We start from the raw sequence: 557,625 nt of genomic DNA on the forward strand, positions 1-557,625 counted from the left end.
CAATTTAGTATTTTTGGGTAGCCAGCAAGATTTGAGTATTCATAGTATGAAGAAAATATTGGTGTCTAATTTCAGTCTCCAAAGTTTGAATTTTTGACCCTAAACATTAATAATAATAGTCCTTACTAAGTAATTAAAATGTGCTGGGCATTGTACTACTCACTTTAATGATGTAGGTATTTGTATCTCTACAATTTAACTAACTGAAGTTTAGAAAGTCTAAGAAACTTACTGTGGTCACAAGTCTAGTGAAAACCAGTTATTTTTTTTTCCTTAAGTAATCTCTGAGACCAACATGGGGCTTGAACTCATGACCGAGAGATCAAGAGCCGCTTGCTCTACCAACTGAGCCAACCAGGCACCCCACAACTCCAGCGAAATACAGGAATTGGACACAGTTCTCTCTGTTGCCAAATCTGTGTTCTTTCTAACGCAGTGCGGTCCCATAGAACTTTCTGTGATAATGTTCTATATGTCTGTGGTCCAATATGGAAGCCACAATGTGGAAGCTACTGAGCATTTGAAATGAGGCTAGTGTAACTGAGGAAATCAATTTTTAATTTTATTTAATTTTAATTAAAATTAAAATTTAATAGCCACATGTCGTGGTTGCACAGGACATCACATTATCTGGCCTGTAAACATTCAAGCTACTGTGATCTCATGTAGTACATTTAGATATCGAAGACAACAAATGTAAACAAGTAGTTGGAGGGAAAAAAATAACTTTTTATCAAAATCGAAGTCATTTATTATTATTATTTAAAAATTTTTTATCTGAGTATAGTGGACCAAAACAAAGTCATTTAAATTGCAGTATTTAAAGGGAGGTAGACCTCAAAGTTAAATGACTCATAAAATTTAGTTAGGAATAACTTCTTTTGGAAAATTTCTGTTGTACATTTTACTGGGTGATTATTAACATATTGGCAATGTTGATTATAAAGGGGCATAGCAATTTGAAAAAAAGGGGAAAAAATGTTCCTGGAATTGTACTCTTACTGCAAGATTCAGATCTCTAAGCATTTTCCAATCTAAGGAATCACAAATTCCCCAAGTAGCAAGGACAGAGGAGTATGTTTACAATCAAACTAACCAAACATTTTTTTTTATTAAAGATTTTATTTATTTATTGGAGAGAGAGAAAGCACAAGAGAGGGGAGGGTCAGAGGGAGAAGCAGATTCTCCACTGAGCCCGATGTAGGACTCAATCCAGGGACTCCAGGATCATGACCTGAGCCAAAGGCAGATGCTTAACTGACTGAGCCACCCAGGCGCCCATAACCAAACTTTTGATTTCTACTTTCAGTTGTCTCCTGCCTCCAGTTATATTGTTTTTCATAAATGGTTTTAGAGCTGAATATTTACAAACCAGCATCTTTAATGCTCAATGTTCATAAACAGACTACATCTCCAACAATCAGTGACATGTAAACAAAACATAGATGTCTACTTAATAGAACTCTAGATGATAACCCCTTTCCTGTCTGACCTCTGGATTTACGGTTCATTGGGCTAGGTTGTCTCCCAGCTCTGCCAATTTGACAGTCAAGTCTCTTTTCTATAAAGACTAGTTTTCTCGCACGAGTTTAATTCATTATTTCTTAGTAACTAATCTACCTAGACTTTTTTTTCTTTTTCTTTCAATTGACTATAGCTTTACTGTCCTGTGGAAACCCTTTTGTTTGCACCAAATCCGGGGAGTTTCTCCATGTGTTGCAGGCCAGAAGGGGGAACATGGCTCTCAGGGGCAAGGGTCCTGCAGGAGATGCCCTGGCTCCAGGTTGCGGAACTATTTCTGGCCCCATCCCTCTGTGTGCCCACCCTCAGAAAAATAAATCACAGATCTGACTGGAGTTAGATTTCCTGGACCCTATCTCCTCCTGACCATGCAGGCGTTAATTAATATTTTTTGGCCTCACACTCCTCATCTATAAGACAGGACAAAAATAGTTTCTATCTGATAATATTGTTGTGAGGATTAAAGGAAAGTAATCCAAGTAAGGGTTTAGCATAGTTCCTGGAATAATTATTGATTGTTATTATTACTGGTTATTATTATTATTATTATTATTATTATTATTTAAAGACCATAATCCCCCTCCTTACTGTAGTGTGACTTTTTTTTTATGCCAAGTAGAAATAGGCTCTTCAGTTTTATGACACCCAACATTTTTATGGCTTGTCCTCCAGTTGGTCAGTTTCATGTTTTTTCTCTACTCCAGTTTATGTATTTATTCATCCATCCAACATTTATTGAAGCCCCATTAAAGGCCAGGTACCATCTTAGAGATGGGGACAGAATGTTGAGTAAGACAGATCTCCTCCAGGTGCTCATGTTTACTGGAGGAGATAACACAGAAACAGATTCCAAATCTGGTATTCATTCCAAGAAGTCACTTTCTAGCAAGTCTCGTTTCATCAGAATAACTTCCGGCAGGGATCGGCTGCCGTTGGATGCCAAGGGGCTGCTCTTTGTTTTCTGGTGTGGGGAGGGGCTGATGGATGTTAATAATAGGCTAAATATACCAGACATTCCATCCACTGTGATTCATATGGTTTAATAAAGTCATTTACACCTTAAATGTGAATGAACTATTTCTTATCTGAGTTGAATAACTGAGAGTGAAAACTGTGACTTGGGGGGTGACTGGGTGGCCCAAAGCATTTGAGAGAGAGCCAGCTGTGGCATGCTGAGCACAGTGGGAGCCTTTGGAAAATCAGAAGGCCTATGAAGGACTGGAGACCAGTGGAAAAAAGTCAGAATGCTCAGCTCCAAATATGATTATTTACCATATTTGGATTTTTCATTTGTAAAATAATGAGAAATTGAAGAAATGCTGCTAGGCTGGATAGATGATCTCACGGACTTAGAGAATTACACCTGTAGGAGGAGCCTAGAAATCATTCAGTCCAGCCTGCTTCTATTACAGGTAAGGAACTTGTGACTTAAGAGAGGCGAAATAACCTGTTCAAGGATACACAGCTTGTTATTTAAAGAATCGGCAAGTCACTAAACTTTTGAGACAGTGCTCATCTCTAGGATATCATTTGGTTCTGTAGCTAGGATACTGTAAACTTATAATTAAGGTCCAGGATCATGACCTTGAGATATGGAAATGTACGTAAGTATATTTGGAATTATTGAATCGTGCTTTTTATAACTACAGTATACTCACTACAATTTTAACATTGTTTATTTTACTACATTCTGATTATTTGAGAATTATACTAGAAGTGTAATGTATGTATCTTAGGTCCATGGGCCCATTACTACAAAATGAAGCCACTTTATTTGTATTATCCACATTATTATGTATGAATGCTCACTGGCCAGATGCTAGCCCCTCTCTGTGTGTCCCCAATTATTTCTGAGAGTTCTCAAGTTCTTCCACTCTGACTTCTCACCTTACTACCACAGTGCTCCGTCTGCTGCTACTAACTTTTGAACCAGAGCCTCAGGCTCCACCTGCCCCAGAAAGAGATGGAGATGATCATTCCGACCATGCAGTGTTCTCAGGGGATTAGAGATGATTTATGTAAATGCCTGGCATGCAGAAGTATTCAGTAAATGTAAACTCTTATTATTATTTTAGATTTCCTTACCACCAGAGTTTCTAGAAGCAGAGCTAGGTGGTTGAGTTGATGAATTTCAATGTCATTTTCTTCAATTTTCTGTATTGGCTCTTTGCTTTAAGTGCTCTTAGAGAGTAGTGAAATAGTCAAACATGATTATGAGAGAAGGAAGGAGTTCATTCATTCACTCACTCACTCATTCACTCATTCATTCATTTAGTCATTCAGAAAACATGCATGAGATTCCATTATTCTAGGCTGGGGAGCACAAATATGTACAAGCTATTTCAAGGGTTTACAGGTGATTGTGAGAGAGAAGACTACAGAAATTGCAGCAATACAAAACAGTATGTAAATTCTTCTGAGTTTCAGGGAGGAAGAGATCAAGCCTGGTTGGAAAGACAGTAACAACTAATATTAATGTAGCAATTTCAGAGCACTTCCACGTGCATTTTAGAACTTGATTCTCACAAAAACCCTGTGATCAGAACTCTCATTTGTAGATGAGAAGACAGTTCAGGGGAAATAGAGTGACTTACCTGGGCTTGCTCTGGGAGGAAGTCAGCCCTAGGGTCTGCCTGTTCAGGTTCGGAAGGTCTCTCCACTGCATCATGTCAGGAAAGCTTCATGGAGAAGGTGACTTCATAGTATTTAAAGAGGGACCACTTTTGACAGGTAGAGACAGGGCCAGGGCTTTTTAGGTAAATCAAACAGCAAAGGTATTAAGGCTCGAAAGGTTAAGACATATTTTGGAAAGGGTGAGTAGAACATGTTAGCTGAAGCATTAGCTATTTGTAGGGGAGTCAGAGATAAGGAAAGTGCACTGCACTGTGGCTGGATGACACATAATCTGAACCACCAGACTAAGGAGTTTAGAAACGATTTGACAGACAACAGTAGAGGGAAAGGAGTGTGCTGAATACAGGGAGCATTAGGTAGATCTGGGGAGGTGAGTCAGAGTATTGTGGAGAAGATGGAGGAACCAGGGGAACCAGTTAGGAGGCAATGTCAAGGTAGACTTGTGGGTGGCATGGGAAGAAGAGCCAGACCCAAGGAGCATCGAATGGTGTATTAACATTGTGACCAGGTGTGGGAGTTGAGAAAGAGGCAGGGAATAAAGATGGCTCTTAGCTTTGAGTGGAATCCCTTTCAGAAGAATGGTAATGCCAGGGCGCCTGGGTGGCTCAGTTGGTTAAGCGACTGCCTTCAGCTCAGGTCATGATCCTGGAGTCCCGGGATCGAGTCCCACGTCAGGCTCTGTGCTCAGCAGGGAGTCTGCTTCTCTCTCTGACCCTGTTCCCTCTCATGCTCTCTATCTCTCATTCTCTCTCTCTCTCTCTCAAATAAATAAATAAAATCTTTAAAAAAAAAAAAAAGAATGGTAATGCCATTCACAGAGTTGGTGTATTTGCAGAAGCAACTGACTTTGAAGGAAAATCATTAGCTCCCTTTTGGTTCTGCTGTGTTTGTGTTGCATTCTGTGTATTGCCACCCGACGGTCCCCTGAGAAGGTGGGTGGTGAGTCAGAGGGAGAAGGAGAGTTTGCCTGATCTCCCAGAGGCAAAGGGCTCTTCCTTCCTGTCTCTGCTCTGCTCCCCACTGCCCTTATTGTGTATGATGACAATAATGCCCGCTATGTGGTAAACACTCAAAATAAGTTTGGAAAAAAAACCCACTTAAGAGAAGACTTGTCAGGAAAAGTTTTAGGGCAAGGGAGAAGATAAAGGTGAGGGAAAAGAGACGGTTGCTAACAATTGGGAAACACCAAATTTGAGTCACTGGATATAGCTCCTTGTGGGAGCTATAAGTGGTAGAAACCTGGTGGAGTTAAGAATATGGAGAGACTCTGGGGACAGAGTGTGGATGTTTAAGTTGCTGGGGATAATGGCAAAGAGTAAAAATGACTGGGTTAGACCCAGGCAAGAGAAGCCCCTGCTCTGGACCCTGCCTTTTAGAGGACCTCACTCTGGCTTTCTTCTGTACCCCTCCTTCCACTACCCAGTTCATGGGGCCAAGGGGTGATGCTCACTGGAATCTGTGCTTCTACATCCAGCTCTGGGTAACAGAGCCCTGGGATGCCCTGCTCAAATGGACAAGCCTGCATCCAGGGGCAACCCCGGCCTCTATTCTGGCTCTGACCTGGTAGGGGTACACAATGCCACTACTTAGCACACTCCTGGCCTGAGTAATGGCCAAGGAGCATCCCTTGAGGTGGGTAGCGGGATGTAAATAAAACTTTGGGGGTAAGTGGCAGAACTTGAACCTTGCGGGTAGGGGTATAAACATATGTTCTATTCCAGTGTGGGATGGAGCCAGGAGATGCAAAAGAAGGGGAACAAAAATTGGTGGGGGGTTGGCTTCCAGCCCTATTTGCATGACCACATTCTGAAGCAGAAGTCCAAGGAGTCAGGGAATTTAAATTCAAACCCAGACTTCCAGGTTGTAAAGAAAGTGCATTTGTCAATGTCAAATGTTAGACTATATTTTATTTGTTTGTAAGCTTAATTTATACCATACACACACACACACACACACACACACACACTTATTTATTTTTATTTTTTAAGTAGGCTCCACACCCAGCGTGGAGCCCAACACAGGGCCTGAACTCACGACCCTGAGGTCCAGAGTCAAGAGTTGGACACTCAGCTGACTTAGCCACCCAGGTGCCCCTATACTTTCTCAATATTTAGGTATGCAATATGTAGACCTCCATTTGTGATCCTATCCTCATATGTTAGGGGTCTTCAGAATCAGCAGGTTATAAAGATCTCCCCGCTGTGAGTCTTGAGCTTCCTTCCCCTTTCTTGACAACCACCACACTTTTTGGGTGATAACTTGTTTTATTGTCTGTCTCCTCTGACAGACACGAAGCTGTGTGGAGGCAGGAACCAGGCTGTCTTGTGATGGAAGGGGGTAAAGTAACCTTTAAAGAGAATGCCTTGCTAAATTATAATAGAAATAGAGCAGCAGTCTAGAAGTTTCTCTTGCAGTCAGTCAGGGAGACTGGCAAACATACACTTCTGTTGCCTTAAGAACTAGAGTTGAAGTAATCTATTCATTCTAAATTTTAGGCATGTGCTATTGTTGTTTCCCTCGGAATGAGTGGTTGGATTAGGATCAGATATTATAACATGAGGGCCTGAAATTCTCAAGTGACTGACGCACTAAAGTGCATTTAAAAATGCAAATTGACATTCAAAAATGAAGAGGGGGCGCCTGGGTGGCTCAGTTGGTTAAGCGACTGCCTTCAGCTCAGGTCATGATCCTGGAGTCCTGGGATCGAGTCCCGCATCGGGCTCCCTGCTCAGCAGGGAGTCTCCTTCTCCCTCTGACCCTCCCCCCCTCTCATGTGCTCTCTCTCTCATTCTCTCTCTCAAATAAAGAAATAAAATCTGCATCCTTTAAAAAAAAACAAAAATGAAGAGAAAACACAACCTTTTGGTTTTCTTTGAAAAACTGCACCTTTGGCAACAGTGGTCTGAAGCCTTTAAATGGACCTGTGTTTATCAACAGGCCACATCCTACCACTCACAAAACAAATGCCATGGCCATTGTAAGGCCTCTGAATTCATGACCCCTGGACGGCGGGATATTTAAGGCCCCTTTGCTTTGGAAAAATGTCTTCTTTAATCTCTTTAGGGTTATATTTCTACCAACCTTTGAATTACCTCAGTATCATTTGAATTGTACTATAATACTGCATACCTGCTTATATCTGCCATAGATTATGAAACTGATTATTTCACATATACTCAAAGAAACACAACTGCTCCAGGAAGCTACTTTCTGTTAGTGTCATTGATCCAGATTTCCTGTAATCAGTCCTCCGATGACCTTACGGGGAGATACTAGATTGGAGAGTCTGCAGATGAGAATTTGACTGCTTCCTGAAGGCTGAGAAGATTATGTGGTGATGGAATGAGCGATGTTGGGGACACGGAAATGCAGGAATTGCCCGTGTGAAGGTTGCAGAACCGGGTTTGGGAGGATGATGAAGAAACTGAGAAACAACGCTACAGCGCTGATTTGTTCAAGTATTTACTGAGTATTCACAACGTGCCAAGAACTGTTTGTTTGTTTGTTTTTTTAAAGATTTTATTTATTTGACAGACGAGAGAAGGAACACAAGCAGGGGGAGTGGGGGGGGCGAAGCAGGCTTCCCGCAGAGCAGGGAGCCAGATTCGGAGCTTGGTCCTAGGACCCCGGGATCATGACCTGAGGCGAGGGCAGACGCTTAACGACTGAGCTACCCAGGCGCCCCCCAAGAACTGTTTAGACGCGAGGAATTCACGAGTAAATTAACAAAAGTCTCTGCTCTCATTGAGCTTAATTCCAGTGCAGTAAGCCAGGTAGCACATACATAAACACATACATCGCAAATCCACATATCAGATGGAAATAATTACTATTTATAAAACCAAAGCAGAGCAAGGGAACAACGAATGAGGGTGGCTGCTATTCCAGGAGACCGCAAAGAAGCAAAGAAGCGTAGCACAAACCGTCGATTGGTTTCTAATTTTCTAGGCTACTGGGAGCGAGATGCACCCCCAGGAAGCCCCGCCCCTCCCTCCCAATAGGGCGCAAAGTGCCATCTCCTGGAGAGCCCCTCCCACTTCCCCGCCCAGAGGCAGCCTTGGGGGCGGGGCTTCGCGCCCGGGCGCACCGAGCGCGCCGCACTGAAAGCCGCGCGCACAGGGTTCCCGGCATTCTTCCCGTTCTGTCAAGGCCGGGAGAATTACCCCCGCCGGTACCTGGCATGCTGGGAACTGTAGTTTCTGCCCGCAGCTCCGGGTCTCGGGGGGCAGTAAAAGCCGCTCCGATCCGGCTCCATTGCTAGCACATGATTTGCATCCTCCAGGGGTTGTGGGGAGGCCCTGGCGGGGGGTGGGGGTCATCCTGAGAACAGTCGGGCAGGCGTCCTGGCGGTGGCCGCCCTGGTCACGTGACCCCAGCTCGCCGGGGGGGCACGACTTCTCAGAGCCATTCCCGCCCCACCCCGCCCCGCCCAGCAGTCGGCCAGCGCCTCCCCTGGCGCTGCTGCCACCTCGCGCTCGGAGGCGTCACGGAACGTGCTCTCCTCTCCCCCTCCCCCTCCCATCCCCTCCCGCCCTCCCCCTCCCGCGCCGAGACTCGCCGCCGCCGCCGCAGCCGCAGGAGTAGCCGCCGCCGGAGCCGCGCGCAGCCATGGCCGAGAACCCGGGCTTGGAGAACCACCGCATCAAGAGCTTTAAGAACAAGGGCCGCGATGTGGAAGTGAGTGTGCTTCCGTGGTCTGGGCCCGCCTGGCCGCGCCGGCCCCACCGCGGCGAGGAGGGGCGGGGGGCCGGCGCCGGGCTGGTTCTCGCCGGCTCGCGGTGGGTCGGAGTTGGCCGCCGCCTCCCGTCACCGCGGCCCCGGGCTGGGCGGAGCGGGCGACGGGACCGCGGGCCGGGCTGCAGCCACCGTCCGGAACCGCCGGAGCGGGGACCGGGAAATGCCGGGGTTTTCGGCCCCGTCACGCGGGCGCGGCCTGCTGTCGGCGAGGAAGGGATGTGGAGCTGAGGCGGGGTCCGCGGGCCGGGGCCTCGCGGGCCCGGGATGCTGCCGCCCTGGTCCGTCGACCGCACCGCGGAGGGGGCGGCCGCGACTCGCGCCCGCTGCCCGTGCAGCCTCCCGCCCGGCGCGGCCCCCTCGGTGCCTCCCGCGCTGCCGCACATGGAGCCGGGGCTGTGCGGGTCCCCGCGCATATCTCCTGCGAGCCGGGCCCAGGCGGGCGGTGGCGGCCCGCAGAGGGGGGTGGGGACCAGCCGGGTAACTGACTTGTTTGAGGGTGGTGAATGGGGGAGGGTAGGATGCGCCAGGACCATTTTCTCATATTCCAGTCCAGTTCTTTGGACCAGTGCTGCTGAGCTATTCCAGCTCATACTCCTGTTACTGCTGGCATTTGGAGCAAGCTGAAGGTGGACAATAGTTTACCATCTATTGTGTTGAGGCTTTGGAAGAGACGTTGTTCCGACCTCCGCTCACGGGACCTGTTTTCTTAGCCGTTCTTGTAGTGGGATTGTGCATAGGATAATAATTTCTTTGACATGTTTTACCGGAATAAATTGGATACATAGCTTCGTACGGCCTTGTATATATTTCTTGCTTCAAGCTGGTACAATTTCCAAGTGGTTGCAAAACTGTAAACGTCTTGGTCACTTAGTTCGTTGCTACTCTGCATGTTGCCATTGTTTCATTAAGGTGACATTAGCAGGTAGTATTTGCAAACTCGGCTTATTGAGGCAGCGCTAGAGGTCTCTCTGCAGCTACTGAAAGCAGTGTAGTATACAGCACAAACTTCCCTGGGACTCTGACCTCTGGATTTGTTAGGCAGAACGTGGTTTTAAGTCCACAGCGTCCTTTTCTAATACTAGGTGACATGATTTGCAGTTTTGTAATTCTTGATAAAGGGCCAATGTGACTAAGAAGTGTGCATTTTTCCTGTCTTAAAGAGAGAAGGTGGTGGGAAAACAGTCGGCGTTCAGTTTTGTAGAGAGACAAAGCTGAGGACCAGAGCTTTTGTCAGAGCTACAAAATTAAATGCTAATTGGAAAAAACCTAAGGAAATACTGTGGAGTTCCCATTTGAATAACACAAATAAAGGTCATCTATCTATTTGGTCATGGTTAAATTTGTGAGAAATATTTCTAAGCAAAAGTGAAACTTAAGAATAGCACCAAGAAATTTTGGAAGTGCCTCCTGTTATTGGTCCACTTGATAGTTAATTTTGAACTTTTCCCATCAGTAATTGTTTTTGAAGCTTACTACTATTATAAAGCAAAACTTACGTAGTTTGAAAAATACCCGTATTGTTTGTACAGAAGAACTAATAACATTTGTTTCCTCTCTTGGATATTGGTACAGGTTTTTGTTTCATTACTTGCTTATATTATTGTGTTCTGGGAGCTCAGTGCTACCTCGTAAGGACTCCTGCACATAATGGGTATGCAGTAAATATTTGCTGATGATCAGAATGTAATTAATGACTTCTGGATGCATGAAAAAGAGGCATACCTGCCAAGCCTTTTAGCCTGAAAATAATGGTCATAACATTACATTTCCCAGGATACATTAGGATAACTAAGGCATTAAATAGCAGACGTTCAAATGGTGGTTCTATGGGGCAGACACTATACTAGACCTTCATGGGACTTCATTTAATCTTTATAAGAACTTTATGAACTAGGTATAGCATTATCCCTACTTTACAGGAGGAAAGTACTTTAGGGGAGGAAACATGAGAGTGCTTATGTAGCATGTACAAGGTCATGAAGTGGGTATGAACATTCATTCACTAATTATCAATTGGATGTCTAACAATGTTAGGTCTTGGGGATAGAAAAGAGAATAAAAATCAGCCTGTACCTCGAGTTTACAGTTCAGTGGGAATAATAGAAAAGTAAACTGATAATCACAATGAAGTACATCAATAAGTATATTCTGAGAAAATTCTGACTTGGGGCTGAGCAGTCAAGAGAGATGTTCTGGTTGATTCCTAGCGGATGAATTGGAGTAAGCTGATCCTGAAAGATGAAAGAAAATTGGTCCGATAAAATGCAGGAAAAGGGAGGGCACAAGGAAGGGGCATTGCAGGCTTGTGGGAGGAGTAATTGAGCAGTCCTGAGAGAATGCAGTAGGACTGCTGAGAGAGAAGGGAGTGTGACTAAAGGGTAAACTGGGGTCACATCTGATAAGTAATTGCCTCTGTTGTGGATTTAGGTATAACCAAGACTAGACACTGTATCTAACTTAGTTTCATCCATTAGAAACGGTGTTAAATCAGAAACTTACACAACAATTTAGCTCTGTAGAAGTTGTGATTATCAGGCTATTTTAAAACAGTGAGATGCACTTTTATGAGATGTGATTCCTACCTTTTCACGTATAGAGTAGATAAAAAATAAAACATAAAATATACAACCAGCTGATACACAAATAAGGCGCTAGGTGCAAGTATAAAATACATATTTTCTAAAGAAAATAAAAGTATAGAGTTATACCTGTTCCATTCACAGGAAATTGTGTATGGGTAGAGGTTGGAGGAAGAGCGTAGTAATTTCATAGTCAAGAATGGCTTCATAGAAAAGAGGTTGGTGAATTTTATAGGAAGTATGTGCTAAACTTGAACAGGGCACATAAGAAATTAGTGAATGAAGACTCAGGTGAAAAAGAAGAAAGAATAGATTAGGGAGTGAAGAGATGAGACTTCCATATGGCCTCAGACCTGGTGGTCTGAGAAATATGTCTGTGGCAGAGTTGCTTGGACACTTCTTGATAGGGAGATCCTTGAAAGGGAGATCTGAAGGAATTTATTCCAGAGTGAATTAGAAGGTACAACATGATTAGAGCAATTGAAAAAGGTGACTGGCAGGGGACGTTCTGGAGGTTCTGGAGGAATAATGCTCTTATCCCATATGTAAGGAGGAATTTAAAAAAAAATTGAGATTAGGGATGGTCATTACATGGAAATAAGATTTGAACTTCTCCTCCTCTTCTTCCTTTCTCTTCCTCTTCTTTGTAAAACTCAAGTAGAGAAAAGGGATAAAATTTTTCCTGAGGTCTATAGGTACAGATAGGGGAGGGAGTAATCATCACCGATAGCAGTTTGGAGCATGAGTAGGGGGAATGGATTCTGTAGCTAAAACCAGGGAATACATTGTGAAAAGGAAACTCTTAATTATCTTCATTAGCTCTGGAATGTGTGTTTTAGTACCAGTCCTTTTTATGTAAGGCATTGTTCTTAGATTTTTTTCTCTTTTACAAAAGTATTTAAAACTTTTTCTATATACTTACAGAAAAGTGCACGAAATGGAAATGTTCCATTTAATGAATACTTATAAAGCAAACACTCTGGTAATTGCCACCCAGGTTTGCCACCCAGGTCAACTTTGCTTTTTCTTGCTCCTGTATACCTCAAGAATGTAACATTTTTATCAGTAACAATAACTAATAACAATTATTTTAAAAATCTTAACATTTATTGTTTGCAGTGTACCTGTACCAAGTATTTTATATGGATTATTTAGTCTTCACAACAATCCTGTGAAGTATGAACTATTATTATCCACATTCACTGCTGAGGAAACTTGAGGCCTACCATTCTTTTCTTTAAATTTTTTATTGTTATGTTAATCACCATACATTACATCATTAGTTTGTGATGTAGTGTTCCATGATTCATTGTTTGTGCATAACACCCAGTGCTCCACGCAGGATGTGCCCTGTTTAATACCCATCACCAGGCTAACCCATCCCCCCACCCCCCTCCCCTCTAGAACCCTCAGTTTGTTTCTCAGAGTCCATCATCTCTCGTGGTTCATCTCCCCCTCCGATTTCCCTCCGTTCATTCTTCCCCTCCTGCTATCTTCTTCTTCTTCTTTTTTTTTTTTTTCTTGAGGCCTACGATTCTTAAGTAACTAGCCCTATGTCATGGGTTGGAGGGTGCAAGCGGCAGGACCTAGGCTTATTATAGTGAAGCAGTATGACACTAACGCCAGAACTCTTGCTCATGTTCTTTACCATCTCTCTGCTGCATGGAGCCTCAGACCTGACTTGTATGAAATACATCTGAAAATTAATGGGGAAAATATTTAAGAAATCTTGGTGTTTCACAGAAATTCCTATCTTGGTGTTTTAGGACCTTGCTAATAAAAATTTCTGATATCTTAGTTATCATCTGATTTATTTGCCTTTTTTTTTCCTTTTTACTGTTACAAAGTTTCCTTATTAGTAAGGAGCTAATTAGTTGGTTTCACCAAAAAATAACGACCGATATCCTTGGGCTTAACACTTAAACTTTATGCTTAAGTTTCTAATGCTGGGGATAATATACATTTTCTCATCTGCAGATTTGACCAGCATTACCAAACTTGCTTCTCTCTCCAGAGCCTCTATTGCTAAGTAGTACTACCTAATTGCTCAAGCTTGAAGCTTTATCCCTGACTCCCTTCTCTTCCCTTCATTCACTGTTCTGTATTGGTCAATTATCTGAAGAGCCCTCATATTTTTACCTTTGATACCAGCCTTACTTACTATAGCTACGCTAGTTTGGGCCACTGTCAGTCTCACCTGTGTTAAGTATGATAGTGCACCTGGTTTCCCTGTCGCCAGTATCTTCCCTTCCCATTGTATCTTGTGGGTTGATCTTTCAGAAATTTTTTTGTGTGTTGCTTATAATTCTGCCACACCATGTCATCCTAGTTCAAAACAAAACAAAACAAAAACTTCAGAAGTTCTTCATAGGGCGTTTCCTGACTGACCAATAACATACTTAGTACTGTCAGTCCCTAGTCTTTTTCTTCTCTCTAAAGCTTTCCTAAGTAAATTTTCCTTTACCTCTTTGGGATAAATTGCTATGATCTACAACAACTTCTGTGTGTGTGTAGCTGTTAAAGTATTTGGGCTCTGGGGAGGTAGGTGTGGGTATGGGATAACTGGATGATGGGCATTAAGTGGGGCATTGATAAAATGAGCACTGGGTGTTATATGCAACTGATGAATCACTAAATTCTACCCCTGAAACTAATAATACACTATATGTTGACTAAATTGAATTTAAATACAATTTTTTTTTTTTAAGTATGTGGGCTCTGTAAAGAAGCTCACTGAGGGTAGAGACCTTGGGCTGTGAAACAGATTTATATACTCGTCATTTAGTGACGAGTATATAAAATTTAATAAATATTCTGAGAAGAGAGACTAGATAATATACTTGAGACACTGTACATTTGGGAGTGAATGGTACTCTATGATTCTAGGACATCAATGATTTCTTTCGGTGTTGACTCCATGGCATTGATACTGCTGCCTAGCCCTCCTTTGACAGTCTGTTCTGCTATAATGTATTTTTGTAACATGAACTAATTCATACTTGAATGCTGAAGAGGAATAATGTTAGTTAATACAGAATTCATGTTGGTTAATATTTGATTTTTGAGTTGATTTTTACCAGCACGTTAACTGTTTAGCACTCCCAAGTAACAGCACTTGAACACAAACACGTGAAGTACAGAAACACAGTGGAATATAGCAAGTCCAAGAGTATGCACATTGCCCCTTCACCCGTATTCTGCCTCTAGGCTCCATTTAACCCTGTGTTCTGTCTTAAAGGTGCTTATTGCCCTAACCATCTTGATGTATTTCCCCTTTTTTCTTAATTTTGCAGCCCATGAAGTTTTTCAGGAATCTATGTATCACACAGCAGACAGGTTATAATTATCTTTACTTGAATTCACTAATGGCATAAAATCTCTCCTTGTCCTTCTGCCTCATTGATTACTCCTTTTTGGTTGGTTTTGCCAACTCTTCTTCCTACCTCTTGAGTGTAGGCATGTCTTGGGATTCTGTCTGTGACTCTCTTCTCTATAGACTGCTTTTCTTGCCCACATCAAGCCGCTCCCTTAGTTTTAACTATCATTTCAGTGTGGGGGACTTAAATCTGTTTTAAGCATCGGCTGGAAATTAATCACATGAACATCACATCAGCTCCTTAAGCTCAAATTGTTTAAAGCTATGTTCTGCCTTTTTTTTTCTTTTTTCTGTTTATGGCATCATCACCCTCACTGTGACCTGAACTTGAAACTTGAGAGGCTTCTTGGACTCCTTCCTCATCTTCCATGTTCAGTCAGATGCCAGTCATGTAGCTTGAATCTCTGTGCTGTCTCTGGATTTTGGCCCTGCCTCCAGCCCACTTTCAGGCTTAGTACTTATCATCTGGCAATTTAAAAGTTGCCCCCAAAGTGGTATTCTTTCTCCAGTCCATGAGATCTTTCAGTGAGTCTGATACCTGATTATTTTTCCAGGTGCAGCTTTCCTTCCTTTCTCCTTCTCTGCCCCTTTAAGCTCTGGCAACACTGAACTTCTTATATGCTTATACATAATCTGGAATCCTGCCCTCCCCTGCTTGCCAGTGCTATTTCTATTCTCAGGGCTATCCTGCTGACTGGAATATCCTTCCCTGCCTCCTGTTGCCTGGCTAATTCCTACCCCTCTTTAAATACTCAACTCTGGGTTTAGCTCTTATGAGAAATCTTTCTGAATCTCCTTATCTTCCCAAGTTGAGTTAGGTACCATTCTTCCCTCCTGAATATATCTTTCTCATTGCACTTATGATAATGTATTTCAATTATGTTTTATCTCTTTCTCCTACTAGATTGGAACTTTTTGAGCACATAGACTGTATATCTCCTTTGCCTACCTCTTAGTACAGTGGCTGGAACAAAGTAAGCACTAAAACATTTCTTGAATAAATATATCTATCCTCGGTACCACCAGCATGATAATTTTCTTAAAATACATTTTTGAACCGAAGCTTTTAATCTTTTAGTGCCTTTTCCTATTGCTTTCCAAATCAAGTTCAAACTTTTTATTATAATAGGTAAAGTGTTGGGAGATTAAGACGCATGCATAGTGAAATAATTTTAAATTTTTTCTTAATTTTTTTTAACATTTATTTATTTTAGAGAGAGAGAGAGCAAGAGTGAGTGGGGGAGGGGCAGAGGCAGAGGGAGAGAGAGTCCCAAGCCAACTCCACACAGAGGGCAGAGCCCGACTTGGGGCTCAATCTCCAGACCCCATGATCACAACCAGAGCCAAAACCAAGGGTCAGACACTTAACTGACTGCACCACTCAGGTGCTCCTCTTATTTTTTAACCATAGAAATATTCTGATATGTAGTAAAGTAGAGAAAATAGTATAATTCCATATGCACATCACTTGGATTTAATAAGTAACGGTTTGCTCTTTGTTTCATCTTTTGTTCCATCTATATATATATATAACAGACATCATGACATTTTACTATTGAAGACTTAAGGCTACCTCTCTAAAAAATAATCCATTCTTACATAAATACCATATCACCCTGACACAATAATTTCCTAATAACATCTAATCTAGTCCACATTTTAAATTTCCCTGGTTGTCCCTTACTTTTTTTCCCCCTTAACATGTGGTTATTAGAACCAGGATTAAACAAGATCAGATCACATTTGGTTGTTTCCAAAGTCTCCTTTACATTTTTTTTTATTGTAGTAAAATATACATAACAGAATTTACCATTTTAACTGTGTTAAGTGTACAGTTCTGGAGCATTACATACATTCACATTGTTGTGTAATGATCCTTACTGTTCCATCTCCAGAACTTTTTCATCTTTCCCAACTGAAATTCTGTCTCCACTCTGCATTCCCTCTCTCCCCAGTTCCTGGCAACCTTCCTTCTACTTTCTGTCTTTATGAATTTGACTACTCTAAGAACTTCATATAAGTAGAATCGTACAATATCTGTCCTTTTGTGACTGGTTTATTTCTCTCAGCATAATGTCTTCAAGGTTCATCCATGTCGGGGCATGTGTCAGAATTTTGTTTCTTTGTATGGCTGAATAATATTCAATTGTATGTAGGTACCACGTTTTGTCCATTCATCTACTGATGGACTTGGGTTGCTTCCACCTTTTGGCTCTTGTCCCCCACCATTTATAAATGCTGTTAATTTGTTGAAGAAATCAGGTCAGTTTTCTTGTATTAAGTTGAACCGCATGAAATTTCCATTTTGGGGTGAAGTATCAGTCAAGTATCAGCAATTCCATATGGTTAAACCTAATAAACTGTCCTAATTACTGGATTTGTCTGTTTCTTTGTGATATTGCTTAATTTGTTCCTCCTATTTCTTAACACCCTCTGGATTTTCTGTAAACTGGAGGTTAGCTTTAGAGACATGATTATCTTCAGTTTAAACATTTTTGATTAAAAATAAAATACTTCCATTGGTGATGCTGTGTACTTCAGACTATATCCCAGTGGTGATACTAAGGTCAGTCAGAGGGTTCAGATGATAAAGAATAGACAAAGATAGTTTAGATAAAAACAGTTCAGATAAAGACTAGGGATGCTGGGGTGGCTCAGTTGGTTAAGTGTCCAACTGTTGATTTCAGCTCCCGTCATGATCTCAGGGTTGTGAGATCGAGCCTAGCTGGGCATGGGCCCTGCTTAAGATTCTCTTTTCCCCCCACCTCTCTCTCTCTCTCCCCTCCACATCCCAAAAAAAGAATAGTTTAGTGTAATGTCATAGTCACTACATTTGGTGAAATGAATTTTAGTTATTTGGGTGAAATTGATATAGACTGGATAACATTTGAAGTGAAAGAGTAACCTGACTTCTTGGTATCCAGCAAAGGAGTTAGAAAATGTGTCTGGAAAATCTAACTTCAAAGTCAGTGACATTCTCTTTCCGTCACTGACGCTGTTCCTAAGTTGACTTTGGTTTCTTAGCATAGAATTTGGCTATATTCTTGATTCCTAGTCTCTGTTCCTTTACTTTGAAGGTAAAGCAATAGTAAAAACATAAGGGGGATATGGCTGTACTTTGTGCAGTTTTGCTGTTAAGAAAAATTTTTTCACAGCCTGGGATACCAACATTAATAGTTAAAATATGGTAAAACTAAATCATGACTATATTTACTTGGAATCAATCTTTCTGAATGGTTGTGTTTTCTGGGCTATGAGTTTGTTTACATACCAAACTATTTTATTTTGAAATGTCAGTCTTCCTGTGTCCTATATAGTTCTCTGCCTTCCTAGATAGAATATAATTTAGTTATTTTCTTTTTTCTTGAGAATCACCATTATACATATGGATATCAGTTTTTACTTTTATATAAGTAATGCCTTTAGGTTCTTAGATTTGTCAGAATTTTATCCTTAATTTCTATGTTTGTGGAGCTTTTGCTCTTCATAATTTTTTTGCCTATCATTCTATTGCACAGTCAGCTTTCTCTTTGATATGTCACCGTGTTTACCTGTAGTAGTTCCTCTCTTCCCTTTTAATTTGATGCTTCATATAGCCTAGTGACTTGGATAATGTAGTTATTAAACACTTATTTGTCATTTGCTATGGGCTGGGCAGACATTGTTAATGCCGAAGATAATAAATATAAATAACATTGTCCTTGCTCAGTTTAGTGGGAGACACTGTTAGGAGTGCCCACCCCCATGCTGTAAAAATTCACGTATAACTTTTGATTCCCCAGACACTTAACTACAGATACCCTGCTGTTAACTGCAAGCCTTATAGATAACATAAACAGTCAGCTAACAAATATTTTGTATATGTATGTCTTATATGCTGTGTTCTTACAATAAAGTAAGCAAGAGAAAAAATGTTATTTATAAAAACCATTAGGAATAGAAAACACATTTACAGTACAGTACTGTAAAAAAAAATGTGTATAAGTAGACCAGCATAGTTCAAACCCATGTTGTTCAAGGGTGAGCTGAACTCTGTGTACAGCATGGTAAGTTCTATGATACAAGTACGTAATTTGCAAAGTACTATGAAAGCATGGAGAAAAGGAGTGACTATACCTAGAAAATTGAATGAAGTTACACAGAAGATCACACTTGAACTAGGTCTTGAAGAATGAATAGGAGTTTGCCAAAATGAAAGAAGAATAACATGAATAACAGTGACTGTGTCATGGAGGCTTAAAGGCGTGATGTGTTCAAGCAATAGTTGATGTGGTTCAGTTCCTTTCTTTAGGAAACCACATTCTGATTTGACCTTCCTTTGCAAGGCACTCTTCTGCCATTGGATATCTTTTGGGGAGATTTTTAATCTAAGTGTTCCTGCCTCCTTTGGTTAATTAAAGTGCCTTGCTCTTCCTGGTTCACACAAAGCCAATCAAATGCTGTCCCTGGCATTTAAATCTTAAATGAGCTGATACTGAGACCTAAGTTGTTCACCTTGGCAGAAGTACTATGAAGAAATCTTTCATTAATTCCCGCCACTTAGATCTGCAGAGTTGTTTTCATACTGAGTTTTTCATAGATTGGATTCTGCAGCTTTTCCTTTGGTTCTGTGAATTGCACTATATTCTTTCAGTAAATTCTCCTGCACCCCTTTCCCCCCCCTTTGTTTCTTAAACTAACTCAAGTCTGTTTTTACGGTTTGCAACATAACTCTGATAAGGTGACCAGCTGTCCTGGTTTGCCCAGGACTGAGGTAGTTCTCAGGACATGGGACTTTCATTGTTCAAACCAGTAAATTCCTGAGCAGACCTTAACAAGTTGGTCACTTACTGTAATTGAAACAGTTTGGGAGTAAAGATGATGAGTTTGCGGAACCAAATGTTCAGATGGAAATATCGAGTATGCAGCTGAAAATAATGTGTGCAGAACTAGCTTGCTTTGGTTATTTCACTCAGCAGTTACTTGAATTCTGAACTAAGTATGAGAGATAAAACACTGAATATAATGATAACCAGTAACTGTTGAGCACTCACTATGTACAAGGCACTATGCTTATTAGAATAATACTAAATAATTCTCACATAATTGCCATTATACAGGTGAAGAAAGTGAGTTAAGAAATTTGCTTAAGAACATATAACTAGGAGGAGGCAAAACTGGAATTCATTCCTAGATTTCCTACTTTAAAGCCCTCTTCCCTTAATAACCATTCTTCTACTTTGCCTCAGGGTCCCTGCTCTAGGAATGTGTGGATTAATATGGAAATGATGTAAAACCAAATAAATACTTACAATGGAAGTATGTTGAGAGAACAGTGGGCACATAGGGAAAGATTCAGCATGGGTGAGTTAGAGAAGGCTTCATGGAGATGATTGTCCTTAAGATGAAACTGAAAAAATGTATAGGTCTTTCTTTGATAGTAAATCTTGGGTGGGCCTGGAGGTAAGAGACAGTATGATATATTCTGGGGAATAAAGTAAATCAGTATTTCTTACAGGTGGAGTGATTGGAAAGTTGGATAGGATAGACAGGGTAGGCAGGGGCCAAGTTGTGAAAGACCTCTCCTGGGTTTTGTGCATTTAAAACTGTTGCTTCAGTTGCACCATAGGAGATAGATTAGTGAGGGTGAGAAGGGAGCTAGAGAGGAACAATGAGAAAACTCTCAGGGGTCTCAGAGATGGATGGTCTGACTAATAGGACTGTCATTGGGGTCCAAAGGCTGTTTATTTGGCATATGTTACCTTCTATTTTTTTTTAAAGATTTTATTTGCTTATTTGAGAGAGAGAGAGAGCGAGTGTGCGAGCGCACAAGCAGGGGGAGGGGCAGAGGGAGAGGGAGAAGCAGACACCCTGCTGAACAGGGTGCCGATGTTGGGCTTGATCCCAGGAGCCAAAGACAGATGCTTAACCAGCTGAGCCACCCAGTCCTTCCTATGTGTTACCTTCTAGAACAGAGGTTAGCAAATTTTTTTTGTAAAAGGCCATAATATTTTTCAAAGCCTAAATCTTTTAGGCTTTGAGGGCCATACTATTTATGTCACAACTCTGTCTCTGCTGGAGATAAAAGCAGCCATAGACAATAGGCAAACAGATGAGTGCGACCGTTCTAGTAAAGCTTTATTTATAAAGTGAGGTGGCAGGCTAGATTTGGCTTGTGGGCTGGATTTGGCTCAAAGGCTGTAGTTTACCTAACCTTGTTTTAGGATAATATGGCCAGTAGTGAAGATTTGGAAGATAGTTCAAGCAATGATTTTAGTGATTATGATGATAATGTAAATGAGGGTTCTTGAGTATAAGAAGAAAAGAGGCTAGGGGAGGAAAGAACCCAAGGAAGTACATCATCTTAGGGCACTAGTGAAAATGCCACTGAAGAATGAGTCTGTAGGAAGCTTACAGCAAAGTGGTGTAGGAGAGTTTCTTGAAGGAGGGGCAATAGTTGCAATATCAATGCTGCAGAAAGGAGAGCTATGATGAAGGACCTGAAGTAAGCCATTCATTGTATTTGGCAGTTGGGGCCAGGGAAAAGTGGAAAACCCAGGCAGTGGAGGAGGCCGGGCGCTAGATTATGATGGAGTGTGAGGTGAATTGGAGTTGAAGTGGTAGAACCAGTCAGTAGAAACTCAATTTAAAAATTTGGTAGCCATGGAAGGAGGAACCACAGGTAGTGTGAGGAGGAAGTAGGGTTAAAAGAAGGCTCTTTGTTGTTTTTTATTTGTTTACAAGTATGGAATTGACTGTTGTTTGTAGACTGAATTGAAGAAGCCAGAGGAAAAGAGTTAAGGGGCTGGCTAGCAAAGGAATAAATGATTGAGCCAAGAGTAAGTGGGGAGCTGTTAGGGAGGTAACATAAGAGATGTAAATTGTGGTTAGATTTTGAAGGGCCTCAGGTGGAAAGGACTTGAAGAAGAACGGACAGGAGTGAGGATGGGCTGATTGGAACAGATTATGCCTGCTGGCCTCTATTTTCTTTGATGTCGATACCTCTAGAGAATAAAGGGTCTAAGGCAGTACGTGAAGAAAGGGTGATTTGGGAAAGGCAGGATATTTGGGGAGCAAAATACCTAGGAACAAGAGGGGAACAGGGGGAGGGGCAGAGAGAGAGGGAGAGAGAAGCTTAAGTGGGCTCCGTGTCCAGCTCAGAGACTGAAGCAGGGCTCAGTCTCACAACCTGAGATCACAACCTGAGCAGAAATCAAGAGTTAGATGCTTAACCGGCAGAACCACCCAGTTTCCCCCAGACATCATCTTTTATATGTCAATACTTTAACATGTATTTTAAAAGTTAGGTCGATTTTTGACACCAATTATAATTTTTGAGTTTTTCCTCACCCAAGTAATTTCTCCCACACCAGCAGGGTGTCCTACAATCCAATTCAATTCTGACACTATGTACCTGGAGACATCAGATTCCCACAGGTTAAGGGCTTAGTTCTATAAGACTTCACCCCTTGCCCCCCACCCCCTTCTGATCTACCAGCTATAGATTGGTGGTTCCCACAACCTCCTCCTCCTCCTGTTTAATTTGCTGGAGTGACTCACAAAACCCAGAGAAACATTTTACTTACTAGATTACCACTTTGTTATAAAAAGATGTAACTCAGGAACAGCCAGTTGGAAGAGATGCTTTCTCTTGGAGAGTGCCACTCTACCTTCACCTCCATGTCTTCACACCAGGAACCTCTCTGCATCTGGTCATTTTGGATATTCATGAGGCATATTTTATTAAATGATTAGCTGTTGGTTACTGAGGTCAATCTCCAGCTTCTCTCCCCTCCCTGAAAGTTGGGGTGAGTGGAGGGACCAAAAGTTCCAGTCCTCTAATCACATGGTTGTTTCACCTGGCAACCAGGTCCCAGCCTTAGGTGACCTAGGGGGGCTTTCCAAAAGTAACTTCATTAACATAATGAAAGACACCTTTATAGTTGTCAACACTTAGGAATAGCTGAAGGTTTTAGTGCCAGGAACACTGATGAAGACCAAATATATATTTCTTATTATAAATCATAGTATCACAGTAAGACATATAGTATTATCCTACTTAAAAACCCCAAAACAATACTTGTCATGTCATTAGCCAATTAAAAATGTACTTTTGATATGAAATGTCAAAGTAAAAATACTTGCTATTATACCACACATTTACAGACCAAAAAGAACCTTCTTGGTCAGTGGTTTGGGGTTGGGTGTGACATAGGAAATTAATAAATAATATTTTAGATAATTTTTCCTTCTCTACTCCAACTAAAAAGAGAAATAAAGGAATAATCTTATCTCTGCCGAAATAGGTTGATGATAATGCATAGTTGATTTTTACGAAGATGGTATAGAAGTTGTTACAGAGGAGAGTTCATGGAAATTAAAGTGTCTCCATATTTGCAATATTTTGATAGTGATTTTTCTTTCACTTTTTAAAATGAAAATGACTAATGAATGCTCTACATTATCAGAAAGATATTAAAGTACTCTATGTGTCTTTGAAACAGCTTGATGTATTCCAGTTTATTATACCTTGACTGTAAAGAAAACAACAAAAAGTTTTATCAAATGTAGAAGCATTGGAATTATAGAGAGATCAAGTGGGACAGAAATGAATTTGTGCTATGGTCCTTCCGAAACTGAAACACTATGTTCTTTCTTTGCATTTACTATCTCAGAATTGCAAAACTGGTAAAGATCCAGCTTTTCTGGATGTCTTTGTGATGTATACAGAAGGTGTTAAGGTAAACACTGTTGTCATTTTTCTGTACGTAAGATAACAGTAGAGAGACTGTGGTAGAAAGCTGAACAGAGTATGGAGGAAGGTAGCTGGACAGGCATTGAAATAATTAGAGATTGGATAGTGTCTGCATCTTCCTCTTAAAATTCACATGTGCAAGAAAAAAGGAGTTAGGTAACCTGAGAAAGATGATCATGATCATGTTAGCTGGGTATTGGGCTATAGATGGTAGAGATGCAAACAAAGATGATAGAGGAACAGCCTACAAACTAAGTGTTACATAGTGTTAATCAGCTAGCAGAGAGCCATGGACTATATAGTTAGGTCTCTCTGTAAATTTGAAGCTAATTTTGCTAACTTGAATCTAGTTCCATGAATATCATATATATGTATCTTGGTTTTAGAATAAGGTATAATTAGGAACATTTATTGAGGTTTTTTTTAATACTTTGTAAAACAAATTTTTATACATTCAGCATCTCGTGTTTTAAACGAAAACATAGGAAGTAGAATATTTTGGGAATGGTGCTGCATAACACTGTGTGCTAATTCATATTAGTAGTTACTTATTTGTTATACTATGCTTTTATCTAAAAGTTAAATATATTTTAAGGCAGAAGGGAGGATGAAAATATAAATCATGATTTTAATAAGAAAATTTAAGCATGTAGATATATTCACAAATTTTAGAGAGAAAGTTTATAAACTGGTAATTCCCAATTAGGACTATCACACTATTTAATGATAAAATGCAAATTTACTCCTGTATGAAAATAAATTCTCATGGCTGAAATCCTGTAGTAAGAGTGACAATAATTTGGTGCGCCTGGGTGGTGCAGTCGGTTAAGTGTCCGACTCTTGGTTTTGGCTCAGGTCGTGATTTCACAGTTATGAGATTGAGCCCCAGGGATCTGCTTAAGACTCTCTCTCCCTCCCCTTCTACCCCAACCCCCCAAATTAATAAATAAATAATTTTTTTAAGTGACAATAATTTAAAATGCTTCCTCATCCCCCTTGGACTGTTTACAGTTACTGTCGTGGACTATGGCTGCTGGCAGCAGTGTGGTTTTCAGTTATGCATTGAGTTTTGGGAACATTAAATTTGCTAGAATAAAGGAATTTGTACTTGGATGTTAAAGTTCTATCAGGGCTAGATGTTTGCTTTTTGTTTTCTAAATTTTATGAATGTGGGGCTAATACAAACAAATACTTTTCTTCATCCTTTTGAGCTTTTGAAACTTCGGGAAAGTGGAATATTTGAGAGACTTGGAGCTAAATTAATCTATAATCTTTGGACTATAGAGGGAGAAAAAACATAGACTATATACCGTGATTATGGTATAGTGCAAACAGCATTGTCACTGGGTATGAGTGACTCTCCCAAGTTCAGATTTAACATTGGTTGTGTAGACTACCCTTTTTTGATATTGTGGGGCAGAGGGAAATAAAAACGAATGAAACAAGATCCCTGCCTTCAGGGGGCATTTAATCTAGTAGGGTAAATAATACAGCTAAAGGTAATTCTGAGGCGGAATGCAGTGGTTTAATCAAAGTAAAGATAGTTTGAGAACACAGAGGAAGGACAGGTGAATTCCAGCTTTGAAGATTTGGCAGAGCTTTATAGCAGAGCTAACATGAACTGGGCCAAACATTTCATGGTTTGAACAAGATGTTGAGTTAGAATAGCAGAGAAAAACACATTTTTTTTCTTAAGCTAATTTATTTGTGACCATGTATGAATGAATTTCCCTCTGGTTTGTTGCAGTGACCCAGAGCATTAGCATGAAAGTCTGTGTTTCCCATTTGGTGAACTGCCCTAGGGGCGACCAACTGAGGACTTAGGTGATGGAGCACTTGCAGTCTTGTTCCTTAATCTCTGAGTGCTATATAAACATTTTCTGTGTGTGCCGTGATGTGAAGGAGATTGGGAAACACAATTTTAGATTACTTAATACTTCCCTCCTGGTAATAAGTTCTTTAATATATTGTTTAGCTTTTGTCAAAAATGGCTAGATAATATTCATAATAACACGTTCTGAGTAGGTTGTATTAGTTACCAGCGCAGTCTTCTGATATCTTAGACATTAGCTCCATGCAGTGATTAGGGGGCCCAGCCAGGTTTTTCACTTTCATTCTATGATTTTGTATTTTGAACATGATGGCATTAAGTGAGGCTGTGATACATTTAGGGTCATGACTAAACTTCAAAAATAATGTGACCAAAATATCCCTCCTTAGGCTTTTCCCTTGGTAAACATAGTACTGGACCTGTTTCTGAGAGAAATATGTATATTCTTCACAGCAGAACAGGTATTGGGGAGGAAGGGAGGATAGGCAAATCTGTGTAGGGTAGGGACAGCCTTGAGAGGAAATCTAGAGCTCCCTTCCTCTCCCTTCTTCTCTGAAAAGGGAGAAGGAAGCAGAAGACAAACTTAGTTTTAAAGTTTTGAATTTACAACCCTGAAGAAACCAGGCAGCTGGATACCCAGGCCTAGGTGTTATAGGAGCACCCTAGTTGTGACTGTTGGCAAGTGTTGAATTCAGCTAGGGCTGTAGATTCTGGGGCTAGTGTGGCATGAAATACCACCCCCCTCCCCCCCAGTTGTATTGGAGAGGAGAAACTGGAGCTCCAACTTTCTTATATCACGGAAGGAAGCACTAAGATAATTCTAGGAGAGTGATAGTTTTGGTGCCACAGATTTTCAGAACACAGTTACTTTTTGTGTGTATGTGAGGTAGAAGATATCTGGTGCCTAGGGGTGTTTTAGGGGTCTTCAGAAAAGATTCAGCATGCTTTTGCTCTTTTTGTTTAGTTCCTCTGCCTGATAGACTTTAGTAATGTTAGTTTGGCTACATAACAGCACTGTAAATAAAATGTTCACTTTTGCATAAAATAAATAAGTATGACATTAAATAAATGTGTAAACATCATTGTAAGTTTTATTATAACACTGTTAAAGGTTAGTTATTGACCATTTACAAATTTTTTTAATTATAGGGAATATTTATCAACTGCCAAAGTGGTGATAAGCAATACGACCAGTGCATAATACAGTTTTAATAGGAGGAAAACAATGTTATTGGTAATTATATATTATAGAGAAATTAATCTTTGAAGCAAATTAATTTAGGAAGGGTTTTAAATAATTTGAGCATTTATCAGTAGGATAATGAACTTGTTTTAAATTACAGAGGTAATACACATAATCAGTAATATAAATTCAAAGGAGAAAATGAAACATGTCACCATCACTTGCCACCTCTCTATGCAAGTAACAGCTGCTTTTTTTTTTTTTTTTAAGATTTTATTTATTTATTTGACAGAAAGACAGAGCCAGAGAGCACAAGCAGAGGGAATGGTGGAGGGAGAGGGAGAAGCAGGCTCTGCACTGAGCAGGGAGCCTGATGCGGGACTTGATCCCAAGACCCTGGGATCATGACCTGAGCCGAAGGCAGGCGCTTAACCATTTGAGCCACCCAGGCGCCCACAACTGCTTTTAATAAACTTTATTGGGGTATATTTATCCATCTTAAGTATTTAGCTTGATGAGTTTTGCAAATGATTACTTCCTTATAAGCACCATCACAGTAAAGATATAGAATATTTGTCTCCCTCAGAAGTTCCCTCATGTCCCTTTGCAGTCCTTTCCTCCAGCCCCAGACAAATATTAATCTGCTTTCTGTCACTATAGTGTGCTTTTTCCACATTTTCATATAAAGTAATCATAATACATACTTCTTTGTGTCTGTTTTTGTGATATAACATTAATTTTTTTTTGTTTACTTGGAGTTCAGTATTTTTAGTTGCCGACATATATTTCATTGTATGAATATATTACAATTTGCTTATCCATTCACCTGTTACTGGACGTTTGGGTTCTTTTCAGTTTTGGGCAGTTAGGAGTAAAACTGCTATGATATTTGTTTACAAGCCTCTGTATGTGTTTTTTTCTCTTGGATAAATGGTTGGATTATATATAGTAAGTGTGAATTTGGCCTTATAAAAAACTGAAACTCGGGGCGCCTGGGTGGCTCAGTCGTTAAGCGTCTGCCTTCGGCTCAGGTCATGGTCCCAGGGTCCTGGGATCGAGCCCCGCATCAGGCTCCCTGCTCCGCGGGAAGCCTGCTTCTCCTTCTCCCACTGTCCCTGCTTGTGTTCCCTCTCTCACTGTGTCTCTCTCTGTCAAATAAATAAATAAAATCTTTAAAAAAAATAAAATTAAAAAAAAAAAACTGAAACTCTTTGGGATGCCTGGGGGCTTAACTTATGCAGTTAAGCATCTGCCTTGGGTTCAGGTCATGATCCCAGCATCCTGGGATGGAGTCCCGCATTGGGCTCCTTGCGCAGAGGGGAGCCTGCTTCTCCCTCTCCCTGCCGTTCCCCTGCTTGTGTGCTCTCTCTCTGACAGATAAATAAATAAAATCTTAAAAATAACAACTTTGAGACTCTTTTCCAAAATGCTTGTAGTATTTTACATTTCCACTATAAGTAATGTGAGTTCGGTTATTCCACATCTTCACCAATACTTTGTATTGGCAGTCTTTTTAATTTTCAGCATGTAGTGACTATATGTTGGTATCTCATTATGGTTTTAATTTGCATTTTTCTGATGACTAATGATGTCTAGTAATTTTTTGTTTATACATTTACAGGCTAGTTATATATCTTCTTTGTGTAGTGTCTGACTCTTGCTCATTTTAAAAGTTAGGTTGATTTTTCTAATTACTAAATTGAGTTTTTTTATAATCTAGATACAAAACTTCTTTGTCAGATACATGTATTGTGAGTATTTTCTCTCAGTCTTTTGTTTGCCTTTTCATTTTCTTAACAGTATCTTTTGAAGAGTAAAGGTTTTAAAGGTTTCAAGCCCAATTTATCAATTTTTCTTTTATGGTTCATGCTTTGTGAAACATTTACCTACCCCAAAGTTTTTCTTATGCAAAGCTTTTTTTCCTGTGTTTCCTTCTGGAATTTGTTACTCTCATTTTTTACATTTAGGTTTATGATTCATTTTGAATTAATATTTGTGTATACCATGAGATAAGTTCTTACAGCACTTCAATTACTATGGCACTTTTGTTAAAAATCAATTAACATATATATATATATATATATATATATATATATATATATATAGTCTCTTTTTTTAAAAAATATATTTTATTTATTTATTTATTTGACAGAGAGGGAACACAAGCAGGGGAAGTGGGAGAGGGAGAAGCAGGTCTCCCGCGGAGCAGGGAACCCGATGCGGGGCCCAATCCCAGGACCCTGGGATCATGACCCGAGCAGAAGACAGACCCCCAATGACTTTCTGATCTCTGTTCAGTTTTATTGATCTATATGAGTATCCTTATGCCATTACCTCACTCTCTACTGCTCTAGCTTTGTAGTAAGTCTTTTTTTTTTTTTTAAGGGGCAGTGACTTTGTTATAAGCCCATTGTTCTGAGAAAACATTTTACAGAAAATATGGGTATCAGTAAATCTTGAAGTCAGAGTAATCTTCCACCCTTGTTCTTCCTTTTTAGGATTGTTTGGCTACATAACAGACATCTGTAGAACACTTTACCCAACAAGGTTAGAATATACATATACATTTTTTCAGGTTTACATGGGACATTCTCTAGGATAGATCATATGTTAGGCCATAAAGGAAGTCTCAATAAATTAAAAGATACTAAAATCACACTGAGTATGTTCCTTGACCCCAGTGGAATAAAGTTCACAAATTATGTGGAACTCAGACAGCACATTTCTAAATAACCAATGGGTCAAAGAAATCACAAAGGAATTAGAAGTTGAAGAAGTTAGAGAAGAAGATTAGAAGAAATTTAAGATGAATAAAAATGAAAACATAGTATGTCAAAACTTAACTGTTTGAAGCTACAGCCATGCTCAGGAAAATGTATAGCTATAAATAGCTACATTAAGGGGTGCCAGGGTGGCCCAGCTAGTTAAACATTGACTCTTGGTTTCAGCTCAGGTCATGATCTCAGGGTCATGGGATCAAGCCCTGTATAGGGCTCTGCACTCAGGGCAGGGTCTGCTTGAGAGTCTTTCCCCTCCCTCTCTCTCCCCCTCTGCTCTACCTTCCCCCTCTTCACGTGCTCTCTCTCTCTAGGATAAATAAATAAATAAAATCTTTAATACCTACGTTAAAAATGAAGTATAAACTAGACTTATAACAAACAGAAGGTAAGAAATAATAAAGATTAGAGAAGACAAATATGAAATCAAGAATAGAAAAACAAAGGAGAAAACCAGCGAAATCAAAAGTTGGTTCTTTGAAAATGTCAACAAAATTGACAAACCTTTAGCTTTCCTCTTGGGAAGAAAGAGAAGACTCAAATTATCTTACAGAAATCACATAATCAGGGAATACTGTGAACAATTATATGCCAGCAAATTATATAACCTAGATGAAATGGAAAATTCCTAAGAAGATATAAACTACCAAAATTGACTCAAGGGGAAATAGAAAATCTGAATAGATTTGTAACAGGTAAAGAGATTGAATCCATAATCACAAAACTTCCCACAAAGAAAAGCCCTAGACCAGAAGGAAGAGGGGACATTTTCCAGCTCATTCTATGAGATCAGTATTACCCCGTTACCAAACTAGACAAATGTATCACAAGAAAAGAATATTACAAACCCATGTCTCTTATGAATATAGACACATATCCTCAAGAAACTGGGAGCAAATTGAATTCAGCAATATATTAAAAAGATTATACATTATGACCAAGTAGATTTATCCCTGGAATGCAAAGCTGGTTCAATATATGAAAACAGTCAACGTAATATACCATATTAATAGAATAAAGGACAAAAAAAACCACATGATCATCATAATAGGTACAGATACAGCATTTGACAAAGTTCAGCACCCTTTCATAATAAAAATATTCAAACTAGGAATTGAAGGGAGCCTCCTCAAGCTGATAAAGAGCATCTACAAAATATCTACAGTTGGCCTCATAATAATGGTGAAAGATGGAAAGAAAGCTTTCCCCCTAAGATCAGGAACAAGACAAAGATGTTCATTGTTCTTCCTATTCAACATTGTACTGGAGGTTCTAGGCAGGACAGTTAGAAAAAAAAATTAAAAAAATAGAAATAAAAGACATCCATATTGAAAGTAAGTAAAACTATTCTCTTTTTGAAGATGACATAATCTTGTATATGGACAATCCTAAGGAATCCACTAAAAATCTACTGGAGCTCTAATATATGAGTTCAGCCAAGGTCAGGACATGAGATCACTATATACATAGCAATTGTATTTCAACACACTGTCAATGAACAATCTGAAAATGAAATTAAGAAAATAGTTCCATTCACAAAGAATAAATGCTGAGGAATAAATTTAACAAAAGTTTAAGACTTCTAATTGAAAACTATAACTTCAAAGAAGATCTAAATAAATGGAAAGACATTGTGTGTGCATGGATCAGAAGAGTTAACACTGGTAAACTAAAATACTCCTTACGTGATCTACAGCTTCTGTGTAATTCCTATCAGAGTCCAAGCTGGCTTGCTTTTTTTCTTTCTTCTTTTTGACAAGTTGATTCTAAAATTTTTGTGGATGTAAGTGACTCCAAGTAGTCAAAACAATCTTGAAAAAGAATAAAGTTGGAAGACTTTTGCTTAGCAGTATCAAAACTTAATACACACCTACAGTAATCAAGACTGTGCAGTACTAGCATACGAATTAGACTCTACCTCACAGCATATACAAAAGTGAATTCAAAGTTGATCAAAGATCTAAATGTAAGAACTAAAACTATGAAAGTCTCAGGAGAAAACGTAGGTGTAGATCTTCAGATTAAGCAGTGTTTTCTTAGTATGACACTAAAAACATAAATGACAAAAGGAAATATCTAATTGAACATAAAAATTAAAATATTTTGTGCCTCAAAAAACACCAAGAAAGTGAAAAGGCCGCCCACAGGAGAAAATCATGTATCTGATAAGGAATTTTTATCTAGGATATATAAAGAACTCAGCAGTAAAAAGATAATCCAAGGGGTTACCTGGCTGGCTTAGTTGGTGGAGCATGCAATTCTTGGTCTTGGGGTTGTAAGTTCAAGCCCCACTTTGGGTGTGGAGATTACTTCAAAAAATAAATAAAAATTAAAAAAAAAAGACAAGCCAATTTTTAAATGGGCAAAGGACTGGAGTAGAAAATGCTCTAAAAAAAATTATACAAATGGTTAATAAGCACGTGAAAAGATTCTTAACATTATTAGTCATTAGGGAAATGCAGAGGAAAACCACAATGAGATATCCCTTTATACACATTAGAATGGCTAAAACAAACAGATTATCTATCAAGTGTTGGGGGAGGATATGTAGCAGTTGAAAAACTCATACACTTCTGGTAGGATTGTAGAGTAGCATAGCCACTTTGGAAAACATTTTTGCAGTACTTCAAAATATAGAATTGCCATACCACCCAGCAGTTTTACTCCTAGGTATATGCCCAGGAGATATGAAAGCACATGTACACAGATGTTCACAGTCACATTATTTGTAAAGGCAAAATATGGAAACAGTTCACGGCCATCACTTGATGAATGGATAAGTGTGTTATATTCATACAATGGAATATTATTCAGTAATAAAGAGAAGTGAAGTACTGATACATGCTACAACCTGGATGAATCTCAAAAACATTGTGCTAAGAAACCAGACAGAAAAGGTCACTATATATTCCATTTATATGAAATATCCAGGCAGTCAAATTCATAGATACAGAAAGTAGATTAGTGATTGCCAACGACTGTGGAGAAGTACAGAGAATGAATGATGAAGGGTGTGTGGTTTCTTTTTATGATGATGAAAATGTTCTAAAATTAGATAATAGTGATGGTTGCACAACTCCGAATGTACTAAAAACCCACTGAATTTACCCTTTACAGAAGTGAATTTTATGGCATGTAAAATATCTGAATAAAACTGTTGTTAAAAGAAAAAAGGTAAAGTACACCTAATATTAGCACAAATTATGTAATGAAAGCATTTTCAGGATGGAAAATTATATGTAATAAGGATAATGTGGAGTTCTGGTATTTAGATTCTAAGTTGTTGGGTTGGGTTTTTTTGTGAAAGGGCAATGTTGTTAAGTTCCAAATTCATAAGCTGTGAGTCTTTGAGAAAAAAAAAATCACTTAAGAAATGTCATCTTTTCTGGGAAATTCCTCTGGTAGTCCAAGGCAGAACCATTTGTTGTTTCTAATGATCACACACAATGTAACCCATACTTAAAGGCTAAGAAAAGGTTAAAAAACAAATTGTAGCCAGCACTGTTCTAAAGTGGAGTATCTTTTAGTGGGATAAAATATGTATCTAGAATTCTTTGTTCCTGTGCAGCTAAGTCGCCCTTTTCATTCTGCATTCATCCCAGGAGGTGTTCTCTTCTCAAGATGTAGGCAAGGGCCTATTAATGGCTTTCTATCATAAAAATTCAGTGTTCAGGAGAAGTAATAGGATTTAAAATGGAAAAGACAGATCACAACCTGTAGAAAAAGGAAAATAAACGTTCATGACTACTTACTTTGTGATACAGACTGCTTTTGTTAATGTTTATCTCATTTAGTTCTCAGAACCATTTTTTGAGATAATTTAATATCCTACTTTTGAAAGGTGCTATTATCTATGGATAGGGTAAAAACAATAGGTGAAACAAGATCAATGAGAAAAATGATGAGCTCAGTTTTGAATATGTTAAGAGACTTGGGCTTTTCTGGGGAGTGATCCAGGAGACACTTCAGCTCAGGGAGAGAGTTGAGCTTAACTTTTAAGCTGCTTAAATTCCCAAGGGTGTTGGTCTTGCAGAATATATCAAAACCTGCTTATTTACAAATACAGCAGTTTATTTAAAGTATGCTGGCTAAAGGGAGCTGCAGTTGAGGGGATGATTCAAGTCTGGCATCTGAAATTTATATCGGCTGCCTTTCCTTCTCAGAAACTAAGCTTCCTTACACATTCTCTCCTTGCCCCCATCACACATTTTATTTGTTTTTTATGGGTAGCATCTTAATTTTTTTTTTTTTTAGTTGTACACAGACTGTAATCAGCTGGTGTGGATAGTCTCCTATAATTTTTAACTAATTTTGTATTTTCTTGGGGGCTTATTCTTTGAATGAAGTCTTCAGATATTAGTAGAACTGTTTTAACAGTTCATCAGTCAAAAGTAATGGTTCGTTAATCAGATTGTGTGGTACTGGCATAAGGATAGGCCATTGGATCAACGATAGATATACCATTGATGTAGATCAATGGAATAGAACTGAGAGTCCAGAAGTAAACTTTTACATTTATAGTAAATTGATTTTCAAGGGTGCCAAAGCAGTTCAACAGGTAAAAAAGTCTTTTCAACAAATGGTGTTGGGACAACTGAACTGGATATTCTCATGCAAAGGAATGAAGTTGGGCCCCTACCTTATACTGTAAAATTAACTCAAAATGGGTCCAAGACCTAAATGTAAGAACTAATCCATAAAAAACTGTAGGAGAAAAAAAAAATGTGGATCTTTGTGATCTTGGATTAGTGGTTTCTTAGCAACAACATCCAAAGTAAAAGCAGTCACATAAAAATGGATAAATTGAACTTTATTAAAATTAAAAATCTTTGTGTTTCAAAAGACATCATCAAGAGGGGCACCTCGGGGCGCCTGAGTGGCTCAGTTGGTTGAGCGACTGCCTTCGGCTCAGGTCATGATCCTGGAGTCCCTGGATCGAGTCCCGCATCGGGCTCCCTCCTCAGCAGGGAGTCTGCTTCTCCCTCGGACCCTCCCCCATCTCATGCTCTCTCTCTATCTCGTTCTCTCTCTCAAATAAATAAAATCTTAAAAAAAATTTTAAAAAAGGAGGGGCACCTGGGTGGTTCAGTCGTTAAGCGTCTGCCTTCAGCTCAGGTCATGATCCCAGAGTCCTGGGATCGAGCCCCACGTTGGGCTCCCTGCTCCGCAGGAAGCCTGCTTCTCTCTCCCACTTCCCCTGCTTGGGTTCCTTCTCTAGCTGTCTCTCTCTAGCTGTCTCTCTCTCTGTCAAATAAATAAAATCTTTAAAAAAAAAAAGACATCATCAAGAAGGCAAAAAGAAACCCACAGAATGGAGGAAAATATTTGCAAATCCTATTTGATAAGGGACTTATATCTAGAATATATGAAGGACTCTTAAAACTCAATAATAGGGGCACCTGGGTGGCTCAGTCAGTTAAGTGTCCGACTCTTTATTTTGGCTCAGGTCATGATCTCAGGGTCCTGGGTTCAAGTGTCGCATCAGGCTCCCTGCGCAGCAGGGTGCCTGCCTCTCCCTCTGCCTGCCACTCACCCTGCTTGTTCTCTCTCTCTCTCTGACATATAAATAAAATCTTAAAAAAAAAAAAAACTACCAGGGATAAACCTTGAAAACGATAAGCTAAGCAGGAGAAACCAATCACAGAAAAAGAATAGTAGTTCCACTGTGATACATTGACTAATTGCAACCTAGACTATATACAGGTAGACAAAACAATATACTGTACTATTTTAAACACTAGATATAAATATTTCCTTATATTTAAAGATTTAAATGTTTCCCATTGCATGTATTCTGTTTATGACCCCACTGAAAAGTTACACTTCTTTTTTTTAAGATTTTATTTGTTTATTTGCCAGAGAGAGAGAGAGAGAGCACAAGCAGGGGGAGCGGCAGGCAGAGGGAGAAGCAGACCCCCCACTGAGCAGGGAACCTGATGCAGGACTCGATCCCAGGACCCTGAGATCATGACCTGAGCTGAAGGCAGATGCTTAATCAACTGAGCCACCCAGGTGTCCCTGAAAAGTTATACTTTATTCTGTTTTAGAATTCATCAGGAAACAAATCCAGATGATTCAGTTATAATATGTAGTTGGTAATTGAAGCCACAGAAATATATGTGACATGCTAGGTGGAGTGAATAAATGAATAGGCCTACAGGGCTGTAGACAGATCATAGGGAAGGACGATGTAGATGAATGGAGGAAGAAGACCATAGAGGATGGTATGGAAGTTAAGGAGGTGAAAATGAATGGTTAACTGTTTTCCTGCAGAGATGCCACATAAGGAATGTGTTCCATGAATAGAAGGTTGCTGATGATATTGGTGGTAGCAATGTCAATGGAACTTTGATTGGGAGTGGGCTAAGTGAATGGCAGTGAAGACAGTATAGACCACTCTTTCAAGAATTTGGCTAAGGAGGAGAAGAAAATGTAGGGTGAGGAAAGGCTTTAAAAAAAAAATAAGATGAAGGAGACATGAGGTTACTTATGATGATGGGAAATAGAGGTTGAAACACGGGAGAGAGGCGATAATTGATGAAGTAAGGCCCCTAGCTAGATGAGAGCAAAGACAGACATCTCTTGCTCTGTCATATTTGGTAGGGTGAAAGGAGACAAGGTGTAAGAGGATTCAGGTTATTGGGGATGGGATTAGGGAGGAGGTTTGGATGTGCATGATAGGAAGTTGAGGGAATTGCTACTATCTGATGGTTTCTGTTTTCTTAAATAGGAGGCCTGGTTCTTCTGTTAAAAAGGAGGAGGACAGAGAAGGAGGGGTTGAAAGTAGTAGCTTTTTGTAAAAAATCTAAGAGCAACCTGGAAAGATTTCCAAGCAGCAAGCATTGAGATCTTAATTGAGATTAGAGACCTAGAATTGGTAATACCCGTAATGGAGGGAGGTTGAGTCTTTTTTTTTTCTTTCTCTCTCTCTCTCACAACACTTAGCAGCCCAGCTTTTAGAGGGAGAATTGAAGTGCCCCAAGGTTAGCTTTTTGCCAGGGCAATAAGCTAGAATCACAGGGGACAAAACTGTGTATGTAACGTATATGAAGTATGTAAGAAGGAAGCGAAGACAAGAGGGGGTTGATAAATTGGGAGAAATTGAAGGAGTTAGGGATTAAGGTAATCTTTGTGGATCTAGGTCAGTCTGTTGAATGGCAATTAATGGGAGATTGTTTAATGCCTTAATTGGATCTAGGGAGAGTTTTGCTGCTAGGGTCAGAGATTCTTCAAATTAGAGAATACTGTACAGAGTGTTTAAAATTCTTATCTTTATTTCATATTAAAATGTTGAGCATTTCATAGTATTTGAATGAAATGTAAAACATCCAGAATTTATCCTAATTGGACTGGCAGATCTGTGGCTGGTTCTTGATTGCTATAGAATCTTGAGTCATGGTGAAACTGAAATTTAGGAAAAAAGAAGAGCCTCAGTCTGTCCCTGACCAGCCAATTGAACTGGATTATTTGAAGGGTTGTGAAGGTACCAGGGATGTTGTCAAAACTTGGTTTGGGGAGGAAAATTGAGCCAGCTGCCAGAGTCTTCAGTGAATATAAGGGAGATGGTGACGGAAATGAGAATGGACACGGGGATGTGTGGTTAAATGATATAAACCTTTTCCACAACTGGGTAGAAGCTGTGGTCTTGCAAAGCCGTGGTCTTGCAGTGTTATAGAGACAGATACTGATCTTGACACATGTGGAATATGGGAGCATCATTAACAATGATGATGAAGATAACATCTATTGATGGCTTTCTATGCCAGACACTGCTCCTGTCGCATGCAGTTAGCATGAATTTGATTTATTTGTTTCAGTAACCCTATGAGGCATTGTTATCTTTATTTTATGGATAAAGAAGCTGAGATAGGCCAGTAACATTCCTAAAATATAAAGTTTGCATCTGAGACAGCCAGGATTTAAACCTGCTGACTCCTAAGCAGATGTTTCTAACCACCATTTTGTGCCATCAGCAGTGCACTAAGGTAATTTGTCGAATATATATGTATTCCATGTGCATTGAATAATTTACATTGTTTATAAGTACCTTAGAGGAAAATTGTTCAGTAGAATTTTTTGATGCTTTCTAATTGATGATGATTGTGTTGTCATATGTTTTATGGACATACTACCCTAGAATTGTGGATCTTAATAGTGTGGGTCCTGGACCAGTAGCATCGACCTGGGATCTTGTTTGAAACAAATCCTTAACCCTTACTCCAGCCCTGCTGCTCAAGAAATTCTGGGAATGGACCCCAGCAGTCTTTTAACAAGCCAGATTAATTCCGATGCAGGCTAAAGTTTGAGAACTACTAACCCGGAGCCAAAGGGTAGTATAAGAAGGTGAATGAGAGTTTGAATTAGACCCTTGGAGTAGTATTGAGATTGTCATTGTTTTTCAGATCATGTTCTGTGAATTGAAATCTGTTGGAGAATTATTAGCATTAGTTTATACTTTTCATGGCTGCAGTTTGGTATGTTGATGCTACTAGACACAAGTGAGATGGGGGGAGAATGTCAGTAGATCACAACTATTGACAACTCAAAATGCATAGTAGTACACACATATTTTCTTTCCATTAAACATTTAAAAATTGTGTAATATTTGATATACGGAAATAGGTAATGTCCATACAAGTTTTGAAGCAATAATAAAACAGATATTTGTGAATCTAATCAATTTAAGAACTAGAACAAAAACTACCTGTGTTTTCTTCTCTGATCACATTCTTAGCTTCCTACCGGAAATAACCCACTGTCACAAATGTGTATAAATCATTACTTTGCTTTTCTAGACTTACCATACATGTCTATATCCTGAAATAATAGATAGTATTTAGTTTTGCTTGCTTATTTTATAAAAATACTATGAAACACTCATTTATAAAAAAATAAGGTGGTTTTTTTTTTTTTTTTTACTTTGTTCATGTAATGTTACATCTCTGGATTTGTTCATGTAGCTGTAGTTCATTCCTCCTTGTTGCTGAGTTGTATATCACAATTTATTCTCCTTTTAGTAAACATTTGGGTTGCTTTCAATATTTTTGGGTTTTTTACTATCACAAACTAAGGATGTCAGAAACCACTTGTATATGTCTCGTGGTGCATATATACAAGAGTTCCTGTAGGATTATACCCTGGAGTAGCATTGCTGTGCCCTTGGTGTTTTTCAGCTTTACCAGATTTTTGCCAAATTGTTTCCCAAAAATGATTGTACCAATGGACCTTTTACCAGTTGCTCTACATCTTTATGAACACTTGGTGATATTATACCTATTAATGTTTGGCAGCCTTAAGTGCAAGATGGTATCTCAACTGTGGTCTTAATTTGCACTTCAGTTAATGAGGTTGACTACCTTTTCATGTTGGCTATTATTTTTTATGAAATACCTTTTTTTGTCTTTCTCTTATTTTTTTTCTGTTGTCTTATTGATGTATTATATATTCTGGGTATTTATTATTCACTATTCATGCTTCAAGTATCCTTCCAGTTTGGCTTGTCTTTTCACATTTTTTGTAGCATCTTTCAAAGAACAGAAATTCTAAGTTTTAACAGAGTTCTTTTTGTTTTAGCATTTTTTATGTCTTCCTTAAATTTTTCTCCACTCAGGGATCATAAAGATAGTTTTCTTTAAAAATTTAAAGTGTTGCTTTTATAAGTGTTCAGACCATCTGGAATAGATTTTTCTGGTGATATAGTAGGAATCCAGTTTATCCCCCCGCCCCCATGGATGATTATTTGGCCCAGCACCATTTACTGAATAGTCTTTTTTTCCCAGTGTTCTGCATTGCCATCTCTATCATATCAAATTGCTATATATGTTTCGATTTATTGGGAGTTCTTTTCTATTGGTGAATTTAGTTTTCCTCTTTAATGTGTATATACTTTTTATATACCTTTAAAAGCTGTCAGTTTTTAAAATTACAGCTAAACCTGATTAGTAATAGTAACTTACCATTAAATATCCAGTCAGTGTTAAAATTTCCCCAGTTGTCTTTTATATGTAATATATGCATGTTTGGATTAGTATCCAAATAAAGTCCATTTACTGTGATTGGTTGATATGTTTCTTAAGTTTCTTAAATCTGTAGGCTCCTACTTTATTTCCCAAACCACCCCTTTTTGCTTTGTTGCCTGTTGTTAGAGAAATGGGGTTATTCTGTATTTGGCTGTTTGCAACCCCTTGGTGTTTAGTATGTCTTTCTGTTTTCTGTATTTCCTGTAAATTGGTTGTTAGATATAGAGGCTCAGTATGGTTTGTATATTTGCCAAGACTGATTTATAGATGGCATTATATACTCTTTTTTAAAAAGAGGTTTTATTTGTTTGTCAGAGAGAGCACAAGCAGGGGGAGCAGGTAGCAGGCAGAGCAGGCAGAGGGGGAAGCAGGCTCCCTGCTGAGCAAGGAGCCCAATGCTCGTGACCTGAGCCAAAGGCAGGTGCTTAACCAACTGAGCCACCCAGGTGTCCCGACTTTTTAAAAAACATTTTATTGAGATACAATTCACATACTTTTTCACATACCATACAATTCACTCATTTAATGTATATTCAGTGGGGTTTTTAGTATATTCATAGAGTTTCACAACCATCACCACAAAAAGAAATGTTGGGCGCCTGGGTAGCTCAGTCAGTTAAACGTCTGCCTTCAGCTTGGGTCATGATCTCACAGTTCTGGGATCGAGCCCTGTGTCTGGCTCCTTGCCCAGCATGGGGTCTGCTTCTCCCTACCGCCACCCCCCCCCCCCCCGCCGCATGCATGCGTGCATGTGCTCCCTCTCTCTCTCTCAAATGAATAAAATCTTAAATGCCCTTTAGCAGTCACTCCCCATTTCCTTATCCTCTCCAAACAACCACATCCCCCAGACCTAAGCAACAACCAATCTTTCTATCTCCATAGATTTGCCTGTTCAAGACATTCATATAAATTGAACCATATATAATACGTGGTCTTTTGTGACTGGCTTCTTGGACTTAGCATAATGTTTTCAAGGTTCTTGCATGTTATTAGTATGTGTTGGTATTTCCTTCCTTTTTATTGCTGAATGGTATGCCATCATATGGGTATATCACATTGTATTTCTCCATTCATCAGTTGATGAAGGTTTAGGTTGTTTACACTTTTTGGCTATCGTGGATAACATTGCAATGAACATTCATTTATAAGTTTTTGTGCAGACATATGTTTTCCTATCTCTTGGGTATTTACCTAGGAGTAGAATTGCTATCAAATGGTGATTTGATATTTAGCCTTTTGAGGAACTGCCAAACTGTTCCAAAGTGGCTACGCCATTTTACAGTCTCACCAGTGTGTGTGAGAGTTCCAATTTCTTCACATCCTTACCAGTAGTTACCTGTCTTTTTCTTATTTTATCCATCCTAGTGAGTGTTTGATTGTAGTTTTGATTTGCATTTCTCTGATGGCTACTTTTGTTAAGCATCTTTTCATGTGCTTAGTCACCATTTGTTTATCATCTTTGGAGAACTGTCTATTCAGATCCTTTGCCCATTTTTAAAAAATTGTGTTGTCTTCTTATTGAATCAAAAGGGATCCATTATATATCCTAGGTAAAAGTCCCGTATCAGGTATGTGATTTGCAAATCTTTTCTCCCATGAGTTGGCTTTTTAGTTTCTTGGGTATTATATATTTCTATTAGGTGGTACGTAATAATGTCATATTATCTCTTTTTGTGATACTACCAAGCCTTGATGATCACTGTCTGGATCCATTAATTTATTAACTATTGTAAAGTGGTGGTATTTGAATTCTGTCATTCCTTCTTTATTAGAATTTTGAGTTTGAAATTAATGTTCTTTCAGCACATTGAAGATATGATTTCACCATTTTTGGTTTCCATTGCTTTTCAGAAGTCACTTTTGTCATATATTCCTTGAAACATGGATGCCCAGTTGGTGGCAGTCTTAAAAGAGTATCAGCACAATACCCTTTAGGTTTTGTTTTGGTTTTTGCCTTTTTGGCTTTTGTTTGTTTGTTTGTTTTGTCCCAGAACTATAGTTTTCAGTTTTCTAGCACTATCACCTCTTGAGAAGGCAGTTTTGTATCCTTATATATTCTCCTACCTCCTTCTCCCCAAATAAAATGTATACATTTGCTTCAGTTGGTATACTTAGAAAAACAGAATCCTAGCCCAGGGAACAGTATATAAATATCCATTTTACAGAGGATTTTTAAAAGAACAGGTTTATTGAAATATTGTTTGTATATCATATAATTCGTTCATTGTTAGTGTAAAGTTTGATTTTTAGTAAGTTTTACAATTGTGTAACCATCCCCTCAATCCAGTTTTAGAACACTTCCATCACCCTAAATCCTGCCCTTTTCTGAAATTATTTATATATTATTATAAAGATTCTCAACCGGCAGTTGACATAGGCTTCTTTTTTTCCTTTTATTTAAGATTTTATTTTTAAGTAATCTCCACACCCAACATGAGGCTCACACTCACAACCCCGAGATCAAGAGCCGCATGCTCCACAGACTGAGCCAGGCTTTTCATAGCCCTAGAACCACCTGAAATTGCATGTCAGCAATATGTTCTATAGGTCCTGTGTTTAGAAAAAGTAAAATTTTAGTAAAATGACAGTTATGAATTACAGTCAAAACCAAAACCATTGAGTGCATCTTGTTAAAGTGGTTCTGAAATTATTCCTATGACTGAAAAGCTTTAGGAAAGAAAAATGTGGGGATATGCTGTTTAAAAAATAAAAAGTAAAAATAAATTAAAAAGTAAATAAAAATTACAAAATTAAAAATTATAATTTCATAATAAAGTTACAGACCTGTAAAATATAACCATTTATAAGGCCCATCATAGTGAATAAAATCAATAGAGAATTAAAAAAAAATTTTTTATTAACATATAATGGATTATTTGTTTTTGGGGTACAGGTCTGTGATTCATCAGTCTTAGACAATTCACAGCGCTCACCATAATAGTACCTCCCCTCCCGTGTCCATCATGAGAATTTTTTTAAAGTCTGTTTCAGACTGTTGTGTTTTAAAGATAATCTGTTTTTCTCTGGCTGTTTTCAGGATTTCTTTTTTCTTTTTGTTTTTTCCTTTTGTGTCCTGCAGTTTTACTGTGATTTCTTTTTATTTTCCTGCTTAGTGTTTGGCTTCTTAAACCTGTGGTTCAGTGTTTTTCATCAATTCTGTAAAGTTCTCAGCCAGTATCTCTCAAACATTGCTTCTGTGCAATGTCTCTAAATGTCTTTGTGGAGCCCAAATAAGCACTGTTTTGTAACTTCTTACTATATCCTCTATGTTTTTTGACCCTTTCTTCTGTAATTATAAAATTTGTGCTGCTTATATTTCATAATTGTTTCTTCTGACTTGCCTTACAGTTCACTGAATCTCTGTTAAACTCCATCAAATCTACTTATAAAACCCATCTGTTGAGATCTTAATTTTGGCTATAGTACTGTATTTCAACAATTATTTTTCATTTCTCAAAGTTCTGTTTGTTTGTTTTTTTCAGATCTGGCTCTTTCTTCCTTTTGTTTCTTTTCTTTCTTTCTTTTTACAGTAATCTCTACACCCAGTGTGGGGCTCAGACTCACAATCCTAAAATCAAGAGTCACAGGCTCCATTGACTGAGCCAGCCAGCCCCCAAATCTGGTCATTTCTGATAATTTCTTCTGACTTGCTGATAATTTTAATTTCATTTTTCTATTCCTTGAATGTTTATTATAGTTATTTTATGTTTTATAATTTAATTTTAGTGTTCTAATTCTAAGGAGGGTGGTCCTGTATTCCTAGTTGTCATTGACTCTGTGGTTATGACTCTCTTTATAGTGGTTTATTTTCTTGTATATTTGGTGACTTTTCCTTAATCCTGAGAACCTGATGGAACTGCTTTTCAGCAGAAAAGGTTTGCCTCTGTTGAGGAACAGTCCATTTTGGCCATCTTGAGCATTCGGGCTAAATGAGAAGTTTAGTTTTTTAACCCTGCGTCAGAGTCTGGATTTAATTTCTGTTCCCAATGTGAATAGATTATTAACCTCATACTTTTCCTTTCACATATTTACTTTTGACAGCTTCCCCCATGGTTAATTTTACTGGCTCCTCTACCCCCTTAGTACTTACGTGAGTTTAACAATGCGTTTAAAAAGTATTTTTTCTGTTATGGCTAGGATCCAGTTTAATGAAACAGAAGATTTCTCAAAAGTATGAGGTCTTCCAGAAGTGACATATTTTGTTACTAAGAAAGATGTATGCATAGTATTTAAAATAAATACCATCATCACATTCTCATTCTCTTTCTCTTTCTCTCTCTCACTCACACACCTGACCCTAACAATAGCAGTAACTCTTTTAAAACTAACAAAGTATCCAATCGTTCAAATTTCCAATTATCTCAAATATTACATATTTTTGAACAGTTTGTTTGGATCAGTATCCAGATAAAGGTCTGTAGCCTTACTCTGATTGAGTGAATTTGAAGTCTCTTTTTAAATCTGTAATCTTTTTTTAATTCAATTAGCCAACATACAGTACATCATTAGTTTCAGAGGTAGAGTTCAGTGATTCATCAGTTGCATATAACGCCCAATACTCATTACATCATGTGCCCTCCTTAATGTCCGTCACCCAGTTACCCCATCCCCCCACCCATCTCCCCTCCAGCAACCCTCAGTTTGTTTCCTATACTTTAGTCTCTTAATCTGTAATCTTTTAATCTCACTTTTTTTGCCTTTTAGAGTGTCATTTAACATGTGTATTTGTCTGTATTTTTTTTATACATTGATAGTTGAATCTGGAGGCTTTATTTTGGGCAGAGGGGACAAGAGTACATCATAGGTGATGGTTTTCTTTTCCATCAGGACGGCAGATAGTGTCTGATTGTTTCTCTCTGTAATGCTGACAGTCATTGAGGAACATTGCCTAAATTTATTATTTACTAGGAGTTGTAAATGGTGATATTCTGTCCTTCTTTCTTTATTAGCTGGAATACTATTTTAAACAGAAACTTTCCCTTATTTATTAACTGGTTAGGTTACCCTCATGATAAAATTTGTTTAGGTAAAGGCAAAATGAGTGCTTGATTCTCTCCATTTATCAGTTTTGAGGAACAATGAGGTGGTTCATTAGCACCTTCCAGTGATGACCAATACGTTTTTTTTCATATTCTGAATTCATGAATTGAATCATATGTATGTTTCAGTTCATTGTGTTGTTGTTTTTTTTAAGATTTTATTTATTTATTTATTTGAGAGGGGGTAAGGTGGGAGGAGCAGAGGAGTAGGGACAAGCCGACTCCATGTAGAGCTCGGAGCTTGATATAGGGCTCCGTCTCACCACCCTGAGATCATGACTCGAGCCAAAATCAAGAGTTAGACATTCAACTGACTGAGCCACCCAGGCACCCCCATTGTAGTTATTATTTTTATTGATACTCTAATTGACCATCCTTGACCAACTGGAGCCCCTTCAAGGTGGCTTCTGAGTGTTTTGGACAGATCTAGGAATTTTAAGTGGACAGATCTAGGAATGTTTTTAAAACAATGTATTCTGCATATATTGGTATTTCCTATTCAAATTCAGGACAATAAGTAGGGTTTTACTAAACAACTTCTGTCATATATCTCTATCTCCTTTGTCCCAGGTTGAAATTCCTTGTTTTCTTTGATACCAGGGTTGGTAGAATTAGAATATCACATTACTACTCATTTCCTTTCTTCCAAATACATACACAACAGTGTCAGAATAATAATCTTAATGCTATAACCAGTAGTAGGATTACTGAAAATGGTATATATAGTTTTCTTTGTATTTACCTTGTCTTTAGAGTTGACTGGGAACGTACAGTCAAATTACTATGTTGAAAAGTTATATGGGATAGTGTAACTGTGTCACCAAGTGAATATACACTTAGGTTAATTTTTAAAATTCTTTTAGGAATTGCTTTTCTTTGCAAGTTTAATTTCATTGTACATGTATGTAATTCATTTTCATATAGTTCTGAAGTCAAAGGGTACCTAGTTTCCTTTAGCTCTTCACCCTGTTTCCTTCCTATTCCTGTATATTTTTCTATGTGATCTGTTTTATTTACTATTTTTTAGTTTATTTTTGGTATTTTGGAAGGTTTGTATATTTGTTACTTTATCTAGTTAGTTAATTTTATTTAGTCCCCCCTTTTAGTCATTATTATCTATTGATTCCCTATTTGCATTATTGAAATTGGTTGTGACCTCTTTTTTCCCTTTTCCTCAGCATCTGATGTGAAGTATATCCTTTTTAAAAAATATTTTGCGATAGTTCTAGATTGACATGCAGTTGTAAAACATAATACAGAGAGATCCTTTGTACCCTGTACCCAGTTTCCCCTAATGGGAACATCTTGCAACACTATAGAAAAATACTGATATTTATACAGTCGAAATACAAAACGTTTCTATCACCACAAGGATCTCTCATGCTGCCAATTCACTCCCTCCCTTTCACTCTGCCTCTCCTCAACCCCTGACAACCACTAATCTCTTGTTCATTTCTGTGATTTTGTTGCTTTAAGAATGTTATATAAATGGCATCATATGGTATGTAACCTTTTGGGATTAGCTTTTTTTCTCTTAGCATAATTCCCTGGAGATTCATCCAAGTTGTTGCCTGTCTGAATAGTTTGTTCCTTTTTACTGTTGGGTAGTATTCTATGGCATATGTATAGTTTGGTTAAACGGTGAAGGATACCTGGGGTGTTTGCAGGTTTGGGTTTTTATGAGTAAGATGGCTACAAACATTTGTGTACAGATTTCCTGTGAACATAAGTTTTCATTTCTCTGGAATAAAGGTCTAGACGTGCAGTTGCTGAATACTGTGGTATTTGCATGTTTTGTTTTTTAAGAAACTGTTTTCCTAATGGCTGTACCATTTTATAATCCCACTAGCAATGCATGAGTTTCTACACATCCTCATAAACATTTGGTCACAATTATTTATTTTAGCTGTTCTGATAGATGTGTAGTAATATCTCGTTGTGGTTTTAATTTGCATTTCCCTAATGGCTAATAATATTGAACATCTTTTCTTGTGCTTATTTGCCATCTGTATATCCTCTTTGATGAAGGATATACACTTCATTTCTTTTGCCTATTTTCTAATTTAATTGATTTTCTATTTTGATTAATTTAATTGGCTTTCTGTTGAGCTTTGAGAGTTCTATATATATTCTAGATACCAGTCCTTTAGTGGATATGTAGTTTGCAAATTTTTTTTTCAGTCTGTAGCTTGTCTTTTCATCCCCTTCCCATGAGGGGCTTCCTCAGAGCAATGTTTTTTAATTTTGATGAGGTCCAATTTACCAGTTATTTCTTTTATGCATCATACTTTTAAGGTCAAATTTAAGAACTCTTTGCCTAGCTCCAGAACCCAGAGATTTTTTTTTTCTAAATGCTTTATAGTTTTACACTTAAACACAATCCATTTTGTATAAATATTTGTGTAATATGAGACTTAAATTAAGATTCATACATTTTGTCTAGCAGTGTCTACCTGTTCCAGCACCATTTATTGAAAAGTCTATCTTTCCTTTATTGAATTGCATTTTACCCTTTGTCAGAAATCAGTTTGAGCATATTTGTATAGGTCTATTTTGTTTTTGTTTTTTTATTCTGTTCCATTGATCCACCAGTATCACACAGTGTTTATTGCTGTAGCTATGTAATCTTGAAATTGGATAGACTGGTCCCTCCCACTTTATTCTTCTTTTTCAAAAATTGTTTTAGCTCTTCTAATTACTTTGCCTTTCTTTTTTTTTAAAGATAGATTTATTTATTTATTTGTTTGTCAGTGAGAGAGACAGCAAGAGAGGGAACACAAGCAGGGGGAGTGGGAGAGGGAGAAGCAGGCTTCCTGCTGAGCAGGGAGCCTGATGTGGGGCTCCATCCCAGGACTCTGGGATCATGACCTGAGCCGAAGGCAGACGCTTAACGACTGAGCCACCCAGGCACCCCATACTTTGCCTTTCTGTATAAATTTTAGAATAATATTTTCTGTATCTACAAAGAATATCACTGGGATTTTTGAGAGGAATTGTGTTAAACCTGTGTATTATTGTGGGGAGAATTCACATCTTTACCATGTTGAGTCTATCAATCCAGAAACACAGTACAGTATCTCTCTTCATTTTTTTAGATCTTTGAATTCTTTCATCAGTGTTGTATAGTTTTCAACATGTATGTCCTATACATGTATTGTTAGGTTCATACGTAAGTTTTTTTTTTTTGAGAGATTATAAATGATACTGGGTGTATTTTTAATTTTGGTGCCCATGTATTCATTGCTAGGATATAGACATACAATTGATTTTTGTATTTTTATGTTGTATCTTGTGACCTTGTTGAACTGACTTATTATATCTACCTAATAAATCACTGGATTTTTTTTTTTGACTGATGTCCAAAGGCATTTTTCTTCTTTTTTTTTTTTCCTTTGTGGAAATCCATTCGTTTTTCTAATATATCTTGGTATTGGTTTCTCTCAGTTAATTGTCCCAGGCATTGGTGTACTCTTTCAATATTTCATTTAAAGGCTTTTAGTTGTAGGACTTTTTTTTCTTTAATTGTAGTTTTTAGTATTTGCTTTATTTCATTGCTTTGGTTTTCTTCTTTGAGGTCTCCTTATTATAGGTATGTAGGATCTTTCCTTAGCTTTATTGTCACTTTCATTCTAATATTTTCACCTCCATTTCTTTCTTTCTTTTCTTTTTCAGATTTTAAGTAATCTCTACACCCAATGTGGGGCTCGAACTTACAACCCTGAGATCAAGAGTCGCATACCCTACTGACTAAGCCAGTCAGGTGTTTCCCACCTTCATTTCTTTCGATTAAAAATTTATTTGCACAGGGCGCCTTGGTGGCTCAGTTGGTTTGGCGACTGCCTTCGGCTCAGGTCATGATCCTGGAGTCCCGGAATCGAGTCCCACGTCAGGCTTCCTGCTCAGCGGGGAGTCTCCTTCTCCCTCTGACTCTTTTCCCTCTCGTGCTTTCTATCTGTCGTTCTCTCTCTCTCTCAAATAAATAAATAAAATCTTAAAAAAAATTTATTTGCACATTTATCTCTTAAGCATTATCTGTTGTGTATTGAATCTCATGACTGTTCTTGGTTAGGTTTCCTTTCTGAAATAATTTTTTTCTTTTACTTCAAATTCTTTCCTATTTTTAGCACCTGATTTCTGAGTTTTTCTAATTCTGATTTAGAATGTTATTTCACATTTTCTTAGATATAATTTTCATCTGTCTTGTAGGTATGGCTTTTTGGTGGCAAGCTTTTAGTGTCAACATTCTCCTCCTTATGGAAAATAAGGAGGAATAACGAAATGCATTTCGTTTTGCATGTAATTTGATCTCAACCCTTTTCTGTTGTTCATTTATATTTCCTGAACTTTTTGGAGCAAGGGATTGGTCAGGATAGTTTTTCTAGCTTTACCAGCCTATACCCCTCTTCTTCTGTTGATTTTTACAAAATGATAAGAAGTATTTAGCTTTCTATGTTCTGAGTTCAGTCTCTGTTTCATTAACCCACTTTTGTCTGGACCCTCCTTTTCTTTGCTTCATTGTGCCTGTCTTGCTCAATTGGGATTCTTCTCCCCCAAGTTCTTTTCAGTGCAGGGCAGTGCCCAGAAAGAGAGACTTCAGTCCTTAGTTTTCGAGTCTAGAGCCTTATCATACCTTACAGTGTTGGTGTATACAAAAAGATCTTTTCCATTTGTAGCTATTTGCAAATTGCCTTTTTAAACTCAAGTGATTTATGATTTGGGGTTTTTCTAGCCGCAAGTCCTTCAGTTACCTACCGTATTATTTCTGCTTTTCTGTTTCCTTCTGTATACATGCTGATACCATGTGAGTCTTATAGTTGACGATTTGACCCAGATTCTGCTTGTATTTGAGAATTCTTAGGGATACCTTGTCACTCAATCTTGTAGATTTTGTCCATGGGGTTTTGGTTTGGCTGTCCTGGTGACTGTGTGTGTGTGTGTGTGTGTGTGTGTGTGTGTGTGTGTGTGTCGGGGGAGATTATAGGAGATTGAAAACTTAATTGAGAACTTTTATTCAAGAGAAAGACAACCCAAGTAGACTAGTTAGGAGGCTATTGTGGTGATCCAGGTGAGAGGATGGTGACGTAGTCTAGGATAACGGCAGTGGAGCCAGAAGGTGTGAATCCTATTTTTGGTAACTTGTTGGATGTCAAAGAGTGAGAGACTGAGCAGACATGGCAGATCTCCTAAGATTGGGGTTCTTACAACTGTTTGGATGGTGGTGCTTTTTCCTAATATTGGGAATATTCACAGAAGAGTAGTTTTTTGGGGAGGGGAGGAGTAGAGGGAGGAGAGGGATCAGCTATTATATTTGTAAGCATGCTAAATGTGAGGCCTTGCAACAACAGTCTATCCTCTACCCCCAAACAAACATAATAGACATATTTCATTTCTTCAGGGAGCTGTTTCCTGATTCCCTAATCATGTCTCCTTCTGATACTGAACTTTATTTATTTTCTTATCTTAACATTTAACACATTTATATTACGCTTACTACTAATGTATTTTTCACTAGACCAACTGTTGGCAAACTTTTTCTTAAAGGGACAGAAGGTAAATATTTTAGGTTTTGGGAGCCAAGAGACAAAAATAAGGATATTACATGGATACTTAATATCATTTATAATATAACCAGCTAAAAGTGTAAAAACCATTCCTGTTCATTCCTACAGAAAACAGCCCATAAGATTTGGGCCACAGGCTGCGGTTTGCTGACACTGTACTAGACTGTAAATTCTATACTTGTCTCTCAGTTGCAGGCATAGTGCCTGGTGCATTTTAGATGTATTCAGTAAATTTTTCTTGAGTGAGTGAATATAATACTTACAGATTTGGAGCTCAGGCAAGAGGACTGAACTAAACATGGATATTTGAGAGTGGTCGTCAGATAGTAATTGAAGACATGAGAGTAGATGAGATCACTTGGGAAGAATGTTAGGGAGGAGAGGGCCCAAGATGGAGCCTTTTTCTGTAATTCAGAGAACAGAATAAGTCATGACTAACTCATTGGTACTTTTATCAGATACATAGTAGTCAGTACCTGTGGCTGATTGACCTAAGTCATTTGGCTATTTTACATGCATATGGTTCTTTTGGGTGAGTAGGAGGCCCTTAACTATTAGAGATAGGTATTTTTTCCTTAGCAATTTTACTAGCAGTGAGTTATGTTATAATAAAAGAAGCTTTAGAATTCTGCCACTTATACAAGCATGTGTTAGCAAGCAGTTACCACCTTGTAATAAAACTTGAACTATAAGCATATACCACAAAGAACTGATTAGGATTAGGTGACAAAATCCCCCAAGAAAGGGTGAAATATAGGATCAAAGGGAGGCCTAGACTCAGAAATTTCTCTGAAGACAGACTGCTGGACTTGCCAGATTCTTAAACTGCAAACAGATAAGAATCAAGGCACATGTACAATATTCCTAGTCAATCTGTACAGTTCCATTTCAGCAAAAAAAAAAAAAGTTATTTTCAGCATTTCTTATACTAATTAACAAACCATTGTCTAAATTCAGATGTTGGAATTTGAAGCACTTAACTGGGAGCTAACTTCTGATATGGATGCTTCAGATGCTAGCTAACTTACTTTGAAGTGTGGATTCCTAATTTAGGGAACTTTAGAAGTTGACTCACCACTCCTATTGATGCTGAAGTATTTTAATGTGAATTACAAGATAGCATTAACTTGATCGTATTTTGTAAGGGATATGTTGCCTGATCTTTTTTGTTGTGTGCCTATCATCTTATTAACAGTTCATAAATAATTAAATGTAGTATTTATTGCAATGAAAATATTTTTCCTTCTCAGTTCTAGTAACAACTGGATTAGATAGTCATATAGGCAAATTTTAATTGCAGTGCAGTTCTAATCTTCAAGTGAATCAAGACAGTTTAGAGTTATCAAAATAATATTGTATTTGAAAATTGCTCAACATTTATTACCATTCTATATGATGAATTTTACATGAAGCAGTCTGTGTATTCATCATATTAAAGTCAAAACAAAGAAACATAGAATTAGATTCAAGGTTCTATCTTTCTACTCTTGAACCCTACTAGAGAAAATATTTTTATCAGTGAATCATTTCTTCACATTAAATGAATGCTACTAATTTGAATTTTGTTTGGCAGTTTTGTTTACATTTAATATATATATTTAAGCATAAGTTATATCTAGATTAATATTTCAGTGTATTTAACCAACTTTATAATTTGATTTTCATGGGATTTTTTTTTCCTAAGAAGAGAATTAATTTATCACTGCAATTTAAGAAAATTTGACAGAGATACCATAACAAAAGAATTATTAAATAAAATAGCATACCGAATCTGGCAATATATTAAAATAATAATATACCATGACCGTGTAACCTTAATGTAGCCTTAAATCCAAAAACATAAGTACCATACTTATATGTGTTATAAGATAATCCATCATATCAGTACATCAAGGGGAGAGGGGCTATCTAATCCTTTCCGTCATTCCTGATACGACCATGCCTGATAGAGCCTTTCAGGAAACTTAGAAGGATACTTTGCCTTTTGATACAAAATAGCTATCCCAAATTTATTTTCCTTTTCATGTGGTTTTAAGGCCATGACAATAAGTTATTTCCTTTTTTAAATTGTGAATCATTTGAGATAGATAATCGTTGGTTGCAAACTTCAAAAACCAACTCTGGCCAACTTAAGCAAAACCATAATTTATTGGAAGAATATAGGTAGTTCATAGAATGAATAGGGACACCTGAGAACTGGGAATAGAGCAGCTCCAGCATATAAGTATTATTCACTATCTTGTCCAGATATTTCCTTTGGAAATTAATGTGCTACCCTTCTTTTATTTTCCTTTCCGCTTTGCTCAATGTTCAGGGGGAGAAAGTTCTGCTGGCATGGTTTCGGTCTCATGCCCTATTCAAAACTAGGAGAGAATGAGATACTTTAATAGGAGTTCGATCAGGGCAGTCCACAGTGGAGGGCATATAATTCCCCAAAGAAACCTGGGTGCAGTTAGGAAAGGGGAATGGATTCTAGGCAGCCAAGTCCCACCTCCCACTCCCCACAAAATTAACCAACAGATATCCAGTAAAATAGACAGGAGTTTCAGCTTTTTAAACTCCATGGTTCATTTAAAATCTAAAACTGACCAGTCCTTAATCCTTAACAATGAATTACTTCTAAAAAGTTTTTAAATATTAAACACCTTAGACCTTAATTTATCTACTAGCAGTATTAATCTTCAGTACTTATGTATTCTTTATTTTTCCTTTTAGACAATGCGAAGACACCGGAATGAAGTGACAGTTGAACTGCGAAAGGTAAGAGTGATTGCATTTAAGAGAAAGTAATTAGGAGGTTTTTCTGATTTTAAAATTCTGTATAACTTGAATTATGAAAACCCTATAGCAAATTAGTGGTCATCCCTAAGCCACACAGCATAAAAATATATCATTAAATAGTTAATAATGGTATATACTTACAATAGCTTTCATTTATTGAGGTACTACATACTGTGTGAAGTATTTTAGTGCCAGGATTGAAATTCTCACATCTGATGAAACTAGTTACTCTTCTGTTTTGTTTTGTTTCTTAATATCCTCTTTCTTTGGGCTAGAAAGGATTCTTCCACTTTCTTCACGTAAAAGTTACAGGTACTTGTTAAAGATACTTTAGAAAAATAAAAGTAAAATAACCTGATATCTTACCAATTAAATGAAACTGCTGTTAAAATTTATTGTATTTTCTTTTGGAGTTTTTTTTTTGAGGACTTTAGAGTTAACCTTCGTGAGATTCTGTATTCATGCAAGTTCATTTTATTTGAAGCAAATATTTTAATTGCCAGTCAAGAAAATACACATAACTAATTCTCTATATTACATGAACATTAAAAAAATAGATTTTGAAATTTATTTCCAAATCTTTGTGTTCATCTTAGATTAGATCCTTTTCTTGATCTTAATTCACTCCTGAAATTCCTATATTAAATTACCATCTTGAAACTTTTCAGTTTTGGAGAGAAGGAAGGTCTTGATTCTGAGAGTAACAGTCTTCCTGTTACTATAACTATAAATAGACCTGTGCATTTATTTATTTAGTAACTATTTATTAAATACCTACTTTGGGTCATGAATTTTTACCCAGCATCAATATTATGCTCATTGGTATAGTATATAGTTCCTGAAATTGATTTTCCTGTACTCCCTATGTACCTCCCCTAGTCTTTAGTACAGTTGAAAAATGCTTGCTAATTCCAGTGTTCTTTCAACTCCTTAACCTCTTCGAAGATACTTACAGATCAACAACAGTGATTTGGCAATCATATTTTCAAGTTTTTTCAGATCCTTGGTTCATTTGGACCAGAGAAGTAAACTAAGCCTTAGCTTAATAAAGAGAGTGAGGTGAGCTCCTTGCCAATCTTAACACTCGGATCTAGCTTCTTTTTTTCCTTTTTAACTTTTATTAGCATATAACATACATAGAAAAATGTCAACACATGTTAAGTGTACAGCTTGATGAATATTCACAAAGTGAACACATCTGTATAATAAGCTCCTAGATCAAGAAAGAGAATGTTACCTGTATTCCAAGGCTCCTTCCCAGTTACTCCTTTCCCCCAAGGGTAACCATTATCTTGGTTTTTAATATTATAGATTATTTTGCATAGTTTGAACTTTATGTAAATAGGACAGTAAGTGTCCTTCTGTGTCTAGTTTTTTACATTCATCATGTAAAGATCATTCTCCTCAATAGAGACAGTAGGAGTAAAACATCTGTAACATTATACCAGCTATCCCCAGATGTGGGCCTTTATTTTTCCCTACATTTCATGCTTGGAAAACAACTCTAAAACTTTTGTGTTAGTCCTGGTGTTATTCAGAATCCTCCTCTTATTTTAAGCTTTCTAGCTCTTCTAATATGCTTATAAATTCAAGCTATTCATTTGTTTTTATATTTGGCTATTTGTTCTTCCTTCCATAGTTGTGCTGTCTTCTGTACTTAATTTATAGAAATAAAATTTCTTGCTTGTCAGAGTACATCTTTTTAAATACCCATTTTGGTTACCTTAGAGTCCTCTTAGCTATTCTTTTTCTTCCTAGATAACATTATTTCCTTTTCAGTCACTAGAATCAGTTCCTAGAAATCCTTATAGAAGGATCAAAAATGAAATTAACTAAAGAAATCTCAAGAAATTCCTTACTTCACACTTCAGAATTCCCTGGTTAAGCCGCAGAATGTGCACCATTCCTGAAACAAAGCCTAAACTTCAGACCAAGCTTAATTGATTTTGATATGATTGTACAGAGGTGTGGAGAGCCCTTCAAGAGAAGATTCCTTTACTCTTTATAGTCAGTGTCTGTCTCTACTTCTAGTCTTGCTCTCTCTGTAGCTCCATTGAGGGAAAAATCACAGCATTGTTGTTAATGATATTGAGATTCTTGAAAAATACAAGAAAGCTAGTTTCCACAGTTTCATAGATTAGCTCTACCCATTTGCATTATATTGTAATCTTTTAAAGTGAGGGTGATAACCACACTCCCCCACCCCAAGTACTCTCAAGTCACTCTCCCAGCCTATCCCTAAATGCCTAGTCAAGTTCTGGACCAATAGTTGGTACTTATTAAATGCTAATATTCAAGAATTAAATTGATTATGATATCTTAAAATTTTCTGTATATTTAAATCATTTATTGAACTTTTAAAAAATCATTTATTGAATTTTTAAGACATACGATAGAGACAAAGCAGTACTATTCAAAAGTCCTAATCTGTGCCAAATTAGGGAGCTTATGACAAAATATTAAACAAGGGACTGCTTCTTTTACCAAAAAAAATCCTTCTGCCTAAATAAATAAATAAATAATAGAACTAAACAGTGTGTTTAGTTTCATGGTTGATTTCTGGCACAAGCTTCATATCTTGTAGCAGACCTGTAACAAATTGAGAAATTTTAGCCAGTTCAGGGATCATACTTTGAATAACACAGTATCTGCTCTGTCGAATTAAGAATGAAATCTAATTATTATGCGTACTGTTTTTACTGGCCTCACATTCTTTTTTTTTTGAACTTTTTGTCTTCTTTTACCTCCCTGATATCTTACTTTCCTATTTAAGTAAGTACTTTTGCATCAACACTTACACAGAAGTCTGTACTTCTGTTTTATATCGTGTTGTAAACAGAGTTACATAGGAGTTAAATAACTTGCCTAAAATCACACAGCTGATACGCCTCTCAAGGTAAATGTTTGTTGAGTGAATAATTCATGAGTTGAAACTCATTCATGAGTTGAAAATCAGTCCAAAACCTGCCGCTGACATTTTTAACTTTAGCACATTATATTAAACTTTATATAATCTTCTCTTGGTGATTGATCAGTCAGATATTCCATTAGGATTTTATTGTCATTACATCTGGGGGTAGGGTTGCTTAAGTTCTTACATAATGAAAAACACCACCAAAATGCCCTACTTGACTAATCAGATACAGTATAATTGTTTTAATTGTTTGGCCTTTTAGTAAGATATCTTTTTAAAAATAGCCTGAATTCCCCTATATCAACAAGATAATAAAGAAAATTCATATGATCATATTCATTAATACAGAAACAAAATCCAACACTCATCCTGATAAAACTCTAAATAAATTACAGATAGAACGTGCTCAACTTGATAAAGAACATCTGCAAAAACCTACAGCTAACATCATACTTAACGGTGAACATTAAGTGAAAGCCGAATGCTTTCCCCCTAAGATCTGAGAACAAGGCAAGGGTGTCTACTCTTATTGCTCTTATTTAATACAGTTCTGGCAATTCAGGCCAGTGCCATAAGTCAAGAAGAATAAATAAAAGGCGTTTAGTTTAGAAAGGAAAAAATAAAACTGTCCCTATTTGCAGATGGCATGATTGTCTATGTAGAAAATCCTAAAGAATCTACAGAAAAGCTCCTCAAATTACTAAATTCAGCAAGGTCACAGAATACAAGATTAACACATAAAAGTCAATGGCTTATATATGCTAACAGTGAACATGCAGAAATCAAAATTATAAGTACAATACCATTTTTAAGATTTTATTTTTTTAATTTCTTTAATTTAAATTCAATTAATTAACATATAATGTATTATTGGTTTCAGAGGTACAGGTCTGTGATTCATCAGTCTTACATAATACCCAGTGCTCATTACATCACATGCCCTCCTTAATGTCTGTCTTCCAGTTAGCCCATTCCCCCACCTCCCTCCCCTCCAGCAACCCTGTTTGTTTCTTATGATTAAGAGTCTTTTATGGTTTCTCTCCCTCTCTGGTTTTGTCTTGTTTCATTTTTTCCTCTCTTCCCCTATGATCCTCTGTTTTCTTTCTTAAATTCCACATATGAGTGAAATCATATGATACTTGTCTTTCTTTGATTGTCTTATTTTGCTTAGCATACTACCCTCTAGTTCCATCCATGTCATTTCAGATGGCAAGATTTCTTTTTTTGATGGCTGAGTAATATTCTATTGTGTGTGTGTGTGTGTGTATATATATATATATATATATATATATATATATATATATATATATATACACCACATCTTCTTTATCCATTCATCTGTTGATGGACATCTGGTTCTTTCCATAGTTTGGCTATTATGGACATTGCTGCTATAAACATTGGGGTGCATGTGCCCCTTCAGATCACTACAAATACCCAGTAGTGCAATTGCTGGGTCATAGGGTAGTTCTATTTTCAACTTTTTGAGGAACCTCTACACTGTTTTCCATAGTGGCTGCACCAGCTTCCATTCCCACCAACAGTGTAAGAGGGTTCCCCTTTCTCTGCATCCTTGCCAACATCTGTCGTTTCCTGACTTGTTAATTTTAGCCATTCTGACTGGTGTGAAGTGGTATCTCATTGAGGTTTTGATTTGTATTTCCCTGATACCAAGTGATGCTGAGCATTTTTTCATGTGTCTGTTGGTCATTTGTATGTCTTCTTTGGAGAAATGCCTGTTCATGTCTTCTGCCCATTTCTTAACTGGATTATTTGTACTTTGGGTGTTCAGTTTGATAAGTTCTTTATAGATTTTGGATTCTAGCCCTTTATGTGATATGTCATTTGCAAATCTCTTCTCCCATTCTGTCAGTTGCCTTTTGGTTTTGTTCACTGTTTCCTTTGCTGTGCAAAAGCTTTTTATCTTGATGAAGTCCCAATAGTTCATTTTTGCCTTTCTTTCCTTGCCTTTGGAGACATGTCTAGCAAGAAGTTGCTATGGCTGAGGTTGAAGAGGTTGCTGCCTATGTTCTTCTCTAGGATTTTGATGGATTCCTGTCTTACATTTAGGTCTTCCATACATTTTGAGTCTATTTTTGTGTATGGTGTAAGGAAATGGTCCAGTTTCGTTATTCTACTTGGGGCTGTCCAATTTTTCCAGCACCATTTATTGAAGAGACTGTCCTTTTTCCATTGGATATTCTTTCCTGCTTTGTCAAAGATTAGTTGACCGTAGAGATGCGGGTCCATTTTTGGGTTCTCTATTCTGTTCCATTGGCCTATGTGTCTGTTTTTGTGCCAGTACCATACTGTCTTGATGATTACAGCTTTGTAATAGAGCTTGAAGTTAGGCATTGTGATGCCACCAGTTTTGGTTTTCTTTTCCAACATTCCTTTGGCTATTTGGGATCTTTTCTGGTTCCATACAAATTTTAGGATTATTTGTTCCAGCTCTGTGAAAAGAAGTTGATGGTATTTTGATAGGGATTGCATTGAATGTGTAGATTGCTTTAGGTAGCATAAACATCTTAACAATATTCTTCCAATCCATGAGCAGGGACTGTTTTTCCATTTCCTTGTGCCTTCCTCAATTTCTTTTATGAGTGTTCTGTAGTTTTCTGAGTGCAGATCCTTTTTCTCTGGGGTCATTTTTGCCATTTTAGTATTTTGTTTCTCACTCATTTATTCTTCTTTGGACAGAATGATAAGATGGAAAAATTCACATCAAAAAAGAGAACAAGAGGCTGCACTGACTGCCAGGGACCTAATCAGTATGGGACATAAATAAGATGTCAGAACTAGAGTTCAGAATAACAATTATAAAGATACTAGCTGGGCTTGAAAAAAAAATAGAAAACACTAGAGAATCCCTTTCTGGAGAAATAAAAACAAATCTATCCAAGTTGAAATCAAAAAGGCTATTAATGAGATGCAATCAGAAATGGAGGGCCTAACTGCTAGGATAAATAAGGCAGAAGAGAGAATTAGTGATATAGAAGACCAAATGATGGAGAATAAAGAAGGTGAGGAAAACAGAGATAAACAACTACTGGATCACAAAGGGAGAATTCAAGAGATAAGTGATACTATCAAGGGGAACAATATTAGAATAATTGGGATCCCAGAGGAAGAGGAAAGAGAGAGAGAGGGGAAGGTATATTGGAGCAAATTATAGCGGAAAACTTCCCTAATCTGGGGAAGGAAACAGGCATCAAAATCCAGGAGGCACAGAGAATCCCCCTCAAAATGAATAAAAATAGGTTAACACCCTGACATATAATAGTGAAACTTGAAAATCTCAGAGACAGAGAAAATCCTGAAAGCAGCTCAGGACAAGAGGTCTGTAACCTACAAGGGTAGAAACATTGGATTGGCAACAGACCTATCCACAGAGACCTGGCCACCCAGAAAGGACTGGCATCATACATTCAGCATGCAAAATGAGAAAAATGTGCAGCCAACGATACTTTATCCAGCTAGGATGTCATTCAAAATAGAAGGAGTGCTAAAAAGCTTCCAGGACAAACAAACCAAAAGAATTTGTGATCACCAAACCAGCCCTACAGGAAATATTAAAGGGGATCCTTTAAGCAAAGAGAGAGCCCAAAAGCAACATAAAGCAAAAAGGAACAGAGACAATCTACAGAAACAGTCACTTTACAGGTAATACAAGGCACTAAATTCATATCTTTCAATAGTTACTCTGTAAATGGGCTAAATGCCCCAATCAAAACACACAGAATATCAGTTTGGATAAAAAAGCAAGACCCATTGATATGCTGTCTGCAAAAGACTCATTTTAGACCCAAAGACACCTCCAGATTTAAAGTGAGGGGATGGAAAACCATTTATCATGCTAATGGACATCAAAAGAAAGCTGGGATAGCAGTCTTCATATCAGACAAATTAGATTTTAAACCAAAGACTGTAATAAGAGATGAAGAAGGATACTATATCATAAAGGGTCTACCCAACAAGAAGATCTAACAGTTTTAAATATCTATGCCCCTACTGTGGGAACAGCCAATTGTATAAGCCAATTAATAACAAAATCAAAGAAACAAATTGACAGTTATACAATAATAGTAGGGGAATTTAACACCCCCCTCACTGAAATGGACAGATCATCTAAGCAAAAGATCAACAAGGAAATAAAGGCTTTGAATGACACACTGGGCCAGATGGACTTCACAGATATATTCAAAGCATTTCATCCCAGCATAACAGAATACACATTCTTCTCAAGTGCACATGGAACATTCTCCAAAATAGATCACATACTGGGTCACAAATCAGGTCTCAACCAGTATCAAAAGATTGGGATCATTCCCTACATATTTTAGAACCACAGTGCTTTGAAACTGGAATTCAGTCACAAGAGGAAATTTGGAAAGAACTCAAATACATGGAGGCTAAAGAGCATCCTACTAAAGAATGAATGTGGGGGGATGGGTTAGCCAGGTGATGGGTATTAAAGAGGGCACGTATTGAATAGAGCACTGAGTATTTATATGCAAACAGTGAATCATGGAATGCTACATCAAAAACTAATGATGTAATGTATGGTGATGAACATAATAAATTAAATTAAAAAAATGAATCTGTCAACCAGGAAATTAAAGAAGAATTAAAAAAATTCATGGAAACAGATGAAAATGAAAACACAACTGTTCAAAATCTTTGGGATGCAGCAAAGGCAGTCCTAAGAGGGAAGTATATAGCAATACAAGCCTTTCTCAAGAAACAAGAAAGGTCTCAAATACACAACCTTACCTTACACCCAAAGGAGCTGGAGAAAGAACCCCAAATAAAGCCTAAACCCAGAAGGAGAAGAGAACTAATGAAATTAGAGCAGAAATCAATGAAATAGAAACCAAAAGAACAGTAGAACAGATCAATGAAAGTAGGAGCTGATTCTTAGAAAGAATTAATAAGATCGTTAAACCCCTGGCCATATTTATCAAAAAGAAAAGAGAAAGGACCCAAATAAATGATGGATGAAAAAGGAGAGATCACAACCAACACTGAAGAAATACAGTTGTAGGAAAATATTATGAGCAAAACCAACAAATTAGGCAATCTGGAAGAAATGGATGCATTCCTAGAGACATATAAATTTACCAAAACTGAAACAGGAAGAAATGGAAAACCTGAACAGAACCATATCCAGTAAGGAAATTGAAGCAGTGATCAAAAATCTCCCAGGGGCGCTGGGTGGCTCAGTTGTTGGGCATCTGCCTTTGGCTCAGTTCGTGATCCCAGGGTCCTGGGATCGAGCCCCGCATCAGGCTCCCTGCTTGGTGGGAAGCTTGCTTCTCCCTTTCCCACTCCCCCTGCCTGCATTCCCTCTCTCACTGTGTCTCTTTCTGTCAAGTAAATAAATAAAATCTTAAAAAAAAAAAAAATATCCCAGCAAACAAGAGCCCAGGGCCAGATGGCTTCCCAGAGGAATTCTACCAAACCTTTAAAGAAGAACCAATACCTATTCTTCTGAAGCTCTTTTAAAAAATAGAAAGGGAAGGAAAACTTCCAAACTCTTTTTACGAGCCCAGCATTACCTTGATCCCAAAACCAGACAAAGACCCCACCAAGAAGGAGAATTATAGACGACTATCCCTGATGAATATGGATGCCAAAATTCTCACCAAGATACTAACAGGGCTCAGTCTCATGAGCTGAGCCCAAATCAAGAGTCAGACTCTTAACCATCTGGTCTACCCATGTGCCCCCAGACAAGCTTATTTTAAAATGTTTATGGAAAGGCACAGGCTCTAGAAGACCTAAAACAATCCTGACAGAGAATAAAAACAGGAGCAATTGCTCTACTCAGTATTAAGGCGTATGGAATAGCTACAGCAATGAATACTGCATGGTATCGGCCGAAGGATGGACACATTGCTCAATGGAACAGAAGATAGAACCCAGAAATAAACCCACATAGATACACCGAAGTTCCTTTTGGCAGGTGCAAAACTAAATCAATGGAGAAAGAATAGCTTCTTTAGCAAATGGTACTAGAGCAATTGGAAATCCATAGGCAAAAATAAATAACTTCAACCTCATTCTCACACCTATACAAATACATAAAATGGATCCTAGACTTAAATGTAAAAGACAAAAGTATAAAACTTGTAGGGAAAAAATGGAGGAAAATTTTCAGGATCCAGAGCCAGGCAGATGGTTCTTACAGTTGACCACAAAAGCATAATCCATAAAAAGAAAGTTGGACCTTAATAAATTAAAAAATTTTATTCTGTGAAAGCTCGTATGAAGAGGTTGAAAATACAAGCTAGAGCTAAGATGAAAACCACATATCCAATACAGGACTAGTATCTAGTATATATAATAAACTCTTAAAGGTTAACAGTAAAAAACAAAACAAAAAAAACCCTAATTAAAAAAATGGGCAAGAATGAGAAGAGACATTTCATTGAAGGAGATATACACATGGCACTTATTGTAATTATGATTATTAATACATTATTAGTCATCAAAGAAATATGGATTAAAACCAACTAAGCATCTATTAGAATGGCTAAAATAAAAAATAGTGACGACATGAAATGCTAGAGAGGATGTAGAGAAATTGGATCACTCATATGTTGCTGATGGGAATGTGGAATGGTACACTCACTCTGGAAAACACATTGCTACTATACAGCCTACCAGTTATACTCCTACTCATTTATCCCAGAGATACAAGAACTGGTGTTCGTACAAAATCTGTACATGAATGTTTGTAACAACTTTATTTTGTAATAGCCAAAACCTGGGAACAATCCAGATGTCTTTAAAGGGTAATTGGTTAGGGGCGCCGGGGTGGCTCAGTCGGTTAAGCGTCTGCCTTCGGCTCAGGTCATGATCCCAGAATCCTGGGATCGAGTCCTGCATCGGGCTCCCTGCTCCGTGGGAAGCCTGCTTCTCCTTCTCCCCCTGCTTGTGTTCCCTCTCGCTGTGTCTCTCTCTGTCAAATAAATAAATAAAATCTTTAAAATAAATAAATAAAGGGTAATTGGTTAATCTTTGGTATGTCTTTGCCATGAAATACCACTCAGCAATTAAAAGGAACAGACTATTGATAGAAGCAACAACTTACGTGAATTTCTGGGGAATTATGCTGGGCAAAGGAAAGCCCATCACAAAAAGATTATATACTGGGTGATTCTATTTATATAACATTTTTGAAATGATAAAATTTTAGAAATGAAGGACAGATTAGTGGTTGCAGGGGTTAGATATAGGGACAGGGAGGAGAGGCAGAGATTGCTTATAAAAGGGCAACAGAAGGGTGTCTTCTGTTTTTGGAACTGTTCTGTATTTTGACTATAATGATGGATACATGAACCTCTGCTGGTGATAAAATTTTATAGAATTAATACATATAAACTTTTATACAGTGAATGCAAGTAAGGCAGGAATTCTGAATAAGATCAGTGGGTTGTATCAGTGTCAATGTCTTGGTTGTTGTGATGTTATACTATAGTTTGGCAAAATGTTAATTAAGGGAATCTGGGCTAGGAAGACCAGGGTGGCTCAGTTGGTTAAGCATCTGCCTTCCACTCAGGTCATGATCCCAGGGTCCTGGGATTGAGCCCTGCATCGGGCTCCCTGCTCAGCAGGGAGTCTGATTCTGTCCCTTCCCCCTGCTCATGCTCACATGCACTTGTGCTCTCTCTCTTTCTCTCTCTGTCTTAAATAAATAAATAAAATCTTTAAAAAAAAAAAAAGATGTGGCTTATATATATAATAGAATATTATTCAGCCATAAAAAAGAATGAAATCTTCCCATTTGCAATGACATGAATGGAGGTAGAGTATTAGGCTAAGCAAAGTAAGTCAGAGAAAGACAAATACAGTTATGATTTCACTCATATATGCAATTTAAGGAATAAAACAAGCGAGCAAAGGGACAAAAGAGAAATAAGAAACAAACCTTAAGTATAGAGAACAAACTGATGGTTACCAAGGGGAGGGGTTGGAGGATTGGTTTAAATAGGTGATGGGGATTAAGGAGTTCACCTATTGTGATGAGCACCGGGTGTTGTATGGAAGTGTTGAATCACTGTATTGCACACCTGAAAGTAATATAACACTATGTTAAGTAACTGGAATTAAAATAAAAACTTAAGAAGAAATTAATTCAGGGTTTCATTAATGGAAGTTTTGATTGATCAGGGTTTTATTAATTGAAGTTATGATTGAGACAATTATCAATGTGAATGCAGTTATAAGAAATAATGCAAAACTCCCTAGCCCAGGTTCTCTTTTTAAAAGATTCTGTTTATTTATTTTGAGTGAGTGAGCAAGAGAGTGTGTGAGTGGGGAAAGGGGCAGAGAGAAGGAAAGAATCCCAGACAAACTCCACGCTGAGTGTGGAGCCCGACATCGGGCTCAATCTCATGACCCTGAGATCATGACCTGAGTTGAAATCAAGAGTCAGACACTCAATTCGACTGAGCCACATCTTCTTTATCCGTTTATCATTCAGTGGACACGGGCTGCTTCCATATCCTGGCTATTGTAAATAATACTGCAATAAACATAGGGGTGTAGGTATTCCTTTGAATTAGTGTTTTTGTATTCTTTGAGTAAATACCCAGTAGTGTGATTGCTAGATCGTAGGGTAGATCTACTTTTAACTTTTTGAGGAACCTCCATATTGTTTTCCAGAGTGGCTGCACCAGTTTGCCTTCCCACCAACAGTGTAAGAGGGTTCCTTTTTTTCCACATCCTCGCCAACACTTGTTGTTTTCTTGTGTTTTTGATTTAAGCCATTCTGACAGATGTGAGGTGATATCTCATTGCAGTTTTTGATTTGCATTTCCCTGGTCAATGATGGTACGCATCTTTTCATGTGTCTGTTGGCCATTTGTATGTCTTCTGTCTGTTCATGTCTTCTGTCATTTTTTAGTTAGATTATTTATTTTGGGGGTGTTGAGTGTTATAAGTTCTTTGGATACTAATCCTTTATCAGATAGGCCATATGCAAATATAGCCTCCCATTCCATAGATTGCCTTTTAGTCTTGATGATCATCTTCTTATCTTCACTGTGCAGAAGCTTTTTATTTTGATGTATTACCAATAGTTTATTTTTGCTTTTGTGTCCCTTGCCTCAAGAAACATATCCAGAAAAAGGTTGCTATAGGCAATGTCAGAGCTTACTGCCTGTGCTCTCTTCTAGGATTTTTATGGTTTCAGGTCTCACATTTAGGTCTTTAACCCATTTTTAATTTATTTTTGCATATGGTGTAAGAAAGTGATCTAGTTTCTTTCATTTGCATGTCGCTGTCCAGTTTTCCCAGTGCCATTTGTTGAAGAGACTGTCCTTTTCCCATTGGATATTCTTTTCTGCTTTGTCAAAGATTAATTGACCATGTAGTTGTGAGTTTATTCCTGGGTTTTCTATTCTGTTCCATTGATCCATGTGTCTATTTTTGTGCCAGTACCATGGTGTTTTAATTACTACAACTTTGTAATATAGCTTGAAGTCTAGAATATTGATGCCTCCAGCTTTGCTTTGCTTTTTTGAGATTGCTTTCACTACTCGGGGTCTTCTGTGGTTCCATACAAATTTTAGAATTGTTCTAGTTGTGTGAAAAATGCTATTGATATTTTAAAAGGGATTGCATTAAATGTGTAGATTGCTTTGGTTAGTATGGACATTTTCACAACATTTGTTCTTCTAATCCTTGAGCGTGGAATGTGTTTCCATTTCTTTGTCTCATCTTCAATTTCTCTCATCAGTGTTTTATAGTTTTCAGAGTCCAGTTCTTTCACCTCTTTGATTAGGTTTATTCCTAGGTATCTTTTTATTTTGGGTGCAGTTGTAAATAATACTGTTTTCTTAATTTCTCTTTCTGCTGCTTCATTATTGGTAATAGAAATGTAACAGATTTCTGTATATTGATTTTGTATTCTGCAACTTTACTGAGTTTATCAGTTCTAGCAGTTTTTGGTAGAGTCAGGTTTTCTATACAGAGTATCATGTCATCTGTAAAGAGTGAAGGTTTTACTTCCTTACCAATTTGTATGCCCTTTCTTAAAGAGAGGGAGTGGGGGGAGAGGGAGAGAACCTTAGGCAGACTCCATCAGAACCCTGAGATTATGACCTGAGTCAAAATCAAGAGTTGGATGCTTAACTGACTGAGCCACCCAAGCGCACCACCTTTTATTTCTTTTTAAGTTGTCTGATTGCTGAGGCTAGGACTTGCAGTACTATGTTGAATAAAAGTGGTAAGAGTGGACATCCCTGTCTTGTTCCTTACCTTAGGGAAAAAGCTCTCAGTTTTTTCATTAAGGATGTAGCTGTGTGTTTTTCATATATGGACTTTATTATGTTGAGGTATATGTTCCCTGTAAACCTACTTTGTTCAGGGTTCTTATCACAAATGGATGTTGTATTTTGTCAAATGCTTTTTCTGTATCTATTGAAATGATCATATGTAAAACCTTAAATTAGTAAAGAAGACTCCAAAATAAAGCAGCCATTTGATAAGGTTAGTTAAGTGATCCTTCAGGAAGAATAATTTCTGTTGTCAGATTTTTACATGATTGATGAACCAATAGTGTTTTGGTTTTTTAAAAAAAATTTTTTTTAAGATTTTATTTAATTAATGTATTTATTTGAGAGAGAGAGAGCACAAGAGGGGGTAGGGTCAGAGGGAGAAGCAGACTCCCTGCCAAGCAGGGAGCCTAATTCAGAACTTGATCCCAGGACTCTGGGATCATGACCTGAGCCGAAGGCAGTCGCTTAATCAACTGAGCCACCCAGGTGCCCCAGTTTTTTCAAATTTTTTATTCAGCGTATAATACATTAAGGAGAATGGCTAAAATGTAAATATAACATATAAAACTTGTGGGTGAATATTCATGTATCTACACAGCGGTAGTATCATTTCATAAATGTTAATATTGAGAGGAAGGTCTTATCTTTTGAGTATTTTTTTCTACGTTTTTTTAAGATTTTATTTATTTGAGAGAGAGTATGAATGAGCAAAGGGGAGGGACAGAGAGAGAGGGAGAGGGAGAAGCAGACTCCCTGCTGAGCAGGGAGCCCGACTTGAAGCCGGGCTTGATTCCAGGGCCCTGAGATCATAGCCTGAGCTGAAGGCAGATGCTTAAGCAGCTGAGCCACCCAGGTGCCCCTTTTTTCTACTTCTTTAAAAGCATTTAGATGCAACCAGAGTTGGGCTACTTAGGGGGGAAAAAAAAAGCAAGTTGTAGAATATATTTAAGAAATAGTTCTGTAGCTACAACTGGGGTTCAAATCGTAACTGACGTCTCCTAGATATATAATTTAATTTAGCCTGGTTCTCTGTATCCCCATACTCACCTGTGAAAGCAGAGATTTTAATTTTACAGGAACTAAAACTAGATAAGATTTAACACAATGAATATATTGCTCGATAAAAACAAATTTAATTATGTCACGTTCAAAATGGGGCTGATAAATACCTATTTTTTTCATAACATGTTTAAGAAGTGATTGCTGACTTATTCCACAAATTTAGGTATAGAATGTTCAGCCACTTTTTCAAGATGAAGAGAGAAATTTGGGAATAAAAAAGAACTTTATATAGAGATAGATATACAGAATTTTTTAACTCAAAAAATATTAGACTGAGTCTTAGAAATTGTCCATAATTAACCTTCTTAACCTACAAAGTGTTAATTCCATGTGGTTCAATCCTAATAGTCAGGAAACAAAGTTAAAAAGGATTAAATACATAGTTGGGTAATAGGTTAATAATAGATTTTTTTTAATTTTTATTTTTTAAAGATTTTATTTATTTATTTGACAGAGAGACATAGCGAGAGAGGAAACACAAGCAGGGGGAGTGGGAGAGGGAGAAGCAGGCTTCCCGTGGAGCAGGGAGCCCGATGGGGGGGCTCGATCCCAGGACCCTGGGATCATGACCTGAGCTGAAGGCCGACGCTTAACGACTGAGCCACCCAGGCGCCCCAAGATTAATAATAGATTTTTAAAGGAACTTTAGAAATGGATCTAATTTCTGTGTGTGTGTGTAGATAAAGTAGGTGTTGAAACTAGGTTAGTTTCCCTATCTTCTGCACTCTCCTCCCACTTGACAAAAGAAAGAGATACCTTTTATAGATGCTGAATTTATTGAAGTACAATGTCTAGGAGGGTAAAAATCTCTAGGTTGTTAAGTAAAGGGACAGTTTAAGTTACTGGTTTGGATGATTAATTTCATAGTGTTGTACAGACTATATTCTCTGATCACTCTACAGTTAGATTAGAAGTCTGGGAATAAGATAGTTATGAAAATCTCATAATTGTGGAAAAAGAAATAAATATTACATAATTAATTAGATCACCAGAAACCTGCCCAGGGATTACCTTTCCTTGGCTTATACATAGTTCTTGTTTTGTTAAGAATGAAGTATGATTTTCATGCCCTAGGATATTTTTGGCTTATTTTAGGATGCTGTCAATTCAAATTTGTGAGTTATCACTTAATTTTTAATAGAAGAAACAATGTACTATGCAGCTACAATAACTTTAAACTTGTATATGCTTAATAACATATGTCCAAATATATATAAAGCAGAAATGAACAAAATTACAAGGGAGAATTTGTCAAAGACATAATCATTGTGGGAGATTTTCTTGTCGTTAATAAACACACCAATTGACAGGGGAAAGAAAAGTTAAGTAACCTAATTTGCAAGTGTTGTTTTAAAAACACATATAAAACCCCATGAAAAATGGTTTTGTGATAGTATAAAGCTATAATTTCCAAACTGTGCACTGAGGTACCATGGGGCTCCGTGATGAACCCAAAGGGATATTTGGGATATTCTAAATTTTTAAGAGAAACATAGTGACATTTAACATCTTTCAGATACCACAGAACTATTAGATATTAAGGTAGTTCACAATTTAAAAAATAGATCTCACTGCATTCATTTTAATCACATATTTTGTTTAAGAGTGAAGTGAGATGCTTTTTCTTTCAGTTTATATGACCCTAAAACCCCCCACCCCTCACAGCTCCACAACCCCCTGCCAATGACTATTAAGTCATTTGGACCTGACTACTTGAATAGGAAAGCTTAGGTATTTCCTTTGGCCTACAGTGTGGACTGAGAAGGTTCAGGAAATTCTGGTATAAAGCAAATATTAATTTCACAGTGTTGTACAGACTATATTCTCTGATCACTATACAATTAGATTAGAAGTCTGGGAATAAGATAGTTACAAAAATCTCATAATTGTGAAAAAAAGAAAGCACTTCTGAATACCTTGAGCATCACAGAAATCTTAATGGCTATTAGGATTACCTAGAAATGAACAATAGGAAAAATATTACATGTCAGAACCTGTGGAATACAGTTAAAAATGTACTTCACAAGAGAAATTTATAGCAAGTAGAGATACAGAACAAAGAATAATAGGAATTTAAAAGGCATATTAATGTATCTGTAGCCTAAGTTTTAAAATATTAGTACATCACTTAATTTTTGCTGCATAATAAACCACTCCAAAACCAAGTAGCTTAAAACAATTGCCATTTTATTCAGCTAATAATTCTGTGGGTTGGCAGAGGGGTTCTTCTGGTCTGGGCCAGTTCAGCTGATCTCTGCTGGGCTCCCTCATTCATCTCTGGTCAGCTGGTGATCTATGGATGATCTGTGGATGGTCTCACACAAGTTCCTGGCTTTTGGATGAGACCTTGGTTGTCTTCTACATAGCCTCGTCCTCCACCAGGTTAGCACAGTGTTGTTCACATGGTGGTTTTAGAATTTTAATAGCAGCAAGAGAGGACATTCTCAGATGTGTAAGCACTTTTCAAGTCCATTTGATTAATGTCCCATTACCAAAGCAAGTCAAACAGCCACATCTAGAATTAGGGCAGGACCAAACTATGCAGAGGCACAGATAAGGGAAGGGGAATTTTAGCCATTTTTGCAAACAATCTACCACAATTTGAATATAAACAGTTTTATGCCGGTAGATTTGAAAACTTAGCTGAAATGAACAATTTCCTAGTGGAAAAAAAATAATTTACCCAGCTAACTCAAGAAGAAATGAAAAACCTGAATAGATCTAAAAATAAATTATAAATTATAAATAACGAAACATTTAACCTCTTCCAACCCAGTGAGAAAGAAAAGGTAATCTTGCTGATAGAACTCCAGCAAACATACAGAGTACAGATAATTTCAGCCTTATTAAATGATTTTAGAGAAGGTAAGGAGGTAATACTACTCAACCCATTTTATGAGGCTAGCAAAACCATAACATCGAGAATGAGACTAAGACAGCATGAGAAAAGGTGCTTATAAGCCAGTTTCACTTATGAACATAGGTAAAAAACAAAAAACAAAAAACAAATATTAGCAAATTAAGTACAGTAATGAATATCTTTTTAAAATTTGCAGTAAAGGTTTATCCCAGGTCTTGTAAACGTGTAACTTTTACATTGCAAGATTCTAAGTTTAACACTAAAAAATCAGTTAATTTACCACATTTACAGATGAAAGGGGAAAATTATATGTCCATATCAATAGATGCAAAAGAAGCACAATTTAATAAAATTAAGCACCAATTTGTGGCTAAAAAGGAAAAGAAAAAGATCTTAGCAAATTAGAAATAGAAATGAGCTGCTGGAGTGGTGGGGGGTGGGAGGCATGGGGTGGCTGGGTGATGGACATTGGGGAGGGTATGTGCTGTGGTGAGCGCTGTGAATTGTGTAAGACTTGAATCACAGACCTGTACCTCTGAAACAAATAATACATTATATGTTAATAAAAAAAAAGATGATAGCAGGCGGGGAAGAATGAAGGGGGGGAAATCGGAGGGGGAGATGAACCATGAGAGACTATGGACTCAGAAACAAACTGAGGGTTCTAGAGGGGAGGGGGGTAGGGGGAAAATAAAAGAAATAGAAATGAGTTTCCTTGCCCCAAAAAAAGACCACAAGCGGGGCACCTGGGTGGCTCAGTTGGTTAAGCGACTGCCTTCGGCTCAGGTCATGATCCCAAGGTCCTGGGATCGATCCCTGCATCGGGCTCCCTGCTCGCGGGAAGCCTGCTTCTCCCTCTCCCACTCCCCCTGCTTGTGTTCCCTCTCTGTCTCTCTCTCTCTCTCTGTCAATTAAATAAATAAAATCTTTAAAAAAAAAACAAAGACCACAAGCATCATATATTAGGATAAAATGCTATCCCTGTATTGGGCATCTGTGTATATAGGAGGTTTTAGTTATATTTATGCTGTGTATTGTTTTTATGCCTGAAATATCTGGGGGAGTTGGAGGAATGGAGAGAGTACAATTCCTAAAAGGCCTTTGGGGGACGCCTGGGTGGCTCAGTCATTAAGCGTCTGCCTTCGGCTCAGGTCATGATCCCAGGGTCCTGGGATCAAGCCCCGCATCGGGCTCCCTGCTCAGCAGGAAGCCTGCTTCTCCCTCTCCCACTCCCTCTGCTTGTGTTCCCTCTCTCGCTGTGTCTCTGTCAAATAAATAAATAAAATCTTTAAAAAAAAAAAAAAAGCCTCTGGAAGCTTGATTATTCAGACTCAAAAATTGAATGGGATAAACCTTAGTGAAACATTTAAATTCCAAGAAATGTTAAAATATAATAAATTTTAAGATTAACCATTTTACAAATCACAAAGTACAATGCATAGATTTTTTTTTCAGTTTTGAAACAATTTCAGGCTTGCAGTTTGAAATTCAAATTTACGTTAGTACAAAAACCACTCTTCACTCTTTACTCAGCACCCAGCTTCTTTGTTAGCTTTCTTCTGTATTTGCCTTATTCTCTCTCTCTCTCTGATTTACATACCCACACATACACACACTTTTTCCTGAAACAGTTAAGTTGCAGGCATAATGCCCCATTACCCTTAATTTGTCAGTTCATTTTTCATAAAAACATACTTTCCTACGTAAACCACAGTGCATTTGTCAGATTATCAGACTAAATATCTACCATCTAATTCATAGACATGACTCATTTTGCTAGTTGTTCCTAATGTCCTTTATAAATCCAACATCCTCGGGGCGTCTGGGTGGCTCAGTCGGTTAAGCGGCTGCCTTTGGCTCAGGTCATGATCCCAGGGTCCTGGGATCGAGCCCCACGTCTGGCTCCCTGCTCGGCGGAGAGCCTGCTTCTCCGTCTCCCTCTGCCTGCCACTCTGCCTGCTTGTGCTGTCTCTCTCTCTGTCGAATAAATAAAATCTTTAAAAAAAAAAATCCAACATCCAATCCAGGATTAGACATTGCACTTGTCATGTTTCCTTAATCTCATTCAATCAGACAGTTCTTCAGTCTTTATCTCTCATGACTACATTTTTGAAGAGGACAGACTAGTTTTTATAGAATGGCAGATTTAGGTTTGTCTGACTTTCCTCAGGTTGTTGTTACCGCAGAAGTGATACTGTTTTCTCAGTGCATGAGACCAGAAGGCACACAATATGGATTTGTTCTTTACTCATGATGATAACCTTTGTCAGTTGGTCAAGTTGCTGTCTGCCAAGTTTTTCCACTATAAATTAATAAGGATTTTTGTGGAGAGCCACTTGAGACTATAATATATCAGTGCATGGATTTTAATATTTGTGAGATGCATTAATTTAAAAATAATGTAGAATTGATTGAGTAGTTGCTAAAGAAGTATGCTGTGATAGAAGTGCAGGTTGGTAGGTACTCTGATGATTAGCATATATATATATAGGCCTCAGTTTGTTTAAACATGTATGCTTCTACATAGGACAAAAAATAGGTGTTAATGCAGATAAGCCAGTAAACTGCAGATACACATATATTTCCAGTTTTAACTTTCTACTTGATCTGAATTTTAACATCAATATTAATACCTCTTCAGTTAATTTCTGTTATCAAAAACTTCTGTAAATATTGTATTGAAGACTAGATAGTATACCCTCTGAAATTGTAAGTTGAGAAGGATTTTAGAAATCAGTCTTTTTTTTTTTAAGATTTTTATTTATTTGAGACAGAGAGCGAGCACAGGTGTGCGTGAGCATGGGGAGGGGCAAAGGGAGAGGGAGAAGCAGGCTTCTGGCCGAGCAGAGAGCCCAACATGGGGCTTGATCCCAGGACCCTGAGATCATGACCTGAGTTGAAGGCAGACGCTTAACCACCTGAGCCACCCAGGCGCCCTAGAAATCATTCAGTCTTTTATCTAATTTATTTTGACTTAATTCCATAGATAAACTATAAACTTTTTTTATTATGTTACGTTAGTCACCATACAGTACATCATTAGTTTTTTGATGTAGTGTTCCATTAGACAAACTGTAAACTTAAAAGAAGATTGATTTACCCAGTGATAAATTATGTGAAATGGCATATGTTGCTGCTATTACAAACAATTGAAATCCCATAAAATGTAGAACCATATTTGCTTGTAGAGAATTTTTGTTTGTAAAAGCCAGATAGCAAGAGTTTATATCTGAGATGATGGCAAGTATATGGTATTTATGCTAATGAATTCCCATTCCCCACATTCCCAACAAGCATACAAACCTTAACATTTGAGCATTGAACTCTTTCCCATCTAGCTGACTTCTTGCTTTAGTAAATAGATGAAAGCTAGCGTACCATTTAAAATGTAAATTTGCTAGACTTTTATAGTAATAATGCATCCCCAAATTTGAATCTTTATTAAAGGTTGGGAGGCATGATATTGGTCAGAACTATTGCTGTTTAATATAGTGTGTGTGTGTGTGTGTGTGTGTGTGTGTGTGTGTGTGTGTGTGTGTGAAAGCTGTACTGTCACCACTTAATTTTGTTACCAAATCTAGAAGGTAGCCTGTTATTGGTTTGTAGTATGTACATTTAATTCACGTTCTCCTTATCCAGAACAAAAGAGATGAACACTTACTGAAAAAAAGAAATGTTCCCCAAGAAGAAAGTTTAGAAGATTCAGATGTTGATGCTGATTTTAAAGCAGTAAGTTACTTTGGTGTTATAAAGTGTTTTTACAGTAATTTTTATTATAAGCAGAGAACTTCATTTGTAATCTAAGACCAGTTTTACAATGATAATTAATGTATATTAACTCATAACTTTAGTAAATAGACTTAATAAATGTAATTTTATTTAAAAAACTCTTCCCTGAACTGTCTTTTTTTCCTTTTAAGCAAAATGTAACACTAGAAGCTATATTGCAGGTATGTTATTAATTTAATATAACTCTCATTTTGAAGTGTTTTGAAATTGATATTTTTAAAATTTCTTAAATTTACATTTGGTGTTACAGAATGCCACAAGTGATAACCCAGTGGTCCAGTTAAGTGCTGTTCAGGCTGCAAGGTAAATACTAATTTGTCCAGAGAGTTATTGTAGGTGTCTTAGCTGGTAGTCTAGAAGTAATACATTGTTTTTTCTGTTCATAGTTTGAAAATTATAGCAATTAATTTCTTATATTTCTTTTTCTAGAAAGCTATTATCCAGTGACAGAAACCCGCCAATTGATGACCTAATAAAATCTGGGATTTTACCAATTCTAGTCAAATGTCTAGAAAGGGATGATAAGTAAGTATGGATTTGAGTCTCTGTTCACTTTTTTCAGTTAACTGAAAATTTGGGATTATAATTTAACTAATGGGTTCAGTTAGGTTTTGCATTTATTATGTTTTTCATTTGCTATATATTTTTATGTAATTTTCTAATTCTGTGATCATATTCAGAAGACCTAAAGTACTTTTTTTAAAATTTTTGAAGTATGTGTATATTTTCTAGGAAAATTTTAGCTTCTGTTTATTGCCTATTCCAACTTACTTCAAATATTTATAGTCTTTATTTTATTTTTGTTCTGAGTAATATTTTAAAATAGCCCAAATAGTGTTTGAGTCACTCTTTGCTTATGAGTCTATATATAGATTAACCTCATGACTGAGTCAACATGAATGATTTCCAGAACTGAGTGGCTCTTACCCTGGGAATATTCCAGCTGATCCACTGATCTTCTGCAAAGTCTTTAATAGAACTCCAACCATGATTAATTGTCTAATAATATGCTTTTTATTTGTGGTAAATTAAAAAGCAGGTTATTCTTTTCCAGAATAGAAAGGAAAAAACACTACTTTGTATCTTTTGAGATGTGGCCCCATTTCTGTTAATGTTTAGAGATATCCCAGAGTACTGTATCTTAAACTTCATCAATTTGAATTAACTGGGAAGAATGTAAGTTTGAACTCCAAAATATTTTATTTTATTTTTAAAAATATTTTCTTTATTTATTTATTTGACAGAGAGAGAGAGTATAAGCAGGGTAGTGGCAGGCAGAGGGAGGGGAGGGAGCCCAACACAGGGCTCGATCCCAGGACCCTGGGATCGTGACCTGAGCCAAAGACAGATGCTTCACTTGACTGAGCCACCCAGGCGCCCCATGAACTCCAGAATATTTTAAAACAAATGCTGATTGTGCTTTTGAGAGCCTTTAGACTAAAATTTGGTATATTTTGCTAAATGTTGGCCAAGGAGTTTTCAGTTGACTAGATAAAATAGTGAAATATAAATGTTGCCACAAAGGATTTTTATTATTTAAAAATACTTCCTTCTGCTTTGTGTGCTACGACCATCTCTCCAAAAATGCTTAACACTTACCTTATTCAATCATGTATATTTTCTGTAACAAGTAATTAAGTAAAAATAAATTTTATTTCAGCTGTTTAAAAAACAGTCTGTTCTACCTCTGCTTTAGGGACCCCTTTTTCCCTTGATCTCCTTCTCTTTTTTTTTACTTTTCATTCCAGCCTTTGGGCTCATTTGTGTGCGTGTGTGTGTGTGTGTGTCTGTCTGTCTGTGAAATGTAGCATATATACAAAAATTATGCTAAAATATATACAGGCCTGTACAACTACCGCCCAAAGTAAAAATAAAATTGTCGGGATGCCTGGGTGGCTCAGTTGGTTAAGTGTCTGCCTTTCACTCAGGTCATGATCCCAGGGTCCTGTGTTGGAGTCCTGCATCGGGCTCCTTGCTCAGCGGGAAGCCTGCTCCTCCCTCTGCCTGCCGCTACCCCTGCCTGTGTTCTCTCGCTCTCTCTCTGACAAATAAATAAATAAATCTTAAAAAAAAAAAATTTGTCAGTGGTTTGGATTTGACTTTATGGATTTTTCATGGGGAATTGTGTTATCATATAGAAGCCCATAGACTTTGGAGCCAAATAGATGTTGGTTTAAATCTAGAGCTTGCTATCGATCAAAACCCAAGTGGCTTTTGATCCTCAGATACCTGATCAATAAAATCAGGTGGTTGTGAGGAATGGAAATAATATACACAAAACACTACAGTATCAAACTTAAAATAAATGCTCATTTATTGTTTACTTATTACACATTATTTTTCTACATCTTCTCTTTTTCTTTTTTTTTCCCGAATGTTATCTTAGAACACTCCCTGCTTTGTAATTTTATTTTTTTATATCTCCCTGTTTTCTCATTTAAGGCCCTCATTTCCAGGATTTTGCTAGGCTGCCTATACTAGCTTAATATAATAACCCAATAACCCTTTCTTCTTCCAGCCGAGAACAACATAAACTCATCATCTTTGATTTTCTTGTCCCCTTGCTTCTTCTCTGCCTCCAATATTTCCTGCTTTTGCCGAAATTCATCCTGCAGTTCTTATCTGCTACTCCATTTTCTTATCTGGCCCATCTTTTTGACTTCACTGCTTTTTCTATCTCTGACATTTATTCTCCTTAAAATCTTTTTCCTTCTTGGGTTTCTCTAACCTCGTTACTAACAACCTTACTTTCTTTGATATTTATAGAGCTTTGTTCTAAGCCCCCTGACCTTTGGCTCTCCTCAGTTTTTGCTCACTACCACCCCCTCCCACCTTGGTATTCTGTTTAAAGGAACTTATATTCTTTCAACCATCTATCCTAACTTGATGTACATAATTTCCTTTTAACAGGTCTCTCCATCAGCCTTAAACCTTTTTTGTCCATTCTACATACGATGGACTCCAACATTATTTTCTTTACTCTCCTTTTCAGTAGCCCTCTATACTTAGTATGTCTATAGAATAAATTCCCAGTTCTGAAGCTTGGGATTTGAGTTCTCCTCCCCTTCACCACCACCCGCTCCACCATACACCCAGACTTGATAACCACCCTTTCCAGTTTCATCCCCTGTTACATTTCTGCATACTTTCTTAGCTTCCCCTCTCTTGATCTATTCCTTGTCATCTTTACACATCATGGTTATCCCACCCGTGATACTTTCATTTGTATTTCCAGCTGTTAGTGCCTTTCTTTCTTTATGTCTTTGAAAATTTAATTCAGTTTTCACTTTCTTTGTGAGGTCTTATCACAGTTCTAAATTGTAATGATCTCATCTTTTCAGTAAAATTGTACAAACTTGTAATATCTCCGGTATGTAAAGCAGATGATGTAGTGGATCAGATGGGGTCTCAGCTTTAAGACCAGTCTAGAGGCTGTAGCAGTAGTCAAGTGAAATGGTGAGGACCTCAACTAGTACAGTGATTTTAAGAGTGATACTATAAATATAAGAAATATTTAGGGGGTAAAATTAACATGACTTTTTGATTAGATGCTTATGGGAGAGGAAGGAGTCAAGGAAAATAATGACTGGCTAAATATTGCAGCTACCAGTGGACAGAAACAAGTAGGTTTATATTGACTGACTTTGGAAGCCAGTGACACAGTCAGGTGGAGATATCCGTCAGGCAATTGGATATAACAAGGTGAAATTCAAGGACAGGGTAAAGGATAACCATATAGGTCTGTGGATCATAAATTTAACTGGAAGTTATGTGTCTCAAGACTTTGTATTGTGTTTTACAGTCCTTCATTACAGTTTGAAGCTGCTTGGGCGTTAACTAATATAGCATCAGGAACTTCTGCACAGACTCAAGCTGTTGTACAGTCTAGTAAGTAAATTAACATCCTTACTTACTGGGAATTTTTAAAAAATAAAGGCAAAGAAGTGGAGTTTTATTGTAAAGACTGAATTTTATCTTAAAACATTTTAAACCAGTGAATTTTATGAGTTACTTTTGATGGTTGATATCTTTCCCATAGCTATCATTAATCTATCACTAAATAATCTTAATTGTGGTTACTAAAAAGTGAACAGAGTTTTATCTTTTGGGGTAGAGACTGTCTCCTAACAACAGGTTTTAAATTTTCAGTTTGTAGTACCTCTGATGTGCTGAGTAACTTATGCCTTTTAACTTGTAACATACATTTTTAAAATTTTGCCCACCTCAGGATGGGCTAACTATGATTAGTGTGTTGATCCAAACTGACAAAAAAAGCTCTTTGAAAAAATTAGATGTCACCAAGTACTCTTAATGTGTGAGATGCATAATTGGCTTTAGGTGGCACTGGAGATGATTTTAAGTAGTATATGATATAGCAGTAAATTACACTGAATCAGTTAGTGAGAATACCACTCTCAGATATTTCAAAGGAGAAAGTTCCCAGTTAGATATTAGTTGTAACAAAAAGGTAGCAGGTTTTAGACTAGGGCTTTTAATAGAGACTAGTAGGTACAATTTAATAACAATGTTTTATTTGAATTTTTAATTTTTTGGTTACTTTCTATTTGTGATACTGGTAAGTGATACTGGTCCTCTGTTTTATAGAAGTGATAAAATTAGTTAAATTACAAATGTGAGGTCATTTGAAACCCTCATACATTGCTGGTGGGAATGTAAAACGATGTGGCCTCTTTGGAAAAACAGCTTATCAAAAGACTAATCAAAGGGTTACCATATGACTCAGCAATGCCACTATTAGGTGGACCCAACAGATAGGAAAACATGTCCACACAAAGACTTGTATGAATACTCATAATAGCCCAAACATGGAAGTAATCCCAGTATCCATTAACTGATATACGTAGATGAACAAAATATATAATGGAATACTATTCAGCAATAAAAAGAATGAAACATTGATATGTGCCATGTATGGATGAACCTCAAAAACACTATATGCTAATTGAAAGAAGCCAAACCAGAAAAAAATCCCACATATCATATAATTTCATCTATATAAAATGTCCAAAATATGAAAATCTGTAGAAACAGAAAGCAAATTAAATGGTTGCCTAAAGCTGGAGGAGTGGGCAGTAGGACTGCTTTGGATATGGCATTCTTTTGGGGGTGATGGACATGTAAAATTAAGTTGTAGCGATAACTATTACAACTCTGTATAAATACTAAAAACCACTGAATTGTATACTTAAACAGATATATTGTATGTAAATTATATCTCAATAAAGCTGTAAAAAGTGTGAGTTGATTTTAATTTAAGTGTTAAGTAAATAATACAGGTAGTGCAGAGATACAACAAAAAAATCCTGGAAGTTGTACACAATTGACTGAAATTTAAGAAAAAGTGATCTAACTTATGTTTAGTTTCCTACCTGGAGTGACTATATACCAGTGTTTTAGAACTTACATTAATGTGTAAATTATGTAAGAGTAAAGATTATAATGATAAATTATTTTAATATATAAGGTAAGCCAGAGACGGGAATGATCAGTTCTTTAGGTAAAATCCCATATCAGCGATTGGGATCATATTGACTAAAGTATTCTAAGTTTATGTGTTTGGGGGGATCTCTCTCTTTTTTTAAAATGCATTATAGGAAAAATTTCATGCTGCTGCTTTATTTTTATTTTTTTTAAGATATTTGAGAGAGAGAGAATGAGAGAGAGAAAGCACGGGGGGGGGGGGTCAGAGGGAGAAGCAGACTCCCTGCTGAGCAGGGAGCCCGATGCAGGACTCGATCCAGGGACTCCAGGATCATGACCTGAGCTGAAGGCAGTTGCTTAACCAACTGAGCCACCCAGGCGCCCGCTGCTGTTTTCTTTTAGTTAATGATATATAATAGCAACTTTTAAATCTTGTCAGTAGGTGTGTTACTTGACTATTACTAGGGGAAAGTGCTAAAATTAACTTTTTTAGGGTAAAGGTATTTGCCACATTTATTCATTCAGTGAACTGTAATTGGGTAACCATAATGTGCCAGGTTCTGTATATTTTATCAGCTTATTTAGTCTGAAATCTATAAACTCTTCAACATTTTGCAGTATCAATGTTTGTTAATTATTATAGATGCCGTACCTCTTTTTTTGAGACTTCTCCATTCACCACATCAGAACGTTTGTGAACAAGCAGTATGGGCCTTGGGAAACATTATAGGTAAGTTGGATTTAGGTTTAAAAAGACTCCAATTAAGAATCTTAATTAACTTTTCTCCTGCATTGGCATAGCCATTACATCCTATGTTTCCTCTAATTTTAACGTGGGTTGACTGTCTTCTTGCCTCATAAATACTAACTTAAGATGGTACCTCTTGAAACAGATACGCCATTTGTTATCAGGATTGGTAGGTTAAATTTGTGTTCTCCAAATCAAAATATGGAGAAACAGCAACACTTGATGCCCTTGACTAATGGTGAGGAAACATAGAACATCAGTGTCCCAACATGAGCCATTGCATACATTTCAGACTTTCTCATCCTGAATGTAATTTTTTTTTAAATACAATTTTCATTTCTGTAGGTGATGGTCCTCAATGTAGAGATTATGTCATATCACTGGGAGTTGTCAAACCTCTTCTGTCCTTCATCAATCCCTCCATTCCCATCACCTTCCTTCGGAACGTCACATGGGTCATTGTCAATCTCTGCAGGAATAAGGACCCCCCACCGCCTATGGAGACAGTTCAGGAGGTAAATGAAGAATTGCAAAGCCCAGATGGTATATTTTCCCTATGTTTATGCTTTCGATTTTCATTCAGGGAATGAAATAATGCATATACTTATTTCATTGCAAGTATGAGATTTTTTTAATAACATATCATATTTAATTTTTGACTCCTGTGAAATGAAAGTTGAGTATCTTATGGCACCTGACGAAATGCTAGTCCACCCTAATTCTTATTTTTTAATGACTATTTTCATAACAAAAACAACTTTCAAAAAGAAAAATGCAAAAGGAGAAAACCAAATCTCAGAGGTTTTATTACTACATTGCATTGTTGGTTTATTACTAAAAAAATAAGGGATTGCTACAGATAAAACTAGTGTACTTATATGCAAATGTTCTTGAATGAATTTACATTAAGTCCAATTGAAATTTCTTTAGATTTCTAACAAAATCAGTGTTTAAATGTGTGACATACTGTGTTAAATCTGCTAATTAAAACAAAATAAAAACTTCTCTGTTTACATTTAAGTTGTAAATGGATCTGAGTATTTTAAGTTTTTAAAACTTACGCAACCTTTAATCACTTGACAATGTCAAAAAATGTTAACTATGAAACTTTATAATTGACATCTTTCACCAGCTTCTGGGTTTTGCTGTTATGGAAAGGGTACTTAGTGTGATCCCCCCAACCCCAATTCCTCCATCCCAGATTTAAAAAAAAAAGATAGTAAGGCCTGAATTCAGCAAACTGTATATTTTGTACTGGTTGTAATTTTCTTGAGTAAATCTGAAGTCAGAAAATTTAATTTGACTGAAGTAACTAAATAAAATCTTATCTTACTCTTTAAGCAGGTAAGTGAGATGACATTTTTAAGAATAGCTTTTTTTAGGGGCACCTCGCTGTCTCTGTCGATAGAGCATGTGGCTCTTGATCTTTGGGTTTCAGGTTTGAGCCCCATATTGAGTATATAGATTACTTAAAAATAAAATCTTTACCAAAAAAGAAAAAAAAAACAGCTTTTTTTAAGCTAGCTGTACTGTATAGTTGCATCCTCATTCTTTCCACTTGACATTCTATGTAATAAAGTTACTGAAAACAGCTGTTTTTCCTTTAAGGTGCATTAATCTCTGCCAGATTTATTTGGATATTGGACATCTGAACTATTCAGATTGAATTAAAATCAGATTTTCATTTTCCTAATAGAGATTCATACAAATTTAACGTCTTTTCTTGCTCTGCAAGTAGTACTTACTGCTTTTTGTATCACAGTTATTCATTTTTACAAAAACATATTCATCAACTCTGGTGTTACTTATTGTTTATCTTTTTTCCTCAGATTTTGCCAGCATTATGTGTCCTTATATATCATACGGACATAAATGTAAGTAAAGTAGAATCTTAGATTTGGGATTTTGCTCTTGATGGGACTGAAAGGGTTATTTTTTAGACTTTTGTAAGTGTCAGCATATATTTTATTAACTTGTGAAGCTTCCACAATGTATATCTTTTTCAGAAATAGGATTAAGGTTTTATTAACTTTATATCTTAAATCATCTAGATAGCAAAAATACTGACTTCCAAAAAAAAATACTGACTTCAGAGAAATTTCACATATGTAGTTATTTATCTGTGTCATTCATATTATTTTAAGTATCATATTTATAAAGTGGTAAAAACTTTATAAAGTACCTTCATATTTCTTTAAACTTCATTAGTCGGTTAAGCGTCCAACTCTTCGGCTAAGGTAATGATCTCAGGGTCATGGGCTTGAGCCCTCAATTGGGCTCTGCATTGGGCTCCATGCTTGGCACTGAGTCTGCTTGTCCCTCTCCCTCCCCCCTCTTGCTCTGTCTCTCTCTCTCAAGTAAATAAATAAAATCTTTAAAAAAATAAATCTTATTTAATTCTTATAATAGGATAGATATTATGCCACCATTCTATAGAATAAGAAATTGGGCCTCAGGGAAAGATTAAGTGATTTATCCAAGGTTGCAGAGCTTATAAGAATCAAAGTTGATGTTGGGGCGCCTGGGTGGCTCAGTCGTTAAGGCGTCTGCCTTCGGCTCAGTCATGATCCCAGGGTCCTGGGATCGAGCCCCACATCGGACTTCCTGCTTGGCAGGAAGCCTGCTTCTCCCTCTCCCACTCCCCCTGCTTGTGTTTCCCTCTCTTGCTATGTCTCTCTCTGTCAAATAAATAAATAAAATCTTAAAAAAAAAAAAAAAGAATCAGAGTTGATGTTCAAAACAGAGATCTTCTAAAAAAACAAAAACAAAGAAAAACTGAGATCTTCCGATGGCAGATCTTGTGTGCTTTCAATGAAACCACACTGCCTCCCAGGACAACCTTTGGAGGTATAGTATTGAAGAATATCAAGTATAGTTTTAAATGCAAAGGCATTTTCAGATGATTTGGTCATTATGTGAGATTTAGTTAAGAATTTACTATATATAATTACTATATATATACTATATATAAATATATATATATTTACTATAAGAATTTACTATATATATTCAGATTTTTTTATTAGGTAATCTGAAAACTCCTCTTAATGTAGCAAAGCAAAATGTTACTCTTCCATGGAGTAAAATAATGAATAAATTTCAGTGAATCTAAAATTGATTCTAGTGTTCATCTAGCATTGATTTGGCTTCTCTTGTTCTAGCTAAGATCTTTCTGATTTGCTGTATGTTTGTGTTTTTTATAATCCTGTCTTTGTTTACATACATATATAATACAAATGTATGTATGTTTGCCAGAATTAGGTGTGTGATTTATCATTGGGATGAAGAAAATACATCTTTGCTAATATTGAACCACATTTCTCTAGTTCATTTTAGAACTTTAAACTCTGGGAAGGAATCTTTTTGCATCCAAAGTAACTTGTCATTTGTGACATATTAGCCTGAAATGTCATGAAAATTAAGTGAAACTTGTTTAGCCATATACTATCTTATCTTCAAAATGAATATAAAAGTGACAAAGTGACTTATTAGTAAAAGTAAAAAAAAAATAACTATCTTAACAGCAAGAAAGAGTAAAATTATATCAAAAAAAAATGTATTTGTTGCTAAATTTAATTCTAAGCATTCCAACAGCTAAGATTAAAGGGAAGATAAACAGAATATCTGATATTGCCATCAAGACAAAACCCAGGACATTATGGAATTGATTACAACCAAATGAAATCTTCCACCATCTGTTGATGATGTTTATTTGAATTTCAACTTTGTATTTGTATTAAAATGGCAAAGTACTGAGTTACAGGTATATTTGTCAAGTTTAACAAATACTCATGGATTATTAACCACTTAAGCCAGAATTGTGCTGTGAATTGTAGGCTCAAAGATAAAGAAGACAGAGAGACCCTGCCTTCTAAGACCTTTACATTAGTAGCAGGTAAAAAGGGTTGAAAGGAATGAACTTTTATTGATGACTTGCTATGCTGAACCTATTTCTGTAATATTCTTTTACCTTACTACGCCCTTATGTGGTAAGTTTTATTCTCCTATTTTATAGATAAGGAGTTTAAAATTCAATAAAGTAAAATAACCTAAGGGCCTATGTGATAAATAAGAGCTGTAGCTGAGACTTGAAGCTATGTCCCAATGCCTATGCTTTTTTTTTATACCATGATCACATAAGTACAGAACATGGTGTCAAAACAAAACAAAAGTGAAATAGAGGAATGACCAAGTTGCTAATTATGAGAGCACATGTTCTCTCTGGCAGCCAGAAAGCTTCACTGAGAAAGTAACATTTAAAACAAGTATCATGTGGAGAAAGATGGTGGTAGAAGTGGCAACAGAGGTAACAAAGATGATTATTTTAATAGCTAACATTTATTAAGGGTTGAAAATGTGCCAGGCATTATTTCAAGCACTTTTCATATGTTAACTCATTTATTCCTTATGAAAATGGGATTGGTACCACCATTATCTCCCTCTTACAAATGTGGTAAAAGAGGCAGATAATTAAGTAATCTGTCTAATGTCATACAACTGGGACAAGTAGTACTTTGTCAAGTTGAAAAGTCATTTCAGGTATATGAGGAAAGATATTAAAGACTCAGGAGCATACTTAGAGGGTTTGGAGAATACAGGTAGTTAATAACCCAACACATTTGCTGGGGAGTTAAGTTGCAGGGTTTTGAATCCTGTGTTAAGCAGTTTTGGCTTTATCTTGTGATCAGTGCAGAGTCATTGAAGATTTTTAAATAGAGGAGTGATGTGCTCATATCTGTTATGGTCCAATAACTTAGAAGAGGTATGCAGGGTTTGGAATGGGGAAGGTATGAATGTAAGTAGGCTTATTTTGCTTATCATAATTGACTTAAAGAAGTTGATAAAGGTCTGAATTAGAAACAGTAATGGTTAAGAGAGGAAAAGTTTGGATATTAAGAGAAAAAAAATAGTAGAACTTCAAGAGGAAAGGATCAAATTGAAGGAAAAATAAAAATTACTTTGGCTTCTAATTGAGCAGTCCACATGGATAATAATTCCATAACCATCAGAAGGAGTAAAGCAAAAAGATGAGACTGGTAGAGAAAGATTATGAGTCTCTTGTAGGGCAGACATATTGATTCTGACTTACTTGTTGTTCCTCCATAGCAAAATTCTAAGAAGGAAAACACAATACAGACTTATTTATCAGTATTTAAGGGATTCATAAAAATATGGGAAAGGGGCTAAAAGTTGAATTCTAAGAAATGCTCTGCAATTGAGCAGTGACATCAAGGGAGGAAGGGCCAGCAAAGCAGTTGTTAAAACTAGAGAGGTGGAAGAATAAGTTATAAAAACAAAGAGTAGGGCGGGTGCCTGGGTGGCTCATTTGGTTAAGCTGCTGCCTTCGGCTCAGGTCATGATCCCAGGGTCCTGGGATCAAGTCCCACGTCAGGCTCCCTGCTCAGTGGAGAGCCTGCTTCTCCCTCTCCCTCTGCCTGCCTCTGCCTACTTGTGCTCTCTCTCTCTCTGTCAAATAAATAAATAAAATCTTTAAAAAAAAAAAAAAACAAAGAGTAGGGAAAAATACGGCAGAAATTCAGTTTCTGAATCATACAGCATCTTATATACCATCTTAAGAGCTATATATCCTTTTTATGTAGCTGATAGTGAACCAAAGAATAATGGTCTAATTGATGATTCATACCATTAAGTGGAGTGTAGTTTTTAGGGGAAAGTGGAGTTGGAACGACAAATTGGTGGTGATTTTGTAGTATGGATGAGAAAATTAGCACCAGTACTAGAGCTTAGATATCAGGAAGACAAGAGAAGACTCTAAAAATGTTTCAGTGATAAATTTGCTGGGTTCAATATCGGTGGTAAGAAAAGAGGAAGTCATACCCATCTTTCTAATTTGGGTTTTAAGGTGTAGGACACAACGGAAAACAAGAATAGCAGCAGGCAGAGGAATGAAACAGCCAGAGTGACTTAATTTATGAGACAGTGACTAGTGAGAATGTTGGAGAAGCTGGGTTGGGTTGTGGAGATAATTAGTTGGTTTATGGATTGCAATATGCCTATGTGACATTAGAAGAAAAACTAAATTATTAACCCTTAGGATTAGAGAAAAAATCTGGACTGATTGAGGTCAATCTGTGTTTATTGCTTTCTAGTTAATTGTGCTTCTTAAAGTTAATTTGCAGTTGCAGTAGTTCTGTAGCATTTCGTTTTCCTGCTCTTTTCAAAGTTGTACATCCATGGCTTAACATGCCCAGACAATTTTGAGTGTTACCTAACATTTGATATCTAGCTTATTGTATTGCTGGTGCAAATGAAATTAATCAGTTGTAGTAGATTGGTTATGTGTGGAGACTTGATTGTTAGTGACACTTGATGATAAGCGTGTCAGTGATCCCTGAGACCACCCTCAGGTTCATTGAACTGCTAGAAAGAGAGAAAAGCTGTTACACTCATGCTTATAGTTTATTACAGCAAAAGGATACAGATTCATTTAGGAAAAACTTAGTTTTTTCCTTTCTGTGTAAGGAAAATCCCAGTCCTTCCCAGCTATGTGTTTATCTTCTGTATGTCTTCTTTACTACTCACACAGACTACTTCACTTCTGACACTTCTGGTTGCCAGATGTATAGGGTTTTCCCCACAACAAAAGGCAAGTCTCTGTGATACCAACTGGGTGACACAGTCTACCTGGAGAGAGTGTCTGATCCCACAGGTTAAGCATTCATTTCTCTCAGGTCGCACACTTCAGACACCAGTTGCAAGCCCAGGTTGTCACCTGGCTGTAGATCGGAAGTTCCAACAACTCGGAAGTTCCAACAACCCTGTCCTTGAGTTCAGTTAGGTTAATTTGTTAAAGTGGCTCACAGAACTCAGGGTAACACTTATATTTACCAGCTCATTAAAGGAGATGATAAAGGATATAGATGAAGAGATACAAAGAGCAAAATCCAGGAGGGCCCTAAGGGCAGGAGCTCTATCTAGGAAGCTCACAGAACCAATTTGTACTATTGGGATTTTTATGCACGTTTCCTCCTGTAGGCATGATCAGTTGTTAACTCCATTTCCAGCCCCTCTCCCCTCTCTGGATAGGGTTGAAAACTCCAAACTTCTAATCTGGGCTTGGTCTTTCTGGCAACCAGCATCCATCCAGGAGCCCACCCAGAGTCACCTCAATAGAACAAAAGATGCTCCTAGGTCTCTTATCACTTAGGAATTTATAAGAGTTTAGGAGTCCTGTGTCAGGGCAGGGTCAAAGGCAGATACTAGAACAAGAGATGTTCTTAGTGTTCTTATTGCTTGAGAAATTACAGGAGTTTTAGGAGCTCTGTGCCAGGACAGAGTGCCAGGGACAGACACCTATATATATAGATATTTATACTATTTACATGTATAAACATGTATATATTTTTTCACAATATTAAAATGAACAAAGGCAAAAGGCACAGAGGGTAGAGTTTAAGAGAAACCAGGTGCAAGCTTCCAGTTCTCCTCTCCCAGTAGAGTTGTAAGGACAGTGCTTTATTTTCCCAGCAGCCATGAGTGACACATATGAACGTATCAGCCCAGAACCTCCTGAACTTTGATGTGCAGGGTATTTATTGGGGGTTAGTCATATAGGCTTGGACAGCCCCCATGACTGCCCTTACCTTCTCAGTCTCCATCCCCTTCTGGAGGTTAAACTGATACAGTGTGGCCCACAACTTCAAGCAAACTAAAAGAGATATTCACATAAAATCACATTGTTGCATAAGCTATTTGCCCAAGATCTCAGGTATACAGTGTAATCAGGCAGGATAATCCAAGAGCTCAGAGGTTATTTCAAAGGAGCTAATCAAGAGCCGGTCCTTTTCTTTGGAATGTGTAGGATGCAAGTACCCCTAGTCTTCTAAGTTACCCATTACTGCATATAGGGATTAAATATAAGTACACAGTTGTAACCTGAATCAGCCCTAGTTGTCTCTGAAGCATGTGTGAAGTTGACATTCCATAGATATTCCATTGATATCTAATCTTCTAGGAAATGCTGTACATGTTAATAGCAGTTTTCTGTAACAGTGCCTAACAGGACATTATTTGTTAGCACATTTATTGGAGGTGACATAAATCAGTGAAGGTCTTTAAGCTGAGAATATTCTTATTGGCAGACTTTGAGTTGCTGGAGATTTTCCTTTGGTTCATATACCAGTTTTCAGAATTATTATCTCAAAATATTAACCATGTACAGTTGTCAGTCTTTTGAGTCTGTGCATATATGCCTTCTATTTCGTGTCTAGAGATCAGCTTTCTAGCGGTCTTCAAGTATCTGAAATATTAGCTGAAGTAAAAACTTTTAAAGCTTTCTAGTAGAGAAAAAACAGACATGAATAGTGAAAAAGTAGCCCAGGATTACTGAAGACTTTGTTGGCACATTATTAATCAGATGATTAACTGGAAGAAGAGTATACTCATTGACTATTAGTGGCTGTAAAAGCGAGATAGTTCAGTAGTTTAGCATGGAAATCATGAAAAAGGGAAAACCAAGAAAAAAGAATAGTAGAGGGGGAGGGTGTAAAATAACAGAAGCAGCTTACATGGGAAAAGGCAACAAAAGGTAAAATTATAAGCATCAGAGATAGAGCGGCTGTTAGCCTGATAATGGAGATGAGAAAAGCAAACTTTGATGAAAACAGAAGAAGCTAGAGTGGCCTGATAATCACATGCTATGAACTTCAAAGTTTGTAGAACTTTTTTAATATGAAATTTTCAGGGGCACCTTGGTGGCTCAGTCGGTTAAGCATCCAACTCTTGATTTTGGCTCAGGTAATGATCTCAGGGTCCTGAGATCCGAGTTTTGCATCAGGCTTTGCACTGGGTGTGGAGCCTGCTTAAGATTCTCACCCCCTCTCCCTCTGCCCTTCCTCTTGATCCTGCACATTGATGCGCGCTCGTGTGCTAGCTCGCTCTCTCTCAAAAAATGAAATAAAAAACATTTTTAAGTAAAATGAAATTTTCAGTGAAGACCCAATTATATTACTAAACAAAATTTAAGAGAGACTAGAGATGTCTGCAGTTTCAGGAGGCCTAGGACTTCGCTGTAGCTTACCTTCCCCTACCGGTTTTTCAGATATTGTTGTGGAGATCCCACTGAAAATTATTAACTGACCTCTGCTAAGAAACCTTAACTATTTCATTTTTTCTAGGCCTCTGAATATTAGAAAAACGTGGTCTTCTGCTAGTAGTAGGTGCCACATGATGGAGAAAAGGTTACATTTTATTTAGCAGCCTCCTAAAATACAGGCCAAGGCAACCAGTATTGTTTTGTGAACATGGTTTATTCAAACACACTATTACGGATAGGTATTTAGGCTATTTCCTGAATTTTGCAAATATAAATAACATAGTAAATAATCCTGTGTATTTTCATATTATTGGAGATACACCTAAGGGTGAATCCCTAGAAACAGGATTGCTAGGTCAAAGAGTGAATGCATTATAATTTTGTTATATACTGCCCAAATTCCTTGTCTTAGAGGCTATGCCATTTTGTATTCCCCAGCAGCACCATAAAGTGACTTTCTCCATAGCCTTACAAATAGAATGTGGTGTCACATTTTTAATTTTTGCCAGTCTGATAAGTAAGAAACTGTGTATCAAGTTTTAATTTGCATTTCTTTTTTTTTTTAATGAGTGACATTGGACATGATTTCATATATTTAAGGGCCATTTTCAAATCTTTGCAAATAGCCTGTTTTTCTATCGGATTTTTGTCCTTTTTCCTTAGCTTTTAAGAGTTCTTTATATATTAAGGATATTAGGTCTTTATTTGTGATACATATTTCAGGTATTTTTCTAATTTGTCTTTTGTCATCGATATATTTTGCCATGCAGACTTTTTGCTTTTTATGTAAACAAATTTATCAGTCTCTTCTTTTGTTGAATCTAAATTTGTTTCCTAAGTTAATAGGTTTTTTATTATGTTAAGCAAATATCCATAAAATCCTATTTTGAGTGTTGACATCAAGAATGGGTGTTGAGGGGCACCTGGGTGGCTCAGTCAGTTAAGTGTCCAACTCTTGATTTCTACTTGGGTCATGATCTCAGGGTTGTGAGACTGAGGTCTGTGTCAGGCTCCCCACTGGGTATGGAGCCTGCTTAAGATTCTCTCTCTCCCTCTCCCCCCTGACTCCCCCCTTTAAAAAAAAAAGAATGGGTGTTGAATTTTTCAGTGTCTGTGGAGATAACCATGATTTTTCTCCTTAAATCTGCTAATGTAACATATTAATGATATTTCTAAAATTGAACCATCTTTCATTTCTTTTTTTTTAAGATTTATGTATTTATTTATGAGAGAGAGGGAGGGAGAACGTGAGCAGGGGAAGGGACAGAGGGAGAGAGAAAATCCCAAGCAGACTCCCTGTTGAGCACGGAGCCCCATACAGAGCTTGATCTCATAACTGCAAGATCATGACCTGAGCCAAAACCAGGAGTCAGACACTCAACCAACTGAGCCACCCAGGCACCCCCCAATCTTTGCATTTCTTAAATAATTCCACTTGATCATCATACATTGTTTTCTTAGTGTGGTATGGGATCCTGTTCACTAATGTTTTAGTTAGAATTTTTACACCAGTATTCACATAAGTGATACTGGTTTGCAGTTTTACTTTCATGCTATCTTTATGAGGCATTAATGTTATGTTTGTATTGCTTTTTTTAATGTTTAGGTATTAACATTATGCTTCCTTTATTTTTTTATGCTCTAAAACAATTTATATAACATTGGGTCTGTCTGATCTTTGAAGAATGGTAGTGTTTCCCTTGGAACTTTGGGTGTTAGTACTACATGGGGTTAGTTCCTTGATGATTTTTTTATCTTTGCTATGGACATTATCTTGCTTAAGGTGTCTCTCTCTTCTGAGGTCAGTTTTTGTAAACTGTTGTCCTGGGAAATTATTCATTTCATCTAGATTTTCAACTTTACTTCCACTTACTATTTACTATTCTTTTATTTTTAGCCTTTTTGAATTACTTAATTTTAGATGTGTCTCTTGTACACAGCATAGAACTGGCTTCTGTCTTGGGAGCCAATTTAAGAATCTTTTTCTTGTTTATAGGTGAGTTAATACTGTTCATATTGTTTGATATGTTTAGCTTCAACTCTGTCACGTTATTTTGTATAGTATTTTGAGTGTTTAATTTTCTATTTAGTGTGCTCTTTTTTTCTTAAAAGGTTCGTTTTTGTTCTAATGTTACCTTTATGCTTACACCTTTTATAATGCCCTTTTCTTCTATCTGATTTTAATAATATTTTTTGACTCCTAATACCTATACAATAATTGAGGAGCTTATTTGTTTTCTCCTTCCTCTTGCCTCATTCTCCCATTTTTGTATCTGCTTATCTTTTGCCAAATACAGGAAATTTTCTGCCATTATTTCTTTAAATATTTTTCAGCTCCACTTCTCTTGGGACTCTTGATGGCACAGTGTTAGATCTTTTGTTATTGTTCTACAACTCTCATGAAGTTTGTTTTTCCTGTTAATCAGATTGGGTGATTTGTATTGATCTATCTTTGAATTTGTGGATTTTTTTTCCCTTTTTCAATTTTACTAGTGAGTCCTTCCAGTGAGTCTTAAATTTGGGTTACTTACTTTTTCCATTTAAAATTTTCTGTTTGGTTCTTCTTTATATCTTTTGTTTCTTTGCTGAGATTTCCTATATTTATTTGTTTTAAATATATTCCTAATTGTTCACTGAAGTATTTTTATGATAGTTCCTTGAAAATCTTTGTCAGATAATTCTGATATCTGTGTCATCTCGGTATTGACATCTGTTGACTGTCTTTTCCCTTTTGAGTTGAGAGGTTCCTGGTTCTTGGTATGACAAGTTATTTTTCATTTGTAAGCCTGCACATTTTGGGTGTTATGCGACTCTGGTTTCTATATAAATCTTATTACCTGTTACTGCCAGACTTGGTAGTAGACAGGCTTTGCCCACACATGCAACATCTGCAGACACCCTTCAGTAGGGAGGCCTGAGTGCTGGGTGGGATGGTAGGTGGGCTCAGCTCTCAGGCGTAGCTCCCTTCTGTCCTCCCATTTTTGAAGTTGCAATATTTCTATTTCTTCAGAACATATACCATTTATAAATTATTCTTCCACTCTTATCCCACATTTATTTTAGTCTGTGATCTACAATGAAATATTTCCTCAGGCATCTCTTAGTTGAATGAAGCTCATTCTCTAGTGCAGAAGGTGTCAGCATATTTTCCTGAAAAGGACAAGTAGTAAATATCATGGGCTTTTGGAACCACATGGTCTCTGTCCCAGTAATGTGAGATAGTTTTACTAGGATATGTTACTTTTAAACACTTTACTCTCTTCCCCTCTCCTCTTCTCTGAAGTCTCACGTAGGCTTGGGGCAGGAGGCCCAGACAAAAACTAGAATTTAATTTTTTCTTTTCTTACACGTAATTTGAAATTTGTAGTCTTCTCTGACTCCTACTAATGCTGAGGGTGTGGGCTATATGTGTTTGTTTTTAAGATTTTATTATTTATTTATTTGAGAGAGAGAGGGCGCGCAAGCAGGGGGAAGAGGCAGAGGGAGAAGCAGACACCCCACTAAGCGGGAAGCCCAGTGCAGGACTCGATCCCAGGGCTCTGAGATCATGACCTGAGCTGAGGGCAGATGCTTAACCAACTGAGCCACCCAAGCACTCCTATATGTGGTTTTATTTGCTCTTTTTATTCATCTCTTTACTTTTTGAAGGATATATAGATGGGTTTTAATTCAGGTGGCATTATTTTAAAGCAACAGAATGTCTTTAATTTGGATACCTTAGTAAGAAACATCTCCAGATTTCACATGAGATAAGATCTGTGCTTACATATAAACTCTTTGACTTTGAGTGAGTCAACAAACTTGAGTCTTTCTTTTATTATTTGCAAAATCAGATGGGTATAGGGCATGGTTTATACTCTCTGCTCTTCACTTGGAGACCTTTTTCAAGGGCTTTGCAAATAATTAGTTTTTCCCCCAAAGTTAAAATGCCAACTTATTTCTTTTAACTGTTTACTTTAATAGCCTGAAAAATTAATTATATTGCTAAACATGTTTGAAAACCACTAGTATCTTTTTGGTCTTTTCTAGCCATGAAGCAGCTGGTATATGGTCTTGTTCTGTATATAAAGTGTTTCCTTATGATTATTAGGTACTCAGTTTGTGGGGCAGAGAGAAAAACTTCTCTGCCTGTTGTTGTTTTTTTTTTTTAAGATTTATTTATTTATTTTAGAGAGAGAGAGCGCACGGGCATGCACAAAAGCAGGGAGAGAGGCAGAAGGAAAGGGAGAGAATCTCAAGCAGGCTCAACTCCCTACTCAGCGCAGAGCCTGATGCGGGGCTCGATCTCACCACCCTGAGATCATGACCTGAGCCAAAATCAAGAGTCGGATGCTTAACCGAAGGAGCCACCCAGGCGCCCCTTGGCCTGTTTTTAAATTCATCTCTCTGATATATAAAGGCAGAAGTTAGGGTAGAAATTGTCTCAGACTTCTGTCTCATATTTGTGAAGAATGATCTGAGGTGGGTAGGCATTGAGAAAGTTCTGTGCTGCTTAGTAGATTTATCAGGTAAGCAGATATTTTTGCCACCAAACTAAAACATAAAGTTTAATTACTTTTTATGTCACTACCCCTGAGGTATGTTAATGTATTTTAAGCATTCAAACAAATACCTAAACTGGTAATTCTTTTTTTACTTTCTGTAGATTCTTGTAGATACTGTTTGGGCTCTGTCATACCTGACAGATGGAGGTAATGAGCAGATACAGATGGTTATTGATTCAGGGGTTGTGCCATTTCTTGTGCCCCTTCTGAGCCACCAGGAAGTGAAAGTTCAAGTAAGTATCTTACTTTTCTTACTTGTATAGAATTGTGTTTACTATATAACCTGTTAACTTGAACACCAGGCTTCAGTTCTGTCTCTATGTACATATCTTCCATATTTCTCCTCTATTTTACTGAAGCTGATTTTGTTGGTTTCCAAATCTTTATCTCACCCAGATTCTTTGCAGAGTTTCAAACTGACAATAGCCAGTTGTTGTTGAGGTCTCAGACATCTCCTCTAAGAAGGAGATGGCTTTTCTAAATGACAATTCCATTGCCATTTTAACCAGACAAAATTAAAATGTATCGTCTTCTCCCACAAACCTGCTCCTCTTTATATATCCCCTTTCAGTAGACCACATAGGCCAAGCTTGAAACCTTGATTCCTCCTTTCATTTACCCTCCATTACAGAGTCCTGTTAATTCTTACTTTTTATAGCTTTCAAATCTGTCTGCCCGTTATGTATCTAGAGCTACTGATTTAGTTCAAGACTCTTTTTTTTCCCCTCCAAATAATTGCAGCAGCATCCTAGCTGCATTTCCTCCTCTCTCCTTTCTCCTCACTCTAATTAGGGGTAGGTGGCTGATAGATATTCATTCCACTTCTGCCAAAGTGATTGTCTAGATGGAAATATGTGCCCATTCCAGGCCTTTATTAAAATATTTCTGTGGGGGCGCCTGGGTGGCTCAGTTGGTTAAGCGACTGCGTTCGGCTCAGGTCATGATCCTGGAGTCCCGGGATCGAGTCCCGCATCGGGCTCCCTGCTCAGCAGGGAGTCTCCTTCTCCCTCTGACCCTCCCCCCTCTCATGTACTCTCTCTCTCTCATTCTCATTCTCTCAAAATAATAAATAAATCTTTAAAAAAAATATTTCTGTGGTACTAAATTAGTAATAGATTAAAAATAGCTGCTATTAAAATGAACCTTTACTTTTTATTTTTTTTGAAACTTTACTTTTTAAATTTTCATTTCTTTTTAGTTTTTGAATCTTTTCAGAAGTTTTTCACACAATTTTTCTATATTATAGTTCCATTTTTTACAAGACTTATTTAAAATTCACAGTTGCCTCTCAGTTCTATGTAGTACTTTTCTAAGAATACAGTAAGTATCAATCATTTACCCCTTGCATTTTTACATTTTCTCAGGATTATGAAAAAAATAGAATCTGCTTCATCATAAACAAATAAATTTATAGAAAGTGTTTTATCCCCACCCCAGACGGCAGCCCTCCGAGCAGTTGGCAACATAGTGACTGGCACCGATGAGCAGACCCAGGTCGTTCTCAACTGTGATGTCCTGTCGCACTTCCCAAATCTCTTATCACACCCAAAAGAGAAGATAAATAAGGTAAGGCATATAATTGTCTCACTGGTGCATTTCTTTCTCTCTGTATATTTCATTTTTAACTGTCCCCTTGTTTTCTGTTGCTATTTGTTCGATCATGATTGTCTTCAAAACCACTGTAGTTAAGATGAGAATTATTTCAAATCACCTCTGCAGTTATTTTGTTATAAGTGCTGCCCTGATAAAATAACCAGTGTTTTTATTTAAATAGATTGGGCAGTAGCAAGAATCAGTAAATTAGTAGCCACTAAGTGAGAATACATACAGAATCTCTCATTGGATGGCTGGTATCTTTTATATACAGAGAGATCATAATTTAATCTCCCTATGAAATTAGATTGGACCAAAAGAGGCAATGCCTAAATTAAAGGATCAAAAAAGTCTTTTTTAAAATTTCAAAGTTGAGATATAAACTTATTATTAATTGTTTAAATATATACTTCAGTACTTAATTCCTTTTGTGTCTGCCTTATTTTACATTGCATAATTTTTTTAAGGTTCATCCGTGTTGGAGCATATATCAGAACTTCATTTCTTTTTATAGCTGAATAAATATTCCATTGTACATATATACCACATTCTGTTTATCCATTCATCTGTTGATGGACACTTGGAGTTTTTCTGCCTTTTGGCTGTTGTAAATAATGTTGCAGTGAACACTGGCATGCAAGTGGCTATTTGGGTCCCTGCTTTCAGTTCTTTTGGGTATATATATCTAGGAGTAGAACTGCCCAGTCATATGGTAATTCTATGTTTGGCTTTTTGAGGAACTGCCAAATTGTTTTCCGTAGCGGCTACACCATTTTATGTTTCCACAAGCACTGTATGAGGGTTCCAATTCCTTTTTTTAAATTATTATCATAGCCATCCTAGTAGTTGTGAAATGATGTCTCGTGGTTTTGATTTGCATTTAGTTTAATGTAGTTTTATCTGCCTGAAATGCCACCATCCCCAAAACCAACAGAATTGATCATTTCTTCTGTGTCATAGCTATATTTCTATAGTTACTCAACTATAATTTGACAGTTGGATTCTTAAGAAAAGCATATTGTCAAAAAGTGCATTTTATGAATACATTTGTTCCAATGAAAAGAAAGAAGCCAGAGTCTTTTAGACTCTGGGCCAGTTATTTTTACTGTAGAAATTTCAATAATATAGGTGATTTTTACAGCTAAATGTATTCCATAATTGGAAACAGAGCTGAGAAGTGAGGAAGCCGGACAGAAGTGGGTACAGAGAAGTTCTGGCCTGTGATTGATATGCTCTGAGTGAAGGTATCATGGGGGAAAGAAAAAGGGTTCGTATAGATACCCACTCAGCCTCAGCAGCCAGTTAGTCTCCTCAGAGGTTTTTCACCTTGAGCATTTGTGTTATTTGCACTTGGGATCATCATGGGACCCTCAAGGTGGAATTTCGCTCAGCATAATACCCTCCAGTTCCATTCACGTCGTTGCAAATGGCAAGATCTCATTCCTTTTGATGGCTGCATAATATTCCATTGTATTCCCTCAGCATTTTTCTAAACATTTATTTATTTTAGAGAAAGAGCGTGAGCACACATGAATGAGTGAGTGAGTGCAGTGCGGGGGAGGGGGGGGCCTAGGGAGAGAGAAAATCCCAAGCAGACTCCCCACTGAGTGCAGAGCCCAACGTGGGGCTCGATCCCAGGACCCTGAAATCATGACCTGAGCCCAAATCAAGAGCCAGACATTTAACCAACTAAGCCACCCAGGCACCCCATATTCCCTCAGCATTTTAGTTTGAAATTTTTCAAACCTACAGGAAATTTGCAAGAATAATATAGTGAGCACCCATATACTCTAAACACTGATTTACCAATTGTTAACATTTTAACCACAATTGGATGGCAAAATAACTTTACAGTTAACTTTTTTAATTGTAGAAGAAGAGACAACATTTGACACTAAAATTAAAATAGAACCTGGTTTGTGACTTATAAATCCTTTAAGGTTATAATAGTTTTCTTATAACTTGTTTAAAATGAGAGATTCTGTGTCACCTAATTGCTTTTTGGATGCATTCCCCCTAATGCAACTCAAGTGATGTTGTTACAGTATATGTAAACTACGTTAAAATAAAAATACAAATGCATTAAAAATAATTTTTCAAACAAAGGTACCCTGTATTTTGATCAATTATAGGAAGCAGTGTGGTTCCTTTCCAACATAACGGCAGGCAACCAGCAACAAGTTCAAGCTGTAATAGATGCTGGATTAATTCCTATGATTATTCATCAGCTTGCTAAGGTCAGTGGTATTATGAGTTTATCATGTACATTAATATAACCAAGATTTTTTGAATAAAGAATTCATATAATTATTTCTTTTTTAACCTTCAGGGGGATTTTGGAACACAAAAAGAAGCTGCTTGGGCAATTAGCAACTTAACGATAAGTGGCAGAAAAGATCAAGTGAGTTTGGAGAAACTATTAGGATTGTTAATACTGAAAAGTATACTACTCTTTTGTTTAGGAGCTGCTGATTGTTTATAAGCCCTGTGCTATGTTCTTTTTGGGGGAAAGATAATTATATAAATAAAAATGTTTCTTTTGTTGCCTAGGTTGAGTACCTTGTACAGCAGAATGTAATACCACCATTCTGTAATTTACTGTCAGTGAAAGATTCTCAAGTTGTTCAGGTGGTCCTTGATGGTCTGAAAAACATTCTGATAATGGCTGGTGATGAAGCAAGCACAATAGCTGAAATCATAGAAGAATGTGGAGGTAAGAGTGGATTGAAGAAAAATAGTTGAGCACTGGAATGCTGAAATAGTAGTTCCCTTAAAGACAACTAATTAGGAAGAAAACTGTCAGGAGACATTGCTGTTCCATCATCAAAGTATGTTGCTGTCCTTTGTTTGCTATGTTAGCATTCCAGGAGGATTTTCCAGCAAGCATTAGTCCATACTTTGGAAAAACTGGTTGTGAAGGTCACTCCGTGCCTTCCTAGAGGTTTATGTTGCTTTTTAGGTAACATAAACACTCCTCTTGAAGTCACAGTGCGTGAGAGCAAATTAAAAGCTCAAGAACCACTACAGGAGAGAAACATAAGCTTTGTTTAATCCAGCATTTCTTAGAATCCGTGATAGTAAAACACTTTTTTCATGTTACACCTAATATCATGTGATTCTGTGGACCTTACTTTGTGAAATACTATTCCATATTGTTGGAAAAGGTTAATGATTTCAGAATCATCTAGGTATTTTACTTCAGTCTTAAAATTGCTAGAGCTGCATGCTGAACTTAATGCCACAGAAGTTACTTTGAAATTTTAATGAGAAAACTGTGATTTGAAATATTACATTAATTATTTCTCTGATAATGACATATGAAATGTATTTTTAAAAGTTTTATTTTTAAAGGTACCTGTTCAAATATGTATTCAATTGCCCAAACCTTAAATTAATTCATTCTATTGTCATGTTTTATTTTGTATATTTTATTGACTATTATGTGTAGTTATACTACCCAATTTATTTTTTAAGAGAAAGCAAACACAATAGCATCATAAAATATTCAGACTGGAAGTACTTTCTCAATAACAAGAAGAAATTACCCTGGAGATGTTAAGGAGTTTTATCTATGGTCATAGAAGTAGATCTTCATACTATTAATTCACTGCTCATTCTGGTTTTAAGATATTTTGAGATAATTTAAAATTAGCATTGTAGTCTAATACAGAACAGTTAACCCCAGAGAGTTTAAGATGCAGAATTGTAACTCTTTGGCTTTTTATCAGTGTAGTTGTTTTGGTCTATGGGAGATATAATTAGGATACATATTTACTTAGTGTTTTATAATTTTATAAAGAACTTTACATCCATTATCTTTGACACTTATATTCCCATTTTTGTGGTTCTTTTAATTACTATATAAAGAAAAATGCAACTATTTCAAAATTAGCTAAAAAGACATTTCATGGAAGAATACTGTTAAGGATGTAAATTTATAGACTTGTGCATGTGATGCATGGAGTAAATATATTGGGAATAGAAATGAAGGCATTCTATAGTTTTGAAAAATTGTTCCCGAATTTCATTGTGGCTATAAGATATAAGTACCCTATTTGATTGTTTTGTTAAAAGAAATTACTTCAAAATGTAAAGCTTTGCCTTCTATTTATATCAGTTAATCATGAAGTTTCTGAAAACTTGTATAAAAGTAATAACATTTGGAAAACAAAGGGAAAGTTAAAAAATTACATAGTGTGCTTCCACTAAAACATTCTGGGGAGGCCTTGGTTCGAATTCTGTCACTGACTTGCCATGTAACCTGAAGTAAATCGCTTTACACCTCTGCACCATAGCTTCCTCATCTGTCAGATGGAGTGCTTAGGTGTTTTTTTTTTACTGTCTGCCTCAGATACAAATGTACCTCAGGGTTTCTAGAGGAAGAAATTAGTGGGATGCTGGTCCTCCAACCAGAGCAGCTCAGAGTTTTATCTGTTTTTTTTTTTTTTTTTTAAGAAAACTGTCATCTTTGGGGAGTGGTGGGAAGAAGGTGTTCTGAGTTCTTTTGGATTTTCCATGGTGAGAATGAACACAGTTTTTATTTGTGTCTGCTTGATTATTTGATTTTTTTGTTTTTATCAGGTTTGGAGAAAATTGAAGTTTTACAGCAACATGAAAATGAAGACATATATAAATTAGCATTTGAAATCATAGATCAGTATTTCTCTGGTGATGATGTAAGTATACATTAAAGTATGGTATGCCTGCATGTACATTAAAACCTGGACATACTCTAAGTTTACTAAGAATTTTCCTTTTATCATTAATACGACAAGTTTATACTATATTTCCATCAGATACTCTTGAGGTGGCATTTTCTAGTTATTTTTAATAATCTAAATTTTAAAAAATTAATAATTGTTTTCCATCAGTTTTTTTATTTTTATTTTTTTAAGATTTTATTTATTTATTTGACAGAGAGAGCACAAGAGGGGGGAGAAGCAGAGGGAGAGGGAGAAGCAGGCTCCCCACTGAGCAGGGAGCCCGATACGGGGCTCCAATCCCAGGACCCTGGGATCATGCATGACCTGAGCCGAAGGCAGATGCTTAAACGACTGACTGAACCACCCAGGTGCCCCCATCAATCAGTTTTTTTTAAATACTGTGTCTGAAACATCATTATAAGGTAAAAATACAAAAATGGGTCTTCGAGGGGTACCTGGCTGGCTCAGTCAGTAAAGCATGAGACTTGATCTCAGGGTTGCAAGTTTGAGCCCCACGTTGGGCATAGAGATTACTTAAAAAAAAAAACAAAACAGTTCTTGTTGCATTTGTAATCTGTTAAATGGGAAGAAATAGTACAGTTGACTTTGAACAAGTGTTTGAACTGCACAGGTCCACTTATAGGTAGTTTTTTTATATATATATAAATACAGTACAGTACTGTAAATGTATTTTCTGGGGCACCTGCATAACTCAGTCAGTTAAGCATCTGACTAGGTCAGGTCATGATCTCAGGGTCCTGGGATGGAGCCCCATTGGGGCTCCCCACTCAGCGGGGAGTCTGCTTATCCCTCTGTCCCCCTGCTCATGCTCTCTGTCTCTCTCTCAAATAAAATCTTTCAAAAAACTATTTTCTCTTTCTTATGATTTTCTTAGTAACATTTTCTTTTCTCTAGCTTACTTCATTATAAAAATACAGTATATAATATGTATAACATACAAAATATGTGTTAAATCAACTGTTTGTTATCGGTAAGGCTTCCAGCCAACAGTAGGCTATTTGTAGTTAAGTTTTGAGGAGTCAGAAGTTATACTTGGATTTTTGACTCTGCACTGGGGAGGGGTTGGTGCCCCTAGCCCCCGGTGTTTTTTCAAAGGTCAACTGTAATCATAGAAATGATGTGTGTTCAGATAGGTAAAATAAATCTACAGATACAGAAACTTAAGAATGGGCCAGGGAAGGGGGAGGGGGTAAAAAAAGTTGGAGCAATTTTTAAATGTGTGTTCAGTTTAATTAAATTATTAAATTACTTGGGGCACCTGGGTGGCTCAGTCAGTTGAGCGTCCAACTCTTAGACTCTTGATTTTGGCTCAGGTTATGATTCAGGGTCATTAGATTGAGCCCCACTTTGGGCTCCGGGGTCAGCAGGGAGTCTTCTGGAGATTTTCTCTCCCTCTGCCCTTACCCCTGGCTCTCATGCCCGCACTCTCTCTAAAATAAATAAATCTTAAAAAAAAAAAAAGTAAATTGCGGGGGCGCCTGGGTGGCTCAGTCGTTAAGCATCTGCCTTCGGCTCAGGTCATGATCCCAGGGTCCTGGGATCGAGCCCTGCATCAGGCTCCCTGCTCAGCGGGAAGCCTGCTTCTCCCTCTCCCACTCCCCCTGCTTGTGTTCCCTCTCTCGCTGTGTCTCTCTGTCAAATAAAGAAATAAAAATCTTCAAAAAAAAATAAATTGTTAAATTTCTTAATATTATTATTGATTTATTTAAATATTTTTATTGATTGAAACATACAGAATGATTATACAACATTTGTATAGAACTCTTGTAAGGAGTTCTGCTTATACCACATGTAGTATCTTAACATAATAAGGACTTTTTTTTTTGCTTTTTATAGATTGATGAAGATCCTAGCCTCATTCCTGAAGCAACACAAGGAGGTACTTACAATTTTGACCCAACAGCCAACCTTCAAACAAAAGAATTTAATTTTTAAGTTCAGTTGAGTGCAGCATCTTTCCCAATTCAATACGAAGCACCACCAGATGGCTACCAAATGACAAGAAGAAGAACAACAAAAGGCTCCAAAACACACATGCCTCTTCGTTTTGATGCTTCTAAAGCAAGCCATGTCTCAGTCACTTTGCAGTTGCCAAAAGTTACTATCACATGGACTGTAAATGCATATGCATGATTTCCTAAACTGTTTTAGAATTCTCCTTAACAATCTCAACTACCCTATTTTTCCCTGTTCCCTGGTGCCACACGCTGACAACTGCAGTCTCCAGTTTAGAATATTCCATAGTGGTGGCATGTCAGCTGCCCACTTGATATTCCTTTGGAAAATGGTGCGCTGTGGATCAAGACACTTTGGTATGATGCATATACACGTTGGAAGACTTTAAAGAGGTGCAGTCTGATCTGAGCCTCCATCATTGTCCTCCACAAACATATTTTCATATTCTTTATGTGGAAGAATAGATTTTAAAGTACAAGCCAAATGATTTTCATTGGTGGAACTGACACACAAAAAAAGTAACTTAAAAAAAGAAACTTGGTTATTGATTAAACAGATAAGTTTTAAAAAAAACTGCGTTTCATCTACCAGTAATTGATGTGTTTATTATCTGCCTCAGAAGCCAGGGTTGGAGGAAGAACTTTAGCTATGGATGGTAATGCTTTCGCCATTATACCTAATTTTTGAGAACAGCAAGCCCTATTTGACCACTCACTTCAGCCTGTGTGTTCCTGCTGTTTTGAAGTAATCAAATGCTGTGCATGGTATTTTACCTGAGCTGCAACCTGTTACGGACTTGAACTTCTGTTTAAGTTGAAAGCAAGAGTCCCTGACTATAAAGAGAAAAACAAATAAAAAACAACAAAAAACAAAGGTCTAAAGTACCGATTGGTGATGTTTAAAAAAAAAAAATCTTGCTTTCAGCTTTCAGGAGTTAATATTTTTTGTTTTAAATTGATAATTGGATATGGTTGATTTATATTGGGTTAAAACTGTGGAGCTTTCATGTTTACTGTAATTTAGTCTTAAAATATTTTTTACTTAGTAACCAGTGCTTTTGATAATGTGGTTGGCAACAAACCAGCAACTATTTAGAAGTGTTATAAAACTTCATTCTTTGACTATTGGGAAAGTTAATTCAGATCCTACTCTAAAAGCATATTCATATATTAAAAGATTCAGACAAGGATCTGTGTAGAGGAATAATCTGCAGTTATTTGACATAAACCTGATTTGCAGTGATCTTTAAGTAATTCTGCAAAATCTGGTATTACTGTGTAAAGTCCTTGCTTTTGGTAAATTGTCTGACCCAGTTATTAATGAAAGAATATAGATTTGAAAAATTTTAAACTGAATAATTTGTGCTGTCACAGAAATGGTTTTGTTGCTATTGTTTACTGGGTATAATTTCCCAATGCATTGATGTGAAGGGATAGAAAATCTAAACTAATTTAGTATCCGATGGGGGGTGTATTTACTGTGATGAAGATGAGACAGATGCCATCAGAGCTTTGTGAATCAGCTGGGGTGTTTTCACTGATAAACAACACATAGCAGGTGTGCATTCATTACAAATATATGTATCTGCCAAGGTGGAGCCACTTTAAAGAGTGAGTTTTGTCTTGTATCTAAAATGGATACAAGCGTATGTTTAAACTGCAAGATTTTTACTTGCTAGAGAATCTGTTTTAATATAGTGGTTTGGCCTCTGATTATTTATAGGTTTTATAAATTTTAGAATCAATTTCTCTTTAAGGTGGCTCAGATTTTTCAACTCTTGTGCACATAAAATTGAGTTGAAGTTCATTGTGCCTTTTTTTCTTTATCCAAATTTTGAGTTAAAGCTTCATATGGTAACTGCATCCTGTTCAGACAATAGTTGAAATTTTTGAAACTGTGTGGTGTTCCCTAAAAGTAGGAATAACAAAGTCAAAGCTAATTAAGGTCACAAACTTCGGTGAAACCCTTCAAGTCCAAATCTTCTCAATATTGTGAATTGTACCCCTTCCAGTTTAGTTTTTTCCGGACTCTCCATACTACTTACTGACAGTTACCTTTTAAATTTTGCACACATTGAGATTAAATTGGGCCTCTACTGTGCCGATTCCTATTTCCTCTTGTGTTTTAAGTGCGAACTAACATAAGTGAACATTAGCATCAAGTAGTGCAGACATATGTATGCATTTGCTTGATTCAGTTTGTTGTGACCTTATCAGTTTGGAATTGGAATTGCGCCATTTTGTAGACAAAGGAAACTAAGTATATTGCTGCACTTTTAAGTTTTCAGAACAGTGTTGAAAAATTGCATTGTTTTTATTTTTTTTTAACTCAGTTAAAAAAGACTAAACGTTCTTTCAAAAGAGGCATCTAAATGTGTTCCTAATTTTGTATATGGGCTTAGGTTTTGTAACCAATAAAAAAAAAAGCTGCTATCAAATATGATAAAATATTGAAGAACTTATTTCTAAAAGTTTCTTAATTTCCTAGTTTTGTTTTCTGCGTGGTTAAATTTAAATTTGGACTATTTTTCAGACATCAGCCGCAAGGAGGCAAATCCTGAATTAATCTTTCATTGTATTTTAATTTCTCTCTTCCACTCTAACAAACCAGGACAATAACAGTGCTAGATTTCAGAGTATTTTGTCACAAATAAGAAATACCCAGATCTTTATTAATTTCCTGAGCCATAACGGTACTGCAAACCAGGTGGCTTAAAACAGTAGGAACTTACTGTTGTACAGTTCTGGAGGCCAGAAGTCAGAAATCGAGGTGCGGGCTGGGACCCTCTCTGGAGGCTCCGGGGAGGACCCTTCTCTGTCTCTTCCCAGCTTCTGGGGTGCCTGGCAGTGCTGGGCGTTCCTCAGCTTGTAGCTGTGTCCTTCCAGCCCCCACTGCCGTCCTCGTCACGTGGCCTTCTCCCTGTGTACCTCAGGTTTAAATACCGTGACTTAGAAAGGCCATTTGAGAAAATGGTGTGATTGTGACTTTCATGAAACAAAATCAAACTTTACAGCCTGTCTAATCCTTGAGAACGAGTAACTGTGGAAGATAGTAATTGAAGTAAACTGGGAAGCTGTAATCTGTGAGATAGAGGTTGTGGCTCTCAGTGAAATCTTGGATTAATTAAAAGGACAAAAGAGGAACTGAACTTTTGAATATACAAATATTTTTACTTTAGTATAATGCCACTTCAAATTATTTTTGAAAGAAGTCAGTGTGTATAAGTAAATAAATGTGATAGTACTTTTATGTCATCTTGCCATGATTTCCTTCAGAAGAGTTTTTAGAGGATTAGTTATTTAATTATTGCAAGTGAAAATTCATGAATGTCATTTGTCTTACAGTGATGGTTATGAATTTTCATAACCCTAGTTGAACTGGGGGATTTCAATTAAATCTATTTGGAGAAAGGGAGTATAATTTCTGTACATTAAGCTCTTAAGTCTTAAGGCATATAACCCAAGGAGTGCTCTATATAACCCACCACTCATTTGTCTAAAGTTTTAAAGGAACTCTTTATGTTGTACATAAAGCTAAAAAGTAGTGGTAGAATGATTCTCAAAAAGTACTATATAGAGATAGGAGTGTATCTGTCTATGTGTATAGATGGGGCTCAGTACTATATTAAGAGAAAGTGTTTGGGGAAAGGAATGTGAGAATATAGCCTCTTCACCTCCTTTAGCCTCCTTATTTGTCCATGAAACCCCTCAACTAACTTTGACCTAAATCAGGGTTTCTCAAACCCTGCAGTATTGACATTTTAGGCTGGCTGATACTTTGGGGGGCGGGGGTGTCCTTTGCATTGTAGGATGTTTAGCAGCATCTTTAGGCTCTACCCACTAAGTACCTCTGCATTCCCCAGTCGTCATGACAACAAAAATTGTCTCCAGGCATTGCCAAATGTCTGTCCCCTGGGAGCCAAATTTGCCTGGGTGCAAACCACTGGCCTAAGTCATGCCTCTTTGTTGTGTAAAGACTCCCAGACTTTGCTCAGATGCATCAGATAAAAAGAGGAGACAAAAATACGCTTTTTCTTCATTCTCCATTTTAGGAGAAATCAGAGCCAATCCCATCACCCACCTGCAGGAACTCTTGGTAGTACTAAGCCCCATCTATTGCAAGGGACTTAGGATAGAAATGGGAATACGGAGGAACTACTAACCTTCTTGAATTCATCCTGTGGCTACAAAAAGAAGGTGTGTGAAATAAGTAAATGTGTTACTTGCCCACAATTTTCACAACACTGCCCTGTAGCAGTGTTTTTCAGACATTTTAGTTGAAATATTTAAGTTCTCTGGGAAAGCTGGGGTGTGACCAGAAAATCACAGCCTAGTCTGAAAAGCACTTCTTTGAAGCACTATGAGAGATTGGCCCCATCAGGAAACTTATAAGTTTATTAAAAATGATCAAAAGCAGTAGAACTGTGGTTGAGTCATGCTATAAAGGATGTCTTCCCTTCAGGGAACTTCTGCAACATTCCTCTTCCCTACCCTAACAAAATTGCCATCCACCTTCTTGAGTCAGTCTCTTGTCAAACTGGTACCCAAAGAGAAACGGGGCCTTGTGCCAAGTAACCTGTAAATCTACAAGATAAACACATCTTCATGCAGCAGTTTTACTTGATGATAAGTAGAGCAGTTTTATGGTAATACAAGCCTAAGTGTTACAGAGTAAAGGAAACATTTTAAAGATAAAATCAGATTTTTGAGGCAGGCTATTTTATGGAAACATTCCTGCAGGAGTTGGAGAGTTTGAGAAGCAATGATGAAATACTCTTAAGTGAGCCTGTTCTACTTTGCGGAATAGCTTTGGTTGTTACCAAGTCTTTTCTTAATACTGAACAAAAGGCACTGCTCTTAAATGACCATCTTTATAAATAAACTTTTTTGTTATTCCTAGTTAGCAGAAGAGGCAGATCTGCATTTATCATTTGCCTTCCTCAACCTGGACACCCTATGTATTTCAGCCATCTGCGTATGAAGTCGTTCCTGGAACTGGTTTATGTCACATCATGCATTCCAAAGACCCCAAGAATAGAGGGTGATGTGACTAGTTTCTGGGTAAAATGGAACAGGAACATTCCATTACCTGGACACTTAATTCTATTAATGTGGAGGAGAGTTTAATTATTCTACCAGCTCATCATAATTAGACTTGTGATGGAGTAACAGCCTAAGCTCCCCTTGTCATCAGCTCTCTTGACTCAGTAGTTAGGCATTTACACTTTCAAACCTAAATATAAGAATTTATAAATGCCATATTACTGATTTCAGCCCAGTTTTCCTATAATAAGATCAGATTCTGTTTATATCTATCCTTTCCTTGTCTTCAATCATGTAGGAAGCACCATGGTGAGTTAAAGGGAGTGAAAGAAAGCAAGTACAGGGGGAGCACCTGGGTGGCTCAGTCAGTTAAGTGTCTGCCTTCAACTCGGGTCATGGTTCCGGGGTCCTGGGATCGAGGTCCGAGTCGGGCTCCCCGCTCAGCAGGGAGTCTGCTTCTCCCTCTCCCTCTGCTGCCCCCCCCCCTGCTTGTGCTCACTCTCTCTGTCTCTGTTAAATAAATAAATCTTTTTAAAGAAAGTATAACTAGAGCAAGAATAATGATGGGGAGCAGGATTACAAGGGACGTGGGAGGGGCTAAAGAGATTGGTAGGGGCCAGGCCCCACAGCTGGTAAGTCAGTCTAAGAGCAATGGGAAATCATTATTACTCATCATTATCATTCTACAAGAGTGATGATAGAAGAATCATGTGTAATAACAATCATTGGCTGATAAGGTAAGGACAGGGAATGTACTTGGGGTTAATGATGTCTAGAGGTCACATTAGTGAGTGAAGCACTGAGGCAAGAGATGAACAGCTTGGTCCATGAAGTGGATGGGATCAAGAGATACTTGGCAGCTAAAATAGAAGTTGGTGATGCCTTAGATCTGGAGTTTGAGGAGAGGGAAATACCAAGGACGACTTACAGGTTTCTGGGTTGCAGTAACTGATGAGTGGAAGTAGCACAAGATAGGGAACACTGGGAAAGACTCAGATGTAGGGAAGAGAAGGTGATGAGTTCAGTTTGGGGTGTGTTGAGACATCTAATGACTGTCAAGTAGGGCAGTTGGAAATACTGGTCCGGAGGTCAGAGGAGAGAGCGGAGCTAGAGATTTGAATTCTCTGCCCGTTTTGGTAGTTATTAATGCAGGGGGTGAGCATGAAACTACCTGAGTCCAGCATTTGGAGTGAGAACAGGGCTTAGGACAGCGTTGTGGAGTTCCAACATTGAATGGGTATGTAGTGGAGGATGAACTTGCAAAGGGAGCAGAAGGTATAGATAGGTCAAAAGTAAATGCTGTGTGTTTCCTCCGCAAATGGAGGGAAAAGAGATTCCAGTGCCCAGTAATGCTGTTGAGAAGTCAAGTAAAGTGAGGGCAAGAAATGTCCTTTGGGGACATCACCAGTCATCATAGTGAGAGCTGTATCACTGAGACGAGGGTGGAAACTAGAATAGGAAGGACTGAGGAGCAGGGACACAATATGGACACATTGAATCTAATTAGGTTTTTATTTTGCTCCAAAAGGGAGGGCAGGGTCACTAAAGGGTGATATAGGGAAATTGGTGGGGGAAATCCCATTGAGAAGGATGTTGACCATACATGAGAAGAGTGGTGATCAGTTTTCTAAGTGACAGGAGAGAATCCAAAGCATAGGTGGCAAGATTTGGATATACTCACTTCTTCAGTCAGCACTTACTTATCTGAGCAACTAGTATATGCCAAACTCCATAACAGGTGCCACGGATAGAGCAGTCAACAAGCCAAACACAATCCCTGACCATGTGGAACTTTTACTCTAGTGGCAAGAGACTAGCAATAAATGTGTAAATAACAATTTATCTGGTGTTAAATGCTGTGTAAAATATTACATAGGGAGTAACAAGGATAGAAAGCTTTTGAAATTGGGCTCAGTGCCAGAAATCATATTTTTAAGTTGTGGTAAAATACACACAAAATTTGCCATCTTAACCATTTTTAAGCGAACAGTTCAGTAGGGTTAAGTAATATTCACATTGTTGTGCGACCATACTCCATGACTTTTTCATCTCACAAAATTGAAACTCTATAGCCATTAAATAACTCCTCTTTTCACCCTCTCCAGAGCCCCTGGCCACTTCCGTTCTATTTTCTGTCCTAGGAATATGCTTACTTTAGATACCACATATAAATGAAATCATACCACTATTTCTTTTTGTGACTGGCTCATCTCAGCATAATGTCCTCAAGGTTTATCCATGTTGTAGCATGTGACAGGATATCTTTCCTGTTTATGGCTAAATAATATTCATTGTATGTATATACCACCTTTTAAAACAACGAATAATTTTTTAGCGCAAGTACCCTAGTGATACTTAAATATAAGTATTTAAAAATTCCTTTTTTTTTTTTAATTTGAAGCTCAAGTTTATCTGGGCATCCTGTATTATTTTATCTGGCTATCCAAAAGTGAAAACACAGGCTTGGCCAATGAGGGTTACAATCTTTTTAAACTCTGACTCCTTTCTCCAGTGCTAAGTCTCTAAGTAACGGAGGCCTAAGGAAGGGAATGAGGAGAAGGTTAAAAGCAAACAAGATGCTAGCAAAAGCAGAGAGAAAACGTTAACACATGATCGGGACAAATTGGCTCTTCATCAGGGGAGAGCTATATTTGCCTACTAACACGTCAGCGTGCACTGTCAGAAAGCAAGGGTCTCGTGGGTTCTGGCTTCCGTTGTCACTGAGAGTCCGCAGGCAAGTTACGTTGAGGCTGTTTTCATATTTGTAAACTAGGAAAACATTGACTTCCTAGGGTTGTTGTGACTTGGATAGGATAACGTTCAAAGAATCCAGCGTCAAGCCAGTACGACCTATTGCTCCTCTCCCCGTACTTTTGCTGCTTCTGTGGATTTTTAAAGAAATAGGGTCAGAGTAAGCCACCAGGGCTTTAAAAAGCCTGCTGGTGGCTGACAATTCCCCTGGCCCTCACCTCTCCTGCAAAACTTGGAAGGGCTTAACTGGAACATTTTGTTCCTAAAATTCTTCCCGGTCTATTGGCAAAATTTCTACCATATGGGCTTGGCTTAGTCGCTTAAGGTTTTGAACCTTGCTGAAAATCAAAGCGCATCAGAAGGTGTGGCTACTACCAGTCTTTTGGGCTTGGTCTGGGAACAGGCCCGGGCCAGGCACTAGGCGGGTGCGTGAGCAAGATCCCGACTTCTCCTGAAAGCTTCCAGGCTCGGCTGGCTGGCCCTGAGGCGAGGCGGGAAGCGAAGCGTCTCACCCGCCCGCGGGCGCCGAGCAGCCCCGCCCCGGCCCGGCGGCCCCGCCCCGCCGCTTCTCCACCGGCTCCCCTGTCCAGGGCCCCCGGCCGCCGGCTGCATGGGCGCGGGCTGGGAGCTGGGGGCGGTGGCCGGCCGCTCGCTGCTGCTGTGCGCCGCGCTGCTGTTCGCGGGCTGCGCGCTGGGCCTGCGCCTGGGCCGCGGCCGGGAGTCGGCGGACCGCGGGGTGCTCGCCTGGCTCTGCTACGACGCCCTGGTGCATTTCGCCCTGGTAAGTGCGGGCGCCGCCGCTCTCGGGACCCTCCCCTCCCTGGTCGCGGGGTGTTCCCGGAAAAGGACCGGGACCAGCCGACCGCCCCACGCCCTGCAGCGGGCGGTTGGTCTGCGGAGACCGGGAGGGGCCTGGAGGCCGCGGTGCTGCCCCTCTCGGTCCCCTTGTGTAGAAAGAGCGCTAACCTTCCTGGGGGTGCCAGTTCCTCTGCCACGTTAAAAACGAACAAACAAAAAAAACCTCTGAAATGGTTATTTCTGTACTGTGTTATGTTAGTTTGATTGTAAGCCATCCAGAGGCCTTGGCTTACGTGACCTGCACATAAATGTTGAACGGAAACTATTTGAGAGCGAGAGAGGTCTGGAGTGCCCCAGGGGGAGCAGGGAGAGGTGAGAAGGCGCACTGCGCAAAGTCCGAGCGCGGGTACTGAAACAAAACATCCCGCGTGCCCCGAGTAATCACCATATTTTGGGTAATGACTGTATGCCAGGCACAGCACCGTGTTTACTATTTCCGATCTTTACAACACCCTGTAATCTACTTACGGTCCCTGTTTTACAGAGGAGAAAACACGCCATGCAAAGTTAGGTGACTTTACAGGGCCACGCAGCTGGCATGGTTGAGTCAACAGAGTCTGGCTCCAAAGCTTGCACTCTTTGAATCATGCCCGGCTTTGGGAACCGTGTCCCTAAAAATTCAACCCACTTTATAAATAACCAGGAGGTTAGTATTTAAGGGAATTCTGTTGAAATGCCCCCCTCCTCCATGCACACACGTTTTTTAAAGTTTGTGAGTTTTTTAAAGATTTTGTTTATTTATTTGACAGAGAGAGCACAAGGAGGGGAAGCAGCAGAGGGAGAGGGAGAAGCAGACCCCCCCCCCAGCAAGGACCCCATATTGGACTCGATCCCAGGACCCTGAGATCATGACATGAGCCAAAGGCAGTCACTTAACAGACTGAGCCCCTAAAGGCTTTTGTTGTTGTTGTTAATAACTATGCCAAAATAGCTTTTTTGCAAATTTGATCTTGCTTTGATCTAGGCCAGCCTGTGGTTGATGTGAAGCCAAAGTCTATAGTATTGAGAAAGGAGAAAACAAAGTTATAGTAATCATTTAGGTCGCTAAATGTTGAGCAGTTGGATATGTGCACATACCAGGTGTTGCTGGGATGTGAAATTCTTTCTTTCCTAAAAACTTACATGTGGAAATAAGAGATAGTGACTAGGTCCTTCAACCTGATTTTTTAAGCTGTCATTGGACACAGGTCTCCCAAAGAACAGGGGCAGTAAAAGAAGTGGCTAGCCCTCTTAAAGAAAATGTAGTATAACATATTTCAGACGTACAAAAATGTATAATGAGACTAAAACATATACCCATATGCCCACCTCCTAGTTTAAAAAAATTAAGTGTGCTTTTCAAGCACAACTGTTACAGGTAACATCACACACATTTCCATTTGTGGCACCTTCAGGTTTGAGCCGATGCATGCAGTCATTGCTCCTGTCTCCGCCCACCCCCTGTTCTGAAGGAAATGTCCCTCCCACAGCCCTATTTTACCTGTCCCAGATGCAGAAGAGTCCACTGTATGAGCGCACCATACCTTAGTTTTTTTAATTCTAAAAAGCACATTTTTTTCACATATTGGAACAATCAGTGACATAAAACCACTGTGGGCTATTTTATTGATATTTATATCTGCGAATTTGGGATGTATCTTATAACTGATGATGAAATATGATAACTTAGCCAGCTTATATTAGTAGGTATGTTTTTATTTTGCTGTTTACACACCATACTTCAGCCAGCATCTTTGTACACATATCTTAGAGACTGGTGAGGTGGGCGCTCGAATGAAGCTTAAAGCCTGCAAGAAAAACACGTGCCCTCGGGATCTTTGGCTGGGATTTTACCCAGCCAAATACCCAGAAATGTGGCATAGGCAAAGACTGGGAAAGAAAGCCCCTCCCGGAGAACTGGAACTGTGACTCACTTGTTCACACTGGAACCTGAGCTGCCTCTTCTTACTCCTTTAAACTTCTCAAAAGGGAGGAGACATTGGGATGCATTGGCCACCATCAAATGCAGAGCTCCCAGCTGGACAGCGTATCCAGCCAAGCATTCCCAGAGGCACTTCGGCTCCCCGATGTCCAACCAGCATGTGATTCCCCGGGGCTGCGGCCCGGTTGGTTGTGGCCAGGGTGAAGGACATGCTGATTTCCCACCAGTGCACCTGGAAGGAGTTCTGGCAACATACATAGAGAAATCAGTGGTTTGGTTCACCGTTCCTCAAAGATGGCCATGGCATTTTGTGCACGGGTGCTTCATGGTTTTTCCCCCTCATCTGCAATCTAAGTAGAGCATTCCAGGCATGGCCAGTGCAGGGAGGCAGGATATGGATGTCTGTGTTTTGGGACGCATCTCCTGATTGACTAGAGCACAGGGTCTACCTAGGGAAGAAGTGAGGACAGGCCAGAAAGGCACTTGAACGACAAGTAAGACCTTGAATTTCCTTCTGTAATAGGAAGCTGTTGAAGAAAGATCTCAGGCAAGGAAATAGCATGGTCAAAGCAGATCTTTCCAAAATAATTCGGTGGTATTGTGCTAAGTCAGGAATTGTAAAGGGCCTGAGATTGTACCCTTCTTACAAATTAACAAGTTAGCCTGGTTGATTCCCCCAAGTGCCACAGGGCAGCACAGTGAGGGCCCGCTGGTACCTGCATATGCAATGGGGGCATTTACCGGCAAGGAACTGCAAAATTAGGCTCCTGTCTTATCTGGAGTTGCTGGTGACCTGCTCATCCTTCTTGAGAGAGTCCTTATCTTTACTCAAGAATGTAAACAAATCTTCTCTGGGAAGGAAAGACAGGTCTTTATCTTTACTACTCTGGAACATCTCAGGAGGGAGAGATCTCTTTAAGCTTTACTACCTTGGAGTGTCTTCATATATAAAGATTCTTCATTTGGTGTAAATGCCTGTGCTCAGACACCGCAGACGGTGCAGGAATGCGAGGGGTACATGGAGAATTCTCTCCCAGCACAGTGGATGGTGGATTGGAAAGCATAGTGAAGGGGCAAAAAGATCAGCCAAAAAGCAAGTGCAGCATTTGGGCAGTGAGATGAAAGAGAGCTGAGCTAAGGTGAAATTGGAAGTTAAAATGGGGAAGAAAGCTAAATCCAACAGCCCTTCCAGGGGAGAATGTTGTTAAGTCAAAGTGACGGCTGGTACGTTGTGGGTGGAGATGATGTGGATACTGTTGACAATGTTAGTGAAGACAGGAAGGTCAGATTTTAGAACTATGCGTCTGGAGTTCTGGTGTGTAGTTGAGGGGAAATGGCCAGAAGGCAGTCGAAACTGTAAGACAAGCTGGAGAGACAGATTCAGGGCAGAGTGGAGGGAGTTGGACGTTTTTACTGCGTTGGAGGAGACAGCAGGAAGCTCTGGGAGTGAGCAGTTTCTGAGCAAGAGAGAACAGAAAGGTGAAAATGCTGAGGAAAAAATGTCTAAAAATGTGTATATATTGAACAGGCAGGAAGAGGAAGAGCCAGGAAGGGGAGACAGTGGGCCGGACCAAGAACCAGGATAGTGCTGGGTCCAGGGACCCAAGGGAAGCAATGACAAGATCACTGTTAATTGCTGCAGCACCATTTAAAAGTAAAAAAAGGTGAGGGCTGAGCCGGAGCCTCTGGGTCCAGTGATTAAGCGTCTGCCTTCTGCTCAGGTCGTGATCTCAGGGTCCTGGGGTCGAGTCCTGCTTCGGGCTCCCTGCTCAGAGGGGAGACTGATTCTCCCTCTGCCCCTCACCCTGCTCTGTGCTTGCCCCCGTGCTTGCTTGCTCTCTGTCTCTCAAATAGATAAATAAAATCTTAAAAATAAATAAATAAATCATTGGTAAGGGTGCCTAGCTGGCTCAGTTGGTGGAGCATGCAACTTTTGATCTCAGGGCCCCATGTTGGGTATAAAGTTTACCCCCAAAAATAAAAAAGTCATTGGTAAAAGTATTGTTTGAGAAACTAATGACTTAGCAAGTAGGGTAGAAAAAGAATGGAGGCAGCATATGAAAGACTTTTAGAGATTTGGTGGTGGGAGGAAGAGGAGTGTAGGAAGGTAGCTCAAAGACGTAGAAGAAGCAGGCAAGGACTTTGGGTTCTGTTTGAGATGGGAAGGTCTGGGAGCATCTGTGAGCAAGAGCATCATCAAGGGAAAAGTGAAGGGGCAGACAAGTCAGCTCTGCAGCACTTACTGTCTGGTGCTGTACCTGGCTGCGTGAATTAACCTACCACAGAGCTGAATCTGCCTGAATCTACTCCTTGTCCTCAGATCAAACCCCTCTGATTGACTTGTTCCTCCCACACTTCCTTCATTGAGAGCATGACTTAGGCTTGTCCTTCAGGATGAAGGACAGTTGTCATGGAAAACTCGGGCTTCACCTGTCCCCATTCATCCTACCTTAACACCCATGGGTCTTCCTTGAAGAAGTCCCAAGTCCCAGTGGCTGCTCAAGTCCCTATTAATTTGTGTATTCTGGACATTACCCTTTTCCATTTAGCATCACCATCTGTTCTCACCTTCCACGACAATAACTACAGCCTCCGACTCTCGGGATTCTAAAAATTTCTTCCTCCTCCTACTTGCTTTATCATTAGGTCTCAAGTTGCCTTTTAGTGCACAGTCTGTTACTGTCTCCTGTTTTCCCTTTCCTTTTTTGGCATTGTCTTTTTTGTCGGTTTTGCTGTAAAATAGATCTCCTCTCCAGTAAATGCATTTATAGCCTTCATGCTACTTGGCAGACCTGGTGAATCACAGTTGGTTTCGCTATCTGTTAATGGTAAAGCTTTGTGATGGTTAATTGTCTGTGTCAACTTGACTGAGCCATGGAATGTCTAGTTATTTGCCCACATGTTATTCTGAGTGTTCTGTGAGGGTGTTTTGGATAAGATTGACATTTAAGGGGTGCCTTGCTGGCTCAGGTGGTAGAGCATGTGACTCTTGATTTCAGGGTATTAAGTTCAAGCCCCATGTTGGGCGTGGAGCGTCCTTTAAAATAAATAAATAAATAGCATAACATAACAGAACAGAACAGAACAGAATATAACATTTAAACTAGTAGACTGAGTAAGGGAGATGGCCCTCCCTAATGTGGGTGGGCCTCATCCAATCATTTGAAGGTCTGAGCAGAACAAAAAGCTGACCATCGGGCAGAGTAAGCTAGATTACTTCCTGCCTGACTACCTTCAGACTGGTAGGTACATTGGTCTTTTCTTCCTTCAGACTCAGACTGAAACAGTGGCTTTTCCTGGGTTTCAAGCCTGCAGCCTTTGTACTAAAACTACATCAGTTCTCCTGGTTCTCAGGCCTCCAGACTCAGACTAAAACTACATCATCAGCTTTCCTGGGGCTCCAGCGTGCCCACTCACCCTGCAGATCATGGGACTTGTCAGCCTTCATAATCACATAAACCAATTCCTTATGATGGATCCTCTGTGTGTGTGTGTGTGTGTGTGTGTGTGTGTGTGTGTGTCTGTGTGTCTGTGTGTCTGTGTGTCTGTGTGTCTGTGTGTATCCCCGCCCCGTCCCATTGGTTCTGTTTCTCTGGAGAACCTAATACAAGCTTGGAAATGATGCCAAATTGAAAGTCCAGGGAATAGCACCCATAATGACCACTGGCCTTTTTCAGGGTACAGGGGTATACAGCCCTTCTGCTTCTGCAGACCAAAATCCAGTTTGTTTTCTAACATCATGAATAAGACATGCATTAGGGATAGATGTCTAGGTAGCCACACCGCAGAGTGAAATCCTGTTCTGCTCTTCCTCATTTCCCATCCTCCTTGGGGCCGGGTACTGGGCTCGACACAGACACAACGCATGGCCCTTGTCGTCTCTGGGCTTATAGAGTAGCAGAGAGTTTTTCTCTAGTTGTTTCATATGGAGGATAATAGTTACTAATGTCACTCTCGGTGTAACCCATATGAGAAATGGCTTTTGCAGGGAAGTGCTGGGAGAAGCTTAGTTTCTCCTAAAAAAATTGCTTCGTCTACTGCTTTCTGACAGCAAGAACAATGTAAATGTTTCTCCCTTTTCACTTGGCTGCTTGGAAGCTCAGAACCACATTGAACTCTATAATAACAACACAAGAAAGTCTGCATGTATGTGTTCTTATTGGCCTTCTGATCTGGATTCTTATTCATTTTTATATTCTTATGACTAATATGTAAAAATTCTTAAGTACATTTTACCATTTAATTGAATGTTTTTGTTGTAGACCTAAAATATAAGACGAAGTATATAAGTACTTCAACAAATTTTAATGCTGCTAAAATATATTTCCTTTGAAATGGAAGAGATATCCTAGGGAAATACCATGTTTGTTTGTTTGTTTGTTTTGTCCTTCGTAACACAACACACAATTTGTAATTGTTTTGTCTTCCTCTATCCCCAGTACCTGGCGTGATGCCTGGTTTGTAGGAGCTATTCTGGATAATTTGTTGATATCCCATGAATGGAAGAATGATCCTATCATTTCAATTTATGGTAGTTATTAGTCATTTACATGTTAAACCTCAAGTAGCTCAAATATCTAAAATGTCAGAATGCTTTTCCTGTGTCAGTCAGTGTTTTAAAACAAAATTGGTTTGAATTGTATATTCCCATGATCGTTGCCAAACATATAACATTTACAGATCTAAAAGGAAGAAAAAAATAGAACTAACTAGGATAATTATTGTTCGTAACCTTAAGAATAGTCTTCCAGAATTTGTATGAAAATATATATCCAGATAAATGTTTTTTCGGAGTTGTTTTTATGAAAATGAGATCCTACTATTCATTCTTTGTTGCTTTTTTCACTTAACTATGTTCAGCAACCATCCATATCAGTATCTCTTGAACTGCTTCATAATTTTAAATAACGGCAGAGGATTTCGGTATACTTTATTATAAGCTATTTTTTCAAGATTTATTTATTTGAGAGAGAGAGGGAGGGGGGTGCATGAGTGGGGGGAGGGGCAGAGGGAGAGGGAGGGGGGGAAGCTGACTCCCTGCTGGGCTCCATCCCAGGACCCTGAGATCACAACCTGAGCCAAAACCAAGAGTCAGACACCCAACCAACAGAGCCACCCAGGCACCCCTTATTATAATTATAACCAGTCCCTAATTGTTGGGCTTGAGGCTCTTTCCAAGCTGCTGGCAGTCCTATAGAACGCACTCTGGGCATTTTCGTCAATGTGTGTAATTATTTACCCAGGACAAATCCTGAAAGTAGGATTGCTGGATCTAAAGGAAGCCAGTTTTTAAAGACTCCACAAAGAGGGGCGCCTGGGTGGCTCAGTCCATTAAGCGTCTGCCTTCAGCACAGGTCATGGTCCCAGGGTCCTGGGATCGAGCCCCGCATTGGGCTCCCTGCTCTGCGGGAAGCCTGCTTCTCCCCCTCCCTCTGCGCCTCCCCTCCCCCATTCATGCTCTCTGTCTCTCAAATAAATAAATAAAAATAAAATCTTAAAAAAAAAATACAGACTGCACAGAGATAGTCACCATTTATATTCTAGTCAGCTACTTTCTCACACCCGTGCCAGCGCTGGGTGTCATTATTAGATCCCATAGCTCTTAGGCACTGGCTCAGGTCTTCTGGGTCTCCTCTGACCCTTGACAAGATGTTCTGTCCGGCTGCCACCACAGCAGCCAACTCCGACTTGACTGCCTTGGGCCCGGAGCAGACAGCCCTTGCTCCCCGCTCCCGCCCCAGGCCTCTGGGATGCAGCTCAGGTGTGAGGTCCTTGGGACCCAGTCAGCTTCCAGACACCTGCCGTGGGACGGACCTTTGGCAGTGATATCTGGGAGCCCCAGAATAAGTTCTTCTTCCTCCATCCCCTGAGATGGACTCCCCAGAGAAGCAGTAATGCATATACAGTCTCTGGAGAAAGTCAAGCCTGGGCCAGCCAGCCGGTTGCTGAGTGATGTTACTAAGTTACTCATAAGCTCAAGTGATGCAGCCTCAGATGGGAGGAGCCTACCATCCTCCTTCTCTGTCTCATTTCCCATCCCCCACCTGCTTCCAGCCTCCCTGGGAGAGCCATCCCCATAAAGTGGTGGAACACAGTATAATTCTTTCTGGGGGACCCAAGCCGAGATATCATTTCTCTCTCTCTCTCTCTTTTTTTAAACTAATCTCTATTCCCACTGTGGGGCTTGACTCATGACCCTGAGATCAAGAGTCCTGTGCCCTACTGACTGAGCCAGCCAGGCAGGCTGATACCCTTTCTCTTAATAGTTGCATATTACTCCATAGCGTGGATAATTGAACCAACCATGCAACCTCAGGTTATTTCTAATTTCTTTTGCCACTAAAAATGGCCAAAATTTTATAATAAACATCCTTGAGCAGGTATCTCTTCTTCTATTGGACAAGTTTAATTAAGCTGAAAAAAATCAAAATAAATGGAATTGGCAAGCTTCCACCCTATCTAGGAGTGGGCAATTCAACCCTTGATTGGGAGTCTACCTTCTTTTGTAGGGTCTCATGAGAACCCGGGAAGAGACTTACATGATTCCCAGAAAAAAAGGAGTGTCTAATCTTTGCTCAATCCTGACCCCATGATACCCTCATAACAGAGCTTCATGCTTTCTAGAAGGCAGGCAGGCTTGCTGTCCTGTACCAGGCTTGGGACAGGAATATGGGGCTTGGACCCTGGGGTCCACCCCCTAATAGCCTGTTTTTCTTTTTTTTAGGACTTGTTTATTTATTTTTAGAGAGAGAGAGAGCACCAGCGGGAGGGGCAGAGAGAGAAGGAGAAGCTCAAGCAGACTCTGTGCCCCAACTTGGGGCTCATCCATCTCACCACCCCGAGATCACAACCCGAGCTGGATGCCTAACCGACTGCACCACCCAGATGCCCCGATACCGTTTTTCTATACAGCTCTTCATCTTTTCCTTATTGAGCTGAAAGGGGTGTTCATATGACAGTACAAATGATTTCACTCATATCTTATTATGCTCCTCTTCTTTTTGACCAAGAAAGTGTCTCAATTGCATTTGTTGACTAATCCATCCTTTCTCCACTTACTTGAAATTCTATTTTTATCGTATACTGAAATCTTTTATATGCATGGATAATTGGGAGATTTAAAAAATTTGGTTCTGTTTTATGAATCTTTCAATTTCAGTTCTGTCCATACAGTTTTGTATTATTTTAGCCTTATAGTGTATTTTAACATCTGACAAACCAAACTTCTTACCACTCACTTCCAAACCCTTAAAAATGAATCCTTCTACATGAACTTTAGATTCCCTTTGCCAGATTCTAAAACTTGGTGTTTTAATTTGGAATTTTCTTAAACTCCTACATTAACTTGAGAGTAAGTGATATCTTTACAATACTGAGTCTCTTCTAAGAATTGAGTGGATCTCAATTTATTTAAATCTTCAGTTACGGTCTCTTAAAATTGACTCCTAAATATTTTTATTGCTACCGTGAGATATTTTTCCTTTGTACTTTAACTGGTTGTTGCTATAAATGGAAACTATTGGGATATATCTATATATAGTAACCAGCCACTTTCTATATTCTCTTTTTCCCCATTCCAGCGTTACGGAGTTGTAATTTCCGTACAGTAAAATCCACCCCTGAGGAGTACAGCTTGGTGAGATTGGTGAGTGTAGAGTTGTGTGACCACCATCACAAACACAGTATAAAACATTTCCATCACTTTTTTTACAAAGGTTTATGCCGTCCCTTTGCAGATGTCCCCCACCCTGACCTCTGGCACCAGGAAACGCTGATCTGCTTTCTTGTCATAACAGTTTACTGTTTCTGGGATTTCATATAAATGAAATAATAGGATATGTAGTCTTTTATTTGGCATAAATTACTGAATGGTATCCCACTACATGGATATATCCCAATTTATTTATCCATTAACCAGTTAATGAACATCGGGGTTGTTTCTAGTTTTTGACTGTTATAAATGATGCTGCTATGAGTATCTGCTTGCAAGTCTTTGTGTGGTCATGTGTTTTCATTTCTCCGGAGTAAATGCCTAGGAGTGGGATTTTTTAACTAAGGTAGCAACTACCAAACATTTTCCAAAGTGGTTCTACCATTTCCATTCCCACCAGTGATATGTCACTGCTCCAGCTACGCCATATTCTCACCAGCACTTCATGTCTTCATCCGCTCTGGCTGTCATTACAAAAATATCGTAGACTGGTGGCTTAAAGAACATTTATTTCTCATGTTGCGGAGGCTTGGAAGTTCGAGATCAGGGTGCCAGCATGGTTGGGTTCTGGTGAGACACCTTTTCTTGGCTTGCAGATGGCTGCCTGCTTGTTGTGTCCTCACATGGCTGAGAGAAAGCCTTGGTCTCCCTTCGTCTTATAAGGACAACAGTCCTATCATGGGGCTCTACCCTCGTGGCCTCATCTAAACTTAATTATCTCTAAAGACCCCACCTCTAAATACCATCACGTTGGGGGTTAGGGCTTCAGCAGATATATTTCAGGGGGTTCATTCAGTACATTACACTTAGACTGGTATTTTTGTTGTTTTGTTTTAGTCATTCTCATAGATGCATATGAACTAACCCTATCATAGTTTCAATTGGCATTTCCATGATGTCTGGTGATATTGAACACCTTTTCCTATGTTTCTTTGCTCTCCATACATCTTCTGGGATTTGCCCATTTTTTAAATGAAACTTGTAATTTTGAGATAATGGTAACTTCCTCCCAGAGGGATAATACAGAGAGATCCCATGTACACTTTATCCAGTTTCCCTGGTGATAACATCTTACAAAATTATAGTCTAATATCACAACGAGGACATTGAAATTGACACAATCAAAAGGCAGAACAAGGAGCACGTGCTCAGTTTCAAACATTTATGAAATTGCAGAGATGTCAAGAACCTCCCAGCTGAACCCCCCAGGTTCCGCTATGATTGGACCGGGACCAGTGGCCCCCCTTCCCCCGCGCCCTGTGTTCCTGGTGATGTTGTGCTGCTCCCCCCTCCCCCATAGCCGCCCTGATCCAGCAGGATTGAGGAAACTCCATGCCCCAAAGCCAACCTGCTGGCAATGGCCAAGACCCTGGAAAATGGCCTTGTACCTCACAGTCCATCTTGCGGGAGCTTACTGATGCCAGCCAGAGCTCCAACAAAGCAGTGCCATCGAAGGTTTGATGGCCCCGGGCTGGAAGAACTTTGGCAGTTTCAATGCTTTGGACAACCTCGGTGAGTGAGTGGGCACCTTCTCAAAAGAGGGATCCAGAGGCAGGATCAACACGACTCTCCCAACGCAGAGAGCTTCTCTAGGGCTGTGGGCACCTCTCCACATTCTCACTGGGCCACCCCCTCACCCTGCCACCTTTTGGTCCCCATGCGATGGTGACCCAACAGTCCCCGTTTCCCAGGGACTGCAGGCATTCCTGAAATGAGATGGGTCACCCTGCCTTCTGCTCCTTTCATTTTCCGCCTCCAGACCTTTCCTGTGTATCCTTGTCTACCCGTCTCCACCTGCTTTTTCCTGGCCTTTCTCTTGTCTCCTGCCTTCTCCGTCCCAGAAGATCTAACACTGGAAAGTTTTTTTCTCATCTACCTGGAACTGCCAAGGGTAAAGAAATAGCAATTTGAAGACTGATCAAATAGCGTTGTGTTTATATTTAAACTAAGGCAGGACAACCAGTTTTTTTTTAATTATTTGAAAAGAAGGGATTAGGCAAAGAAGAACGCTTGTTTCTCCCAAGGCTTAGAATGATTAGTTCCTTGTAGGAAAAGGGCTTTTTACATTCTCTGGGTATGCACATGTGCGCAGGCGCACACAGGCACGCACCGCCCCCCCCCCCCCCCCCGGGAGAAACCCTGTCCCGTGGCCTGAGGCAGATTGCATCCCTGCGTCCTGGTTATCATTATAGTCTGCATTCCGCCCCCCCCCGCTCTGTGTGAACTCTCTATCATGATGTAGCACAGGCCTTTTTTGAGGCATGTCAGGGAGTTACTGCCTCTCTTGCCGAGGCTGTGAGTCCCTTGGGGACGAGGACTATTACTTTCCTATTCTTGCATCTTCAAAGATGCACTGCCTGGCTGCATAATTGATTTGCAAAACTGATTTCATCCCAAAGACCTCAAGGTGTTTTATGACCGTTGGCTCCGTTAGCCAAATGAAAAGCGAGTTGGCTTGAGTGGTGCTTTCCACTGGAGAATCTGTTTCTGCCCATTCAAAATGGTGGCCCCAAATCGCTACCACTTTGTGGAAGAGATTCAGAGGAGCTTTTATGTTACTTGAGATTTTCCTTGCACGGTATACTTTTTTGAAAAGTTGCCATCCTCCGTGAAATTTTGGGATGAAAGGCGAAGGGGCAGCGCAGGTGGCAGGGTTCATCTTTAGGATACAAGTTCCTGAGGACGGTGGTAGCTCAGTGTCAGACCTGTTAGTGAAGCTCTTTGGGGCCAGAACCCCTGCATTTATTTCCTCAAACTAGGTCAAGTAATGGGTGGGCACGCATGGCAACAAGGAACACGGTAACTTGTGGAAGTGCAGCAGAAGCTGAGATGTAGCTGCGCCATTGGAGGTTGGTTCTGATTCACAGGCAGCTCTGGGTTAAGAAAATTATTACCCTCCTAGCTCCTCTCTAGGTTTGCTTCTCTTTCTGTCACTCGCTGGCTTCCTCGCCCTTTATTCTTTTTTTTTTTTTTTTAAAGATTTTATTTACTTATTCATGAGAGACAGAGAGAGAGAGAAAGACAGAGAGGAGCAGGCTCCCACGGAGCAGGGAGCCCGATGCGGCACTCGATCCCAGGACCCTGGGATCGTGACCTGAGCCGAAGGCAGACGCCCAACCATCTGAGCCACCCAGGCACCCGCCCTTTATTCTTTTTGTGTATCCTGTAGCATCTACTCCTCATACCCATGTATTTTCAGTCGAATTGTGTCCTCTCCCCAACAAAACATGTTGGAGTCCTAACCCTCAGTGGGTAGACTGGGCGTGGCCATGCATCATGATGGACACATCTAATGGAATGCGCAGTACTATGTGTGGAAAGCCACCTCGGCCTAGGAAGATGCTCTAGGGGCCAAGCAGTCCAGTCCCCCCCTTGAATTTGGAATTGTACTAATAACCCAAAGAGACATAGGGTCGTCCACCCTTTGCTTGAAAACTTTCAGCCAATAGCATCTTTCCAGAATGGTATAGCTCTAGCGTTAAGAAAATTATTTCTTATGGTGAGCTGAAATTAGCCTCCTTATGATTTCTACTCGTTGGTCCTAGTTCGGCCCTTATGTAGCGCGAAGGGAAGTAGTGTCTCCTGTCTACCCTACAGCGCCCCCTAGTGTCAGTGCCTCCCACCATTTCTCAGGACATGGTTTCCTGGTGCTTTACTGTCCTTGTCACTCATCTTCACCCAGGCCACCAGTTGCCTTTTTTTAAAATTTTTTATTGTTATGTTAATCACCCTACATTACATCATTAGTTTTTGATTGCCTTTTAAGTGCAGTGCCGATTACTCAGCACTGTTCCAGAGGGGTCTGACCGTTATTCAAGAAGCCTGGGCTGGGGAGGGAAGTTAGAGCATGGGCTTTGGGGTCGAATGGATGCATTCTCGGATGCTGGTTCTGCCATTCACCAGCTGCGAGATTCTGAACAGTACCTTTTCCCTACCACAACCCTTTCTGTAAGGAGGAAGAGAAAGAAGGAAGGGAACTTTTGTCTCTGCTCCCTTATTGTCTTAATATGTTGGGGCTGCTATGACAAAATACCACAGACTGGGTGGCTTATAAACAGTAGACCTTTATTTCTCAGAATTCAGGAAGCTGGCAGTCCAAGATCAGGTGGCCCTCATGGCAGGGGAGGGCCCTCCCCTGGCTCTGGAGGTGGTGTCTTCTTGCTGTGTCATCTTGGTGGAAGAGGCTAGGAATCTCTCTGGAGCCTCTTAAGAGAGTCACTGATCCCATTCAGGTGGGCTCCACCCTCAGGACCTGAGCACCTCCCAGACGCCCCACCTCCTAGTATCATCATCTTTGGGAGATAGAATTTCAACACATGCATTTGGGTGGCACCCATTCAGACCAAAGCTCTTATCCTTAAAGTATGGAAATAATATTTTCTTCAAAGCATTGTTGTGAGGATTAAGTGGAGCTTTGTCATTTAAGACAGTGCTTCTCAAACTTGAAAATCCCCAGGGAACTTTTCACGAGGCAGATTTGAGTCCATAAGTCTGGGTCTGAAATTCTGCATTTCTGACAAGCTCCCAGGTGATGCCCAAGTTGTGGTTCGTGGACCACATTTGAATAGCAGGGATGTGGGACGCTTGGCACAGTGCCTGGCACCCAGCAGAGTTCCGTAAATGTTGATTCTGTCTTCCTCTGTCCCTCCCGTGACCCTACTCGCTGTACTCCATGCTAGGATTAACTTTTCACTTTCTTCCTGTCCCTATGTAATATAGTGACAAAGCACTTGTCCAACTAAGATGAGCCTTTGAAAGTTTCCTTTCAAATCCTTAACCAGAGAAATAACGGTCTCGGCAGAGAAGGGTATAGTCTTAAAAGGGGAGAGATGTTTTCAAGTTCTAAACCAAACGCTAAGCTGCCATCACATAGGAACAATAGAACTGGCGTTGTTGTTCCATCCGCGAAGTTCTGGAGAGGCCAGCACTGTCCTCTGTGAATACTGGGCAACGGCCCATCTGCACGGCAGGTTCCATCAAACGGAAGGCGTCATGTCATTAAGGGGACGGCAGCTGGGCAGCCTAGATTTATGAAGTCACTAAAGCCTTGTCATCGAGGTGCCATAGGAGGCTGAAGCAGCTGATCCTTCCAGAAACAATGATGGGTGCTGTTGCCATGACATGGAAAAATCAAGTCTGATTAGGCTGAGATTTTGAGAGTCTGAATAGAAAATGCTAATAAATTTTGACAGGACTTAGGTGGTGATTCCATTCTAATCCACTTTATTCTCCCACTCTTAGTAATGAGTGTTGTGCTGTTTTTCTCTGGTTCTTCATGCAAACAAGCTAAAAAAAACCAAAAGGCTTGCAAGATACATTTGAATGCAGATTTAGCCTTCACAAATACCGACATAAATTACCAAAAAAAAAAAAATGGGATTCTTTTTCTTTTTTATTTCTATAAAGCCTTCCCCCCCACAACTAAATTTTCCTGTAAGGGTTGAAATGAGTAAGTTGCACATTTTCTCTAAAGTGGTCATTGAATTACAGAGAGCAGTAGCTTGCTGAGCCCAACCTTTTTTGTTTTTGTTTTTAATCTGAGTTTTGGCTGGTAATTGTCTAAAAGCTTCCAAAATACAGTTGCTAGAATTACAGTCTGGAACGCCTTAAATGAAAAATGACCTTGCTGTTGTTAATTTGCCCTGACACAATTTAGCTTTTAAGTTGATTTTCTTAGCAGCTCAATTAATTACAGTTCAATCATTCAATCATTAGAGCATCTAATAGAAACTTCTGTATGTTTTTTTTATTTTTTTCCCAAAAATACACTTTATTTTTTAGAACAGTTTTAGTTTTACGGAAAAATTGAGAAGATAGTATAGAACATTTCCATGTATGCTACACCAGGTGCTTCCTATTACTAGCACGTTTTTTTTATTTTATTATGTTATGTTAATCACCATACATTACATCGTTACTTTTTGATATAGTGTTCCATGATTCATTGTTTGCACATAACACCCAGTGCTCCATTCAATATGTGCCCGCTTTGATACCCATCACCGGGCTAACCCATCCCCGCACCCCCCTCCCCATTCTGTATGTTCTTAAACCAAAATTCCTGATCCACAGAACTTGAAAATTTTTTAAATAAACAAACATGGTGGGGCCCCTGGGTGGCTCAGTTGGTTAAGCGACTGCCTTCGGCTCAGGTCATGATCCTGGAGTCCCGGGATCGAGCCCCACATCAGGCTCCCTGCTCAGTGGGGAGTCTGCTTCTCCCTCTGACCCAACCCCCTCTCATGTGCTCTCTCTCTCTCTCTCATTCTCTCTGTCTCAAATAAATAAATAAAATCTTTAAAAAAATAAAAAAATAAACATGGTAAAATTTTCCTCATCACCCTCTGGGTTTATATTTGAAATTTAATAGCAGAAAGAAAATATTTTAAATATTTATGGCTCCATAATAACATATACATAAAAAGTATTTTTTTAAGATTTATTTATTTTGGAGAGAGAGCAGGGGGCGGGGCCAGGGCGCAGAGGGAGAGAGAGAGAGAATCTCAAGAGGACTCTGCACTGAGCGCGGAGCCCATCGTGGGGCTCGATCTCAGGACCCTGAGATCATGACCTGAGCTGAAATCAAGAGTCGGAGGCTTAACTGACTGAGCCACCCAGGCGCCCCCATGAAAAGTTTCTCAAGGGCTGCCATGAAACACCAGGAGTGTCTCAGGAGAGTGAGATCGGGGATCAGGAGGAAAAGAATTTTACCTTTCACTTTATACCTTTTCATTTTTTTAAAAAAAACTTTCAGTGGGGCGCCTGGGTGGCTCAGTCATTAAGCGTCTGCCTTCAGCTCAGGTCATGATCCCAGGGTCCTGGGATCGAGCCCCACTTCAGGCTCCCTGCTCCGCGGGAAGCCTGCTTCTCCCTCTCCCACTCCCCCTGCTTGTGTTCCCTCTCTCGCTGTGTCTCTCTCTGTCAAATAAATAAAATCTTAAAAAAAAAAACTTTCAGTAATGTATCCCTTTAATAATATTTTTTAGTAATTAAAATAGTTAAGGTATACCACCAGAAGAAATGTCATAGAATTACCATATGATCCAGCAAGCCCACTTTTATATAAATATCCAAAGAAATTGGAACCAGGGACTTTGATACTTGCACACAGCAGTTTTATTCATCGTAGCCAATCGACAGATGAGTAGAGAAACAAAATGTGATGGATACATACAATAGAATATTAGTCAGCCTTAAAAAACATGAAATTCTGGCACATACTACCACACAGAGAAGCTTGTGGACATGATGCTGAGTAAAATAAGCCAGTCATTAAGACACAGATCATATGACTCCACTTATATGAGGTACTTCGAGTAGTCCAGTGTGTCGAGACAGAGTGGTGCTTGTCAGGGCCCGAGGCTAGGAGGAGAATGAGTTATTATTTAATGGGTTCAGAGTTTCAGTTTGGGAAGACTCAGTAATGGAGATGGATGGTGGTGATGGTCACACAATAACGTGAGTGTACGTACCACCACTGAATTGTAGACTTAAAATGGTTAAAATATTAAATTTTATATATTTTACTATAATACTTTTTTTTTTAATTTACATTCTTTTCTGGGGGGAAGAAAGCCAGGCCTGGGTACTGTAGGCAGAGGAGCAGCTCATGCACAGGCCTGGAGGAGTGAAAACCAGCCCGAGGTCTCCTGCAAACACAAGTGTAGGTGCCCTCTGCCCTGGTGAGGGAGCCCAAGGGGAGGGGCAGGGGCCATCGCTGTCGGCTACAGCGCCGGGCAGGGCAGAGTCTGGACCCACCAGGCCTCCTAATGTCCTGCCCTCTGCACCCCTGGGCTACCATCCCTGTCCTTCCACCTTTCAGCCTGCCTGCTAAGGCCCAGCTCTAGGCCTGCCTCCTCCTAGAAGTCTTCCTGACTGTCCCAACCACAGGCCCCTCATCTTTTTCCAATCTTTATTAAATTGGAAGTTGGTATTACCCAACTAGATAAGCTCTCTGAGGCCAGAACCCAGCCTATGCTAAATTTAAAAAAAGCTGGGGGCGCCTAGGTGGCTCAGTCAGTTAAGCGTCTGCCTCGGCTCAGGTCATGATCTCAAGGTCCTGGGATCAAGTCCCATATCGGGCTCCCTGCTCAGCGGGGAGTCTGCTTCTCCTCGTTCCTCTGCTCTTCCCCCCTGCTCATGCTCTCTCCCTCTCTCTCTCGCTCTCTCTCAAATAAAATAATTTTTTTAAAAAGTCCTGGCAATTGATTAAAAAATGTTATTCAATTAGTAATGTTGTTATTTCTTCCACAGCTCTTGTTCTACCTGTCTGGTTTTTTAATTAATTTTTTTGAAGGGGAAGATAATTGTTGATTCACATGTAGTTGTAAGAAATAATACAGAGAGAGCCCATGTATGCTTTGCTTAGCTTTCCCCAATGGTAACACTTTTTAAACCTACAGTATAATATAGTGTAATATCACAAGCAGGACATTGATGCAATCCACTCATCTTACTCAGATTTCCCTAGATCCACTTGCATGTATGTGTGTGTGTGTGTGTGTGTGTGTGTGTGTGTGTCTGTCTGTCTGTCTGTCTGTCTATTAATTTCTGTACCATTTTACCAACTGGGTAGGTTCAAATATCCACCACAACAGGATACCAGATAGTTCCAACACCGTAAGGATCCCTAGTGTTTTCCTTTTGTATTCACTGGCACTTGCCCTGCCCCCCCCCCCCCGCCCATCTCCTCCAGCCACTAACCCCTGGCAACCACTAACTAATCTGTCCTCCATTTCTTAAAATTTCTCATTTCAAAAAGTGTTATATAAATGGAATCAGAGAGTATATGTAATCTTTTGGATTGGCTTTCTTCACTCAGCAAATTCCCTGGAGATCCATCCAAGTTGTCGAGTGTATCAATAGTTGGTTCCTTATTGCTCGGGAGTGCTCCAGGATGGATGGACTGTGGTTTGTTTAGGCATTCACCTGGTGAAGGACGTCCAGCTTTAAGCTATTACAGATAAAGCTGCTATGGACATTTGTGTGCTTGTTTTTGTGTGAACATAAGCTTTTATTTTTCTGGGACAGGTGCCCAAGAGTGCAACTGTTGGATCCCATAGTAATTGCATATTTAGTTTTAGAATAAACTGCCAGCCTCATTTTCCAGAATGGTACCGTTTTCATCCCACCAGAAACACGTGAGTGATCCACATCCTTATCGGCATTTGTTGTGGTCACTATTTTTTTTTATTTTATGCGTTCTGATAGGTGTGGAGTACTAACTCATTGTGGTTTTTATTGGCATTTCCCTGCCTGCTAATGATGTGGAACATCTTCTCATGTGTTTGCTTGCCGTCTGTAGACCCTCTTTCCTGAAATGTTTCTTCATTTCCTTTGCCCATTTTCTAAATGGGTTAATTGGGTGTTTGCTGTTGTTGTTGTTTAACTCTCTTATCCTTCACTACCCTCTCCCTTCTTTTATTTCTTATTCCTTTAGTAAACATTTATTAGCATGTACCATCTATCAGGCATTTGGAATACAGAGATAAAAGACAAAGACTTTGCCTTAAAGGAACTGATGGTTTGGAGGAGGGGACAAGTAAGCAGAGTTCTTCTATGTAGGAAACGCACCTACTTCCCATCAAGAGAATCAGTGAAGCCTTGCTTCCTGGAGGAGGCAGCATCTGATCAGCATGTGGAGGCATGAATATATTTATTATACTTTACGTATATTACAGTTGACCCTTGAACATCATGGGTTGCACTGCACTGGTCTGCTTATACATGGATTGTTTTGATAAATATAGTACAGTACTGTAGGTGTATTTTCCTTATGATTTTCTTAATAATTTTCTCTAGCTCACTTTATTGTAAGAATACAGTATATAATACATATAGCACACAAACTATGTTAATTGATTGTATGTTTTCAGTAAGGCTTCTGGTCAGTAGTAGGCTATTGGTAGTTAAGTTTTTGGGGAGTCAAAACTTATATGTGGATTTTTGACTGCACAGGGGTTGGTGCCCCTAACCCCTGTGTTGTTCGAGAGTCATCTGTATACTGCCATTACATTTGAGACATTAATATAGTAAGAAGTGCCTTCTGGGCGCCTGGGTGGCTCAGTCGTTAAGCGTCTGCCTTCGGCTCGGGTCATGATCCTAGGGTCCTGGGATCGAGTCCCACATCAGGCTCCCTGCTCGGCGGGAGACCTGCTTCTCCCTCTCCCACTCCCCCTGCTTGTGTTCCTGCTCTCGCTGTGTCTCTCTCTGTCAAATAAATAAATAAAATCTTTAAAAAAAAAAAAAAAAAGAAGTGCCTTCTAAAAGCCCCTCGGTATCTTTCTAAGTAATTCATAATGGGAACTTGTCATTAATTCAAGGTTAGTAAACACTGAACACAAAATATCATCCTGGGTTCTTGAAGATTCTGAGATAAGACAGCATTCCAGACTCCAAAGGTGTATGATCTAATGGGAACTAGAGATTGATAACCAGCAGACAGTTGATTATAGAAGCACAAAATTTAGTAACACAGTAGAATGAGGAATTATCACGAGGAGGTTGGGAAGATTTCTTAGAGGAAGGAGGGTTTGAACTGGCATTTGAAAAAGGAGTAGAACTTGAAGAGGTAGATATAAAAGGGACAAAATTTGTCATATACTCCTAGGTCCCTGCATGTTATAGATTGCCAGACCCCCATCTTGCTCTTACCCACAGAGTTGCTTCTGAGGAAAGGTCCCGGACCTAATGTCAGAGTCCAGGTTTTGCTAATGGCTTCAGTTGAAGAGATTGCTAGTGGAAGTCATGTCTAGTTTTAGGATGAGATCCGCAATCTAATTTTAGGCGGTCCTTCATCTTAACAGATAGATGGAATGAGACCTACAGAGGATCAAATTCAGCCCAGCCTTATTGCTCCTACTGGCCAGGCCAGTGGATGTGTTTTGTCTAGAAAGTCCTCAGGCCAAGCCAGGGAAGTGGTGTGGATTTCCTGCTATGTCTCTGCTAAAAATAAAAAATTGATTGGTGAAAATAAAGTGTTACACAGTGGATGGGGAATACTTCTTATTTTAAAACATTGCTGTTTATCTCCTTGTAATTTTTTAAAATCTCCCTTAAAGAATATTATTTTTTTTTAAGATTTTATTTATTTATTTGGCAGAGAGATACAGAGAGAGAGCAAGTAGGCAGAGAGGCAGGCAGAGGGAGAGGGAGAAGCAGGCTCCCCACCGAGCAGGGAGCCCGATGCGGGGCTCAATCCCAGGACCCTGGGATCATGACCTGAGCTGAAGGCAGCCGCTCAACTGACTGAGCCACCCAGGCGCCCCAAGAATATAATTTTTACATATACTCTTAGGTAAACCACATTTACCAAGTAAGTAACTTACAAAGTGTCAAGAAAAGACAGAACAAACCAACTTTAAAGCTTCTGTTTAGCAGAGATGAGCGTGTATAAGAAGCTGGACGACATTAATGAGATGGGGAGAAAGTCAGGTTTCTTCTCTCAATAAGAGAAAAAGAAAGGCAGTTATAAACTAACATAAACAAAAATATTTTATAAGAAAGTCATGGCCCAAATATGTAGCAAACTAAAATACAGCATGATTTTGAGAAATTTATGAGTCTAATAAAGGATATTCCAGCTGCCACATTCTTCTTAAATGACACAGGAGTCAAAGTACTAGATCTGTAGAGAAAGAAGTTGTGGCCCTTTGCAGTGAATGACATTTACCTAATCACCATATTGTAAATGCTGCTGATTTTCAGCTTTCAGAATTCACATAAAATAGGAAGACAAATATGTTTACAGAACAAGAATGGAAATGTAATCAATCTCAGCAATGTACAAGCAAAGCAGACAGAAGTTGAGTGTTGGAAATGGGGAGGAGAGGAAGAAAGCATGGCCGGGGCTAGTGTCCTCATCTTGTACACTGGGAAGTCCAGATGCTGGGCAACACTGATGAATGAGGAAGCTGAGGTTTTTAAGTTTACTACCTAAGTTACAAATTTGGTAACAAATGGAAGAATTAAAGAGTATAATATAGCTGTTTGAAAGGGTTCAGGGGTAGCTGGGTGGCTCAGTCGATTAAGCAACCGGTTTTAGGTCAGGTCATGTTCTCAGTGTTGTGAGATCAAGCCCTGCATCGTCAGGCTCCATGCTTAGCAGGGAGTCTGCGTGTGATCCTCTCCCTACCCCCCTACCCTCCCACACATACGTGTTCTCTCTGTCTGTCTCTCTCTCTCTCTCTCTCAAATAAATAAAATAAATCTTTAAAAAAGGGGGAGTGGTTCAGGACATGCCACTCTAAACTATGACATTTTGGCATATTGATGGTTATGAGCTGAAGGCATTTGGAAAAAAGCAGATGTAGGAAGGCCTCTCTGACCTGCTCCTTTCTACCTAAAATCAGGTCATTAAATTTCCCATGAGAACGGTGCCCTCCCTGCACCAGGAAGAGAAGAACGTTATCACCGGAGCCTGGGAGTCAATGCTGAAATGGACCTATATGAACAAACCTACTAAAATAACCCTTCCACTGCTTTCCCTCGTATATTTCTTAGTCACTTTCCCACAATTTACTGTCCCCTAGTCCATGCCCCTTTGTGTTGTCACATCTCCGTAATTTATCATTCTTTGTGTAAAACAAAGTATACAAGCTTTTGGGCCTAACAGCTTCTTTGGGTCTTTGTTTTCCTTTTAAGGACTCCCATGTACATGTAAAAATAGTGAATAAAATGCGTGTGCTTTCCTCCTGTTAGTCTGTCATGTCAGTTAATTCTTAGGCCAGCTACAGAGTCAGAGGGCAGCAGGAAGTTTTTCCTCCCCTACACTATCAAAAAACTGTAAAAAGTGGAGATGCAGAGGGGAGACATAAGTTAAATCGTAATTTTTCAGGATTGGCAGTCAGTTGAGAATATCTAAAGAAATAGCAGTGTAAGTATATTGTGAGTTAGGATGATAATCCCCAGAACTAAACGCAGCTCTAAGTGATAACCTCTGGGAAGTAGTACTGTAAGTGAGCAGGGATTAGGCAGAGACATCATTTTAATGTCATATAAGCAACTGCATTGGTAAAAAGAAGTGGGAAAAGAAGTTTTAGTGACCAGCAATAAAATGTGTTCAAAGGAGCAACATGACAATTAGATACCCCAGTGAATTCTAATTAATTAGTTTTGAATTTAAGCAAAGAAGCACTTCAGTGATAGGAAAGTACTCAGTGTAACTGCAGATCTTTCATTACCTAAAATTTAAAATGTAGTCTGTAAGGATTTTAATTTTCCTAAATTTGCCCTTATGCAGGAAAAAGAACTAGTTTAACTCCGACATAGATATGTAAATGCCACTTTTGTTAAGAGAGATCCTGGCTGTTTTTTGAGGCGAGACAAAATGAACTGCTGTGAGGCACTTCTCAAAGGTGTAAAATCACTGGAATAATCCAGAATTTAGCCTATTTAATATAACATTTAAGCTCTTTCCTTGTGCATAATTTTCAATGTATTTTTCCCCATAAGAACACACTTCTGATTTTTATCATGCCAATCATTGAAAAACAGCATTTATTAGATAAACATTCCCTTTGGACATATCTTTTTGCAAGGTCGGGGGGCGGGGTCTGGCTCCAGGCTCACACCCCACGGGGTCGTGGAGGTGCAGAGGGTGCGAACCAGGATGTGGGCTCCTGGGGACGCTGCCACGCATCTGCGGTGCCATCCTGTGGCTGTGATGCTAAATTAGAGCCTGATTTCATTTTCTTCTCTCCAGGAAGGCCCTTTTGTCTACTTGTCTTTTGTAGGAAACGTTGCGGATTCCGAAGGCTTGATTGCTTCATTGTGTAAGTAATTTTAAAATGTTTGCATTTGGAATGTTTGAGGAGATTAATTGCAAGTATGGCTGTCAATTAAATGAGTCCCTGTCGCACAAATGGTGTGATTTCATTTATATGAAATGTCCAGAATAGGTGAATCTCTAGAGACAGATGATAGATTTGTGGTTGCCTAGGACTAGAGAGGGAGGACAGAGGAGGGGGATGGAGAGTGAGGGGTTTGGGTTTCTTTTGGGGAGTTAATGAAATGTTCTAAAATTTCATTGTGATGATTCGAATCTGTGAATATACTAAAACCCACTGAACTGTACACTTTAAATGGGTGAATTGTATGATGCGTGATTTATATCTCAATAAAGCTGTGTATTAAAAAATATGTTTATACTGCAGATTGAAGAGTTTGCAGTATTTAAACTGGGTGCTTTTCCATACTTTTAACATCAACCTTCACTTTATCATATATACATACGAGGTCTGTATATGTGTGTGTATATGCGTGTGTGTGTGTGTGTGTGTGTGTGTGTGTGTGTGTGTGTGTAGTCCTGAAGATAATTTCCAAAGCTCCTCTGGTTCTGCAGAGGTGTTAACTAGTTTTGCCTACCTTCTTCATGCTGCTGTAAATCAGTCAACTTTCCATCAGTTAGTTATCGACTTCCTCCCCCGTACTGTGTCAAATTTGACAAACAAATGAGCCAGGCAACAACAGGATCCTTCACCACCATTATAGAATTGCCTGATGCAAGGTAACTTCTTTGAGACTTTGCATCAGAAATTCTGCATTGTTTATCTCATTTCTTCCATAATTCTGAAATCAGGTCCTTCGGCCAGGACCTATGTCCAGACTGCTGTTCATCACTAGAGTTAGGGAACTTCGAGAGAATCCAGGCAGCTATCGTTAGTGCTTCTCAAAGCAAAATGTGTGTTGTCTTTGATGCCTGTCAGGTCCCAGCCAGGGGTAGCTCAGGGAGCCTGAGCCCCCACCTCAGGAGGGAGGTGTTGCTATGCACATTCGTGTGTGTGATGTGATGAGTGGGCCGGATTAAACTGTGCCTGAGAGTTGTGGGGAAGCCCAGGGGCTGGAGGACGCAGCCTAAGTCATTGCCCTCCACCCTGGCTGCCTGGCCTGGCATCAGAGAAAGTGAACGACCCAGCTTTGGCCCAGTCCCATGAAATGCAAATGTCTAACATGATCTTTATCAGTCATCTTCAGTTTACATTTTTTGGCCTTAAAAAAAGTAAAAACTCATTTAATGGTGGTGCCCTTTATTCTTGAGAAAATGAAAATCCAGTAGATAATGTAAAGTAGTTCTTCTCGGACTTTAAAGTGCACCAGCTTGCCTTGGACACTTGTTAAAATACAGATTCTGATTCAGAGCGTCTATGGTAAAGCCTTCCAGATGTTGATCTGCGGACTGTCCTTTGATTCACCAGGATGTAGAGCTGCGCTATAAACATCACATGGACCCTGTTAAAGAGGAATTATTCATGACACTTGTTCAAGATGATAAAGAAGAATTTATTCAGGAGGTACCCCTACGGTGGAGTCTTGCAGTAGGGAAGCGAGATCGGGCTCAAGTCCAGATGCAACAAGGACAGGTGGAGCTTTATGGCCAAGAAGCTAGTGGGGTCAGTGGCTGGAAAATTACTAAGAAGAAACATCAAGAGTGGAGACTTTCAATAGACCGACTCAGCAGGAATCTTGCTGCAGGCAGGCCAGGATGATAGGATATGATATAGAGGGTGGGGGATGAGGAATTTGATCAGGTATCAAGAGTAATCAGGTATCTGCACCCCCATGTTCATGGTAGCATTATTCATGATAGCCAACGCATGGAAGCAACCTAAGTGTCCATCGGTGGGTGAATGGATAAAGAAGTTTGGGGTGTTTGTGCATGTGTATGTACACACGCATGGGCACAATGGAATACTATTTAACCATAAAAAAAGCAAGAAATTCTGCCATTGTGACAACATGGTTGGACCTTGAGGGCATTAGGCTAAGTGAAACAAGCCAGACAAAGACAGATACTGTATGATTTCACTTCTATGTGGAATCTTAATTAAAAAAAAAAAACTCATAGAAAAAGAGATCAGATTTGTGGTTCCCAGAGGTGGGGGGGTGGAGACTGAGGGAATCGGATAAAGGACTAAGTACAAACTTGCAGTTCCAAGATAGGTAAGTGGAGGGTATAATGCACAATATAATGACTCTAGTTACCACTGCTGTAAGTTATCCAGAGAATGGATCCGGAGAGTTCTCATCAAAAGGAAGAACACACTGTCTTTTCTTATTTTTTGTCTCTATATGAAGAATGTATGTTCAATGAACGCATTTTAATCATTTCCTGATGTACGTAAGCCGAGTCATCGTGACGCACATGTTAAAGTCATACAATGCTAGATGTCAATTACATCTCAGTAAAACTGTCGGGGGGGGGTGAGTGAGCAAATACCAAGAATGGAGGACTTTTGCTACACTGACTCAGCAGGATTCTTGCTGGAACCGGACTAAGTGGGCCAAGGACAGAGCACTAGGTGGAGGCCTTGTCAAGGAGAGGGCTCGGAGGAGCCTGACTCAAGCTGGGTCAAGAAGACGGTCTTTGTCACCCCTCACCCTCTCCTAATCTCCGCTCTAGGGGTGAAGGGCCCAGCCATGACTCAGGGACTGGGATCCTACTCCAGCCCTCAGTGCATCTTTCCGTCTAAACCTCTGCCTGAGCCTGGCATCAGTCGCAAAATAAATGGCATCTATCCTATCATTAGGCTTTTGAATGCTCTGTTTGCCCTTTGCTATGTAGGTGTTTACCCAGCAGAGAAATGGCCAGACTTGAGCAGGAGAGGAGACGATACCAGAGGCTTGATGCACTGGGACCGCCTTCCTCTGGGGCATTCACCTCGACCCCCCCCCCCCCACACACACAGGCTCCTTCAGCTGTGCTGAGGCAGGCAGACACACACACACACACACACACACACACACTCTCTCTCTCTCTCTCTCTCTCTCTCTCTCTCTCCCTCTCTCTCTCTCTCTCTCTCTCTCTCCCCTTCAGCTCTGCTGAGTTAAACAGGATTTCAGCCATACTTTGCTCTCTTCACTCCAGGCCTGTGCCTTGGGCATGCTCCTCCCTGAAACACCCTCTCCTTCGCCCTGTGCAGGGGTCACCTTTTGTGGTATAAGGCCTGAAATTAAGATCCAATATTATGTATTGACAGCTGATAAAATCCAGAGGGCCTCACATGGCCCCTCCGCACTTTTGCTTCCTCCTATGAGCCCAAACGACCCTCCTTGTCCCAAGGACCAGGCACGGTGCCCGCAGATCCCTCAGGAGCAGGCTTCAGTTCCTTGACAGCCCCCCGGATTACTGGAAGAAGCCCGTTCCTGCCGCAGGAACCAGGGGCCGCCCCTGCCTCATTGCTGCGGAGCCTGCCTCCTGCGGGGCCCTTCCCGGTTCGCTCCGGTTCTGAGTGCAGCCCGGTGGCGCGCAGTGCCCTTTCTCCAGGCTGTGAGTGTATGTGACTTGTAAATTGCCATCAGCCTCGTCTGTCCAGTGCCACCTGTTGTGTGTGGCCACCCCCATAACCCGAGGCTGGGGGTCCCTCCCCACCAACAGCGGGAAGGAGGAAGTGAACACACCTCACCTCCCTCACCTGGCCCAAGTGTCTCTTTCTCCACGTCCCACGTTCAGTTACCGTCACTTACTGTGCAGTTTGACCTCAGAAAGGGAGCCCCTAGGGGGTTGCCTGTGTCCCCCGTCCTAGTTAAGACTGCATTCCCCAGGCCCAGCACAGAGCCTTCCTGTGCTCCGGAGGCTTTGCTGAATTAAAGAATGAATGAATGGGGTTATTTTTGCATGTCTAAACACCCACTGATCTCTTAGTTCCTAAAGCACTGAAATTTTACATTACTGATAATTCCTTAGATTTTGGGTGCACTAGAGGGAACATTTCAGATGTTGCATATAAGTTTATTTTTTTTTAAGGTTTTATTTATTTATTTGAGAGAGAGAGAGTACAAGCGGTGTGAGGGGCCGAGGGAGAGGGAGATTCCCCGCTGAGCAGGGAGCCCCATGTGGGGGCTCGATCCCAGGACCCCGGGATCACGACCTGAGCCGAAGGCAGACGCTTAACGGACTGAGCCACCCAGGCGCCCCCGTTTATATGTTTAGATTTAGAGGAAAAACTTACTTTCACTATTATGTTGTTTTCCAGTTAGCTCCTGGCTGGCCGTCGGCCCGGGACAGACAGGGCAGCTCTGCCTGGCCCGTCTGTGGTGTCTGGCCTTTCAGAGTCTCTGCTCAGCATGTGTCTGTGTATTATCTCATTAAATGGCTAATCCTGTTTATTGGCCTTTCTTTCTGCCAGGACAGCCTTCATTAGAACCCTTTGTCCCTGGCCCCGAGGGATCATCACTTGGGCCATTAATAGAGACAAGAGCTTTGTCCTGCTGCTCCGACCCATCAGATAATGTAGCTGATATTTGATCATTCATGCCTTTTCTAAGTAATGTGAGAACAGTATCAAAGCGAGAAGAGGTGGGACTTTCATTTTTTCACTCTGATCATTTGAGATCTTATGAGCAGCATGTATTACTTTCATAAATTAACAGAGAGAGAGAGGACAGAGGGAGGGAGGGAGGAAAAAAGAGAACGAAGGAAGGAAGGGGGGGAGGGAGGGAGGATTCCCCCAGTGCATGACTCAGTCCAGCTCTAAAATGACTTTCTCACTCCATTCTTTCTAGAAGAAACCATCCTGATAATAGGGTCTGGAAAGAGTTCTTAGGGCACAGCCACTCCCTGCTGACCAGAGCGGAGGCTTCTGTGGTGGCTGTTCTTAGTGACTCCTGTCTGCACTGAAATGCCCCCCCCACCCCTGTCCATCCGGGACCCCTTCCGTAGTCCAGGCTGTGTCGTTACCATGCCCCCCACCATCCCCTCGGCACTCAGTTTCTCTTCAATTATTAATAGACACTTTTTTAAATAAACGTTTCCTTGATAAAAATTTTCCCACGTCTAGATTATACCTACAGACTTTACATAGCAATTTTGAAGTAAGGAATTGTAACGCGCTTACCAAGATAATTATTAAGGATCGTCTTTGTAAAATCTGACCGAGCTGAATTAATTTAGAATTCTGCTTATAGTGAAAAGGGCGGGGGCGAAGAGGATGCATGTGTGAAAGTGCTTTGGGAACCAAAATCCTTTTTACAAATGTCACGTGACGTCATTATTACTACTCGTGTCACACAGCAAATGGGTTTTAGCGTCAGTCCTTCTGTGTTCTGTGAAGGCATTATGAAGAATGGGGGGGCGACAGTTCTTTTTTTCTCCTCCTTAGGGGAAAAAAAAGGTCATTTCCACTGACTGTCATAAAAATGGTTGCCAGATGAGTAACAAAATGTATTTCACTTGTAGGGAAAGAATATGGCAAAGCTGACGCAAGATGGCTTTATTTTGACCCAACCATTGTGTCTTTGGAAATTCTGACTGTGGTCCTGGATGGGTCTCTGGCATTAGTCCTCATTTATGCCATAGTCAAAGAGAAATATTACCGGTAAGTGCCCTCCTCCTGGCCTGCGGAAGAGAGGACACACATGAGCTGTGCCAATGCCCGTGTGGCGTTTGGAGTAGATGACGACCACATTTATTTGTGAGATGAAAAGTAGGGTAGAAATGAAAATTGTTCTGTTAGGTGAGAATCGTGGTGCCACCAGATAATTTCAGATTGTTCAAAATAAAAATTATGAGAAATATGGTTGTAGGAACCACCTAGTCCCTGTATAGGGCAAGAAAGTGTGAACGGCATTGGATGATTGTTCAGCAATATTTTGGAGAATAAAAGGGTCATACTTCCATCCTTCCTCCTCATCCCCCATGCAAATCACTCTAGAAAACTTGTGTTCCACTTTACAGCAAGTAAATTTTCTTATGTAATTTGGAGTTAGACATGCAAGATAAATCCTTCCCGAAGCAGGTTATGGAGGATGTGAAGAAGGCAGAAGAGAGGGGAGGGGAAGGGGACGGGGCGATGGAAGATTAACTGCCTGGCGTCAGTCAGACTCGGAGACGTGGAACTCTCTACCCTCCCTCCTACCCTTTCCCTTCCTCTCCTTCGCTGGGACACAGTGACCTGGGGCAAATAGAATGCTCTCCGGGGGATGATTCCCAAAAACAATGTCAAGTAGGCACAATCGCATTCCATTTTCTAGCATCTTGAATTGAAGAAGTCATTTTTAAAGTTTAATCACAAGATTTCAGCTTTGAATGGAACCTCCAAGGTCATTTAATCCACCTTTCCCCACCCAATTTTACTTAGATAGTTAGCAGGAAAAATTAAATTTCTTCTTGGCATCTTGATATAACTTTGGCTCCATGACCTTCGTTGTAGACTCACTGCCCACTGTATTCTTTGAGGAAGGTACAGTTCTTACTATCCCCTTTTCCGGAGGGGGTAGTTTTACCCCCAGGTAAATTTACCTGGGGGGAAATCCTAAATCCTCAATTTACCCAGCAGGTAAAATTGTGGCTTGTAGCAAGATTCGCATCTCAGTCTCTTTTGGTGGGTGAGGTGTGACCTCAGTAAATCTTCCTAGGACTAGAACAGGATACCTGGGAGACCTTACTTAACTCTGAGAATAATCTTCTAGAAAGGGCAGTATTGCTTCTCCAGAGGATGTATGGATCTTCCACTAATCAGATTGACTTGCCCCATCAACGGAGCGCTGTGCAAAACCTGAGGTCTGACTTCAGAGAGGTCTTCTGCTGTGGAAGACTGTGTTAATGCTGACATCTAAGACAAGATTTCAGGATTCAGGGTGCCCAGCTGCGCTGAGCTCTTGTTTCTCTCTCTCTAACAGGCATTTCATACAGATTACCCTGTGCGTGTGTGAATTGTATGGCGGGTGGATGACCTTCTTCCCAGACTGGCTTATGGGAAGCCCCAACCTCAACACCGACAACTGGCTCTACTTTGGGGTCTATCTGGTATTTTTCAATAGCGTGTGGGTTCTGATGCCAGGGCTGTTACTGTGGCAGTCATGGGTGGAACTCAAGAAAATGTATTACAAAGGAACCAGTGCAGGGAAAAAGTTTCAGTGAATTTTCAAAATCACAGACACTGGTATCTTGCTTTATAAGCCAGAATGGGTCAAACCTTTTTGTTGGTCAAAATGTAATGCATTCCTGTGTACACTTTCTTTTTCTACTGTTGTTCCTAAACAGCCTATTTCAAATTGATTGTATGGTGGCAAGTTTTTTTTTTCTTCTTCAATTAAATTACAATATGGGGAACAGAGAATAAATTTTAACTTGTAATAATAACCCGTTTGATTATATGTTTTTATGGCTAGCATTAATTGTTCTGCATTAATAAAGCCAATTATCATAAAATACTGTAGAGCCTATTAATTTTTTATTCCAAGAAAGTATTGTTGCCTCAACTTTTAAGCCTCTCACTTGTCTTTTGGTTACCAAAGTGAAGCCAGAAATGAAATGAATGCTTCTGTTTTACATTTGTATTTTGTCCAAGTTGTGAAGCCAACAAAAATGCTAGTAGGAGAACCCTGTGAGTGGGCTAACTCCTCACAGGTGAGCTCGGGGGATTCACACACAGACAGGTGATTGATTTATGTCTGTCCTGTTTCAAGGAGGAAGATTGAGGTGCCTTACAGAAATACACTGCACAATATGACAAAAAAGTAAATCGGGAAATAGGAACCCAGGGAAAATAAGAGTGGGAAATAATAAGATGACCCTAAAGTTAACGCATGCCATAATGTCGTATGTAATGGGTAGAAGTGAAGCACACAGATTTGGCACTTACCTCCAATACCAGGAGGGAAGCATGACCACATTGTGTCTCATAAAACACCAGTTTTGGGGAAGCAATTGTATCAGGTCTGTCAGAGGTGGGGGGCAGGCACTTACATGAACTTGTTCAGCACATGCCTTTCTTACTCAAATCTGAGCTCACAGATGTATCCTCTGCCTAGAAAAGTGTCTGGCACACAGGCCAGGCACGTGGTGAGTTACGGTGGATCCTGTAGCTCTGCGAGCTCGGTCTGCATCGTCCCCTCCTTCTAGTTGTCTTATCCCGCAGAGGATATGGAGGCTGTGGTCCTGGATGCAAAATTGGTTTCACCTTTCAGAAATACTTCTGAGAGATCCGGAGGGTAAAAGCGTGGATATCATTTCAACTCTTCCTCCTTTTTTTTTTTCCTTTTTCTTTTATTTATTTATTATCATTATTATCATTATTGCTGTTTTGTGGTGACCCGTGAGGGGTTTTGGCATTTGTGTTCCATTTCCCAGGTACTGAGAGGCAGTTGGAGTTGGGGCACAAGAATAAAGTGTTTGTGGGCTGAGTAGCTCCAGTGGTGACCTCTTTGGTACTGCCTCCCTCGGGGGAGGGTTCATTCTGTGGGCATCTGGGAGTCATTCCTAGAAGCTTAGCCAAGGATCTGCTCTTGCAGCCTCCCAGTGAATTTTGTAAGCACCCAATTCCCTGGGCTAAATCCTCAAATCTCCTAGAGTGATTTCTGTTCTCTGCACTGTATCTTGACAATGATATTTGTTGAATATTGAATAAGTATAGTCAGACAAGTGTGAGGAATCTTATATTATCACATTAAGGCTTTAGAAGTCCTGCAATAAAGAAACTTGATTAACTTGTGTTTTTTTTTTTCAGATTTTTTTTTTTTTATTCATCTGAGAGAGAGAGAGAGAGAGAGCACAAGCAGGGGTAGGGGCTCAGTGGGGAGTCTGCTTGGGATTCTCTCCCTCCCTCTCCTTTTGCCCCTCCCCCTGTTCATGCTCACGCTCTCTCTCAATCTCTCTCTCTCTCTTTTAGGTGTATACCTTACAGAAATGCTTGTTTTGTGCACCAGAATGGCAGCATTATTCACTTAATAATCCCAAACTGGAAACAACCTAAATGAATATATTGTGATACAGATATACAATGGACTACTTACTATACAATGAAAATTAACAACCAGGTTACTCATAACAACATGGATGAATTTTCCAGACATAATGATAAACGGAAGAAACCAGACTAAAAGAATATATATTGTAGGATTTTATTTATAGAAGGTCCAAAAACAGGTCAAACTGTGGAGTTAGAAAACAGGGTAAAAGGGGCGCCTGGGTGGCTCAGTCGTTAAGCGTCTGCCTTCGGCTCAGGTCATGGTCCCAGGGTCCTGGGATCAAGCCCCGCATCGGGCTCCCTGCTCAGTGGGAAGCCAGCTTCTCCCTCTCCCTCTCTGCCAGCTGTTGCCTCTCTCGCTGTGTCTCTCTCTGTCAAATAAATAAATAAAATCTTAAAAAAAAAAAACAGGGTAGGGCGCCTGGGTGGCTCAGTTGGTTAAGCGACTGCCTTCGGCTCAGGTCATGATCCTGGAGTCCCTGGATGGAGTCCCGCATCGGGCTCCCTGCTCAGCAGGGAGTCTGCTTCTCCCTCTGACCCTCCCCCCATCTCATGTGCTTTCTCTCTCATTCTCTCTGTCTCTCAAATAAATAAATAAAATCTTTAAAAAAAAAAAACAGGGTAAAGGTTGCCTTTGGGGGAGACGATTGGATGTAGTGATGGGGGAAAAAGTCATGAGGGGACTTCTGAGATGCTGGTAATCTATTTTTCTCATTTGCGTGGTAGTCTTAATTTGTGATAATTCAGCTATACGCTTATGAATGGTATGCTTCTCTCTATATGTGTTCTACCTCTATTTTAAAAGTTTATTTTTAAAAATCCCTGGTATGAAGACCTGGAAACTGTCTTCAGTGGGCCCCCATGAAGAGAACACTGTGTCCTTGACTGCAGGTCCAGGATAACTGGCTGTTTCTAACGGTGTCCCCAATGCGGGCTGAAGGCAGGATGCCAGGCGGAGAGTCTAAAAGCCTTTCCATGAGGGATTACCTAGTTGTTTCCGGTACTCTGCTCTCTGCTGAACTAGCTCAATCCAAGGGTAAACAGAGTAGAGAAAAATAGATGGGCTGCCGATCCTGCAGGCAGTCCTGAAAACATGATGTCTCTCAACAGAATTTTTGCTGAGTGTTGAATGGGAGAGAAATGGGGATTATAGACTTTGACAGGAACTTGGAGTACAGATATGCGCTGCTGCCAAAGAAGGACAGATCGAAATGTTTTCACAATTAAGGGAGTTGGGGAGACATTGGTGTCCCGGTGTGTAAGTCTAACAGATCAGGGTAGATAGAAGCCCTCCTCCCCGTCAGAGAGAGTTGGGGACAAGGTGTACAATACTCTATTTAATTGATCCTAAGATAGATTTTTTTCTCCATATTTTAATATTTTAAAATTTATTTTTTTTTATTATGTTAGTCACCAATATTTTAATATTTTTAAAAAATTAGCGTTTTACAGTTGCTGAGCCATAGTTAGTTGGCAGTGCTTTTTCTTTTTCTTTCAAAGTATGATGCATCTTATAACTGATGGTATCTGAGATTCAATTAAATAAGTCACTACCTTCAATGTTGCCCCATCAAGCCTCAGTATCTCTAGCTACTTGGAGTCTGATAGTTCAAAATTTATTTTAAAAGTCTAAATTTTGCTTGGGACCTTAGGGATCACTTACTTTAATACCCCCCCGTCCCCTCCCCCCATCCCTTCACATTTGCTGCCTGGGAGCCAACCATAGAAGGCCTGCTTTGATGAACATATGAAATGATTTGCAGTAGATTACTAATGGCTTATATTATAGGTAACTAGATTCCTGCAAACAGTCCGTCCCTCCCCAGTATTGTTTACACTGTAAATTTCCTTTGCAAATTCTTCCTTTCCAGATAACGTTGAGGCAAAGAATCAGCATAACCAATCCCACCTGGTCTAAATGATAGTTTCCTTGTATTTAATTACGTCAATTCTACAGCTCCTGGAGTACTAGCACCCGGGCTCCAGGAAAAGTCTACAGATTGCAGTATGAAAGTGTAAAATAACACTTTGTCAGAGACTGGCTTGATGGAAGACAAAATGCCAAAAGTTTGGGGAAGAATCCTTTGTTTTTCTTTAGTTTAAAATCATTATTAAGGCCACAAACGTTTTCTTGTTTGTTATGAAAGCTAGAGTTTGAATGGAAGGATAAATAATTTATACAGAGAATCATTGGGCAAAGCCTTGCATGAAGAAGGTTAACTGCTGCTCTCCTTAATTGTAATTAAATGCCCTCGAGGTACTAGGTAGGGCCTGGGAGGCCTAAGCATAATGTGAACTAACCTCCAGGCTTGTCTACCCATTGCCCTTTTAGAGTCTCTACACATTCCGCCCCCTCCCCACACTTAGCACTGCTGGACACTCGCAGACCCCAGACCTAACAAAATCCATTTCCTGTCACCACTTCATTGTAGGAAACAAATCACATCCATTAGTTAGTATTAAGGTGTTAATAACTGTAATGGCTTGACGCATTGCCCTTCCTGAATGTATTTGCATAAAAAGTATTACACAACTGATACGTTTGCATTGCCAAAAAATGGAAAATTCAGATAAGCAGAAAGAAAAAAAATAATTATCCCCAGAATCGTCAGGAAGAACCACTATTACAAATTTAGTTTCTAGTTCTCAAGCTCCTGTCTGTGCATGTATTAACATTTTGGGGAGACTTTAACATTTGAAGTAGGACTTTAACACCCCTTCCTTCCTCTTTCTCCCTTGCCCTAAACTTATCATCCAAGAAGGAGAAGTTCTACACGTACATGTAAAACCAGCTGTGGACAGTATTCCAGAACATGCCCCCATTCTCGAGAAATGCATGCCCTTACAGAGGTGGAGAGGTAGCAGTTATCATTTATTTTTGGAAACTAGTTTCCGTAGATGCTTATGTTAACACAGATCAAGTTGACATCTTAAAATATTTGATTGGCCACCTCCCAGCTCTTCAAGGGAGGGATCAAGTGTGCTGAGCGTGCTGTGGTATTATGTCCTACATGTTTAATCCCTTCCCTTCTCGAAGCCTTCCCTCCGTCCCCTGAGAGTCAGAGGGAAGGACTCTGAATTCTTACAGCGCTTGTCTGTGTCACTTAAGTAGCCCTGGGTGGCCTTGTATTGTTATTTTTGGTGTCCATCATCACAACTCCCAGGTGCCTCAGGGCCACACTGAGTCCTACAATCTTACACTGTCAAGGGGCCTTGGAGAGGTACAGTTTATACACAAGGAGGCTCAGAGGGCTTAGCTAACTGCCCAAGGCCACACAGCATTTTAGTGAGGTAGGACCCAGTGTTCTTCCTTTTCCAGCAGTGTTAGACATATTCCCAGGAGCTTACAAGTTATGGAAGTTATTCAATTTTGTTCATTTTTTTATGATCTAAAAAATTTAGCCTAAGCACCTTTCTGATCCTCTGAGTCTATTCATTACACTTGAGTAGTCTCTCAATTTCATCATTTGACTTTGTGTCTTGTATTGTCCTGTTAGTATTTTTCACTGGTTGGACCAAGTGATCAGGTGACAGCAGTTAACTTGTATAATGCAGTGGTTTTCCAGGGGGAGGGGTGACAAAATAGAGGACACGCTCTCAGGGGTCCCCGCTTTTTCAGATTTGAGCAACACTACAGAATAGCATGGTACTTATTCCCCACAAATGTGTTTGTTGATGATGGCTTCTCATTTCTGATTCATGCTACTGTATTGACAGTAAAAAATTGGGGGCATTTTTTTCTTATTACATGTTGGGAATTGGACTGATTTTGGTACCTGGGGGTAGGATCTCATTAGTAAAGAACTGGAGGCAAGAAACGGATCTCACTGGTATTCCCCGGAGCGCCCACAATTTAAACTGTCTCCATAAATTCAATGCCTGTCCTAAGATCAGACTACAGACCTTCATGCTCCCTGTAACAGTGCCATCTGGTGGCCCCAGGGTAATAGGACAGCAGTTGAGTGATCCGGGATTTTGAGACCTTATTCTAGATCATAAAGCCCATTGCCAACACCCTTTCCCTGGGAGCCCCACTCCTCCCATGACAACCTCCTCTCTCATCACTGCATACCCAGTTGGCACCTCTGGCCCAAGAACACTTCAGCGTCATCCCCACTTCCCCGGGGCACTCTCGGCAGCTCCTGAACAGTAGACAAGCTATTGATAACTGCCTGTCTGGGAAGAAGTGAACTTACCTGTCGGGCCTTAGCTGCTATTGGCCACGTTAGGCCAGGCCTGGCCTGAATTCTGGTGCTTGAGGCCCCATGATTTACTGCCTTCCTGGGCAGCAGGTGGCCAGAGTATTTTTAGTTGCCTGGAGCCTTTAGGAGGTTTGGGTGGGGCTAGAAGGCAAAGGTGAGGTCTTGGCTCTTCCAAGGCTTAAGTTCAAAGCCTCGCACTTGTGGAGTCTTTTCCCTAACTTCCCGTGGGCTTGCAGGCTCCTGGTACAGGGGTCAACAGGCAAAAGAAATGTTCATCTTGGGGCACTTTAGAAACCATGTACGTCTTCTTGCACCTCTTGGCCTTTTTCCTTTTCCTAGTCCGTAGTGAAGCATGAGCTGGAGACAGTGATACCTTTGGGGTGCCCGGGTTGTTTGGTATCTAGGAAAAGGACTGGGTGTTATTAACGCCCTGCATGCACACTCATTCCATTTCAAAGCACTTTTCCGTTCACTGTATGATCGGATCCTCACAATGATCCCCTGAACTCTGCGGACGGCGATTATCATCTTCCTTCTACAGCAGAAGCTGACAGAGAAAGACAAGCGATCACCCAAGGCCACAGGGAGTGCACGTGCTGGCACCTGAAGCTGGGCTGTCCTGGCTTGGCCACCGGCAGTGCTGAGTTAGAACCCACTTCTGCTCACCAGTGTTGGGATTCGGGGAAAGATGCTGAACTCCTCTCCTTATCCAGAAACTAAGAATCATGGCACTTGGCACATACAGTTGTGAGGATGGTTAATAAATCCTGGGATCAAGCCCCACATCGGGCTCCCCGCTCAGTGGGGAGTCTGCTTCATCCTCTCCCTCTGCTGCTCTCCCTGCTTGTGCTCTTTCTCTCCAATAATCTTTAAAGAAACAAAACACAATAATTCTGTTCTTATCCAAATAAAACCTCACGTGTTTATTTGGCTTTGCGTGTGTCCAGGGTCCAGGCTCTAAATACACCACATTGCCACTGCCCTCACAGGAGAGACCATCTCAGAACCAACTAATCAACACACCAGGGTGTTCAGGCCTAAAGCAAGACTGGCCAAAACCTGGGGCTTCTGAGCAGGCACATCAGAGAGAATAAAAGGTAAAGATTAAAAAGCTGTATGCTCAGATGCTTTGTCAGTTGGACCTTCTGAGACCTGATTGGAGTTACCTGGTACAATTACTTTGTGGTATAAATGCTTTTGTGATTCCTTATTCTTACCATCCTTCTGTTTCTTTCTTTTTTTTTTAAGATTTTTTTTTTTTTTAATTCGTTTGAGAGAGAGAGAGCAAGCAACAGCATGAGCAGGGGGCACGGGCAGAGGGAGAAGCAGGCTCCCTGCCCAGCAGGGAGCCTGACGCGGTACTCGATCCCAGGACCCCGGGATCATGACTCGAGCTGAAGGCAGATGCCCAACCGACTGAGCCACCCAGGTGCCCCACCATTCTGTTTCAAGAAAACATTGTACTTGTGCTTCAGGAAAGAGGGGTTTTGCACCAGCACCCGGATTGAATGGTATCAGCACCATGAGAGACCTGGAGAACCAAGACCAATGAAGTCACTGAGCCTCCAGCAGGGAGGGAGTTGAAGAGAGCTTCAGTTTTTAGTTGTCCACACCTGCATTTCACCCAGATCACCTGAGCTGGACCCCCTGGGCTTGTCCTCCCTGTGGCTGCCCCACCATCTCCAGAGCCAAGGCATGCCACTAGGAGCCTCAAGGTCTCCAGCTGGTGGAGAAGGGCTCCTGGAGGTTTGATCTTGGTCTTTCGAGGAACTGTCAATACACCATAGATCTGTGGGTCCACTGGGTTCCAGCCTCCCTGCTGGGTGCCTGGATACCTTTTAATTGGACCGCTCCCTGCTCTTTTTTGTTTAGTTAGCACTCCGGGATCCCTGGAGGGTGGGCAGAATCTGGCTCAAACCTCAGTTGATTTGCCTGTTGACCCTGAAACCTAGGTAGACCTAGCCAGTGCAGAGGGCCTTGACAGTGGTGGAGATGGTGCCCCCACGCAAGGAGCCAGGTCCTTTCCCTGTGAGTACCGGCCCCCAGTTGATGCCCAACCCCCATGCTGGAAAGTGATGGTTGTCCATAGCTCACCAGTTCAATGTCACGTTTTGTATGGAGAGGGTTCCATGGTTGTGATCAGTCTTTTGGACTGGCTATTCCCATCATCATATTAAGGGCTCTGAGATATCCTCTAGTGGAAAAACCTGTTCAATGTCATTGAACCTAGCATTTCCCAAGCCTGTTGGACCATGGAGCCAATGTTCAAGTCAACAGCACTTCTCATCCTTCAGACTAGAGTTTCACAGAAACTACCTTGGGAAGCACCGGCCCAAACCATGCCACAGCCACCTCCTGAGAGCCGTCAGCTGCCTTGACTCATGGCCACATCCTACCCCAGATGGCATAGGACACCAATCCCTCCCAAAAGTGAACCTGAGCTCATCACATCATGAGCCAGCCCCGCTTGGCCCATCTCGCCGGTCCTAATCCACTCAGCCCTGGCTTTCTACCACATTCCGTTTTGTCTAGTAGCTGAGCCATCCTAGGGCAACAGGAGAGGAGAGAGGATTCTCCTGAGAATTCACATCTTCACTGTCCACCAGATTGACACCCAGAGGGCACTGTTCACCTTGATCCCACCTGGGATCCCATTGGACCGGGATCTCCTTGTCTTTCCTGCTTCCCTCCCTTCTGGTTCTTCATACTGTGCTCCCTGACATCTACTTAAAATGCCTTGGGCCTGGGAGGAGACTTTTGTTAGGTGAGCAAATCCAGCACAACCTCATTCCCGATTCAGAAAACTAGCCCTGGCTATTCCTGCTGGCATTCTGAAAATGTATTATTCCATTTCTTTTCTTAAATCCAAACTAGTTCTGAACTACAGCCCCCAAGTGTACCTGTCCTTCCTCTGGTTTTCCTCCCGTCCACAGCCCCAGACCCCCACGCTTTGGGGGAGTCTCCCAAAGTCTCCACCCCCCACCCCCACCCCAGGCAGCCCTGTTCCAAGAAAAGCTGACACTGCAGGACAGTTGGGAATGCTTTGTTACAGATGTGAGTGCGGTTAGGTGCCCGTGGGTCTTGCCTAACCAAGGTGCATTTCCCCCTCTGCTTCATGATGGTTTCTTCCTCTCCACCTTGTGATCATCATACAGGAGTCTCTGCTTTGGATGCATTCTGGGATCTCTGGCTTCTAGAACCCATTGCCCAATCCTCACCCCTCACTAAAACCTGCTCGCAGCACACCATCAATCAGTGTGGTTTGCGTTAGCTCAACTAAACATCGCCAAGATGGGAAAGAGTCTGGTGGCCAAGGACACCCTTAGAGCCCATGAAGTGGAAAACCAAGGAATGTAAGAATTCCAACATGCACTTTCACACAACTTCACACAGGAAAATAGCTTGAGTCTTTAATCATTTATAAGCTAAGGAAAAGAAGTTATAACCTCAGAAAGGTGTAGCAGATGGCAAAAGAGATTCTACCTTACTTAAGCATATGCTTTATCACTTTATACTCAAGAGAGTCCAACACATATGCAGTCACATCAAGGGAATATGCACCCCTGAGTGCTGAGGGGGACAGTGCAGTGAAAATGGCTACTTCTCAGACTCGTAGTTGGAATACCATCCCTGAGCATTATTTTACATACAGGAATTTTTTTTTTTTTAAGATTTTGTTTATTTGAGAGAGAGAGAGAGCATGAGCAAGGGGCACCCGGGGCTCTTCTCAGGACCCTGGGATCATGACCTGAGCAGAAGGCAGACGCTCAACCGACTGAGCTACCCAGGCACCCCGATATATGAAATCTTTTTTTTTTTAAAGATTTTATTTATTTGACAGACAGCAAGAGCGAAAGCCCAAGCAGGGGGAGTGGGAGAGGGAGAAGCAGACTCCCCGTGGATCAGGGAGCCCGATGTGGGGCTCGATCCCAGCACCCTGGGATCATGACAAGAGCCAAAGGCAGTCGCTTAACGGACTGAGCCACCCAGGCGCCCCATGAAACCTTGATATAAAACAGTAGACAGGTAGTTTCCAACGTTCGGTGCCCTGTGTTAGCTAATGTCAAGGGGGGGGGGAACCACAAACATCAGTTCAGTGCAACGGGAAGCATTTGCCCTCAGAGCTTTGCGTCGTCTGGGATGAGGCTGATCTGCACTGGGCTCGGCTGGTCCACTCTACTCAGTCTGCAGTGGCTGAGTCTCTCACTTCAGGTCTCTGGACCGCGTTGGTGGCTTGGCTCTACGTGTCTCTCTTCGTCCTTAGCGCACTGGCCCAAGCTTGTTCTTCTGATGGCGCTGGCACAAGCGGGAGAGAGGAAGCCCCAGCGCGCGAGCACATTGCCAACCCTGGCTTGGGTCGCATCTGCTCCCATCCCATTGGCCAAAGAAAGTCACGTGGCCACGCCACGCTCGACGTCCCCTGGCAAGGGCCGTCCATCCCTGATGAAGCCCCGACAGGGGAGTGGGTGGAGAAAGGAGCGAAGAGCCGGGGCGATGGCACCACCATGCTCACCTGTGGTACGCAGGACAGAGCTAAAGACAGGGTTTCTTCTGTCAGTTGCTACAGCAGCAGCATTTTGTTGCAAAGATGCTCTAGGGAACCCGGCAGTCCTGGGAAACCCTTGAAGGTAAGTCAGAAAGAAAAAAAAAAAAAAGGAAGGGGAAAAAAGACTTGTTCTTTAGTGGTTGTTTTTCACAGCAGCTCTCTGCCTGGAAGCTCCTCAAGATGCTCACGGGCTCCGTGAGCCCGAGAACAGGACGCCGCCCAGAGTGATCCCGAGGAGTGTGGAGGGAGGGGGCACGCGGAAGGGCAGCGTGGCCACCAAAGAACTCTTCCATGGCTGAGGGTGGTGAACCTTTCTGACAAATGGGTGCCAAGGAAGCACCAAGGAAGGGAGAGCCCCCCGGGGGCCGACGATCAGCCTTCCCCAAGAATCAGGGAGAGCAGGAAGGAATGCCAAATGGACAAGGCGGGAGCCTACAAGTAGTTGGCTTTCCACGCCTAAATTAACCGTGGAGTGATCATGGTTATCCACGCTGTTTTGGTTGCTCTCAACTTACTTATTATTTGAAATGTAGTTTTCATTTTTATAAAAAGAATACAGATATCTGGCTTAAGAAGTGAAATAAAAGTAGAGGCTTATAATGAAAAACAGTGGTCCCCTGCCTCACCCCCTAACCCCTAATTCCTTCTCCCCAAAAACAACTGTTTTTGCTGTGTCTTCTGATATTTTCCCTACTTCTTTCCCCCATGTTTCTGTTGCTGTTTCTTGATTTTTTTCAACTTCAGACACAACCTATTCTCTTCTTACCCAGGAAGGCGAGACTTGCACTCTGTTGCACTCTCCCCCCGTTTCCACCCCCACACCTAATATCCCTTCCCCCATAGTCCCAATATAGACTTTTGGTTAAATGAGTATTTAGTGTGTACACTGTAATGAATATGAAGAAAAATTGTTCACAACTGGGCCATTATAGAACACTATGGTTACATTTCTTTTCAATGCAACCTTTTGTTTCCCCGGGAGCTGATAATTGCCCTTCTTTGTGTTATTTCTTGCTTGGTTTTCTACATACTTATCAATAAGACAACCTAAACTGTCAAAACTGAAAACCTCACTGATAGAATCAAGCAGATAAGGCAAACTATTAGTTTCTTTTATGACAAAAGACGTAAGTGAGACATCCTTCTGGGAACCGTTGGTTCTCTTGCTCCCAGCTGTACAGGTAGCTCTTGTTCCGGAAACTCCTTTGCTCCCCTCTAGCGTTGAATTCCATGCTGCCTGCATCCCGTGTCTTCATTTTGGTCTGTCCTCTTGAGGGAGCACGACAACCAGTAGCCTCCTGATAAAAGGTGCACGAGTCCTTGCTTGTCTGAAAATGTCATTATTCTATCCACACGATTGATTGATTAGGTTACAATAATTTTCCCTCAGAATGTTTTCTTATTTTTAGACTTTCAGAAATGTTGCAAAAACATCAGCGTTCTATCTAATGCCTTTACCGAGCTTCCCCTGATGCTAACATGTAACATAGCCATTGCACAGTGATCAAAACGAAGGCATTAATTTTGGTACACCAGTATTGACTGCATTATGGACTTTGGATTTCATCAGTTTTCCCAGTCATCATTTTATGTTTCCAGGGTCCATTCCAGGATCCCATATTACATCTCACTGTGGAGTCTTCTTTGTCTCTTTTTTTTTTTTTTTTTTAAGATTTTATTTGTTTATTTGACAGAGAGAGACACAGTGAGAGCAGGAACACAAGCAGCGGGAGTGGGAGAGGGAGAAGCAGGCTTCCTGCAGAGCAGGGAACCCGATGTGGGGCTCGATCCCAGGACCCCGGGATCATGAGCTGAGCCGAAGGCAGACGCTTAACTGAGCCACCCAGGTGCCCCTTCTTAGTATCTTCTAATCTGGAACAGTTCCTTAGTCTTCCTTTGTCTTTCATGATCTTAACAGTTTTGAGGAATAGTGGTCAGCTATTTGGTAGAATGTCCCACAATTTAGATGTTCCTGATTTCTCATGATTAGACCAAGGTTCTGGATTTTTGGCAAGAATACCACAGAAGTGGTGTGCCCTTCTTAGTGCATCTGATCAGGGGTGTGTGAAGGTGGTGTGACTTATTACTGATGGTGTTAATCTTGACCACTTGGCTATATGGTTTGTGCCAGTTTTCTCCACTGTGAGTTACTATTTTTTTCTCATAATTAATAAATATACTTTTTTAAAATTTTATTTTAATTCCAGTATAGTTAACATACAGTGTAATGTTAGTTTCAGGTGCAAAATATAGTGATTCAACACTTCCATACAACACCCAGGGCTCATCACAAGTGCGCTCCTTAATCCCCATCACCAATCCCCCGCTTCCCCCACCCCGCTCCTCTCTGGTAACCATCAAATTTGTTCTCTACAGTTAAGAGTCTGTTTCTTGGTTTGCCTCTCTTTTTTCCCTTTGCTTGTTTGTTTTGTTTCTTAAATTCCACATGAGTGAAGTCGTATTGCATTTGTCTTTCTCTGACTGATTTATTTCACTTAGCATTCTACTCTCTAGATTCGTCCATGTTGCTGCAAATGGTGAGATTTCATTCATATTTATGACTGAATAATATTCCATTGTATATATATGCCACATCTTTTTTTAGCCCTTTTCTTAATCTTTATTTTGCTGTATTAAAAATAGTTGAAAAGAATCTGTTTCTTGTAAAATCATAGCATTTTTGTTCTAAATACTGAGATAAAATATTGGCTAAAATAATATCTGAGGCATACATAAATATTTTTTAAATGCTCAAGGAAAAATAAATAAATTGGAAACTGAGGCTGGGTGGCTCCGGTCTGGCCCTCCACTCCCAGATGTGCCCAGGAAGGGTAGCCCAAGGTTTAACCACTGCCATTTCGATGAGTGTTAAAAATTCCTTTTTTTAAAACATTATATTTATTACATTTTTTAAAAAATGTATGTCCATCACCCAGTTACCCCATCCCTCCACCCCTCTCCCCTCCAGCAACCGTCAGTTTGTTTCCTATGATTAAGAGTCTCTTATGGTTTGTCTCCCTCTCTGATTTCATCGTTTTTTTTCCTCTCTTCCCCTATGATCCTGTTTTGTTTCTTAAATATCATATGAGTGAGATCATAAGATAATTGTCTTTCTCTGACTGACTTATTTCACTTAGCATAGTACCCTCTAGTTCCATCCATGTCATTGTAAATGGCAAGATTTCATTATTTTGATGGCTGAGTGGTATTCCAATGTATATATACACCACCTCTTCTTTATCCATTCATCTGTCAATGGACATCTGGGCTCTTTCCAGAGTTTGGCTGTTGTGGACATTGCTTATGCCACATCTTCGTTATCCATTCATTTATGGATGGACACGGGCTGCTTCCATATCTTGGCTATTATAAATAATGCTGCAGTAAGCATAGAGGTGCACGTATCCTTTTGAATTAATGCTTTTGTATTTTTTGAGTAAACCCAGTAGTGTGATTACTGGATCATATGGTAGTTCTATTTTTAATTTTTTAAGAAGCTTCTGGTGGACATACTTGAAGACAATGCAAATATCCTGTTTATCCTCAAACTTTCACCCACTAATTTTAGCCTCATTTGGTAAATCTTGCCTACAATTATTACTGTAATATTCTTAATGGTAATTTCTATTTTCCTCCTTTCTTCTACATTTGTTAATGTAATTCTTTTGTAAGGTAGAGCTGTCCCCTCTCCATTTATTTAGTCATTCATTCATTTATTTACATCAGCATGGATTCAAAGGTATTTTTTTCTAGGGCCTATAGTCCAACTTCAGTGTTAAAATTGCTCTCAGAATTTTGAAGGCTTTGCTCCATTATCCTTTAGATTTCAGTATTGTCATTAAGATGTTTTAATGCTATTCTGATTCTTGTTCTGTTGTATGTGACCTATTTTTCTCTTTTAGGATGTTCTGAAATTGCCTAATATTGTGTTTTTCTGTTTATCTTTATAAAATGTATTTGTATTGGGCCCTCCAAAGACTCTTTCAAGCTAAAATTCATGTGTTCTGGGAAATGTTCATGTTTTATTTATAATTCATCCCCCTTCACTTTTTTTAAATTTTTTTTTTTACGATTTTATTTATTTATTTGACAGAGAGAGACATCGAAAGAGGGAACACAAGCAGGGGGAGTGGTAGAGGGAGAGGCAGGCTCTCTGCTGAGCAGGGAGCCCGATGTGGGGCTCGATCCCAGGACCCTGGGACCATGACCTGAGCCGAAGGCAGCCGCTTAACGACTGAGCCACCCAGGTGCCCCTAACCCCCTTCACTTTTTTATTTATTTTATTTTTTATTTTTTAGAGAGAGTGAAAGCATGTGCAAGGGAGTGGGAAGAGGCAGAGGGAGAAGGAGAGAATTTTTTTTAAGATTTTATTTGTTTGTCACAGAGAGAGAGCACGAGCGGGGAAGCAGCAGGCAGAGGGAGAGGGAGAAGCAAGCTCCCCACTGAGCAAGGAGCGCAATGCGGGACTCAGTCCTAGGACCCTGGGATCATGACCTGAGCCAAAGGCAGACACTTAACTGACTGAGCCACCCAGGTGTCCGGAGAGAATCTTAAGCAGGCTCCACACTCAGCACAGAGCCTGATGCAGGGCTTGATTTCACGACCCTGATGTCACGACCTGAGCCAAAACCAAGAGTCAGACACTTAACCCACTGAACCACCCAGGTGCCCCAGGAGATTTTTGTTTCTACTTCATCTTCCAACTTTGTGTTCGATTTTCAGTGTAGATTTCCAAGAGCTCTTTCTTATTTTCTAAGTATTTTTTATAGCACTCTTGCCTTGTGGGTGTGACATCTTCTCTTATTTCTAAGGATATTGATTGTTTGGGGGAAGTTTTCTTTTGTTTCCTGCACTGATCTCTTCTGAGTTAACTGTTTGTTTTTGTCTCTCTTTCATGTTGGAGGCTCTTTCTCAGATGTCCCGTTATCCTTTATTGTCTGTTTACATCGGAGTAATGCGTTGCACAGGATATGGACACTGTGCCAGACATCATCCATGGTCCCTGCAAAGGGGAAAGCAGATCTTTACAGTGGAGAGATCTAGCGGTCACTGCCTTTACCAAACTTCACTTCACCACTAGTGAGACAGCAGATGTTATCTCCTGATATGATGCAATATGAAGTAGAAAACCCATATGATTTGCCAAAAACATCTGATCTGAATCAATCCGTGCCTTTAGGTCTAACTACCAGTTGACAGGATTTACAAAAGATACAAGGACAAGTTAAATGATACCACAAGGAAACAATCAGGCAAATCAGTTGTGAGACCTTCCTTCAGTTAAGTGACCTGGTCTCTTCCAAAAGGGGAGGGGGACAAACAAAAGAGGACTGTTCTAGGGAGGAGAATAAAGATCCATAATAACCAAATGCAATGGCATTCTAGGGACCATGAGGGAAATTTCAATATGGATTGAATATTAGACTGTATTAGAGAATTATTTAAAATTTTCTTGGGTGCAGTCATGGATTATGTATAGATTTCGGTTATGTATGATAATGACCTTCTACTGAAATATGTCGGGGTGAAATATCACAATGTCCGCAGCTCATTTTCAAATGGTTCAGAGAAACAATATATGGACATATATTTATCTATATTTATCTAAAGATAAAGCAAATACGTTAAGATGCTAATTGTACAACTTAAAAGGTAGATGGGCGTTCATTATACTATATTTCCAATGTTTCTATATGTTTACTTTTTCCATAATAAAAATGTAGGTGGAAAAAAGAGGAAGATACCAAAAAGCTGCTAAAAGCTTGTATGAGCCCTGGGTCTGTGGGCAGGGCTCATCAATCAGTGAGCCAACTGTTTCATGAGAGGACCTGCAGATGTCAGCGTTGACATCTTCTCTCCAACTGGTCAGAACTCCTACAGAGGAGCCCCCAGTCCCTGCCTGGGGAGTGTAAACCTCACTGCCAGCACACGGGGTGAATGGGGAGGGGGTCTGCAGAGCCTCACCAGTCAGTTCACAAACTTTCACTGAATTCTCCTGTTTTCATATATGTCGCATCCTCAACTGGGTAATGCCTCCAGAGAATAAACCAGTGATATCCTACCAGGAAGCACTGGGGCAGTTGCCTGGCCTGAGTACAATAATGAAGAAGTCTGAGGGTCTGTCTCTTCATACAGGCTTCCCACCAATTCTATTTTCATCTCCATTTTGAAGCTTCCAAAGTCTGGAGATCTCCCAGGGTTTGGTGCAGAAGGACTTGCTTATCACTGTGAGGCTACAGAGCATGGCCTCTGGGCCACACTTCTACAGATTCTGCTGTGTGACCTGGGACAAGTTATTTAACTTCTCTGTACTTCATCCCCAAAATCAGAGTACAAATTCTAGCATTGTTGGGGTATTATATGAGTCAATGTACCTTCAACACTTAGACGAGTACCTGGTACAGAGGATGTCCTCTAAGCTACACACACACACCCAACCCCCAGCCAACTTAGGTTGCCACTTTATTTGGCCTATGAGATTACCTTCCATCTTCCGTAATTTTATTGCTATCTCAAGCCTGCTACTCTCTCTTCTGCTTTCTTTGTTCATGTGGGGTTTGGCCTTTTTTTTTTTTTTTTTTAATTTCTTTGCTGTCCCGCTAGTAAGGTTTGGGCAGATAGTTGAGTTACATGTATGTTGCATTTCCCAACCTTAAACCACAAGTCTCCACAACTTTCTTTCTCTGTGCCTCCTAATGACCCCCTTCAGGTAGTATATTCATCATATTCTAGCCCGAACTCACTGAAATGCTGTAGGTAGAGCCTGGGGAGTGAATGTCCAGGCTTCTCAGGTCTGAAACCAGCTCTTAATGTTGATCTAGAAAATGGCTGAGAAGTGCCCCAAGATGAACATGCTGGTTGAGCTCCTTTCTGAAATTGGAGTCATCATCACTAGCTGAGGGGAAGGAAGCGCTCGTGGCCTGGCGGGCCACCCCCAAGCTTGTGTAAGAACCTTGTGACCCACAGCCGTGTCAGAACAAAACAACCAGCAGGCTTCTCACCCCCGCAGCCCAGAGCTCTTGATTCCTAGGGATCATTTGATCCCGAGAACTTAATCTTACCCTCAAAGTGGTAGAAGGGGGTACCTTTGCAAATGACTTACTTGAAGAGTTTGGAATGCTAATTTAAAGGAATGAATTCCCTCCCCAGGTAGGATTAGGCCCGTGGAATTCTGTGATCTTCACTTTTTCTTCTGCCTGGGTCATGATGTTATCCTTCTGCATGTGGAGAAGCCCCACTCCAAGTACAGGATACAACTGAGGAAAAAGTGGCTTTTCCAGTTAAAGACTGATGCTACCTTCTGGCTACTTGCCCCTTGTACGTTAGCATTCTCTACTGAGCAGAAATAAAAGAGCCTGGGCTGCTTGTTTTCCATTTGCCATTCCCCACCCTTGTCTACCCTGCTGTGCCCTGGGAGGCCAACCTCTGATGGAGATAATGGGGGATGGGAGGAAGGAGAGACCAGATTATTCATTCCTTACTCACTCCCCATTCCAGAGAGGTGCTCCCTGGCTGGCCAGTTAGCTCTCTACTCCACTGTTTTCCAAGTGCCTGAGAAGGTGGCAGTCCCACATACCCAGACGTTCCCTCTTGGGCCTTATTTCTGTACATAGTAGGTCCCTGCTGTGTGGACAATGAGAGATAGGGGGCCCACATTCATACGGCCTTGAGCAAAGTTGTGAATTTCCAGCTCTTACGTTTCTGGTGGTACTCCTTCCCTTTTTCAGCTGTTCTCAACTTTTAGCTTTGCGTTCTTAACAAAACCTCTCCTGAAAAGATATTGAGAATTCATTCACATTAAAGTGCAAATAACTAAACCATCCTTGCTGCCCTTCTTCTAGGGATATTTTCTTTTAAAAACTGAAGTCCAAGGAATGAACCTGTAAATGTAGAATTTCAAAGAGGAGTGGAATTTAGTGTCGGCTTCAATTTCCAGTCTTCTGAAATCACCCCTAGCCATTCAACCTACTTTGTAAGAGGGGGGTGCATTTAAATGTGGTGAAGAAAGCATAGTGTATAAACTTGTCCAATCACTATGTTGTACACCTGAAACGAATGTAAAATTTTGGGGACACTATACTCAAATAATAATAAAAAAATAAAGTGCATGGAGGAGATATTAATTCTAGGCTTACAGTACTTTTATTGAAATGCTTTGGGCTAGGAAAGCGCAGAGGAGAAGCACTAAAATAGAGCTGTCAGTAGAAATGGTAGGAAGGCGGATGGAGGCTAAGTGTCCAGAGTTTCAGAATTCATAAGAGCTGTCTTGTGACTTCACTCCCACCCCCTCTACCCTTTCACCAGCTATAACACCCTCTTCACTGCAGAACAAGTCTGGGTCTGGAAAATTCTAAAGCTGCAAAGAAAGCCTGGGCCCCTAGAACTCTGTTTCATATGCATTTTTAACATACGATAGCATGATCTCATAGTTGTCCCATATCAAAAGCTAGACTGTGTGCTGGAGGGCAGGGACCATGTGTCTCCTTCATCCTGTCGTTCTGGTACATAGCTCAGTGTTTGGCACATAGTCAGTGCTCAAGAAATACAAGTTGACTAGATGGACACATTACCTCACTGAATTCTAATTTTCTAGATCAACATTAAGAGCTGGTTTCAGACCTGAGAAGCCTGGACATTCACTCCCCCGGCCCTACCTGCAGCATTCCAGTGAGTTTGGGCTAGAGTATGATGAATATACTACCTGAAGGGGGTCATTAGGAGGGACACATTACCTCACGAATTCTCACAAGAACTTTGTGAGGTACTCCCTATTATCATTCCCATTCTGTAGATGAGGCAGCTGGAGCTTAGGTAGGTTAAATAATGTGCCCAGGTTCCCCAGCTGGTGAGGCACAGAGCTGGTGTTCTGGTCAGTTCTGACCGACTTTAAGGCCAGGCTCCAAACCAGAGCACTTAACTGCATTTAGACAGCACCAATTTGAGCAAAGGGTGGGGCTGCATCTCCGTCTTGATAGTGATTCTCTCATGGAAGAATTTTCATAACCCCCAAAATCTTTGTATACATTTATTTATATCTGTTATATTTTCCTTCCAGGGTAAGCCAACATTTCATGCCATATGAAATTGAAGTTTGTGGAATTCAAAAAGGTAAATAAAAATGGCAAAATGATAATGGTATCATGTTCATAATCTGGAGATAGTTTATAATCATGATGCTTCCTTTCATTTGAAGAAATGGAAATGCTTTTGTGAGAACTAATTTGTTTGGGTTTGTGATTTCATGCTTGAAAGTAGGCTGCAAAAATATCCGCATGGATATTTCCAGGTTCCAAGTTGCTGGTGGGGAGGAGGGGGTCAGGGGAGGGAGAAGGATTCATTATTAGGTCTTACCTTGAAATCTGAGGCAGAACAAGGCCATTTTCTCATGGAAATTTTTTAAGTATTTATGCTCTGTAGCTGTAGAGCCAGATCTCCTTGGGGGTGAATGTTGTCAGAGGAGTGGAAATCAAGACAATGAGGTAAAAACAAAAGACTCCTTTTTCTTCCCTTTCTAAAATTGTTTTGTTTTTCCTGAGCTGCTGCTTTTACGAGCCCTATGGGAAAGGGATACAGGGGTCATGCTTCACCACACCAAGAAACACGTCTCTTGGTAAGTTGGAGGCAGTCACAGGTTTCCATAATCTTGTGAGAGGAGAATGCCTTGGGTCATACTGAACTCATGTTCATCATTCCTAATTAGGAGTCCTTCAGAAACCTTCTAGGATGCATTCCAGTTATTAGCCGTCACCAATATTATTTTGCTAATCATGGGTTCGACTAGAAGCTCACAGAGCCAAACCAATGGGAGCTGTTGGGGAACTAGAATTAAAACCAATCTGCCAACCTCTCCACAAAGGTAGTAGAGAAGGAAGACAGTTTTCTTACTGAATAAGCTTTCAGCCAGAATTGTGATGTGTGTTACAGGCAATCAGCTAGAGATTGCAAAGACAGAAAGGAATCTCACCCTCTAATACAGCCAGGCAGACACAACCCATTACCTACATAATAACCAGTCCTCAAGTCAGAGGGCGTGACAGCACCATTTGTCACACAAGGTTCATCCTAGATTTACCTGGTAATTGGGGTTACCATCTGTTAGCTAATTGGCTTCGCCTGTCCTTTATGACAGGAAGTAGTTTTGTGACGTGGAGTGAGGTGCTTTGCCAAGTTAGGCTCCTGCCCTTCCACAGAGACTGGGAGGCAGGCCCTATCTCCCCGGATATTGACATTTCAAAGGGATTGGTCCCAGGTCCTTGAGAAAGACATTCCTGAGTCCTAAAGCTGGCAACAGCTTTATTTAGCTTTTTAAAGGATTTACATACATTTCAAAGAGACAGAGGAAAGAACTTACAAGTTGTCTAAAGTTAATGCTCTAAGAAAAGGGATGCAGGGAGAAGTCTCTTCTTTTCAACAGGGACAATTAACTCTCCTATTTTGAATTTGTATTTGTCCTTCCAGGCCAAGAGGTGGCAGCAAAGGTTGGCCTCTCCACCTCCTGTTCACCCAGGGACTCTCCCATCTCATCCCAGGCTCTGCAGAAAGAGGCACAGACTAAACAACTCCTCATTCCTATTTGACTTCCATCTGTCTGAAGGCCGGGCCTGGGGCTTCTGGAAGGGAGGGCTCCGCCCCACCTTCCCTCCTCCCCCTGCCCATTCTCCACTCACCCCACTGAGTTGCATCATCTTGGTTCTGAGGAAAGTGCAAGTCTTCTGTGAGGGGACCTCACCACCCCACCCGAGGCTGGGTTGGGAATACTTGAGGTGTTGATGTGTGCTCTAAATCCTTGAGGACAAGAAGGAAAGGCAAGGTCCTGGCTCACCCACGTGTGGGGCATGGGCGCCTGGTCCACTTGGAGGGACACAACTATCCCAGCCCCGCAGGAGGATGTGCGTGTGTAGACCGGGGAGGACAGACAACTGAAAACCACAGCAGAACCAAATCAAAACCAACCCCTGTGGTTCACTTTCACCAGAGGATTGATTCTGACCAAGAGAGGAAGGAGAAAAATCTTTAAAATCCGTGAGTCAGAAAGGGAGAAACTCAGCCTCATATTCAGATGGGTAATCAGCTCTCCAAACTGGAACAGTTCTCACTGTACACAGTGTTCGCAGTAAAAAAGAACAGAGGCATTTTAATTTAAGAAGAAAACAGACACCTGCTGTCCTGCATTTATAGCCACGTCCACTGGTGCACATTGCTGCTCCTTCACTCACTCTCGGGGATTAATGGGAGCTTGATGGATCTGAAAGGTGTGGGGAATTGGAATAGGCAAAGTACCTCTCAGGTAAGGAGAGCACCATTTAAAAAACAAACCAGAAAGCATGATTTGTTTTTTCCTAAGATTTCCTGTTTGTAGCTCTGTAATGTGTATATGTGTGTGAATATGAATATGTATCTCTCTGAACAGAAGAGCAGGAGGGAAACCCTTCCATCTGCCCCCCTACCTCCCGCTTCCATGGCCTTGGAGGGCCCTGGCCTGCCTCAGGTGGCGAAGCAAGGGCTGAGGTTACCCTACTGACTACTGACTGCCCTACCCTTCAGTTGCCAGCAGCAAAGGGAGTGTGATTCCCACTTGCAAGGGCTAGCCTGGACCTATTGTCATTTTGCTTCCAGGCAGGCAAGGCTAGCTTCCCCGTGGTCTTCAGGGAAGGCTCTGAGAAAGGATGGAGTCTTAGCCTCCCTCCAGCACCACCAGTGTTAGGGTGGAAGCAGAAGGAAGGATGGGAGCCCTGGAGTGGGCAAGGCAGGGCCCCTGCCTGGGCAGGAGAGCAACCTGGCCTCCTCCCGGGCACTGGCTCTGGGCCCTGCGCGTGCTCTCACTGGCCACCTACCTCCAGGGCCTTGGCCTCCCCGGCAGCCCCCTGCCATACCTCACTAGGTCCCCACTTAGCATTCACTCTCCTACTCAGACTACAAGTCAGGTGGTTCTGAGCATGACATGTTCCGGAAAGAGCATGTATGACTTTTTGCTGTTATCTTTACTACAGAGGATGCCTGAAGTACAGGTTCGTGCTGCCATTTTGGCTCTCGAGCTAATGAGCCTCTTAGAGTTCTCATTTGGGGATTTCACTCTGGACAGTTCAGAGGACCTGCGGACTCCCCGCCATGACACCCAGTTCAATAGCTTTAAGCAGTTATTCATTATTCACCCAGCTATTTAATGAGCAGCTCTCAGTACCTAATATCGTTATAGGCTTTGAAGAGGATCAAAGGGTGTAAGGCATCCCCTGAACTCCTAGGAACTTAGACCATCCTTGGAGAGACTATGTGCCCAGGTGTAGAACAGCCCCAATTCAGGCACTAAGAAGTGGGCCAGCACCAGGAGAGTTCAGGAAAGGGATGAGCATGGGCTGAGGCATACGGGCAGAGCTTCCTGCAAGGTGGGATCTGAAAGCCTTAAAATCGTGGGCAAGATTCAAACAGGAAAACATCCTAAGCCTAAAAGACACTTGGGGTTCAGGAGGCTTCCCTAAGATTGTGTGACCCCAGAGGCCTGCTGCCACAGCTAGCATCACTCATGTAACTACAGGACTGCCTGCTGACACGGAAGCTTGAAGAGCCAGAGCACATGCACAGAGGGGCATGGGAAATCCCAGGAAGGTGCTGGGGGGGCGTTGCATGCCATGGCGTTCCCATACTCACACGAGGTAAATGTCTCAGAAGCTGGGGAGGTAGAAGGCTGGCAGGCTGCCCTTGGACTCTGAGGCTCTCAAACCCCACCTTCTGTCCAGAGAGTTGTATAGTTCCCATTCCAGAACTCACCTGCTGGGTGATTCTGTGACTGATTTGGCATTCAATCCCTTCAAGCAGGGACCAGCAGGGAGTTCTGGTCAACACCAACTGAGCACTAATGGGCATGGTTCTTAGGATATTTTGTTTTGTTATCCTTCTTCCCAAATCTTATCCAAGGGAGTGCTGATGAGAGGAGAGCTCCTGGGGCTTGTTAAGAGCACATCTGCCTTCAAGGATTTGGGGCTGTCGTCACACACTACCTACTGGTCCCCCTGTCCACTCTGTTTGGTCCAAGCAAGGAGAACGCTCTCAGAGCTGGACAAGATCTTGGTGCATCCTGATGTTAGAAAAGAGACAGACAATTGTCAAGAGAAAGGAAACAGATGCCCACAGCGTGATGGCTTCTGCAGTGACAGGATGTCTGTTTGCCCCAGGGGTGGCAAGAGCGTGCATGTCAGTCAAAAGACATCCCGGTCACCTTCTACCCTGCCTCCCTGCTTTAGGACCCCCTCTCCACCCCAAGTAAGCTACCCAAGCCATCTTCCTAAGTACAGATCTCCCTGCCACATATCAAAACAGTTCAGGACATTCAGAAAGACAGTCCATAGCAGATGGACCCTTGCCTATTACAGAGGGATGGAAATGTTGGGTAAACTATCACCAAAAAATTGCATTTTAATACATGCTGTCCTTGAACAAAAGAAAGGATATCAAGTGACAGAAATGAAGAGCAAAACCACAGTCAAAGGAGGTAACTGTAAGCTGGGAGCCTGGAGCCCACGGAGATACTAGAGAAGCCAAGGTTAGGCTCTAGGGACCGGGCTAAGGTTATAACACCTGTATGGGAACAGGAGGTATGGCCTTAGGCTTGCTTGGAAGAGAGAAAATTTTGATTTGAGCTCAAGAGAAAAGCAAGAGCATCAAAGAGATGCCCCTTCCCTAAAAAGGGGATTGGGAAATGGTATTCACTAGCTCAGGAAAGTATGAAGAAGTAAATGGTCTTTTTGGGTCATGGGTGCAAAAGAAAAGTCACGTGTCAGAAACTGAATGCCTAGGGCCTGTGCCATGAATGGGCACAGAACCCACATCGATGCCACCTGTGAGGCCGTGAGCCCCAAGCAGAGAAATTAACATAATGTTTGATCTAAAACAGTTGAAACCTCCAGGAGCCTAGTCAACACTAATGTGAAACCACTCTGTATAGAAACATTGTCACAACACAGGGCACATGGGGGTCACACAGGAAAAACAAATCATACCAAAGATGAGCTCATGATAAAAATTGACACATCAGGAGGGAAAGGAGCCTCTGTGTGTGGGAACCAGCTGATGCATCCAGCAGGGTACTCGGTATTTCAGGGACTGCAGGTAATAGAACAATCTGAAAGAAGCTATCAACACGTCCATACCCAGCACTTTAAGACCAGAGCCCACCAGTTCCGGCCCCGTCCCAACTCGTTCCTCCTGTGTCCACCTTCTCAGGTCATTCCAATCCTTCCTGTCACATACGCTCAAAATCTTAACACCATCTTCAACTTGTTCTTCTCTCAGCTTTTTCCCTCAAAAATGGCTTTCAATTTCTCCTCTTTCTTCCTCCCCTCTCCTCTGTTACTGCGAAGGGCAGCTAGCTGGTCTCCCTGCCTGCCTGACTCGTGTCCCCCTTCTTTTTAGTCCACCCTACACAGCCACTAAATTATCCTCCTAAATGGTAAGTCCACTGGTTTCACTTCCCTGAGCCAAATCCGGATTACGAAAGTCCAAATCTTCCCCAGCTTGGACTTAAAAGTTCTTTCCAGTTTTGTTTCCTATTATAATACATCCCCCGCATCCACCCCTCACCCCACAACACCTTACTTGTCCTTCCTTCACTCCCCCTCATACTTCCAAGCAGTCTTCTTCATCTGACTCGACTGCTTCCCTCATCACATCAGCTGACTGAAGCTCAACCTTGGCTTCAACCTGCTAGAAACATGATGTTGTGGAAGAATACAGGCATCATTTGGGCTAGACCTACCAGGTTTCAAATTCCAGATATGTCACTTAATCGTTCTGTGCCTCAAGCAAGTCAGAACCTCCCCCAGCCTCAGCTTCTAATTATGCAACATGAGAATGATACCTACTTTGCAGAATTGAGAGAATTAGAGATAACTATGGAAAGCACCGAGCACAGAACTTGACCCCAGGAAGTGCTCAATAAACAGTTGCTGAATTGAGCCTCCATCTGCTTTTTTTATGGGAGATTTGTTCTACTGCTTCCCCAAGCAGAGCTCCATGAGGCCTGAGGCCTTGCCCAATCTGTCTTTGCATCTTTGTACTTTCCTGTGCCTGACACAGGAAAACCTATCTACTGACAAGTAGTGGAAAGAACTTAGCGTGCCTAACCTGATGTGAGAAGGAAGAATTTGGGTAGAGGGACCTAGTGGATCTCAGATGTCGGAAGAGTGTTGAGGGCCCATTTATACTGTGTCACTCCAGAGAGGGGAGAACCACCATCCATAAGGAGGAAGGTTTTAACCCAGAGTAGGAATAGCCAACATGTAGAGCTGTTTAACATGAGAGCAGGTGTCAAATATGAGCTGCTTGCCATTAAAAAGCTCAGACTATAAAAAGTATTCCTCCGTTGGATGATAGATAAGACCAGATCAGTGATTCTTAACTTCTGGGAGTCATAAAAGCCTTTGAAATTCTGATGGATCAGTTATGGATCTTCTTCCCCCGCCCCCCCCCAAAAGGCTCAAAGCATAATATTTTGCAAATAATTTCAGGAGCTTAATGGTTCCTAGGTAAAGATCACCTGAAAACCCTTGTAGGATGCTATGTTCAACTTTCTTTTTTACTGTTAATAATGAGAAAGAAGCATTTTTGTTACATGTATCTTCAAAATCCACACCTCCCATCTCAAGGGCCTGGCTCATAACTAAAAACTCAGTGCTGTTTGCCCAAATTCAATGCTCTACATATTTGCTGATTATATGAATGAATAAATGAATGAAATCTTTCATTAATCTGATCTTTAAGGAAAGACATGTGCTGTATGGAGAAAAGAGAAAGAAAAAAAAGATAAAAATGAAGCGTTTTAGAGAAAGACCAATACAAGATGATAAAAGGTGGAGAAGAGTTCATCAGGGTCAGAGACAAGGATAAATTTTGGAAGGCTTTAACTCCCAGCCTCTTGCCCAGGGCCAAATGCCCCAGCGAACTTCTAAACCCAAGGTTCCGTGGGGGCAGAGTCACCTACTCCAATCTGCTAGCCCTGGCAGCTTGCACTCACAGTGATTGTGGCACATACCCAGGGGCACCAGGGAAAAAATCACTCCTAAGATCGTGACCATGTCCAGATGATATTCTAATCTGATTTTTAAACCTCTTTCCCTCTGTAAATTTAGGTCTTAATTGTAATGCAACCATTCATTGTTCTATTATTACAATTGCTCTGTTCACCCTTGGTAATGTTATTAAAGGAAGTGTGTTGAGGCATTTTTTTCCCCTTAGAGTATTATTCAAAGAATAGTTGGTTTTCAGCATAAACCCTAGTGACAATAAGCCCCAAGAAGAAAATATCCTGTCCAAGCACAGAAGGACGTCTTGTTTGACAAAATGAGTTTAAGATTCTCAAGGACTAGCGGCTTCTTTCAGTTCGTATGGGCAAAGGCACGTTGCTCTGCCCGGGTCCAGTCTTCTTGCTCTCCCCACTCCCCTGCCGCACCTGCGCTCACGTGGAGATACAGTGGCAGCCGGATTTCAGGAGCCTTCTCAAGCTCTGCAGGGCCTCGGGCAGCCCAGCACCGGTGAGGGCACTGCAGGCCCGGAGCTCCCAGCTGCGGTCCTGGAATCTCTCCAGGCCCAGCCGGTCTCTGATCCCAAGCAGCGGCAGAGCATCGGGCGCCTCCTGCTTGTTGGCCAGCACCAAGAAAGGGACGCTGGCCATGTGTGGATCATTCAGGACTTCCACGAGCTCAGCCACCGCCTCAGGCAAGCGAACTTCGTCTGTGCTATCCAGCACATACACGAGGACATCCGTGCCTTCCAGGTAGTCCTTCCAGTTGGCCCTCAGCTGGGTCTGCCCCCCCACATCCCAGATGGTCAGAGACACATGCCCAGGGACTCTGAGAGGCTCCACGTTGAAACCAACAGTGGGCAGGGTCTCCACCAGCTGGTAGCCCTTCAGTTTGTACAGGAGTGTGGTCTTCCCAGCTGAGTCGAGGCCTATCATCACCACCTGGGCTTCTGCCTTGTGACCTCGGGAATTCACAGAACCCATGGTGGCCACTGCTAACCCCTAGGGGAGAAAGGCCAGGTGCACACATCAGCCATTCTTTTCGGGAGGAACACAAATCCACGCAGGCACATGGAAGAAGAGCCTCTCCTCCCAAAGCAGGAAGTGTCTTTTACAATGTCAGGTTTCAAACACAGGCCTGGGCTCTGAAAGGGCCAGGAAGTAAGGGCAAATGAGTCACCCCAAGCTGATCTATCTCGGGAAGGGGGGGAAGGGGGCTGCATCAGAGAAGAGGGTAGGGCTTCCTGGAAGACAGCCAACGCGGGCTCACCTTCCTTGGTAGTTAAAAGAGGCAAAAGGAAGTTCCAGTTAGATATAACCCAGTTCGGTAGGAATGACCGAAAGATGTCTTCAGGTCTGGCAAGTCTGTGGCTTCCCGCCTCTATTTTCTTCCTATAAGCCTAAATCCCAAAGTGGAAGCTAGCTCCAGTTCAGTGCACCAAGTGAAGAGGGCAGTCGGCTGCCTTTGGAGCTCCCCTCAGGACCAGCACTGCGTCCTGCAAACAGTGGCTATTCCAGATACGGTGGCCTGGGGACACATTTACAAGTCACAGCCAAGTGGTTTCCTCCATTGCCTTATCAAGGTAAACTGCCTACAGAGCACGACTCACCTTTATTTATTTATTTTTTTCCATTTAGAAATGCCCAATTTCTAAAACCAAACCCTGTTCCCGACCTAGGGTACACGTGGCTGGGACATCTCTCCCCCGGGGTGCGGGGGCGGGGATATTGCGGCTGCCCCTGGAAGAAAATAAGACAGGCGGCGTTCATTCCTCACGCGGGCGGGGGAAGAGGGCAAGTAAAGTTACCTCGGTGTTACTAGGCTGCGGCCGAAAGCTCCTCCTCTGTGGCAGTCCGCTCGCCCGCAACTGCTTTCCGCGTAGCGGTAGCGTCCCAAGGGCTAGAAGAGAAGGAACTGCAGGGGGCTGCTGCCGGTTCCCCTTTTCCGCTTCCTTCCCCAGGTGGGCGGGGCCGGAGCTGTGCTCCCGGGGCGGACGGGACGCGCAAATGTCCCCAGCCCGGCGAAGCCTCGCACCAGCTCCGTTTCTTAGCAGATCAGAACACATGACTTCATGGTTTTTTGGGTTTGGGTTGTTTTTTTGTTTTGTTTTTTTTTTTCTGGAGCCTGGAGATTCTGTTTGCTTGGACCCTACAGGCTTTTAAAAACTGCCTAAGTATGATTAAAACCCTCTAAAAAATAGTAACTATGTTGAAGGTAAACGGTAAAAATTTAATAGTTGTGTCACTGTGGTGGAACTGCGCAGTTAAACTTACTGCTTAATTTTTTTTTTCGGCCATGTCGTGTTTTTCCCAGCAAACAATGATACCTCCAGAAAACGTAATTTTTAAAAAAATTATGGCCAATCAGAAGCCGTTGACTCTGCAGCTCACTAATTGGCATCTGCAGCTCCAGTGATTTGGCTCTTGGAACCAGTCACATTTGTGGGGTGCTTTTTGCTTTCCCATGCATCATTTTATTAAAACGCCAAGAACTGGGCGACTGGGTGGCTCAGTCGGTTAAGCATCTGCTTTCCACTCAGATAATGATCCCGGGGTCCTGGGATCGAGCCCCGCTTCAGGCTCGCCGCTCGCCGGGAAGCCTGCTTCTCCCTCTCCCACTCCCCCTGCTTGTGTTCCCTCTCTCGCTGTGGCTCTCTCTGTCAAATAAATAAATAAAGTCTTTAAAAAAAATAAAACAAACAAAAAAGAATGCCAAGAACTGAGTTGGGGGTTTATGACTCTCCTGTTTTACAAATAAAAAAAGCGGTTCAGAGTAAATAATTTGCTCAAGATCTTGCTGGAATTTATTCATCTCTTCCTCTTTTAGCGTGTCTGCTACTCACCTAGAAAGTGCTTTATAGAGAGCAAACAGCCTGTTGTAAATGTCGTTGCTTTTCTTAGGCCAGGGTATTTTAACAGGAGGGAGTGGTTAGGAAAACACAGAGTGTGTTATGTACACACCCCACTGTGTTGTGTTGTTACTGTTGCTTAGTTCTACGGGGTCATTTTGCAGCCAGCCTGGGCAAGTGGGACTTAGACCCAAGGATCGGCAAGGGTGGGGGTTAGCCGATGGAAAAGTATGAGAGGGAACATCAGGGGTCAGGGGAGATTCTGGCTAAACTGACCTCTAACAGGATTCTTGCTGAAGGCAAGCCAGGTGACCAGATGTCACCTGGGGGAAGGTAGGGCTGAGGAATGCGATCAGATATTGAGGTAATCAGATATTAAGGGCAGGGCATTCTGGTTAACACATAGCAGGGTTCTTGCTAAAACGAGATTTTACGAGGAAGTGCACAGATGAGCCTAGAAGAAGGTTCGGGAGCCTGACTAAAGTTTAGCCAAGCAAAGAATCTTTGTCATTACCCCAGAGCAGTCTCCAAGCACTAAAGAACTGTCTGGAGGAGGGCTTGTCCGTCTAATCTATGGGGCAGGGCAATCAGATCAAGCTGAGACTCAGTCCTGTCCAGCTGATGAATCCATGGGGATCCTGCCAGGATTTGATTTGCAGGAGGATTGGGATGCACCGAGGATAAGGACACAGACGCCAAGGATAATGTGGATCTGGGGCCTGGGAGCCAAGCGGGCAGTGTTGCTATCACTCTGCTCCTGGTTCCTTCTGCGTGAGCCCTGAGGACGGCGAGAGGTGGACAGGAGCTGAAGAAGCCACTGACTTGAGAAGAAAGGTTGGACTAGGTACTGTAAAGTTTAGTTCAGCTCGAATATCTTATAGGACAATATCTTATAGGACAATTTTTATTGAGCAGCTATAAGCATAACTTTGTACAGTCTATCACATGACTTTTAATTTTTTTTAAAGATTTTATTCATTTGCTTGAGAAGAAAGAGAGCAAGCACAAGCAGGAGGAGCAGCAGAGGGAGAGGGAGAAGCCGGCTCCCCGCTGAGCAAGGAGCCTGCCGCAGGGGCTCCATCCCAGGACCCTGAGTTCATGACCTGAGCCACAGGCAGACGCTTAACTGACTGAGCCACCCAGGCGCCCCGATCACATGATTTTTCAAAAAAACTCTTCGAAATGCATCTGTATGCCATATGAATGGGAGTGGTCAGCATCATTCCTGTACGTGAAGACTAGGACATCATGTATCAGAATTACATACAGAATATATTGCAGACTCTTTAAACTGTCTTTATTTTGCATTATAAATTGTATTTAGAATCATTACCACTTTGAGTGCCTTGTGAGTGTTTTACAGCTACAGCACAGCTCATTTTCCAGAACTTTTCTATTTCTAGTTTCCATTTTATTGGTAACACCATCTCTTTTTTTGTTTTGTTTTGGTTTTTTGTTTTGTTTTGTTTTATCGCCACCTCCTTATAACCAAATGAGGAACCTGGAAAAGTCGGGGGGGGGGGTGCAGATTTCCTTGCCTGCCTCTCTTTGCCCTGTCTCCCTCCAAACAGAAATAGTATCTCTTTCTTTCTCTCTCAAAAACAAAACAGAACAAACCAAAAAACACAAGAGGAAAAGGAACTAGCAGTGGGTGATGTGCTTTCTGAAACAATGAGCCGAGAAAGAGCTGAAGGATGTTAGCCCTGCACCGAAGCTTCCACTACCGACTAACGCTCTTACAGCATTTGCAGGAGGTTTCCGGACGCTAAGGGGGAAAAACCAACAGTGGCCAGAGACCGTCTCCTGAAAATGTGCCGGGACGGTGATGCGGAGGCCAAGACAGAAGTGTGAGGAGCTCCCACCGTGCCTCCGCGGCGGACATGAGCTGCTGCTGTTTATCCTCCAAGGTTCTTTCAATATGCAAAGTAGGGCCTTGGCAGCCGCTGCTATTCAGTCAGCAGAGGCTCCTGAACTGGGAAGTGTATTTTTAGTTGGCAGGGGAAAAAAAAAAAAAAACCAAACAAACTTGATTAGAAAGGAAGTTGGAAGGTCACTTCGTAGCTAGAAACTCAAATCTGCACTTGAAACTTCATGTTTCCCACATGAGTTCCTGTCACTCTGGGCAGCAAGGAGCAAAGTGCTTCAATTCTCTTCTTTTTATAAACAGAATTACATAAGTAATGATGAATATATTGTCTCTCATTTGAGTGTCAAACGATGTAAATGCCTACAGGACAAAATTCTTAGGTTCACTCTTTTTTTTTTTTTTTTTTGAGAGGGAGGGAGGGAGAGAGAAAGAGAGAAGGAGCAGAGAGAGAATTCCAAGCAGGCTCCGTGCCCAAAGTGGAGCCACCGCGGGGCTTGATCTCACAACCCTGAGATCATGACCTAAGCCTGAATCAAGAGTCCGATGCTTCACTGACTGAGCCACCCAGGTGCCCCTTAAGTTCACTCTTTTCTAAAAAAAAAGATTTTATTTATTTATTTTATTTATTTTTTTAAAGATTTTATTTATTTATTTGAGAGAGAGAGAATGAGAGATAGCACGAGAGGGAAGAGGGTCAGAGGGAGAAGCAGACTTCCTGCTGAGCAGGGAGCCCGATGTGGGACTCGATCCCGGGACTCCAGGATCATGACCTGGGCCGAAGGCAGTCACTTAACCAACTGAGCCACCCAGGTGCCCTTTATTTATTTATTTTAGAGAGAAAGAGTGAGAGTGAGAGGGGGAAGGGCAGAGGGAGAGGGAGAGAGAAAATCTCAAGCAGACTCTGCGCTGAGCATAGAACCCAAGACAGGGCTCAATCTCACCACCCTGGGCTTATGACCTGAGCCAAAATCAAGAGTCAGATGCTTAATCGACTGAGCCACCCAGGTGCCCTGAGTTCACCCTTTAAATCACTACTCCCCACCTATGAGGTTATCAGGATTAGCAGTTTGACACACATTTGTGCAGTGATCTTTCTATATATACTTACATGTTTTGAAGCACACACATCTATTTTACTGTTTGTTTTTTGTTTGCGTCTTTTAAACGTAATTGTGATGTCTGTAGCTTTTCACATTGAACGTTTATGAGATCTTTCCACATTAGTATATATACTAAATCAGATACACTTATCGTTTTGGTTTTTTTTTTAAGATTTTATTAAATAATGAGAAGACCACAAGAAAATACAAGAAGCATAATGCTAAAATATTCATAGATGAAATTACATGATTCTGAGATTTGCTTATAAATAATCTAGCAATGGAGAACTAGTAGCTTGGGATATAATGTAACAAGATTGGCCCTGAATTGATAATTGTCAAAGCCAGGTAGACAGGGGTGTATTATATTAGTCTCTCCATTTTGCATACCTTTGAAATTTTCTGTAGTAAGATATGAAAAGCATATATAAGAGGCATATTCCAGTTTACCAAATATGTGATTCTGCCGCAGCTCACAGGCCTCTGGGCCTCCTACGACTTGTCACACTCCATATTTTCTCTGTAAGAACTCAAAAGTTGCCTTCTCTGGAATCTGCCATGACCCTAGCTGGTGTGGTTTGTCCCTGCTTTACCCTTACCACACTTCGTATATATACAAACACACGCCACAACAATCACACTCCTACACATACTCCCACACTAAGGGAATTATCTTATTGAGATTTTAAAGACCTAGCAGTCATCGATTGAGCCCCTAATCTGTATCATACACGATGTCTGCGTTTGTTTCATTGCTCCTCTCAACAGCTTTGGGAGGTAAGACTTTTTTGGTCCCCTTTTATAATATAGAAACTGAGGCTACAAAAGATTAAGTAATTTGCCCCAGCCTAGTTTTTTTTTTCTTTTTTATTCTCAATTTTCTATCACTTTGTCAACTATTTTTTAGATAAATACATGTAAAAAATGATCAGTACAAACACTGAGAAGCAAGCACAAATGAGGAGGAACATTGCCATTATTAGATGAAGATAAACTGAAGAGTGTCTCTGGGTCATCATCTGAATTTGCCTTCCTTGGGAGTTTTACAAGAGTCCATCCTGGGGTAGTCAGTGTGCAAGGCCATGACAGAGTCTTAGGAAGCATAGGGCTTCCCATAGTTGGGGCAGGGGCCAGGCCTTTCCGGCGGGCCCAGTACTGTTCCCAGTGGGAACATGGTCAGTAGGAATGGACCGCTCTGTATATTCTACATCAGAGCCCATTTTCAGGGGCACCTGGGTGGCTCAGTCTGTTAAGCGTCTGCTTTCAGCTCAGGTCATGACCCCAGGGGTCTGGGATCAAGTCCCGCATCGGGCTCCCTGCTCAGTGGAGAGCCTGCTTCTCCATCTGCCTGCCGCTTCCCCTGCTTGTGCTCTCTCTGCCAAACAAATAAATAACATCTTTAAAAAAAAAAAAAAAAGCCCACTTTCAGCTCTCAGGAATGAGCAAATCCAAATACTTCTTGGGGTGAAGGGAGTATGGTCAGGTGGTCCTGTCTGTAGGGCATGGAGAGGAGAGGAGAAACCTCGTTACCACATGATCAAGGCCTGCCAAATACATATAAGAATTCGAGCCAGGCTTGCCTGGGAATTTTTTCTTCCAGGTAAAGAGAATATAATGACTGCAGATAGTTTGGTGATAACAGTCTTTATTGTGTCTATGTCTTAAGTCCTACTACTTCAACTTGAACTAGTTGTTCTCTATATCATATGCACATCTTCTTTGAAATTCCCTTGACCTCTGTCCCATGTTGGATCTTCTGCTTTTATGTCCCAGATTTTCCCCTTTCTTGGTTCGCTTGGTTGTTTTGGTGGAGCACACCTTCAGTAGCCTCTCAGATGCATGGGAGGTAAGGTTTTAGACCTTGGATCTCTGAAAATGTCTTTTTTTTTTTTTTAACTCTAACGATTTATTAATAGTTGTCTGGATATGAGATTCTAGGATGGAAATCACTTCCCTTCGGGACTTAGAAGGCATTGCCTCGTTGTGTTGTGGCTTCCACTGCGGCTGTTGAGACTCTAAAACCAGACTGGCTCTTGATCCATCGTTTGTGACTTTTTTTCTCTCTGGAAGCTTATAAACTCTTCACTCTTCACTGTGTTCCAAGAATTCTGAAATTTCAACTAAATTGTCATGTTGTGAAAGTTTGTGTGCTTTTAATTTTTCCCCTTTTTCTTACTTTTTTATTCTTTCCTTTTATTTTATTATAATTTTTAATTTTGTTTTGTTTTGTTTTGATGAAAGAGATGTTAAAAAGGTTTGTAAACCAAAAGGTTTTAAAACCTTTTTACTTGGTATGAATCTATTTTCATCCATTATGCTAGAAACTAAGCGGGCCCTTTCCTCTGCCTCTTACTGCTAGAAGTAAGTTACTTTCAATTTTGGGACATCTTGAATTTTCCCCTCCAGTTTTTATGTTCCTTCTTTTTGGAATTCCTATTATTTGGTTGCTGAACTTTGACTTATTCTTTAATTTAAAAAAATTAGTTTCTGGGGTGCCTGGGTGGCTCAGTCAGTTAAGCGTCCAACTCTTCATTTTGGCTCAGGCCATGATCTCAGAGTTGTGAGCTTGAGCCCTGCGTTGGGCTCCATGCTCAGTAGGGAGTCTGCTTGAGATTCTCTCTCTCTCCCTCTGCCTCTGCCCCTCCCCACCAATCTCTCTCCCTCTCTCTTTTTTTTTTTTAAGATTTTATATTATTATTCATTTGAGAGAGAAAGAGAGAGAGCTGGAGAGCACAAGCAGGGGAAGAGGCAGAGGGAGAGGGAGAAACAGGTTCTCCATTGAGCAGGAAGCCCACTGTGGAGCTCGATCCCAGAACCTTGGGATCATGACCTGAGCCGAAGACAGATGCCCAGCTGACTGAGCCACCCAGGTGCCCCTCTCTCCCTCTAAATAAATAAATAAATAAAATCTTCAAAAAATATATATATTTTCTTTCCCTTCTCACACCTTTACCTTTTCACTCTTTCTGGGAGATTTCTTCAACATTATCTTTCAGTCCTTCCATTTTGTTCATTTCATCTATTATATCTCCGCCCCCCACCCCCCACCAAAGGCTCTTTTTTTGTTCTCTGAATCTCTCTGAGTTTCCATGGAACCAGGGAGAATGGCTATAGGAGACCCCGAAGTAGAGGACATGTGGTAACAACCAGAGGGTTCATGTTCTATTTTCTGAGTTACCGAAGTCTGTCTCCTTCAAGGTAACATACAGTCTGTTTCCCAGCATGGAGCCTGCCAGCCTGCTTCTACCTAGATCCTGTTTGCCATCTTGGGACAGAATGCTATTAGATCATTGTGTGCCATGAGTGCGCTGGGAAGAGATGAAGGAGCACAGAACATTCACCAACATAGATCCATAGGGTGGGCTACAAGTCTCAATAATTACAAAAGAATTGAAATCACACAATATATTCTTTTGTGTGACCAAAGTGGAATTAAGGTAGGAATAAATACTGGAAAGATATCTGGAAAACCCCCAAATTTTTGGAAATTGAATAACCTACTTCTAAATAGCCCAAAAGTCAAAGAAGAAATTGCAGTGGAAATTAGAAATTATTTTGAGCTGAATAAAAGTGAAAATACAACATATCAAAATTTGTGAGTTACAGCAAAACCACTGGGAAATTTATACACTTAAATGCTTATATTATAAAAGAAGAAAGACGTAAAATCAATTATCTGAGAGAAAATAAGAAAAGCAAACTAAATGCAAAATAAGAAATAAAATAAAATAAGAATGAAAATCAATAGAAAAAATGGAGAAAATGGATACAGACAAAAGATTCTTTGAAAAGATTAATAAAATCAATTAACTGCTGATAAGGCTGATTAAAAAGAAAAGAAAATCATGAAGAATAAAAAAGGGACATTACTGGGGCGCCTGGGTGGCTCAGTCGGTTGAGCATCTGCCTTCAGCTCAGGTCATGATCCTGGGGTCCTGGGATCGAGTCCTGCACCGGGCTCCCTGCTCAGTGGGGAGTCTGCTTCTCCCTCTGCCTGCAGCTCTCCCTGCTTGTGTTCCTCTCTCTCTCTCTCTCTCTCTCTCTCTGATAAATAAATAAATAAATAAATAAATATTTTTTTTAAAAAAGGGACATTACTATCAATTTTAGACCAAAAAAAAAAAAAAAACTGACAAGGAAGATATTACGGGCAGTCTTTTGCCAAGAAAACCAATAGCTTAGAGGAATACTATTTGTTGAATAAGCTATCTTTTTTCTTGGCTAACTTGAAATATCACCTTTATTGGGGTGCCTGGGTGGGTCAGTCAGTTAAGCATCTGACTCTTGATTTTGGCTCCGGTCATGATCTCGGGGTTGTGAGCTTGAGCCCCGTGTCAGGCTCCACACTGAGGATTCTCTCCCTCTATCTCTGCTCATCCCCCCTCCCTCCCTCTAAAAAAAAAAAAAAAGAAAGAAAGAAATATCACCTTTAATGTACACGAATTCACATACTGACACATAGGTATGAGTTTGGATGCTTTTATATATCACATTCCATTACTCTATTTGCTCTAAGAGCAAGTATTGCAGTAAACCAGTGGAAGTTGCATCAACTTTTCTATTTATTTATTTAGTTAGTTAGTTAGTTATTTACTTATTTATTTAATGGACAGAGAGAGAGAGAGAGAGAGAGAGACAGCAAAAAAGGGAACACAAGCAGGGGCAGTGGGAGAGGGAGAAGCAGGCTTCCCGCTGAGCAGGGAGCCCCATGTGGGGCTCAAACCCAGGACCCTGAGATCATGACCTGAGCCTAAGGCAGTCGCTTAACCAACTGAGCCACCCAGGCGCCCCTGCATCAACTTTTCTGACCCAGCCTCAAAGGGCCACTCCTGCTGCATTTTATTGGTTACAAGCAAATTTTAAGCCCACTTAGATTCCAAGGGAAGACACATGACTCCATCTCTCAATGGGAGGGTTACCAAAGAATATGCAGCCATTAAAAAAAAAAATCCATGCTGTCTTTAGTGGTAATACTTCTAAAGTTGTCAATAAGTATAATATTTCTGTAGGTTTTGGATAAATATTCTTTATAAATTTGAGGACCTCTCTGATTAGATTATGGAGAAATAGAAACAGTAATTGTCATTTGTTTTTCTCACAGACAAGTAGTATAATTCATGGAAAATAGGTTCTCTTTTCTTTTTTTTTAAGTATAATTGACATACAATGTTATATTAGTTTAAGGTGTATAACATAGTGATTTGACAATTCTGTACACTACTCGTTGCTCACCATGAATAGTGTAGTCACCATACAACATTATTACAATATTATTGGTTATATTCTCCATGCTGTACTTTTCATCTCCATGACATACTTTACAATGGAAAGTTTGTACCTTTTAATTCTTTTTATCTATTTTACCCATCCCTCCACCGATCTCCCCTCTGGCAACGACCTATAAGTTTGTTCTCTCAATTTAAGAGTCTGTTTTTTCTTTGTTCATTTGTTTTGTCTCTTAAATTCTACATATAAGTAAAATCATATGGTATTTATCTTTCTCTGTCATGTATTTCACTTAGGGAAATATTCTCTAGATCCATCCATGTTGTCTTAAATGGTAAGATCTCATTTTCTCTTATGGCTAATATTCGTGAAAAATAGTTTTTAAGGGTAAACTTATATTGCCAGATTTGTGAAATCTGGCCACACAGGTGAAATTTACTACACAATACCAAATACCATTTAGATTCTAAACTTTGGCTATTAAAGCTTTGGAATATTTTACAACATAAGTGAGACAGTATTCTTTATGAACTGTAATTTGATAGTATTTGGCAATACCCAGCACATACTGCAGAGAGATTCATAGAGAAAAGAGTGGTTTGTTTTTTAAAACGTGAACATTTTCTTATAGAAACTGTACATTTATTTTTCACACAAAGGAGTATGAATAGGGAATGTCGACAATGGTGAGCTAAACAACACATTTAATTTCAAGAAAGCTTCAAATCCCACTATAGAATCCTGCTGAGCTGGATTAAATTAGACTACACGGTGAACTCTTTAAGCAAAACTAAGTGGGGGCACCTGGGTGGCTCAGTCAGTTAAGCGTCTGCCTTTGGCTCAGGTCATGATCCCAGTGTCCTGGGATCGAGCCCCGCATCGGGCTCCCTGTTTAGCAGGGAGTCTGCTTCTCCCTCTCCCTCTGCCCCTTCAACTGCGTGTGCTGTTTCTCTGTCTCTAAACAAACAAACCAACCTGAGTGGCCTTGTTCCTAAGCCCACATTTATCACTTCATTGATAAGGGCCGATCTGGAACATTTAGGCCAAAGAGAAAAATGGACAAGAACTAGAATATATGCCTCAGTCTCTAAGCTGATTTAGGTCATCTGCGGGAGAAATTTCCAGCGTCCCCTGCACCAATTTTACCTGGCTGTAGTGATAAGAAGGAGATCGATGGCTGCTCTAGAGGGAAGGCAGAGAACTCCCCCAAAGAATAGATATTTACACAATATAGAATGATTATGTGTATATTTTTGGCCTCTAAAAAATACAGCCCAAGTGGTGTTCTTCACCTTGGTATATACCCATGCTTGGGAAAGATGAGGAGGCTGGGGGAGATGAAGAGGTGAGGAGATATCTGAAGTGTAAAGGAGCTTGGATTTCCATTGGCACCTCCTTTTTCCCCTAGAGAGATATTGACCCAGTCACAGGAGTAAATGAATGTTCCCCTCTCAGTGAACTCATTAGATGGGAATGATACATTTACACACCAATGTATGAGCTTATCCTCATGAACCTTCCATCCAGAAAAGGGAAGCAGAAAAAAAGAAAGAAAAAAAGGATTCTAAGGGCTTTTAATTTATTCTCAAACATTAAAAAAAAAACTTTTCTTCCTTTTATTTGCTTTCCCTAGTTATATGTGAAATGGGTATTTCAGAGTTTGCAGTGGTAGGAAAATAAAAATAATAGGACTGAAGAAAAGGAGAGACATTTAAAAACCGCATCATTTGTAACCAAGTGTTAGAATAAGCAGAAATACCAGATTTCCATTTAGCTACCTGCTAGATCTCTTGCCTTTTAAACAATTTTAGATGTTATTCCTGTTTTGCTAAATCCAGGGAAGGACCAGGAAATATCTGCCTGGCATGTTATAACATAGTAAGCTTATGTAATGTTAAAGCTCTAGGAAATGTCGAACCCTATATAAATTCTGACTCTCCGTCTTCATATGGCTGTTTTTTTTCATATTTGAATAGCCCTTATGTTCCTATTGCATGACTGGGAAATCTGCCTTCTCATCTGGCTCACTGATTAACTTTTGAGTGGACTGAGATAAATTCTACTAATTGCTGAATTCCTTTGTTTGTGAAGCACTGAAGTAATCCTCCAGTGAATGTACCTGGGCCACATTTTAAAAGTTGGTCACCCCCAGGCGCCTGGGTGGCTCAGTCGTTAAGCGTCTGCCCTCAGCTTGGGTCATGATCCCAGGGTCCTGGAATCAAGCCCCGCATTGGGCCCCCTGCTCGGCGGGAAGCCTGCTTCTCCCTCTCCCACTCCCCTTGCTTGTGTTTCCTCTCTTGCTGTGTCTCTCTCTGTCAAATAAATAAAATCTTTTTAAAAAAATAAAAAAATAAAAGTTGGTCACCCCTGTAACAGGTTTGGAAATATTGCAATAATTTTAGAATTGGATGAAGGAATGTATCTTGAAAATTTTTTTAAAACCTATATAATTTAAATTTAGTGTGAATTTCTTATCAGGCAGCATCACATCTAGGTTGGTTAGTAAATAAACCAGAAGCAAAGGAAAAGGGAAGAAGACATTTAACAGACTCTAGGTTTGGGCCCACACCACACGGTGGCAGGCTTACTCTATTGTGCTCCCTCTTCAGGACCAAAAGAACCAAAAATAGAATCGGGGGTTGGGGGGGGGAACAAACTTTTAAGAAACACATCTTAACGCTTGTGTTTAACTACCTTAAGCCACATATTTTAGGAAGGTAATGTTTAGAAAAGATGACATAAAGGGGCGCCTGGGTGGCTCAGTTGGTTAAGCGACTGCCTTCGGCTCAGGTCATGATCCTGGAGTCCCGGGATCGAGTCCGGCATCGGGCTCCCTGCTCGGCGGGGAGTCTGCTTCTCCCTCTGACCCTCTTCCCTCTCATGCTCTCTATCTCTCATTCTCTCTCTCTCAAATAAATAGATAAAATCTTTAAAAAAAAAGAAAAAGAAAAGATGACATAAGTTATTCGTTTGTCAATATCTTATGTTCAGGGTGCCTGGGTGGCTCAGTCGGTTAAGTATCCGCCTTCAGCTCAGGTCATGATCCCAGGGTCCTGGGATGGAGCCCCATATCTCCGACTGTGATCCTCCTTGCTCTTTCCACTTCTGCAGGTTTCTCATGCAAGCCACTTGTTAAAGATGGTGGAACCACAACGCAGGAGGAAACTTGGTCCTCGAATCACGTCTTGGAGGAGAGCTTTGTGCCTGTGAGGAACCATCACTTTGGAGGTTCCATGAGTGAGAAATAAACTCCTATTTTGTTAAGACACTGGGATTCTGGGGCTTATCTATTATGACAGATAGCATTAACTAAAATCGCATGTAGAGCCCTTAGCATGATACCCGACACAATACCCGCTTAATAAATGTTAGATGTTAAAATCGTGACTCTAAATATAAACCAGGAGGCGCCTGGGTGGCTCAGTCGGTTGAATGTTCCACTCTTGGTTTTGGCTCAGGTCATGATCTCAGGGTCGTAGAATCAAGACCCGTGGAGTCTGCTTGTCCCTCTCCCTCTGCTCCTCTCTCTCTCTATCTCATAAATAAATAAATAAAATCTTTTTAAAATAAATAAATATGGGGTACCTGGGTGGCTCAGTCAGTTAAGCGTCTGCCTTTGGCTCAGGTCATGATCTCAGGGTCCTGGAATCGAGCCCCGCATCAGGCTCCCTGCTCAGCAGGGATCTTGCTTCTCCCTCTCCCTCTGCTCCTCCCTGCCTGCTCATGCTCTCTCTCTCAAATAAATAAATACATAAATAATCTTAAATAAATACAAACCAAGAGCCTAAAACTCTGAACTTCAAACAGCAATATGTGGAGATTCTTCTGCTGTATACAAGATCTGTTTTGTTTTTTTTTTTTTAAGCTGGAGAAAGTCTAGGAAATAAAGTTGTGTGTGGAAGCAGTAAAAAGCTGAGCTATTCGTGTATGGAATTTGGAGAAATCATGATCAATATTTTGTGTTTATATTTGCTACTTTTTTGGGAAAAATTAGCAGAATATAAAAGAAAGAAAATCAAATAAAAAATTCATGTTGGTTCCATCTTTAAAATAATATTTAAAATTTTTCTTCCTTGTGATGACATTAGTGTTATGATTCAATTATTTCAGTATTTCATACAATTTTTTTCTTGAAAATGTCTTCTTTCTTGGCTCCAACACTTTTTGATTTTTTAGTGCTTGTGTTTATTTTTTTATTTTTAAAGATTTTATTTTTAGGTAATCGCCACACCCAACGTGGGGCTCAAACTCAGAACCACAAGATCAAGAGTCACACGCTCTACCAGCTAGCCTGCCAGGTGCACCTTTGGTGCTTTTATTAATGCCTATTCTCAGTTTTCTCACTTAAAACCCAGATCAAATTTCACGTATTCAGTCAAAGCCTTCCAGGATATCCTGGTTGGAAGGGATCCCACTTGCACTGAACTGTCAATTTTTTAAAAAGATTTATTTATTTATTTGAGAGAGCAAGTATAAGCACAGGGGAGGGGAGGGGCAGAGGGAGAGAGAGAGAGAATCTTAAGCAGACTCCTCGCTGAGCACGGAGTTGGGCTCAGTCTCAGGACCCTGAGATCATGATCTGAGCCAAAATCAAGAGTTGGATGCTTTAAGGACTGAGCCACTCAGGCACCCCTGAACTGTAACATTTATACAATCCAAGGCTCTTAACATTTGCTGTCTTCTGTGCTAGAGTTTATTTTCAGGTGGGTTTATATAGCTTGCTTCTTCCTAATCAGACTGCAAGCTATTTGGTGACAGGGACTGTGCTTTTTTGATTTTACATTGCCCACAGAAAATAGAGTCTGTGCAAACAATTATTGATAATCAACCCATTGGTTTGAAAGCTCCAGGTTTATGAGATTTCCCGTAACATTTTAATATCTATCTTTCAAAGAGTTTTATAAGAATAAAGAACAATAGCTCTCATAAAGTTTTTCTTCAGAGATAAATAATAATTTATAGTTGGGGGACAATAGTGGGAAAGGTGGTATTTTAATGGTCAGTGGTTCGGGTTAGAGGAAATTTACAAAGAATAAATTAGTGCCTGATGTTCCATACTGAAATGAGGACAATTTTATATGTATTATTAGCTAAACTTATTTTCATTTTTTTTTTTTTTTTGGTCCTGCATCCTGTTTTTAAGAAAAACATTTTTTTTTGTCGGGGGGTTGCTTGGGTGGCTCAGTCAGTTAAGCGTCTGCCTTTGGCTCCGGTCATGATCCCAGGGTCCTGGGATCGAGTCCCACATCGGAAGCCTGCTTCTCCCTCTGCCTGCTGCTTCCCTTGCTTGTGCTCTCTCTCTCTCTCTTTCTCTCTCTGACAAATAAATAAATAAAATATTAAAAAAAATTTTTTTAAAGTAGGCTCCATGCCCAGCATGGAGCCCAACATGGGGCTTGAACTCATGACCCTGAGATCAAGACCTGAGCTGAGATCACCAGGCACCCTCCTATTTACTTTTTTTTCTTGTTAAAAAACATTTTATTTATTTATTTGACAGAGAGAGACACAGCGAGAGAGGGAACACAAGCAGGGAGAGTGGGAGAGGGAGAAGCAGGCTTCCTGCTGAGCAGGGAGCCCGATGTGGGGCTCGATCCCAGGACCCCGGGACCATGACCTGAGCTGAAGGCAGATGTTAATGACTGAGCCACCCAGGCATCCCCTGTTTACTTTTTAAATTTCTTTCTGTCTGCATATTTGCTTAAGATGTTTACCTTAAAAATATCAAAAGTTATAGCTGAAAACATTTCATATTTTATATTCAACATCAGAAGGACTATAGAATGTTTTAACTCTGACTTTTTTTTAAGATTTTTTTACTTATGGGCGCCTGGGTGGCTCAGTTGGTTAAGCGACTGCCTTCGGCTCAGGTCATGATCCTGGAGTCCCGGGATCGAGTCCCACATCGGGCTCCCTGCTCAGCGGGGAGTCTGCTTCTCCCTCTGACCCTCCCCGCTCTCATGCTCTCTCTCTCTCATTCTCTCTCTTAAATAAATAAATAAATCTTTAAAAAAAAAAAAGATTTTTTTACTTATTTGACAGAGAGAGAGAAAGAGAGAGAGCACAAGCAGGCAGAGCGAGAGGGAGAAGCAGGCTCTCCACTGAGCAGGGAGCCTGATGCGGGGCTCGATCCCAGGACCCTGGGATCATGACCTGAGCCGAAGGCAGACGCCCAACGACTGAGCCACCCAGGCTCCCCTTTAACTCTGACTCTTGCCTTTTACCTTCAAATTGATCGCTAGTTTCATCCTGTGTTTATCGTCTAAATTTGGTAATTTTCTATAATCAGTGTTTACTTAGATATACCAATGTTCTATTAATTTCTTTGCTCATCATTGATTCTTGCATTCTGATCTTTTCTTCCAGGTTTATTTTTCTACCTTCTGGGTCTGTGAGTGGGAAATTCTCTTAGTCATGGTTTGAAAATGTCTTTATCCTCACCTTTGAATGCTAGTGTCACTGGATAGAGAATTCTATATTAACAGATATTTTCCTCCACCCTTTTGAGGATATTGTTCCATTATCCTCTGGCATCTATGCTTGTGACAAGAGGCCAGCTTTGTCTACATACCGGTCTTTGTAGGTAGTATGACTTTCAGGCTCATCCCAAACATTCACAGAACACAGGGCAAAATTACAAATAGAGGCCTCGCATACAATATGTCTAAAAAATTTTAAGTTCCAAAACAAGCTAACAACTTGTTAAATAAAATATGTTCTATCCTCCTATCTTGACAAATACAGCTTTTTGAGGACCTGGATAACCAAACCTTGAATTTAGAATTCTTGGAATCCTTGGGGGGATGGGGAAAGATCACCACCCTGGCCCCTGCCTCCCAGCTCACCCTCCTTGTTTTCCCAATCCTGGCTCCATCCCACACTGAAAGGAGCTTCAAACACATGCTTGTGGACACTCCATTTCCAAGCTTACAAACAGCTTCTCCCTGGACACCCTGTGGCCCTAAGGGTGTGCAGTCTGTTCTCAGGGGTTGGACATAGGAAGAGGCCCACAAAGGTCCTGAAAGTGGATTGCAGCTGTCTGGGCTGGGAATTCTAGGGTCTTGGGCACCTGGAACATGGTTTGGAGGAAAAGAGCAAACTTTGGGTCATGTTTTTTGATGTTGTAATAACCTCCTTAACTCCCATCCAACCTCTTCTCTGCTGTATATCAGAGAGAATTTAAAAAAATGTAAACCATAGGGGCGCCTGGGTGGCTCAGTCGTTAAGCGTCTGCCTTCGGCTCAGGTCATGATCCCAGGGTTCTGGGATCGAGCCCCGCATCGGGCTCCCTGCTCTGTGGGAAGCCTGCTTCTCCCTCTCCCACTCCCCCTGCTTGTGTTCCTGCTCTCGCTGTGTCTCTCTCTGTCAAATAAATAAATAAATAAACAAATAAAATCACAAGCGTCGGCGAGACTAACATTTAAAAAAAAAATGTAACCATAGCATTTTACTTTCTCCTAAAAAATCCTTTAAAGGCCTCCTATTGCATTTGAAGTAAAATCCTTTAAAAAAGGCTGCAAAGCTCTAAGTGGTACTTCAACATGCCAAGCTCTTTGGGAAGAGCCTTCATCCAAGAATCTCTCTTTCTGAAACATACTCTCCTACCTGCTCCTCACATGGCCGAATTCAGTCTATTGTATGGTTCCTGGCTTAAATGCCACCTCCTCTCCAAATACAACTTCCATGTTATTTGCTATCACTGCATCTTGTTTATTTCCTTCAGAGTACAAATAACAAAATGCATTCACTATTTGTTTTCTCCTCCACACTGTCACTGTACAAGGGAGACTGTCACATATAAGTCGACTCTGAGATGGAGATTAGCACGTAGGAAGTTATTAGGGAGTACTCTATCAACCCCTGTTGAAGCAGGGGTTTGGATCAGGCAGTGGACCCCAGAAAGGGGCCGGACTTTGGGCAAAACAATTCTCTTCAGCAGAAGCACTTCCTCAGAGGGCTGACAGTTCTGGTCTGGACAGGGCAGTAGAGTACCCAAATGGTCCATGCCTTGTGCAGATGTGCTTTCCTCACATGAGTTCTGGATGTAGCTTCTTGCAGAACTCCGGGCGGGCCTGTTCCCTGAGGGAAACTTATAAAAGGAAGGTTAGTAACGTGAACTACATCCCTCTGCTGTTGGAGCTGGCATTAGGCTGTAACCAATACTCATCCTCTCTCTCTTCTGTGGTCCATTCTAGATTCTCTTCACTGTTGATTAGCACCTCTGAAGGTTTAGGTGACTTACCTAGTGGAATGACAGATTCTTAAAACTGGTGAGTTCCAGTTCCTGTTTATCATGTCCTTCTCGGACTGCCCCTGCTGCTCTTGTCCATTTGCCATCAAAATTGCACAAGTACTAAAAGATGTCCTAGTTGAATACCGGGATGCCAAACATATGCCTCCCTGTCTCCACTGTGTAATCGTAACTCTACTGTCTCTTGATAATAAGAGTCAACTACCCCCATGAGGATCTTTGTCTTGCCTGCTGGTCTTTGGCATGAAGGGCCCAAAATGCGGGGTGGTGGTATAGCTTAAAGTTAATTGAAGACTCTTGCTGTGTTTCCTGGTAGAAATGTTTCCCCTTTGGAAACTAAGACCTTTAAACCTGTGGTTACGCTTGTGAGGATGAGAAACACAAATTCCCCAAGTGGGTCATGGGGATTGATGGCACATAGGGATGCTCCTGCTTCCACACCTTTGATCACACTTCCAAGTATTCTCCTGTGGGGGATACAGCATCATACAATAGTGATTGATTCAGAGCATGACTGTGTCCTAGAGAGTAGCACTTTATCCTCATGGGTATCATCTCCACGCTGGTACTTCCGCCAAGCTTTCTGGGTGGTATGCCGTGTGATGGGTACAAAGTGGATTCCATGGTCATATGCCCACAGCTACATCTCCTCTGCTATGTAATGGGTTCCTTGATTGGATGCGATGATATATGGGATGCCATAATGGCGGATCAAATACAATATAAGCCCTTGGACAGTCATGTTGGCTGAGGCTCAGCAGGCAAGAGAGGCAAACCCATAGAATATGAGCCTATTCATGTTGAAATGAGTGACTGCCTCATCTAGGGTGGGAGGAGTCCAATACGTTTGCCTTTTCACCAAAGACCTCTTTGGTATCTTCAAGGGATAGTGCAGTACTGAGTCTCAGCAATGATTCCTGTTGCCAGCAGGTTGATCATTTGGCCATGGGAATAGTTAAATGTTGGTGAGTGGGAGATCATGCTTGTGGGCCCATGTATGGCTTTCCTCCTTGTTACCATGTCTTCTCTGTTCATAAATCCACTGTGCCAGTACTGGGGTGGCTGATGGAAAAGCTGCCTGGCACTAACTGGCTGAGTCATTCTACTTGGGTGTTTAATGCCTCTTCAACGGTAGATGCTCTCAGAATCTGTGGAGGAAAGGGATGGAAGCAAGATTGGGCAGAAAGAGAAAATGGGCTTCAGTATGGTCACAACCAGGGCTCAACCAACCCTGTGGGAAGTTCTGAAGCCGGGATGATTCTTTAGAATTGTCCCTTACTGAAGTAAGGGAGTCTGGTCTTAACAATCCCACATTGATCAGTCATTTCTTGCAAGCTGCTCCTGGAAGGGGCATGACCTTGGGTAAGGTAGCATTCTTTAGTTAAGAAGATGACTGAAGAGGTCAGTGCATCACCTTCTCAGAAGCTGGGAGAGTAAGTCCTTCCGTCTTAAAGGAGAGATAGGCTGGTATAGCATAGCTTCCGTGAAAGAGACCATTACTATTGGGCGCCTGGGTGGCTCAGATGGTTAAGTGTCTGCTTTTGGCTGAGGTCATGATCCCAGGGTCCTGGGATCGAGTCCTGCATCGGGCTCCCTGCTCCTTGGGAGCCTGCTTCTCGCTCTGCTTCTCCCTCTCTCTCTCCCTCTGTCTCTCATGAATAAATAAATAAAATCTTAAAAAAAAAGAGAGAGAGACCATTACTATTTTTTCACCGGTATATATCCAAGCTTAATACAGTGCTTAGCACACAGTAGGCATTCAAAAGATTTTTTTGAATAAATAAGTTACTGAAATGTCCTGCTTTCTTAGTTTGGAGTATAAAGGTCAACATCTCACTCCATCTTCCAACATTTTACAATGAGAACTTCAAAATTTAAAGGGAAGTACAAAAAACATTTCCAGATTTAACATTTTGTCATATTTGCTCTCTCTTTTCATGGATAAGTATGTGTATAGTATTAGTTTGGTTTTTTTGTTTGTTTGTTTGCTGAACCATTTGCAGACCTCATGACACTCTGTCCTTAAATACTCAGGTATGCATCTCCTAACAATAGGACATTCTCAATATTACTATGATCATATCTGAATAAATAACGGAACAATTTAAAAGTCACCTAATATCTAATATCGGCACATATTAAATCTCTATGATTCTCCACAAAATATCTTTTACAGCTTCAAAAAATTGTTCAACCATGATTCCACCCAAGGTTCGTGTATTACACTTGAATATCATTTTTCTTTAGTATCTTTTAAACTGGGACAGTCCCCCTCCCCCTTTTCCCCAATAGACTTAACTTTTTGAAGAGACCAAGGCTAGGAGGGTTCTTGTACCCCATTCTGGATTTGTCTGTTTACTCATAGTGTCATTTTGTTTGTCCCAGGTGATGTCACCTGCAATATTCCAAACCAATGAAGCAAGCCCCATCTGAGAATATTCTTACTACCCCCTATCAGCACCCTAGCATCATTCCAAGAAGTCATCAAGATACATACTAATACTCAGAGGATCAGTCCTGCTTCACAGTCAATTGCAGTCAAAACTCTAGCTCCCTGGAAGACAAAAGACCTCATAACTCCTACCAGAGGCTGGTGGCTTCCTAATGAACCATGTTGCTCCTCGTGGTACTGCCATTGCTAAATGAAGGTGGCCCTAGCACCACTGCTGATGAATAAAGTAAATATGGCACTGTCAGTTCATGTGGTCAGTGCAGGGCTTCCACATTTAACAAGCTCTTTCATCTGACCAAGGACAAGGAAGCCACTCTAAACAGAGTGTATTGGGTCACTTTTATGCAGAAGGTGGTCTTATGTAGGAGCACCATAGACAAGATAAGTGCTGTGCTTCAGAAGGTCTCATGCCTCATCTAGGGAACAGAGTAGGTTTATCTCTTTATGTCACCTGTTCAGCATAGCATCTGCCCTCAGTGCAGGGGAAGAAATCAACCAGCAGAGTACTTTACTACTTTAGCCAGGGCTAAGACACTTGTTTGCTTATTTATGTGTTCTTGGGGTGACGGAAGAAAGGAACTAGAATAAAAATTCTTTTCCAATTCTCCATTACCACTTCTCTCAATCTTCCCCCTCTCTATTTTATGTTTATTTATTCCAACTATAAGAGCAGAAATTATCCCCAAAGTAGTTTGAGGTTGTAAAACTAATCGTGACTGATCATGTTTACCCATTTGGTTAAGCTAATTGAAAATCAAGGGGCACTTTGTTGAGTGTCTGACTCTTGATTTCGGCTCAGGTCATGATCTTGGGGTTGTGAGATGGAGCCCTTCGTCGGGCTCCATGCTCAGTGGAAAGTCTGCTTGGGATTCTCTGTCTCTCTCCCTCTGTCTGCCCTTCCTTCCCCACCCCCACCCCCTGGCTCTCTCTCAAATAAATAAATAAATAAATCTTAAAAAGAAAAGAAAAGAAAGTCAAGGTGGAATCTCTTTCTAGGTAGATTCTATATTTTATTACATTTGTAAAATCCCAAGACTTATGCCATCCTCAATTCTCAAAAAATAATTATATTGTTTTTGCAGCTGTCAGAACAGATGTCTGTGTGTTAAAACTGTGTATTACATAAACAGGTAAACAATCTTATATAGTGAAATAAATGTTTCCTATTTAGCCATTACAAGAGTTGCTGGTTTTATGGCTTTTTTTTTTTTTTAAGATTTTATTTATTTACTGAGAGAGAGAGAGAGCGCACATGAGCAGGGAGAAGGACAGAGACTCTCAAGCAGACTCCCCACTGAGCATGGAGCCTGACACAGGGCTCAATTCCATGATCCTAAGATCATGACCTGAGCCAAGAGTCGGATGCTCAACTGACTGGGCCACCCAGGCGCCCCTCATTAGGTTCTTGATGATACTTTTTGCCAGCATAGTCACGTCTTAGCATGAACATTAAGAGGGATCCTCCCACCCGGATGGAAGTAGAACCAAGTGTCTTCCTTAAAGTACTACCTATAAATTGAGTTGTTTTGCCCGGTAGTTTAGAGTGCTCTAAAATAATCTTGTTTGGAACAAGTAATTTTGCTACTTTTAGGTAACAATTACAGAGAGCTTTTGAAGCTGGAAAAAAAAAGTTAAAAAAATCACCTAGCACTATTCTACAGTCCAATTTTAGGTTAAGAGCCTATGATTTGTCTGAGAGAAAGTTACTCAATCCAATAAATAACACTAATACTAATAAATATGTGTCTTTCAAGCACAGCAATGTTAACCAATTAGGTTTCCTTTGTCCCAGAGGTAACTGAGGTCACCAAGTCCAGCTATATAGCATTACTCACTTTTCCTAAATAAATAATACTGTTTCATGCCTTCCTACCTTTGAACATACTGTTCTCTCTTCTGGAAGGTCTTTCTCTCCCTTCCAACTAACTACTATGTGTTCTCCAAATTCATTTTCCCAGGAAGTTTTTTTCCTGGCCTTCTAATAGTGGTTCTTCCTTTGTGTTCACCTGGCACCCTGTATCATACCTTTCACACTGCACCGGAACAATGAAACAAACTACATATTTCTTGAGATCAGCAACCATGTCTTATCCAATCTTTTATCCTCAAAGATGTGCCAAGTATAGCATCTGGCACATGATAAGCAGTGAGTGCTCAGGAAATATTTGATGACTCAAACCCCAGACCTCAATATTTTTCTCAAACAAGTATGTTTTACAGAAGCTCTTTTGATCAGATTGTAGCATAAAGAAACTGACATCAGTTTTTGTGTGTGGGGGTTTTTGTTTTGTTTTGTTTTGTTTTGAACAAAGTAGGCTCAAGAATTTTTAGTAAATTCACTAACTGCTACAACCTTGGTGGTGCCACTTCATTCAGTGGATATGGAGGTTCTACCACATTGACCTTCAATCAGTGGATATGGGGGTGACATTGACCTTCATTCAGTGGATATGGACCTTCATTCAGTGGATATTGAAGGCACTGTATTAAGCCCAGAAGTCCTGTTTCAAAGACTTCATAATCTAAGGAAGAAGATAGCAATAGACAATTTACCTCTTACGGGAAATGTACATTTCTAGGCAGTGTGAGACTTATGTATCAAAATATGTAGTTGCCAGGAAATTAGGAAGAAGTTACTGCAGACACTGTCTGAATGGAATTTCAAATGCTGAAGCTGTTGAATCAGGGAGGAGGATGCAGAGAAGGAAGGCAGGAGTAGGTGGTATTTGATCTGGATTTTGAAAGATGAGTAGGAGACTGAGGAGTACCTTGGGGTGTTGTTAAAGATAAGCAGAACTCCACAATAGTTAAAGCAGTAAGCAGATTTTATTCAGCAACTATTGGCAATAGGAAAAAGGAGACCTCAGTATACAACTGGGCTTGATTGCACTATGGCAATAGTTTTTGAATAAAATCTGTTTTAATGCCTTAAGTACTGTCTGACTCTGGTTTTCTTTAAGAGGGAGAGGGTAGTGATTCCAGGGCATTTCAGAGAGTCATGAAAGAATGAATGAATGCAAAGACAGGTAAAGCAACTTAGGGGAAAAGTTAGTAATCCAAAGAAAGTTAAGTAGTGAAGGAAAACAGGAATTCTCTGTAGCCAGAGCCTAGAGTACTGCTGAGGAAAAGCTGGAAGATGTGGAAAAGCAGCCTTCTTCCAGTAGATTGACTGAGTTGTTTGGTGATACTTAGAAAATGTTTTTCTGTTTATTCATGGGAGTTCAAGCGGGAAAGGTAAGTCTGAAAAAGATTGCTTAGAAAGTTATGCCAAGAAGTTTGGACTTTATCCTGTAGCCTGTGGAGCGAACTGGAGTTTTCAAAGGCTGTACAATACTTTATAAAGATGATTGTGGTCTCAACAGATGACAAGCTAGAGCAGCACAAAGCAACCCCGGCCTCAGTTTACTCATTCATAAGAAGAAAAGGGTTGGGTCATTTGCTGTCTTAGGTCCCCTACAATCCTGGGGGCCTGCTTCCGAGGTACGTCTGCCTTCCTTTCATCACCTGGGCCCTAAGCCTCACTCCCTCCTTCCTTCGGATCACGCTCCAGTTGCCACCTTCCCTACCCTCCGGCCTAGCGCCCCTGCTCTCGGACCGGTAGGAAATGGGGGGCGGGGGCCGGGGAGAGACATCTCTGGAGTTAAACGAGTCTCTCCTCCGAAACCCTTTGTCCCCGGCAGCACCACCTGGGTAGGCTAGAGGGAGAAGGGCGCGCCACGGTGGAGGGAGAGGAGTGTGCAGTCGCTTTTCCGTCCTAGGTGCCCACGGGAGGCTAGCCGGCCGTCCCCACGGCTAAACAAGCCATCGGGGAGGGCAGCAGGAGCCAGTCCCTCGAGCGTCCCTGTCTCCCTGAGACAAAAGCCTGCGAGTCTCGGCGGTCACCGAACTCCGAGACTCTCCTCGGAGACCCCCGCCCTAGAGCCCAAAGACGCCCACTCCAGGACACCGCCAGGTGGAACGCTAAGCCCGGAGGCCGCCCGGCGCGCGCGGCGTCGGCGTCACGTGAGGCGGCCCGGCCACGTGACCCGGCGGCCCGGCCCCTAGCGCCCGCCCCCCACTCCTCCCCTTCGCCGGGCGTCGGGGCCGCTGCTCCCAGGGGGTTCTCCGGCCCGCCGCGCTTCCGAGATCCCCGCGGCTGGACCCGGCCGGACGGCGTGAGACAGCGGCTTGGCGTCCCAGGTAGCCCGTGGGGCGCGGGCCCGAGCTCGCGGGGGCCGCTTCCACCCCTGCCCTTCTCCTTGCTCCCCTTCCCCGCGGGCCGGGCTGGCGCGCCCCATTCTCCTGCCCGCTCCCTCCCTCCGGCTGCGGGCCTCGGCCCCCCGGCCCCCGGCCGCGGGTCCGCGGGGCGCTTCGTCCCGGCGAATGTCTGCGCCGCCAGCACGGCACCATTAGCACCTCTGCTGGCGTTTCTTCCGAGGGGGAGAGAAAGGGGGAGGGGAGGCTAGCGAAAGTTTGCCCGGCTGCCTCTCTTTTTTGAGCTGTTTGGACGCAGCTTTGCTCCCAGCTGAAGCCTGTTACCGCTCTCGGCGCTGTTCTGCGAAGAAGAGACCTCCCCTCCGACTCTCCTCCCCATCCTCACTCGGCCCTTCCCAAGATCTTAGCATCTCCTCCTTCACCTCCGGAGGGTAGTGGTGTCACAAACCATATTCTCCACTGTTTCCCTTTCCTCCACAACACGGCTTCCGCAAAGGGGCATTCACTTAGGGACCTTTATCCAGGAGTGCGGCGAACTGAGTGAAATATTTCTCTTGTCCTCCCTCGGGTATACTACCTACTCTATTTTATAGGAGATGACCATCGAGGCATGCTCTGTTCTCTCGTAAGTGGCTTTCTGTGTATTTGTTTGCATGCGAGACATTCCGATGTCATCTTTGCAGCTGGGGATTACAATTTAATAAAGTAGTATTATAATATTGCTTAAAGAAACAGAGTCAAAGTCTTATTTGACTTTGGCCTGTTTTGGGGGGGATTATAGTTCTTGGGGGCAAAAACTGAGTTTCTGAGACTGTTGTGCATTGTGGAATAGTAACATCAAAACATCACGGCATATCATGCTGAAAGGAATGGATAAATGAGCTAACCCTGAGGGCAGTTTATAGTGTGCTTTAAACTTTAGAAAATATCCATTTGAATTTCACCTCTCTGAAGTGCTTTCAGGGTTGAGTAAGTAACCCATATTTCCATTCTATTGATATAGCAGTCAGTCTGTGAGATGGGTATCTTTTAATCCATTGTGTGAATACCAGTCTATTAAGTGCTTCTGGACAGATCCTATTTTTTCTTCCCTCTAGAAGAAGAGGAAGGATATTAATCATTAAAGAGATTTCTTCTACAGTGATTTTTATGGGTGTGATCCAAATGACCAAATTTTGGGAACTTCAGAAAGCAAATAGCCTTAAAACCTATCTAGTTTGTAGCTTTAAAAAATTCTTTAAAGTTTTTAAAAACGAAGAGTGTGTCCATGTCCTAGCAAGAGCTTTGGCTTCATCTTAATAATCAGTAGCTCAAGCTGGGAAGTCTGAGACAGTGTCCTCCTTTATTTGAAAGTCACTGTGGGGAAGATGAAACTGAAAGGAAATCAAAGACTTTTATTCTATTTTTTCTGTGTGTACTACATTAAACAGTAATTCATGCATCGTAAACAAGGTGGGGAGGACGCTCAAGGATTCTAGAGTCCAGCCAGGGCATTAGGACACATTTTTAAGATATTCTGTGGTTTAAAAAAAATCTAAAAATGTTACATATTGTGTACATGTTGAGGAATGCACAGGAGGCATATGATGAATGTTTGAGTTTAACCAGAATAGACTTCATAGAGGAGGTCAGTTAATCAAGTGATTAATCAAGTGATTATCTAAATCAATTATGTACTTGAGCCACAACATGGACTTAATTTTTTAAAATTTCCAAGTACATTAAGTCCACAATATAGACTTTTTTTTTTTAAATTTTGCAAGGCAATAAATTTAGAAACTACAGAAGCGTAAAAAAGAATGTATATCACCTGTAATTATACCATCTGAAGATAACAGCAGTTAATATTTTGGGGCATACATCCTTTTTACTATACAAATTTACTGGGTTGCTGTGTTCAGAGAGTGAGATTTCAGGTAATAAGAGATGCTGTGATATACAAATCTAGTTCATACCTGGATCTAGGAGAGTCAATAGCAAAGGTTTGAGTATTGAGGAACTTAGCCAGATCTATATAATTTTGAGTTTAGATGGAGTTTGAATAGCAAGAGTTGAAATAGCTGGGGATACCTCTATTTTTTTTAGTATTAGATTTTAATAAATGAGATCATACTCATGCATACCTAAGAAATTGTAAAGTGTGAAAGGACTTGAGGTAATGAATTTCAGTTGGGAAAGACTCTACTTAGGCTATTCCCTAAAGATAATATCTATACTTCCCACAACCCCAGAAAAGAAGATTCCATGGCTTTCCTGAGACTAGCATTCCACAGGGGCAAAAGAGTATGTTTGCTGAGATGTTCTTTTCAATGCTTAAGAAAGAGTTTTAGTTTTGGAGATGGACCAAGTCTGTCGGGTTCTAGTGCTTCAGTCATGAGCTCAACTAGTATAGTGGAAACATCTAGTAATATAGTTGACGGCTGTGGTGAAGTGTTTCCGAGATTACTGCCAGCAATTCTTCCCATCCCTATGTTGACTGCACTACCTCCCATTAAGAGATGGAGTCTCTCTCTATTTGCTCCGTTTGAATCTAGGAGAAGGAGAGACCACCTGCAGTGACTGCGCAATGTGAGGCCTGTGTCAGCCTTACTTAAGCTCCCAGTGCCCATGACCTCATGAGTACTTCACAGAATTGAAAGAAATAACAAACAGCTCTTGTTAAGCCACTGAGTTTTGGGATGGTATGTTACTTAGCAAAAGATGATTGAAATAACAACATAGCACCTTCTAACATATAATCCTTGGTGTAAATCTGGTTCACATATATGTCAGTCCCAAGATGTGATCCCTGAGCACAAAACTGAGATCAGGATATGTGGTAGTGTGCCTTAGTGATAAATCTCTAAATTATTAAATCTTCATATTACATAAGGATGTACTTACTGAATTAATTTAACTGAATGCTGTGACAGTATCTTGTACTCTTACGAGGTAACTGGTTACTTCAAAAATCATTGAACATGTTTTAAAGGAATTACCCATTATTGAGGTGAATGGATATGTGGTGTTTTCTTGCAGTTTGCCATTTGATGAATTTAGTACCATGATTGTAGTTGTAAATAAAGTACAGATGTAAGATCTGCTGCAGTGAACACGTTTGAGAGGTGCTTTGTTCTCAAGGGTCAAGAAGAGTGAATCTTGGGCGCCTGGGTGGCTCAGTCGTTAAGCGTCTGCCTTCAGCTCAGGTCATGATCCCGCGGTCCTGGGATCGAGCCCCACATCGGGCTCCCTGCTGAGCGGGAGGCCTGCTTCTCCCTCTCCCACTCCCCCTGCTTGTGTTCCTGCTCGCACTGTCTCTCTCTGTCAATAATAAATAAAATCTTTTTTAAAAAAAAGAGTGAATCTTATGCAAACTGTCATTTCAAATGTGTCTATTACAGGACTTTCAGCAAGCAGATGATCTATTGTTCAGGAGCACTTGTCTCATTATGTTTAAACGAGCAACTTCCCATTCCAAGTCGGGTCAGATCAGTTTGAGGGAAACATACCACTTCACTGGAGAAGAAAAACTCACAGATCAGTTGGGTACTTCTACAGACTTAAGGTTTCCAAATTCCCCTGGGCTCTGTCTTAGCACCTGTATAGGTTCCTCTGGTCAGTCCTTTTTCCTCACAGGGACAAAAAGGTGACCTCAAAAGAGAATGGCCCCCAAATGCAAATCAAACCCACAGTGAGATACTACTTCATACCCACTAGGATGGCAATGATGAAAAAGACAGTAATAAGTGTTGGTGAGGATATGGGGAGGTTGGAACCCTCATAAATTGCTGGTGGAAGTGGAAAATGTAGAGGGAGCGGTAGGGAAAGAGAAGAGAAAGAAATAGCTTCCAACTTCTGGTGCCCCAACCTTGAAACTCGCTTCTATCCATATCTGTCCTTTCCTTCTCTTGTGTTTTCACAGAGGACTCTCCCCCTTTCTACAGCTTACCTTGTACCTCTGCTTCAGATTCCACTTCTGTTACTTTCTCAGAAACCTTATTTAGTGGTTATGTCCAGTCCTTCTCTTTCTTGCTACGGGCTCCTTCCCGTTAACATTTAAACATTTTTCAGTCTCTGGGGGGCACCTGGCTGGCTCAGTCGGAAGAGCGTGTGACTCTTGGTCACATTGGGTTGTGAGTTCGAGCCCCACGTTGGGTGTAGAAATTACTTGAAAATAAAATCATTAAAAGTATTTTTTTTAAGTCTCTAACATGATTAAAACAAAGAGATCACCCAAAATATGTCCTTCAACCTAGCTGTTTCTCTTTTCCTTCACAGACGTCGCGTCGTGAACGTGTGTTGTTTATACTCATTGTTTCCTCCTCTTCACCTTTCACATGCTCCTCAACCTGATGCAGTTTGGCCTGTCCACCCACAACTTCAACGGAAGTCTTGTGGAAGTCACCAGTGATTCTTGTTAAATCCAGTGGCTCTTTCTTTGTCCTTACCTAGTTTGGTCTCAGCAGCATTAGACCCTGACACTACTTTCTTTGTGTGATACTCATGTCCCTAGGCTTCTATGACACTGTTTTCTCCTGGTTTTCTTCCTACTCTGCCTGTTCCTTCACAAACCAGACTCTTCTGCATTGGTATTCCTTGTCTCTCTGAGGTTGGACTTTCTTCGAGTTCTTTCCAAGATCCTGTTCTCTCCTTGCTCCATACACTTTTCCCTGGGTGATCTCATGCCAAATTTCCAAATATCCAATCCAGATCTTTCTTGATCTTCAGATTTATAAATTACCCATTGGACATACCCACTTTGATATCCCATAGGTAGCTAAACGTAAAATGTCCAGGGTAGAATTCCTCATCCTCCCCTGAAATAGGCTGTGTTCTCTGACCTAGTGAGTGGCACTCCGTTCACTCAGTTACTTCAGCTGAATAGCTGGATATAACCCTTGGCTCCCTCTTTCCCTTATTCAGCTCCTTTCCTCCCAGTCATTTACAGAATCCTCTTGAGTCTGTCTCCTGTCCGGGGTTCTCCATTTCCATTTCCTTGGTACAGGCTCTTTTCTTTCCTGCCTTACCGCAGCCACCTTAGGCTCCCTCTGAGTTCTTTTTCTTCATCACCATCTGCTCTCTACATTCAGCCAAAGTAATCTTTACAGACCTACATCTGATCACACCACTTCCCCGCTTAAGGTCTTTCAGTGATTAAATGTTTCTCTTAGGATAAAGGCTAAGGTTTCTGCTGCAGCCCGGCTAAATTTCTTTCAGTTCTTGCACCTGGCGTGTGCATAGTCACTGTTCCCTGCCTGTCTTCTCAGGGAGTTGACCCTCCCCGATTCTGGTCTTCCCATGGCATTCACACCTCCCCGTCAGAGCCGTGGCCACTCTGGGGAACATCTGTTTATGTGCCTAGGCCCCTCTGACACCATATAAGTACTGCTAGGGGCAGGAGAGGGGGTTGCGGTGTTGGCTTTGTGTCCTTTTTACCTAAAGGACATCCAGTAAACGTTTATCTAGTGAATACAGTATGGTTATGCCTGGAATTTTCATTTGACTTTAGGCTATCGCAGGGTATGGTTGATACTTTTATTTATTTATATTTTTTAAAGATTTTATTTATTTGAGAGAGTGAGAGAGAGAGCATGAGTGGGGTGAGGGGCAGAGGGAGAGGGAGAAGCAGGCTCCCCACTTGCAGGGAGCCCAGTGTGGGGCTCCATCCCAGGGCCCTGGGATCATGACCTGAGCCGAAGGCAGACACTTAACCTACTGAGCCACCCAGGTGCCCCGGTTGATACTTTTAATACTTTTAGAGACTAGTAGGTGAAATCACATTAGAGCTTGTCACATAGGAAAGGTTCATGATAGCATAAATGGATTTGAGCTTGAAGCCCTCTATTCCAGCCTTGAACACATTAGAAAAAGAAAATCAAGGATTATTGTGCTCTATCCATTTCTTTAGCCTTATGACCTGTCTATTTTTATATGATCTGTTTTACAAAGCTTTGTCTGTTTGGTGCAATGAAGAACAAAACTATAGAAATTATTTCAAGTCATGAAAGTTTCTTTTCTGGTTTCCTTTTAAAAATAGAAGGATCTCATAAAGGCAATACTTCAGTGAGATTACAGTCAGCTTCACAACTCTGGATATCCTTTTTTTTTTTCCTGCTAATACTATTGCCACTTGGGTTGTTTGCTTTTCTAACCAGAGCACATGGCTTCAGTTGAATTATTTCTTCACTTACAATGAGCTGTCAGTTTCCCTATGTCCTAGAATTGCCTAAAGCTTCTGTGCAATGAAATGAGAGTGGCCCTTTGGATGATGGGGATAAAGAATTGCTTCCAGAGGCCATAACTGCAAATTGTGTTTCAAGTAAAGTAACTTACTGGCAATTGGGAAGTGACAGATGTCCTCTCCAGTGAGTAACAAATTTGAACAAAACTGAGGAGGCCGAGGGTAGTCAATATGTTAGGAAATTCTACAACTCAGTTTGTTTTTAAACGAAGGTAGGAGGATTACCTTGTCACCTGTTCATCTGCATCTTTATGAAGGATGGTATAAACTCTTTTGGAGAATGCCACGCTTTCTTGGAGCTCCTTTGTCTTGTGGAATTTGTCAAGTATTCAGGACATTCCCCTTCGTTCTTCTAGTAAGGTAAGCTTGCAGAAAAGAAGTGGATGACAAATTCTAGCAGCTGGGGCAGTAAAATATCAGTATCTCGGTAAATCTCTGAAACTTTGCTTCTTTGCAGTACTTATATCATGGAACCAGTGCAGTAGTTTTAAAGTGTATTTTTATATTTAGGGGTCCCAGGGTAGCTCAGGGTCCTGGGATCCTGCCCAGCGGGGAGATGGCTCCTCTTTCTCCCACTGCCCCTCCGCCCTGGCTTGTGTGCGCTTGCACGCACGCACGCGCTCTTTTTCTCTCAAATAAATGAATTAAATCGTTTTTACAAAATAAAGTATATTTTGATTTATAAACTTTTGAGACTGAGTCTATCTTAGAGGCCTGTCTGGACCTGGGAGATACATTTGGTGTTTAAGTCAGAGGTGTAGCATCTGTTTAGTCTCAAACAGCTCATTAGAGTAAGTATGGAAGAAATCGATGAGCGTAACATTTGGCTCTTCTGTAACCTGAGCGGCTTTTTGAATTTATTTTGCTGTAGCACAGATGTAGGACATGACAGGCTGTGAAGTTGCACCCCCAAAGCTTACCTAAAACCCTAGAACTCGTCTGTTTGAGAGTTGTACTAGAATTGAAATACAGTCCCCCAAAATAGAGAAAGATGGCTACACACAAATCTTTTGTGCTCAAACAGGAACTTCCATTGGTGAAAAAGGAAGAAAGCTATGAAAAACACTCATTCCTGCAGGAAACTGGGTGATCTTCATGGAGGACATGCTTTCATGTTATCATCTGCTAGAATACTAAGAATTTGATTTCTGGGATTTCATGTAGCAGTTTTCTAGAATATATCATTTTCACATAGTTTTAACTATTGTGCAAGTAATTTTTTTCTGTTTATACATTGATACATATCACGTGGACCATGTATTTGTATGTGGTATCCCATTGTGTGTGTAGTTATTCTACTTATACTTGTGTTGTAGGTTTCTAGTTCCTAAGATCTTTCTATTAGACCATAATCTTCTCAGAACCAGGGACCATGAATGTATTGCTCTTTATGATTTCCCCCTGCATTCTTGGTATGTGGGGTCATTGTCAGAAGAAGAATTAATATATGCTATTATTTTGTTCACATTATCATACAGTAGTGCTTTTTTGGTAAGGCATCTTAGACTTTATCAATAGCTCATTAACTATAAATAAATTCCTATTGTAAGGCAGCTTAGCAACTTCAGCTGATAACAAATAATTATCCATCCAGTTTATGAAAATGGAAAAACCTCTTAGAAATTTCCAGTGTACTTACATGTAAGTGCTTTAATTTAAATAAATTTCTTTGCAATTAAAAGAAATGTGTTTTCATATTTGACATAGCTGTTTCAAATAGCCTATATACCAGGCTATATCGTGTATGCTAAAGCGCATACAGGTCACTTTTAAATGGATTGATTCAGCATTCAGAGTCCTTAGGTTTACTGTAAGAATATCAGCCTCCATGATAAGAAACAATACAAGCTCACATCATGCCCTAAGATTGACAGTGTAAGAAGAGCCAGAATCTTGGTACTAACCAGTTCTGCGGGGCTCTTCACACTATTCTGACCTCTTTCCCTCAGCAAGCTTTTAGGCAGCAGAAGACAGGTTCTGAGGTGTACTTTCCCACTGGTTGCGTCCATCTCCTTTTTTGCCAAATACATGCTGGTTGGAACGAAGGTTGAGATCTGTGTGGAAGACCCATGCTTGTAAGTCATAATTCTAATTTCTGTTATTGAGAGCATTATTTTATCAAAAACAGAGTTTTCCTGGACTAGTTTCTCCGTTTCCTGTTGTTTTTTTAAGATTTTGTAAGTGTATTCAAATATATTTTTTGCTAGATCAGTAAAGCAAACCTTCCTTTAAGAGTTACTTGGTTCCTAGGGGAAGGGAAAATAAATGTACTCTTAGAGGGATCAAAAGATTGGTTGCTACATTACTCCTTTAGTCTTCTAATTCTAAATGTAGATTTCTAAAATCGGAAGGTCTGTGTTTGTCCTCTTGACTAAATTTGCTTTCAGAGTGTAAAATAAAATAACCTTTTCTTCTCCATGCCATGAGCTTTCTGAGGGACCATGCTTGTCACTAGGAAAAGCCATCCAGGGAATGGGATTTTGATCTGTAGTACCAGTGGACACAGAAAAAGTCTGTGGGAATATGGGATATATTTTCAAGTGCCAGGGAAAATATGGAGATCCAAGTGAGTTGGCGTATTATCCTCTGAAGCTGTTAAAACTCTTTTTCGTCCTCTGCTTTCATTTCTCATTTCTGTTCTCTGCTTTCTTTCCATATGGCAAACAAACAAACAAACAAACAAGAAGTCATTGATTCACCTCTTAATGCACAGTGAGTGACAACTGAGGCTGAACATATCGAGGCTTTTTATGAGAAAGTACTTCCTAAATAATAGGCAGAAAAAAATGTTGCAGAAAGAAAAAAGATTATCTTACTGAAGTACTTCAGAGGTGATTATTTAATATAATGGACATGCTAATTACAACTCATTTTTATCATTATCAATCAAGCCCTAGAAGGACTGGTCATCATAACAAATAGTTGGTTTAGTTTGAATTGCTGTATATGCTGGAAAGTTCTAAGAAGGCTATATGTCTTTTAGAAATGTTCCATTCGGGATTTCTTTAATCTGAACTTGCCTTCCCAAGACAGAATTAATGAATTATGATTGTACTTTTTCAAAAATATTTTTTAGGGCTGAAACACTTTTATATTTAAAAATATATATCTTTGAATTTATTAATGCAGGTTTGATGTAAACCCATGGGATCATATTTTTTTTTTCCAACAAGAAGCCATAAATTTATTAATGATAGAAACAGTACAAATTTCAAACCAAGCTGCAGTTATTCTTTTGAAACACCAAAAAAAGTCCTCGTTTTCAGATGGTTACATTGTTAATTCCATAATAGCATTTACAGTATCATTACTGTTGTTCTTCAGGGCTCGGACTGCCTTTGCTCTTGACACATTTGCTTGTGACATGACCAATTCTATGTCCTTAACCTCTACATGGGTTTCATCAACCTCTTCTTCTTCACTCTCCTCTTGTACAGTTGGAGTCTGTGTGTTTTCTTGAATTTTGAGACAGCTTCACCTTGAACTTTGAATTTCTCAGCAGCTGCTAGTTGTGCTTGCTGAGATAAATCCTCGATCTTGGCTTCCCCAAAAACTATGTAGGTATCTGAAGCTGGGCTCTTGTAGACATCTGGTTTTGTGATGACAAAGAGGATATTCTTAGATTTCCGGATAGTGACTCTTGTAACCCCTGTAACCTGTCGAAGACCCAGTTTGGACATAGCCTTCTGTGCCTTCTTTTTACTCCGGCTCTGTTGTGCTTTACTGACTGGTTCTTCATCGATTTCAGCAGCTGCTGCCAGCTGGGCCTGTTGTGTGGTTGCCTGTGTGGAATCCTGTTCCTCAAGCTCTGGTACTGATTCATCACTGTCAGATTCTGTTCCAGACCCTGTCTCAGCCTGGGGCTGTGGCAACTCCTGCTCTGTAGCAGGGACGGTTTCTGTGGCTTCCACCAGGCATTTTGTGAGGGGAACGCGGAACCAAGATGGAGGCAGAAAGAGAGCAAGCGAGGGCGTGACCCACGCCTGTTGCAGAAGGAAGCCTGGCGGAGTCAATTTTTTTTTTTTTTTTTTAAAGATTGGTTTATTTGAGAGAGAGAGTGGAGACACGTGTGTGAGGGAGGGGCAGAGGGAGAGGAAGAGAATCTCAAGTGGACTCCCCACTGAGCGCAGAGCCACCCTGAGTTCATGACCTGAGCCAAAACCGAGAGTTGGTCGCTTAACCCGCTGAGTGACCCAGGCGCCCCCATAATTTGATTTTTAAAAATTGTGATAAAGGGCGCCTGGGTGGCTCAGTTGGTTAAGCAACTGCCTTGGGCTCAGGTCATGATCCTGGCGTCCCGAGATCGAGTCCCACATCGCGCTCCCTGCTCAGCAGGGAGTCGGCTTCTCCCTCTGACTCTCTTCCCTCTCGTGCTCTCTCTCTCTCTCATTCTCTCTCTCTCAAATAAATAAATAACATCTTTAAAAAAATAAAAATTGTGACAAAATATACATAACATAAAAATTATTTTAACCATTTGTAAGTATATAGTTTACTGACTTTAAGAACATTCACATTATTAGGCGGTTGTTAGAACTCCCTGTCTCCATAGAACTTTCTCATCATCCCAAACCGACACTCTGTACCCATTAAACAACTCCCCATTCTCATCTCCCCCCAGTCCCTGGCAACTGTCATTCTCCTTTTTGCCTCTATAAGGTACTAGGCTCGGTACCTCATGTAAGTGGAGTCATGCAATTGTGTTCTTTTGTGTCTGGCTTGTTTCACTTAGCCTAATGTTCTCAAGGTTCAACCCCATTGTATCATGTATCAGTCATTTCTTTTTTAAGGTCGAATAATATTCCATTGAATGTAGATACCACATTTGTTTATCCATGCATCTGTTGGTAGATATTTGGGTTTTCTACCCTTTGGCTATTGTGAATAATGTTGTTCTGATCATTGGTGTATGACTGTCCAAGTCCCTGCTTTCAATTCTTTGGTGTATATACTAGAAGTAGAATTGCTAGATCTTATGGTAATTCTGTCTTTAATTTTTTGAGGAGCTGACATAATGTTTTCTACATTGGCTGTAACATTTTACATTCCCACTTCCTACCTTTAATTTTATATTAATAACTCATTTTACAGATTTGCTTGAAACACTGCCATCCTAGGTTGTACATTTAAGGCAAGACTACCTCTTTAAACTTTAGCAGTTAGGGGTATACATAATTCAAATAACTAAGCTTTTATTTTCATTTAAAATATTTGTTTATCTTTTGGTCACAAAGTGTTTGTTACAGAAATGTGGAATATATTTGAACAGTACAAAGAAAGAAAGTACCACTTCTGAATCTCTCCAGAGAAGTACATTTGGTGTATGTGTACCCTTTTATCTGTATGTATTCTATTTTAAAACATTGTAATCACGTAGCACATACTGTTTTCTAACATAGCTAAGCCTTACAGGTGCACTTGGTTTTTTGCAGGTTGTTTTGTTTTGTTTGTGGGAATAAGCTCATAGTTTAACTTTCTGTTAGCATCTCCCTTGGGATACTTCATTTGAGGGATGCGTAGTACTATGGAAGGAAAAGCATTGGGTTACCTTCCTTAAAATCACTGCTGAATACTTACAAAGTATGTGCCTATCCAGGATGGCCTAGGTTGAGCAGGCCATTTGAAGATTCTTTCCTATTAGTAGTGCCTCCTGATAGAATATTACTATTTGAAGCATGATAATTTAAATGAAATGATGTTGAACTATGTTTATATACCTGTAAGTGTAATCCATACAATTAGAACAAATCTGTGAATACTTCTACTTCACGTTTAGGCAAATTTAGTAGATGAGTAGATGTCATTGCATAAGACATCTACTGTCTTCTTGTGATAGATCCTTATTTTTCTGACTCATTGTTAGCCACAGTGGTTAAGTCTGGTATAGATTTCATAACAGATTAAAGCTAGTGATTCCACCTGCTTTAGCCTTTTAGATTAGTAGTATACTCTATAATTATGTGGTAGAGGGTCAAACATATGAAGCTGATAGAATGATACTTAGTATGATTTTCTCAACATTAGCTAGCAAAGGTGTCGCTGCCCCCAGGAAACTGGAGAAATTAAACATCTCACCGCAGTAATCTGATTGTAATGATGATGGTGGTAATTTTGAGTTAATTAGAAAATGTTGGTGGTATTTGCATTTACATTATACTGCCTTAGGAAAAGATACGCCACATGCCCATGTTCAGGACTTCTATTCCTTACAGCACATAGCACATCCTGAGTTTTAATACCTCCACAAAACCTCTTGGGGAACCTTGTCTGAATTCTGAGGATACCTTGTTCATGTCGTCAGCTACTCATCTTGAACATAGTCTATTGAAGACATACTTTGTGCTTTAGCAGTCTGTAGCCCAAGGAGGCACCCTGTGCTCATACACTCTAGTGAGCTCCTTGAGGACAAAGGTGCATTTGGTCTCCAGCACCCGCCACCTGGTGGATTTCGGAGGAAGGAAGGAATGAGTGACATTCACAAGGTTTAACCAGGCAAATCTAGATAGAGGCATATTAGGGAACACATTTTTAGGGGGGAGGTTCTTTTTGTATTTGAAGCATTTTAAAAACAAATGCTGGTGTACATTATTAGACAAAGTCAGAAGGAAATAATGTTGGAGCAGTTTAACCACTGAAGGGACAGGGCTGATGTTCTCTGATGTGAGAAGAATCAGAGGGCTGGGGGTTGAGTCCTGACTATGCCACTCATTGCTCTGTGACCTTGGGAAGTCATTTTGCCTCTGAGCCCCACTCCTCATCTGCTAAGAATGGATTTTGACCTTTCTTCCTTACAAGTGTATCGTGAAAATTAGATGAAATAACGTATGTGAAGCTGCTTAACATAGTGTCTGCAACAGTTTTTTGTTTTTTTGTTTTTTTTTAAGATTTGATTTATTAGAGAGAGAGAGAGAGAGGAGGAAAGAGAGCACAGAGGGAGAGGGAGAAGCAGACTCCGTGCTGAGCAGGGAGCCTGATGTGGGGCTTGATCCCAGGAGCCTGAGATCATGACCTGAGCTGAAGGCAGACGCTTAACCGACCGAGCCACCCAGGCCCCCTGCAACAGTTCTTGATCACTGTTCACATCTTCCTTCCTGGTCTTTATTTACTTAACAGAATCGTGTTGCTAGGAGTAATTACTTAGCTTGGGCAGCATTACTGCCCTTGTTCTCATGTGTTCCAAAATCCCCTGCAGCTTGTTCATTATATCTTGAACATAACATTATAGAATCTTACAGGACAGATTTTTGAGACCCAGGCTCAGGAAGGTAGGTGGCATGTCACACTGATTAATTAAAAGCCAACCTGGGAATAAAACATGTGCTTCAGGACGCTGTCTTTTCCACCATGCCAAGGCTGTTGATAACGCTTTCTGCTTTTATGATGGTTGTGGACCTGTAAGGTCCATGACCTGGTTTTATATTAACTTTTAATTTGACAAGCTTTGGAGATATATCTTGTAAAATAAAGATTCAAGTAATTTAGGAATGGGTTCATATAATAAGTTCATAAAATAAGCCACCATTATGAAATATGTAATATGTTCATATAATAAGCCACCATTATAAAATATGTAATATGTTCATATAATAAGCCATCATTATGAGATATATAATATGTTCATATAATAAGCCATCATTATGAAATATAATATATAATTTCATATAATGAGCCATCATTATGAAAGCCTGATTTTTCAGTAGCTTACCAAAACCCTTGGAGGCAGAGTGGCCTGTGACTGAATGACTTCAGAATAATTGTACTGTTGTCAGAAAATTGTGTAAGTTTGATGGTAGTATCCCTTTGTGTTGTAATTGTAAACGTGGTTAATCATTTTTTTGGCTAATTTAAATTTTTCTCTGTTTATTTAAAATTCTGTATTATATACAATATTAAATGTTGAGAACTAACTTTGATGTGGTTCATATTCTAGGAAAATAAAGTGCTAGATTTTTTTTGGAATTGTGTATCTGCTTATAGACATTTACACTGTTTCCTTTCTTGTGACTCCTTCCCTGTCTGTTTTGTGAGAGACACAAGGCAGGCCATTTGGGTGGGTCAGGGTGGGAGGCATCTTTTTTGTTACCTCAGAGAGCATTTAAGATAATCATCTTACCATAGAAAGAACACAAAAATCAAGAACAAAGAAAAGAACAATAGCCCAGGAGGAAAAATAGGGACTTTATGTAAAAGGATGATGCATGAGGCCAAGAAATGAAGAGTGCACGTGCAGATTCCAGATTCCAGATTGTGTGGCTTCAAGGCCCAGACTCAGGCACTTAATGGTTTGAGCAAATTCTTAAAAATCTCTTTGCCTCCATTTCCTTGTCCGTAAAGTGAGGATTTACACGAATTAATAGATGTAAAATATTAAAGACACACTTGGCACATGGTGTTCAAGAAATATCAGTTGTTATTGTTGCTGTTATTGTGATTATTTTTTAAATGATGCCCCGCCTCACTCATCATAGGAGGAATTCAAGTTGAAACAAAACCAAGACACCATAATAATACACTGTGTGGTAAGGATGTGGGTCACCAGGTGCTGCCAAACAATGGTGGTTATTTTATATACGCATATTACTTCAGTAGGGGACAATTTGAGATAACTGTTAAAAAGGTAAAATAGCAATTTGGGGTGCCTGGGTGGTGCTTTAAGACTCTCTCCCTCTCCCTCTGGCCCTACCCCTGCTGTGTGCTTGCTCACAAATAAATAAATAAATCTTTAACAAAATAGCAATTATACTTTGACCCAGCAGTTCCGTTTTTAGGAATTTATCTTATAAATGTACGTATAAAAAACAAGTATATGCAATAATACATGTAGACAATAATTGCAGTCTTGTTTATGCTAGGAAAAGACTAGCAGTGACTTAGTCTCTCAGTGGAAGCAGGTAAGTTAACTTGATATAATGGAATGCTATATAGTCCCATTGAAAAGAAATGAAGTAAGTCTACATGTGCTAATATAGAATGATTTCCAAGATGTACTGTTAAGGGAAAAAAGGCTTCCACACACACATACACATAATGTTTTTGTAAGCATACACTATTTCTGGAAGGAATTAGAAACAACTGTTCACAGTGGTTGCCTTTGAGGAGAGGGTTGGGGAGGGATGGTAGGGAGACTTACTTTCCTTTACCCCTTTATACCAGTTGAAACAAAAATTTTCAACATGTTTATGTATTAGTTTTTTACCCTTCCCCAAATCCTTTACCTGTTCCCACCGGCACGCACACATGCACACTTCTCAGAACATTCAGATGCTGTGCCAGGAGTCTGGCTGTGGAGTGATGGGGAATAGCCTGTCCTTGATCGTGTTTAATGCTTATTGAATATGTGATGTGATTCTTGGGGCATAGTAGTCATCTGCTCCTTGTCATCCAAGTTGGTGCTGATGGGAAAAATCTCCCTGGATGGTGAAAACTGAGGCCTTGGCTAGGTATACCTAAGCCCCAAGGCTCTCTCTAGGTGTTATCAGAAGTGCTGGAGGCCAGAAGGCCTTGGTCTTGAGCCTGGCTCTCCTGGCTATTTTTAGAGGTCTGAGAAGAGAGTGAGGAGGAAGGAACTTCAGGAGTTCTGTACCTCATTAGGAAACCCTGGTTGTATTTATAAACTGGTTCTATTTCAGTTTCTAGAGGTGAGAGCCAGAATGGAAACTCAACTTGGCATGGTAGGGTTTTGTGCTTGTGCAGCTCCCTGGAATTTCTAGAAATACTTTTTTAACCCTAGAAGAATTGGAGGCATGACAAGGATAGATCTTTGTGTAAAACTCCTTAAACAGGTCAAATTTAGAGTTTTATGAAAATTTATACCTATGTCTACTTTTTATAGGATACTTTTTAAGCTAATTGCTACTTGCATGAAGGCTATGGTCGACCTTGAACACCAAGATTAGGGTGAATTTTCTTCCCTTGTTCATATGATAACTTTTCAGTGTGAAATGAAATTTGATCGGTATATATGTAGAAAACATGGTCATAGAAATTAGGACCAGAATATAATACTTTATTTTGTGGTTTCATTCTGTATATCTTTTGCCTAGTACTTCTTAATATTTTTGCCACTTTAGACTTACGTGAGAGGGATGTCCCATTCCCATCATTAAACAGTGGCTTGGTAGGGCAGTGATTTTCTACAAGGGATGGGGATCTTTGAGTGCATCCTGGGGGTTGGAGGAGGACAGTGGGGAAGTAGAGGTAATGATTCTGATTTTTTATAACATTCATGTGCATGCACACACCCTCCTGCCCTGCCTCTCCTAAGCAAGAATTCAGTGTCTTAGGCAAACTAGTACTGTAACCTTTAATTTTATCTCAATAACCTAAAGAAAAAATTCCTGATGAGACACCCTGGTTTCATCCAGTTAGCGGCCTTTCCATTATCTGCTGTCTGGTTGCAAATAAGCAAGTATGTTAACAGATAAGCCCTGACTTGTGAGTAGGTAAGACAAACAACTGGTTCTAGCAAGTTGTTCCTCTCATTGCAGAAAAAGGCCCAGGTTTGACCGCGAGGGAAGGATTGGACAGGTTGCTGGGGAAAGTGAGTGGTCCATTTAACCAAAGGTAGGTACTTTCTTTTGGAATTAGGTTTTGTTTCCTTTTATGCACAGTGTCTTTTTTTTTTTTTTTAAAGTTAGTTTAGTGGTTATTTCATTTTTTTCTTGGGATCTTTTTTGTTGCAGCAGAGATGTTGGCCTATTTATAGGAATTACTTGAAGCCAGAGTCATGGTGGATGTAGGAAAGTGGCCAATCTTCACTCTGCTCTCACCTCAAGAAATTGCATCTATTCGGAAAGCATGTGTCTTTGGCACCTCAGCCAATGAAGCACTGTACGTTACTGACAATGATGAGGTAAGAATCTCTCAAAACCCAGAGTGTGATTTTAGGGGGCGAGCTTTAAAGTGTGAAGTTTGAAGACCAAGAAAAGGTTGTGGCCAGCCGATCTTTCCAGAATGCAGATTTACTCATATCAGTCTCTGTTTTGAAATATTTCCTTGGAAGATCCATGGATCCCCTTGGCCCTTACTTTCCTTCCAGTCTTTTCTTCTCCCACTATCCCAGATGTACCCAGCAAGGCCTACCTCCTTATCTTCTGAAAGGGTTGGGGATAAAAAGAGCCTGAAGTTCGAGAAGACCATGTCTTTGATATAATTTCTCTCTCCTTTCAGTTTCTTGATTTAATACCATTCAACCCCATGCTACTCTTTGAATTTCATAGTATAGCCAAATATTCTAAAATGTAAGTAATGTCCTCAGAGGTTGAATTTTTCTTAATCCGGTCAGTCTCTTCTACCTACTGAGCTGTCACACTGAACTTGAGTGTGTCTTATTTTCAGAGTGGAGAAGGGAGCCTTTGTGTAACTTTAGGCCAAGTGACTCAGACAAAACTATTTGTTTTCTAGGTCTTTGTATTTGGATTGAACTATAGTAACTGTCTTGGAACTGGAGATAACCAGAGTACGCTTGTACCCAAAAAGCTAGAAGCCTTATGTGGAAAGAAGATTAAAAGCCTTAGTTATGGGAGTGGACCACATGTCCTTCTCAGCACCGAAGGTAAAGAGGGAACAAAGTCAGATTTTCAGTTTGTGGGAAATCGAACCTGAATTCTGAGCAAAGGTGAGGTGGGGCCATATGAAATAATTTCGAGTGGTTTATTTCTTAATTTCTGAGAACTATACCAAACTGATAAAAGTTAAGCACTTCAGGCTAACTCTGGAACAGCCATAATATTGCTTGCAAATTAAGCAAACGTTAGAATACTAAAGTTGTTAAAGATTAGATGTAGCAAATGAAGTAGTCCTTCTGCCTAATTTTTCAGTGGATTTATGGGAGCAAGGCAACTTTTGTGTTTTACTTGGCACATTTTTATAAACACACATGATTCTGGTTTTCCTTTCATTGTGTAGTTCCTGAATCTCTAATTTAAGAAATCTTAGTGTATTCCCTGGCATTCATGTGTGTGCCATCTGGAAAGACTGTGAGATAGATTCTTCTCCTTTTAATCTCTGCCTCCCTAAGATCACTGAAAAAGGACACTATAACATTCTTCTTTGGTAATTTATCTCCACTGTGGGCAACCAGAACTCTCTGAAAATAGGTTCTATATAACCTAAATTCTTCCCTTTATATTTTAAACATGTTAACTCTTGCTCTCTCTCCAGCAGAGACCCTCTGCTTTCTGTGGGGAAGCTTTCTGTTTGCTTCTCTTTCTCTCTCCAGACTGAGGAATCACAGCTTCCTTGGATATTGCCAGAGGTCTTAGTATTGAGCTTTTTAATTGCCTTTAACTCATATCTGAATCTACTCCAAGTTGTCTGCATCTTTCTCAAGCTGTGAAATCCAGATCTGAGCATGATTGTTTAGTGAGAATATAACTGGTATTGAGCATAATGAGGTGATGATCTCACTTCTATGTTGTGTAACCATGCTTTCTGGCATCACACTGGCTCTTTCAAGCCGTTACTACTTTGCTGACTGGTTCTGCTTGTCATCTCTTGTGACCTAATGATTTGATTTTTTCCTAACAAATATCAGTTTTAACTGGTCACTGATTGCTGACTGTAAAACACTGGGGCAGTTTTTTAGAGCAGACACACTAAAATGTATGCATTTATTTTATTTATTTTTAAAATAAAGATTATTTCAGAGAGAGAGCGTGTGCGCCTACGCATGCGTGAGTGGGGGGAGGGGCAGAGGGAGAGGGAGAGACAGAATCTCAAGCTGACTCTCCGCTCAGTGTGGAGCCCAATACAGGGCTTGATCTCATGATCCTGAGATCATGACCTGAGCCGAAATCAAGAGTTGGATTCTTAACTGACTGAGCCACCCAGGCACCCCTAAAAACATATACATTTAAATTCTTGGTTTTCTTCAAAGTGGTGACCTTAGGAAATTACAACTCTTGGAATTATTTCCAGAGTCTAGATCATGTAGTCTTAACTATCTTGAGTGTTACAATTAAGATATAAAATAAATAAACATAAAACATAAAAATATAAATAAAATAACTGATTTTCTTGTGGGAATGTTTTTTAATTCAGTTTTGATTGTTACAATACATTTTATACGATATAATTTAAACATGCCCTACATTATGTATCAGGTGCATGTATAGCACATATGTTTGTGCATGTTATATATGTATTACAAACAAATAGTTTTAAAACAAATCAAACCATTTAAAACACTTGAAACCATCAAGTAGTATATGGCTTTTATTAAAAAAACAGAAGGACCTCTGCCTCACCCCTTCTCAGTCTTAGAAACTACCCTCCAGAAGGAATCACTTTTAACCCCTTCAAATGTTTCTTCTCATGTTAATCTCATATTTTTAAGTTAATACAGTTATACTCTCTGAATTTTCAATTTTAGATCTTATTTTTCCACTTTTTATCATGGCAGATAGAAGTTAGCTTTCTTTCCTCTTTTTTTCCTCCTCTAATCATTTCAATATAGCAATACCACCATTCTGGTTAAATCGATATTCAGTGTTTACATTATTAGGACTCTGTGATTTATAGCTGAACTATCACCTTTCTGTACAACTGTTTGTTTTCCTGGGGTTCATTCACTTATTTTTCTATAGGGCTGTCATTATGTCCAGACTCTTCCATAGAACAGTATTGTGTCTCAGCACTTCTGAGATTGTCTAGTTGTCTCTGGAGCCCTCGTCCCCATGTTCCAGCCGGGACTGGTCACTGTAGGCCTGCCCCCCAGCTCTCAGCCTGGAATTTCATTCACCGTCATCCATGGAAGTCCCCTTAACTTTGTCCTTTCTGGATCCCTTATTTCTTGTGCCCCCGTGTTGTCTTCCTTGGATTACACCCTTATTTGGGTGAAACACATTCTCTGGGAGCTTCTCAAAGAAAGTGTTATGACAGAAATCTTTGAGACGTTCTCTTAAAATGTCTTCATTTTACACATGCAGTTGCTCAGTGGTTTGGCTGGTCTTAAAATTCCTGAGTGAAAATCCTATTTCAGAATTTTAAAGTCATCACACCTCTCAAGTCAGGCTTGCTATTGAGATTCTGATGCCATTCTGACTTTCGCTGTTTTTGCATATGACTGTTTTTTCTTCTTCGGAAGGTTTAAGGATCTTTTCTTTATTCCCAGTTTTCTGAAAAAATCATGGTTATGTACTCTGGTGTGGATAATTTTTAATTAAGTAATTAAGAAAATTTATGAGAGAGTGCGTGCACACATGAGTGAGAGAGAGCATGAGCGGGGGGAGGGAGGGAGAAGCAGACTCCACGCTGAGCAGGGAGCCCGATTGGGGCTCGATCCCAGGACCCCAGAACTATGACCTGAACCGAAGACAGACGCCTAACTGACTGAGCCACCCAGGTGCCCCAATTTTTAATTTATTGTATTGATCATTCTGTTGACTCCAGTTTGGAAATTCCTTCATGTCTAGATTATTTTCTTGTCATACTTCATGGATAATGTCCCTTCTTTGTTTTCTCTGTTCTCTTCTTTTTTGGAACTTTTCTTAGAAGGAAGTTAGAGGAATCTGAACTGATCCTCTTTTTTATATTTTGTTTCCTATCTACTTTGGGGAAAATTTCTTCAACTTTATCTTACAACTCTGATGTCAGATTTTCACATTTCTGCTGTTACGTTTTCCCGTTCTCTTTCTTGTTTTCTCAGTGTGCCTTTCTGGAGCCTTCTGTCCTTGTGTCATGGATTCACTAACTTCTCTCTGAGGCTGTCATAGGTTACATTCAAGTTGTCTTCTGTTCTCTGTAGTGTTTCTTTTTCTTCCCCTCCCAGATTTCTTCTTTCTCTTTAATTTGTTTTGGTCTCTGACTTTTCTTGTGAGAGGCTTTCTTGAAAAGTTTGGTGATCCTTGGCCATCTGTCCACAGGTGAGACCCAGGCGCTGATACACGTGTTGGGAACACTGGATTCATGGGTGGGGCTTGTCAAGTGCTTAGCTTGACTTTAGGGAGATAATTGTTGCATTAGGGATTCTCCCAATGTTAGTATGTGAGCCTCTGTAGGGTAGAACCTTCCGGATTCTTGACCTGGATTGGTTTTTTTTGCCAGATTTCCATGAGTAGGGGAAGGACAGGGGTCTCACTCTTCAGTACGTGGACTTCTACTTCCCCTTTCCTCACTACGGTGCCTCACAGCTGTCGTCAGGGCCTCTCTGGAGTATTTTTCTAGCTCATTTTCTTTGTCATGTTATGTAGGAGAAGGGAGGGAAGGAGGTTTGGGCAAAGGGAGAAGTTGGGCTGCGGGGAGTTACGATAAGAAATTCACAGCAAGTAAATGCTCTAGGTCTCTTGTCTTATACCAGCGTTGGGGAGGGGTAATTGCCTGACCCCACAGCAAGAGGATGAGGATTTGGGGTCTAAGTGCTTCTGTTTTTAGTTCCACCTGCCCTTACATCTCCTGTTATGTCCAGTTCCTCCAGTCCCTGGGCCTTCCTGAGATTCCAGGGTTGTAATTGGCTTCTCCTTTTGCAGTTGTAGGTGTCACCTTCTCTGGTCGGCTCTGTTACTCACCACATCCGTCTACCTTCCATCTTCCAAAATTTTGTTGTCATCTCTCCTATTGTATTTTCTTCTTTATTGTTCTTTTTTGTCCTTGAGTGTTTATGCCTTTTTTTTTTTAAATTGTTCCCTTCACTATATTTCAGCAGGTTTGGGGGAAGGAATAAAGATAAAAACATGTTCAATTCTCCATGCTTTTTATTTATTTATTTATTTATTTATTTATTTATTTGAGAGAGAGAGAATGAGAGATAGAGAGCACGAGAGGGAAGAGGGTCAGAGGCAGAAGCAGACTCCCTGCCGAGCAGGGAGCCCGATGCGGGACTCGATCCTGGGACTCCAGGATCATGACCTGAGCCGAAGGCAGCCGTTTAACCGACTGAGCCACCCAGGCGCCCCAATTCTCCATGCTTTACTCACTTGTGTGCTATTTCTAAAAGGTATTTTAGGAATGTTTTGATCAATGCTACATTATTAAATTGAAAATCTAGGATGTGAGTGCGATCTGGCTGCCACATCTGTCACCCTATTGATCGTCAGAGTTGATACAGCTGATCTGGCTGGGTAGGTGGGTGCCCCCTTCCTCCCTCACTGCTCCGTGTGCATCCCTCCTGAAGCTGTGTGCTCAGTTGGAGAGGACAGGACGACCTTTCCCACAGAGGAGTCAGGGGTAGACAAGTAGCTGCGTTCCCCTGCTAGAACCTCCGAACAAGCTCTTGAAGTCCATTTGTAGGAGAACGTAGGGTAGTCAAGCTTCCAAGACTCCAGACACATCCAAATAAGGTGCTACATGTGGCAGTCTGGCTTTCCTCAAAAAAAAAAAAAAGAAGAAGAAGAAAATCTAGTCCTGTCTGGTGACTACTCTGAAGATCAATATTCATTTAGTATTATCACTTAATAGACCTAGGGCTTGTGGATTTCTTTTTTTGTCTTCTGAAGCAACATTAAATTAGGTTACTTATAAAATTAGCTGTTTCTGACCACTTCCCCAACTCGGCATCCAGTCTCAAAGCTGAGTTTCCTTGAAGGTCAGAACTTCATGGAATGCTTCTTTGCCTCCCTCCGTACTCTCTCTTTCCCAGGTCCTTCCCTCTTCCCGCTCTCCCTTCTATCCTGGTTGGTTTCACTCGCTCATCTCTTGACCCTCACATGATTCTGAAGCTTGATCCTTGGTCAGAAACTGTGCAGCAAGAGCAGGGCTGGGGGAATCAGTGCTGGTGCCCCATTGGATGGGGTTGCTTTGAAAACTTCCTGGGGAGTTGGGACTAAGAGTGATCTCAGGAAGCTCAGTTTTCCTATGTTTCATCAAATAAAAAGGGAAGAAATAGATATATATACTATCTTAAGATAGTAAAATAATGTGATAATAGTAAGGTTAAATAATAATGTAATAATGTCAAAACAATCACAAGAAGGTGATTGCCAAGGGCAACTCTGGAGAGGACTGATGGCGGAGAACAGGCAGCTGGAAAGAGCCCAGCATCTGGAGAATAAGGTCCTTCATCCTGAGGGCATTTGGGTGACACAGCACAGCAGTCATTCATTCTCTCCCAGGCACTGCTCAGATCCGTGTCTTCTGATATGTTTTGGGAACACAGAGTGCCCTTGGCAGCCGTAACTTAAAGTTCAGTGGGATTCTTGCTGTGTCCATTAGTGCAAGTGTTTCCGCTTAGGGAACCAGAACCTATAATTTCAGGGACAGGAAGCACAGATTCCCCAAGTCGGTCACTGGGAGTCATGGTCAGTAGGGTCCCTCATATAAGCCACTCTGGTTCACCCCCCCCCCACCGTATCCTACCTATTAGGGACACAGCACCATCTGGTGGTCACTGATTCCGAATCTGTACCTTGGAGCTTAGCATCCCATCCTCGCCTGGTCTTATCTCCAGGCTGATGCCTCAGTTACCTTCAGCCGGCTTGTCATCTCTGTGTCCAGTGACATCTTATGCGTGTTGCAGTACATGAGACAGGACCAGGAGCCCCATGGTCATGTGAGCACTGCCACGCCTCTTGCTATAAAGTAGCTGCCTTGGTCTGATGAGATGTTTTGTGGGATCAGATACTCTGGATTAAATACTCCGTAAGCCCTCATATAGCTGTGCTAGCTGAGGCCCTGTGGGCAGGAAACCCATACCCTGATTATATGTTGATTTCTGTTAGTATGAATGGCTGCTCCTTCCAGGATAGAAAGGGTCCATTGGAGTCAGCTTGGTAATAGTCAGCTATTACCAAATAGCTAGTTGGTCTCTTTAAAGGGTGATGCTGTAGCAGGGACTCTGCATTAGTCTTTGTTACTAACATAGCAGGCTTCCGGCAATGGTAGTAACTAGGTGGTAGCCTTGGTGGGTAGGAGTCCCCTCTTCTCAATTTGCATTTTTCTTAAGAGTGAGGGTATCTTTTTATATGGTTAAGAGTCATTTACATTTCTTTCATTGTGAACCATCAGTTCATATTTCTAGAGGGTTCTCGGACTTTTTCTTTGTATTTTTAGGAGCTCTTTTTTATATTAGAGATTATTGTCTCCTAGTAATATAAATTATAAGTATTTTTTTCCTAATATTTAATTTTTTTCCCTTTTTTCGGTGTTACACTTTTTCAATCTGTAGCCTCATCCTTTTTAGGATGAAATTTCCCATTTATGGGTTCTGTCATCTCTGTAATATGGAAAACCTCTTGTGAGAAGCTCAAGTTTAGATTTAGATTAGATAATCAAGAAACCTACTTAATTTTGAGTACCTTTCCTCTGGTTGCTTGGGGACCATTGCAGCAAGTCAGCAGCCTGACAGTAACACTTGGATTTCTGGTGTTGCTCTTGGATATCATTGTGTCCAGGTCTAGATTGTCCTTAATAGGGCAGGATGTTTTATTACGGGGGGAAAGACATGAGAAGAGTGCATAGCTTCAAGGTCTCTGCTCTTGACACATAGGTGCGCTGTAGGAGGAAATGCACGAAACAGTGGTACTTCTAGAGAGGAAAACAGAAGTTACCTCTATCAGAGTCCCAAAAAGATAAAGTCATTAGAGAAAAATTGAGCCAGATTTTATGCCAATAACAGTCTGCTTGAGGGAAGCTCTTGCATTTTTGTATGTAGTATATACAAAAAGTCCTATCTCTTTCCTCTTGCAAGTAGTATGCCTCTTTCCTCTGTACTTTGTGAGGACACGGACACACACACACACACACCCTACCTCAGTGGTTCCCTGAGACTTGGTATCTGGTAAAATGATAGTAAAGACTAGTGCTGAGCTTTCTTTTGTCTTTTGCCTTTTGCTTGGTACCTGACACAGAAACTACTGAGATGAATCAGTGTGTTCAGACGGCCTGATTTTGTGTATACAAACTGACTTCTGACCCCGTAAAGCTGGTCTTCTTTCTAGGTTAGTGTCAAGTCCTTTCTTGAATGATTTTACATTTTTCTATCTCGTTTCCTCACCTGTCCCTCTTTCCCTTTGCCTTCATCAGTAACCACTTTATTGGGAAGAGGAGGCAGTGTGAAAGAAATTAAGGTTGGAGAGTAAGTTGTGCAAAGTCCGGGGAAGAAAGTACAGGGGTTACCATTCCTTCTTGTAGTTGATTCTTTGTGTGTGGCCATCTTGTATAGATGGAGTTGTTTATGCCTGGGGCCACAATGGATATAGCCAGCTTGGGAATGGGACGACCAACCAAGGCATTGCTCCCATCCAAGTGTGTACCAATCTCTTGATCAAGCAAGTGGTTGAAGTAGCTTGTGGCTCACATCATTCAATGGCTCTGGCAGCTGATGGAGAGGTAAGTACCCTGCTTTTATTCTTTATTTTTAAACTGTGGTAAAACACACATAATATAAAATTGCCATCCTAGGCATTTTGGAAGCCAGACCTCAGGATGTGTGAGAACCACTTTCTGCAACCATTTTATCATATGCCTGGACTGTTGCCATGGTCTCTTTAACCACTTAAAATGGGTTAGGATGGCAAATTTTATATGTATAAAATATGCATATATATTTTTATGTCCATGGGATCTGCTGAATGTCAGTTCAGTGACATTAAGTATATTCACATTGTTATGCAACCATCATCATCATTCATCTGCAGAACTCTCTTTATCTTGCAGAGCTGAAACTGTACCTACCAAACAATAACCCTGTTTCCCTCCCAGTCCCCGGTGACCACCATTCTGTCTCCATGAGTTTGACTACTCTCACATGCTCCTATATGCTCATATGAGTGGAATCATGGAGTGTTCATCCTGTTATGACTGCCTTATTTCACTGAGCATAATGTTGTCAGGGTTCGTCCCTGTTGGGGCATGTGTCAGAATTTCTGTCCTTTTTAAGACTGAATAATATTCTGTGTATGTATATGCCATATTTTGTTCATCCATTTATCTGTTGATGGATATTTGGATTGTTAGCACCTTTTGGCTATTGTGAAAGTGCCTTTTAAAAAAAATAGTGACCATATTTATATCTGGGATAGTGTAAACATTGTAGTCCTGTGTGCACAGCTAAAAACTTGGGGAAAAAAAAACAAAAACATGTGGGAACACACTCTTTTTCTAACATAACCTATGTGATCAGGACCACTCTTTTGATGATAGTAGACTTCAGCCTGGAGGCAGTTGAGTCTCCTCTTTGCTAAGACTATAAATCAGATGTGTATGACCGTGTTCTGTACTTTAGTTGTTTTTTTAACTACCCCATCCATTAAGGTCTGTTTTGTTTTTCAGTAAATGTAATCATGTCATAGAAAACAACTTCACCAACATACCGGTGGCTGCGGTACCACTTGTTCACCCTCAAGTTCCGTGCTTATCTGAAAGTTTCCTCATCTTATTGATTTTATCTTCCAATCTGTTATCTCATTTTGTTTCTCTTCATCTCTATAACCTTAGATCAGACCTTGCTGTCTGCCTGGGCTATTGCCCTGGTCTTTTTTATTCTATAGCTTTTGAATTGGTCTCCCTGTTAAGTGTTACCTCTCTGCCCCCCTGTGATTTTTTTTTTTTAAGATTTATTTATTTATTTTAGAGCACGAGTGAGAGGGGCAGAGGGAGGAAAGAGAATCTCAAGCACACTCAACACCGAGCAAGGAGCCCGATGTGGGGTTCAGTCTCATGACCCTGAGATCACGACCCAAGCTGAAGCCAAGGTTCAGACGCCCATCTGACTGCACCACCCAGCCGCGCCCCTACTCCCTGTGATTTCTAAAACACAGATCATTCTGTTCTGTTTAAAATCCCTCATTGGTGTTAACAGTGATTTTATTATGTGGGGCAGGTTATGGGTGAAGAAACCAGAGAAGCTGAGGGAGATCAAGGTTTCATGGCTGGGATGTGCTGGGGCTAGGCCTAGCACCCAGGTCTTATGCCCTGTATCCACAGTTTGCTAGTCTGTTTTTGATTATTGGAACCCCAGTCCTCATTTTTAAATAAAAGGCAGCTGCATTGCAAGGGAGCTTGGGATACTTGAGAAGTGCCAGAAGAATGATTGTTAAAATTAGAATTCCCTAATTTGTAGCCTGGATTCCTGGTTTACTTTAACTGTAAGCATATGCTACTTTGGATAATTGTGCTAAATATTTGCTTTATTATACTAGACATTTCCTGTGAACCCACTCTCAGGAAGTGTTGCAGGTTATTTCTTTTGTACCTGTGAAATGAACCTCCAGTGCATATTCTTTTGAGGAGCCAGCCATGGGTTTTGCTATTGTTGCCTTGGGCAGCATCAGACATGTGAGCTGAGATAGGAAGTGCTGACAGAGGAGAGAATTATGGAGGCCAGACCTCAGGATGTGGGAGGACCACCACCTGTGGGCAAGTGAAAGGGGTGGGGGTCCTTAGAAATTCTCCCAGTGTGGAAGGAAGTTCTTTCCCTGGCTGTTGGCCCTCCCCTAATTCTTCTCTCTGGTCACACTCTTGTTTGATAGGCTTAGTTGGTAATTAACTTGAAGTGATTGTTTTGTTTTGTTTTTCATCTTTGTTACCAGATTTTAACTAGCGTAGAGATTTATTTGTGTCTCTTTAGACATCTGCTTTTCACATTATGGCAAATCATAGGCCAAAAGTGCACAGGATGCATTTGAGGAGGGGAGCTGCTTGGAGCTGACAGCCAGCAAATGAGAATGCAGAGAAAACAGTACCAAGAATAGCCTAACAACTTGGTATCATTTCTGTAGGGACAGACACCTCTTTGGTACTTGTGAGCCTTACTGTGTTATGACCTGTAACCGTGATCGATAATTATAATCGTGATGGTCGTGGGTCATCAGGAAAGGTTATGTAATATTCAGTATTGGCGATTAGTGAGACAGGAGGAGCATTGTATGGCTTTGAAAGCTTTCCATGAAGGGGAAAAAAAGGAATATCTGTGCCCAAAGAATTAAGCAGATTTTTCCTGTCACTGCTACTTATGTGGTCTATGCCTTATTTTCTATTGATGCCAGATTGAAAAACCACATATGGCTGTCATAATGACGGAGGCAATGTAGTGCAGTGGTTAGCAGCACCGCTGTGCTTGTTGGGTTCACAGGCCACATTTACTGCTTACTGGTGTGGGACCTCAAGCCGCCTAACCTCTCTGTCTCCATTCCTGTATATAAAATGGGGGTGACAATAGTATCTATCCAGGGTCACCGTACAGGATTACTATGAAAATTAAAGAAGTTAGTGCCTGGGAAGCTCTAATGATACATTAGAGCCATGTAGCACATTATAAATATACATTAAGTGGTTATATTTTTATTTTATGATTAATGTGTGTTAGAGCTAGAATTTTTACCCTGTTACTAGGAATTCATTCTTTTTCCCTTGTCTTGTGTAGGTATTTGCTTGGGGCTATAACAACTGTGGCCAGGTGGGATCAGGATCTACAACAAATCAACCAACTCCTCGAAAAGTTACAAACTGTTTACATATTAAGAGGGTGGTTGGCATTGCTTGTGGTCAGACCTCATCCATGGCTGTTCTGGACAATGGTGAGGTGAGCTATCTCTGCACCCCCCTACGCCATCCTCACATCCTCTCTCAGTGAAATATCATTTTCTTCATGAGGAGCATGTATGGGATCATGGAAGGAAAAGTGCTTTGTTTTGATAGTTTTGTTGATAAGTTAACTGGTTACTAATTGAGAGAGTATCTGGAGGGTGTTTGCTCCTCAGTATGAATTTTTAAATTCCAGGATTTATCTGCAAGTAAGGACACTTTATTTTTTTGTGAGATCCAAATAGTGTAATGTCCGTAGGTGTATGTGATTTAGTGTAACGAAGAGTTTGATACTACCGCTTTCATCCAATGAAAAAATCAAATGTGCACTCTTTAAAGTTAGCTGATGATGTTTGTAAGCAGCGACTGATGCCAGTGCACCTGCATCTGGAGTTTGTTCACAGGAGGAAGCAACTTACAGAAGCAGAATTTCTTGTCCTACTTGTTGTTGGCTACTTTTACACAAACTCAACTTTTAGTGACCCTTTACCATGGTTACCTTTGAGCTGATGGTTATTTCTATACAATGATTCTGGTTGTAACTTCTACTTAAATAGACCTGTTACCAACCTATGAATGTCTTAGTGAAGAAAAATTATACAAAGATAATGTCTTTGAAGTGATTTTTTAAAAGATTTTATTCATTTGAGAGAGAGAGAGAGCTTGTGAGAGCATGAGCAGGGGAGGGGCGGAGGGAGAGGGTGAAGCAGACTCCCTGCTGAGCAGGGAGCCTGACATGGGGCTCCATCCCAAGGCCTCAAGATCATGACCTGAACCAAAGGCAGATGCTTAACCAACTGAGCCACCCAGGCGCCCCACAAAGATATGTCTTTGGATACAGACGTGTGAGTTATGCATTGCAGTGCTAGAGTACTTTACAGTTTTCTGAATACTCACCTATGTTAACTTATTTTTTTAAAATTATATTTATTGAGGCATAATTGGCGTAGATTATGTTAGTTTCAGGTGTACAATGTAATGATTCAATATTTATATGTAGTTAAAGATCACCAAAGTAAGTCTAGGTAATACCTGTCACCATATAGTTTTTTTCTTATGAGAACTTTTAAGATTATTCTCTCAGCAACTTTCAGATATGCAGTACAGTGTTGTGAACTACAGTCACCATGCTGTCCATGACATCTCCAGGACATTTTATAACTGGAGTTTGTACCTTTTTTTTTAAGATTTTATTTATTTATTTGAAAGAGAGAGAATGAGAGAGAGAGCACATGAGAGGGGGGAGGGTCAGAGGGAGAAGCAGACTTCCTGCCGAGCAGGGAGCCTGATGTGGGACTCGATCCCAGGACTCCAGGATCATGACCTGAGCCGAAGGCAGTCGCTTAACCAACTGAGCCACCCAGGCGCTCCTGGAGTTTGTACCTTTTGGCCCCCCCTTACCCATTTTGCCCACGCTCTCCAGTCCCCCGCCTCTGGAAACCACCAATCTGTTCTCTGTATATATGAGCTTGTTTTTTGTTTTTTGTTTTGTTTTGTTTTTAATTGAAGTACAGTTGACGCACAGTTTTACATTAGTTTCAGGTGTATAACACAGTTGATTTGATGAGTCTCTTCCTCATGCCATGTTCACCAGAAGTGTTATTTTTTGAACCAATCCTGATGTCATCTTGGATGATTTCAGAATTTCTTGGGGTAGTCATTGGACATCCTCCATCTCAGTATTCTTTACTTTTCCTTTATTTTTAAAATAAATTTAATTTAAAAATTATGTGGTTATTTTCACAAATGAAAGGAAATGAAACAGTAAAAAGTAAAGTAAAAAGTGAGTACCTTTTCTCCAGTCTTGTTAATAGTTTGAGGTATATCTTTTTGGACTTTTTCCTATAAAAAATTCTGTATGGGGTGAATGTAATTATCTTTCATAAAAAATGGGATTATTATAGGTACTGCTTTTATCTGCTATTCTGCAACTTTCCTGCTAACAACAGTTTACCTGAATCTATTATCAGACCATTTATAGCTGCTTTCCATTATAATGGCTGCTTAGATTTCCGAATTGGATGACCCACACCCAGAACTCTACTAATGGAAATTTCAAATGTTTCTAAATTTTTTTCTAAACATTGTAGCACTGACTTTCTGTGTTACTGTGTATCCCTGTACACTTCTGTAAGTATTCTGTAGAATAAGTTCATGGGAATAAGATATCTGGGTCAGAGGGTGTGCCATTAAAATTTTTGATAGCGATAGCCAAATTTCTCTGCAGAAAGTTGAAACCTGTTGCCTTATGATATGCAAAGTGCTTTTAACCGTCTCTTGCTAGTACCCTAAATTCTCTGCCCCCTTTCCCCCTCTGTCACATTGCCCTGAAAAGCCCCATTCATCTGTTTGCCTTGCATTGTCATGGTGCCACCAGACATTTCAGGTTTCTCATTTGACCAGACCTTTAGTCTGTTCCTAGTCAGTGCTTTCTCCTGTGTCCCACACTTGCCATTCTAAACCTTTACCACTGCTGGCAAACCTCTCTCCAGCTCTGCTGCTTTCAGCTGATGACTCTGCTCTCTGGGGAGTGAAGGGGTCACCACATTCTGTTGTGTCTTCTTAGCCTCTTTCCTGTCCATTCCTTCTCTCTGGGTCCCATAGTTTAGACCCTCAGCAGAGCGCATCTGTGTGCTGATGAGAGACTCATGTATCTCCCGAACGGCTGTCCCGCCTCTAGTCTTACATAGTCCAGCCCCCTTTATGTGCAGCCAGCATGATCTTTCCAAGATGTGTGAAATATTTCAGTGGAAGGCCCATAGATGCTTTTTACATTCCCTAGTATGTATTTTGGCACGTCATCCCCTTGGCCTTTGCTTTTCCTTCTAGTCTTTCGCCCTGTCACTGTGCTGGATGTGTCTTGCCAGGCCCACCTGCTCGTATTTAGAACCTGCTTCCAGAACATTCTGTGCCCTCTCCCCGGAATACCTTCACTTCCATTTATCTCTGCTCAAATCTGCTTTCTGAAAGTGTTTCCTAAACTAGCTTCCTATAGCTAAGTCCTTTCTCTTCTCTGCTCTTGTAGTGCCTTGATTGTATCTCTAGAATGGCACTGGCCACCTAACTGCAAAAATTTTGCAAGTGTCCATCTCTCCTGTTAAACTGCGACCAAAAACTTCTAGTTTCTAGTTTCCTATACCTTTTATCATGTCCTGACATTTAAGAGGTGCTTCATAATTGTTAATGAGCATTATTAGCTTTCTCATGTATAAAACAAGAATAAATGCCTTGCCCCAGGGCTATCCAAACAGTAAGTTATAGAGTAGGGGAACTCGTGCCAAATTCTGTCATCCCCACCCCCAAAATCTCTGTGGGATCACAGTAGAACGTGGGTGTTGGAAGTGGAAAAGTACTTGATTTGTTTAGGTCGACTGCATTTTTCTATCTTCCCTCTTACTAACAGTTTTAAAAGCCGGTTCTCTCCCTTTCTCTCTCTAAGGTGTACGGCTGGGGTTACAATGGCAATGGTCAGCTAGGCTTGGGAAACAATGGCAATCAGCTGACCCCTGTGCGAGTGGCGGCTTTGCACAGCGTGTGTGTGAACCAGGTACGTGTGCTGGGCTCTGCTGCGGCTCCCCTCCGGCTTGGAGAAACATTGGGGATTTACTCTTCAGGAAATCTTTTCAAACAATATTGTGTGCCTTCATCTTCCACATTTACAATTTCATCTTCCCTAAATTCCCGTGATGAGAAGGAACACCATGGTGGTGACACATCAGTCTTGACAAGTTAAAAAAAAAGCGATTGGAAAAATCTAGTAGTCTCAGTGTTGGGCTTTTCTAATGCTTTTTCAGTGTTCCGAGAATGTCAGTCCATACCTGATGATGAATTGGCATTCTGCAGAAGCTTGCTGTGATCTTTAAGTAGATGTTTTCTGCTGCCCTTCCTGTTTTCCTGTTGATGGTAACCATTTACATTTACTTGCAGATTGTCTGCGGCTATGCACACACTCTAGCACTAACAGATGAGGGCCTGCTCTATGCCTGGGGGGCTAACACTTATGGGCAGCTGGGAACTGGCAATAAAAATAACCTGCTAAGCCCCGCCCACATCATGGTGGAGAAAGAAAGGTAACTGGGCTGTACCGTGTCTCGGGGTTGTGTGTGTGGTTTTGGATTTGGGGCTGTGTGTGCTGAGCTATGGGTTTGGCTTTTGTAACTCTTCTGTTTCTAAACATTGTCATTTTGAACAAGAGTTTGAGTAGCAGCCAGAGGGAACATGAAGTTGATGTGATTCTTAATGCAGCTCTCTAAAGTAGCCTCCTGTGATTGCTAGGCATTAACGCATCTTGGTGTAATTCTTACTGCCTTCTTGTGGCCCATCTAGTAGGGAAGTAAAATAGGGTCTGTCACCAGGTAGAAAATCAGAGTATAGTACTGACTTTGAGCCAACTAAAACAACTTCTAAATAAATAAAATCTCTTAAAAGGACATTATCTATTTAGATATTGATTTGATTTAATATGTGTTACTGGAATAGATGCTTTGTTTGTTCAGCCAAATTGTGAGTCCTTGCTCACTAAGTTTTAGAGGGTTAACTTCTGATTGTAGGACCTGGCCTAAGAAGCATACTGAGAAATGTAAGTTTGGCTTGATGTCCATTTGGATTAGGATGTTCAGAGTCCATTACCCCGAGACTCGTGCTTATTTAGGGGGTGGGAGAAAAAGTTGTATCAAGGAAATGGCATATTGAAGACACTATTTTTTTTTCCTACTGTCTAAGCCCCCCCCCCCCCCGAAACGTCAGGACATTTTGCCTCTGTCCAGTTTCCTCATCTACTTTGGTTTCTAGTGCCTTTTTCCAAATTGTCCTCAACAGTTTGTGTTATTTATCCTAATTCAGAATGACTTTAGGATGAGAAGTGGGGCAGCAAGCAAGGGAAAAACACACTACTCTTGTTGTGATCTTTTGGTTTTGTTCTTATGACCTGATAACTAATATCCCTCAGTCTTGGGCTGTTTTTTGTGGTGTTGTAAGCATGACCCCTTTATCTGCCTTGTGTGGTGTGCTGTCGGCTTCTGTGATAAAGAAACGACATACGTTTTTCTTAAAACTTTTCAGGGTCGTAGAGATCGCGGCCTGCCACTCCGCGCACACGTCGGCGGCCAAGACCCAGGGCGGGCACGTGTACATGTGGGGCCAGTGCCGGGGCCAGTCGGTGATCCTGCCCCACCTCACCCACTTCTCCTGCACCGACGACGTGTTCGCCTGCTTTGCCACGCCTGCCGTCTCGTGGCGCCTCCTGTCCGTAGGTGAGAAAGCTCGGGGCTCCTGCCCAGGAAGAGCGGTACTAGCAACTGACCATTCTATTTCTCTTTCTATGGTTGCTCTGTCAGGTTCTAGAATGTTTTATTCTCCAGTAGCTGTAATTCCTTTCCTCAAAATAGATTTGCGTAATAAAATTCATTCATAGGTTTTAAAATATTACTTATTGTTTTCTCCCCTTCAGTGCTTCATTTTAATTGAGGTGAGATTTCCGTCCATGAAGTTAACCATTCGAAAGTGTATGATTCAGAGGCATTCAGTACGTCCTCAGTGTTGTGCAACTGCCATTTATATCCAAGTTCTGAAACATTTCCATCTCTCTGAAGGAAACCCCTGTACCTGTGCAGTCACTCCCCATTCTCTCTAACCCCCATCCCTGGCTATCACGTCTTTGCTTTTAGTTTCTAGGGATTTCCCTATTTTGGACATTTCCTATGAATGGAATCATAGAATGTGTGACCTTTTGGGTTTAGCTTCTTTTACTTAATGTTTTTGAGGCTTGCCCATGTTGTAGCACACAGTGCTTCATTTGTATGGCTGAATGAAATTCCGTTGTATGTATAGACCACGATTTGTTTTTCCGTGCATCTGTTGATGGATATTTGGATGGATTCCACCTTTGACTGTTATGCATAGTGCTGTTATAAACATTTGTATACAAATCTTTGAGTAACCTGTTTTTAAGTGCTTTTGTCATACTAGACCTATTACATAATTCAATATGAACTAAAAGTGAGCTTAAAAAATGAAAAACTTGTAATTTTTAGGGTGATGTGTTAATTCCACTTTCTTTCTCCCTTTTTCTTTCAACCCATCTCAAATATTTTTATTTCAGAAGGGCATAAAAACCAAGGTATTTTAGAGGGTACTGTAATTTAGAGTGATCTTTGGTTATGTAGTCTGTCCCTTTTCTGAATATTGTCTTAAGAGTCCATCGATGGAAAATGGTAAGGTGTCATAAAGCTGAGTAGCCATCAACAAGATGAGTTTAATCTCTTTTTCTTTCATTTCTTGTTCATTTCTGCCCGCTTTGCTGATGTATTTCTTCTAAGTTCTTTATATGCAGAGGAACAAGTGGGTCAGGCTGGCCCCGTGCTTGAAAATTAATGTAGCTCTTGTCAGCTATGGGGTTTGGGTTGCTTTAGCATGTGGTATCGAGGCCAGTCTTGTCGTGCATGTCATGCTCAAGGTGAGCCAGACAGCTAGCCGTGGCTGTCTCATTATCAGATGATCAGTCTTTATGGTCATGGGGGCAAGAGTATGTTTAGGAAGAGTTAAGCTGCTGCTCAGTTTGAAGTGAAATAAGTTGAACATTTCCAGGTTCTTTAACGATAATACAATATACACTTTTTTTTTTTTTTTTTAAGAGAGAGTGTGTGGAGGGTGGGGAAGGCAGAGGGAGAGAGAGAATCTCAAGCAGGCTCCACGCCCAGCATGGAGCCAATGTGGGGCTCGATCTCACAACCCTGAGATCCTGACCTGAGCCGACATCAAGAGCTGGACACTTAACTAAGCCACCCAGGTGCACCTACCATATTTTTTTGCAGTGAATGTTGTGATTTGAAAAAAGTTGGTTTACACAATGGGACTGTTTGGCCATAATCATGCATATGTGTAGCATGCACAGCCAAGCACTGTGTACATCTTCAGAATCCCATGTGCTGCTTAACCAGGGCCTGTTTACAAAAAGCTGCTCCAGGTATTTGCCTCTCAAAATCCTAATCCTGAAAAGACATCCTTTTCAGAACAAAAGTTGTAACATTTTTGAATGCTAAGTTTGGAAGAGAGGATCATTCAGTATATCTCCTAAATGACTTCTTTCCCATCTACCCACTAAAAGTCAGAAAAGTTTTTTTCTCTCAGTTTACCATCTCAGGTAAGCATTAGAAAGAAAGTCTCAGATGGTTAAGAAACACCTCTGAAGAATATTTCTTCTCTGGAAGAAGGTATTGTACTTGTTGCCAGAAACCAAGAGGGGGAAGAGGGTTATTCAGGTCTTAGGACTGATGCAGAAGTAGAGGGGGCTGGTATGAAGCTATTTTGTGAATGGGGCAGTGGGGAGCTATCTCCATCCTTGGACTCCGTGCCCATCTTAGTCATTTCCGTTCTTTTATTTGCCAGGGATCCAGGTGATAGGGTCAGGGAAAGCCTGATTTTTGAGAGATTGTCCACTTCCCTCCATAGCCAAGAAAAGCTCCGCATTGCGGGAGCCCGGGGGAGGGCTTGGGCAAATGCCATTTCCTTGGGAGAGGCTGATAGTAAAGCTCCTGGGTAAGCTTCTTTATTAAGTTTCAGCCTCAGTTTAGCAGATGTCCCTGCTCCAAGAGCAGCAGGCTGCCGAGAGACACGCTCTCTTCTCATCCTAGGGGCCTGTGTCCCCAGCACCTGCGCGCATTGCCAGTGATCTCTGGGATTGTTTTTGTTTTCCTGTTCGCCTTCTACCTGTGCGTTTACAGCACAGGAAAGTGTTACCTAATTTTACAAGTGCCTTTACTTTTTTCGTGAGGACACAGTTCGACTTACAAATAATCATTCCAGCAGTTCTTACCAGGCAGCGTGACCAGCTTTTTGTAAAACTGTTCCCTTGTAATGGTTACTAAGTTGGTTTGCTCTGTTTTTAGATAGCAGGCAAGGATTATTGTTTGTCCATTGATCTTTGGGATTAAAAGGGATGTTGAGATTCCACATACCTAGGAAGTAGGGTTTCTTTGTGTAAGAACATGACTGCATGGCATTACTTCACTCGTAAATTTGTTTCTTGACACAACTTCAGTTGAATTTACCAGCCCCTTGAAACTACCCCCGAAGTAGGAAAATTGATAAATTCTTAGTCCCCGAAGAGAACCACTAAAGTTTTAAAATAAGTAGTTATATAATCGTGGACTGCCTGTAACTTTTTCTTCTTTTAAAAAATGTATATTTTAAAATGTCTAACCTAGTATGTAAGACTGGTAAGTGGCCTTTCCAACTAATTTTTGGTAGTTTATAGACTCAAGATACTTAATCTTGATACAGTGAAGTTGATTTGTCAAATAAGGCATGAACTCTTGAAAAAAATCTGATGGAATTGCCTGTCATGCTGATGGTTATCTTTTTGAAGTCTTTCATATCTCTACCACATTTCCTGAGCTTTTTGTATTAATAATGTGTTTGTTGCCTTCAGAGCATGAAGACTTTTTAACAGTTGCCGAATCACTGAAGAAAGAATTTGATAGTCCAGAAACTGCTGATCTGAAGTTTCGAATCGATGGGAAATACATCCATGTCCATAAAGCTGTTTTGAAAATCAGGTATTTTTGCATGAGCTTAGAGACATCAGTGACCTTTCTTTTTTGCAATCTCCATGTTTTTGTTAGTCCAAAAATGGGGACTGATAAGGAACAGTCTTGTCAGTAGAGAGAAATGGTACTACTTAATGTTTTTTATGAATGGGATCCATGCATTATTGAAGAGTTTTGCATGTGTGTATGAGTGTGCACTCATGAGCCTTTTTGAAAAGGCATAATGTGGTAGTGTAAATATTTGTCTATATTGTGTTGGGTTTTTTTTTTTTTCCTATTTTTTAGAGAGAGAGAGAACACGTGCTCTCTGAGCCAGGGTTGGGAGGAGGGGCAGAGGAAGAGGGAGAGAGAATCCCAAACTGGCTCCACCCTGGGTGATGCGGGGCTTGATCCCACCACCCTGAGCCAAAATCAAGAGTCTGACGCTTAACCGACTGAGCCACCCAGGTGCCCAGTTTATATTGTTTTAAATGAGGATCCTTTGAATATTTATTTCCATCGACAAATTTATTTACATGCTTAAAAAAATACAAAAGATTGTTAGTGAAAAATGTGTATGTCCTCTTTTACACATAAAGATTCCTTTTTCCCCAAGCAGAAAACTCTCATGGTCAGGGATGATGGACCTCTGGCCCTGAGGGACATCTAATTTCCAATTAAAGGAATGTTCTTTAGATAGAGTAGATGGCAGGTAGATGGCAGTAGATGGTTTGGACTCTTGCTCCCTGAGGCTGCCATTACTGAGAGAGAGGCTCATGAAGGGAGACCATTGAGAGTTAAACTGGCCGTTTACAAGTCCCTTTTGAAATTTAGTTGAAAACCTTTTCACAAAATAATACTTTTTAAGGGAACCAAAAAGCCATATGTTAGTCACTACTGAGAGAGTAAATATCTGAACCAAAGTTAATAAAAGGTGAACTGGAAATGTTCCTTTCTGTGAACCTGTGGTCAGTCAGTCTATTCCTTTCATTTTCCTGTTTAATTTGTCATTCCTTGCCTAAACAACTATTTCTTTTTGCTTCTCAGATGAAGTAATGTGTTACATAGGTGGAACCATTTTTAGTTGTGAATGGATTTTGAAAATATTCTATGTTTATTTACACCGTATCTCATTTTAAAAGGATTTGAAAAGATGACGTTTTAAAACTGAAGTATATTACATACTTAAGAAAAACCAGTATTTAGAAATCAGTTCCTCATATAGGTGGCTTTTTACATGCAAATACAACCTAAAAAGACCGACTTAGGTTTTTTTTTTTTTTTTGAAATCTGTGACTCTCCTGGTGAATGTGTTTTGTAAGTAAGTTGGTAACAGGCTTGGGAAGATTGGAAACGGAGCAGGTCAAAGCAGAGGAACAAAATAGGACTGATGGCTGTTTTGAAGATGTGTCAGAAAAAAAGGAAAATTATCATGTAAGGTAATGGGATAATAATTAGCCTAAATGTAATCCAGTTAGCATTTAAAGCCATTTTAAGAATATGCTGATTACATGAAAATTAAAAGCCAAATAAATTATTTGAATGATGCTGATACATAGTCAAAGATTTGAACTCTCATTTCTGAATTTCTTTTAATTTCATTGTTTAAAATGCATTTCTGTACAACACTGTTTAAGAAAAACAAGTAAGCAGAATACTTGATCTGAATGAGGACTGTCAAATGGAGACGGTGGAACACTGGAGGTGCTAGTATAATTCTTAATATAATTTTTATATTATATTTATAATTTATAATTCTTAATATTTGATAGATCCTAATCAAAAAATGAAAGTGAAAATATGCAAAAGGTGAATGTGAAAGCCTATGCTAGCTGAAGATCCATGATCCTGGTGCGTGTGGGCCCAAGGATAGGAGTAGTTAAGGAGACTTGTAATATTTACCTGACTGCGGCAACTTCCTTAGGTAACTTTCTGTGTTCTGTTTAGGTGTGAGCACTTTCGGTCCATGTTCCAGTCTTACTGGAATGAGGATATGAAGGAGGTGATAGAAATAGACCAGTTTTCTTATCCAGTGTACCGTGCCTTTCTCCAGTACCTCTACACAGACACAGTGGACCTGCCCCCTGAAGATGCTATAGGTACCTCAGCCCACCGGACGGGCCAAGCCACGCGGTCACGGATCTCTCTCGTCATGTTCTTACAGCACTGAAGTGTAAAAAGTGTCAAGTTGATTGGTTTTTAGACAGTATTTGAAGTAAATGTCTTGACAAATGTTATATAGTTATTATGGTTAATAATTGTGGACACAAGTTTATGCCTGTGGATTTATTTTCATTCTGTTAATACTGAAGTATACATTGCTAGTGCATTTAATACATCATCTTGGAAATAAAATGAGGGGGGAATTCCATTTACTCCCCTTCCTTTGTACTGTAGAAGAAGATGTATAAAGTAAGTGTAGGAGAGGTCTGTTTTGGGATGGGGGAGGTAGGGAGTGAAAAAGAGGATTTATTTAATAAAATTTAGAGTATTACTCACTAAGAAACTTTTGTTGATTTATCTACATAACTCTTTGCACCAAAATAAAATATTTATGTTTATAAATTATGGGAAATTATCATAAACTTGATTAAACCTTCCATACTTCTTGCTTTTAGGTCTTTTGGACTTGGCCACGTCTTACTGTGAAAACCGACTGAGAAAGCTTTGTCAGCACATTATCAAGCGCGGAATTACCGTGGAGAATGCCTTTTCACTGTTCTCTGCTGCAGTCAGATACGATGCAGAGGTAACATAAAATAACGAACAGAAACCCCCCCCTCCAACTCCTCATGGCCTGCCCCCCACTTTTCTTGCATGAGACAAGGAACAGGAGTAATTTCATTTCTATTTAGGGAATCTATGAACTGACTGATCCCTAAAAAAATGAAAACTGGCCTTGCTTGTTTATTTTGTGTTCATAGTTTCAAAAATGGTTGTTGTTCTACTTTCATTTTTGACTAAGAAAAGAACCTGAGGTCCAAGCAGCTGTACTGCGGGTTGGAATAGAAAGTGTCCTACCCAGTTGGATTGATGCCATTTGTAGTTTCGGGTGTTACTCAAGGTCAGCTTATCTATTTTTTTCAAGACCCACTTTGCCATCTCCCTAACTCTATCCTGTTGTAAGCCAAGGATGCTGTATGATTCATATCTGTGTGTGCTCTGAAATTCTATTTGTCTAATTATAACTCATTCACGTGTGAAGAACTTGGTCTGGGCTCCTTTTTGTTTGTGCGTTTGGTTGTGAATGGTTGGTTTTGCACTGGACTGAATTCTTAATCTAGGATTTATGGATCTCTAGAGGATCTATGAATGAATGGGCTTTGGGGAGTCTGAAATTTTGTGTTTAGTGTATTTTCTTGAAGTTAAGAACCACAGTGTCATCAGATTGTAAGCTGCTCATAAGCAGAAACTGTTTTTTATTCATCTCTGTACCCTGTAGTCCCTGGCACATAGTAGGCACTGGATAATAAATGTTTGTTGAACTGAATGACTATGGTACCACCTGAAGGATGCATTAAGGATAATTAGTGAACTTAAGGATGGTCTGGTTGGTTTTATAAATTTATAGAGAATAAAAGGTAGAGAGCAATAGTCTTGGAGTTCAGGATGTCCAGCTAAGGCATGCACTTTAGTGACACAATTAGCCCATTCTAGAGGTGCTTTGTCATCATTTGACAAGGCAGAGTACCTGGTATCGGGATTTACCAAACACCCTCAGAGATCTGTAATTGTGGCCTTGGTGTGGTGGAAGACAGACTTCATCTTTATCACACTTAGGGATCAAAATGGAACATTATGTCTTTTATTTTCAAAATGTATCCTATTTTTATTTGAGATTATGATTATAAATATTTAATAAGGTCAAATAGCTGACTTTCTCTGTGGCCTGGCAACAGATGGAGTGATGATCAAAGTAAATTATGTCTAATAGGAAATGGAAGTATAGATTTTTTTTTTTTTTTACCTTTTCTGTGACACCATGAACTTCTTTATTAGAAGTGCTATTTCTTTAGGTTGCATTCTACCCAGTGATACGATTTTAAATCGGTCGATGCCTGTTCCGTCCGTTTGTTAATTGACTTTAACATCTGCTCTGTGTGTCTCCCTACTCCTCTTCACTGCTAATGAGTTCCCTATTCCTGGGGTTAGGGTACTGCTGACTAAAATGAGTTAGAACCCTTGGGGCAGAGGCAAACATCTCAGCTCTCGGTGCTGGAAACTTCTTTCTCTCTAAGCTAAAACTTACCCCAAAAAGTCACAGAAAAAAACCTCGTGCCACTTCTACCCATGCCAAGTGGTCATTTTTTTTTTTATTACTGGTTTTCATTTTCCTCGTATAAAATAGAGACACATGAAATTCTGTCCCTTCCTTAAGACTGAAAATATATGTGATTCCCTTGAGTCTGTCACAGGATGGTCATTTGACTTGGCATGCAAGAGTTAAATGAATTTGAAATACCTCACCACAAAGGTTTGCTTTCTAAAAAATGAAAAAAACAAAACAAAACCCCATCCCCACAAATGTTATACATTCAATGTAGAAAAATTAGAAAATAGAAGACAAAAGGAGGAAGAATCACCTTCTTTCTAAGCTATTTTTTTTAGATTCTTATAGTTCTGTAATTGACTAATGTACTTTTACACTGTATTTCCTTAATGCTATAGACTGTAGTAAGTAAATAAATGAAGTGTTTAGAATATAAAAATAAAACCCACTCTATCTGTTAGTTGATGGGAAGCTTCTATTAAGTCAGATTGGAAATTAACTGCCAAAAAATTGACTGACTTTCAGAAGCTCCGCTTAGGGAGACCCCATGACTTTTCCTTCATTCTGTGGTTCACATGCTAGGAAGATGGAGACTGCATGCTTCTCACATTCTTTCTCTTTTCTGTGAGTTCTTGAGGTTCCTTTCTACCCCCTTTGACAAGATAATTTCGAAGCAAACATATGCACATAAAAGCAACAAAAATGTATTGACTGCAGTAGTTAAGATTTTTTTTTTTTTTTAAGGAAGCTGCTTGTGGAGCCCTTGTGTCACGAGTGCGTTGTCCAACTTTCTGCAAGTTTTAGCTGAGGAACGACTTGGCAGGGGAGTGCCTAAGTATTCGTTTAGTACAGACCCAAGTGAGCATTGCCATCAAGGGACAAAACGTGAATGAAACACTGTGTCAGAATAGTTCTATAGCTCACCACACAAGTTTGCAATGTTTTTATTTATACTGTTTTCAGAAAATTTTTGTTTTCTGTGTATATTTGAACATTAGGAGAAGTAGTTGGGAACCAGAGTAGAGCGCTTTCCAGAAAATCCTACTTGCTGAGTAACTTACGTCCTAATATTTTGCTGTTGGTGGGAAGCCATAAATAGAAGGTCAGGAATCTAATTCCAAAATTGGTTTGGGATATTGGTAGTGAAAAGTTTTGTGCTAAAGCCTGATGGTCAGCATTTTTTTCTTCTTTCCGAAATTAAAAGTTTTCCATGATCAGTAGACTATAAAATATTGTTTAGTTAGTGAGACAAAGCACCTTTCTTTATTTTGTCCTAGGTAGCAAGACATTTTAAGTAAATTCTAAAAAACCAAACCAAAGACCACTTTGATCTGGCATATTTGTACCTGATATATATTATAAATTCTAAACTTATGGTTTTGGGGTTTTGTTACTACTTTAACAAGTTTGGATAGAGGTAGGTGTGGTTCACCATCTTGCCATATGGAATGCAGCTCAAGTGGGGCTGGTTGACACATAGGAGCCTGTCTCACCCTGGCCAAGTGGTCTTCGATAGAATTCTTAGCATTCAATTATGTTAGCTTTCAGGGATTTAGGACTGGTTAAGAAGTTCATTTAGACTGCAGTGGCATTTTAAAAAAATGTGGATATTAAGACCATCAATTGTCTCTGTTTTACTTTGTTACTAAAGAAAATCTGTGGAAAGGAAAAACAAGTTATTTTTGGAATATATAAGTTATTGGAATAATTTTAAAAATTTGGAATGAATTTATAAATTATTTCAGAATAGCAATTCATTTTGAGCTTCCTTGCTAATTACAACAAATCTGATATTTCACCTGATTTGCCTCAGAACCGCTTTAGAATAATTTCACCACAAAATGTCATAAATAAGGGATTTAGTTTCTAAAATACCAAGAATATCGTTTTAAAGCCCCTGATTTTGCACCCTCTCCCACTTCTGTATTCCATGGGCTTTAAGAAGATGCTTTCAACCTATTATGAACTTTTTTCATCTACTGGTCTGGTGATCCTTCTTGTTTTCTTGGAAATGTTTTGTATAAAGCCCAGCAGTCCTGTTAGAGTTAACTTATTAGCTGGGTAAGAGTTGCACTTTCTTTTCTGGGTATTGAAGATGTGATCATTTGCAGAATAAGGTGAACAGATCATGTAGCTTCTTCAAAAATTTAGGAATTATCAGAAAAATAGTTATCTCATTTACATATCAAAGCAAAGGCAACCTGACTCAGGGCATTGGCTACTAAATGAATTGCTTGGCTCGGCCACTCTGGTTCGTGCAACTGAACTTGCAAACAGTTTCTCTCTTTCCAAGTGCATTCCGTGCTTCCTTTTCCATAGATCTGCCTTAAGCAAGATTCAGTTATTAAACGATTAGTTGTTTAACCCAGATTCAGATTATTTTCAGGATTCTCTAGTTTAACTTTTAATGTTTGAAACTGCAGGACATTTTTTGAATGCTGAGATATCTCACCAATTCAAACTAGTTGGAGGGGAAGGGAAGGCAGTTTGATAGAGCCATTTTCATAAATGTATGCAGTGATTTGTAACCAGAGGCACCCTTTGTATACCTGTACTACATAAAAAGTTCTTACAGTTTATACCCAAGATAATCTCTGTATAATTAGTAAACTGGATAAACTCACTTTTTCACGTGGACTCTAAAGAGCTTGAATTCCAGATTTGTAGACATGGAAGTGATAAGGTTTTACAATGCCAGAATTTAGTGAGTCTTTGAATTTGAAATTATGTAATTCAAAGTTAATATTTAAAGATCCTCATCTGCTACATTGCATGGTTTGAAGAAACTTTATGTGCTTATGACTGGTTATTTCTTCCTCAAATATGTGTAGAAAAACTAGTTTTCTATTTTTGATAAGTAAGATTGAAATGACTTTGATCTCTTTGTAGAATATAATTTAGTTCCTGGGGCGCCTGGGTGGCTCAGTTGGTTAAGCGACTGCCTTCAGCTCAGGTCATGCTCCTGGAGTCCTGGGATCGAGCCCCGCATCGGGCTCCCTGCTCAGCAGGGAGTCTCCTTCTCCCTCTGACCCTCTTCCCTCTTGTGCTCTCTATCTCTCATTCTCTCTCTCTCAAATAAATAAAATCTTTAAAAATATATATATATAATTTAGTTCCTAAAGCTGTTTCTTAATCATTGGGTTGTAATACCAGGAGAGGGCTTTTTCTTTAATAGTAACATGAGAGGGAATGTTTTATATAGTTTAACGTTTTAGTTTATTATAATACACAGAACGTTCAGTTGTACTTCAGCCCACGGAGACTCTCTTATTAAAAAACTTTGATGCAAAAATTGTGCCTATATTTTAAATGCATTGTGAATTATCTAGAAAAAACTCTGGCAGCAGCTGACTGATAAACATTAGATGTGGTTTATCTCTTACCAGTGATATGACTGGAAGGGAACCTCATTCAGCTAAGGACAGAGGGACCCGTAGAAGAAGGAAGTATTTGCTTGCAGGGATCTGCACAGAGAGGAGAAAGGGATGTGTCTCTGTGTTTGTGTGGGCCCTCCCCCACCCTGCCTAAAATTTCTCATTTCACAGTGGCTTGGAAACATGAGACCAAGTCTTGCTGCAGTTTAAATGTTGTTGAGTTCCTGGTTTGATAGAACCCTGAGTACTGACCTTCGGTATAGCTGGCAAAATTAAAAAATCAAGGTATTTGTGGTAAGAGCTTTCAGTGTGATTTGCTGTTACATATTTAGACTTTGTATACATTCCAGTACCTAATTGATTTAATAAATGTATGTTCCAGTGTTTAAAGGAAGAAACAGTAGCGGTTTTGCTGGGGATGAAAGGCTGTATTAGCATTGGCGGAAACAGATTTTTAAGTTGTTCTGGTTTACCACTTGTGTATATCACTTTCCTTCTGAGTGTTGGTAGCTGATGACTTCATTCGTCTAAAAACTCCAATCTCTGAATATTCTCTGGATTGACTGAGAATGAGAAATTAGTTTGGTGGGAGTAGTAGTGTATTATTCCTTGTGGCTTTAAGAATGAAGGCATTTTATCTAGGAGAGCACAGCAGTGGATTTAAGGTGCTTGGAATTTTTTTTTCTTTTTTAATGTGTCTCTTGAGGACATCTCTTTATCACTTTTCTGTTTCTTAAAATCTTCCTTAAGCTAAATCTTAATTCTTTTCTCGGACTTCTTGACTGTGTTTACACGTATGATGGACTGAAGTTGCTTTCAGCTTTGTTTTTAATTATTATTGCAGATGATTGATAGACAATATTGTATCAGCTTCAGGTGTATGCTCTCAGCTTCTCAAGACAAAGTCTGCATGTGACTAGACTGTGTGGTAGCCTTGTAGAAGCTGCCCCCCCATAGGCTGTGTGAATGGGTGTATGTTTTGAAGAGTCAGACTTGAGGTAGTGGAATTGTTGCTTTCACTATGTTTTCACTAAATAGTGTGTGCTTTTCTGATACCTACCTATGGTCACTTGTTTGCTTAGTTTGAGGTTTCTGGCCTCAAATGTCTTTTCTAGGGGAGGGTGAAAGATTTGGGATGAGGGGTTTGGATAGAAGTAATTTGATCAAAGTTAATAAAAAAAGGCCTCTTCTTGTTTTTATTTTTGTTGTGTGTGTCCAGGATTTAGAAGAATTCTGCTTTAAGTTTTGCATCAATCATTTGACAGAAGTTACACAGACTGCAGCATTTTGGCAAATGGATGGCCCTCTGCTAAAGGAATTCATTGCTAAAGCCAGTAAATGTGGAGCCTTTAAGAACTGAAGCCCAAGGCTGCTGGGTTTTGTGAGTGCTCCGGGCACGGGCGATGATGCGTCCTTTGTGCTCTGCGGGTGATGTAATTTTGCAGGTAAAAAACCCATCAGGTTCCCCCCCCCGCCCCGCCACATCTGAGACACCATTCTCTGTGTAGGAATATATGAAGGATGATTTTGAACAACTCTTGTTTCCAGATATGTATATTTTAAATGTAACCTTAATTTGGCTGGAACATTGTAAAGGGGTGAAAGTGTTGTTTCTTTGTTCTTTTGTTTTGTTTTTGATTAGAGGAACTTTTGAACTTGGAAAGGGGAAGTCTGTGGTAATTCTCCTGGTTCACATATTGACAACCCTTTGACACCAGGAATTTGGGACAGTTTGTGAATTGTGGGATAGTCAGAGAGGCCCCACCATGAATTAAAGATGCTGACTTTGGGGCTTGTTGAAATGCTGCATTAGTTGCTAGTTCACTAGCCATACTGTGAAGACGTAAAGATAGTTTGAGACTTTTGTGTTTGCACTACTGAGGACCTTTTTTAACTTCATAGTGTATCAAAGTAATAATCAATTTAATAGGAGTTAAACCTATTGAGGTGATGATTATGTAAAGATAAACTTCTAGGTTAGCCAAGATTTCTCTTCAGACTTAAGCACATAAAGAGTAGTAATTTAGGACTACCTGTGAAAAGTTGATCGTGAAAGAAACTTTGTTTGCACAAAGGTCAATATTTTATAAATTAGAATCTCCACTACTATCCAACAGTGTTTTATTTCATTAAGACAGAGTCTGAGAACTGAAGTTTAAATTGCTTCCCCACCGCTTCCCCCTTTAAATGCTCATCATAAGAGGAGAGTAATGACATATTCAGTATACTCTTGCCTTCCTAAATTACGGCTGCTAGATCATCAGATTTGCTACATCTGACTCAGAGAAGCGGTTCTTAAAACCATCTTTCTGGCAGGACTTCTTGGAGTTTGTTTTAGCTCTTTTATCTAGGTCAAGCATCACAAATTTGCTTATTTGTAACGTCAGCAGCTTTCATCTTTTAATTGTGTTAGGTATAATATTTAGCACAATTTAACTTCAAAAAAGGATCAAAATTATGGTTTTCCTGAAAAGATCCGACTTAAAAGGGTCTTTTCAGTTTGTTTTTGTTTTTTTGTTTTGTTTTTGGTCTGCTTATGAAATGTGACTTTGGGAGGAAGAGTGTTCAACTCTCGGTTTGATCACGTGTGTCCGTTGAGCTTGCTGTAAGAACAAAGCTTTGTTCTGCTCTGGCCCATGGGCTCATTTCCATTTGTGGGCGCTCCCTAGTGAACTCTTCCCTGCTTGGAAGTTCCCTCATCTGAACTTGGAGCCTGAATACATTTTCAGAGCCAAATTAACAAGAGGGTGAAGATATGCTGCAGCTGCTATTTTTAGCAGTGTTTCGAAGTGTGGGGGAGGGGGTGGGGTGGGAGTGAGGGCTCGAAGATAGGAGTTCGTTGATAGATAATTACAAACCTAGCAGTCCCAGTTCCCTTTTCTTGACCATATCGCAGGTGATTGAAGCCCAGTCAAGTATTACATTAGAATTAGTTCTGCAACATGACAGACTTTTTCTTACTAGGTTAATAAATGCACATTAATTTGATTATTAGCTATGATGGGTAGTGTTTGTAACAATCACTGTTCCATAGGCTTATGATCTGGACAAAGAAGAACTTCAGTAGGTTTACTATTGCTCTTACTTGGAAAAAAAAAACCCCACAAATTAAAGTAGTAGATTCATTTCCATAGATTGTTCATTCATTCAACAAATATTTACTGAGGTTCCTTAGATAGGTGAAGAACCACTTCTCATAGTAGATTACTGAGTAATTTGTATGAGTATGTATGTAGTGAAGAAAAGGGGAATGAGTTCTTTGAAAAGTACTTGAGTATCTTTTTTTTAATACACTCTTACTTTTCTGTTTGGTTTTATTGTTAATCATAGCAGGAAATGAAAACTGTTCTTTGAATTGTTTTTTTCATCTGATGTAATAATGAAAGCCAAAGTATTCATATTTCTTAAGATAGCCCTCAATGTCCTCTTGAACTTCTTACTGGAACAATGTTTGATACTCTAGTGTATAGGCTGTATTTATGTAATGTTTAGAATGACATATTAATAAATAATCTGTTAAGACATATGTGCAGGGTTGTTTTTCCCCCTCAAAAATCAGTACCGTGCAGCCTTAAAAAGGAAGGAAGCTCTGGCCCGTGCTGCAGGCTGGATGAACCTTGAAGACATTGTGCTGAGTGAAGTACACCAGTCACAGAAGGACAGGTACTGAACGACCCAGCTACGCAAGGTATTCTCGGAGACAGAGAGCAGAATGCTAGTTGCCAGAGGTCGGAGGTAGGAGAGAGGACTGGAAGAGTTAGTGTTTAATGGATACAGAGATTTCGTTTTGCAAGACAGGAAGAGTTCTGGAGCTGGATGGTGGTGATGACTGCACAACAGTGTGAATGTTCTTCGTGCCGCTGAGCTGTGCACTTAAACGTGGTTAGCATGGTAAATTCCGTGTTATGTGCATTTTGCCCCAAATCAGTACTATGATTCTTAGCAGGTATCAGGCTAAAAACAGGTACCACAATGAACATGTCAGCTGTTTCTCAATTGTGTCCCCTCCCCCCAGGGAAATCCTATGGTTTTATTCCTACTGAAAGATAATACAGTTGAACTGTCATAGCAGAAAAGTGTTTCTGGATCCTTACACTTATAAATGAAGGGAAGGTTGTAGTCCCTGTCCTCAAAGAACATATAAGTTATTAGGAGAGAGGAGAGAGAAGTTTAGGAATTAACACAAAAACATATTTATAAACAACTTTTCATAATAGGCAGTTGAGAGAAAACTTAATAGGTTAATATGAAAAGCAGATGCTCCGAAGGTAATGTTTGTGCAGGGTAGGGAAAGATAATGTGTCCTTCTAGCTCATTCCAGAATAGCAGGTAAGTGGCACAAGCAGAAGCTTAGAGGTGGGGGCTGATGAGCCTTCCAGAACTTACCCTAAGCTAGTTTGGTTAGAATGGAGAACATAAGCCAGGGCCCATTAGAAGGAAATGTGGGCAAGGAGGGGTGTGTGTATGTGTGTATGTACGTGTGTGTACATTTATTTCCCATGGTGCCAGACATTGTGCCCTGTGCTTCGCATCATTTCTTTCTCATTGCCCACAAGGTAGGCAGGTGGATTAAATAATGTGATGGAAGTGTTTCAGTAGGAGGCGACATAGCAAGTACAGACCCGGGTCTATTTCGATAGTTTGCCTGATATTGACCTACTTTAAGACCAGCAGACAACATGCTGCTCCATGGTGCCAAGTTACCTACCAGGGTAGGAATGACAGATTAAATTTGAAGGTAAAGTGAGGGACACAGGGTTTCTTTTAAGTGACGTTAAAACTCATAAGCTTTGCTCTACGGGGTACTATCAGGGGAGGAAGTCGAAATTCCAGTAATCAGCTAGACCAGGAGAACATTCAGTACATCTGGGATGGACACTTGGCTTCTGTAGTTTTGGGTTTTTTTTTTTTTTTTTACTTCCAGAATTATTTAAACATATATAAATTTACCATTTTAACCATTTTTAAGTGTACGGTTCGGTGTTTTTTAAAAATTGAAGTATAGTTGCCATAAATCAGGTTTGCAACAGGTAATTCGACAACTGTGTGCATTATGAAATGCTCACCATGGGAAGTGTGGTTACCATCTATTATCACACAGTTATTACAATACTATTACTATATTCCCTCTGCTGTACTCATTATCCCCATAATTTACTTTATAACTGGAAGTTTATACCTCTTAATCCTTATCACCTGTTTTGCCTGTCTCCCACTCCCCTCCCCTCTGGCAACTAATTTGTTCTCCACGAGTCTGTTTCTCTTTTTCTGTTTCTCTTTTCTGTTATTGTTGTTTGTTCATTTTTTTTTTTTTTTTTTTTAGTTTCCACATAGAAGTGAAATCATGTGGTATTTCTCTTTCTCTGACTTATTCCACCTAGCATAATACCCTCTAGGTCCATCCATGTTGTTCCAAATTACAAGATTTCATTCTTTTTTATGGCTGAGTAATATTCCTGTGCGTGTGCGTGCACGCGCATATGTATTTATCTCCTTTATCCATTCATCTATTGATGGATACTTAGATTACCTTCATAGCTCAGCTGTTGTAAATAATGCTGCAATAAGCATAGGGGTGCATACATCTTTTGAAATTAGTGTTTTAGTTCTCCTTGGGTAAATACCCAGTAGTGGAATTACTGGATCATATGGTACTTTTATTTTTAGTTGTTGGAGGGACCGCCATACTGTTCTCCATAGTGGCTGCACCAGTTTACATTCCCACCGACAGTTCGTGAGGATTCCTTTTTTTCCACATCCTCGCCAGCACTTGATATTTCTTGTCTTTTGGATTCTAGCCATTCTAACTGGTGTAAGGTGGTATCTCATTGTGGTTTTGATTTGAATTTCCCTGATGGCTAATGATTTTGAACAGTTTTTCATGTGTCTGTTAACCATTTGTATGTCTCCTTTGGAAAAGTGTCTATGCAGGTCCTCTGCCCATTTTTTCATCAGATTATTTGTCTTTTAGATGGTGTTATTTTGGATATTAACCCCTTATCAGAGATATAATTGGCAAATACCTTCTTCCAGTCAGTAGGTTGCCTTTTCATTTTGCTTTTGTTTCCCTTGCCTGAGGAGACACAGCCAGAAAAATAATGTCCCAGAGATTACTGCCTATGTTCTCTTCTAGTTTTATGGTTCCTGGTTTCACATTTAGGTCTTTAATCCATTTTGAGTTTACTTTTATGTAGTGAGAAAGTGGTCCAGTTTTATTCTCTATATTTAGGGTTTTCCCAACACCATTTATTGAAGAGCCTGTCTTTTCCCCATTGTATATTTTTGTCTCCTTTGTTGTAGATTGGCAGACCGTATAAGCATGGGTTTATTTCGGGGCTGTGAATTCCATTCCATCGACCTATATGTCTGTTTTTGTGCCAGTACTGTTTTGGTTATTGTAACTCTGGTGCTCGCTTTGGCAGCACATATACTAAAATTGATTATTGTAACTCTGTAGTATAGTTTGAAATCTGGGATTGTGCTACCTCCAGCTTTGTTCTTCCTCAAGATTGCTTTGGCTATTTGAGGTCTTTTGTGGTTCCATACACATTTTAGGATTGTTTGTTCTAGTTCTGTGAAAAATACTATTAGTATTTTGATTGGGATTGCATTAAATCTGTGGATTGCTTTGGGTAGTATGGATATTTTAACAATATTAATTTTTCCAGTGCATGAGCATGGTATATCTTGCCATTTATTTGTGTTGTCTTTGATTTCTTTATCAGTGTCTTAATAGTTTTTAGAGTATAGGTCTTCAACCTCTTGGTTAAATTTAGTCCTAAGTATTTTATTCTTTGTTATGCAATTACAAATGTTACTGTTTTTTTAATTTCCCTTTCTGCTCTTTTATTACTGAGTATATAGAAATGCAACAGATTTCTGTATACTGATTTTGCATCCCACAACTTGACTGAATTCATTTATTCTAATATTTTTTTGGTGGGGTCTTTAGGGTTTTCTCTACATAGTGCCGTGTCATCTGCAAATGGTGACAGTTTTACTTCCTCCTCACCAATTTAGACTTTTAAAAAATTTTTTAAATATCGGATTGCTATGGCAAGGACTTCTAGTACTATGTTGAATAATGGTCGTGAGAGTGGACATCCTTGTCTCGTTCCTGATCTTAGGGGAAAAGCTTTTAGTTTTTCACCGGAGTAGGATGTTAGCTGTGGGTTTGTCATATATGACCTTTATAATGTGGAGGTATATTACTTCTGTACCCACTTTGTTAAAAATCTTTATCATGAATGGATGTTGAATTTTCTCAGATGCTTTTTCTGCAGCTGTTGAAATGCTCGTGTGACTTTTATCCTTCATTTTGTTAATGTGTACCATGCTGATTAATTTGCACATATTGAACCATCCTTGCGTCCCTGGAATAAATCCCACTGGTTGTGGTGAATGATCCTTTTAATGTATTTTTTAATTTGATGTGCTAATATTTTGTTTGCATCTACATTTATCAGAGATACTGGCTTGTACTTTTCTTGTGGCATTTTTGTCTGATTTTGGTATTAGGGTAATGCTGGCCTCATAAAATGAGTTTGGAAGCTTTCCTTCCTCTATTTTTTTTTTTTTTTGAATAGTTTAAAGATTGTCATTATCTCTTTTTTAAATGTTTGGTAGAATTTACCTGGGAGTCAGCTTGGTTCTGAACTTTTGTTTGTTGGTAATTTGTTGATTGCTGATTCAATTTCATTGCTATTAATTGGCCTGTTCAGATTTTCTATTTCTTCTTCATTCAGCCTGGGAAGATTTTATAGTTCTAGGAATTTATCCATTTCTTCTGGTTTGTCTAAGTTGTTGGCATATAACTTTTTGTAGAAATCTTTTTTTTTTTGTATTTGTCATTTGTAACTTGTCCTTTCATTTATGATTTTGAGTTTTCTTTCTTGATGAGTCAGCTAAAGGTTTATCAGTTTTGTTTGCTTTTCAAAGAACCAGCTCTTAGTCTCATCGATCTTTATTTTAAAGATTTTATTTATTTATTTGACAGAGACAGACACAGCGAGAGAGGGAACACAAGCAGGGGGAGTGGGAGAGGGAGAGGCAGGCTTCCCGCCGAGCAGGGAGCCCGATGCGGGACTCAATCCCAGGACCCTGGGATCATGACCTGAGCCGAAGGCAGACGTTTAACGACTGAGCACCCAGGCACCCCTCATCGATTTTTTTCTATTGTGTTTTTTTTTCTCTATTTATTCCTGCTCTGATCTTTATTATTTTCTTTCTTTTGCTAAGTTTGGACTTTGTTCTTCTTTTTCTGGCTCCATTAGATGTAGAGTTAAATTGTTTGAGATTTTTCTTGTTTCTTGAGGTAGGCCTGTATGGCTATAAACATCCTTCTTAGAAGTGCTTTTTCTGTGTCCCAAAGATTTTGAGTTGTCATGTTTCCATTTTCATTTGTCTCCAGGTATTTTTTTCTCTTTGATTTTTTTTGATGACACATTGGTTGTTTAGTAACATGTTATTTAGCCATGTTTGTGTTTCTTCCACTTTTCTTGTAATTGATTTCTAGTTTCATTTGGTTGGATAAGACAATTGATATAATTTCAGTCTTAAATTTATGAAGACTTGCTTTGTGGCCTGTTATGTGATCTTGAATGTGTATTCTGTTGTTTTACATGGAATGTACTATATATATATATCTCTGTTAAGTCCTTCTGGTTTCATGTATCAAAGCCACGGTTTCCTTGCTGATTTTCTGTCTCAATGATCCATTGATATAAGTGGGGTGTTAAAGCCCCCTACTATTACTGTATTACTGTCAACTTTTCCCTTTATGTCTGTTAATATTTGCTTTATATGTTTAGGTGCTCCTGTGTTAGGTACATAAACTATATCCTCTTATAGGAGTGATCCCTTTATGTTTATGTAATGACCTTTTTTGGTCTCTTATTACAGTCTTTGTTTTAAAGTCCATTTTATCTGATACAAGTATACCTACCCTCGCCTTTTTTTTTTTTTCCCACTTTCATTTGCAACATGTATATTTTCCTGTCCCTTCACCCTCTGTGTCTTTAGGTCTGAAGTGGGTCTTCTGTAGGCAGCACATAGATGGGCCCTTTTTCTAATCCAGTCAGTCACTCTGTGTCTTTTGATTGGAGCATTTAGTACATTTACATTTAAAGTAATTATTGATATGTATGTACTCACTGCCATTGTTAATGTTTTCTAGTTTTTGTAGTTCTGTTTTCTTCTCTTGCTCTTTTCCCTTGTAGTTTGATGGCTTTCTGTAGTGTCATGCTCAGATTCCAGTCTCTTTACTTTTTCTGTATTTATTACAGGTTTTTGGTTTGTGTGTGGTTACCCTGGGGTTCATATGTGACATCGTATGTGTATAGCAGTCTATATTGAGTTGATGGTTAGTTAAGTTCAAACACATTGTAAAAGCACATTAAATTTTTATTCCCTCCTCTGTGTTTTATATGTCATATTTTACATGTTTTTGTTTTGTGTATCCCTTGGCTAATTTTTGTATATATAATTTAACCTCCCTACTAAGTTTGTAAGTGAACCACCCCACTGGGTGTGGCAGTGCAGGTGCCTGTGGGCCCATGGGTTGAATGGGCTGGTTCTGCAGGGGCAGGGCACATGATGCTGGCAAGGGAGATGGAGAGTGTCAGAACTGGCTCCTGACAGCATCTGGCTCTCTAGGGTGGGAGGCAAGAAGAATAGCACCGGCCAACACTTTCGTTCCCAGAGAACAAAAGTCTGCAGATCCCTGCTCCTCTGGTATACATCCTAAAGTTAGTCAATAAATCTTTACCTATATGCCAGGTGCTTTTCAAACTCCTGGAACTGTGCAGCGTCTTGGGCCGTTATTTAGCATGCTGGCTATTTAAGGATGACGACTCCATTTCCTATAGCTTTCCAGCTCTCCCTGAGTTCAGCCCCACTGGTTTTTAAAGCTCCCAGATTGAAGCCCTGCTGATTTTCAAAGCCAGATGTTTTAGGAACCTGCCTTCACAGTGTGGATCTCCAGGGCCGGGGTACCCAGTGTAGGGCCTGATACCCTCACTACTTTGTGCCTGCAATGTCCCTGCCATTTGTGGGGAGTCACCCCTGGGGTTTAGTTCCCAACTGTGTCTGTACCCCTTCTCGTGCGGCCGCCTCTCCAGGTCTAGCTGTGTAAGGCCTATTGTGCCAGTCTTCGGGTGGCTTTCAGAGTGAGTTGCAGGACGTGTATTTGTTGCCTCACCACGGGGGAGGAGGTGAGTTTGGGATCTTTTCTACCCCACCATCTTCCTGGACTCCATCCTGTAGTTGCTTTTCAATTTAAAAAAAAATTTTTTTTTAAGGTTTTTATTTATTTGACAGAGTGCACATGTAGGCCGAACAGCAGGCAGAGGGAGAGGGAGAAGCAAGCTCTCCGCTGAGCAGGGAGCCTGACGCGGGCCTCGATCCCAGGACCCTGAGATCATGACCTGAGCCGAAGGCAGCTACCCAGCTGACTGAGCCACTCAGACGCCCCCATCCTGTAGTTTCTTAAATGCCCAGGTAATTCTGATACGCAGCTGAATTTGAAAACCACCAGATAGAGATTTTTGTCCCGCAGGTCATCATGATTTCAGCTAGGGTTGCCATTAAAACAGGAATGGGCATGTTCCTTTTCACCTCTACCACATTCCTTCCACGGGTATTTTTTGAGTACTATTACATGCTAGACACCATGCTGGGGACTTGGATGAAACTCATTTTGAAATATAGCATTATTGCAGATCTCAGTAGTATGGTAAAAAATCAGAAATGTGAATGTGAGGTTTTCAGGGATCACACGTGGTGGTGCATAAAAATCCAAATTGTATATTGTTAGGTTGAGAAAAATCTTTTTTTTCCCCTTAAGATTTTATTTATTTATTTTAGAGAGCAGGGAGAGGGACAAGCAGATTCTGTGCTCAGAGCAGAGCCTGACGTGGGACTCGGTCTCACAACCCTGAGATCATGACCTGACCTGAGCCGAAATCGGGAGTCAGTCATTTAACCAAGTGAGCCACCCCAGCGCCCCTGGTTTTTCATTCTGATGTTCTTATTCAAAGAGTTGTTATAATTTAAATATTTTGAAGATGATGTATGCCCATGTAATGACAGCGGCTGAAATTTAAAAAGCAGACTTCGTGATGACCAGTGAATTTGGTACAAGTGGAGTAAAAATACTCAAATTTATTATATCTCATTATAAGCTGGAACTAGTCTCAAAGGATAAGAACAGTTTATGCATTTATTTAACATTTATTGAGCGTGCTAGGTGCTGGGAATGCGTTGCTAGCAAAACACAGGAATAGTGAGTTTTTGCCCTCAGACAGCTTGTACCCTAACAGAATGATGTAAGATACAGTGGGTTACACTGGGAAGTGATGGGAAGGAAAAGTACTCCGATGAAATGAGTGGTAGAACTGGTATAGTGAGATCTGCAGGAGGAACAGGCAGAGAAAGGTAAAAGAGCAGTTAAGGCTTCACAGCAAGATGTGCAAAGGCCCTGGGGAGCCTTTACTTCCAGGAGCACCCTGTGTTACTGGAATCAATGTAGATCACTGGAGTGGGGGAAGGGGGGGCGGAATGTACCAGCATGAAGCTACCAGAAGATTTTCAGTGCAGCGGGTGGGAGAGATGGGAGGTGTGATCCAGTTTACTCAAGTAGAATCTGAGAAACATTTTATTGGAGAGAAGTGAGATGATAGTAAGAGGGAGGGAGGATCAAATGAAATGTCAATCAGCAAGAACAGGTAAGAGTTGATAAGGATTGAAGCTTGAAGTCCAGAGAGACAGGAGAGGCCTAGTTCTAAACATGTGTGGCTTCCACAGGTCAGGTCTTCAGTTTGTAGCCTGCTTGCAACTGAGCCTCATTCCTGATTTAGGAAATGGTATCCTTAGAAGACACAGAAGATACTGAAGTAGAACTTGACATGTCTCTATCTCCTTGAAGAGAGCACACGGTTTGGTTTAAGTCCTTAAGTACCCCAATCTCGTCATTCAGTTGCTTCTGCCATTCTTCACATTGATGGATTTTCTTCTGTATTCCTATGATAAAAAGAAATTTCAGGTTAGTAGTTTTATAAACAATGTACTATTTCTGGCCTCTTTCACTTGCAAGTGCATAATAGACACTGCTGTGCCTCACATGAAAAGAAAATAGGGCCTTGTGAGCAGGAACTGGTTCCTCTTCTAATTCAGGATAGAATTCTAGTTTTTATCACATAAAGCCGGTCAGTACATCTTTAGAGCTTGAGTCCCTTTTGTATATCTTTGAGAACTCAGAAGCAGAGATTGTATAACCTTCATGCTGCACTATACACATTTGTTGAGAGATAAGTGGAGAGAGCATGTGGTTCGAATATCAAGGATAACGGCAAATCTTTCATAAAAATGCATCCAGTTTTTAATGTTACATAAAAGTTTTTGGTTTTATTTAGAAAAAGGAAGGCCTTTAATGTGGAAACATAGGAAGAAGATACTTTAATTAGGCTTTATAAATAACTATTACTCAGTGACAATGTTTTTTGAAAACTTCCAAGTTGAGTATTAAAACACAAACATATGATCTTTCTCTAGAATACCTGTAGTTAACTTTCTGGAACATTAGAACTGAGCAACTTTAATTAAACTACGCAAGAGAGTCTGTATCAGTAAGGATGTCAAGTTAGGCCTTTAAAGTTGGTTCTAATGCAATTTCAAATAGTGTCTCCTCTTGCTGCCCCACTCCCCCCAAGTACTACACTATAACGTCTATCTTCCCAACTAACCCTAACCCATGCACGGAGAGGAAACATGACTTTCATATGGAAGAAAAGTAACACAGATGAAAGTCCCCCACAAAATAAGGCTTTTTAGAAAAAGATTTTAAAGGCTGCTTTTAAAAAATAGGTGGATACTCGCATTAGCAGCGAGCATTCTCAAGAGACCATTAAAGGATAGGCTGATTATCTGAATGGAGCGTAGGACACTGTGGTTGTGCAACTGTAGGGGGAGCCGTTCACACCCAGTTCTGTGTCCCACTCTGGCTGGGATGTGCAGTACACAGCCTGTCCCGCTGAGTGGCAGGTTGATACAGATGAGTCTGGTCTGACTTCTGTAAGTGGAAATGTAGCCGGTTTTGAAAGCATCTTAAGGGTGGGAGGACCTACTCACTGAGTGGTTGAGGTACTATTAACATACAGTGTCCTATTAGTTTCGGGTGTACAGTATAATGATTCAGCAAAACCTTTTTATAAAATAGCAACCATTAAGTCTCTGCCCCCACCAGGCTTGCTTCTTTTTCAAAAACGACTGTTTTTTCTTGCTCATCTTTAGAGTCAGTGAATTGCAACCCTCCTTCCCCCAGTTAGATTGAAGATTAATATTGGGAGAATGAAAATTTGTACACATCAAATGTCACAGCCTTGCCACCTCCCCAGCTCCTGCTGAGTCCTGAACATGGGGCCTAACGACCTCCCATTTTGCAATCATTTAAAAAAGTAGAAACAAAAAACCGAGTTTTTTTCTGATTACTGCGGTATTGGGTATATGTAGAAAATGTGGAAAATCTAATGCAGCACTGTCCGGCCCCCTACAGGTAACGACTGTTCCCATTTGGGTACGTTTTTTCTGTGTGTGTGAGGGCTCGTACTGCTTTGTGGTGGGTTTTTTCATTTAGTAAGATGATGAACATTCTTCTAAAATGATGTTTATCACCTGAATAGTATTATATTACTTCAGTGTATATATATAAATTATGCTGCTCGGTTATAACTCATACCTGCTTGAAAATTTACAAATGTGTCTTCAAACAATTTACAGTCAAAAAGTGAAGTCTCGATTTCTTCATGGTCTGTAGGGAGAAACACATTTTCAGTTCTAATTTAAATAACTGATACAGGCAGAAACCCCTTACAAACTAACCCCAAATAAGGAATGGAAAATCACACGGAACAGTCTAGCACTGTGCAACTTCCGTCTCACATCGGAGGAGCGGCAGTGTCCCCGGGGACGTGGTGGAAATGCGAATGCGGGGCTCTGCTACCACATCAGAAGTTCCAGAGGTGAGGCCCGCTTACTAGTTCTGACAAGCCCTCTAGGAGCTCTGAGAGGCATGTTCAAGTTTGAGAAGTACTTAGTCTCAAGTAAAGAGGAAATGAATGAATGTAGTGAATGAATTTTTGGAAGTTTGCTCTTAATTTCACTTTTTGGTTTTGTCCTATAGAAAATAATCCCTTTCAAATAATCATAGACTTTACATTGGTGCCTACAATATAGACTGTCAGTCTTTTCCTTGCAAAATAACTGCATTTATCATAAAGTTTTTAAGCTCACAGTGTAGGGTCTAAGAAGGCTAAGTGGCTATATACTTGCATATACAAATGGAACTTTGGCTTCCCAAAGAGCTCTTTCTGAAAGGTCACATTAACTAGGTGCAACATCAAACAAAACATTCCTTTTTTCTTCTATAAGCTTTGAGTTGATATTACCAAAAAAAGACATAAGGAACAGAATTTGAGTCAAATCAAAACTGTAACATGATGCTATTCTCAGATGTTAGCAACAAGCAGTGAGGGGGCAGATGTGTAACTGCCTGTGGTTCTGAGCGTCCATGTGCTGTCGGCTGTCACTCTCAGCTACGTGCGTCTGCAAAACCCATCACAACTTGCAGGGCCCCAGCCTGCTTTTCACTGAATCAGTTTGTGAATTACCCACATCCTGTTGATACATAGAAGACTAGAGACCTGGAACAGTGAATTGTATTAAAGAATGAGATAAGGAAAAGAAATTGCATAGAAAATGTGTACTTTTGGTTTGGTCTGTTTTAGAAGTAGGTTTGCGAGAAGTCTCTGCACATAGAAATGTTGCTATTTCAGTACCTGAATCAGAAGCAGTGTCACCCATGAGTCTTTCTTGAATCAAATGAAGTTTGTCTAATATTTCTTCAAATAAATCATTAAGAAGCCCTGCTTCCTTACATTTCTTAAGAAAACCAGTCTTCACAGCTGCATGTAAGAATAAGAAAAACATTTTAGGAAATGATCTAGAGCAGCTCTCATAAATCCCTTTATGGTCATTTCTTCAGACCATGCCTAGTGGTGGATGAGCACAGTCAATAGGATAATAAATACAGCACCTTTATCTTTTATTGTAATTTCATCATACCTCATGTTTTCCTCACTGAAACAATGTTACAAAAAGTGAAAAGAAAAACTTCCCTGCTTAGACTAATTATCTGAATCAAGAAGACTTTCTAAAATTTAGCTGCAGATCTTTGAGATAATAGCTCCCATCATTTTTTCTGTCACAGTTACTGTGTGTCATTATGGAATGTCTGTTTCCCTGACAGAAAGCTACAGTGACTGGCTTCAGCTTCCTGGACCCCTTCCTGGGGTCACAGTACAAGAGGTAGCACAGGACTGGATTCTGAGCTTAGGTAACCCTGGCTTCTAGACCAGGAAGTGTATCCTTTCTTTCTTAATACCAAAGAACAATGGACCATCCCCATCTAAATTACTTTGACCTGGGGCTATGAGAGAGTAGATAATTATGATAAAAGCTTTCTTTTCTTACAATTACTATAAGTCTAGAAGAATAAAGTGGGATCCAACTTTGAAGTAAATGGGTTATTTTTATAAGTACTGTAAGTCATATTTGATACAAAATTTATAGCAAACCTGTGTGTCTGCCTTCCTCTTCCTTCATGAATCTATCGAGTGTCAACGTTTCAGGTCTATCGGGTGTCAACGTTTCAGGTGGCTAGAGGGAGAGAAAAATTAAGATTACATTGATTTACTGTTGCCATTTAATATTGTGTAAAATGAAAACTAGTCTTTTGCATACAATTCAATGATATGCCTGTGGTGAAAAATCATGCCCCATATTCATTGGTAGTTTACATGTAAACATCAAATCATTTTTGTATAACAAAACATCAAGAAGTGTGGCAAGCTCCTCTTGTATAAACAGCAAGAGGGGAAGGTTGCTGGCTCATATTAATTTAGCTCATACGAATATTAATTTAGCTCATATGAGTGGATGTGTAAAAAACGGTTTCAAATCCCCAAAACATTTCATACACTTTGCACATAATAGTAATGCAGAAAATTATGATAATCACAAATCAGGTCAAGTGTGGATCATGCAGCTGAGAAATACTTGGTTAGGTAAGGATGTTTTACTGCACCTCTGCCCATTTTAAGACCATAAGCACACTGTGGGCTCTGATACTTTCACTGATGTGGTACCAGGATGTGTGTTATCAGAGCCATAGGACTGTCACCTCCTGAAGGGCACGTGCTGGGATACCCAACACATCCAACTTTTACATTCAGCTCATTATGGTTCTGTTACCATTTCACCGGATATGTGAATGGTTAAAATAAGGAAGAAACTGTGTGAAGAAACTGAAAGCTATAATAAAATGAAGTCATTTTATTATACAACATACATGAATGTCTTTTGAGAGACATTTCTTCCTTCCTCTTTTTCTTTTCAGTCCTGAAAAATCAATTGAAAATATAAATCATGTAGAAACCAGAATCCATAAAGGAAAAGACTGATGCTTGACTACATAAAATAGAAAACTCTTATATACTAAAAGTTATTACAAAGTCAAAAGATATGGCAAACTTAACACTAAATGTTTGCAACACATATGATAAAGCACCAATTTTCAAAATATAAAAATCTTATAAATATAAAACAAATGAATAGAAAAATAGGCCAATGGGGAACCCTCTAGGAAGAGTTCATTAAATAGAAAAACAGACTGTGTCATAGGAAAACAGATGTATAGATCAAAAGGGGAATACACTCAATTTTACTCATAAGTAAAGACATGCAAAATAATTTTCCACCTATCAGACTGACAAAGATGAAAGTGTTTGTTTAATATATTTGCAAGGATTGGGGTAATTGTGTACTGCTGGTGCCTCTTTGGAAGAGAATTAGCCAGTTGTTATCACAGTCTCACTGTTTATACTTTTTGACCCAGCAATCTACACAAAGTTTTCCAAATGGTACAGTTGCATAAAGGCACAAAGATGAATGGAGAAAAATGTTAACTACACTATTTGATGTGATAGAAAAAAAAAGGAAATAACCTCAGTGTCCATCATGCGGAGACTAGTTCAGTTGTAATTCAGCTATACAACTGAATAATAATACACACAGTTGAATATTATGCAGCCTTTCAAAAATGAGGTAGATCCATTTGTATAGATATAGAAGGATGTCTGAGTGAAAACAAAATATAGTATGTACAGGAAATTTTTAGAAGAATTCAAATGAAACTGATAGTTTCTTCTGGGGAGAGGATTCATAACTGTGTTATAATCTGCTTTTAAAAACTAATACATTAAAAAAACATTTTAAATATTGGGGCGCCTGGGTGGCTCCGTTGGTTGAGCATCTGACTCTTGGCTTGGGTCATGAGATTGAGCCCCGTGTCTGGCTTCATGCTGCGTGTGGGGCCTGCTTGAGATTCTCTCTCTCCCTCTGCCCCTCCCCACCCCCTACTGCTCGTGCATGCTCTTAAAAAAGAAATTAAAAAATTAAGACTACATTGTTACCTTTCCCTATTAGTAAACACTGATCGAAACTATATTTTTTATAATCCTGATAAAAGGGTATTGACTGAAAAATGAGGGTAACAATACTGTTTAGAGAGTGTTGTTTACCACCAAAAAATGCAGTTGGCATGATGTGGAACTAAGTTTTTTCCAAAGAGGTCCTGACTGGTCCACAGTGAGCATTCCAGATTTCGTGCTGGTGAGACACTGCTGTTCAGGCAGCATACAGAGGCCATTCATGAGTGAATGTACAGCCCGTGACTCCAGTTAGCCAGGGCCCAGTTTTCCTTAATTATAACTGAAATGCTAATCATGCATTCTTAGGAAATTTTAGGGAATGTGCAGCAATTTATCAATTTTATAACTACTGATATTTTAGAAGAGAAGCAGTTGCAAAAGTCAAAGGTTTTTACCACGTCCTTGTTTGGCCCTCTGACTGTAGTGAGGATGGGAGGTACCAGACGTTCCTGGGAGTGGGTCTAGTTTGCAAAGAAGAAAGTTAGTCCATTATACTGCACACTGCACAAAGAAACTGGCAATTTTTTAAGTATTAAAAACTTAACTCAAAAATTTGTATTTAATTCAGTGAGGCTAGTAAATCAGGATATTCCACGTCTTAGCCTAATGTATACCTTTCTTTAAACCCACAGTACTAAATTTTAGAGACTTACCATTATGAGCGTCGGTCAATGGAGCATGTTGTTTGCAAAACACTCTGAAACATGCAATTTCAAAGAATTGTTAAATATTTTTACTTACACTTCTGAAATATTCCTATTTTCTTATGATTTAAAAAGGAACTAGTCTAATTTTCATGATGGCCTTACCCTAAATATTTGTAAAAGAAAAATGCTGTCCAAACCTGTGTAAGTTACTGACCCTCATCACGTGCGGACGGAGCCTCTGTCAGATGTCTTTTGTGCTCTCATCCCTCAAGTTGGTACGCTCTCCGAAGGAGTGCGTGTGAAACATTTTGAACAATGGTAAGTAACTCATACATCGTGGTCAGTGGGATTTTACTGTATAAAGAAAGATATCTAAAGATACAACATCTAAGACAAATTTTCATCTGACTACACAAAGTTCTACTGATTTTCAACAATAAATAGCACAAAATTGCATGCATGAATTTTGGGGAAAGTCGTTTTCTAACTCAGCAGTTATCTCCCCCCAGACTTTAGAGTTGAACTGCATGAATCTAGAACGGATCGATGCCCTAGAAGAGAAGCAAGCAGCACAGCAGGCTATGAAGAAGAAATGGAGTAAATGAATTTTGAGGAGCTGCTCAGGTCCCCTATCTTCCCCAGGCTCTATCCTCAGCCCCCAGCTACAGCTCCCTTCCTTTCCTTAAGGTGCTGACCCTCAGGAGGCAGGCTCCTTCTTGCCTGTGGGAACATATGAATTCTTCCTGTTTTACACCAATTTCTGCCTTTTACATGCAATCTTCCTAGCAACCCATCTCCTGCCCCAAGCAAAATTAATCTCACCCATTGGATTCCAGTATCTGCACACTTCTTTTCCAGGCACTTACATTTTTTTATTATGGAAAATTCGAACAGATCTAAAAGTGAAGAGATGATAAGCCCCATAGCCCCCCACCCATCACTCAATTTCAACAATTATCAACTCAAGGCCAAGCCAGTTTCATACAAATCCCTTCCTGCTCCCATCATGCCACGTGCTTCTATTTGTTCTGGCCTCTGGTCCTTCCAGCGAGGTGCTAGGTTCTCTTAGATTTAGCCCATGTCCTATTCCTCTTTATATTCTTACTGCACCTAGCAAGAGACCTTGTGTATGACAGGCACTCTAACAACTGAATATTTAAATTAAAAAGTACATAGAAGTTCACCTGATACATGATAATGACAAAAATGATTATTTTCATTGAGTCTCTATTCCTTGGTTCTACTAACACAAGACCAGTATTTTTGCAGTTTAAGATATAACAGGAATTGACTCCTTTTTGTTCAGTCTTGTAGCTCTGCTAGTAACAGTGTGTCTAGTGGGTGCGTGAGGTCATTATGGAAGTCATAATGAACTCTTTGGGAAGGTAAAAAAAAAAAAATACAATCTGAGTTTCTGAGCAAATCAAATATAAAAAGTATGGTACAAAATTAGTATGATTTACACATTCCTTTTTAGACTCAAGCAATAAAATACCTATGGAACTTGCTCAAAATCAGATGTAAAATTATTTAACAAATTCCTTTTAATAATATGCTTGCCCATACTGTTTTAGAATATAGGCCCCTAAGCTTGAAGAGGATGTGGTGAAGAGCAAGAACTCCAAAGCCCTAAAGCCCAGCTCTGCCACTCACCAGCTGTGTGACCTAGGGACAAATGACTAAGTCTCACAGGGCCTCAGTGTCTGCATCTGTAAAGTGGGGATAAATATCTACCTCACTGGGTTGTTATGAGGATTATATGTGTTAACATTTGTAAAGTAGTTGGAAGTATTTCTGGCACAAAGTAAGTGATTATTTAGATAAAATAAAACAACATAGTGCCTGAAACACTTTGATGAAACTGGGGGTGTGTGCCCAAAGGGGGGAAAAATCTAGCCTCCAAATGCAATTTTAAAATATTTAGGATCTCACAAAAATCGTATTAAAAAGATAATGCTCTCATTCAAAATATTGTGAATAAAAATATTTCAACTGAAATTTAAAATATTCCATCAGAATGTATGCACATACCCCAAAGAAGTGAAAAGTATCTGCCTAGCTCTTCAACTTCAGACCATCATTTTCTTTTATATTCCATTTCATAACTTTAAGAAAGGTCAAAACTTCTTCTAGATATCTTTTTAACTTTATAATTTATTTTATTAAAGATTTATTTATTTATTTGACAGATAGCACAAGCAGGGGGAGAGGCACAGGGAGAGGGAGAAGCAGAGTCCCCACTGAGCAGGGAGCCCGATGCGGGGCTCATTCCCAGGACCCTAGGATCATGACCTGAGCTGAAGGCAAATGCTCAACCAACTGCACCACCCAGGTGCCCCTATATGACATGTTTTAGACTGCATCCACATACCAAAAAACTGAACATGACTTGAATCAATTCAGTTAACAACTGGCTTACTGATTTCGTTTGACTAAATTGTCTATTTAACTGAACTGCAACCTTTCGTCAGAAGGAAGATCAGGTTTCTTCCTGGATAAAACAAATACAATTCTGTTGGACTTGAAATATGCCTTACTGGGTCAAAATTAACATTAAAGAATTACTGAAAGAGGGAAGCAAGATTTTAAAAGCCAAAGGCAATTCAAACAGGATTAATTTCTTTCTTCAAGAACTTAATGACTGATTACTATATTTGCTGCATAGTTTATCATTTTTAAAAGCTCTTTATAGGTAAGATCGTGGTGAGAGTGGTGGGAAAAGACATTCATTCAGCAGACAAGATGAATAAACCATGGACTTGTGGCTCACAAGGCTCCTGTTTGCAGGGGAGAGCAATAGTGAACTGGTTCTAGGTCCTGTGACCACCCATTAGGTCACACATGCCAGTATGGCAACCAGTGCTTTCTACTGGGAAAGAAGGCATTTAGGAAGATTAAAACCAAAACCAACTCTGCTCATTTTCTTTCTATAATACCGAGGGAAGATATTGTGAAGTCAGGTTCCCAACTGCCCATCCCCCAAACCACGTTCTTACTTGGAAACCATTTGCATAAAATTATCTTTAAAAACCTCTTTCTTGGGGTGCCAGTGTGGCTCAGTTGGTTAAGCATCTGCTCAGGTCACGATCCCAGAGTCATGGGATCAAGCCCCTGCATTGGGCTCCCTGCTCGGCGGGGAGCCTGCTTCTCCCCCACCCTCTGCCTGCCGCTCCCCCTGCTTGTGCTCTGTCAAATAAGTAAAATCTTAAAAAAAAACAAAAACAAAAAACTCTTTGTCTTAATCTAACCATTCCTTACTCCATTCCCCCAAATGTAGCTTTAAAACTGTTTAATTATACATACTTATAAATTCCTCGAGATCCATCAATTTGTAGAACTGCGTGGTCATTCTTGGCACAGAAAAAGTGGTAAGTCTTGCTACAGGCTTTTAAATCACATCCCACGGTGGCTCCTTTTTTACTACAAAATGAACATTTCTACAGAAGAATAAATTTTACTGAGTAAGCACCTGTTTTTCATAATCTTTGTTAAAGTTTAAAGTTAAAGACATCATTAAATGTTATTTTTAAGTCTGCAGCCCTAACGTCCTCAGCCACAAATGTTAGGTATTTACATCTGGCTGCTCATTTTGAGATTTCAGCAAAACTTCTGCTAATTAAAGTACTTGGTTGGCACTGACCTGTAATGATCTGACTAAAAGTAGAAAACCCTTTTTGTTTTAAAACAAACAAAACCTTTCTCTTTTTACAAGAGATTTCTAAAAAGAGATTTGTCCTGCACCAGGCAAGGGGTCCTGTTAGGGACACTGGGGCCCATGGTGAGGGTGGTTTCTGATGGTACCACTGAGAGCTGTGTGATCCAGCAGTCTCTCCCCTCTCTTAGACCCAGATCCCTCCCTGCGGATAACACTGTCTCATGGTTTCTACTGAGGACAACATGAGATAAAGTAAGTGAAACCTCTCTGGAATCTATGTAGTAGGGCCAAAAATTTAAAATTAAAAAAAAAAAAACCCTGAGTAGCAAATTTTTTTCCAAGTTCTATTTATTTGATCTCTTGCTTTTATATATTAGTCAGTTGATCTGGTATTTTATATATTGAAGGTGGTGTAGAGATTGTTAGGACAGTATGTGGCCACAGCAGTCTAACTGGTTTAGGGGAGTCCAAGCCATGCCCAATGCTGATGTGATTTATAGTAGGCTCTGTCTGAATGAAGGGGAAGCACAATGAAACCACCTTGCAAAACAGGAAATACCTCGAACAGTATCCTAAGGTCAGCACAAGCAACCATACAAATAAAGAAAATTCAAATATGGGTAAGAAATTAGATTATGCTAAAGGTAGAATTTCAAATCAGAGCACAAAGAAAGATCATTTAATTTGGCGGGGGGGGGCATCTGGCTTTATGTGTAGAAAAAAAGTTACATGCCTACCTCACAATATATTACCAAATAAGTTCCACATGGATTAAGGCTCTGAGAAAAAGTTTTAAAGTTAATGAAAATGTATGGGGTTAAGGTCAGGAAGGCTAAGCAAGGAAGGAAACTCAGAAGTCACAGAGAAAAAGACTGACGGATCTGACTACATAAAAAATGAAACTTCCATTTTTATAGTGACAGCTACCAAAAAAACAATGAAAATGTTTGCAAACAAACAGACTCATTAATACAATGAACAAACTGTGGGCAAAGTAGGTGAAGGGGATTAAGAGGTACAGGCTTTCATGGGGTGCCTGGGTGGCTCAGTCGTTAAGCATCTGCCTTCGGCTCAGGTCATGATCCCAGGGTCCTGGGATTGAGTCCTGCATCGTGCTCCCTGCTCAGTGGGAAGCCTGCTCCTCCCTCTCCCACTCCCCCTGCTTGTGTTTCCTCTTGCTGTGTCTCTCTCTGTCAAATAAATAAAATCTTAAAAAAAATATATAAATCACAGGGATATAATGCAGAGCATAGAGAATATGGTCAACGATATTGGAATATGGTGACAGATGGTAATTGGGCTTATTGTGGTGATCATTTCATAACGTATATACATACATGTGAAATCACTGTGTTGTATGCCCGAAACTAATATTGTATGTCAACTGTACCAATAAAAAAAGAAAAATGTTTGCTGCATATTTGATAAAGGTTTAAGACTGATAAACTCAGAAAAATGAGAACAGGCAAATCACAGAAGAAATACAAATGGCTAATAAAATTTCATTCACTTAAAGACTACTGAGTAACTGTGATGTGTCAGGCACTGTTCTAGGGTAGAGGGAAACAGCTGGGGACAAGGTACCTGCCCTTGTGAAGTTAACATTCTAGTGGAGAGAGACAGACCATGATCACATAAAGCAAAGTTAAAAACACACTGATACATGTGTTGTAAATATCTTTTCCCAGTCTGTTTTGTTTCTTCACTGTCTTTAATGATGTCTTTTAATGAACATAAATTTCAATTTTAACAAAAATAAATAACATCTCTAGTAATTATAGCAATAAGACTATCGATATCAATATTTACCAAGTGCTTAATTAGTGCAAAGAATGAGCTAATAAAAATATATGAATTATCTTAAAAAAACATAGTGATACATGCTTTGTTAGAAGGTGAAGTGACATTTTCACTGGGTCCCTATTTCAGATTGGGACACATTCCCTCCTCTCTGAGGAGGTGATACAGAAGTTTAGATTTGAATACTAAGAGCTCCCAGCAGGCAAAAAAGCAGGGGGAAGGATATTCTAGGCAGAAGCCTTTATATTCCTATGGCAAAAATGAGCCTCCTGCCAAGCTTACTGGAAGGACAAGAGGGGTGGGCTGATGTTGTTGGGGCAGAGATGAGGGTAAGGGAAGTCAGAGGTAAGATCCAAGGGGTAAGGAAAGGCTGGGTCATGTAGGGGTTACAAAGCAGAGTAAGGAGTTGGGGTTTTGTCTTTGTACGATGGGAACATAAAGTGATCAGTATTTTATTTTTTAGAAAAGATTTTATTTATTTATTTATTTATTTATTTATTTATTTATTTATTTATTTGAGAGAGAACATGAGCTGAGGGAGGGACAGAGGGGGAGGGTGAAGGAAAGAATCCCAAGCAGATTCAGTGCTGACTGCAGAGCACAGAGCTGGACCTGGAGCTTAATCTCACAACCCTGAGATAATGACCTGAGCTGAAATCAAGAGTCCAATGCTGAACAGACTGAACCACCCAGGGGCCCTAAGTGATTAGTATTTTAAAGACACTATTGTGGCTGTGTGGAGAATGGGCTGGGGTAGGGATGGGCAGGAGAGAGTGCAAAACAAAGATCAGTGATGTTTATTAGCAAGTGTCTGAGGGAGATCCATGACTTTACTGCAGGGGGTTAGTGACAGAGAGAAGGGGAGCATAGAGGGGCGCCTGGGTGGCTCGGTCGTTAAGCGTCGGCCTTCGGCTCAGGTCATGATCCCGGGGTCCTGGGATTGAGCCCCGCATCGGGCTCCCTTTTCAGCAGGGAGCCTGCTTCTCCCTCTCCCATTCCCCCTGCTTCTGTTCCCTCTCTCGCTGTGTCTCTGTCAAGTAAATAAATAAAATCTTTAAAAAAAAAATGGGGAGGATAGAGGGTCTGCAGGGTGACACTGACAGGCTGGATGCTGGGCTGGGAGGTTGATGAGAAGATGATGATGGATGAATGGTTGGCAGTTCATTGAGGTGAGGAGTGAACAGGTTTAGATGGAGTGTGTGTATATGTGTGCAGGGGCTGGAACTGTGTTCATTGGCCAGTTTAATATGAGATGCTATTAGATACTCATGTAGATATGTCAGGTTGGTTTTAATGGCTGGAGGTACAGAGTCCCTGGCATAAGTAGGAATTGAAGCCATGGGAACTGGAAGAGGTCACACAGGAAAGATGTTCAGATGGAGGAAGGAGCCCAGGAGAACCTTGGGGACTGTACACTTTAGAGATTTAGCAGAGAAGGAAAAACAGCCCAGGTGCTTGGGAGGAAGCAGCCAGAAAGGTAAGAGACATAGCAGCAGAGTGTACGTGTAGGAAGTCAAAGGAAGAAAGTGCTTCAGGATGCAGGGCATGGACAACTGTGATGAATACTGCTGAAAGGTCAGCTAAGGACAGAAGTGACATTGTAATTGACCAGGTTTTAATAATTTTACAAAGGAGGATTTAATTTAAGATGACATGATCAGTTGATCTTGGATATATGCTGAAGGAAATAATCTAGTACAAGGGGGGATACTGACGTTAAAGGGAAATGCAAGAGCCTAATCCTTAAAGAGGGGCAGGTGATGACTCCAAAGTCTAAGTGGAGGGTTGACTTTGACAAGAGGGAGGTCCCAGAGTCTGGGGACAGAGCTGGATGGGCAGTGGTTTGAATAGTAGGAGTTCTTGGCTAATGGCTTCCATTTCTCGATATAAATCAGACAGATAGGTGTACCACCAAGATGAACCCTGACGTAAACTACGGACTTCGGGTGTTTTCATGAAATGTCAGTGTAGGTTCATCAGTTGTAACAATGACCACTCTGGTGGGGGATGTTGATAAAAAGAAGGTTGTGTATGTGTGGGGGTGGGAAGTATATGAGAAATCTTTGTACTTTCCCCTTAAGTGTTCTATGAACCTAAAACTGCTCTAAAAGAATAAAGTCTATAAAAAAAAATAAGGCATAGTCATCAACTTGGAGATGAACAGTTGGGGTGGGAGAGGTTTTAAAAAGAGATGAGAGGATATGAAACAGTAAAGGTAGAGGGTGGAGGGTGACGTGTTGAGGTTCCTTTTGAGGTTTGTGGCCATGAATCTAAGATCAGTCAACACATTTGTGGGTTTTTGTCCAGTTGGTCAACTGTTCAAGTGCCAGTACTGCTCAGCATATGCAGACAACAGACAGGTGCATTTCACTGGCAGGGGCAGAGGTGGTGGTGGTTTGCTAGGTGAGTAAGGAAATGTACACGTGGGTGGTGGGGAGAGGGAGTCCAGGCTGTTTGCAGGACAATGCCTATGAGATGGGGCCACTGACTGTAGAGGGATCATGGAAGAACTGCTGGGGCTGGGTAGGCTGGGAGGGAGACAGATGCCTAAGAAGAACTAACGTTCAACCTCTCTCCAGTGATGAGGGAAATGCATGGTAACACTTCCTGTCAGACGCAAAAAATAACAAAATTCATGATACTCATTTTTGTCAAGGGCTGGGAAAAATGTTCTTTCATCCACTGAAGTATAAAATGGTACAACCTTTCTGGGGGACAGTTTAGTGGCATGTTTCAAAATTATTATTTTTAAAGATCTTATTTATTTGACAGTGAGAGAGGGTGCACAAGCAGGGGGAGCAGGGAAGGGAGAAGCAGGCTCCCTGCTGAGCAGGAAGCCTGATGTGGGGCTCAATCCCAGGACCCTGGGATCATGACCTGAGGGGAAGGCAGATGCATAACTGACTAAGCCACCCAGGCGCCCCGCATGTTTCAAAATTATTAAAGGGAATTCTCTTTCACTCAGCCATTTCACTTCTAGGAATGTGCTTTACAGCATTGCTCAAACAAGTACACAGGGTATGTGTACAAAGATGTTTATGGTGACATTAGTTGTTATAGTGAAAAACCAGAGTTGACTCATTATCTAACAACAAGGGAATAGTTTCATGCATTCTGGTCGATCCCATGGAATTCCATGAAGTCAGTAAAGAGGATGCCACAGTCATACGCTTATAGTTTTAGGAACATGCCATGTCTTTCTTGCCTTCTCAACTTTTGCACATCCTGTTCCCTTTCCCTGGAATTCCTCCTTCCCCATCTTCGTTACCCTCACTCCTCCCCAACTAGGAAGTCTTCTGGGCCCCACCTGCACTAAGGTGCTTGATTGCTTGAGTGACCTGTGCTGACCCTTCTCAAAGCACATCAGGCTGTGCAGAAACTGCCCTCATCTATGTGTATGCCTTGTAAAGACTAAATAAATGTTTGTTCCAGATCATCAACCTTACTGTGGTGGTGGGCATTAGGTGCTCACACCTGCTGTACTGCTTGCTAAGCCATGAAGGGCCTTTCCTAGAGGAAGTCTACTGTAACTGAACTAATAGGGTAGCTACTCCACACTCTTGTCTTCCCAAGTGGAGCTGACCCAGGTCCAAGGGGGTCGATCCTGATTAGTTATGGCCACCTTTAGCAACTAGAGCAGGAAGATGGGCGTGGCCTAATTTAATTTTCAGAAGGGCTCTTATTCAATGCTTGGGGATGAATTCTTTTCTTTTTTAAAAGATTTTATTTATTTAACGGAGTGAGAAAGCACAAGAGTGGGGTGAGGGGCAGAGGGAGAAGCAGACTCCCCACTGAGCAAGGAGCCCAATGTGGGGCTTGATCCCAGGACCCTGGGATCATGACCTGAGCCAAAGGCAGACACTTAACCAACTGAGCCACCCAGGTGCCCGGGATGACCTTTTTCTTTTACCTGATAGAGATAAGAAAGACTGACACTTCAGTTGTTGTCTGTGACCACCCTATGACCACAAGAGGACCAAATGATGTTGTGGACAGGATGACAGAAAGGATGATGGGCTCTTGATGGCCACTAAATCAACCAACTCTGAAGCCAGTTTTCCCTCTGGCTAAGTGAGAAAATGAGCATCCTTTTTGTTAAAGCCTTTTCTTAAAGTTTGAGTTGAGGGTTCCTTCTACTTACAGCCAAAAGCAATCGAACTCATATCTACTTTGCTGATGAAGCGTGTTGTAGTTTGTTTTAAAATATTAAATGTTCAGTTGAATTTAAGTTTCCAATACAGGTCCTATGTCTTTCAGCTCTCCAAGATGTGTCTCTATCCCTGGTTTACCAATCAAGTAGACTTTCTCTTGGAAACATCCCCTTCAAGATCTGTTCATCTTTTATGAGTAATAAAATCATTTATACTTACCAACATCCGTCCTCTGTGGATTTCTTTCTTTACTGATTCCACATCAAAATTTCTGTCTTGATTATGTGGATCATGATCCTCAGATTCCACAAGAGCTGAAGAATACAGCTACAAATTGGGAAAAGAAAAAAATGTACAATATGCACAAAGTACCATTGAAAGCTGCAAATCAGAAAATGATATCACAAAGTACTCTCCGAGTGGAAGATGAATTGGGGGTATAACAGTGACCACCTTTTGGGGTATGTAAACAGATTACAAGCCACCCTGCTTTTCTTTGGAAGTGGCTCTGATTCCCAGGTGTGTTTTATACTGCATAACCCTGACCCCAATGGTTAACTGGACCTCGTTGGGGCCCTGACCCGAAACTGAGCCAACTGGATTCCCTATCCTGAGAGAGTGGAATAGACTCTGAGCCACATGGTAGACAGCAAGCCAGTCTGCAAAGACAGGAATATAGAAACGAGGGCTAGAGAGAACAAGATGGGTTCCTGATGGTTTCCTAGCTACGGTTCTTAGACCTGCCTACATGCCAGCCTTCAGAAACCATGAAATCCCCTGCAGTCTGATTAAAAACCCACTTTTATGTTTAGGTTGGCTCAAGTTTCCGTGTGTTACCTGAATCCAATCTATCTCTGAATTGAAGATCAACATTACACAATGCAATTACAAAGCAACCTACAGATTCAATGCAATCTCTACCAAAATACCAATAGCATTCTTCACAGAACTAGAACAAATAAAGCTGAAATTTGTATGGAACCATAAAAGACCCCAAATAGCCAAAGCAATCTTTGAGAAAGAACAAAAAAACTGGAAGTAGCACAATCTCAGATTTAAAGATACACTACAAAACTGTAATAATCAAAACAATCTGGTACAGCATAAAAATAGATCAACGGAACAGAACAGAACCCCCCGAAATAAACCCATGATTTTATGGCCAACTAATCTTCAACAAAGGAGACAAGAATATACAATGGGGAAAAGACAGTCTCTTCAATGAATGGTGCTGGGAAAACTGGACACACACATGCAAAAGGATGAAGCTGGACCACTTTCTTATACCATATACAAAAATGAACTCAAAATGGATTAAAGACCTAAATGTAAGACCTGAAGCCATAAATTTCCAGAAGAAAACATAGGCAGTAATCTCTTAGCTATCAGCCATAACAACATTTTTCTAGATCTGTCCCCTCAAGGAAGGGAAATAAAAGCAAAAATAAACTATTGGGACCACACCAAAACAAAAAGCTTTTGCACAGCAAAGGAAACCATCAACAAAATGAAAAGGCAGCCTACTAAATGGGAGAAGATATTTGCAAATGACGTCTCTGATAAGGAGTTAATATCCCAAATAGATAAAGAACTACAACTCAATAATAAAAAAACACATGATCTGATTAAAAGTGGGCAGAAGACCTGAAAAAACATTTTTCCAAAGAAGTTGTACAGATGGCCAAGAGACACATGAAAAGATTCTCAACATCACTCAACATTAGGGAAAAGCAAATCAAAACCACAATGAGGGGGCGCCTGGGTGGCTCAGTCATTAAGCGTCTGCCTTCGGCTCAGGTCATGATCCCAGTGTCCTGGGATGGAGGCCCGCATCAGGCTCCCTGCTCAGTGGGAAGCCTGCTTCTCCCTCTCCCAACCCCCTCTCTCGCTGTGTCTCTGTCAAATAAATAAAATCTTAAAAAAAAATAATAATAACCACAATGAGACATCACCTCACACTTGTGAGAATGGCTAGTGTCCAAAAGACAAGAAATAAGTGTTGGTGAGGATGTGGAGAAAAAGGAACTCTCGTGTACTGTTGGTGGGAATGTAAATTACGGAGCCACTATGGAAAACAGTATGAAGTTTCCTTAAACAACTAAAAAGAGAAATACCATAGGATCTAGTAATTCCACTACTGGGTATTTACCCCCCAAAAATGAAAACACTGATTCAAAAAATATGCTCACCCCTATGTTTATTGCAGCATTATTTATAAGAGCCAAGATATGGAAGCAACCTAAGCATCCATGGGTAGATGAATGGATAAAGAAGATGTGGTGTGGGCGCCTGGGTGGCTCAGTTGGTTAAGCGACTGCCTTCGGCTCAGGTCATGATCCTGGAGTCCCGGGATCGAGTCCCGCATCGGGCTCCCTGCTCAGCAGGGAGTCTGCTTTGCCCTCTGACCCTCTTCCCTCTCATGCTCTTTGTCTCTCATTCTCTCTCTCTCTCAAATAAATAAATAAAATCTTAAAAAAATAAAGAATAAATTCTTAAAAAAAAAGATGTGTACACACACACACACACACACACACACACACACACACACACAGGAATATTACTCAGTCATAAAAAAGAATGATATCTTGCCATTTGCTACAACATGGAGGGACCTAGAGAGTATCACTCTATGTGAAATGTCAGAGAAAGACAAATACCATATGATTTCACTTATATATGGAAACTAAAAATAAATGAACAAACAAAAAAAAGCAGAAACAGACCCAGAAACAGAAAATAAACTGGTGGTTGTCAGAGAGGAGGGTGGGAGGGCATGGGCAAAAAGAGTGAAGGGAAATGGGGGGGTATAGGCTTCCAGTCATGGAATGAGTAAGTCACAGGGATGAAAGGGACATCATAGGGAATATAGCCAATGGTACTGAAACAGCACTACATGGAGACAGACAGTGAGCACAGCATGATGTATAGAGTAGAATTACTATGTTTACACCTGAAACATGTAACATTGTGTGTCAACTATACTTCAATTTTTTTTTTATACTTCAGTTATTTTTTTAAGGTATTAGGAAAAGGTAATGAAAAAAAAAAAAAAGACCCAGGAAATAGCTTAACCCAAAGTTTTACCCCTCTACAGGAAAAAAATTATTGAACATTTCTGAAATTCATAAAAGAAGACATGAATCACTGAAGACAGACTCTGTTAATGGGCAGAAATACTCATATCATTTTTTCCCAAATTCATCTATAAATTAATGGAATTCCAGTTAAAATTCCAATAGGAATTTGTATAAAACCTTGTAAGCTGATCCCAAAATTCAAAGCACTGAAAAATAGCCATGGCTTATCATAAAATCATAGTAATTAAGACAATGTTGTACCAGCTCAGTGAGAGACAAAGTGACCAATGGAACAGAATAGAGCCAGAAACAGTCTGTGCACAAATATTATATTGTTAGCACACTGGATTAAGAGTGAGGGTTCTAGAAGTAGGCAGCTTGGGTAAGAATCCTGGCTCAGGCACTTACAGCTGTGTGACCTTGGGCAAGTGACTTAACTTCTCTGTACCTGTTGTTTCATCTTTAGTTTGGGCATAAGAATGATACCTACCTTTTAGGGTTGTTGTAAGGATTAATAGTTTAATACAGCTTAAGTTCCCAGAATAATACCTTACACCTGGTGAATACTGAATAATAATTATAGTCATCATTATCACTACAAATCAATGAGAAAAGAACAGATTAGTCAATAAATAATGCTGGGAAAAGTGGTTAATCATATAAAAAAAAGATGCCTACTTTACAGAGTAGTCCAAATAAATTCCGGTTGGATTAAGAAACTAAATGAGAAAAGCCAAGTTTTAAAATTTGGGGGGAAAAAGAACCTTAGTAAAGGAAAGAACTTCTTAGGGGAAAAATCCTACAAATTATAAAGGAAAATAACGATGAATTTAACTACATTATAAACCTCTGACAGGAAACACCACAAGTTAAAAGCCAACATATATAATAAAGCATAGAATCTATTTATATACATATATAAATACATGTAAGGAAAATCAATATCTTAAAGACAAAATGCAGTCGATGAACACAAGTCACAGAAGCGAGAAACAGAACTGTGCATAAACACAGCCAAATGAGGCACAAACGCACTGATAATCTAGGAATGCAAACAAGACACCATTTTACATCCATCGGAGAGGAAAAAATTAAAATTTCATAATAGCACTTGTGGCAAGGAAAAAGAGGAACGAATTCTGAAACAATGTGAAAGTCAAACTTGGTGCAATCCTTTTGGAGAGCAATGTGGCACATACAGTGAGGTGCAAAACGCTCCCTCTGTGCCCTACATCAGAGAAATCCTCCCATGAATTAGGAGACCTATACAAAGTTGTTCATGACAGCTGGTTAGTTACATGAAAAGAAGTGGAAAAACCTAAGAGTTCATTCACACGAGAATAGTTTAGTAGTGATGGTCACAAAATGGAATGGAATTCTATAACAAAATGGAATTCTATAACATTTAAAATTAAGGAGTTAAGAGTTAAATTTATCACATGGATAAATCTCAATAGCCACAGAATTTGACTGAAATGCTACAAAGTCCAAGAACATGTAAAACAATATATCTTGTTATAAGCACTTAAATATACACAGTAGGAACATAAAATCAAAAACACAAGATAATAAAAAACACCAAATCCGTGAGGGCAATTATATCTCAAGGGATGGTGGGAGGGGAACAGAGAGAATTAGCCCTTAACTATCTGTGTTTTATTTCCTTTAAAAAAGAAAATCAAAGTAAACGAAATATAGTATGATTCTACAAATCTGTGTGCAATGTCTATGGGTATTGGTTATATTTGAAATATCTCAATAAAATATCTTCAAAGAAGCTTCATCATAATTGTATTTGATCAGTTATAAATAAAGCTAAAATGTAATCATAAGATCTGAAACAGTTTAAAAAGTTAGAAAAATATGCTCCCCATATCCCCACTTAGAAGCCCAAATCATGGCCAACTCGTCATTCTGTCTCCAAAGTACATTTACCTATTTTGGTATGTCCTTCCCTAAAAGGACTCAGGTGTTTTCAAGTAACTTACCAAACAATTTTCATGAGCAGCTATATTCTCTGATTTTGCAAAGTATAGGACACTATACTCGATGTCTTTGGGGCAGAGTGCACATGTCCTTTTTTCCATCTTTTCTGCAACCTGAAAGACACCTATAAGTAACATCCCTTATGAGAAATGGTAAAGTGGAACTTCTTGGTCTCCGTAACTCCTCCACCAGTCTTAAAGTAGAAGGCAGGGCACTTGTTCTTATGAGAGATTCTCAACTCCCAGAGAGGAAAAAAAATTGGTACCCAAGTGGAAAGGCAACTTACTGTGTATTTCTTAAATGGTTCAATACAAGGAAGGACAAGAATTAATGAATTTATTTAAAATGTTTAAACATAAGGAGAACTTTATTCAAGAAACACAACCAGGGGGCACCTGGCTGGTTCAGTCAGAAGAGCATGAGATCTTGATCTGGGGGTCCTGAGTTTGAACCCCATGTTGGGTGTAGAGATTACTTAAATAAATAAACTGAAAAAAAAGGGAAGGAAACACAACCAGGAATTTAAATACAAAGCTCCCAAAACACTGCCTTGGCAATACTAAGCTCTCAATAATTATTGTCAATACAAATCAACAAGAAAACAATGATGTGCTCAAGAAATAGTGCTCTGGTTAACTGTAAAAAAAAGTTTTAGATCCCTATGTCATACTATATTCAATAATAAATTTTGAGTGAATTAAAGAAGTAAATGAGCAAGGTGCTTTAATTTAAATGCACTTTAGCATTGTAAGTTAGGAGAGAAAGATACATAAAGGCAGGAAATCAATTTTCTTTTTTTTTTTTTTAAGAAATGAATAGAAGAAAGGAGAGGAACCTAAGAGAAGGAGAGCTAGGAAGAAAAGGAAAGAGACGGAAAAAGAAGCCATCTGTTCCCACAACCCCACTGGGCATGTCAGTGAGGGGTAACCTTCTCTAACTTACTAGTTTGCTATTAATTTAGCCATAAGCATCCATTTAACAACTTGTTTGCCCTTTCCAATGCTTATCCTCTTATTGATTGGGTTTTCTGTAGAACACAATTCTGCTTTTAATCTTCAACTTTTAGTTTTGAAGCAAAGATTTATTTTACCATTTAATGGTGAGAGTTTTACATTTAGATGAGCTCAACCACTTAAAGGGTTCCTAAAAGTTCTTTTTGTTATCTAAAAGTATAAGATCTCTTGGTGTCTCTGAAATTAGATCCTGTATTGCACAAAATCAGAAGACTGCACTTTGGAGCAGCATTTATCTCACATTTAGAAATTAATTTCTGATTCCTGGATTTGTGTCCTACCTAGTAAGGATACAAATTTGTAGTCTCTCTGCTCCCCACCAACCACGAAAAAGGGGAGACTGAGAGAAAAACCCTCAGATAAATGAGACAGGCCAGCTGCTTCTTTTCATTCATTTCAAAGCAGCACCAATTTGGGAGCACCTCTTGTAGGAGAGTAATTTTGCTGGGCACTCTAGACCAGTGCTGTCCAATGGAAACTGTAATGCGAGCCACAAATGTGAGCCACAGCTGAAAAATTTCTAGGGGCCTCATGAAAAAAAGCAAAAAGAAACAGGTGAAATTAATTTTAATAACATGCTTTATTCAACCAAATATATCCACAATATGATGCTTTCACCATTTAATCAACATAAAAATTAATTCATTCTTCAGTACGGAGTCTTTGAAACCCACTGCACTTTGCACCTATAGTGTGTCTTAACTGAATAAACCACATTTTATTTTGTTAGTCAACATACAGTACATCATTAGTTTTTGATGTAGTGTTCCATGATTCATTGTTTGCATATAACACCCAGTGCTCCATGCAATACGTGCCCTCCTTAATACCCATCACCGGCTAGCCCATCCCCCCCCTCCCCAGAACCCTCAGTTTGTTTCTCAGAGTCCGTAGTCTCTCATGGTTCGTCTGCCCCTCTGATTTCCCCCCCTTCATTTTTCCCTTCCTTCTCCTAATGTCCTCCATGCAATTCCTTATGAAATAAACCACATTTTTAAGTGCTCCACAGCCATGTGTAGGGAGTGGCTACCGTAGGGAACAGCACAGCAGAGGATCTAAAGAAACAGGAGACAGAACTGTTGCCTACAAGAAGCTAACAAAATAAAATAACAGAATAAATGCCATAAAGTAACAACTGCTGGGTGGAAAATACCATACATGCTATGGATCCACGGGAGGAAGTGCTCCCTGTGGGATGGAGTGTTGTCAAGGACGTGGGCCTTGAGCTGCTACAACCTGGAGACAGAGAGAAAGGGGAGGGGGGTTGGGAGGGACTGCAGACATAAGCAGTAATGTGGGAAAAGGCCAAGAGGTTTGACTAGGAGGCAGAAAACCAGCCAGGCTGAAGGGGAGAGTCTGTGCAGAGGAGGCAGGAAAAGAATTTGAGAAACAGATGGTGAAAGACTGTCAGGAAGGATTTTGGAGCAGGGGAATAACATGATGAAAGAGTTGTTTTAATCAACTAAACTTCAATAAAAAATGAAAAACAAAAACACAGCATGGAGTAAAAAAGGATATTACAAAGCTGTCAAACAAAGAGACAATCAATGCGTATGCTTTTCTTGGTCTAAATAAATAATTCAAATTGTGGGGGAAAGAAAAGAATTGTTTCAAGCTCAATTTCAATACATGGAGAGAAATACTATACTCCTGAGTAGGAAGACTGAACATTATAATACTGTCAGTTCTTCCCCAAACAAGTTTTAGGTTTAATATCATTTCAATTTAAATCCCAAGAAGGTTAAAGAACTTGGGGGGAAAAAAAAGAGATTATTTGGAGGAATAAATGGGTATGGACTGTGAAGAAAACTTTGAAAAAAATATACCTGGGTATCTGCCTACGTGATTTAAAACCATATTATAAAGATAAAACTAGGACAGTAGATGACTACATCAAAAGAAAGGACAACAAAGTGCAGAGAGAAGTAGAACATAATCTATAATTATGAATTTAACATACCATAAGGTGGCATTTGCATTTCTTCTCTGGCACTAATGTCCTCAGCCCATTTTCTATTAGGTTATTCACTATTTTCTTATCGATTTATGAGCTTGTTATGTATTCAGGATGACCCTTCGTTAGTTATATAGAGAGGTCTTTCAACTTTATTTATAATGTTCTATGATATACAGAATGTTTAAATGTTTCATGAAATATCAATCTTTTATGGTTTCTACTCTTGGGTGAAGGAGACATAACTTAGAAAACACCTCTATTTTCTTCTAAAATGTTATTTTTTTATATTAAATATTAATGTGAAATTTATTATAAAGTATGTGATGAGGATCTAACTTATTCTCATAGTGGTTAGCCACAGATTTAAATCTCCTTTTCATATACTTAATTATTACATATGTTTGGTTTGTTTTTGTACATCTATTTTGTTCCATTGATCACTTCCTCCTCCAATACCACACTTTATAATTTTCAATGCTTTAATATATTAATATCTGACAACATAATATCCCATCCTAGATGAAAATTGGGAAAAAAAATCCCAATATTTTATTCACCTCAGGCCCAAAATCTATTTTGATAAAATACTGTATTCTTAATTATTTTTTAATAAAGATTATTTATTTATTGAGAGAGAGAGAGAGAGAATGGCAGAGAGAGAGCATGAGAGGGAAGAAGGTCAGAGGGAGAAGGAGACTCCCTGCTGAGCAGGGAGCGCGATGCGGGACTCGATCCCGGGACTCCAGGATCATGACCTGAGCTGAAGGCAGTCGCTTAACCAACTGAGCCACCCAGGCGCCCTGTATTCTTATTTTAAAGAACACACAAACTGGACATGAAATTTTGTAAAGCATAGGCAAAAAAAAAAAAAAAGCACAAGAGGATGGAATAAAAATCCCTAATAAAATGATTACATTTGATAGGCATGCAATGCTTCCTGTTGTATAAGAGCTAGACATTTTGGCACAGTGTTACCCTTTCCTTGTGCAAAGCAGGGTGTTCAGACAGGCATACTCTATCTGGCTGAGCTGTCAGGCTGCAGATACCTGAGTATGGCCCCCTGTGTTTGTTCTGGGGACTCTGCCCTTCTGAGTTGCACTCCCAAGTCCACAGGCTTCTAGGGTTTTGGCACCTGGGAATAAGGTGGTGGTAGAAACACTGCTGCCTTCTGACCTAGAGTATTTTTTCCCCTGCTGATGGACAGAAACCCAAAGTGAGACACACAGGCTCCCCCTAATGGCTTTTCCTTGGTAAAACATCTCCTCATCATAGTTTCCTAAAAGATCTTGGCTCTTCTAACTTATTCATTCTTCCAGACAGGAGGATGCACAGAACTCTCTGCAGTTGGGGTAATCACATTAGAGGCTTTTACGTAGACAGACATCCCCCACTTATCTGAACTCTTGCTACTCATTATCTGAAACTCCTGGACCATATACATTTGGATAACTGATATTCCTCACCTTCAGAATTCAGGAACTGTATAGATTCAGACAGTGAAGGACAGGTGTATTATGGGGGCTGGAACATTTTAGGGAAGAGTCCATTGGTCTCTATCAGCAGCTGACACCAAGAATAATGAAGAACAGCAGGGCTCCCCATGGTCCTTCTACTGTGTCCAGCAGACCTAAGGACTCACAGAGACTGATCTAACAAGAATTCTCAAAAAATGAAACTGGTAGCCAAGAAAAGTTCTACAGAATGAAGCTGCAGAAAAATGACAGCCCAGGAACACATGAACTATGACTAACTCAACCAACACAGTGAATCTCGGGTCTCTCCAGGTCCACCTCCACCAGGTAAGGGATTGCTAAGGCCACAGCCCCTGCAGAGGTTATCAGGCGTATCTTCCAAATGTTCCTCTTCCCAGATATGGTCCTAAAGCCCACGAGACAAGGGCAATCCAGTCAGAGGACAGAATCTGGAGTAGCCAGATAGGATAGCCAAAAACACATTTCACCATTAAATGAGTGGATGATGGAATGAGAGTCACTAATCCTATAATTCCATTTACGATCCCCTTCTGATAGGGTATGATTTATGTTCTAGACTGGCAATCAATTTATGATGCTGGCTTGGAAATTTCTTCCTCTTTTCTTTCTTGCTCAACTTAATTTTTATTGCAGCTTACTATTTTAGTTCTTCCATTAGATATCAGGTCAGTGGGAGAAGTCAATTCTTTCACTGAGTCCAGTGACTACACACCTGAAATGGATAAAGACCAAAACAGAAGAGTAGTAGATATAACCTAGAGGTTTGGTAATGTACTCAGAAAATAAATGGCTTCATCAGATTGTCCCTGGATGTTGTGACTGGATATAACTTTGGGAGAAGTACGTGAGTATGTATTTGGGAGAGCCAGAGAACATTACTGGGGACAGCTTTAGAATGTACAAACAGGAATAAGGATGTGTGTGCTGCAGGAGCGGAGTGGTGGATACAGCCACAGAGTAGGACGTTCAGTGGGCTTCTTTAGAATTACCTAACTTACAGTCACACACAGGGGCAGTCCTCAGCAGACGTGTTTGTACTGTGGGACTTCATTCCCCTAGGCAAAGCTGGCAGTCCCATAGGATGTACCTGCCCAACTCTCAGATATACAGAATTCAGAATAAAAGATTTTAGTTCAGATTGGGCTGGTTTCCCTCCTGTGAAAGACCTTCTCCATCACCAAGAGAATAGAAGCCAAGCTCCTTAGTGGTACATACCAGCCCATTCATTCCTTCAACAAATTCTTAGTAAGAACCTATTATGCATTGTTTTAGGCACTACAAATAAAACAGAGAATGAGATGAGAGTTTCACCTCTCAAGGAACTTACGTTCTAGTAGTAAAAACAGACAAGTATTTCTCCTGCTAGCAATAAGTGCTATGAAAAAAATTAGAGCAGGGAAAGGAGGAAGAGGATGGTGCGGTACTCTCTTAAATAGGATGGGCATGCAAAGCTGTGGAGGATACATTTGAGAGAGACTTGAATTATGGTGGGGAAGTGAGAAATGGGAGGCAGAAAGACCCCGAGGCAGGGACAGGTTTGGGGGCTTGGCTGACCCACAAGGCAGTGAGGGGTGGCACAGTCATCAAGATGGGCAGGGAAAGGATCAGATCAGGACACAGGGTGCACTGTAGGCCACAGTAAGAGATTATTCTGAAGGTAATGTGAGACTATTGAAGGGCTGAGGAGAATCACATTTGCTTTTTGTTTTTTTTAAAGATCATTTTGGCTGCTGTGCAGCCTTGTCTATATGAGACGTTAGAGTAGGAGCCAGACTAATACTCTAAGCAGGAGATGATGGTGCATTGGGGCTTGCATGGTAGTGCAGGTGAGAAGTGGTCAGGCTCAAGATATAGTCTAAAAACAGAACTGACTGGTCTGACTGCATTAGATGGGACGTGAAGAAGAAAGAGAGGCCCTGAGGGCGGTGCTAAAGGTATTGGCCTGAGCAACTGGATGAATGGAAGGGGGAAGGCTGGTGGTTGAACAGGTTTGGAACATGTGGGTATATGCAGGGAAATGAGAATTCTCTTTGGGACATATTCAGTTTGAGATCATTCTAGGCATTTATGGAGTTGGTTATACCAGTCTGGAGTTTGGGGAAAAGGTCAGGATAGAACTTCATCTCCAATAACATTCTATAGATAACACTAGCTGAATAAAAACATGCAACTGCTTGACTTGTGGTTGCCAAGTGACATTTCGTGGCTGGTGCTTTTTTTTTTTTTTAAAGATTTTATTTATTTATTTGACAGAGATAGAGACAGCGAGAGCAGGAACACAAGCAGGGGGAGTGGGAGAGGGAGAAGCAGGCCTCCTGCGGAGCAGGGAGCCCGATGTGGGACTCGATCCCAGGACCCTGGGATCATGACCTGAGCCGAAGGCAGACGCCTAACGACTGAGCCACCCAGGCACCCGTGGCTGGTGCCTTTTTGTGTCATCACCTCTGTATGCCAACACCCTTTCACCCTTCCTACCTCTGGTTGACTCTTGTCCTTTAAAACTTAGGGCATCTATGCCTCCATAAAGCTTTCCCTAAACACCAGGCTGAGTTAGGAATCCCTCATTTGAGCCTTTGTGGTTCTTACCAGGTCACATGCAAGCTGCCTTTTCAATTCTCTAAGGCGGGGTCTTCCTAACTCAAATCTGTATCCCCAGTATCTAGTCCTGAGCCTGCCACACAGTAGGGAGCTCTACACCTATTTGAGTGAAGGGAAGGTGCAGACTCACAAGACTGTTGCCTTATTCATAGAGAGGGCCATTGAGGATTTGAACTACTAAATGGAAAGGAGTGGATGGTTCCCTAAGAGTCACATTCCCTGCAAGAATTTCACCAACTGCTTCCTGAGACCCCCTTCTTTTCAGGAAGGGGTCCACCTCCCTTCCTACTTCTCCCATGCCATGTCTCTGGCAACAGTTTTAGGAGTGGGTGGACTGCACGCAGGGAGTAAACCCACCCGAGTTGATGTCGACTTCCCTTGATGCCTCTATTCCCAGTGGTGTAGGACAGTAGCAATAGGCGGTCCATCAGCAGCGGGAGAGGTAAGCGGAAGACACACCATCGCACGTGAAGCTCTGGGTAGCGGTCTGGGCGCAGAGCCCCCGCGGAATTGCCCCCAGGGCCGCTGGAGGTGAATGCAGACTAACCCCGCTCGCCAGCGCTGCCTCAGGGGCTCATGAGGAGGGTGGGGGTGGAGGACAGCAGCCAGCGAGCAGGCCAGGGGACCCGCCCTGCGGTTGCCAGGACACTGCACCCCTGCCACAGCGCGCGCGCGCGCAATGCGCTCGGGCGGTACTCACCGGTGGGGTGGAGGAGCTGGTCCTGGGCGTCCTGGGTCTCGGACTGGTTGGCTCCCTGGACTGACTTGGCTATGGAAGACGACACTTGGTCCATGGCTGCAACCTCAGCGGGTGCTCAATGGCTGCGCGCAGCGCCCGCACTTCCGGGAGTTCACGGGCAGCTGCAGAGTTTCGTTTTCGTAAAAGCTACGATGACCGATTTCCCCTGCCTAGGGGAAGTTCTGAGCAAGAGACACGTAGGGTTTGCAGGCGGAGTTTTCATTCAAATAGGAGCTCTCATCTTCTACAGATCTGAGTGTGATTTTTTTCTTTTTTAATTTGCAGGCGATCCCCACTTTTCCTCTCCAGATGGGGAGGAAAGGTGGCCCAGACCCCTGGGATCAGCTGGAGAAGTGATTGCTCTTCTGAGGGATTACCCGTTTCTTCTAAAAATTGTATAACACCAAATTTGGCCTAAATAGGTATGTTATAAACGTAGGCAGAATTAACCAACTGTAATTCCAGTTGCGAGTCGCAAATCTTTATTTGGCACCCATGGGGTACACAGCACCATACAAGACGAGGTTTTCAGTGCATGTAACAAAATATACATGTAGAGAACACAAATGTATATAATTACAGATAAAAAAAAGTTTTGGAAAAGAAGCATATAATGGTGGTTTGCTGAGGAATTAAAGGAAAAGTTGCATTTTGAGGTTTCATTATTTTTTGCATTTTGAGGTTTTAAAGGGAAGAGAGGCAAAGTGGGGATAGCAGAAAAGAGAAACAATATGTAAAAAGATAGCTTGGATAGTCTTGACAAATATAGAAATGGATTACAGAAGAATAGAGCTCAAAGGGGAAATAAAAACACACTTTGGCAGCCACGTTTTTGCCCTTCAATCAGCCAAACAAAGCACTAAAAGAGAGGAGACTGGTAGCTCAGCTCAGTTATGATGTGGCACTTGAAGAGACCCATCTCCCACTCTCAGCTTTCAATCTCAGCCTTTTATAGGGTTCTACTCATGTGTAGACTGCCAAGATCACAAACTGAGGAAAGCCTATAACTTGAAAAACAAGGACCAAAGGATACATACGGGGAAAACAAATAAGAAATAAACCTTCAAAGTCACAAAATATGCAGGGAGAATACAGATATGAATGTGTGTGTACACATCATGGTATTTTCAAAGAGATAAGATACTACAAACATGAACCCAAAACAGGATGCTGTTAAAAGAAATCCAGAGAAGAGAGCTCTAGAAATTAAGAATATGAGACCAGAAAAAGTAAAGCACAACTGACATATTGGAAGATTTAAATTGAGAAAATCTCCCAAAAAGTACAGCAAAAAGATAGCTGAAAATAAAGAGAAAATTTGGGGCATGTGGCTGGCTCAGTTGGAAGAGCATGCAACTTTTGATCTCAGGGTTGTAAGTTTGAGCCCCACATCAGGTGTAGAGATTACTTAAATAAGTAAACTAGAAAAAAAAAAATCAAAACTCTAAAAAAAAAAGAGAGAGAAAAGAAATTTAGAGAGCCAATCCTGGAAGTCTAACGTCTGAATAACAAGAATTCTATAAAGAAAGAAAGAATGAACACATGAAAAATCACTAAAGAAATGGTTCAAGATAATTTCCCTGAACTGAAGGACAAAGATTTCAGATTGAAAGAGCCCACCAAGCACTCAGGATGAAGGATGAAAATGGACCTTACCAGAAATAGAACAATGGACAAAGATAATTCTGTCAGCTTCACGAGAGATAAAAACTGGTCATATATACAAAAGATAAGGAACAGAATGACATCTGACTTTAGTAGTCACCATGGAAGCCAGAAAGGAGACCATTTTCAGATTTCATAGCCGCAGCACTGGAAGCCAGCAGAAGCCTTCAAAATTGTGTATAGAGGTTACTCAAGAATTGCTATACCCTGAAAAAATAGCAATCAAGTAAGTGTAAGGGTAAAATAACATGTTCAAACATGCAAGGTCTCAAAATAATTACCTCTCAATTTTCCTTTTCAAAAACAACTGGAAGATGTCCTTCACCGATATGTTGAAGTAAACCAAGGAAAAGGGAAATAATGGAATTTAACTGGAAACAGATTTGACATAAGAGAGACAAAGGGAATCTCTAGGACATTGATGGAGGGTGACAGCTGTGAAACAGATCAAGATGTCAGGATTTATGTACAAAAATATTTCCCATACTTATCAAGTATCTTCACTTTCAGTGTACTGCCTAAAATTCCTACATCTTCACTGCGAATAAATGGACTTAACTTTCCTCATCTTAACAGGCTATTAGGTTATAACTTTTTGCTCCTTTTCCTAGTTCTTCCGTTTCCCATTCTCTATAACAATTTCAAGTTAAATTTTCATCTAGTTCAATATTTTTAAGCAATTAAATTGGGTCCAAACTTAGAATACAGTTTTATTTGAACAGTAACCAAACTAAACCCAGAATCGAGTATAGAAAAAAAGAAAGAAAAAAGACATAAAACTTCTCAAAAGCCAGAACTACTTTTTAATTACTTCTTTTTGAGCTAGTATTCTTCTTCTGGTTCCAAGGGAGAAGTTCCTGGCAGCCAAATGTACAACTTTGTTATGGATAAAATTAGTTTTGACACCTGGAGATTCCTAGTCCCTTTTCCACTCCATGATCAGGGCTGGGTAACCTATAGCAGAGTATTACTCCCTTTTTCTCCAAACACAATCTGCACATCATACCCAGGAGAATCCAAGAAGCTGTTCCAGACTTTACAAACTCAGTGGAATTGCTTTTTTTACTAAGTGAAATTCTTGCCCAGCACAATCCCTCCCAGAAGGCCTAAATAAGCCAAGTCTGACTAGTTTCTAAGTTTTCTTATGGCTCTCCTCTACCTAGAACAAAAATATTCCAATTCCTCTGGGTTTCTCTTCCCTCTTTTCTTGTCTATGTTTGTACTGGAGTAGTAAGGAGAATCTGTGGAAAAGAAGTTCCATCTCAAAGAGTTTGCCAAAACCCTCCCAATAGGAGAGCTTCTTCCTCTTAGCACTCAAATGGTTTGATGAGACAGAGTTGCAGGCAGCCAGAGCTTCTCCAACTAGTGTTAAAACACTTGGAAGTAATATGCGTAAAGTTAGTTCTTACATATTCTTCAGGCTGTGTTGCCCACCTTATGGCTCATGATGGTAAATTATTTGCCAAGAATTAAGCATAAATTTTGTAGGTAAAGATGTGAAATTTGGCCCTTTGGGGGCATGAACTCAAAGATAATAATCACAAAAGTAAATAAGAACAATTGAATTCTATTGTAACATTTGTTTCTCTTAATATATAATTTACAAATAAGTTACAAACTGTATAATGGTATTTCATATAAAATATACACTTCATCCCACTTATGTAAAGTTGAACAGCAGAAAGAATAAAGAGATAGCCAATGCATATGAAAATGTCCTTATTTTGTTCCTAGCATTTCTAATTCATACAAATGAATTCCCTGACAAGGGTAAACAGAAGAATTCTCCTGATGGATCACAGCCCAAGTTAATTCCACTGATGACTGAAGGTTCTCCTGCATGGCTCTAATTGCAGCGTGATAAGCTAATCTCATCAACAGGCATTAGCTAAAGATTTATAATATTTTCTTTCTACACTTATTAACCCCACATTGGCAGAGGATTTCTTTCTCAGGCATAGTCCCAGCTTCATACCCATAATCCCATGTTAGTTCTGTTCTTGCTTTCACATACCTAGAAAGTAGAAATTAAAAAGCAAACATAAATTACTCTGAGTAACTACCAAATGAACTAAACTTGATATCAATTTATTAACATCACCACAAATCTTCAAAAATCTGGTTTATTCTAACACCCCCCAGTTAGGAATGCTCTTTTATTAAGAATAATCATTTGAGTTTTATTTCAAATCTACCAAAATCCTAAGAAACTTGTCAATATCCAGGAGAAAGGAAGTGTTTTGCAAACAGTGGAACCCAGTGATGTGATGACATCTGTGGTATGAGGCGTGTGGTGTGATAGTTGGAGGCAATTGTGACTTACAGGAGATGTAGCATTCTACATCATTTATTCCCTGAACTGAACTGGGTCAGAACTACCATCCTTAGTCCTTTCAGGAATTCTCACAGGAAATAAAGACTGAAATTTTAGCTGTTTAAAATTTTATTGACTAGGAACAGTTTGGGATAAATGAATGAATATTCTAGGGTAGCAGATACTAGGGACTATCACACATTTTTTTATCACACATATTTTTAAAAATATTTTTCTATTGTTATTTTTCACAATCTCAAAATTAAATCACATAAAAGAAATTTCAAACCTGTTGGTGAAGAACGCCACCAATGGAAAATTCCTGTCACGTGTTTCTACAAAAACATTCTGTACCAAAAGATTTGGGCAACAACTATGCTGTTAAAATAAATACATAAACACAGAGGTTAGATATAGTAAAGAGTTTGATACCTTATTTTTGAAACATTAAAATACCATTCTGTTTCTAACACGTCTCACTTATTTTTGTTTCTTTCCCTTTTTTGCTGACCTATATTGTAAAGTATCATAGAATGTAATTTTTTAATAGTAGGAACTCAATCAGAAAAGCCCTCTTCTGATATTCTTATCTTGCTGGTAGAAATGCAAAATGGTACAACTTCTACAGAAGATAATTTGTCAATTTTATCATTATTATAAATGCATTTATCCTTTGATTCAGCAATCTTATATCTGGGAATGTATTCCACAGATATATATGTACATGTATCTATGTGTTTGATTATTCATTAAGCACTGTTTTTTTATTTTAATTTTTTTAAAAGACTTTATTTATTTATTTGACAGAGAGAGATAGTGAGAGCAGGAACACAAGCAGGGGGAGTGGGAGAAGGAGAAGCAGGCCTCTCACTGAGCAGGGAGCCCGATGTGGGGCTCGATCCCAGGACCTGGGGATCATGACCTGAGCTGAAGGCAGATGCTTAACGACTGAACCACCCAGGTGCCGCAAGCACTGTTTTTAATAGTAAAACATTCTATTCTAAACATTGTTTAGAATAGAAACAACCTAAATGTCTATCCAAAGAAGATTGGTTAAATAAACTCTGGTATATATCTATGCAGCTATAAACAAAAACAAACACAAAATGAGGTGCTCTGTGTACTGATAGGGAAAGATCTCCAGAGTATATTGTTAATTTAAAAAGCAAGGCACAGAACAGTGAATATGCTTTTATGTAAGAAAGGGGGGAAATAAGAATATATATATTCACTTATATTTCCATAAAGAAACACTGTAAGAATACACAAAAAGTAATAAAAATGATTTTACCATATAGAGAGTGGAGTGGGGACAAGGTGAATAGAGGCATAGTTACTTTTTAGGGTATTTTTTTTTTTAACAGAAGAAAAAAGATTAATACGAAGAATGTATGTGACTGAGTTTTACACCATCATCAAACAGACCCTCCAGAAAGGGGACATATGTAAGCAACTGATGTCTCTGCTGAACATAACCATTAGTTATCCTTGTTCAAGGCTTTTAACATGATACTATTTTATCCAATTACCACCATTCCAATATTGTTGTCTATTGGCCACTAGCACCCATCTCCACACATTCACCTATGCCAGATTCATAAAAGGACCAAATCCCAGCAATACTCCTTGAACATGCCTGCCACCATTCAGTTTCAATGATAACTTCCTGTCCATGCATTTTTTTCAGTTGGGCTGGTAACCTTTACTCATCTACCATGAGTAGAGGCAGGCTTGGAGCTATCTTGAAACAGAATTTTGTTCAGCTGTATGTATGTATTCTGTATGGCTTTTTATTTCATGTATTCATCTTATTTCTATTTTTAAATCATTAATGTATTTTCTATGTAAAAAAAATAAGGAAGGAAGGAAAGAAGGAAAAAAAGAAAGGAGAGAAAGAAAGAAAGAAAATTTCTGTTTTTTCCTCCTCTAAACAAGAGAAGAGTCCAGGTGGTGTGCTGATTGGGAGAGTAAAATCAACCATACTGTTCTGGTGCAGCCACTTTCAACGTAACTGACAGGAAATAAAGCCATGACAGTCCTTTGCTGGGGATCCTTCTTTAATGGCTCTCCAGACATGTTTAATGGCTCTTGACATGTTTGGCAATAGTGCAGAAGTAGTCAAAGTGGAATAAAGAATAGCAGCTGGGGGACAGAAGAAGAAAGGAAAGGATTCTATTTCTTGTTAACCAAGTATCCTCCTAACTAGGAGAGAAAGAAACAAACCAAATAAACAGATCACCTAGCAAGGAAAAAGTTCTTTGTTTTTAAAAGATTTTCTGACTTCAGGTGGGGGGGCGGGTGATGGATATTAAGGAGGGCACTTGTGATGAGCACTAGGTTTTGTATGTTAAGTGATGAATCCTAAATTCTACATCTGAGACTAATATTGCACTGTATGTTAACTGGAATTTAAATAAAAATTTGAAAAAGAGAAAAAAGATTTTCTGACTTCAGAATCTGTTTCTCTTCTGATAGCAGGTGAATTACATGACTGCACATAAATTTCAAACCATTCAAAGCAGCACAGAAAAAAAGTTTAGAAATGTGAATCTCAGCCCATATACTCACATTAAGGAAGCGGCCCACATTCCCTTCTTTTGTGGCATCCAATAAAAACACATTCCCTTTATTAAACTTCTTTAGAGAATCAGGTGAAATATTCTTGGTTTCACTTGGGAACTCTTTTTCACAAAAGACTTGATGGTTTTGATATGCTGGAGATCTTTCCTCTTGGGGCTTTTGCATTTGAGCCTTGAACTCCTTTGTAATATTCTGTTTATCCAATGTGGCTGCTTGGTTACATCTGCCCCCTGATGGAGTTTCTTCTCTGCATTTAGTTATATCTATCACATCTGATTCAATCTGCAGATTGTCTTCAGAGTCTTTAACTTGGTAGGAGCTTGAATCCTCTAATAAATATTTTGGAAGGAAGTGTCAGCAAATATACTTGGCTGATCAACAGTCCTGTGATTAACATATTAATTAAATGCTAGTTGCTTTAATTATTGCTAATCCTTACAATGTATGAAGGTAGATAGTACTCCAATTTTACAAATAAAAACTTTGAGCCTGAGAGAGTAAGAGATTCACTGACCTGTAATATAATGAGAAGTGGGGTAAGAAACCCAGAAGAAAGAGTCTCAGATGTTTGAGAAATGTCTGGCTCTAGGTCTGTCTTCTTTCTACTACCTTTTTACGAATGTACCTATTGCCTCCTGCCACTACTATATTTAATCTCTACTCCTCATAAACTGACTTACTCTCTTCAACTCTGGAATCTGCATTTAAGTATATTCTAAACACTTGTAACAGAATAGGTATTTAGGGAGTACTCTAGGCCTTTAGGACACCAATGAAAGGCCTGAGAAGACCCTCCTGGTGTCACCCTCAGCAAGTCCCACGAGTAATAACTGTATTGCTATGGGTTTTGCACACATTAGTGTTTGAAGGTTTTGCTAGATGACCATTCAATATTTATACTTTTACAAACAATAATACTTTAGAATAAGATGAACTGCCTTAATCATTTTTCTTATCCAATAATAGAAATAATTTTTTAGAATATTCAGAAGTGTAAATGCTTGTCAAATGGAATAAGTAAAATCATTTTTTTTTAAGTCACTTGTGCCACCTAACTTAGTGGCACAAAGAAATTGTATTTCTCTTAATGTTCTTGATCTAATCATTACTGTTACTGCCTGCTGTTCCTACATGTTCTCATATTTTAATTATGGGTTACTTGTGAACCATAATAGTACACAACTGATTTTATATATTTTATATATATATATGTATACACACACACACACACACACACACACACACACACACACACACACACATATACACTGTAGCAGTTAATGAAAATAACAAAAGAACCAAAAGCAAGAGTACTCATTATGGCTCATATGAATCAAATGGTGAAGGAAATCAGAGTATGTCATGCCAAAATATGCTTCCTTGACATAAGAATTATTTTAAGCTAAGAGTGATTAAGTAGCCTATGCAGGAAAAGTTCTTTACTTTCCCCCATCTGTTTAAAAGCAGTACATAAATTTACAAAGGTGTCCTCCCTCCTCCTACCAGGAAGGACAAAAGTTATAACCAGTGACAGGTTTAGACCTTGATCAGCCCGGAAATCAAACCAGAGGAATCTACATAACAAACTTTACTAACTAGCCTTTATCCACTATTAGTTTCCAATATTTTACCTTCCCACAATATGCTGCCCCTGGAGACTCAAGGTCCTTTTCCTTTGTCTTGTCACTCCTCTAAAAATTTATTGTTCTTTGGCAAAGATGCTAGATAAGTCGGAGTTCTAAGCTGCCTTTTTTTTTTTTTTTTAAGATTTTACTTTTGAGTAATCTCTAAACCCAATTGGCCTCAAACTCACAACCCCAAAGATCCAGAGTCACATGCCCCACTGACTGAGCCAGCCAGGCACCCCTTTAAGCTACTTCTTTATATTATTCATCTCTGAGTACTCCCATGTGTTACATATGTGATACACATGGTAATGGTGATACATGGTAATAAATTTCTGCTTGTTTTTCTCTTGTCAATCTGCCAGTCTAATTTACAAGGTCCCAGCTGGATAACCTAAGATGGGTAGAAGAAGAGATTTTCCTTCCCTTTGATGATGAAATAATTATAATACATAAATGCCCTTTCTGATAGACCTTTTCTGTCAAGCAGCTGCCTTGCTCCCCAGCCCCAATCTCCAACCTTTAAGATCAGGTGAGGAGTTGGGGATACAGATGCAAAGAATCTCTAAAGAAGAGGCAATGGCTCAGTTATTCAAAAAGGGTCATCTCTCAGCAGTATCTCCCCAGTGAGGGATATGAAATGCAAAAGTACCAAAATCCAGGTTTGTCAAGTTGTAACAAGACTGGTAACACTGAAAGACAAGCACTCAGAATAGCAATACTTTTGCTTTTTGCTGAGCATCCCTACAGCACTGTTGGCTGGAGTACTGCAGAATGATGTATCTTAATTTTAAAGGAGCCCCTAACAAAGAGTTAGGAAATGGCTGCTTTGGACAATGCTTCCAAAGCCACAGGTAACACTGTGGACCATGTAGACTCAGAGTTGTCTACCCCACTCCTTCCTGCAATGCCTCAGGGTCATTGTTGGCATATAGATCAAGGGTTGGCAAACTACTTCTGCAAGGGGCCAAATAGTATTTTAGGCTTTGTGGGCCATATAGTCTCTGTTGTGACTATTCAGCTCTGCTGACATAATGTGAAAGTCATCAGAGATAATATGTAAATTAATGAGTGTGGCTATGCTCCAATAAAATTTTGTTTATGGACACCAAAATATAATTTCATATAATTTTTAAGTGTCACAAAATATTCATCTTCTCATTTTTTTAAGTTATTTAAAAATGTAAAAATTATCTTAGCTCATGGGCCATACATAAACAGATGGTGGGCCAGATTTGGTCCACAAATTGTAGTTTGTCAACCTCTGATCTACACAAGTAGTAACTTTTATAATGAATGCAGATTGTTTGTTCTAAGTCTGAGAAAATAAGCCACAGGTATTGAATGAGACAGACAAAAAGGCAGAAGAGGGAGGCTATCACAGAGTGAAACAAAGCCTACTTTTCATTTCCTTGGCTTTGGAGTTCAGATGTACTTGGGCTGGTTTAAATCCATCATTATCTTCTGAGGTGACAGACTCTGAGGAAGCAAATCCCTTAAAAGAGAACAGGTAAGCTGTCTTTATTTTCTAGGTCAGGAAAAGAATTTAATGTAGCAGTTAGACCTCTTTTGTCAACTGTCAATCTGGCTGTAGCTACCACATTAGTTTTGGAAGCCTCAAAGCTGATACCGTAAGGAATCTCTGGAGCAATGGAGCCCCTTTGGCTGTGTTCTACTTCTAGGCACTTTAGTAAGCCACATGTTATAAAGACTTTATTTACCAAGACTGTCAAGACATTCTTTAGGCATTAAAATTTAAAATAAAATTCAAAGACATCTGTCTGTATCCCTCAATTTTGATACCATATTATGAATTTGGCTTCAACTATAAGATGTGCAAGGATAAAAGCACACTTTAGCTATTTTACTTCAAAAAGAAGGTTAAAGGAGTTGCCTATCTTTATGAGTTGTATACACGGCAATCACTTTATATGTTAATGATAACTTTTAAAAAGGTGATAAGCTTAATGCCACACTTGGCACTCAACTAACTGTTCAACTAGTGTTGACCATTATTATTATTATTCAAGTTACTTAAATGGTCAACATTTATTGAGCACTTGGGTGTCAAGCATTGTGCTACACAAAGTTTCTGAAGCTTAGCTCATTTAATCCTCTTAACTCTGAGATAGATACTATTATCCTCATTTTACAGATAAAGGAATGTGGACGTGGAGATGTCACCCAGGTGGAAAGCAGCAGAGCTGGAGGTCAAACCCAGTTCTATGTGGTCTGATGGCCTAACCTTTTCATACTTATGTGATCCTGAGGAGGTACTTACTGTATGTACATTACTAGGCAGAGGGCAAATATTTGCACATCACCTAGGGCAGAGTTTTTATTTCTCATCTACAAGCCCTACTGTGAACTATCTTTATGTCTTCCTCTGTTCTTTTTCCTGCATCTTTCTTTGCTTCCAAGTTATAGTCTCCGACTGGTTATTTTTCTCAGTACAGACTGAGAAGTATACCTTTCAGAGGCTATCATGTAAAATGGTGTTTTCTAGATGATTCTTTCTTTGGGCTGTGTCTCTTCTTTCTCTTACATCTCTCAACCTTATCTCCTTAACCTAAATTACTCCATCTTTTTTCTTATTCTGTATCACTATCAACTCTGGAACACTTCAGCTTTTCTATAAATTCTCAGAACTGGATAGCTCTCAGTTTCAGTGGAACACATTGTCAGATCATGACCAACACTCTCCTTACGTATCTAAGTTGGGAACGCCAATGACCATGGAGGACACTAAGTAAATAAAACATGGTCCTAACACTTCAAGAGTACACCCATTCCAAAATAATAAAAGAAATCCTACACATTATTAAGTTACACAAACAATTGGAACTAAGTAAAAGACAGAATGTTGAGATCACAGTTAATGTTCTCAGAAGGGCCCCATCTACATTTTGCAGTTTTTACCATCCTTTTCCCATTGTGTTGAATAATGGCTGTCTTCACTTTAGGACTTCTAATGACTGAATGATATTGAATTCTTGAAATACTGTTACATTTCATTTCTCTGAAAAGGAAAAAAACAGTTATTCTATATATCACTAAAAATTCTCTTTATTGGACCTTGAAATATAGATATCACTGTTATGTAAGTATCCATTAGAAATTAATCTAATACACCTACGCTTATCCCCCACTAAAGAAGGAAATAATTTTAAAGTCAATCATTTTTGAAGTATGTTTAGAAAATAATCTGTGAAAAGGTTTGTAAATACGATGCTAGAAAATAAAAAGGACAGCAAAAGTTATGATATCCATAAAGACTCTGATTAAAGGCATAAGTCTTTTAAAGGTAAAACTCCAGAAATGGAAAAGAGGAAATAAAGTATGTTGGCTAGCTTTTAAAATATAAGCATTCTAGATTTCTCAGAGTTAAACTTACAACTGTGAAGCAAGCCGATATATGAGATACACAGGAGTTCGGGGGAGGGGGAGTAAGAAACAAAGAGAACCATTCTTAATCAATAATACAGATCAATCTTGATTGGGTTCCTAATATCTTACTTACATAACAGGCTCTTTTAAATTATCATTGAACGTAGGTAGACATTCCTCAGTCTCAGCACTTCTATGTGTTTCCAGTCCTAATGGGATAACTTCAACCTCACCATCTGCAACTTCTATTTTCCTCTTTTTTGAAAACATATTTTTCATAATATTCTCTTCTTTTCCATTTTCATCAATAGCATCAGGTTTCTCAGTGTTAGATCTGCTTAGTAATCTTCCTAAAAGAAAAAAAGTAAGAGTTTAGTAAGACAAAAATTGCTAAGCAACAGAAGAACATCTCTATTCTGCTCCATTACTAAAGAACTCTGTGAAATGTACCATATTTCTATAATGAAAATAAACACATTAACTCATCCTAGGAAACTCTTGTAAGAAACAATAAACAAAAGACCAGTAAGAGATTTCATATCTTCCAGTATATGAGAAAAAACACCAACCATCTAAAAAAAGCATTTGTCTGTTCTGGTATAAAATGAAAGAGAACAGATTTAGCTACAATAGTAAAAATAAAATCAGAATGGATTCTAGAAAATTAGAGAGGTGAACTCCAGTCTTTTTATTTTTTAAAGATTTTATTTATTGGGGCGCTTGGATGGCTCGGTTCGTTAACTGTCTGCCTTCAGCTCAGGTTACGATCCCAGGGTCCTGGGATTGGGCCCTGTGTTGGGCTCTCTACTAGGTGGGGAGCCTGCTTCTCCCTCCCCCTCTGCCTGATGCTCCCCCTGCTTGTGCTCTGTCAAATTAAAAAAAAAAAATTATTTATTTGAGAGACAGAGAAAGCACAAGCAAGGGGAGGGAGAGAGGGAGAAGAAGACACCCTGCTGAGAAGGGAGCCTGATGTGGGGCTTGATCCCAGTACCCTGGGATCATGACCTGAGCGGGAGGCAGACGCTTAACAGACTGAGCCACCCAGGCACCCTGTGGTGAACTCCACTCTTAAGAATGCAGCTTTTGTGTCTAGTTAAAATGCTTTATCAGTTAAAACTTACATATTTTTTAGGGGTGCCTGGGTGGCTCAGTCAGTTCAGCATCTGCCTTCGGCTCAAGTCCTGATCCCAGGGTCCTGGGATTGAGCCCCATGTTGGGCTCCCTGCTCAGTGGGGAGTCTGCTTCTCCCTCTCCCTCTGCTGCTTCCCCTCCCCCACCCCACACTCCCGCTCTCAAATAAAATCTTTAAAAAAAAAAACCACATTTTTAAATAAAGTGACCTATTTAAATCTGAGGTAATACGTGCCTATTCTCATATTAAGTTCTAGTGTAATATTAAATCTTAAAGTTTATGCATTTTCTTTTAAGGGACCCAAAACTATAGTGACCAAGTCAAAATTAGCGGCTGAATCAGAGAGATACCTTAGGTACATTTCCTAGTAATGCAGACAAAGCCAATGAGACTTCCAGGACACCATGTGGCTCCTTATATAAGGCAGCTGACTTTCATCAGAGTGATTTTGAGAAATAGGAGAGATGAATGTATAGGCAAATTGTGTAGTATGTGACAGGGATCCAAGTGTGGCTGTCAGGAATTATAGGAATTCTTGCTCTCACTGAAGTGAACCTGGACTTTCAGATAAGGATGGTTGCTCTGGTCCTGCCGCCTTGCTGCCAAGACTTGGTCCAGCACAATTCCTTTAGACTGGCTCCAGAGCCATGTTTCCTCAAACAGTCTCATTTCATGATACACACAGGAAGTGAGGATTTTTACCTGATACTCCAGGGTAAATAGCTGAGACTACTAAGACTGATGTGTCTGGCCTATGGGTTGTGACCAGAAAAAATCAGTAATGGCACAACTATAAAACACTGGTTGGGAAGTTTTGCTTAGAGCATGGGCAACTGTCTCGAGTCCCTGAAATGGAGGGAGCTGCTTGAAGATCACTGCCTGAATCATCCTGTACAGGTATTTATTACAGACTTAACCTGTTAAATTCTAAGAGTTCAAATTATTGAACAAGATAGTCTTTGATAATCTTTACCCTAGCAAGTCAGTCATTTAGTTTTCTTATTCAAAAAGTCTTCTTAACTTATCCTAAAGCATCTGTAGCCATGGAGATAAGAAAAAAATATGCCTCACACAATAACCCAAGTTTTATCATTGAGACTTTCTTTTCTGGAATATCCGATGTCTCCTCATCCCATCAGTGCTCAATTTCCCAGTCACTTGCCCCCCTCTGATGGTCCTCCTCTATATTGTTGCTCCTGTTCTTACTATAAATCTAGTAAAATGGAGATTCAGGAATGCAGATCTTACTATAGTAATTTGAATAATGAACCTCTGCTTTACCTGAATAAATGCAAACAAATGTCCCTCTGTCAATGTCATCTAGGCAGCGTACTCCCCATCCCTTCTTCTCAGTTTTGAAGACCTGTAGCCTCACTTGAGGTCCATGCTGGACAACTCGGTTTTGACACATTCGTCGATTACACTTGCACAACAGGCTGCATTCATAAATGCTGTCAATAAAATATGCAAGAAAAAAAACCAATCAGATATCCTAAACTAAAAGCAAAAGCAGTTTATACTGCTACCTCACTAATAATTACCATAGGAGGCCGACTAAGTGTGAAGGCTCCTAGACTGCCTGGATTCTCATCATAGCTCCAGCCATTTACTAACTGTGTGATGTTGGATGAGTTATCAATTTTCCATTTTTTAATGTGGGGATATATAAGTGTACCTATCTTATAGGGTTGTTTCATGATTAAATGAGTCAGTATTTACAAGGTGCTTAAGGCTATGCCTGGCACATAATATATGTTAGCTTTTAAAAAATGTCTAGTTGATTAACATAACAATAAAAAATTAAATGTAAAAAAAATGTCTAGTAATGTCTAGGAAAGGAATGTTTAGGAAGAAAGCTTTTCTATGTATCTTTTAATGACAATTTTGAAAGTTTGAAAATTCCCAATTCTTAGATGAGCTTTGCAAATTATAAATCCTAATGGGGAAATTATATTTCCTAGCTGCCCAAAGTCTAACCCTAGTGGGTAAGAGCCAGACTCAAAGCAGATAGGTGTTTAAGTACACTCTGCATGCTACGTGTGTGCTTACATTTCTTTTTTTTCTGACTTCCATTTCCAAGAACAATATATAAGTTTGGTTTTTTATTCCTTAATATAGATTTCTGGTATAAAATTAATATTTAATGATATCTATAAGACTACAGACCACAACAATAAAGTACCCACCTTCAAAAATACAAACACCCTGCAACAAATCCTCAAGGTATCTTACCCAGTAGGTATTTGTCTCTGTAGTCTTTTATATTTATATCCAGTGGTTATTTTATTACTTGACAAGGGGCCAGTCTTGGCATTCCTTGCTGTCAGCTGAAGACATGCACATTTTGTTCTAAAAGGAAAGCAATGGATGGAGAAGTTAGAATAAAAAAGCACCAACTTAAGAGAGTCTTGATAAAAATGTAAATGATAAAGGATGCAATTGTATTTAGAACAGTCACTTAGCTCATGGACAGTTGGACTTCTCCCCTAACAGAACAGGTCTCTTTAAAAGACAAAATTTCCCAAAATTTATAATTATAAACTGCCCTATACCTCTATTTACTCATGAAATACTTAAATATATGAGTTTTAATTTTTTAAAATGAATTCCTTTCATTTCCTATTCAGCAGAAGCTAATTTGTGAAAATTCTCCTAGGTCCTCTCTCCTATAATGGATAAACTTATGCATGTCACACCTGAAAGGGCATAGGTAGTTTTGCAGACATCTTAAAGTACCTCTCCCTCCAATGACATGAAAACAGACTGGGGAGATTGATGCTGGCCATCTGGCTACTACAATCTGTTTTTCATAATGTTGCTAAGCAGAAGACACGCAACCATAGATTTTTCTCATTCAAGATGGCAATGTAGGAAGACCCTGAACTCACCTCCTCCATGGACAAACTGTATCTACCTAATTATAGAGCAATGCCCCCTAAAGAAGAACTGAGGGCTGACTGAACAGCTTCTGCACAAAAAAAGAGAGACCACACAGAGAGACAGAGACACAGTAACAAAGGGAATCCCCACCACCTCTGACACTTTGAACTGCAATGAGGAGGGACTGGTGAGCAGATTTGTCTGCCCTAGGGCACAGAAAAAAAAAAAGCTGTGGCTTAAAATGACAACTAGAATATAAAGGAACTAGCCCTAGACCCCCGCCATTTGGCAGGAGAGCTGCTGGAACTCCCTCTGGGTTAGAAGGGCTGGCAAACGCTACGGTTTACGTTTCCTCTCTACCTTGCCAGCACAGATGAGAGTACGGTCTGGATGTCCTAGACACCCTGCGGCACAGAAAAAAATCCTCCGTTTAAAAGAGCTACTAGGGGGCACCTGGGTGGCTCAGTTGGTTAAGCCGCTGCCTTCGGCTCAGGTCATGATCCCAGGGTCCTGGGATCGAGCCCCACATCAGGCTCCCTGCTCATGCAGGAAGCCTGCTTCTCCCTCTGCCTGCCGCTCCCCCTGCTTGTGCTCTCTCCCTCTATCTCTGTGTGTCAAATAAATAAATAAAATCTTAAAAAAAAAATAAAAATAAAAGAGCTACTAGGATATAAAGGACTCAGTCCTAGAACTATGCAAAATGGCAGGGGAGCTGCTGAAACTCTCTCCAAGTCAGGGGAGCTGGTGAACACCATGGTTAATAATCCCCCTCCCCCTTGATACTGCAGATAGGGAAAGGGCCCAAGTACCCTAGTGGGTCTACCACTGCAGTGAACTCTGGGGCCCTAACCCACACCAGCCCTAGCCATCCCATCAAAGCAGCCCCAGTGCAGCACACATTGCACACCTCTGGTCAGCATTCACTACAGCTCCAGCCATCTCGTCAAGGTGACACAGGTGCAAAGTATCCTAGAGCAGTCCAGGCCCATACCACTTTGGCTCCAGATGATGACGGCACACCCCTGGTGCATAGCATCATAGAACATCCTGACCCATGCCCTGCCTCAGCCCTGGCGATGCTACTAGAGCCCCCCTGAATAAAGAACCATGGGAACCCCTGGCCTCATACCCATTTAACCTTCTGCTGTACTCCCAGGGTGCCCTCTCTGTAAAGAGCCCTGGGACCACCCCAGCCCATACCCACTTCAGCTTTAGCTGTCTGGCCAATGTGCCATCTGCACTGAGAGCCCTAGGATTGCCCATCCTGCACCAACTTCAGCTCCAGGCATCCCACTGAGACAGTCCCAGCAGAGTCCCCTGGGGCCTCCAGCCCACAATAGCCAGCCACAGCTCTAGTCGGCCAGCCAAAGTCACCAAGCCCACAGTCTCCATAGACACAACCATGCACCAGATCACTCCTTCTAGTTTAGGAGAAGCAGCCATTCTGTCTAATTCATAGAAACAAAGACAGAAAGTCAAGTAAAATGAAGAGACAGGAATATGCTCCAAAGAACTACACAAAACCTCAGAAAAGAAACTAAATGAAATGGAGATAAGCAATATGCCTGATAGAGTGTTCAAAGTAATGATCATGAAGATGTTCACCAGACTGCAGAGAAGACTGGATGAACTCAGTGAAAACTTCAACAAAGTGATAGAAAATATGAAAAATAATCAGAGTTGAAGAATATAACTGAAATGAAAAACACACTAGAGGGAATCAACAGATTAGAGGATGCAGAAGAACATATTAGCAATCTGGAGGATAGGGTAATGCAAACTACCCTAGCTGAATAATGAGAAGATAACAGAATTTTTAAAAAGGAGGATAGGTTAAGGGATCTCTTGGACAGTATCAAGTGAACAAACATTTGGATTATAGAGGTCCTGGAAGTAGAAGACAGAGAGAAAGGGTAGAAAACTTATTTGAAGGGCGCCTGAGTGGCTCAGTTGGTTAAGCGACTGCCTTCGGCTCAGGTCATGATCCTGGAGTCCCGGGATCGAGTCTGATGGAGTCTGCTTCTCCCTCGGACCCTCCCCCCTCTCATGCTCTCTCTCTCTCATTCTCTCTCTCAAATAAATAAATAAAATCTTTAAAAAAATTAAAAAAAAAAAAAAAAGAAAACTTATTTGAAGAAGTAACAGCTGAATACTTCCCTAACCTAGAGAAGGAAACAGACATCCAGTTTCAGAAAGCACAGAAAGTTCCAAACAAGATGAACCCATAGAGATACACACCATGACATATAATAATTAAAATGTCAAAGATTAAAGATAAAGATAGAATTTTAAAAGCAACGAGAGAGAAGCAATTAGTAACATACAAGGGAAACCGAATAAAGCCATCAGCTGGTTTCAGCAAAAACTTTGCAGGCCAGAAGGGAGTGGCATGAAATATTCAAAGTGCTGAAAGAATAAAATCTACAACCAAGAATACTCTATCTAGCAAGATTATTATTCAGAACTGAAGGAGAGATAAAGACTTTCCCAGACAAAGAAGTTAAAGGGTTCATCACTATCGAACTGGCCTTAAAAGAAATGTTAAAGTGACTTCTTTAAGTCGAAAAGAAAGGACACAATTAGAAGAAAATTATGAAAGGGGACTCACCAAAATTAAAAGATATAAAATACGATAAGACAGATATAAAATGAGGGAGGGGGAAATAAAAATGAAGATCGTTTAGAATGTATTCAAACTTCAGTGACCATCAGCTTAATGATCACTTCACTGCTAATACTTAGGATGTTATATATAAAGATTTTACTTATTTGAGAGAGAATGAGAGAGCGAGCACACAAGCATATGAGTCAGGGGGAGGGGCAGAGGGACTGGAGGGGCAGACTCCCCGCTGAGCAGGGAGACTGACACAGGCTCGTTCCCAGGACTCCAAGATCATGACCTGAGCTGAAGGCAGATGCTTAACCGATTGAGCCACCCAGGTGCCCCTAAGGATGTTATATATAAACTTCGTGGTAACCACAAACTAAAATCCTGTAATACAGACACAAAAGATAAAGAGAAAGAAAGCCAAGCCTAACACTAAAGAAAGTAATCAACCTTAAGGAAAGAGAACAAGAGAAGAAAGGAATGGAGAAGAACTACAAAAACATCCAGAAAACAATTAACAAAATGGCAATAAGTACAAACCTATTAATAATTATGTTAAATGTAAATGGACTAAATGCTTCAATCAAAAGACACAGGGTGACAGGGGTGCCTGGGTGGCTCAGTCAGTTAAGCATCTGACTCTTGATTTTTGGCTCAGGTCATGATCTCAGGGTTGTGAGACTGAGCCCCAAGTCAGGCTCTGTGCTGGGCGTGGAGCCTGCTTAAGATTCTCTCCCTCTCCCTCTACCCCTCCCCCCTCTAAAAAAACAAAAACAAAACAAAACAAAAACAAGACTCATCTATATGCTGCCTATAAGAGACTTACTACAGACCTAAAAACATATAGACTGAAAGTGAAGAGATGGATAAAGATTTCCATGCAAATGGAAGTGAAAAAAAAAGCCTGCAGTAGCAATACTTATATCAGACAAAATAGAATTCAAAACAAAGGCTGTATTAAGGGACAAAGAAGTGCACTACATAATGATAAAGGGATGAATCTGACAACAGGATATAGCACTGTAAATATCTAAGCACCCAATACTGGAGCACCTAAATGTATAAAGCAGATTTTAACAGACACAAGGGGAGAAACTAACAGTAATAGAAGTAGGGATTTTAACATCCTACTTACAGGAATGGAGAGATTATCCAGGCAGAAAATCAATAATGAAACAGTGTCTTTGAACAATACATTAGACTGGATGGACTTGAGATAAATATATATAAACATTCCAGACGAAACAACAGAATACACATTCTTTTGAAGTGCACATGGAACATTCTACATGATAGATCATATATCTCAATAAACAAGTCTCAATAAACTTAAGAAGACTGAAATCATATCAAGCATCTTTTCTAACCAAAATGGAATGATATTAGAAATCAATTACAAGAAAAAAAGTGGAAAAACCATGAACATGTGGAGGCTACACAACATGTTATAAACAACCAATGGGTCAATGAAGAAATCAAAGAGAAAATTAAAAAATACCTCTAAACAAATGAAACCTAATGGTCTAAAATCTTTGGGATACAGCAAAAGCAGATCTAAGAAGGAAATGTATAGTGACCTCAAAAAACAAGAAAAACCTCAAACAATCTAAACTTATTCCTAAAGGAAGTAGAAAGGGACAACAAGACCCAAAATTAGTAGAGGAAAGGAAATAATAATGATCAGAGCAGAAATAAATGTAACAGAGACAAGAAAAAAAAATAGAAAAGATCAATGAAACCAAGAGCCAGATCTCTGAAAAGGAAAAAAAAAAAAAAAGGAAAGAAAAACAAAATTGATAAAACTTTAGTCAGATTCATCAAGAAAAAAAGAGAGAGGATCCAAATAAATAAAATCAGAAATGGAAGGGGTTAAGTAACAACTGACACCATAGAAATACAAAGGATATGAAAAATTACATGCCAACAAATTAGACAATGTAGAAGAAATGGATAAATTCAAAGAAACATAATTTTCCAAAAGTATATCAAGAAATAGAAAAGGTGATTACTAGCAACAAAACTGAATGAGCAATCAAAAAACTCCATTTAAATAAGGGTTAATATCTATTCTCAAACTATTCCTAAAAACAGAAGAGGAAGGAAAACATCCAAATACATTCTATGAGGCCAGCATTACTCAGATATCAAAACCAGGTAAGGACATTAGAAAAAAAGAAAACTACAGAGCAACATCCCTAATAGATACAAAAATCCTCAACAAAAGATTAGCAAACCAAATTCAACAATACATTAAAGATCATTCACCATGGTCAGGTGGGATTTATTCCTGGATGCAAAGATGGCTCAATATATGCAAATAAATCAACATGATACTCCATATTAACAAAAGGAAGGATAAGAATCATTGGATCATTTCAATAGATTCACAAAAGGCATTTGACAAAATTCAACATCATTCATGATAAAACAAACAAACAAACCTCTCAACACAGTGGGGTTAGAGGGGTCATACTTCAACATAATAAAGGCCATAAATGACAAACCCACAGCTAACATCATACTCAGTGGTGAAAAACTGAGAGCTTTTCCTCTGAGATCAGGGATAAGACAAGGATGTCCATTCTCACCACTTTTATTCATCATAATACTGGAAGTCCTACCCACAGCAATCAGATAAGAAAAAGAAATAAGAGGCAACCAAATTGGTAAGAAAGAAGTAAAACTGTCACTATTTGCAGATAAAGAAATAAGAGGCATCCAAATTGGTAAGAAAGAAGTAAAACTGTCACTATTTGCAGATGACATGATACTATATACAGAAAACCCTAAAGACTCCACCAAAAAACTACTAGAACTGATAAATGAATTTAGTAAGGTTACAGGATACAAAATTAATGTAGAGTAATCCATTGCATTTTTCTACATGAAGCAAGAGAAACCGAGAAAGCAATCTCATTTACAATTGCACCAAGATAGTAAAATACCTAAGAACAAACTAAACCAAGATGAAAGACCTGTACCCTGAAAACTACTGATGAAAGAAATTGAAGAAGACACAAAAAATGGAAAGATATTCCATGCTCATGGCTTGGAAGAACAAATATGTTAAAATGTCTATATTACCTAAAACAATCTACAGATTTAATGCAATCCATATTAAAATACCAACAGCATTCTTCACAGGGCTAGAAGAAATAATCCTAAAATTTGTGTGGAACCACAAAAAAACCCCAAATAGCCAAAACAATCTTGAAAAGATCACAATTCCAGATTTCAAGTTATACTACAGACACATAGATCAATAGAACAGGATAGAAAGCCCAGAAACAAACCCATGATTATATGGTTAACTAACCTTTGAACAAAGAGGCAAGACTATGCAATGGTGCTGGGAAAACATGACGGCTACATGCAAAAGAATGAAACTGGACCACTTTCTCACACCATACATAAAAAATAAACTTAAAATGGATTAAGGACCTAAATGTGAGACCTGAAACCAAAAGAACTCCTAAAAGAGAGCACAGGCAGCAATTTCTTTGACATTGGCTGAAGCAACATTTTTCTAGGTATGTCTCCTGAGGCAAGGGAAATAAAAGCAAAAATAAACTTTGGGACTACATCAAAATAAAAAGCTTCTGTACAGCAAAGGAAACCATCAACAAAACTAAAAGACAACCTACTAAATGAGAGAAGAAAGATATTTGCAAATGACATATCCAATAAAGGGTTACTATCCAAAATATATAAAAAACTTATACAACACCTAAAAAACAAATAATCCAATTAAGAAATGGGCAGAAGACATGAACATTTTCCCAAAGATAGCCAGATGGCCAACAAACACATGAAAAAGATGCTCAACATCACTCATCATCAGGGAAATGCAAATCAAAACCACAATGAGATATCACCTCACACCTATCAGAATGTCTAGTACCCCAAAGAAATAACAAGTGTTGGTGAGGATGTGGAAACACTACACATACGCTGTATATATCATCTCTAAAAATAAAACATTACAGATTAAACTTTCAAGAGGTTTGGTGCTGCATCCTTTATACTTTTACATGTGTATGCACCTATAAACAATATATTGTATTGTTTTTAAAAATTCACTATAGTTATTAACCTACAATTTGTCTTTTTCATTTGAAATGTTTTTGAGACTCATCTGTGCTATATACAAATTTAGTTAATTCCTTTTAACTTTTTGATAGCATTTAGATAAGCAATTAAGTTGCTTAATGAAGTTGCTTGGTATACAGTTAAGTTGCTTCTAGTTTTCAAACATTACAAACAATACTGCAATGAACAGCTTATTCTTTCTTTTTTTTTATTAAAGATTTTATTTATTTATTTGAGAGAGAGAGAATGAGAGAGAGAGAGCACGAGAGGGAAGAGGGTCAGAGGGAGAAGCAGACTCCCTGCTGAGCAGGGAGCCCTATGTGGGACTCGATCCCGGGACTCCAGGATCATGACCTGAGCCGAAGGCAGTCGCTTAACCAACTGAGCCACCCAGGCGCCCATGAACAGCTTATTCTTATGCATATATGTATGCATACCTCTAGAGTAGGGTCTCTCAAATATTTTTGACCTGCAGTAAGAAATACATTTTCTTCATGATCCTATATAGGCATACAAATGTATTTCTCTACATATGTGTATAAACTGAAAGAGTGGCATGAAATTTTACCCTTATGTATGATACACTTGGGTATTTCCTTCTTTTAAAGATTTTATTGTTTTTACTTATTTTTTTAAGATTTATTTATTTATTTGAGAGATAGAGAGAGAGCATGAGCAGAAGAGGGAATCTCAAGCAAACCCAGTGTCAAGCATGGAGCCCAAAGGGGGGCTCGATCCCACAACCCCAAGATCAAGACCTGAGGCTGAAACCAAGAGTCAGATGCTTAACTGACCAAGACACCCAGGTGCCCCTAAAGATTTTTTTTTTTAAAGATTTTATTTATCTGACAGAGAGAGAGAGCAAGCAGAAGCAGGGGAAGCAGCAGAGGGAAAGGCTGTCCCACTGAGCAAGGAGCGGGACTTGGGGCTCAATCCCAGGACTCTGGGATCATGACCTAAGCTGAAGGCAGATGCTTAACCAACTGAGCCACAAAGGCGCCCCATGATTTTATTTTTAAGTAATTTCTACACCCAGAATCAGGCTCAAACTTAACCCTAAAATCAAGAGTAGCACAATCTACTGACTGAGCCAGCGAGGTGCCCCTTGGGTATCTTCTTTACTATTTAATTAAAAAAATGCTAGTTACAACCACTTTAATGATTTTATATCCCACTAAATCTGTAGCTTGGAAAACAATGCTCTAGATATACTTATAAGTACTACTGCTGGAAGTATGTATGCATGTCCTCAATTACTATGTAATTGTTTGAACAGCCCCCTGTCAAATGACTGGTCTGGCTTGGTACGGAATTCTAGTTTTACATTTATTTTCCTTTGTCATTTTAAGCTAATATGCCTCTGTTTTTGTCTTCTTTATTTCTGATAAGACTGTGTTGTTAATCAATTTTTTTCTCATAGTGTTTGAGATATATTCTTTATCGTACTTTTTAAATTTTCAGCTATTAGCTCTTTGAATGTTGCTTTTTTCTCAGATATATTCTGGAGTTTATTTTATCCTCCACAGTTTTTAATCTACCTGTAAATTATCTTCCTCAAGTCTTTGTCTATTTTCATTCTGGAAGATCTCTTTCATTTTGCCTTGCAATTCACTAATGCTTTCTCCAGTTATATGAGCTCTACCATTGAGTCCATCTATTTAGTTTTTTTATTTCTATGACCACGTTTTATTTCCCACATTTCCAAATTGTTTTTTTCATATATACACCTTTACCCACCCCCCAATATCCTTTTATTTCATGGATGTTAATATTTTAATCTCTCTAAGCATTTTAAACATATATATTTTAAAGTCTCTTTTCGGGGCACCTAGGTGGCTCAGTTGGTTGAGCAAATGACTCTTGAATTCAGCTTGGGTCATGATCTCAGGGTTGTGAGATCGAGCTCCACTCAGTGCAGAGTCTGCTTGTCCCTCTCCCTCATCTCTTGCTTTCTCTCTCTCAAATAAATAAAATCTTTTTAAAAAAATAAAGTCTCTTTTAATCAGATTCTGTATTTATCTCTGATTCTTCAGGCGTGAGTTCTCCCATTTGTTGGGATTCATGCTGCCTTCATGGTCCTAAATATCTCTGTGTGCTTTGACTGAAATCCTACCTTTCTGTGGGTTTACTCCTGGGTGCTCCTTTATGTTGACTCCTTTCCTCATTGCTCTGGCTGTGACTATGGGTTTCACTGCTCTAAAACCAGTTGTTTTTAATCCCATTCCAGGCTATGTGAGATAATCAGCCTACTTCCCAGCCCCTGTAGAGGTCCCTGATTCTATCCCCTGGAGAACTGAGTGCCCACTCTCTGCCATACATGGGACATGTTTAATTCCCATTTCTATAAGAGTTAAAATCCCTAGCCACAGTGCTTGTGTCCATTTTCAGATCCCAGCAGGTTTCAGCCTTTGCTTTTGTGATTTCTCTTATAATTTCTGACCTATAGATGAAAATATGTATACTGGTGGTACATGTTATATAAAGGTTAGTGTCTACAGTGTTAAAGCAAAAATCATATACAGTTGGGTTGTCTGGGTGGGTTAAGGTCTGACCCTCGATTTCGGCTCAGGTTATGATCTTAGGGTCACGAGATTGAGCCCTGCATTGGACTCCACATAGGGTTTAGAACCTGCTTGAGATTCTCTCTCTCCCTTTCCCTCTGCCCCTCTCCCTGCTCTCCATCTCCCTCTCAAATAAATCTTTAAAAAAAATCATATATAGTCAAGATTCTTTAAAAAAAAAATCTTATAAACTGACCAGTAAGTAAACATTGTCCAACAGTTTTTTCTCCAGCAGTGAGGACTGGGTTTGGCCACATGTCAATTATATTTAGACACAATGTTAAAAACAAAAAGACAAAAAACAAAACCCTTATTTTAAAATAAAACCTGACACTGTGAGAGATTTCCTCTATGACAGGCCTAAAGGAATGAGCCAAACTGAAGTAACAGCAGATTTATACATCTCCTCTCACACTTCAAATAACTGAGATGGTGAAACTACTGCCTATACTATTTAAATTCTTTCTCTCCTTTTTCTTTTGCCCAGTACAGGTAGCTAAATTTGCATCAAATTAAATGTATATAATGCAACTCCACTCTATATATGCCTATGTACTACATGTATCTTACATACCCTTAAAATAAAATTTTCAAATTCTTACTATAGTAGAACATGTTTTTTTAGTCGAATGTCAATGTTATGGGATTATGAATTATAAGCACTTTTAACTTTATAAAGAAGTAGCAAGGAAATATTTGTAAAAGTAAAACAAGACATATAACATAATGGTAAAGAGCATGGGTTCAAACACTGACTCTTCAATTTGTTTGCTCTACGACCTTAAAATTGGCTTCTCAACTTCCTCATTTGTAACACAGAAGTAGTATTACCTACACTTCATGAGGGTTTGCGAGGATTAAATAAAAAAGTATATGTAAAGCACTTGTTACAGTGTCTGGCACTGTTACATGGCTTTAGCTGGACTTGTTGCCATTGTGATTATGGTACTAGATTAAAGGAAATACTCATCCTTGGAAGAAATAACTTTCAAATTACTATAATATTTGGCAAAGAGTTTTCTTTTCTATTGCTAGTGAGACAGTATATCTTTCCATTTTTGATTCTTGGTGAAAAGAGTTTAGAGAGACAAACTGATACAATGCAGGACTTCCTGACAAGTACCCCTACATTCAGAAGACTTTTTGAAATGCCATGTTTTTCTACTCACATGTCTATGCAGCCCTCAGAACAGTCACACGAATCAGTAAACATGTTGGTAAAGCTGTTTAGATAATATGCTCGTGGCCACATAGTCCTTCTGTACTTAAACTGTGGAAGCTTTCTATTGTCAATTTCATTACAGAAAGAAATGGGTACCGATTCCACTCCATTGCTAATATCCACATCAGAAACAATTTCTTCTTGTTTTGGGTAATTCCGAGTCAACTGAACATAGGTATTGAAAGAAAAGTTATCTGTAAATAAAAAGTTACACTCTGTCTCAAGCAGGTAACGGAAAACTTCTTCCACATTTCGTAGACTCCTTCCACAAGGGGTTTTATAACTCACATGGAGTGCTGAAGAATGAGAGTTTGTCTTTGCATGTCGTCTTTGGAAGTGGCATTTGATTGGTAGCTGCAGAGGGTTTTCTCCCTTGAAGGTAAGTGGTATTTTCATCAGACAAGTTCGAGAGCAGTCATGACTTCGGTAAGATAGATTCAAAGATGATTTCTTTTCTCTGATGTATGCAACTTTATTTTCCAAAGGAGGAACTTCCTTATTTTTTGTAGATCTGTTTAAAATTAATTATTAATTAGTATCTCAAATTTATACAATTCCCCATTTTTAAAAAACAATGCACACTAAGGAGTAAGTTAGTTCCTATTATCTTCTTTTTAGACATCACTAAAACAAGCCAGACTCTGAAATAAACATTTATTTATCATGTTCTGTAACCATATAAAAGTTATACCTTAAGGGTTTTTTTCCTCTGGACACCAAATACATGGTGTTTTTTTCCAGCTCCACCTCTTCAACTTGAGTGTCCAATAGTTCAGTTCAGTTCTGACACTGTCTACCTGGAGTCAGCATCAGTTACCAGAAGTTAAAGGCCTCAGTCCCACAAGATTGTCTCCACTTCAGATGCCAAACAAAAGTTCCAGGCCACCTAAACTGACCAACCCAGGGGTTTCCACATGACCTCCTCAGGTTTGATAATTTGCTAGAAAGATTCACTTTAATTACTATTACAGTAATATTACTAGGTTTTAATTACTATTACCAGTTTATAACAAAAGATACAGCTCAGGGGCAGCCAAATGTAAGAAGTACACAGAGCAAGGGAAGTGGAAAGGGGCATGGAGTTGGCCTATCCTCTCCATGTCACCACCCTCCCAGCACCTCAAAGCCTTTACCAACCAGGAAGCTTACAGAATCCTGTACTCTTAGAGGTTTTTAAGGAGACTTCACTACGTGAGCACCACTGATTAAATCATTTGCCACTGGAGATTATTTGAATCTCTAGCCCTTCTCCCCTCACTGGAGGCTGGGAGGTAGGACTGAAAGTTTCAAGCTTCTAATGGAGGTTTCATCTTTGATGACCAGCCTCCCCGCTGAAGCTAACTGGGAGCCCATCACCAAGTCATTTCATTAGCTTGCCAAAGACCCTCATTCTTCAGGAAATTCCAAAGGTATAACAAGCTAAATGAGGGACCAGAACAAAGACCAAATATTCTTCCTATTATACCACAACCTAATTTCAGAATATCCCAGAAAGCTGTGATTATAGCTGTAATTCTGTGCTATGCAGCACCTACCATTTAGAGCATGCACTTTGAGGTATGTTACTTCTTCAAGCATGCTTGGTTCACAATTCTTGCTTGTAAAAAAACAGGAAAGGCTAGCTTAAAAAAAAAAAAAAACTAATTCATCAAGACTCCTGCAATAATTATACCAACTGGATTTCTTCTGTAATGTGTATTCCACCTGGCATCATATTGACAAATATGAAAATGATCAGCTGATACAAGAAAATGGAGAGGTTACTGATTTTAAGGAAAAAAAAATCTGTGAAAAGATTCCATGTGTATAGAACTCAAGTTTTAATCTTTCATAAAGTACCTAAGTTTTGTTTTACCTAATATTTTCTATCTATCTTTAGGTATCTGTTATTTATTATTAAAGTTACATAGGTATTTTGGAGATATTTTTATGCTCACTATATAAAGCAACACTATCAGTAAGACTTTCTGCATTGATAGAAATGTCCCATGTCTGTGCTGTTCAATTTGGTAGCCCCACTAGCCACATGTGGCTACTGAACACTTTAAATGTGGCTAATGTGACCAAAAAACTGAATTTTAAATTTAATTTTAATCAATTCAAATTTAATTTTAATTCAAATAATTCAAATTTAAATAGTCACATGTAGCTAGTGGCTACTAAACTGAATGCACAAATACGAGGTTCTCCATCCCTTTTCCAGCTATATAGCACTCCTCTGCATAAATTCCACAATTTAGTCTTCTACTGTTTCCAATCTTTTGCTATCACAAATCATGATGTGATGAATAACCTGGTGCATAACAATTTCAAACATGTAGAGATATCACTTCAGAATATGTTTCCAGAAGTGGGAGTACTAGGTCACAGGGTAAATGAATTAGTAATTTTGTTAAGATCACCAAACTGTTCTCCACGGGGTCAGCCCTTCCAGCAATTTATGAGTGCTTGCTATTGCAGAGCCTCATCAATCAATGGCTCTTGATGTTTTGGAATGTTCTACTATATTTATAAATCTTTTAATGTTGAAAACATTTGTTTCCAATTTTCCTATTGGTTACTACTTTGATGAACATCCTCATACGTAAATCCTTGACCAAATTCCTGATTATTACCTTAGGATACATTCCTTTAAGATGAATTAGTGGGTAACAAGAATACACATTTTAAAATAACCTCTTATTAATAAAACTTGCAAACTTATACATAACTGTGTATTTTTCTCATAAAAAAAAAACTGTTATATTGGACCCCCATGTACTTGTAAGGACTGTAGAACTCTCAGCACACGATGACTCCATCCAAACCTGTGCACTAAGACAACCAAACTGTCTAGCAAGGCTTCTAGCAGCATAAGGCCATGTCTCTGGGAGGACCCAAGTCCCCCAATAAAGTGCTGCCTAAGAAAGCTCAAGGCTATCAGAAGAGTTTGTTTCTTCTAGCCAACACCTGAAGATAAGCCCCTCAACCTTTCTTTCTTAGAGCATTTACTAAAAAGGGCTTGCAATTGTGAATCTTTCCTCCATTCCCTAAAGATGTGTATTTAATTCCTACAACTCAGGAGTACCTTTCTCCAGGTCCTGAAGGCCCTTCTCTTGGAAGTTAACCGTCAGGAAGGATAGGGCCTTTGTCTTCCAGTCTCTGTGGGAGGATAAATCCTAACTTTGATGGTTTCCAGCTAGCACAGAGCTGGCCTCAGAGGCATTCACACTAACTCTTTGTACAATTTTTCACTTGGGTTCCCCTCTTCCTCTATCTCTACTCCCTCATTCCCCTGTAAAACACGAGTCACCCCAGCACAAATTGGATTGGAGCTCAGCTTTCTCCCCTACTGTCAGTAGTTACTGAAGTGAAATCAGTTTTCATCACTTTAATGTCTGGTTTTATTTATCTTTGACACTTGTTACCAAACTTCAATTATCAACATGTTGCCTGTTTTACTTCTATTCTTCCTCCTCTTGCCCCACACTAGAATATGCTGGAGTATTTTAAAGCAAATCCTAGACATTACCTGAAATAATTCGGTATGTATATCTAACAAACAAGGCTTTTTAAAAAACATACAAGATCAATGACCTATCTTCACATTTTGGTGATTGTTAAATTTGTTTGAATCAGAATTCAGAAAGTCCCACACATTGTATTTGATTCAGATGTCTTTTTGCCTCTAATCTTTTAGCAGTGTCCCCTCCCTCTTCATTTTATGACATTTATTTGTTGAAGTTGAATAAACCGTGTCATTTGTCCTATAGCATTTCCCACATTCCGGTATTTGGTTGATGCTTTCCTTGTGGTGGTTATCATTTAACTCATCCTTCTGTCCCTCTATTTGGTAAATCAGTAGTCAGTTCTAGAAGCTTGGTTAGATTTAAGTTCTTAGGCTGGGGGGTGGGGGTTGTTCTCTATCTTTCCTTCACTTAATAGTTTTGTTATTCACTCGTGATTATTGTCTAGGCCAGTGCTACTCAAGGTGTGGTGGTGTCAGTCCCCAGTGGTTTGCTACCAATTCATAGTAAGTACAAAAATATAAAGATGAAAAAGTTTAGAAACTCTTACAGCAATTTAACATTGTTGCAACATCTCATTGCATTTCATAAGTGTATTCCTCAATAAATTTGAAGTTTCAAACAAAACAAAACACCTGTTCTTACCACCATTAGTTTGACAGCACTGGCCTAAGGCCACAGTTTCTTTGGGAATGGGGGAAGTTGTAAAAATAACAATCTTCCAATTCTACCATTTCTATTGCATTTTCTGGCTGGAATTCTTTGATAAAGAAGAAATTTTCCTCATCAACTCTTGGGTTATCTGAAATATAGTTAATATAAGAAAAGCAGGATAAATTGCTTGATTCTCTTTATTTACTAGAATTCAGAATGGTGAGTTGTATCCTAGCAACTACCAAAGTGACTGATTTTTAAAATGTTATCATGAACCCATTTATAGATTTAACGTGTTTAAATCAATCACAGTGATTATTCCTTTAGATGTTCAAATTGTGCCATTTTTAGCCAGTGGGAGCTCCTCCAAGTTTGCTCCTACATCTTTCTAACACACTTGGTAGGCTTTGATGGCTTTCTTGCTTTCTGTCCCAAGAAGCCCCAGGTCTAGAATCAGCCATTCCTCCAAAGGACTATGATTCCACTTAATGAGAAATAACATTTAGAGATCACAATCATGGTGCTAGGAGATACACACATTTTAACCAATACAGACTACCAAACTGCTTTCCAAAAAAGCTGGACCAATTTACACTGTATGAATGTTGATATAATTATTATTTTTGAATTTTTAACCAATTTGATTAATGAAAAACAGTACCTTATTAGCTCCTTAATGTTTTTCTCTAACAGAGTTTGAACATAATTTCATGTTTACTGGTCTTTTTTTTTCCCCCCTTTGGTTAACTGTTCATATGCTTTGTCCAATTTCCTATTGGGGGTTTGTTTGTTCATTCACGCATTCATTCTTCCAACAGATTTCCTGAGTGCCTGCTATACACCAGGTGCTATGGAAAAAATGATGAAAGCTCCATGATCTCAAGGAGCTTACATTCTAGGCAGACAATTAAGTATCTACAATAAAGTGTAAATAATGTTATGAATAAAGCCATGATACATGATGTCATGAGAAGACATCTTTATTATTATCATTTTTATTAGGGCTCTAATTTTATAATTAATTTTTCCATGAGGTGGGAGTCTAATTTCCTAATTTATTCTGATGTACCTTGAAGATCTAACTTAAATTTTCCAAATGATATCCAACTATTACAGAGTCATTTACTGAATAAGTCTTTTACTGTATAACTTTTGACTTACTAACTTAATCCTATCCTACATTCTTATAAATATATAAAATGTGCTATTATTTTCTAGGCTTATTCTGTCTCTTGATACAACTGTTACCAACTGACGCAAACCAATACCAATGTGGTTTTTTTCCATAGGTTGATAGAACATTTTGAGATTTATCAGAGCAAGTCCTCTGTCACTATTTTTCCTTTTGAACATGTTCTGTTTTCTGATTTTTTGCCTTTTGACATTAAATTTATAGTATTTGCCAACTTAAAAAAATCCAACTGCCTGGATTTCATGTTAAATTAAATCTACAAATTTATTTGGAAAGAATTTACATTTTTGTAATATATAGCTTTCCCATCCAGGAACATGGTAAGTTTATCCATTTATTAAAATCTTTAGCTTTAATTTTCCTCATGTATACATTTCTTGTAAATAGTCCCATTTATTTACTTTTTTGGTATTGTGAATGGGGACTTTATTCCATATTTTCTATTGGTATACACTTTCAGATTTTTATTTCATGTGACTGTTACTAAACCCTTTTTTTAGCTTAATAATTTTACAGCTGACTCTTAAATTTTCAGGGTAGATAAGATCATCTACACATAATTTTACCGTGTACATTTCAATAATCATATTTTCTTTGATATTCTGTTGTACTGCCTAGAATTTCTAGGAAAATATTGAATAACAATTATGATAGCAGGCATTCCTGTCTTATTTTAAAGAAAATGCATCTAGAGATTCATCACTACATAGGATATAGATGTTAGAGAAATATATTGTCTATCCCATTAAAGATAATGCTTCTATTTCTAATTGTTGGTATTGAATTTTTAAAGTCTTTTGGCATCTGTTAAGTTTTTCTTCCTATGGTTTACTTTGGTAAAATAATGGATTTTCTAATACTAAATCATTCTTGCTTGACTAGAGTAAATTCCACTTGGTGATCTCACTCTTTTAATATTTCTCTGGATTAGAACTGCTAAAATTTTATTTAAGATCCTTATATCCATAATAGTGATACTTAAACTTTTAGGGTCATGAACCCTTTCCACAATCTGATGAAAATTATGACTCTCTCCCTAGAAATATAGCATTAACATAAAATTTTGCATACCATTAAGGGACTTCATAGCCCTAAGGACTCATGAATTTATTATAGTTAACTTCTTATTTAGATGGTTTCCATGCCACTCCCATATCTTAAATACTATGTCCTCCTCAATCCTAATTTCCACATTCTGATTCATCTTTTGGTCAGCAAGAGGATGTATGAGAAAGTTTTCCAGAAGGGCATATGGATGGTATGTTTTCTGAGCATCTGCAGGGGTTAAGTCTGGTGCTAACCTAGACTTTCTGTGTTTTGTTTTTTGTGTTTTATTTTTTTGCTTTTGTCTAAATTTCTAACATACTTATACTTTGATACTAAAACTTTTTTTTTTAAAGATTTTATTTATTTATTTGAGAGAGAGAATGAGAGAGAGCGAGCGCGCACATGAGAGAGGGGAGGGTCAGAGGGAGAAGCAGACTCCCCGCCAAGCAGGGAACCCAATGAGGGAACTCGATCCCGGGACTTCAGGATCATGACCTGAGCTGAAGGCAGTCGCTTAACCAACTGAGCCACCCAGGTGCCCAATACTAAAACTTTTTTTAACGAGTGTTTATCTAATAGTAATTTTCATTACTATGGTACTTGGTGAAGCCTTTTACCTCCAGATTTGATATTTTCTTACACTCAGAAGTTATCTTTTTTATTGTTTCTGTTTCCCTTATTCTAGCTTCTAGTGTTTTTGTTTCAGTTCAGAATAAAATATGGCAGATTTTTCCATAAGCAATGCTTCTGTAGGGCAGGTTTACATTATTTAATATACTGAAAATATCTACATTTCGTATTTTTATAAGTACCAAATTTATAAATAGAAAAGACATGTATTTTTATTTTCTGAGTTGTCTGAGCAATTTTGAATCCTAGTTTAGACATTGTGATCTCCTTCACCATGAACAGCAGCACACTGACCCTAATCCTACCATTTTTGCTTGAAATGCTTACATTTTCTAAAGAACATTATAACATAAGGATGATCCTGAAAGCATTTAGATAGCATTCACTGGAGTTACTGGTTTTCTGTTAGTAGCTTCTTTTTTAGGACAGTAATTATTCATCATTCTCTTTTTTTTCCTCATCCATTTGTCCTTTTCTTCTACATTTTGGATAATCTTATAGATCCCAGGTTACATCTTTAACCTCCTTAATAGGTGACTTTCACAATGAACACTTTCTTAAATGAAAGACTAGGATAAAACTGATCACTGCACTACTATTTATAAATAGGAAATATTTAAAACCAACCTAATTACCCATCCTTAAAGGAATGGATAAATAAAATGTAGTATTTCACATTATGAAAATCCAAACAAGAGTTAAAGAGAATGAAACAGATCTATACACAGAAATATGACTAGATCTCAAAATAATACTAAGAAAAACAAGATGATACATATATGAATATTTCCATGAAATTTTAAAACTACAATACTATATATTATTGGTGACTATATAAATATTAAAAAATTAACTAGAGAAATGATGATAGTGATGCTCTTGGGAAGGCAGATAGGGGAATGGAACTTGTCACAGTAAGAAGTTAGGTATGGATCAAAGAGACACTCTCTCTCTCTCTCTATATATATATATATTTTTTTTAAAAGAAACTGGAAGTACAACGAAATATTTATAGCTGTTAATTCTAGATTGTGTTTGGGTTTTGCTGTATCCTTTTTTTAAATTTCTTGAAAAGACAGTAAAAAGAATACTAGATGAGAATGTAGCTAAAAGATTAAGGCAAATCTAATGGGGGAAAAAACCAGAAGAATCATGAGGAAAGGTTTTATTTCCCTTAAATAATTTCAGTCTTTTTTAGTATTTTTGAATAATGTTGGGGGTACATATTCCATAGTAAGAAACATATTCTATAAGGCACTTTTTGCTTTACTCTTCCATTTACCTTGTGTCTGCTTTAGCGTTGTCCACTTCAGTATTGCTTTTATTCATTTATTTATTTTGGTATCCAATATTTCCTTGTTTTTTAAAGCATGTGCCTAGAATTGCTTTTCTCTTATTATTAAGTTCTACTTTCCTTCCTATCACTTTTTCTTATAAAGCATAGTACACTCCAAACTCTGAGCACTTCTATTTATTTGTCTACCTAAGAAATAACCTCCCCTCTGTCTTGTTTCATTCAATGTTCACTGTAATAAATTCTCTTAGGCTCTCACAGCTTTGTTCTTTGTTTTGATAAGGTTACTCACTCTCATGTGATTTTATTTATACACCTACAGGGTTGTATAACCAGCAAACCAAATGTTTCATTTTCCTTTTCAACTTGCCCTAACCAAATAAATTATGTTTCAGACTGGCTTCTGTGGCATCCTTTTCTCCAAATCTTTTTATTTGATTTTCCCTATTTCAACTATGCTCTTATTTTGTTCCTGTTTTACTTTTTTTGGGAAAGGGAAATATGGAATACTAATTTGATGACTCGAAAAGTTCTTCTCTGAATATGAAAAGATTAACTTAGGGTACATGTGAGAGAGAAAGTATCTGGGTTATCCTTAGTTCTTAAATAATAACTAATGTCTGTACTGCAGTTTATAGTTTACAATGTACTTTTACATAATTTCCTCATGTGACAAAAAGTACAGCTCCAAGTTAGTCATTATTGGAACAATACACAATTAGACCTACTCAGGACTAAAATTTGTAATAGTAAACATAAAAACAGTTTTACCAACTGGTAATTTGGAATTTAAGATTTCCAAAATGTTAGCCAACCTGGCTTAAGTGTACTCTTCTGGTGACTAAATTAATTAAAATTAAAATTAAGAGATATAAGGCTTGAGTTATTAGGCAATTAACAAAGGGAGAAGTACCTTTTATACTGAAGCAGAGTTAGAAAACAAGAAGCAGAAAAACATGGAAATGAAACACTGATATGAACCTTAGAAATGACTCTTTTCTTATCTGTGTCTCATTTCATAAAGTCAAAGAAAACCAACTTACTACAAGCTCCAGAAGTAAAGTAACCTAGTTTCAATCCCATTTTATGGGGAGAAAGGTTAACTTTCTTATACAAATGAAGATACATTACTAGAAAAAACAAAACAAGAAAAAAAAAAACAATCCCAGAGGAGAACATAGTCAGTAACCTCTTTGACTTCAGCCACAGCAACTTCTTTAAAGACACATCTCCAAAGGCAAGGGAAACAAAAGCGAAAATGAACTTTTGGAACTTCATCAAGATAAAAAGTTTCTGCACAGCAAAGGTAACAGTCAACAAAACAAAGAGGCAACCCACAGAATGGGAGAAGATATTTGCAAATGACACTACAGATAAAGGGCTGATATCCAAGATCTATACAGAACTCAAACTCAACACCCAAAAACACAAATAATCAAGTAAAAAAATGGACAGAAGACATGACACCTCTCCAAAGAAGACATACAAATGGCTAACAGACACATGAAAAAGTGTTCATCATCATTAGCCATCAGGGAAATTCAAATCAAAACCACATTGAGATACCACCTTACACCAGGTTGAATGGCAAAAATTTACAGGGCAAGAAACAACAAATGTTGGAGAGGTTGTGGAGAAAGGGGAACCCTCTTACACTGTTGGTGGGAATGCAAGTTGGTACAGCCACTTTGGAAAACAGTGTGGAGGTTCCTCAAAAAATTAAAAATAGAGCTACCCTATGACCCAGCAATTGCACTCCTGGGTATTTACCCCAAAGACACAGATGTAATGAAAAGAAGGGCCATATGCACCCAATGTTCATAGCAGCAATGTCCGCAAGAGCCAAACTGTGGAAAGAGCCGAGATGCCCTTCAACAGATGAATGGATAAAGAAGATGTGGTCCATATATACAATGGAATATCACTCAGCCATCAGACAGGATGAATACCCAACTTTTACATCAACATGATGGGACTGGAGGAGATGATGCTAAGTGAAATAAGTCAAGCAGAGAAAGTCAATTATCATATGGTTTCACTTACTTGTGGAACATAAGGAATAGTATGGAGGACACTAGGAGAAGGAAGGGAAAAATGAAGGGGGAGAAATCGGAGGGAGAGATGAACCATGAAAGACTATGGACTCTGAGAAACAAACTGAGGGTTCTAGAGGGGAGGGGGTGGGGGGGGGATGGGTTAGCCCGGTGATGGGTATTAAGGAGGGCACGTACTGCATGGAGCACTGGGTGTTATACGAAAACAATGAATCATGGAACACTACATCAAAAATTAATGGTGTATTTTATGGTGACTAACATAGTAAAACAAACAAACAAAAAAAACCCCCAAACCTATGCATAGTGTTATAAACCTAGTTACTGAGCCCCCCAAAATATAAAAATGCTAGAGGTAAACAAAGGATAAGTAAGTAAACATGGTATTGTATGTATCTGTTTGCTAGCTTCTGGATAGGGGCTGCTCAATTTGGATGTGGCTTGAGAACTGTTTTGTTATTAGACACCCTGACCTGCAAGGCTTCAGAGACTTGTCAACAAATGTCCTAGCTTTTGGCAAGTCTGAGGTAAAAAGTCATTCTATCCTTGATGTCCACTAAAGGGGCATTTTTTTTTTTAAAAACCTATATAAACTATAATTATCTTAAAAACTGTAGTAGATATATTTGTTTTCTGCTCAATCCTTTCCCTGATCATCCTCTTCTGAAAGGTGGCCATTTATTTTGTTTTTTTTAAAGATTTTATTTATTTGAGAGAGAGGGAGAGTGAGAGGGAGAAGCAGACTCCCTGCTGAGCAGAGAGCCCCATGTGGGACTCGATCCCAGGACTCTGGGATCATGACCTGAGCCGAAGGCAGACACTTAACCAACTGAGCCACCCAGGTGCCTGAAAGGTGGCCATTTTAATTTCAGTGTACTCAAAGCTGTTGGGTCATGTATTCACACTGTGCTATTTATAATCTCAAGAATTTCTATCAATACATAAAAAAAATATACCATGAGGTGACACTAGCACTAGCAGATCATATAGTGCTTAGCTGGGACAGCAATGTTAGACTATGTGGGAACAGAAGAACCAACTGATAACAGATGGAGAGAAGCAGAGCTAAAAAAATGCTGACCCTGACCTCAGGTACTGACTCCCCAGTTCCAATTCTAGTCCCTGTATAGCCTGCTGTGCTACATTTTCTGTTCTTAAGACACCTCATTTTATTTACATGTGTTTATATTTAGGTTAGGGATGTATGTGTGTGTATGCACCCATTTAATAAACCTCTTTTGGGTGTTTGTATGTATGTCATGTGAAAAGCCAAATGGCTTAAATTCACATCTCTGTGGGGCAAGCCTACTTCCACTATGTATGTTAGCCAAAGCTGCATGTCTGATATATCTCTAATAAATTCTACTACTTAAGCTGGCTTGAGTAGGTATGTGTTCCTGACAAAGTACCTAAGAAAAAGAATTAAGCCGGGTTTCCTAACATCACAAAAGTAGATACCTTTGAATTATTATTAGAATAAATTTTTTTTTTACATTTACCTATGTCATAGCTCAATTATAAGGCGAAGAAATTTAAATCAACTATAGAATAAAATACAGAAGGCGAGTTTTTTGTTTTTTATCAGTTCTAAGATTTTCACTCTGGTTTTGCCATTGACAAATTGTATGACCTTGAACAATTCAGCTGGGATTGAGAACCCTTGGCTTAAATTATTCCCCATTTAGTTTGCCAGTCTGCCTATGTAACTAATGGCTTACTAGATGTTTAATTACTGAAAGCAAAATAAGTAATAAGCTCATAATCTACAGAGGAAATACAAAAGGAATTATTTAGATTTTACCTATTTGACAGAGAGTGAGACAGCAGCAGAGGGAGAGGGAGAAGCAGACTCCCCGCTGAGCACAGAGCCTGAAGCGAGACCTGATCCCAGGACCCTGGGATCATGACCTGAGCCAAAAGCAGATGCCACCCAGATGCCCCCCAAAGGAATTAAACACAATTTTGATCAAGAATGAAACATGGCCTTGGAATTCTTAACAGCAAAGGAAGAAAACCCTGAGTCTAATTAGAAAAATCTCTTTATTTGAAAAGATCTCAGAAAGTTCAAAGTTAGGTATGATCTCATGGACAAAACCTCTGAGTGGGAATACAGCACAAGAAGAGTTGCAGGTTCTAAGGAAATGAAGTTCTGATTATGTAATCACAAATAATCCTAATGAGATGAGAAAGCAATTAGAGAAACTAATTTCTTTGGGAAGCTCAGATTTTTAAAAGAACATATACAAAAGACCAATTATGAATACAAAATCTTGATGTGAACATATAAGAAAAGTCTCACAAAGTTTCAAGCCTACTAAGAACTAAGGTTCCCCAAAATTCTAATAAAACAGCAACAAAAACTTTAAAGCTATGTTTGGACAAGTAGACAATTTGTTAGGGGAAAGAAAGCACAAGGCTGATAACAGAAAGAAGAGCTCAAAAACAACTGTGTCTTCATCTTTTCCATCCATAAGTACTGCCCTCAAGTTGGAAACACCAGACAAAAATTAAAAGAAGAAATTAAAGTCTGTGATAATTTAAAAGGAGTCCTACAAAGCTAATTTAAACATATTTAAAATTCTAGGCCCAAACAAATCATATCTCAAGGTCTTGAAAAAATTTCAAATATGAATGAAAAATGAGAAAATGCTGCCCTGATTTTTTAAAAATAGGTAAAAAGGGAACATTCCAGAAAGCAAAGAATGATTAGTTTAATATTTATCTCTAAACATTCCTAGAAGAGAGAATCAAGGATGTGACTTTTAAGTACTCAGAATTTGAAAAGCCAACATGGACTGGGTAAGAAAAGTACAAATTAAACTAATTTTCCTTTTTGACAAGGTTTGATAATGTCTGGCAATGATATAGAATGCTATTGCAGTGAATCTTGATTTCCTCTAACAGCCTTGTCAGCAAGATAGAGAAATGTAGGTGGAACAGTGGTAGAGGTAAGTAAATTCAGTTGGTTCAACAGTTCTTTCTGAAGAGTAATGAAGGAGCAGTGGGCCAGAAAGGTTTTATCTTTGGTCCTGTCTTATCCAATATTGTTCTCATGACTATAATAAAGACTAGAAACTCACTTAATAAATTTGTAGAAGAAAAGCTAGAAGGGAAAGAATATAAAAGGTGATTCAAAATTCAAAAGGATTCTGATAAGCTAGGAAAATGAACTTAAAACCAAAAAGAGACACTTAGGAATAAACCAACTCCTGCGTTTAGGTTTAAAATAAAATTTTTAATAAAATAAAATGAAATAAATAGAAGATGGGAGACTGGTGGTAATTTATATGAAAAGGAATCTTATATTTTAGTGATTTAAAGTGATTGAACTTGTTTTTAAAAGGTAATGAAATTTTATGCTATATAGCAGAAGACCAGAATTTCTAGGTTTCTCTAAAAGTATTGTAAAATAAGTTTTAGGAGTCTTTTAGACTCAAATTGTAATGACATCTCTAATATTCGCAAATGCAAGTCATATGTAAAATAGTGTCAATCTACAACTCTCATAAACCCTAAAACAATAAAGAATTCTACATTGACAATGTTTTTGTCAATTTAATATGAAAGAACAAAATGAGGCAATTAACTTAAAAACTTTATAAAGACATTTTGTTTTTTGAAATTCTGTTCCTTGGACTAGCACAAAATACTTTCAGAAACTTCCCTTAAACTAGTTCTTAAAAGTTTTAGTACTGGCATTACCTACTAAAAATACTGTGTGTGAGAGCGTCAGATTTCCTCTTATACAATTTTACTTTATGCTAAGGAATCTTTACTGAAATGCTAAAAGGAGAAAGAAAAGGTCAGAAAAATTTAGCCTATTCTCATAAGCTTTCTGATAATTTAGAGCTGTTAAAGTATTTGAAAAGCTGAACTGATACTGAAAGAAATACTGTTTACCCTTTTCTAATACTCTTTTAGAAGAAATAATCCAGGGGCACCTGGCTGGCTCAGTCGGTAGAGCATGTGACTCTTAAGCTCAGGGTTGTGAGTTCAAGCTCCACATTAAAAAATAAAAATAAAATAAAAAAAAAAAGAAAGAAAAGAAATAATCCAGGAAAAGTATTTTTTTAGTTAAAAAATTGCCAACTTGGTAGATTTCAGTATATTAATAATTTACACAAAGAAGTATTTTTTAAAAAAATTATTTATTTATTTGAGAGAGAGAGCACACAAGTGGAGGGAGGGGCAGAGGGAGAGGAGAGAGAGAATCTCAAGCAGACTCCCTGCTGAGCATAGAGCCCAACATGGGGCTCAATACCACAACCCATGAGATCATGATTTGAGGTAAAATCAAGAGTTGGACACTTAACTGACTGAGCCACCCAGGCACCCCTACACAAAGAAATCTTAAACTAAATTTTATTGAAAGACTTGATTACCAGGGATAAACAACTTTTTAAGGGACTCATGAACCTTTATCCTACATAAAATACTAAAATTTATAACTTTTAAAGCTTTTGATGGGAAAAAGTCTTTTTTATATATTCTATCTACTCTTATGTCAAATGATCAGAAAGAGTAAATCTCCTCTGGGAGCGAAAGTATTAACATAAATAAATTTAACTTATATACATACAGAAATGTACAGTCTTCTGGAAAGGGATCTCCATATGATGTAGAGGGCAATGAACCTGATTTGTTTTCCCGTTCATTCTGGATCACAGATGTATGATCTACATGAAGAAAATACAAACATGAGTAACAGGTACACACCAAGTTAAAAATCATTTACTGCAATATCTAAATAATATCTTTATTGATTAGATATATGGAGCCCTTAAATCTGCAAACATAGTAAGATTTCAAAATTAAGCCAAAAAATTACATGTCAATATTTCCAAAAACATTAAGAAAGTAAGAGAGGATAAAGTAAAAGACTTAGGATAGAAGAAACTTCTACTGGAGAAAATCTAGTTTGGCCTGAACTCTATCAGAATTTTAATCAACCTTTAAGGTGAACATTGGGTATCCTTATTTGTGCTTGTATTTTATAGAAAAATAACATAATGATTACAAGTCACAAAATGGAAAGTTTATGTATCTTTTGCTTTCTCATTGTTCAACTGCCACCTTCATTTTTGGAGGGTAGGGTATTTGGATACCTCTTTTTATATTTCCTTTTGACTTTTCATATTACTTAGTCTATCTTTCTGTGCTTAATTTCATCCCATGGGGGCGCCTGGGTGGCTCAGTCGTTGGGCGTCTGCCTTCGGCTCAGGTCATGGTCCCAGTGTCCTGGGATCGAGCCCCGCTCCCTCTCCCACTCCCGCTGCTTCTGTTCCCTCTCTCGCTCTCTCTGTCAAATAAATAAATAAAATCTTTAAAAAAAAAAAAAATTTCATCCCATGTCTTGTCTTTTCTTTTTCTACTTCATCTATTCTTACTAACATGACTACAATACAGAAATAAGCTGTGTATTTAATGAAAAAAGTTATGGATTTCCTGTTATTCTGAAAAAGAGATATGTGGAATATTCTATGTTTGGTTTAAAGATACACACACACACACACAATTTTTTTTTCCTTTTTTTAATAGAGAGCATGAATGCAAGGTGGGGGAAAGGGGGAGAGGGAGAGAATCTTAAGCAGGCTCAACACCCAGTGTGGAGTCTGACATGGGGCTTGATCTCCTGACCCTGAGATCATGACCTGAGCTGAAATCAAGAGTCAGATGCTTAACTGACTGAACCACTCAGGCACCCCTAAAGATATTTTTTTTTTAAGATTTTATTTATTTGACAGAGACACAGTGAGAGAAGGAACACAAGCAGGGGGAGTGGGAGAGGGAGAAGCAGGCTTCATACTTAGCAGGTAGCCCAATGCGGGGCTCGATCCCAGGACCCCGGGATCATGACCTGAGCCGAAGGCAGATGCTTAACAACTGAGCCACCCAGGCGCCCCTAAAGATATTTTTTTAATGTGTTTTTTCCTATGCACTGATGGACTTTAAGAAAAAAAGTGATTCTCATCCTGCCTTAGTATTAACTTGCATTGGTCCTCTAGTGCAGAAAAAAAGGTGTAGAAAAAAAATTTAAAAAAATAATAGTTTAAGTTTAATACAAGGCTACTACCTGGCTAATTGGAAAATAATTATCCCTCTTTAATTATCAAGGTAAAGAAAGGTTTAAAAGCTGATAGTTGATAAGAGCTATAATTCCAGATTAAAAATTAAGTTTTACAAATTAAGAATGTCTGATTTTTCCTACCTAATTTCTTTGTATGAGGCATATAAATCTATACTAACAAATATGAATAAAATAAGTGTATAGAAGCATAATTAGAAATAAGACTTACTGAAAAAACAAAGATTTTAAAATTAATCATTAGGTAAGGGAGGAAAGGGGAAATAACTCCTCTTAAGAAAATAGTATTCAATCTTTTGTTTGAGGACACAGCACATATTTACAGTTATACACAAGCAAGGAAAATGAAAGTAATTAGTGGTTTGGGCAGTCCAGGTTGGATCTGGGATAGCTTGTTTTGATTTCAACACCAAGTCCTTTTGTTTCTCCCAGTCTCAATATTCTTTTTAAAATCAATACTAACATGAAACTTTATTACTAGGAAGCTTTTAAACCTTTGCATTTGCCAACAATGTCAATTATAGAACTCCCCAATTACTTAGTTACAAATATTGCTCACCACTGGCAAACATATACTTTTATTTTGATAAATTACATTTCAAATGAACTATATAAAAATACGAAATTATAATATTCAATATTTCTGATGAAATTATTACCAAAAAAAGCCAAAACCCAATTTACTATTACTGAGAAATAAACTGTTTAAGGAAAAAAAACCCATTTAGAATTAGTTCCTCTTACCACCTCCTGAATTTAAAAGCCTCTTTCTTGCAAAACTAGTATAATCTCTTGAGTGTGTTGATTCCAAATGCTATTGAAAGATACTGAGAAAGGCTATTTTCTTAAAGAATCTACTCTTCTAAAAACTATACATTAGCTACTGAAATTGAGAATACTTTTGAATAACAAAAGTTTCTTTAAAACAGACTGATGATGGTGGGCTGTATTTTCAGAGATTTAAAACCTTAAGGCTCCAAATATGACACTTAAATTATTATAATTTGTTAACAATATTTAGCAGTATTAATTAAAATCCAGTAAAGTACTTCCTCAACATTTCAGGAAACTGGAGATAGACTAAGATTTATAGGAGAGTGACTCTGATAAAACAACTTTTTAATTTTTTTCTTCTTAGTTCTGGTACATTATCTTTGATCAATTCCTTCTAAAATGAATTTGTTTACAGTTGCAAGATTGATGGTCTAATAATAATCTAGAAATAAAAAACTTTTACACCAACTTATCTATGCCCCAATATACTTTTCTAGTATTGTTTTTCTCACAAAGTGGGTTTGTAGTAGTTTGGAGTCTTAAAATTTCTTGAAGAAGAGATACATTTGTTCATTCTTTCCGTAGGAGAGTCAGAAGAATGTGCATTTCCTACCTTTGGATGGCTAGGACTTTTTATTTAATAAGGAAACTCATTTATGTAATTTACCAATATAGATCTTACATTTTATTTTACATTATCTTTAGGTAATCTGACATACTTAAGTCAATTAAGCCTGCTTCAAGTGAAGAAAATAACAGAATATTCAAGATTGGGATTAGAAATGCACGTACCCTTTATCAGTGTTGAATTGTTACTTATGGTTGCTTCATTCACTAGAATCATTGCTTGGATGTATTCTGTTTAAGGAAAGGAAAAAAGCATGAAAACAATCATTAGCAGCATCACTTTCATTTATGGTGCCAGCTACTGTGCTAAACAATTTACATACCGTATCTTATTTAATCTTCATTAACTCCTCTGAGAGGTTCTTATGATTACCATAACTAGAAATAGAAATTGAGGCTTAGAGGTTTGACTATTCCAAGAGCACCTAGGTGTTCAAGTTGGTTAAGCATCCGACTCTTGATTTCAGTTCAGGTCATAATCTCAGGGCTGTGGGTCAAGCCGTGTGTTGGGCTCTGCATTGGGCATGGAGCCTGCTTAAGATTCTCTCCCTCTACCCCTCCCTGCCCCTCTCTTTCCCTCTCAAAACAAAACAACACACACACACACACACACAGACCTCAAAAAACACTATTTATTCCAGGTCATTCAGCAAGGAGGTGGTAGAACTAGATTCAAAACTAGATATATCTGACTCATGAAACGAATAAGAAGGAATATTAAAATGAAAAACAATACCATTTTTTGGACAAGCAAACAAAAGATTAATGTCATATGAACATCCAAAATGTATTAAGAATGGTCCAGAGGCGCCTGGGTGGCTCAGTAGTTAAGCATCTGCCTTCGGCTCAGGTCATGATCCCAGGGTCCTGGGATTGAGCCCCGCATCAGGCTCCCTGCTAGGCAGGAAGCCTGCTTCTCCCTCTCCCACTCCCCCTGCTTGTGTTCCCTCTCTCGCTGTGTCTCTCTCTGTCAAATAAATAAATTAAAAAAAAAAAAAAAGAATGGTCCAAAAGAAAGTTTGCTTGAAAATCTTATGTCCTGAAGGAAAGGAGGTTTCTACATAAAAATCAAATCTTATGTTCTACAACCAACCAGGGTTGAAAACAAAGAAAGAGAAAAAATGAAAACTTGCCTGGCTGACTGAACTGACTGCTTGATGTAGAATGCAAGTTCTGTTTAAAGCAGGCAAAATATAGTTATATGTCCTTTCATATTTTAAAAGACATTAGGTGTCTCTGAGTGACAGGGTGATGGATAATTTTTGTTATATTTTTCTATATGCACTAAATGTTGTACAATGAGCAGATATTACTTTTGAAATACCCATCACCTTTCAAAAAGGGTTACAAAGAGAAAGAAAAGATAAAATGGGGGGCAAATAAAGTAGCCTGAGAGAAAAAGAGATAAATTCAGTAGCTGTTAGTCAAAGTAATCATCTTCACCCACTTTTACAAAGTGTCTATAGTATATGGTAAAAGCAAGTTTTTATAGAAGCAGAGCACAAACACAAAGGAAACAGAATACATGGTAGGCTCTTAGAAAACAAAAGAAACTATTTGACTTTTAAAACGAAGAATACTGGAAATAGAACTATACTGTATTGCCAGTGGGTAATATTTAGCATTAAACGTCTTGAAAGTTTTTTGTGCTTCATACCTTTATTTGTGGCAGACCCATCTTTGATCTTTTGTTTCAGTGATTGCAGCACATTTTGCACTTGTTCAAATATGAAGTCCACTTTTCCATCATCTTCCAGCTCCATCCAGAAAGTTTTTGCATCACCTAAAATAAAAATAAGTGAAGAGCTTAAGAGCTCAACAGAAACATACTGTAAGCTCCTCAAGGCACATGTTACAGAGAACCCACTTGGTTTCTAAATAACATCAAGATTTAATTGGTCTATCATTTACTTTGAGAAAAAGATTTTGGTCATTGTTTCTTTATAAAGAACTAGAAACAAAGAATATGACCTAAGTATTTCGCTTATTTCTGCTAACATAAAAATACGTTGAAAATTTTAGTGATACTACTTCTGGTGTCCCTATCAAACAGAAGGAATGGCTTCATTCTAGGGCAGTGGTAGATCTATGTATAGACACATAAGCATTTTAAAAGTTTCAGGGATATAACCTCCACTGAATATGGAAGTGGATGGTTTTAGAATGAAACATCTCAACAATTGCTAAAATAATTAAATGTCCAACAATATTCTTTAAAATGTCTTCTATATTTTTAAAATAATTATATGAAGCAAAATGTTTCAACTTTTTATAGGTAGCTATATAGATGAGCCAATATTTCAGATGTCTAGCAAGTAAACACCTTAAACAAAAATTCCAAAGATAGGTGCCCAGCTTGGTAGAGAATGCAACTCGTGATCTTGGGGTCATGAGTTCGAGCCACACGCTGGGGGTAGAGTTTACTTAAAAAAATTTCCTAGAGGAAAAACTTCTTTCAAAGCTGAAAACAGAAATATGAAAAAGACAATTAAAAGAAAATGGCAAAAGCAAATCTCATACCATGTTTAAAAGTAACAAAAATACCTAAAATGTTAAATTTACAATATGTTAAAATATTAAATGTTAAAATATATAAAATGTTCAAAAATAATAGGGCCTTAAACAAAAGAGGGACATAATAATTACTGTACTTTAGAAAGATCACTTGAGAAGCCATTAAGAGGATTAATAAGCAGAGAGCCTAGTAAGTTTACAAAAACTACATTTTCCTTAGTAAAAGTTAAACCCAGAACCTCTAAGTTTGGCAGTGGGGTGAAAATCTTCACAAAAGGCTTAGGCCTCATAGTCCCATATCTCCCTGGCAAAGTCACCTTACCCAAAGGGGATCTCTGGCTAATTAGGGATGTTGCCACCACAGTAGCCTCAAAAGGGGTGTTGCTTCCCTGTTAACACTCTGGCCCAATGCCTAGAACATAAGATCAAGCCTACTTTTAAACTCCCCATAGCATAGCTCAGACGAGGTTTCAAGATTTGAAATAAATGCAATGTGAGCAGACAAAAGTGATGAGGAACAATGCTTTAGAGGTGGAGGGACCATGACATGGAGAGCCTTTCATGCCATGCTAAGCAACTCCATTTTTATATGAAAGAACATGGGAGCCATTCAAAAAGTTTAAGCATTCTTATGATGTGATTAGTTTCTTAGAAAGGTCACTCAGGTGGCAGTGGAAGAGGGAGGAATCAAGAATGATTTCTAATTTTCTGACTTGGGCAACCACATGCATAGTAATGGTATTCATTGAGATAAAAAATAAAGATAGGGAACAAGTGAGAAATTTAAGTACGGCAAGTACACTGGGTACACAGGCTCCAGAGTAAGATCTGGTCCAATTACACGAATTTCGGAGTCAACGGCATACAAATGCTTGCTGAAGTCACAGAGTAGATGTGATCAGGGAGAATGTGTACAATGAGAAGAGGGTCTTCTGTATATAAAGGATGAGTGTAAGAAAAGAGAATCTTGGAGACCGAGAAGGAGCAAACAGATGGAAGGAAAACCCAGGAGAATAGCATATCAGGGGTCAATGGAAAAACAGAAGTGGTGATTAACAATCTGGGCTTTAGAATTCAGATGCATTTGTATTTGAATCCCACACTGCCAGTTTAAGTTGTATGACCATACATATGAAATGGGAATAATAGCATCTACCTCATGGAATTGATGCACGGATAAGCATGTGGCCTTTAGCAAGAAATTACTATACACAGAGTAAAAAAAAAAATATATATATATACACACACACACACACACGTGGTATATATATAGTAAATATATATTTTTAATGAAATTACTATATATATAATTTAACAGGGAATATAGTCTTAAGCAAAAGAAATCTCTAATTGTGGAATTTTAGATATTATTCAGCTAAGTGGGCAAGTATTTTTTGAAGGACCTTCCCAGAATCCTTAAAATCATTAAGTTTTTCACTGACAGATAACCGAAAAAAATCACTGCTTTTAGACAAAACTATTTGTGAAGGCACTTAATTTGTTGTTACCATGTTTCTTTTCACGGATACGAATCAATACTCCATACCAGGGATTTATCTTTATTTGAGGTGGATATCTAGATGGGAAGGATTTTGAAAGGTACTTAGAAATAGCTTCTGATAGCATAATCTGGGATCATATACAACTCTCATATGGCCTGAGAAAACAGGCAGTGATGCTGAAAAACCACAATCAGGGTTTAACTGAATTTTTGTTTCTCAGTGGTTACATTTTAAACTGTGTTTGAAATGTCAACACATGATACCAAATTATTCAGACAGGAAATACTTAAGACAACTTATTTGACAACTGAACAGGGTAAATTATTAGTTTTGGAATGGATTAATGAAGAGGACACTGGGAATATAATTTAAGAAAATAAAGCCAATCAGAAAATACTGAAACTATCTGCTTGTACAATAAATGAATGTATTTAAGCAATCATATTTATTAGTTCTGGGTTTTTAATATGGTATCATTATTTTATGGTATCATTATTTCATACTGCTAGGTTTAATTTTCATTTAAATGGTTCTTTTTCCTCATGTCTTCCATCATTTTTCATTGTCTTTTTGCTACAGAAATTTTGGACCACAGTAATATTAAGAAAACAAGTAACCAATTTATCTGAAAAATGAGATTAACAGATCCAGTTAATAACTTTTTTAAACAAAGAGGCTAAATGAATATCACAACGAAACAACTGAGTCATTTTCATTACAACTGTAGACCATCTAGATGGTTATTACAATGTAAACAATTTCAGTTTCTTGCTCCTTTTCTTTGTACTCTATGTATGTTCAGGGTTATAATCTGAAACAGTAAATATTTCAGTATATTTCACTAGAAAACATCGATAAGTACAGGAGTAGGTCCTTGAATTGAAAAACCGAATCAGTATACTAATAAGTATACTAATATGCTACTTGCCTCTAGAAATGAAGAATACCATCTTATAACTCTACTGTTTGTCCCAACTTCCTCCCTTACTTAGCTCAATATGACTACTGCAAGAACATAATCACGAAGTGAGAAGTATAGCAGCTTTGTAAAGGAAGAAAGACAAGATTATATAGTTACACTGTATGTCTCCCAATCTCCCTTGATATACACTGTCTTTGTAAAGAGGCAATACTCAAGAATCACAACTATAGGAGTTATTTATTGGCCAACTATTTTTGGAGTACTTACCAAATACATTGATAATAAGATACACACACACACACACACCTTAAAGAGCTTCAGGGCATTGGTCTAGAGAATCTCTATGATCTCCTTGAGTCTGTGATCAGCAAAGTGTGGTCTATGAACCCCTGGGGTCTTCAGATCCCTTCAGACAATACGCTTGGTCAAACCATTTTAATAGTAATACTAAGACATTATTTGCTCCTTTTTCTATAATGACATTGACTGATGGTATAAAAGCATTGCTGAGTAAAAGTACTTATGTCTTAGCATGAATCAAGGGAGTGGCACCAAACTACCAGTTTTAAGTCTTCCAGTATACTACCAGTATATTCTTCATCATCAATTTCACTAAACAATGTCCATGATAAAGCAATAAAATGATTACTACAACATAACAGCTGTCTCAAGCAAAAGCACTAGTGAGATTGTTCAAGTTGTAGGCTAAACCAGCTTTTTTTTTTTCATGGAAAACTATTTTTACTTAAAAGAACCACTAATAAAAATTATAGTTTCTTAGACTTGGGTGTTTGGCACACATTTTCTTGAAAAAACAAAATGAGCCTACCACCCCTGGAAGTTCAATATCGACAGCATTTGTTTAATGACAAAATTCACATTACCAAGTTAAAATTGGAAATTTGTAAGCCTGGTATGTGCCACAGTAAGCCTGACAGCTTCTCAGTAATTAATCACTCTTTGATGAGATTGGTAGCAATATTAACAAGTGTGATTTTTTAATACTGTATGATGAAATGCGTCAACATCTGGAAAATCTGCATAATTCATTGAGCCAATACTTTCCAAGTGGCCAATGCATATTATAAAATCATAAAAGATCCATTCAATGTGCAAGACAGACCAATGGATTTTAATGTAACAGAACATAAAAAAACTCACAGATATGATTCAGATTTCATGCTACAACTGACCTTGAAGGAGTAACTACTTGAGTTTTGTAGTTGTATCAAAAAAAAGTACACAATTGTCTAAAAGGCTATTAAAACCTTTTTTCCAACTTTTTGTCTATGTGAAGCTTCATTTTCTTTATACATTTCAACCAAAGCAACATTTCACACCAGATTGAATGCAGAAGCAGATACAAGACTCCCTCTTCTAGTAAACCAACTATGAGATTTGTAAAGATGTAAAACAATATTCTTCTAACTTTTTTGTTTTAGAAAATAGTTATTGCTCACAAAAATGTAAATTATGTTAACATGTTTGGTTTATTATTTTTTGAAGCTTCTCAGTTTCAATTTCTAATACAGTAAATATGAAGAGATATTATCCATATAAACTGAAACTGTTAGGGATTTTAAATAGTTCTAAGAGTATAAAGTAGTCCTGAGACCAAAATAAAGTTTGAGAACTACTGCCCTACATGAACAGTCCAGAGACCACTAGATCAACAGTATGATCTGTATAACAATCCATAGATTACAAGTATGTTAAAGGGTAGTGAAATTTTAAAATATCATTTAAGAGGTCCAGGATCCCAGGGAAGAACACTGACCATGACAGGAACATCTAACTGTACTACAATTGTATACACAACCTCACTGAAGGGCTAGGTAGAAAGGTGCTAAGCTAAATAACTTTGGAAATAAGTAGAGTCTGCAAGACTAAAGGCAAAAGGAACTGTAGCTTCCTACCTGGGAATAAATTTACATTTCTGATACAGCTACACACACACACACACACACACACACACACACACACACACAGCTACACACACACACACACACACACACAGGAATTGAGTGACTAAATGGATAACAGATGGTGGGAGCCAAGTTTCTCACTGTTGAAAGATGTGGTAATGGATTAGAGTTGGGAACATCAGAATAAACTCATGTTTAGCTTAATATAGATACAGATGGTTACATATAGAGATATTTATAGGTATGCCTATATACAGCTTAGCATACACATATATCCCTTGCTCTGTTAGCTAAAAGGGCCTATAAGCAAGGATAGCCCAGTAACAACTATCACCTGGATATTGGTTTCTGACACCATCCTCCATTAAAAGGGACCAGGGCTCATTCAAGAAATGACTGACTCTAGGACTGGGGCAGGAAATATACAAGATAAGCCTGCAGCATCTTACAGTACCAGAAAATAAGTGCTAAAAAAACAAAACAAAACAAAACAAAAACCCACCTACATTGATACAGGTATGTCAAAGGGACACAGACCCAACTGAAAGAGGGCTCCCAACAGCCAATCCTGGGACAATTTGAGTAACAAAATAAAACAGTACTGGATAGAGTACTGGATAGGGTAAAATAAGTACCCATGACTCCATACTAAAATAAATAAATGATTGAATATAGACATAAATGGGAGAAAGGAGATAAATCTCCCTTGTAGAAGAATTCCAAATAATTAATGTAGATATTCCATTCTCAGAGAGGGGGAGCATAATCTCCACTCCTTGAATATGAGCTGCATATAGTGATTTTCTATCAAAGAGTACAATAGGGAAAGGGAGAAAAAAAATGTAATTGACAGTGTAGAAACCACATAACACTATGTCAGCCAGATGACCAAGTTCACTATCAGTAAGAGAGAAATCACATTGATAACATGTACCTTTGATATAATGTGGTAAAAATGGCACTTTACCCCTATGGTCTTCTTCCCCAAAACCCATAACCCTGGTTTAATCATGAGAAAAAAAATCAATCAATAATTCCAATAGAGGGGCATTCTACAAAATACTTGGGATACAAAATACTACAAAATAAAACACAAGTTAAGTCTGAGAAACTGGACATCCAAGAGGACCCTATGGAGATATGACAAATAAATATAATGTGGGATCCTGGAACAGAAAAAGACATCAGGTAAGAACTACAGAAATATGAATAAGCTATGGACTTTAGCTAATAATGATTCATTAACTGTAACAAATGTACCAGCCAAATATAAGATGTTAATCATAAGTAAAACTGGAAGAAGATATGGGAACTTGCTGTACTATCCTCTCAATTTTTCTTTAAAAAGTAAATCTAAAAGTTTTCTAAGAAATAAAGTATTTTTTAAAAAGTACATTAAAAAAATGACTTAGTTTTACAGACACACAATTAATTATAGACTGTCAAAATTGTTGGCTACAAGAGAACAAATCCTAAATTCCTTCAAATGTAGAATAGTCACTTGTAGTGAAAAACTTTGAAAATTCCAAAATTTAGCTTAAGTAGTCTATACACTTTTAAATATAATGTTTAACAATGGTTTCCAAACCTACCATTTTTTTCTCCCATTTTTTGGCGTCGTTCATAAACATAAAACTCTTCAAAATTAACTTTATCAAAGGACTGAATCACTTTGATTGAAGAAAATAACTGGAATCCAACTGGAATTCAATGTGGTCTCTATGAAATTTGCAGTCCTCAGAGAAAATACATCATTATGCCATTCCAAACCCAATGTTCTTGGATGCTTGAATTTTCAAATAGTAACTTCAGTTGAAGAAACTTTCAAAAATAACCACTAGTCCAACCTGATGATGAGTCCATGCAACTTCATCAAGTGAATATTTATAGTTAGATCACTGATAATATCTTTTTAAAAATAAAAACCAACTCCATCTTTTGGTCCACGGATGCATGAGACATTCTGTAAAAAAAAAAAAACAATAAAGATTGGTACATACTTACAAAGAATAAAACATATAAGAAAAAGAAGACTGTTCTAATAGCTCTTTTAAAATAGCATAGACTATTACAGAAACAAGAATACATATTAAATGGAAAAATATGTAAAATATCAAAATTAGGAAATTACAGAGAAGTTAAGAATCACCCATACTTAAAATATTGTCTTTTTTTTAAAAGATTTTACTTATTTATTTGACAGAGAGAGACAGAGCAAGAGAGGGAACACAAGCAGGGGGAGTGGGAGAGGGAGAAGCAGGGCTCCCATGGAGCAGAGAGCCGGATGCGGGGCTCTATCCCAGGACCCCGGGGATCATGACCTGAGCCGAAGGCAGATGCCCAACGACTGAGCCATGCAGGTGCCCCTAAAATATTGTTAATTCACATAAAATATCCCCATTTTATAAATATTTTTTTATAAATACTTTATAAAAACTTTTATAATGGGGATAGTAATGCTAACTACCTCAAATGAATGAAGAAGAGGCAATAATGACCAAGAATTTCTCAAAACTGTAAAACATATAAGCCAACTAAGGGTTCATTGGGTACCAAGCAAGATAAAATACACACTACCAGACAAACTGTGAATAAACCTTAGAATATCAAAAATAAAGACGAAGTCTTAGAAGTTTCCAGAAAATCTAGATTATCTAAAAGAAACACATATCAGACCAGCAATCAGACTTCTCATCAGAAATGCCAGATGCAATAAGTTAAGGCAAAGTAAGTTTGACCCCAGAATGCCTTTCAGCCAAGCTGTCTTTCAATAGTGAAGGTTAAAAAAAGAGACTTTCATAGACATTCAAAAAGCCACTTAGGGACTCTCTGAAAGAAATAAAGTACCCAAACTTCATGAAAAAAACTAACATACACAGAAGTACTGAGGTAAGAAGCAATAATGAGCAAACGACTAAAACACATTAATGTTAAAGATAGATTAAAAATGGATTTTATTAACAAATGAAAGAAAATGATAGAAAGAAGCACGGGGGCGGGGAGCCTGGGTGGCTCAGATGGTTGGGAGTCTGCCTTCGGCTCGGGTCATGATCCCAGGGTCCTGGGATGGAGCCCCACATCAGGCTCCTGGCTCAGCGGGGAGCCTGCTTCTCCCTCTCCTTCTGCCTCTCCCCCTGCTCATGCTCTCTCTCTTTCTCTGTATCTCTGTGTCTCAAATGAATAAATAAAATCTTCCAAAAAAAAAAAAAAGAACCAGGGGAAATTATGTTCTTTTATAGAAGGGGGATGGAAGGGGATTATTGCCAAGATAAGAGAAAGTAAAGCAGAAGTACTGTCAAGTCCTTCTTCATAGGGAGGATATCAATACTAATTAAATTTAGATCTTGTTAGGAAACATATATTTAAGAACTATGTTGAAAATGCAAAGGTAGTATATTTTAAGACATGTAGAACAAAGAAAACTTGGGGCCAACCTCAATCAAAAAGAGAAATGGAAAAATAGGATATAAAAGATACAAAGAAAAGCATGGTAAATAAGATGACAAGAAAAAGGCCAAACTGTTAATAATCACAAAAAAGGTGAATGTGTTAATCTAACTTATTAAAGGGCTCTCAAAATGGATTGCAAGCAAAACCTAGCTATATTTTAAAATAAGAGACCCACTTAAACCACACAAAATGTCATCAAAAGGTTGAAATAGCAGTATGTGAAAAAAGACATACCAGCAAATACAAGAAATGTTCATATCAAACAAAATAGAATTTAATATGAAAACCATTAGAAGAGACAAAGAGAAATATTTTACAATGACAGAATAATTCACACAAGTATCTAATTGAAATTACTGACTTAATATCAAATAGGCTCAAGAAGTAGAAAATTCCAATTAGAGGCAAAAGTATAAAAATAAAAAGTTTAAACAACAGTTAGAGATCTTTGGAGAGCTACATGTCCCATATCCCCACCTCACTCCTATTATACCAGGTCTATTCAGTTTTATAGGTGAATTCTACAGAACTTTCAAGGAACGGATAAATTCTATCATATATGAACTGTTCCAGGTCAGGAAAAATATGGGGAGCCACTCAATTTTTTTTTTAGATTAGTATAACCATGACATGTAAGAAAAGAAACTCAAGGGCAAAAGCACTTCTGTGCAAAAATAGTAAAATATGCCGTAGAGTAAAAGTATATTACTAAAATAAGATTTATCCTGGGAATACCCCAAAAATTTAATATTGGAAAGTTTATCAATGTAAATTCCTACATTAACATATAAATGGAAAACCAACATTTCAGATGCAGGAAAAAAAACCAATTCAATAAAAGTCAGCAACTATTCTGGAGGCTGGAAGATGAGGGACCCTTAACAAACTAGGAAGAAAAGAGAACTTCTTTAACCTGATAAACTCTCCACTAAAACTTAGCAGCAAACATACACAATAATGACACATTAGAAGCATTTTCATTAAAGTCAGGCAAAGAGATTAGGACACTTGCCACCGCTGCTCTTATTCGGTATTATAGTGGAAGTCTTTGAGAAACGCAGTGAAATAAAAAAACACCTAAAGACTTAAAAAAAAAAAAGCAAGATCTGTAGAATAAACAAACAAAAACATAATAAAGTTAAAAGCCAAGCAAAGAGCTGAGAGAAAATAGAGTTTGTGAACTTTGGTTGGGGAGGGGGTGGGGCAGGCTCAAAACTCAGTGCAGAGTCAGAAGCGGGGCTTGAGATCATGACCTGAGCTGAAATCAAGAGTCAGATGCTTAACTGACTGAGCCACCCAGGCACCCTGACGCTGAAAAATTTTTATAAAAATTATATACACAGTATCCAGGGCACATAAAACTCTAAACCATTAAAAAAAGATGACCCAATAGAAAAATGGGTAATTTTTTGAAGAAATTATAGAAATTTACATAAATTATAGGTTAATAAACATGAATAGATACTGCAACCTTACTAGTAATCAGAGAATGAAAATTTTTTTAAAAAATGAGTATTAATTTCATCCATCAGATGGACAAAAAGAAGACAGTATTTCGTGTTAGTCTAGACTGTAGGAAAATTGAACTCTCTAAACTATTTTTGGGATGTTCAAATTAGTAGAAGTATTTTGGAGGCAAATTTGGCAAGACCAATTAAAATTAAGAATGTTCATAACTTTGGGGCGCCTGGGTGGCTCAGTCAGTTAAGCAACTGATTTTCTTTTTAAGATTTTATTTATTTTATTTGAGAGAGAGAGAGCACATGGGGGGGAGGGTCAGAGGGCAAAGCAGACTCCCTCCTGAGCAGGGAGCCCGATGCGGGACTGGATCCAGGGACTCCAGGATCATGACCTGGGCCGAAGGCAGTCGTTTAACCAACTGAGCCACCCAGGTGCCCAGTTAAGCAACTGACTCTTGATTTCAGCTCCAGTCATGATCTTAGGGTTGTGAGTTCAAGTCCCTTGTCAGGCTCCCCGCTCAGCAGGGAGTCCGCTTGAGTTTCTCTCTCTCCCTCTGCCTCTCCCGCTAGTGCTATCTAAGTAAATAAATAAATCTTAAAAAAAATAATGTTCATAACTTAAAACCAAGCAATCCCACTTTTAGATAGATAGATATATCTATATATCCTTGAGAAATAGCACATGTGCACAAGAAAATACATACCAGGATTTCCCTGCAGCATTGTCTATAAGTTGAAAAACTGGGAACAACCAATGTCCATCAAAAAGAGAATGGCAAATAAAATGTGCTATACAGTACCTATCAAACAAGATAGAATTTAATATAAAAACCAATAAAAGAGACAAAAATAAATATTTTACATTAACAGAACAACTCAGCCATACACTGGAACACTATCCAGCAGGTATAAAAAATGAGCCATAAATACATAATAAGCTATAAATAACAGGTATACACTTCAAAAACACTGTCAAATGAATAAAGTTAGAAAATGATATAGTATACTATCAACGTTTTTTTAAAATTACAAATGTATATATGAACCCATTGAGAATATGTAAGTATAAAAAAAGACTTAAAGGTTCTGCACCAAAGTCTTTAGCGTGGGGTTGGGGAGCACGGGGGAATTCAGGGGCAGTGGATTGTGCTATTCGTAAGGTTCTAATTTTGTAAAAAGACAATGTAATAGTGTTCTTAATTTAAAAATTAAGTATATAATTTCAAAAAAGGACTGTCCATTTTAAAGGCTTTTGGAGCAGACTGCCAAACTCCTTTCTAGAAAGGTTCTATCAATTCCTATTTCCACCTACAGCACACAAGCATACCAATAGCTTTTTGGAAAAAACTCTCACCAATGTTGTTCATATCTTCTGAAATTTTAAAAAATAACAGTAAAACATGTTTACTGAAGAAAATTTGCAAAATACAGTAAAGCATAAAGAAGAAAAGTTAAATCACTCATAATATCATCCAGAGACAACCAGTCTAATATTTTGGAGTGAAACAGGGATTTTTAAATTTGTTCTTATTTTTCCCCTTCTCACTTTTTCATTTTGGAGAAAAGCAGTCGGTCTGTTTCGCCTCAATTTATGGTTGCTTTGTTTTTAAAAACAGGCTCTTTATGAAACTGACCATTTCTTACGTTTTAATTACGAGAGTAATGAACATTTGAGTATAAACCATGTGTCAGGCATACTTCTCAATACTTCACTTATTCTTACTGATCTGCATAACAATGAGAAAATTAGCATGCCTGTTTTTCTAATGAGGAAGCTAAGGCGCGTCACACTGTAAGTGGCCGTGACAAAAAATAAGGAAGGAACCAGGCAGGATGATTTCAGAGTCCGCTTTTTGATTATTCCACTCTACCTTTTCAAAGTTACCTTTTTGCCTCATACAGAACTCACTGCAGGTTTCCACATGCTGAAGAGCTCAGTCCATTACACACTGTTCCTTATTTTAATTACTTATTGGGTTGTGGTTAATGAGAGTCAGGTGCCTTTAGGATCTAATCTCAATTCCGTGATCTTGGACAAATGATTTTACTCATTTAGGACTCGTGTTAAGTCTTACCTGTGAAATGGGTCAGTGGTTAAACCTTCCAGTTCTGCTTCTGGATTTTACACTGCAGTCCATTTCCTGCAGCCCCTTTTACAGCCTCAGGTTCCCAGCTGCTTAGGAATCACCACACATTAAGGTATGCACCCGGAGATAGAAAATGAAACGGGGGTTGAGAACTCAGAACGCCCGCGGTCCCTTCTACAGCCTAGGACTGCAGGTGGATAGAAGGAAAAGGGAGGTTGCAAGGGCTGGGGTCCACGCAGCCGAGGACTCCGCCGCGTTCCCAGGTCCTGGGCCGAAGGAGCTGTCAGCGGGCCACCCAAGGCCGTGCCTCGGCTGCACTAGCACCACAGACCTGAGGGCTGCGCCGGGCCCGCTCCGTTGGCGAGGCTGGATTTCGCCGCGGGTCGGGCTCCTCTCTGACTCCACGCCACCGAGACCCCACGGTCCCAGATGCCCCCAGGCCAGGAAGTACTTCACCATTTACTAGACCTCACCTCAGCAACAACTGTCCCGCCTCGCTTCAGGCGGGGAGGGAGGACCGCCCAATCCCTAATGCCCAGGCCTACCTAACGCTAATCCTAAAGAGGAGGAGTTGGGCACCCATAGCTCCCACTACTTGGCTGGGAGCCCATTGGTTGGACACCCACTGGGTCCACGCCTCAAATGCTCCGCGCGCGTATCGCCGGCAGCGCGGCGGCGCCCAATCGCGCCGCCTCCCGATTGGCTATCAGAGCTCTCGGCTTGTCTCGCGCTCTCTGGCGGGGCCAATGGGGATACTCGCAGTCGAGAGGCCCGCATCGCAGGAGTGGTGGCGCAGCTGTTTCCTCTGGTAGGTGTTCTGCTGCCATCTTGTGTGTGGCCAGGACTGGGCTTCTTGGCGGTTCAAAGCTTAATTAGTGGCTCCAGGTGTGGAGGGGTCCTGAGAGAGCAGTGGAGGAGAAAAAGGATCTGAGGACAGATACCTGGTGTCTTCTCACTTACCTAAATTGGAGAGAGCTTCTTGGTCTGAATCAGCCCTGGCTAGAGAGAGAGATGAATGGGGGTGGTGGGGGGATCCCAGGCTTTGGTTTGTTCGTCATTGTGGAGGGTTTGCTGGGGGCTCTGATGCTTTAACGCTGTTTCCTTCGGTTCCAGAGAGCTACCCCCATAACCTTTGTCTCGGAAGATTGACATCACCCCTCCTAATGAGGTTGTCTGATGGCCTGACTGATTCATAAAGGAATAAGGCTGGTCATTAATAGAAGGGGAGAGGGAGATGCGTCACCACTATCCTCAGGTTAGAAAGAGACGTCTTCATTTTGTGTCGTTTGCGAGGGAGTGACTGCTAAAGTGTTGGCTATTCTCGGTAGTTAACCCTCTGACTGAGGCCATCCTTTGATAATTGTGGGCATCTTGTTCTGCGTTTGGGCAGTTTTATTTATTAATATGCAGCCAGCATTCCTGCAGGGGTTTTTAAAAAATTTAATAAGTGGTGGTCTTTGCAGAAACAGTGAAAGTGAAGGAAGAATTTTGGCAAATTTTGTTTCCCTGGTTACGATCTGTTAAGATTTCGTAATTTCTAGGTCTGCCTTGACTTGCTTGGTTGCTTCGTCAGGAGCAGGGGGAGGCGTTTTTAAGGGAAAGTATCTTCTGAGCTCTTTTTGAGGTGGGAGAAAGAAAGGAATTAATCTTTTCCTTCTCGGTTTTTGTTTTGACTCGAAGTAGACTGCACGCATTCTTTCATTTGGGAGGAAAATTTATCGGATCTGAAAACCTAGCCGATAAAAGGCTGATTAAGATTTTGTGATTGGCGGTTTTGACACGCATTAGACGAAAGCAAAAATACTTGCTATGAGTTTAGGTTTCAGTTAGTTATCCAATGATGACTCAACCTAGTCAAGAGTACTATGTGTTTTGTGGCAGGAATGTCAAAGAAACAGCAGTAATCGAATGATTAAAATTTAATTTTCTTTTTAGAATTTGCTTCTTAAATCATGAGTCTTATAAGGCCTAAGTTGCAACAGTTCAAGTATTAATAATTTAGTGTTTAGTTGATGGCTAAGGTACATGTGGCTATCATAAAGTAAGAGATGAGTGGCTAGAAATGGAGAACATAATAGCAGCTCAGTAAATGTTCGCTGGAACTTTTGCATAGCGTTCTAATGTGATAATGCCTGGCATATGTTCAAAAGTATAATTGTTGAATGAATAAATAAAATAATGCAGTAATTGGAAGATGTGGATACACATTTCTTTTTCGACTAACTGAAAAAGAATTTATTTAACCTGCTTTCTAGAAAACTTTCATTTTCTTGAACTAAATTTATTGCTTCCAATTTATACATACAAATATTATGGATAGGCTCATAATCCTTTTTTGTGAAGTCTTTTTATGAAATCGGAATACAGAGAAATTTAGATAATGAAGGTGAACCCTCAAGTCATTTTTTCTTGAAAGCATACAGTTTCAGTAAATGAGTACCAAACTTGTCAGTGCCTTAGATCGCTTCTGAGGAAAAAATGTATTGTTTTTCTAGTTTCTTTTTAACACTGCTTAAAGTCAAAATACTGCAAGTTTACTATATTGCATAAGTATGTTCTGTAATTTTAAGTAAGTAATTTTAAAATAATAAGCTAGGTAAGTATGAGATTTTTCTTGAAGAATACTAGTCTCTAGATTTCATAATGTATAATCTGAAGATCCTTACAGATATCTTTAAATATTATTTTTGCATGAACAATGTTAAGTGACTTTAAGTAAAAATGATTTAACATATTGGTATATTAAGGATTATTTTTCATTGCAGTCTCATAATATATACAATTTAGATTTTTTTCCCATTATCAATTGATGCATGCTGTTTAATTAGAAAACAATTTGATAACACCTTTGAAACGAATGTGGTATTTTGTGGCTGAATGTAGATTAAAATCTACTTAACCTTCATAAAAAAAATCAATAAAAATGCTCTCCAGTTCCTGTATTTGATATTTTAAAGATCTAAATGATTTTAATAGTGAAGATTTTAGGGCATAAGCACTTTTGGTTTCCCCCACCTCATTAACTGAAAAACCAAATTTGCATATAGTTATTTCTCTTTTTAAAATTATTTTTGAAGTACTAGGAATACCTTGCTGTGTTTTGTAATGATTTTGATCATATAAATGTTACTTTTGGAGAACACTTTGAGATTAATTTTCAGAAATATGTCTATATTCCTCATTAATTAGTGTATTTTGCCATCACTTTTCCAGTCTTTAACAAATACGGTTTGTTATGGGGATAAAGTAAACAATGTGACTAAAAATAAAAAAAGATCTAAAACTGTATGAGGATGAAAATTACCATTGCAGTTTGTGGTGTTGCATTAATCGATGAAATTGATTGCCTGAGTCATGAGGATGTCCGTTATCTACAGAAAATGCTTGTGAGATAAACACGTGGAACATTCAGATTATTTCCCTTAAAGAGAAAATGTTTGGAGTATTATACGTGTAGCTTTTTTTAAAAGACAATTGAAACACTGTAATTTTCCCCTTACTATGACTTCTCCCTTTGTAATAATCTCATTTGTTCTTGCCACTTAAACTATAATTCTTGTGCAAATAAGCCCTAATTCTATGTCAAGTTCTGCTCTTTTAAGCATTTAACACTCATTTCTCACAGCCTTTTGGACAGTTAGATCTACTCAATTTGTATGCAACTCTCCATCTTTTATGTTTCCTATCTTGATTAATGGTATAGGTATCTTCTGAGTGGCTCAGATTTAAAACTTCAAGTTCTTATCTTTTCCTGTTTCCAAACTGTATAATCTGTAGCTTCAACCTCCAAAATGGCTTTGCTTTTCATTTACTACACTCATTGCCACAGCCTAACTTAGCCCCTCTTTTTCTTAACATTTTATATGCCACTGTATTATTGACAAAGCCCCCACTTCTCAACCTGGAATTTGTATTAGTTAAGTTACAGGTTTGGCTACTGTGACAACTTAAAAAAAATAATTGTGGCCCCCCTCCATCTTTTTCTAGATTTATTTATTTATTTTTAGAAAGAGAGAACACAAGCGGGAGGGTCAGAGGGAGAAGAAGAAAGAATCCCAGGCAGATTCCATGCTGAGCATGGAGCCAGACACAGGGCTTGATCTCAAGACCCCAAGATTACAACCCGAGCTAAAACCAACAGTGGGACTCAACCGACTGCGCCAACTAGGCGCTCCATGCCCCACCCCAATTTTTTAATAAAAAATTTCCAAACTAAGTAAAAATATGAGCTGATCAGGTAGCTTTGCTGCAAAAAGTTGTCAGAGGCCCCCAAGCTCTTACTAATGTGTTACTGTGCCACCTCATCATGCAGCTCCATGTTGTGGACCAACATGGCTGCTTCACTTCCTGCCATTTTATGCCACATGCTTAAGTTAAAGGCTAAAATGTATCAAGGTAGGAAGCACAGAATCTTTGCAAGTGGTGGTAGGAGTAGGATTTTATTCTCTACCTTAATTTTTTAATTTTTTTATTATTATGTTAATCACCATACATTACATCATTAGTTTTTGATGTAGTGTTCCATGATTCATTGTTTGCATATAACACCCAGTGCTCCACGCAGAATGTGCCCTCTTTAATACCCATCACCAGGCTAACCCATCTTCTCACCCCCCTCCCCTCTAGAACCCTGTTTGTTTTCAGAGTCCATAGTCTCTCATGGTTCATCTCCCCCTCCGATTCCCCCCCTTCATTCTTCCCTTCCTGCTTTCTTCTTCTTCTTTTTTCTTTTTAACATATAATGTATTATTTGCTTCAGAGGTACAGATCCATGATTCAACAGTCTTGTACACTTCACAGTGCTCACCATAGCAGATACCCTCCCCAATGTCTCTCACCCAGCCACCCCATCCCTCCCACCCCCCACCACTCCCGCAACCCTCAGTTTGTTTCCTGAGATTAAGAATTCCTCATATCAGTGTTAAAGTTCTATTATCCCAAAAAATCTTCAAGTAACAATTTCATTTCTGTGAGATTGTCATGAACTTTTGATGATTCTGTTAGGTTCCCACAGTTAGATTTGGGAGGAGTAAGGTGCATAGCTTGTGACACGCAAATACTGTGATTGTGGCCTGTATCATTTGCAGACCTAGGGACTACTTTGTACTTTCCTTTTTTCTCTGTAATGGTTCTCACTGCCCACAGTTACCTTTGAAAGTAATTGATGCCTAGCTCAACTTCCTCTTTGGAGTATAGACAGGTTTAATCTCAACCTCTTCTTGCCATATACTCAAATTCTTCATTTAAGCATATCTTATATTACTTTGTTTCTCGCAGGCTGGGACAAACAAAATAATTCTGTGGAAGGCAAGACTCCTTCCTGAGTCATCAACAAGTTTGCATGCAGTTGGTATTGGATGCATGTTTGCTCATTTGAAGTATATTTCATATTTCAAATAGGATAAAGAATTGGATGGGGGGGTCAGTGGTGGGCCTAGCTTGCTTTACATGTAAAGCAGTATCTGTACCTTTGGAGAGTGTATTCATCTCTTACAAATCAACAAATAAGACAGAAAATGAGCAAAGGTCATGAACTCATGATCACAAAAGAACAAGCACAAATCGTTTGCATGAAAAATATTTAACTTGTAATTAAAGAAATAAACATGTAAACAAGCAATTTGTCATAATGCTTCAAGACAAAACTATGTATACACTTTGGCCCTCTGTAAGGAAACTTGTATGGAAATGGAGATGGAGTCAAAGCTTTATGATCACAGTGTAATTTTATACTTGGGAATAATTGGAAATAAAAAAATAACCAATGGTAGAAGAATGGTTTTTATATTTATAATTTTATAAATTATTACACATCCATCATGATATATTTCAGCCTATTAAAAGGAATATTTTCAAAAGCTGTTTAGTGATATAGGCTATTTAATGACATTGGAAAAAGGTCACCATTTTGTGTTAAATGAGAAAAGTGTAGAATAGTAATTGAGGAAATGAAATGAGATGCCACTATGCAACCTCTTAGAATGCCCCCTCACTTCTCCACCCCCCCAGAAAAAGAAAGGAAGGGAGGAAGAAAGAAAAAAATATCAAGTGCTGGCCAGGATACATAGCAACAGGATTCAGATCTTGCTGGTGGGAATGCAAATACAGCCATTTGGAAGACAGTTTGACAGTTTTTTATAAAATTAAACATACCTTTATTATGTGACCTAGCAATCCCACTCCTAGGTTGAAGTTTACTAGCAAGGTAAGAGAGCTCCATTAGCTTCTCTTTATTGCCAGCAATTGGCACCAGTGATTGTGTTTGTTTGTTTTAGTTTTAGCCATTATATGGGATATGTAATGGCATCTCATTATGATTTTAGTTTGCATATCCCCAAAGACTATTACATGCTTTTCTCATGAAAAGTGAAATGAAACCTATAATCACTTCTCTGCAGATATTTATAGCAGTTGTATTTGTAATCACCAAAAACTGGAAACAACCCAGCTGTCTCTTAATTGGAGAATGGGTTTTTAAAAAACTGCAGTACATCCATGCAATGTAAAACAAAACAAATCTCTTCCTAGTAGGATGGCATAAATACATGGGGAAATGGACTATGTTATAACTACATACTAAGTTGTAAGGAAAAAAAATAAAATGAGCCATACAGCATTACATTATATAATGGAAATGCACCAGAAAAAATGTGACCACAAAGCAGATGAAAATGGTAATCTAAATATCTAAAAATAAGTGAAGAGAAATTAAGGAAAAGATGACACCCTTGAAAGACATACACAAACCAGAAATAAAAGGAGCTCAGAAATGAGATGACTAGGCTTTACGGGGATGTGAAGTGAGAGCTGACAGAACTCAAGAAAGAATTAGGAGAAAGAAGAATATTTTTAAATGATGATTAAGTGAGAAAGAAAACAAGAGTGACCATACATCCCAGAAAGCAATAAGTGAAATAGATAATAGAAAGGAGAAAATTGAAGAAAATCAAACATTTAAAGGAGTGAAGAGAAAGCAACAAGATAGGCAAAGAGAGCTAAAATGTATATTAAAGAATTCCCGAATGTAAACCAAAGCAAAATGGTGGTGGTTACATAACACTTGAATATACTTTATGCCATTTGGTTGTATACTTGAAAATGGTTAAAATGGCAAATTTTGTTTGTTTTACCACAATAAAAAAAAAACTAGCAATGGCACAGAGAACTATTAGAATCGAATTCAAGAGCACTTAACACTAAATAATGTTTACATATATTGAAAGACATACTGTGAATCTGGGGAATTCAACCCAGAACGGTTAACACTTAAGATGTATTCTGGTAGATTGTTAGATTTTAAAAATAAGGGGAATTTTTTTTTTTTTTTTTTTTTTTTTTGCTTCCATGGAAACAAAGATCAAGTCCACTTGGAAAGAAAATCAAATTGGATTAGATTTTTTTTTTTAGCAACATTTTATGGCAGATAAGAAAAAAACATTTTTTAAGTATCCAAGGAATTAATATTTCCTATCTCACAAAACTAACTTTCAAGAACTCAGGACATCAGCAAACATTTATAAACATGAAACAACTCAAGGAATATTGTTCCTATGACTCCTTCCTGAAGAATATTCTAGAGAACAAATTTCAGACAACCAAGAAATGACTGGAGAAACTTCAACATCGGGTCAGATGGTAAGCATTGAATAAATTTTATGTAGGGCTAAGGCTTTAAAAGATGGGAGTAATGGTGATAGAATGATATGTGAATATCATTTTGAGACCAAAAATATCAGATGTATTAATAAATATATGGGCTCAACTTAATGAAAAAGTTTTTCAGATTGCTGTATACAAAAGGTACAGCTATAAAAATAATAAAGGGAATTAATGAACAATTTAATAAGGGAAAATCAAAATATATCAGATAAATGCAAATTTTAAAACAGGGCTATCATTTTGGTATCAGACAAGGCAGCATTTAGTTCAAGAAGCACTAAAATAAAGGATATTTTATAAGCTAAGAGCTGCGTTCACAATGAAGATTTTTTTTAAATGTCTATTTACAAAACCACATGAAGTAAAAACTAGAAGGGATGTGACAGACCTCTGTCAAAACAAGTACCATTAAGTACATTGTAAGGTATATCTTTTAGATTTATATCAAAGTTTGAGTCCATTAATGGAGAATACATCTTTTCAAGTGCACAGGGGACAGTTTTAAAAATCTGTTCTATATTAGACCATAAAGTAAACCTCAGTTCCAAAAAATAAAAAATCAAATTTTTGATCACATGCAGTAAAGCTAGAAAATAATTTTTAAAATAAAAAATAACTAAAAAACCTGACTTCGGGTGTCTATAGGACTATGGTAATTGTCTAAATGCAGATCTTACCATACATTCTTTAAAAAACCATACAGATCTATAAAGAGTAAATTAAACCACCACCATCCTTGCCTAACAAATATACTTTCAAATTATGGGTATGAGGGAAGTAAACACTGAAATGCAGCAGAGTGAGATCTGGAACTCATGCTAAAGTAGCAAGTAAGGTTGAGACTGTTAAAACAGGAGAGGGAAAGCAGGACCGAGAGTCAGTAGAATGGAGACAAAATAACTCCAGAAAGTGAAAGCCCCACCCTAAGGAGGAAAATACTAAGTTTGAGACCTGTTAGAAGGAAGGGCCTTGAAAGTGCTTGGGACCAAAGAGCAGTCTGAGAAAGGTGTATCGCTTCTGAGATAAGAGGATGACTTGGAAGGGACACCATTTACCTGGAGCCTTGATGGTAAGAGGTAAAAGAGATGGTATCTTTGGGGAAGAAGGGGTACATGCACCCCGATGCAGCAATGTCCACAATAGCCAAACTATGGAAAGAGCCAAGATGTCCATTGACAGATGAATGGATAAAGAAGATGTGGTATATATACACAATGGAATATTATGCAGCCATCAAAAGGAATGCAGTCTTGCCATTTGCAACAACGTGGATGGAACTGGAGGGTGTTATGCTGAGCGAAATAAGTCAATCAGAGAAAGACTTGTATCATATGACCTCACTGATATGAGGAATTCTTAATCTCAGGAAACTGAGGGTTGCTGGAATGGTGGGGGGGTGGGAGGGATGGGGTGGCTGGGTGATACATACTGGGGGAGGGTATGTGCTGGTGAGTGCTGTGAATTGTGTAAGACTGTTGAATCACAGACCTGTACCTCTGAAACAAATAATACATTATATGTTAAAAAAAAAAAGCAGGAAGGGAAAAATGAAGGGGGGAGAAATCGGAGGGGGAGACGAACCACGAGAGACTGTGGACTCTGAGAAACAAACTGAGGGTTCTAGAGGGGAGGGGGGTGAGGAGATGGGTTAGCCAGGTGATCGGTATTAAAGAGGGCACGTACTGAATGGAGCACTGGGTGTTATACACAAACAATGAATCATGGAACACTACATCAAAAACTAATGATGTAATGTATGGTGATTAACATAACATAATAAAAAAGATGGTAGAAATTAGTGATCTTGGTGAAAAAGAATAGAAGACCCATCAACCACTTTCACCCAAAAAGGAATCATTGGTTTAAAAAACTGTACTTTGGGTGCCGGGGTGGCTCAGTCGTTAGCGTCTGCCTTTGGCTCAGGTCATGGTCCCAGGGTCCTGGGATTGAGTCCCACATCGGGCTCCCTGCTTGGTGGGAAGCCTGCTTCTCCCTCTCCCACTCCCTCTGCTTGTGTTCTCTCTCTCACTGTGTCTCTCTCAAATAAATAAAATCTTTTTTAAAAAAAGATTATTTATTTATTTGAGAGAGAGAGAGAATGAGAGAGAGCACGAGAGGGAAGAGGGTCAGAGGGAGAAGCAGACTCCCTGCTGAGCAAGGAGCCTGACGTGGGACTCGAGCCTGGGACTCCAGGATCATGACCTGAGCTGAAGGCAGTCGCTTAACCAACTGAGCCACCCAGGCGCCCATAAATAAATAATCTTAAAAAAAATTAAAAACTGTACTTTATTAAACCAATAGAAGGTGCTGTTGAAACTAAAAAAATCCAGTAATTTTTCCAAATCCCTCACTCCTGTCTATATGCTCTTGTTATCTGGTTTAGGAAAATTAAAACATTTCAAAATGAGCAGATACTGGCACACAACATCCATATAAAATTACTATAAGTAGGGGCGTCTGGGTGGCTCAGTCAGTTTAGCGTCTGCCTTCAGCTCAGGTCATGATCTCCTGGTCCTGGGATCAAGCCCCTCATCTTCCTGCTCAGCAGGGAGTCTGCTTCTCTCTCTTTCTCTCTCTCTCTCTATCCCCCCCGCCCCTCCCCACTTCTTGTTCTCTATGTCACAAATGAATAAAAATCTTTTTTAAAAATTGCTATAAATGGAAAACATAAAATGAGAGTCAAAATTCAACTACAGAGCTAAAGAAAACCACAGCATAATACTCCTACCTGAACAAACATTTGCAGAAATAAGGTCTCAAATACAAATTCAGAACCCCAAAATAAATGGACAAAAAGAGGAAGATATGAAAAGTGAATTTACTGAACTCAGGAAGTAAAATGAAAAAAAAATCTTTCAAAATGAAGCTAACATCCAAGATACCTAAGGGAGAATAGATTTACTGAATGTAAGAGATACTGAGGAAAGACTTGCAGATAGCCAAAAGAATGGAAATTAAACAAAGGTAAAAAGAAAAAATGAATGATACAGACAATATGTAAAAATTAGAGTTCCTAAGAAGAGAAAAACAATAGCAGAGCTAATATTTAAACTTCAGTCCATGAAAACATTCTGGAAGTAACAGAAGACTCAAATCTACTTTGAAAAAGCTCATTGTGTACTATAAAAGTTGTTCTAGAATGGTCCAATACAAGTCATAAAACTATTGGACATTGAAGATAATGAAAAATTCCTCTGGGCTTCCAGGTGGAGAGAATACATTAGGAACAAATTTCTCAACAGCAACATACAAAACCAAACAACCATGGAACAACATATTTAAAGTCTATGAAATTGTAAGTCAAGGATTTTAGCACTATGACTCCATCCCAGAAAAAAATTAAAACCACGATAAATTCCAATATACTAAAAAAAAATTTACAAGATGAAAAGTGCCATGAGCAAAGCCAAAAGGCCAATGACAAGGTAGGAAGAAATAGTTGAACTTCTATCACAAAGAGCTAATCTCCTTAATGAAACTAACCTAGAAGTCAAAGCAAATGACAAGCAACCCAACAGAAAATGGGGCAAAGATACAAGAGTTCACAGAAAAAGAAATGCAGGTGACAGGCATATGAAAAGATGTTTAACTTAAGTCATACAAAGAGAAATACAAATTACAGCTATACTAAAAATTACAGCTACACGCAAGCCTTTCTCACCAAAATCCAAAATTACATAATAATGCTCTGTGGGCTGTGGGGAAACAGGCATTTTGATGCATTGCTGGTAGGGACACAAAAGCACAAAGCTTGAGAGAATTTGGTAGTATCCAACAAAATTAGATATGCATTTACTTTTTGATCAGGCAGCTAACTTCTAGGAATCTGTTCTAAAGACACGACATAAAATATAAACTGGCATTTCTAAAAAGTTACTCATAGCAGCAATACTTGTATTAGCAAAAGATTGGCAACGACCTAAATGCTCATTAATAGGGGACTAGGTAACTAAAGTTCATCCAACAATGGAATAATCTCCATTCCCCTTCCAAGTCACTCTTGCCCCCAGAAATCATAAAAGAAAATGTAGGAAGTCTGCATGTACCAGCAACATTGAATGATCTGCAGAATGTATTATGAAGTGGGAAAAAACCAAAAGCCCATGGAATAATATATACAGTAATCATAGGTAGAAGGAGGGAATGGGAAAGGTGCCAACAATGGAAGAGATAGTTCTCATAATTTATTTATATAGTTTGATCTTTGAATCATGTATGTTTACATATTCAAAAGTTAAATTTAAAAAGTAGAACAAAAAGAAAAATCTAAAAAGGAATGGAAACAAATGTACATAACTATATAGCATTTTGTTGTCCTAACCATACAAGAAAAGGAACAATTTCTAGTAATTCTAGAACCTACACTTGGGACTGTATTTTCTTAGCAGGGTGTATTCAACATTATTATTGTTATATTGCTATCTTTAAAGTATTTTATGTATATTGTTGGGCAAAATAGATGTTGCAAAATGTCAATAGCTGTTGAACAAACCACAGAAGTTCATCAAGGCTATAGATTAAGAAAATGTAGTCTGGAAAGTTCTTTGACAGATTGAGCAAAGTGGAAGTGAAGTACAAAAATACAGGACAGCTACCTAACAGTACCTGTTATATGGCACTGGGTCAGGCACTATATATATATATATATATATATATATCATTTGACTCTTGCAGATACCCACTAGGACTCTGATCTCTGATATTTTATTCCTAAGAGGTTCAGAGAGGTTAAGTAATTTGCTTCAGATTAGACAGTTACTGAGTGGGAGGTTGACCTTTAAACCCAGATCTATGTGATTCCAGAGCGTGTGCTTTTTCTACTACATTATTGCAGGATATACACCAAATATTGAGAAGAAAGAACATCAGGAGCTAAATGTTCTATTTAAACCAGTAGTTGCTGCTCAGAAAATACACAAATATGTAGACCCTAAGTCAGTGGTTTATATTTTCTTCGTGCAAGAGCAATGCACTAAAGGAGAGAAGTATAAGTTTTCTCTTATTTCTGATGGGGAAATGTAAACACACATACACATATCTGTATATTGATGTTGGAGATAAAAATTTTACAAAAGTTGCCATTGATTGAAATTAGTAAAAGACCCAAACTAAAAGTATTTCAAAGCAGAAAAGAAAAAAAAATCTGGTAGTCATGGGTTTTAATGATGCTGTGAAAAGCAAAAAAAAAAAAAAAACCCTTCAAAGCTTCCTTTTATGATACTTAAAAGCTCTTCTAAGCTTTGCACAGCCTTTTTATAAAAATTGGCCTTTAAGATACTATTTTAATAAGTCATGTTTCCTCCTGTGGAAGATGAGTGCTGATGGAGATTTTGGGGGTGCTAGGGTTCCCCTCACCCAAGCCACCCCTTCACACTACTACTGGTTTCCCCAGTGATAAAATATTTTCATTCAGTTCAACACTAAAATCTTTCCTAAAAGTTCTGGTGCTTGAAGTAATGGGGGTGGAGGAATTTTCCTGTTTTAATTTGGTTTATCTATATATAATGATGGAAATTTAATTTATAATTCTGTGTACCTGATAACAGTAAGAAAATATATTGGATTTGCTATAAGAATTTAAAAATTAATTTTGAAGCTTTTCTTTTTGTCAGAAGCTGTGTTAATCAGTGACTTTGGTGAAGGCTAAGAAAGTTGAAACAAATTTGCTGATGATATACAACTTCTAAGGTAAGCTAATATAACAACTCAATCAAGAATATAAATGTTCTTGACAGATTCATAGATTACAGTAACACACTAAAATAAAATTATCAGGAATAAATATAATATCCTGATTTAAATTTCACAAAGCAATGGCAGAAATATTAAATAGACTTCCATTTCCAACAGTATGATAGACAAGAGTTCTGAATCCCTCCCTCCACCAAATATTTAAACACTAGATTCAGTATTTAAAAAACCTTTATTATGAATGGATGAACCTATAAGAAAATAAAGGAAACTTTTGGGGGCTTGAAACAGAACAAATACATCCTGTGGGGTAAGCAAGTGCTGAAGTCACTAAATACTTTGGGGGGTATACATGGCTTTCTATTGGCATTAGAAACTTGTGCAGGGAAAGGGATGGGGACTGGGAAAATTCCTTGGGTTCTACAAAGGGTAGGGAGCCTCATCAGAGACCATCTTGGAGAGGCAGACACCTCTGGGTGGAGTTAAAATCTCTCTTACTGGGGTACATGGCTGGCTCAGAAGAGCATGTAACTCCTAATATTGGGGTGGTGAGTTCAAGCCCCACGTTGGGTGTAGAGATTGCTAAAAAAATTAAGTAAACAAAAATAAAGCAAAATCTTTCCTACTAATTCCTGGTTACCAGCTCACATTCACTTGGATTTGAGGCCTTAGTTTATACCATTTTCCTGGTCCTTAAATGTCTATTTTCACGGTCTCCCACAAATGGAGAATTTTAATTTAAAGTGGACCTGGATCTCACTTTTCAGTACCTGGCAGAAACAATTAAAAATCCTCCACGGAGGGAGTTAACAACCCAGTTGTCAAAGTATCATTGTTAAAATTCTAACAAATAAGCTCTTACTCATTTTTTAAAAATCACAGAACATGGTTTGTCTCCCTCTCTGATTTCCCTGATTTCTTCCCATTCAGCAATGGGAGGGGGGTGAGGGTGGGGTAACTGGATGATGGGTATTAAGGAGGGCATGTGTGGTGGTGAGCACTGGGTATTATACGCAACTAATGAATCACTGAACACTACATCAGAAACTTATGATGTACTGTATGCTGGCTAATTGAACATAATAATAAAAAAATTTTTAAAAAGGCAATGAAGAGCTTTCTGCCCGTGGACGCCGCAGAGTAAGCATCGTTTAAGTCTCCCCTCCCACCGCCGTCATGTCTAAGTCAGAGTCTCCCAAAGAGCCTGAACAGCTGCGGAAGCTCTTCATCGGAGGTTTGAGCTTTGAAACAACCGATGACAGTCTGAGGAGCCATTTTGAACAATGGGGAACGCTTACGGACTGTGTGGTAATGAGAGATCCAAACACCAAGCGCTCCAGAGGCTTTGGGTTTGTCACGTATGCCACTGTGGAGGAGGTGGATGCAGCCATGAACGCAAGGCCACAAAAGGTGGATGGAAGAGTTGTGGAACCAAAGAGGGCTGTCTCAAGAGAAGATTCTCAAAGACCTGGTGCCCACTTAACTGTGAAAAAGATTTTTGTTGGTGGCATTAAAGAAGACACTGAAGAACATCACCTAAGAGGTTATTTTGAACAGTATGGGAAAATTGAAGTGATCGAGATCATGACTGACCGAGGCAGTGGCAAAAAGAGAGGTTTTGCTTTTGTAACATTTGATGACCATGACTCTGTAGACGAGATTGTCATTCAAAAATACCATACTGTGAATGGCCACAACTGTGAAGTAAGGAAAGCCCTATCTAAGCAAGAGATGGCTAGTGCTTCATCCAGCTAAAGAGGTCGAAGTGGTTCTGGAAACTTTGGTGGTGGTCGTGGAGGTGGTTTTGGTGGGAATGACAACTTTGGTCGTGGAGGGAACTTCCGTGGTCGAGGTGGCTTTGGTGGCAGTCGAGGTGGTGGTGGACATGGTGGCCGTGGGGATGGCTATGACGGACTTGGTCATGATGGAAGCCAACTTTGGAGGTGGCGGAAGCTATAATGATTTTGGCAATTACAACAATCAATCCTCAAATTTTGGACCCATGAAAGGAGGAAATTTTGGAGGCAGAAGCTCTGGCCCCTATGGTGGTGGAGGCCAATACTTTGCCAAACCACGAAACCAAGGTGGCTATGGTGGTTCCAGCAGCAGCAGTAGCTATGGCAGTGGCAGAAGGTTTTAATTACTGCCAGGAAACAAAGCTTAGCAGGAGAGGAGAGCCAGAGAAGGGACAGGGAAGCCACAGGTTACAACAGATTTGTGAACTCAGCCAAGCACGGTGGTGGCAGGGCCTAGCTGCTACAAAGAAGACATGTTTTAGACAATACTCATGTGTATGGGCAAAAAACTCGAGGACTGTATTTGTGACTAATTGTATAACAGGTTATTTTAGTTTCTGTTCTGTGGAAAGTGTAAAGCATTCCAACAAAGGGTTTTAATGTAGATTTTTTTTTTTTGCACCCATGCTGTTGATTGCTAAATGTAATAGTCTGATCATGACACTGAATAAATGTGTCTTTTTTAAAAAAAAAAAAGGCAATGAAGATAACAAAAAAATAAAAATAAAAATAAATCACAGAACATAAGGGAAAAAATGTTATGAACAAAGAGCAGAACCATAAACAACTGAAACAGATCTACAGAGATTTCTGCTGTTAGAAATATCTAATACATAAAATAAGTACTTAATGTTTAATAAATAAAAGAGGGATTCTAAAATATAAATAAAGAGTAATAGCACTTAAAAGTAACCAGGCACATTAAAATAAGAACCAATTAGAATATCAGAAATGAAAATTATAACAGAACTTAAAGATTAAATGGTGTGTTAAACCAGCATATGAGGTACAGTTAAAAAGAGACTACACAGAAGACCATCCATAGAGAAAAAAGTTACTGAAAATAAAAGATTGTGAGATAATCTAATCAAGAGTTCCAAAAAGAAAACATGGAATAAGAATGAGACAATATTCGTACTTGCCTTTAAAATTTTGCCAGGACTGATGAAAGACAACAATTGTCAGATTTAAGGAACCCAGTGAATCTCAATCAGGGTAAATAAAGAGAAATACATCTTACTGTTGTCCAGCTGTAGAATGCCAAGCATAGAGAAACCAGAAGGAAAATGCTCCTAAAAGGAGGGAATGAAATAAAAGAAGAAAAGGGAATAAAGAAAATGAGTAAATCTAAGCCAACATTGGTGGTGGAAGGAAACAGTAATAATAATATAGTAGTTCTCCCCCCCTTTTTTTTAAGATTTTTATTTTTATACTCTCTATACCCAGCATGGGGCTCAAACTCACAACACCAAGATCAAGAGTTGCATGCTCCACTGACTGAGCCAGCCAGGTACCCCCACAGTAGTTCCCTCTTATCTGTGGTTTCACTTCCGTGGTTTCAGTTACCCATGGTCAGCCACAGTCCAAAAGCAAATGGTCCTTCTCCTGATGCAGCATCAGAAGGTCATTAGTGGCATAATAACTACGTCACAATACCTACATCATTCACCTCACTTCATCTGATCATGTAGGCATTTTATTATCTCACATCATTGCAAGAAGAGAAGTGAGTATGGTACAATAAGATATTTTGAGAAAGAAATTCACATAACTTTTAATATATTGTTATAATTGTTCTATTTTATTATTCTTATTAATCTCTTACTATGCCTAATTTATTAATTAAACTTTATCATAGGTAGGTAGGTATATATAGAAAAAATATAGTATGTTGGCCCCTGAACAGTCTTAAACTGTGTAGGTTCACTTATATGTGGATTTTGTACAGTACAGTAAATGTATTTTCTCTAACTTACGATTTTCTTAGTAACATTTTTTTCTAGCTCACTTTATTTTAAGAATACAGTATATAAAACCTATAATACATCAAATATGTGTTAATTGACTGTATGTTATCAGGCTTCCAGTCAACAATAGGCTATTCATAGTTAAGGTTTTGGCAAGTCGAAAGTTATACATGGATTTTTCAATTGCATTCTCCAAGCCCCATGTTGTTCAAGGATATATATGTGTGTGTGTGTGTGTATATGTGTGTGTATATATATATATATGTGTGTGTGTGTATATATATATACATATATATATGAGCTCTCTCTCTATAATATATGGTACATATATACAGGGTCCAGTACTGTCTTTGGTTTCAGGCATCCACTGGGGGTATTGGAACATATTCCCCACAGATAACTGGGCATTACTGTAATGTCTAATTTGTGGTTAACAAGCAAGGCAGAACTACAGTATTGTACTGGCCTACAGTGGCATGTAAGTCAGGAGGTATTGGTTGGAATTTCAGTATTCTAAGGTTCATGTGCTGTGTGAATCAAAGTAAAAACATTTCAAATGTAACCAATGAAAGAAGACAAATAAGAGTGTTTTTTTTTTTAAGATTTATTTTTAAGTAATCTCTACATCAAACATGGGGCTTGAATTTACAATCCCAAGATCAAGGGTCACATGCTCTACTGACAGAACACCCCTAGAGTGTTTCTTTTTTAAACTAGAGAAGGAAAACAATGAAATGAGGGAAAAGGAAAAAACAAAAAACAAATGAACAGAAGACAGGAAATAAGTACTCATTTTTTGTCTTCTTTTACTCAGCTTAGTTATTTTGAGATTCATCTATGTTGGTGAGTGTATCAGTAGTTTATTCCTTTGTATTGCTGAGTAATATGTCATTTTATGGATATACCACAATTCATTTATTTATTCATTCACTTATGGATGAAAATGGACTTTTCCAATTTTAAGCTACTGCAGATAAAGATACCATGTATATTCATGTATAAGTCTTTATATGGACATATGCTTTCTTTTTTCTTGATAAATACCTAGGAGTGGAATAGTTGCCTCATATGGTAGGTGGGTATTTTACATTTTAAGAAGCTGCCAGGTTTTTCCAAAGTGATTATCAACAGGAAGATGAATAACCAAGTTATGGTATATCTGTATAGTGGACTACTACTGAGCTGTACTCCTAATAAAATGGATGAATCTCAGAACAATTACAATACATAAAAGAAGCCAGACAAAAAAGAATACACGTTATTTGATTCCACTTATTAAATATTCTAGAAAATGTAACTCACTTATAGTGGTAGAACGCATATCAAATATGGTAGATGCAGCAAAGGATCCTATCAAAACGAAGGGAACAGATATGACATTCTAAATATTGAAGAACAGGATTTATTAATTAGGACTAAACTATGTAATAACATTAGGCAAAGATAGCCTCAGGCAGCTATCTCTATACTAACCTCCTTCTATATAGCAGAAATACACTGGCCCCCTGGTACCAGACAGCTTTCCTACATTGTACTTGAATCGGCCTTGCCAAGTTTAACCTTTTCCTCTCACCATATGTTCGAGTGGCTAACCAGTGTCTCTTCTGAATGATGCATTCATCTTTTAAAATAGATATGTTAACAGTTTCAGTTAGCCTATAACCAAGTTATACAGGCCTGGAAGCCATTTTGTCTCTTTAGGTAATGTTATACATATCTACTGATTTTCTGTGGTAAATGTTACAGTTAAATTTGTAGTATTCAGATTATATATAGTATTTCCACATTATTTGAGTTACCTTACTCTCTTCTCCCCCTATCTCTTTGGACCATGAAAAAACCTATCTTACTTCATATCAGTTAGCAGCATGAGATAGGGCATGTCTAGTTTAGTACAAATTTCTAAATCTGTAACTAAATTTAAATTAATATCATAGGGGCACCTGGGTGGCTCAGTCAGTGAAGTGTCTGCCTCTTGATCTTAGCTCAGGTCTTGATCTCAGAGTCATGAGTTCAAGCCCCATGTTGGCCTCCATGCTCGGTGTGGGGCCTACTTAAAAAACATTAATATCATAGATGTAAATAAACTGCGGGCCAATTAAAAAGAAAATAAGCATTACAGCCAGTAGCATATTTATCAACTTTGTGGGCAGCTAGTAGCTTGCTCAGCTTTAGAGTTTAAAAAAAAAAACACTAAGGGCGCCTGGGTGGCTCAGTTGGTTAAGCGACTGCCTTCGGCTCAGGTCATGATCCTGGAGTCCCGGAATTGAGTCCCGCATCGGCCTCCCTGCTCAGTGGGGAGTCTGCTTCTCCCTCTGGCCCTCCCCCCTCTCATATACACTCTCTCTCTCATTCTTGCTCTCTCAAATAAATAAACAAATCTTTAAAAAAAATTTAAAAATTTAAGAGCATTTTATAGTTTAATAATTGTATAAGATTTTTTGTACAAACGAATGTTAGTAAAACCAAAATGAAAGAAACAAAAAGATTAGGAGAAATATTTGAGCTAAGTAACAAAGATTAATATTTATAAGAAATTTAAAGAGCTTATTAAATTTTATAACAGAAATCTCAGTATTCTGGTAGATAAATGAAATACCAGTGTGAACTTAAAATTCTCATAAGAAGAAATTCTTGTATGGTGATTAATATAATAAAATTTAAAAAAAGAAAGAAATTCAAAAACAAACACAAAGGGGAATGCTCAATCTCACAAGTGATCAAACAAATGCAAATTAAAACTATGAGAGAATATTTTATATCTCTCTAAATGAGCGAGGATTCAGAAAGGTAGTTGGAGATGGTGAGGTTTGTGTGAATTTCATGGTATATTCATGCTAGCAGCATTTTTAATTAGCATAATACTTTCAGAAATCACTTATATATACCAAGGTCCTCAAATTGTATATTTTGACTGAGTAGAACTGTATGTGGGACTTTGTCCTGAAAAAATAACCCAAATAAGGAGGGGAAAAATGCAAGAAAAATTTTTGACAGGATTGATCATAAGAGCCTAAATGTCAGCATTGGTGGGTAAAGTAAATTACTATAGGTTAATACTGTGGCGTTAAAAAGGATAACTTTTCCCAAAATATCTGTGTAGAAACATGGTTAATGTTTTATATCGTCAGCAAAACAAGTTGGCAAAATTTTATACTGTTGCTACAGTTATGTGAAATGTATGTATATATACGATAAAGTTTTAGGAAATATTCTGAAATAAAAATAGCTTTTGTGTTAACAGGTTGAGATTTTGTGTGTGTTACTGTCCCTAAATTTTTATTTTTATATTTTTATTTTATTTTATTTTAAAGATTTATTTATTTATTTACTTATTTATTTGTCATAGAGAGAGAGAGCATGAGCGGGGAGGAGAGGCAGAGGCAGAGGGAGAAGCAGGCTCCCTGCTGAGCAGGAAGCCTATGTGGGACTTGAGCTCAGGACCCTGAGATCATGACCTGAGCCAAAGGCAGACACTTAATCAACTGAGCCACCCAGGCGTCCCTGTCCCTAAGTTTTCAAAAATGAATTTTCAGTGGGAAAAAAATACTACTTAAAAGAATTAAGTAAATGAATACTTACTGACTTAGAACTGTGGGTTATATAATTTTCTTAGAATTAATTGAAGTCCTGAGTTAAATTAATTCTCAGATATTTAAGAGTTTTAAAATGAAATCACACTTTGCCTGTTCTAGTTTTCTATCACTAGTATATAGGAATGTCATTGATTTGATGGGGTAGGTGCTTTATTTTGTTAATTTGCTGAGCAAATTGTATTTAAATAAAGGCGCTTGTTTATTTGAGTTATCATCAAGCCACATGAGATATTTACCTTAATTTGGTTAAGTGCATGTCTAGTTAGAGAGCTAAAAGTCCTCTCTTCAGGGTTTTTGAATTATTTTTATCTCAGTAATTAGAACTAAATTCCGTGTTATAAATGTTTTGCATGTTTTCATATCACAGAAACCATGTTAATGTAATGCAGATCGTAACTTAGTTCTTCTTATGGGAGGCTGGGGTTGATTCAGACATGAATCTATCATTTTCCAAATAGATAACTTGGGTCCAGAGAATTGAATATGTATGTGAGCTATAGTTGAAAGGGCTGTGAAACAGAATGAAACTTATGTGTATAGACAGTTTAACCACACAAATTGTTCTGTTAGTTGTAATGCAGAACGTTTCAAAGGGAAGTTTGACAAGTTATCTTTAGGGGCTCGAATTCTAAAAAGGCTTTGTTTTTTTTAAATTGACATATAACATATTAGTTTTAGGTATATAATATAATGATTTGATGTTTGTATATATTACAAAATCATCACCACAGTAATTCTAGTTAACATCCAGCACCACAGATAGTTAACAAATTTTTTTCTTGTTGTGATGCCTTTTAAGATTTACTCTTTTAACAACTTTCAAATATGCAATACAGTATTAACTATAGTTGCCATGCTGTATATTGCATCCTCATGACTTATTTTATAACTAGATGCTTGTACTTTTGATTCCCTTCACCCATTTTGTGTTTCCCCCATCCCCTGCCTCTGGCAACCACCAATCTGTTCTCTTATCTGTGAGCTTGGTTTTGTTTTATTTTTTTAATTCCACATATAAGTGAGAATAATCTCTGCCTGACTTATGTCACTTAGCCTAATGCCCTCACGTTCCACCCATGTTGTTGCAAATGGCAACATTTTATTCTTTTTTATGAATAGTATCCTATTATGATATGTAGGTAGATATGTAGATATAGATATAGATCACATCTTCTTTATTCATTCTTCCATCAATAGGCGCTTAGGTTGTTTCTGTATCTTGGCTATTGTAAATAATGCTACAATGACCATGAGGTTGCATTTTTTTTTTTCAAATTGGTGTTTTCATTCCCTTGGATAAATACCCAGAAGTGGAATTGCTGTGTCATATGGTAGTTCTATTTATGATTTTTTAAAGAAATGTCCATACTGTTTTCCATAGTGACTGCACCAATTTACATTCCTACTGACAGTGCATAAAGGTTTCTATTTCTCTACATTCTTGCCAATGGTTATTTCTTGTCTTTTTGATGATAGCCATTCTAAAAGATGTGAGGTGATATCTCATTGTGGTTTTGATTTGCATTTTCCTGATGATTAATGATGTGGAGTATCTTCCTATGTGTCTGTTGGCTATCTGTATGTCTTTTTTTTTTTTTAAGATTTAATTATTTATTTGAGAGGGGAAGAGAGAGAGCAGGGGAAGGAGCAGTGGAAGAGGGACAAACAGACTCCATGCTGAGTGTGGAGCCTGACACAGAGCTCGATCCCACGATCATGACCCGAGCCGAAATCAAGAGTTGGATGCATAACCAACTGAGCCACCCAGATTCCCCTGAGTGTCTTCCTTTGAAAAATATCTATTCGGATCCTCTCTCCATTTTTTTTTAAGTAGGCTCCATGCCCAAACTGGAGCCCAACGGGGGGCTTGAACTCACAGCCCCAAAGATCAAGACCTGAGCTGAGAGAAAGAGTTTGATGCTTAACTAACTGAGCCACCCAGGCACCCCTGTTCATTTTTTAATTGGCTTGTTTGTTTTTTGCTATTGAGTTGAATGAGTTTTTTATATATTTTGGTTTTAACCCCTTGTCAGATATAAAAAGTTTTAAAATTATAGCTAAGAGGGGCTTAGGACATTCAAAGAAAAAAATAGAACTTTTTTTTTTTTAAGATTTTATTTATTTGAGAGAGAGACAGAGAGAGAGAACAAGCAGGGGAGAGGGAGAAGCAGGCTCCCCGCTGAGTGGGGAACCTGACGCAGGGCTTGATCCCAGGACCCTGGATCATGACCTGAGCTGAAGGCAGATGCTTAACCGACTGAGCCACCCAAGCACCCCCAAAAATAGAACTTTTTAGTGGAGAAACATGTCTCTTTGAGAACACTGAATATTTAATAAAAGAATTAAATGATGACCCTAAATGACCTTTATCTTGCCTTAACATACCACCACTCTATTTTGCAATAAAAGTATATTTCAAATTTCTGAATTATGCTTTTGAAATAAAAAATCTGAAAGTGTTATGAGTTTAGTTGTAATTATATCTGTAACTCTATTTTTTCATAATTTTTTCCTCATATCATTTTTACCCTTTGCTAAGTAATTTAGAACCAGAGCTACAGATCACATTCTTAACTCAAAATTGGCTTTCTTGTGATGCTGGAATTGCAATAAATCTATGACTTAATTTAATAGTAATTACTCCCATCTTTAATTTATACCATGCTGCCTTTCTAGGTATTCTGACTCTCAGAGGCTTAAGGTAGGAGAAACCGAGGCAAGAAGCTACGGATTGTTGGCCAAAGGAACAATAGCAAGACACTGCAGTTTAGATGAAGAGAAATACTGAAAACTGAACTAGGAACTGATGTCCAGAACAAAGTGGGTGATGGTGTGTGACATATGACCAGTAATGCCTCACCTTAAAGACATGGGAGGAAGAGAATGAATAAATAGTTGGGCAGAAGAGTGGTCTTTAAGGTCAAATCACCATGTAATTTATATTAAGAAAATTATGAGAAATGGGCACAGAGACTTACTTAAAGGATATGTGTGGCATTATTAATGACCGAAAAAGGAAGCAATCTAAACCACCTATAATAATAGTAGCTTTATTAAATATACATTTCTTTAGTGGAATGGTGTGCATCCATTAAGATGCAGACTTCATAATGAGAGGCAGAATGAATTCATGGGGAGATTTATTTTAACAGGACTGTTTTCTGGGTAGAATTGTATCTTGCAGCATTCAGAAGAATTGATAATGTAGTTGAAAGTACCAGCATGGTACCTGGGACATAGAAAACACTTGGGAAATGTCAGTTACTTTGGGATGTTGGGTAAGAACTCAAGAACTGGATTTATTGTCAAGTGTGTCTCAAGGGACTTAAAAAAGGAAAAGACTTGGAGAATGGTGGGAAGCCCAGGCAGCCTCAGTCTTGGACTAAGTGGATAGGCACACAGATCCCTGGCTACTTCAGATAAATGGAGGCCCTTTATATTTTAGCAAGTTGGAGGGGAGGGGTGACAGAGGAAGTATGAGGAAAGAAGAAAGAGAACTGAACATTAAATTTTACACATTACCCTTGATGCTGTGTATGGATGCTGGTATATCCAAATATCAACATAGTGCATGTATTTTCCAATTTAAGAGAATTTGCAAAATCTTCTGTTGGTTGTATAAAATGGTTATATTCATGACACTGTGTGTATTTCATTACATGAATATCAAAAACTTTAAAGTATTGTTATTTGGGTTTTTTAACTCTATATTTGGCATTTAATAATTTATGGCTTATTTAATATTATCAACTGCTTATATCTGAAAAGTTACAAGGAACTTTTTTAAAATATTATTTTCATCCCTCTATTTATCAATAGAAGCAGAAATACTTTGGGGAGGAAAAATTTGTGAAAAATGATTTTTTCCATGAAATATCCAAGGCTCTTTTTTCCCCTTAACTGAATCACAGATGTTGCTATCTTATAGAAATACAATTTGCATCTAATTTACTAAGTAGCAAAGAAAGAAAATAAATTTTAAGAAATAAGAGAAAATAGATGTTGGGCTGCGTGCTCCCGGCAGGTCTTGGCTACAGGGGAAGTGGGGGAGGGGCTGGGCCAGGCCTTGTGGCCACAGGGTTTTTCTCTCCCTCCTCCCCAGCAGACACTGCTGGTGGTGCACCAGCACTCCCCGAAACTTCACCCATCTCTTATTGTGAAATGGAACTTTGAAACTCAGGTGTGGCATCAACAGAGTAAAATACAGCAGCCCTAGTCAGGAATAACAGGAATACATGTATACTCTTCCTAGCTCAACACAGAAAAAGACAAAAGGAAGAGAGAGGAGATGTGTCCACAAGAACAGACCCAGGTGCTATGAAGAAAAAAAGTGTATCAGAGAAATGAGGAAAATGATTGGCATTTCAGTTCTTTTTCCTCTCTCTTACTACGGAACCTGACTGTCCTTCAGTCATTCCTCACCTACGAAGAATTCTCACAGGCTTCTCGTCTAGAAACCCAGAAGAGTCCAAAACGTTAGATTTCTACTAACATTTGTTGCTAGAAATGCCAAATGACTTGTGGTGTCCTAGGAGAGTCATGAGATAATATGATAGTAGGGTGTGGAACCAGTGCAGATTAATATCAAGCAACTTTCTAAAAGAGGCAGCTATAACTAAGAGAATTATTAAGTGATAACTACTATAAATGGAAAATGAAAAAAAAAAGTATTCGTTAGACAGTTATCACCATTTAGTACAGCCAGTCACCCAGCAAAAACATTCAGCCCACTAGGCAGTTGTGTGATATCTCAGAATAAATCCCATGTACTTGCTGTCAAAAAAGGAGAAAATATATCCAAAATATGAAGAATTGTGAGGATATTATTTTATAACAGTGCACAATTAGCAATGTTGAGCAGATATGAACATAGAATTAATGAATAACAATGAAAATAAAAGAAGTCTAAATAAAGAACTTTGATTTGTGGGAGGGAAAGAATTCCTTTTTATTGTCAGAGAGATGGTTATTAAAAATAACTTTTAAAGCAATATTCATGCCAAAATTCTTGATAATTCTTGATTGTGGGAGTTGACCAAAAATGAATTAAAACTATTCATGAACTCATCTATTCAGAAAATATCTGTGGTGCACATATCTTCACAAAACAATCTCTTCTAGTAAGGAGATGTTTTTAAGTATAAAAGATCAAAATTACAGTAATTTTGAAATCACAATTAACCAAATGTTATTTCAAATATAATGCTGTACAAAACCAAATAGCTGATATTAGTAGAAATGCCATAGGATCTGAACCCTGGTGATAACCACCGACAAGCTGGCATCCAAGTCAAGCTTTTTAAACTTTCAGTTTCAGTTTTTTATCTGAATCTGCTATAGTAATAACATTTGTTTTATATTTCTTATCTGTAAAGTGGAGCTACTATGATAATATTTCCTTCATGTTCTTTTCAAGGCTTTTGTAAAGAACATCTATATGAACATTCTTTGATATTATAAAGTGCTATATAATGATATTAATTTCAAGGTTTTTGTTTAAATTTCTATCAACTTAAAAACAACTTTGCAAACATCCAAGGGAGCCATTTAATTTCTGAAATTTAGGAATATATATTCAAAAAGCATAGTTGTGATCACTAATTTATATATCTTTACTATGTTTTTTACTTAACTTTTTGTGGCAGAGTATTGATTGTCTATGCAAAAGTCATACCAAACCTCCCACTTTCATGACTTCTTCTCATGATTGAGGCTGAAAAATGCCAGATACTCATTTTTTCTAGGCTCCTTTGCACTTGGGGGGAGCCATTTTAGCCTTTTCAGGCCAGTGAGATGTAGACGTTTATTGGAGGATTTCCTGAACAATGTTTCCTGTATGTTTTTCTCTTAACCATGGTTTTTTTCTCCCTTTTTCCTAGCTCTCTTTCCCATTTCCTTTTCTTTCTTCTTTCGTTCCAGTCTTCATGTTTTTGCTAAAACATTTCCCCTTACTGGAAATATCTTCCCCCTCTTTCTATCTTACTATCCAAATCCTAGTACTTTTCAAAGTGCATCTAAATTCCCATTTTCTCTCCTGACTAGGTAATATCTATATTCTAGCTTATGATACTTGGTCCCTTGATTATTTCCTCTTCCTTTTACATTTTCTTCAGTCTTTATATTCTCGTGTAATTATTTTGTACAGATAACTAGGTTGTGTGTTTTTTTCTCCCAAGAGTTGTAAGCTCCTTGAAGGCAGGTCCTTTGTCACAGACTGCTTTTGAATTCTTTAGAGAGTGTGGTACTACAGTAGGCTTGTAAAAATACCAATAAAAAATTGTTAAATGTAATTGCATAGTGGAGAATTAGGCTATAATGTGTAGTTAGTTTGAAAACCAGTTGCATGTCTAAGTCTTTAGAATTATTGATATAACACTGTATTGAAAACAGTGACAACTTTTGTATATGTTTATCAGCTATGAAAAGCCAAGATCTTTCTTTAAAATGAAAAAAAGTTTATTACTATTAGATGATCATTTTATAGCTTCTTTCAAAGGAGAACTAGTGTTGTGATTTTCAGATCCTATTTTATGCTTACATTATCCCTGAATAAGTTTTGAAAAGATTATAAAATAGGAAAGAAAAAAATGAAGCAGCATCAACCTGACTGTCTGCATATAGAGAAATGGTTAAATAAATTGTGGTGCACCAATATTAAGGAAACACCATGCAGCAGCTTCTTAAGAAGAATGAAGTCGTTCTGCTAAATCTGGCATGTAAGGAAACAGGATCTACTATTAAGAAACAAAAACAACTTATAAAGCAGAATGTATGGTATGAAACCAGTTTTTAAAACCATGTATTATTTAATCCTGGAGTCCTGGGATCGAGTCCCGCTTCGGGCTCCCTGCTCGGCGGGGAGTCTGCTTCTCCCTCTGACCCTTCCCCCCGCTCATGCGTTCTCTCTCTGTCTCTCATTCTCTCTCTCAAATAAATAAATAAAATCTTAAAAAAAAATAAAATAAAACCATGTATTATTTAAACAAATCATGTCTGTGTTTGGAAAAAAATGAAAGAACAGAACTAAACTGTTAACAGTGGTTAACTTTGGGGAGTGGAATTAGAGAAGAGGAAGGCAGGAGATTTTTCAAACAATAGAGAAGCATGTAAAATAGATTTTTTTTCCACAATGAGCATTATTTTGAAATCAAAATGCAAAAAGATACATTTTAAAAGAATCAGTAAAGCAAGAAAAGTAAACGCTTGTTTTGTAAAACAAGATGCAATTTTGTGTTTGCATTTATTAAAGATTCTTTTCTTTGATTAATAGTTATGAATAGATTTGTAATTATTTTTCCTACTCCAGATCATGTTTTGTATGTCTTCAGAGTTATGGTAATGGAATCCAACTATAATTACTGAACTAATTTTATAGATATTTTTCCATTCGATAAAGTACCTGAATATGTTTTACTATAAATGCTATGTGTTTATTTGCCATAAATGGCCGTGTTTGAATCTGAAAATTAAATATCTTGTCTAAAAGTACTTTCCATTATTAACATGCTTCATAAGCACGTAGAAAGAGATAATTTGAGACTAGTTTCCCTTGACATTTTATTTGTTTTTTTACATTTTTTATTTAAATTCAATTAATTAATATATAATGTATTATTGGTTTCAGAGGTACAGGCCTGTGATTCATCAGTCTTATACCAGGGCTCATTACATCACATACCCTCCTTAATGTCCATCACCCAGTTACCCCATCCCTCCACCCCCCTCCCCTCTAGCAACCGTCAGTTTGGTTCCTATGATTAAGAGTCTCTTATGGTTTGTCTCCCTCTCTGGTTTCATCTTGTTTTATTTTTTCCTCTCTTCCCCCATGATCCTCTGTTTTGTTTCTTAAATTCCACATATCAGTGAGATCATATGATAATTGTCTTTCTTTGATTGACTTACTTCACTTAGCATAATACCCTCTAGTTCCATCCATGTCATTGCAAATGGCAAGATTTCTTTCTGTTTTTTTTTTTTTTTTTTGATGGCTGGTCCCTTGACATTTTAAACTGAGTAATTTAATTTATAACTCAAGGTTTTCTGTCTGTTTACTCAGTCTCCTTCTTTCTTTGTCCTTTCTGTGTTCTTTTTAGATCCTGTTTTTCTTCTTGGCTCCAGAGCACCAGCTCACAAATTGTACTTTTAAAGATTTATACCAGGTTTATAATGTGATTTTCCAACATAACATTTTTGTTAGCTCTGATTTCAATAATTTGTAGAAAAGTGAGAGTTTGTAAAAACTTGGAAAACTGGAAGATGACATACCTTATAAGGGGAAATGTGTATTAGCTCTCAACAGGGTGGGGTTGTTCTTTTATTAAAAGATATATTGTGTTCTTACCTCATTCAAGCAAGAAGTTTTCACGGAAGTATCAACTATGGAGAAAACAGAAATCAGATCCAGCAAAGAAGGGCAGAGAAACATGAGAATTATTACCATCTAACAGTGGTTATAGCACTAAGCCCATTTTTGTTGGTTATGATGCTGGTTATATATTGCATCTGAGGATTCCATTAATTCTTTCTTACCTCATCCTTTGTTATTTCTTAAATTGAGAAGTTGGAAGAAAATCATAGCCTGCATTTCACTTAGTGTGGTTATATTTTTTGGAAAGATGTGGAATTATAACTATTAAATTTAGAATTTGGTATACATGAATTATAGCCTTTAGCTTTTATTCTCACTATATTTATATGTTTTTTTGTAAGATCAATTTTTACTCTGCTCAAAGACACATTGTATTACTCTACCCTCATTCTCTTCCGATGACCTTGAGTCCTTTTCTGAGAAGATCAAAGCAAATTTGTGCTCCCTAATGCCATTTGTCTTTACTTTTGACAGTTTCTTTATTCAAACTTTTATCTTTCCTTCTTATTTTAGAAAAACATGTATCATTCTTCTTGGATATTAAACTTTTCGCTTACATTCTTGGTCCTTTCTTCCATCATGAGCTCAAGAATCTCACCCTATCGATTATCCCCTTCTCATCTTGCATCTCCCTCGTATCTGTCCCACTCAATCTACTGAGAATTCAAAGTTTAAAAAATAAAAAGAAAAAGCAAACAAAAACCCCTTTCTTTAGCCCTTCAAGTTCTCCTTCCATTCCTTATCAGACACTAGTATTATATACTTGTGCCTCCAATCCTTAACCTCTTACATTCCTAATTTTGTCCTTGACTTTTGTGTGTCTTGGCACTACTAAGACTCCAACCTCTCATCCAGTCTTCTAGGCATGGTAAATTGAGCCATGCTACCTGGATCAGAGCTACTACTACCAGTTTCCCAAGGAAGACTGCCTTGGAGTGCTCTGCCTGCTTTATGCTTACTGTACTGCGGTATGCTCTGGTGGTCCCAGCCTGGCTTTGGTCTCTCTATCAGCCTGTGTCTTTTAGAATTTAAGGGGAATATGAATTCTTAAGAGATCCCTTTCCTTGTTTTTAGTGGTTTTCTGAAGATCATTTTTCCCCTAATACTTTTGCTTTTTAAGAATTGAAAGAGGGTCTTCGAAGTTAGATGATAGGTTTAGGCAGGAGGTTCATCCCTACTCTGCTGCATTTGGTATTGTTGAACACTCCACATTTTTGAAGTTCTCTTCTTTTGGTCATAGGGATAGTATATTTTTCTGGTTCTTCTTTTCCTCTCTAACTACCGTTTCTTTAGTCACTACTTTTTCTCTCTAACTACCGTTTCTTTAGTCACTTCTTTTTCTCTCTCTCCCTGTAGGTGCTCCCTAAAGTTTTGTCCTTGGTTCTCTTTTGGTCTCTTTTGTATTCCATTGGCAGAATGGGTGACCCCCAAATATATTGCTCTGGTTCTGTTTTCTCTCCAAGTTCTAGTTCTGTATGTTCAAGTGCCTATAAGCATCTATATCCAGAAGCCTTGCTGGCACTTCAAACTCGTTACATATCAAACAACTGGTTATTTTATAAAATTTTTTTTCCTCCTGTGGTCCATATTTCTTTTAAGATATTACCAGTCTACTCTTTCACATGGAAAACAAGGAAACTCACTGTCATCTTAACTCTTTTCTTAATTACCATTTACATTTATTCAGTTACCAAACCTATTGTCTCTGATACTCATATTCTTCTCATTCCCCTGCTAAGTTACCTTCACTGTCATCCTGGACTACTACAGTTGCCTTTGATTTCATCACCTACTGTTTCTCTGCTCTTTTGATTCTTCTTAAGGACCACCAAATTCATGGTCATGAAATAGAGTTTTGATCACATCATGGCTCCCCTTTGCCCACAAATTAACAGTTAAAATTCATTAGCCTACTATTAAAGGCTCTCCATAATTTGACTCCAACCTGTTTTTCCTTTTTTTTTTTACTACTACCATTCACATACCATTTGCATCTGATAAACTAAACTGTTTGTTATTTACATCTTGCACTTCCTAATCCTCTCTGTTCCTATTTCCACATGACCAAATCATACACATCATTCACAACTGAGTTCCAGTGCCACCTTCTCTATGAAACATTCTCTGATTCTTTAAGATATACATATTTTTTGGTTCATCTGAATTTTTATGGTATTTCACTGGTCTTTTCCTTTGTGATTCATAGCTTTTTGTCTTACACTATAGTTATTTTTGGTACATGTCTTATATCCCCTATTAGAATATAAATTCCTTTTTCCGACCTATATCCTCATAGACCGTATTGCCCTCAGATGGTTGGATGAATGAATCCCGTACATTTTGTTTTAAAGATTTTATTTTTAAGTAGTCTGTACACCCAGCATGGGGCTTGAACTCAAAACCCTAAGATCAAGAGTCACATGCTCTACCCACTGAGCCAGCCAGGTGCCCTGAACCTTTAAATGATAGAAAGCTGTAACAGAGCCTTGCCATTATAAAGTATCTAGTGCTATTTCATTTAGTTGTATGGTTTGTGTACTGTCCAAAGACTCCTGCCAAGGGAGTGAGTAGGGCCTGAAATCCAGCTCACATTCCCCCTTCCCCATACCAAAATATGTGCCAGGCTGGTGCAGGGCTGCATCTGCCTGGAGGGTGGGTTACTTGTTCTTTACACGAAGATTCTATTTGCTTGTTAATCTATGCATCTGCTTGACTGCAGCTGTCCTTTTTCTGACTCTTTCCAAAGCATCATATAAGCTAAAAGCAACCCTGAAAGTACTGACAATATTAATTGAAGTTCATTATGGAAACTACTTTGTGTCACGTAGAAACTACCCAAAAATTATTTGTTGAAATAAAAGTTATGGATTAATTGAATATGAAATAAAGCATTATTATAGAGCATCTCCTTGGTAATTTACTATTAATTTCAAATTTACCCTTCTAGAACATTTGAGATTGCTTGTAATTTTTTACTGAGGTCAGTTGGCTAATATTTATTGGTCCCATTTCCCTTGTCACCACTTCAACTATATCTTTTGGTTAGGATAATCTGATATGAGGTAGACATTTTTTTTTGCCTTGTTCCTTTAGTGCTGTTGTGGTAGAGCCAATGATAGTGGCTTCTGGAAGTTTTTGTAGTTTGATTTGAGGGTTAAGTCATAGACAAAAAAGAGTTTATTTTTTAAACCCATTCCATTTTACTACTTTTCTAGTTTAGTAATTTGTCTAGTTATTTACTTAATGTGTCTTTGTAATATAAAATTTCCATAAACCTGTGAGAGATAGGTGGAGTATTCCTACCTAAATATATAGAACAAAGCTTAGAGATGTTAATTGACTTGGGCACAAGGCAAGCAAATGATGAAGCTAGGCTAAAATCCAGGATTTCTATATTATCCCTATCCCATGCTTTTCTAAAATGCTGCATCCAAAATTGTTTTAGTGGAATTATTTTGGTGTGGTACGTATATAAGGCAAATTAAAAAGTCCTTAAACACATAGTTAATGGCTTATTGGTATGTGTGTCTGAGCACCTAGTATTGCACTTTGTATCTACTAAGTGTTTAATAAATAAGGTTGATGACACACTGCTTGTGAGTCCTCCAGTGGATCTGTCTCATTCCAGAGTAGTGACAGGGCAACCACAAGTGGACTGATATATTTTCAATATGTGCTAGAATTTTTATTATATGAGTAGAGAAATGTCTAACATTTAGTGCTTAATTAAATGCCAGCCACATATGTATATTACTTCCCTTGACCCTCACAACTGGTCCTGGAACTGTATATTGTTATCTCCAATTTAAATATAAAATACTTATACACAATCAGTTTTCATTCAAATCTAGGTCTGCCTAATACCAAAGAGACTATGACCTAATACCAAAGAGACTGCCTAATACCAAAGAGACTAGCCGCTTGATATCTGAAGAATATTCAGAATAGCTTATCGCATAAAGGCCTTCGGAGGCTATATATCTATGTCTATTTATTGCTAGATAGATAGAGCTGTAGATTATACTATCCTAGCATTAGGGAAACAAAGCAGTCCCTCCTTGAACTGGTATAGGAGATCTTAATGCTGGGGCTAAATATTGCAGGTGCTACTTCAGCTCAGTACCAGCAGGGGGCCAGAGTGGTGCTGGAAAAGTGAGAAGAGCCATGACATTCTCAGCTTTAAGAGATTACTCTGGTGTTTTGGAAATATAGCCAGTAGGAGGAAGGATGTCTCCTAATTTTTGTTATTCAGCTTCCTCCTTCCTAAAAAAAAAAGAACAGGAGATGGGCAGCACAGTAGTGAAAGAGAAACCAGAATAATTGAGTTTGTTATCTTGTTGAGGTTAATTAGAAGACCTTTTAAAGATTTCCGAATTTGGCCAAGGATTAGCAGTTAGTGTACAATTAGAAATGTGGGTGTGGTTTTTAAAAAATCTTTATTATTGAAGTATAGTTGACATAACAGCGTTATATTAGTTTCAAGTGCACAATAGGAAATGTGTTTTCCATTCTGTCAATTAAACTTCATTTCTGTGCAATCTCTAAAGCATTTCTCTTATAGCATTTCTTCTATATTCTGCTTTTATGAAAGCAGTTTGAATATCTTTAAACAACTTGCAAGGCCACAATGTCAATAATGTTCAAAATGGAAATTATGAGAAGGAAGAACTAGAGATATCTATGGTGTATGGGTAGCATGACAAGCTACTAAAGGCTTTAAACAGATTCTTTGCTTTGGGGCTCCTTTATTGGTTATCAAAGGCTAAAGCCTATTAAAGAATAAATCAAATGTAATTTCTGGGCTACCTGAAGGTGTAGTTGTGATGCTTTGTATTTATATTGTGGTCTTTGGGAATGGAGAAAAACAGAGAAAGAAAAGTGTGAATGAGAAGTGAAGAAAAGAAGTGAGGTTAAGACAGAGGTAAATGCCACTAAAAAAACCAAAGATCTGTAGTTACTCAAATTAACAAAATTGCAGCAATAGGTATACAGTACGTTTTAGCGTACTCTAACACATACATATCTATATGCATATACATATACATGCATTTTATAATTTTAAAAGTAATAGTCATTTCCTCTATAACACTTGTTTTGAAACAAATGTGTTCCAACATGATTGATATATTAGGGAGCAATTTGAGCATGATACACATTTCTTGTTTGCTTTATGCAAAAACCACCCTGCTAAACCAAGCCACATAGGAATACACACAATGTACACATGCACACACTTCAGACACCTACCAGCAACCTCAGTGTACCACGTGTTATGAGTCCTATCTATCCACATTTGGTATTAAAACTTTCCAGCTGATTTCAGATAACCCTATTTTCAGTATTTCAAAATAACTCACAAGCTTCAGTTCTTCTAACACCCACCTTCATTAGCAAGTGCCCAGTCTTTTTCAAGGTACAGTGTCATATTTATTGTAGCATTTATGTACTTTTTAACCACTTAACATATGTAAAACTACTGTTTTTTTTTTAACTCTATTTATTTATTTTGACAGAGAGAGAGAGACAGACAGTGAGAGAGTGAACACAAGCAGCGGGAGACGGAGAAGCAGGCTTCCCGCTGAGCAGGGAGCCCGATGCGGGGCTCGATCCCAGGACCCTGGGACTATGACCTGAGCCAAAGACAGATGCTTAACGACTGAGCCACCCAGGCGCCCCATAAAACTACTATTTTTATTGGGTTCCTACCTTTTCTAAAAAAAGTCTCTGATGAAATTTTTGAAAAAAAATTTTTTTTAAAGATTTTATTTATTTATTTGACAGAGAGGGACACAGCGAGAGAGGGAACGCAAGCAGGGGGAGCGAGAGAGGGAGAGTCAGGCTTCCTGCGGAGCAGGAAGCCCGACACGAGGCTCAATCCCAGGACCCTGGGATCATGACCCGAGCCGAAGGCAGACGCCTAATGACTGAGCCACCCAGGCGCCCCTCTGATGAAATTTTTGAATATTGAGTTCCAACCCCACTGTTCCTTGCTTTTTATCTCTCTAGTGTGATCACAGGCCCAAGCTAAATTATTATGAGCAAAAGCAGGGAGGCAGAAAGTTGAGAAAGATATGAAAGAACCTAGGAGAAGATACAATAAGAAGGTATGAAAGAGGGGCGCCTGGGTGGCTCAGATGGTTAAGCGTCTGCCTTCGGCTCAGGTCATGATCCCAGAGTCCTGGGTTCGAGTCCCACATCGGGCTCCCTACTCCTTGGGAGCCTGCTTCTCCCTCTGCCTCTCTCTCTCTCTCTCTTTCTCTGTCTCTCATGAGTAAATAAATAAATAAATCTTTAAAAAAAAAAAAGAAGGTATGAAAGATACGATTAGAAAGAAAAGATATGATTGGGACCTAGGAGAAGCCTGAAGACCCGAGCATCTTTTACTTCTCCCTTGGGCAAAGGTAATGGCCAACCCCAGAATGCAAAGCAGTCTATTGGGATGCATCCTAGTTTTAAGGGGGAAGGTTTACCCTCATTTGTTTGGAAGAAACAGTTTGACCTGGGGGCGTGAGTAATGGACAGAGCACTGAAGCCAGTTAGAGAAAAAAATCACAGTAACAAGTCCAGATTCACCAATTTCTGACTTTGGTTAGTAGAAAACAAGAAGCAAAATGATTAAAGTCAAAGAAAATCTAAGACAGTTGTATTGTCAAAAATATTCAAGTCTGGGGCACCTGGGTGGCTCAGTTGGTTAAGCGACTGCCCTCGGCTCAGGTCATGATCCTGGAGTCCCGGGATCGAGTCCCACATCAGGCTTCCTGCTCAGCGAGGAGCCTGCTTCTCCCTCTAACCCTCCCCCCTCTCATGTGCTCTCTCTCTCTCTCTCTCTCTCATTCTCACTCTCTCAAAATAAATAAATAAAAATCTAAAAATATTCAAGTCTAAGAAATAAAGACTTATATGATTTCCCATTCCCTGGAAACTCCCATTCTCCTGCATGTGATTCCAAAACAAGTGGACTGCTTCAGCAGGAAAGCTCCCAGTCAGGAACCATCTGCAATGACCTTCTCAGTATGATTTTGGGGTTGATAGGGGAGATTCTCCCAGAGATTAGAGATTAGAATCAGGGGCAATCAATTTAGTAACTAAAGAACTCATTTCCCTTCCCAGACAGGGAAGCTTACTCTTCCTGTCCAGCAAAGTATCATATGTATTATGAATTGATGTTTCTTTACCTCCCTTTTTTCATGCAGGTGTTTTTATTGCCGGTGTCTCTTTTTCTACTTTGCCTTGTTTATTAGATGTCTTGGTGTGGGGGGATTAAATTTATAATTGAGCCATAGGATGATAGACCTTAAGGAGCTGCTTCAAACTTGATTGAGAAGCATATACTCAACGGAGATATTGGAGCTGGAGGCAGTGAACAAGTTTGAGCAAGGGTGAGTGCACTGTTTGGAAACCTTGCCCAATGTTAGTCAGGGCCATCGTTGAAAGTATAGATGTAGGAAAAGGGTAGGTGTGGATGCTGAGCAACCAGGTTGAACTTTTTTATGGAATGGTTTTATATAATACACAAATGTAACTGAGTGAATCCAACTACATATGCTTTGAAGTTCAATCATAATGCAAAATAATCTCACCCAACATTTCACTTAATGACTCTTGCCTTGAAGTTGCTCTTTCATAGTGAGATTCTCACTTTGCTTTACAGACCTGTCAATCTCTTTGCACTAATGCTACACACTCAGAAGCCAAGCTGGTTAATAAGTGTACCCCATTCTTATGCATATGGTTATTAACAGTTGGTTACCTGAACTAGCAGCACCAAAGTCATTTTTCAGGTTTGATGTAGCTATTGAAAGAGAGGCCCAAGGGTTTCGCTTCTTTTGAGATCATGGGGACCAAGGCCATGTAATCTGTGCCACCATAGAGGAAGAGCCCAACTATGAATGAAGGAAGCACCAAAGAAAGCAATGCAAGGGGCTCCAATGACATTGTTTAAGCGTGGGCTTAAGTTAGCTTTGATCCAGGGTCTCTCAGCCTTGGTACTGTTGACATTTTGGGCTGGATAATTCTTTGTTAGGAGAGAGGATGTTCTCTGATTTTAAGATGTTCAGTAGCATCTCTGGCCTCTCCCCACTAAATGCTTCCCCAGCTGATAACCACTGATCTAACCCTAGGTTCTCTGGTTACATGATCCTTAAGTTCTGTTTTTGCTAAACTTATGTGCATTGGGTCTTTCACTTGCAGTCCGATTGTTTGTTAACTTTCTCCTATGGCTTCTCTATGTAAATAAAAACAAATGTATTCATTAAACATAAACAACTCTCTAAAACCAATAAAGTAAAATTAACAATAATTTAGTCCAATAGATACCACTAAATTGCCAATAAAGCATAAAAACATATATTTGTGTTTAGTATTTTACATGTTAGGATCTTGATATTTTTGAACATGATAAGCCAGTTTTTATGTCAATTATTGTTACTGTTGACGGTAAACTTTTTAAACCACCAATGTGTTATTTTGACGGACTAATCAATTTTTTAAAAAGATTTTATTTATTGGGATGCCTAGGTGGCTCAGTCAGTGAAGCATCTGCCTTAGGCTCAGGTCATGGTCTCGGGGTCCTGGGATCAAGCCCTGCATTGGGCTTTCTGCTCAGAGGGGAGTCTGTTTCTCCCTCTCCCTTTGTTGCTCCCCCTACTTGTGCTTTCTCTGTGTGTGTGTGCCAAATAAATAAATAAAATCTTTATTTTTATTAAATCTTTATTTTTAAAAGATTTTATTTATTTATTTGACACAGAGAGAGAGCATGGGGGAGGGGCAGAGGGAGAGAGAGAAGCAGACTCCCTGCCAAGCAAGGAGCTCTACTGGGGCTTGATCCCAGGATCCCAGCGTCCCAGGATCATGACCTGAGCCAAGGGCAGACACTTAACCAACTGAGCCACCCAGGAGCCCCTTGATGGACTAATCAATTTAATAATGTGCCTTAAAAAATTCTGTAACTAGTTACAATACTTAGAACTAGTGAAGTGATGCAGTAGATACATTTCAAGATGGAATCTAAGTGTTAGGGTACTCAATAATGTCAATATGACTGCTAAGGTGGAGGAGGTAATTTGGAATTCTGCATAGTTATACTATCACACATAGAGATAAATAATTTTTTCCACCACATTTTTGTATTTGAATTACTGTAGAATCATTGCTTATTAGTGTACCATGATGTCATTGGCCATAGCTTGATCTATATGTATCATTTACATTTTTAACTTTCTTCTGTGCTTTCTCAAGCAGACAGCTCCATGGAACTACATTACTTAAGGGTTGTTAAAGTCTCCATCTAATAATAAAACATTAAAATCTCATTCTATGGAAATTTCTCAATTGTGAATTAACAATGTAAAATAGAAGTTTTGATTTTGCAACAGCTAAACTAATTTAACATTTCGACGTTAGAACTCTCTAATGTAATGGTAGTCATGTATGCTTACCAGTACCTTACAAGTTAAATTAGCGGTTAACTGCCAAGAATTATTTAAACTTCATTTATTAGTTTTATTGTTAGAAATTTTGGCATTGTTATTTTGAATCTATATTAGATATATCGAAAGACAAACACATCATTGTGTTAATGTGAACCAAAATTTTTATGTAAGGGAAAATGAATATAAATTTTAAAAAAAGTAGAGTCGAAATTCTGTAATGATAAATTAGAATTGAAATATCAGTATAAACTAATGACTTTTTAAAACTTGTTTGCTACCTTTGATCACTGAAAGGTCTGGAAGCAGTGACATGTCAGTAGCAGTGAGTATGCCTGGGTACCCAAACCTCACTAAAAAGCACTAGGGCTCCCTGAGAAATGACTTATTCCAGATCTGGGACAGAGTAAATACAAAGTGAGGCTGGGACATTCTGTTGAACTAGAAAGCAATAAAAATTCAAAGATTAATGAAACTCTATCAAAAGGATGCAAGAAGTATCTTGAAAGGACTTCCACTGTCCAAATCTGGGAACATTTGCACATTTATTACAGATACCTCTTATATATCATTGCATATCCTCTAGGATTCACTTTTCTCATTTCAGCTGTGTGCAAACTCTTGTGTAGGCATAACCATACACTGCTTCATTTCCTGCTGTTCTGTAAGCCCCTTGCTTTTTGCAGTGTCCATAGGGAAGACTCACACATGTGCAACCTGGAAGTACAGAGGAGTTAAACTCAAGTGTTAGGGGAATTAATGACCTTTTGGGAAAGCCTTTGATCAGTGGAAAATGAAGCCAGTGGGTAAATTTTTCTCCTCCCTTTTCTCCTCCCACCTTAGTGGTGGTCCTGAAATGCAGCTTAAAGGGCTTCTAAGAGGTTCAGTCTGACAGATTAAACAGATGGCCAGCTTGGTAATGTATTGTCATATTGGCTCTCCCTCCTTTGGTTTATTCCGCTTGTCCCTCACTCCTGCTCATTGTAATTGGATTACTTTTATTGTATTTTTTTTAAAGATTTTATTTATTTACTTGACAGAGAGAAACACAGTGAGAGAGGGAACACAAGCAGGGGGAGTGGGAGAGGGAGAAGCAGGCTTCCCACCAAGCAGGGAGCCCGATGCGGGGCTCAATCCCAGGACTCTGGGATCATGACCTGAGCCGAAGGCAGACGCTTAACGACTGAGCCACCCAGGTGCCCCATAATTGGATTACTTTTAAAAATAATATTCCATAAGGCTTTTGCTTCAGATCCAACTTTTTTGGGGAACCCAAGCTAGAAGGATGGCATCAAAAAGAATAATGCCTGTAATTTATTGAAACATTGAATATATAAAGATTTATGAACCATTTTGAATGATATTCAAAAGCAGAGAAAGACTTACCAAAAATAATCTTTTATTTGCCATCATTGGAAGAGAATGTTACCAGCTGTTACTCTCAAAATTGGTAATTAAAGGAAGCCGTTATCATTCTTTTTCAATTAGAAGTCTAGTTGAGGAGAAGCTCTTCTCTACAAAACAAGTCAGCCAATATAGCAGAAAGAAGAACAGAATTTTTTAAATGACCAGTTTTTAACCCCTGATGAAATGATTGATTTAGGCAAGGATCATCAGTGAAGACTAAAATTCTTGGAGGAAGCGTTGGTGGAAAACTGCATATTTGCATGTTATGAACGATCACTCTATACCTTACTAGCTAGTCAAAAAGGAAAACAAGTCTTCTCAATAAATAAATTTGCTTTTAGTACCTTAACTCATAGAAATAGCTTATTTATTATTTATTATTTAAAAGGCTTATTGTATTTTCCTGGTTTTTTGCATGCCTAGTAATTTTTGACTGCATGCCAGACATTATGAGTTTTATGCTGTGTGCTAGATTTCTAAAAATGCCTTTAGATATTTTTGAATTCTACTCTAGGAGGCAGTTAATTTATTTGGAAAGAATTTTATCCTTTCTGGACTTAATTTGTAAAGTCTATAAGGAAGGACCAAACAACTTTTAATCTAGGGCTAATTTGGTCTCGCTGCCAAGGCAATATCTTTCAGAGTATTCAACCCAGTTTCCCATATATTATGAGATTTCTTCACTCTGGCTGTTGGGAACAAGAACTATTTCCAGTCCTGTGTGAATACTGCGAATTCTTCAGCCTGATTCCATTGGTTCTTTTCCTGTCTTTGGAGTTTTCTCACAGATGTGCTAATCAGTTCTCAGATGAAGAATTGAAGAGACTCCTCTGCTGATCTCTGGGACTCTTTGCAACTCTCCTCTCTGGTATTCTGCCCTGTGAATTTTAGTCAGATTGGCCTTCTTGAATTCTCAACCTTGTCTCTTTAACTCAGGAAGACTGCTACGCTCTGTTTGGACTCCCCTTCCTGCTCTGCAGCCTGGGGCAATAATCACCTTTTTTCCCTTTTCTCAGGGATTATTGGGCTGAGCTGCTTGGTGTCCAGTGTCTAAAAACCATTGTTTTATATATTTTGCCCAGTTTTTAAGTTATGTAAAACAGAAGAGTAAATTCAGTCCCTGTTACTTCATCATATCCTGAAACAGACTACAATCCACTATAATTGTACTTTTTAATTTTTCTTTTCAAATAATTTTTAGAAGAATGTACTTTTAAATTTTCAAGTATTAATAGGGTTGGTTAAAGCATATTTGCTTATATATTAAATATTTTTAAAATAACTTTTAGTTTTCTCATCTTGTTTTCAGAGGATGTAGCTTGTACCATTCCCCTTTGGAAATTTATTGATTTTTTTTTTTTGTGGGTTAATATATGGTCACTTTTTGTGATTTATTTGCATGCATTTAAAAAAGTGGTGTTTGGTAGAAATCAAATATAAACACATACAATCATGTGTCATCAGTCTTAGTGTATATTTTGAATACCTTGTCTTTATTTTGTGCCTTAGAATCATAGATTGATAATAACGTCTTCCAGTGTTAAAGTGACTTAAAAAAAATTAACCTTGTAGTTATTCTAAGCACCATCCTTACTAATTCTGAATTTCTTCAGGTATATCAGAACACTTTGAGTATAATCTTGGACTCAGGAAGATACAAGGCGCTTACTACTAATCACCCCCTGGTGATTTAAGATAATATCTGTTTAATATTTATTTTAAGTAGGAAATAAAACTCTAAGTTTTACGGAACTACAAATTAAAGGAATAATTGGCAGACTAATTTCTAGTCTTCTTTGGTGCCTATTTCTTAGGTGTTAAGAATTAAATCACCTTATAATATATTTAAGTTTTAAAAGTCTACTTTAGGGGCACCTGGGTGGCTTAGTCATTTAAGCACCTGACTCATGATTTAGGCTCAGGTCACGATCTTGGATTGTGAGCTGACCCCTCATCCGGCTCCCAGCTCTGGGCTCCGGCGCGGTGTGGAGTCTGCTTGAGATTTCACTTGAGATTCCCTCTGCCCCTCTCCCCCCACCTCATGATCTCTCTCCCTCTCTTTCTCTCAGTAAATAAATAAAATCTTTAAAAATAAATAAATAAAAGTCACTTTAAATGAACCACCTTAAGTACATATTTTTAAATAAATATATGTGTATATTAGGGAATATATATTAAACACATGATATATAGATTAAGAAATAAAGCCAAGCTTTATTTATTTGCTTGTTTTTCTTAAGGGTAGTAACCAATTATTTATAGATTTTTGCCTTGCACTTTATTTAAGCTTATATTCTTAGGGATGCTTTAGTTCTGCAGAGAATAAGACTAAAACATAATAGGTCTAACTTCTATCAGTTCTGTAATTGAGAGATCTGTCATCAGAAGAGGAGCCTGAGAATTTTGATTGGAAATAGATAGTGGGAGACTGAGAACCTGAAAGTCTTTGGGGCTATGGGACTGGAACAGAAAGCTGTAAAGCAGGCTCTGACCAGCATTCTCACAGGGTCAGCATGTATTCCAAGCTGAGTACATTGCCTCCTAATTCCAGAGAATTCTACAAATGCCATCTAAGCCCGTCGTCACCAACCATCCCACTCAGTTTTCTACCTAATTCCTCATTCTCAAATTTTTCAGAGATCCATAATTTTAAGATATTTTGCTTTATAATTAATTATACATGTGTAATAATGAAAAAAGTTTTTTTAATACTCCTAAGCCTTTTAAATTCTCACTGAAGAGGTATTATGCATCCTGACCAATGTTTGTGTGTGTGTATGTGGAGAGAGGAGGACTTCTAAACAAAGTAATCATATTTGGTTTGCACATAAATAGTATAAGCTGCTCTACTTGATATTTTTGGTGTCAGTATTTTTCTATGTTCTTTGTAATTTTCCCTTTTATAACTGCAAATGTTGGATCTAAGTTTCAAAATATGCCATATTTTAAAATACATTAAACTTTCACACACTTAAATTATAAATACTTTAATTTTAAAATCTTGCTTTTTGAAATCTGAAGATTAAATTCGTGGTACTTAAATATTTCCTTGCTACATTTTTATTATGATTGGGAATCAGCATCTTCTGAGAAACTAACATATTAGTAAATGAAGCCATTATTATCACTATCAACACACCTTTGTTAGAAACTTTTATTTACATTTTTAAAAAGCATTGTCAGGCCATTTTAATCTGTGGACCAAACTCCATACATGAGCAACTATAGGACTGAGAGGGAAAAATACGGTGAGAAGAATATTGTGTTTATCCCTAGACGTTTTTGGGGGGAGGGAGAAAGATTTCCAGTTTGCCTCAGCTTAATTGCTTTACACACATTCTTGTGACGCACAATTGGGAGGGAGGAAGAAAAAGAGGGAGCTGTTACTGTGTGGTATGTATCTAAAAGAGAGCGTTTGAGAGGGAGAGGAGAGAGCAGAAGCAAGCTGGTCTGACCAGAAACAGAACTGCCTGTGACAGATTAAGAGACAGGCAAGGCTTGGAATCTGAGAGCAAGCAAAGAGAGTGGAAATTTACAGCTGCCCTGTGCGAGTGTTCAAGTGATCATTTTCTGCTAACGTTTTCCCGGTGGTAACTGTTACTCTTCAAAGAGAGAGAAAAAGTCAAGGCGGGATTGTGGAAACTCCTCTCTGCAGCAGTTTGGTAACAGGAGGCACCGTCTGTTAAACAGAAGATAAAACTACTTCATGTAAAGTGCTTTGAGCCCAAGAGAGAGCTGTCTTCAGCACCTCACCATGTGTCTACTTTTTGTTGCTTAAACAAGCCTGGACATTTCTATAACATTCGGTAAGTATCAGCCAGGTTATCTATCCCAGTTCATAGAAATGGAATTAATATGGTAAACTTCAGTTTTCATTGAGGTTTTATAGTTATGGCTTATATATTCATTTTAAATCATGTTGTTACCTTGTTTCTTTGTGCATGATGAACTGCTGTTACTAGGAGAGGTTTAAAAAAAACAACAACTACAAAACAATACTTCTCTGTTGCCTAAGGCACTTGAACCATTACCAACTATTCTGTCCATGGAATATCTTATTTTGGAAATGGGTTTTTATTTACAAAGAATTTCCAAAAATAAAATAGTGGCAGTATACTATTTTTCATGTTTCCTTTTCAAAGGCATGAAAATTCAAAAGTTACCTCTGTCTATTGTCAGATTTAAAATTATCGTTGTGATGTTTGGTATTCTCAATTATTATAAGTTATACCATTCTCTCATAATTCAAATAGAAGTGTTAATGAAACCATTAATTAAAAGGACATATAATTTAAACATTGAATGCTTCTGTTAGATCCAATAAGTGACACATGATTTTTTCAAAGTTCTGTAATGAATATAAAAATTAGATAATTTACATATCAAATTTACCATTTGATACAAAATGAATGTACATGGATTTCAAATTAAGGATTCAAACAGTTATTTTGTTCTTATAGCTGATACCAGCCTCTCATATAACCTTGTTTTTCTGCTAAAGAACTGTTATAGCCAGATGCATATATGTATGCAAGCAATACAGCAGAGAAAAGAAAAATAAACTTGTAAAATATGTATTCACATTCCAAGAGAAACTTGATTTGTATAGTATTAACAAAGGACATTGTATACTAATTTTTTATGTCTTTTTAAAGGCATCAGTGGAAGACACATAATCATTCCTCTGTGGGAGGAGGGAAATATATATTGTTAGCTGCTAAACTGAGTCACTGCATAGAGATGTACCATTCTAAGCAGTTTCTAATTTACTCTCTGCCAGCATAAAAAAATATGTCCTTAGTTAGTGATTCAAGTGAATCTTTTAAGGCAGAACAACTTAACTGAAATGAAAACTTCAAGAGAGTGTCAGTAAACATATCGAAAGGGTTTATACCCTGGACATAATATATAAAATGGCTGTATTTCCTCTATGTGTACAGAAGCCTGTAGAACAGGTTTTGTTTTGTGGGTTTTTTTGTTTTTTTTTTTTAATGCCTTTCACCTATGTATAAGAAGAAACTCAGCTGGTCTTGGGAAAGCTTTTCCAGACCAATATCTTACACTTAAAGTCAAAAGTAAATAAAATAAAGATAATATCACAAACCAACTTTTCTTCTTTGCAGAAGTTCCTATACTCGGTCTTAGACCAATGGAAGATTTGCACACAGCTTCACAATTATCTGAATAATTTTCTTATTTTAAACTATTAAGTCATTGGTATTACCTTAGTGGTGGCATCATTTCTTAAGCCCATAGGAATGTAAATATGACAGTAAAGAATAAGTCATTCCCAGTTTACAAATGTTTTGTACTTCAGAGGTTATTGTGAGTGGGTGGTTGGGAATTTGGGACCTATTTTCCCTGGAAAATAATTTAACAAATGATTGTTTGACTTTTATTATAGCCAAAGAATTATTTTAGTCACACTATAGAAAAACCATTGCCACCCTGAAAGATAGTAGGAAACCAATTCTAGTAACGAAACCAAATGTAAAAACAATTATGTTAAATAAAACATTTTTATTTATCCTAGATATTAATGCTTGAAGAAAAGCAAATTTAATGAGATGGATGGGTTTTTGGAAGGATGCTTATAAACAGGATTTCTAGGTACTTTAAAGAGCTTGCAAGGTTGATTGCACACCCTGTATGAGATCTAATCTCATGTTACAATTCGTGATTTTTATTTTCCTTGCTCTAGGCCTATTTCTAGCCATTGCTTTTATGTTTATCACCCATTTCTGAAGTCTAGTCCAGTGGCACATAAGTAGGTACCTAATAAATAGTTACTAGATGAGGACTAAACTTTTTCTTTGGCTCAAAAAAGCAGAAACTGAGTCATTTTTCTGAGATGTCCAAAAAAGGAAAGGGGTTTAGGGGCACGTGGTTTTGATTATGAGAAAGATACGGATTGACTGAATTGTGAGACACAAACAAAGCAATAGAAGTGCAGAATCGGCCTAACTATTAAGAGAAAAAGGGAAGACCTTGGTATGACTTGGTGGCATCCCGAATGAGCAGGGATGGTGATGAGGGAGGCAGTTTACAAGCTTGGTATCTTGAGTACATGCGACATTCTGAAGTAAGGTGTCAACTTTATGTATTTGCATAAGTGTGCTCAGACCCCTATGAAGAAATGTGGCCTATTTGGAAAACTGAAATTAGGTCTATCTAAATTAAGTTTAGTTACAGTGGTCCTAAAAATTTCTCTAAAGTACTCTAGTACAAAATGTAAAAGTTGGTAATGTAATAAACATATGTAATGAAATAATAGAATAAATGCAGAGTACACTTATACTAGATGATTTTTAGTGGCAGAAAAACTTCCATTTGATCAAGAAATACGTTTTGTTCTATTTCAAAACTATAATCCTTGTCTTAATAACAATAACAATATCTAACCAAAATTTGATGACTCTTATGTATAATATGTATGTGCTTATAGGAAAGACTAAAAAAAAGTGAATTTTGTGCTTCCTTTGATAATTCTGTTGTGAAGAATAACCATTTGTGAATTTCAGTGATATCTGATGCTTTGATTACAGTACTGGTTTTTGAGAACACTGACCTAGCTTCAGACCTCTGCTATAAATTGAGATTGTGAAATTCTAATCTAGAATTATCACTCATTGACAATCACTAATAGTTAGTAGATGTAGAAAATTTTAGCTCTGACAAGTGACTGGAGCTGTCAGCAGAATCACTATGAACCTAATGAATGGAGTTACTGGTGATTTTTCCTGGAATAGTAGTCTAGTATTATTTATAATTATAATTATGTAATTATTTATGTCTAGTATTATTTATAACAACAAATAAATTAGCAGTTGTATGTCTTCCTAACTTCATGTACTAATTCTACTTTTAAATTATTTCACTAGTTACAATACATTAGAATTCAGGAGTAGTTCCCAAGGACATGGGTTTCTCTTCTTATAAAAGAGTTTTTATTCCGACGTAAGTCTTACCGAGGCTTCCAGATGAATGACGATGCATTAAAACTTCTCACAAGTTTTCTATTTCTATGTAAATTGTCCATTTTTAGTAAAGATCTCCTTCACACTGTATTAATAAAACTTATAAAAACAAAATCATTCTTAGTCATTTTGAACTAAGAAAAAGAATGATCAGCGAAAGTCCTTATTTATACTTTATTGTCTACAGATTTTCACTCATTTCTATAGGTTTTCTAGTGAAATATTTAATTGTGGTGCCTTCTAATTATATTTAGCATATGTATCTAAAAATAGAATCATTGGGGTGCCTGGGTGGCTCAGTTGTTAAATGGCTGCCTTTAGCTAGGTCATGGTCTCAGGGTCCTGGGATCGAGCCCCATATCCGGCTCCCTACTCAGTGGTGAGTCTGCTTCTCTCTCTGCTGCTCACTCGCTCGTGCTCTCTCTCTCTCTCTCAAATAAATAAATAAAATCTTAGAAAAAATAGAATCATTAAAGGATAGAAGACATTGATTGGATGATACTTTGACATATATGCTCTATAACAGATTTGGTGTCATAACATGTATAACTAGAATGATGTGCTTTGTAATTTATTATCTCTGTGAAGGCATTTCTAAATTCTGACATTGTCAGTGGGGGGAGAGGTGACTACTTGGATATCACAAATATGGTAGAACCTGTAGGTATACTTTTTCAGTTTTAAAATATACCTTAAATCAAATGCACCCATTTATTTATTTATTTATTTATTTATTTATTTATTTATTTATTTAAAGATTTTACTTATTTATTTGACAGAGAGAAACACAGTGAGAGAGGGAACACAAGCAGGGGGAGTGGGAGAGGGAGAAGCAGGCTCCCCACTGAGGAGGGAGCCCGATGCGGGGCTCCATCCCAGGACCCTGGGATCATGACCTGAGCCGAAGGCAGATGCTTGATGACTGAGCCACCCAGGCACCCCTAAATGCACCCATTTAAAGAGAATAGTTTAATGAATATTGACAAATATATACACTAATGTAACCTGCATTTCATTAGTTTTTTAAAAATGAATCTTACAGGCCCAATTATCTGCCACAGATGCACTTTGATTATATCATTTCTATCTGTGAGCTCTATTTGGAATGCAGATAAAAGAATGGTGATTCCTGAACTTTTGTGATTTTTTTTAATGTAGTGCTAAGTTTATTTTAATTTTTTTTAGTTTAAGAGAAGGTACTTATGCCTTAAGTTTAAATTAGAAGCTCCAAGAAAATTTTGGAAATGTTCCTCTCTCATTCATTGTTGATTGTATAATAAACTTATGTGGAAGGGAAGAAGGCTCATTTTTGAGTTGGGTTTGTTACAGTGAGTTAGAAGTTTGGTTACTTTTTTTTTTTTTAAAGATTTTATTTATTTATTTGACAGAGAGAGACACAGTGAGAGAGGGAACACAAGCAGGGGGAGTGGGGGAGGGAGAAGCAGGCTTTCTGCTGAGCAGGACCCCAGGACCCCAGGATCATGACCTGAGCTGAAGGCAGATGCTTAACTACTGAGCCACCCAGGCACCCCCAAGTTTGGTTACTTTTATAGTTTTACCTATGGAAATCTTGAGATTTTTCTTGGCTTCAGAGATAAATTTCTCACTCTCTTAAACTTTTGTGGGAAACCTTTGAAATTAGAACTATTTTTGAACAGTACAATTGGAGGTTAAACATAAAGGCCTGGAAATACTCATTAGCCATTTAGAGATAGACATTTATTTTCTTTAAATATTTTAAGAAATAAAAACAAGGGAATTGAATGTCCCAAATGACCTTTTCTCCTAGCTTCCCTTTTCCTCTTCCCCTATAAACACTCCTCTGCACTTATGTCACTGAACATATTCAGATGACTCACTCGAGTGATTGAATTTGGGCCATCTTTAATGACGCTCACACATAAGTTAGGAATATGAAATATTTTACTGTGTATTAGAAAAGGGAATGCTGCCAAAATCTACTACAAAGTCTACGGGTCCTGAGTTCCCTGGGAGCAGAGCTGAATAATTTTTTTTTGGCTTTCTCTCCAGATTCTGAGCCAAGTTCTACTCTTTATGAAATTTCATAGCCAAAGTAACAGAAATCATATTTGTTTGACTAATGCTTTGAAAAGACATGGTGATCAGATATTCCACAGTTTGAACTTTAAACACAGTTGTTTAGTCATTAAAAATATTTATGAGAAGGTGTTTCCATTATAAAAGCATTTGCATGGCCTATTAAACAAAGTTCAGAAAAAAAAAAAACCCAGAAAATTTGAAGGAAAAAGAAAGTTTAGCATCCATAAGCCAATTACCAAGAGACAGTCACCATTAACTTTTGTAAATTATTTTTTCTATGCATAGGTTTTGTGTACTTGTGTTTTGTTTGCTTTTAAATAGTTTTATAGTATGGAGTAATGTTTTTAACAACATTTCCATTTTATTTCACATTCTTTGCAAACATTTTCATAGCCAAAGACTGCATTTCATCAAATCTAAGAAGCCATTGGCTCTAAGTCATATACTTTGTATAGCACTAAGAAAGAAAGAAAAAACTTGCTAACTAAGGTAAAATCCCCTCAGTTGTAAGAAACACCTAAATTTCAGGGATGGTAAAATGTTTTTAAAAATGTTACAAAGATGGGCGCCTGGGTGGCTCAGTTGGTTAAGCGACTGCCTTCGGCTCAGGTCATGATCCCCGAGTCCCGGGATCGAGTCCCACATCGGGCTCCCTGCTCAGCAGGGAGTCTGCTTCTCCCTCTGACCCTCTCCCCTCTCATGCTCTCTCTCTATCTCATTCTGTCTCTCAAATAAATAAGTAAAAAATCTTAAAAAAAAACTTATTTATTAAAAAAAATGTTACAAAGATAACCGTTATTTTAGTTTATTTTGTTGAGACAGATTGCCAGAAACAAGAATTACTACTAAATCAGAGGTTGTGAACATTTAAGGGTTCTGGATCCATATTCTAAATTAATGTCCAAGTAATATTCCCATCAGTATAAGCCAGAGGGAATGGAATCAGGGAGATGTACCAAGGGGGTTACTTCGGTTGTTTTTTGTGTTTTGGCCTGGGTGGTAAATACACAGGAACTTGTTATGCTGTTCTCTATTTCTTCTATATGCCCCATATATTTTTGTTTTTGTTTTTGTTTTTTTTTAAAGATTTTATTTATTTGAGAGAGAGAGAATGAGAGATAGAGAGCACGAAAGGGAAGAGGGTCAGAGGGAGAAGCAGACTTCCTGCTGAGCAGGGAGCCCGATGTGGGACTTGATCCCGGGACTCCGGGATCATGACCTGAGCCGAAGGCAGTCGCTTAACCAACTGAGCCACCCAGGCACCCTGCCCCATATATTTTAATTAAATTAAAATACCTAAGGGAAAAGTCCTATTGAAGCATTTTGATTAACTTGATGGTGTCACAATCCACTTGTGAGCCAACTGCTGTAGCCAGGGCAGTGGAAGGAATACTCTGGCTATGCCTGGGTCATGTTCCCACTCTTTGGGTGGGGTGGGATGGGAAGTAGAGCAGACAAGTCTATCACGATGAGAAACAGGGACCAAATAGCTACCAGAGATATTCTTTTTCTTTTACTTTTCTGATTCAGTTAATTTCTGCTTCTATAATGCTATTATTTCCATCCTTCTTTTCTTGGAGACTTTTGGGGTGGTTTCCTTTTTAACTTGAATTCTTACTTATTTTTATCCCCTATGAATTAATGATAATTGTAGATTCTCACCCTCCCACATGTCCTACCAACAATATCAAGGCTTCCTTTCAAGAATTATTTCTAATTTTTAGCATTTATTTTTTGAACTCTTGTGGGTTTGATTCCATCTCTTCTTTTTATAAAATGTTTAGTAAGCATACATAATCTGTTTACACATAAATATGTTGGCTATAGATTCAATTATGAGGCTATAGACTCTCTTTCAGAACTCTGTAGGTTTTCTCTTTGTTCTGATGACATTTAGTTTTATGGAAGTTCAAAGGCAACTTGATTTTTATCCTTTGTTGTTGTTAAGGTCATTTTGTAGGAATGAGCTTTGACAGTATAATGTTTGTTTCTTTTAAAAGCCACAAGACATTGAATTTAGGGGGTCACCATTAATCTCAACTAGAAGAGCTCTTTAAGTGACTAGGTTTAGATCTTTTTTCTGCTTAAGCTGTTACATCTCTGTTGCTTCTGCTTCATTTTTTAGATTTTTCATTCTTGTTGGCTTCCTCCACCTCCTCCCATTGTTGTGATGCCTGTTTTTATAGGATAACTTTATCTTTTCCATATCTCTGTAATATAAATATTTATAGGTGCTCAGTAAATATTTTTTGAATGAATAAATGTAGCCTGATTTATTTTTTTACCTTTCAGTTATCCTTAGTCAATTTTCCATGGGGTCATTTCTGCTCTATGAAGATTTGGATTACCGTGCTGTATTTGGGGTGTTATCTGTGTATGTGTGTATATGTATTGGTTTTTGATCTTTTATCTGGGCCAGCTTTTAGTTTAAGTCCTTTTCTTTTTTTGTCAGTTATGTCTGTTCTGTCTCTTACAGAGAACTAATTTTGAAAGCAACCTTTCGTAAGTCCACAAGGCATTTCTCCTCTTTCTTGGGCTGCTCTTTCTCTCTCTTTTTTTTTAAATAGAACCTACATTATTTGTTGTTTATTCTGTTTACTCACGCTTGAAAATGGAAAAGTACAACAGGGTAGTGTCAGTCCTTGGACATTTGTTTGCTGCATGGCCCACTGTCCACGCTACGCTAGAGGGCATGTTGGTATGCACAGCCTACATAGTTTTCAGTCTCTAAGAGGCATTCCTCTAGTGTCAGTCTGTTGGACTTAATATGGCATATTCTCCTGTCCCTGCTTCCCGCTTTGCTGAATATAACATATATTCTAAAAAATCTGAAGTAGACTTTATGGAAAAATTCCTACTACCCTTTATCCCCAGAAGGCACCATTTTCAGGACTCTGCCATTCCATTTGTCTCTACCCTTCAGCACTTTATCTTTGGCCATGATAGAAGGATTTCAAGATTTAGAATGGATATGGACCAGTGATGACTCACTTGAAGCTCACTGTATATAACCTAGCTAATATCAAAGGGTGATGCTCTTTCCTTAAGAACCCACCCTTACAGTATGGAGGTTCCTCAAAAAAATTAATAATAGAACTATGATATGATCCAGCAGTTCTACTTCTGGATATTTATCAGAAGAAAACAAAAATATTAATGTGAAAAGATATATGCACCCCCATGTGGAAAGAACCTAAATGCCAATCAATAGATGAATGGATAGGGGCACCTGGGTGGCTCAGTTGGTTGAGCAACTGCCTTCAGCTCCAGTCATGATCCTGGAGTTCTGGGATCAGTCCCGCATCAGACTCCCCGCTCAGCGGGGAGTCTGCTTCTCCCTCTGATCCTCCCCTCTCTCATGCTCTCTCTTGCCCTCTCTCATTCTGTTTCTCAAATAAATAAATATAATCTTAAAAAAAAGAACAGATGAATGGATAAAGAAAATGTGCTTTGTATGTATAATTCTCTGATAAATATTAATTCACTCATAAAAAAGAATGAAATCTTGCCATTTGTCGATATGGATGGACCTTGAGGACATTATGCTAAATGAAATAAGTCAGACAGAGAAAGAAAAATATTGTATGAGCTCACTTATAAATGGAATTAAAAAAAATAAGCTCATAGAAACAGAGACCAGATTGGTGGTTGCCAGAGGGAGGTAGGGGTTGGGGTGGGTGAAATGGGTCAGGAGGGTCAAAAAGTACAAAGTTCCAGTTATAAAAAAATAAGTCATGGGGATGCAATAAATAAAATAAGATAACTAAACTAGTATTAATGTAAATATAATGTATTTGGACTTTCCCAAAATATTTGACAGATTTGTTTTGATATCTTCATAAATGAAATGGAAGAATGAGTTAAATGATATGACTAGGTGAATTCACAGTTAGTTAAATTTTTTTAAAAAAGAATCCCCTCGATTTATAGATAGAACAAATGACACCCAGACAAGGGTGATAATTTCTGAATCACAGTGGTCAATTACCAACTCAGAACCAGATGGGGGTTTAAGTACCTTGTATTGTTTAGTAGGTAGTGCTGAGTGCCAGTTGGCTCATTTTTTAAATGACTAATGGCGTAAATGTGATTGGGGTGGATGCACATGCAAGTATCCTCCATGGTTGACCAGGGAGTAGGAAGGGCAGCCCCGGGTTTGAGGGTAATACAGGAATGTTTTCAGTCTGGGGTGGGGTGGGGCTGGTTATGGTCCGAGGAGAACAGAGCAGTTAGGAGAGTTTTGCCTTAATTTATAGGGGATCAGGGGCTGGAACTGCATACTCTGAAATATAGGTCTTGATTTCCCTCATAATATGGATCCCAGAATTGAAGAATAATGATCTATGAAATTTTATTTTATTTTTTTTAAGATTTTATTTATTTATTTGACAGAGAGAGAGACAGTGAGAGAGGGAACACAAGCAAGGGGAGTAGAAGAGGGAGAAGCAGGCTTCCCGCTGAGCAGGGAGCCTGATGCGGGGCTTGATCCCAGGACCCTGGGATCATGACCCAAGCCGAAGGCAGACGCCCAACGACTGAGCCACCCAGGCGCCCCGATCTATGAAATTTTAAAAATTACTAAACTAATTTTATATTATAGTTATTATAGTAAATAGATATACTTAAAATATGAAAATAACAAATTCAAAAAAGGAGTACTGTATTGAGAGGCATTATACTGTGTGTTTTCCCCTCTGTTATATAATCCAATTGCCCCCAAAATGTTTACTTTCTCTGTTTAATAATAAGCTCCAAAGAGCAAGGATTGTATTTTTCTTGTTCATGGCTCTATCCCAAGTATTTAGCAAGGTGCCCGCGCTTAGTGCTTACTCAGATTGTTTGTTCAATGAATAAGTGAATGAATAAATGAACAAATCAACGGGCAAATAAAAAGTTGGGAGACAGCAATCCGGGAAATGGTGGCTAACTACCATGTTAACATGGTAGTCCTGAAAACCTTTGTGATATTACCAGAATTAACATTAGAATTAGCTTGATACAGTGAGAACTGAGCAGAGCAATAGTTAATAGACAAAAATCATGTCATATCATATATATGATACCATATTCTTATTTGCACTCTATTTTGATGTCAGGGAGCATTTAGTTGAAATTCTCAGTCGATTATCTTTTCCTTAGTGCAGTAGAACTATGTGAAGAAATAGAACAATTACACAAATGCACTTAGCCTTTAAAAAAAACTTTTAATGCTAAGTACTTGAACATTAAATATTTAACCTTCAAAGAATAAATGTATATTTTTTAAAAGAAAAAATGTGTAAGTGATTCAAGGACCATATGTGTCTAGGACACTTAATTAAGACAATATCATGTCTCAATTACTCTGACTTTCTCTTTTGTGAAATAATTTATTCATTATATCATAGAACTTTTTGTAATAATAGCAGCTAAACATTATAGAGTACTTTACTTATACAAGGCCCTGTGCAAGGTGCTCTACTTACCTTTAATCTTCACAACCCTGAGAGGGAGATGTTATCGTCTCCATTTACAGATGGGATCACAGAGCCTTAAGGGGATCACATCCTGTGCCCAAGATCACTTAGGTAAGAAGCAACAGTTTGCTTGCTCTGCCCAACTATCTAATGATTGTTTCAGCACCCACCCTACTTCCACATTACATATACTTTTAAATATACTCTACCTTCATTTATTTATGTGTAGAGCTGACTACTAAAGAAAAATCTAGTGTGTCTTTATAATTTTATTCTTGAATTTTATAATGGTACATGATACAATGTTCTTCTGACTCTCTTTTTTGCACCTGACACTACCCACTGAGAATCATTGTGATCTTCACATGCTTTATCTTTGAATGCTCTGTCAACTTTCAGTATCCACTTTAGAGGCTGACTGGGGTCTCTTAAGTTGTTTTTCAAACTTATCCTTGCCCCGAGAGTGGACAAGTTCCCCTCCCACTTAGTCTCCCCACACTGGGGAGTTGAGGCACCTCTATCGAAAACAGCATTTCTTCTGAAAACAAGAATTTGAGTCTTTTGTTTTATCATCAAAATTCACACTAACCATTTTGATTTCTACTTCATAACATATATATGTCCTATTGGAATTCTTGATTACAAACAAATACTGAAGGAATTTATTGGAAGGACATAAGGTAGCTCACAGAATGACAGAAGTTCTAGGGAACCAGTTTGGGAAATAGGAATCTAGGGGGATTAGAGATTTAGAACCATAGCAATGGTTATACCACAGGAATAGCTAGGTAGAGTGCTGCTATCCACTAGTGTGCACATTTGTGTATACACATTTGTATAATATCTGCCATTGACTAATTGCATCATTGTTAATCAGAAAAATATTTGAAAAAATGGAATTAACCCAAAAGTCCATCAATAGGGTATTGGTAAAATAAATTATATAGTAATTTAATAAGAAATTGCCACATAATGATTATATGATGTATCTGTATAATAGAATACTATATTGTATACAATTATTGTAGTAGATCTAAATGTATACTCATAGAATGGTATTCAAGATATAGAAAGTGGGAAAAAGTTACAAAATACTATGTTTACTATTATTCTATTTTTCTTTTAAAATATATCTAATTTTATATGTGTGAAAAAATTCAGGAGGAACATATACCAAACTGATATATTTGTTATCTCTGAGCAGTTGGTTAATGGAAGACTTTGATTTATTATATCATGTTTCTGTAGTGTTTGAAATATTTTTGCCAATAACTGTAAAGTACACAAATATGCCTCTCCTAACTAGAGACTTCAATTATGATTTTCTCCCTAAATACTTCCATTACAGTAGGGCAGTGACAGCCACATTCAGCTTTCTCTGCTCTACGTAAATAGATGTTCTCAGAAACAAGAATTAACACTCCTTTTCTTCACTCTCCTCACCCTCTGCCATGATAGTCTTTATTTCCTCAGTGAGTATGGCCAGCTGAATGTTTGAAGAGTAAATAAAGAACAGATTAGATTTTAAATAATTTTACATTGCGATTTTGTGATTGTAGCATTAAATATTGCCTTACCACAGGATGTGGGTCCTAATCTCACTTTTGTTTTACATGTTTTATTTTATCTAACACCATCGTTATTGTCAGGTTGTCAGCATCAGCAGCATCACTTCCATTGGTTAAAAATTCTAGTTTTAAATGTAAGCTTATTCTCTAAAAGTACTCCTTTCCCATTGGGATTCTTTTTCTAATCCTTGTATTTGTATTGTAGAAAAAATTTCAAACTTTGAGTAAAAACTTTCAGGCAAAGTTTTTAAAATATCTTTCTTAAAATATTTATATATATTTAAATTTGGTGTAAAACGGGATGAAACTCATTTTAGTTTGAGCACTATTAATGTTTCAACTTACTGAATTAAGGTTATTGAAAACATATAAGACATTTTGGTATAACAGTTTAATCCCGTTAAGCGTTAAATTCGTTGCAAACTGGTATAGCCACACTGGAAAACAGGTCGGAGATTCCTCACAAAGTTGAAAATAGAACTACTCTACAATCCAGCAATCACACTACTAGGTATTTACCCAAAGAATATAAAAAGACTAATTCAAAGGGATACATGCACCCCGATGTTTATGGCAGCATTATCAACAATAGCCAAACTATGGAAGCAGCCCAAGTGTCCATCAATTGATGAATGGATAAAGATGTGGTGTATGTACACAATGGAGTATTATTCAGCCATAAAAAGAATGAAAATCTTACCATCTGCAACATGGATGGAGCTAGAGAGTATTATACTAAGTGAAATAAGTCAGTCAGAGAAAGACAAATACCATATGATTTCACTCATATGTGGAATTTAAGAAACAAAACAAATGAGCAAAGGGGGAAAAAAGAGAGAGAGAGAGAGGCAAACCAAGAAACAGATTCTTAACTATGGAGAACAAACTGATGGTTACCAGGGGGGAGGTGGGTGGGGGGATGGGGGAAATAGGGGATGGGAATTAAGGAGCGCACTTGTGATGAACACTGGGTATTGTATGGAAGTGTTGAATCACTATATTATACACTGGAAACTAACATTACACTTATTTTAACTAACTGGAATATAAATAAAAACTTTAGAAAAAAATTTTAAAGAGTTAAATTTATGATTCTTGTTTGTTTGTTTTAGCATTCTGTATCGGAAGAGATTTCTATAGATGAAAAAAATGCCGTTGTTTAGTAAATCACACAAAAATCCAGCAGAAATTGTGAAAGCTCTAAAAGACAACTTGGCCATTTTGGAAAAGCAAGACAAAAAAACCGACAAGGTATGAACTAAAATGATAATGTTATTATTCAAATGCATATATTCCAAAACAAAAACCAATGTAAAAACTTGATGAAGAATCCCAAATATGGTTTGTGATGTGCACATAAGGTCTCTATAAATACATGTACATGGATTTCAGGTTTTATGCAGTTGTTGAATCTTTTGCCTTAAACCCTTGGTTCACTGTCTTGAGCCTCCGACCAAACTTGGATCCCTCTATAGACTACAGAGCATAAAAATCTAAGGGGTTACACTGGTATAAACGTTAAACTGATATGAAGGATAGAACATTTTTATTTAAAGATCACCTGATAGTTTCTATGACAGTGCAACCTCATTTTAACATTTTTTAAAGGTCCTACTAAGCAGGATTTCCTCATAGGTAAGGTTTTTTTTAGTATTTTATTCCTTCCATAGGATGTTGGATCTTATATATTCAATTTCTCTCTTAAGAGATCTATAAAATAAATATCCTTCAGTTCACAGTATCTTTCTATCCCAGTGTATAAACAATCTTGGATTCTTGTAGGGATGTAGAAATATTATTTTTTATCCTGCATCATGTAAGGGATGTAGAAGTGTATTTTTAATTCTTGTGTACTTGTAATATTGAACCAAATATTGGCTCAATTAGAAAGAAGAAATGACCTTCATAAAAGAGTAAATCTAAATGGCAAAAGACAGAAAAAAAACATAAAAAGATACTCATTTTCATGAGTAGTCAGAAAAAGGCCAAATAAGCCACATACATTCATATTACACACCTACTATCCTGGCAAAAATGAAAAAGGTCAGATGAAACTAAGTGTTGGCGAGAATGGAGAGCAATGAGAACTTTCCTCCACTGTGAGGGATAAAGTATAAACGGTGTCACTGCTTTGGAAACCAGCTAGTATCATCTGTCAAAGATGAGGTTGTTCCTGTGCTAAAACCCCGCAGTTCTACTCATAGATATAAACTCTAGAGATAATCTTGCACTTGTGTACTAGGATGCATGTACAAGAGTGTTCATATGTTACTGTTCGTAATAACCCCTCAATGGAAACAACCCAAATGTCCATCAAAGGTGGAACCGATGAATTGTGGTCCACCCATCAATGGAATACTTGAGAGCAATGAAAATTAAAATACTGTTGCCTCCATGCAGCTGCATGGATGGATCTCATATATATAATACTGAGTGAAAGCACCTCATAGGGTATGTGCTATGGTGAGTGCTGATCGTGTAAGACTGATGAATCACAGACCGGTACCTCTGAAACAAATAATACAGTATATGTTAAAAAGAAAGAAGAAGAAGGAGAAGGGGAAGGGGAAGGGGAAGGGGAAGAGAGGAAGGAGGAAGGAGGAAGGAGAAGACGAAGAAGAAGATAGTAGGAAGGGAAAAACGAAGGGGAGGAAATCGGAGGGGGAGACGAACCATGAGAGACTATGGACTCTGAGAAACAAACGGAGGGTTCTAGAGGGGAGGGGGGTGGGGGATGGGTTAGCCTGGTGATGGGTATTAAAGAGGGCACGTACTGCTTGGAGCACTGGGTGTTATACGCAAACAATGACTCATGGAACACTACATCAAAAACTAATGATGTAATATATGGTGACTAACATAACAATAAAATAAAATTTAAAAAAAGCACCTCGTAAAAGGTCACAGGTACTATTCCAAAAGGTTCAAAATTGGCAGAGCTACACTATATTGTTTGGGGATGCAAACACAGGTAAGAAAACTATAAAGAAAAGTGAAAAAAATGACTGTCATCAAAAACATAAAAATATTTACTTCTAGGTTGAAAAGGTTGCATTCAGGTGACTTCAGGGTTTCTGAAAGTATTTTTTTTTCAAGATTTTATTTATTTATTTGACAGAGAGAGACACAGCGAGAGAGGGAACACAAGCAGGGGGAGCAGGAGAGGGAGAAGCAGGCCTCCTGCGGAGCAGCGAGCCCGATGCGGGGCTCGATCCCAGGACGCTGGGATCATGACCTGAGCCGAAGGCAGACGCTTAAAGACTGAGCCACCCAGGCGCCCTGAAAGTATTCTGTTCTTGACCTGTGTTATGGTCATACAGATGTTTGCTTTATAATTGTTGTTAACTACATATAATTTAAAATACTCTTCTGTGGCTAAATCTCACCCTTGAAGAAACTTCCAACCTTTAATAAATTAAGCATTTTTTCAGTCAGATCATAAATATATCTGGAAATTATTTATTTTTTTTAAAGATTTATTTATTTATTTGAGAGAGCGAGAATGAGAGAGAGAGAGTACATGAGGGGGGGAGGGTCAGAGGGAGAAGCAGGCTCCTTGCTGAGCAGGGAGCCCGATGCGGGACTTGATCCCGGGACTCCAGAATCATGACCTGAGCCGAAGGCAGTCGCTTAACCAACTGAGCCACCCAGGCGCCCTGGAAATTATTTTTTTAAAGTAGCGTCATGCTACTATGAATTATTTGTATTTAATTTGCCTTATTCTCTTTGTTCCCTTCAGTTATAATGATTATAGAACTATACTTGAAAGTAATAAAACTATATTTCTTTAAAAATATTCAGCAGATTACATGGTTAACTTTTTGGCCTGTTCTCTTTTGCTCTCCTGTATTAATTTTAAAAAGATGTATTGAGTAAATTCCATCCCATATAATTCGCCTCTTTAAAGTGTACAATTCACACACCCGTACCCCTGAAACAAATAATACATTATATGTTAATAAAAAAATTTAAAAAATTAAGTGTACAATTCACTGATTTTTAGTATTCTCACAGGGTTCTACAACCATCACCAATATCTAATTCAAGAATAGTTTCACCACCCCCAAAAGAAACCCTGTACCGGTTAGCAGTCATTCCTCATTGTCCCCTCCCCAGGCCTGAGCACCCACTCATCTACTTTCTACTTCTGTGGATTTCCCTATTACTCTTTACAATATAGAGAAGTTTTTTGCTGTTGTTTTTAAGTTTCATAGAGAGCAAAAAAAGGTGATTACTATGTGGGAGAGACAAGTGGGTTAACAGTTTAATGGGTTTTGATGATTCAATTGTGTGTTTTGATAGTTCAGTTTTATTAATAGTCCATTAAAAAATCAGAGTAATAGGAATCTGTTGAAAAACCTTAACAAATGCTTTTAATAAAGACCTGTAGCTACTGACAAGTCTTTTAAAACAGTCATTTTAATTTTTAAGAGTAAAAAAAAGAAGAGTAAAATGTATAGTTAATGACTAGATTGGTTAGACTATGTTTGAGTATGTTTTAAAGGAAGAGTGTTTCAGATGAACCATGAGAGACAATGGACTCTGAAAAACAAACTGAGGGTTCTGGAGGGGAGGGGGGTGGGAGGATGGGTTAGCCCGGTGATGGGTATTAAGGAGGGCATGTTCTGCATGGAGCACTGGGTGTTATATGCAAACAATGAATCATGGAACAGTACATCAAAAACTAATGATGTAATGTATGGTGATTAACATAACATAATAATTTTTAAAAAATGAAAAAAACATAAAGGAAGAGTGTTTCAATTATACTGACCAAATAGAAATACTAGAGATTTTTTTTATATAAATATATTTTTGCAACATTTTCCAAAATAAAGCAATGTCTGTGAAACAGTTTTTTGTTTGCTTGTAACTGTACAGGGTTCTTTGACCATAAATCAACAGAATCCAAGAAGTGGGGTTTTTTGTTTGTTTATGGCTTGAAAATTTTCATTCCTCTTCACTATTTTTTGGTCACCAGGCTTCAGAGGAAGTGTCGAAATCACTGCAAGCAATGAAAGAGATTCTGTGTGGCACAAATGACAAGGAGCCCCCCACAGAAGCTGTGGCCCAGCTTGCACAAGAGCTTTATAATAGTGGGCTGCTGGTGACCCTGATTGCTGACCTTCAGCTCATAGACTTCGAGGTAAACCCTCTGTAAAAGGATGATGCTGCTGCTTTGCAAGTTTAGTGTATATGATCATAAATATTTAACTTTGTTTCTAATATTACTGCTCATCTATTATATATAAACCCAGTATTTTTCTCAAACTTCTCTAATAAAGTAAAAAGGTATCTCATGGTTAAGTTTCCTGCAGCCAGGTGGCAAGGTTAGTGGCTAATAATAATAATGATAATAATAAGAAATAACATTGAGTGCTTACTACATGTCCTACAGTTCCAAGCACTCATCTCCTTTCCTTCTTAAAACTACCTATGTGATTGGTACTATATGATTAGCCTTGTTTTATAGATGAAGAACCCAAAGGTCAAAGCTATTAAGTAATTGTGCAGTCACTCAGATACTAAGAGCCTAAGCTGGGATTCAAACTCAGTGTCTCTCAGGCCTGTTCATTTAGAATGATTTCGGAAATTTGTTGAATGCTAGCAATATAAGATTATTATTTCATTTTGAAAGCAGTTGTACCTAATTTACCTGAATAATAAGTGAACTAAATAAAACAAAAACTTAGAAATGTGAGCGGTGAAGAGGTATAGGCGTTTTATTATCTATGGTCTATCTAACTGAGAACAGTGGTTTTTCAGTAAACAGCGTGTATGTAAGGCACGTTTGATCATTGGCAGTTTCGGTAATAGAAGTCTTGGTTTTGATTTGTTTGTTGTTTTGTTACTATGGGCATACTAAGTGCTCCGGTTTCCACTGATTCTCAGAGATGGAAGAAAATGCAGATTTCTGAAATAGCTTTTTAGTTTTATCACCGGGGAAGCGAAAGGAAAACTAATTATGGTGATTACAGTGATTGGACCAAGATAAGGTCAGGGCTCTGGGGATCTGTGGAAATACTAGCCCACAGTTCTCTGGACAGCTTAAATGGGGGAAGATTTTTGGCTGACTGGAGCCAAGGAGGAGGAATGAAGAGCAACACTGCTCTGGAGATGTGAAGCCAGGTGTGTTGGCTGGACGCAAACACCGAGTGGAGGACCCCAGAGGGTCCGGACTTCAACTCATCCTTCCTTTCGGACACACCTGTCTTTTTCTTTCTTTCTTTCCCTCCTTGACCTGTTTTTCCATCTTTGACTCAGTAATCTCTTTGCGTACTTTTCCTCTTGCCTGGCTTGCTCACTCTCTCTCCCCATCTTACTCCTTACTTTTTAAACTGGCCATATACAGAATGAAGTGTAGTTTTATCATTGCATCTGTGTATTTTCATGTTTCTTTTATTCAGTTTCAAATGAGATATGAACACTTGAAGGAGTTGTGCATGGTGGAAAAATACTTGGGATTAGAATTGTTTATAGAGTCCCTGCTGTGCTCTTTGATAGTCAGTAATGTAACCTCTTTGAGACTAACTTTTGTCATCTCTAAAATAGAAAAAGTATGAACTTACAGCACTGTTTTAAATATTAAACTGAATAAAAAAATATATAAGAACAGTAAATACATGTGTAGACTATACACAAATGTCAGGTAGTATATTCTCATTTTCCTCCCTTTCTCAAACTAAAGTTAAATGTAAACTGGTTTATTTTTGTTATAACCCTTGACTTTTTTTGTTTATTACTTTAATTTTAGACTTAGTTGGTCGGTGACCATAAATGGGAAAAATACTCCCTATTGTTGGATTACGGTATTAAATTTCTATAAATCTATTGTTTTGCACATTTCCCTGAAAGCAGAAATGTATTAAGCTATTATTGTCGTTAATTAATATGTTAGCTTGAGTTGGTTTATGAGATTAGCCCAGTTTGCAGTTGGATGCTGGAAGGAATATGACCAAGAATGGTTATATTTTGAAGAATGAGTCAGGCATGAGATGTCATCAGGTCCGGTGAACTAGGGAAGTCATGAGCAGCCACAGAGTAGTGTAGTTTCAAGGTGCTATCCAAGAATTAGGGAGATAGGAGTATATCAAGACAGACTTTGGGTGCCTTACTTAGCATTGGCTTAAATAACAAAAGAGGAACAATAAGAAATACTTACGCAAGTTTCCCTTATTTTACATGGATCCTGAAAATAAATGAATTTAGAGAGGAAATTTACTTTAAAGATTATTTTTGAATTAAGACATTCAATTGCCTAAAAGTTGACTTACATGTTATCAAGTGGAGTGAACTTCTACTCTCTGGAATCCTTGGGGAAAGAAGTATCTTTCTGAATATTTTCATTTTCTATGTAACTAAAGATTAATTCTTCAAATGCAGAAAGACAAATACATTACTTTTGTGGATTACTTTACATTTTCTCTATAAAATATGTTATATACTTGCCTCTCTCCAAACTAATATTCTAGATATAATTTTTTACTGTTGACTCACAGCTATCATAATATGAAGATCTATTATTGTGGTAATAAAAGAGCAGACAGTTCTTTTTTTTTTTCTTCAACTTTATTGAAGTATAATTGACCAGACAGTTCTTGACTTTGTTCATTGGATTGATAATAACATGATGCCTAGAACATAGTTATAAATGAATGTGATATTCATAGATGTGGCTGTCCTTCTCAAGCCCATAAAAAATAGACACTTATGAATACTTCTTAGTTGAATGAATAAATGGAAAGCAGTTAAAGCTGAGGACACTTCAGTTCCATTGGCTATATACAATATTTTCAGAAAAGAGGCAGCATTATTAGCATTATTAGCCTACTTGCAGAAATGTGCTGTATATCTCTATGGACTGGAGGTCCTAATGGTTAGCCTGCAAGCAGCAACTTTCCGTCTCAAGCCTAGAGTATCCATATAAGATAGTGACAACTTGATAAAATTTGTCCTAACTTTAGAGTTCAGTCTAATCACACAGTACTCTGCCCTCCTCGTGTCTTGGTTCATAGGTAGAACTGGTACAGCCCCTTCTGAATTGAAAGTATCTTGAGTCCTAGGATCCCGTTTCCCGCACCTAGTGCCATGTACATTGGTTGGTTGAATGAATGAATGAATGAATGAATGAATGTAGGCATGAGAATGAGAGATTGAAGCAGAGGTAAGGAAATTAGACCAAAGGAAGATGTTCTGAACACAGCAATAAGCCACTTTTCTTGAGGAATTAGTAAATTGTTTAGAAGATAATTCAATAGTGATGATAATCATTCTACTAAGTGAATAGCCACTCCTGGGGGTTTGTTGGAGATTACAACAGTTATTTGACTAAAATTTCTGGTATATGTTTATTACAGGAAGAAAAAATTATTATTTAGGGTTGGGCTGTGGCTTTTGCCAGATAACCTAAAAGGATGGAGTATTCCTTACAGAGAAAAATGAATTTTTGTTTAGAAGATGCCTAGATGGGCTTTTTTTGTTAGTTGTAGAAGGTTAGGTCTCTAAGCAATGTCTGGAAGGGAAAGACTGAAAGAGAAGAGCTTAGATTCCCTTTGCAGAATAAAGTAACAGAAATTTGAGAAATGCCCTCTCTCTGGCTAAGATCAGTAGGAGTAGGAAATAGAAGAAAAATAGGAGAAAGTTTTGGAGTGAGGGAAAGAGACTCCAGAACCATGACAGAGGAAGGGGCTTAAGGAGAAAGATGATCAGGAATGCTGACGAACCGGGGCGCTTAGGTGGCTTAGTCGGTTGAGCTTCAGACTCTTGATTTTGGCTCAGGTCATGATCTCAGGGTCCTGGGATGGAGCCCTGAGTCTGGCTCCCTGCTCAGCAGGGAGTCTGCTTATCTCGCTCTCCCTCTGCCCCTCCCCCTGCTCAAGTTCTCTCTCTTAAATGAATAAATCTTTTTAAAAAAGAGGAATACTGATAAACCTTTAATAATAATATGTAGATTTCAGTTTGAGATTGTTTCTGCACTGTACTATAATTACTCTTTGTTACCCTTAAACCTTTGATAAAAGAACTACGTACTAATAGTATATGTTAGTGAAGGAGAAGGGCAATTTTCTACCCTTGGGATAAACAGAATGTTGAGGAAATAACTGTTTGCAGGAGGCAAGACCATGAACAGACTTGAGAGGAGCTTGGAGGAGGGGTTTGGGATCCAGACCTGACAGCAGTGATGGTGGCCATGGCAGTGGCTTAGATTGGATAGCAGGAACTGCCTTGGGAGTCTGTGTGACAAATCCGTTTCTCCTTCAGGAATCCAGAGCAAAGTGGCCCATCAGGGTGGGGAAAGTACTAGAGGATCCTACTATTATGTGAATTAAGGGCTAGTTAGGAGGCAGACCTTTGAGTTAAAATTGTTTAAAGAGAAAATCGTATTACTTAATAGCCGTAAACTTTTAATCTAATCCTTTAAACCTTAAAATTGCTGACAGAAAGGAACCACTTCTGCATATTTTTATGAAGTTAAAAAAAAAAGACTTGTGGCTGAGATTGCAAGTCTTCAGATTTTATGGGCTCAGGATCAAACTCAGAGTTGTGTTTTTTGAGGTTTGGCCACTATTCAAGACACAGCTTCAGACTCTGATGTTTTGAAACACCATATGATAAGAGATCAAAGGATGAATTTATTGATGCATTCATTTTAAGGGCAGGTGTGCTTTGCAAAACTAGGGTGGATGCAAAGTCATCTGTTCAGGCTGAATTAGAAAGCAATCCAAAGAAGCATAGAACTTTCTGCTGTGCTAACTTAATCTCTGATTATTATTTCTTGCTACATTTTTAAAAAGTCAGCAAAGTAAGTACTCCAGTATCAGCTTCTCATTTACCCATTTTATGGTCCTAAATTTTTGAAAATTTCTGTCCCTTTTTAAAAATCCTTTTCTGTTCCTGGCCCTCTTTAAAGTGGTCCTTCACCTTTGGTTTTATTACTGTAAAAATGAAAAATCATTAAGCCTTAAGATATAAGCTTTGACTATGCTTCATGCATTTAACAATTTGAAATGCTTACTATGTGTGTAGGGCATTGATTCTAGTTGGTCTTGAGTCTAGTTGGTTGTTTATATATTTTGCATCCATCATTAGACAAATTAAGTTACAGAATTTACAGTTACAGGTGAGGAAATGCTATATCATATTAAATGGAATTTTATGTTCTCATTACCCTCTTGTCCTCTTAAACTAATGAATATAAACTTTAGAAACATGTATCCCATAAAGGTACATAATTTATAGGTGATATAAAATGGTATTTGGCATCAGGCCCTTAATCAGCAGTGTAACATGTTAATTGGTTGTATTCCCCCTATAAAAATTGAGACAATGACCATTTTAGTTTGACCTTACCGTACTTTTTAAGGAATGTAACCTGCCATAAAGAGAAAGACTGCTCACGCCATTGTATAATGTACAACATGTTTTATCCCCTCTGCTTTCTGGGGAATGGTCCCTGTGCCTCCTTCCCCACCCACGTAGTTACAGTGGGAGCAACCTTTTTGCGCAGCATGACACCCTGCCCACCACACAGCTGATTGGCCTAGTAATAGACATCTCATCAAAGCAGGGCCCGGGTATTCTGCAGGATTCTGGCTAAAACTGAGATAGAACCTCAGTCTCTAATTAGGAGCTAACGATATTCCATAATTTCTGCATCAGTGGTCAGGTTTCCTACCATGTAAACTAAAAAAGTAGAGGAAACCAGCCTGCAGAAAAGACAGAAGAATGAAGATGGGGAGAGAGATAGAAAGGGCCAGGGGGTTTGGAAGGAGCTCTGCGTTGGAATTCTTGCCATGTGTAAATGTAATTATACTGAAAAAATTTGAGAGCAACTAATTCTGAGCTAGCTTGTGCTTGGGTTCTCTGAAACTTTCCCAGTATCTGTAAATTAGTTCAGTTTGAATTTTGGTCCCCTGCAAAGCAGCACTCAGCCATGCAGTGAACACTCCTCACCCCCAACCCCTTGCAGACGGCTCTGCCTATCTAGTTCTGCTACTGAAATTCAGCACAAACATTTGCCCTACCCACCTCAGCTCTCCCCACCCCTCTCCCACAAGCCAACACATACAGGAGCAGAAGAGAGGGAGGAGAGCAGAAAAGAGAGGTCCATGACTTCAATGGCCACAGTTATGTTTCATTTTTTAAAAATTAAGGTGTAATTTACACAAACTAACATTCTCTCTTTTTAATACACAGTTCTGTGATACAGAACAATTCCATCACCCCCAGCATTTTCCCATGCCCTATTGTAATCAGCTCTTTTTCCTACCCTCAGCCTCTGGCAACCACTGATCTGTCTTCTGTCCTTGTATAATTTGCCTTAACAAATGTGGAAATGGAATCATGCAAAATGTAACCTTTTGAGTCTAGCTTCTTCCACTTAATGTAATGCATTTAGGATTCATCTATGTTGTTGCTGTGTAGCAGGAGTTTATTCCTTTTTATTGCTGAGTAGTATTCCACTGCATGGATGTACCACAGACCATTTATCTATTCCCCAGTTGGGGGATATTGGGGAATTTCCAGTTTTAAGCAGTTACAAATAGAACCTCTATAACCATTTATGCACAGTTTGTGTGTGCAGATGTAGGTTTTCATTTCACTTGTGTAAATACCTAGTTGGGTAGTGTTGAGGTTTTCTGTTTACTTTTAGCTTTGTTTTTTTTAAGTTTAGCCACTTAAGTGTCAGTGGTATATTGTGATTTTAATTTGCATTCCCTTAATGACTAATGATGTTGAGCATCTTTTTGTGTGTTTATTTGCCACCATATCTCTTCTTTTGTGAATTGTCTATATAGATCTTTTGCCCTCTTTTTATTTGGTTGTTGAAGCAGTTTTTGAGAATTCTTTATATATCTTATATACAAGTCAATGGCTGCAATTTTAAAATAGGTGTCTTCTTTTGCAATGCTGCTCTTTTTCTCCTTTATCTGCCTTCTCTCACTTCTTTTTTTTTTTTTTAAGATTTTATTTATGTATTTGTCAGAGAGAGAGAGAATGAGAGCACAAGCAGGGGGAGCGGCAGACAGAGGAAGAAGCAGGCTCCCTGGGAGCAAGGAGCCTGATGCTGAACTCGATGCGGGACTCAATCCCAGGGCCTGAGCCGAAGGCAGACACTTAACCAAATGAGCCACCAGGCGTCCCTGCCTTCTCTCACTTCTATTACCAGTGAATGATGCTCTTTTTCAGCAGTTCCTTCTACTTGCTGTCTCTGCTGTTCATTGCTTCTTTCTTCTGTCTTTTTCTCTTATTTCATTACAGTTGATACCTCCGGATGTATCATTCATTCTGCAGATAATGGTTGACTATCTCATGTTAGGGCTGACCTTTTTGAAGTTGTCAGTTTAATGCAAGTGCTTCTTCAGGTTTGGCATCTGTTCAGTTACATTATATGTAATCTTAGAATTACTGGCTAATATTCGGCATTTTGGGTCATTTCTAGAGGTTGCTTCCTTACCATCAAACATTTTTTTTTCTTTTGTTCTGGCCACTTCTAGATCCAGAACTTGAAATCTAGCAGTCTGAGGGTTGCTGAAGACTGATTTTGAAATAGTTAAGGTTTTACTCCAGTTAGGTATAGTGTGATGAATAGATATCTGCAAAGGTTCTGTATTATGGAAGGACCCTCATTAATCATCTGGTACCTGTTTAAGTTTTCTCTAATCCTGTCCATTCTGATCCTTTCCTCTGATTTGAGAAGCTGTTCCTGGTATCAGAGCTTGTTTTTGTTATCCACAGGGGGCTTCCTTTGCCTTTGCACATTATTTGCTAATGAACCAGAAGAATGTTTTCCTCTGTGTAAAAGTTGGATAGAGTTCTGTGGAGCTTCATTTCTACTGTTCACTGGAATGCTGTATGGAAATGTTCTTGTGGCATTTCACTGGGAAGTATGAAAAACATGCTCTTATGACTTTTCAAAAAGGATTGATATTGTGCAGGATTACTGCAGAGTCTAAAAAGGTTTGAACAGAACAGATGACTTCTTTCATTTTAAATTTTATTTATATTTACAGTTAAACCTCTTTATACAAGTATATTGTTTAACATAGGTGTAAATGAAATTCATTTAGTATGAAGTAGTATGAACATTTTTCGTGTTTTAAAATTATGAGAGCACCTGATCCTAAAGCATCCTTTTAAACTGAAGACTCAGCTCCTAATTTTCTGTTAAAATTTGGATTTTATATAGTGTGTTTTTCTTAAAGGAAGATAAAATTTGCTTTCCCTTGTGTCTGTTTTGTTTTGTTTTAATCTCTCTCCCCTTTTTTAAAATTCTTCCTCCCTGGCTCCCTTTCCTTCCTTTCTTCTGAGTTCTTCTCTTTTTCTCCCTTATTTCTACCCTTCTCTGTTTCTCTCCATGGAATAAATAAAATGAAAGCAATGGCTAGCCATAGATTTTTCTTGTATTTAATCATTGCCAACATTTTGATGTTCTTATTTCTACCAGTTACATATACTGTAATTTATGTAACCATGCCTAATTCTGGACATACTGATTATTTCTAACTCTGTATTATCACCACTATGATAAAGATTTCTGTGCTGGTTAAGCATCTGACTCTGATTTTGGCTCAGATCATAGTCTCAAGGTCATGAGATCAAGACCCACATCAGGCTCTGTGCTGGGCCTGGAGCCTGTTTAGGATTCTCAATCTCCTTCTCCCTCTGGCCCTCCTCCGCTCACACACGTGTGCTCATTCTCTCTTTGAAAAAAAAGTCTCTGTGTCTGAAACTTTTCTTCTGTATTTAAGATTGTCATTTAGGATTATTTTTCAGCTAGATTTCCCAATTTGAGGGCACCTGGGTGGCTCAGTTGGTTAAGCGACTGCCTTCAGCTCAGGTCATGATCCTGGAGTCCCGGGATCGAGTCCCGCATCGGGCTCCCTGGTTGGCAGGGAGTCTGCTTCTCCCTCTGACCCTCCCCCCTCTCATGTGCTCTCTCTCTCTCTCTCTCCTTCTCTCTGTCTCAAATAAATAAATAAAATCTTAAAAAAATAGATTTCCCAATTTGAGATTCTAGGACATCAGTCAGGTATTATTAAATTGCTTTATATCCTCACCAGAAATATATGAGAACCGGCATTGAATTTTATCATTTAAAAAAATTCTGGGACTCTGGACTTAGATAGCACCATAGGAGGCTCCTGAATTTCCCTCCTCCTATGGATTAACCGAATGTACAGTTTACACGTGCAGGAATTCCCTTTGAGAGAAATCTAGAAATTAGCTGAGTGACTCCTGTTCATTGAGCAACTGAGAAAATATCCACATCAAAATGGATAGGAAAGCCTGAGACACACTGGCCATAAACCCCACCCCCTGGCATAGCACCATTCATTTGGGGGGGAACCCCAATGCCCAGCTTCTCTTTGAGGAGCAAAGGGTTTGGACCACACATCTGGTGCCCCAAGTTTTAAGGCTGCCAACTAAGGGATGGTCCCCCAAATCACCTACGTATGAAAGCTAACAGGGCTTGCATTCATGAGTCCCACAGGACTATAGCAAACAAAGGAGCAGTTGTTAATGGGTACAAGAGCACTTGTTGCAACTATCCCCACCTCCCCCAGGCTAGCACAGAGGAAGCGCCACAGAAATACCCATCTCCCAGTCTTGCCCCGGAAGGGGTTTGATACGTACTTTACAAGCTACTGTCTGAGGTTCTGGCTTTTAATTAGCATGCATCTAGTTGCTGGCTACAGTCTCCCTGAAAGAGCAAGGGGGCACTTCCCCTGCTTTCTTCCTCCAGCTTCCTCCAACTTCCTCCAACAAGAAAACCAATAATAACTAATACAGAGAGATCTCATGTACCTTGCCCAGTTTCCCTGATGGCAATATCTTGCAAAACCATAGCGCAGTGACATGACCAGGATACTGATATTGATAAAGTCAAGATATGGAAATTTCCGTCACCACACAGATGCCTCCTCTTGCCCTTTTATAGCCGCTCGCCTGTCTTAACCCCATCCTCAGGCTCTAGCAACCACAAATCGGTTCTCCTTTCTGCAATCTGAATATAAATGGAACCATATCATGTGTAATCTTTTAAAATTTTTTATTTGAGGGGCGCCTGGGTGGCTCAGCTCGTTAAGTGACTGCCTTTGGCTCAGGTCATGATCCTGGAGTCCCGGGATCGAGTCCCACATCGGGCTCCCTGCTCAGCGGGGAGTCTGCTTCTCCCTCTGACCCTCTCTCCTCTCATGCTCTCTCACTCTCTCTCTCTCAAATAAATAAATAAAATATTAAAAATAAATAAATAAATAAAATTTTTTATTTGAGCTGACACACAATGTTACATCAGTTTCCAGTGTACAATATAGTGATTCCTTAAGTTCATATATTATGCTGTGCTCACTACCATCTGTTCCCATACATCACTATTACAGTGTCATTGACTATATTCATTATGCTGTCTTGACTTATTTATTCCATAACTGGAAGCCTAGATCTCCTACTCCCCTTCCCCCATTTTACCCAACCCCCCACTTTTCTCCCCTCTAGCAACTATCAGTTTGTTCTCTATATGTATAGGTCTAATTCAGCATTTTATTTGCTTATTCATTTGTGGGTTTTTTTTTTTTAAGATTCCACATATGAGTAAAATCATGTGGTATTTATCTTTCACGGTCTGACTTATTTCACTAAGCATAATACTCCTCATGCTCATCCATGTCTCTAATGGCACAGTCTTGTCCTTTTTTATGGCTGTGTAGCATTCCATTGTATAAATATACCACATCTTCCTTATCCATTTGTCTGTTGATGGACGCTTAGGTTGTGTAACCTTTGTTGCTGGCATTTTTCACTCAGCATAATTCCTTAAGATTCATCCAGGTTGTTGCATGTTTCAAAGTTCATTCCTTTTTATTGCTGAGTCCCTGGTATGGGTGTATAGCCCAGTTTGTTTAACCATTTACCTGTGGAAGGATTTCTACGTTGTTTCCTGCTTTTGATTATTATGAATAAAGCCACTATGAACATTCATGGCCAGGTCTCATTTCCCTGTGATAAATACCAGGAGTGCAACTGCTAGTATAGTAGTTGCATGTTAAGTTTTAATTTAATTTTATTTTTATTTATTTATTTTTTTAAAGATTTTATTTATTTATTAGAGAGAGATGAGCACAAGCAGGGGGTGCGGCAGGCAGAGGGAGAGGGAGAAGCAGGCTCCCCACTGAGCAGGGAGCCCGACGTGGGGCTCCATCTCAGAACCCTGAGATCATGACCTGAGCCGATGGCAGCCGCTTAACCGACTGAGCCACCCCAGGCGCCCTTTATTTTATTTTTTTAAAGATTTATTTATTTACTTCAGAGGGCGAGAGAGAGAGCAAGGGGAGGGGCAGAGGGAGAAAACACTCAAGCAGGCTCTACACCCAACACAGTCTGACACGGGGCCTGATCCCAGGACTCTGAGATCATGACCTAAGCCAAAAACAAGAGTCGGACACTCAAACAACTGAGCCACCCAGGCACCCCACATGTTAAGTTTTTTAAGAAATTGCCAAATTGTTTTCCAGATTAACTATATATGTTAGATCTCCACCAACAATGTACAAGTGTGGTTTCTCTGCATTTTTGTCAGCATTTGGTGTCGTCATTATTTATTTTAGTCGTTTTGATAGGCATATGTAATAATATCTCCCGGTGATCTCAATTTGCATTTCCCTAATGGCTAATTATGTTGAACATATTTTATGTGCTTGTAGCCATGTGTAGATCCTCTTTGGTGAAATGTCTCTTCGTGTCTTTTGCCCATTTTCTAATGCGTTTGTATTTTATACTACCAAGTTCAGAGGCTTCTTTATATATTCTAGCACTAGTTTTTTGTCATATATGTGGCTTGAAGTATTTTCTCCCCATCTGTAACTTGTCTTTTCATCCTATTAACAAGATCTTTTACAAAACAAAAGTGCTGAATTTTGTTGAAGTTCAATTTATTAGTTTTTGTTTTCTAGATTGTGCTTTTAGTGTCAAGTTTAAGAATTATATGCCTAAATCTATATCCTGAGGATTTTCCTCTGTTTTTTTCTAGAAGTTTTATAGTTTTATGTTTTACATTTAAGTCTGTGATCCATTTCAAACCAATTGTTGATAAAGTGAATCCTTATTTAAGAATATTTATCTATATATTATTTATTATATTATATAATAAATAGTTATTATATATTTATATATTAATTAGTATTCTTAATCACTACCTAGTCCATATTTTATATGGCTAGTAGCTTTAAGATTGAGTAATTAATTGAATAATCTTAGTGTCTTCTTTTCATTTTGGGTCCTACTTCTTTTGGTATTAAAAAAGTGCCACATTAATAGATACATGAGATTCAGTGGTCTAGATTTGTGATAAAGGGTTTATGGATGACTATGCCTCTAAAGTAATAAATCAGTCAATAAATATTGAATGCCTACTATATATCGGGCCCTACTATGGGCATTGAAATATGGCTTATCCTTGGGAGCTATCAGTGTGATGAGGGAGTTAGAGACAAAATTCATTTCAGTATACTGTGTTCAGTGTTGGAATCAGTTTAGTATGATAGCTAAGAACCCAGACTCTGGATTCCATCAGTTTTGGATGGAGTCCTGGCTCCTCCACATCCCACCTGCATAAGGTAACCTCACTAGTCCTTAATTTCCTTACTTATAGAATGTACATTATAAGGTTGTTATGAGGATTGGAAAATACACGTAAAGTTCTTATACTAAGTGCCGGGCCCAGAGTAAGCACTTAATGTGAGCTGCTATGACCATGGTAGAGATGAAGGTAGGGGTTGAAAGGGAATAGGAGGTACTGGTCTATGTAGGCAGAGGTGGTGTTGTCACACAGAGAAGGGCAGTTATCCTAAAGGTGAATACTTCTTAACTGAATCTGCAGGATTGAAAGACGACTTCAGTGACATCCATTTTGACCTGTCTGCACCTTCTAATTAAGTTCTTTTTTCCAGCTTATCTCTTAACTCAGGCAAAAGACCCCTGCAGGCAACTGAAACTACCCCTCAAGCAAAAAGGTCTGCCCTGACGTCAGCAAGACCGCACATGATTGACCCCAAGATAATGATCTTTACTGCTTACCTACATATACCCACCAAACTTTGTCCCACGTTTTCCTTATATAAACCCACGGGTACTTTTAGCACTTTAGAGATAGTCTTTGAGACAGCACTGTGCTGTCTTCCCGGTGTTGGCCTCACTGAAATAAATTCCTTTCTTGTTTCACCACCACTCATCTCTCTGCCTTTGGATTTTGTCAGCGGTGAGTGGCTGAACCTGGTCTGTTTGGGAACCCTGGAGCCAGCTGCTCTTGGCACCCCTGAGCCCGGGTTACAGAGCGGCTAAGATTTAGCTACAAAAAGAAAGGAAAGAAAAGCATTCAGGACAAAGAGAAGAACAGGAACAAAGGTATAGAAAGATTGTGTATACGTTTATGTAGTACAGCCATTTGTTATTAAAAGAACTTGAAGTAGGAATTGAAAAGTGAGATGTGGCTGGAGAGGTAGGCAAGGACCAGGTCTTGGAGGGCGTTGGACTTATTTCTAAGCAAAAGGAAGGCATTGAAGAGGTTAAGAGACTGGCATAGTCAGATTCGCATTTCCACTTAGCTCACTCTGCAGAGTGAAGACTGCTTTGAAGTAGAGGACATAACTGTGAAAGGTACTCTTTTAACAGTTAAGCTGAAAGACGAAGGCCAGAATCAGGGCCATAGTAACTAACAATGGAATGTCTTGTCCTTTTTTTTTATATAAAAAAACTCCTGTCAGGGTGCCCGGCTGGTTTAGTCAGAAGCACGTGCAACTCTTGATCTCAGGGTTGTGAGTTCAAGCCCCACATTGGGTATGGAGATTAAAAATAAAATCTTAAAAAAACAAAAACTCAGGGTGCCTGGGGGAATCAGTTGGTTAAGCGGCTGTCTTCGGCTCAGGTCATTGGGATCGAGCCCCGCACAGGGAGCCCTGCACAGGGAGCCCGCTTCTCCTTTTCCTCCCTGCTCGTGCTCTCTCTCACTATCTCTCTCTCTCTCCCAAATAAATAAACAAAATCTTTAAAAAGACAAAACAAAACAAAAAACTTAATGTTCAATTCAGAGCTTCAGTTGGAGAAGGAGATGAGCCTCAGGTTGTAGGGTGTGTGAGAGTGGAAGTCTTGTAAATGAGGGCTCTGAAAAGTCTTATCCAAGACTGGCTATAGTTCCTCTGCCTCAGGCTACTAGGATTGAGTGAGCCTCTCTACTTCTCTAGGTTAGATATGATTTCTTAACGATCACCTAAAATATGTATCCACCTAATAGAAAACTCACATTCTTTTTTTTTTTTTTTTTAATGCACCAACTTGGAGTGGGAATTGAGTGGAGGGAAAAAATTACTAAAAAGTACATTTAAGAAAAAGGAATTTGATTCCAACCTGTATTTGCTGAAATCTTTATTTTCTTCATCTATTTTCCCTCGTTCTTTAAGATGGTTTAAAAAATGTTAACCATAATTTTATTCTTATGTAAAGCTAAAAGGTAAAAAAGCATAAGGAATTCAATTGTATCATATTCACTACTATTTTAAATTCTTCTGTGCCATTTCAACTGTGAGAAATAGACTTCTAATTGTTCAAATTAACCACAGTGCAAATCCTGTGAAAAGAGCTGCATCATTTTGTAGATTCTGTTTGAATGTTTGAAAGCACAGCTGACTAAAGATATATGACAAGAATAAATTTAAAAAATAAATAAAATAAATAGGTCATGGGGATGTAATGTAGCATGTGGCATATAGATAATGATATTGTATTAACTTTTTATGGTAAGAGATGGTAACTAGACTTATGGTGATCATTTTATACTGTATATAAATGTTGAATCATAAAAAAAAGAATAAATTAATGTTTTTGGATATTACAAAGAACAGTGCTATTTCTCTTTGTGTGTGTGTATGTGTAAACAGCTTTTGAGATACAACTTACACTCCATATAATTCACCTGTTTCAATTGTGCAATTTAATGGTTGTTTGTTTCTTTAACAGGGAAAAAAAGATGTGACCCAGATATTTAACAACATCCTGAGAAGACAGATAGGTACTCGGAGTCCTACTGTGGAGTACATTAGTGCTCATCCTCATATTCTGTTCATGCTCCTCAAAGGGTAGGTCCATGGTTTCCTTTAAAGTAGGTTTGAGTATAGAATAGTTGTTAAAAGTATACAGCATTGGGGTGCCTGGGTGGCTCTGTTGGGTAAATGGTTCCTCCGATCACTTTGTTCAGCTTTGCCATTTCAGCTCATAGGAAGGAGAAAATACATGGGAGAAATTATCAGCCATGCCTGGAAATGGCTTACTTTACTCCCATTCACATTCCATTGGAGAGCACTTAGTCATTCAGCCCCTTACTTCTTAAGGAAATCTGAGAAATGTTGTCTAGGTGTCCAGGAAGAAGAGGACAGAGGATTTCGGTGATTGCTAACATTCTCTGTTACATATTGTTTCTTTTGAAAATTTCTTCCCTTCCATTTTCTGTGTTCTCACTTTCTAGATTTCCTGTTAGTCAGGAGTTGAATCTCCAGAATTGATTTCTTAGTCCTTCTGTTTTTCATCTCTTATCTTTTTATGTGTTGGAAGATGTCAATTTTACATTTAAGTGAAGATAAACCCTATTGAATTTTCATTTCAGCTACTCTACTTTTAATTTATAAGAACTAATTTTTGTTCTCTGATTATTCTTTTTTCTTGTCTCTTGGCGCTTCCTGGTTCTGTGACCTTAGGCAAGACACTGCACCTTTCCAAACCTCAGTTTTCTTATCTGTAAAATAAAAGTAAAATTTATAATATTACCTTCACACTAAAATAATATTGTATTATATGCCATTGACTTTGCACCATCAGAAAGATTTGTGTTTTCATCCAGGGTTCTGCCACTTACTTACTATAAGATCTTGGGCAAGTTATCTAACTTCCTTATGTCTTGGTTTCCTCATTGCAATAAGGAGTCAAATAATAATACCTACATGAGTTGGTTGTTAGGAGTCTTCAATGAGATAATGCTTTATAAAGCACAGCATCTAGCACATAGTATTCAGTAACTACTAATCTAAGAAATTATTATCTGTATTCCTTTTAAGAGCTGCAGTTTCCATAGAAACATATGAGCAATTTTAAACAAATACAATGAAGGTCATATATAAGTGCCAGAATAACATTATAAAGTAAAGTGCTCCTTTGCAGCTCATGGGGAACTGCAAGTCTTAATGGATGCACAAGGATATGATTTGCACAGCTGATCATTGGTGAATAAGGCCAAGGTGATCAATTTATACCAACTTCTGGAGATTCTAAAATGTTAAGCTCTAAAACATTTGACAGGGCGCCTGGGTGGCTCAGTTGGTTAAGCGACTGCCTTCGGCTCAGGTCATGATCCTGGAGTCCTGGGATCGAGTCCCGCATCGGGCTCCCTGCCTCAGCAGGGAGTCTGCTTCTCCCTCTGACCCTCTTCCCTCTCGTGCTCTCTATCTCTCATTCTCTCTCTCAAACAAATAAATAAAATCTTTAAAAAAAAAATTTGACATTATCCTCAAGGAAATGGGGAGCCACTGAAGAGTTTTGGAGAGAGGAAAAATATTAGATTTATGTTTCAGGAAATGAGGATAAGTTTAATAGTAGTTTTTAAAAATGAGCTTGTAAATAAATGATCCCTTGAGAATGCTGAAATGTGTTGTCCTGGAGATTGTGTTGACTGATGGAGAAGAGCAGTGGTGTGGATGATCTAAAACAGTATCTTCCACAGGGTGCCTGGGTGGCTCAGTTGGTTAAGCGCCTGACTCTTGATTTCAGCTCAGGTCATGATGTCTGGGTCACGAGTTCAAGCCCTGCGTCGGGCTCCGCATTGAATGGGGCCTGCTTGAGATTCTCTCTCTCACTCTCTTTCTGCCCCTCTCTCTCACTCAGGCTCTCTGTTGCTCTCTCTAAAAATAATTAATTGATTAATTAAATAAAATTAACTTCATTCCTTTTTGATATGGTAAAATGTATATACATTTGATACATTTACATATTATAGATGCTTTATGGAAGATATAAAAAAATTTACCATAATTAGATATTTATTTAGAAAATTAAGTTGGTAGGACTCCTGTGTGGCTCAGTCGGTTAAGTGTCTGCCTTAGGCTCAGGTCGTGATCCCAGGGTCCTGGTATCAAGTCCTGCCTCGGGCTTCCAGCTCATCAGGGAGCCTGCTTCTCCCTCTGCCCCTCTCCCCTGCTTTTAATTAATAAAAGGCCACTTTGTTAATATACAGATTTTTATTCTAAGACTCCATTTTCTTGTATTTATAGCACACAACAGGAAAATAAGAATTATTATTATTTTTTAAAGATTTTATTTATTTATTTGACAGAGAGAGACACAGTAAGAGAGGGAACACAAGCAGGGGGAGTGGGAGAGGGAGAAGCAGGCTTCCCACAGAGCAGGGAGCCCGATGCGGGGCTCCATCCCAGGACCCTGGGATCATGACCCGAGCCAAAGGCAGACACCTAACGACTGAGCCACCCAGGTGCCCCCCAAAATAAGAATTATTTACTTTAAGAATAACTTCCTCAATTTTGATTCATTAGGAAACTTTTATAAAATATCTTTCCATTTCTTCTGAAAAGTTAATATTTAGTTCAGTTCCTAAGGCTAAAATTGCTTGTTAGTTCATTTATGAAGGGCCTACAGTAGTAACAGTACTAGTAGTAATAACACTAATGATAGTAATAGTCATGGTAGAAGTTTAGATCATATTTACTAAACGCCAGGACTTGCTTTGTATTTCTATAATAGTCTTGTAGGTAGTTATTATTGCTATTGTTATTGTTATTGTTATAACCTATTTTATACATGAGGACACTGCAGCCAGAGAGGTTAACTAACTTATCCAAAGTCACGTAGCTAGTATGATTTAAACCCAAATAGTTTGGCTCCAGAGTCTGTGCTCTCAGAACACCACCCAGCTTTCCATTCCTCAAGCAGTCATAGTCTACACTGAGAAGAGACAACTCACTACAACTCATTGTTGTTACTTTATGGGACATCAAAAATGGAGCAGGTCTTAAAGTAGAAAATTGCCAAATAGGCACAAAGAGTAGAAGGATTGAGTGCCTCCTGTGCAAAGGCATGGAGGCATCAAAATGCATAATGTATTTGGAAGTTGACAGGACTTCTGGTGTAGCTGGAGTCCAGTGTGAATGGGAGGAAAGGTTGGGGGATAAAGCTGGAAAGGCTGAGAACAGATTATGAAGAGCCTTCTGTGTCCCACTAAGGAATCTGAATGTCATTCTGTAGGTAACATGGAACTCCCCAGGGACTAGATGTGATGAGTTCTGGTTGCAGTGTGGAAAATGGCTTGGAGTGTGGAGGTGCTGAGACTGCAGCTTGGAAGAGTCCAAGCAAGAGATAATTAGGGCCAAAACTTTACTGGTGATATTGGGAATGAAGAAAGCAGATATTTTTAAAATATTTTTAATTTTTTTCTGATTCATAGCAGCACATACTTATTATTTTAAACTATAGGGACGCCTGGGTGGCTCAGTCGATTAAGCGTCTGCCTTCAGGTCAGGTCGTGATCCCAGGGTCCTGGGATTGAGCCCTGCATTGGGCTCCTTGCTCAGTGGGGAGCTTGCTTCTCCCTCTGCTGCTCCCCCTGCTTGTGCTCTCTCTCTCTCTGGCAAACAAATAAATAAAATCTTTAAAAAAAAAAAAAAGAAGAAGAAATGTATAATATAGAGGGAGTACAAACCAAAATTCTCCCAAAGAAAACCATTATCAACAATTTGGTGATGATACCTCTGGGCTTTATTCGCTGTTATAATGATTCTTTTATTTTTCAATCCAGACTTTAAATCCATTCCTTCACATCCTGTTGTAGATACCATTTATTGAGCACATGCTATGTGCCAAGTGTTGCATTCAGTATCTTTACTTATGTTATTTCATCTAATTCTTTTAATAATACTGTGAGGACTGGGTATTACTCTTACCATTTTATAGATGAGGACATTGAAACTTAGAGTAAGGCTACTGCTCAAGGTTATACAGCTAATAAATGACAGAGCCAAGTTTTCAATCCAGATCTGTTTCTAAATTCCATGTTCTTTACCTTACTGTATCTTTAATAAGACTTGTGGACCATTCAGGTGTGAAGGAAAATAAGATTATAGAAGATCCTGAGTACAGGGTAGACAAGAAGTCCTAAGTAGAATAGTTTCGCCAGAATCAGCTTTACCCATCACCATTGTTTAGTTTAGTGTGAAATGCTAAATCCTTTGTTAAAAGTCAGCATTTTGACTGAATTATCTCTTGTAAATTGCTTAAAAACTGAAGACAAAACTTGATTGGTGCATTTACAAATCAAACTGATGTTATTTAGGAAAATGATAGTATCATTCTATGTTGAACCTAATTCTAACAAGGAAGGAAGGAAGGAAGAGAGAAAGAAAAAATTTATATTTGCCCATCAAAGGTAATCATCTGGATATAGGATATGAAACATGATATGAAGGATTTGGAACCCAAACTTTATGAAAAGATTATAAATAAAGACTTTCTCTAAATGAACTTTTCTCTTGGACCAGGCAAGTGACATTCCAAGTTACTGAGAGAACTTGAGGATGAAGTCATTTAAACCCCTCTCAGTGATGCATAAAAAATCATAGCCAATGGAAGATGTTCCAGAAGTCTAATACTGAGATCATAAATTTCTCCTAATAGTACTTAAAAATTTTTTAATCCAAAAATTTCAACCATATACAAAAGTAGAAAGTATGAAGAAATCCTATGTACCCATCACCCAATCTTAACAACCATCAGTATTCTGCTGTGTTTGTTTCATCTATCTCCCCAACACCTCCCCCTACTTTTTTGGCTGGAGTATTTTAAAAGCAAATCCCAAACCTCATGTAATCTTGCTTTATCAACCCTAAATAATTTACTTTGATATGCATTGCAAAAATAAAAAAGATAAATTTTACATAACCACAATGTAATCATTATACTTAAAAAGTAACAGTAATTCTTTAGTAACTAATACCTACACCATACTCAAATTTCCTTGATTTTCCCTCCCCCAAATTTCCATAGTTGGTTTGTTCAGTTAAGGATCCTAACAAGTTCCACTTACTGTAATGGTTGTAATGCCACATAAGTCTTTTTAAAGTCTCTTTTCATTGAGAACAGCGCCTGCTCCCCTTTTTATGAAAAACTGAGTTCATTATGCTACAGAGTTTCCTCCATTCTGGATTTGTCATGTTGCTTCCTAATGGTGTCACTTGTTCCACTGTCCCCTGTATTTCTGTCCTGGAGGTTATACTTAAAGACTCGATTAGATTCAGATTCAGTTTTATTTTGGCAATCATATTTTGTAGGTGGTGCTGTGTAGTTCATATTTCATCTCATCAGGAGACATACATTTTGTAATGCTAAGATTGAGCAGTGGGTTCAGGTGGAGACAGCTTAATCCACTGTAAAGTTCTTCATCAGTCTTACACTCGACTGTTTTACCGATCATTGATTAACGCTGTATGATTCAGTCATTTCATTAGCAGTTATAAAAAGATGATTTCCTAATCTTGTCATTTCTCATGCATTTTTTTTAAGGTTTTATTTATTTATTTGACAGAGAGAGACAGCAGGAGAGGGAACACAAGCAGGGGGAGTGGAAGAGGGAGAAGCACGCCTCCCGCTGAGCAGGGAGCCCGATGCGGGGCTCGATCCCAGGACCCTGAGATCATGACCCGAGCCAAAGGCAGATGCTTAACCAACTGAGCCACCCAGGCACCCCTCTCATCATGCATTTATTGACTAGAGTAGTTTTATAGAGAATAACTTTCTATCATTTACCACAATAACTTAACTACTTTAAAATATAATTCATACCAGAGAGGTAGAATGAATGCTCAATTCTTTTCTTTCCATCATCAATTTAGAGAGAAATAAGTTGTTACCCCAGGAACTTCCATTGGCATCTAATGAGTTTCTTTTATCTCTCTCTCTCTCTCTCTCTCTCTCTCCCCTCCCCTTCCCTCATCCCTTTATTATCATTATAAACTTGTGGGTTTAATTTTTTTCCCATATGTTTTATTTTTCTTGCTGGTGCTCAGTTGTCTATCCTTCAAGTTACTTCATGTCCTTTTGATATTACTCACATTAGCAAGTGAGATTCCTTGCTTTCTGGCACAAGATATACCAGGCCCATCTTGTATATTTCCTAACACAGACTTGGAATCAGCCATTTCTACCAAGGACTCATGTTCTTTTTAGTGAGGAATGGTTCTTAGAGACTATAATCTGGATGCTTGGGCTTCTCATTGGATTGTTATTGCTTCTAAGCCTTTTTAGTGGACAGAGTTTTCTCCCTATTTTTAAAGTAAGCAAATATATCTAGATTAAAAGCAAAACTTCTTGCCTATATTGAGGAGGCCTAGTGTTTGTTAAGTGACATTTTACAGAACTTTTCCAACTACTGCCTGACATTGTTTGCTTCCGGCAACAACGCAAGTCATTTTCCCCTCTTATATGTGTTCTTAACTTGAGATATTCTTTCATGAGATCTTCTGACGATTTTTTATATAATGTTTACTGTAGCTCACTACTAGAGGAGACAATTGCTCTTACATTTTAGCTTTTCTTAAACTTGAAAGGGATCTTTTGTGCTGTGATTATTTGAATAAACATGCATATATAGTAGTGTGCCTTCTTTATACTAACATAGTTAGAGGCCAGACTATATGATCCAAAATACAAATCAAAAAGGAAGATATAATTCAGTTCTATAAAATAATGATTCAACATGTATTGGATTAATCTTTATTAGCAACCTGACATAAATTAGTCATCGTAGAGGCACAGTGATTCATCTTGGTCCCTGCCCTTGGGAACCTTTTTCATAAGTGGAAGAGAATAGATATTTATTCTGTATCAAGAATAAGGAAATTAATGTTATTGGGATTTGAAACTTAAGATAGGCTTAATTTGTGGAGCAATAAACTATCAGAAGCCAATATCCTAGAGGGTAGTAAGGTTGAAATGATATATGTGAATTATAGATCCCTTAAAGGCTACTGACAAAAAATCAAGAATTTCTCTATATATCCCAATGTATTCCTAACTTTAAGAAGCTTTCATCTCAGAGAATGACATTTCCACTCTTAGGCACAAACTAATGGGATGCAACAAGTGTTCTGACCCAGAGGAATACTTTTTAAAATATTTTTTTAGTTCTCAAGAATAAATAGTATATCACAGATGGTTCCAATAAACTTGACCAAATGAAAGGAAAAAGTGAACTAATTATACCCAAGAGTTTGGAATATAAACTTTTTATAGATCTCAGTTTGGAAATTAAATCAAGAAATGAGAAAAATGTTGGCTAGAGATCATACAGCTTTTTGTTTAAGCCAGAGTTTGAGTTTCATTAAAGTTCTAGTATTAAGAATTTCAGTCAGCATTTGAAATTCATTAACTTCAGGGGCGCCTGTTCAGTCGGTTAAGCGTCTGGCTCTTGATTTTGGCTCAGGTCATGATCTCAGGGTTGTGAGACTGAGCCCTGCGTAGGGCTCCACACTTGGCGTGGAGCCTGTTTAAGATTCTCTCTCTTCCTCTCCCTTTCCTCCCCCCGCCACCCTCTCGTGCACACACACACACTCTCTCTCTCTCTCTCTAAAAGGAGAAGGGGGGAGGGGGAGGAGAAGAAAGAAGAAATAATTCATTAATTTCATCGTATGCCTACTTTGTGCAAAACATTATGCTAAGCACTCTGGAGATTGAGGTGGGGATAGGGGAGAGTAACAGATAAGATGCAGACAGCACATGGGGCTGGGAGCAGAGGAGGCAAGGGGAAGGTAACGAGAGAGCAAGACGGTAACAAGTAAAACCTATCCCCGTCAATGAAGTTGTTTGAAATGAGGTGAAGAAAACAGATTTATAACTACTTATTGGCGATATAGCATAGTATAGATTGAAAAACGTGCTAAACTGGAATTACAAACTGTTGTAAGAATGTGAAGGAGAGAGAGAATAATCCTGAGTGGTGGTTTATTGGGAAAGACTTCAAGGAGGAGGTGGTATTTAAACTAAGCCTTAAAACATGAGAGAGAATCTTAGAGGTAGAGATGTAAGGAGAAGGACCTTCTAGGTTGAGAGAACGGCATACCCCAAAATTGTAGGGAATGGGATGAGAAATGAAATTGAAATGTTAAGTTTAGGGCCAAGTTACAAAAATCCATAAATATTTCACTATAAAGTCTAGATTTTAATGGTCATGGGTTCTTTGTCTAGGCCAGCAGTCTTTATTTCGTATTTCTAAAGTACTCTACCAGTAAACAGCAATGTTTTTCTCCTTCACACTTTAGAAAATACACCCCTTTTTATAACATCTTAATATTTTCCATCTATAACTCTTCCATGTGTACCAGCAGGCTGATTTTCAAGTTCTTCTGGTAAGAGAAATTATTAACACTATAAATAGGCATTTTTTAATATTCTGCAAGTAATCATGCCTATCTGAATATATTAGCATTTAATGTTAATATGAGTTATTCAGGGAATACTCAAAGGAGAACTATAGAGAGTATTCAGCATAAAACAGGACAAAAATGATAAATACTACCCTAGTTTAGTGAATCCTCTCAAATATCCTTGTTTACCATTTCCCCTACTGTATGTGTAGATTTGATTTTGCAAAGTAGCCAGTTTCCTAAGTTGTAGGAGAGCGATTCTATCCTTGAATCAAATGTCATGTAGATCTTGTCTTTTAAAGAATAATGCATTATTTTTTATTGCTCAACAAAATGTTATCACGTATATTTGGTGAGTTATATCAGGAAGTTTTGTGCAAAAGTGGTTTTGTTTTGATTTTCATCTATTCAGTTTTCTTATCTGTTCATTTTAGTTCTCATCTGTTCAGTGGTCTTTTTTTGCTTTTAAAAATATTTTTTGCTGGAATTTTTCTAATCTGCAAAATTCATGGTAAATTTGAAAGATTATGTAGGTCCTTTATGGATATCATTTTTCTTCTGTCCTCAACATTATAGGAAAGCGCTTTTTCAAGAATTGAAATAATTGAGTTTTTCCCCAGTGGGCTTTGTATTAGAACCATAAAAATTAATATTGTATTTAACTGAAATGAAATGAAATAAGATTTTTTTATCCTATATGCACTTCCCAGTCTTTTACCACTATATCTTCCTTTGTTTCTATTCTGTTTACTACACGGTTGCCAACTGTATCATTTTAATACTGAGCTTGTTTTACTTGAGCTAAGTTTTGTTCTCTTTCTCGAAACCTTATCATACACTGGCATGTAATGCAAACTAGATTTATTTCATGACACTTGAGGCCTTGCTATTAAATTAGGAATGGAACACATGTAATGTGCCAGTCCTGAATTGTTTCCTACAGTAAATATTGTATTTTTCTAGCAAAGTTTTTGCCTCGAGCTAGAATTCATGATTTCAGTGAGTCGTTCAATATGCAGCTATTTATTATTGGTCATCTATTATATACAAATTGTATATACGTGCATGTCATAGCTATCCTTATCTTTATCTTTTTCCTGAACCCCAGATAGATATATTCTACTTCCAAGGAGACATCTCTACTTAGATATCAGGCATCTCAAAGTTAACATGGTCAGAAACAAACTTAAATTCTTCACTGATCTGTTCATCTGCTAGTTTTACTCATCTTAAAAATTGGCACCGCCATCTAGCCAATTATTCAGGCCAAAAATATGGGAATCCTTGAGTTCTCAATTTCCCTCACCCCAGATTTGTTCCCCACCCTACCCCAGCTATGTCGGTACCAAGGCCTATTGACTCTTCCTGCAGACAATATGCACTATCTGCCCACAGTCCGCTAATGTACTACTACCACCTCAGTCCCCGCCACCATCATCTCTAGCTGGGCTTCTACTCCTCCTACCCAGTCTGCCTGCTCTCACTCTAACTCTCCAGCTCATTTTTCTGGTTTTTGTTTTTGTTTTTTTTAAGAGAGAGAGAGAGAGAGTGCACAGGAGACAGGGGGAGGGGCAGAGAGAGAGGGAGAGAGAGAGAGAATCTTAAGCAGGCTCCACGCCCAGCATGGAGGCCCATGAGGGGCTCCATCTCACAACCCTGAGATCTGAGCCAAAATCAAGAGTCAGAAGTCAGATCCTTAACCAACAGAGCCACCCAGGTGTCCCCATTTTTTTCCTTGTTTTATAATAGATTCTCCACAGATGCCCAGAGTGATCTTTTTATTTTTTTATTGTTTTAATAATTTTTATTGTTATGTTAATCACCATACATTACATCATTAGTTTTTTTTTTTTTAAGATTTTATTTATTTATTTAATTGACAGAGAGAGAGAGACAGCGAGAGAGGGAACACAAGCAGGGGGAGGGTCAGAGGGAGAAGCAGGCTTCCCGCGGAGCAGGGAGCCTGATGCGGGGCTCGATCCCAGGACCCTGAGATCATGACCTGAGCTGAAGGCAGTCGCTTAACCAACTGAGCCACCCAGGCGCTCCACATCATTAGTTTTTGATGCAGTGTTCCATGATTCATTGTTTGTGCATAACACCCAGTGCTCCACGCAGAATGTGCCCTCTTTAATACCCATCACCAGGCTAACCCATCCCCCCACCCCCCTCCCCTCTAGAACCCTCAGTTTGTTCTTCAGAGTCCATCGTCTCTCATGGTTCGTCTCCCCCTCCGACTTACTCCCCTTCATTCTTCCCCTCCTGCTATCTTCTTCTTTTTTTTTTCTTAACATATATTGCATTATTTCAGAAGTACAGATCCGTGATTCATCAGTCTTGTACAATTCACAGCGCTCACCATAGCACATACCCTACCCAGTGTCCATCACCCAGCCACCCCATCCCTCCCACCCCCCACCACTCCAGCAACCCTCAGTTTGTTTCCTGAGATTAAGAATTCCTCATATCAGTGAGGTCATATGATACATGTCTTTCTCTGATTGACTTATTCAGAGTGATCTTTTTAAAGCATATGTTAGGCCATGTTAATTTTTTGCTTTAAGCTCTCCAAAGGCTTCCTACCACACTTTAAAACCACATTCCTTAGCTTGGCTTACGGAGCTGTATGTGATCTGGCCCCTGCCGTCTCCACTGTTGCCTCATTTCACACCGTTCACTACTCTTCCCCTGCATTCTAGCCGTGCTGGCTTTACTTCTCTCTCACTCACCAAGCTGGTTCTTGCCTTGGAGCCTTTGCAGTTAGTTCCCTTTGCCTGGAATGCTTTGCTCCTTCCCTGACCCTTCGGTCTAAATGAAAGGAAATTAAGTAGTCACACTCTGTAGTATAAATATTTTAATGTCTTCAGTTTCATAGCACTTCTCAGAATATGAAATTTCTTTTCATTGTTTATAATTTGTCTCTTACCCCACTAAATAGTATTCCCACTAAAAAATATGAACTCCGGGAAGGCAGTGACCTGTTGTGCTTACTGTTATGGCCCCAGGGTCTGGAATAGTGCCAGGCACATCTTAGCTATTCAGTGGGTGTTGAATGAATGGTGTTTGAATGAACTGTGACAAATGGTATCTATGCTTCCTTTAATAGCAGTATTGAAATGGTTCTTTTGATACCATTAATATTATTTTGTTAATAGGTAACGGTGTTCTCTATTTCTCTCTTGTTTATGCTTTAGATATGAAGCCCCACAGATCGCCTTACGTTGTGGGATTATGCTGAGAGAATGTATTCGACACGAACCACTGGCCAAAATCATCCTCTTTTCTAATCAGTTCCGAGACTTTTTTAAGTATGTGGAGTTGTCAACATTTGATATTGCTTCAGATGCCTTTGCTACTTTTAAGGTAATTTTTTTTTTTCCTGAATCAGCTAGGTCATTTAGTTTTAGCATATAGTTAAAGTCAGTTGGCCTCTGAGGAGGCAGTTTAATTTTAAAAAAGCAGAAAAGGCTATTCCTTAGGCCTGAGCTTATAACCAACTGTGATGCAAATCATAAGAGCATCAGTAATGCATTATATCAGGCCTATTAGTTGGAAAAAACAACTCAAAATACTTGTCACAAACTCATACAGAATGAATTGCAAGTATATAAGTGAAAAAAAGAACATGTAGTATTCTCTGCAAAGCATGCTTTCATTTATGTTAAAAAACAAAGGGTATAAGGTGCATATGCACTGAATACCTCTGGAAGGTTATCAGGGAAGGAGCAACAGAGTTTACCTGCAGGGAAAGGAACTGGGTAGTGAAGGGAGCTGGACAATGACATCTTTGCATATGAAGGACATCACAGTACTTAATCAGTGTAATTGTAAAGTCCCACCCAGTGAAACAAATTACTAATAAATGAATTGTAGTTTTTTCATAATCATCTATAGTCTTATAAACTTATTATCTACTGTTACTAAATAGGAAATGAATTTAATCTTAGTTTTATATTAAAAATTTTTTAATTGTTGAAAATAACATAGCATAAAATTACCATCTTAACCATTTTTTACTGTACAGTTCAATAGTGTTAAATATATTCACACTGTTATGCAACTAATACCTGTTAAACAACAATGCTCCATTTCTCCCTTCCCCTCAGCCCCTGGCAACCACCATTCTGCACTCTGTTTCTGAGTTGGACCATCAAAAAGATGTTCAGGAAGCATATTAGAAAATAATGTAGCTAATTTGCAAACTAAAACACTAGGACTTCTACATCCAATGAATGATGTTACCTTAAAGGTTTCTGTCTTAGAAAATCATTTACTTATTCTTATGTTCGTGCCGTTATTTAATATATTTTGAAACTGGTATCATTGTCTGTGACATGTTATTTTTCAGTAATGGCCAAGCTTTATCCTTTGAGGGCAGATAAAAGTTTTGGAAACAGTGCAAAACTTTTGACATTCAGGTTAGTGGGTAAAGTGGGTGATCGTGGTAGCTAGAACTATTTTTGGTTTTGGTAATAATAATGGTAATGATAATAAAAATAAGTTTTAAAATGACTAAAATAGAGTCTGATTTTCTTCAGTGTATATCACATGGCTCCGAAGACAATTTTGGAAGAGGAATTCTGAAAATATTTTAAGCTGATGATGTAATGGCATCATTGACAAACAAGTCAATTTTACAAAATAGACGGCTCGTTTAAATGTATATATTCAGATTCATTTCTTTAACAGCATTTCAGCAATTTACTTGCTCCATTTACGTCATTCCAAATTTACTTCTACTTTTTTTAGGATAGAAATATATATTGTTACCTAATTGTAACCCATGTATGACTTTTTATTTTTTATATATTATCTTAAATACATACTTTAATAATATTGACATAGTCCATATTACCAGTATTAATAAATACTTGAATCTTATTACTTTATGTAAATGACTTCAAAGTTGCCTATTCCCCGAATGATAAGTAGTTCCTTTTAACAACTCTCCAGGGGTCAAGAAAGGTGAAAGTGGTAGTTTGTTACACCGAAAACCGTGTATTATTTATAGCCTAGGGATTTACTCAGCTGTTCTAAGAAGGTGCCCTGAATCCATTAAGAGATACATAGGCTCACATGGTGGCAGGAAGTGTGAGAGAGCATCAGGGAGCAGACAAGAAACAGCAGGGACTTGGGGGGGAGCAGGACGAAGGGGGACCTTGGGGGGAGGAAGACCTAGCGAAGGGGAGGGATGGGGCCTGCGGCAGCGCAGTCCGAGGGGCTTGCTGTGACCAAGAAGAGGGAGCATTGGTGAGCGGACCCCGCCCTAAAGATACCCTGAAGGGGTATGCAAGGCATGGCTGCTCCCGCCTTGTGACATAGTCTATCCTGACATTTCCACGGTATCTCTGGAAACGTCACGAAATGAGGAAAATTGAATTGATAAGAACTCCTGTCACAATCGTGTTTGAGGAGGACAGTTTACTGTGGCACTTTTGTTTTAACAAATGGGGGGTGGGAGGTGCAGGTTTGGGACCAGGGCTGAATTGCCTGAGACAGGAGAGGAAAGGAGCCATAGTGCCATTGTTCCCTAAAAGCCTCAGCCAAGCCCAAAGTAAGTACGGAACCAATCTAGAATCTGGGTTTGAAGGGAGAGCGGGCACCAGGCTGCTGGGGTTTTCCACATGTCTCCCTCTGGTCCTGCTAGCCCCGTAGAGTCTCCTGACGAGACGGGCGGGCGGAGGAAGAGCAGAGCCTGTTAAGTCTGGGATAGAAGGCAAAGGGCAAGGGAAAGAAGGAGAAGGAAGAACAGGGACCTTAGTGGGGGATGAAGAAGACAAAGAGAAGAAGAGAAGAAGAGAACAGCAAAGAGTGAGGGGAAAGAAGAAAAGAGAGGGAGGAAAAGTCTGGGAACAGCAGTAAGGAGAGTCGCCCGGTGGGCGGAGGGAGGGGGAGCAAGGGCGACAGGCCCGGGTGTGTGCTCGGAGTGCTGTGTAACTCGCGAGCCCGCTCCGTTCCCCGGGCCACTCGGCCTCACCCGGCAAAGCAGAGGTTGTACAGTGGCTGCAGATGAACCCCCCCAAAGTCCATCTAGAGCACACAGTGAGAGAGGCCTTGATGCATCAAATCTGAAGAATGACATTTAACACAAAAGAGGATTCCATTTCTTTCTAGCGAACTGTCTGGGCTTAAACAGCTAAGGAGATGTTTTCTTTTTTCTTTTTTTTTTTTTTTTAAGATTTTATTTATTTGACAGAGAGAGAGAGAGAGACAGCGAGAGAGGGAACACAAGCAGGGGGAGTGGGAGAGGGAGAGGCAGGCTTCCCGGCTGAGCAGGGAGCCCGATGTGGGGCTCGATCCCAGGACCCTGGGATCATGACCTGAGCGGAAGGCAGACGCTTAACGACTGAGCCACCCAGGCGCCCCAGCTAAGGAGATGTTTTCTATTAATAGATAGCATAGTCCCATTTTTTTTCCCTTTTCTATCTGATGACTCTGCTGTCATGGAAACAAAGTTGGTTCTGTTTTTTAAAGACTGTAAGTAAAGCTTCACAAATAATTATAAACAAAGAACAAACTCTAATGGAGGCCAAAAGCAAATAGAAACGAATATGTATTTTTCAAAATTTCCTCAAAGATTTTTCAACATTTAATAAAATAAACTATACTTGATAATAATGTCTTGCTATCATATGTTCAACCCAATTTAATTTGCAGCACAATATTAAATACCAAAAATAAATTGATGTTAATTTATACCTCAGCATATTTTCCATCAAACTTAAGTCTCTGAAAATCTAAATAACCATAAAAAGTTTTCTAGTATGCTAAAAAAAAAAAAGTGGGGGGTTGCCTGGGTGGCTCAGTCGTTAGGTGTCAGCTTTGGCTCAGCTCATGATCCCAAGGTCCTGGGATCGAGGCCCGAACTGGGCTCCCTGCTCAGTGGGGAGCCTGCTTCTCCCTCTCCCACTCCCCCTACTTATGTTCCTGTTTTTGCTATCTCCCTCTCTCTCTCTCTGCCAAATAAATAAATAAAATCTTTAAAAAATAAAAAAAGCATCCAACTCTTGATTTCAGCTCAGGCCATGATCTCCAGATCCTGAGATCTCAAGCTCCGCATGAGGCTCTGCGCTCAGAGTCTACTTATTATTCTCTCTCCCTCTGCCCTTCCCCCATGCTCACTTTCTCTCTCTCTCCCCCACAAATAAATCTTTGAAAAAAAAAAAAAGCTTTCCAGTATGCCAACAATATTGGAAATGCCAATTCCTATATTTTTCCAAAATGCGGTGGTTAATATAATAGAACAGTGACCATAAGTCACTGTTTCTTTTTAAGTAGATGGCTTCGGGGGGTTTTGGTTGTTTGATTGGCTTGGTTTTAGTTTGATTTTCGTTTGGTTTTGTCTTTTGTTTTTAACCTCTTAGACTAGCCTTTTTTGTTTTGAGTTCCAAAATGGCTGTTGCCCAGTTTATTCATTAATGTTTTAACATGGTTTATATTTTTTGTCTACAAATTGTCCTTTCCCAAAAAGCATTCCTGACGATCAGAATTTTTTTTTCATCCCTCCTTCCAAGAATTGACACGATAGGAGGGGTTTGAGTTTCACCTCCCTCTGTCACCTGACTGGCTCTGTGTCCTTGAGCAAGTAGTTAACCTTGGAGTTTCGTTTTCCTCATCTATGAAGATGAAGGAACATAATTCCTGCTTTGCAGAATTGTGAAGATTAGAAATAGCATGTGTAAAGCGCTCTGCATGCTCTGCGACACGGAGTAAATCCTCCATGAATGGTAGCTGCTGTTTGGCCCATCTACTGTCACATGTGTCTCTGTCACTCCGCCCTGGGTCTCCCAAGGTGTGAAGAAGTCACTCACTTAGCAATATCACATTTTTTTAGCATGATACATACACTATGCAAAACTTTGTCTTGTCAAAACAGAATTGTGAGGAGGTGCAATGAAAGAGTACACTTTCAAATAATTTTTAAAATTTTAAATTATTTAAAATTTGAACTTTATTTTTCTTTGCAACTTTCTGCTTTTTCCTTTTTGGGTAGGATTTTAGCTAATTTTTTTTTTAAAGATTTTATTTATTTGACAGAGAGAGAGATAGCGAGAGCAGGAACACAAGCAAGGGGAGTGGGAGAGGGAGAAGCAGGTTTCCCGCAGAGCAGGGAGCCCGATGCGGGACTCGATCCCAGGACCCTGGGATCATGACCTGAGCCGAAGGCAGCCGCTTAACGACTGAGCCACCCAGGCGCCCGGATTTTAGCTAATTTTTTCCACTCATATGATCTATAATGATGCAGCAATTATATTTGTCTTTGTACTATGTGTATATATACGCCTGGGTGTATGTGTATATATATGGTCAATTCCTCCAGCTTTGTACATGCATCTACTACGTACAGAAATTTGAGGGTATAACTGTGAATATATACACATGAGCGTGAGTGTGTGTGTGTGTGTGTGTGTGAGAGAGAGAGAGAGAGAGAGAGAGAGAGAGAATCATTTATTGGCTGCACCCACCATCTACACTTGCTGGAGGAATTCTACCCCATCATATTTTATTTTTCTATTATTGGATATGTAAGTTATTTCAAGTTTTTTCCCTTGGAATTTGGCGGAGGTGCTACTAACAGGACTCCCTCCTGATTCCTCTTTCTTTGGAGTAGCACTAATGTATAATGAATGGAAACCTTTCCAGGCAGCACTCATCTGCACGGTGCTCCATCGGCTGCCTCGATCATTGTGTCCGCAGGCCTGGGGCCATGAGAGGGCACAGTCCCCATACTCAAGCCTGCCGACTGTTGCAACAGGTGGAGCCAGGGTCTGCTGCAGCCTTCAGAAAGAAACCCTTTCTAACCAGGGTCAGGTCAGAAAAATCACTGATCCTGCTCAAGACATTAAGGAAGGGGGTGTCTGAAAACTAGACACCACAAAGAATACCGTGGAACTACCTTATTCTTTTGTGGGGGGGGGGGTCCCCTGAGAGAGGAACTAGTTTGAATTTTGACCTCAGACAGATCAGGAATGAATTCCTATAGAGGGTTTTCCCATTTTAAAATTCCAGTTCCAGAATACTGAATGTTCTACTGGGAAATAAAGTACCGGTTTCCACCAATAGGCACAGTGGTCAATCAAGATGCGATGATAAGTAATGAAATGATATCATTGTTCTTGAACTTGAAAATTAATAGCGCAAGAATGCATTAAATATTTTACTTAATAAGATAGAAATAGGTGAGTTTTGCCATTGCTGCTGCCTTCTTGTTCTCTGTGAATTTATGTTGTGGATCTTCTGTATGCTTTTAGGAAGTTTTAATTAAATGTGTATTAAAGTATAAGAACTTATTTTGGAAAACTTTAAAATTTTTGTTATGTTTTTAATTAAATTCTACATTCTACCCAGAGTATTTAGCCTCTAAGCATATAAAAGGGATTAGGTGAGGCTTGTTTTCTTTCAACATTAAGGTGAATTAAGGATATAATTTAGGTGTGAGCTGAAGACAGTCAAATGTTCCTTTATGCTTTTGTTCAGTTTTCTGAGAGTTATGCCTGTAATAAGATTGGTCTACTTGTCTTTAGCTCTGAAAGGGTGCACTGTATGACTCAGTCACTGCACACCACCACACAGTCCATTAACCCGAGAGCAGGATGAGCCTGCGATGGCTCAATTAAGTGTCATTTTTGAGCTTCCCAGCGTCCTTAGGCACCTCTGTTTTATACTGGCACCTCTGTTTTAAACGTGGTTAAGTAAAAAAACTAAAGGTTGAAATCCCTAAAAATCTTTTAAGTTAACTTATGAGATACGGTTTTAAGCCATTAGGCATTCTTTAAAAAAAAGAAAAGAAAAATAGGGGGGGCACCCGGGTGGCTTAGTCATTAAGCGTCTGCCTTCGGCTCAGGTCATGATCCCAGGGTCCTGGAATCAAGCCCCAAGTTGGGCTCCCTGTACCATGGGAAGCCTGCTTCTCCCTCTCTTACACCCCCTGCTTGTGTTCCCTCTCTCGCTGTGTTTCTCTCTGTCAAATAAATAAATAAAATCTTAAAAAGAAAAAAAAAGAAAAATAGCTATTAACGACATTTCAAATAGATCATAAACTTTATTTGGATATTTATTAGATCATAATCACAGTGTAGTCATGGCTTGAAGAAATATACTGTAAACCCCATCTCTTAGGTGCTATTTGTTTCACTAGTTAAATTATTCCTGTCATAAATTTAACAATGATATGAATTAAAACTTTTTGTTGTTGACATGAAACAAACGTGTATTTCACATCTTAAACTAAGAATGGAAATAATTTTGTTGATGTAAAGAAAATATTCTTCAGAAACTTTTGTATGTTTCAAATGAATGGATTTATAAAATTCTTAGAAAAACCAGATTTATAAAATTTATTAGCTGTAATAATTTTATTTCACTTAACTGTTCTTTTTCTAGGACTTACTAACCAGACATAAAGTGTTGGTCGCAGACTTCTTAGAACAAAATTATGACACTGTAAGTAGAAGTCCTTTTTAAGATTTTACCTCATTTTCTCTTCCCCCCCCGCTTAGATCTGTGGACACTCGCTCCTATATATGATTCACAACAGGCACCAACCATAGTTTACCATGCACCCAATTTGTCCATTTACCTGGAAGCCAGGTCATCAGGAAACTTTGTGGAAAATTGAGGATGGCAGGAGATCAGGGCTTTCTCATTTTTCACACCTGTTTCTGTTGTATCCGGAGTTCCAGAAAATGACTGGCACCTGCTTACTTTGATCCTGATTTAAGAGCATCCATATTGCCCTTAAGAGGCAGTAGGTAACCATAGAAGAGCACTCCACCCTCACTAAAAGAAATCATTTTACTTGCTTGATTAGTTTTACTTGTAGAAATGCCAAAATATTTGTCTTCCAAGTCCCTTCTCAAATGGTGAATCCAACCCATCCTTTTGAGATTCCATTGAAACGTGACTCTTCTAGGAAGCTTTCCCTAATCCCACCCATCCACATGCATGCACGCGTGTTCCCTCCCCACCCCGGCTGCCGCCATTTTCCACATTGTATTACGGTGTGTCTGTACCTTCCTGGCTGGTTCTTGAGCTCCCTGAGAGGCAGGAACCTGATCAGAGACTGTAGATGCTAGATGGAATGTTAAAGACCCATTAGATGTCCATTTATAATAAGTGAAAATAAGAGAGCTGAGATAGTTTATGACAAAACCCGGGACATCAGCTACTAATTTTTTCTGTGGAATGAGTGATGTAAATGTGTTGTGCAGGAATGCTTTGCATTCAGGAAATAGTACACAATAATTTGGAAGACTGTAAACTCATTCTCTTTGATCCCTTATTTACCCGATTTTGTCTTTGTACCTATAGTCACGTCTTGTGTAATTTGGTCGCTTCACAGACACAGAGCCTCCTGCACTGACCTGAACACCACCTCTGAGACCTCATGCTCCCTCAGACATTTCATACTTTCTGAGTTTCATATTTCCTTAGCAGTAAACTATGAAATGGGAGCATGTGAAACTGGCGTCCTGGGGAGTCAGTCATACGTTATACATGTATTTGAAGTTTCTGGTTACATACGATTGCACTCATGTGGAATTTAAGAAAGAAATGAGCAAAGGAAAAAGAAGAGAGAGAGAGAGAGAGAAACCAAGAAACAAACTCTTAACTATAGAGAACACACTAATGGTTACCAGAGGGGAAGTAGGTGGGGGGGATTGAGGGTGCACTCGTCATTATGAACCAGGTGATGTATGGAAGTGTTGAATCATTATATTATATACCTGAAACTAACATACCACAGTATGTTAACTATACTGGAACTAAAATTTTAAAAAACTTACCACAAAATTTAATAAATTTCATGTCCCACAAAATCCTGACAATAAACAGTAAGTCCTTCATATAAAAGAGTGTAATTATTATGACTTTAATGTGCACTACCTGGTTTTGTTTTTACTTTTCACTTTCTTAATTCCTTGTTGGAAGTTATCCTCCGTGTGCACTGCTTGCCCTCATCGCATCCGTGCACGCATACCTCACGCTCGGCCCTCTGAGGACCAGGACTGTTTTCCACCCTCCTCAGCTCCTGGACTCTCCTGCCTTCAGTTCTCCGTTGGGCTCACTCCTCCCACCTCTGTGGTCTCTGAGGCATGTCCTCGCATGGTAGGAGGTGGACGCTTAGCTGCCCCAGCGTCTGGCACTCTGTGTGAAACTGAAGGCCCCAGGCAATGGTTGACAGCCACAGGGGGAAACAGGGGCCCCAAACACCAGCATGCCCCAGCTTTTGAGGAGAGTGGAAGTCCTCCAGAGAGACCAGCTGGGATTAGCATGGCCATTGTGTGGCAAAAGTTGCCCCATTCCTCTACCTGTTCACACTATGAACTTGACAGTTTGATTCTTCATGGGGTATCATGTGAAGCCCTAAGTGTGTTGAATCTTCTCCTAAATTATTCATGCGCTAATAGCTACCAGTTACCAACTTCTCTAAAATGGCATGAAAGGTGTTATTTTGCTACTCAATTAATAGATGAGTTAATAGATGTTTTATTCAAAAGAATGTATTGAGAAGACTCAAATACTCCATTTTTCTACTCAATTTTTAATTTGCAGAACTAAAATAAAATGGACAAGTACATCTGTTGTATCACTTGACCTTCCTACCCCTCAGTGTCTTTATGTGTAAGTGAGGATGATGAAATGGGGGAAAGCTCCCTGTGGACAGTGTGATCAGCATAGAGTTATTATGCACAGAGACAGATGCAAAGCACAGCAGCTGGGCTGCACTGGCCTAGTGGGTTGGGGATTTACTTTTGAAGCAAGAGAGCAAGCAAACCTAATACAGAGAAACCACTGCTGGTTTTACACTCTAATATTTATTTTCTTTTCATTAGATTTTTGAAGACTATGAGAAATTGCTTCAGTCTGAGAATTATGTGACTAAGAGACAATCTTTAAAGGTAATATCAGATTACAGGGCGCCTGGGTGGCTCAGATGGTTAAGTGTCTGCCTTCAGCTCAGGTCATGATCCCGGGCTCCTGGGATCGAGCTCCCTGCTCAGCAGGGAGCCTGCTTCTCCCTCTGCCTCCACCTCTCTCTCTCTCTCATGAATAAATAAATGGAATCTTTAAAAATAAAATAAAATAAAATAAAGGTAATATCAAATTTCTTTAAGAGTCCCAGTTGATATCATACTAGTAAATGATGGCTCTGAGCAGACAAGTACATAGAGAAAAATTAAGGTGTCCCTTTTTTTGTAGCTTGGGAAATATGTTTCATGTTATGACTGTACTTTGTAGCAAAACAATGTAAGTGTCCTGCCTCAAAGACTTTTTGGAAGTAACAATATAAATAATACGTACATGATAAAGTAGAATTTAGTATATTTCAGCTCCGAAAGAAAATCAAGCTTAAGTTAATTTAAATACAACCGCAGTTCTCTCCTAGGGCGTATTTTGTGGAGATGAAAAGAAATCACTCTTAGCTTGAAATTAAGATCTGAATTACTGTTTATAAGAATCAGCAAGGTTCTCCTATACTTCTCTTTCAGTGTATCTGAAACAGGAAAAAATGACCCTATTTCTCTTATACATCTCTCTGTAAACTAGACTTTGTGGGCTATTTTACAGAGAAGGGGAGAGGAAAAGGTTATGTGATGGGGCTTACCCCCATCTGAGCACTTAACCCCCAGATTTGTAACATATTTTTCTAAAGATTTTTTTTTTTTTTTTGCATTGCTGGGTTCCATATTCTGAGCATTCTTGTTAGTGTTCTACTGTAGGTCATTTTTAATTCCTTCACCATTTAACATGACATGTTCAAATTGTATTTCCAGCAAAGATTCTGAAATATGAAAACAGTCACTCTTTAAGAGTTAAAAGAATAATCTTTAATAAATTTGGGTACTTGATCATGGACCCAAAACTGTGCTTTTCTAAAAATGCTAGTATTATCCTGAAACAGACTCTGGAAGGATGTTAAAAGATGATATTTCCAGCTGGAAAAGAAAATAAAGTCAGTGCTCAATTATCTGCAAATAGTTTAGTTGGACCAATTATTGGGGGTGGTGAGGAGGGTAATAGGGCATTCCATTTGGTCAACAAATATTTATGTGCTCCTATTCCTAACATTACTGTGACAGCCAAGAACAAAATGAAGTGGCACCTCAATGGACCTTACATTTTGTTGGAGGAGAACAGACAATAGATAAAGAAAAAGATAAATATATAACTTTAAGGTGGATTTTAGAACAGTTAAGGAGGGCGCAGGGACAGGAAGCAATGACGGGGGTGGTAGGGGTGCTGCTATGTAACCAAGTGGCATTTGCTCTTGTAGATTATATCACCTATGAAATGCCTGTGGAAGTTCGCTCTCCCCTAGCCCAGGCAGCCCAGCAGAGTAGGGCCACATAGTCAGTGAGCAGCCTTCCCTCCTTCGGTGTAAAGGTGCCTGGGGGCGCCTGGGTGGCACAGTCGGTTGAGCGTCCCACTCTTGGTTTCGGCTCAGGTAGTGATCTGGGGATCCCGAGATTGAGTCCCACATAGGGCTCCGCACTCCGCACAGAGTCTGCTTGGGACTCTCTCTCCCTCTCTTCTGCCCCCTTCCCCCCGCCCCAGCCTCAAATAAATAAATTAATTTTCTTAAAAAGTGCCTGGAAGCAGCCATTTGGTCAAGAGGAGGTAGGACTGGTCCTATTGGGAGTGGGACGTCATTCAGAGCTGCATCTCTACCCTTCAGATCCCACTCAGATATTCCAAAGAAAGTTACTGGCGGATAATAATCGGCTGGCTTTGTCAGGCACTTTATATGATGTTTGGGCTTACTAAACATCACTTGTATTATTTTTACATGTTGGGAAAGTGACATTCATAGAACAATGTGTTTGTTTCTAACTATTGAATACACTTTTAACTGAAGTGATAAACTAAGAGTATTTTGTATGACATTTTTGTCAGTTCACTTTACCTGTGATTTTGCCTTAGCCAGGACCCGCCTGCCCCTGAATTTGTGCCCTTGCTGCTCCAGGATTACCCGTTGTTGGGGGGGGGGGTCAGTGTGCTATTTTCAGCCAGGCATTCAGCACTCTTTATTGAGTTTCCCCTTGCGTGGAAACCCATACGAGGTGATCCACATGGAAAATATACCTTGGGTTCACTGCTCTTGCTGCTGGAGCCTGGATTGATGAGATCAAGCCTCAGACAAAGGCAAGTGACAAGCTGCCATGCTCTCCCACGTTCAGAAAGCTTGTTAAAGCATTTGAAAATAAGGCCTCATCCTGTTGCCACAGCTGTGTACCTAAAGAATAGAATTCCTTATTTGTAAAGCGTTCCACAAGCACAGCCCAAAACAGGGGAGCTGTTCTGTATTATAAGAGATCATTGCCCTTGGAGGGAAGGAGAAACTGAACAGTAAACAGAGCTGACAATGCTCCGAGACGCCAGCGTATAAGAAATCTCTCATACATTTTCTAAATCCTTCCTCTTTTTAATGGGAATCCATAAGATCCTGAACCAAAGTAGCAACATGGGTATGAACTAAGGTGATTGAACTAAATTGGGATCAAGAAAGCTTAGAGTCATAGACTTTAGAATTTACCCTCGTACCGTTTTCAGCAGTGACAGGAATTGGTGATAGAAATTTTTCTGCGATCGACTGTTGCTAGGGCCTTCGGTGAAGTTATAAAGCTAACAATTGTTCCCCTTAACGTCTCCCTTCTGGGGCTCCTTCCTGCTTTTCCTTCTTGTTACCCTGTCATCTCTTCCTACCCATGTGCCCATTGTCCTCATTCTGTTCTCAAGATGTTGTCAACCCCACCTTGTCCTGCTCCCTAGCAGGACGCATTTGCATTTGATATAGAAGCCTGTTAATTCAGCACATGTGTGATTGGTACAGTATGTAATAGAAATTTGGTGGGGAGCATAGGGGAGCGAGAAGGTTCATTCTTTACTGCTGTCTGCTGCCACCTGGCTCTCCACTATCCAGCCCCCTTTTCACATGGCTCTGGGGCCAGACACCTCTGCACTGAGTCTGAATGTAGTATTGAAACTGTCCCTTGCCCACTTGATTGTGCTTCCTCCTTATTTACAGATGCCCAACCCCACTCAGAAGGCCTCTTTCCTGTTCTTTATTAATCCACCCAGACATACTGTGTTGGCTGCTGCTCTTGCCTAAAATCTTTTATAGTGCGTGTCTCACAAATATTTTATTTGCACTCTGGTAAAACTGAGCACTGGTTGGACACTGAAGAAAACTAGTAAAAGACAGATAAAGCATATCTAAGAATGCAGAAATTGTTAAAATGAGTACTAAAGGTTTGGCTTTTTTGAATGCTAGATTATAGGCAGAGACATCACTAAGATAGACTAATTTCACCGTATTCAAGGAGAGAGCTGTGTCTTCTTATCTTTAATAGAAAAATGTTTTGGAGAGCTCTGCTGGTGCACTGTTGGTTTTTCCTTTTGAGAATTAGGTCTGTGGTAGCAATATGTTCTGTTTTGACACAGCCATGTTTATATCTCCAAATTCTGTACTATTTTGTACATATATGTTTCATCATTTCAGAAAATACTTACAGTACAATACGTAAGAGAAATTTGGTGGGGAGCAAACTTACATACTTACAGTATTCTGTAAGTGATAAACTGTCTTAAAGCTAGGCAATTTTCTGACTCCGAAGTATTGGCTGCCATCTTTTGATAATCATATTCTAAATTTTTCTGAACTACCTTGGGGTGCTTAGATTCCTGGTGTCAATAAAAAATAATTAACAGAGAAATTCCTTCCCCTCACATGACGGAGCTTTGGAATTTATTTCTTATCTTCTTCAGAGTCATTTAATTACTAGCAAGAAAGATTATAATTCAAAAGAAGTTTGGCAGAATTTTGGGGGTTGTTTTTGGCTCTGGTCAGTTTCATTAAAACCCTAAGTTTTAAAAAAAACTCATTATTTCTACTTGCTGTGCTTGGCTTTACTCTATATTGAAGCCTATAAAATCGAATACAGAGAACTAAAAACAATTTTTTTCCATTTTATTGTGTTAAATGCTTTGAGTGTGTGTGTGTGCATGCAAATTTTAAGGGTAAATTTTTTTAATGAAATTTATTGTTGAAAGACCTTTTAATAGGTGTATGTGTGTACTATATGTATTCGTATATATGTGATATGTATTATATAATGATTTTTATGTTTTATATAAATATATCTTTATATCAATATAGAATCTGTAGATGTAGATACAGATCTCTATCTGTAATGAGGCATATATCTATATATACCCATGTATATCTTAAGTGGGTATGTCTTATATACATAGACATATATATATATATATATATATATATATATATATATATATATATATACAGCTTTACAACCAAAAGTGGTTGGGTTTTTTTGAGAGTCTGGGGGCCCTTCTGCTGACATGTAAACATGTAGGAAGATAGCACCCTGTCTCCCTGTTTCAGAGACACCAGTGTGATTGGCCAGCAAAGTGGTCCACTGGAGCCACCAGGTGGGCAGTTAGAAACGTTGGTATAGAGCTCAGGAAAGAAACTGAGACTCCAAATGTAGGTTTGGGAGACATCTTCCTAGATGTTACAGTTGAAGCCATGAGCATAGATGAGACTGGAGACAGAAAAAAGATCAGAGATTCACATATACCACTTGGAAAATTCCTACATGTGTAGAGCAAAAGTAGAGCAAAAGGAAGGGGAGCAGAAACACAGGAGCAAAGGAACAAGCTGCAAGAGATAAGAAACCAGAAGAATGCAGTGGCCTTGAAACCAAAAGCAAAGAAGAAGTGTCCAGAAGAGTGTTCAGTTAGCTTTAGATGCTTCAGAGAGATTAAGGAAAATGAAGTTGAATAGTTTACATGACTACTGTCCCATGTTTGAGACTAACCAGCTAACATCCAGCAGTGGTCATCATGTCTTATGCTTAACAACCATTATTTTTGGGCACTAAACTAACTTTAAGGTATGTAGTTCTTATTTGTTAAATAGACACAAGATGCAAGGTGGCTGTTTACTGGCAGCCAGACACACACAAACACACACTCGTATACTCACAGCACACGCCGCCACATACACACCTCTGGGGTTCTGTTGCTGGACTGTATTGTGATAGACAGCCAGCCCATAGTTCCGTGTGCTTTCTCCTCCCATCCAGGATTTCTGTAACCATCAGTACAATGAGGCATCCAGAAAAAGTCTGGTGAATAGGAGAATTCGAAAACTAAGTAGATTATATATAAAAGTTTGTGAAGGGTACACTTCAGCTGCCTGGTTGCTGAAGTTTTAGGAATTGCTACTCCTATATGAGAATAAAAGTTTATGAGGTAAAGAATGGTCAACTGTGCTGCTAGTGGGCCTTCAACTATTCTCACTTTGAGTATTTTTATTTTGTTTTGAAGTGTCTTAATCTGTTTGTGCTGCTATAACAAAAATGCCCTGGACCGGGTGGCCTAAGCAACATTTGTTTCTCATAGTTTTGGAGGCTGAGCAGTCCAAGATCAAGGTGCCAGCAGAGAGCTCTCTGGGGTTTCTTTGATAAGAGCACCTGTCCCATTCCTGCGATCCTACCTTCCCGAAGGTCCTGCCTCCTAATACCTTCACATTTGGGGTTAGGATTTCCACATGTAGATTTTAGGGAGGCACAGACCTGCAGTTCATAACATGGAATAATGCTGCATTTGGGGGGAGCTATTAATTTGTCACCAGGAAATGTTTTGTTTTACTTTTTTATAAAAACTTGCTGTACATATTAAACTTAATATGGATTCGGGGTCAGTGATTCTCCTCGCCACCTCCCCCCCAGGCTATCTAGCTGGTTTTGTAATAAAAGTTAGGGGATGGGGAGGGTATGTGCTATGGTGAGCGCTGTGAATTGTGTAAGACTGATGAATCACAGACCTGTATCCCTGAAACAAATAATACATTGTATGTTTAAAAAAAAAAAGTAGGAAGGGAAAAATGAAGGGGGGGAATCGGAGCAGGAGACGAACCATGAGAGACTATGGACTCTCAGAAACAAACAGAGGGTTCTAGAGGGGAGGGGGGTGGGGGGATGGGTTAGCCTGGTGATGGGTATTAAGGAGGGCACGTACTGCATGGAGCACTGGGTGTTACACGCAAACAATGAATCATGGAACACTACATCAAAAACTAATGATGTAATGTATGGTGATTAACATAATAAAATTAAAAAAAAATATTAGGGGGAAGGTAACACTCACTTGGCATAACCTGTTTTCCCCAGCAAGCTACTAGAGTACATTTATTCAAGGAAGGGAGGTATAACTCTAGAGTCAATTTTGTTATTATTCTACCATAATGCCTAAGAAATAATGCAGTACTGGGAAGCAAGATTAAAAAGTGAGTGATGAAAATAATAAATTCGTTTCTGGCTAGCTCTGGGTGAGAGCTACAAAGAGAGCTTTTTTAAGCTGCAGCAATGGCTTGCTTTAAAAAAAGAAAAGATTCAGAAATGCATTAATCACCGACTTTAGCAAAACTGTGTGAAAAGCTTAAAATAACAATAATAACTACTCCTTTCATGCCGGTGCTAAACGTAAGATGCACTTAAGGACTCAATTTTTTTTCACATCAACATTCCTAACCACATTTATAGTTTGATTTTTCCGGGAGAAGTGCAATATATTTTGAATCAGATGATTCTCAGATAGATTATCTCTCTGATTTGGGTTTTTGTTTTTTGTTTTTGTAGCTGCTAGGTGAACTGATCCTGGACCGACACAACTTTGCCATTATGACAAAGTACATCAGCAAGCCAGAGAACCTCAAACTGATGATGAACCTCCTTCGAGATAAAAGTCCCAACATTCAGTTTGAAGCTTTCCATGTCTTTAAGGTAAAGTGCAACAGAAGTAACATGGGCATTTGTTTTTCACTTTCCAGTGGCAAACTCCCTGCTGTTTACTCTCCTTTATACTTGAGAGAAAATGAAATAGGCAGTCTTTCTGTTTTGCATGACTTGGATGAAATTTTAGAGGTATTTTAATGAATGCCCATTTGTTTCTAATCCCTATCTCTAAATATTTTCATTTTTTCCACTGAGAAAATAGGTGGATACTGTTTCCCAAAAGTTACTAAAATAATCAGCGATAGAGCCAGAATCCAAATCCCGACTGTCGGAATTTGAATGCTTTGCTTTCTGCCTTAAGTGTTTCTTTGAGCCTTAAATGAAGCACTGAAGAAATACTGGGGTACTGCTCCCTTTTATTACTTGCTAGAAATATTTTTTACATGCATTTTGCTATAAATGGAAACTAGCTCCCCATAACACTGGGTTCTTTCTCATATTTTTTTCTTTGATGTAAGAGTAACAAAATCGCCTCCTAGTAACTTTAGACAGTATATCTTTTTAAGCAGGGTAGGAGAAATCATCTGTAATCCCTACTTCTAACCAAACTGTTGTAAAGATTTTAGTAAATTTTATTTTCCCGTGCACATATTTGAAGGTTTTTTTCTGCATCTGTATTCATATGGTACACAAAATTGATATCTTAATTTTATCACTTAATGCTTTGCGAGAAGTGAACACTAATTCATTGTTGTTTTATATGGATTTTAGAGCCAGGAATTTTATTGGCATAGTTCATCGTTGGGTTTGTTTACTCTAGTTTAAACATTTCTCTGTTTTTTATATTTAGGTTATTTCCATTTTTTCCTACTGTGAGGAATGCTGCCATGAGCATTTTCTATATCCAGCTAGGTTTCCCCCCGCCCCCATATTTAGGGTTATTTTCTTAGGATAGATATCTGGAATAGAATTAAGAGTCAAGAGAGTTCAAAGGTTTTTGGGGGTCTTTATAATGTCTGTTGAGTGACTGAGTTTATAAATCTGTAAATGGGAGAGACATGGCAGTTTATAAGGTATGTAATTGTTGCTTTGAGAGGTTAATAAAAAAAAAAAATTTAGTCCATCTTTCAGCCACCAGGTCTTTATTGTCCAAAGAGCCACTAGAGCAATTCAAATACCAAACTAACTTATAAATTCCATTCAATGATGTTCAAAATCCCAACGGGACTTCTCCTGGAACTTGACAAGCTGATTCTAAAATTTCTGTAGAACAATGGCCTAAGATTAACTGTGGCCACAAAACATAATTGGAAGTATTTAGTTAACTACATCAAAATTTATTTATTTATTTATTTATTTTTTAAAGATTTTTATTTATTTATTCATGAGAGACAGAGAGAGAGAGGCAGAGGGAGAAGCAGGCTCCCAAGGAGCAGGGAGCCCGATGCAGGACTCGATCCCAGGACCCTGGGATCATGACCTGAGCCGAAGGCAGACGCTTAACCATCTGAGCCACCCAGGCGCCCAACTACATCAAAATTTAGAACTTCTGTTCAAAAAGATCAAATAAGCAAAGTGAAAAGACAGGATAGAATGTGATACATATAACTGACAAATCATTTAGAGAAAGAATTCAATAGAAAAATGGGCAAAGGATGCAAGTTGGTCATTTACAGATGAGGGAACCTGACTGGTCAATAAATAGGTGAACATGATCATTTTATGGTAACATTGGAAATGGCCATGAAATATCAATGAGGTTATCATTTTACATTCTTCGTAATGATAAAATGTTTAAGTCTGACAAATCAAACATTGGTAAGGTTGGAGGGCAGTGGAAGCTGTCTATACACTGTAAGTTGGTACAACCACTTTTGAAGAGCAATTTAGTAAAATAAAGAACTGAACGTACACATATCCTTCAATCCTGAAATCTCATCTCTTGGCAATTTTTTTTTTTTTTTTTTTTAAGTAGGCTCCACACCCAGCATGGAGCCCAATGCAGGGCTTGAACTCATGACCCTGAGATAAAGACCTGAGCTGAGGGGCGCCTGGGTGGCTTAGTCATTAAGCATCCGCCTTTGGCTCAGGTCATGATCCCAAGGTCCTGGGATCGAGCCCCACATCGGGCTCCCTGCTTGGTGGGAAGCCTGCTTCTCCCTCTCCCACTTCCCCTGCTTATGTTCCCTCTCTCGCTGTGTCTCTCTCTGTCAAATAAATAAATAAAATCTTCAAAAAAAAAGACCTGAGCTGAGATCAAGAGTTGGACCCTTAGCCGACTGAACCATCCAGGGGCACCCCTCAGTGTTTAGAGACACTCTTGTACATGTGCATAAGGAATCATGTACCAAAATGTTTATCACAACATTGTTAATAATAGTGCAAAATGAGAAAAAAACACAAATGGGCATCAACAGGAGATGGGGAAAATAAATTGTGTTATATTCGTACAGTGGCATACAGTAATGGGTTAAAATTAATTGAGTTATATAGATCAGTGTGGGTAAATCCCAAACATTGAGTGGAATAAACAAACATTAAAAAGATGTTATTTATTTAAAGTTTGAAAACCTGCAAAACACCACTATATATGGATTCAGACTTACACAGTTATAATCTAATAACCTGTATGGGGATGGTAAATACCAAATTCAGGATAGCAGTCACCTCAGCGGGAGGGGTAGTGAGGAGGATGGTGTCATTAAGAGGTGACCAACAGCCTCCAGTTATATCTGTAGTGTTTTATTTTATTAAAAATCTGAAGGCAAGTATGGCACAAATTTTAGATTTTGGTAGAGCACATAGTAGGAATGAGTCTGATATGTTTTGTTGTACTCTGCTCTATGTCAGAATTGCTGTGGCACTGGAAGATGCCTACCCAGTAGAAATGATAGATCCTCTCAAGACCCCTCTGACCCAAGAAATTGTAGAAGGCTGTGTGTCATGTCCTTCAGCTCCCATGGAATTCTAATATATCATCCTAGATGAGAACAAGCTTCATATAATTTTGTTCAAAAACGCAGTATTATGGAAGTATTCAGTGGGTGGCCAAATAGAAATAACCTACTTCTGTCCTCAGAATTTGGATCATCTAATCATTGGACAGAGTAGGTGCATTTAAAAATAGCTGACCACTTGTTTACTTGTATGTGTATAAACTTGGCCTATCCTGTACCCTAACTATGTTGCCACCACCAAAGTATGAACTGAATTGTTCACTTGCCAAATACAATATTTTGTCATTTAGAAAAAGTAACAGTTGAGTCCTAGAGGTTTTTTTCACAGTCTTGTATTAATAGTGTTTTTCCCCCAAAAAAGCACCTTCCATAAGGTGCAGAAAATGTGGAACACACTGCTAAAAATGTCTTTGCCAGATTATTTTCATTAGCTTGCTGGTAAATTCAAGGAATTGAATGAGATACCATTTCATGTTTTTTTCTGCTGTGGACAAGCAGGAGGGTGTGGTGGGAAAGTGTTGGATGGAAGTCAAGAGACCTGGGTCTTCTTTCTGGCTTAGTTGCCACCAGTGACTTTGGGCAAATCCATCTGGATCTGTTTCCTCACTTGTAAAGTGCAAGAGTTACATTCAAGTCAGTAGTCTAGTTCTAAGACACTAGGTTCTGGAGACCTTTGTCTCAGTGATCCTGCCTTTCCCGGAGATGTGCCCGATATGAACGTAGCTATCAGCTATGAGCCGAGCTCCCTTTCCTTTCCCTGTTAACTTCCTTCATAGCAAAGACCATGATGCCACTTCCCACCAAACCGTGTCGGGAATGGGGTGGTCTGTGCCTTTTGGCTCACCTCTTAGGACTGCTGGAACTCAGGCCTGGCCAGGGACAAAAATGTTCCCGAGGGGACTACTCCGCCGCTCAGATCCTAGCAGTTGGCTGCTATAGCTATTTCCACGAAAACAAGAAGCTCCACCCTCACCCTGTCCAAAATACAACAGCCAGTTTGACAGTTCACCTAAAAAAAGGATACAGAACAAGAAATGTCCTAGTTGAGAATCATTTCCGTGTGGTCTTACTGAAAAGAATGCAGAATTACAGATTAATTTGGTGAAAGCCTAACCATCAATTACCCACTTCCTTAAGGACCTGTTTTTTTAGCAGGCCACCACTCCAGTCTCGACATACCAAATCTAAATCTACTGATGGAGAAAACAGTTGAGCCAGGAAATTGAGGAATCCGCTATGAGCTGATGTAATATTAATAATTCTTCTAAAAATGTTAACAGTATAGCAAAAAAGTGTTTATAGCAACTTAATGTTTCATCAGCTACTCTAAATAGTGCAGAGTGCTCAACAGTAGCGTGCCTTCATCTGAACTCATTTGTGCCCATTTTGCTTATTTCACCAAGTGGTAGAGGAGAACAAGTGAAAAGCTGTAATTAAGACTTCACCTCTCGTTTCTACTTTTTAAAATAATTTCTTTAAAAATTCATAAAATAATCGTCTATGTTTGTTTATAGAAAGGTTTGTAATGGGTTTTAGTGACCAACTTTATCAACATCACCAAAAAGTATATAAATATATGACTCATGACTCGGTTTGTTAATCCTGGTACTGAATATTTATGATATTATTGCCTAGTTTTAAAAATTTAGGAAAATTAAGACTAGTAATATTTATAATAGGAAATGTGAATACTATTAGAATAAGACATTTTTAAAAGTGGCTTTTCCATGTAATTTTGGAATAAATTTGTAGTTTCCTACATAATTTCCACAGTTGTGTGCAATTTGTAGATCCCAAAGACTTGGATTCCGAAATGCCAAAGCAGTTGTCAGAACTACAATGTCTATTATGATAGCCCTGACTATACCTTAAATGGTGATTGGCTCCCTTAATGTAAGAACCTGTAAATATTAAGAACGTATCCAGTGAAAAAGAAGTTTACGCAGACCTGTACCTTTGAAACAAATAATACATTATATGTTAAAAAAAAAAGAAGAAGAAGAAGATATTAGGAAGGGAAAAATGAAGGGGGGGAATCAGAGGGGGAGACGAACCATGAGAGACGATGGACTCTGAGAAACAAACTGAGGGTTCTAGAGGGGAGGGGGTGGGGGGATGGGTTAGCCTGGTGATGGGTATTAAGGAGGGCACATACTACATGGAGCACTGGGTATTATATGCAAACAATGAATCATGGAACACTACATCAAAAACTAATGATATACTGTATGGTGACTAACATAACATAATAAAATCAAATTTAAAAAAAAAGCAGTTTACAAACCACCACGTACAGAATGCAAGCCCAGTTTTGTCTAAAATATATTTACATATAGCTATATGCAAGGAAAAAAAGGATATACACCAAGTGTTCACAGTGGTTATCTTTGGGTGGAGGAATTATTTAAGAGATTTTTTTTCTTTCTTCTTTGTGTCTCTTTTTCTCTGTTTTCCTAGTTTTCCACATGTGTCACTTTCCTAATCAAGATGATGATAAGGATGGTGGCAGTGAGGAGGAGGGTCTCAGGAGATGTTTAGAGCATCCGAACTTCCAGCCTGCTCTCCTCCTCCATCCTCACTTCCTTCCAGGGTTTCTGTTCCTCCCTGCCCAGGTGGTGGGGCCCAGTCTGGTCCTGTTGTGGGCTCATTGGTGCGCACAGACATCAGCCAGCTTGCGGAAGCAGGGATCAGGTCCTTCTTTCTTAAACAGGAAGAAAGTTACTGTTTCTGATCAATACCAGCAAGAACTGTGTCAAAATATTCTAACCATTATATTGCTCAGGTCTGTGTTCATTTGAGAGGGTGAGCCTTCAGAATGAAAAGACCTTATTTTATACTTCAGTGGAATGAAACTTTGCTTTGAGTTACTTCCATGTAACTGTCATGGGAGCCCCAGTTTCAAATCCACGTACAAAGCATTCTAGGCTTACAGCATGCCTCCCAGACAATAAGGGTAGCAAAGCAGAAAATGAGCCTTCCAATGCCTTGTCTAGTGCAAATCCCTCTTGACAGAATAGAATTTGAATGAAATGAATGAGTGTGTAAGACATGCATTTTTTTTTTATCCTTCATAAAAAGCATTCAGGTTTAAAATAGAGAGCAAAGTATTCTTAGTCTTCTAAGTTAAAAATATTTGAGTTGTGGTCATGATATTTGCCTTTCTCTAACCATGCTTGAGAACTCCATAAATCACACTTCTGCAATATGTGTAAATTAAGGGATACAGCCAATAAGAGCACACTGTAAAAAGAGAAGCCACAGGTAGTTTCATTTGTTTAACTTGTTGGGGGATGGTTTGAAAATAGCATTTAAAAAAAAAATGGGTTCAGCACAGAGAGGACCAAGAAATTCCCTATACTGGACCTAATATTCAGAAGATTTGGCTTAGCGTACCTTGATTCAGAAGTGCGTTCCTAATGGCACTGGTTCATCTCCAGCCTTCACTGGGGCCCTCAGCGAACCACCACCGCCTCCCCCCCCCCCCCCCCCCGCAGAGGGAACCGTGCTGGTGCATTGGCTGCTTCTGATCAGTAGCTCCCTTTATAGAGTCAGCAGAGTTCAGGAGCCATAGAGAATTAAAATAGGGAAAGTTTCAAAACTGGAAAACAAATTTAACATTTTTTAGGTATACAGTGTGTGGATTCAGTGTAGTTAATCCAGTGATGCCTGACTGCAAACTCTTCCACATTTCACATTTATTTTGGATTGAAACAGAGAAGCTTCATTTGTCCAATATATAAATATATTTTTTTAGAAAGAAAGACTTATAAGTTATTTATGGAGGTACCACAAAATGCCACACAATTTCTACCTAAAACTTCACAGCAGCTCCCTTGTAAACAAATGGTAACCATGGGAGCCACGAATTTGGCTTCAGCATATGATTTTCTGACATACTACTAATAGGTATGATATAAAGGTCAGGCATTCTAACAATGTAAACCAGTCCTTTTTTAAATATACATAAGTAACAATTTTTCTTTATTGTAGTAACCTAAACCTCACCATTCTAACCATTTTAAAGTGTACAGTTCAGTGGCATTCAGCATATTTACAGTGTTGCACGACTATTATCACTATCTAGTTCTGGAACATCTTCCTCACCCCAAAAGGAATCCCTGTACCCATTAGGCATTTTCCCATACCCCAGGCCCTTGGCATCTCCTAATCTGCTTTTGGTCTTTGGATTTGCCTCTTCTGGATATTTCATATAAATAGAATTATAATGTACGGCCTTTTGAGTCTGCTTTCTTGTTTTTAAGGTTCATCCATGTTGTAGTATGATCAATATTTCATTCAGTTTTATGGCTGAATAGTATTCCATTGTATGGATATGCCGCAATTGTTCATCAGTGGATGGACTTTTGGCTATTGTGAACAGTGCTGCTAGGAACATTCATGTACAAGTTCTTATTTGAACAGAGTTTTCCAATTCTTTCGATATATACTTCGGAATGGAATTTTCAGTCTTACGGTAATTAAATGTGTAACTTATTGAGGTACTGCCAAACTGTTTACCACAGAGGGTGCACCATTTTACATGCCCACCAGCATTGTACAGGGTTCCAATTTCTCCCCTTCCTTACCAAAACATGTTGTTTTCAGGGTTTTTTATTGTAGCCATCCTAGTGCATGTGAAGTGATATTCCATTACGGTTTTGATTTGCATTTCCCTAATGACTAATGATGTTGAACATTTTTTCACGTGCTTATTGGCCATTTACATATTTTCTTTGGAGAAATGTCTGTTCAAGTCCTTTGCCCCTTTTATTTATTTATTTATTTATTTTTAAAGATTTTTATTTATTTAACAGAGAGAGAGAAGAGAGCACAAGTAGGCAGAGTGGCAGACAGAGGGAGAGGGAGAAGCAGGCTCTCCACCGAGCAGGGAGCCCGATGCGGGGCTCGATCCCAGGACCCTGGGATCATGACCTGAGCCAAAGGCAGCCGCCCAACCGACTGAGCCACCCAGGCGCCCCGTCCTTTGCCCCTTTTAAAAAAGCCTTGTTTTTTTCATTGTTGAATTGTAAGGGGTCTTTGTATATTCTGGGTACTAGACATTGATCATACATATGATTCACAAATATTTCTCCCATGCTGTGTGTTGTCTTTTCACTCTCTTGATAATGTCCTTTGATACACAAAAGTTTTATATTTTGATGTTCAGTTTATCTGTTTTTTCTTTTGTTGCTCATGCTTTTGGTGTCATAGCTAAGAAACCATTGCCAAATCCAAGGTCATGAATATAGATCCCTATATTTTCCTTTAAAAGTTTTATTAGCTCTTATATTAAGGTCTTTGATTGATTTTGAGTGAATTTTTGTTTACAGTGTGAGGTAGGGGCCCAACTTCATTCTCTTGTCAAATACTTTTTCTGCTTCAATTGGAGTGATTATGTGACTTTTCTTCGTTGTATTAATGTGGTATATTAGTTGCCTCGAGCTGCCATAACAAAGTACCATAGACTGAATGACTTAAGACAGCAGAAGTTTATTGTCTCACAGTTCTGGAGACTAGAAATCCACGGTCAAGGTGTCAGCAGGGGTGGGTCCTTTCAGAGAGGTTCACCCAGATAATCTGTTCTATGCTTGTCTCCTAGCTTCTGGTGATTGCCAGTGATCCTTGGCATTCCTTGGCTTATAGGTGCATAACTGCAATATCTGTCATCATCTTTTTTTTTTTTTTTAAATCTGTCATCATCTTTACATGGTATTTTCCTCTGTGGATCCCTATGTGTCTTTTTGTCCTAATTTTCTTCTTCTTATAAGGATACTAGTCATAGGATTAGGACCCACCCTAATCCAATATGACTTCATCTGCATTTGATTATGTCTGTAATAAGGTCACATTTATAAGTACTGAGGGTTAGGAAGTAAATATTCATATTTTGAGGGGACACAGTTCAACCCCATGCATGTGGTGTATGACATTGATTGATTTTATTATGTTGAACCTCCTTTATATTTCTAGCATAAATTCCACTTGTTGATGGCATATAATTCTTTTAATAGGATGCTAGACTCAGGTTGCTTGTATCTTATGGAGGATTTTTACATCTTTATTCATAAAGTTCTCTTGTCATGTCTTTGTCTGGCTTTGGCATCAGGGTAAGGCCAGCCTCATAGAGTGAATTAGGAAGCGTTCCCTTCTCTTTTATTTTTTGGGAAGAATTTGAAATGGACTGGTGTTAATTCTTCTTTAAAAGTTTGTGGAATTTACCAGTGAAGTCATTTTGTCCCGGGCTTTTCTTTGTTGGGAGGTTTTTGATTACCAATTCAATTCCCTCATAGAAATTTCAAAAAAAATCGTTGAGACTACTATGAATACTATGAATAATTGTAGTGTAATCTAACCAATAAATTAGATAATGTAAATGAAATGGACAAATCCCTAGGAACTTACAAACTACCAAACTGACTCAAAAAGAAACAGAAAAATCTGACTCATGGACAAGCTCACCTGTCACACGATAAACCCAGAAATCTAATGTCATGTTCACTTCCTTTGAACCTTCACAGCCTTTCCTTTCCCTCTCATAGGGCCTTAACATCTTTGTGTATTTTTTTCTTTCTTCATGATTGCTGGGCTGGAGAAAACTTGAGGGCTCAATCTTATAGCCTCCACTTATCCCCATAACCGATCCTTGTCCACAGTGTGTCTAGAGGATGCACTGTTAGAAGTATGGGATGGTGCAGGGGGCCTGGTGGTAAAGCACTCAGCCCTTTGGAGGAGTGAGGTGCCCAGAACGTGAAACCATAGCGCTGTATAGGCGTCACATACTTTTATGGGCATTCTCATGTCGTCATATATGTATCATCTAACTGGGAAGTGTGTCCATTGAGAAATATTATAGCAATCAGTATTATAGTTTTGAGTTATTGTGTCCTATTATGATAGTCATTGCTGTCTTTTATAGAACAGCTGAGTCACTAGCCTAGGATTGTGGTTCCAACAGGAGTGCAGGTAAGAATCTTTGCGGAACTTTATAAAAATACAGAATGCCAGACCTCTACCCCAGATCTGCTGAGCTAGAAGCTCTGGGAGCTGGAGCCTGGGAAATTGTAAATTTTACAGCTCCACATACATAAGGAAGGAAAGAACAGCATTGATGACCTCCGGGGAGGGAAGATAAGAGGGGAACTTTTCACCTTTGTCTTTTTGGAATTTTGTATCCAGATGAATATATTACCTGTTCAAAAACGAAATTATAAAAAAAAAAGCACACTCGACTACTACATGTTGTTTATGTTTACGTGCTTATCTGTGTCGCGGGAGGAAAAGGATAGAAACGTGCTTGGGGATGGAGGCACACTGCTCAAGGGGGTGAGGACAGATGGAGAGTCTGCGTCTATTTGTAGTGTTTTATTCCTTTAAAAAGAGATTTGAAGTAAAATGGCAAAATCTGCGCAAGTTGTTGGTGAGTATATTGGTATCTGTTATGTTCTTTTCTGTTGGAAAGACTGTCTAGTTGAGAACATATAAACGTTAAGACATTTAAAATCAAAACAAAGTAACAACTGTTCCCAGACAGCTCTGACGAGCTCCTGGCTAGCTCTCCAGAACACGGCCCTGGATGGGGAATTACGGGTTTCCCTCAATAGGGAAGCATAATATGGGGCTTCTGCATTTTCGAGTAGCACAGGGACCCCGAGAAGGGTCTCTGTCGTCCCTGGTGTGCGTTCCCTGTCGGACGTATTGGTTTCTTTACGTTTCAGGTGTTTGTGGCCAGTCCTCACAAAACACAGCCTATTGTGGAGATCCTACTAAAAAATCAACCCAAACTCATTGAGTTTCTGAGCAGCTTCCAAAAGGAAAGGACGGACGATGAGCAGTTCAGCGATGAGAAGAACTACCTGATCAAGCAGATCCGGGACTTGAAGAAAGCTGCCCCCTGACGGTCTCAGCCACCCTCCCGCCACAGTCACCGTCTCATTTGTTCAGTTTGTACAGAAAGTGTCATTTCAGAAAGTCATTGTTCTTGGGAAGGCTTTGGAGGAGGTGCCTGGTTTTCCTCAATTCATTGTTCAGCGTAGATGGAATATAAACATTTGAATGAAAAATGATTAACCTAGAATAATGTATTCATTTGAATCAAGTCTGTGACGATTTATGTGAAATCAGAGCCACTGTACTAGACATGGATAAAAGCAGTTTTCGCCCTTGGTTGACCAAAGGCAGCAGGGCCGTGGGCTTGCAGACCCGGGCCCTGGGTCACCACAGGCCCCTGAGCAGAAGTCCAAATGACGGGCGTCCCTGAGCCCTCCAGGTTAAGTTCTCCGAAACTGGGGGTCGGGGTGAGAGGCCCAAACCATTCCACCTGTCTGCGCCTGGACATACGGGTTTCTCACGGCGCTGAAAGCTCTGGCGAAACAAGGCCCATGTTCTCAGTCGTCACACGTCCTTGTTCCCAGCCCGTCTGTTTTGACTGTAACTGAGTTCCTAGGGAAGCGCAACCCTCCACGCACCGTCCCGCGCACCGTCCCGCGCACCGTCCCGCGCTCCGTCCCGCGCTCCGTCCCGCGCACCGTCCCGCACTCCGTCCCAGCGGCTCTCCTCCGCACCCGACTCTTGGCGCACCCCCTGCGGCCCGGGTAGCCGGGAACCGGCTTGGCCAAAGTAGGACAGGTCAGCAGGGGTCACGGGGACAGAGGAGACCCGCGGGTATGACCTGCTCACTTGAGAACTTGGAACAGAGGGTGAAGGACCACAGCGCTAGCAGTAAACACTGCTGTTTCGCTCTGACTGCTGGAGTGTCAGGGAATGACTGGAATATTTCATTCCTAACTGTCATCATGGGAAAATTCTTCTGTGGTGAAAGTGTGTTTTAGGGTAGGAATCATTGCATTGGGATGCCTTGCGTGTACAAAACCGTGGGTCCAGAGGGTTAGCCCGCTTTTATAAATAAGGGAACATTGCCATTGGAAGGGCAAATGATTAAATGTGTGAAAAACTTCTCAAAGGACTCAAAGTTACCTTTTCAGTTTACTTTCTAATTAGCTGCCACTCTAACTTCCCATCAAAGCTTTCAGCGAAAAGGCAGAAAAGCTACAAAAATGTGGTCTCAAATATTCTCTTGCATTGACTTAATTGTGTTCTTTAAAAAAAGGCATGAACCAAAAACAACAAAAAAGGTTATGGTTTGTTCTCAGACATCAAATGTACAAAACGAAATTTTAAAGTTATATTTATAAGCCATTAAGGGTATAACAATTAATCTGTATTTTTTCAGAATCCTGTTTCCAAATCGTGAGTTGTGGCCTCTGTAAGGACCCTCACTTTACACAATATTGTGTGCTGTGTTCTTCAGCCAGGTACTTCTCCACCAGAGAGGGAAGGATGCCTCTCCAGGGGTCCTTCTCCAGGATCAGTCCCTCTGTAGATTTTGTATCTGAAGAATTAGCTGACAGGCCTCCACCCCTCTCGGCAGGGGCCCAGCATGGACTCCTGAGGCGGATGGAGTGGGCCCTGCGGGACCCCTTGTAGCAGTTCTGGCCAACGCCAGTGTGGAGGGTCAGCCCACAGCCCACTGATGACCTTCGTTCTTTACTCACTGAAGTCAGATTATTTTTAATAACGTTTCCTGACAGTCCAGAGTCTCTTAGAATTTGGCTTTTCTGGTTTTGCTTATTTGGCGAGAAGAGAAGACTGTAAATATTTAAAAAAAGAGAGAAAAGGCTCAGTAACCATTGGACGTTTATTTGGTTGCTAACACTGTTCCACAACATCTTAGGACACGTTTCCATTTGGAAAGCAGGCCTTGTTGTAATTCTTTTTTGATAAATAAAGCATTTTATTTCCTCTGGGCTTGAATTAGTTCTTTTTTTTTTTTAATATTTTATTTACTTATTTGACATAGAGAGAGAGAGAGAGAGAGCACAAGCAGGGAGAGTGGCAGGCAGAGGGAGAGGGAGATGCAGGCTCCCCACTGAGCAAGGAGCCCAACAGGAGACTTGATCCCAGGACCCTGGGATCATGACCTGAGCTGAAGGCAGACACTTAACCGTCTGAGCCACCCAGGTGCTCCTTGCATTAGTTCTTTGCTAGCAAGTCCTTATTCTAGTTCGGTACCTGTCAAACAGAGAACAGGAGCCTAAAAGGCAATAAATGAAGTAGCTGGGGTTTTGTGTGATACAAATTTGTAAATTATTAACAGGAAAGGGGGGGAGCCAGACGCTCACCGTCAAAACATGTTTGCACAAAATTCACTGTAAATATTGTGAGTCAAAATTTGAGAAGGTCCTATTTAATAAGCTATTTCAAAACACACATTTAAATAAAGACTGAATAAAAAGGTGCCACACACTCTGTGGTCAGTTTCGTTCCTCTGCCATGTGGCTGGTCCATGTTCCTGTCCCCACTCCAAACAGGGAGTGCCCCGGGAGTGGGGAGGGGGGCCTCTGGGGGGCACTCCGGGCCCCCCAGAGGCCCCACACCATCTTCCCCCCCAGCACTTGGCTAACTCCACACCGTGGTTGCTGTCCCCTCATCCAAGTGAGGCTGTCACTGCTGGAGCCCCACCTGCCTGGCACCCAATACACACATCACAGCCAGAGGCACTCCCATTTTATATTTGAGGAAACTGAGGCTCTGAACAGTTTAACTCACCCAGACAGCATGGACTACACCTGGGACACAAACCCAGGGTGGCCTGAGGCCCAACTCTGCTCCTCCTCCCTCATCCATCCTCAGGACTGGGAAGGAGGGGAGGTCCAGGGTGTCAGGAAGTACTCTGTGCCCGTCCCCACTGTGGCCCGGGAGGCTCCTGCGGGGTCAGTCCCAGAGTGAGCCGGCAGGCACTGAGATCATGATGTTCTTGGATGAGGCTCTCAGTTAAAGCCAGGCATCTGCCCAAATGTTAGGATCACTCCTGGAGAAAAGGCCGAGGGGCACACGGCCCTTGGGCAACCTTTCTCAACTGCCAGCCTCCATGGGTTCTCATCTTGGCGCCTCTGGGGCAGCATATACACCAGGGAAGAGCAGGTGAGCTCTTGGAAGGCCTCTGTGACTGGCCACACTGGTCTTTGTGATACAAAGCCGCTTGGAGCCATAGTGCAGTCTGGAAATTACACAAGACCTGGAAGAGATTGCAATAATGTAATAGAAAATGAAATTGGAAAGTCGCTACAGTTTTTTAATATGAAAAGATAAATGTTTCAAGGTAGATTCACAGATCTTTCTCGTCTACTTATATTAAAGGAAATTAAGATTTAAGATTTTATATCTTCTACTTTTTTTGCTTGTTTGTTTTCTCCAAAACATTATGTTATGTTTGGCATGAAATAGCCAACTTTTCGTTCATGTTCTTTCAGGAAGGTTTTGGATACCGTAGTGGGGCCTGCAGTTGAACAAAGGTCTGAAACCTATAAAGCTAGATTGTGGTCTTCCTAAGGAGATTGAAGATTGAAGATGGATGCGAACAAGGACATAGTTTTGTTTTTGAAATATGTAAAGTGCTTGTATGTCACTACCGTAACGAAGCAAAGGAAAACAGCATGATCAGCCTGGCTACCACTAGGCCTCCGTGTCCACTTATGGAGGAGAACACTGAATTACAGAAAGGGTAAGGAACTTGCTCCAGATCAGACAGCCAGCCGCAAAGCCAGGATTTAGGGAGAGGTCTGACTCCAAAGGCCGTATCTTTGGAAACCAGGATGCATACTCAGGCGGCCTCCCTCCCAGCATACCTGCTCTTCAGCTTTCCACCCCAGGAGGGGCAGACCCTTCCCTCGTCATGGCCTCCAAAGAAAAGCGAGAAGCCTGAATTCCAGGGCTCAAGGATAACTCGGTGGAAAGACTTCAAAAGCTACATTCATTGAAGGAGTTCAGATTTGTTCCGCTTGGTTGTCTCATGTTTGGAAGATCAAATTAGACCCTATAGGATAGGGAACTCAAGCTTGAATCTCTCCGCCATTTTGAGCAATCCCTTGACTCTACACCAGTATTCATTTCAGACTGTAATAGTGCACCTGCTTTTGTTTTCTTGGCTGGCTTTTTCAGCTGGACATAACGTTGGCTTAGATTTCCTGATAGGAGTGGTTGCTGCCCAGCCAGCCATTCTTCCATCTCACATTCGTCCGTGGCCTGGCGCCACAGGGCTGCCACGAGGCAGCAGTCTGATGGCCGCACATTTGATTCCTGCCAGGATCTCCTAGTTCCTCCCACGGAGGAGGGTGTATGACTACCAACACCGTAAAACAAAGTCACAAAGCCACATAAAAATTCACAACCCAGTTACCATCAATTAATATTGACTGTAAATTAATCACTGCACTGTGAGCCATCTATGTTACTTTAAAAAACTGTGATCATGGGGGATCTTTCGGGGAACATGTTGGAATACACATTAATTTGTCCGTTAGGGAAGGTTGGAAAACATGAGTCCCCTCAATTTTAGTTCCAAAATTTAAAGCCCAAAGCAAGGATGCCTGGGTGGCTCAGTCATGAAGCATCTGCCTTTGGCTCAGGTCATGATCCCAGGGTCCAGGGATCAAGTCCTACATAGGGCTCCCTGCTCCGTGGGGAGTCTGCTTCTCCCTCAGCCTGCCGCTCCCCCTGTTTGTGCTCTCTCTGACAAATAAAATCTTAAAAAAAGAATAATAAAGCCCAAAGCAACTAAAATATTTATTTATTCAATCACTTGTTTACTCCTTTAACCCAACATCCATTGAACTAACTCTCCATACCTTTAGGGGTCGATCAGGGAAGGACCACAGAGTGACACACCCAGATTGCCAGAGGGATATGACCTTGCACACTGTCCCTGAGTCAGCAGGGAAGGGAAAGCAGACAAAGCGGGAGCCCAGGAGGAAACGGTGGAATCCTCCATCTTCCACAATGCAGCTGACCTCAGGACAGGCCCGCACAGTTCACGGTGGGCCCCTCCAGGCTGAACCCAGACGCTGAGAAGCTGAAGAGGGCGGTGCAGGGCGATCTCCCCCAGCCCCCACAGCAAGGTGAGCTGAAACAGCCCCTGTGCTGACCTTCCTGGTGTAAACACGGCTGCCACTTCGCTTCCCTTTGCAAGTCTGACCACTTTCCCTTGAGAGCAACTCAAATTCATTAGTCCTGGAAACATGTTTCGGCTTCACTAAATCGACACATTGCAAAGCCACCACTGGGGGAACTGTTTCCACATCCTCTTACTGTCCTTTCTCTCTCAAAGACCTCTATTTTTCCCTCGTAAATGACAGGAGAGGTTTGCACACAGTGGAACTACACAGGGTGGGGGTGGCCACCCCTGGACTTAAGTCCAGCGGCACTACTAGCTGTTTGATTCTGAGAATCACTGAGCTTCACTTTCCTGCCCAAAAAGTGAGGCAAAGAGAAGACCAGCCTCACTGGGTGGCTCTGGAAGTGAGGCACTCACGGACGCAGGCGACGGGCCAGCTCGGGAGGTGTCCCCCTGTTGGCTCCCTCCGCCACCCCCAGGCGCCCCCTGCCGGCGGGAGGGGGAATTCGCTGTAGGCCATCCAGGCAGAAGGAGCCACAGGGGCTCGGAGCATGGGGTGCTCAGAGCGTGACGAGGTGCGGGCCCTGTGCGTCAGTGTGTGGACACGCGGAGGGGGCCGGGAGGCGAGTTTTGAAAGCCATCCTGAGGGCTTAATACCATCATCAAGGCAGCTACTGCTGACTTAGCGCCTGCTTTGGACCGGCCCTGCTCTAGATGCTGCGTGAGTACTAAACTCAGTCCTCAGAAGCTGGGTAGGAGGTATGTGCTCATTATCCTGGTTTTGCAGGTGCAGAAACAGAGACACGAGAGAGTCACTTCCCCAAGATCATACCGCAAGCACATGGCCAAGCTGGATTCAAACCCAGAACCCAGAGGGAGGAGCTGCAGAACTTGTGAGACATTCAGGACTTAATATTGACCACTCCCAGTGCTGCACCGTTTCTAGAAGATAAGAATGAGGAAGAGGGTGCCTCAGAGGCTCGTGGCTGTGGCGACATGCCCAACCGAGGGGCAGAGTCGCATGAAAGATGGTGAGGGCAGCTCTGGACAGTCTCGTGTGGAGATGTCCGGGCAGCAGGTGGACAAATGAGTCTGGAGCTCAAGAAAGGTACTGAGTAAGGGACAGGCGGGGCTGGGGGGGGGGGGGCGCTAGAGAGAGAGACTCACAGAAATCCCCTAAATGCAGGGGTGTAAGGGAACCAGAGATAAGGGAACAAACCAGACCACCCTGCCCGAGGCGTCAGAAGGGGGTCTTGTTTCATGACAGTCACCTGTGACCAACAAAGCATAACCAGACCCCAAAGAAGAAATAAGCCATTAAAGATGTTATCACCAGTCCTTACTCAAACCAAGACGTCACAAGAATGTTAAGGCCACAAGCTCCCTGGTCAGCTCTAAATAAAAGCCTTGTCGGTGGAGGCCCACATTGGCTGTCAGGACCCCTCTCACTCCTGAGAGCTTTTTCTGTACCTTGCTTAATAAAACTCCATAGCTTTCCTCACTCCCCTTTGTCCACGAGATTCACTCTTCGACCGTGTGAGACAAGAACCTCGCTCTCCCGCGTCCATATGTGGGCCAGTCACTTTGATCTGGGGGGGTCCCTGAAGTCTGAGTGAAGAGGAAGCCATCCACTCCTTGCTGTAGTTCGGGCCTTAGAAGGCACGCAGTCCTTCATCCAGTTGTCGGTGTGTGTTCTTACGTTCTCTGTCTCCTACCTGAAGTCCTTTTCCTCCCTCCCGGCAGAGGCTCAGGAGGAAACCACCATGTTCCTCCTCTGCAGCCTCCTCCTTTTGTTCAGTGAGGGGTGAGGGCTGCTGGGGCTGCACCACGGCCCCTAGGTCCTTTCTCCCGGACAGCCTCACGTTCTTTCTCGCTGTCCGCCAGACCCACACAGGGCAGCATCCATCCGAGTCTGTCTCATGCAGTAAGCTCTGTTGGCCAGAGCTGGTCGCTAAGAGGTGTGGTATTCCCAGTACCCTAAAGACCAGGCTGACATACCTTTGAGAAAGTGTCACTGGGACAGAAAGTGGTTGACCTCCCGGCCAGGCCTCACCGTTTGTCTAGCCCCCAGCCCTGGAGAGGCCCCGGCCAGGACCCCAGCTTCAGGAACAGAGGCGAGGCCCTAACTGCAGACTGCTGCTCCTACTGGGCCAAAGAAGTCTCTGCCGTTTTCCGGGCACTGAGCATGACATTCACCTGGCCCAGCGGCATGAACGGGACTCTGTGGCGCCCAGGGTGTGGGAGGAAGGAGGAGGGCGTGCCTGTGGCCGCCTGGCAGCATCTAGCAGCACCAGGCTGCCCTTCACCTTGACTGGGGACATTGCCCAGCAGAGCGGCAGTTTTCAGTTGTCAGTTTGCTGGGCCTGCCCGCATCCCGCCGTAGCACACAGCCTAAGCAGCCAGGAAACTGGCAGCTAGAGGAGGGGCAGGGAAAGGAGGGCACCTGTCACACTGTCGCTGTCAGGAAAGGCTCAGTATCTGGCCCTGGCCTTGTGGTGGGGAGGCAGCGAGGAGCTGGTGGGCCGCCTCACTGGAGCCCATCTCCCGGTGGCCCTGCAGCTCCTGCCCCGGGCATCAGGGAGGAGTCTGTGTGAGTCAATTCACTGTAGAAAGGTCTTGCAGGATGCCCCGAGGCTGGGGCTGTGCAGTTCGAGAAGGCACACAGGCACAGAGTGCCTGCCCCGCCAGGCAAAACCCACCTCACTGTCAGCTTCTCTCTCCCTCCACGCTCCAGGAAAGGGGGTCAGAGACAGGTGAGACTGTGACCACTGCCTAAACCGGGGGCCAGCAATGAGTCTTTGGTCTGACCCAGTCTGGGGGCTGCTTGTGAGGGTCCAAAAGGCTGCAGACCACCAGGGAAACCCCAGCCCATTATCCTGAGTTCACAGCCTCTTCTCCCTTTTCCCTCCCTACAGGCTCAGGTGCTTTATTCTCCTCAGGCTGGGGGAGGGAACACCCTGACACTTCCAGGATTAACCCATGTGTATTTACCTTGAATGTCTTGTCTTCATCTCTTCCTCAGACAGAGCGTTCTCCAGCCTATCTCAGTCCACCATGTTCGTTGCTCTTTCTCCACCACCTTTATTCCTGCTCTGCCATCCAACCTGGATAGGTCGCCCTATCTGAAGAAAATCTATCATTTGACCATGTTACTTTCTAGCCATGGTCTTTTCTCCTCCAATCTTTTACAGTCTACAAGTGGCTTACACTCTAACTCATCTCAGAGCAATCTCTTCTCTTGGCTCAGGATGACCAAATCATAGGACTGGAAGGGACCTGGGTTAGTTAGGACCTTTTCCATTGCAAGTAAGAAATACACCTTTAATAAGCTTAAGATAGATAGATAGATAAATTCATTCATTCATTCATTCATTCACATAACTGGGAACTCCAAAGTGTATACCAGTTTCAGGCATGGTTGGATCCAGGAACTCAAATCACATCATCAGGGCTCTGTCTTTCCACTGCTGTCTTGTGTTTGATTCTCAGACAGGATGTGTCCACATGGTGAGAAAGTAGACACTGTTGTTCCCAAACCAACATGCTTATGGCACGTGATTTAGAAGGAAGAGAGAAACACTCCTCTATCCCCAGTGTCCATTTGTCACATCTCCTAACAGCACTCTGACAGTCTGTTTCTGTCTCATGTTCATCCGTGGAAATGTTTTATTTCTATGTCTATTTCTAGATATGCTTGGTCACATGCCCACCCTCCCGGGCTAGGGAGAGGGAGGAGATGTTGGGGAACGGAGGAACAGGGCACTGCTGTTAACAGCCCCATTGACACTGTCTTGAGTGGGGGCAGAATGGGTACCCCAAGGAAGGGATACTGACAGAAGACTGAGGTCATCTTTCTTAACTGGGGTGAACACTGTCTTCCACTGATTTGAATGATTAGGACTCTACATGGCTGACCCCATTCCTCTTTCCTAACATAGAATCGCACCTGCTGTCTCTGTCACCAACCTTCCCCTCTCCGGGATGTTTCAAGGCTGCAGAAGAGTCCAGGAGGATGTCTGGTGAAATGATTCCTGCTGTGATAAGGTTTCCAGTCCCTGCTGCCTGCCATTGCAGCAGCCTGGCTCTCTGGCCCCTCTGAGTGCACCTGTAGCTTTCATTGGCCCTTTTCCCATTCTTCGTAAAATTTATCTTATTACCCCTATGTTCATTATAAAACATTTAGGAGATACAAGGAAGCAAAAAGTAAATAATTAAATCAACATGTGATTCACTATACAGAGGCAACAGTTGCCAAGCATACTATCATTTCAGCCTTTTCAGACTTTTGTCTACAAAAATAGAATCATGATATACAACTTAATAAAGAGACAAATTAAAAAAAAAAACAGGCAAAGGACTTGAATAAATATTTCTCCAAAGAAGATAGACAACTGGCTAGTAAGTACATGCAAAGATTGTCAACGTCATTCATCATCAGGGAAATGTAAATCAAAACCATAATGAGATACCACTTTACATCCACTAGAATGGCTAGAAGTAAAAAGTCCAATAATAACAGTTGTTAGCGAGGATGTGGAGAAACTGGAACCCTCCCACACTGCTGGGGGAAATGTAAGGGGTGTTGCTCTTGTGGGAAAGAACCTGACGGTTTTTCGAGTGACTAAGCACAGCTTTCATATGACCCAGCAATTTCACTCTTAAGTATATACCCGAGAGAAATGAAAACATATGTGCACACAGAAACTTGTACACAAATGTCTGTAACAGCCAAAGGTTTGAAACAACGCAAATGTCCATCAGCTGATAAATGAATAAACAAAATGTGGTATACCACACGATAAAGCATTATTCAACCACCAAAACAGATAAAGGACGAGTATCTGCTACAACACAGACGAACCTTGAAAACACTATGCTAACCAAAATAAGTCAGACATAAAAGATCACACTATATGACTCCATTCATTAAATCTAGAGACAGAAAGATTCGTGGTTAATAAGCTGAGGAGGGCCGGGGGAGGGTTATAGGGACATATAGGGTCAATAGCTAAAGACACAGCGTTTCTTTCTGAGGTGATGAGAATGTTCTAAAATTGACTCTAGTGGTGGTTGCACATATCTTTCACATATCTAAAAATTACTGAACTGTACATTTTAAAAAGAGTGAATTGCATGGTATGTGAATTATACCTCAACAAAGCTATTAAGTTTAAAAATAGAATCATGATGGATAACCGTTTCATAACCTGTTTTTGTTAATAGCTCAGGAACGCATACATTATTTCATAATGTTCTGCATTTTTAGTGGCTGTGTAGTATTCCATTGTGTAATTTACCAGACCAATCTCCACTTGGTTCCAGAATATCATTTTTACAAATCATGCCACAGTGAATATCACCATAACTAATTTTGCACCCATCCATGATTATTTCCTTGTAACTGTAAGAAATTCCTGAAGTCAAAGGGTCACACACCTTTCCGAGTTGACTATTACCAACGCCATTGCCACCAGCACTGAAGGACTGCTTTGTTTCCAGATCTCCTGTTCCCTTGCTTCTCCCACTGTCTACTTAGGAGAACCTCCACTTCTCTGCTTGGGTCTTGGCTCTTCTTCCCATCACCAAGTTTTCAGGTAGTTCTGCAGAAAGTGTGTGTTTCCAGCCATAACATTCCACTTCTCTCTCCATTTTCACCTGCCTCTTGGCCTTCACTTTTTTAGGCCTAACCATAAACCCAGAATCATCATAACTGAAACCAGATGGAGTCACCAAAAACAGAACCCCCAACTTCTGTTGCTGGCGCTGCCATCTTCTGTCTTCACGTCACCAGCACTGATGTGACCTTTAATGCTTCCCTTTCTTCCGCCTCCATCAGATAAGTCCAGGAGGCCTGTCTGACTTCCCCAAGCGCCACCCGAGAGAGCCAACTGGCCTTGACCTGCCTTGAGTGAGCAGCCCTGACCCCAGGGGACTTCGGTCACACAGGTGTCCACAACCCCTCCCCGTCCCCGGGGGCCACCTGGCCTCTGCTGTCTCCACATCGCCACGGCCACCCGGGACAAAAACGCCCTCCCGCGCCCCTCAGGCCGCCGGCTCCGGCTCCCACGTGCACGCCTCCGGGCTGAACTTCTCGAGTCTCTGCGCCAGTGGGCCCACCTCCTCGCCGGCCCCGGCCCGGTCCCCCCGCCGCACCCCGGCTTGCCCCACCGTCCCTGAAAACGCTCTTCCCAGGGCCAACCGAGGCGTCCGTGCCGCCGCCGGGTGCAAGGGGCGACTGCCCGTCCCCCTCTAACTCACCCTCGGCGCTGCAGCTGACGGGCGGCCTCTTCTCAAAGCCGCGTCCTCTCCTGCCCGGCACCTCCTTCTCCGGGTTTTCTCCCTCACCGGCCCTCTCAGCGCCGGCCCCCCCACCTCACCCTTGGTAGCCGCGCGCAGGGCCGCGTCCCTCCCACCCCTCCTCTCCCCTCCGCCGGCGCTCGTCTGCCTCCACAACCGCGCGCCAGCCGGCGACCCCACCGCTGAGGCCCCAGACCCCTTTGCTCACCTCCAAGCTGGCTAAGCATTCGCGCTGGCTCGCAAACGTAAGGAGCCCGAAGCAGAGCTGGGGACGTCCTGAGCGCCCCGTCGCCGCCCCGGTCGTTCCCACCAGCCGCGCACGGGTCGTGAGGGGGGTCTTCTCCTGCGCTCTCACCCCCAGCCATCCCGGCGCGTTTCTACCTCCGAATCCTGCGCCCAAGCTGGGCGCTTCTCCGGGGGGCCCGGCCCGCCGCTGACCACTTTCCCGCGGGCCCTCCCGGCTCCGCGCACGTCCGAGGGGAACTCCAGTGAGCCATACTCTCCATGTCCCCTCCATGCCCCCCCATCAATTCCAAATCCCCAAGCATCCAATAATGCTCAAATTCTAGTTTCACTTACAAGCCGCACCTGCATCAATTTCTGGGCCATGCAGCCATCTGGTGGCTAAAACAAGTAACAGGCCTTATTGTGATCTTCCTGCCAGGCCCTTTCTTTTCAGTGTGATCTGTGCCTTGGGTAAGATAGAAGTATCACATTGACCAACAGACTGGATCGACACGGGTCTGGGAGGGATGCCTAATTAAGTAGGTATAATGAAATTAATGAGGAATATGTCAGATTGCAGTAATGGGCTAAATCTAACGATGATTAGATTTAAGAAGGATAAATGTGAAGTCTTACCGCAGGGGCCAGAAACAAAACTCCGACTCTATAGGAGGAAGCACAGGTGCTCAATCAAGGGTTTCTGGTGACCCTGACACCCCGAATCTGGCTACATCACGTCTTGCCTGGATTCTTGCAATACCTCCCTGTCTGGAGTCCTGGGCATGGATCTCCTCCCACGCCTGTCCATCTTCGACTCGGCCTGCAGTCATTCCCCTGTGTCAAACTCCGAGGGCCTCCTGGGGGAGCTGTCTCACACACACACACACACACACACACACACACACACACACACCTGGGGGAGCTGTCTCACACACACACACACACACACACACACACACACACGGCTGGGACCTCGAGGAGCCGAAGAGCTGTGGGGTTGCAAACAGCTGTCAACACTTCTGTGGTCCTTGAAGCCATGTGAGAGGCTGGGGTCCCCGGACGGAGGAAAGCAAAGCCAGAGGCAAAGAGGGCAGAGAGGAGACCCCTGAGAGGAGAGGAGGGAGATGAAAAACAGGGGACATGTCTTGAAAGCCAAGGAAGGAGTTTCAAAAGGGCAGGATGATTCAAGGCTCTAAAGGCTGCAGGGACCAAGTAGTGTTTGGCCATTAGGAGTTGGGAGCCCCTTCCCACCGGGAGAGTAGGGCAGAAAGGTAGCAGTGGTTTGTGGAATAAACAAACGATGAAGATGTTGAGAAAGCTAGTACAGTCTTCCACGTAATGAGGAAAAGAAAAACAATGGGCTTTCTGCCCGTGGACGCCGCAGAGTAAGCATCGTTAAAGTCTCCCCTCCCACCGCCGTCATGTCTAAGTCAGAGTCTCCCAAAGAGCCTGAACAGCTGCGGAAGCTCTTCATCGGAGGTTTGAGCTTTGAAACAACCGATGAGAGTCTGAGGAGCCATTTTGAGCAATGGGGAACGCTTACGGACTGTGTGGTAATGAGAGATCCAAACACCAAGCGCTCCAGAGGCTTTGGGTTTGTCACGTATGCCACTGTGGAGGAGGTGGATGCAGCCATGAACGCAAGGCCACACAAGGTGGATGGAAGAGTTGTGGAACCAAAGAGGGCTGTCTCAAGAGAAGATTCTCAAAGACCTGGTGCCCACTTAACCGTGAAAAAGATTTTTGTTGGTGGCATTAAAGAAGACACTGAAGAACATCACCTAAGAGATTATTTTGAACAGTATGGGAAAATTGAAGTGATCGAGATCATGACTGACCGAGGCAGTGGCAAAAAGAGAGGTTTGGCTTTTGTAACATTTGATGACCATGACTCTGTAGACGAGATTGTCATTCAAAAATACCATACTGTGAATGGCCACAACTGTGAAGTAAGGAAAGCCCTCTCTAAGCAAGAGATGGCTAGTGCTTCATCCAGCCAAAGAGGTCGAAGTGGTTCTGGAAACTTTGGTGGTGGTCGTGGAGGTGGTTTTGGTGGGAATGACAGCTTTGGTCGTGGAGGGAACTTCAGTGGTCGAGGTGGCTTTGGTGGCAGTCGAGGTGGTGGTGGCTATGGTGGCCGTGGGGATGGCTATGACGGACTTGGTCATGATGGAAGCAACTTTGGAGGTGGCGGAAGCTATAATGATTTTGGCAATTACAACAATCAATCCTCAAATTTTGGACCCATGAAAGGAGGAAATTTTGGAGGCAGAAGCTCCGGCCCCTATGGTGGTGGAGGCCAATACTTTGCCAAACCACGAAACCAAGGTGGCTATGGTGGTTCCAGCAGCAGCAGTAGCTATGGCAGTGGCAGAAGGTTTTAATTACTGCCAGGAAACAAAGCTTAGCAGGAGAGGAGAGCCAGAGAAGGGACAGGGAAGCCACAGGTTACAACAGATTTGTGAACTCAGCCAAGCACGGTGGTGGCAGGGCCTAGCTGCTACAAAGAAGACATGTTTTAGACAATACTCATGTGTATGGGCAAAAAACTCGAGGACTGTATTTGTGACTAATTGTATAACAGGTTATTTTAGTTTCTGTTCTGTGGAAAGTGTAAAGCATTCCAACAAAGGGTTTTAATGTAGATTTTTTTTTTTTTGCACCCATGCTGTTGATTGCTAAATGTAATAGTCTGATCATGACGCTGAATAAATGTGTCTTTTTAAAAAAAAAAAAAGAAAGAAAGAAAAACAATGGGGTAAGGGAAGCCTTTGTTTCTGAAGGTTGGAGAAATGTATCAGCTAGCCACTGCTGCGTGACAAATCCTTCCACACTCAGTAAGTTAAATGAAACCAATTATTTTTTTCTTGCGAGTCCTTGGGTTGGTTGGGGGTCACCTCATCTAGGGAGGGCTGGCTGAAGTGGCTCTGCTCCTTGTGTTTGGTGAAGGCAGAAACACAAAAGAGCAAGTGGGAACACAAGGCTTCTTGAAGCCCTAGTATCGGCACTGGCATAATGGCATTTTCACCCAAAATCAAGAGCTGAGAAATATACTCCACCTATTGCTGGGAGGAAAGGCAAAACCATATGGTAAAAGTATGTGAATACAAAAGGTATGGTAATGTATGTGAATACAAAAAAGGGTAAAAAATCGGGGCTGTGATGCCTTCTACCTGGGAGACAAGCAGAGATGGAAAGAAAGAAGGCATCTGAAAGGGAGAGACTGGACAAAATTCTATGAATGCTGGGAAAAGTGTGACTGGCACTAAATTTACAGAAGAACTAGATTCATGTTGTGGCTCTACCAATGACCAGCGGGGCAGCTTTGGGTCAGTCACTGGGTCTGAGACTCCATGTCATTCCCTGTTAAGAGGAAGTGATCACCCCTACATCTCGGTGTGAAAATTAAATGAGGTACTATAAAAAGTGCTTTACCGTGAAGCACCAACCCACATACAATGACACAGTAAGTTTCCAGGAGAGGTGGGAGGCGGTCATGGGACAGCAGGAACACCATGGCTGCTTTCACAGACTGAAGGGCATTCGTGTGAGGGAGATGAGACACAAAGAGGCCTGTGTTACAGACCAAGGGCTAATGATGGAAATGGGGAGGGGGAGTTAGGCCATAAAAAAATAACATTTTAGTAATGAGTAGAGTTCCAGTGTGGCTTTAGGAGGTGCTGATTTCTTCCCCACTGGGGGGTGTGGGGCCTGGGAGCAGAGCCCGGCTGACCTGTTATCTTTAGAGGACAGTTGAAGGGGACATACAGCCATTTGCGGGTCGTTGGATTGATCAGTGGTTCTCAGCCAAAGGCAGCTGAGAACACCACCACACACCCCCAGGGGATGTTTGTTGTCCAGATTTCTGGATGATGCAGGTGGCATTTGGTGGGTATGGGCCAGGGGCACTAAATCTCAGACAATGCTCAAGACGGTCCTAAACGATGGGAAATGACCACACTCCACACACCGTCGGTGCCCCCGTTGGTACACACTGGAGGAGGTGGCTTCTGGGTGCCGGTCTTGAGGGTCCCAATAAACGCACGTCCCATTTTTAGCGGGTGTAACCCATGGTGTTGCCACCATGCCTCACTGCTGGAAAAGTACTGGACTTCAGAAGAATTTTAGATATGATTAAACGAGCACCGTCACAACAGCAACACGTTATAATCCCTTTCAAGAGTAAAATTATACTCAAAGTTTGCTACAACAGCTGTCAGTACACCAGATTGTGTATAGGGCCCTGGAAAGGTTGTCAGGTACATGAATCACTGATTATTCTAACACGTAAAGAGAGCCAGCTACCCTGCTTTGAGACACCACATGACCTATAAAGTTAATGTGCTAGCTGAAATAAACAGTACGTGTTTAATTTACTATCATTTTGCTTGCCACTTAGAACACAAAAGTCTCTTTGGAGATGTGTTTTCTTTAAAAAAAAAAAAAAGTCTAGGTAGTTTGAACTCCCCTCCCCCTCCTTTTCCTTCTCCTTTTTCTTCTTCCAGCATTCACATTTTCTCAATTGGGGGGCTGGGATCAAAGCAGTAGATTCAGTAAATGTTTGCTTCTGCTGTTGATGGTGTTTCTCTCACTGACGCATTTTTAAAGGAAGGTCTGACCCTGCATTCTCTGTGTCACCCTCCTCTCCCCTCAGCTTATTCAGAACCTGTGTCACCGAAAGGCGGGGGGCGGTTGGCCAGAGGATAGCTGGAGGAGTGTTTTACCCTCCTGGCAGGTGTCAACCACAACTGGGTCACTCACAAGGACTTCATAAGAGGAGTTCCCAGAACAAAGAGTCTGCAGAGTTCCCGAAGGCATGTGATTCTGGCCAATCCCCAAGGATCAAGTAGGCAGGAAGAACTCAGGTTTGTCTGTCACTTTGGTAGCAACCTTAGGCAAGAAAGGTGGAGCTTCCCTGCCCTGTCTTTGTCTTAAAGTATATCCACCAATTAGGGCATACTTTGGGGATCATTATAGTAGCACGAATGGTGGCCTTCCCCAGCATGTTTAAGATAAAATTTTAAACAAATTTTCAGAAACACACATGTGTGCACCAAAGCACGAGTGTTATCCAGAACCTTCTCTCAGATTTACCAACTAGAATTTGGGTTTTAGATTTGAACTGTTGTCTTCTTAGGTGTCTGTTTGAGATTCTCTCTCCCTCTCCTTCTGCCCCTCCCCCCATGCACTCCCTCTCTCTCTCTCTCTCTCAAACAAATAAATCTTTATTTTTTAAAAAGATTTTATTTATTTATTTGACAGAGAGAGACACAGCGAGAGAGGGAACACAAGCAGGGGGAGTGGGAGAGGGAGAAGCAGGCTTCCCGCTGAGCAGGGAGCCTGATGTGGGGCTCGATCCCAGGACGCTGGGATCCTGACCTGAGCCAAAGGCAGGCGCTTAACGATTGAGCCACCCAGACACCCCTCAAACAAATAAATCTTTAAAAAAATAAAGGTCTCTCAACTGCCAAAAAAAAAAAAAAATTAAAATAAACTTCAATTTTAAGATACTTAGTTCTGTTATCGTTGCTGTAAAAGCTTGAGGGAGGTAAAAAGTTCCATTCCAAGTAGTGGTGTTGGGGACAGAACTCTGCCCAGAGCCCGGGACATGTGACTCAAGTCTCAACTGACATCAACTTATGTGATCTGCTCACTGCCTGTGGTGGACCATTACTTTCAGGGCCCTCAGTGAGCTACGCCTCCTGGTTCTCATGCCCTGTGCTGAGCCCTCTCACGGGGACCCTGGGCCTGGCCGAGGGACTGGCATTGGCCAGCGAGACCTGGGCGAGCCTGATGCGAGGGGAGGCTGGCAGAGCACGTGCACACGGGGCTTGTCTTCTGGGAACATTCCCATTCAGAGCCCTAGCCACCAAGTCGCTTGGCCCGACTACCCTGCTGGAGAGACCACGTGGACAGATGCCTGCAAGCCCCCAGCCATGTCAGCCATCTAAGCTGAGACACCGGAAGTCTGAATGAAGCTGATCCAGCCTCCGTGTCCCAGTGTCCAGCTGTGCCCTGCTCAGAGCCGACCCACAAGCTGTGTGCGGCCACGAGTGACTTCAGCCAGCCCCGCGGGGAGCACAACTGCCCAGCTGTGTGTTGCCCAGACTCCTGGCCTACAGCAGACTTTTGATTTTTGTAAAAGAAAACACTTCTTTCCATCTAATACGCCCACAAGCATCTGAGTTCTCCATAGATGACACTCAAGTGTGTAATTTCAGCAGAAATGGTGTCCTTTATTAAGGCCACTTCAGTGTCAAAATGAACCAGGACTGGCAGAATTTCTTGTCAACAGAAACACTTGTATCTGAGAGTATAGTTCTTTGCATTTTTAATATTGTTCTTCTGTCCTTCTAGATGCTTCCCCAAATACTTCCTGGTTACTCATGTAGTATTTTCCAAAAACCTAAACCAATACAAGTTTCTGGATCTACCATGTACAGCTGAGGGTGCCCTCATAAACATAGTACCAGAAATCTGTAAAAGTGGACAACAGCAGTGATAGGTGCCTGTTTTTGTCAGGACACTAGTGCTTCTAAATGGACCTTTCTTTCCTTTCTTTTCATGGATATTTATGTCTATCTCCCAACTAGACTCTAAGTTCCACGAGGGCAGGGCATATCTCTGGGTTTGCTCACCAGAGTGCCAGCACACAGTAAGCTCTCAGAAATACTTGTCAGTGGGATGATGAGTCACTGGAATGTTCAGATAGAGTCCAGAGAACTGCCACTGGTCATCATCACAGATGAAACCAGTTTGGCCAGAGGTGGTGGCATGCTACACAGGAGCCTCACTGCTTATGAGCTTAACATTCTTGAGATTTCATGGCATTAGGTACCCACAGTATCTTTGCATCTTCTGGTTTAGCTCTTGCTTTCTTTTTTTGAAACTGTGGAGATTGGCCCATCAGACTGTACAAGGTACTTCAAACTGCTCAAACCACCTCACTGTCTCCATTTATTAGGAAGAGCCAGTTCTGATTCCATGTTCTCTATAGGCAAACAGTCTCCTTACTCCACCTTGTGCCCTGGGGATACAACCCAAGCTGAGCATCTTTTTTTTTAAAGATGTATTTATTTATTTTCGAGAGAGAGAGAGCATAAAAGCAGGGGGAGGGGCAGAGAGGGAGAGAGAATCCTGAAGCAGGCTCCCTGCCAAGCAGGAAGCCTGATGGGGGGCTCAATCCCAGGAACTCAAGACCATGACCCCAGCAAAACCAAGTCGGCTACCCAACCGACTGAGCCACCCAGGTGCCCCCCCACCCCCGTGCTGAGCATCTTTAGGTGTGGGTGTCAGCATTGGGAGGGATCATAGCTTTTCCTGTTTCAACTTGGCCTGGACCCCAATTTCTGAATGTAGAAGCTTGCAGAAACACAATTGCCTTAACATCTAGAGTAGCTGGGAGAGAGGGGGAGAGTTATTCCAGAAAAGTCCTGTCTCGTGTCCTTCTGAAAGACATGTGCTTTCCCTAACAAATTACTTTGTGCTATATCACCAAAGAGCTTCTGTACCAACATGGACTCCCCTTATTTCTTTCTCCTCCTCCAAAAGCTATATGGGTTTAGAAATAACATTTAGGAAAATGAGAAGCAATGCTCATGTATCTTAGTGTCACTAATGATAGAATTCATGTTTATAACGAAAAGTGTTGGCACAGAAATAAAGCCAACCAAACTGAAAAGATCTGGCAGATAAAGGAAGGCAGGAGAGGTTTTCAGGAACAGTAACTTGCTGGGTTATAGTCATTCTTATAGAAATGAAAGCTATAACTCTATGTGGTAAATTAAAATTAAAAACAGCTACATATTGGTAGATATATATACTTGCTAGTCTTTTGAGTTATTTCTACCACCACATAAGGAAACTCAAGCTTGATGGTATCATTGTAAAAACAGACAACAATTTCACTGCTTTTCCATTGTGCGTACTCATTACAAATCACTGAAATTCCATGAATTTGTTGCATACTGAAACTTCACTCGAATATCTCAGAAACATTTTTTGAAATACTATAGCACTCCCTTGACAATATTTTCCTTTTCGTATTGTGAGTTGTTGTCTAAAGTGTTCATAAAGTAAATGCTCAGGCTTCAGGGGAGGTTTGGTACCCAGGGTGGATGGTTGGGAGGTGCAGGGTGAGCCAGCCAGAGTCTGAATCAAACTGGAGCCTGAAGCCACCTAGAGGACCAATTCCAGCACAGATCAGAGTTCAACACTAGAACCAAAATGAGAAATCAGAAATGACAAATGGAAATACGTCCAGATGCTACAGGGATGGCAAACAAGATTTGACTCTTTATCCCCAAAGGCTGCTTTTAGGAAATCTTTCTCAGGTACTCCTCATCTCCATCAAGTCTTAAAACTAGCCCTTGGTGGAAGAACACACACTGCTCTAACACAATATCTTTGGGGTTCATCCCCAAGGAAAAGATGTAGAATGATGTTATGGGGTGGCTATTGGTACTAAATATATTAGTGAAAAATATTTAAAATGACTGTGGGAAAGGAATTTGGTGGTTAAAGCCAAAAATGATACAGAAAAGACAAAAAATGGAGATGGGCACATATGAATTTACCTCTATTTTTCTTCACCAAAATCACTGAAATCAAAGTAAAGGATTTTTGTTTTAGTTTAAACATAAGCTTGCAGGATAAAAAGGATGGAGGAATAAACAGCAACATTTTGGAAGCTGTGCCTGTGAAGGTGAGGCCCAGGAGCCTGCCGCTCTGCATGATGCTCTGCTCTCTGTTCTACACTGTTCCAGAATATCTGGTGCTGAGGAATCCTAGTTTCCAATAAGTTTCCAACCCAAACCTCGAAACTCACTCTAGTAGTGTAACGAGGATCATGAAACAGTGCCCCCCAATTTCTATGGGAAAATTATTCCCAACCTACAATTCTATACCTAACCAAACTATCAATTAAATGTGAAGGTAGAATAAAGAAAGATACTGGCAGATACCCACTCATGGTATCAAAACTGCTCCTCATCAATAGTCTTATCTGACAGTCATCCTGCTACCATGTACCCTTTCTCAGGAATCTTCTGAAAACTATGCCCCACTAAATAGAGAAAGACATGGGTTCCTAGAAACAGGGAATCTCCGGGGATAGTTGTGAAGGGTGGGTCCCAGAAGACGTACCTGTGCAGCATGTCAAGTGAGCAATTGGTCCAGACTGGAGGTGGACAGAGGCTCTAAGAGGGATTTATTCAATAAGAATTTTTTTAGGCTACCCAATGTGATTGAGTGTATTGAGAGAAGTTTACACAACTTCAGGACAAGTTTGGCCACAGATTAGTAGTAAAATAGAAAACCAAGCCAAAAAAAAGGCAATTTTTTTTTTAAAAGAGAGAGAGAGCATGCAAGTGGGGCGGGGAGGGGTAGAGGGAGAGGGAGAGGGAGAGAATCTTAAGCAGATTCCATGCCCTGTGTGGAAGCCCAGTGCGGGTTATTGGGCTCCATCCCACAACACTGAGATCATGATCTGAACCAAAATCAAGAGTCAGTTGCTTAATCGACTGAGCCACCTAGGTGCCCCAAAAGGCAATCTTTAAATTCAGGAAAATTCAATAAGGAAAGGAAAAGAAATCCTAGGGCACAACAGGATGAACTGTGATTAGCATTTACATAGTCATAATAACAGTGAATACTGGTGCAACCAAAACAAAAATGTAACAGTATCGAAGATGGAGAAAGGGAAGTATGTAGAGAGGGGAGTGAGGAGAAAGAAAGCTCTTCCTTGATGGAAATTCAAAAGACAATGCCTAAAACTGAAAACTAGTAAGGGACAACACAGGCATATTACTGGGACATATAGAGATAATGCAAAAGAATCAGTTAAAATACTTAAGCCTGGTTGCCTTTGTGGAGGGGTGATGTATAGGATAGGGGGAGGCTATTGTTTTGAAGTAAGGCTTATAGAGCTATTTATCATTTAAAATTGTAGGTATAATTTTACTAAAAAATGACTAAATTGACAATAATGGGAGTCCTTGAATTTATTATTGTAAAATCAACCAACATGTCAAATGTGTGCTTACATTAGAAACAAAACTGAAAAAATGGTGGGGGGGAAGTCCTGACACTGTTTGACTAGCCCCTTGAGACATTCTTTTTTTTTTTTTTTTTAGATTTTATTTTTTCTTGACAGTGAGAGACAGCGAGAGACGGAACACAAGCAGGGCGAGTGGGAGTGGGAGAGGGAGAAGCAAGCTTCCCACGGAGCGGGGAGCTGATGCGGGGCTCAATCCCAGGACCCTGGGACCCTGACCCAAGCCGAAGGCAGACGCTTAACGACTGAGCCGCCCAGGTGCCCCAGCCCTTGAGACATTCTTAACTAGTATTTAAGAAATCATTTCACTTCCCAGACTCTCCTATTTCCAGATTTGGAGAGAGTGTGCTACACAGAGATCTGAGTTCCTTTGAAATTTGAGTCTATTTAAATGCAATTCATTGAACACAGTAAAGACATTTATGGACCAGCTTCTACATATTTTAATGTAGGATGCTGCATTTTAAATGGGCCTCATTTTCAACGGGTACTTACTAATGGGGCTTGTTTTACTCGGGGACAGGATATTAAAAAGATCAGCCTAAATGATAGAAAAGTTCTGTACAGTATTAAATAGATCCAGCTATGACCAAATCCCATCCCACAAGTGAACTTTTGACTGACTGATGACTAGCCCAGCTAGGTGTAACTCTGTAGATATTCCATTACCTTTTGGATAACAGGTGGAAAAAATTATTGCAGGTTGAAGGTTTACAAAATGGTCTGGCTGATTCATATGGATCAGTAATCTGAAAAACGAACAAACAAAACCAAGCAGAAGCCTATAGGTTATAATATTTTCCCCTCTATATTAAAACTGGAGAAGTAAGATTGCAAACTGCTTTTGATTTATTCACCCCACAGCTAAGTTCTTTAAAAGATCTGAAGATGATACAGGGGGATTTGTCATCTTTAAATTTGGTACCTGGTCATAAAAATGGCCTCAGGTGTCAAGGTTATACTAGATGAAATGATCCTTCCATCTGATACAGTAAGGCATGTGTAGTGAAATACACACTTTCACTTGATGGTTTATGTCAGTGGCTTGCAGCTGGGGGTGACTTTATCCCCTAAGGAACACCTTTGATTGTCTTCTGGATGGGGAGTTGTTACTGACATCTAGTGTGTGGAGACCAGCGTCACAGCTAAATGTTCTACACCGCAGGGGACAAGCCCTCACAGCAAAGAATCACCTGGCTCAAAATGCTAATAGCACCAAGGTTTGAGAAACCCTCACCTACGCTAATTTTCTGGTGTTCAAAAAATGAAAGACAAAAATCTAGCGAACCTAGTGCCACCTTTCTAAAATATCAGTAAAGGGTTTTCTGGTACATCATTCAGGTAGAATTTTGAATATAACACACAGCTTTATACTTGTGCTTAGAAGTAAAGTAAACGGTCAACTCTGGAAAATAAAGATTATGCATTCAGTCTGCTGCTGAACAGATTCCTTTAACTTCTCAAAATTTAATGTTATGATTTTTGACAGTGAAAACTTAAATTTCTTCTATTTTAAAAAGTGTCCAAAGCAAATTACACCGTTCCCATTGGGGGTGGAGAATCTTGCATAGCGTTTGGCATGTAGGTGCTCAGGAGATGAATAAATGGTAGCATACATCTACATGTTGGCCTGAGATAACAGAGGCCTAAGTTCCAGAGTCAGTAAGTTGTAAGGTGGCCTGAGCTGTAACCAGGAGTCCCTTCTTAGGGTGGAGGAGGAGGCAGCCATCCATAATCCAAGTTAGGACACTCCCTTGACTGTGTTAGCACAATGGCCACAGTTTAACTGGTAGACCAGTCTGCTCAACTACAAAGAATTTAGAAAACCCACAAAGATTTGGGCCCAATAAAAGCCTTCTCTGTGAACCAGAACTGGGTTACCCAGGTTAGTGCAGCTAGTTCCCTTGTCCCAATAGGAAAAGTATCACAGGCTAAGGAGAATGAAGAAATTTGACAAAGGATAATAAAGTAAATGAAAGAGGCTGGCTCTAAGTCTTTCTTAGAAGGAGGCATAATCATAGCTCTCTGGGTAATGGTCCTGGGAGGCTCTCTGGTTGGCCTTTAGAACAGTGCTGCTCTGGCAGGAAGCATGAATGTTCTTTCAGGAACCCACGATGTGCCCTTGAAACCAAATGTAGAAAAGATGTGTAAGGAAAGAAAAATTCTCCCTTCTTCCCTTCTAGGTTCTTTGGCTGGCCTAAGAATTTAAGAATTAAACCGACTTAAGACAAATTAAGAGGAGAAAAACAAATTCTGTACAAACAGGAGTGCATAGAAATATGAGACTCAAAGAAGTGACCAAGCAGGCAACATTTATACCTTTTGAAAAACAAAGAAACAATGACTTGTGAAGAACTGACAAAGGGGCTTGGGGTTGGGGTAGCAAATTAATGAAGAAGCGACAAAGCGGTGTATACAGCCTTCTCAGTTCTGAGTTCCCCTTTTGGGTGATGAGAGTCCTTTTACCCTCTGGGTGCAGGGAGGGTCCCCTTCACATAGGGAATTTATTTCCTGCTTTCAGGGGGACCAAAGAGTGTCCTTCTTGCAATGGCTATTTCTTAAATAATTTTAATTCAACATAATCCATATGCCAAAGTGGCATATTTTGCTCCCCTTCAGACCCACCTTTGAAACTGCAAGAAGATCATAATCCGGAAGCTAAGTTGGTAGATTGTTTTACGATTTCATTGAATTAATCTCTAAGTCTTGAAAATAGCTCAGTTCAGTTAAACAGTTGTGTCTCGTTTTAGGAGGTGTTGATGTAACTGGGCTCCCCACATTAGGCCTATACTGTGAGAGAAATTAGGTGTTGAATAAGGCATTTCTATGGAAACAAACAAAAAAAACCCCCCAAAGGTTAATGATTAGAACAAATTATAAACCAGCTTCTGAGCCCAGGGGCAGCCAGTCAAGAAAATTTCTAGAAGTCAGGGTCAAAGCATCTTTTGCAGTCGGAATGTCTCTGATAACATCACCAGGTATTCAGGTGAACTTTCTGAGTGGCCCACACAGCAGCAGGCATGAAGACTGCCTAAACATGAGTTATTGTGGCCATTTCTCTTAAGTTTATATCAAGTTGGTCACCTTCAGTTTGCCAGGCTTGGGGGAAAGGGCAGTTTTTGTTCTTCACGATTCCAAGTCAAAAGTGGGAGAAAATTGGAAAGGTTTGTTTTGAGAGCTATAGCCAAATATTGGAGGAAACTAGAATTCAGGATCCAGTGGATCTTTCCATCTTACAGGTGGAAAACAAAACCTCAAACTAATTAACAGCTCTAGAATCTGATATTTCTATAGTGTATTACTGAAACATAATTTTTCGGTCTATCAAAGATAATCACGGTAAGACTAATTTGTTTGCAAATTAAATCTAGTTTCAATACATTTGGCCCATTTATGTAAGTATAGCAAGAATAACAATTGATGAGATAGGCTCTTCTAAATCTGCTTTGCTGAAATTTTTCATAAGGAATCTCAGATGGAACTCTTAAAATCTTCTCAAGGCTAGGAAGCCAAGCCAGGGACTTGCCATCAGACTTCACCTGCAATACCTATAAATCTGGGTGAATTCCTCTCTTCTCAAGGTCCCCAAAATATCCTGAGGTTCCTGAGTCTGCCAGGAAGTGACGTTCCTCACTCACCTAGTAAGGTTGCTAGGAACCCTGTAAGCAAGGTACTAAAACTCCTTTTCCAAGGGGCTTTGTTGTTTATTGGTTCTATAAAGTCAACCTTAGTTTCTTAAACTTGTCTGGTCATATCTGAGTCTATGTATAGCTCTCAGATATGACATTCCAGTCAAAGCCTCAGTAATGTAACCAATGTTTCCACTCATGCTCATTATAAGAATAGATTCTTATTGAACTTATGCAAATAACTGTATTTCCAAAAAAATAAGAATACTCACTAATAGTTTTTAAGTTATGGAGGCATGAGGTAGGGAGAAAAAGTAATTGTTTCAATTCTGCTTATAAAGGAATAATAAAACAAATTGCTGTAAGTCACAGATAACTTAAGAGAAAAGAGAAGTTTTCCCGAAATCTGGAAAAACCAAACATTAAAAAAAACAACAGCAATATCCAAACAAAAAAGTCATAAATTATGATCATCTTCCTCAGTTGATTCAGTCCCACGTAATTAATATTCGTTCTGTTTGAATCCAGTTTTTCTGTTAGTTCTGGAAATTCTTACCCAGATCAGTTGGATGCTGTTAAAGTTATCTACAGTACTTGTTAGAGTCCATTCATGAATTCCCTTGAAGATGAAGCACTTTTGCAGGAAAACTTTTACAAAAGCATCCAAGTGAAACAATAACTGTCTGTAAATGATAAAAGACTTAAAAATGGCCATAAAGATCTGATAGAGTTCATTACAATGCAATTGACAAGAAAATCTGATTATACCCGAGACATACAACATTTTAAGATAAGAACTAGGATTAGAGCGATAACATTATCCTGGACATCTGATTTCTAGGAATTTCATACAATTTCTGAAACACTTGGATACCTGTACAAATACAACATAAAGAAAGCTTGGTATTTCTTATTTGACAACACTTCCCATGTAATTTAGCGTATCACATAAACCAATTCATATAGCATCTCTCTTTTATAAAGAAAGAAAACAAATCTTTTCAGATGTTTCAGGGACCCCCTGGAAAATTCCAACTTACTTTCCTGGTCAAAAAAGTTTATTTAGAAATTGATTTTGAAAAGTTTGTCAAAAATATCAAAAGATTGGGACATTTGACTAAATAGGATCACAGATAATTTGAAATAATAATTATCTATTTAACCAGTGACAAAAGATTTTAAAGGCAAATACAAAAGGCTACATCGTTTTAAGGAAAATTCAGCTCTTAATGTTAAGACTCAGTTAAGTAATCAAAGATCTGATAAAGACAACATGAAGTACAGGAAATTAGTACAACAAAACATCTTTGCTTTCCAGGCAGATTACTTAAAAGGTAAAGAAAACCATTCATTATATCTTATCAAGAGCAGACTGAAAGTCCAAGAAAACTTTGTTCTTTTAGCAAATGAAAGAAAATTACATTAGCAAGCTACTAAAACAAAAAAGCAAGTTTATTATTTTTAAAAACCCTTATAACAATTCAATTTTTAACCAACGTGATTACAAAAGGTAAAATTTTTTTTCTTTCTCTTTTTCTTTCTTTCTCAAAAGTTTTTTCCTTCCTTCCTTCCTTCCTGTCTCTTTTTCTTTTCCCAACTCCTATGTCTTTAGTTTGTCCTTTATTTTTCTCTTTTCCATTCTGTAATGACCATTCTGAAATAACCAGCTTTAGTTTAGGATAAAATTTACTTTCTTTTCCCTTAGCTAAAACACATCTCCATACCTCATACCTTTTCTTAGCTAAAATTATATCCTAATTTCCTTGCAATACAGAGTTGTTCTTATTATTTCTAGTAGCTTTAATTTACATATATTAGAACCTTCCTATAGCGGCATTCACAGGGTGGTTCTCAACCTCTAAGGTTATCAGAAGCACCTGGAGAGCTGTGAAAACACAGATTGCTGGGCCCCATGCCCAGTTTCTGATTCAACAGGTCTCAATGGACCTTAAGAATCTGCATCTCTAACAAGTCCCCGGGTGATGCTAATGTTGCTGGTCCAGGGACCCCACTGAGAATCAGTCTCTATTACTTGGTTACATGCTTCTCTCTTCCACTGACTGTGAGCTTCTTCTTACATATCTCATCTCCAGGGCCTAGCCTGTGTCCAGCAGTCATTCAATCAATCAACAAATAACTTATTGAATGCCTATTATGTGCCAGACACTATCATAGGCACTGGATTCATCAGCTTAAAAAATTTATATATTTTTATATATATATAAAATTTATATACATATAACTTATATGTATATATGTATATACATATGAATGTGTGCATGTGTATATATATATATATATGTATGTATGTGTGTGTGTGTGTGTGTGTGTGTATGTGTATTCCTGCCCTCATAGAGCTTTCCTCTGGTACTACACAGGAATTTCTTAATAAATGTTGAAAACTGATCAGTTGTAAAGAAGGAAATATGGCATTATCACGAAAATTTTCATAGTGCTTGGAAATATCAATTTTCCCATTTCCCAATCCTAGTTTCCCCCATTTTAGGTCTCCCCCTTCTGATATCACCCTCAACATCCAACACATAAATCCATAAACCTGACAGTATACCAGGCTTTGGGGTCTTAAGAAATATTTGCCGATTGATTTATAAAATATTTGATGTGGATGACATATCAGTTAAAAAAACAATTCTAACATGAATTTAAGCTTGTATAAATTATATATGGAAGCAACTGGGAGGATGTAAGCAAATCTCAGTATTTTCATATTGATAAATATTTTAGAATACTTAACTACTAGTTTTCGAATTAGCCTTAGTTATCTGTAAGGATATCTTTCCTCCCCTCTCAATATTTATGGCAGTTCTCGAAGGCCTGGTATGAGGACTTTGAACTCCCAGTGGACCTAAGTGGACTGCTGTACAAACAGGGACATCAGCCAACATTTGGATTGTCCTGTGAACAATTCTGAGAAACTGGCAGGGGGCCTTGTGAGGCCATGTGGTGCTGTGGAAGGGTTGGGAATAACAGCAGAGGCAAATCTGATTATCTCTACATCGCCAAGGCAGGTGCTCCACGTGGGTGGGACATCCTGTGGAGCACCTGCCTTGGCGATGTAGAGATAATCAGATTTGCCTTTGGACTAACTCTCTGAAAGTTTCTCTGGAAATAAAAACGAGAGGTCTCACAAATAGCAATTTGGAATGTAAAGGAATTGATCATAATGTTTACTTGAGATTTTCAGTATTCTTAAGGTTTACGAATATTTTTAAAGATCTTCCAAGCCGCGAGACACTCTGTTAACTGTACAAAGGGAAAATGGGCAGCATTTATAAACGGAATTTGACAAAGGGTAGTTTCAATATTCCAGACTAAAATATTTCCTCACTGTTAACATCATAAGCAAATTTGGTGTTGTTAGTGATTTCAAGAGTCAGTGATATCAAACAGCAATACTGCCTCAGAATAATATGCTCTTTCTACTGCTACCCCAAATCAGTGATTTAACACCCTAGTCCAACAAATCACTGTTAGTTCTATATATCGAAAGATTTTTTAACAAATTAATAACGCTGTTAGGAATATACTTTTATAATGGGGATCAGGTATGCCACCTTCATTTTTTATGATTCAATCCTAATTAAATTCTGATTATTAAAAAGCTTTAGATGTAAAATGTGAGCTTTTGGTGAGCCATATACTGACTGAAAAATGGCCAGGTTATCATTTATTTCCCTGCAACAGTTTACTAATTATCACCTTTATAATCTGAAGGAATTAATATTTTTTAAAAGGTGTATAAGTTTCTGCTGAGATGTGACCTCCAGTGAACCAAACCCTTTAAAAAAACTGGCTAATATAAAGATAAGACAGGGAGAAATTAACCTCTACAGGTGATTAAATTTGTCTCATTAAATCATTGCTACCTCATTTAATGTAATAAAAGAACACACCACCATATTCTGGAAAACACACAAATCTAAACTAAAGATATTCTCATTAACATCATCCATATGGTAGTAATAACTTATCTTCCTTACAATTTTTCTCAGTTATTCACAAAATCCACCCTTATTTTCTGAGTTAACAAGGTTGAATTTTAAAAGTGCAATGCAAATTCTTGAGGCCTCACTCCAGTTTAGACAGGACTTCTTAGTGGTTTCCAAGACACAGCTTTTTGTTTTGGTGCTGTTCTTCACCCGAAGGTAAGGGTCTCAACACACCATCTAGTGTTCAAGAATAACTTAATATTAGGAAAACTTCACTTCAAACACATGGGTATTAAAGTCATAGCGGTTGTAAGATCAAAATAATGTTTAAGTTAAAAAGGAACATTCGTTATATTTCATCTTCAAATTCTCAACTGTTGAAGAACAGATTCTAGATAACCCTGGCTATCTAGAATAGTGTCTGCCTATTAAAAAGTGGATTCACTCAACTCTGAAATCTATACTTTAAAAGGGCAAATTAATGATATATGAATTCTATCGCAACAAGGCTGTTACAAAATTGAAAAAGAGATAGGAAGATTTTTTGTTGCTATAAAACATATGTTCAAAAATATATACAAAACATGACCTTGCAGTTCAGTGAACAGTCACAGAGCAAACCTACATTTGACCATCACCCAGGTCAATAATGAAAACATTGCCAGCAAAGCAGAAGCCTTCCTCTTGCCCTCCCCTTTCACAACGTCTCCTTCCAGTCTCAGGACTGCTAAGGGCAGCATGTCTTCCTTTCCTTAGTGACCGACGAACAATAAGCCCTGGATACGCATCCTTTATTGATTTTAAGTGGCAAATATCTCCTAGTCTACAGCTCGCCTTTGTACTCTTTCAATGATATCTTTTCATGACCAGATGTTCTTAATTTTAACATAGATAAATTAATTCATCCCTGTATGGTTAGTGCTCATTGTGTCCTTTCCCTAGCAGCAGGGAATTATTAATTGACCCCCTCAAACACTGTTACTGAAAGCACATTCTTTAATCAGATCCATATATATTTTTCTTTCTATTTTTTCACTTTTTTTCCCTGATTAATTTTTTCAAAAGATGGAGTAGGTAGGTATTTTTTTTTCCCAGATGGCAAATAAAAAAACATACTACTTGAATAAATAAAGCTAAATTCAGAACACAAAAAAATCAAGGTATCTATATGGAAACTATAGAAATTATTTTCGTAAAGACCTCTTCATTTCCTGATTTTTCAGGGTAATCAAATCATTGTTATCAAAAACTTTTTACTTATTATACTAAACTTCCATTTACCTAGAATCCAAACAGATAGATAACACAGCTTATATTTAAATATAATACTGTGGGGGTGCCCGGGTGGCATAGTCGGTTGAGCCACAGGTTTCTGTTCAAATCATGATCGCAGGGTCTTGAGACTGAGCCCCATGCAGGTCTCTGCACTCAGCACAGAGTCTGCTTAAGACTCTCTCTCTTTCTCCCTCTGCCCCTCCCTCCCCCCTCCTCCTGCCCTCCCTCTCCTTCTGCCCTCTCACTCTGGCCCACCCCCCCCCCGCCCCGCCTCTGTGCTCTCTCTCAAATAAATAAATAAATCTTTAAAGATAATACTGTATAGCAATAACTAGTGTTCAAAATTATATACCTAAGGAATTGCAAGATCTCCCCAAGATGACATTACATTAAAAATATCTGTTAATATGCAAATAATAAAGCTTTGAAGACTAGTAATTCATTTATGGTAGCCATGATGACTTTAGTTAGATTATTCAAATAACCCGAGGATTTCCATTCTCTGACCCTACAAATCTCTACAAATATGGCTTTACACAAATAAAACATCCTCTAATTTGGCCCTATAGCCATCTGTATTAATTATACACATTTTTCCTTTCTAACCGTCCAACAAGTTTTAGTTTGGTATAGAAGAGCACTGTTGTTTACTGTTTCATATACATTTAATTTATATATTCAATGTGTACATGATCATTTGTATTAAACTGCAGATTCTATAGGACTGATTATAAACCAGCACTTTCCATAGAACCTAGCATATAGTAGATACACAACAAATGTTTGTGAACAAATTGAATGGCAAAAATCTAACCTGCGAAAAGAACATGCTTATCTACGACCACAACAATTTCCAACACCTGATCATTAAAACTCGCTATATATCCTTTCTTCTCAACAACAAAGTTAAGCTTAATAAAAGACTTTTAAATACTTACTCTCTTTGCTTTCAGGCTCATTATGTTCATGAACACAAGTTCCCGATGGATTCAGCTGCCACTGTAAAAGGGCAAAAAGCTTTTATATGTATGTTTAAGAAGGATTTAATAAATAGCATCTTAGCACCCTGCTGTCAAATATTAAAACTTTTTTTTAAATGTAAAGAATAAAGAGTTAGCATGTTCATACCAACCAAGCCCTAATAATGACCCTGAATGATAGGACTTCTGGGATCAGAATCAATATTCTTAGAGAAGGAAGGAACTTTAAAATCCTTTACCTTCATTTTAGAGGTAAGGACGTGGAAGACCAGCGAAGTATAGTGACTTGCCCAGGGTTACACACTGAGGGCAGCAATAGAATTAAAACCTGAGTCAGCCTGTGCTCAACACTATAGGATTTCCACCATTCCACATTCCATCTCCAGGTCCTACAGCATCTTATGATAGCTACAGAAGGCCTAGATATTAAAGAATGAAAATATGACCCAGATTATCTTGCCTTTTAATATAGTCATATCACATCATAGATCATATCATATCTCCTCTGATTTCAGTTTTCCGCCTCAACCATTCAGAAGGAAATAGGGAAGCTTGAGGGTTCTCAGGGACTACCAAGAAGCCTGGAGCAGCTGAGAAGAAAAACTATGTGTAATCAGTACCTCAGGGCACAGCCCTTCCTTTCTCACTTGGCTGGAAGTCCCCATCATCAGAATCACTAATAACTTGACTGAAAAGGCCTCATTAGGCACTATCTCTAGAGAGGCGCAATTCAGTGTGCAGTACCCGGAGTCTCTTCCGCAAGCACCAGTGAGTTCAACAGATCAACTAGCTAATACCATGATCCCTGGGGATGGAATGAGATACCAGACAAACATTTCGCCGTGTGTGAAAAAGTCTTTGGAAAGGAAGGACATCTAGAACCGGCTGGTCGCCTACAGAAATGTGGGCGCCAGAAAAAAGAGGATTTATACGGGGTGATTATGTATAAACTTAAAAAAAAAAGACATGTTTCACAACATGTCAAACCACTAAAATCTATTAATTTGGGCAAAGTAAGAACTAATAACCCTGAATGTATATTTAAGGATAATCATAAAAAGACTATTTCTAACTGTAAGAGACTCAGAAACCATTTTAGGGAACTCACAACAGGGGAATGGGTAAATAAGTTATATTATATGTTAGAATATTGTTGAATCATTAAACATTATTTTTGAAGAATTATCAATGACACAGAAAATGTAGCAACATGTTAACATTAGTATCTATGAGTTATCAGAGAATATTTGTTCTTTTTTATGTTCCTAGTCCTCTACAATGAGCATATATTACTTTCATAATAAGAAAAAAGTAATATGACCTAATAGAGAAAAATCCACATGTATTAACAGGAAAAAAAAGTTTCTGAATAAATGGACATGGGCCTACACTGGTAAAATCTACTCTTGAAAATACTGTTGCTCAGCCCTAATCTAGTCTGCAACAATCCCACAGAACAGAACCAACTATCTCAAGGTATGTGGTAACACCTCAAAGAGAAAAGCAAAACTTTTCAAACAAAATTAATTTCAACTTGCTTTAATCTTAAAAATATCAGTTTTGGGGGGCACCTAGGTGGCTCGGTCGGTTAAGTGTCTGCCTTCGGCTCAGGTCACGATCCCAGGGGCCTGGGATCAAGCCCCGCATCAGGCTCCCTGCTTAGCAGGGAGCCTGCTTCTCTCCTCTGCCTGCCGCTTCCCCTGCTTGTGTTCTCTCTCTCTGACAAATAAATAAATAAAATATTTAAAAAATATCATTTTTTGGACACTCCTATACTACTCTTGACAATCTAAAAATAAGTATAATCATTACTGACATTCAAATTTAGAATGAATATTAGTTCATGTTAGTCACTGGTATTTACAAAACTAGGCATTTAGCGAAGCAGGTAGTTGAAATCATTTACATAATATTGCGAACCAAGCCAGAGGAGGGAAAGGATGGGAAGGTGGAGAGAGCTAACTGTCACTGGAAGGAGCCCTGAGAAGAACCATGTGCACCTGAGAAGGGTACTCCTGGCAGGTCTTGGCTCATCTCTGCCCAGGGAACTCATTCCCTCTGTTTCTGTCACTGTATCTTCCTTCCTTCCGATCTCTTCATGCTCTTTACAGTGGCAAAGCTACTCAAATCCACCAGTAAGCAACAAATTTCAGAATTCACTTAATCTGTCAGTCACAGTCCTGAAGAGCTAGATCATTTAATCTTTATGGAGAGAATGTGAAACACCTATTTCTTCCCACTTCTCAGGAGGAATGAAGACACACAAAACAAAAACACAGAACTGGAGATTTCCCTTTGACTAGCTGGATGTAAGCTTCTGTTTACTTTTACAAAAGAGGCACCTCTCCCATCTCTCCTTTCTTTCAGGGCCCTCTTTTTCTTTTAAAAATCATGATAAACTTTAGGGGCGCCTGGGTGGCTCAGTCATTAAGCATCTGCCTTCGGCTCAAGTCATGATCCCAGGGTCCTGGGATCGAGCCCCACATCGGACTCCCTGCTCGGTGGGAAGCCTGCTTCTCCCTCTCCCACTCCCCCTGCTTGTGTTCTCTCTTTCGCTGTGTCTCTCTCTGTCAAATAAATAAATAAAATCTTAAAAAAAAATAAAAATCATGATAAACTTTAAATAAAACTGGAAATAAAAAACCAAAAATCAATGACAAAAATAAAAAAGGTAAACATTTATGATACTTCACACACACGCAGAAACTAGACAATATGTTTTATAATTTTAAACTTTTAAATATAAATTAAAAATATAAATATATAAGTGTATGTATACATATATAGAGACAGTTTAAAAAATATCTTTTTGGGGGCGCCTGGGTGGCTCAGTTAGTTAAGCGACTGCCTTCGGCTCAGGTCATGATCCTGGAGTCCTGGGATCGAGTCCCGCATCGGGCTCCCTGCTCCGCAGGGCGTCTGCTTCTCCCTCTGAACCTCTTCCCTCTCATGCTGTCTATCTTAAATAATAAATAAAAAATAATTTAAAAAAATATCTTTTTGGTGCCTTATGTGTTCCAGGCACTGTGGACTCAAAGCAGGAATGTAGACTGGAAATTTTTTTTAAGATTTATTTATTTATTTTAGAGAGAGAGAGTGAGTGGGGGGGAGGGACAGAGGGAGAGAATCTCAAGCAGACTCCCCGCTGATGGCAAAGTCCAACATGGGGCTCAATCTCATGATCCTGAGATCATGACCTGAGCTGAAATCAAGAGTTGGTTGCTTAACCAACTGAGCCACCCAGGTGCCCCAGTAAACTTGAAGTTCATAAACAGTTATATGCCTTTTATACCTACTGCAAGTTCTTGTATATAAGTGTTACATTAAATGCCAGAATTATTATTAAAAAGCAGCATATGATTCTGGGCAGGATCCTTTTGCTCTATAGAACACTGGGACAACTGGTGAACTTTGAAACCTGTGGATGAAACAGCAGTAATGTATCAATGATAATTTCCTGAGTTTTGTTGTTGTATTATGGTTTTGTAAGAAAATCTACTGTTTGAGGAAATATATAACAAACTATTTGAGAGTGATCTGGTTATCGTGTCAACAAGCTACCCTCAAAGGTTTCTGGGGAAAAAAAAGTTCTTTGTAGCATTTTTGTAACTTTTCTGTATGTTTGCAATTGTTTCTAAAAAGAAGTTTTTTTTAAAAACCTACATAGTGAAATAAAGTTCTAAGTTTCCCATGAACTATCTTAGTACTTTTTTTAAAATATCAAATATTAAATCCCTTCTTTCTCTGATTTTTTTCCATGAGAGATGTGTGTCATGAGTGCCTGCGTGTGTGTGTGTCCTTGTCTTTTGGGTAATCCTAAACTATTTTCACCTCTATTTACCACCCGAACCAGAAGAGCGAGGGAAGAGGTAGGTCAAGGATTTTCTTTTGTTAGCCACCAGAGGGCACCAGAGGGACGATTAATTCAAGATCTCAGGTCCAGAATATGCAACTCTCTAGAGACATATAAATTCATTAAGACAGAGATTTTAAGCTGAACATTTGTTTTTTTGTTTGTTTGTTTGTTTGTTTTTAAAGATTTTATTTATTTATTTGACAGAGAGATAGAGAGCACAAGTAGGCAGAGTGGCAGGCAGAGGGAGAGGGAGAAGCAGGCTCTCTGCTGAGCAGGGAGCCGGACATGGGGCTCGATCCCAGGACCCTGGGATCATGACCTGAGCCGAAGGCAGCCGCTTAACCGACTGAGCCACCCAGGCGCCCCTAAGCTGAACATTTGTAATCAGGTGAGTGCTTGCACACAAAAACAAACTCAGTGATAATAGTTTAAAGTGTGGTAATCACTAATTTAAAATATTCAGCAGGGTACCTAACAATATAATAGAAAATATACTTGAATAAAATGTGTATCTACTTACTGTAAATTTGCTAACACCCTCAAGTTCCCCAAATCTCATGTAAGAGATGTCTGCCTTCTTTTTTCCAACATCTACGTCCCCGGCATAGATCTGTTTTATGCCTGCACCTTTAATTAAAGGTACACACTCATCACATGGGCACTTTGTGACAAAAATCATAGTTCTTTCTTCTGGTTTTATTTCTTGACACCTACAAAAAATTTATAAATATTAGAAAGGTAGCTTCCAAAAGGGGAGTTATATTTTAGAGAAATCCTTAAACACTAAAATTGAGCTGATTTTAAAACAGATTTACATTATAAACAATAATAAACTTTATTCTTGCTGAATTAGTGAATATACAAAATATATAAACTCATAAAATGTTAATATACAATCTGAACATGACAATTGTTATAATTAAAATTCATTTATTTATTCTAAGCAATCAGTAAGATGTTCGGTATTATATTATAAATAAAAACGGGAACAGACAGACACTGAAAGAGAGAGGAGGGAAGGAGAGCAAGAACAATGCTCTCTACATGAAGAACTTTATAATGCCACAGTTAGGGGCTAGAACGAACATCTTCCTTATGCGTTTACCGTGAGAGATTAGACATTAGCTCATCACAGGAGCCAAAAGATCTGACCCTTATCTAGTACCTACTGGATATTTAATAAATGCTTGTTAAATTGATAAATTAATAATAAAATTCTGCTTTGAGTTACAGTTCCTTTAGCTCCTCCCTGAGATAGGATACTTTAACAAATATTTGCCTCCATACAAATGAAGCAAGTAAACCTGTAACAAAGAGCACAAGGACAAGAACAGAGGAATTGTTTGCTGGGGTAGTTTAGGACCAAGGAATGGCTCTCATCTGAGGCCACAGGGGTTGCATTTGCCGGTTCTGTGGTTTCCACTGTTCTCAGTCAGCTGTCTTACACCACCTCCAGGCTTCCAGATCCATCTCCCTAGTTCAGACTCATTCTGTTTGCCTAGACCCGGGCAACAGAATTTTATGCATCTGGTCTATTTGAACAATATACCTGCAACCTAAGTGATCAGTAGGGTGGCCATCTCCCTACGGCCTATCAAATGGAGTATAAACTCCAAGTCCTCCCCCGTCCAGCCCCAGCCTACTTGCATGTGCTCCATGGTCCAGACTAACTGGAACACTCATGTTCCTAAACACACAAGCATTTTCCTCCTTCAAGATGGTCTTGAAGCATCTGGTGCTATCTGACGCAAGAATGGCTTCCCTTCAAGTAAGCAACTCCAATTGCCACAATCCCACCAGACCTTCAAACCTCAGCTCAAATGCCAGTTTCTCCTTAAAGCTTTCCCCTCTCACTGCCCCTCTGTCTGCAGCAGCCCTTGCATTCCCACAGGATTCTGTGTTGGCCTTGCCCAAAGAAACTATCCTCTTAGCTTGAATGCAGCCTTACACTGAGGAGTACTATAAGCTCCTCAAGGACAAAAGCCATGTCTAGCTCAGTTTGAATACCCTAAGATCACTCCTTTAATAGTAAATGCTGAGAAATGTTTGTGGAAATGATCTAGAGTAACATCAGAAGGGAGGTAGTAATGCCAGTTATCTCCGACAAAAACCACATTAAAGCAATTTGGTTCATAATAAAATCTATATATTCATAGATACATGTGCTCTAGATTTAGAAAATAGAGGACATCTCACAAGATGTCGTTACAAGACCCTAATGACACACTTCAAGCAATTTTATATTGGAGACAAGGAAGACAAGAAAAAAATAGGCTCGCTCAGCAAATTTGAAGGCCCGGAGGACATCTGACAATGGCCTCAGGTCTGGCAGCAAATTCCAGGTATAACCAAAATTATACTTCTGAAAAGAATATTTCTTAGAATTTAAAAAAAAGGAAATAAACTAAGGTAAAAGAAAACTAATTTCAACTAACCCTGGCTACATTTTTTTTTTAAAGCCTTGCTACGTTTTCAAGAAAAGACACACAAACGAATTTCATACCTAAATGTCAAGGCATTCTGCTCCGCATGTACAATGTATCTGAATTTCCTTATTTCTCTGTCTTTCTGCTTGTCATCCATGTGTGGGAAGTCAGCATACTCAGATCCGACAGGAAAAGCATTATAACCGCATCCTATGAAGTACATCGCGCCTGTTCCATCACAACTTCTCTGTGATAGTGAGCAAACCAACAAAGGTGAGTTGTCAACACTCTAAAAAAAGGCACCTGGCAGTGTATTTTAAAGCCTCGTATCATACTTTATATAACTAATTCCATTTTCTATGACCAAAAAAACACAATCTTACATCTTCCTACTGCAGTATGGTCTTGTCAAAGCTAAATTCCAAGAAGGCTGATCATTTCTAATACATAATCTCAAGGCAGTCCTTGGTTTTGGCTGTTAATTAAACATTAACTTGTTTAATTCACAAATTACTTCACTTGATTCAGACATCTCTCCCCAAATAGGTTATAAAATCCTAGAGAACAGAAACATGTTTTATGTCTCTTTTCTATGCCTTAAAGTACACCTGTTAGAGTGTCCCATACATAACAGGTCCTCAATAATTGTTAATTTTGTATATGCTGTTTTCTACTGGTTAACAAGTCAGAAATTGTAAAAATATTTTGAACATCAAAAACTAATGATGTAATGTATGGTGATTGACATAACATAATAATAAAAAATATTTTGAACAATTTCTACTATTGAACTAAAAATATACTATTGTGATACAGTTGAAAGATAAAAAATGTGCTTTCCTTTTTAAAAAATTTTTAAAAGAATTTTACTTATTTGTTTGAGAGAGACAGAGCAAGAATGAGAGAGAGAGAGAGAGAGAGAGAACATAAGCAGGGGGAGGGGCAGTGGGAGAGGGAGGAAACAGATTCCCCACTGAGCAAGGAGACAGACTCTGGCCTAGATCCCAGGACCCTGGGATCATGACCCGAGCTGACACCCAACTGACTGAGCCACCCAGGTGCCCCTCCACAAAATGTACTTTCCTTTAATCTTCATATTTATTGAGCCTCTATTGTACATTTATATATATATGTTATATGCATATAATATGTATATATTTATAATGCAACTTTTTACTTAAGTGGCTCTTTTTTAAGTCTCATAGTCAATGGCATATCACATATAATATGAATGCTTTCTCAGTTACTAGAGTGAACTATTTTATAAATCATAAGTGTTTATAGTAATTTGGAATATGCTGTAAACCTCAGTAAATTTCAATATATTATATCTATTCATGTGATAGTTTCAAAAGACTCATTAGTATGGCAACTCGATAAAAATCGTTGTTATGATAAGTCAACAAAAGCTTACAAATAAAATGTTATCTCACTGGTAATAATAATAAATTATTCTTGAGCATTTACTACATGTCAAACATCATGCTGAGTTTTATATGTATTATTTCATTTAATCACTCCTCACAATGACCTTGACAGTAGTACTATTAGTTTTTCCATTTTACAGATAAGGAAACTGAGGCCCAGAAAGATTAAGATTATCTAGGGTCACAATGCTAGCAACATAGCCAGAATTCAAGCCCAGGTTGCTGGACTCCAAACCCATGTCTTTCTACTTCACCATGCTGCCCACTACAGTTAGCCTGACTGGAAACTTAAATTCTTACAAGCACTTGAGAACCAGATGTTAAGTCGAAGACTGCTGCTGGGCATTCATATAAACACAAATGAGAGTTCCAACCATAGGCCAGGCACTGTGCTAGGTGCCAGGAATATAGCTATAAATAAAACAGAGAATCCTTGCCCTTATGAACCTTATAATCTGGAGCTAAGAAATTGTGCATATAATTTCAACTCTGATGAGTGTCACAAAAAAGTTGCACAGAATGCTATGGGAGTTTTTGGTGGAGGAACTTATTCTGGTAGGTAGTAATAGTTGGGGTAGAGATAAGTAGAGTCAGATCTTTTGAAGGTGGAATTCACAGCACTTGGTGGTTGATTATATGTGTGTAGTAACAGGGAACGGGATGGTGACCACTGATGAAGGAATAGGTTAGCAGGGAAGATACTAGATTGTTGGCCAGGTTGAATTTGAGGGGCTACAATACATCCAGGAAAACAGTCAAATTACTTGCTATAAAGTCTAGTGAGGCAAAACCTAGGCTCCCTACTCATCTTTGAGTCAGCCTTACAGTTACTAAGTGTCTCTTGATTCCATGCCCTTCCAACCCACCCCCACAACTCCAATCCTCATTACCTCCTTTTTATTAACTCCCTATTTGCTGTGTAGCCCCACTTCATTCCCCTTATAATGTAAATCTGGTCAAATCATTTTCCCACTTAAAATATTCTTGGATTGTACTGTCCAATACAGTAGCCACTAGCCACATGTGGTTATTCTGAATTGAGAGGTGCTGTAAGTGTAAACTACACACAGGATTATGAAGAGTTAATAGTCCCCCAAAATGCAGAATATTTTATTAATAGCTTTCATATTGATTACATGTTGAAATAATATTTCTGGACATTTGATTAAATAAAATTATTCTTAAAATTAATTCACCTGTTCCTTTTTATTTTTTTAATGTGGCTCCTAGAAAATTTACAATTATGTGTGTGACTTGCCTTTTATTTCTACTGGTTAGCACTAGAGTATCCCACTGTTAAAAAGATAAAGTTCAAACTCTTTACATGGTATACAAATTTCTTCATGGCCCAGTCTAATTTTTTGCTCCTCTACTATAGAGTACAGTACGTAGAGTACATACTATACACCAAATCACTTGAATTTTCCCACATTCTCTCTCATACCCTCTACCTCTGCATATTGTCATCCCAGTCATGCTAGTTTACTCTGCCTGATGCCTTCCTATGCATTCTTCAAGACTAATAAATAGCACCTTACCTCCTCCAAGAATATTTTATTCATTTCTCCAAGCAGCATAGAGATTCTTCCTCCATGCTCTCCCAATGTCATGTTACAATTATCGTTATATGCTAGTCTCTTTTTTGTTCCGCAGTCTCCATTAATAGACTAAGGCCAGCAAGAGCAGAAAATGTGGACTTTAACTCCCCACTGCCCACTGTGGCACAGTGCCTACCCTGTGGAAGATGTTTAATAAATGTTTGCTAAATGAATGAATCTATCTAGACAATTGTTGAGGGAATGACCAAACGTTTATAAAATTTAGTAAATGCACCAATACAAAATATTAACCCCATGGGTCAAAAAAATGTAATGCACTTAAGATCAAACTATGTTTAAACAAAATCAAGATTAAACGTTTAGAGAATTATTTTCAGGGGTGCTTGGCTGCCTCAGTCAGAACAGCACACAACTCTCAATCTTTGGGTCATGAGTTAGAGCCCCACATTGGGTGTAGAGATTTCTTAAGCAAATGAAAACTTAAAAAAAAAAAATTCTTTTCATACTTACAGATTTTCCTTCTGCCCAGATGACTGCTCCAACTCCAATTTTATGATCCTCTGAAAGATAAATGTCATTTAACTCAGTAAAGATCAATAATTTGTTAGTTTCAGAAATACACTTCCAAAAATAATACATATTATTGAAACATAATTCATAATGTGGCAACAATCCTTGACATCTTAACTAATTATAGAAATAAATACATTTTTATTACTAAATAAATTTATTTAGTAAAAATTTACCACTAAAATAAATATTTTAAGCATGGAATATGGAACTAGGTGCTAAATAACTAGGCAGTGTCACTATCGACCCAGTCACACATGATCTATATGCAGAGCTCATTAAAATGGCAGTACCCACAGTCAGATCACTTCAAAGCTGTAACTAGAACAGAGTGTAATTTTATAGATTCTCCACTAAGTCAGCTTCTAAAACATTATTGCTAACAGATGATGAAACTGATTTAAAAAGAGATTTCCGAACTAACGAATTTAATGTTACAATAATTCACAACACTCAAATCTGTCTTCTACCAATTTTTTAACAGTATAATCATGGAAAACACATTTCGTGGAAATGTTCTTGCTAAGAAAAAAGTTCAAACTTATAATACAAAAAACAAGTTTTTATGGGCTTTCATATATATATATGAAAGTCCTTTCCCTGACCTTCAGAGTTTACCTGAAGGGGAAAAGCATGCCAACTTAGTGAATGATGCTCATTTCTGAATCAAGTGGCAGAAGTTATAAACATGAGATTATAATTTCCCTGCAGAACCAAAACCTCTGCATCAAATAAAGCTGTATTTCTTAAAACCATTAATCTGAAACAGAAAGCTTCAAAAAACCAAAATAGAAATTCTGCATATCAAGGATTGACTTTTTCTTTCTACTAATACAAGGGTAAGTTTCAAATTTCTAAGATAATTATACACTAATTATGAAAACAGTATTTATCAAAATCTTAATAAGGGACTGATATAGTTAATTAAGTAGGTACACTTACACAGAGACAGTACCAATCATCTGTGGAACTTACTCTAGGGCATTTTCATATTGGTAAGGATTAAATGAAACTGTAGTTTCACCCTACAATTTCCTAAAAGTTAATCCCCCCCAAGGATAACTTTACCCTACCTAGGCATTAAAAGCGAGTTTGCCTTATAAATAAGTTTTAGAAGTTATGATAATATAATGAAATCCTCCATCTTCAGTTCAAGTAAGCTCGAGTTTTCAAAATTGTATCACAAAGCATCTGTGTAATTTATTTGAAGCATTTTTGACCCCGTCATCTCATTTTTACCCTAAAGGTAAAGCAGCTATTTCCTTTTCTAGATGAGAAAACAGGCAAAAGAAATCAAGTTACTAAAATTTAGCTCTCCAGACGAAACCTACCTCTCCCTTTGATGTTAAGAATTTCGTAACAAGGATTTCCCTCTACTGAACGCGCAAGTAGACAGCGGTGAGGGAAGTCCCTGTATTCATGAAATGTATAGCCCGATGTGAGAGGGAGACAGGAAGAAGCAAACACAGAAGCACCTGTGTGCTGTGCTGTGCTAGGAAGGAAATGAGGAATGGAGGGTATGGGAAGGCTTCTTCTAGAGTGGAGATTCATGAAAGAGATTTTGGTGTAAACAAAATTTTGTTCCTTCCAAGACCTTCAGATCACAATATGAAGGGAAAAGAATACAATTATGGCTTTACGCTTATTTCTAAGGCAAGTGGCAGGAGTTAGAAACGTAAGATTATATTTGCCTGAAAAACCAAAACCTTTAAGTAAAATTATCCTTAATACATGTATAAACCTGAAACAAAAAAATGAGACTGAAATAGAAATTCTTCATATTAAGGGCCTATTTTTCCTACCATTGACACAAGTGTTTTTCATGTTACGTTTTTTTAGTCTCAGGAGCCACTTTTCCTGTTTCAGTCTGGGGACAGACTAAAACCTTGTCAGGAGGGGGAAAATGTAATTTTCCATCAGTATGTAGCCCTACTGCCTAGCTAAGTTTAGTTACACCAACAGAATATTCTTTACTCTGTCTTTTAAAATCAGAATAAAATTTTATCCATGTTAGATGGAGTAGATGTCACACAGCTCCAAGGCTGGATGACAGATGAAGTAATTTCTCAAGAATCTTTTCATGTCTGTAATTTTTACAGAAATTGCTCCCCCATGATCTGCTCATTCACAAGGTTTTCTCTGTATACCTTTGAAGGAAAGGTCAACTTGTAATCACTGAGCCAAATTCCTGAGACTCTGATCACTGAAAGTCAGAGAACTCTTTATCCCATGGTTCTGGAACACAGGTGTGGTTATTTAGCTCCTGATTCTGTGGTCATTTGTCCGAGTGTGGTCCACAGCCCACTTCCTCAGAATCACTGGATGCTTGCTAAAAGGGAGGCCTCCGGGCTTCCATGGAAATCTCCTGAAGCAATCTCTCCAAAGGAGTCAGGCAGGGCCCAGGAACCCGCATTTTTCATGAGCATCCCCTTTAATTCATAGGCATACTACAACTTGAGAATCATCAAGTTATGATTTGAAACGGTTAACTTTTGTGGCTACTCCAACCAATTCATCATCAATGTCGTGGTTTAGGAGGAAGGCATAATCCTCAGCTTTGGAAAACACGTAGTCTAAGGGAAAAAGAGGACCCCCAAAAAGATAAAAAATCACACTTGAACCAGATAGATAAGATGCAGTGCCCTCCTCTTTTTTCCCCTCTAGAGTCTAAATGAACATTGTCATTTTTTTGCTACCTCAAAATGTCCTTTAATGACATCTCTGTGGATCCAATTCATCATTCAAAAAGCAATTAATAAGCACCTACTTCTTAGTTACTTTTAGAATTCTGTTGTTAGAAGTTTTGGAATTCATTTTACTCCTATGTATATTTTTAAATAAAATGGATTAAGGAAATGGCGTCTTTACCTCTAGAGTGAAATAAAGTCTTCAAAGAAACTGAACAGCGTGAAATTAAAAGTCTGAGTTATTAGGAGCACACCCTATCATGGGGATCTCTACCTTGCTGGATTAGCCTTAGTGTTAAATGAGATACATATATAAATTGCCTGGCTCCATGCAAATGTTTTTTGGGACAGCCTGATGTACTTATTTTGTGGCCACACCTGACTAAATATTTAGTGCAAATACTCATACATTTTATTCCACATGTATGTGCTTGATGACAATGTACTGCCTCAGGCCCCTCCGGAGTGCTGTGTAATATACAATATATGTAACCATATTACCTTTCTAAAATCTGACAAATTCTGGACTCCTTTTCATCTGGCTCCAAGAATTTTGGATAAGGGATTGTGGACCATCTACCTTTGGATGTAAAAAGATTTCCTTTATCCATTCAACACACTATGCTTAGTGCTAAGGAAAAACCAATGATGAACACATGGTTCTCTTCCCTGGAAGAGTGGACAGTGGAGCGGAGTGCATGCCAGAGAGTTGCATCCTATTCAAGATTTGGGTTCCAGGCAAAAAGTCATATACAATCAAAAAATTAACCTTGAAAAATCTTTTAAGTTACCCATCAAGTGCAGAAGCACACCTTTATGTACAAAACTCTGCACAGAAATAAAGAACACAGATGCATATTTGTATCTATACATTACCACACCTTTAAACACTGGAGTCATACCTGGTATGATTCTCCTATGAGAAGCAGGAGGTACTGAGATCAAGTAAAAGAATAGCACATTCCTATCTCACTCTGGAATCAGTTGAATTCTTATTAGCAAAGGGGAATTAGTGAATTATAGCCATAACAGCTATACCCATTTATGTTTCTGTCCTTCCAGAACGGTTTAGAGAAAAATTCTTTATAAAGCTGGTTTTGGCCAAGACACTAACGCCTAGCCCACGATACAACATAATGACATTAAATCAGACTTTTACATAATAGTTGTTTGGAGTCATAAATTTGCGCCTGTAGTAGAACCAAATTCTTTAATAAGAATTGAGTGATTATTAACCCTGCTGAACATCAGAATCCCTTGCAGAACTTTAAAAATACATTAGCTAGGCCACATCGTTATGGACTCAGTTCAGTAGGCCTGGGTTTGAATTTAAGCCTTGGTACTTTTAAGAAAAGTTTTAATGGTGATTCTGATATGCTGTCAGTTGAGAATCTCCATTCTGCTGAAAGTACTTTGATTGTGGTCTTTGATTAGAATGCAGACCAGTGGCATTTGTATGGACCTCTTCTTAAGATTTTCTTTCTTCTCCTTCTTTCTTGGGAAAAGCTAAAAAAAAATCCTCCATTCACCAAATCTTACTCTACTGCTCCTCCTCCTCCATTTTCCCCCCGTATTTCAAAGCTGCATTTAAAAAAGTCATCAAGATTCTACTTTGAAAAATCTTACCTCTGGTAAGGTGTGAAAACATTGTTCTATAATTGGAAATACAGATGTCATCTTTCAACACAAAAAAGAAAATTCCCAAGTAACATTTTCCTTTTTCACATATACCCTCATGCTCAACTTAATAAAGTAAAAATGTCTGATTTCTCAACTTGCTGATTAAAGACATACCAGCAATTGGAAGAATTTGTCAATATGCCTTTACTTTAATGCTGTTATTTTGAATTCATATTTTTATTGTAAAGATTTTTAAAGTTTTTATGAAATACTGAATACATACAAAATATTGAAGAGTTAACTAAAAATTAATGATTTTGCTTCTCTCTCCTTTCTCTTTTTGTCCCATCTCTAGTGGAGGGCTCAGTGATCAATGAGATGACAAAAGCAGGAAGCAGAAGGGTCTAGATAATCAGGCCCTGATTTATAAATGTAGCACTGAATATAAGGCCACAGGAACCCAAATACTGCTCTAAGAGGTGTCTACTCAAGGATCTCACTAACTTCTACACATATAATGACCAGCAAAACTCTACTATCTAAGAGTAAATGAACTCTACGATAGATGAGATGAATACCATTTTACTTCTGAGACAAATACAACCCAGTCAGCCCCAATTTATGCACTAAGCATATAACTCACCAGTTCGATATGCCAATAACCTGGCCTGAACCATGCAGTGCCTTGCAATTTCTTGTGGCAAACTTTGATTGTGAATTTCATTAATCTGTTCGGTATTACCACAATAAAATCCGTAGTGCTTAAAGTTGGGCACACTGGAAGCTACTGTGGCCAAGAGTAGGATAAGGTCTTTCATGTTTTGCCTTAGATTGCTAAAGTATGGATTTTCACATAGGTTCTCCAAGCCTATAGTCATCAGTATTTGCTTATGCATTTCTTCATTTGAAACCAAAAATAACATTTCATATTCCTTTATTCTTTCTTGTTTACATTCAGAATAAAAGTCAACGTTAGCATCCGGCAATGTTTTTGCAATTTTTTGAATAAAGTCACATTTGTAAGAGGTCTCCTCTACAAACTGCACCATATAACACACCAAAGGCTGAAGTAACACACACACATGGGCCCGACTGTTTGACTTCAATCTTTCCACTGCTTTGGCATCTAGCTTGGCATCTTCAGAACTAGAAGCCTCAGCAAGCAAACTTATTTCTGGATCAGCAGGCCAGTATGAAATTCGGTTAACTCCAGCTGAAATATAAAATATGAAAGGCAGTTATCAGACACATGTTGAAATTAAGGGTTTTCTTGACAAGTCCACCATATTATTGTGGTAGATCCAGAGGTCCCAGTCTGATAAATGTTTATTATGAAGTCAATTATAATATAGCCCAAGGGTTGGCAAACTATGGCCCACAGGCCAAATCTGTCCCATTGCCTGTTTTTTTTTTTTTCCCCAGCTTGCAGGTTAAGAATGGATTTTATAGTTTTAAATAGTTGGAAAAATCAAAAGTAGTATTTTGTGACACATGAAAATTTTATGAAATTCAAATTTCAGTGTCCAGACTCACCCATTCATTGACACAGTCTCTGGTTGCTTTTGCACTACGATGGAGTAGCAGAGTTGAGTACCTGTACGCACACCATATGGCGTGCAAAGCCTGAAAGATCTGCTAACTAGCCCTTTATGGGAAAAGATGCCTGACCCCTAACAAAGCTCAAGGAAGATATTTCTGGAATCAAATCACGGGCATTGCTCAGTGTGGTCCCAAAGCCCAGTGCCAGGACTGGAATTCTCAGTACCGGAATCTTCCAAGTAATCAAATGGCTGCTTTTAGAAATATCATAGCCGTCAACTGATATTGTTGAGAGTTTTGTATTTGAAATAAACAATTCATCCATGCATTAAAAATGTACCTATGCTCTGAATTCTTCCTCTGGGAAGCTATTTAAAAAAAAAAAATCCTAAATAGAAACAAACAAAAACATCATGCATGCATATATCTAGTGCAGCACTGTCTAAAACAGTAAACACATAGGGGTGTCTGGGTAGCTCAGTTAAGTGTCTACCTTTGGCTCAGGTCATAATCCTGGGGTCCTGGGATCGAGCCCTCGTGTTGGGCTCCCTGCTCAGCAGGGAGTCTCCTTCTCCCTCTGCTCCTCCACCCTGCTCGTTCCTCTCTCGCAAATAAATAAATAAACAGTAAACATAGGAAAAAAAACCTAAATGGCCAAAATAATGTGAGGGCAGCAGTTTATGTGTGTGTGTTGGGGGTGGGGAGCAATATCAATTTTTTTAAGCCCACAAAATTAAAGACAAAACAATAAACTAGAATTTTCAATTAATGTGACAGAAGGTTAGTAATCTTTAATATACAAAAAAGATTTTAATTCATTAACAACACATATGAATTGACAAGGTCTCAAGACAGACAAAACAATATGATCAGACAATTTGCAAAAGAGAAAACAAAACTAGATAACAAACAGATAAAAAAATATTTTGTATTCGAGAGGGAACAATGAGATGCCTTATACAGGGTTAAGCACCCAAATGTTCATCAATTAATTAGTGTTTTACAAAGAGACCCATTTGCTAATATCTCATGCAGTTTCAGCTAGGAGACATTTTTATGATTGTGTCCAGAACGGAAAAGACAGATGGCCCACAGGGTGTCCTGCATTCAAAGTAACAGATGAATTAAAAAGTCTTAGTTGAATAAACCCACATTTCTATCTACTCCCTGCTCCTCCTGACTCTTACTGTAGCTTGGGTTATAAATCAGTTTTGAAGGCCTTAAAGCTAGTATCAGAATGTTTCCTCTGGTTGCATTTCACCTTCCCTCTGTTGGAGTTCTCACAATCCATTTCCTACTCACTGGTGATAGTCCATCTTTCATCTAAGCATCTGGCTTGCTTCTAGCAATCCTGATTTAAGGAGAAGAGGGGATGACTAGTCTTGGAACAAATGTTCATGTAGCAGTGGCAAATGCTACAGCAGGCGTTTTCAAATTTTTTGGTTTCAGACTCTGTTACACTCTTAAAAATTCATGAGAACCCCAAAGATCTCTGTTTATGTAGATTATACCTACTGATATTTACTGTATTAGGAACTTAAAACAAATTTCAAAAAATATTTATTAATTAAAAATAACATCAGAGAATCTACTATACATTAATACAAATAACATGGTTTAATAAAAAATAACTGTATTTTCCAAAACAGCAATGAAAACTAGTTGAAAAGAATGGCACTGTTTTAAATGTTTACAAATCTCTTTATTATCTGGCTTAATAGAAGACAGCTGGATTCTCAAATCTGCTCCTGCTTTCAGTCTGTTGTGATACGTTGTTTTTACTGAAGTATATGAAAAGTATCCAGCCTCACACATGTGTATGGTTAAAAAAGGAGTATTTTAACAGACATTTTAGATAACTGAATATTTTTCTTTGACACTGCGTAAAAATTTGACTAGGGATAATTTCTTAAAAGTTAGTTACAATGTGGAATCTGAAATATATCAACAAACTTTTTGTATAATTATGTTTAAGTCCATTGGTTTATTGTGCAACAGTCTCTACCAGGCCTGAAAATAGCCTTATCATATCGGTCACAAAAAATCAGTTGGTAAAAACTCCTAGTGCTGTTTCAAAAGTAAACAAGGCCCTGCATTCCTTAGCAGAGATAAGGAGCCCAAGAACCCATCCTGTTTATATCAGCTCTAGGTGCATGCCCGTAGCCCCTTCACCTTGTCTGACGGTTACCTCTGCCTCATTATGTTAAAATCTCTGCCCAAGGAGGAGCACAACCCTCATTAACAACGTATAATGTAAGGCTTGTCTCCTTAAAACCAATGCACAACCTTATGCCCGCCTTTGTATATGATGACAAAAACCCCCCTTTCTGAATATTCATTCTAAACCTAAATAAAAGGAGCCCATTCACCCAGCTCAGGGAGTCATGGATTTGGAAGTTATTCCCCATGATCTCCTTATTTGCTGCAAATAAAGTTTCCTTCCTTTTGGAGTGACAACTCCACCTGGTGCAGCTCCTATCTGTAACTCACCAAGGCCAACATGAACCCATGTTAGTTGGTTACAATAACTCAAACAACTGCACACGTAAATGGTTTTCCTTAAGGCAACCTTTATACTTTGTAGCGAAAGTGCTTTAGGTCCACCTCCTACTATTTTTTCACACAGAATATTAAAAAGATGTGTACTCAAGGTTTGGGATTTATTAACATTAATTTTTACTGTTTCATCAAGGGCATTCTTACATGAAACCCTCTTTTTTTTTAATATGTTATTTTTCTTTTTTCTTTTCTTTTTTAAGATTTTATTTATTTATTTGAGAGAGAGAGAGAATGAGATAGAGAGCATGAGAGGGAAGAGGTTCAGAGAGAGAAGCAGACTCCCCGCTCAGCAGGGAGCCCGACGCGGGACTCGATCCCAGGACTCCAGGATCATGACCTGAGCCGAAGGCAGTCGCTTAACCAACTGAGCCACCCAGGCGCCCTGAAACCCTCTTTTTAACTCCAAGTTTATGGCCATAAAGAGTACAAGGACTACTACTGTCTTGATTCATAATACAGGTAGTTTTACTCACCATTGTTTGGTACTATTAGTATAAATGTACTGTTATTATGAAAATAGTCTGACCTTGTGGACCATCAGGAATCCACAGACCGCACTTTTTGAGAACCACTGTGCTTTAGAAATGCTTCCCTTGTAACTGACCTAATAGTAATTGTTGCATGAGGTTAAACCATGACCCTGAACAAGGTCAAATTTATAAGCCTAACATAACAGCAATTGTATTTATACATGGGCCTAATATTAACATAAAAGCATCTCTATTGTAGGTCCTTCCTGATTTTCCACACTTCATTATTTGCTTTGTAAAGTTCAAATGTCTTAAAGACATCAAGCAGTGCTGAGTTACTTGCACTCCCCTATTTTTCTAATTCTTCCTCATTCTGATTCTCTAATAGGTCTGAGGCTATAGCTTAGCCTCATAGTCAGCTCAGCACGAAACACAGCTATGTTTTATTCATTTTTCTCCTTTGCTCTAGAAGAGATCAATCAACAATGTTTTGGTCCTTTCACATTCTTTTTCTATTATCAATGCCACCATCTCAACCCTATTTCACACCCTGCCTAATGCAAGAGTCTGCTCATCAAGCTCTTAACCTCTTATCTTTCCATGTTCCAATTCAATAACAAAAAATTAAAAAGTAATAATAATAAATTTAAGCATGTTAACAATCTGCTCAAAAAGCTTCAGTGGCTCCATATTATCTATAATGGGATTTATAGGTCAATTAACACAAGTGATAAAATGAATATCCAATCCGCACAATTAATTGGTAAAAAAAAGGAAAGAAAGAAAGAAAGAAATGTCCCCACCACTCTCGTAGGTATCTTCTCTACCCATAATGACAGGGAAGACTATGGAAGCCAGCAGTATCCCGGCTCTACCTGCTTGAAATACCTGCTGCAGGCAGGAGGCTCTAGCCACATGACCATTTCTCCTGGAAGTGCTTCACTTGTGGCTCAAGGGCACTGTCTTTACTATGGATCTGATCACTGCTCTTAAAACTTTCATGTAAATAAAAATCGCCCTTCCTCAAAATAAGTTTAGGAACTCTGGTCTATAAGATAAAGCTCAAAGGCCATACAGTTTTTCAAAGTCCTCCACTTCAGTCCCAACGATCATTATCATCCATCTGCCACTATTCTTTCCAAGAGTAATTCTCCATTTCGAACACTGACCCCAAGGAACCTTGCTTCTCATAAACAGATGTGAGAAGGGGACATGTGCTGTCCCCATAACCTAGGAATGTGTTCTTCCTCCTTTCCATCTGACCCGTCAGGATCCAGCTTAAGCTCCAGCCTTTCATTACATGCCAACCTGCATAGATCACTAGTTCACCTCTGAATTCATATAACACTTAACAGCCTTTGTCACTCATTTTGGTACTAGATGATGTGTTACATTAAGTTGTAACACAAATAACCCAAGTAGCAAGTTGAGGGAACAGATTAAAACTGCATAAGCCTTTTCTGGGATGCTTGGGTGGCTCAGTCGGTTAAGCATCTGCCTTCGACTCAGGTCATAGTCCCAGGGTTCTGGAATTGAGCCCCACATCAGGCTCCTTGCTCAGCGAGAAGCCTGCCTCTCCCTCTCCCTTTGCCTGCTGTTCCCCCTGCTTGTGCTCTCTCTGTCTCTCTAAAATCTTAAAACAACAACAACAACAACCATATAAGCCCTTTTTTTCCCCAGCTCTCCAAACCCCATCTTGGGTTTTTAAGGAGGCCTCATTACATAGGCATGATCGATTAAATTATTGGCCACTGGTAACTGAACTCAAACCCCAGTCTCTCTCTCTTCCCCAGAAGTCTCAGGAGTGAGACTGAAAGCTCCAACCCTCTAATCACCTGGGTGGTTCTGCTGGCAAGCAGGCCCCCATCTGCGGGGTTTTCCAGAAGTGTCACTTCACTAACACACTCAGGTGTGAATGAAGGGGGCTTGTTAAGAATAACAAAAGACACCTCTATCACTCTCATCACTGAGGAAATTCCAAGGGTTTTAGTTGCTTTGTACCAGGAATGGGATGAAGACCAAATATATAACCCATATTCTAAGTCACAATATCACAGTGCCTATGTAAAAGATGCAATATTTTTAAAATGGGAGAATGGGAAAAAAAAGGGTATTACCTGGGTACAAAATAGAATCATAAGCATAAAGAGCTTTAGTGAGTAGGCTGGTGTAGCAGAGATGGATAGTTAAACATTAATAATCTGTTCTTCTTCTTCCCAAGTACAGAGCAGTCCCTGGGAGATAGCCGCTCAGCCAGGAGCTACAAGCCCACAGTAGATGTGAACAGAAATGATGCATGTGACTTCCAGGCCAACGTTTTTAGGAGCAGTGTGCCTTCTCTATTCTCTGTCTCAGTCTGCCTCTGGATGCAGAGGACTCAAGGCTCTAGAAGAGGACAGTAGCAACATGACAGAAGATGCCTTCACCCATGAAACAGCCACATGGAGAAAAACCACCTGCCGTTCAGCAACACCTATGTTGGACTATTTACATGGGTGATAAAGGTCTAGTATATTAAGCCACTGAAATTTTATTGTTTGTTATAGCAGCTAGCATTAGTCTATTAATACACGAAGGGTCATCTAATTAGTGACAGGGCTGAGACCAGAATCCATGTTTTTTGACTCTTCTTACAGTGTATCAAACTATATTCTGATATGTATTTATATTTCTAAATGATCTCAGTGGTGTTTAGGCAATTTATCTTGGTTATTCTTAAATACTATTAATTCCCAACCAAGCCTTATCTACACTTACCATTCACAATCATTTTCAAACAAGCAGAACATGGTTTTCTGGAAAAATAAAGATCACAGTTTTTCAGCCTTGACCCATGTTTTATAAGAGCAATTTTTCCAGCATGTAAATCTTCACTAGAACAGTGGAGACCAACAATTTTCGTGTTTTTCACCACCACAAGACCAGTTCTCTTCACCTACATTGAAATACAAAATAATAATGTATTAGTTATAACATCTGTTAAAAAAGAAACAGGCCCCAAATGGAGTCACTTGTGCTAAGTCCACATTATCAGACTGAGACTTAATACCTAATTGCAGTTTTGGCCCCTCCCAGGAATATAACATTAACCAGTCAGACTGTAATTTCCTGCTGAGCTAGTGAGGAAATCCACCTGATAAACTCCTGTAGTCCCCAAAAGGAAGGTCACCTTGCCTGAAACAATCCACTTTTTGCTAGCAACTTCCTTTTCCTGCCCCTTCTGCCTATAGAAGCCTCCCCTTTTTGCAGCTCTTCAGAGCCCCTCTCTATTTACTAGATGGGAAGCTATATGACTCATGAATCATTGAATAAAGCAATTAGATCTTTAAGTTTACTCAGCTGAATTTTGTTGTTTTGTTTTGTTTTTTTAAACAGATTTGGTGGCAGCATTTGGACCCAAAGGAAAACTGATGGCTTCAGGGACAAGAAACACAAGCATGGTACCTGTGAACCCTTTGAGCTCTCTGTCCTTCTTGCCATATCTAAGGGCCATAGATAAGTTCCTCTTGCTTCTGAGCTCTGCTGTCTTTGCACTGAGCTCCTAATCTGATTGGCTTTCCAGTCCAAAATTCCCCATTTGATTGGAACTCCCATTCCCTGATTTAGCCCCCAGATTCCACATTGTGGAATCCCAGGCTATGGTCCCCATTTCTTGAGGTCTGCTGGTTCAGTCCTCTCCCCAGTCCCAGATTCCATGTTGAGAATTGGTAGTGGTGTGCACAGGGCCTTCTCTTGGCCAGGCTAAGGTAACATCTCTTGATTACTGTTGGTGTGTTAAGGTGAACATGTCTCTATTTTGTGTAGGTAAAGGCTATTGCTAATTGGAATCTTGGGAGACCAAAAGCCACAAAATTAGTGGACGCAGGTTGAGCACTTAAAAGCTATTACAGCGATCGCCACTTAACTCTAAGACTCCTGTGTTAGGATAAGTTGGTCATAGAATGGGTTAGATTGACACTAGGACACCCACCAGCCTCAAGAAAATTTTGATGCAACTAGGTACAGGGTAAAACACTGCACAACTCCCAACCCCAACTCAGCAGCATGTCCCTCTCAGGTATTAGTTTGGCTCTGAGAAACCCACTTGGCTTTAAAAAAAAAAAAAAAAAAAAAAAGAGGGGCATGACTCAGTTGGTTAAGTATACAACTCTTGGTTTCAGCTCAGGTCATGATCTCAGGGTCGTGAGATCAAGCCCTGCATCGGGGTCCACGCTGAGTGTATAGTCTGCTTGTCCCTCTCCCTCTGCTCTCTCTCTCTCATAAATAAATAAAATCTTTAAAAAAGAGAGAGAGATCTTTAAATTCCAAAACATACCACCTTCTGGCATACTTATGTAAGTCTAAAAATTATAATCCTGGGAGCTATAAATATCTACAAAATGACAAAATCTTACTAAGCCTTTTTGTGTCCTAAGAAGTTGGCTTGGTAACAATCATCAGGTTGGGGGCCCCAAAATATGGCCAGACAGAAATGTGGGTTGTACCTCCTTTACCACTAGCTACGGCTGGATAGAAAATATGGGTTAAACTCCCTTTCTGGCTAGGGCCATACCAAACTGCTATAAGCCCTCAAGTAAATAACAGCCTAGAATGTGATGGACATTAGGAGGTATGGTCCAGTTAGATAAGATCATTCAAAAAGCAAGGGTCCCCAGGGCGCCTGGGTGGCTCAGTTGGTTAAGCGACTGCCTTCAGCTCAGGTCATGATCCTGGAGTCCCAGGGAGCGGGGAGCCTGCTTCTCCCTTTCCCCTCTGCCTGCCACTCCCCCTGCTTGTGCTCTCTCACTCTGTCAGATAAAGAAAATCTTAAAAAAAAAAAAAAAAAGCAAGGGTTCCCAAATCAAACAAACAGAATGGTATATACCTGTTTTAACTGGCATGTAGAAGCCTCCAAAAGTCTTCAAAATTCCAAAATACCTTCATTGAAAGATTTGTTGCAAATCACTCATGAAAAATTAAAGACACAAGAGGCACATAAAACAGGACTATAAAACTGAGGTAACTCCCACCATTATCTTCTAGCCTCCTTTAATTGAAGATTCATTCTAGTAATCCCCTGTCTGAATCTTTCCACTCTGAGGAGACTACAAAACCATAAACAAAAGTCCACCAAGTTAGTGGCCTTATAGACACCCCATATCCAGCCTTGAAGGAGGGCTGACAGGGCTCCGAGGGAGTGTCAGGTAAATTGCTACCTTATTCCCTTAAATGGCCAAGGGAAACTAAAATTAAAATGAATGGAAATCCTTGCCAAATTTTAGTAGATACCAAAGCTATACCCTATTTTACACCTCACCAGGAGTCTGCAGACGGGATCCTAGGAAAAACTGGCTGAAGCCGGCTAAGGGAGAGAACTCTTACCAGAGTCAGCTCTCTGGATATCTGTCTACAGTAACTGGTAGAGACAGAGAGAGAGAAAAGATCTTTTGAACCCTCTTTGGGGATGCCTTTGAGTCCAAGGAGTTATTTAATACTGCCAGGAATATATACTGTTTGTCTCAGCTGAGAATTGACACGATATTTAAAAGGATTTTTTTTAAGTAGCTTGTCCTGTGGTCAGAAGTTGGCCAGATTAAAAGATGATATTCAAAGCCTGATCGGAGTTTTTCTTAGGCATCCTCCCCTAAGCTAAAATAAAAACTATGAACCTAGATGGAAAGAAAAAAACCTTCTCACACTTTTGTGGAAGGATTTACTAAAACATTATAACGATAAGCAGCTCTAAATCTGGAACACAGAAGTCTTTTGATTTCTATCTTAGTTGGAAATATTTTCCTTGATATATAAAAAAGCAAATTGAAGATAATGTAGTTGGATGGGGGGACCAACCTATGATGTCATTTAAGTTACAATCCAATTCCTTGAGAAATTAAAAGCAACTGTTCTTATCTTACAGATCTTTGCAAAACCAGAAATGCCGCTCTAGAAACAATTCAAAGTCCACCTATTCTTTTTACCAATCCCCAAACCTCCCATATTTATCTCAAAAGGCTTATAAGTAGTTTTGGAGGAACTTAATGTTCTCTCCCTGTGCCTTTGAGATGTACATGTTTTACCAGGTCTTCCCCAGGAACTCTAATCTAAACCATTCCCAATTCCTAAGACTGAAGAAAAAAAACTGTGTGTGGCAGGGTTCGGTGGGGGGGTGGGGTGGGGGGCCTTTTTATAAATACAAACTGCTACAGAAGCTCCCTTGCCCAAAATTTAGTTCACAGCTTTCATAAAATGCTTGTCAAGGACAAATACAAATCTTAAATGTCTTCTCCACAAATATTATAGAAAAAGCCTTAACCATCTGAACAGGTAAATCTAACTTATTCCAACTGTTCTTTCATAAACCAGTGAGTTTTGCATTATCATACCCATCTCATGGCTAAAATTTTATTTTTATTTTTATTAATTGATTTCTTTTCATGGCTAAAATCTTCAAATGAAAGCTCTAAGGTCTCTGTTTGCATCTCCCTATATGTTTATATGCATCTATGTAAATGTGTTGTAGATGTGTGGTATTTTCTACCTCTGGATAGTATTGCCAAAATTAATTTGTAAAAAAGCTCCATTTAATTGGCTTAAAGAAAATTAAGCACTTAAATGGATTATTCATAAAATTCTCCAAAATATAATAGAAACTAACCCAAATGCGTTTCAGGTTCACATGATCTGGAAAAATATTCAGTATTAAGGCTAATTTAAGCTTGTTGGTTTAATTAAAATAGACATGCCTTTAGAGTTATCAACACTGAATGTAATGCAGGCATACAATTTTATTCTACCTGGCTTTACTAGTCAAAAAAAGTTCATGTTATCTCTGTTACAAAATCTGACAGGTAGAAAAATAACTTGGAATGATGAAATTTCATAAGCAATCTAAATATAATTGTTCAAAATAAGTGAACTAAATAAATGTGAGATAAAAGTTTTTAGGCAAACTTTTTAAATAATTTCCCCAAATCTTATTGGTAACCTGAAACCTTAAAGTTTTGCTAAGTTAAATTAAATGATGGATAGTCACTGAATATCTAGATTATTTCCAATAACATAAAAGACTGAAACAGTAATTACTGAACATAGGTTTATCTACTTTTTGGCTTCCTTTTACAGAGGAACTAAAAATTTTAGGGTTTGTTATTAAACATGTTTTTTGCTACCATGAAAAATTTACTATGAGAAGGCATATATTTCTAGAAATAAGATTTATAAATTTGCCAAGTCACAGAAAGCTAATGTAAAAGATAATTCACAAATGTTTACTTCTTTATTTTTATTAGAAATTAAGGTTTTTAAGGGTTAAACATTCTAATATATTTAATTAAAGCTACTAAAAAAAAAAAACCCTCCATATGCAAGGAGAGTAGGATGTGTATTTCAGTAAAAGAAGGCATTAGGAATTAGGAATGCATTTTTTTTTTTGTTGAGGAAAAAGAAAGTAATTTTGTCCTAAAGTGAGATTGGTTATTTCAGAATGGGAAAGAGGAAAGACATAGGACAAAATCTGAAGGGCTACTAAAAGGGTTGTAGAAGATTTGTGGAAAAGGAGTCTTTGGAAAGGAATATTGTGCGTGATCAAGCTGGCTAAGATTAAAATAAATTAAATTAAGGATTTTTTTAAATCAATGTATTTTAATATCAAAAGTAAGCTGGCACAAAATTAAAATTTAGTTTTCTCTCTGTTAAAAGGACAAAGTTTTCTTGGACTACTGGTCTGTTCTTGATAAGAGATTGTAAAAGGTTTTTCTTTACCTTTTAAGTAATCTGCTCATAAAACAAAGATTTTGTGTCTTCTCAAAATAATCTTATGTGTTTCATGTTGTCTTCATCAGGTCTTTGATTACTTAACAAAAAGGATTCTTCGCTATTAAAAGAGCTAATTTTTTTTTACAACGATTTAACTTTCTGTATTTGCCTTTGAAGTCTTTGTCACTATGGTTAAAGTAGATAACTAAGTATCGTTTGACAGTGACCCATGATCCTATTTGACCAAGTGTTTTAAAACTTTTCAATATTTCTGACAAAGCTGGAGGCCTCAAAATCCAATTCACTAAGAAGAGGAGCCAACACTGAGGTACACTGCTCTCTCTCCCAAGATGTGGGATCAAGAACATTTCTTTCCATTCCTTCTTCCCTCTCTGACCATCCTTTTTCCTAATTCTTACAGCATGAAGGTCTTTATGATTTGGTCCACATTTTGCCTTGCTCTGGTCTTGAAAGATAATGGTATCTCAGGCCATTACAAAGGGGTTAAATCCAACTTCCAAACAACTGTTGGACCTGCCTCGATGCTGGTGATTCTGCAGTTCTGCCTATCACAAACTTCTCCCTGATTTCCAGTGCCTCAGTTTCTCCGGAACAAACCCTGTCTCATTAACCCCAAACCCAGGGAAACTTGCATCTAAGCTCTGCACAAAGAGAGGGACATGAGGCAAGAGTAACCAGAATAAAAACTGCATGTACAGTCTACAGACTCTGAAATTGTACTGGCTTCCATGGCTGTCACCTTTCCAGTTCTGAGCCACAGACTCAGAAAATTAGCTCCCTTCCCTGGTTAGGAGTGAGTATGAATAAGGCTATGATCAGGAAACTCTCCTTACCTCTTTAAAATACTACAGAATCTGCTGCTTAAAAAAACAGCTGCCCAACAAAATCCTCAGACCCTCTAACCAAAGTTTTCTCTGTAACAGGATGGCCCTTGATTATTTTTTGGCTGAACAAGGAGATGTCTGTGCTGTGACCAACACCACTTGCTGCACATGGATTAACGCTTGTGGGAAAGTTGAAACTCAACTATAAAACCACTGAACGAGCAACTTGGCTCAAGAAAGTGACTCCTTCAGCAGGGTCTCCTTTAACTTATTTAATTTTGATTGGTTTGGGTGTTGGGACCACAGCTCCAAATGCACTCTAGATATTGGGGATTACCCTGCTTGTAATAATCCTAGTGGTCTCTCTGGCATGCTGTATTCTCTCAAATACAGCTTTAAATGTGTGTTTGCCGCCACTAACCACCAAACAAATCATCTCCCTAAGACTGGAACATCAGAAAAGGAATGAAGAGAATGACCGGTTTTAAAAATGTGAACCTGAAGTCATGGTCTGTGAATACCACAAAGATTCAGGAAAAAAACACCAAAAACAAAACCAAAACTCATGACCTGTGAATACCACCACAGAGGATCAGCAAAACTGTAAGAATTTTCAGAGCAACAGCCAGGGGTGGGGCTAATGCCTTAAGTTTTGATCACATCTCTCAGGCATAGGGGTCAGGGCAACTGACAACAGGCCTCATATGGAATCACTCATGCTAAGCCCACATCATCAGACTGAGACTTAATGCCTAACCTGACTGAGGTTTTGGCCTCTCCCAGGAATATAATCTTAACCAGTCAGACTGGAATTTCCTAGTCAGTTAGTGAGGCAACCCACCTGATAAACTCCTGCAGTCCCACAAAGGAAGGTAACCTTGCCTGAAACAATCCACTTTTTGCTAGACACTTCCTTTTCCCACCCCTTCTGCCTATAGAAGTCTCCCTTTTTTGCAGTGATTCAGAGCTCCTCTCTATTTTCTAGATGGGATGCTGCCTGATTTATGAATCTTTGAATAAAGCAATCAGATCTTTAAATTTACTCAGTTGAACTTTGTTTTTTAACATATCTAATGATTTATATCATAGATTATACTTGATTTATTAATAAAATGAAAAATTTTATATAGTTATCTGAACATAGTTTGAACAAAAGCACATTTCTCATTAAGTCCAAAAACTTTTCTGAAAGTTTAATGTTGGCTTTATACCAGAAATTTTCTAAATCTAGGCATTCTTAACTGAACAGTGAAGCATTTAATTATCCATTAATTTGTCTGACTGAAAAATAAATACACTTTAACCTAGGAAAGGGCGAGAACCAAGTTGATTTGACTTGTTTCTTACAGCATCCAGTCTGTAACTATTTAGTATTAAGCTTCTACGTGGTAATAATGAAAGAGGTAGAAAATCCTCTGGTTTTATACATGGATAAGGGAAGTCCAAAGAGATCATGTGACCTTCTGAAAGACCCCACAGATGGTAAAAGGCAGAACTAAAGCAGAGGTCATCTTAAATTTTAAAATATTTTAAATACTGACTAAATAAAGATAATTCTCAACTTCTAAAAATTGGCTCTCCCAATTTTTCGCACTATGGCAGTCTAGACTAATGTAGGTAGGTCCCACCTCCCACAAATATATAGATTTACAAAAAATAAAAAAGTTTTAAATGCATAGTCAAGCTCAAAAGAAGACATCTGCTCAGGTGTTAAAAATGAAGAGAACTCAAAGCCAGAGCAGTAAGCCTGAGCTACCTCAGCAGTATCCCACCCACAGGTAGGGGACTGGGCTGACTCTGCTTCTAAGCCCTGGAGACTGGGGATGGGCTGGGATTCTAAAGAGGTGTTACTTTAAACCTAAAGTGTCCTAACTTACACAGATACTAATCGAAAAAGTTGGTGTGACAATATTAGTATCAGATAAAATAGATAGTTAAAAATCAGTTCTATGTAAGGCACAACGTAGTTTATGCCGTTTTCATAGGAAAGGGCTCTGAGGTAAGGAATGTAAACCCAATCTTTGGGTTTGGGACTCATTGTTACAGTATGTGGGGAACTTGGGCTGAGAATAGGGTACCTGTTATTCCCTACTCCCTTTCAAAGGGATTTTATTCTATAGTTATCCCCAATAGGACACATCTTGAAATTATTTTAAAGATCAGAACAGAGCTTTATTAACTAGAACAGTCAAGTTTCAGTTTCAGTTACAAGTATAAATGTTTGCAACTATGGAGAATGATATTTTGTAAAATGCCTAAAACGACAGAATAGAGAAAATTTTATAGAATTCCTTTTCTGAGTTAACCAACCATTTCCTAAACTAGAAGGACATTTAAAAGGAATACAAAAAATCTTTCCTTTACAAACTATACTTCCAAAAATATATCTAAAACATGAAAGATCTATATTGGCTTTTAAAACAAGCTTTAAATTTACCGTGAATTTATAAGCCCTTTCCCCTTCCCATCCCAAAATTTCTTAAGAGTTTTATGTTCCCCAAATACAAAGTATATGTTAGTATTTACTTCTAAATAGTTCCAGTGAGTTTTTCTTTTTAAATTATAACTTTGGAAAAGAATTGATCATGCCTTATCAAGAGATCCCAGCATGCTAGAGCTCATTTTATTAAAATGAACCAATTGTGGGGCACCTGGCTGGCTCGTTTGGTGGAGCATGCAACTCTTGATCTTGGGGTTGTGGATTCAAGCCCCACGTTGGGTGTAGACATTACTTTAAAAAAATAAAATGTTTAAAAGTAAAGTAAAATAGGGGCACCTGGGTGGCTCAGATGGTTAAGCGACTGCGGCTTAGGTCATGATCCTGGAGTCCCGGGATTGAGTCCCGCATTGGGCTCCCTGCTGAGCAGGGAGTCTGCTTCTCCCTCTGACCCTCTCATGCTCTCTCTCTCTATTTCATTCTCTCTCTCTCAAATAAATAAATAAAATCTTTAAAAAAAAGTAAAATAAAATAATAAAATAAAATGAACCAATTGTGACAAATGAAAATGGCTGCAATTAAATGATTTTAGCTTTAGGTTTTCTCAGTAGTTAAGCAGACAGAAATAAAGCCAGAAACTGTGGCCACAAAAGACTTTTTTTTTATTTTTATTTTTTTAAAGATTTTATTTATTTATTTGACAGAGAGAGACACAGTGAGAGAGGGAACACAAGCAGGGGGAGTGGGAGAGGGAGAAGCAGGCTTTCCGCTGAGCAGGGAGCCCGATGCGGGGCTCCATCCCAGGACCCTGGGATCATGACCTGAGCCCAAGGCAGACGCTTAACGACTGAGTCACCCAGGCGCCCCTTAATTTTTTTTTTTTAAGATTTTATTTATTTACTTGACAGAGAGAGTGAGAGAGCACAAGCAAGGGGAGTGGCAGGCAGAGGGAGAGGGAGAAGCAGGCTCCCTGCCGAGCAAGGAGACCAATGCGGGACTCGATCCCAGGATTCTGGGATCATGACCTGAGCTGAAGGCAGACGCCTAACCATCTGAGCCACCCAGGTGCCCTCCACAAAAGACTTAAAAAAAAAAAAACTATTCCTAGGGTGCCTGGTGGCTCAGTGGGTTAAGAATCTGCCCTTGGCTGAGGTCATGATCCCGGGGCCTAGGATCAAGTCCCACCTTGGGCTCCCCACTCAGGAGGGAGTCTGCTTCTCCCTCTCCCTCTGCAGCTTCCCCTGCTTGTGCCCTCTCTCTGTCAAATAAATAAATAAAATTAAAAAAAAAAAACTATTCCTAAAAAAACCTCCGAAGACCCAAAACTATTCCTAATAAGCGGGAAGCATACTCATCAATTTATTATCAGAACAATCTTTTACCCCTCCCTTGCCCCTCAGCACAGGCGCAGAGACAAAACAAACAAACAACAACAAAAAACGAACAACCTTTTAGGCCAACTTTAATTTATCACTTTTTTGTCTAGAGTCCTCTTCACCTCAGAAAATATCTTTTATCTTTCATTTGTTTTTAGCTAAGGCCAAAATGTCAAGTTTGAGACAAAGATTTTTCCATCCCAAACTTAAAACAAAGCAAATAAAAAAGCCTAAGTTGCATTCCATTTTGCACTTCCACTGACTGCAACTCCCAAGAGACTAAATCTTTTTAGTGAATCACTGTTCTGGATCCCGACTGCTTCACTTCACTAACATCTTAGAAAGCCCTCTGTATTATCTTAGTCACAGGGATTTACAGTAAAATGTAAGCAAAAGAGGACAGTCTGCGTTTTGGTAAACAAATTAGTATATTAAGTGGTGAGTCACTATTTTTTTGCCTTCGCCTTTCCTAGAATTAAAAACATCTAAATATTCGGAGACAAATTATTTCTATATTCTTGTTGGGCATTTTAGAGACTCACTCTCAGAACTTATCAGGAGATCTCCAGGAATGCACATCAGAATCACGAAGGTAACTTTTTTCAAAATATACATGTTTTGTCTCCACTAGACACCCAATAAATCAGAATCTCTCTGGAAAACTCAAAAGATTAAAATAACAAGGAAATACTGTGCAATATTAAAAAGAACAAAGTTCATCTTATCAGGTCTGGGTTTGATTTTACCCTTCTTACAAGCTAGTAAATTAGCCTGCTACGGTTCCATGGATGCTGACAGAACACATGAACCTCTGGGCTCAGAGACTACTTGATCATTCACAGCCCGGCAAGCAGTATGAGTACCATGTTTGTGATGTTTCCCTTGCCCACAAGTACCACGGGTGTCATGCAGATGGCCCAGATGGATTCCTGAACAGGAAGCGGGTTGTGTTATAGGAAAGGAACACCAAGCCTGGGGATTGCTGTTTTATCATAGACAGTAAGCAAACCTCCTTTCTGTCCCAGAGGGAGACATTAGCTCAACCCTCAAGGTTGCTTGCTGCAAACACAACTCTGAGAAATGGCCTAGATGAAGAACAGTTAGGGCCTTGCATTCTTCAAACCAGCAGGATGTGCTGGAGTGAGAGAACCGTGTAAGAGTGTTTTTCAACACATTTATGCAAACTAATATGGAAATGTATCAAGAGTTAACTCTGAAAGTTAAAAAAAAAAGATGTAGGAGCATATTATAAAATAATCTGGGTTTGTTTTGTTTTTTAGAGGAGAGACATGTATAGTCTTGTAAATACATAGAAAACTTTTAGAAGGATAGGAAGGGTATATAAGAACCTGCCTTGGAAGTGGAAATGGGAAACTTGAGTATAAGAAGGACTTTTAGTCTACTTTATACCATTGATTTTGCTTTGTTATTACAAACACGACTTTTTAAAAAATCATAAAAATTCACCTGTTTTTTGTCAGTAGATGTCCTGGCCATCTCTTCATTATCTCCTAAGGGTCCATGCTTTCCCTCTTCCTTTTCCTAATTAAAAGCGGATTAAGGGGAAAAAAAGATTAGTGCACAAAACATAGAATTAACTCAATATTTCCTATTTGAAGGCTGGTTTTCTTGGTTTTGGATCATTCATTTTTTTTTTTCCTGATGAAAGTCTGCATTGACTTCACGCTTTGTTCTGGCTCAAGTTCAGACTATTTAAGTTAGTAAATAAGGCCCCTACATACTTTTGCAAAATCAGGCCCCTACATACATTTGCAAAATACAAAAGGACTGAAAGTTGTGGTCAGAAAATAAAATTCTGTAGTTTAAGATTTTGGAGTTGGGCAGTTTTAAGGAGCAGTCCAGAGTGTGGCCATAGCTAAAAAGGGCTAAAGGGGGGTAGGGGTAAATTAACTGGAATTGGGAAGATAAGGAACTATCTGTAGATATGGACTGTGGTAGGCAGAATAGTGGTCCCCTAAAGACTTGCCTGTCTCACTCCCTGGAGACTGTTATGTTACTATGTTACTATGGCAAGATTGTAAATGGAATTAAGTCTGCTAATCATCTGACCTTGAGATGGACCCAATGTAATTACAAAGGTCCTTATAAGTGAAAGAGAGGCAAATCAGTGCCAGTGTGATGCAACACGAGACTCAGTCTGCCACTGCTGGCTCCAAAGATGGAGGAAGAGCCTTGTCCAAGGCAAGTGGGCAGCCTCGAGAAACTGGAAAAGGCAAGGAAATGGAATCTGCCCCGAGGCTCCAGAAGGAAAACAGCCCTGCTGACACTCTGATTTTAGTCCGGTGAGACCCATTTCAGGGTTCTGACTTCCAGAACTGTAGGACAATAACTGCATATAATATGTGCTTTAAGCCACTGACTTCATGGTAATTTGTTACAGAAGCAAGAGGACACTGACGCATGGAAGTCCACGAGTCTCTTCTAAAAGTAAAACTTGAAGTAGAAAGTTTTGAACCAGGGCAAGATTCCCTCATTTATTGATTCCACAAATATTTACTGAATGCTTGCCATGTGCCAGCCAGAGACCTAGTTGCTCAGGATGCAGCCCTTATCGAGCTTATGACACAGGAAAATGACTATGAAGTGAGCAGATAATTAAGACAGAATGATACAGCAGGCTTCTGGGAGCCCCAAGGTAGGTGGGCTATGTAATAAACTGGAGAAAGTTTCCCCAAAGTGGGAATGGTAAACTTGGTGAATATTGAACTCTCAGTATTATGAAACAAATGCTGGATGCTAGAAAAGGAACAACCTCTAAAAAGTTTACAAGAAAAGCCATGTCCTGGGAATCGAGTTTCTATTCCAGCAGAACAGGAAGTGGAAGAAGTGATGATGCTGGTAGTGGAATGGTGCGAGTGAGATGGTAGTAGTGGTGGTGAGGACGGTATGAGTGATAATAATAAAGTACCTAAGAGTGTTTCCCAAGCACCAGGCTCGAAACTATCTCATTTAAGCCTCAGAACTTTACAAAGTAGCCCCTATCGTTTCCATTTTAGAAATGAAGACATTGTGGCTGAGAGAGATTAAATAACTGCATAGCAGTCAATGGGAAAGCCAGGACCTGAGCCCCAAGTCCATCATCTTAACCATTATGCTACCCTGCTACTGTTCTGGAAAAGTACAGTGAGTACACAGTGGGAAGAATTGGGAGAGAGGGACAGTACATGATGTGTAAAAAACGAGGCAACAATACACTTATTCTAATTCTTATACTACAGTACCATTCAGGCAATTTTGATATGTTTAACTTAACTAAAAACTATGAACCACTGGAGAGATTATTATTTTAAAACGATGGCCATTTTTAGTAGTGCCGACTTCTATTCTGAAACTTTTAGTTAACTGTGCTTTTCCCAAGTCTCATAAACAATTAGTTTCTCTCCCACTCATTTATCTAGTTTTGGGCTGGATTCTTAAAAATGCTTGGATTTTATACTTAATGTAAACTTTGCTGAACAATCTTCAAAGAGCATCCATACAGTGTAAATATTTGACAACATAGAAAATCTCAGATCTCAGTCATATTTAGAAGTGGTTGTAAGTTAAAATACACTGAGGGGGCGCCTGGGTGGCTCAGATGGTTAAGTATCTGCCTTCGGCTCAGGTCATGATCCCAGGGTCCTGGGATCGAGCCCCACATCAGGCTCCTGGCTCAGTGGGGAGCCTGCTTCTCCCTCTCCCTCTGCCTCTCTCTCTGCTCATGTTCTCTCTCTCTCTCTCTCTGTATCTCTGTGTCTCAAGTGAATAAATAAAATCTTAAAAAATAAAATAAAATAAAATACACTGAGGTTGGTAAAATGAATGACAATCTAAACGTCCAGTGCTTAGGGAATACACATGGTACATCAATACAATGGACTGTTATGCCAACATTAAAATGATAATAACAAACACATATAGTACATAGTTTGTGCCAGGCACTATCTAAGAGCTTTACAAATACTAACTCAACCACTTTTCATAAAAGCCTCCTGTAGTATGTACCAGTAACATTCCATTTTATGGATGAGGAAGTTGAGAGAGGGAAAGTAACTTACTCAAGATTACACAACAGTAAGAGGTGGAGTCCAGATTTGAACCCAAGCAGGCTAACTCCAAAACCACTGACTACTCTTAAACCATTAGACTAAGTTGCTGCTCCAATGTGTATAATAATATTACAGCATAAGCTTTTTCCTATGTTAAGGGAAAAAGACTAGATCCAGATGTAAATGATCTCAAATAACTCAGAGAGAGAGAGAGAGAAAAGATTGAGAAACAGTACAACAATGTCAGTAGTCGCTAGATAGTGAAAGTGTGAAAAAAAATTTTTTCTTCAGTCCATTTTGTAAATAATAGACATACATTAGTTTGGTAACAAATAAAAATGTTTTAAGACAAAAGGTTGGTAAAGTGTCAAAGGCAGTATTTCCGATATAATTACATGTCAAATTGCATCTTAAGAGTTTCTGTGACTTACTTTGTATAGCAAAAGCAGAATAAAGAATTTAAGTGAAACAAACTTAATATTTTAGCTTAAAGAACATTTTTCTTCTCTTAAAAGGAAAAAGATCTTACTCAACCCTGTGAACATAATGTGTAATTAATACTGAATTTATTTAATTTAATACACATCCCTGTTGAAAAAGAACTTAATATCAGCAGAGGATTTATTCTTGATATATGAATATATACACATATATATACACACACATTTAAATATCTAAATATATAAGTGTGTATATATATGAATTAAAATGAGATCAAATCTTCATATTAAAAAAAAAGTGTCTTCAAAATTAGTACTCAATCTCTAAGAAGCCCAGCTTTTTAAATATGCTTTTAAAAAGTCTTAAATCTCGGGGCACCCGGGTGGCTCAGTCAATTAAACAACTGACTCTTGATTTTAGCTGAGGTCATAATCTCAGGATCATGATCGCAGGTGAGATTGAGCCTCACGTCCACCCTGTGTAGAGCCATGTGACCGGCTCCATGCTCAGTGGGGAGTCTGCTTGAGATTCTCTCTCTCCCTCTCCCTATGCACCATCCCCACTGTCACGTGCATGTGTACTCTCTCTCTAATAAATAAATAAAATCTTCTAAAAAAATAAAAAGTCTTAAATTTCTAAGCATTTGCTTCTAATCTGTCTCTTCAAGACAATTTTATCTGCAAACAAACAAAAACAAACCAAAAAACCCAAACAGTTTGGAAAATCTTCCACTTTCATAAAATAATATTAAGCTACTAAGAGGCAGAAAGAATAAAAGACTTCAAAATCATGAAGGAAATGACGACTTTCTCAAAGTCATTAATAATATATGGAGCCAGGGTGGGGGTTGAGGGAGTGATTAACAGGACGTAAAAATGCAAAACATTTTAAATAATGTTTTACTATTTATTAAATATTTCACATAGTAGCTGAAGAAGAAAACTACTCCAAGAGATATCATTTTATCAGGAAAAGTGAATTCTCTATATACACAAAGACTTTACACCCTTCACAAAAATCAACTCAAAATGAATCATAGACCCAAATGTAAAACGTGAAACTAAAAAACTCCACAAAAAATTACATAGGAGAAAACCTAGATAATACTCGGTATGGCGATGGCATTTTAGATACACAAAGGAACGATCCAGGAAAGAAATCAGTGATAAACTGGACTTTATTAAAATTGGAAAACTTCTCCTCTAAGATACTGTCAAGAGAATGAGAAGACAAGCAACAGACTGGGAGAAAATGTTTGCAAAGACACATCTGATATAAGACTGTTATCCAAAATATACAAAGCTCTTAAAACTTAACAATAAGAAAATAACCTGACTAAAATATGGGCCAAAGATCTTAACAGAAACCTCACCAAAGAAGATATACAATTGACCAATTAGCATATGAAAAAATGCTGCACATGTCATGAGAGAAATGCAAATTAAAACGAGATACGACTACATGACTATAAGAATGCCCCAAATCCAGAACACTGACAACACCAAATACTGGAGAGGGTGTGAAGCAACAGGAACTCCATTCATTGCTGGTGGGAATGCAAAATGGTACAGACAGTTTGGTAGTTTCACGCAAAACTAAACATACTCTTCATCATACAATCTAGCAATCATGCTCCTTGGTATTTACCCAAAGGAGTTGAAAACTCATGTCCACACAAAAATCTGCATACAGATATTTATAGCAGCTTCATTCATAATTGCAATAATTTGGGAGCAACCAAGATATCATTCAGCAGGTGAATGGATAAATTATGTGTGGTATATCCAGGCAATGGATCTTACTCAGCACTGAAAAGAAGTGAGTGATCAAGCCATGAAAGGACACGGAAGAACCTTAAATGCATATTGCTAAGTGAGAGAAACCAACCCTAAAAGGCTACGTACTACTGTATGATTCCAACTATATGATGTGCTGGGGAAAGGCAAAATTATGGAGACAGTTAAAAAAAAAAAAATCAGTGGTTGCCATGGTTGGGGGTGGTGGGGGAAAAACAAATAGGTGAATCACAGAGAATTTTTAGGCAATGAAAATATTCTGTAAGATACCATAATGATGGATACATGTCATTATATATTTGAGGTACACAGTATGTACAGCACCAAGACTGAACTATAATGTAAACTATAGTCTTTGGGTGATCATGATGTGTCAATGCAGGTTCATCAACGGTAGCAAATGTACCACTCTGGAGAGGATGTGGTTAATGGTGGAGGTGGAAGCTATTCATGTAGGGGGGAGCAGGGAGTATACAGGAAATCTGTGTACTTTCCCGGAAATTTTGCTGTGAACCTATAAGTGCTTTAAAAAGATAAAGTTCTAATTATTAAAAAGTTAATTCCTTAATTCCCTGTTAAAATTCATCAGTGTAGTCCCTACTTATAAAATCTAAACTCTCTTGCAAGGCATACAATATTTTTTATTTTCTGATTCCTGTATATCTTTCCAAGCTCATCTTCAGTCTCTTCCCTTCACCCAACTTCACCCGCCCCCATGAGGACCACAAGTTCTCTCACTCCTTCAAGCTTTTCCATATGGAGTCCCCTGGCTTGGTAAATATCTACTCATTCTTCATGTCTCAGTGCAAACGGAGCCTCCCCTGTGCATCCTTCCCTCACTTCCCCATGCAGAACCCGGTTTGCAGTCTTCAGTCTTGGTAGCATCTCTGCTTATTGCATCTTGTTTAAATACCTAACTTTTGTCTCCGTTTAGAAAATAAGAACCAAATCTCTCTTTTTGTATCTCCAATGCCAAGCACACAACCTTATCCACCATAACGAAGATGCCAAAAAGAAAAAAGAAAAAGAGACTGGTTATGAATGACCTCATAAGAGTACAGTTGTGTTTAAGGATTTACAAAAAGTAATTTTGTAGAAAATGTGAAGCAATCTTTCAGCACAATTATTGGCAAGTTGGAAACTTCCATAAGCATATGCAGAATACAAGTACAATTTTGTAAGAGAAAAACAAGCAAAAATCCTGTGCTTAAGAAAAGACTGAAGGAAAGTACCAAAATGTTAAAAGTGATGTTGTTAGAATGGTGAAAAGCCATGGGTAATTTTTCCCCCTTTCTCTTCTTCAAAAAATGTCTTAAATGCTTAAACAACTTAATACTCTTCTCCCTATATGGCTTTGGCCCCCTAAAACATTCTAAACTTACTAATCTACCAAACCAACTGGTGAGAACCTAACACCATGCCACTCCAAGCATGGAGGAAAAAGATGAGAAGGTAAGCACCTTGCTGCCCAAGGGTTGGAGAAAGTAAAGATGTAGGCTTTCATGATTATTCTTTCTATATATTCCTAACCTGTTTTGATCACCTCTTTTAGATCCAAAAAAGAGACTATTTACATGGAACAAGAAACCAATTAGCATTCACAGATTACCTATTCCAAGAGTAGATGCTAAAGGGGTATAAATAAGACATGGTAAAATAAGACACAGTAATAAAAATAAGGTAAAATAAGACATGATCTCCATCTTTATGTAATTTACGGTTCAGTGGGAGAAGAGAAAAACTACTCACATGAAACATCAATAGTATACAACTGGGTGATAAATTATGCAATCTAATTGTCCAAACCAACAGATAAATACCATTAATACCTGATAAACATGCACAGTCTGAGAAAGTAACAATTCTATTTTTAGATTAGAAAGATGAGCTATTACAGCTATGTGATATATATATGTGATACAAATATCACACTAAACCACCGAAGTATTTTGCAAATTTTAAGGTTTTTGAGTTTGCTTTTAATGTGACAGAAACTGGAAAAACCAAATTTAAACCACGGCTCAGTGGGAAAAACTAAGGAAACAAAATATACCTGAGATTTTTGTCTTTGGGCTTTTACTGCTGGGAAGAGCTCCATCCAGAGACTGAGCAGAGTGAAAAGGTTGACTTTAGAAAGCCTTGGTATTTGACCTACAAAAGAGAGGGCAGACACTTTAAAATTTTTACTAATGATGAAAATAGGAACTCATGCTCAGTGCCACTTGGGTGCTGCAGCCTTAACTCAGCTGCTTTAGTAGGAGACAGAGAAAAAGGTAAGAGGACAAGGGGAGAATCAAAGGGCAGGAGCCTGGCTCCAACCTCACTTTCGGCGACCTCCTCTGGCACTTTTCAAAGTTGGGCCCTTTCTCCAGCCATCACATGACAAGGAAAAAAAAATGGTACAACTGATACATTTAACTATGGGATAATCCAAAGGAAGTTATGAAAAGTCCTTGCGTCTGATGTTATCGTGGAGCACGATTTTCTTTAAATTGTGGTGTGGCAAGAAGGGCAGTGCGGTGACCTTCGCGGGGAAGGCAGCTGAAATACAGGAAAGCGTCGTGTGTGGTTAATTCGGAAATCAAGTCAAAAGCACGGAATTTTCAGGCTCAATACCTGAGATTCCAGCTCTAGGTCCTGGGAGGAAAAGTAAAGGGCGGGGGCGTAGGGGTGGGGGGTAAAAGGGAATGAGCGCGACTTCAAAAGCAGGTGTTGCCAAGCCAGGGGTTCCTGGTGACCGAGGCGAGAACGCGCCTAGGGCGGGAATGAGACATCTCGGGGCAGAAGCGCGGGCGAAGAGGGGTAAGCAGGGAAAGCGGAGTTACACGGAGGCAGAGGCTCAGGGCAGAGCGAAAGGCTGGGATGGCAGCAGCAGGGTCCGAGGCACTCACCAGTCATGCTGCCAGTCTGGGTGCTGACTGACCGCCCGGCCCCCGCGCTCTCCAGATTTTGCATCTGCCCTGCTTCTTTCATCCCAAGCCTAGCGGCCTCTGCTGCCCAGAATACCTCTCGCTGCCTGGCATGATCTTAGCCCCAGCGGCTCCACCTCCCGCCTCCTCCCAGCAACTATACGGCAACAGCCAACTGGGCGCAGCCAATGACGTAGGAGCCCGACCGCCACTTCCGGGCGCCTCGTGTGTCGTATTAGCTAGGTGTGGGCGCGGCGGCGGGGGGCTGCCAGTCTAGGGGTGGCTGCGTAGGTAAGAAAATGGGCAATAAATCATTTGAGGACTGACTTTAACTGTCGATGTTTTTGGCCTGGAAGTCCCAGGTTGTGCGGACTCTGATACAGAGTGATGAGGCCTGCGCAGACTTGAGAGTTTTGATGACAGAGTGACGGGGAATTGGAATGGAATGCTGCCCCATCTGTCACGGTGGAGATCTTAGAGAAGGGGGAGGTGGAGTTGGAAAGGTAGGACCTGGGCGGTCCAGGTGGTTGTTACCATCAGAGATTGGCCAGCCCTTAGGAACTCAGTGCCAGGCTACCATAGGGACATTCTGCTTCTCATCAAACGTATCACCTCAAGAAGTCCAACTGTAGGGGCACCTGGGTGGCTCAGTCGGACTCTTGGTTTCAACTCAAGTCACGATCTCGTGGTCGGGGGATCGAGCCCCCTGTCGGATTCTGCACTCAGCGTGGAGTCTGTTTCAGATTCTCTCTCTCTCAAATAAATAAATAAATAAATAAATAAATAAAGCCTTAAAAAAAAAAAAAGTCCAACTGTGATTATGAGAAAGGTGGGGGTAGGAGGAAGTAGCAAGTGGCCCCTGGAAAATATGGGGAGTGCCATTTCGACATTGTAGGTTTGTGCCCAGTGCATTTTATTTGATTATTTTGTAAGTGTCCCAGGTATTACTCAAAATGAAGTTCCTCCCTAGTGACTCAGAGCCCAGTTTCCCTCACCAACCCGCTCTGTTCTCACAACTTGGAATACTGATACATACCAAGGCATGAAAACAGCTTTTGTCCTATTCTTTTTTTTTAAGATTTTATTTATTTATTTGAGAGAGAGAATGAGATAGAACATGAGAGGGCGCAGGTCAGAGGGAGAAGCAGACTTCCCTGCTGAGCAGGGAACCCGATACGGGACTCGATCCTGAGACTCCAGGATCATGACCTGAGCTGAAGGCAGTCGCTTAACCAACTGAGCCACCCAGGCGCCCCATGAAAACAGCTTTTTGAAAGCAAAAGCTAAACGTTATTAAAAAGGCATCATTTTGTAAAGGACTGAAGTGGTAATCTTCGGTGATAATGGATATGGCTTATAGTTCCTTAATTTTCACTTCTGTATAGTATTTACTGTAGCTATATACCACAATTTATTTTTCCATGTTTGAGCCAAGAAACATTTGGACCATCTCCAGTTCTTTGCTATTGCAAATAATACTGCTATAAACATTTTTGTATGTCTCCTTATGTTTAGGGACTATACTTAGGAGTAGAATTGTTGGGTTGTTATTGTCACGTTTACCAGATAATGCTGAAATTTTTTACAAAGGAATTGGACCAATTTATATAGCTCTACATCACCACTAGCTCTTGGTATTGTCAAACTTATAATGTTTGACAGTTGGGTTGGCATAAAATGATATCCTGTGGTTTTGATTTTCCCTGATTTCTACTTTGGTTGAACATCTTGTATGTTGGTTGGCCGTATGTGTGTCCTCTATGAAATACCTGTTAACCATTTTTCTCTTTGGTTGTTTCTTATTTCTTATTCATTTGTAAGCGTTCTTTATATATTCTGGATATTCATTCTCAGTTGGGAGTGTGTATGATAAATATCTTCTCCCATTTGCCACTTGCTTTTTCACTTACTTTATTATGCCTTTCAGTGCACAGTGTTTTATTTTAAAGTGCCAAACATACCAATAACTCTCTTTAATGGGTTTTATATTTTAGTATCTTTATAAAATGTCTTTCCTACCCAAGGTTATAAAAATATTTTGTATTTCCTCTAAATATCATAAGTTTTTCCTTTGACATTTACATACACATGCATGTAGAATTCATTTTTGTGCATGGTCAGAGAAAGGGATCCAATTTTATTTTCCATTTGATAGTCAGTTAACACCATTTCCCCATTGATATGCAATGTCACCTGTGTCATATATCAAATTTCCATACACACATGAGACTGTTTTTGGGCTTTGTATTGCATATCATTTGTTTATTTACCTCCCTCCCCCCAAAAAGGATCTTATTTTCTTCAGGAATATCTTGGCTATTCTTGGCCCTTTAGAATCTAGGTAAATTTAGAATCATATTGTCACATTCCTCAAATATCCCACTGGAATATTGACTGGAAGTGCATTGAATTTATAGATCAATTTGAGATATATAGGCTTCCTGTCCCTGAACATAGTACATGTGTGTGAACATGGCATACTGGGTTTTCTGAAGGTTTCAAAAGGATTTATGATTTTTTCCCACAAAGATTTTACATATATTTTATGATTTAATTCTAGGTTTTTTGTTGGTATTGTAAATGAAAAAAATTTTTTTAAGATTATTTATTTATTTAATTAGAGAGAGACAGCGAGAGACAAGTGGGGGGGGGTGGGAGAGGGAGAAGCAGGCTTCTCGCTGAGCAGGAAGCTCGATGTGGGGCTCGATCCCAGGACCCTGGGATCATGACCTGAGCCAAAGGCAGTCACCTAACCAACTGAGCCACCCAGGTGCCCCAAATGAAAACTTTTTTTTAAATAAACTCTACCTGCAACATGGGGCTTGAGCTCACAACCCCAAGATCAAGAGTCACATACTCTACCAAATGAGAAAACCAAGCACCCTGTAAATGAAATCTTTTTAACAAATTATATTTGTATTTGTGGCTAATATATAGAAATGCAAGTAATTTTTATATATTTTATATTGAGCCATCTTGCTAAAATTTCTTATTAATTTTAATACTATTTATTTTTAGTTTCTTTTGTTGTCTAGGTGGAAAGGATATCATCTACAGATAATGACAATTTTACTTATAGTTTTCTAATATTCAAACCTTTAATATTTTATTATCTTACTGCAGTCTAGGATGTCAGAGAAATATTGAATAGAATTTATGGTAACAGGCATTCTTTCTTGTTCCTGATTTAAAAGGAAATGATTTTTTTTATTTTTGTAAAGGATTTTATTTATTTATTTCTCAGAAAGCGAGAGAGAGAGAGCACACAAGCAGGGGAGTGTCAGGCAGAGGGAGAAGCAGGCTCCCTTCTGAACAAGGAGCCTGATGCGGGACTCAATCCCAGGACCCTGGGATCATGCGTGACCTGAGCCAAAGGCAGTCACTTAACTGACTGAGTCACCCAGGCGCCCCAGGAAATGATTTTAATGTTAAACTTTAAAGTATGGTTTTGCTGTAGGCTTTTGGTAGCTGTCCTTTATCAGATTATGCAAATTCCCTTCTATTTCTGTTGTTTTTTTTTAATCAGATGTTGAACTTTATTAAATGCTCATGTTAGGTGCCTTTTATCCACTTAAGAAAATTCTTTCTCTGCTGGCTTGCTGAGAATTATTATCATGAATGGATGTTGAGTTTTATCAAACATATCTTATGTCTGTTAAGGTGATCCTATAGTTTTCCTCCCTTAGTTAATGTGGTGAATTATACTAATAGATTGCTTGATATTAAATCAACCTCGTCTTCCTTTGGTAGACCCATCGTGGTCATTGTGTGCTACTTTCTTATTCACTGCAGGATTAAATTTGCTAATATTTTAATTTAAGATTTTTTAATCTATGTTCATCAGTGAGTTTAGTATATAATTTATCATGGTCTTTTTGTTTGGTTTTGATGTCTTGATTAGGCTACCCTCATAAATGAGTTAGGTAGGGTTTCCTATTTTTCTTTTCTCAGGAAGAGTTTGTATAAGATTGAAATTACTTGTTCCTTGAATGTTTATTAAAACTTACTTGGAAACGCCATTTGAGCCTAGTGCTTTATAAGGTGGAAAGACATTTCACTACTAATTCAGTTCCTTTATGGGTTAAGAGACTATTCAAACTATTTTTTCTCAGTCAATTTTTGGTAAGCTATATTTTTCTTGAATTTTGTTCATTTTATATGTTTTAAAATTAATTGGCATAAATTTATAAACTTTATAATAAAATTTTCTAAATATACAAATTTATGAAATGTTCTCTTACTATCTTAATTTCAAGAACTTCTAGGGGCGCCTGGGTGGCTCAGTCGGTTAAGCGGCTGCCTTTGGCTCAGGTCATGATCCCAGGATGGGATCGAGCCCCACTTTGGGCTCCCTGCTCAGTGGGGAGTCTGCTTCTCCCTCTCCCTCTGCCTACTGCTCTGCCTACTTGTGCTCTCTATCTCTCTTCAGATAAATAAAATCTTAAAAAAAGAACTTTCTAAACTCAAGAATAAGTAAACAATCCAGTTAGAAAATGGGCAAAAGACTTGAACAGTCACTTTATCAAAGAAGGTATAAAATGACAAATAAGCACATGAAAAGATGTTCACCATCATTAACCATTATAGAAGTACAAATTAAAACCATAATAAAAAAAACCATAATGCGATATGGCTGCATACATATTAAAATGGCTCAAATAAAAGGTACCGACAGAACCAGATGTTGGCGAGCATGCAGACTGCCGGATTATCTTACGTTGCTGGGGGGAATATAAAATGGCACAGCCGCTCTGGAACAGCGTGACGGTTTCTTACAAATGTATGCTTATCGTATCACCCAGCAATCACACTCCTGAGTATTTATACTAGAAAAATGAAAACTTAGGTTTACACAAAATTCTGTACATGAGTGTTCATGGGAGCTTTATTTGTTAATAGTCAAAAACTGGAAACAAACCAACCTTCAGTGAGTGAATAGATGACAAACTAGGGAACATCCTTGCAATGGAATACTACTCAGTAAAAAGGAAGGATACATGTGTCAACTTGGATGAATCTCCAAGACATTGTGTAGAGTGGGAAAACAATCTTAAAGGGTTATGCACTGTATGATTGTATTTATATACCATTCTCAAAGTGAAAGTATTAGTGATGGAGAACAGATCAGTGGTTTCCAAGTGTTATGGTTGGGAAAAGGATACCACTATTAAAAGGAAACACAAGGAGGGGCTCTGGCTGGCTCAGTAGGCAGAGCCTGCGACTCTTGATCTCAGGTGGTGAGTTCAAAACCCCCTTGGGCAGTAGAGATTACTTAACAAAAAAAAAGAAGAAAAAAAAGAGGTAACACAAGAGAGTTTCTTTGTGTTGATAGTCACTCATTTACACATGTGATAAAATTTCATAGAACATACACCTAAAATAAAAAATAGAGCATTAAGGATTACTGAACTCCAAATAAGGTCTATACCTGAATTAATAGTACTGTGCCATGTGTTTCCTGGTTTTCCCAATATACTATGAAAATGTAAGTTATTATCATTGCAGAAACTTGGAGAAAGGTACATGGGAGCTCTCTATTATTTTTGCAACTTGTTTGAGTTTTAAATTCTTTAAAAATAAAAAGATATTGGTATCTATCTTATATATATGCATACATACGTGATTATATATTTAATATATACAATATATTATCTTTCATCTCTGTGAGTAAAATCTACCCTTAGAACAACCATTAGCTTTGTGGCTCAGCTCCTTCTTTTTGGATTGCTGTTTTCATTCCATTTTCAGTCCTGTAGTATTTCAGAGTTGTTTAAATGCTCTGTTCCCTTTACTTTCTTGCTGGTTCAGCCATATTTGATCTAGCATTTTTGGGTGCTCTGTAACAAATTTGTTTGGGCTCTCTTATCTACAGTATTACTGGAAATAACAGTTCTGCTACAAAGAATAAGGACTAAAGAGGAGTATAAGACAAATGCTGCCTAAGTGCTAAGAAATGGACAAGCTCAGTTCAGGTGAGCACAAAAAAAGCCTAGCTTAATCAATAAAATGGTTTTAAAATCAATAAATAATCGATGGAAAGAACATGGACTTTGAGGTCAGATAGACAAATTGACATCTCTAACCACCCAAGCTATTTACTAGTTAACTATGAGTTAGCTGAGACAATGTTAGCTGTGGGTAACAAATACCCACCAAATCTCAGTGGCTTGCCACAACAAATCTTTCCTTCTGGCTCACATCACATGCTACAGCACTGTTCCTGTGGATTGGCTCTGGGATCCAGGCTAAAGGAGCAGCCCTTTGGATATTCTTTTCTCCTGGCAGAAGGAAAAGAGATGGCAGAATTACATGATGACTTATTTAGGGCAAGTCTCATGTCAAGCCAGACACCCATGAGATGGGATGCATAATCCTGTTTCAGGGATGCCGAAAAGGGAGGTACAGCAAATATCCCGATAATAATGCAATATTAGTAAATTGGCTTTACTAATCATGGATCCTTTGCCTGTTACTTCGTGTCTTGTCAGAACAAAGAACTCCATACCCTTTTTCCAGAATCTGCAGTTTTCAACATTTTACCACATTTGTACCATTTTTTGTTATTCTTTCTGTTACATTTGCATACCTCCCCATCCCATTCTTTTTCTGAGTCATTTGAGAGCAGGTTACAGACACTGTGCCCAACCCCCCCTAAAAACTCCAGTATTTATTTCCCCAAAACAAGGACACTCTAACACATGCTAATCCGACAGTCCAAAACAGGAAATCAGTGTTGATCAGTCACTACAAGGCAATCCACAGACACCATTCACATTTTGAAAAGTGTTTCAACATGTGTCATTTCCTTTCTGGTTCAGCATCCAATCCAGATTCACTGAGTTTTGACCCTCGTTATTTTCCTTCAACCTGGAACATTTCCTTGGCCCTTCCCTCAGTCTCACAACATTAAAAGTTTTAAAGGATCTAGGCTTTTCATTCTGTAAGATTCCTCTCCACCAGGATGATTCTGCTGTTTCCTCACAACCAGACTCAGGCCATCCATTCTTGGCAGGAATGCTACAGAAGTGATACTGGGCTCTTTTCCACAGATCCCATGAGGGGGCAGCTCAGTGTTCACATGTCCCAGCCATGGTGACACCAGCCTTGTTCACCTGGCAAGTTAGCACCTGTCAGGTTTCTAAAGTCACTAGCAAAGTCAGTATTTTTCCCTCTGTAATTGGTCAGTATTTTGTGGAGAGAAATTCCCCCAAATATGTCAGTGTCCTATACCCATTAAACCTCCACGTACCAACTTTAGCATCTGTTGGTAATTCCCATATGAATTAACCATCATTGTGACGGCTGTCCAGTGGTGATTTCTTATTTCCACCATTCCTCCAACATATAGTTGTCATTCTAAAATAAGAGTTTTTCCCTCTTCCTCATTCATTCATTCATTCATTCATATGTGTATGGACTTGACTTTCCTGTTTTATTCAATGAGCTGTAATCTGATATCATTTATTTTAGTGCTCAAATTGTCCCGTATTTGATGAAATCCTCAAGTTGTCTCTTTTATCCTTTTGACACACCCCTGTAAGTCTTTGAGCACTTCCTTACATTCTAGTGCAACAAGATGCTTCAGACTCATTTTCTACATTCCCTGCACCAGATGTAGAGCCGACCGTTTCTCCAAAGAGCCCTGGTTCCTCTTAGTGTTTGAAAACTAAGATCTAGGCAGTAAGTGTGCTATGTCATTTCTACTAAACCTTCTGAGAAGCTAGATCTAGAAAATATATGAGTATCTATATACATATACACACATACTCATGTAGCTCTTTCAGTAGCTATCTAAGAGTTCCCATTGATACCTTCAATTCCAGAGTCCAGCACATCAGGGTTATTTCTAGCCTCTACCTTTGTTGTATTTGTAAATCTCTTCTCAAACAGCAAGAAACCTGGTTCCCATTTTTCTTCTTGTTTCTTTTTTTTTTTCTCTTTTCCTTTCCTTCTCCCCTGCACCCAATTCCCCTAATCTAATTTCTCTAGCACATTGGTTGCCTCTTTGGCTGCCCCACCCCTGTTGCTGCTGCCTCCAGAGCCCCTTTGGCCTCCAAGGGAAGGAAAGGGAGGAGAGGGGAGCTGTAAAATGGCTTTTTGACTGAATTATTCAGAGAGGGAGGAAAGAAGACAGGAAGGGAAGGAGGGAGGAAGGGAAGTAAAGTGGTAATAGGTTTATCACAAATTTTCCTGAAGACTAGGGATGCCTGGGTGGCTCAGTCAGTTAAGCGTCTACCTTTGGCTCAGGTCATGATACCGGAGTCCTGGGATCAAGTCCTGCATTGGGCTCGGCAGGGAGCCTGCTTCTCCCTCTGCCGCTCCCCCTGCTTGTTTGCTCTCTCTCTGACAAATAAATAAATAAAATTTAAAAATTTTTTTTCTTGAAGACTAAGTGATCCCAAGTAGCACAGTGCTTGGCAAAGAATAGGTGCTCAATATCATTAATTATTGTCCTTCCCTTCTTTGTGTTTCATTTGCTTATTCTCTATAGAAAACCTGAAACTTATTTTATCCTAGGTCCTATGTTGGGAATATTAGTCCTAGCAGTGTGTTTATTTGGACAGAATCTTCTCAGCAAAACAAGCTGGGGTTCCATGGAGCTGATCATAAAGACATGGTATCTATACTGGATTTGTTGATACTGTTGGTGTTGGCAGAGACCACATACCCAACTTGCAGAAGAAAATGTACCTCACACTCAGTCTTGCTCTCCGACATGGAAGGCACATCATGACCAGTGACTGTCCTGCAGGCCTGGAGAGAAGGTGGCTGCAGGACTGCTAGGGACTGCTGGTGGTCGGTACACCCTTATGGACAGGATTGGCCCTAATTTGGTCATTCCAAGCGAAGATGTGACCATAAACACCACCCTGAATCCAGAAATTAAGGTTTCCCAAACAATTCTCAGAAAGCAGTTCCTGGCAGCACTTCAGCCCAAGGAAGCAAAGAGAAGCCTGAAACAAAATCCAGATGCCCTTCACAGAATATTCGCTTTATTACGGAGGGCAGTGCTGCCGAAGAACAGTGACTTCTCAGGCTTACCGTATATTGTCCCAAATGGTGTCCTCAGAAAAGAAAAGTTGGTGCCACATAGACGAGTGTGCTACAAAGAATGCCCAGGAACCTTGGGAATATCTGTGCTCCCACGAGGTGGGAAGGACTAGCAAGCCCGCTGCCCGCTCTGTCCTGAGGCGCTCTGCCACAAGACCACCCAACGGAGATTGGGCAGGTGGGCCCGGCCACCACAGGCCATATCTTCGTCACTCTTGGGTCCCCATTTGTGTGGCGCCCTCTGGACTGGTTTGAGTATTTCTCAATCAGCACCCCTGAAGAGGTTCTGCAATTAGGCGTGTTAGAAATCAACAGAAGACACTAGAGGGACCAAACGGGAGGGAGTAGAGAGGGAGCTGATGGAGTATCAGTAATGGTAACAGTAACAATAGTATCTTACTGTTTACTTTACACATATTATTTACACCTTCCAGCAGCCTTACGAAGTGGGTATCATTATTATTATCGCTACTTAGAGGAACCAAGACATGGAGTAACTTGCCCAAACAGTATTGCTTGAAAGATGTGGGAGCAGGATATAAGTGTACACTACTTCATTTAATACTCCTGACAAGGCTATGATTCAGACTTTCATCCTCTCCGCTTTACAGGTGAGGGAATGAAGGCCCTCGGACCACCAACATCAGTGTCCCTCAGGAGCTTATTAGAAATGCAGAATCGTGGGCCCCACTTCAGACCTATGGAACCAGAAGCCGGACAGAACCGCTGGCCAGGACGAGAGGGCTCCAGCAGGTCTCAAACTTGCACATGCGTAAATGTCACCCAGAGACTATGTTAAAACCCTGGTTCCAGGGGCCAGCTGCCAGAGATTCTGAGTCTCTGGTATTTAGCAGTTGTATTTTGGCCCTCTGTAGAATTGCCTCTGCCAAGTAGTTTTTGATACCACATTATCTACCAACATTAGCTGATGTTAAAAAGCAAAATTTCCATACTGGTTAAGGCATAAGTATCAAAGTTTTATTTGACTTGGGGTTGACATACTTTTTTAAAGGCCCAGAGAGTAAATATTTTAGGCTTTGGGGACCATTCAGTCTGCCGTATGTCATGAAAGCAGCCACAGGCAATACGAATGATTGACTGATACAGCTCAGTTAACTCTCCCCTTCATTTGGCTCATAGCAGAGAACCTCTCGTGATCTCATTAAGACCTAGTTTGGCATGTATTTGAAGAGTGGAGATTTAAATTCTTGGAGAGGAAGGGACTCTTAAGTAAAATAGCTAATACTGTAGGGGAAGAAAAACAATTTTCCTCTACTCTTCTAGGTTCTTGGCTGAGAACCCTCCCACCCCTGTAATAAAAGACAGATTAACGAGAGAAAAACAATTTTAATTATGTATGTAAGGGAGACCCACAAAGATATGAGACTCAAGGCCAGCCAGGCAATTGAGACTTATGTACCATCCTGAGCTAAGGAAAAGAATAGAGGTCTGGGGCTTTAAAGGGGAGAAAGACAATTCACAGGAAGATGAGAGGAGCAAATGTTTGGGAAGCAAATGTTTGCCCTGCCATGCAGGTAAGTCACTCAGATGAAAAAGCTTTCTCTGGTTATAGCTCTCTTCCTCGTATGGGCCCCCTTTCTAATTTTTTTAGGTAGTTAAGAAGTAGTAAAAAGCTTTTCCTGAGACTGCTGGGCCTTGATTATCTTCAGCTCAAAGTAATCCACATGCCAAATTAGCACATTCTGGGGTGGCTTATTCTGAACCCCCTCAACACAGTATTCCCGGTTAACTTTCTTCAGGCTGAATCATAACACCTTTTCCACTGGGCTATAAAATACTGATCCTTTGTCAGTTTCTGCAAGGTAACTTCTCACCTGCAGGTCTACAGATTGACACTGTTTCTATCAAGTATGTGCTATTAATTTAAAAAAATGGTGACAAGTAATCCCCATTTTATCATTTTCCAGGTGTGGAGTAATTTTTGTCATTGGCATTATAAGAAAAAGCCCCGTCCTGTTTGCTGTAAAGATTTTTGTTGAAGACATAGTTTTCTAACTTACAGGATGTCATCTTGGAGTACCCACGGGATAAATTCTCCTTTCTGCTGTGAATCATGTAACCTTCCTAACCAGACACTGGGAATGAGTTTTGTGTCCTCACTTTATCCCTGGTATAATCTTATTTTATCTACCCTCATTTGTATTTATTTCCTACTTTCTCCATTAACTTAATTTTTATCTTATTTTGGGCATTTTTGTAAATTGCCTTATGTTCTTTTTGGAATACAAATTTATTTAAATAAAGAGTATGTTCAGATTGGAGGATTCTTTAGTTTAATGTGCCTTGAGAAGGAAGAGGAAATGAAGCTGATATTTGCATACTCCAAAAACAATACATATGATGTCCTTGACAACAACCTAAATGTAATATACTCACATTTACATCATCCATCCTATGACAAAAGTTGTCTGTTCTTAGTTGGCATGTGTATCACACATACCTCACCTAAAGGGATCTAAATGATCTAGACAATCTGCGGTATTTCTCTTTTGTTTTGTTTTTCAAACAAAATTCACATTTTATTAGATTGAAATAAACTGTGAAAAATGTCCTCACCTAAAAGCAATATTTTCTGTATTATTCCTAGGTAAACCGCAAAACTTATTTTTGCAATAAGACCCGTTTTCCTGGCTATGTATATAAATCAAGATGACACGATAGATGTTGGTCATGAAAAAAAAAAAGAAAATAGGGAAAACCAGACAAATCAATTATCAGTGTCTGTGGACTCAGGTTCTCTCATGCCTGGAAATTAGTGCTTACCATACATCTGCTAAAAAGCTGATGGTGCGGTTAGGGTGTGGGCGCAACAAAAGCGCACATGCAGCAGCAACGTGCGGGAGGCAACAATGGCCCGTTCTTCCATTTAACAGTAAAAGTAATTTATGTATTTACATCTCAATGATGAAGACAAAATCTACACTGAAATCCTCTTTAGGTGGGGACACGGTTTCTTACACTATATAAACAACCATTACAGATTTTTAGCAATATACTTAAAACACACTGTACTTGCATTGAAGTCAGACACTTCATTACATTTTATAAATTATTTTCCTCCCCTCTTACCCCCTCCATCCTCAACATTTTTTTCTTCCAAGAACTGATGACTCAAATCCTTGTCATTAGATCAGTGATCATAAATGTCATGCCCCAGATGACTTCAACCCCTCCATTGTGCCTCCTGAAGGAATCACATAGAAATGAAACTCTGCATTTTTAATACTGTCTTCTTGGAGAGCACAGGACATGTGTGAGTTCAGACCATGGCCATTTACAGTGACTTAACGGTTAGTGGGAGGCCTGTAGGCAAATTTGCCTTCAATGACTAAGTGGCCTGGATGTATCTTACAGCTTTACCTGCTAATAACTAGCAAAAGGCATCCTAAAACATTCTCTTAGACATTTTCAGTTGTTTCTGAATTAGCTTTAGGATGCTCTGACACATTTATGTATGTGTCTATCATGAAATCCAGGTCATGTTCTGTATTGAGTTATAGCCACAACTGCAAGACTAGACCTCTGTTCAGTCGATGTTTGGGCTATGTTTTGTGATGCTTACATCCATGCTCCTCAGTCTTCATCCTGGGAAGAAACCACAGGACCTTAAGCAGAACAGAAACATTAGGAAAAAATACATAAGTAACAGGTAGATATAGAGCATCATAAATTGTGGACAGAAGCTCTTTATCTTTCCCTCTGTTTGCACTTGAACCTCTGTCAATGAGGCTCCACAGAGAGTAAGTCACTTTCTACATGTTGGCATGGTGTTTCTCTGAGATTCCATGTCTTCATGTGAAGGCTTTGAGATGCTGACCTGGGAACTCTCTTGTAGTTACAGAATAATGTCTTCCACCATGAGAACACCGACCTCTTCCACCTTAGAACACTAAACTCAAAGGTTAGTTAAGATTCTAGGTTAACTTAGCAAGTCCTGGAACTTAGCAACTTCCTTAGCAACTTCCCAGAAAGTTTCACTTGAATTTCATGTTTCGTGGCCAAATTTGTGACATCCTCAAACCAAAAATCATAATAAAATTCACTATTTTCCATTAGTTCACTCATAAATGTGACGCCGTAGTCAAGCTGCTGTGAAGATGCCAGACATTTGCTGCTGGGTACCCCCCCCCCCGCCCCCAAAGGGCTCTTGTTAAGATAGGACATTTTTAAGAATGACAAATGAAACCAATGCAATAGAAATCTGTTAATGTACCAGAGAACCAAATGCTTGACCTTCCATAAAGCTACTACATCCAGCATGTGTGTCATTCTTCATACTGTCTCTAGATAAAACAAATGCTTGCAAGAGCTCCACTTAAATTTTGAAAGCATCATATCTTCCTGCCTATTGAGGAAGGCCCATTTCCTTCTGTTACTCTACCTTTCTTCACTTCTCCGCAAAAAGGCAGACACTACATCACTACATTGTCAAATCCGAAAAGTAGTGGCAGTGACTGTTGGAGGAAAAAGAACAGTCTTCCCCATTTGTTCTCAATGCCACAGACAATAAGCCCTGACTTTCCAAGAAGCGCCGAGTGTGTTGATACCTTGGGAATATTCTCTAAAAGCCTGGTGCACAGGGCTTTGATTTTGAGAGGAAACTCACTGTACCTGACCGCATCATTGCTCCATAAGCAGCCCCCGCCGTGTGTGTATATGGAGGCCACCACACATTTTGGACAGGGAGAAAGACTGATTCTAACAAGTGAAAGTTAGTAGGATATGAACTGAGGACAATAATGCTAGCTTACACTGACAGGATTACTGCATGCCCGACGGTGCGAACCAAGTACATTGTATTATTATATAGTATATATACGTTGCAATGAGTATATAATTAAACATTCTATTGTAATAACGGCAATGCACTAGTTTTTAAGAAATCAGTCTCTCGGGACACCTGGGTGGCTCGGTCGGTTAAGCATCTGCCTTCGGCTCAGGTCATGATCCCAGGGTCCTGGGATCGAGCCCCAAGTCAGGCTCCCTGCTCCACGGGGAGCCTGCTTCTCCCTCTCCCTTTGCCTCTGCTTGTGCTCTCTCTCGCTATCTCTGTCACTATCTGTCTCTCTCTATCAAATAAATAAATGAAATCTTAAAAAAAAAAGAAATCAGTCTCTCTCCTTGCCCAAAATGTATAGTATCCTCCATAAACACATAGGAACTTTGATCAAGTCCCAGGACATGCCAAGCAGTGTGCTAGGTGCTTTGCATACATTAAAATATGAGTTCATTATCATCCATGGTCTCAGTTGTCATACAGAGTTACAGTTTTTCAGGAGAATCCCCCTCATTGTGAATTAATCAGTCACTTGACTACTTTATTTCATTCAGTCCTTTTTGCAGAAAAAAAAACAAACAAACCAATAAAGCCTTACAAAATTGTCTATGTATAAACACCCAGGAGCAGGTTATATATAAATTAACTTACTCAGCCCAACACATTTTTATTACACACCATGTTCCAGGAGGTTTGGACTCAGATGCTTATTTCTTCAGTTTTGTGATTTAAAAAACATCAGTGTGGGTTACAATTACCCAGCAGCTAGGTGGCAGGTGCTTTCCCACCGCAGGGAGGTTGTGCACAAGACACAGCAAGACGGCCTGGCTTCTGGACACCCTGCACATGGCGGCCCCGAGGCTGGACCAGCCTAAACCCTGTTGCTCAGCAACCGTTTCCTGTGTAACTTACCATTGTCTGAATCCTGCCCCAACGCTCTGTTGAAAGGCTCTCTGGGTTCTTTCCTTTTGCCATATCCTGTGGCCTTTCCATTGCCCTCATTCTAGGATCACCAGATTTAACAAATCAAAACACAGTGTCCAGTTAAATTTGAATTTCAGATAAATAATGAGTGATATTTTGAGTATATTAAAGTTATACTAAAATCATCGTTGTTCATCCAAAATTCCAATTGAACTGGGAGTCCTGTATCTCATCTGACAACCCTACTTTATTCTCTTTGTGTTCTCCATGGTGTGTGTGACCCTATGGCCTTCGATCCTCCTCAAATTTGGGTCATCTCATATTTGTCGCTTTTCCTTTTTCTCCTTCTTCTGCCTGCTTCAGTGACTTCTGGAGCCTGCGCTGGGACCATTAGCAGTAACCCTAGGCCTCTCCTTTGATCTCTGTAAGCTTTCTCTTTGGTGAGGGCATCGATTCCTATCACTTAGATCAGTGGTTCCCAAAGTATGATGCCAGATGAGCGGCAGCACCAGCACCAGCACCAGCCCCTGGAAACTGGACAGAAATGCACATTCTTAGGCTCCAACCCAGATCTACAGAATCAGGTCTTCTGGAGTGGGGCCCAGTAATCTGTATTTTAAGAAGCCCTTCAGTTTTTTCTGATGCAAGCTAAGGTTTGGGAACCATTGGTATAAGTGATGACTTCTATGCTCTGGACTCCCAAATCTTTATTATTGGCCTTGATTTCACACCCAAACTTCCCTCTAGCATTTCAAATTGCAGTGTTCTGTGGAATGTTAATATATGAAAGAAAAGGCAAAAATAAGCTGTCTGGTCAAATGGGGTTTACATGGTACTGCAGCATATCTTAAAGGTACTTGACTATCGGGACTTCCTTCCAGGAGGTTGTAGAAAACACAACAGATGGATGGCTTCAGTGCAAACAGAGCAATCAAAATGGACTTCATTATCGTCCCCTGCTAAATCACCTCTACCTCTGACAACCTGTTTCTTTCACAGAGCCCCAATGTTCTCCTAGTTAAGTAGGCTTAAAATATTGGAGGTATGACCCTTCTTGTATCCAATCAGTCTCTGAGTTTTAGGGACCCAGTCATGATAGTGTTGGAAGGTAGGAGACCAAGAGTGACTCTCAAAGGTCAAACAAGCTGTTGTTGTGGCTTATCAGAGTCAAGCCTCAGGAGGCACCTCTTCACTGGGACCTGGAGAACAGCCCATCCACCCCAAAGGCAATTCTGGCTGATCTCAGCACCAAGCACCCAGCAGAAGTCCGAGGCGACAGGAAGACAGCTCCAGGGCTACCCACAGAGCCACAGTGACATGAGGTCAAGGAATTAGGGATAGAGCCCAAGACCCCAGGGGCACCTGGGTGGCTCAGTCAGTTAAGTGTCTGCCTTCGATTCAGGTCATGATCCTAGCGTCCTGGGATCAAGCCCTGCATTGGGTCCTCTGCTCAGCGGGGAGTCTGCTTGTCCCTCTTCATCCGCCACTCCCCCCCACTTGTGCATGCTCTCTCTCTCTTTCTCTCCTTCAAATAAATAAATAAATAAAATCTTAAAAAAAAAAAGAACCCAAAGACCCCAAGAGGGCCATGAAGAGCTGAGCAGGCCTGTCCTGGAGGAACTGAGGGAGAGGGCAAGGAACCAAACCAGGTATTGAGGTCAAAGAAAAACAGAACATGCTTTGAAGAGCTGAAGACCTGGTGGAGGCGGGGTTACTGAGATGAATAGCCATGGAGAGGCTGGGGCCAGTCTGGCCTGCAGCCAGGAGGATGTCGGCATTGATGGTGGCTGGGCCACACCCACAGGGAGAGGTTCAGGGGACTGAAGGGCGCAGGTACCAGGAAGTCAGTACTGGACCACAGTCTTGAGTTTCTGCCAGAACATAAAAAGACTTCCATATGAGTCCATCACCAAACCCAACTTTAATATCTTTATTCACTATCTTTGTATCTCTTCCTTTATCCTGGGGTAAATACAGTAAAAGGAAAGAAAAGGGCGGGAAGGGGACGTGGGATAGGGTGAGAATGGAAAAGACTGTTGTAAGGGAGATCTTATTGATGATTCAGTCTTGTCTGCACATTAGAACCACCTGGAGAGCTTTTTTTTTTTTAAAGATTTTATTTATTTATTCATGAGAGACAGAGAGAGAGAGAGGCAGAGGGAGAAGCAGGCTCCCAAGGAGCAGGGAGCCCGATGCGGGACTCGATCCCAGGACCCTGGGACCATGACCCGAGCCGAAGGCAGACGCCCAACCATCTGAGCCACCCAGGCGCCCCTCGAGAGCTTTCAGAGCTACATCCATGTCCAATCCCCAGAGATCCTGATGCTACAGTTCTAATCTCCGGATCAATGCCGCTCGAATTTTAATGTGCATTGGAATCATCTGAGGATCTTGTTAAAATGGAAAGTCTGATTTAGAAGGTTTGGCGGGGGGGCTGAAAATCTGCATTTCAACAAGATCCCAAGTGATGCTGATACCACCGGCCTGTGGATCACATTTTTGCAGCACAATCTATAGCAGAGCTGCTCCGAGGGTGGTCTCTAGACCACCAGAATCAGTATCGCCTGGTAACTTGAGAGAAATGCAAGTTCTCGGGCCCCACCCCAGACCCACTGAATCGGAAACTCTGGGGGTGGAGCCCAGTCCCCTGTGCTCGAACAGCCTCTGGTGATTCTGACGCAGGCTGAAGTTTGAGAACCACTCTTGTAGAGAATCTGACCAGCCAGAGGGAGGGGAGCTGATATTCGCTTTAAGGACGAAGTAATGAATTATCGTGCAAGTAAGACAGAAACAAAGATCAGGTTTTATTCTATTTACGTTACAGTTATGAACAAGTATAACCATTATAAGAAAATTAAGACATAATTTTGTAAACTTGAAATCTGCCCGTCTTCACTTTTTAAAAATAATCCTTTTTTTTTTTTTTAATCTCCATATTATCACAAGTACTAGAAATTCTTAGGGACATTTTCGAGACGAGCACACTCCTTGCAAAGATGGGAGAAAGGAAACGTCAAACCGTGGCCTTCCCGGCTGCCCGCGGGGCGGAGCTGGTAGGGTCGCCGGAAGCTAAGGCGGCAGCGCCTGGCGCTGGGGCTTGAGAACGGGCAAAGGGATGCTGGCCGCTCTGAGGCCACGATGCTGCTGAGGCTCCTGGCCACCAGAGGTGCTGCCCCTGGTAATGTCACTGCTCCGGTGTCACGCTCTGCCCCACAAGTGCGCTACGCCTGGATGACAGTCCATAACTGCTCCCAACTGGCCTCCCAGGCTCAGCCTCCCCCAGCCGTGCCCGGTCTGTTCTGCGAGCTCCAGCCCCTGGGGACATTAGTGCCCTCCGCCCCCCCCAACCCTCCCGTCCCTCCGAGGCCCCTACTTGACTCCCTTCAGCCCTTTTGCTGCTGTTTTGCATCCTCCCTTGTGTTGTCTGGTAGCTCAGATCACACATCGCAGCCATCTGTCCATCTCTGTCCCTCACTGGGGTGCGGATCCCTGTCCCCTCCCTTGTGGCCGGTGTTCAACATACATTGTCTCCCTGGGCAGGAGATGCCAAGGGGAATAAGACACGGCTTGTCTTCAAACCCTGGGAACCAGCCATCTGCCAGGGAACATACTGGGTGCTGTGAGAGAGAGTCACACAAAGCCTCGCGCCATGGCCCGTGCACACTTGGCTCTCCTGGTCCGCCTGGCACTTTTTAGCCCTTATTTACACAGGCGTCGGTTATTCTTTAAAAAGTGTGGGTTGTTTCCCTAAGAAGGGGCCAGGTAGAGTCTGTCTCTGTCACTTCCTTATAGCTTACGCAGAGCAGGGGACACGCTGAGCGCCAGGCCACAGAGCACGCCCTTGCTCACCGACAGACGCTCCCGTGCTCCCAGGACTGGATGCTGACTTCTGAAGGCAGCTCAGAGCCGATCCCATCTATGTAATATTTAAGAATTCAGAATCTTCAGCAAGTTGGCTCACGGGGCGCCTGGGTGGCTCAGTCGGTTGGGCATCTGTCTTTGGCTCAGGTCATGATCTCAGGGTCCTGGGATCGAGCCCCGCATCGGGCTCCCTGCTCAACAGGGAGCCTGCTTCTCCCTCACCCTCTCTCACTCCCCCTGCTTGTGCTCTCTCTCTCTTTCTCTGTGTCAAATAAATAAATTAAAAAAAAAAGTTGGCTCACAATGAAAAACTGCCTTGCATCTATGTTTAGTCTTTTCAAAGCTCCCCTTAAAACATTCAACCTGCACAACCATGAACATTTATGTCCCCAACGCTTCCACATGCTGGTGAGCGTTACTGTTACATAAGTAGAAATGGTCAGGAGCAGCCGTGTTCAAACATTTAAACATATTGCCCTCTAATGTCCCATTGAGGGCTTGTGCAGGGGACTCTAGGTTCCCAGGAGGTATTGTGCAATAGCTTCTTTGAACATTTCCTCAGAAGTAGAAATGTCACATACGGAAAAGGGAGGAATGTATGTCTCTGTGAGTAACACCACCGTGATATTCTGCATGCCCATCTGATGTAGGTGATTTTATTACCCTGTGAGCGAAATCTGGGTTAGTCTGGATGACACGATTACACATTTCAAACAAGATAGTGCCATTAGAAAGGAGATTGACTTGGACGCCATGACACGGACTTATCTTTCTAGCGCATTCGGTCATACACTTAGCCTTTGCTTGGTAAATATTTGCCATGTGAATGAATGAAACACAAACCCTTCCCCAAGGCTGATGCCTCACCTAACAAAAGCATTTTGGGCTGCAGACAGCAGAGAGGGTTCAAGAGAACCTTGCAGGGACGCCAGCACATGGAGGGTGTGGGGAGTGGCCCTGGGGAACAGCCTCAATGACACCATCCCTGGGGAGAGGGAGGGGGGCCCAGGACCGAAAACCACACTCTCCAATGATCCCTGACCAGCCACCCTGGGTCTTCCGAGGAACCCCCCTCTTGTTACAGAAGGACGCTCTCTGCTGGGGTAGAGAACAATTTTAGATATGAGAACAATTTTTCAAATATTCTTGACCAAGACCCACAGTAAGAACACATTTTATTTTGTGAACCAGGAAAGACACGGGCTAATATATAGTGGAAACAAGTTTTACAACATAACAGTTCTCCTTACCACACGTGAAGGCCTGGTTTCTCTATTCTGTTCTTGCCCCACTCCTTCCTGTTACCAAAAAAAAAAAAAAGTGACAGAGTCCACTGATTTCACAGTCCATTAATGAGTGAGGCCAGCATTTCAGAAACAACTGCACAGTGACCTGCAGGAGGGATGGGATTCAGACCCTCCCCCTCAGGTACCCAGTGGTGAAGGAAGGGGTATCCTCCCCACTCCCACACACCTGGGAACACAGTTAGGTCACAGAGAAGTGGGATATAAATCCCTCTCTTCTGGAATCTCACCGAAAAAGCTCAAAGGAGAGGTCTTTGCTTCTATAGCTCTATTAGACTTAAGATATCAGTAAGGTTTTTAACCATGACCATAGGGAAGAGGCCTCATCTGACTGCCCCACGGACGAACTCCCATGAGCAGATAGACTGCGTGCAGCAACAGCTCCAGCACCCCCTACGAAGGGCCGCCAAGCCAAAGAGTGGCCGGGGCACGAGGCTGGCATGTCCCCCTGTGAGAACCCTGCTGGCTCCAAGTGTTCCTCAGTCCACCAGGTTGCAAAGAGTTCTTGAGGAGGGAGGATGGGGAGATGGTTCTGGGACAAAAGAAGTCAAGGATATGCTGGGTGGGACAGCTTGGGGCCTCTGATGTGATGCGTGCTGTGGTGACTCCACAGAGTCCTTTTTGCGAGTAATCACCAAATACCTGCCATGTACAGTTTGGGGACTGCCGCCCCAAGCGGCCACTATCTACTTGTCCCTCCACTTGGCAGGGACACAAAGCAGACGAAAGACTTCTTCTCTGCTGTCCCAGTTGAGGGCAGGACCAGGGTGTCAGGACCCTTCACGGGGACCTGAAGGCATCACTGTATTTGGTCGGTCAGTGTAAAAGTGACAGACCTTTGTCAGCACGCTGAGTGGACTCTCTATGGATTCACCGTCAGTAGTTTACAACAGAGACTCTGTGCCCTGCCCGCCTCCAGGGGGCGCCATTCATACAGACAGTGGAGTCAATGAGGCCCTTTGGGGGGTGGGCAGCAGCCCTCTGAAAACAGGTCTGTGTTTTAAACTGTAAAACACAAAACAGTGACAGAGTTGTTGGTCAGAACGTCGGACACATTCTCTTTCAGCCTTGAGTACATCCATTGACTCCTGTGTTTTGTAGCAAGAGCAGCGTCTCAGGGCGGGAATGGGTAAGAATCTAGACTGGCGCTCAGACTCACACCCACCCTGGGACATCGAAGACTCGATTCCGTCACCAGTAAAACAGGAATGATGATAATACGTATCCCACCAAGCTGAGGCAAATAAGGCACAATAACGATCTTTATAAATGTCATTAGCAGTCACTTTGTAGGGAAGCCAAGCCCTGCAGTTGCTCCCTGCCCTCAGGCTTCGGTGCCCGGGGCGCTGCCTCGAAGCCATGGCACTGGGCAAGCCAGGGGGCAGTCTCAGGGACAAGTGGGCTGCAACACACTTGCTGATAAACAGCAGTTCTGAAAGACGGTATTGTCCCTCAACTCTATGATTTGTTTTCAGCCAGGAGTGAGGTGGGACCCCTGAACATTGGCCTTTACCCACAATTCTTTTCACTTGCTTCCAAAAAATTCTGCTACCTTATGTAGGCATTAAATAATTTCTTGAATAAAAGCTCTAATTATCCTGGGCTCCTTGTATATGCACCATTACATGTATATCCAGAACATGAAAATACAAATACACCCCTGATCTCAGAGGTGACAATTCTCATGGCAGCATCTCTCTCTGACTCATTAACCAGAAAAGGAGCAATCATATTTCCAAAGTCTAGGAGAACGAAAACTTAGAAAACCTCCCCAGAGCACATTTTGTGTTGTGGGATTTCCCGAGGCTGAAATCAACGTCCTTGAGGGCTATGAGGGAGGTGGTTAAATTGTGTACCTTGTTTTTTTTTCAAAAAAAAATCATGCTGACCAAGTTGTCCATCAATTTGCAAAATGCCGACCACTCTTCCCAATTCTTCCTAATGGCATCAGTTCCCCACTTGCAGTCCTTCTTTCCCTACAGACCTGTTTTCCCTGAAGTCCCCACGTTGGGGGAGGAAGCCACTTGCTTGGCCATGCTGGTTGATGACGTCTGTACTTTGGTGCTCGGCTCCGTGTAGCCAGCAGTATCTCCTCCTGTGTCCCCCTCCATGTCCCTGCTTCTGCAGAAACTTCTCTGTCTGGACTGTCTGGCCAGCAGCAGGTTCCAGGCCGCTGCTCTGTACTTCTTGGAAATGAGGTTGTAGAGGATCGGGTTGATGGATGCACTCAGATAGAAAAGTTGCAAAGCAACAATGTTAAAGTACTGAGAGAAGTTCATCATCCGAGAATCTTCTGTATTTATGTAAATGATCCTGCCCACGTGAAAAGGCAACCAGCAAACTACAAATGCCAGAACCACCACCACTGCAAAACAAGACACAGGCACCTGAGTTAGCTAAAGCATCCGAAAACAAGCCCCACCCCCCCGAAACCATCCGAAATAATAAGTAACAGCAAACAAATTGAATAAAACTTTTACCCAGCCGAATCCCACCCCAGGACAACTACCAGGCTGCAAAGAGCATCGACATTTGCTTTAAAACTGCATATATGCGTTATCACGGCTGGACATAAACCAGAAGGAGAAATTGCTACTAACAAGCTGTTCTGGCAGGCTTCCTTCCACAAACCTATTTCAGAGACATGTTCTCTGTACTGCATTGAAAAGAATTCTGCAACAGGTCTGCACAATTTTTTGTTTTGATATGGGCATGGTTCACTTTAGCCTGCAGGATAACTTAAGTTTTTTTAAAAAAAATTTTAGCCTAATGAGCTCTACCCCATGTTCTCAAAGGTACTATGAGTAATTCACATCTGTGGCATCTAACAGAGACAGGCGTTTGGTTTCCCCATCCTGGATCAGCCCGGCTCACGGATCCAACGTTTTAGCGGACCCAGGCATCCCACCAAATACCACACTCCTCGGGGGCGTCCTGGGGTTACCCAGAACTATCAGAGGACTGGAGATGGTTTTCTCTGGAGACGGGCAGGACCGGCAGGTGGAGGCTGGAGCAAAATGACTTAAGGAATTGTAGCTAGAAGAGGCGTGGGGAGACGAGGGGAAGGAGACGCTGGCGTGTTTGGAACAGAGGTGGTGCCACTTACGCAGGACGCGGACCGTCTGCCGGTGGCCCTTCTCGCGCCCGGAGGCGGCTGGGCCTCGCAGCGGGCCCCGGCTCCTCCACAGCTCCCGCCCGATGAGCCCGTAGAGGACGCTGAGGCACAGAAAGGGCAGGAAGAAGTAGGCGGTGGTGACCCACAGCATGACGCGCAGCGCGCCCATCTGAGACGGGCTCGGCCGGCACTCACGACTGAACAGCGCCGCGGCGGCCGCGACCTCCGCGGCCTCGGGCCCCGACGGCGGGGACAGCGGTGGCGCCAGCGAGGCCCCGAGGGGCGACGGCGGCGGCCAGGTGCGGGGCGAGGGGGTGAGCGGCGCGCTGCCGTTAAGGTCCGGGACCGCGTCGATGCCGGGGTCCTGCTCGACGCCCACCAGAAAGAAGAAGGGCCCTGCGGAGAGCAGCGCCACTGCCCAGAGCGCCGCGATGAGTGCGCGGACGCGGCGCCGGGTGACTAAGACGCGGGCGCGGAGCGGGCGGCAGATGGCGAGGTAGCGCTCGACGCTGAGCGCCGTCATGTGCAGCAGCGTGGCGTAGGTGCAGCCTTCGCCCACGTAGAGCGAGAGGCGGCAGAGCAGCTGCCCGAACACCCAGGGCCGCGAGCGCCAGAGGCGGTACAGGTCGAAGGGGAGCCCGAGCAGGATGAGCAGGTCGGACACGGCCATGCTGCCCAGGTACAGGTTGGTGGTGGTCCGCATGTCCCGGTAGCGCCCGATCAGCAGCACCGTCACCACGTTGCCGCTCACCCCGACGGCGAACAGACCGAGGCACACGGCGGTCACCGGCACCAGCGCCCCCAGGGGAAAGGGCGAGCAGAGGCGCTCGTCACAGGGCAGCGGTGCGCCCTCCGCGCCGTCGCTGCGGTTCCAGGGGCTGCCCATGGACGCGCCGCGCCGGGCGGACGCGAGGACACACGCTCGGCGCCCGTCGGCGCCGTCGCACCCCCGGCTGGCCCCGGGGACCGAGCGCAGGGCCCGGCTGGCGAGGCGCTTCCTCCGGCAGCCCGCGTGCAGCAGCTCAGCGGCTCAGCGGCCCCCGTCCGCACCGCCCGAGCTCTGCGGCGCCGCGCGCGGGGACGCGAGTCTGCAGGGTCCGCTTTGAGGCCCTCCCAAGCGGGCGACGCTCAGTCTCCGCCCCCGGCCGCCGCCCGCCCCACTCCCGCACCCTCTCCTCCGCCCGTCGCGTGCCAGGGAGCTTCCCTCCCCGCTAACTGGAACACGGGAGGCGGCCGCGGCGCACGAGTCCGACCCCGTCCAGGGAAGCGGTTGCTGAACCCCGGTGAGGTGGGTTGCTGACCCCATAGGAGCGCGGGCGCTCTGGCCGCTCGAGTACAGAGGGGGACCTTCTCGGGGACCTCGGCTGGTGGCTGTGTCCAGGCGCTTAGGAAAGGCTGCCTCCGTACTAACAGGAGAGGAGTTTAGACCGGAATCTAGAGTGCCTCCCGGGTCTAGTTACGACTCTACAACCGAGTGATCTTAGACCAGTCCCAGCCGCGCCCAGCCCAGGTCTCCTCTTCTGTAAGTTTTCAAGTAGGAGTGGAGGGACTTGAGCAAGTAATTTCATCCATCCCTTAAAACCCTGAAATCGGTGGGCATGACCATGTCTACTGGTTTTAAAGAACAAGGGTGAATGAAGTATTCACGTGTGTATTTGCGGGCTTACGTGTGTTGTATTGTTCCTATGTACAAAATATTTTATGAACAAAAAAGCAGAGTATTTGCCAACACTAGGAAGAACTAAAATTCTGGGGAAAAGACTAAAACTGATTTATGAGTCAGTTCATTGCGGTCTTAATGACAATAGCTGACCCTTACTGAGTGCTTAGGGTGTGGCCCTTTGCTTTCCATTTAATACTCATGTCCTTGGGAGCTCATTTCACCCCTGAGCAAAGTGGGACTTGCTTGTGATTTTATCTCCTGATAAAATACACACCACACACACAGGAGTCTTGCAATGCCTCGGTGTCCCTGTGGATGAGCTGGTCCCCCAGGGCATCTCAGGCATCGACTCCTGAGGGCGTCCGTCACACCGTATCATTGCCAGGACCTGCCAGCCCTCCTGCATCTCAGCCTCAGTCATCCCCTTTCTGACCTCCACCCCTGGCTTTCTAGCTCACTTTCTCTAATACCTCAACTCCTGCAATCCTCCACGCACCCTGGGACCTCAGATAGGTTGGTCCTCCTACCTTTTCCTTGTCCCTCACCTGCCTCAAGTCCTCAATTCCCTACTTGACACAATTTAAACTCCCAATAAGCAATCCTAATCACTCCCAGGCAAACACCCTCAATCCTGTGCTCTTTTCTCTGTTGTCATACCGGTCCCCTTGACAAGAACATAACCACACCCCTGGTTAAGTCGAATCTTCTGCCTACTTGTGCACCCTCCCAAATAGCTGTTGAGTTGTTTCACTTGAAATTCACCACCTCTGGCGTGGCTCTTCATTTTTCCTTGGCTATCCTCATACTTACCTATTCCATCCACTCTCCCACCCTCCAGACCACTCTTCTGTGCATCTTCCTCTCTCCCACCCGCCTCCTCTCTTTCCCCCACCCCCCAGGTGCAGGTGAATGAGTAGATGGGACTTGTACCTGAAGTCAGCTCTGCCCCTTCTTCCTTCACCTCCTCAAGGACCTCACTCTAGCAATGCTCTCTTGCATCTTCAGAGTTTCTTCCTCTTCTGGATCATTTCCATGTATCCAGAAAAACTCCTCAAAAGAGTGTGTATATTCAGCATCTCCACTTTTTCTCTCTCCCTCCCTTTACCCCCAAACAAAGAAAATGCAATTTTGTCATCTGTTGTTGATCTGATTTTCCCTTGAGCGTTCACTGTCTGGGGAGCAAGAGAAAATTAGCCTGAATAAAGCCTAGTTCAGTTGGAAGAATGGAACCGTCCCTCTGTGTGGTGTTCCGTTCTGGATACCATGCTTATCTCACAACCTCCTCTTCCTTCCCCGCCTTTCCCTAGGGGAGCCCAGGTGTTTGGGAGGGGAGGTCAGGGAGCTTAAAGGTCCTTATGAAATAAAACGGAGGGGATCACCTAGCTTCGTATGGGTTCTTGGGGTGCCCCAGGGTTGGCATTTGCCACATTCCAGTTGCGTGCCCCCTTCTTGCCTGGCCACCAGGTGCTCTGCTAACCCCAGAGGAGAGGTCTGTGGTTAGTGAATTTGTGGTCCCTTTTTTTTTGACTCAAGGGATGCTCGCTGGAGTACCTGACACCTTCCCCTTGGCTCTCGCGGCTGCAGTCCCTGAGGTTCTTCCCTTTTCTCCATTCTGCCCCAGAGCTTGGTCTACCCAACCTCTGCTGAAGGCTCCTTGCTCCTTTCCCCACCCACCATGCCAGCCCGCGCCATGCAGGCTCACAAGGGCCACTACACCGTCTCCTACTATTCTGTGTACTCGTCCTCCATTCACACACTCCCCTTTTTTGTGGTATCCTCTCTACACTGCTTGTTACCACCTGCCCTACTATTTAGTCTACTTAACTCTTTGTTATCTGCCCTGCCCCTTCCCCTCCCGACACCCCGTTGTCCGGAAGGCTGGGCTGTGATCTGTTGTGTGCCATGCTCTTTCCCTAGTGTCTGGATCAGTGCCTGGTACAAAGTGAGAATTTAATAAATATTTGTTAACTCAGGGAATGGATAAGCTTCTGCAGAACCAGGTACCATTATTTTCTTTACAATTCCCAGTGATTGAGAACAGTACCTTGATTATAGTGGGTGTTCAGCAAGTGTTTGTTGATATCCAGATTCCAGATAGGATACTGATATGGAGAGATGGGTTCACCCCAGGCTTTTCTCCATCATGATGCTGCGACTCAAGCAGGACTTGGTCTGTTGGGCAGATCTGAATCCTTATTATAATGGCCTGGCGGTCCGTGTTTTAGGAAGAAATGGGATGAGCTATCTGGAGAATGACTAAATCTGCTTTCTACTTTGTATTTCTAAGGTTATGCACCAGCTTACTGACTTCATATTTCATCTGATGGGAGGAAGAGGAGGTCATCAGGTGTGTGGACACCTCTCCCCTCTCCCTTATGAGTGTGTCTGCGCCTGGTACTTGTGTCGGGTGAGAACGAGGCCAGGTCTGGCCCTGCTATGGCTGTGTCCCTGGAAGCAAGAGATTGGTATCATCGATAGGCCCTTGGCCCTTGGCTGGAGGCCTCATAGGTTGGCTTTTTGGCGGGCTGGGATATCCTGACTAAAAAGAAAGCTAACGCTGGTAGTGTGCAAGGCGTTGTCCCAAGTATTTGCATATTTTAACTCATTTACTCTTCAATAACTGTATTATGAGGTGGGTCCTTTCAGTATACCATTTTATTTTATTTTTATTTATTTTATTTTTTTTAAAGATTTTATTTATTTATTCCTGGGACTCCAGGATCATGACCTGAGCCGAAGGCAGTCGCCTAACCAACTGAGCCACCCAGGTGCCCCATTTTATTTTTAAAAGATTTTATTTTTAGGTAATCTCTACACCCAACGTGGTGTACTTACAGCTCCGAGATCAAGAGTGTCATGCTCCACCAACTGAGCCCGCCATGCGCCCCTCAGTATGTCCCTTTTACAGGGGAGGAAAACAGCACAGGGAAGCTATCTCTGTAAGCAGAGTTACTGTCTGTTTTCACGTCCAGGAGCCACAGCCACTGTGCCCTGAGGCCTCTTGCTGTACACACCACAGCACTACCAGCCTTAGGAGTGGTTGACATGTTCTGGATTCTGCTATGAAAGTGTCTTTTAGCTCATATTCCAGATATGAGCTGGACAAATGGAAGGATACAGAAAGTTTTAAGGAGCATTAGGATACATCCATAACTTGCAATTTACCTGTTGACATTTGTAGAAACTCCACAGGTTTAATACTCCCTTCTCCACAGAAGAGCAGGATGGGAGGCAGAGGTTGAAAGCTGAATGCACACAGCAATTGACCCACATTTCATAACGTTTTGCACCAACGTTATGTAGTTGGGAAATCTCCCATGACGTTCCAGCTTTTCAGCTTGTCTTGCAACATGGTAAGGTCTGGCAGCTCTGGCCCACATTCCCCAAAGGTGGTGGCAATCCAGGCTGAGCAGGGCCTGCTGTGTTTAGACAGACACCCACTCAGTGGGCACTCCACAGCCTTCATCCCTCACATGGTGGCTCTGTGGGCCCCACACCCAGCGCCTTCTTCACTTAAAGACCTGCTGGCTCCTATAGACTCCACATCCCAGGAAATTGGCACTTTATTTAATAAAATACAGAGATGGCATAGCTCTGCCCTGGTAGGGGTACGAACCCCTGGCAGAAAAGGCCGAGGGCCGGCTCTGGCTGGCCCTCATCTCCAGAACCCGACCCCACTACCTTGACCCCGGGCCTCAGGCTTTCCCAGACTTCTCTCTGCACAGCAGGGACATGGCAGGGAACATTCAGGCAAGACTCTGTGGGCTGCAGAGATTCCGGATATGCTGTGATTGTTGCCGCAGCAATTTTCTCTTGGTCCTAGTTTCTCCTAAGAGAGACAGGCTCCCCCTGGCAATGATTATCAAGGGTGGTGGTGGAAAGAGAACAAGTCCCTGGGAAGGGTGGCCGGGAAGAGGGTGTAGGACTTGGGGAAAACCCTCCTGGAGATTCCAGTACCCCTTTCCCAGCCCCAGTGGCTAGTCCCTGGTCCAGAAGGACTGCCCCGGCTCCCATGCTCACCCTGGGCCCAGCTGGGCTCCCCCGGCCGTGCCCTCTCTGCCACGCTGTTGTCGGTGGCATCTGCACCATCAGCCACAGGAGCGCACTTAGAGAGCTAAGCCCTTCTGCTTGAAGTGTTGTACCGCCCTCGAAGCTAAAGAGATGCTGAGACGTAAGCCACACTTCTCTGGGCTCCTGTAATAGCAAAAATCTCAGCATGTTCATGACGATGAAAAATAAAAAGGGAAAACTATGAATGTTGTTTATGATGCAGCTGGTCTGAATTGCAACATCTGGGAAGACCTGCAAATGCTACCTTAGAGTACTCTGCTCCTGCCTTCCCTTCTTCCAAGTTTTTCAGCACACTGTCTGTCCAGTCAGAATGCCCCATAATGGCCATGTCCATACAGTGAGGAAGACGTGTCTAAAGTAACAAGGAAAAATTTCTGGGCACTCTCACCCCTATATTCATCTTCTAAGGGGACAGAGTTGTTGTTGGCCGTTTCTACCTCTTAAGGGGGCTGGCTAGCTATAACTTTCTGTCTTAGGAATTAGGCATGAGGGCACCTGGGTGGCTCTGATGGTTAAGCATCTGCCTTCGGCTCAGGTCATGATCCCAGGGTCCTGGGATTGAGTCCCGCATCGGGCTCCCTGCTCCTTGGGAGCCTGCTTCTCCCTCTGCCTCTCTCTCTCTCTCTCTCTCTGTCTGTCTTTCATGAATAAATAAATAAAATCTTTTTAAAAAAAGGAATTAGGCATGAATGTTCTTAATTCTTTCTGCGGAGTGGAATGGAGGTAGAAGGATTCTGTCTTTGGGGGAATCCCTCCATCTTTTGTGCGGGGGTCAGTGTGGAGGTTTTCTTCAGGGAATCCTGCACAGAGTGATGAAGAGTGTGGGGCAGAGCCCACCACTTAGTATGTGGACTTGGGCAAGTGACTTGATGTCTCCGAGCCTGTGACTCTCATCTGTGTGGAGGGACCACCTCCCTGGGTTGTTCCCGTGAGTCAACGTAAAGTCCTTAGCTGGGTGCCTCGCATGCAGTGAGCCCTCTCTGTTAGTTCCTCTTAATCATGATAATAGCATAAAAAAGAGGCTATCTTTGGGTCCAAACGAGCCCCCTATCTACTTTCTTTGGTCAAATCTTATGCCTTCTGGCCCCCATACCTGTGCCCCTGCTGTTAGCTCTCCTTCCATCGCTTTCTGTCGAAAACCCAATCCACTTGCCTTTCAAGAGCCCTCAAAATGTTAGTTTCTAGGTCAAGTTTCCCAAGGCCTTCAGTGTGATGCGAGTGTTGTCTCTGATGCCCTCAGAGCTCTCGTTAGTTCCCTGGTACCCCTGACAGATCGGGTTGAGGCATGGGTGAGCTGACTCTTGCCTCTCATCTTCACCTCCCTGAAGAGCTGTCCCCCGCACCCCCCCCCTTCCACCCTCTTGCGTCTGTGCAGGTAGCTGGGGCCGGGCCCATTGCAAACAGGCCAGGTGTGCAGGTGGAGTGCATGGGCAGCACAGGGCAGGGTCTGCTGCCTTAGCCAACAGCCTCCAAAGACCAGTGACCCCTAACACCTCACACATTTGTTTCTTGTTCCCCTAGAGCCTGCCTCGAGTATGGGGGACACTCTAGGGGGGTTATCTCCATTTGGTGGCTCACGGTTGTAGGCATATGACATCTCCATAAGAGCAGGTGCCCCCTTCATCTCTAAGACAGGGGAAGAGAGAAAATTAAATGCTCCTGCCTGGAAGTGACTGTACCAGCTTCAAGCTGCAAGTCTCTGGCCTCCAAAGCCCCCCTACTGGGATTCTGCACATACTCATCTCCCTGGCCCGCTCATTCCCTGTTGGGCTTGTCAGCAGGGGTGCTGGAGGGCAGGGAAGCGAAGAAGGCACTTGCGCCTTCCTGTTCATGCTCCTTTCAGCGCCATCCCGCGAGGGCCCCGTGCCCTCCCAGCAGCACTGGCTTCAGCCTCCAGCTCCTCTGGGCACAAACAAAAGCCCCACCAGCAGCAGGCAGGCAGCCTCCCATCCTCAGAGGTCTGGTTCCCAGTTCCCAGGGCTCCTCCTCGAACCTCCTAGGTTCTGATACCTGCAACATCTTCCTTTGGCTTCCAGCCCAAAGAGTGGCAGCTTTTTCCAGGTATTTATTACCTCTGTGTCACCTGTTTGCTTTCACGGCCCTCTAACACTTGTTACACCAAGATCCAATGTTAAATGATCCTTATTAAGTATCTAGTGTGAATCTGTTTTCCTGGCTGAACCCTAATGAATAGAGGGACAAATGTCTTTTCTACTTACCTTTCATTAGCCAGAAGTCACCTGGCCTCTTCCAACCTCAGGTAGGTGGGGAGTGCCCTGAAGGAGGAGAACCAGTATTTGGCCAAGGATCTTGTATTTTGGAATTCAAACCATGTGTTCCAGTAACTAGTGCCGGATAGCAAGATTTCTGACCACTTGGCGGCTTAAGGCAACCATTTGATTGTGCTAATTCTGTGGGTTAGGAATTCAGGAATGGCTTGTCTTTGCTTCCCGTTATCTGGGACCTCAGCTGCAAAGATCCAAAAGCTGGGAGTGGCTCGACAGCTAGGGGCCGGCATCCCCTGAAGTCTCATTCACTCACCTCTCTGGTGCCTGGACCCAGGAGACTCGGAGAGTGGGACGCCTGACGGGAGTGCTTGCGTTATTCTGCACTTTGCTTTTTAACTTCATAATATGCCTTGGTGTTCTTTCTGGATCAGTAAACAGAAGGCTGCTGTATTCTTTTTGCTATAGCATAGCATTCCATCACGTTGAGTGTACGATTTGTTTAATTGTTTTCCCATTGTTGCTCATTTAGGTATTTGTCCAGTCTTTTGCTGTTACAAACAGGTCTGCAATGAATAGTGTCCAGTGTGTCACAAGTGGGTGATTAAATGGGTAGGTTAAATATTTGTCAGTGGACCTGCCTGATCAAAGAGTATGTGCAATGTGTAATATGCCTTCATAGGAATTGTACAACTTAAACTCTGCCAGCGATGTCTTGTTTTTCTACCGTGTTACTGACATAGTGTGTAACCAACATTTTGCAGTTTTGCCAATGATAGTGACAAATGGTTTTTTGTGTTTTACATTGCATTTCTCTTGTTATGAGTAAGATTAAGCATCTTGTCATATGTTTGAGTTCTTTGTATTTCCTTTTCTGTGAACTGCTTGAATCCTTTGCCTGTTTTCATGTTGGGTTATTGGTTATTTCATCTTCACGAATGTTTAAGAATTTATTACGTTTTCCAATATTAGAGAGATTAGATAGATTAGCCCTTTCTGGAATATGAATTGCAACTATTTTTTCCCCAGGTTTGCTATTTCCTTGAACTTTTTAATTGCTATGCAGAAGTTTTTATTTATATGACATTGGAATGATCAATCTTTCCTTTTGTGTATTCTGTATCTTGAAGCATGATTTGAAAGGCTGCTCCCATGCCAGGATTATATAGGAATTCTTTCACATCTTTTATTTAGTGTCATTGTTTCCATTTAAATGTTTGATTCATTTGGAATTCATTCTGGTGTAAGGTGTGGGTGATATGGATCCAACTTTTAATTTCTAGGTGGCTATCCAGTTGTCCCAACATCTGTTGAATTGCTCATTTTTACTCCACCAACTTGAGGTGCCAGCTTTGTCAAATGCTAAATTCCTATGTGTTCTTGAGACTGGACTTTCTGTTCTGTTCCTTTAGTTTTTTTTTTTTTTCGGTACTCATAAGTTATTGAGGCATTATAATTTAGTGGGGCTAGTCTCCTCTCATTGCTCTTTTTCAGAGTTTTTCTATTTTTATTTTTCCAAATGAATGGCAGTGCCATACTCTTTTATTTACAGTGGGTTTATAGTATCTTTTAAAACTTGGTGTCCCTTTGGAGCACCTGGGGGGCTCAATCGTTGGGCATCCGCCTTCGGCTCAGGTCATGATCCCAGGGTCCTGGGATCGAGCCCCACATCGGGCTCCCTGCTCAGTGGGAAGCCTGCTTCTCCCTCTCCCACTCCCCCTGCTTGTGTTCCCTCTCTCACTGTGTCTCTCTCTGTCAAATAAATAAATAAAATCTTAAAAAAAAATAAAAAAATAAAACTTGGTGTCCTTTTAAAAAAATTCTTAACTATATTTTCATAAACTGTGTACACTCTTTCTGGAAATGTGTGTACTCCTGGGGCTTTTTGCGGTTTTACCCTCTTCACCCTTTGGAGGTCATTCTGAGCCAGATTCGCAGGGATTGGACACCAAATTTTCCACAGCATGATTAAACACTAGATTTCATGCTGGTGTAAGTGGGTCTGAATCAAAGTTAGAGACATTAATTATTAGTATTACTGGAGCACCCAATACATGAATTTTCCTCAAATGTGGTCTTCTAGGTTACTTTTCAGAACATAGGCTGTGAGAAACAAGGCCTTATACTACTATATGTGGACATTCTTCCTGCACAGCAGTTGTCATTGGTAAACTGTGTAACTGCAAAACATATTTTCTCTAAGACCACTGAATCATCCTACAAATAATGAAGAGTGTCAGAGCTGCTAACTTCGGCCTGGGCAGGCCAAATCATTTAATAATGATCATGGACATCCATAAAAAATTCAACCCACCCACTGAAAGGAGTAGGGACATCCAAGGAGGTCTGGGAAGTTTGAAAATCAGGAAGTGAGAAGTTGGCCCGTGTCTTTAGCAAAATGGATTTAATGATTAGGTCAGTTTATTGATTTGATGATGTCCAGGATTCTCTGGTCTTGTGCTGTCTGTATATTAGTCTTTAGGTTCATCTTATATTCCCTTTTCAAAAAATTGAGGTGAAATTTACATAAAATTAACCATTTTAAAGAGAAGAATTCAATGGTATTTAGTATGTTCACAATGTTGTGCAACCACGACCTCTGTACAGTTCTAAAACATTTCCAAAATAAAACCCAATACCCAGTAAGCAATTACTCTCCATTTCCTCCTCCCTCCAGCCCCTGGCAACCACTAGTCTTTAGTCTTTGCAGATTTACCTATTCTAGGTAATTCATATGAATAGAATCATACAACATGGGATCTTTTGTGTCTGGTTTCTTTCATTTAGCATAATGTTTTCCAGGTTCATCCACATTGTAGCTATATTCCCTTTTTGAACATGTTAGCTTGTTTCATTCGTGGAAGGGCAATAAAGGTACTTTCATCCTTGGATGGATGAGTACTTAAGAGAGTTATTTCTGGGGCTGAGTGTAAGCTCAAAATGGAAGTCAAAGTATCAAAAGATGAAACTGTAGAGGAAAGAAATTAGAGCTGCTCATTTAGTTTGTTCCTTCTATCAGATTGTCCTTGTCTGATTTCTGTTCAATCCTTAGAGGGCTGTGGATTGTTTTGGATAGGGGGAAGTGTACAA

At 39.6% G+C, this 557,625-nt stretch overlaps 9 protein-coding genes and 1 pseudogene across 20 annotated transcripts; 4 read left to right on the forward strand and 6 right to left on the reverse strand.

Moving 5' to 3' along the window:
- The first annotated feature begins 8,704 nt into the window (after positions 1–8,704).
- KPNA3 (karyopherin subunit alpha 3) lies at positions 8,705–104,170 on the forward strand. Its single transcript, XM_028106889.2, has 17 exons — positions 8,705–8,832; positions 52,707–52,751; positions 73,534–73,623; positions 73,815–73,844; positions 73,934–73,986; positions 74,113–74,208; positions 77,486–77,571; positions 79,769–79,855; positions 80,219–80,388; positions 81,703–81,747; positions 93,574–93,705; positions 94,910–95,038; positions 97,198–97,302; positions 97,395–97,466; positions 97,616–97,778; positions 99,647–99,741; positions 101,626–104,170. Exons 1-17 carry the CDS (start codon positions 8,764–8,766, stop codon positions 101,722–101,724), a joined length of 1,566 nt encoding a protein of 521 aa, XP_027962690.1. The 5' UTR covers positions 8,705–8,763; the 3' UTR covers positions 101,725–104,170.
- Positions 104,171–110,109: 5,939 nt separating this feature from the next.
- EBPL (EBP like) lies at positions 110,110–141,105 on the forward strand. The gene is made up of 4 exons (XM_028105830.1): positions 110,110–110,319; positions 133,731–133,800; positions 139,203–139,341; positions 140,645–141,105. Exons 1-4 carry the CDS (start codon positions 110,149–110,151, stop codon positions 140,883–140,885), a joined length of 621 nt encoding a protein of 206 aa, XP_027961631.1. The 5' UTR covers positions 110,110–110,148; the 3' UTR covers positions 140,886–141,105.
- Positions 141,106–159,871: 18,766 nt separating this feature from the next.
- On the reverse strand, positions 159,872–169,426 carry ARL11 (ARF like GTPase 11). The gene is made up of 2 exons (XM_028103894.2): positions 169,282–169,426; positions 159,872–168,475 (listed from the first exon to the last, which is right to left on the reverse strand). Exon 2 carries the CDS (start codon positions 168,455–168,457, stop codon positions 167,909–167,911), a length of 549 nt encoding a protein of 182 aa, XP_027959695.1. The 5' UTR covers positions 168,458–168,475; positions 169,282–169,426; the 3' UTR covers positions 159,872–167,908.
- A 23,858-nt stretch (positions 169,427–193,284) lies between these two features.
- Positions 193,285–242,164, forward strand: RCBTB1 (RCC1 and BTB domain containing protein 1). Of its 3 annotated transcripts, none has more exons than XM_028105645.2 (14): positions 193,285–193,397; positions 210,120–210,195; positions 210,315–210,484; positions 211,036–211,186; positions 218,729–218,895; positions 221,930–222,088; positions 225,530–225,637; positions 226,018–226,160; positions 227,152–227,342; positions 230,519–230,645; positions 231,938–232,054; positions 232,563–232,714; positions 233,234–233,364; positions 239,479–242,164. In XM_028105645.2, the coding sequence occupies exons 3-14, from the start codon at positions 210,359–210,361 to the stop codon at positions 239,617–239,619; spliced, it is 1,713 nt and encodes a 570-aa protein (XP_027961446.1). In that variant the 5' UTR covers positions 193,285–193,397; positions 210,120–210,195; positions 210,315–210,358; the 3' UTR covers positions 239,620–242,164. The 3 variants fall into 3 exon arrangements, with proteins under 3 accessions (XP_027961446.1, XP_027961454.1, XP_027961460.1); XM_028105653.2 differs by having other exon boundaries at positions 210,318–210,484; XM_028105659.2 differs by lacking the exon at positions 231,938–232,054 and having other exon boundaries at positions 239,479–242,163.
- LOC114210419 (nascent polypeptide-associated complex subunit alpha pseudogene) lies at positions 202,816–205,925 on the reverse strand (annotated as a pseudogene).
- A 7,224-nt stretch (positions 242,165–249,388) lies between the features above and the next one.
- PHF11 (PHD finger protein 11) lies at positions 249,389–279,286 on the reverse strand. Of its 2 annotated transcripts, none has more exons than XM_028103879.2 (11): positions 278,880–279,286; positions 271,121–271,242; positions 266,275–266,382; positions 259,753–259,886; positions 256,456–256,499; positions 256,198–256,263; positions 254,662–254,711; positions 253,889–253,970; positions 253,091–253,216; positions 251,992–252,063; positions 249,389–250,277 (listed from the first exon to the last, which is right to left on the reverse strand). In XM_028103879.2, the coding sequence occupies exons 1-11, from the start codon at positions 278,971–278,973 to the stop codon at positions 250,111–250,113; spliced, it is 1,065 nt and encodes a 354-aa protein (XP_027959680.2). In that variant the 5' UTR covers positions 278,974–279,286; the 3' UTR covers positions 249,389–250,110. The 2 variants fall into 2 exon arrangements, with proteins under 2 accessions (XP_027959680.2, XP_087877959.1); XM_088021833.1 differs by having other exon boundaries at positions 271,121–271,231; positions 278,880–278,957.
- A 97-nt stretch (positions 279,287–279,383) lies between these two features.
- Positions 279,384–337,314, reverse strand: SETDB2 (SET domain bifurcated histone lysine methyltransferase 2). 4 transcript variants are annotated; one of them, XM_028103866.2, is made up of 16 exons: positions 336,693–337,314; positions 335,322–335,417; positions 331,300–331,670; positions 324,502–324,627; positions 323,010–323,075; positions 319,938–320,034; positions 305,270–305,492; positions 304,929–305,146; positions 293,854–293,970; positions 292,903–293,072; positions 290,623–290,839; positions 290,022–290,121; positions 288,504–288,597; positions 285,466–285,806; positions 283,187–283,275; positions 279,384–282,597 (listed from the first exon to the last, which is right to left on the reverse strand). In XM_028103866.2, the coding sequence occupies exons 3-16, from the start codon at positions 331,313–331,315 to the stop codon at positions 282,480–282,482; spliced, it is 1,992 nt and encodes a 663-aa protein (XP_027959667.1). In that variant the 5' UTR covers positions 331,316–331,670; positions 335,322–335,417; positions 336,693–337,314; the 3' UTR covers positions 279,384–282,479. The 4 variants fall into 4 exon arrangements, with proteins under 4 accessions (XP_027959667.1, XP_027959653.1, XP_027959660.1 ...); XM_028103852.2 differs by having other exon boundaries at positions 304,929–305,492; XM_028103859.2 differs by lacking the exon at positions 335,322–335,417 and having other exon boundaries at positions 304,929–305,492.
- A 136-nt stretch (positions 337,315–337,450) lies between these two features.
- On the forward strand, positions 337,451–457,916 carry CAB39L (calcium binding protein 39 like). Of its 6 annotated transcripts, XR_015767897.1 has the most exons (13): positions 337,451–337,512; positions 349,976–350,051; positions 380,227–380,422; positions 393,791–393,929; positions 397,660–397,824; positions 412,689–412,807; positions 424,339–424,507; positions 431,528–431,587; positions 433,981–434,046; positions 440,812–440,955; positions 451,580–453,175; positions 456,554–456,817; positions 457,601–457,916. XR_015767897.1 is itself a non-coding variant. In XM_028107373.1 (11 exons), exons 4-11 carry the CDS (start codon positions 393,819–393,821, stop codon positions 451,757–451,759), a joined length of 1,014 nt encoding a protein of 337 aa, XP_027963174.1. In that variant the 5' UTR covers positions 337,451–337,512; positions 349,976–350,051; positions 380,227–380,422; positions 393,791–393,818; the 3' UTR covers positions 451,760–453,661. The 6 variants fall into 6 exon arrangements, 5 of the variants coding, with proteins under 5 accessions (XP_027963174.1, XP_027963190.1, XP_087877961.1 ...); XM_028107373.1 differs by lacking the exons at positions 456,554–456,817; positions 457,601–457,916 and having other exon boundaries at positions 451,580–453,661; XM_088021835.1 differs by lacking the exons at positions 456,554–456,817; positions 457,601–457,916 and having other exon boundaries at positions 337,453–337,512; positions 349,979–350,051; positions 451,580–453,661.
- A 20,273-nt stretch (positions 457,917–478,189) lies between these two features.
- Positions 478,190–523,661, reverse strand: CDADC1 (cytidine and dCMP deaminase domain containing 1). Its single transcript, XM_028103334.2, has 10 exons — positions 523,506–523,661; positions 522,668–522,765; positions 515,796–515,870; positions 504,694–504,871; positions 498,012–498,581; positions 493,002–493,051; positions 489,583–489,752; positions 487,600–487,789; positions 483,182–483,242; positions 478,190–481,205 (listed from the first exon to the last, which is right to left on the reverse strand). The coding sequence occupies exons 1-10, from the start codon at positions 523,585–523,587 to the stop codon at positions 481,132–481,134; spliced, it is 1,548 nt and encodes a 515-aa protein (XP_027959135.1). The 5' UTR covers positions 523,588–523,661; the 3' UTR covers positions 478,190–481,131.
- A 21,776-nt stretch (positions 523,662–545,437) lies between these two features.
- Positions 545,438–547,462, reverse strand: MLNR (motilin receptor). Its single transcript, XM_028103429.1, has 2 exons — positions 546,568–547,462; positions 545,438–545,826 (listed from the first exon to the last, which is right to left on the reverse strand). Exons 1-2 carry the CDS (start codon positions 547,460–547,462, stop codon positions 545,438–545,440), a joined length of 1,284 nt encoding a protein of 427 aa, XP_027959230.1.
- Between the last annotated feature and the right edge of the window lie 10,163 nt (positions 547,463–557,625).

Source organism: Eumetopias jubatus, unplaced genomic scaffold, assembly GCF_037043125.1.
Source record: "Eumetopias jubatus isolate StellerSeaLion01/CBP00866 unplaced genomic scaffold, mEumJub1_p1.0 scaffold_3, whole genome shotgun sequence".
In the NCBI taxonomy this organism is placed as follows: Eukaryota; Metazoa; Chordata; class Mammalia; order Carnivora; family Otariidae; genus Eumetopias; species Eumetopias jubatus.

What these genes read in the sequence shown, in the direction of transcription:
- KPNA3 (XM_028106889.2), top strand. Translation starts at nt 8,764, where the DNA reads ATGGCCGAGAACCCGGGCTTGGAGAACCACCGCATCAAGAGCTTTAAG. An exon ending in CACTAGAAGCTATATTGCAG is followed by an intron (nt 73,845 to 73,933) that starts GTATGTTATTAA and finishes TTGGTGTTACAG; the next exon opens with AATGCCACAAGTGATAACCC. An exon ending in TGTCTAGAAAGGGATGATAA is followed by an intron (nt 74,209 to 77,485) that starts GTAAGTATGGAT and finishes TGTGTTTTACAG; the next exon opens with TCCTTCATTACAGTTTGAAG.
- EBPL (XM_028105830.1), top strand. Translation starts at nt 110,149, where the DNA reads ATGGGCGCGGGCTGGGAGCTGGGGGCGGTGGCCGGCCGCTCGCTGCTG. An exon ending in AGGCTTGATTGCTTCATTGT is followed by an intron (nt 133,801 to 139,202) that starts GTAAGTAATTTT and finishes TTTCACTTGTAG; the next exon opens with GGAAAGAATATGGCAAAGCT. An exon ending in GTCAAAGAGAAATATTACCG is followed by an intron (nt 139,342 to 140,644) that starts GTAAGTGCCCTC and finishes TCTCTCTAACAG; the next exon opens with GCATTTCATACAGATTACCC.
- ARL11 (XM_028103894.2), bottom strand. Translation starts at nt 168,457, where the DNA reads ATGGGTTCTGTGAATTCCCGAGGTCACAAGGCAGAAGCCCAGGTGGTG.
- RCBTB1 (XM_028105645.2), top strand. Translation starts at nt 210,359, where the DNA reads ATGGTGGATGTAGGAAAGTGGCCAATCTTCACTCTGCTCTCACCTCAA. An exon ending in AAAGCTGTTTTGAAAATCAG is followed by an intron (nt 230,646 to 231,937) that starts GTATTTTTGCAT and finishes GTGTTTTGTAAG; the next exon opens with TAAGTTGGTAACAGGCTTGG. An exon ending in GCCCCCTGAAGATGCTATAG is followed by an intron (nt 232,715 to 233,233) that starts GTACCTCAGCCC and finishes TCTTGCTTTTAG; the next exon opens with GTCTTTTGGACTTGGCCACG.
- PHF11 (XM_028103879.2), bottom strand. Translation starts at nt 278,973, where the DNA reads ATGGACCAAGTGTCGTCTTCCATAGCCAAGTCAGTCCAGGGAGCCAAC. An exon ending in CCAGCTCCTCCACCCCACCG is followed by an intron (nt 271,243 to 278,879) that starts GTGAGTACCGCC and finishes TGTTACTTATAG; the next exon opens with GTGTCTTTCAGGTTGCAGAA. An exon ending in GTCTCTCAAAAGACATTCAT is followed by an intron (nt 253,971 to 254,661) that starts GTATGTTGTATA and finishes CTCTCCCTCTAG; the next exon opens with CCACCTGAAACGTTGACACC.
- SETDB2 (XM_028103859.2), bottom strand. An exon ending in CCAGAAGACTGTACATTTCT is followed by an intron (nt 305,493 to 319,937) that starts GTATGTATATAA and finishes AATTTTAAACAG; the next exon opens with ATCTACAAAAAATAAGGAAG. An exon ending in ATGTGGGCCGCTTCCTTAAT is followed by an intron (nt 283,276 to 285,465) that starts GTGAGTATATGG and finishes TTATTTTAACAG; the next exon opens with CATAGTTGTTGCCCAAATCT.
- CAB39L (XM_028107373.1), top strand. Translation starts at nt 393,819, where the DNA reads ATGAAAAAAATGCCGTTGTTTAGTAAATCACACAAAAATCCAGCAGAA. An exon ending in TTCAGCTCATAGACTTCGAG is followed by an intron (nt 397,825 to 412,688) that starts GTAAACCCTCTG and finishes TTTCTTTAACAG; the next exon opens with GGAAAAAAAGATGTGACCCA. An exon ending in CTGTTCATGCTCCTCAAAGG is followed by an intron (nt 412,808 to 424,338) that starts GTAGGTCCATGG and finishes TTTATGCTTTAG; the next exon opens with ATATGAAGCCCCACAGATCG.
- CDADC1 (XM_028103334.2), bottom strand. Translation starts at nt 523,587, where the DNA reads ATGAAAGAAGCAGGGCAGATGCAAAATCTGGAGAGCGCGGGGGCCGGG. An exon ending in CATCTACTGACAAAAAACAG is followed by an intron (nt 504,872 to 515,795) that starts GTGAATTTTTAT and finishes ATTTCAATGTAG; the next exon opens with GTGAAGAGAACTGGTCTTGT. An exon ending in TTTGAAAATGATTGTGAATG is followed by an intron (nt 498,582 to 504,693) that starts GTAAGTGTAGAT and finishes TTTATATTTCAG; the next exon opens with CTGGAGTTAACCGAATTTCA.
- MLNR (XM_028103429.1), bottom strand. Translation starts at nt 547,462, where the DNA reads ATGGGCAGCCCCTGGAACCGCAGCGACGGCGCGGAGGGCGCACCGCTG. An exon ending in GCAGACGGTCCGCGTCCTGC is followed by an intron (nt 545,827 to 546,567) that starts GTAAGTGGCACC and finishes CTTGTTTTGCAG; the next exon opens with TGGTGGTGGTTCTGGCATTT.